Source organism: Scyliorhinus canicula, chromosome 13 (genome assembly GCF_902713615.1).
Source record: "Scyliorhinus canicula chromosome 13, sScyCan1.1, whole genome shotgun sequence".
Lineage (NCBI taxonomy): Eukaryota > Metazoa > Chordata > Chondrichthyes > Carcharhiniformes > Scyliorhinidae > Scyliorhinus > Scyliorhinus canicula.
In genome coordinates, this window is record NC_052158.1 from 117,876,900 (window position 1) to 118,453,615 (window position 576,716).

The window sequence follows — 576,716 nt, forward strand, 5'->3', positions numbered from 1 at the left end:
TCATGGTGGAGGAAGCAGAAAATATCACGAGAATCCGGAACACCAGTTTTACATCGTGATAAAACCAAATTGTTCGATCCAGCTGTCAATGACAGGCTGTGTTTCCCGCCGTGGCACATCAGGAATATCGTTTCAACACATCTGCATCTCATTATAAGGACTGTTCGTTGGAGTCATCCCTGCACACTGGATCATCTGGCACATTGATGTGCAATTGGAATGATGGGTGGGATTTTCTGTTGCCCGACGCCAAAATTGTGTTCGGCGATTGGTCGGAGAATGGGCTCTGATGCCAAAATTTGGGCCGGCTCCGGTTTGACGCCCCCTCGGAAATTGCATCATCACATCGCGCACCGTTGCAACGGCAATGGTGTATCATTGGCCGGCCCACCCGTGATGCTCCGCCTCGATGGGCCGAGTTCCCGACAGCACGGGATTTATGGTCTCAGTTGTGCAGGAACCTGGCATGGCAGCTGCTGACTGTGTCCAGCACCGCTACACTCGGTCGGGATCTATGCCGCTGGCCGGGTAGGGGGGGTGGGGAGGGGGGCTTCTGGGTGGGCTGGTGGGGGTTGGCCAGGGGTGGCCCATGGGTTTGCAGATAGCGGGTCAAGTCCATGCATGGCTGGTGCCATGTTGTACAGCGGACCGCTGCAGGTCGTCAGCCGTGCGCATGCGCGGTCCGGATCCCGGCCATTCTCCGGCTGTTTTTGGCACGGGAGGCGGAAGTTTCACCCGGCACCAGTGCTAGGATCACCGGCCCCGGAATTGGTGAGGGGTCGGCACCGATTCTTTGGTTGTAAAAGACAACACATGCTCCACTGGCGCCGGCACTTAACCGCGCAAATGGAGAATCCAGACCAATGTGTTTCACAACAGTACTTAAGCGATGTGCACCTGGCGATCTGCCCCTTTGCTCATCATTTCGAGGTTAGTTCGCCTACCTTGCATTGCGTGGTGCTCAGAGGGGTCAGCACCAAGCTTCGCAGGCAGCACAACATCGCTTTCAGGGGTTGTCACAGGCAAGTCTCTACCTACTGTGGAAAGTCAGGACTGGCTTTTAATGGGTTGCCGGGTTAGGTCTGTACTGGGAGAGGGAGCTAACTGGCATCAGGCAAGACAAGGGGCTGCAGGGTAGGCTTATACTGGGGGAGGGGGCTAACTGGCATCAGGCAAGACAAGGGGCTGCAGGGGTAGGCTTATACTGGGGGAGGGGGCTAACTGGCATCAGGCAAGAGAAGGGGCTGCAGGGGTAGGCTTATACTGGGGGAAGGGGCTAACTGGCATCAGGCAAGAGAAAGGGCTGCAGGGGTAGGCTTATACTGGGGGAGGGGGCTAACTGGCATCAGGTTGCAGAATATGAGTGGGGGGCAGGGGAAGCAACCAGAGTCAGTCAGCTCACAGTTTAGTCTAAAAGAAATCAGGAACGTATCCCACTATTATTAATTGGATTTTTTTTTACATTTTCAGGTGACACATTCCAAGAATTACTGTAGTCATCGGAAAAGGATGTTTCGGTTCGGAGTTACAACTCAGAGAATATACAACAATTTGCTTGTGGGTTAACTGAGGCAGAGGATTGAAGGAGGTGGGAAAGTGCCCATGAATCAGAAGGGATGGCAATGGTTTTGTAAATGATGAGAATAAAATGTTGATGTAGAATTGCTTGACTGTAGAAAATAGATAAAATCAAATGCCATTAAATGTTCCTAAGTTTAAAATAAATCTTGAAATCAATTGTTTGGTACCACGGTAGGATAGTGGTTAGCACAGTTGCTTCACAGCTCCAGGGTCCCAGGTTCGACTCCAGGCTTGGGTCACTGTCTGTGCGGAGTCTGCACGTTCTCCCCGTGTCTGCGTGGGTTTCCTCCGGGTGCTCCAGTTTCCTCCCACAGTCCAAAGATGTGCAGGTTAGGTGGTTTGGCCATTCTAAATTGCCCTTAGTATCCTGGGATTACAGGAATTGGGCGGAGGTGTGGGCTTGGGTAGGGTGCTCTTTTCTAGGGCCGGTGCAGACTCGATGGGCCGAATGGCCTCCTTCTGCACTGTAAATTCTATGACATTCTATGAAAATAATATTGAAAGTTGTGTCAAAAATAATGGAAGTGACCAAATAGATTGAGTTTATTGGCGGGGGTCAGGACATAAAGATAATGCAGTAAAGTGCTGTAGTAATGTCTAAAGTGCTGCTGTGGTCAAATTGGGGGAGAGTGGGAAAACAGAAAGGGAAGAAAATAATCAGACCTAAATAACAAGCCGTGGTACAATGTCCAGTGGGTGATGGACAGCAAGCAAACTGCAATCACTCCTTCCAGAGCTGTTAATATCGGCAACTGCTGATGATTTATGATCACCAAGAGTGAGACAAATTGTAAACTCATTTAAACATATGTTTGGAAGAGCGAGATATGCCAAAACAGGTCTCATTTTCGAACCATAATGGGTGATTTTTTAAAAAACGGCACTGACAAAGTAGGTACAAAAGGTGATTCGACATGTGACTATGATCCCATTCCGCGGCTGGGGGGGGGGGGGGGGGGGGGGGGGCACGAGGCCACGTTGGTGGGGTAAGAGGTAAAAAGAAAATCGATCTGGTTGGTTACCGGCTGTTCGAGTATTCGGTGTGAAATCAGGTGAGGGGTTTTTGAGTTCATATAGTGTTTCCTGAAACTGTCTCAATCCTTAACAGAATACTTCTGCAGGTAAACACACTTTAAACAAGAAGGATATGTAGGACAAATGAAATACGTAAATGAAATTGAATGGGGCAGCACGGTAACACAGTGGGTAGCACTGTTGCTTCACAGCTCCAGGGTCCCAGGTTTGATTCCCGGTTGGGTCACTGTCTTTCCGGAGTCTGCCGTTCGCCCTGTGTCTGCGTGGGTTTCCTCCGGGTGCTCCGGTTTCCTCCCACAAGTCCTGAAAGATGTGCTGTTAGATAATTTGGCATTCTGAATTCTTCCTCTGTGTACCCGAACAGGCGCCGGAATGTGGCGACTAGGGGCTTTTCGCAATAATTTCATTGCAGTGTTAATGTAAGCCTACTTGTGACAATAAAGATTATATTTTTTTTAATTGCCATCTCGGTATTTGGGGCTGTAAAATAAAATTACAATTTTGATTCTTAGAAGAGATATACTTTAGTGAATGGAGTTATTAGCGTACAAATAATCTGTTAATGTGTTTTCCTTTATTGCAATATTTTTCTCTTGCATAAACGTTATGTAAAGACATTCTGCGGCTTTCAGACATAAGAATTAAAACATTTAACATCAATCACAGCAGCATGCAGAAACTGCTTAGCTAATTCGTTATTTGTTTTCTTTTTGAGTTACCGTTTAAAATACTCTGCAAAGATATCAATGCTGCAGAGTGTATTGTGTCAAAGACTTGAAACAATTTTTTAAAAATGTATTTTATTACAAACATGTATCAAAACAGGTTGCAGTGAATAAACATCCCAGGAAACAAGCAATCAGTTATACAGTCCATACAACGTTTCCTCTTTTTCACCCTCCCTGCCTCTCCCCTCCCCTCCCCACCTATCCCCCCTCCCCACGACGAACAGCTCCTCAATCACGGTCACAAACATCCCCCACCTCTTCTCAAACCCCTCTAAAGAGCCACTTAACTCATACTTTAACTTCTCCAACGACAGGAAATCGTACAGGTCACCCATCCAAGCCGCTATTCCTGGTGGCGATGTCGACCTCGTCAAGTAAAATCCACCATCGTGCACCCCAAATATCGCCACCATTGGGTCCCCCGTCCCCCCCCCCCCCCCCCCCCCCCCCCCCCCCCCTATCCTGGCTCGGACTGCGAACACTCCGCCCAGAATCATAGAATCATTTAAATTTTTCATAACCCCAAAACATGTGTGTGTGATTCGCTGGCCCCCGCCAACACCTCTCACACTCATCTGCTACCCCCTGGAAGAACCCACTCATTCTCGCCCGAGTCATATGCACCCTGTGCACCACCTTAAACTATACCAGGCTCATCCTTGCACAGGAGGAGGTCCTGTTTACCCCACTCAGTGCCTCACTCCATGCTCCCCAATTAATCTCCCCTCCCAGCTCCCCTTCCCATTTCTCCTTCATCTTCACCACCCGCTCGCCTCCCTGCTCCCCCAGCCACTTGTATATATCCCCAATTCTTCCCTCCCCTTCCACATCTGGAAGCAGCAGTCACTCCAGCAGGGTGCATCCAAGCAACATAGGGAACCTCCTCCAGACCTTTCACACAAAGTCCCTAACCTGCAGATAAGGTAAACTCATTTTAAACAAGAAGGATACGTAGGACAAATGAAATTGGCAAATGAAATTGAATAGGGCAGCGTGGTAGCACAGTGGGTAGCACTGTTGCTTCACAGTTCCAGGGTCCCAGGTTTGATTCCCGGCTTGGGTCACTCTCTGTGCGGAGTCTGCTCGTTCTCCCCAAGTCTGCGTGGGTTTCCTCCGGGTGCTCCGGTTTCCTCTCACAAGTCCCGAAAGACCCGCTGTTAGATAATTTGGACATTCAGAATTTTCCCTCTGTGTACCCGAACAGGCGCCGGAATGTGGTGACTAGGGGCTTTTCACAATAACTTTATTGCATTTAATTATCGCCACCAAAGGGTCCACCTCCTCCCCCACTATCCTGGCTAAGGCCGTGAACACTCTCGCCCAGAATCATTCCAGTTTTTCATAACCCCAAAACGTGTGTGTGATTCGCTGACCCCCGCCAATACCTCTCACACTCATCTGCTACCCCCTGGAAGAACCCACTCATTCTCGCTCGAGTCATATGCACCCTGTGCACCACCTTAAACTGTACCAGGCTCAGCCTTGCACAGGAGGAGGTCCTGTTTACCCGACTCAGTGCCTCACTCCATGCTCCCCAATTAATCTCCCCTCCCAACTCCCCTTCCCATTTCTCCTTCATCTTCACCACCCGCTCGCCTCCCTGCTCCCTCAGCCACTTGTATATATCCCCAATTCTTCCCTCCCCTTCCACATCTGGAAGCAGCAGTCACTCCAGCAGGGTGTATCCCGGCAGCCAAGGCCACCCCCTCCAGACCTTTCGCGCCAAGTGTCTAAGCTGCAGATACCGGAACTCACTCCCCCTCTACCCTCTCCCTTAGCTCCACCAGATTGGTGAACCTTTCCCCCAAATGCAAATCCCTCACCTTGACCATGTTCTGTTGGTTGTATTTTAATGAAACTATCAGTCTTCAATTTAAAGCAAATAACATTTAATGAATAACGAATATAAATTCTAATGTGTTTGTTCACTCTACAGAACTATAACTGGTGAAAGCTAGTGAACGATTCCCCTGTTTTTTGGAATCTCTCATGGAAAATGAAGCATTCAAAGGTCTCATTTGTTTGGATCTTACAGTGGTCGTCAAATTTACTTAAAATAACATCAAATTTAGCTTTGTCCTGACCAGCAGAATATTGAAAGGAGTTGTATATTTCAATTGCATGCTGTCCTGCCATTGTTAAAAACAATGTAATTTTGCAAGCATCAGTTGCTTTAGTTAAATTTGTAGCTTCCATATATATTTCAAATTGCTGTTTAAACTGCTTCCAATTAGCATTAAAATTACCAGTTATCCTTAGGTGTCGTGGAGCTTGTGCGTGGTCCATCGAGGCATTTGTCTTCGAAAGATTTGGTTACTGCGATGCTTCCCCAGTCAAATAGCTGCTCAGGTTTTCTTATTTTTATGATCTAACTAAATCACTCTAGCTAGTTTACTGAAGCCAAAACCTGGTACCATGTTATATTACATGATCCTAATACGTCGTTACTCTTTGCTGTACTCCCACAATTGATGATTGTAGCTCAATGAAACTATTAGTCTTCAATTTAAAGCAAATAACATTTAATGAATAACAAATACAAATATGAATGAGTGTGTTCACTCTACAGAACTATAACTGATGATAAAGTAAATCAGAAGAAGGATTAATTATGTTTAACTACACATGCCAACTAAGCTATATCTCTCTAACATTCTGCTGTCTAGTCACTCCTGGTTTGAAGAGACCCAAGGTCTTCTGGGTTCAGTTTATATACCTGGATCTAGTGCTGCCATCTAGTGGTTGTCTAACACTATGATGCAGTTGTTAACCCTTCATATACCATCAGATATACAGATCACTACACCCCGGGGGCTGCCCCACAATGGGAAACCTCATTGACCGGCCTGCGTAACGGAGCACCTCGTTGGCAGGGTGAAATAGAAATGTGGCGTGGCAGGACAGAGAATCCAGCCCAGTAAACTTGAAGATAATTGCAAAATGTGAAAATTCTCCTCTATATCCGCCCAATCAAGCAGATAATGCTGTAGTACACTTAGATGACGCTTATCCAGCTGTGATGATGTACAATGGGAATAAAATTGGATTATCATGAATACTTTTAAATGCACTGGACAGAATCCACAAGCAGCAATTGGTGTCGTAATAGCAGAATTTTCATTTCAGATATTGGGTGGGATTCTACATTGGCTAACGCAGGAATCAGGAAGCGCGATTGGGCGGAGAATCGTGGCGGGTTCACATCAAATCGCAACGCAATTCGTCGATGCCTCGACAGCGTCATCAATGTGTTCCATCCACACGTACACTAAATGCCTTTAATAATAATAATAATAATAATCGCTTATTGTCACAAGTAGGCTTCAATGAAGTTACTGTGAAAAGCCCCTAGTCGCCACATGCTGGCGCCTGTTCGGGGAGGCTGGTATGGGAATTGAACCCACGACACTGCCTTGTTCTGCATTACAAGTCAGCAGTTTAGCCCACTGTGCTAAACCAGCCCCAGTACCAGTTTGCCATATCCTTAGCGGGCTTGACCCAGTATTCTCCAGGGCCTCCACAATTTTCCACCTCCACAGGGGGAATTCCTGACGGTCAGGTTCACTTGTGCTTTTAATAAATCAAGAAACAAGTGCCGTGGCTGATGAGGGGGAGAGAGGAGGTAGGACACACAGAGGCACAACTGTGGTTGCCATGCCAAACACTGGCCGGGTTGGCTGGGTGGAGAGGGGACCTTGCCAGGGCCTGTGGGGGGTGGTGACGGGGACGTGCAGGGGGCCAGGTTGACCCCCCATGGGACTGGGGTGGTGTTCAGGCAAGGGCTGTAATTGCTGTGGCGTGCAAGGCAGCCATCTTGCTGTGCACTCCACTGACCTTGAAATGAAATGAAATGAAAACTGTTTATTGTAACAAGTAGGCTCAAATGAGGTTACTGTGAAAAGCCTCTAGTCGTCACATTCTGTCGTGGGGAGGCTGATATGGGAATTGAACCGTGCTGCTGACCTGCCTTGGTCTGCTTTCAAAGCCAGCGATTTAGCCCTATGCTAAACCAGCCCACTTTCGTCCCTGTCGAGTGACACTGGCCATATGGTACCCCCACCCCACCACTCCGTACCCCACCCCTGCCATACCACACCTCTCCAAACGGCCGCCACTCACCGGTGGGGCATCACACAGCCCAAGGGCAACGCCCGCAGTAGCCCCACCAGGGTGCACTGTACGGGGGCCACAGAGCGTACCGCTGACAGAGGCAGCCAATGGCACCCTTGGCAGCAGGGACAGGCTCCACGGCAGAGACCTCCACGGTGCCGGGCACCGATGGGACCAGAGATGCAAGGAAGTTGGGGGGGGGGGGGGGGGGGGAGGGGTGGAACATGCGGGGACAGAGTCCACAGTGCCAACCGATCCACCGTGTAGCCCGTATAAACTTGGTTGCACACAGTTGGTATGCACAATGCTAACATGTTGGCCTTTCACCCCCTGCAGACAATGGATATTGGAATACACCCAGCAATGGTGCCATTCGTCCTAGTCACTACAGCCCGAGGGAATGAACTGCGGCTGTACGAGCTGGAGCTGCTTGAAGAGTCCTGCTGAGGAACAGGAGGCTGCCGTTGAGAATGGAGAGCCAACCGCCCAACAGAATGAGGAGGAGGCGCCGTTTGAGGTCTCGCAACACCTGTCATTCAAGTACCTGCTGGACCAGGCATGCCGGCGAAGACAGTGAGCAGGGGGACAGTGCGATAAATTTGCCAGATCATGGTGCACCTGCCATCATGGGGGATGGGGGAGGACACCTGCTCCCGGTGGCCGTCAGGGTGACAGTCGCCTTGAACCTTTGTGCCATGGCTCCTTCCAGGCGCCAAGTGGGGACCTGTCTGGGATCTGACAGAACTTGGTTGCCAGGTGCATCTGCGCCATCATGGAGGCCCCACATGCCCAGTCGACACAATACATCCATTTCACTGTGGACGGAACCCACAGAATGCCCAGGCTGCGGGGTTCACCGCCATTGCCAAGATGCCCCGGGTCCAGGGAATGATCAGCGGGATGCATGTCGCTCTAACAGCATCTGCAGATGACAGGCCACGCTGCACAAACTGAAAGGGGTTCCACTTGATGAACGTGCATGTGGTGTGTGACCATTAGATGCGCATCATGCACGTCTGTGCCGATAACTTGGGCAGTGTGCATGACGCCTTCATCCCGGCACTCTCGACGATTCCCAGCTTCTTCGAGACGCACCCCCGCTTGCGGGTTGGGCTCTTGGGGACAGGGGTTATCCGCTGCAGTCATGGTTGATGACACCTATCCGGAGGCCTGCTACAATGATGCCCATACTGCGATCAGGGGCATGATCAAGCCATGATTCAGCATCCTGAAGATGCGGTTAGGTGCCTGGACCACTCTGGATGGGTCCTCTAGTATGCCGCTGGTCGCCTGCATTGTGGTGGCCTGTTGCATCCTCCACAACATTGTGTAGCAGAAGGGCAAGGTGCCAGAGGAGGAGAATGAATGCCAGGCCGTGTCCGATGAAAAGGATGGGAGGGCGAGGATGGGTAGTTCATGGGGCCCTTGGGTCGCGGAAGGTCGCACAATGTGAGGGGAGGGGTGTGGGGGGGGGGGGGCGCAGAAACTGCATCCTACCCACACACCCCCAGCCCCCAACTGCCTGCAACCCCCTTCGTGATACGTACCTGCGGCATAACGGGGTGTGCGCCCTGGGTTGCCAGTAACAGCGGGTCAGGTCCGTGATGCGATGAGCTCTGGTACTCTGCATTGTTTGACAATGTCTGACCTCTGCCCACGATAGTACTTCCCACCGTTCAACTGAGTGATACCTGCATGTGAGCTGGCCATTCCATCGAATCACTGGGAGACAGAGGCGGGGACGGGGGTTGGGACAGGGGGAGGTGGGGGAGGAGAAGGAGACCCCTGAGAGGTGTGCTGGCTGAACCCCAATCCCCAAGACAAGCCACCCCTCCCTCCCCTCCCCCACAGACCCCCTGCGGCCAGCCCAGACCAGCCCACCCCTCACACTCTTCGACATAAATAGATTAGTCTTGTCCTGGGCCTTGGTCACCTGCACAGAATGCCCCAGGCCTTGGACATGCTGATCCATATCTGACACCCTCGCCCCAAGGCCTCCACCATGTATGCCAGCTGTGCGGCCTGGGTGGCACATATGACCTCCTGATCCTGCACGTGGTCGGACTCTTCCACCTGTTTCTGCATGTGCTAGATGCTCGCCGACAACCCCTTATGTAGTCCCTGGCTCTTTGATTGCATCTCCACAATTGACAGGACTGTCCGTTCCAGAAGCCCGAAACCCGTCTTAATGGCAGCTAGTCCCGGGGGTAGCCCCGCCCTTTGACCTTCCACCCCTCGGGTGTTCCTACCTCCACCTTCTGTACTGGATCAGCTGTGTGGTGGCCACCAGAGAGTGTCCCAGGGGTTTCTTCATTAAAGTGCCTCTTCACAGGGAACCACAACTCAGCAGGGTTTCACTTCCTTGCCTGTGGTAGAACTCCACCCGGAGACCTCTCTTTCCTTTGGGCCACTGAGCCTGTCCAGGGCCCTCTGCTCTGCCACGGTCAGAGGCCGCAGCTCTGGTGGTCGCCCTGGTGGTCTCAGTGGCCAGGGCACCCGGCCATGGCGGCCAGTATGGGTGCCGACATGTGGTGCAGGGTGGGGTTTCAGCTGCCCTCTGGGTTAGGGAGGGGGTTTAGGATTACAGGTGTGTGGGACGGATGTTGATGCCAGGGGCACAGTGCTCCCTACTCACCCTGGCCGTACTGAGGAGTTCTTTCCAGCACTGCTGGCCGGTCCGGACAGTGTTATCCATGACGATGACAGCCTCTGCCACATGCAGCCAGGATGGCGAATGGCGGAGGTTGGCAGCCTCCTTCCCAGGCTGGGGTACAGGCTCATCCGCCTCTCCTCCACAGTGTCCCGGGGGGGGGGGGGGGGGGGGGTTCTCCAGCTCTCCTCGCTGCCATCTTGAGGGATGGTGGGTGTGGGGACTGAAGTGTTTATATATGCGGCTGCAGCTTGCCAGTCTCCTGTGTGTCAATTGCTGAAACCGGTGAGTCCGGCACCGTTTCTCATTGGAATTGATTATGTTCCACGTGGCGCCGGTGCTAGCTCCTGAACAGTAGCTGAATCAGTGAATAGGTGTGGCACCAGTTTTGTGGTCGCGGACCTTCACGGATTCTGCACCACCGTCAACACTTAGTCTCAGAAACAGAGAATCCTGCCCAAGGCTTTTCTCAAGAAAACCTGCTGCCTATGAGTATTACATTTTCTAAACTACAGGGACCCTGAATGAATGATTCTACAAAGAAGTCCATTACCAGCTGTAAACCACACACTTTAATCAGCAAGCTTGCTGTGAAGGAAGTATGTTAAAACAACGACCAACTGAAGCAAAGACTCGTCCCTGTGTTTGTCTGTTTTGTGTGTGTGAGAGAACAGTTAAAGTGGGTAGTAGGCATTAGTTGTTGCTAACCAATCTATTTACTGCGTAGTTCATTAAAATAATCTTTATTATTGTCACAAATTATTGCAAAAATCCCTGAGTCACCACACTCTGGTGCCTGTTCAGGTACAGAGGGAGAATGCAGAATGGCCAATTAATCCAATCGAATCCACACACTGGACACCCGAACGGCCTCTCCTCATTGTGGACTCGCTGGTGTATCAGCAGATCACTTGTGGTTTTATAACTCTGATAGCCCTTGTTATAAATAAACAGTAATTGTGATTACATTTACAAACCTGGTGACTGTAATTATTGGGTAGCCAGGGGTATTTTTAGAAGAATTATTGTTTAATTCACTTGTGTTGTGACTCTGGGGCACATAGGGCTGGAATTGACTACTATGCCAGACTGTTGTAACAATATGGATAAATATTGCACCTTTTTAAAAAAAAAAGCTGATTTCCTTTCCTAGCCTGGGGCACTGAAGTCAACTGCAGCATCCCTGTTGCTATGCTAGCTGAAGCCAACTGACAGCACAGATCAGAGTCAAACTGAGATCCCTGGTGCGCATGGTTCAATTACGTGATGTTTATACAATCAGGGAACTCCTGCGCATTATTTGTGAATGAATATTAAAGACCAATAACCAGAAATTGTGTTGAAATTTATTCAGGTAACCTCTTTATATTCATCATTAGTCGTTACCCATAATAGCTTTGTAAATGTCCATAGATTACTAACCAGGCAGCTGTGCCAACCATTTGTTCTTAACCATTGAGATATTCCATCGATCACTTGTGTGATATTTAGTAGTACTGCCTTCAATGTTAATATATAATTTTACGATTTGCTAAGATACTTAAACAAATGCAATTTTTTCTTCTACATGCCACATACTTCTTCACTAAAACAATGTCTGATGTTTCAACACAAAATATGAGCAGGATCTTACAAGTTCTTGAACGTTGAAGGCCTAGTGAATTTCAACCCTGAAATGATTGAAAACTTCAGCCATTGGTGAGGCACATTGGTTGTTATTGAGGGCAAAGTGGACAGAGCTTTTTCTAGAACCTATGTCTTCAAATGCTATTACACATTCCTGAATGAAGAGGCTGACTTTGAGTTGAAGTGTCAATTAAAGCTATAGTATATCAAAATGTTAAATTATGATATTTCAAAAAACAGGTTCAACTAATTCAATTAGAAACACTGTACACGCTCATATTAGAATGTAATAAACCAACCAAATTATTGATATTGTGATGAATATAGGAATTTCAAATATATTGTATTATAAGTATTTGGTGAAGGGCTAAAAGCCTGCGTCAGTGTGTGTTTGATTGCTGAAGTCATGTTTGAAAAGAGTCTTGGTTTGAAAGACAACAAAGCTTTTAGGAGCCAGAGGTGCAATTAACTATCGTAAAAAGGGGAGTTAATTCATTTTTAGCTGGGTAAGATGATGTCATTGCTGAGTGGAGCCAAGGCATCAAGTTTTTGAGAAATCATTTTAAGTTAATTTCTGAGCTGAATTAAACTGTGTCTAGAAGTGAGGGAGTTCTGTTCTCACTGTAAGGTTAGTTAAAAGAGATTACCAGTATTTAAAGCTGTGTAGACTTGTCGGAGGACAAGGGGGCTATGAAACAAGCCAGTTACAACAGCTTTTGAAGACATACAGTCAGAACCTCTGACAGGAGTCAGGGGCAGGATTCTCTCAACCCAGGGCCGGGCTGGAGAATCGCCGCAACCGGTGCGAATTGTGCCATGCCACCCCTACGCGATTCTCCACCCGGGATGTGCCAAGCAGCCGTACCGAAAAACCCTAGTCCCACTGGCGCCATTCTAACCTGGTTTTACTTGGTGGGCCCTCAGCATGGAAAGGTCCGGGGGCGTCCTGTAGTTGGGGGGGGGGGTCCAACCCCAGGGGGGCCTCCGCTGTGGCCTGGCCCTCAATAGGGGCCCACCGATCGGCAGGCCGGCTTCTCGGGCTTGGGGCCTCCTTTGTTCCGCGGCGGCCCCTGTAGCCCTACGCCATGTTGTATCAGGGCCGGCGCGGAGAAGGGAGACACCGCACATGCGCAGAAACCGTGCCAATCCCATGTGCGGACTGGCGGCGCCCATCTGATATCAGGATCGGCAGCTGGAGCGGCGTGGGCAGCTCCAGTCCCGTGCAAGCCCCCTGTAGGGGGCCAGAATTGCTTATCCTGAGGCCATGTTGACGCCTTCGAGTAATGCGGCGGCGTTTACGATGGCGTCAACACTTAGCCTCAGGTTCAGAGAATCCCGCCCCAGATCTTTTGGGCAGTGTCAAGAGATCTCATTCTCAAAGATTAACTCTATAAAGCAAGTATTCCTCTGTGCCATTGTTATTTAAGGTGGTTTGAGACCAGAGATGTTTTCTCCCCCTGTCTTTTAAGTGAGAATAAAGATAGAAATTACAGGTATTGTATTCACTGTATTGAGTAGCATTGTTTAAGGGGTAATTAATTGTAAGCTATTTTTGTGTGCGGTGTTAAAGATTTTAATACTGTGCTAGTAATAACACTGTTTTTATATGTCATATCCCTATTTCGTTGTACAATCACTCCTGGAATAAAGTAACCTTTCTTCACAGTCTTACAAAATTAAAATAAAATACTGAGATTTATGTCCAATATCTTAGCCAATGTTGGGGTCTGGTCTGGGATTGTAATATATATACACACACACACGCAAATTGAAAACTGAGCAAGGTAAACCCAACCACAGATTTCTCAGATCAATAACTTATTGTACAATAATATTAAACTTACTTCCCTATCTACTTCCAGGATATCAGACAGTGCCAGATTTCTTCGCTAATTTATGAAAAGGAAATGCTTAATGCTTTCTTAGACAAGAATTTCCATGATCTTGGGAATTTTACATTGTGTATATTGTTTAAGTTAATGTCTGTGTCTGTTTCACACGTACCTTTGGTTATATTTTGGATCAACTAGAAGAATTCAGATTTTCTATTTAAAGCTGAACTTCATCACAAAATTATTTGGTACTTTGAAAATGTTTAATATTCCAAAGAGAAATTTTTGATAACTTTGACTTTCAAAGTTCACATAATCTTAAAAAGATTTTTCTTAAAAAAGAATGAAATATCAAATACAGATTACAGGTATTAAAATCAGTGCCACAGCTCTAGCGCATCTTGCTGATGAATAATCCATAGCTTTTACGGTATAATTTTTGTAATATTTCTCACAATTGAGTTGTCAGGATGGTGTAGCGTGCATCATTTTTGGTGCTTCCTATTGAGCAGTATCCTACCATTTAGCATCTATTTACAGGATTTAGATTTTTTTTCGCTCATAGTATGCGGTTTTCAGTTCAAAAAGGAATTCTTCCGACAACACAATTGAGCAATGTTGTGTATGCATTCTGGTGCGGATGGGTGCCAGGTACATAGGCCACATGTCCCTGCAATTAACTGATCAAATTAAACAGCATATTCCTCCACTTGTTCATAGTAGGCAAGTACTGACCAGACTCAACCAACCCTTGCAAAACCCAAAACAACCCATCGAGCATTGGCTGGGATTCTATGATTGGCCAGCACTTGATGAACAATTCTGAGTGTGCGAATAGCTATACAAACAACCAATTTAAGATAATCAGCGGAGTTTTTAACATGGTTCATTTATGCTCGCTAGAATCAATATTTATATTCATTCATATTCAGGGTCCTATTCTCTGCAAATAAAAAGGAATATATTCAAGCCTTGCACATTTTTGGAATTACTCAGAAGCAGACACAGCTTGTAGTTTCCCGTGACGCTTGGAAAGGCACGTGGACAGCAGTAAATTGAAGGGGTGTAGGTTGATCTGAGATTAGGATAAGTGCCAAAGGGCCTGTACTGTGCTGTATGTTGCTATGTTGCTTTCTCCATGCCAACATTTCGACCAGGGTCGATTGACTAATCTATCAGCACAAATTTATTCCGATGATATAAATTGTAATAATTTGAGATTTGTCGTCCTTCCACTTGAACTGGTAGGTGCAAGGCAAAAAGCTTCAGTAACATGTCTCTTTTCATCAATATTCACTTTAACCTTCTTACTACAATTGCTGTGCCTTTACATTGGGAGAGAATCCCTATTCCCAACATGCAGCTGTAAATGTCAAAGACTATTGTTACTGCAGTTGACTGTAAACAACAATATTAATGATTCTGAATTTTCCCTTTAGGCCTATGGCAGAATGTTACAGCTCTAGAGGCTACTAAAGCTTCAAGATGAGCACAGTCAGTCAGTTTAAACAAGTCAGGTGTCACAGTTTCTTTTCAAGTTCTCAAGCTTGGAAACGTGGCTCTCACAGCAGGATACCCCATACGGTGCCAGAAATTGGTATTCTCTAATAGCTCCATAGTTCACAGCACAGGAGACCATGCGACCAACTGTATTTGTGCCAGCACTTTACCGTAGCAATCAAACTAATCTCACTGCTATGCTCTCTCTCTCTCTTTGGAAATGTCCCTCGCCTCAAATATGTATCTGCTCTCAAATTAAAATATGCAATGGTCTCTGGCTCAATTACTCCCTGTGGCAAATTATTCCATGCATGAACAACTTTCTGCATTTAAAACAAACTCTCAAAAGTCTGTCCTCACTCTCAATGAGCAACTTCAATTAACTCACCTGCCAGAGAAATTTTTTTTTTTGCTTATTTATCAACTCTCTAGTCCCATTGATGAACACCTAATGGCTTTGTGGGAGTACGCTGAACCTCACATTTGTGTTAGGCTCTGGTGCAATTATAGTGTTATTAAAAGTGTAAATGTGTGACGCAACTTATTACTTTTGAAACTGAAATAGGACCTGCAGGAAGCAAACTCGAAAATGTGAATATGCTGTAAACGTAAACCTGGCGTATTATAAGCCACTGCTTCTATTTTTTTCATAGTTTACAGCACAGGAGCCTGGTCTAACAGCTTTTGGATAAAAATCATACTATTTTAATTTCCTCATCCTCTCTGGTTATTTGTTCAACCCCCTTCCCTAGGCATATCCTGATACTGTGTGTGTAATCATAGGTCACTCATAGGGAATGAAGGGTCACTTATGGGAAAGGTGTCTGTACACATTCAGGTGACTCATACAGTATCATGTTCCAACCAAAACAGGCTGTTCCAATCTTTAAATGAAAGGCACTTTGAATAGGAGCATGCAACATTTATAATGATGATGAGACACACAGATCCTGAACCATAGTTAGTGAGACTAGCAGTGAAGGAAAAGGTTGGCAACAGGTGTAGCAATTGGAAGCACTTCAGATTCCAGGCGGCAAGGGAGAGTAGCCAGCTCCCTAGAGCATCGCTCACACCTATTCTCCACCCTGGAGAAGAACCCACTTGTACGTGACGTGGTCAGGTGCGGCCTGTGAACCACCTTGATCTAGATCAGGCTTAGTCTTGCACATGAGGCGAAGTTGACTCTCTGAAGAACACTACACACTTCCCCCCCCACCGCCCCCCCCCCCCCCCCCACCCACTTCAAAGACCAAACCCAGCTCATCCTCCCACTTCCTCTTTACTCCCCCAATGATGCTAGTTCCATCGCCAACATTTGCCCATGGACATCCAAAATCTTACTCCTCTTTAACTCAGACAAGAACAGGAACCTGTCCATAAGCGAAGGGGACAGTACTGGTTGATAAAGAATCGCGCACCTGAAAGTAACTGAAAACATTCCCTCTTGGGAGTTGGAACGTCTGAAAACATTCCCTCTTGGGAGTTACTAAACTCGGTGAACTTACCCTCCAGAAAGATGTCCCTAAGCCTCTCCAACCCCTCCCTCTTCCATTCCCTAAACGATGAATCCAAGCCAGACGGTCAATATTGGTCAATAACTGCCGGCCCTTAACAAATCCAGTCTGCTCCTCTGAAATCATTGCCAACACCATAACCAACAACTTAGCATCAGTGTTTAACAACAAAATAGGCTGATACGACCCACATTTCATGGGATTCTTGTCCTCCTTCAGGATCAAGGAAATTGATGCCTGCATCAATGTGGTTGGCAACACTTCCCAGGGCATGGAATCATTAAACATATCCAGAAGAAGTGGGACCAAATGACCAGCAAACTGTTGGTAAAATTCAATGGGGAACCCATCCAGATGCAGTGTTTTGCCTATCTGCATTAACTAAATACAGCTCATGATCTCCTCTGGCCCTATTGGCATCTCCAACTCCAACATTTTCTCCTGCGCCCCCTCTGTAAAGGTCAACCCATCCAAAAATTGTTTCATTGAAGAACCCTCCTCCGGAGGCTCTGACTCAAACGACCCACGGTATTAGGCGTTGAACCAACGCAGTAACTTTCTCTGGGGCAGAAGCCAACCCACCGCCTGAGTCCGTAACCTGTTCTATCTCCCGGGAGACAGCCTGTCTTATCAGCTGGTGAGCCAACAGACGACTGGCCTTCTCCCCAGATTCACAAAATCCCCCCCCGAGCATCACAGCTGGCTCACCACTTTACCCATTCACAACAACTCAAAATCCTTTGGCAATTTCTTTCTTACCACCAATAACTCCGGTGACGGGGCGATCAAGTACTGGTGGTCCAACTCGAGAATGGAGTTCACCAAACTCTGCATCTCCACCTTGCCAGATTTATCCACATGTGCATTATCTCCCCTTGAATAACCGCCTTCAGGGCTTCTCAGAGTTTGGAAGGCGAGAACACCTAATTCCTGTTGAACTCAACCTACTCGCCAATGGCAGAGGCTACACGCTCTCACAAACTCTGATCAACGAGCAATGCCTTGTCCCATCTCCGCGGAGGTCACAGAGCGTGACCCGGCTCCAACATCAGATCCACAAAATGTGGAGCATGATCCTATATAATGATCACTGTGTACTCAGGCCCGCTCATCCCAGGGAGAACAGACCTACCCACCAGGGTAGGCATTCCAGACCTACCCACCATAAAGACGTCAATCCTGGAGTAAACTCTATGGACACGGAAAGAAAAAGTAAACTCCGGGGGGGTCTGAGAATCGCCTAGGGCCAGAGTCAATCCGGCCCCCGCCATGTCCCGAATTCTCCGCCCCCCGAGATTTGGTGGGGGCGGGAATTGCACCGCGCCAGTCGGCGGGCCCCCGCAGCGATTCTCCGGCCCGCGATGGGCCGAAGTCCCGTTGCTGACAGGCCTCTCCCGCTGGCGTGGATTAAACCACCTACCTGACCGGCGGGATTGGCGGTGCGGGCGGGCGCCGGGATCCTGGGGAGGGGGGCGCGGAGCGATCTGACCCCGGGGGGTGCCCCCACGGTGGCCTGGCCCACGATCGGGGCCCACCGATCAGCGGGCGGGCCTGTGCCGTGGGGGCACTCTTTTTCTTCCTCCTTCGTCATGGTCTTCACCATGGCGGAGGCGGAAGACACCCCCTCCCCTGCGCATGCGCCGGGTTGACGTCAGCAGCCGCTGACGCTCCGGCGCATGCGTGGACTTACGCCGGCCAGCAAAGTCCTTTCGGCCCCGGCTGGTGTGGCGCCAAAGGCCGTTCACACCAGCCGGCGGAGTGGGAACCACTCCAGCGTGGGCCTAGCACCTCAATGTGAGGGCTTGGCCCCTAAAGGTGCGGAGACTTCTGCACCTTTGGGGCGGCCTGACTCCGGAGTGGTTCATGCCACTTCAACACGCCGGGACCCCCCGCCCCGCAGGGTAGGGGAGAATCCCGGCCCTTATCCCTCGGGAATCTAAATCTCAACTGCGCCCCTGCCTCCAACCCGTTCCGTGAACATCAATAGCCCCTTTGTCACCTCTGATGGACTCAAAGACTTTGGATTTGTCTTATCCAATCCAGGAGGCAAAACATAATAGAGGTCCCCCCGCCATAATTAGCTGATGTGAATCAAGATCTGGGATAGAGAGCAGAACCTTATTTAATGCCATGTCGTCCCAGTTTGGTGCATATACATTGACCAAAAGCACCAGTGTGCCACCCAACAACCTACTGATGATTAATTATCTTCCACCTGGGTCTGCTAATATATTGACCACAGAAAAAGCCACCCTCTTATTAATCAACACTGCGGCCCCCCACACCCTGCAATCAAAGCCCAAGTGATATACCTGCCCCACCCATCCCTTCCGCAAACTTGTTTGATCCCTGATTCTCAAATAGGTCTCCTGTAGAAAAACCACATCCGGCTTCAAACTTCTCAGGTGTGCAAACACTCGGGTCCTTTTTACTGGGCCATTTAACCCTCTCACATTCCAAGTTATCAAATGGAAAGCGGGCCTCTCACCACCTCCCCCTCCCCACCCCAAATAAGGAGCAGCTGCATCCACCTTGTGAGGCAATCCAACAGTGCCCCAAGCTGCACCAACTCCAGACTCTCCCAAAATGGCTGCCACTTCTCCCATCAAGCCGGTCCAAAAACAAAGGCACCATCAACAGTCTACCGCTCCTCTCTTCCTCCACCCTCCCCGCCCCACCCATCCTGAAAACCGAACACCCTCCCTGCCCAATCCATCCTGAAAACCGAACAACCAACAAAAGCCCACCTCCCCCCTTCCCTACCCCCAAGAGGAAAATCAATAGCCAATTCTCCCTCCTCCCCCCAAAGAACTCCAATAGTACAATACACAAGTCTCAACTTCACCCAGAAAAAACACCCAACAAGCCCAGTCACAACACCAAGCCCTCTACCACATTACAAAAATCCTACAATAATACAAATACAGATTAACTTAATGAACAAACTCCATAGTCCTCAAGCACTTCAGTTCACCCCCAATCTGTGCTTCTTGACAAATTCATTTGCATCCTCCGGTGCACTGATATAATAGTGTCTCTCCTTAAAAGTCACCCAAGCTGGGTACACCGCACCAAATTTCACGTTGCTCTTGTCCATCACGGCCTTGGCCTTATTAAACACCGCATGTCTCACCAGCTCTGCCCCAATATCTTGATATATTCTGATAGCATGGCTCTCCCATCTACAGTCTTGATGGTCCTTGGGCCACCTCAGGTCCTGCTCCTTATTCATCTATCAAAGAAATCGATGATCACCCAAGGTGGCTCCTCCTATCTGGGCTTCTGCCTCAGCAAGTGATGGACTTGGTCCAACTCAGGAGGGGTTGGAAAGATCCCCTCGCTCACCAACTTTCCAAACATCTTGGGCATACAGCCCGTGGACTTTGAGCCCTTCAGGCCCTCAGGCAGCTCAACGATTCTCAAGTTATTGCATCTGGAGCGGTTCTCCAGATGATCAACCTTGACGTTTAGCACTCTATGCTCCTCAGCAAACAATGCCATCTCTGCTCCCAAGGGGACAACCCAATCACTATGGTCAGAGAGTACTCCCTCACCTTTTGTATCATTGCCTCTTATATCTCTATCTGCCAATCCATCTTGTCCATGGCCACCTGAATTGATGCTAAAGACTCTTCCATTGCCTCCTCCAGATCTTCAGTGACTACCTGCCGCTGCTTCTGAAATTTGGCAGTCAAGAAGCTAACCAACATTTCAATCGACTGAGTGGCAGAAGCCTCCGCCATGTTTCCCCCCTGTTGAGGCTCTGGGAACTTTTGAGTCTGGCGACGATCCCTTGCCTGACTTTGCCTTGTTATATTTACCAGACATTACTTGTATGAGCAGATCTTATTCCAACTACGCCAACTTCCACCAGAACATTGCCCAGAAACCAGGCAAAGAACGAAGTGCCCTGGCGGGAGCCACTAGGTATGTGACAGCTCAGCAGAAAGGCACCAGCTGAAGTCCAATTTGGACCTTACACAAGATTGTTTTTCAGACCAGTATGTCGAGGAATCAACTAGGGAGCAGGTTATCCTAGATTTGGTATTGTACAATAAGGAAGCGATTAATAATCGTATTGTGAGGGATCCTTGGGAAGAGTGACCATAACGTGATGGAATTCTTCATTAGGATAGAAAGTGAAGTAGTCAATTCCAAAACTAGGATCCTAAATCTGATCAAAGGTGGCTACAAAGATTCAAGGCATGAATGAGCCAAGATAAATTGGGGAACTCGATTCAAAGGCATGATAGTGGATAGGCAATATCTAATATTAAAGGTGCGAATGTATGCATTGCAACAATTATACATTCTTTACTGGCACAAAACACAACAGGAAAAGCAGCCCAACCACGGCTGACAAAATAAATTATGGATATTATTAGATCCAAAGAGGAGTCATAAGTTGCCAGAAAAGTAGCAAGCCTAAAGACTGGGAGCAGTTCTGAATTTTGCAAAGGAGGACCAAGAGAAGAAAAATAGAGATGAGAGTAAACTTGCAGGATAAAAGCAGATGGCAAAAGCTTCTGTGTAAAAAGGAAAAGTGGTGACGACAAAGCCCTTACAGTCCAACACAGGAGCATTTATAATGGAGAAGAAGGAAATGTCACAGCAATTAAACGACTACTTTAGTTCTATCTTCACAGAGGGCAATACAAATAACTTCCCAGGAATGCTAGGGAACCAAGGGGCTTGTGAGAAGAAGGAATGAAAGGAAATTAGTCTCAGTAAAAAATAGTGCAGGAGAAATTAATGGGACTGAAAGCTGATAAATCCCCAGGGCTTGATTATTTACCTCCCAGGATACTAAAGGAGTGGCCATGGCAATAGTGGATGCATTGGTTGTCATCTTCAAAACATCTGTGAATAGCCCTGGCAAATGTAACCCCACTATTTAATAAAAAGGGGGGGGGGGGGGGGGCAGGAAATATAACACAATTAGCCCAACATCAGTAGTAGGGAAAATACTAGAGTCTTTCATAAAGGATGTGATAACAGGCACCAAGAAAATATGAAGTGGATTAGACAATATCAACATGGATTTACAAAAGGGAAATCATGTTTTTTTTTTAATAAACAATTTTATTGAGGTAGTTTTTGGCTTTGTAAACAGTTACAGACATCAACAGAAAGAAAGCAAAAAAGGCAAAAATGTGCAAACATTCACGTACATTCAATACTTCAATCGTAACATACTGCACAAGCCCGCTCCTCTCCCACCGGTACTACCCGCCATTTTATCCCTCCTACTCTACTCTACCCCCCCCCCCCCCCCCCCGCTGACGCTCACTCTCCCGCAAAGAAGTCAATAAATGGTTGCCACCTCCGGGCGAACCCCTGTACAGATCTCCTCAAGACAAACTTAATTTTTTCCATACCCAGGAAACTCGACATGTCCGCAAGCCACAACTCAGTCCTTGGGGGCTTTGGGTACCTCCACGCCAATAGTATTCGTCGCCGGGCTATCAGGGAAGCAAAGGCCAAAACATCGGCCTCTTTCCTCCCCCTGGACTCCCAGGTCTTCCGAAACCCCAAAAATTGCCATCCCTGGACCCATCGCCACCCTTGTTTTTAGCACCCGGGACATGACGCCCGCAAATCCCTCCCAGTACCCCCTAAGCTTAGGGCATGCCCAAAACATGTAAACGTGGTTCGCTGGTCCTCCCGCGCACCTAGCGCATTTGTCCTCTATCCCAAAGAATTTGCTCATCCGAGCCACCGTTATGTGGGCCCGATGAACGACCTTAAATTGAATCAGCCCGAGTCTGGCACATGTCGCGGTCGAATCTACCCTACTCAGGGCCTCTGCCCACAGCCCGTCCTCCATTTACCTGCTTAGCTCCTCCTCGCATTTAAGTTTCAGTTCCTCCGTCTGGGACCCTTCCTCCCTCATGAGAACCTTATAAATATCAGAGACTCTACCCTCCCCTTCTTCCCCCCTAGAGACTATTCTTCTTGGATCCCCTTTGGCGGGAGGCGTGTGAAAGATGGGACCTGTCTACGAACAAAGTCCCGCAACTGTAGGTACCTAAATTTATTTCCCCTTACCAGCCCAAATTTCTCCTCCAAGCTCCTCAAACTCGCAGAGCTCCCTTCCAGGAACATATCGCCCACCCTTCCCACCCCCGCCCGCCACCATGCTCGAAACCCCCCATCCATACTCCCAGGGGCAAACCAATGGTTGTCGCAGATTGGCGCCCAAACCGATGCCCCCGTCTCCCCTACATGCCTCCTCTGGCCCCATATCCGCAGGGTCGCCACCACTACCGGGCTGGTGGAGTACCTGGCCGGCGGCAGCGGTAGAGGAGCCGTGACCAGGGCTGCCAAGCTGGAGCCCCTGCACAAAGTCGCCTCCACACGCTCCCAGATAGACACTGTACCCACCATCCACTTCCCTATCATAGCGATGTTGGCTGCCCAGTAATAATTAATCAGACTCGGCAAAGCCAGCCCTCCCTCGCTGCGGTTCCTCTCCAGCATCGCCTTCTTTACCCGCGGGGATTTTCCCGCCCAGACAAAGCTCATGATCATCCCATTAACTCTTTTGAAGAAGGACTGTGGGACAAAGATCGGGAGGCACTGAAAAACAAACAGAAATCGAGGGAGGATTGTCATCTTTACAGTCTGCACCCTCCCTGCCAGCAACAGCGGAGAGGCATCCCATCTCCGAAACTCTCCCTTCATTTGCTCCACCACCCTGGCCAAATTTAACTTGTGCAGCCTGCCCCAGTCTCGGCCACCTGGATTACCCAAGTACCTGGAAATTTTCCTCAACCAGCCTAAACGGTAGCCCTCTCAATCTGTTCTCCTGGCCCCTTGCCTGTACCACAAACATTTCACTCTTGGCTGTATTTAATTTGTATCCTGAAAACTGGCCGAACTTCCTCAACATTCCCAGTATACTTCCCATCCCGGCCACTGGGTCCGACACGTACAGGAGCAGGTCGTCTGCATAAAGAGAGACCCTATGTTCTACCCCGCCCCTCACCATCCCCTTCCATCCCTCTGCGGCTCTCAGCGCAAACAGCAGCGGGGAGAGCGGGCAGCCCCGTCTGGTCCCTCGGTACAGCCTAAAGTACTCCGACACTTCTCTGTTAGTCCTGACGCTGGCCCTCGGGGCCTGATATAATAATTTGATCCAATTCACCAGTCCCTCCCCGAACCCAAACCATCCGAGCACCTCCCATAGATAGTTCCTCTCCACCCGGTCAAATCGCCACCACTACCTCCACCTCCCTGCCCGCCAGGTGCATCATTATCACAAGTAATCTTCTCAGGTTGGCCGCCAGCTGCCTACCTTTCACGAACCCAGTTTGGTCCTCCCCAATCACCTCCGGTACGCAGTTCTCCATTCTAACCGCCAGTACCTTTGCCAGCAGCTTGGCGTCAACATTAATCAGGGAGATTGGCCTGTAGGACCCGAACGCCTCCGGGTCTTTACCCCGCTTCAATATTAGTGATATAGTGGCTTGCGACATTGTCGGCGGCAGGGTCCCTCTGTCCCTTGCCTCATTGAAAACCCGCGCCAAGACCGGGCCCACCAGCTCAGAAAACTTCCTATAGAACTCTACTGGGTATCCATCCGGCCCCGGGGCTTTCCCCGACTGCATGGCCTTTAGGCCCCCCAATACCTCCTCCACTCTAATCGGGGCCCCCAGCTCATCCACTCGCCCCCCACCGACTGTTGGGGATGTTAACAAGTCCAGAAACCTTTTAATCTCCTCCGATTCTTCTGGCGGCTCCGAAGTATACAGCTTGTGATAGAAGTCCCGGAATACCTTATTCAATCCTGCCAGGTCCTCCACTTTGCGCCCCTCCCCATCCATCACTCTCCTTATTTCTTGGCCGCCTCCCTCTTCCCGAGTTGCTGCGCTAACAGTCTGCTAGCCTTTTCCCCATGCTCGTACAGCACGCCCCTCGCCTTCCTAAGCTGTTCCACGGCCCTACTCGTGGATAGTGCCCCCAGTAGTCTCTGCCTCTCCCTGAGTAAAACCTCCCCTGGGGACTCCGCATGCTCTTCATCTATCCGACCCATTTCCCTAGCCAATCTATCCATCTCTGCCCTGTCTGCCTGGGCTTTGTGGGCCCCAATTGAAATCAGCTCCCCCGCACTACTGCGTTTAGCGCCTCCCACAGGATCACCGCTGAGACCTCCTCCGTGTCATTCACCTGCAAGTAATTTTGCATACACCTCCGAAGCTTCTCACAGATCCCCTCCTCCGACAGCAGTCCCACATCTACCTTCATTGTGGACGTTGGTAGTTCTCCCCTCCGATCTACAGGTCTACCCATTGTGGGGCATGGTCTGAGATAGTAATTGCCAAATATTCCATGTTCTTTACCTCCCCTATACAATCCCTGCTTAGTACGAAGAAATCTATCCTAGAATATACTTTATGGACGTGCGAGTAAAACGAGTAGCCCCTTCCTGTTGGCTGTCTGGCTCTCCAGGGGTCCACTGCCCCCATTTGCTCCATAAACCTTTTCAGCTCTCTTGCCATTGCTGGGAGTCTACCCATTCTGGGACACGACTGATCCAAAGCCGGGTCAAGGACCATGTTAAAGTCCCCCCCCCATTATTAGCCAGCGAGAGTCCAGGTCCGGGATCTTCCCCAGCACTCTTTTAATGAAGTCCGCGTCATCCCAGTTCGGGGCATATATATTCACCAGCACCACTCTTCTCCCCTCCAGTCTGCCCCATACCATCAGGTATCTGCCCCCCCTCTCCACGGCTATGCCCTCCGCCTCAAATTGCACCCGCTTGTTGATCATGATTGCCACCCCCCTGGACTTCGGGTCCAAGTCCGAGTGGAAGACCTGGCTAATCCAGCCCTTCCTTAGCCTGGTCTGGTCAGACACTTTCAAATGTGTCTCCTGCAACTACGTCCGCCCTCAGAGCCCGCAAGTGCGCGAACACCCACGCCCTCTTAACCGGCCCATTCAGTCCCCTGACGTTCCAGGTGATCAGCCTGGTCGGGGGGCACAACCCAACCCTCTCCCACGCTGGTCAGCCATAGCCTTTCTCGGGCCGGCCCCTGGGTCGTGCCATTCCTGGCCCGCCTGTTGGCTGCCTCCACCCTCGACCTCCTTTCCAGTGCCTATTTCAAGTCCCACCCACGTCAGCAGAACCCCCCCCCCTAACAACATCCCCCGATATCCCCACCCCTGCCCTCCACTGGCTGTGATCTCCCCCCCCCACCTGCCTCCCTTGACTAGCCAATCTGCTAGCCCGGTGACTCAACACTCCGGCGCCCTCTTGTCTCATTGTCATTGTTTCCCCGTCCTCCTCCCCACTCACCACCCTCCTCTCCAACCCACTGGAGCAAACTCACTGGCACAGGAAAGCATGGACATCAACAAAACAAAAAACCCTCCAACCCACGTCCTTGGCCCCCCTTGCTGACCGGCCCCCCTTTGTTACCGTGCCGGCTCCAGTGTCCTCCGCGAGCTGCACAAAAAGTACAAAACCGCCCAAAAAGGAAAAAACAGAAAAAGAGAGGAAAAAACAAAAACATGAGAAGAAAAAACAAAACACCAAACCAATGTCCACGAACAAAGGAAAGAGTCCCAAATGTTCCGCTTGGCACCTTTGACCCAGCAAACCGTTGAACAGCAGTCCAGGCTCATTCGGCGTACCTTCCTACGATAGTCCTCGGGCCCTAAATCGCGTCCGCGGGGCCTCTTTTCGGGACCAGCCCCTGAACCCTCGCAAGGTCCATCGCTTCTTCAGGCTCGGAGAAGTAACGTTGTTGACCCTGGTGCGTGACCCATAAACGAGCCGGGAACAGCAGAAAAGGGAAATCATGTTTGACTAATCTACTGAAGTTTATTTTTGAGGAATCAACTAGAAGAATAGATAAAGGAGAACCAGTTGGTGCGGTATATTTGGATTTTCAGAAAGCTTTTAGTAAAAGTCCCACAGATGAGCTTGGTGTACAAAATTAAAATTCATGGGATTGGGTGTAATATATAATATATTGGCATGGACTGAGAATTGGTTAGCAGACAGGAAACAGAATAAGAATAAATGGTTATTTTTCCAGAGTGGCAGATGGTACCACAAGAGATATCAATGATTTGGTTGAGGGAGCATGTAATATTTCCAAGTTTTCTGACAACATAAAAGATGATGGGGCGTGGATGGCGAGGAGGACGTAAAGAAGCCTCAAGGCCATTTAGACAAGTTGAGTAAGTGGGCAAATACATGGCAGTTGCAGTATAGCACGGATGTTTGTGAAGTTATCCATTTTGGTAGGAGAAACAATGGAATGGCAGAGTATTGCATGCAGGCATAGCATAGAGTTAAGAAGGCAAATAGTACATTGGCCTTCATTGCAAGAGGATTGGAGTACAGAAACAAGGATTTCTTACTGCAGCTGCACAAGGCCTTGGTGAGGCTACACCTGTACAATTGTGTGCAGTTTTGGTTTCCTTACTTCAGAAAAGATATACTTGCCATAGAGGAGGTACAGCGAATGTTCACCAGACTGATTCCTGGATGGCAAAATTATCATATGAGGAGAGATTGAATCGACTCGGTCTGTATTTACTGGAGATTAGAAGAATGAGGGGATCTCACTGGAACATATAAAATTCTGAGGGTTGGACAGACTGGAAGCAGGTATGGTGTTTCCTCTGGTTCGGGGAGGAGGGGCATCTAGAGGCCACAGTCTCAGTTACTGGGTAGGCTCTTTAGGACTGAGGTAAGGAGTGTGGTACACCTTTGGAATTCTCAACCACAGAAGATTGGGGAGGCCAAATCACTGAATATTGCAGAGGATGAAACAGATAGATTTCTCGTCTCTAAATGAATCAAGGGGCATGGGGAGAGCATGGGAGTATAGTGTTGAGATAGAGGATCAGCCATAATCATACTGAAGGGTAGACCAGGCTTGAAGGGACTAATCGTGCTCCAATTTTCAATGCTCTTCTGCATTCAACAGTTTTGTGGTTTAATTAATTTGTCACCTGGACCCTATGCTTTGATTTTTACATCGGAAGTCCCAGCATTTGGAAATGGATAAACAGATGCCAGACTTTTGATTGAAAGTCCATCTGTTGAGTCTTTGAAAATAAAATGACCATCCAACTTCACTCTATTGTATTGAACTTTGGGGGTTGGGGGTTCATTTATTGTTTTGCAATGGAATCTCATTATGAATTCTTGACTGAGGTTCCAAGTCCTACAAATGGATTTAGCTCAGCAGGGGTTATTTACAGAGTTATGAATAGAGCCTCGTGTTTTATTTGATTGATAGTTGTATAACCAGATAATAAGAGCGAAGTGTTTGCAGAAAATCTTGAATGGTTAATTGATTACTTTGATAAATTTGATGTGGCGATGCCGGCGTTGGACTGAGGTGAGCGAGCACAGTAAGAAGTCTTACAACACCAGGTTAAAGTCCAACTGTGGGACTTTAAGCTGGTGTTGTAAGACTTCTTACTTTGATAAATTTAAAAGTACTTAAAAGGAGAGAGTTTTTTTCAAGAGGAGTTTGAATGGCTGTGTTTGATAGTTTTGTGGTCAGATAGAAGACTGGCTAACCAACAGAAGGCATAGAGTTAGAATAAATGGGTCTTTTTCTGGTTGGCACGATGTAACTAGTGGGGTGGTTTCGAACCTCAGGGTCCAACTATTTACATTATATAAATGACTTGTATGGAGGGATAGAAGGTACCATAGATAGAAGATAGCCAAGTTTTCAGATGACACTGAAGTGGATGGCATAGTAAATTGCAATGTGTAAATAAGAAACTTACAAATGGATCGTGGGCCAAAATCTGGCAGATGGAGTTTAACGTGGATAAGTGTGAGGTTCTCCATTTTGGTTGGGAAAGAATGGATAGGAAACTTATTATGTAAATGGAGAGAAACTTCAGAGTACTTTGGTGCACAGGAATCGGCGAGTCCTCGTGCATGAATCTCAGAACATAAATATGCAGGTACAGCAGGTAATGAGGAAGGCAAATTGAATTTTGGCTTTTATGGCCAAAGGTTTAGAATATAAAAGTAGAGATGTGTTGCTGAAACTGTGCAGGCATTGGTGAGAACGCACCTGGAATACTGGGTACAGTTTTGGTCCCCTTATTTGAAGAGGGATGTAGCTGCATTGGAGGCAATGCAGTGCAGATTCACTAGATTGATTCCAAAGATGAAGGCTTTGTCTCATGAAGAGAGATTGAGCAGATCAGGTCTATACTCTTTCAAGTTAAGAAGAATGAGAAGCGATCTAATTGAGGTATGTAAAATAATAAGAGGTACTGCTTCCTCTTTACATAGTTTACATAGAATGTACAGTGCAGGAGGCCATTCGGCCCATCGAGTTTGCACCAGCTCTTGGAAAGAGCACCCTACCCCCTATCCAAGGTCAACACCTCCACCCTATCCCCATTACCCAGTAACCCCACCCAACACTAAGGGCAATTTTGGACACCAACGGCAATTTATCATGACCAATCCACCTAACTCGCACATCTTGGACTGTGGGAGGAAACCGGAGCACCCGGAGGAAACCCACGCACACACGGGGAGGATGTGCAGACTCCGCACAGACAGTGACCCAAGCCGGAATCGAACCTGGGACCCTGGAGCTGTGAGGCGATTGTGCTATCCACAAGGCTACCTTGCTGCTCTTGTGGGGCAATCTAGAACAAGAGGTCATAGTTTTCGTTTCAGAATAAGTGGTAGCAGATTTAAAACAGAGATGAGGTGAAGTGTCGTGAATCTGTGGGATTCACTACTCCAGAGTGCGGTGGATGCCGGAATATGAGAGTAAATTTGAGCACGTAGATTTGTAATTAGTAATGGGTTGAAGGGTTATGGAGAACGGGCAGGAAAGTGGAGTAGAGGCTGAAAGGAGGTCAGTCATGATCGCATTGAATGGCGGAGCGGGTTCAAGGGGCTGAACTACCTACTCCTAGTTCTTATAATAAGATTGAAATGTTTTGAAGGGCTGTTTTTATTTTGATGGTTTCATGAGCATTTCAAAACGTTCCCAACGTTTCAATATGGTCATGATTTCGGTCCATAGTAGATACTGGGTGAGCGGGCATGGAAGATACATGGGGTTAGGGAGGGGGTATTGGGGTGTGAGTGGGGGGTGGGAGGTGACCAGAGGGGTGAAAGACTAGCAACATTCAGTTACAGAATTGGCCAACATCCCAGTGACCAGAAGTAGGCCTTCTAATCTGCCAGTTTGGCACCCGCCTGCCGCAGTTATGCTTCCAGAGGAGGCGCTATCCCCCACTCCAGCCCACCAGCTTTGTTCTGCCATGAAAATAGCATGGGTGACTTCTGTTAGCATGTGATTCCCACTCCAGGGTGAAAACTTGGCCCAAGGGGATGATTAAAACAAAAAAAATTTATTCAAGGATGGAGAACATGGTGCTGTTAAAAAAAGTTACTATTTAAGTTATTCATGCAAACAAAGTGGAGAAAATGACAATACATTAGTGAAAACAAATTGAATAAAACAAAAAGCACATCTTCTAAAATCTCTCTTTCGGTTTCTCAAAAGAAACAGTTAAACATACTTCTCCGTATTTAAAAAAAAAAATTTAGATTACCCAATTATTTTTTCCAATTAAGGGGCAATTTAGCGTGGCCAATCCACCTACTCTGCACATTTTTGGGTTGTGGGGGTGAAACCCACGCAGACACGGAGAGAATGTGCAAACTCCACACGGACAGTGACCCAGAGCCGGGATCGAACCTGGGACCTCAGTGCCGTGATGCAGCTGTGCTAACCACTAGGCCACCGTGTTGCCCTATACTTCTCCATATTGATCTTTCTTCCACTTTGGGTAACTGTCCCGCATGCTCTTCACAAATTACAAGGGAATTTTGGATGCAAACTGGGTCCAGCTTTCGAGAAAAAGGCTCTGCTCACGCAATAGCCCAACGAGATGCGATGTTAAGAATTGCATTAATGCATCAAGGATTTTCTACATTAACCATCTTAATTGCAAAACAAATATATACATATAAATCAATAAAATTAGAAATAATAGGTCAGTACTTACACTTCTTATCTTTACAGATTTTATTCATTCCATGTTGATCTGAGGCACTTCTACATTTCAGTGTTGCATGTTTAATGTTAGTGGTAAATGGACACTAAATGCTCATTGCTTGTCATTTAGCTTTCTTATGTATTCTATGTAACCACCATCTCCCCCTGAAAATTTCTTCTTATAAAGAACAGCTAATGTGCACTACTGATGCCATATCAGCCATCAGAGAAGACTGTCTGTTGCATTTTCATTTGACCTTGAAGTACTCACTTCTATCAAGAGCAATTTGGTAAATCTGGGCACTTTTCCATCAGACTTTCTAAACTGGATACATATGATGGTATGGCATTGCTCTACTAAGTAGGAATTCTGGTAAGTTTCAGGTCTAAAAAGAGTATTTTTTGAGAGAGAGTTACTTGGCATTTTTATGAATTTCCAAGTACTAAAAAAGAGCAGCTTTAACATAAATTACTTCACTCTGTCAAGCAGGAAACAAGTATAACATCTACAAAGATTTTTTTTTTCTTTTTTATAAATTTAGAGTACCCAATTCATTTTTTCCAATTAAGGGGCAATTTAGTGTGGCCAATCTACCTACCCTGCACATCTTTGGGTTGTGGGGGCAAAACCCACGCAAACACGGGGAGAATGTACAAACTCCACACAGACAGTGACCCAGAGCCGGGCTCGAACCTGGGACCTCGGCGCCGTGGGGCTGCAGGGCTAACCCACTGCGCCACCGTGTTGCCCAACATCTACAAAGATAATAAAAATGTATAATTTAGTAAAAATAGTTATACATTAAAAGTTGACAAACATTTAACTGAAAGATAGCCATAAAATTGGAATAAGCTCAATATTTCCACTGTACAAACTTACATAGTGACGGAAAGCTGGACTTCAAATCACCATTCTGCCAGATGAAGGCCAATATCTGTAGGCAGGTAACCAGCCTAATGTACTGGACGGTGTATTACTACATTCTTGTGCATTGATTAATACAAACAGGAAAATTGCTGGGCCCATTTTTCAAATTGTCTCACATACAATTTGTACAATTGTCCACCAGCAGTGGAAGCACTGCGATAGCAACACAGTAGACCATGTAACATGTGGTGCTTCAATCTTTAGAACCACTTAGTGCCATTGGTAACAATTGATTTCCTACTGTGAACAATTAAAAGCAAATCACATGTTTTTAAACCTCAAGCTTATGGTTAGTATTAAACTATTTTTCAATTTTTAAAAAAAGGAAACAGAATTTAGCATACAGAGTTTGAGTTAGCACTTACAATTTTATAAACATGGACAAATGAAAATCAATATGCCGCATGTAGCTCATCAGCCTAGGCAGCTCAGGCCAATTGAAGATTGTGTTTTAATATTTGTTAATCTGCCAATTTTGCACTTTGTGCAGCTGGTAGTTGGCACCATTTGTGAATTCATTCTGAATCAGGAAACAAGGTGTGTTAATATCTGCAAGATGAAATGCTTGAAAATTACTGGATACGTTGATTGAAATGGTGCATATGGTGCCAAGGCTTCATGGTACGTAGGCATCATGGGCATCCCTGACTACAATCTTTAAGCCAGTGGAAATGACTTTAGGAACTACAGTCACAGGCTCTATTGTGATGCATGTAAACCCAGTGCCCCGACAGTTTGGAGTCAGCAAGTTGGGTGGAATCTAATCCAACCCCGTTGCAGTGGGAAACATGGCGGCCGACCCCACTTAATCACAGGAGAGTCTATGCATCAGTGTCCCAGTAGTGGGGAAAGCTCCCGTGATTAAGTCGGAGGAGGGAAGGGGGCCGTTGTGAGAAAGTCACCCGCTGCCGGTGGGATGTTTAAGAACACATCCCTGAGCCGCCTGGAATTTGGTGGTGGCTGAGATCTGCCCAACAAATCCCGTCAGATTGGCCCACTGGCCTGTTGTACTTGAGGGGGAGCTGATTGAGGCATGGGGGTGAAATCTATCCAACTGTTTTTGCCTCTGATCCCTCCTCGCTGCATTCACACCCTCCTCAATGATGTCCCTGCTCCCAGTGATGTTATCGGTAATGGAGTTCTTGGCTTCTGACTGGCTGGCAGTTCTCAGGTGGGGTGGGGGGGAGGGGGTGCTATTTCCACCACTGGAGTTATAAAGCTCAGGGAAGTCTTGATGCTGGCTACTTTATGTGCCTGACAATGTGGGTTTTCTGCCAACTCTGCAATTGGTGGGAGAGAACCCTGTTGCCAACATTAAATCCTGAAAGCCAGCCCCCTCCATGTTGTGAAGACAAGAATATAACTTATCATTTGAGAGGTGGTCAAAAAACAAATTCCTACAAAAAAGAAATTCATAGAAACACAATCAAAATGTCATGGCAAAAATGATAAACACTCAAACACCATTAAAATGTAGACAAAGAGGCGTTAGCCTTAAAATTAGCACTGCTTGTTCACAGTTCAACATGTGCTTTGAGTCCATACCAAATCTTAGAACCATTTTCCAAATAATTAACTTAGCATTTCTCACATTTTGAAATACCATGATTTCTAGAACAACAATATCCTGTCTGCGATTACAGGAGGTGACCTGCAAATTTAGCAATGATTCAACTAAATGTCTCAGATTATTGTTGCCAAGTTTAAAAATATCCCTTTACACATTTATTAAACCTAGATGGTCCATTCATGAACCCAATATTTGATGAAGGAAAGTACAAAAAAAAAGTGAACAAAATTTGCATGAATGTTTTTTGTTGCTTGTTCTGGAGGTGAAAGGGGACCTCTTACCCAAAACTCAAGATATGTTGATAGCTCCATGAGCCCTTTTCAAAAGCATTCAATACTTCCAAGGTTCATCAAATCTGGTGTTAATTTGATGACGAGGTGTTGTGTGTGTGCGTGGAATGATAGACTGACAACATAACACCGTTCTCTTATTTTGAGAAGAGTGGGAAGAATAAGGGGGAAGAAAATGGCAATACAGCTCAATGCTTTTGCTCAGGTTAAATATAATCTATTGTACAATTAGGTTTTATTTTCATTGTAACAAACTTTTCCAATCCTACCTCTTTGTTTTATTAACTACTCTGTATGGTAGTGTTCTTAACCTCCACAATCAATGGATGATCTAGAGATCTGTACTGGTGACTGCACTAATTCCATGAATTAACAGAGTGGGCCCTAGGTTTCTGGTCATGATATCAAGCTGCTCCAGATACCTTTCATGCAGCGTAATGTCAGCAGGAGGCCGAGGCAGGTAAAGGAACCGGATAGCTGCATGGGCACCCTGCTCGGAAATCATCTTGTTTACGGCCATCAAATAGTCATCTGAGATTTTCATTGCATTTGATGGGAAGGTATTTGCAAAACTGCCCTCACTGCCATCTACTTGATCCATCTGTTTGTGCCAGTGAAGGGCAGCAACACTATCCCAGTGCAGTGTTTTAATTGAACCTTTGATACGTAGCTGCCGTAAAAGCTGCTTCAGCTTTTTATCTTGTTCCCCAACACTGTTTCCAGTTTCCACGCACAGAAAAATACGCAATTTTGCCGACCTCCAGGAGCGCACCATGTTAAGAATACATGCCATTTGTAGCAGAAACAGGCTGCAAGTGTCAACGTAATTAGCACTGTCAGGGCGAAGCGGGTTGAGTGGCCACACATCGATGGAGACCTCATAGTTCTTGCGACTGAATAGTTCGGTTTTGTTCAGCTGGCAGAAGTATCGGGCCAAGCAAACATTTTTTAACATTTTGATGGAATCAGAAATAATGGCCACATACTCTTTGCCTGACAATGCCTTGGGAGATGAAGCATCTCTGGCTGGAGGAAAATTAGGCTGCAAGCTGCAATCTTGTTCATTCATGATAGAAGAGCTATTGTATGAAAATGCTGGGATTTGTTGTAAACCATTCTCAGGAACACAGTCATCGTAGAAACCCAGGATGAGGGTATTGGGTCTCATTCCACCTATAAAACAGGCCAGAATAAACACAGGAACTTGTTATAACAGGAGAAGAAATACTGATTGAAGTTTGTCCTAATTAGCTATCGAAGAATAAACTAAATGAATGTAAATATTTGTTGAAATGGAATTGATTTTTTTTGTGGTTTATTTACCTAGACCAGAGATGAATAAAAGATGCTGAACTCCGTGACGTACTGAGTCAGAGAGTGTAAGGCTGACAAACGATTTTACATTCAGTGCATCAACTAAGCTTAGCCAGGAATCATACTGCGCTTGAAGAGGGTCAGATGGCATCTCATCTGAAAAAAAAAACAGAACATAATAATAATGCTATTTATTTTTATAAAGACATTTATTTGCCTTACATTTACACAAAAAAAATCATGACAAAACATTGCAAATGTTTCTAATAATTGTGAAATGCAAACTGGAATCACACCAAACATTTTATATTAAATGCAATAGAAATTTGGTTGAATATTTTCAAAAATGATGTATTTTTTTGTGGTGTATGAGAAACATTGCAAGGGAACCACTGGCCCCTCCTGACTGCTGCTGAATTATCTGTCTTGCCCAGTATGATTAATGTCAATTCATTGCCTTACGGTGGCCAACAGCAGAGCTTCAATGCCATGACCAAATATGCAATGCAATTTGTTTGCTTTATTTTCAATTAGTTTATTAAATATTCACACTAACCTGGATTTGGGTAATCTACATGGTGGTTACAAATGTCACCAAATCAAACAACGAGCTGCGTAGCGTGGGTACCCCCAGACTCATCAATGCTTAACACCCTTTCATCGGACTCCTGGCCCAACTAAAAAATACGGACTCAATCTAGACACCACATGACTTGTTATTTGTGAGACAGGTCTCAGGAGGGACCGAGCACCAAACATAGGGTTTGCTGGATTAAGTATGTGCAATAGCAACAATTTTGGGACGGTTTATATCTTTTCACAAATCAAGTTATCAAATCTCAGCTACATGATGAAATATATTTTAAACAAATGCAATTTTGTAGAACCTGGCTCAGCAATATAAATGGCGTACATCATGTTGTCACCATAAATCAGCACCGACAGTTTCATATGCAGCAAGGTTATGTGCAAAATGCAATGTGGTTAATAAGAGTACACTTCTTGTTTTTGAAATGATTAGTTATTTGCCCCGTGGTCACTCCAGATAAAACAGATGCTTTATTTTTTATGGATTACTTCAAAACTATGAAGAAATTAGCTCAACACCAAATGGTGATAGAAGTGAAGGGATAGCAGGTGAAATAAACAAAAATAATTGTGGGGGGGGGGGAGCGCGTGCGGTTATGATAAGAAAATGTTGTGCTTGAGAATTCAAAGATCTATTTAGTTAGAGTTGGGGAGATGAGGAGCTGTTACACTGATGTGTGTACACTACATACCACCAAATATTGGGAAAGAGACAGAAAGGTAAATTTGCAGGGAAAGGTATAAAAACAATAGCGTAGTTGTAATGAGAGACTTAATTCATTGTAACATAGATTGGGGGGGAAAGGAAGAAAAAAAGCACAGAAGGCCTACGGGGGTGGCGATTCCGGAAGTGTTTACAAGCAAACTTTCTTCCACAATCAGCTCGTTTCCTGCTCAAGGAGGAAGGAAACTGTTTTGATCTAGCTCCAAGGAAAGAAGTAGACAAGTACTGCATGCTAGTGAGAGCATTTGATGACTGAAATCACAGTACCATTAAGTTTCAAGTAGTAATGGAAAGAGTGAGGAACAACCGATCTGATAATACCCGAATAGAAGAGGGTGCATTTCGGTTGGTTGAAAATGGTGGATCGGAAACAAATATTGACAGGTAAAAGAGAAAATAAGCACCAAATGGCTTTCAAAGAGGAGATATAGTTTAGGGACAAATTACTCACCTTCCTTATAGGCAGAGAGGAAGTGCACCCAAGCTAGGACTCATAATAGAAAAATGACTTTAATACGAAACGGAAAGAACTTTGATAGTCAAGCTGAAAAAGAGAGTCCAGAAGGGAACAGAAAAAGGAAATAAGTGAGGCAAAGAGAACATATGACAAAATATGAGCAAGATAAAGGCTTTTACAAACATAAAACAGGGTAATCAACAGGAAAGATGAGCCAATCAAGGACCAGAAGGAAAAGCAACTAAATGTATCTATTTGTATCAAAGAAGATGCTGCCAATGTTACATATAAAGGATCTGGGTAGAATAATAGATAGGGGTAGTGAAACAATTGGTAGTGTTCAAGGGAGAGACGTTACTGCTGGATAATAGAATGGTGATAAACAACTGGAGGGCTGCAAATATTGCACCCCTGTTGGAAAAAAGACAAGGAATAAAAATGGTCAGCCAGCAGTGGAGTGATTACAATAATTAGAGATAAAAAATTGTCAATTAGAAGAACGTGGTTTGTAAATGACAACCAATAAAGATTTTATTTTTAAATGTAGAGTATTCAATTAATTTTTCCAATTAAGGGGCAATTTAGTGTGGCTGATCCACCTACCCTGCATATCTTTGGGTTGTGGGGGCAAACACGTGGAGAACGTGCAAACTCCATGATGTGACCATCAATTCACACGACACGTGGTTGGAAGTGAACAGTGGTTTTAATAGTCTTTCAACAGAGCCTTCCTGCGACGAGATGAACTGGCAGGCAAGCTCACGACTGCTGAGCTTTATACTTCCGGTTAGTGGGAGGAGCCATGGGTGGAGCCAAGGGTGGAGCCCAGTACAAACTCCTCATCTCCCCCTATGGGCAGAGCTGCGCAACTGCTCGTATACCGAGCTTACATAGACACAGTACATCATATATAATAACAGTGTGAATTACACGGACTATGATTCACCACATTCACTCCCTGTAAAAAAATTGAGTCCAGCGGGGGTGATGTGTCTACAAAATCCAAATTATGAGTTACAGGTTACAATTTACAGGTTATAAATTACAGGTTAAGTCGATCTGGCGGCCGAGTCGTCCTCTGGGATTGACGAAGCACCGGGGTTGCAGCCTCTTCTGGTGGCTGGGCGGTAGCAGTCGGCGAGGGACCCATGGCGGATCCGGTGGTGATTCGGCCAGAGCTTCGTATCCGACTGGTTTGACTGGTGACGGGGAGCGCCGGAAACCCAATGGCGCAGGGACGCGGAGAACGGGCAGCGGAACTGCAGGCGTGGCGGCGCCGGGGGTTGGGAGGGGTATAGTGTGAGGAGTATCTCAGCGGCGGTGGTGTCGGAGTTGGATCCTACAGGTGCCAGGTCCCGGAGGGAAACAGTGTCCTGATGGCCGTCAGGGTACTCTATAAATGCGTAGTGTGGGTTTGAATGGAGCAGGAGCACTCTCTCTACGAATGGGTCAGTCTTGTGAGTCCGGACGTGCTTCCGGAGGAGAACCGGGCCCGGTGTCTTTAACCATGCTGGGAGCGGGCACCCCCGTGGTAGTGCCCCTGGAAAATACAAATAGCCGCTCGTGAGGGGTCTGGTTGGTGGCCGTACATAGGAGGGACCTAATAGCATGGAGCGCATCGGGGAGGACTTCCTGCCAATGGGAGGTCGGGAGCTTCCTGGACCGGAGGGTCAGTAGGACGGCCTTCCAGACCGTTGCATTCTCCCGCTCCACCCGCCCATTCCCCCTGGGGTTGGAGCTGGTAGTCCTGCTCGAGGCAATGCCCTTTTCGAGCAGGTACTGACGCAGCATGTCGCTCATAAAGGACACACCCCTGTCGCTCTGTACGTAACTGGGGAAACTAAACAGGGTGAAGATACTGTGCAGGGCCCTAATGACTGTGTGGGAGGTCAGATCGGGGCACGGGATAGCAAAGGGAAAACGAGAGAACTCGTCGATGACGTTCAGGAAGTACACATTCCTATTGGTTGAGGGGAGTGGCCCTATGAAATCGATAGCGAGGCGTTCAAAGGGCCGAGAAGCCTTGACCAGGTGTGCGCTGTGTGGTCTATAGAAGTGTGGTTTGCACGCCGCACAGATCGTGCAGTCCCTGGTGATGGCTTTCACCTCCTCCGTGGGGAAATGCAGATTTCGGGCTTTAACTTAGTGGGCGAGCCGGGTGACCCACGGGTGGCAGAGGTCATCGTGAATAGCTTTCAGGCGGTCGTCTTGCGCTGGCTCACGTGCCGTGGGACAGAGCATCTGGGGGCTCGTTTAGCTTCCCCGGTCGGTACATAATATCGTACTTGTAGGTGGAGAGTTCGATCCTCCACCGTAAGATCTTATTATTTTTGATCTTGCCCCTTTGAGAGTTGTCGAACATAAAGGCAACCGATCTTTAGTCGGTGATGAGGGTGAACCTCCTACCTGCGAGGTAGTGCCTCCAGTGACGTATCGCTTCCACGATGGCTTGTGCTTCCTTTCCGACCGAGGAGTGTCGAAGTTCCGAAGCAGAGAGGGTTCGGGAGAAAAAGGCGACTGGTCTCCCTGCCTGATTCAATGTGGCTGCGAGAGCGACCTCAGAGGCATCGCTCTCTACCTGAAAGGGGGTGGATTCATCCACCGCCCGCATGGCCGCTTTGGCGATGTCCTCCTTGGTACAAGTGAAGGCCTGACAAGCCTCATCCGATAGAGGGAAGAGTGTGGCCATAAATAGTGGGCGGGCTTTGTCCGCACACTGAGGGGCCCACTGGGCATAATAAGAGAAAAATCCCAGGCACCTTATGAGGACCCTGGGAGAATGAGGGAGAGGGAGTTCTAAGAGGGTCGCATACGGTCCGGGTCGGGGCCCAGGACTCCGTTCTCCACGACATAGCCGAGGATGGCTAGCCTGGTCATGCGGAAAATGCATTTCTCCATGTTATACGTGAGGTTGAGCAGTCTGGAGAAATCGATCGAGATTAGTGTCGTGGTCCTGCTGGTCGTGGCCGCAGATGGTGACGCTATCCAGGTACGGAAACGTGGCCCGCAGCCCGTACTAGTCCACCATTCGGTCCATTGCTCGTTGGAACACCGAGACCCCATTAGTGACGCCAAAGGGAACCCGGAGGAAGTGGAAGAGGCGGCCGTCGGCCTCATTAACGCCGTGAAGTGGCGATCTTCCGGGCGGATTGGGAGCTGATGGTATGCAGACTTCAGATCCACCGTGGAGAAGACTTTATAACGGGCGATCTGATTTACCATGTCTGCAATTCTGGGGAGGGGATACGCATCAAGGAGCGTAAACCGATTAATGGTCTGGCTATAGTCCACTACCATTCGGAATTTTTCGCCGGTGTTGCCGACCACCACCTGAGCTTTCCAGGGACTGTTATTGGCCTCTATGATCCCCTCACGTAGAAGCCTATGGACCTTGGTTCTGATAAATACCCTGTCCTGCAGGCTGTATCGCCTGCCACGAGTGGCTACGGGTTTGCAGTCTAGCGTGAGATTGGCAAAGAGTGGAGGGGGGGTCGATTTTTAGAGTGGCGAGGCTGCAAATGGTGAGTGGGGGCAAGGGCCCGCCGAAGCTGAGTGTGAGGCTTTTCAGGTTGCACTGGAAATCGAATCCCAGTAGGAGTGGGGCACAGAGTTCAGGGAGCACGTACAGCTGGAAGTTGGAGTAGCTAGTGCCCTGGATCGTTAGGGTCGCGGCGGTGCGCCCTTGGAGGTGAACAGAGTGGGAGCCTGAAGCGAGGGAGATAGTTTGCCGTGCAGGAAAAACAGGGAGCGAACAGCGTCTTACCAGTTCTGGGTATATGAAGCTCTCGATGCTCCCGGAGTCGAAGAGGCACGGTGTACTGTAGCCGTTGATCTGAACGGTCATCATAGAATTTCGGAGGTGTTTTGGACGCGACTGGTCCAGTGTCACTGCGCTGAGTTGCGGGTAGTCGTTGGCTCGATCTGCCGTGCTGGAGTGGCCCCGTGATGACTACCCTCTGAGTTCGTATTCTTCTAGATGAATTTCTGAGTTGGAAGAAGATGGCCGCCCCCGTGGATCGCACGTGGCAGGCGGCAAGGAAGATGGCGCCCGAGATGGCAGCCCCCATGAGTCGCACGTGGCCGGCCGCGTGGAGGGAGATTGCCAAGATGGCGGCCCCCATGAGTCGCACGTGTCATTTGGGGGCGGAGTCGACGTACAGGCCGCAGCATTTCGGGGCCTGCGGATTCTGGAAACGAGTGCTCTGGGCTGCGGGGGAGTTAGGAGAGGAGGCCTGCTTTGCCAGGCAAACCCTGGCATAGTGTCCTTTGCGACGGCAGCTGCTGCAGGTCGCGTTACGGGCCGGGCAGTGCTGCCGTGGGTGCTGGGGCTGTCCGCAAAAACGGCACACTGTGGCTGCGTGATGGCTGGGTGGCCGCGCGGCGCAGGACTGGGGCAGTCGCTGGTCGGGGGCCCAGGATGGGGTTGCTTAACGCGCGGGGAACGAGGTGAGACTGCGGAATGAGACCTCCATAGTGGTAGCTAGTTCAACTGTGTCCTCTAAGTTCTGGAGCCCTTTTTCTAGCAACCGCTGGCGCACATAATTCGATCTGAGGCCTGCCACGTACACATCTCTCACAGAAAGTTCCATGTGCTGTTTGGCTGATACAGCCTGGTAATTACAGTCCCGAGCTAAAATCTTTAACTCCCGCAGGAATTCTTCCAATGACTCCGTGGGGCGCTGGCAGTGGGTCGTATAAATATGGCGCGTGTATACCTCGTTGGTGGGCCTCACGTACATTCGATCTAGCATGGCTAGGGCCCCCGTATACGAGTTGATACTATTGAGTTGAGAAGATATACGGTGGCTCACCCTTGCGTGCAGTAGGCTGAGTTTCTGCTCCTCTGTAGTTTCAGCAGTACTTGATTCAGCCAGGTAGGCCTTGAAACATCTGAGCCAGTGCTGGAAGATTTCTCTTGCTTCTGCAGCCTCCGGTCGAGTTCTAGTCGGTCAGGTTTGAGGGCTGATTCCATAGTGGTTTCTTAGATTTCTTCCTGTTTCCAAAGACTATTAAATTGATGTGACCATCAATTCACACGACACGTGGCTGGAAGTGAACAGTGGTTTTAATAGTCTTTCAAGAGAGCCTGCCTGGGCCTGCGACGAGATGAACTGGCAGGCAGGCTCACAACAGCCGAGCTTTATACTTCCGGTTAGTGGGAGGAGCCATGGGCGGAACCAAGGGTGGAGCCCAGTACAAACTTCTCATCTCCCCCTATGGGCAGAGCCGCGCAACTGCTTGTATACCGAGCTTACATAGACACAGTACATCATATATAATAACAGTGTGAATTACACGGACTGTGATTCACCACACTCCACACGGACAGTGACCCAGAGCCGGGATGGAACCTGGGACCTTGGTGCCGTGAGACAACAGGGCTAATCCACTGCGCCACCGTGCTGCCCTCAATAAAGATTTGTTAACGGCAAGGTGTATTTGACGAACCTGAGTTATTCGGTGAAGTGACGGAGATGGCTTGAAGACGATGGAGGAGTTCATATTGCATAAATGGACTTGCAATAAGCATTTAATTAATAATACTATTGTTCATTAAACTGAGGATCACAATATTAAAGGGTCCGTGGCAGCATAGGTAAAAAAAATTGGCTGAGACACCAAAAGTAGGCTAGAGTGGAGGATACAGTGGTTACTCCCGCAGGTCCACATTTAAACAGTGCTCTGAATAGAGGGCATCATCACAAAATTGAGGAAGGCAGTTACAGACGTCAGGACGACATAGGCAAGCAGATGAAATGGACAAACAAAGATGAAATTTAATGCAGAGATCTGATGGCTTTCAGACAGAAAATGACAGGAGGCAATATAAACTAGGTGGCTCAATTTTAAAGGGGGCCAGAAACAGAGAGTCCGAGGGATTCACTTACATACATCTTTGAAGGTAATAGGACAAGTTGATAAAGCTGTTCAAAAAACAGATTGGATACTTGGCGTTATGAGTATAAAGTGAAGTTAAAGCTTCATGAATCAATGGTTAGATCTCAGCCAGACTAGTGTCCAATTCTGGGCACAACACTTCAGAAACGTCATGGCAAAGATGATTGATCAGAATGGGACCAGAGTAGAAGGAATTCAGTTGTACGGAGATGCGGGAGAAGCTGGGGTTGTTTTCTCCAGAGCAAAGAAACTTTTGGGGTGATTTCGAAGTGCTCATAATTATATGGAGCCACATAGGGGAGACTGTGGTCACTAGAGAAATCTATACATGTTCAGCAATTTGCTGTGATCTGGAATACTTAAGGTTGTGGAAGTGGATTCAATAGCAACTTTCAAAAGGGAAGTGGATATTTACTTTAAAAGGGAAATGGCAGGTTAGTAGGACAAACATAGTTTTTTTTAAAAAAGAACCAGCATAAGCACCAAATGGCTTCCCCCTTTCTTGTATGATTCAATATTAAGGTCAAATATTTTCAACATTGGAAAACTTACCACTGTCTCAGGAAATCCTCCAACTAGTCAAATAAAATGCAAAATATTCTATCTCAAATTAGGAAGACTCCTTGACATACTGGTTTTGTCAGGCTACAGCAGTAGAGAAATATCCTTCTCCAGTACTCCATTCCAATTCTCTTCCGGCACATGGTGATGTACTAAGGCAGACTTTTGTCTGTTTCCATAACTGGTCATTCTCAGAACAGCTTGCTAGACTGTCGCCAGGAACTTATAGTTTGAGGGTCGCCATTCGACATCATGTGTGGCTTGACCAAAGTCTCTCCTGCTCTTACCACCATCCATTGGCATGTTTGGAAGGATTTACAGGTTGGCACACTCAACCGGTTTGGCTGCATTGTGAACACACACTCATTGGTCATAAAGTCCTGGGGTGGGACTCGACCCTCTGCTCCAGATGACCTCCTCGGTTTTCTCCCATACACGCCATTTAAAATCATAGGGACATTTTGACATAAAAAACTAGTTAAATAAAATGAGTTACTGCGTTATAGTTTATGGAAGGCTTTTCTTAACAGCTGAATATAAAGTAAGAAAAAAAAACTTTCCTAACACTTAAGTGAGCCATTCCACAATGCCTACTAAAACTGCAATGATAAATCTGCTTCAAGGTCACACAGAGCTCTAGGATGGTTATTAATAAAAATGTAAAAGTAGATGTCCAAAGCTCCTCTAAGTGCTGCACAATGTACTGTAGTTGAAGGCATTGCAAATTTTGACATTCAAAATATCATTGTAGATTGCATATTACAATAAAGTTAACATTTCATATTTATGAAACATCGGAATTTTGTGAAGCATGGTCTTTTAATCACATCTACAAGTCCATGAGTTGGAGAAGTGCTATTTACATGGCTTACTTAGAGTTTATTGGCAGCAGAAATGTACTGCAACATCACAACACAAGTCTATAAAATGGCTGAGAACTGCAAAGCAGACAGTCTATGATTACCTCTATTACTGCAAAAGCTGTAGGTACAAAATAAAGTTGCAAGTTAGAAGGGACTTGGATAAAATGGAAATTGGACTCGAAGATAAGGGGCGGGATTCTCCGACCTCCTGCCGGGTCAGAGAATCGCCCAGGGCCAGCGTCGATCCTGCCCCTGCCGTGTCCCGAATTCTCCGCCACGCGGAATTCAGTGGGGGTGGGAATTGTGCCGTGCCAGTCTGCGGGCCCCCCGCGGCGATTCTCTGACCCACGATGGGCTGAAGTCCCGCCGCTGACTAGCCTCTCCCGCCAGCGTGGATTAAACCACCTACCTTACCGGCGGGATTGGCGGCACGGGCGGGCGGCGGGGTCCTGGGGGGACGCGGGGCGATCTGACCCCGGGGCGTGCCCCCACTGTGGCCTGGCCCGTGATCGGGGCCCACCGGTCGGCGGGCGGGCGCGTGCCGTGGGGGCACTCTTTTTCTTCCGCCTTCGCCATGGTCTTCACCATGGCGGAGGCGGAAGAGACCCCCTCCCCTGCGCATGCGCCGGTATGACGTCAGCAGCCGCTGACGCTCCGGCGCATGTGCGGACTTACGCCGGCCGGCAAAGTCCTTTCGGCCCCGGCTGGCGTGGCACCAAATGCCGTTCATGCCAGCCGGCGGAGCGCCAACCACTCCGGCGTGGGCCTAGCCCCTCAATGTGAGGGTTTGGCCCCTAAAGGTGCGGAGACTTCCGCACCTTTGGGGCGGCCCGACGCCGGAGTGGTTCACGCCACTCCAACACCGCAGGACCCCCTGCCACGCTGGGTAGGGGAGAATCCGGCCAAGGAATGGGAAACAGAAAATGATTAGAATAAAAACTAGATAGATTCCCTCTAGTAACAAAGGAGATACAGCAAAAACTAGTTGTTATATCTCTGCGTTTGCCACAAAGAGAAAAGTTATGGAGGTTGGATGGATGGATTTGTTTATTGTCACAAATACTGAGGGACAGTGAAAAGTATTTTTCTCTGTGCAGCTCAATCAGATAATAAATTTTAAGAGATTAGTACGGTTATAGGAGATGTAAGAAGAGAATCTGTGTGAGAGAGCTCGCAGAGAGTTGCCACGCTCCGGCGCCATCTTGTTTTTCAAGGAGGTGCCACTCTCTTGGATTCTTCCAAACACAATGAGAGGTTTTATCAGATGTGAGAAAGAAGTGAAGCCTGCACAAACACTCTCTGCTGACCTCATTACAGATCTCTCTTCTTCGGCAGTCCCTGAGCGTCGATGCTGACTTGCTGCTACTCCAGGGAGGTGGGTGCTGCGGTGGCCGAATAGTCCAATCCTGGATCCGCAGACCCTGCCACAGGTTTGGCAGGTGGTGTTTGATGAGGTGGGTGGGACGCTCTGGATTCTGCCCTCTCTTTCCACTGTTTACGTTTGGTCTCCGCCTGTTCCACCCTACGTCACTCGAGATGATTGGCGCCTTCGCAGATGCTTCTTCTCCACATTGTCCGTTCTAAGGCAATCGATTCCCACATGTCAATGGGGATATTGCATTTATTTAGCGAGTCTTTCAGAGTGACCTTGTAGCGTTTTCTCTGCCCTCCTAGTGATCATTTGCCATTGCGGAGCTCGGAGGAAAGCATTTGTTTTGGGAGTCTTGTGTCGGGCACGAGGGCAATGTGGCCCACCCATCACAGCTGATCAAGCATGGCCAGTGCCTCGATACTGGGGATATTGGCCTGGGAGAGGAGGCTCCAGTTGGTACGCATTAGTGGAATTGCAAGATTTTGCGGAGGCAATGTTGGTGATATCGCTCCAGAGATTGGAGTTCTCTGCTGCACACAGTTCATGTTTCTGATGCACGCAGGAGGGTGAGGCCCACGGCTGCTCTGTCGACTGTGAGATTGGTGCTAGATTTTGAGGTCACTGTCTTCGAACACTCTGTAGCTCAGGCATCTGAAGACTGCGCTGGCGCATTGCAGTCGATGCTGGATTTCATTGTCAATGTCCGCTCGCACCGAGAGGCTCCTGAGGTATGGGAAATGATCCACATTGCCCAGGGACTCACTGTGAATCTTGATAGTCCGAGGGGGGGGGAGCTGCAGTTTTGTGTGGCAGGAGCCGGCTGGTAGAGAACTTTTGTTTTCTGGATGTTTAGTTTGAGGCCCATTCTCTCATAGGCCTTAGTGAATGCGTCAATGATTGTTTTATAGCTCGGCCTCTGACTGTCTGCATATACAGGCGTCGCCTCTGTACTGCAGCTCAATGACAGAGGTTGGAGTGATCTTGGTTCTGGCCTAGAGGCATCAGAGATTGAACAGTTTCCCATTTGTCCGGTAGGTTAGCTCCACTACAGCAGGGAGCTTCAAGGTAACAAGGTGGAGTGTTGTTGCAAGGAAGATGGAGAAGAGCAAAGGTGTGATGACACAGCCCTGTTTGACCCCGGTTTGGACACATAGCGAGTCTGTGGTGTTTCTGTTGGTGAGGATCACGGCTTGCACATCATTGCGGAGCAGGCAGAGAATAGTGACACATTTCTGTAGAGATCTGAATTTGATGAGGATTTTGGAGGCACATGGGAAAAAATATTTTAAAAGAAGGCACGTTCTATGACAGATGTAAAAGGGAATTTTTATGAAGGGTTAAGAGAAAAACAAAAGCTGCAGATGTTTGGAAAACTGAAATTAAAACAGAAAATACTGGGAATACTCAACAACATCTTACATGGTACCTTACTTAACAAAACATCCAGGTTATTCATCAGCGCATTATGAAACAAAGTGCGACACTGAGTTAGATGACCAAAAGCTTGGTCAAAGTAGTATGTTTTAATGAGTGTCGTATGGGCGGAAAGCAGTAAAGCGAGGCAGAGGTGTACCATAGAAACAGAGAAACAAGAGACCCAACAGTGCAGAAGGAGGCCATTTAGTCCATCCATCGAGTCTGCACTGACCCTCTGAAAGAGCACCCTACCTAGGCCCACTGCCCCACCTAACTCCACCTAATGTGCACATCCCTGGACACTAATGGGCAATTCTAGCATGGCCAATCCACCAAACCTGCACATTTTTGGACTATGGGAGGAAACCGGAGCACCCGGAGGAAACCCATGCACACAGGGAGAATGCGCAAACTCCATACAGACAGTTACCCAAGGCCTGAATTGAACCAGAGTCCCTGGTGCTGTGAGGCAGCAGTGCTAACCATTGTGCCACCGTGCCACCTGAGAAAGAGAATTCCTGAGCTTGGGGTCCAGTCAACTGAAGGTACGGCCACCAATGGTGGAGCAATTAAAATGGGGGATGCACAAGAGAATGAAAAATGAAATGAAAATCGCTTATTGTCACGAGTCGGCTTCAATTAAGTTACTGCGAAAAGCCCCTAGTCGCCACATTCCGGCACCTGTCCGGGGAGGCTGATACGGGAATCGAACCGTGCTGCTGGCCTGCTTGCTCTGCTTTAAAAGCCAGCGATTTAGCCCAGTGAGCTAAATCAGCCCCTACAATTAGAGGCCAGAATTAGAGGAGTGCACATATCTTGGAGGGTTGTGAGCCTGGAGGAAATTTCAGAGATAGGCTATGGAGGGATTTGAAAACAAGAATGAGAAGACATTGTTTGTCCAGGAGCCCATGTAGGTGAGTGAGCACGGGAGTGATAGTTGTGGAGTTAAGCATTGGGCAGCAGAGCTTTGGATGATCATCAGTTTGAACCAGTATTCTTACTTCCCCATTTTACAGTTTATTCATTCTGGGAGACAGGCCAGATTAAATGACAAAAGGGATCATGGTGCAAGGTGAAAGACGATGGTAATAAGATTAAGAAATTAAGTAAGTGCTCTGCACAGAACGTATGGCAGTGAGAGTGAAAGGAAGACAATGAGGTGGGACAATAAACACGCTTCAGTATAAGTGTTATTACTGGGGGAGGGGGGGAAAAAATCAATAGAATTCAAAGGAGAAAATGCTGCAGGCCACAGAGTATGAAGACACAGAAGAAACAAAAGAAGCTCTAAACACAATCAAATCATCCTCGGAACTAATGCATAAGGATGCCGAAAGACCTCTGGAACAGTTCTGTTCAAGAAAGGATAGAAGAGGGATAAATTGAATAATTAGTGCCCATTCAAACTAGGCTCTAGAGATCATAACGATGAGGCAGAAATTAATATTCTCTTAAAAGCAGGAGATTTTGAAGGACAGCCGGTATGAATTTAGAAAGAATAAATGGTGTTTTTGGGAGGAAATGATAATACATAGATAAAGGGAATGGGATGGGTGTGAATATATTAATTTGCAAAAGGCATCTTACAAGGTACCACATAGCATTAACTGTATATATAGAAAGTTGGCTCAAAGACAGAAAATGGTTCTTACTGGTCATTTTTCAGCTAAAGGCATGCAAGCAGAGATCGCTGGGCCAAACATCAATGTTGGCACAAGTGCTTATTTCAGCTTGGGTATGGGGAAGTTTGGGGTGGGGGGGGGCATCATTATTTGCATGCACCAAAAATAGTGAAGTTAACTGTGTGAATAGTTAACACCGCTACCACCTCACAACGTCAGAGACCCAGGTTCAATTCTCACCTTGGGTCACTGTCTGTGCGGGAGTCTGAATGTTCTCCCCGTGTCTGCGTGGGTTTCCTGTGGGTGCTCCAGGTTCCTCCCACAGTCCAAAGATGTACAGGTTAAGTGGGTTGGCCATGCTCAATGCACTGGGTTACGGGGATAAGGTGGGGTTGGGGCTAGGTCGAGTGTTCTTTCGGAGGGGTGGTGCAGACTTGATGGGCAGAATGGCCTCCTTCCGCACTGTAGGGATTATGTGGAATTGTATGCAACTTGGGATCACAGATTAAAAGAGTATGGAATTCAATGTGCTGAAACATGGGGTCATACATTTTTGGAGAAAGAGCGAACAAAAAAGAAACCCACACTAAATAGGACGACTTTCAAGGGAGCAGAGGGCCAGTGAGAAAGACATGCACATTTAGGGGTTCAAAGGATAAGTTGATAAAATGGGTGCTAAATTTCATAAGCAAGGACATAAGGTACTAAGGCACGGAGATAATACTAAACCTAATACAAATCATTGACTAGGTCATAGTTAAGAATATTTGTCCAGTTTTGACTGCCCCATATTATAACAGATTTAAGATTAGAGGGTACCGAATAAAGAAATTCATTAAAAATAGAGAGCTTTAGTTATGAGGGAAGAATAGAGAAAGTTGGGTGTTTCACTAGAACAGAGGGCAAGAGGATATTTGACTGGATTCCATGAGGTAAGTGCAGGAAAGCTATTTCCATTGGTTGGTGAATCAGTGACTACAGGATATAAATTTAAGCCCATCACCAAAATAACTCGAGAGGAAAGGAGATTACAAATATGGTACATAAGAATGATCGACCAGAACAGAGCTGTAAGGTTGTGGAATTCACTTCCAGGGTTAGTGGAAATAAACAATGCCAATATTTATGATGAGATTGGATAAATGAATGTGGAAAAGGAGTTGAAGGAATAGGGAAAGAGGGTGGGTAAATATGACAGCTATTTGCTTCAATGTTCCCGCTAAGTTGCATGGGTACCTGGCCACACAACAATCAGAATGTTCTGCCTTAGAAACAAAGTCTCGCAGGCAGCAATGTTCGCTTTAAGATGTGCACCCGAGGGGCCATGCATCAACATTAAAAGGGGCCACACAGTGCACCTAGCTGATCATGTACAGTGAACAAAATAAAGAAAATACTGATCTACTTGAAAATAGAGTAAACACCAGCATGAACTGATGGTGCTGAATAGCTTGTTTTTGTGCTGTAACCATCATCTATTTTTATGGTTATGGTGGCAGTAAAATCATCAGTTTTGAAAAAGGAACTGGATAAATATTTGTAAATCAAAAATGTATATGAAAAAATAGGAGGAAAAGGCAGACAGTGTGACCAAGTGTATATAGCTCTGACATAGAACTGATAGAGGCATGATGGGTGAGATCAATCTCCTTCAATGCTAAATACCGCAATGCTAATATAATTTTCGTAAATTTATTTGGCATAAAAAGACACTGTTTAAAATCAAACACTAGAAATTAATGGTAGTAGATACATTTATATAAGCAGAACCAAAGTGTATTTTGGTATATTTACACAATGTCAGATAAACAATCAGGGAAACAATGTAACACTGTGAGCTGAACAAAAGTGTCAAGTGGCACTCAAGTGAATTAAGTCTCTACAACCTGGCGGTTCCAATGTGTTTGGGAGCTTTCAACAAGATCCTAGCATGAATAATAAATCATGCTACATTGAGCAGTGTGAAATATATTAAAGAATGAGTTGGTAAGAAATATATCAGAGTTACTACTAGTATTTTGTAGAATATATTGCAATGTTAGTGAACGTTATGGGGTATGTCAGAAACGTTCATTAAGGCATGGAAAAATATTGATGTATTAAAGTGAGGGAAGCAGAATATTTCAGTATTGGAGTGGCAACAGGACACACCAGTGTTAAATAGGGAAGGATAAAAATACCACTGACTGATCCTCAGCTGACATTCAGAAAGGCCAAAAATTCAGTGGAAGTTGTTCTTCTTTTTGGTTGGCATGAAGCCACTGTGGTTAGCACTGGTGCCTCATAGCAGCAAGAACCCAGGTTCAATTCTGGGCTTGGGTGACTATGTGGAGTTTGCACTCTCTCGCTGTCTGCAAGGCCTTCTTCCCTCAGTCCAAAGATATGCAGGTTAGTTGAGGTTATCGGGATAGGGCGGGGGAGTGGGCCTAGGTTGGTTGTTCTTTCAGAGGGCTGATGCAGACTCGATGGGCCGAATGGCCTCCTTCTGCACTGTAGGAATTCTATTCTATGGTCAAAGCAGAGTATAGAGAACTTTATACTCTGCATCTGGCCCATGTTACGTTTGAAGCAGTTGTGCTTCAGCTCAAATTAGACAGAAAAGAGAGATGTTCCATTCCTCATCAATAAGTTAAGAGTCGAGAGAGGAGCTGAGATTCTTCTCCTTGGAACAGAGAAGGTGAGAGCAGCAATTGACAGAACCATGCAAAATTACGAGGCGGTCTGACAGAATAAAAATGCAGGCAGAAACAGATGACAGTTTTAAACTGTTTGGCGAAGGAACTGTGGGAGGGTGGTGAGAATTTTTGTTTTCTGAAACGCACTGAATAAAAACCACAGTGAAAGGAGATTCAACAGTAACTTTCAAAAGAGAAATGGATAATCAGGCAGTGGGCCAAACGATTCTATGAAGTTCTCTCGTCTTTGCCAACTTAAAAATGCAGCAAAAACATACAAAACTTTTTTAAAAACTGAAACTTTCAAAGACTGAAACAATTCAGAACTCACACTCAGCACTGCAAAATTAAAAAAAAAACACCTCTTACCCAAATTTCCTTTTTGCACGTGACCTAGCACATACAATCCACTCTTTTTCAGGTCATTTGTGAAACTTATCAGTTGAGTACTCGTTCTAGGATTGGCAACCATCAGCAGAATTTGTGGGCGCCAGAACTTGACATGATCTTTGCGAACATCGAGCATCAGAAGGTACTTTCTAACCTGCAAACACAAGTATTTATACAGAATTTTAAAGTAAAATCATCAATTTAATTACTGCAGGAATCTATTTACAGCATACACTACTGTAGTAGCTAGGATTTTTAGAAAATCTATCTGGATGAAATGTTAAATAAAAGGCAGTTATTTACTGGGGGTCCTCTTGGTATCTCTTGTATTTGGGGTAAAAATAACAAAATTTGGATAAATGTAGATACCACTGGGATTGATAACCCATCCAAAAAATTCATCATGCTGAGCTCACCGCCAAGGGCCGGGATCTATAAACATCCTGATAAAAAGTGTTTCAAATGCTACTTTGATCCGAGAAGGGGCCTAAACCAAGCTGTCACTTGAGTCCAAGAAATACAATCACCAGGAAGCTACCGGTCATCTCAGCTGGTGAGCTAAAAGGCGACTGGCCTTCTCCCAGTGCACATAATATACACCCCTCGAACAATGAAGTTGCTCCACCTCCATATCCACTGATAATAATTAAAATTGTCTGCAGCTTTTTCTTTTTGCCAGCAACTCTGGGGTTGCGGGAGGAGAGCACTGATGGTCCACCTCAAGGATGGAATCCACCAGCCTTTAACGCTTCGCCCTCGCGTCTTTTCCCATGTCTACTTTGTAAGAAGTGACCTCCTCCATGGTAACCACCTTAAGGGCTTCCCACAGTGTAGAAGGTGAGATAGAGTCACTGTTATAAAATATAATATATTCCCCATGGCAGGTGGATATGTGTTCACAAAATCTCTTGTCCGCTAATAATGCCGTATCCAACGTCTATGGCGGACACTGGGAGGGACCTGACTAGTGCCAAATCAACCAAATGTGCGGCATGGTCTGAAGTCACAGTCATTGAGTAACCTTCCCCTTCCACCTAAGGGAGGCAGGGCCTATCACAAAACAGTCGATACACTAGTATATCTGGTGGACATGGGAGAAAATAAGAAAAATCTTTATCAACCGCGTGCAAAACGCACCATGGATCTGCCTCCTGCCCCATGAAAACCAACAACGCCTTTGCATCCCTGATGCAGTTAGAGATTTGGGCCTGGACCAATCCATCCTGGGGCCCAGGACACAGTTTAAGTCATCCCCCAAAAATAAGCCAATGTGAATCCAAATCAGGGAGGGAGGCCAGAAGCTTGTTGATCAAGCCCCTATTATTCCAGTTTGGAATATAGACATGAAACAGACATTAATGAGGTGCCCGCCAAAGACTCACAGACAATAACATGTCTCGCATTGGTGTCAGCCAAGACCTTAATGGCAAACAATTTAACCCTATTATTGATTAAAATTTCCGCAACCTGGGTCTTGCCATCAAAGCCCGAATTAAAAACTTGTCCCACCACCCCTTCTGCAAACTAGTCTGGTCTCTGACCCGCAAATATGAGTCTCTTACAGAAACGCCACGCTGGCATTTAAACTTTTAAGGTGAGCAAATACCCTCGACCTTTTCACTTGGTCATGAACCCTCTGGCATTCCAGGTGACCAAAAAGAACTGAGGGTGCCCCACCCACCCACCAGCCCTATCCCACCCACCCACCAGCCCTATCCCACCCCCCCAACCCAATCCGGAGTCAGTCATTATCCTACAGTTACATAGGAAGTACAGCAGCCAGGCCCACCTAACCTAACCACCAAACCCACTAACAAGATTAAACAAAATCTGCAGTTACGATCAGAAAGCAACTCCTGCCCCTCAACCCCCTCTTCACTGCCCTCGGACACTACTACACTCAAATACACAAACCAAAAACAGTAAGGCGAATATAAACCACTTAAACCTACTTCTAATAAACCTAACCCCATCAGACCAAAAACGATAATGATAATAAGCTGCAGTCAACTCCTGAGCACCGCTCCCATTAACTAACTCTTCAGCTGGCAGGAAGGGTTCCTGCCCAGGGTGAAGAAAAATACTTACAGCAAAAAGGCACAAATATTTTTTAAAAACCCTTAAACACAGGACTCCAACAGAGAGCTTTTTGCAACAGTTAGAACTAATAGAGAAATAACCCATACAAAATTAAACCCACAAACCAAGGCCAGCTTACAAACCATGCAACCCAACAGGAACAGAGTAATGCAAACATGAGCAAGGATCACCAACAATACCACAAATCAACATGTCCAACCCCAATCTCCAAAATCCTCAAAAACCTCAATCAATCCTCACCCAGCCCATGCCTCTTTTCAAAGGAATCCACCTCCTCTAGCTGATCAAAAAAAGCATTGCCCCTCATAAATCACCTAGCCCCTGCTGGTACCTCAAGAAAGCAAGTTTGCATTGAGCTTTTTGGAATATCCTAGTGGGAGCCACCTCTTGCACGCCCTCCCCCTACATAATACCACCTGAAGTCCCAAGATGACTGCTATCGGTGCAGGGGAAACCACACCAGTTTCGGCTGTCCACAAAGAATTGGATACAATGGGACCCAGTTCTCTCCAAAGTGAAATGAGTGATCTTAACCGGGTGACACCACCATAAATCTGAACAATTAAGGCCATATCTTGCTTGCAATGATTAACTCAGTTGTGGAGGATGGGGTCATACTCTGGGGTTCCAGAGTGGTAGTGCCACCCCTGCCAAAGAGCCCTTGTTGCAAAAATTACATAGTGCCAACCCGTGCCAGGCAAAAACAAAAACGCTCGTAGCTACATCTGGTGGGCAAGGGTGCGCCAATATGTGGTACATACCGGGTACATGTGGACGTCACTGGCCCTTTTACAGGTAGGGGCCGGGATTCTCCCCTACCCGGCGGGGCGGGGGGTCCCGGCGGGACAGAGTGGCGTGAACCACTCCGACATCGGGCCTCCCTGAAAGGTGCGGAATTCTCCGCACCTTTGGGGGCTAGGCCCGGGCCGAAGTGGCTCGCGCTCCGCCGGCCTGCGCGAACCGCCTTTGGCACCCCGCCAGCCGGGGCCGAAAGACCTTCACCGGCTGGCGGAAGTCCGCGCATGCGCTGGTGTGTCAGCATTGCTGACGTCATACTGGCGCATGAGCAGGGGAGGGGATCTCTTCTGCCCCCGCCATGGTGAAGGCCATGGCGGGGCAGAAGAAAAAGAGTGCCCTCACGGCATAGGCCCGCCCACCGATTGGTGGGCCCTGATTGTGGGCCAGGCCACCGTGGGGGCACCCCCAGGGTCAGATTACCCTGCACACCCCCCCAGGTTCCCGGAGCCCGCCCGCGTCACCAATCCCGCCAGTACCAGAGGTGGTTTAAACCACGCCGGTGGGAAAGGCCCATCAGCGGCGGGACTTCGACCCATCGCGGGCCGGAGAATTGCCACGGGGGGCCCGCCCACCAGCGTGGTGCAATTCCCGCCCCTGCCGAATCTCGGGGGGGGGGGGCGAAGAATTCGGGACACGGCGGGATTGACGCCGGCCCCAGGCGATTCTCCGACCCCCCGGGGATCCGAGAATTCTGCCCAAGGTGTTCCTCATTATGTCGGACACCCATTCAAAGTGGTTGGAGGTTGAAGAGATGGGAATTATGACCTCGACGGTCACACTAGAGGCTGTGTGGCGGGTGTTTGCTACACATGGCTTCCCTCAAGTAATATTGTTGGACAATGGCACCCCCTTCATTGGCGAGGACTTACAGCATTTTGACATTCGCCATAGCAGAATAGCCCCCATCACCCTGCTTCAAATGGATTAGCAGAGAGAGCTATGCAAACAATCAAGGGTTTGAGGATAAGGTGGGAAAGTGGAATTCAGGACCATCATATCATTGAGTGGCAGAGCAGACTCGGTGGGCCAAATGGCCGACTTCCACTCCCATGTCTTAAGTTCTTAAAGTTGCAGTGTGCCACTGGGAATCCTGTAGCAAGTAACTCATCTCCTGACTCCTCAAAGCCTTCTAGAAGGCACAGGTCAGGATGAGTACCACTCCAACAACACTCAAGAAACTCAACACTATCCAGGACAAAGCAGCCTGCTTGGTTGGCACTTCATCTGTAAACATTCAGACCCTCCCCCACAGACACACATTGACAGCAACATGCACCATCTACAAGATGCACTGCAGGAACTGCAGGCTCCTTAGGCAGCAGCTCCAAACTCACGACCACCACCATCTAGAAGAACGAGGGCAGCATACATATGGAAACACCACCATGAAATAACGCTCCGAGCCTCTCACCATCCTGACTCGGAAATATATCCCTGTTCTTTCACGGTAACTGGGTCAAAATTCTGGAATGCTCCCCCTATCAGCACTATAGGCGTACCTACACCACATGGACTGTAGCGGTTGAAGGAGGAAGCTCACCGCCACATTCTCAAGAGCAATTAGGGATGGTCAATAAATGCTGGCCTAACCAGTGAAGCCCACCTGCCATGAATGAGTAGAAAGAAAATATGAATCTCATTTTTTTAGTAATTCGAACCTCACAAAATAGGATTTGACTGAATGTTGCCACTGACTGGTGAGGAACATTACTTTCATGTAGCTGATTGGAACACTGCCAAGTATAGTTGTTGCGGCACATGGATTCCTAAATCAATAACATAAGCCCTTTCAAAAGCTACATTTAACTTTTGTGTGTCTCTACAAATCCTACTGTTCATTTCGCAACTGGAGGATACATGACAGCAGCTAGAAAGATTACCGTACTGAAATCCACTCTGTTCCCCAAGTGACCAAGCAAGAAAGTATTCCACTTCTCATCAGTAACTACAAAGTTTGGTTCAATAATTTTCACTTCAACAGAAAATATTCTTGCTGTAAAAAAGTGTTGTTAATATTTGCACGAAACTTCATGTGCAAAGTAATCATGCAAAGATTTTAGTGTCCAGCCGCAGGCCTTATGGGCATTTAAAATATGGTATATTAGACTGGCAGAGGTAACAGATAGAAGGGGTGGGCTTTGATGGAACAAATGGTCTCATCATGAATCTTCTTTCATTGCTCTCTGTCAGAGGTGGCTTACATGTGGGTCATGTGCTTTCAAATTAAAACAGAACTGGCGCTGTTCTAATCAACTACAAAGTAATGTTGGCACCCAAATAAAAGCAGAGTATGCGGTCAGTCTCTTACGCCTAAAAATTAGATTGAATAAGGGTGTGAACAAAACAGACTGGCAAAACCATTATTCACAGAATACTACAATGCAGAAGGGGCCCTTCGACCCATCGAGTCTGCACCGATGCATGAAAGGCCCCGACCTGCCCACCTAATCCCACTTGCCAGCACTTGGCCCGTGGCCTTGAATGTTATACCGTGCCAAGACTGTGCAAGGAGCAAGAGTGGGAACTTGGTGCTTGGCCTGGCATGAATGCTTGTGTTTTTGCACTTTGTGCAATACAAAATATGTTTAATTTGCAGATTAAAAAGTTTCCAACAGACGACCATGTGTTTTGCAGTTCGAGCCATGAACAGTGGATTTTAACACATTTACTGTTGCTCTGATGGCTTGTTAATTCATGTATTAACCAGATGGCCAAACATTGCAGATTCGGGAAATCTGTAGTAAAAAATAAAATGCTGAAAATACCCAGGAGGTCAGGCAGCATCTTTGGAGAAACAGAGTTGACACGTCAGGTAGATGGCCTTTCATCAGAGCTATTAAACAGATGATGTCGGGAAAAAATAATTAACACCATCTCCGAACAGTTTCCTAATGTTGTACAGTACCTGGTGGAAGATTAGAGCTTGGGTGATGTAACCCCAGCTGCTGGAAGGCGATACGTAGTGAAGGACTAGCAGCATTATCAGCATGAATGCAATGCTGCACGATGCATATATCGGGCTAATCAGAAACATCATGATCCCACAGCCAATGATCCCCAATACACAGGTATGCCAGGTGAAGTAACGGAAGGTTGGCCTAAGAGTAGGAAAAATACATTTGAAAAATAAAACGCAAGCTGTAGATCACCCTTTGTATTGTGATTCATACGTTAAATGCACATGGAATAAGGGACTGGACGATGATTGCGGGATTGGAGCATGAATGAGCTGCACCATGGTGTGGGGGAGCGTGTCACATACTCCACCGTCACCCCCACCACATACAAATCCTGGATTGATATCATTATGAAGCAGTGTGGAGCTCAAACACTTCATCATGGGAATGAAGAAGAGTCCTCCTGGACTGTTAAGTTTCTCACACATCAATACATTAGCTGCAGGCAAGTTGCTGTTATGGTTGCAAATTGTGCGTATTATAGGTGGGAAATATCAGAGGCAGGTCTCATTTGATTTTTTTAAAAAGCAACTACTTTTAATTCCAGCAACCTTTTGTTTTGAAAACAAATAATTTACTCTGTTTTAATAGAGAATGGTAATTGATTAACATTTCAAATGCAATTGCAAGATATCTAGTCCTTTATTTCAAAGTCACTTCATTTGAATTATCTATTAATGTGAATTCCTTTCAGCACATAAAGCCTCCAGTGGTGTTTGATTTAAATTGCTTAATTCAAATGGCTGGATAATTTTGGAATTATCCAGTCTTTGAATTGACAAGATCATTCTGTACAAAAATACATAACAGCAGAACTGAAAATATTGAAATTGGAAAAGCTACAGAGGTGTTTAAGAATTAGAAAGGTTGAAATTGTGACCTATACAGCCCTCATTATTTCTGTAGCAAATGCTAACATTTTTTAAACAAGTACTATTTTAAATACAATGCCATGCCAATCTCCACAATTAAATAGTTTAGTTTGACATTTGAGGCTTCATGCCAGAATTATATAGAATCCCAAAGCTACAAATTTACAACAATATTAAGGTATGAACAAAGATATCCCCAAGACAGGCTCAATTCAAATTCACAAGTGCAGGTTGACAGCTGTGAGTTACAAGTGAAAAAAAAAAGAAAATCGCATATCGTCACAAGTAGGCTTCAAATGAAGTTACTGTGAAAAGCCCCTAGTCGCCAATTCCGGCACCTGTTCGAGGAGGCTGTTATGGGAATTGAACCGTGCTGTTGGTCTGCCCTGGTCTGCTTTATAAGCCAGCTCTTTAGCCCTGTGCTAAACCAGTAAAGTGGCTCATACATTTGTCTTTCTGAATGTAATGTGGCAAAGGAATTTCAGCTTGAAGTCAAATCATTGCACAGATAGTCAATAAAACCAAAAAGAATCTAGATTCGGCAAGAAAAATTCAGCACAACAATAAGAATGAATAACGAGAGTAAAAGCGGAGGCTTGTTGTTCATCAACTGGACAGAAAATGCACATTTAGTATATCATGGGGGGGAAAAAAAGAGCCAACAAAATAAAAGCTTGACATCTGGAGCCATGACAAATTGTTTCAAAATCTATCCATCAACACGACTTACAAAGATATAAAGCCTTCAGCATGGAAAAGCATCCCAAGGATTTTTTGCAACGGTACATGGAAAAAGGATGCGATTTGCTCATTCCATGATGTAGACAAATCTGCAGCACTGCTAAGTTCCGACTATTGTTTCCCAAGTGTAAGATATTAGAGGCGATCAAACATTTGGTCAAAGAGGTGGGCTTTAAGGAAGCTCTATAGGTGGTGATATTTAAGGGAGAGAGCTCCAGGGATCAGAGCTGAAACTACTGTCAGCAATGGTATGCGTGGGTGAGATGCTAAAATTCAGGAGTCAAAGGAATGGAGAATTTGGTTGGGGAGCAGTTGCAGGTCTGGTGAAATAGTGAATGAATTCATGGACGGATCAGGACACAGATATGATAACTTTACATTAGAGGTGATAAGCAACTAGGAGCAAAAGAGGATGGGGCAGCTGGGGTCACAGATGGGTCCAGGACAGTGAAGTACAAAGGGTATCCATGTTGTTGTACAAATGGGAGAGTGGGATGCCCAACAGTATCGGTACTTCCTCAGGCTTCGAGACCCGGAGGTCAGAATGCCCGCCCATTGGGAGTGGGCTACTGTTGGTAATGCACTCAACAAGAGCCCATGGATCGCCTAAGGACCCAGGCCGCAGGTGAATGAGTGAGTGAGGGTAGGATGGGAGTTGCAGGGAGGACGCTGCAGGGAGATGCCGTGAGACCTCTCCCAAACCTAAGTGGGCCTAGGTGCCATGTTTCCCACCATGACAGGCTGCATTAAATCCAGCCTGGAGAGTAGGCAGAAAGATCAGTCTAACATTGAAGTCTGAAAGCCAGACGGCTATGATAGGATGATAGACACTTCTCGCCTGCATGGGACCAATTTGGAGCAGCTACCATCAGTGGCATAGTTTGAAGTTGTGAAAAGGTTCATGGTTTGGAACATAGCAGAAGGCCTGTCAAGCATGCGCTGCATTCAATTAGATCACAATCATCTGCCTCAACAGCACTTTCCTGCGCTATCCCCATAAACCTCGATTACATTGGGATCCTGAAATATTTCCTTACACCACTGGGGTAGAGAATTCCAAAAAATTCACCACCCTCCTCACCTTGGTCTTAAATGGCCGACCCCTTAGTCTGCTCCTTATTATTGCGAATCTGCCTTGTTGAGAGCAAGATGAAAAGCTTCAACAGCATATCTCAGCAGGGTAGCATGGTGGTTAGCATAAATGCTTCACAGCTCCAGGGTCCCAGGTTCGATTCCCGGCTGGGTCACTGTCTGTGTGGAGTCTGCACGTCCTCCCCCTGTGTGCGTGGGTTTCCTCCGGGTGCTCCGGTTTCCTCCCACAGTCCAAAGATGTGTGGGTTAGGTGGATTGGCCATGCTAAATTGCCCGTAGTGTTCTAATAAAAAAGTCAGGTTAAGGGGGGGGTTGTTGGGTTACGGGTATAGGGTGGATACGTGGGTTTGAGTAGGGTGATCATGGCTCGGCACAACATTGAGGGCCGAAGGGCCTGTTCTGTGCTGTACTGTTCTATGTTCTATCTCGCTGTGCATTAATTTGAGCAGTAGTTCAGTAACTTTGAATTTCCAGGAGTTGACTTCGCTGAACTTTTCAGCTCACGAGAGTTCCATATATGTGTATTCGAAGCCATTTATTGGTAGCTGTTGAAGGCAGTTGAACATTTTCAGCTCACCCACGCCTGCCACAGGGCAATTATACCGTCCACCGTGGTGGGATTTGAACCAAGGACCCCAGAGCATTTCTCCAGGTTTGTGGTACACCAGTTCAGTGACTTATACCACTAAGCCACAGGAGGAAGTCAGTTGAAGGCAGTTGAATTTCAAGTTCCTGGTAGCTTTGTTAATTCGTATGTTTTCACCTGAACCCACGCTAACCTGTATGCATCCCAGCATCCTGAAGTGCAGTTATTCTCACAAAACTAAAATTCTTGAAGGTACAGTGAATCAACATTTTTAAGGATTTAAACACACCTATTTTGTATTCAATGCACAGAAACACTTCAACATGTTGATTAAATCACCCGTATAATGTTAAGAGATTTACATCAAACAGGTGATTCATAAATATTATTCCGGTTATTGTTTCAGAGTTCAAATTGTTATCCTTCCATTTGCAGACACTGTTACCCAAACAAATAAATAATAACCATAGCGGATCTAAATGCCATCAGATACTTGTATGTTTTGAAGATTAGATCTCAGGATAGTGACCCAAATTCACATTTATGTTCCAAAAGTGCAGCAAGGTTACTCAAGAGCCTGTTGCAAAGTAGGCCCTGGCATCGTGAGCATGTGTCAAATGACTTCGGCAGTTTGAGCAGAGTGCACTATGCTCATGACACCTCTACAATGGCTGCTGCTCTGCACGGATATCACTGCCGGGAGCTGTGCTGGTGCTGATTCAGCACATTTTATGGGCTCAACAAGTCAGGCAGGAGTTAGGAACACCCCATTACAAAAAATTTTTTTTTAAACAACCCAATTCATTTTTTTTCCCAATTAAGGGGCAATTTAAGGTGGCCAATCCTGCATATCTTTGGAGTGTGGGTGTGAGACCCACGCAGACATGGGGAGAATGTGCAAACGCCACACGTTCAGTGACCCGGGATCGAACCTGGGTCCGCGGCACCGTGAGGCAGCAGTGCTAACCACTGCGCCACCATGTCACCTCCAAAAAAAGGGATTTCTGAGTCCATTGGTCTTAAGCAGCCTGGTGGTTTCAGCTGTGGAAGTTACCAGCGATGCAATAACGAGAACTCCACTGTGAAAATATTCCGATGGATTTTTCTTTTATAGCACAGTTGTACCAGAACTGCAGATAGCAGTAATACACTTCAGGATTTATCGAGTTTTCAACTGTGAAATTTATATAATGCGTTGAAAGTCAACAGATCACAGTTTACTGGCAAATCAAGCCAGTGCTGTTCTGTACTTTGAACAAAAATGCTAACTAATCTTGAGTCAGTTTGACAAATAACGACAAATAAAAGTAACTGAATTTTGTCACAGAAGCGTCACCTAAATAGCTCAAGTGATAAACCTAAAGTTTGTTAAAAAAGAACTTGCCATTAATCAGTTTAAAATAAAAACATTTATTTTCATATTTCTATCCAGTCCTTATTTTTCCCCCTAATATTCAGTGTTGCATTAAGAGCAGCCTTGAAATGCAATCTTGCTTGATGTCATTATCTTACATTCTACTTGCCATAATCAAAGCATCCAGCCGAGAAAATTGCAGTAAAAATGAAAGCTGAAAAAATCTCCACGGTACTTTTCCACACAAAGCTGCACTATCATTTATGGTACTTTTATAATAACCTTTATGGTGGCCAGTTCCTTAAAAGATGCTTAGCGTATTCGAACTGTGACAACTAACAGTTATTTGCAGATGATGTGTTCCTTGAGGATATTATCCTTACCTGGGTCAAAAACAATTATTTAGAAAGCCACTTAAAGTTGCTAGCTGTTCAGTTTTTATTTTTATAGGCTATGAAAGGTGCTGGGCTAAGGCGAAATAGGGTCACTCTCCATTAAAGTGTCATCAAAGTGTGACAGTTTTGGTGTCCAGGCTACGCAGTGGCGGTAAGTGGAAAATTAAATTTATATATAATTTATGTGCGCATTTAACAAACATATTTTCAACGCATTTACTTCAAAAAGGTGGTAAATGTGTACCATGCTGCATGGTGTTCCACCCACCAGGATATTGGGAGCACCACAGAAGCCAACAGCTTGAGGTTTCAATTTATTAAGCCAAGTACTTACTTTTTTTCTTAATTAAATCATAATCAGTGTTCCACTTTCGCTCCTTTCATTTATCGTTCCTATTGTAATTTTTGGATCAGAATTGTAACGTGTATTCTAGTTCACTTGCAATTATTTTTAAAGTTGTCATCCAAAGCATGAGCCTAATTTAACAATCAGTCAGAAATGTATTCTGGTGCATACAACCTTATAAAACAATGCTACATTGTGCTTTTACATCATTATTCTCATTCCGTGTTCAGTCGAACTTTTCAACCATCCAATTTTTACAACGATGGTCAGCTTTTCCAGCTCCTGTTCACGCTACATCCACGAGGACCAGAGGAACAATTTCTTTCTGTACTTGCTGAAATTCTGATGTTCAGTTTACCCCTGCTGCTTGACCAGCTGACCAAGTGATGTTCAAACACACACCATGATTTTCTGCTTGCATTCTACCCTTCTGACACTCAAGTTAGGAAAATTTATCGGACCACACGACTTCTGAGGAATTGCAAAAACGTAGTGAACGTAAACTTTGTTAAAGCTCAAGTGTACCGGGTTTAAACTTACATCAAAGGTTTCAAGATGGCTTCCTTGTGTGACGAGCGCAAGTTGCATTAGTGTTAAGGGCTCTACCATTCTACAAGTAGCACATTCAGTGCTGTGGGCATAGCAGGCCCAGTACATTTTTACACATCTGGAATGATCGGCTTCTATTTCCACTCTGCAAAGTGGTACTGTTTAAATAGTTATGTCTGCTCAATTGAGATACATTCATGTGAATGGCTTCTTATTGTTTTCAGGAGCTTTGAACCCCTGTTTGGGTGTACAATACCCAGTTTTAACAATTCCCACATTGAGTGGGCAGCCATGATTTCTGTCAAGCCCGATGGAAGAAAATACCATCTGCCTGGCCCATTTTGTCCTGGCTAAACAATAATTATCAGCACATCGACTTGCTCATTAATAGCACAGAAAAAGGGTAAGCAGCCTATATCTCAGGAAAGCGGTCAAAACCAAGATCGATATATTTACACATTTACTATTTACATAGGCCATTGTCTATGTAATGCAGCATCTCACAATCTGGGATTGTCATCTGGGATGACTTGTTGCACCAGGCCCTAAATTGGGCCTGCTTATATATCTTGCTCATAACAAGCCCCAGGTGGTTGGCCTCTGCCCCCTACCTGAGGAGCTCGTAATCAGAGTCCAACGGGGAGCTTAATGATTGTTTTCCCAGTGGTCCTCTTGGGGTCACGACACCCATCCCTCCACCTTGTCATCTTTGTGGGAGTATATGATCCCCCTTCCTCCCCACAAATCCAAAACGTTCCCCACCAGCCAGAGCGGGTCTTCAGCATGCTTTCCACAGCTGTGCATCTACCTGTGGTGGTTCTGGGTCGGGTAGGGTAACGAGTCGCTGTTTGCCATTTTCTGCCAGGCTGCTGAAGAGGAATCGTCGGGACCTCTGTGCCAAACTCGCTCTTGTCTGCCGGCGCGGACACCTCCGCATCCATGTCAAAACCAGAGTCATAGTACTCTTGCTGAGCTGGGCGCGGCAACCCAGATGGCTGGGCAGTCAACCGGAGAGGTGGCTCCAGCTGTGGCGGCAACAGTTGTACCTCTGATGGGATGCCTTGACAAGCTGGTTCACGCCTGGTCAAGTGGTCCAAATGTTTTTTTCTTGGAAAAAAACAGGCCCTTCCTTGGGTCGGACCTTATAGGAGACCAGGCCAGGCTGGTACCAATTTAGGGAGCCACAATGCGTCACGGCCAAGGGTGTCTAAGGCACGAAACACTCGCTCCAGTACCCTCAGACCATGATGTTTCTTCTGCGACTCCTGATGTCGCTTAACCTTGACACCAAGCTCGGGAAAGTCAGACTCAGCCGAGTCCCGAGTCAGCGACCATCAAAAGCTCTGCCAGTGCGATCCCGGTAGTCACATGCGGCGTTGTACGGTAATAGAATAGGAAGCGCTTCTCCAGGCTGGACTGCAGGCAGCTAGTCCATTTGAGGAATGATGATATAGCATGGTCCAGATGTGCTGATTGCCATTCCGCTGCATAAAGACAGCAAACCTCACAGCACTGGTGAAGGTGTGTCATTGCCTGTCACCAGTGCTTCCGGAATCCCATGGCTGCAATCCCCCGAGCTTCTCGATTGTGGCCCTGGACGTCGTGGAGGTCATCCTCCATACCTCCAGCCACTTGAGTGGGCATCCGCGATTACTAGGAACATGGACCCATGAATGGTTCCACAAAATCTGGGGGGGGGGAGACGAATCCATGGGCAACCCGGCCATTCCCAAGCATGAAGATGATCCGCTGATGGAAGTTTCTTAAATTCCTGGCACGCCGGGCAGTTTTCTGCAATTCGTTTGATGTCCCCATTGATACTCTGCCACCAAATGCAGCTCCAGGGCAACATTTAATCTTTAATGCTCCCAGATGGTCAGCATGCAAGTCCAGGGCTTCCTGACCGCATGGGGGAACAACCTCTTGAGCACCCCACAATATCACACCATTGTCCAATTTAAGCTCGGAGAACCTTTGAGCGAAGGGCCAAAGAGTTGATGGCAGGACTTCCTTTTTAATGCCGTCAAGTAGCATCAGGTGAAGCTTTGCCAACAGCGGGTCCCACACTGTCTGCGCACACACCAGTCATTGGTAAGGTGTCCATAAAGTTCAACATCGCAATCAGCTCATCCGCCACAGGTGGCGACCAGGCACTCGCGGGCAAAGGCAGTTGGCTGCATCCACATGCGCAATCTTGGTACCCGGTGATGTTGAGAAGTGTAAGCGGCACGCGGGACCACCCAACACAGGACCCTTGTTGACGCAAATCGGCAGGATGCTCTTCACCTCCCGGAAGAGGGTGAGCAAAGGCTTGTGGTCAGTCACGATAACAAAATGTCGTCCATACACATACTGTTGGAATTTCTGAATGCCGAAGATCACAGCCAGACCCTCCTGCTCGATCTGTGCATAACGGTGTCTGCCAGGGTCCATGAGGCGAATGCAATGGGGCATTCCGTGCCATCATCCAATTCTTGGGTCAGCACTGCTCCGATGCCACAAGGGGAGCATCACATTAAAATCGGGGGCCTAGTCAGGTCATGGTGCATCAGGAGTTGTTTTGAAGATAGACGTCTCTTCACGGCTGCCAAAGCCTCAAGCTGATAAGTGCCCCAGCACCACTCCTGGCCCGATCATAATAACACATGCAGTGGAACCAATAGAGGGGCCAGGTTGGCAATAAACTTGCCATAATTACCTAGGCCCAAAAATGACCAGAGCTCAGTGTCATTCCGCAGGGTGGGGGCCACCTTAACAGTGCAAACTTTATCCTCAATTGAGTGCAGCCCATCACTGTCCACCCCGGTAACCGAGGTAAATCATTGCTTTGGCATGGAAAACATGCTTACTGCGCTTCAGCCTGGCTCCCATAGGGCTAAACGGCGGAGTAATTCCTGGAGGTTTGTCATGTGTTCCTGTGCTGTAGAACCGATGATAAGAACTTTGTCCAAATAGATGGCCACTTTTGGCAGGCCCTGCAAGATGACTGCAAGATGTTCTCCATCACACACTGAAATATCGCGGCACCATCACCACAGGTGTGGCGCATTTAGCAAACTGCACAGGTCGTATGATCCCCAAATCGTGTAGGCGTAGCAGTTCTGTGTTCACTTTTGGAAACAGCGCATAGGGGATAGGCCTCACCCTGAAGTACCATGTCTGAGCAGCAAGATCCACATAGATGTGGGCTCTGGCCATCATATCCTGCCCAGACCCTCCTGGAACACCTTTGGAATTTATTCAACACATCATAAAGATTTTCAGAGCTCATTCGAGAGACCTGTTATCAATTGAATCCAAGGACTCTCAACTGGTCTTTTTCTTGCAAGTTGGGACCCGGACCACCAAGGGAAGGTAGACCAATTGCTGGCCATACATCACTGGCACAGTGGTCCCCATGATTTTTAATAGTTCCCCATATAGGTGGCTAACCTTGCCTTCACATCCTACAAGATCAATGATCCCCGTACCAAGCAATTGAAATGTGCAGAGGTCTACAATGGAGACGGCAGCTCAGTGTGCACTTCCATCGGCAATGGGTGTCCATTAACCCGTAAAGTAATCCGGATCGGCGTGAACCTCGGAGCCGAGGCACAGTTCAATTGCATCAAACAATCCTAGTCTTCTGGGGTGTCCACGTGCAAGGCCCTGGTCCGGGGCTACCTCAGCGGTGGCTGCAGATGGCGTGTCCTGCACTGTACTGGGTGCCCCTGACCCTTACGAGACCCTTGACCACAATGGTGGCACGGCAACTGGCTCTCACCATCATCCTCGGGCAAAGTATCCCATCAGGCTGCGGCAGCGCCTGAAAACCGCCACAAACCTTGGGGGCTGCTCCGTCAGAGGAATTCTGCCTGGGCCCCCACCAGCCGGTGACCAATATGGAGACCGAAAGGGAAGATGGCCCAAACTATGCACACCATAATCAACGGACCTGTACACCCTTCTCCGTGTGTCCGCGAGAGAGGAAAGTCTCAATGGCCCGCTTTAAATCCAACGTAGTTTCAGCTAACAGCTTCCTCTGTGTGGCCAAATGATTGATATCATACACGAGCCAGTCCTTCAACATCTCCAAGAGAGTCGGCCCAAACCCACAGTGCTCAGCCAAGTGCCGCAGAGGAGTTAAAAAGTCCGTAACTGACACACCTACTGAGCATACCACCATGTTAAACCGATACCGTTGCATAATCACAGGTGGCCTGGGGTCGTAGTGGTCCCAAACCGTTGCTACCAGTTCATCAAAAGACCTGGAATCTAGTACAGCCAGGTTTATCAAACCTTTGATGATCCCAAATGTCTGGGCGCCAACAATTTGTGTTGATAGTGCACCATTAATGTAGGAAAATATCCCAAGTTTTCTTTTTTTCAAGAAAAGAAAGCTCAGACTCCTCAATCTTTCCTGCTAAGTACAGCCACTCCACTCAGTCCTGATATTTTTTTTCCTGTACCTTTGCTCGTACATTTATATCCTCTTTCATTATGTGAAAACCAAAACTGTGCACTATACTCCAAGCACGGACTAAGCAAGGCTGTTTGTAAATACAATTTTAACATAGCAAAAACATGTTTTGGTTCCATTTGTTGAAATGGCCTCATTAACCTACACTCTTACTTTTATTGATTTGTTTATCTGCACCATCAGGTTCCTCTGCTCTTCTATCCCATTTAGAAGCTTTCCACAGATTGACTGCTTTCTCCTTCTTTGTAACAGTTTGATATAGGATCAAATATAAGAGAGAGAGAGAGAGAGAGAGAGAGAGAGAGAGAGAGAGAGAGAGAGAGAGAGAGAGAGAGAGAGAGAGCGCGCGCGCAAAAGAGAGCGAGAAAGAGCGAGAAAGAGAGAGGGGGAGAGAGGGCGGGAGAGAGAGAAGGAGGGAGAGGGGGCGGGAGGGAGAGAGGGAGACAGAGGGAGACAGAGAGCGAGAGAGTATGGGCGGGATTTAACTAAATGGGAGCTGCCTGTCTCGCTATAAAACAGCAGCCAGGAATGCGCGGACAACGCTGTACATAGCCCTGTCTGCCCTGTGCACCGAGAATATCCACTCGTCGGAACTCCTCAGTGTAGCGAGAGATCGGGATGCCAATCTCTGGAGCCCCAGCAGCAATTCCCGATTCCCCACCCAGACCCAACCCACTATTGGAGGATCCCTGCCCCTACACTCTCCCAACAGCTATGCATGGCACCCCTGAAACAATCGCTGACATGCAAACAAATGCCAGCTTGGCACCCTGGCAGTGACTCTGCCAGCTGGCAGTGCCACCTGGGCACCTTGGCAGCACCATACTGACACCCAGGCTGGCACTGCCAGGGCACCAAGCTGGCACTGCTGGGGCACCAGGCTGGCACTGCCAGGGCACCAAGCTGGCACTGCCAGGGCACCAAGCTGGCACTGCCAGGGTGTCCAGGTGGCACCAGTACTACCCTGTCCAAAGGGTATGCACTTGGGAACCTCTGATCCTCTGGGAGACCCCCACGTTCCATCTGGCTCCCATTTGTGGAGGTCAGCACTGAACTGCGCTCACCCAAGGTCTCCGTGGCAAAGGGGACAAATCCCAATTCCGGGAAAGTGAAGTCAGACTAGCTGTCTCGCTCTAAGATGCAGATTTGCCAGAGGGCAGTAGAGTGGAGCTGCTGATTGGCTCTTGCGGGGAGAATGTGCATCAGTGCATTGCGGTCACTGCATCCATAACGTGTACCTGAGCAAGACACCCTCTGTGTTGAAGTGAAAGCAAGCAACCAGCAGAGGGCAGTAGAGCGGAGCTGCTGATTGGCTGTTGCAGGAAAAATTTGCATCAGTGCATTGCAGTCACCGTATCTTGAAGGTGGTTTGTGGAGGAGCTGTTGTCAAGTGACAGTTAAACCCCTCCCTTCCTCCTCTAACCAAATAAAAAAACAATCACTGTAAGGATCCCAGCCGAGTAAAGATAAGGAGGGAGACTCGATGGCAGGTAGAAGTAGAAAGAAGTTGAACCATGATGTCACAGCCTGCAGGTAAGTGATTGGCTGGTGACTGGTAAGTAGTTTTTCTTTTCCCTGAGGTGTTATCGTACGGGCGCAGTGGTTGCTGAGTGAATGGTTGCTGAGAAGGGGAGTCAATTTTTAAAAAACTTACTGTTGGGAGTTTCCAGCTGAATCCGGTCGGAGTGAGGACAGAGTAACTGCTGGGTAAGTAGTAAAGATTTAAATTGTTTGCACAGGCCCATAACAGCTGATTGCTGTTCTTGTGTGGGGCGCAGTGGTTGTTGGTTAAGTGTTTTATTTGTACAGTAGTCCCCCGTTATACCGCGCTCCGCAATACCGCGGTTTGCGATATACCGCGGGGGGGGGGGCTGATGGACCCCAACTGTCAGTTGTGTCAATTTCAGCGGCCGGCTCACTTTGATCCGGAGAAGGAAGCTGCTCTCACTGAAATCAGCCGGCCGCTGAAATTGACACTGCCCGCTGCTCTCTCCCTCCAATCCAACTTTTAAGTTTTAATGTTTCTGATTGGAGGGAGAGAGCAGCCGGCAGTGTCAATTTCAGCGGCCAGCTGATTGTTTCAGTGAGAGAGCAGCTTCCCTCTCCGGATCAAAGTGAGGCGGCCGCTGAAATTGACACTGCCGGCTGCTCTCTCCCTCCAATCAGAAACATTAAAACTTAAAAGTTGGATTGGAGGGAGAGAGCAGCCGGCAGTGTCAATTTCAGCGGCCGGCTCACTTTGATCCGGAGAGGGAAGCTGCTCTCACTGAAACAATCAGCTGGCCGCTGAAATTGACACTGCCGAGGGGGGGGGGCGGGTGTTGGGGGGGGGAGAAGAGGGGGGCGGGTGTTTGGGGGAGGGAGAGGGGGGCGGGTGTTGGGGGGGTGGGGAGAAGAGGGGGGCGGGTGTTGGGGGGGGGGAGAAGAGGGGGGGGCGGGTGTTGGGGGGAGGAGAAGAGGGGGGGGCGGGTGTTGGGGGGGAGAAGAGGGGGGGCGGGTGTGGGGGGGGAGAGGAGGGGGGGGCGGGTGTGGGGGGGAGAGGAGGAGAGCGAGGAGGGGGGCCCCCTGCGGGTGTGGGGGAGACCCCCCTGCGGGTGTGGGGGAGGCCCCCCTGCGGGTGTGGGGGAGGCCCCCCTGCGGGTGTGGGGGAGGCCCCCCTGCGGGTGTGGGGGGAGAGAAGAGGGCCCTGCGGGTGTTGGGGGAGAGAGGAGGGCCCTGCGGGTGTTGGGGGAGAGAGGAGGGCCCTGCGGGTGTTGGGGGACGGGGGAGGAGAGGGGGGGGGGGCGGGCGAGCCGGAGGGGGTGGGGAGGGGGCGAGCCGGAGGGTGTGGGGGGAGAGGGGGCGAGCCGGAGGGTGTGGGGGGGGCGAGCAGGAGGGTGTGGGGGGGGAGAGGGGGCTAGTTGGAGATTGTGGGGGGAGAGGGGGCTAGCCGGAGGGTGTGAGGTGGGTGGGGTGGGGGGGGTGGGAGGGGAGAGGAGGAGACAGAGCCCAGTGGGTGTTGGGGGAGAGGAGGAGACAGAGCCCAGTGGGTGTTGGGGGGAGAGGGGGCGAGCCGGAGGGTGTGGGGGGGAGAGGGGTCTAGTTGGAGGATGTGGGGGGAGAGGGGGCTAGCCGAAGGGTGTGAGGTGGGTGGGGTGGGGGGGGGGGGGGGGGGGGGAGGGGAGAGGAGGAGACAGAGCCCAGTGGGTGTTGGGGGAGAGGAGGAGACAAAGCCCAGTGGGTGTTGGGGGAGAGGGGGCGAGCCGGAGGGTGGGGGGGAGAGGGGTCTAGTTGGAGGATGTGGGGGGAGAGGGGGCGAACCGGAGGATGTGGGGTGAGAGGGGGCGAGCCGGAGGGTGTTGGGGGGGGAGAGGGGGCGAGCCGGAGGGTGTTGGGGGAGAGGGGTCTAGTTGGAGGATGTGGGGGGAGAGGGGGCGAGCCGGAGGAAAAAAAAAAGAAATTGACACTGCCGGCTGCTCTCTCCCTCCAATCCAACTTTTAAGTTTTAATGTTTCTGATTGGAGGGAGAGAGCAGCCGACAGTGTCAATTTCAGCGGCCGGCTCACTTTGATCCGGAGAGGGAAGCTGCTCTCTCACTGAAACAATCAGCTGGCCGCTGAAATTGACACTGCCCGCTGCTCTCTCCCTCCAATCAGAAACATTAAAACTTAAAAGTTGGATTGGAGGGAGAGAGCAGCCGGCAGTGTCAATTTCAGCGGCCGGCTGATTTCAGTGAGAGCAGCTTCCTTCTCCGGATCAAAGTGAGCCGGCCGCTGAAATTTTAATTGAATCCACGATGGGGGTTTTAAATTTATTTAAAAATCTATGCATGCGCTTCCCATTGTGAGTCTGCGGGGGTCTGACCTCTCCCCCCGCCCCCCCGTAGATTCACAATGGGAAGCGCATGCATAGATTTTTAAATAAATTTAAAACCCCCATCATGGATATCCGCGGCTCGGATACAACGCGGGTTGGGGTCTTGGACCCCAACACCCGCGTTATAAAGGGGGACTACTGTATCTGTATTTAAGTTGGGCAGTTCCTAAACCCTAGACATTACCCTTGTAGTGTCCCCCACCCTTCCACCTCCTTTAACCTAAGGGGTAGAGTGAATAACAGGTAAGCTCTTTCTTTTTCTTTTTGCTTTATCGAGAGGGGATGGCGGGGAAAGCAGTGCAATGTTCCTCCTGCAGAATGTTTGAGGTGAGGGACGGTGTCAGTGTCCCTGCTGATTTCACCTGTGGGAAGTGCACCCAACTCCAGCTCCTCAGAAACCACGTTAGGGAACTGGAGCTGGAGGAACTTCGGATCATTCGGGAGGCAGATGTGGTCATTGATAGATGGGTGACGGCAAGAGGGGCTGGGAGGAAGCAGTCAGTGCAGGGATCCTCTGTGGTTGTTCCCCTCAGTAACAAGTATACCATTTTGGGTACTGTTGAGGGGGACGACCTACCAGGGGTAAGCCACGGTGAACGGATCTCCAGCACTGAGTCCCTCCCTGTGGCTCAGAAGGGAAGGAGGGAGAGCAGGAGAGTAATAGTTATTGGGGACTCGATAGTTAGAGGGACAGATAGACGGTTCTGTGGCAGCGAAAGATACTCACGGATGGTATGTTGCCTCCCGGGTGCCAGTGTCCGTGACGTCTCGGACCGTGTTTTCAGAATCCTTAAGGGGGAGGGGGAACAGTCACAAGTCGTGGTACACATCGGTACCAACGACATAGGTAAGAGAACGGACGGGGATTTAAAACAGGAATTTAGGGAGCTAGGGTGGAAGCTGAGAGCCAGGACAAACCATGTTGTCATCTGTGGTTTGTTGCCGGTGCCACGTGCTAGTGAGGTGAGGAACAGGGAGAGAGTGCAGATAAACACGTGGCTGCAGAGATGGTGTAGGAGGGAGGGTTTCAGGTACGTGGATAATTGGAGCACATTCTAGGGAAGGTGGGACCTGTACAGACAGGACGGTTTGCACCTGAACCAGAGGGGCACCAATATCCTGGGAGGGAAATTTGCTACGGTTCTTCGGGGGGGGGGGGGGGGGGGTTAAACTAATTTGTCAAGGGGCTGGGAAAACGAGCTGTAGTCCAGAAGCCAGTGTTGAGAGTAGTGAGGTACTGAGGAGGGTATCAAGGTTGCAGGAGTGTACCGGCAGACAGAAAGGTGGGTTGAAGTGTATCTACTTCAATGCAAGGAACATCCGGAATAAGATAGGTGAACTTGGAGCGTGGATTGGTACTTGGGACTACGATGTTGTGGCCATTACAGAGACATGGTTAGAACAGGGACAGGAATGGTTGTTGGAAGTTCCAGGGTATAGATGTTTCAGTAAGAGTAGGGAAGGTGGTGAAAGAGGTGGAGGAGTAGCATTGTTAATCAAGGATAGTTTAACGGCTGCAGAAAGGCAGTTCGAAGGTGATCTGCCTACTGAGGTAATATGGGCCGAAGTTAAAAATAGGAAAGGAGCGGTCACATTGTTAGGAGTTTTCTATAGGCCCCCAAATAGTAATAGAGATGTGGAGGAAGAAATTGCAAAACAGATTATGGATAGTTGTGGAGGTCTCAGGGTAGTTGTCATGGGTGACTTTAACTTTCCAAATATTGTTTGGAACCTCTATCGGTCAAACAGTTCGGATGGGGCAGTTTTTGTACAGTGTGTGCAGGAGGGTTTCCTGATACAATATGTGGATAGGCCGACAAGAGGGGTGGCCACATTGGATTTGGTGCTGGGTAATGAACCGGGCCAAGTGTTAGATTTGTCTGTGGGAGAGCACTTTGAAGATAGTGACCACAATTCGGTGAGTTTCACTATTGCAATGGAGAGGGATAGGGCCATACGGCAGGGCAAGGTTTATAATTGGGGGAGGGGTAATTATGATGCGATTAGGCAAGAATTAGGGAGCATAAGATAGGAACAGAAACTGTCAGGGAAAGGCACAAATGAAAAGTGGAGCTTGTTCAAGGAACAAATATTGCGTGTCCATGATAGGTATGTCCCTGTCAGGCAGGGAGGAAATGGCCGTGTGAGGGAACCATGGTTCACAAGAGGTTGAATGTCTTGTCAAGAGGGAAAAGGAAACTATGTAAGAATGAGAAAACAAGTTTCAGTTGGGTCAATTGAGGGTTACAAGGTAGCAAGGAATGAGAAAAAAAAAGGGCTTAGGAGAGCTGGGAAGGGGCATGAGAAGTCCTTGGTGGGTCAGATAAAGGAAAACCCCAAGGCTTTTTACTCTTATGTGAGATATAAAAGAATGATCAGGGTGAGGGTAGGGCTGGTCAAGGACAGTAGTGGGAACTTGTGCATGGAGTCAGAAGAAATGAGAGACGTTGAATTAATACTTTTCTTCAGTGTTCACCAAGGAGAGGGGCCACGTTTTTGAGGATGAGTGTGTGATACAGGCGGGTAGGCTGGAGGAGGTAGATGTTCTGAGGAAGGATGTATTTTTTTTTAAAATTTAGATTACCCAATTATTTTTTCCAATTAAGGGGCAATTTAGCGTGGCCAATCCACCTACTCTGCACATTTTTGGGTTGTGGGGGCGAAACCCACGCAGACACGGGGAGAATGTGCAAACTCCACATGGACAGTGACCCAGAGCCGGGATCGAACCTGGGACCTCAGCGCCGTGAGGCGGTTGTGCTAACCACTAGGCCACCGTGCTGCCCGCTGAGGAAGGATGTATTACCAATTTTGAAAAACCTGAGGGTCGACAAAAACCCTAGGCCAGGTGGGATATATCCAAGGATTCTTTGGGAGGCAAGGGATGAGATTGCAGAGCCTTTGGCTTTGATCTTTGGGTCCTCACTGTCCACAGGGATAGTGCCAGAGGACTGGAGAGTGGTGAATGTTGTTCCTCTGTTCAAGAAAGGGAATAGGAATGACCCTGGTAATTATAGACCAGTTAGTCTTACTTCGGTGGTCGGTAAGTTAATGGAAAAGGTCCTGAAGGATAGGATTTATGACCATTTCGAAAGATGCAGCTTGATCCGGGATAGTCAACACTGATTCGTGAAGGGATTTGTGTCTTGCCTCACAAATTTGATTGAATTATTTGAGGAGGTAACTAAGTGTGTAGATGAAGGTAGAGCAGTTGATGTTGTATAAATGGATTTTAGTAAGGTGTTTGATAAGGTTCCCCATGGTCGGTTGGCTCATGAAGAAAGTAAGGAGGTGTGGGATAGAGGGATATTTGGCCAATTGGATGAGTAACTGGCTATCACATAGAAGACAGAGGGTGGTGGTGGATGGAAAATTTTCAGACTGGAGACCAGTTACCAGCGGTGTACCACAGGGATCAGTGCTGGGTCCTCTGCTATTTGTGATTTTTATCAATGACTTGGAGGAGGGGGCTGAAAGATGGGTCAGTAAATATGCTGATGACACCAAGATTGGTAGAGTAGTGGATGAGTTGGAGGGCTGTTGTAGGCTGCAAAGAGACATTGATAGGATGCAGAGCTGGGCCGAAAAATGGCTGATGGAGTTTAAACCTGATAAGTGCGAGGTGATTCATTTTGGATTAATTGAATGTGGATTACAGGGTCAACGGCAGGGTTCTGAGGAATGTGGAAGAACAGAGAGATCTTGGGGTTCATGTCCACAGATCTCTGAAGGTTGCCACTCAAGTGGATAGAGCCGTGAAGAAGGCATATAGTGTTAGTGTTTATTAACAGGGGGCTTCAGTTTAAGAGCCGCTGTAACTATACATAACCCTGGTGAGACCATATTTGGAGTATTGTGAGCAGTTCTGGTCACCTCATTATAGGAAGGATGTGGAAGCATTGGAAAGGGTGCAAAGGAGATTTACCAGGATGCTGCCTGGTTTGCAGGATAGGTCTTAGGAGGAAAGGTTGAGGGAGCTCGGGCTTTTCTGTTTGCAGCTGAGGAGGACGAGAGGCGACTTAATAGAGGTTTAAATGATGATGAGGGGGATAGATAGAGTGGACGTTCAGAGACTATTTCCTCGGGTGGATGTAGCTGTTACAAGGGGGCATAACTATAAGATTCAGGGTGGGAGATGTAGGAGGGATATCCGAGGTAGGTTCTTTCTCAGAGAGTGGTTAGGGTGTGGCATGGACTGCATGCTGTGATAATGGAGTCGGACATTTTAGGAACTTTCAAGCGGTTATTGGATAGGCACATGGAGCACACCAGAATGACAGGGAGTGGGATAGCTTGATCTTGGTTTCGGACAATGTTCGGCACAACTTCGAGGGCCGAAGGGCCTGTTCTGTGCTGTACTGTTCTATGTTCTATGCCACAATGGGCAGGATTCAAATCCCAACATCTCGTGCGATCGCGCTATTTCTCGTGTGCCGCTTTGAGCCGGGTAGATTTCAGGAGCGGGGTCTCCCAGCTTCTAGCCGCCACGCTGCACTGAGCTGCTTTTAGGGCACTGCGTGGCCGTTCGATTGCGCCCTGTGTGTCCACGTGTGTGTGTGCGCATGTGCGTGCACAAGTGGTATGAGGGGGAGGCAGAGCAGGGGGTATAAAGGTATCATAAAATTTGAAATATGGCAATGATTGAAAAAAAACCTAAAATGTAACATTTTAAAAATTGCAGAACAAATCCCGCACTTGATATTCAAGCCACAAGCAACACAGTTGGGAAACAAAAGAAGAGGATCAAAGCAGAAAAATATGGATTTCTTAAAAAATTAAACTGTGTATATGCAGGGAGGATGTGCTGATATTGGATTTTGCCGTGTTTCAAAGTTGGGAACGATTTGAAAGTCCAAAACAGAAGGAGATGGAAATAATCAGCAGGAGGCACAAAAAGCAAGAGAATGCAAAAACAGTTTTAATAGAACAATAGCTTAATCCCACAACTGCCATTTTTTCTTTCATGTGATGGAGACTTTGCTGCCCATCCCTAACTAGCCTTGCACTGAGTGGCTTGCTGGACCATTTCGGAGGGCATGGCTCTCCGATTTCCCTCCCGGGAATATGAACCTCAGGGATGTTTCTGTTCCCAAAATTTGAGTCACGGTATCTGCATTGTGGCTGGGATCACTGACTAATCCCCATCACCTCATTCTCCCAAAATCCCAGCTCCTCCATCTGTGCTTCACCAAATTATGCCCCTTTCTCATTCTCAAAAAACCCAGCTCCTGTATCTTTGAATCTCTCCCACTCCAGGCGAGACGACCCACTTTGACCCTCTCACAATTTTCAGCAAGAGATCTTGTGAAACACTATCCCTCACTATCAAAACCATTTTTTCTCCCTTCAAGACTAACAAAGCTTAAGCTGCTCTCCTCTGTCCATCTCTGCCTCATCCAAAATCTTTTTGCTTTGAAGACCTGGGACTAGATTTTATGGAGCGCAGTTGTTCTCTCTCTCTCTCTCTCTCTCCGCCCCCCCACCCCTGCCCAAAAGGTTAGCATGGAATCCACCCACAGGAACATGTAGTCCTGCCTCAGAGGCCGGTAAATCAATTGGATGGTAGGCAGCTGTATAGTCCCACAGTGCCAGACGGGAATGGTGGCTACTGCTGGGACTACAGGCAGTTCGCAATGGAAATCGTCGCTGGAATCAGACGCTTCACTGGAGTCAGGCTGGCCGGCCCTGATGAAGGAGATGAAACCGGGTCTGAGGGACTGTGGCTTGGGTGAAGGTAAGGGGGAGTGGGGATGTCTGCCTTCGATGGGCAGTTTCCTCCCCCGCCCAGACTTGTCCGTCACCAGCCCGTGCAGCTAAATGCCATGCACTGGATTTTAAATTCCATTCCCTCCCCATCTCACATTTAAACCCAAAAGAGGAGTGTTCAATCCAGTCCCACCTTCACATTGAGGATACCCGCTATCATGTTGTGTGGCACAAGCACAACGCGAAATGGGATAAATTTCGAACAGATATAGCAACTCAAAAACTGGGCAACAGTAAGGCAGTGTGGGCCATCCGCAACAGCAAAACTGTAGTCAACTCAATCTGTGACCTCATGCCCCAGCATATACTCCACTCTACCATTAACACCAAGCAAAGGGATCAATCCTGGTTCAATGAAGAGTGGAGGAGAGCATGCCTGGAGCAACAACAGGCATAGTTAAAAACGAGGTGTCAACCTGGTGAAGTTACAACACATGATGTTCTGTGTCAAACAGCATAAGCAGCAAGTAATAGACAGAGCTAAGCGATCCCACAACAGATCAGATCAAAGCTCTGCTGTGCTCTCACATCCAGTTGTGAACACAGACATCTACCCAGCAATGTGCAAAATTGCCCAATTATGTCCTGTACACAAAAAGCAAGAAAACCAGCCTATTATCGGCCCATCAGTCCACTCTCTATGTCATCAGTAAAGTGATGGAAAGGGGTCACAACAGTGCTATCAAGCAGCACTTGCTTAGCAATAACCTGTTCACTGACACTTAAGATTCTGCCAAGGACATTCAGCTCTTGACCTCATTACAGCTTTAGTTCAAACATGGTCTAAAGAGCTCAACTCGAGAGGTTAGGGGAGAGTGACTGCCTTTGACATCAAGGCAGCATTTGACTAAGTTTGGCATCAACAAGCCCTTGCAAAACTGGAGTCAATGGGAATCAGGGATGGAATTATGCCTAGCACAAAGGAGAAATGTTTCTTGGTGGTCAATCATCTCTTCTCTAGGACATCACTGCAGGACTTCCTAAGGATAGTGTCCTGGGCCAAACCATCTTCAGCAGCTTCATCTATGGCCTTCTTTCCAGCATAAGACCAGAAGAGGGGATGTTTGTTGACGATTGCACAACATTCAACACCATTTGCAATTCCTCAGATACCGAAACAGTTCATGTCCAAATGCAGAAAGACCTCGACGATATCCAGGATTGGGCTGGCACTGCAAGCAACATTCAAGAGGCACAACTGCCAGGCAATGACCATCGTCAGCATGAAAGAATGTAACCATCTCCTTTTGACATATAATGGTATTACCATTACTAATTCTCCCACTATCAACATCCTGGGGGTTACCATTAATCAGAAACTGAACTTGACTTGCCATGTAAATACTGAGGCTACAAAAGGTCAACGGCTAGGAATTCTGCAGCATGTAACGCACCTACTAATTCCCCAAAGCCTGTCCCACATCTGCAAGGTACCAGTCAGAAGAGCAATGGAATACTCTCCACTTGCCTGGATGCAGTCCTAACAACACTCAAGAAGCTTGACAGCATTCAGGCCAAAGCAGCCTGCTTGATTGGCACCCCATCCACAGACATATGCTCCCTCCACCAGTGATGCACAGTAGCAGCCGTGTGTACCATCAACAAGATGCACTGTTAAACGAACCTTCATTCTCTTCAATTTTTATTACAAACCTCCCAATCTGGCATCTGTCCTACTTACAGGGCAGCACAGTAGTTAGCACTGCTGCCTCACTGCGCCAGGAACCTGGGTTCAATTCTGGTCTTGGGTTACTGTATTGACTTTGCACTTTCTCCCCATGTCTGCGTGGGTTTCCTCCGAGTGCTCCGGTTTCCTCCCACAGTCCAAAAGATGCGCAGGTTAGGTGGAGTTACGGGATTATGGGGATAGAGTGGACCTAGGTAGGGTGCTCTTTCAGGGGGCCGATGCAGACTTGATGGTCTGAATGGTCTCCGCCTGCATTGTAGGGATTCTACTGTAGCAATATCACAGATCAAAATCTCACATTATTTATTTTCTGTGCTGTATAAATTGAACAGTGGCTCCCGGTTGCGCCACACTCTTCGGTCACATTTCGGACGGGAAGTGGCAGCTTTTATTTGTGTTGTACGATGACTGCCGTTTAGAAAGACAGTGGGGCAGGTTAAGTAATTTTGTGGGAATGAGATTAAGGGAGCAGGATGTAAAGATGAAGGTATAGGAGGAGATGGGAGAGAAACTAGAAAGATTGGTGGTCGGAAATGAGGAATGTATGTGAAAGGGCCTGCTCGCTTTGCAATTTACAGGGTGTATGGAAGCACCAAAGGCAGCTGGTCAGATGATCTCCACCTGGTGATCAGGAAATCCATTAGCCACTTACATATATTATTCGAAGCAGGAACTGAGCAACAGCTGCAAAACGTACCCAGGAATCGTTTGAAGGGAAGAACAAAATCTGCATAATATTACTGGATTTTGATTGATAAAGCACTTTGTAGTATATGATGTGTGACAAGATCTATGGCCATCACATTATCCTTAAATCTTTCCAAAATAAATAACAACTGAAACCTGAACATATAACAAGTTAAAATTTTGATATTATGGTGGTCAGTTGAAGGATATGTGGGAACTCATTGTTTAAATCATAATTGTGCTTTAGTAAGACAGATCCATCCAGACTCAATCATTTTAATAGAGTGAGCCTTAAGCCTTTACCCATCAGATAGTCATAAGTTACATACTTGCTGTATTATTTCCCCTACATTAGTTTTAATTAGGAACCGTAAATACTCCAGATATCAGTTTCTTTTACCAGGCATAGAAATTCAAGCAGCTCAAGGATTTGGAAATATTCAATTCCTGTGCAATATGTACAAACTTCCGAAATCTCTCGTACCTGAAATTTGGTGCGGAGGCCCACTCCAATGCCAGACAGGCTAGATCCACAGCAGCATAGACCAAAAGAAAAAAGACGGTCACTATCCCGGCAATGGTATTCAACTTGCCAGTAAACAACACAAGCTGCAAAAGCAAAAAAAATATATATATTTCAAAACCATAAAGTTAACAAGCATGCACTCAATTTCCTCGACAATAATGGTCCAAATAAATATCAGAGGAAAATAGTTGCTAATGCTTTCCCCCCTCTAACACTGCTGTACCCATTTGCCTGCTGGCATTGTTAAAGATACTTCAAAAGGTCAACATTTCCTTCTGAGTTGAATGCAGATCAAGGGTGTAATAAAATAAACAGTTGCTGTAATCTTAATTACGCACCATCTGCTGGAGGATATCAGGAGCTAACACGAGTGAAGGAGTTCGGTTATAAGTCATTGTATATTATATAAATACATCATTTTACGCAACTGGGATGTCAAGATGTGCCAGTGTTCATGCTACATTCATAGAAAATGTAAACCGTTGACTTTTGAAATTAAAACGTTAAAACCGCTGGCTTTCAGCATGCAATAAATGACACAATCTTCAGTAATAAATAGCAACATCGTCGTTATTGGATTACATCTAAGAACTAAGTCCTGCCCATCAATTCGGTTCCAGTGTTCTTCCCCATGAAATACTGATCTGATGCCACACTGCTTTCTTCTTAAATATTACTCTTTCCCAATACCCTGTTGAATTACCTTAAAAATAATTTGTTGGCTTTGCATTAACAATTTTTTGTAGCACATGTCTCCACATTCTAATCATCCTTTATTTAAAAACATTTTTCAAACATTCCCTTCAATCCTACTTTTGATCATCTTAAATGTGTGCACACCTTCACGGATTAGTGCAAACGTTCGATTACTATCAAACCCATTGTCGTTTATTATGTTGAAAGTTTCAATCAGGTTACTCCCAGGCTTTCTAGTGAAAACAGCCTCAACCTTTCAAATTGCTTCTTATAACTGTAAGCTCCTCATCCCTGATAATATCTTTGTGTAATTGTATTACTACTTTCCCTTTGATTTTTATTGCTCCCATAATGGGGCAATCAGAACTGTTAATACACCTCCCTCCGGGCCCTCGCCACGGCAGCACTCCCATCCCCACCCAAAAAACACTCCAGCAGCCCGGTGGTGATAGCCACCCTCCAGTCCTGGAACCAACTACGGCAGCAATTTGGCCTGACCAAGATGTCGGACAAAGGCTCCCATCTGCAACAACCATAGGTTCACACCAGCGCTGACTGACGCCACCTTTAAAAAGTGCCGACAGGACGGAGGGGCACTGACAGTCAGGGACCTATACACTGACGGCAGGATCGCAACACTGGACAAACTGACAGAGAAATTCCAGCTAGCCAGGGGGAAACGAGCTAAGGTACCTGTAACTCAAAAACGTCCTACGAAAGGAGACAAGGACATAACCACAACCGCTACGACAGACATTACTGGAAGAGTTACTTGACGCAAGCATCCTAGATAAAGGGAACTGTGGCGACATGTATGAGTGACTAGTAGAAAGGGCCGACACCGGACTGGACGCAACAAAAAAGAAAGGAGAGGAAGACCTGGGGATTGAAATAGGGTGGGGACTCTGGAGCGAAGCACTGCGTACGGTCAACTCCACCTCCACGTGCACAAGGCTCAGCCTGACGCAACTAAAAGTGATACATAGAGCCCACTTAACAAGAACCCGTATGAGGAGGTTCTTCCCGGAGGTGGAGGATAGATGTGAACGGTGCCAAGGAGGCCCGGCCAACCACGCCCACATGTTATGGTCTTGCCCCAGACTTGCGGGGTATTGGTCAGCCTTCTTCGAGGCAGTGTCAAAAGTGGTGGGGATGAGGGTGGAGCCATGCCCGAAAGTGGCGGTCTTCGGGGTATCAGACCAGCCAGACCTATTCCTGGGTAGGAGGGCGTACACCCTTGCCTTTGCCTCCCTGATTGCCCACTTTAGTATCCTGTTTGGCTGGCGGTCAGCAGCAGCACCCCAAGCTGCAGACTGGCTGTTCGACCTCTCGGAATCTGGCCAAATGGAGAAAATCAAATTGGCCATCCGAAGGTCAGTCAATGGCTTCAACAGAAGGTGGGAGCCATTCACCCAATTGTTCCGGGTCCTGTATGTGGCCAACGAACAAGCAGACGAATAGCCAGGAATCAGGGAAAGTAGCCAAAGCATGAGGGCGGGGGGGGGGGGGGGGGGGGGGGGGGGGGAAGGAGGGACACAGCTGCACCCAAGAGGAGAGAAAGGCACAGGAGAATGGGTGAGGGAAGAGGCCGGGGGGGGGGGGTTTGGGAGGGAGTGAGGAAACAGGGAACAATAGAGGGGAACCAGAGAGATGGGGGGGGTGAAAAATGTCGGGAGGCTCTCCCGCTATTCTCCCACCTGGCATGGGGGGGGGGCGGAGAATCGCGCCCTATGATTCTATCTGTATCTAAACTGTGTATGTGATAGTGAGTGAGACTTGCGATTGAAACATTGGCCAAAATTGTCCGGCTATTCCCATTGGCGGAGAAATGCTGGCCCTAACAACAGTGGTGTGGCGTCCTCTCTCCTCCACCACCCCGCTATGAGTTCCCCAGCAAGGAAGGGTGCGAACAACAGGAAAACCCGTTGACAGTGACGCTACTAACAGATTCTACAACCTGCCAATGGCAGGTCACCTCCATTGCTGCAAAACACGACGGGGCTGAAAATCCCACCTGTTGCATTTTAAACATCTGGAAGTGTGTAATAATAAAGAAGGTTATTTATGTTTAAATTCACCAAAAAGCCTGCTGCTGGAATTTAATTTTACATTAGGAGAAATCACTCAATAGCAAGGTGATGCCTTGCACACAAATACCCTAATGACTGACTGGAAGGGACCACACAAATTCTGCCCGTAACACTCATGACAACTACTTGGATCACAAAGCTTCCCTCTCTAACCCAGAGTGGCTTTGCTCACAGATAGCTTCGTTGTTAATCCAGAGATGCCAGAATGTTGGGTAAAATGAGTGTCCTCCACGGAATCTATCGGTTGTATGTTTATTTTTCCATAAACTATCAAGTGCAATGGGATGAATGCAACTTGAACAGTGGTTGTTAGGAATACAAATCTTCCATCAAAAAGCTGGGAAACTTCAGTGAGAAGCAGTTCCAGGTACTGATTGATGCACGTTGTGAAGTGGCACTAGTTTTGTATCAGATTGGAAGCTCGTACTGTCTGCTCAATCGTCTGAAGCTGGAAAAACGATCAAGTGGGAGGTTATACTGCCGCACTGAGGGAATGGAAAAAATCTAAATAAAAGAATATTCTGCAGCAAATAATCATGATTCTCTTTTTAAAGGCATATAAGGAGTACCTTTTGTCTTTCGTTTGTTTGGAAAAGGAATTATAAGACTTTAATGATGTGAATATCTCATACAGGATCACTATAGATTGCTTAGTACCAGCACATACACATCTATCCATAAATATGTTAAATGCCCAGTACCTGGTACTCTTCACTGGTCCTGAGGGACCAGTGTGTATTATATCTGAAAGGATTTCCAATTGCCTTCAATCTGATTGTAGGTTTTGGCCATTACTGAATAGAATGTGTTAGTGTCTCCATAAACTTAATTTCAAACAGAGTACCTCAATCTGGAAAATACTGCGGGTTAAAAACGCGACTGAGAAGTGGAGATTTTATTCCTTTTTCTCATCTGCTGTTGATTTTATTCAATATTTTTCTAATTGCGTTGATGATGTCCTCCCAGATCTTTGCTGGTGATTTGTTGAATGTAGGGGTTAAAGTGGATTTCATTAAGGTAGAGTGTTCACCCCTATTGCGATTACATAATTTTAAATCCCACTGCCCCTCCTCCGATAATGTCTGAATTCCCTTGTGACATTTAATGGCGAACTCAGCTGATTCTTTTTGCCTTTTCTAATCTCAACATTGTCACAGTCTGTTTATGGAAGAGTTGTTAGGCACTAAGTCATATCCACATGAAATAGGCCAGAGAGGCTACATTCAATCATTGTGAATTGCTGTTGCTTACTTTTTGCACTGTCTTCAATAACACTGGGAAATTTGATTACAGATTTCTCTTTTCCAAACAATATCCTGAATGCTGTTATTACAAAGAGCCAGGATGAGACTGGGTAATGTTTGATACTGTTATTATAAATCCCGACCATATCGTACTCAGAAAAGGCAAAATTAGCTGTCAATGTTTCTTATAAAACTACAATGCACAATGACATTAGATAAATCACTTCAAAAACCTTTTTAAAATGTTTCTAACATTATTTTATGTTTGAGAGAAGCAAGGCCGTGAGGGGATGTCATCACTAGGATGAACTGGACATCAGAGGAGAGGCATTAAATGAAAATGGTGTAGTTGATCATGTCAAACACCGCAGATAATTCAAGAAAATGAGAAGGGAAAAGAATGTAAAAGCAGTATACCATTGAAACGGAGCAAGATTGCAGGACTCGGTGGTACAGAGGGTTCTTTGTGTCCTGGTACACGAGTTCCATCATAAGGTCAGAATTGGGGATGTTCGCTGATGACTGCACAATGTTCAGCACCATTTGCGACTCCTCAGACAATATAGCAGTCCGTGTCCAAATGCAACAAGACGTGGACAATATCCAGGCTTGGGTTGACAAGCAGCAAGTTACATTCCCATCACACAACAAGTGCCAGGCAATGACCATCTCCAAGGAGAGTGAATCTAAACATAGTCCCCTGACAGTCAATGGTATTGCTATCACAAATTCTCCCACTATCAACATCCTGGGAGTTACCATTGACCAGAAATTCACTGGACTAGTCATATAAATACTGTGGCTAAGAGCATGTCAGATCAGAGACCAGGAATCCTACGGTGAGTAACTCACTTCCTGACCCCTGAAAGCCTGTATATATTCTTCAAGGCACCAGTCAGAACTGTGATGGAATACCCTCCACTTGTCTGAATGGGTGCAGCTCTAACAATAATCGACACCATCCAGGACAATGCAGCCCACTTCCACAAACATCCACTCCTTCCACCACAAATGCACAGTAGCAGCAGTGTGTACCATCTACAAGATACACTGCAGGAACTCACCGATGCTCCCTGGGTAGTACCTTCCAAGCCCACAAACACTACCATCTAGACACACAAGGGCAACAGAAACATGGGAACATGTTTCCCTGGAAGTACCCCTCCAAGTCACTCACCATTCTCACTTGGAAATATATCGCTGTTCTTTCACTGTCGCTGGGTCAAAACCCAGGAATTCTCTCCCTATCTGCACTGTGCATGTACCTACTCTACATGGACTACAGCATTGCAAGAAGGAAGCTCACTACCACCTTCTTAAGGACATTTAGGGATGGCAAATGAACGTTGGCCTATCCAGCGATTCCGCTGGCATGAACGGCCAGAATATTCCGATAAATGTCTGCACCGCATGCAAGAATAAAAGCAGTCCAGAGAGAAATTTTTGTTTTGAAATCTCCAGGTAAATTAGTTTAAATGCAGTCAGTGAACTCTGAAAGGTTGTAAATTTAATTCACTTAAATCAGATCAAAAACAAAACTGTAAACGAGCGATCATTAACTTGTGTCGGTTTGAGGACAGCCCAGAGCAGGCTACATTACCGTGGAGAAGGGCGGAGCACACAAAGGTTCTCTACTTTTAATTTATCTTGGCTTTTACGTGAAAGAATTTTTAATTGCAGCTTGGAATTGGTGTTTGCAATTTGCAGCTCACAGAAGGAAATGAGAGTACGATAGACCTTTACTGTAACAGAGTAAAATATTGGAAGGCAGGTGAGGCTTAAGCTTAGATCGGATTTTGACAGAGAACAGAAGTTGGAAAATTGCCTAGTTTGAAGATTGTGCGAGAATCTACAGTGGGCCACATGGCTTAGTGCAAAACATAAGATTTTGATGATATTATATTTTTGTATAAATTTAGAGTACCCAATTATTTTTTTTACAATTAAAGGGCAATTTAGCATGGCCAATCCACCTACCCTGCCCACCTTTGGGTTGTGTGGGCGAGACCTGCGTAGATGCAGGGAGACGCAGCGAAAACTCCACACGGACAGTGACCCGGGGCCGGGATTGAACCCGGGTTCCTCAGCGCCGTGAGGCAGCAGTGCTAACCACTGCGCCAGCGTGCCACCCCCTAAGATTTTGATAATATTACTCATTTTGGAGGTCTGTGGATTTTATTCTTTAACCACTTTTAAAATTAAATAATTCAGTTTTAATTTCTGTTAGCGAGACAATGGGTAGTAGAGGTAGTTGGAATACTCACTTTACAAAGTGACAGCTGTTGCTTGCGAGAACCTATACTTCATGTTTTACAACTTTTCAGTTACTTGAGAGTCTGGATTCAGCAGCTCTACTTTGTAATTAACAATGTTCTTATCACTTTGAAGAAATACTTAGAAAGATGTGTGAACTTAGGATGACACTTTTATCCTCACACAAAAGCCATACCTTGATTCGATTGATTCACTAGATTTGTAGGGCAGAACATTTGCATTAGGAGGAAAACTTTTCTTTCTGTTGTGACATTTCAGTAGAAAGTGTTGTTAACATTTATTCTTAATGGTTTTAATAACTACTGGGCCTTGGGTTAAAATATCTTGATATTGTTTTCAACTGTTCAGTATCTAAATGAAATGTATTGGTTGTTTGCAATGGAATGTAAATTCTGGTATCCCAGGGGAAAAAGGGTGTTTTTAGTCGATATGACTCTAGTTGCAGAGGTGGGGTGGTGTGGGGTGACATGTGATAACTTGCATCCAAAGCCAATGGAAGAGATGAGTTTGGGCTATTTCCAAATAAAGGACTCTGGAATAATGAGAAGTGAGGATAAAAGTTAGAGAATTGGAACAACGTCACCGTTGGTGGATGTATGCGAGGAATTTTGGGAACTTGAGGAATACGGGGCTTCCATGATATCTTGACTGTTTCCTGTTAAGTATATGTAAATCTTGCTTAATAAATTCTACATGATTCATAAATACCAGTTATTCAAGTGAGGACCCTAGTGCCAGAAATTAAGAATTCAGAATTGAGAGATTTTAATTAGAAGGGTTTTATACCTTGCAAACCTAAAATCCTACAAAGAGTAATCATTGATTTCGAAAGGCCACAATGTAGTATTGCATATATGGAGTAAGCGATCAATAGAGCTCTAGATAGTAAAGATATCCAGGGATATGGGAATAATGCAGGAAAATGGTACTGAGGTAGACCAGCCATGATCTAATTGACTGGTAGAGCAGGCTTGAGGGGGGGGGGCAAAGAAATTTTATATGCAATCAAGGTTTGTTCAGTTTAAAAAGAGTGAAAGCTTGTAATAATAATAATCTTTATTATTGTCACAACTAGGCTTACATTAACGCTTCAATGAGGTTACTGTGAAAATCCCCTCGTCGCCACACTCCGGTGCCTGTTTGGGTACACAGAGGGAGAATTCAGAATGTCCAATTTACCTAACAGCACGTCTTTCGGGGCTTGTGGTAGGAAACCTGGAGAAAGCCCACGCAGACACGGAGAGAATGTGCAGACTCCGCATAGACAGTGACCCAAGCGGGAATCGAACCTGGGACCCTGGAGGTGTAGTTCCATGAGTGAAAACAACAAAACAAGGTGTTTGGATTTCTATTTAAATGCCAACAGTCCCTAACTGGATTGTAACACAGTAAAATGATAACTCCAATGAGAACAGAATAAAATTAATGAATTCGAACCTGAAAATTGGTTGCCATTCAACGAAAAGCAATTTTACTAAAGGTTACACTGACCCCTCGAGCATTGATGATCTTTTCAAACTTAAAAATAAAGCAAAAAAAAAAATCTGATGCTAAACAGATCTTTGATCTGCAGGGTGCCGGATATGCTAAAGCAAAATAATTATCTATTAAACTGCAACACTGGCCAGATATCAAGATGCCTCTGTTAGCATAGTTAAAGAATTTCTACAAATAATTATTGCAGACTGAGCAGTTGAGGCTATTTTTGAAAAAGGACATAATTGCCTGGCCATGATGCAGTTAAACCAGGAGGACTGCATGGAGGTGTCAAAATAGAGACAAATTAATATTACCAGACACATTAATCATTAGTCCAACATAATGAAATTACACCAGGCCCTACGGTAACATTTGGAATGGTTATCTTTACTTGGCTAGACCATATAATTTTTTCTGTACGTCAGCTTTCACATTTATCATTCCATGCATTTCCAAGCATACAGGAGGAACAAATGAGTGACACGAGGCTTTCAAATCTCAGGTGGCTGAGAACAACTTATTAGGTTCAGAAAATGATTGTCAATTCACTGCTGCAAAGAGCAATTCCTTAAAGTGCTTTTTGTTCTACCATTTAAGCAAGAGAAAAATTCGGTTGATTTTAATCTTCCAAGTGCACAATATATTCTTAAATGCAGAGCAAAATCAACACACCTCCAGATTTTAAAACCTTTCACACATTTATGTTGCTGCAATAAAGTTACATCGACTGATTTTGAAATACCACAAATGATAGAACATCGAAACTCAAGACATTACAGTATGTTTACATGCTAATCTGAAAATGCAGAGATGAGTAATTGAATTCCACCATGATATCCTCTGGCTCGGAAATTAATAAATAGATGACGTTAAGAGGGGGGGGGGGGGGGGGGGGGGGGGGGGTAGAGCTGGGGCTCTATTTTCACAGAGGAGATCTAAAGACATGGGAGACAGGTGTGCAAAGGCAACCGTGTACCGTAATCGAAGAATAGTCCTTGCAACAAGGGTTTCAATTTCGGCTAGGAAGAGGATTGCCAATTTCAGCTCATTTTTATCTTCTGAGGCATTGTGGCTGAATCAAAGGAACTATTAGCAATGCTTAATACATGTTACAGAACATGAAAAATTGAAGTAGGCCATGCGGCCCTTCATATTTGCTCTGCTGTTCAATAAGTTTGTGGCTGATCATCGAACTCAATGACACCTTGCTGCGTCATCCCCATATCACTAAATCTGTTTAGTATCCTAAAAACTATTGACCATCCTCAACTATTGAGCATCCACAGGTATCTGAAGTGCCTGATCAAAGATTTAGTCCACAGCATTCACTTCTAGTTAAACAACAGAAGTTTACACTGCAGGAGGAGGTCAATCAAGTCATCATTTCAAAACAAATTGCACTACATCTTTCCTTTCCAATGGCTGTTTCCCATTAAAGTTGAGCTCTGCTGTGACAAAGCATTCCATACTCCATATAAATAGATTTCTCTTAATCTCACTAATAATTTTAAATTGATGATCCCGTGTCACCAACCCCAAAGGAAATAGTCTTTCCCTTTTTGCTCTATTAAAATTCTTTAATAAATCTGTTCCTTTTCCTTGCTCTCATGGAAAGCGTGCTGTATCTCAAATCTTACATCAGGCTTATTGTTTTCAAACCTTGGCATCATTTTGGTTAATCGATGCCGAACTCTCTCCATGGCTTTTGTAGAGCCCGAACGGGAGAGACAGCTCATCAGAAGGCTCCGAACACAAGGTAGGGTAGAACTGAATGACTGGTTTGTTACGGTATACACAAAATAATGGAACTACTACTCCTCTCCCCAAAGGGCCACCCTCCCTGACCTGCACCCAGGTCAGGGTTTTCATACAGAATAGGATCCCGCTCCCAATTACCAGAGAGAGTTCATACTCAGCTGTGCAAGGGGGAAATTGAATGGAGCACAGTCCTTGGCCCGCAAGGGGGTCATAACACTTCCCCTCCCCTCAGTTCCGAAAAACGTCCATGTCTACAGGTTGAGGCCCTATTCGTTTGGGGAGTGGACGGCGGTCTGGCATTGACGGGGCAAGTCCAGGTGGTGTGTAACACACTGGTGACCGACACAGTCGGGCGGAGAGTCGAGGTGGGGCCGGCAATGGTGCCAGTGTTCAAGGTGATTGGATGGCTGCGGTGGGCTGTAGCCTTCTGATGAGATGTCATTTCCTGAGCTTTGATGGGCAGAGGAGACAGTGACTGGCGACCTAGGCGACGATGGGGACAGTGGGCGGTCCTGGACTGGCGTATCCAGAGTCTGTTCTGGAGGCTCCTGCATTTGGCAGCGAATGTGGCTGGCCTGTGTCTGGAACGAATAGGAAAATGGACCATTGGCCCGGAGTACCACGCCCGGGACCCATGTGGTGCTCGCGCCAAAATTCCACATGTATACAGTGCCCCCAGTTGAACTCCCAACCTGCAAGCATCGACGTCTCGGAGCTGTCTGTCACTGGCGGATTCGAGCACTGATGTCCGGGATGACCAGGCTGAGGTGGGTCGGGGGCAGATATCCCATCAGCAACTCTGTTAGTGCCACACCCGTGGTGGCATGAGGATCCATTCAGTAACTGAATAGAAAACATGTCAGTCGTGTCTCCCAAGACCCCGAGGTCAGTTTCACCATTGCCCTTCTCAAAGTTTGGACGCTGCTTGATCAAACCATTGGAGGCTGGGTGATTCGTGGTGGTCCGTACATACCGAATTCCGTTCGAGGACATGAACGCTTCAAAATCCTTGCTGGTGAACGCCTAACTACTGTTGTCTTTGGGTCTTCGATTGGGTGCCTGCCATCAATAGGAATGTTGTCCCTTGAAATAGGCCTGCGAAGTCTATGTGGACACGGGACCACGGTTTTCCCGGCCTTTCTCAAGAGTACATTGGTGCAGTGGAGGGGCCTGCTGGCTCTCCTGGTGCGGACCACATCGCTGGGCCATTTTCTCGATTTCGGAGTCTATCCCAGGCCACCAGGCATAGCTAAGGGCAAGCATCTTCATCTTGATACCCACGGGTGCCCATTGTGGAGGTCATGTAACAAGAGTGCCTAACCGTGTTCTGCAGGAACGATCCTTGTCACCCACAATAAGACGGCGTCCTTTACCACTCCGCTCCGAGAGGTTGGTCGTATAGGTCCGCAGATCGTCGGGTAAAGCTCTGAGCTGGTCCCCGTATTGGACCATGTGCCAGACCCTCAACAACTGTGGGTCCGTCTGGGTCCATTCTTTTACATGAGCCACCGTAAGGAATCGATGAAGTGGAGGGGCCTCTACTACTTCTGCCGCCGAGGAGGGAGCCAGCGGTCTTGTGGAGAGGGGCACGCAGCTCAATGGGTCAGCATGTGCGATCCACAAGCCCGAGCACTGATGCTATGCTACGAGGAGTAATGCCTATCGCTGGACCCTGGCAGACACAATCGGGGGAATCACTCAATCCTCCTTGAATAGCCCAAAAGATTTGTGGCCGTATAGATCGTAAATGCATAGCCATAGACATACCAGTGGAACTGCTGGTGCGCAGCACAGTGGTTAGCACTGTTGCTTCACAGCGCCAGGGTCCCAAGTTTGATTCCCACTTGGGTCACTATCTGTGCAGAGTCCGCACGTTCTCCCCATGCCTGTGTATCTTTCCTCCAGGAGCTCCGGCTTCCTTCCACAAGTCCTGAATGATGTGCTGTTAGGTAATTTGGACATTCCGAATTCTCCCTCAGTGTACCCGAACAGGCGCTGGAATGTGGCGACTAGGGGCTTTTCACAGTAACTTCATTGCAGTGTTAATGTAAGCCTACTTGTGACAATACTAAAGATTATTAACTTCCTTACGCCAAATACAACAGCCAGGTCCTCCTTCTCAATTTGGTCATAGTTCCGTTCGGCATCGGCCAGTATGCACGACATGAAAGCTTTCGTCGCTCTGACCCATCGGGCATCCGGTGTGCGAGAACAGCTCCTACGCCGTAAGGGGAAAGTGTCGCTTGTCAGGAGAAGTGGTTTCTCTGGGTCTGAAGTGCTTCTCGGAGGACTAGTGTCTTTTTACTTCTTGGGATGCCTTCTGGTGTTGCGGGGTTCCATTCCCAGTGGTGTCCTTTTTTTTTTAAACTATTTGTGGAGTGGTCTAAGCAGCATGGCCAAGTTGGGGATGAATTTCCAATAGTAGTTGATAAGTCCTAAAAAGGAACGGAGTTCAGTTGGGCCTTTAGGGATTGGAGCTTGCTGGATGGCCTGCACCTCGTCTTCCACCGGGTGACGCCCCCTCCCGTCGACCCATTACCCTAAATAGGTGACCTCGGGTATACGAGAAACACACCTCCCTGCAGTGGTCGAGGCCGGCCTAATCAAAACAACGGAAGACTTTGGCTAGGTTCACCTAATGTTCTTATTCAGAGATCCCGGTGCAGAATGCATCATCCAAGTATATGGCCACCCAGGATGCTTACCACCACTCATTGGAATAAAAAAAATCGCACAGGCCTCGAAAGGCAGTCGGGTGTATTCATGCAACCCTCAAGTGGGTGTTTACAGTCACGTACTTCCAGAGTCCGGACCCAAGACCAGCTGTAAGTACGCGTGGCTCATGCCAAGCATCGTGAATGTTGTCCCACTTCTTAGTTTTGTGTACAAGTCCTCAATGTGCAGGACTGGGTAACCACTGGCCCAGCCCAAACCGGCTAAATGGAAGGGGCGGGTGATGCCAGAGGTCTTCCAAACAATCCAGCTCTGCGTCGGCCTTGGGCCCCAGCACGTACGGCATTGGGCAGACGTGGAAATAACGGGGTTGAGTGACCTCGTCCACACTGATGCTGTGCCTGCATTGTTCCGAGGCCTTCTGCGAAAACACTTGAAAAATTTGCCAACACTCCTTCTGGGCCATGGGGTACTTGCGACAGACGCGTTGCCAGTCCAATTTTAAGTGGCATAGCCAATCGCGGCCCAGTAAGCTAGGTCCTCCATCGCGGGCTACCACACAAGGGTAAACATGCCGACTGGTCGCCGAATGCCACGGTCACGTGGGTGGTTCCCTCAATGGCCAAAGGCTCTCCAATGTACGTCGGCAATCAGGCATCCATGTCCTGAATTTCCATGATCTGGAGACTGGACTTGATCATGTCGGGCAGCTGATCACAGACTGCTGCTTCGGTATCGGGCTCCATTTCAATGGGGTGTCTATTCACTTTTAATGCAATCGGGACGGGTGCGGCCCTGGGGGCCTTAATGCAGTGTAACTGCTGGTACTCTTCTTCCTGGTCTGCCACATAGTATGCTCGGTCTATAGGGGATGGTAACGCCTGGGATTTTGGCGGGGAATGGGGTCTTCCTGGGCTTGTCCTGCATCCTGGCCCTGGTCACGGCATCCAGCCCATGACCTGCGGCCGCCATCGTGGTGTTCCATTTCATAGAATTTCATAGAATTTACAGTGCAGAAGAATGCCATTCAGCCCATCGAGTCTGCACCGGCTCTTGGAAAGAGCACCCTACCCAAGGTCAACACCTCCATCCTATCCCCATAACCCAGTAACCCCACCCACACTAAGGGCAATTTTGCTCACTAAGGGCAATTTATCATGGCCAATCCACCTAACCGGCACATCTTTGGACTGTGGGAGGAAACCGGAGCACCCGGAGGAAACCCACGCACTCACGGGGAGGATGTGCAGACTCGCACAGACAGTGACCCAAGTCGGAATTGAACCTGGGACCCTGGAGCTGTGAAGTGATTGTGCTATCCACAATGATACCATTTCGGGATATTCTTCCCGGTTGCGGCCAGATGTGCCCTAGCTACTGCCTTGGGTCCTGCGGTCGGTCCCACTTCGCGGAAGCTCGCATCATTTGGGCCAGGAGCAGTTGGTCGGTGGTCGTTCCGGCGACTGTGGTTCAGGACCGACAAGCCCTGCAACTCTTCTGCGCACTCGGGTACAGTCAGCCTCCGTAAGGCGTGTTCTTTGGGTATCAGAGTCTCGGAGCTCACAGGCGAAACTATCCCGTAAGGATTCGGACAGTGCAGACCCAAACTCACATGAGGCGGCGAGCATCCTTAAGCATGACAGAAATTCGCTATTCGATTCTCTTTGGGCCTGTGAAGCCGTGTGAAAACGGAACCAGCGGATCATTATCGGAGATCAACCAGGGCCATCAACGTGGTGAAAGGCTGGAATCTGGTCTGTACGGGTGTGTGAGGCTCTTGATGAGCGCCTTGGTGGATCCCCCGACTGCCGACAGCAGATTAACGGCCTGTCGTTCAGCTCCAATGATCCCATTTGACCGGAAAAAAATATTCCACCTGCTCTAAGTATTGGGTCCAGTCATTGGTACCCGCATCAAATTGGTCGAATTTGCTGATGTGCGGCATCTCACTGTTCAGAGTGGAGGAGTCTGTGGGCCTGAACGAAAGGGGTCAGCGGTATAACTCATTGCGTCTGTGGCAGCTCCCTCGTCGCCACTGTGGAACCCGAACACGAGAGACAACAGGAACACACGGTAGAGTAGAAATGAGCGAATGCTTTATGACGGTGTTCTCAAAATAACAAAACTGCTACTCCTCCCCCCCTCAAAGGACCATCCTCCCTGACCTGCACCCAGGTCAGGGTTTTTATACTCAGTAGTTTCCCCTTGTTACTGGGGGCAGTTCATAATGAGCTGAGGGGGAAATCGATTGGCGCACAGTCCTTGGCCCCCAAGGGGGTCATAACAATTTTAATAGCCATTCTATAATAAAAATATACGTTGCAGTTTCTAATATCTTGTATGCTGGCTTGCAATCTGTGCCTTCATCCTGTCAATATATTCAATCTCTAATAAAATGTAAAGTTTGAATCAGGCCATGAACTTCACTGTTATTGACGTTAACTTGCCCACTTTGATATATATTGATGCCATCAGAACTAAAGTGACCAATGAAACTTGTACTTTAGTCGTTCAATAGATATAATTTAGCTTCTACCACTGGTCACTAAAGGAGTTATGTTATTTGGAACATTGACCTAACTCAACTGTGATAATGAATTACTTCATAAAAAGTGTCATTAACCATCTTTTATCTAATTTGACAATGTATTCTATTGATTTCTGACAATATTAAACCTCCATCGATATTAAGTACTATAATATTTTCTTGCTCACAAAATTGATCTCAACTATTTATTTCAACTACTTACTGAGTTATTTATTAAGAACAAGCATCTTTGCACTGGGAAAGAATACAAATTCCATTTTGATGGTCGGCAATATCATAAGGGGGAGTTTGAGTTGTTTAGATCTTCCAACTGGGGAGATTAAAGCAGTTTCCCTCCATGGCGTCATTCATTCCACATTTGGCCCCCACACTGCTGACATCTTAACCCCAGAGTGCTGACATCAGGAACCCCACAGTGCTGACATCTTGTCCCCAAAACATTAGTTTCAGAATGGAAGACTGATACTTCCACTGGGTAGTAAGTCTTGAAGCACAAAAGAGGCCCTTCAGCCTATCGTATCTGTGCCAGCCATCAAGCACTTATCTATTCTGATGAGTGAATAAAAAAGCATGGGGGCGATTCTCCGCACTCACGACGGTGCGGAGAATAGCGGGGGTCGTAAATTTTTACGGCCACGCTAGTCTGACGCCCTCCCGCTAATCTCCCCCCCCCCACGCCCGCCTCCCGACACGAATCGCTGCCCGCCATTTTTTTACGGCGAGCAGCGATTCTCAGCTGGCCGATGGGCCGAAGTCCAAGCCCTTTACGACCGTTTTTAGGAACGTCAAACACACCTGGTCTGACCGTTCGTAAAAACGGGCGTAAAGTTGGGATCGTGGGAACCATGGTACCGATTGGCACGGCAGTACCACGGCCGTGCCAAGGGTGCCATGGGCCCGCGATCGGTGGGCACCGATCGCGGGCAGCGGGTACTTACCCCGCGCACTCTTTGTCCTTCCGCCGCCCCGCTGTATCCATTCGCGGGGCGGCTGAGGGGCATCCCGGCCCGTGGAGTCTTCCAATCCGTGCATGCGCGGCTGACGTCATGTGACGCATCAGCCGTCGCAAACTCTGTCAAGTGGGCTTAACGAAATGCTGGAGTTCACGGCCGCGACATGCTAGCCCCGACCGGGGACCAGAATCGGTTCCCGGTCGGGGGGGCGGAGGCTGGCGTCAAACCCGCCCGTTTTTGACGCCAGCCTCACGATTTCTCCAGGTTTCGGAGAATCACGCCCACTATATCCTGTTACTTTTAAAAAGCTGAACATTGCTAGTGTGTACCGCAGTACAATATTTCAAGATCATTTCATTTCAAACATTTCAAACAAAATGTCCACACAAATCTAAATTACTAGGGCAGCATGGTGACACAGTGGTTAGCACTGCTGCCTCATGCCGCCGAGGTCCCAGGTTCGATCCCGGCTCTGGGTCGCTGTCCGTGTGAAGTTTGCACATTCTCCCCATGTCTGCATGGGTTTCACCCCCACAACCCAAAGATGTGCAGGGTAGGTGGATTGGCCATGCTAAATTGCCCCTTAATTGGAAAAAATGAATTGGGTACTCTAACTTTATTTTTTTTTTAAATCTAAATTACTTTTAAGAGCAGGTCACATTAGTCTAAGAAACTTTACAAATTTCTCATTAGATTGAATAAAACTGTTTAACCCTGTTTTTAAGTGACCGTGTGGGTAAAACCAACTACATCAAAGATATATTTTACTCTCCTCATTAACAAAATCTGAATTGCAGAATACTGAGACAACACAGTGACATCAATTTTTTAAATTATTTCACATATTGCTCAACAAAGGATAACAGAGCAACTCCGCAAATTGTTACATTTTGTGACTTCCATTACCTCAAAACAAACAAATATAAAGTACCTGTACTAACACCCATGAAATCAGGACAGCAGCCCAAGGATTTCCACCTCGTGAAGTTTTCTTAGCAGGCATGAGAAGTTTTCCTAAATTAATCAAAATACTCCTGTGAGCAGAATAACCAAATTAAGGACTACTATTAATTCTCATACTTAAATTTGCTTTCTCAAATCAGGCTTTAAATAAGGCACATCAAGAAATAAACAATAAATGACAATGCAGCAGATAAATGAGTACATCACAGTTCACAATCCCCATCTTCAAACTGAATTAATTGAACATATCCCACAATTGCAGCTTTCTTTATAACTGCAAGGACTTAATGCATAATAACAGTGTTAAACAGAGACAAGGATGCTGCAATTTCATCATGGAATAGTTAGCCTATAAGCACATTCATCTGATTCCTATTCCAATGCCTCCCGGTGTTTCTGCCCAAGTCGTTTTTTTTCCAAGAGGTGGTCCGGCTTATTACTGAATTTATCTGGGCGAGAAAGGTCCCGAGGATTCGAAAGGAGGTGCTCCAGAGGGGGAGACAGGCAGAGGGCCTGGTGCTGCCAAATTTGTAATATTATTATTGGGCAGCTCATGCGGAGAAGGTGCTGGGACTTGGGGGCACTCTGGGTACAGATGGAATTGGAGTCAGTTAGGGAGACGAGATTGGTAGCAGCAGCACTTCCGGTGGCACAGTCAAAATATTCAACAAATCCAGTGGTGGTGGTGGCCACACTAAATCTGGAGGCAGCTCCACCAACATTTCGAATTGAGGCAGCCTCACAGTTGCCCCCCATTTATACCAATCATCTATTTGAGCTGGCGAGGCTGAATGCCACATTTAGCGCATGGAGGGAAAGCGGGTTAGAGAAGGTGGGTGCTCTTGGAGGGGCGGTTCACCAGTTTGGAGAAGCTAAAGGAAAAGTATCGGTTCAGGGACGCGAACAGTTTCAGGTACCTCCAGGTGTGGAACTGGTTTAAATGGTTGTTGGCGACACAAGGGCGCATCTTGTTGGGCTGGAGATTGGTGACTGTTTATTCATAGAATTTACAAGGCAGAAGGAGGCCATTCGGCCCATCGAGTCTGCACCGTTTATAGTATACTTTAAAGAATTGGTCACTGCTAGATGTTGCAAGGGGGAGGGGAGGGAGGTTTATTTGTTGTTGGGGTGGTAGTATTTTGTAAAAAAAAAAAGTTTGTCTTTTGTCATCTTTCATAGGAAATGTTTAAAAAATTCAATAGAAATCATTTCCAAGAAAAAAAGCACATTCATCTGAAATTTCTAGTTTTAGATTTTTGAAATAAAGTGACGGGGAGGAGGCAGGTTGCTAAATAGAAAATAAAGGAGTTTAAATAAAACAAAACAAACTTTTCCATGACAGAATTTCAGGGCTGACAATTACAAAGGAATAGTTTAGGTTAGAAGTTCAGATGATACTGCGACAGAAATCTCTCTCATGTTAAATGCGCTCAGAATGCACAGATTCCTAGATTCAAGATGGATTCTGTTTGCTCGAGTTATGCTGAGAAGTTATTGAGGGATTCAATTCAGTTCAATCATGTGGATTCTGAAATCACACGGGGTTGCAAATGGGTTAAATTGGTTAAACTGACTAAAATCTTTTGAGGGAAAAATATCTTGCAGAAATAGCAGCTTTTACTGGATTAATTTCGTAAAGTAATTTTCACAATGTTTTTCCACTCTCCAATTTAGAAACATTACTGGAAATGTTAAAAGCATTTTTGAAAGCTACATAGTTATTTATTATCAGTGATTAAACCACTAGCTGCAAGAGGAAACCGTCAGTGTGAAGCTAAAAGCTAATGAACAATATACAGAATAGGTTACAGTGCAAATAATCATTGTTAATGACTGGAATTAGAATCAAAAGTAATCACAGCTGGTCCAGAATCTCACTGCAGGTGCTGAGGAAGGTAATATGTCTTCATATGTAAGGCGTTAATGAAACATATATTTCATTGCAGGCAAGGAAAAAAAAGTCCTTATTCGGGGCTTCCATCTTTTCCATTACCTCACAAATGATTTAACTTTGATACTACCTGTGTGTTTGGCAACACAAAAAGGTTCACATTTACCACAATTCTTAGCATGCAATTTGTAAATGATAATTGAGATGATCGAAGAGTAGTAATCACCTCCCTCTCCTGTGTTTTCAGCATCATAATTCAGAGCTGACCATATTCATTTCAAACACCATAAAAAGTCTCAGGCAATTTGTAAGTGATGTTCAATCTGTTGAAATGCTTGTGTGGTTGAAAAAAAAAGCAATTTAATGACCAGTGAACAATTTCACAGGAACAGGATAATGAAGATGCAGCTGTTATTTTTCTTGCATTGCCAGCTTATATAAACTGCATCCAAAATAATTAGAGTTGGAGTTTGATTGAAACAAATAACTGGAATTGTTCAAATAGACTTGGGGAGGAGAATTCAAAGAAAGAGAAAACTGTGAAAACCTCCAGGACCATGAATAATTATGCAGGCGTGCAAAAAATGGTAAAGAAAAAAAATTCACATGGCGAACGTGTGTCTTTCTCAAATCATTTGCCATGATGTCAACAGTTGTTTCGGCCAGGCACACTGGTATTGCCGTTTGGGTGGAAAATTTAAATCTGCAAGGATGAAACCGTGGGGGGGGAGGGGGCGGGGGGGGGGGGGGGGGGGGGGGGGGGGTGGCTGGCTGCCCAGGGCTGGGAGAGTAGCGGACAGCGACTTGCTGACAGCTTTGTGGATTTGGGGTCTCTCCCACGGGATATGGTAGCCCAACTCAGGCTGCCATCGATGCAGTATAGGTTTTAAACGCACCCATTTGGTACAAGGTTCAGCCCCTGGCTGCTCACTGTGTCCTGTACCTGTTCTGACAGCCTCTGTTCGGGAAACATCAGACCCCAGCTGACCCATCAATGGGATGGGCGTGGCGAAGCTCAATCACACACCAGGTGCTGGCACTCCTCAGTGCGCTCATCAGAAGCACAGCCCACTGCAGGGGAACAGCAGAGTTGACCCCAAACAAAGGACACATGCAGTCTTACAACACCAGGTTAAAGTCCAACAGGTTTGTTTCAAACACGAGCTTTCGGAGCACGGCTCCTTCTTCAGGTAAATCCGTGCTCCGAAAGCTCGTGTTTGAAACAAACCTGTTGGACTTTAACCTGGTGTTGTAAGACTTCTTACTGTGCTCACCCCAGTCCAACGCCGGCATCTCCACATCAAAGGACACATGCAGCATGGCTTTAGGCACCCTCCGTAGCAGGCTGCCCCTCTCAGGCCTCAAATGTGGCACTAACAGCTAGCCCATTCCACAGGACCACCCACCGTCTCCAAACCCTGTCTGCTACTGCGCCACTGCTCCCATCTATCCTGCCCCCGGACAACCTGCGTGTCACACCCAGGACCCACATCACACTGAAGCTACGCTCCCAGCAAGCAGACACTTCCCTGCCTCGCCCCCATGTGTGGGACCTGCCGACACACTAAGCCTGCTGGCAGGATAATATACTCACTGTGGAAACAGGACACAGGTTGCGGCAGCCGCTGGAATCCCTGTTCAGATGGACGGACGCACACACACGGAGGCCTGGCTGGCAGCAGTTCTGCTGCCCTGTCCCACCTCTCCATAATCTCCCCCACTCCCCATCCCCTCCCCACCCCACCCCTGCCACTCTTCCAATTGGTGGCCCCTTACCCACTGCCACTCGCATCCTCCCCTAACCCTCATCCCATCACTCCAGATTCCCCTCCTACCTCCGAGGGTACTACCAGCATCACTACACGTTGTTGGCCTTGGACAGGCAGTATCAGTCGGTCTTGCCTCTGAGGCAGAGGATGACGACAACTCGCTGTGAGATGAGCTCTGGTGCTTCTCACCATTAGACTCCTGTCGCATTCCACTGTCCACCCGGGTGATCCCTGCATGCGCGCTGACCATTCCATCTCACAGGTCCAAATATCCTTTGAGGGGGCAGGGGAGCATTTATGGAGATGGTGAGTGGTGGTGAGTCACTCACTGGGTAAGCTCTCCTACAAGGCATCCTCACACTTCTGGCCTTGTTCCCTGCCATCATTGCGTGATCCCAGGTGGAACTTTCAATTGTCCTGGGACCCCTGCCCCATGCCATCCTCCAACACCCACATCGCCAACCTCCCCCACACCATCTACACACAGCCCAGCCCATCCCTCACACCCTTCAGACAGAGGACTGAGGCAAGTTGGAATTTTGGTGAAAAGGTGTTTAACTGTGCAACTTAACTGGAGACTAACTTTTTTATCTTACATTGCCTACTGCGCTTTCTAGGTGTGACCCCAGACAGCACATCGGACATGAGGCAGCCTGCTGTGTGTCTCGCCATCTGACCCAAGATGCCTTTGGTGGCTGTCCTCAGGAGGGCTGGAAGTGGATGGGCCCTGCTGATTATCGGGTATCACAGGAGATGAGGTGCAACCCTCTACTGCCTGCTGTCCATGAGATGCGCCAGTGAGAGGCCGCACATAACCCCGTTTTGTGCAGTGAGGAACTCAGCTCGCTAGAACAATGAGAGAACGGGACGTGAGTTTTAAATGGCCCAACAGCCGCCTCGCTTTAATATGCATATTTGCTAAAAAGTGATCCCAGCCACAATGGGCGGGCATTGCGAGCCGGGTCGATCCCAGGAGCAGGGTTGCCCGGATTCCATCAGCCACGTCTGCCACGGTAAGCTGCTTTTCAGGTGCACCGCGGCCGTAGGATCGCACCCTTAGTCTCTCACAGAGAATTTTGCTCCTTATTTCAATAAGAGAGAGAGAGCAAAGTAGTTCCAGGAATAAGAAATATTCAGATGCTTTTAAACTGGGCTCAGAATCATTATCTGTGAAGCTAAATTAACAAATAAATGGAAAATGTATGTATTTTGATATTGAGGCAGGGTTGATAAAGACACAATGAGAATTGGGGTAGAAGGTTTAACATTTTTGGCGTAAATATGGTACAGATATCTTTCTAATAGGCTAAGGACTATGTCAGCGTCATACAAAGATAACCCAAAGACAAATGTACATGTTCCTGTGAAATCTGCGCATTTGTCTATCAGACACCATTAAAATCTTTTCATCCCAACATCTGCATTCTTAGGGACGCAGAACAATAATAATGGGGATGAACTGTAGATAGGTTAGCATGAAACATAGTCATCCCACTGCAACGTTCCCTTTTTAAGAAAAAAGGGATTGGAAGAGCATTTTACTCAAAAGCACAAGCATAGGAATAGTGGGTCAAGACCAGATTAATCTTGGACATTATTACGCACTCAAGTAATACAGCCTGCTGGTGGGATGTCACGTGATTTGCAGTGACATAAGCAGAGCGTTTAAGTGGGCTTTTAGTCCACCATCTTGTGCTGCAAGAGCACCATCTACAAACAAACCCTGCACTGTTTCTGTAGAACTTAAGAGCATGGCACCTCCTTCTTTTCTCTTTGTGACAACTAGCGGAATAGAACAAAAGAGAAAATTGGCGATGAGGATTGTTCAGGCACTTGAAAGCCATCAACGAAATGAATCAATCGATAGATCACAAACAGCCGCCGGTGCAAGAAAGGGGTTTTGAAAAAAAAAAATTGGAACACAACTAAGTAGCTGGCACATATTTTTTAAAAAAAGACAAAGTTCCAGATGTTCACTTACTGTTGAAGTTGGTAGAAGCTGCGGAGACCGTGCACTGGTTTAGCTCAGTGAGCTAGGCAGCTGGTTTGTGATGCAAAACAAGGCCAGCAGCGCAAGTTCCAATTCCCGTACCAGCTTACCCGAACAGGCGCCGGAATGTGGCAACTAGGAGCTTTTCACAGTAATTTCATACTTGTGACAATAAAAGGTTATTATTATTATTATTATACTTGGCAATGTAACGGGCTGTGGGAACGGGAACCCTAGAAGACAGTCCAATTCTGCAACCCACTGCTCAGGAAAACAATAGTTCAAGCAAGAGAAGATATTAGTTTTGCTTGTGGCTAGGTGATCACTTGCTTCTTAATAAATGTCAGGGAGGATGGCTGAAGTGCAGACCAGGGAATCAGGATCCAAAAATGGCAGGCAAAGATGGCCATGGATGCAGTTGATGAAGACTGTGAGACTTGGAACTCAAGAGATTTCAACTGTATCTTATAGATAACCAGACAACAGAGGACCTGAAGATTGTGACATTTCTCAGTTCAGAGCACAAAACATTTATGCTACTATGAGTCTGGTCCACCCAGCAAAGCCGGGAGAAGTAACCTTCAAGAAATTACTGAAAATCTTGGAAGGGCATTCCTCTCCCCAACTGTTCCCAATTGCAGAATGGTTTTCTTTACACTGCCGTGGTCAGGAAGAAGCTGAAAGCATTTTGCAATTCGTAGTAACATTAAGTAAATTAGCAAAGTACTGTGCGTCTTGCACAACACTACATGACACCCATCATGATAGGTTGGTATGTGGAACCAAAAATGAAGCTATCCAGGGAAAACTACTGACTGAACACACTTCAACTCGGAAATCTGCAGTAGACGTCACTACATCCATGGAACTAGCAGCAAAAGAGGCTTCGCAGGTTGGAATTGGAGCGAGGATCCACAAGATGGAGACAGCCAAAAGCAAGTCTGCAGGAATTCAACCACGTCATCAATGTGCACAAGTGGGAAATTCGGCAGGAGCATGCTGATAAGGAGAATAAATGCAAGAATTGTGGTTAAAGAAGGCCATGTTTCCCAAGAATGCTGGTCACGTCAAACCTCAGCAGCATGAAAGATGCATACCAAACAAAAGTACAGTCAACTCTACTGAGTGACTTGCTGGCGGATAACGTACCAGAACAGCTTCAAGCGCTGAAACTAGGTGTCTAGTCAGGACGGGATGTTAACAATATTTCTGGTATTCCCCACACTTGATGGTAACCAGTCAAGGTGAAAGTGGATACGAGAGAAACTGTATCATTGACACTTGAGATAATATACAATCAAGAGCCAAATATCTATCCTTACAGCCATCAAATGTGATCCTGAGGATGTACACAGAAGAAGTCATACCATTAAAAGGATGCATTATGGTGGAAATGGAAATTAATGGTCAAACAGCGGAATTGCCTCTTCACGTTGTCCAAGGAAACTTTTCTGCCTTATTTGATGAGGCATGGTTGAGCAAGACAAAATTCAACTGCGCCATTATGAATCAACCAGTTGATTAAAAAAAAACCTAAAGCAACTTCTGGAAAAATATAAGAGGTGTTTGGAAACTCATTGGGCTCAATAACAGATGTTGAAGTCAAACTCAAGATTAAGCCAAATAGTACAGCTAAATGTCTCAAAGCAAGAACCATACCATACACCATCTGCCTAAAAAGCAAAGAAGAACTTGAAAGACTCGTTCAAACAAGAATTATTCAACCCATTACTACCAGTGATTGGGCTATACCAGTAGTTCCTGTGCTGAACCATGACGGTTCAGTGAGGATATGTGGAGATTTTAAATGCACAATTAAGCAAATATTGTACGCAGATCTCTATCCACTGCTGTTGATTGAAGACTTACGCCCTGGACTTTCTGGAGGTCCGAAATTCAATCAAATCAATCTTTCACAGGCGTATCTACAGATGAATGTGGCTGCAGAATCACAACCATTACTTACACGAGTGACACACAAAGGTCTTTTTTGTTACAGGAGACTTCTATTTGGGATAACTTCGGCATCTGCTCTTTTTCAGAGATCCATGGATGAAAATTCTGAGCGGTCTAACTGATGCACAATGTTATCTAAAGGACATTCTCATCACAGCTTTAAGTGAACAAGAACACGTGAACCTTGGAAGTTACCCTGTCGCGGTTACAAAATCACAAGCTTAAAATAAAAGAGTGATTTTTTTCAAATCTTCCATCAATTATCTGGATCACATCATTGACAAAGATACATAAAGAACCCAAAAAGGTGGCAGAGATCCTTGAAGCACCATGTCCTCAAAATGTGATGCAACCGAGGTCATTTTTCAGATTGCTCAATTATTATGGTAAATTCGTTACAAATTTAGCAACGAGATTGAAGCCACTGCACACTTTATTAGGTGTTAAACAGGCATGATATTGGACTGAAGAATGTATAAGTGTGAATAAAAATGTAAAAGAAGTTTTAAAGAAGTCAGCTATTGGCTCACTACAATCCCAAGCTGATGTTACAGCTTGCTTACGACACATCACCTTATGGAGTTGGCGCAGTTGTCTCACACAATGTCCTCAAGAGAGAAATGACCAATAGCATTCATGAACACTTACTAGCGGAGAAACAAATTACCCTCAGCCAGGAAAAGAAGCTTCGAGCATCATGTTGGGCGTAAGACGGTTTAATCACTAGCTTTATGAACATCCTTTTTCACTTAGACAGATCATCGACCCTCGACAACAATCTTTGGATCGTAGAAAGGTATTTCTTCTTTAGCAGCTAGTCGATTACAGAGATGGTCTTTGACACTGTCAGCACATGGTTATGATATCCAGTATCGCAATTCAGAGCAGCACGCAAATGTGTTTTTTATCGAAATTGCCGTTACATGTCAAAAAAGAACATGAAGAAAATGTTGTCAATATTTCTCGCACGTAGATACACAAGGATCGATCGTGTGATGAAGAAGGTCCTATGGACATGGTCCTAAAGGGAGCAATGACAAATGTACAGGGTAAAAATCCAGATCTCAAGCCCTTCATCACAAGCCGACTTGAGCCGACAGCCCAGAGTGGAGTTTTATTATGGGAATCCCAGTAATTGTTCTTCCGTGCTTGCATAACAAAAGCCTTGATCATCTACATGAGAGACATCCTGGTGTGGTGAAGATTAAAGAATTGGCATGCAGTTATTTTTGGTGGCCGGGACTAGATGGCCAAATTGAAGAGAAAGTGGGGAAACGTCAGTCCTGTTCAAAATGCAACGCTTACATCTGTGAAAATGGCCAACACAGCCATGGCAGCGAATACACATAGACGCCACCGGTCCATTTGAGGGACAGGTGTTCCTCGTGATTGTTGATGCACACTAAAAAGGGCCAGAAGTGCAGTTATGAAATCCACAATGACAAAACAAACCATTGAGAGATTAGATGAGGTATTCGCAAGACGTGGTAGACCAGAACAGTTCATAAGTGATAATAGAACTCAATTTACCTCCAAAGAGTTTGACGGGTAAAGTGGAATGGTATACAATATATCAAATCGGCTCCATACCATGCTGCAACAAATGGATTGGTCAAACAACTTGTTCAGTCACTCAAACATGCAGCTAAGGCATCAAGAGATCAGGGCACCTTATCAAGATGTGTTAATAACTTCCTGATGTCATACAGAAATATCACACATTAAACTACACAGAGCTCACCAGCAATGCTACTTTTCAAGACGAAACTAAGGATACAATCCAACCTCTTGAAATCACAGAGATTGTCAAATGACAACAAGCTCCGATTGCTAGCAGGGAGCAAAATTCAAAAAGCAGAATCTTCAACCAGGGAATCAGTAGAACTATACGAGGGAAAAACGGGTACCTGCCGTCACCTTGCAAAGACAGGTCCAACATCATACACTGTACAGATGGAGCATGAGAGAGTTTGGCGACGTCATTCTGATCAACTACTAGCTTCACGAACTAAAATCACTGAGACTTCGCCAGAAGCATCCTCATCGCAACATACGGGCAGTGATACGTAAAACCATGACCAATCACAGACAATTTCAGAACCTGGGGCGGAATTCCCCGACCACCCGCAGGGTCGGGGAATCGCCTGGGGCCTTCGTAAATCCCTCCCCCGCCGTGGCCAGAATTCGGCGGGAGCGGGAATCGCGCCCCGCTGATCGGCATGCCCCCCGCGGCGATTCTCCGGCCCGCAATGGGCCAAAGTCCTGCCGCTGTCAGGCCTCTCCCGCCGACGTGGTTTAGACCACCTTTTTGCCGGCCGGAGCAGGCGGCTCGGGTGGGCCCCCGGGGTCCTGGGAGGTGAGGGGGACAATCGGACCCCGGGGGGTGCCCCCACCGTGGCCTGGCCCGCGATCGGGCCCACCGATCGGCGGGCGGGCCTGTGCCGTGGGGGCACTCTTTTTCATCCGCCGCCCCCATGGCCTCCACCATGGCGGAGGCGGAAGAGACCCCCTCCATGCACATGCGGCGGTGGTGATGTCAGCGGCCGCTGACGCTCTGGCGCACGCGCGGACTCACGCCGACCGGCGAAGGACTTTCCGCCAGCCCCGACGCCGGGCGGCGTGGCGCCAAAGGCAGTCGGCGGAGCGGGAGCCACTCCGGCACGGGCCTAGCCCCTAAAGGTGCGGCAAATTCAGCACCTTTGGGGAGGCCCGAAGCCCGAGTGGTTGGCGCCACTCCACTACGCCGGGACGCCCCGCTGGCCGGGTAGGAGAGAATTTCGCCCCTGTTCCTGAAGAATCTTCAGCACTAATGGAGACAGACACTGAGGTAGATTCTAAGAACTACCATCAACAGGAGAAAAGGAACCTCAAGGAGGTCTCGAGTAGCCATATTCCAGAACATAAGAGTACATCCCCAAAAGAGACCGTATAATTGAGTATATATTAGTATAAATCAACACAATGGTGCAAAACAACGTAATGGATTTACCTGGGTCTGTTGTCGAAGTGTTAAAAATAAAGTTGTTTGCACGAAAGGAGTAAAGGTGGGGTGTTATATATTCAAGTAATACAACCTGCTGGTGAAACATCGCATGATCTGCAGTGCCAGTGACGTTAGCAGAGTGTTTGCATGTGCTTTCTCTTCACCATCTTGTACTGCAAGAGCAACATCTCCAAATAAACCCTGCACTGTGTTTTTGCAGAACTTAAGAGCATGGCACCCCTGCTTATTTTCTCTTTGGGACAACTAGAGAAATGTAACAGCCATGATCTCCCTCTCCCCCACTGATTGCATTCATATAGGAATGGCAGGAGGATCTTTAGCAGAATCTTTCCCAAGTAAACAACTTCAGGAAAATGCTTGCCTCTTTAATACTGCAGATTCTTTCGGCTGAGTTTTGACAGGAGGGTTGAGGAAGGTTCCCCTGCAGATAACTCCACAAGTTTTGACTTTCTCTTTGGCAGGTTTCCTGCCTGGAAGTCAGGTGAGGGGGACTCTACAGCAGCCACAGGTACGGAAGACACAACAGCAACTGGAAGCATATGTGGGGAGCGAGGGGGCTGATCCCTAACCCCAAACCTAGGGTGAAGTATACAGTTTGGCACGGAAGCAAACCTGCTCCTCTTAGCCCCGAAGCAGTGGTGTAAATGCATTTTTCTTCACTCTGTCTCCCTTCACCTGCTGGGTTTCCCAAGGGAAACCTGGCTGGGAAACCTGCCCAGCAGATTGAGGTTATCAGCTATGTGACTGCCCATTCCTTCTCCCGCTTCAATGTTTAAAATGTTAACATCTGACCTGACCCTAATCCACCCACTTTTGGAGGTCACAGTTCATCCCTTTCTCGGTGCCTCTTCCCACTTGAGTTCACTGTGCTGTACCTTTCTGAAGCCTTGTGCCCTCAAATCTTTTTATACACTTTTATTTGTAGCTCAAATCATTTCATTTTTCAGATCTAAGTTCCGGTCTTAATACCAAACCACATTACAGGGTTATTTCTCCACACATGTCACCTAGTCTAATCCTACTCCCTTGCTTTACTCAACATATTCTTAATATTTATCTTTTTCAAACGACCATCGAATTCCCTCATAAAATAAATTCATGGGCTTTGCTTCAACAATGGTTTGTGACAAAGAATTTATTTCCTACCTGCTTTTCTTTTCCTAATAATCTTTATTAGTGTCACAAGTCAGCTTACGTTAACACGACAATGAAGTCACTGTGAAAATCCCCTCGTCGCCGCACTCCGGCGCCTGTTCAGGTACACTGAGGGAGAATTCAGAATGTTCAATCCACCTAACGAGCACGTCTTTCGGAACTTGTGGGAGGAAAACGGAGCAGCCGGAGGAAACCCACACAGCCACGTATCAATGTATAATCAGATGTGATTTTCAGGACACCGTCAAGATGTCAGGAAAGCCTATTTCTTTTTTTTTTTTAAATCTTTTTATTGGCTTTTCTTATATTTATAAACAGTTGTTACTTATATACATTACATTTTTCTTGCCCGCGCTAATTTGCTCCATTTTACAGAGAGGTTTGTTTTGTCCTTCATTTGACTCACTGTGCTGCCCTCTGGATCGGTCTATGATATCACCCCTTCCCCCCTTCCCCCCCCCCCCCCCCCATTGGTTTCAGCACCCTCCTCTTCTCTTGTGGTTTCCCCATTCCCCCCCCACCACCACCAGGTTGCGCAGACCTTTGGTTCTTCATCTTTTTTTTCCCCTTAGCTTACTCTTCATTGCTGGACTCGAACAGGTTTTGGAACAGGCCGACGAACTGCCCCCAAATATCCTGGAAGCCTTCCTCTGACCTCGGATGGTGTACTCAATCTTCTCCAGGTGGAGAAATTCCAAGAGGTCAGCGAGCTAGTTTGCAGCTTTGGCCGGTGCTGCCGATCGCCAGCCGAGCAGGATTCTCCGGCATGCGATTAGGGAAGAGAAAGCTAGGGCGTTGGCCCCCTTCCCCATGTGCAACTCTGGCTGCTCCGATACCCTGAAGATTGCCACTATTGGGTATGGCTTCACCCTCACACCCACAACCTTGGACATTGCCTCGGAGAAGGCTGTCCAGAACCCAGCAAGCTTGGGGCAAGCCCAAACATGTGGGTGTGGGTGGCCTGGGCCCCTCTGGCACCGCTCACATTTGTCTTTCACCCCCAGGAAGAACCTGCTCATTCAGGTTCTGGTCAGGTGCGCTCTGTCCACCGTTTTGAGCTGCATTAGGCTTAGCCTTGCGCAGGAGGAGGTGGAGTTTGCCCTGCTCAGTGCTTCGCTCCAGAGTCCCCATCCTACCTCTGTCCCCAGGTCGTCTTCCCATTTTTGTCTGGTCCCGTCCAGTAGTGTTCGGGCTCTGTCCAGTAGCTGTCCGCATATTTTCCCACATAGGCACAAGCAGCAAGAGGGGGGGGGGGGGGGGGGGGGGGGGAATCAGGTCCTCTAGTAGTGTGCTTTCTGGGGCCCCAGGGTACCTTACTGTCTCTTTGCGGAGGCAGTGCTTTATTTGGAGGTGTCTCAATTCCTACCCTCTTGATAGTTTCCACTTCCTCGTCAGTTCGTCCAGTGTCACCAGTCTGCGCCCAAAGTAGAAGTCCCCGACCGTCAGTGTGCCCCCGTCCCGCCTCCATCTTTTGAAGGTGGTATCCAGCATGGCTGGGGGGAATCTACGATTGCCGCAGATGGAGACCATAATGGACATTTTGGTTATCCCGGTGCTGTCTCAACTGGGTCCATGTTTTCAGCGTGGCCGCTATCACTGGGCTCGTTGTGTACCTTGTTGAAGAGGATGGGAATGCTGCTGTGGCCAGGGCCCGGAGGGTTGTTCCTTTATAGGATGCCTCCTCCATTTGTACCCAATCCGTGTCGGGTTCTTGTACCCATCCCCTCACTTTTTCTGCCGTTGCTGCCCAGTGGTAGTATTGTAGGTTCGGCAGAGCCAGGTCCCCTCTAACTTTCCCTCTTTGCCGTGTCGGTTTGGGAATTCTCGGGTTCTTGCCCCCCCCAACACAAACACCATTATTAGCCTGTCTATGTTTTGGAAAAAGGTCTTGGGAATGAAGATCGGGATGGATCTAAATAGGAAGAGAAACCTTGGCAGTTCGTTCATCTTGATCATCTGCACTCTTCCCGCCAGGGAGAGTGGGAGTGAGCCCCACCATTGAAGGTCTTTTCTTACTTCCTCCACCAGGCTGGTCAGGTTCCACTTGTGGATCTGTGTCCAGTCTCTGGCTATCTGGATCCCCCAGGTAACGGAATCTGTTCTGGGCTGTTTTGAACGGGAGCCCCTTCAGCTCTGTCCCTCTCCCTTTTGGGTTCACTGGGAATGTCTCGCTTTTGCCCAGGTTAAGTTTGTAGCCCGAGAAGGTTCCAAACTCTTTCAGTATTTGCAATATTGCCTTCAGTCCCTCCTGGCTTTGAGACATAGAGGAGCAGGTCATCTGCATAGAGTGAGACTGTGTACTCTTGGTCTCCTCTCCGGATTCCCTTCCAGATTTTTGCGTCCCGCAGGGCTATCGCCAGGGGTTCGATCGCTTGCGCGAACAAGAGTGAGAACAGGGGGCAGCCCTGTCTTGTTCCTCTCTGCAGCTGGAAGTATTTAGAGCTGGTGGCGTTAGTTCGGACACTCGCTTTGGGAGCGTTGTACAGGAGCCTCACCCAGGCGGTGAACCCCGTTCCTAGCCCAAACCATTCTAGTACCTCGAGGAGGTAGCTCCATTCGACTCTATCAAAGGCCTTTTCTGCGTTCAGGGAGACGATCGCCTCTGGTGTTCTCTCCCCGGGCAGGGTCATTATCACATTCAGCAGCTGTCTGATGTTCGCTGTGAGCTGTCAACCCTTGACAAAGCCCGTTGGTCCTCTGCGACCACCTCTGGAATGCAGCACTCCAGCCTTTTGGCCAAGACCTTTGCGAGTATTTTCGCATCCATGTTCAACAGTGAAATGGGTCTGTATGATCCACTTTCCGTCAGGTCTTATCTTTTTTGGTATTAGTGAGATTGTGGCCTGTGCTAGTGTTGGGGCAGCGTGCCCCCTGCCAGTTAGTCCGCAACATATCCCTTAGGTGTGGGGCCAGAACTGTTGCAAATTTATTGTAGAAGTTCGCCGGGAACCTGTCGGGTCCCCGGTGGCTTCCCTGTCTGCATGGAGCTGATGCTCTCCATGATTTCTCCCAGGTCAATTGGTGTTTCCAGCTCCCCCCATCTGTCTTTCCCCACCACTGGTAGTTCCAGTCTGTCTAGGAACTGTTTCGTTCCCGCATCCCTGTCTGGCCTACCTGCTTTTCCCGTACCAGCCTCCCCGAACAGGCGCTGGAATGTGGTGAGTAGGGGCTTTTCACAGTAACTTCATTGAAGACTACTCGTGACAATAAGCGATTTTCATTTCATTTTTAATTCTGTGATTGTATTAAATTTGTTACTTGTTATTATCTCACTGATCAGAGGAAATGACTAATTTCCATTCATCTCATCCTGAAAACCGCCGGCAAATTACCTTTGACCTCTCAACTTGCATTGTTTTTTTTGGGTTTTTTTTTTTTAAAAAGTGCCCATGCTCCTCAAGTGTCGCTTCACAAACTTGCCCTCAGCAGCATCTCTATAAATCCACACTGTACCTTTTCATTTTTCTCCTATCCTTCCTATAATGTAAAAATCCTAAATGTGCAGTGAGAGCTCATCTTATTCATTCCTTCCAAATGCATTACCTCATATTTTTCTACACTGAACACCATTTCCTCTGCCAATTCTGTTTGCCTATTGCTAACCTCTTGTAATCTTTTGAATCTATATGCAAAGAAAATGCATATTATAAGAAATGTCCAGCCCACAGAATTGTATTTTGCTCTCCCATAAAAGGATTGAACGTAGCTGCATTTCACCCCAGTTCTTTGTAATGGCTGTGAGGGCCAGAAGTCTTTCATTACAATGCTATGCAACATATCTAACCCCTCTAATGTTGCTTCAATAAACAATCTTCTTTCAAAACAAACAAAAATAACTTGCCGAATACATCGTCCTTGCAAGTGCATAAAGAATTCTGGAAGCTCCAATCAGATTGCTCATCGAAGCTGATAAAGTTGAAGAGTAGATTCCAATTAAGACAAAGGGATGCCAGACATTAATGTCTTTGAGGAAGTCGTAATCCTTTTGAAGCAGCAATCTTAAAACAATGAGAAAGAAAATCATACTCGGATGCATGGGTGGAACTCATCCTGAATACTAAATAAACAATCTTGTCTTTGTGAATACAAAGTTATAAACTACAAGTCGGTAGGAAAATGCCTGGCACATAAACTTGGGATTTAGACAAGATCTGTAGAGAGGCATGAACACAATCAAGGATACAGGGAATGTCTGGGTGGCACGGTAGTGCAGTGCATAGCACCGCTGTCTCACAGCACCAGGGGCCTGTATTCGATTTCAACCTTGGGGTGGCTGTCTGTGTGGAACATAGAACATAGAAAAATACAGCACAGAACGGGCCCTTCGGCCCACGATGTTGTGCCGAACTTTTATCCCAGATTAAGAAGAAATTCGTCTACACCCCATCATTCTACCAGTTTCTCCCCCCCAGTGTCTGCATGAATTTCCTCTGAGTGCTCCGGTTCCTCCCACTGTCCAAAGATGTGCAGGGTAGGTGGATTGGCCATACTAGACTGCCCCTTAGTATGCAAATATGTGCAGGTTAGATGGGGTTATGGGATTACGGGATAGGGTAGGGGAGTAGGCCAAGGTAGGGTGCTCTTTCAGAGGGTTGGCGCAGACTCAATGGGCTGAATAACCTTCTTCTGCACTGTAAGAATTCTACACTCTATGGAAACTTGATCCAGAGCTTGAGATAGCTCATGAGAAATTTGCTCTGCTGTTGCACAGATTGCTTTGAACAATAATTTTTTTCCCTTATGCTTCGCCTTTAAGAATTATAATTGCACAGAATGCCTCAGCATCTTTATATCTTACCCACGTGATCATTGCTCATGAATGATTCACAGCAGAAACTGCAAGCAGACCACATCTAGTTTGCTCGAACCCAACCTCCACACGATTCAGCAAGTGGGAGGGGGCAGGGGAACCAGTAACAGGAACATCAGTCGTTTATTTTCCTTTGCTAACTTTGAGTTCCAAGGCCAATTGTGTCCCTCCCAGCTATCACTCCAACTGCCATTAGATCAATCAACAGACCAAGCAAAAACATGAACCTGATAGCTCCTGGTCTATATGGATTAGCTGTGGCTGCCATAAGAGCCATCCATCTAGGTAACTAATCACCTAATGTAGTAACAAACTTAAATTTTGACTGAATAAAATTATCATGCAGCAGTAAATTATACTATGTATGAGCAATGATGTTTATAAAGCATCTAATCTTGGCATCATAAACCACTTTCAGATTAAATATATGGTGTGCATGGTACGACACTATATGGTTAGTAAATGCAGATCAGTTACTATACTTTAGAAAACCTTTCGAGATGGAATATTTTAAAAGTAAACACTCCAATCCTAACCAGAATGGCTTAACAAGCCATCAAAAGAGCTTAAAATAATTGCATCTTCCAACTTCAGTTCTAAAATGTTACAGGTCAGCATTTCTAAGTGCAGCTAATAAAACTAATGAGGCACACAAGGCACATCCAGGAAAGTGGAAGTGTGCCATTCAATTTTCATTATCCTATTTGTGCATCTAAAATTTCATGTATCCAGTCTCCCGCGTGGCATGCATACTTATGAACAAAAGGTTTCCATGACAGGCCATCTAAAAGATGATTCACAATTACTGTACACATTCAGGCTGCACGTGTCCCTTGAATTGGTTTTCCAACAGAACTATTGCTTGAAGCAAAATATCATTTTTTTAAAACTAAAAAAAAAACTCCAATGTTCCTTTGTTTAACAAAATAGATTCCATACATCACTGTGATTTTATTTATTGCACAAGACATTTTTCAGGCAGAATGCTTCCTGCAGAAAATAAATGTCTGCTGCAAGAGTTGTAGACAATATAATGACCGTGACTCAAAGCAACATTTTTCAGTCCTTTGCACAACCTTACAACCTACTACCCACAAAAACATTATTTATGCTTTCCAACCTGCGCATAACTAACTAGCTCTGCAAAAAAAAGATGGCATTATTTTCAGTGACCAAGTGGAAGTGTTGCCAAAAAGCTGTCCTGCATTTGCCCATGTAACCTTTCAGCTACCAAAAGAAAACAATTGGGTCTGAAGTGCTTTATGATATTGAGAATGTGATAAATCACTAATTAATGCAAGCAGTGCTTAGTCTCTTTATTAAAAAAAAGAATTGTGAAGCAAAGTGATATGATGAAATACAAAAATATTTGTTTTCTTTCTTTAAATTAAGGGGAATTTAATGTGGCCAATTTACCTATCCTGCACATCTTTGGGTTTGTGGGGGTGAGACCCACGCAGACACAGGAAGAATGTGCAAACTCTACGCAGACAGTGACCCGGGGCCAGGATCAAACCCAGGTCCTCAGCACCGTGAGGCATCAATGCTAAACACTGCGCCACCGTTCTTCATCGTTTCTTTGTGCAGAAACAGGAGAAAACAAATAAACAGCAGTTACACTTGGACATACAAATAATGAAGCAAAATAAAAGACAACACCAAGTGAATGTAATAGGTCACTAACACATTTGCACTACACTATGTTTGGGCAATGACCGCCTCCAACAAGGAAAAGCCCCAAAATCGCTCCTTGATCTTCAATTGTAGGATGTGGTAAGGATCCTTTATTCCCTACATCATGGAAGAGGTGACCACTGACTGGAAGTTTCGCTAATCCACTCATATCAAAAGGTGGCTCAGAAGCAGAACAGAGCCCGTCTTTGAGATGAGTGGCTCATCTCCTTTCTTCTCAAATTACCTTCATGTCTACAAGGTTCAAGTAAAATGTGTGGTGCGCTCACCATTCACCTTGATGGGTGCAGCATTAATATAAACAGTAGAAAAGAATAATCTATTTGGTCAACACCCCCATCTCTGGACTCAATAACTTCCCCCCTTTTGTTGGTGCACGGTGGTGCAGTATATAGTATGCATAGGATGCACTAAAGCAACTCACCCAACCTCCCAGTCCCACAATCTCTCGCAACCAGAAGAACAAGGAGAGCAACATCAGAATATAATCAACAACAAATTCTGCTCCAAGTCACATATCATCCAAACTTGGACAATAATGGCAGCTCCTTTATTTTGTTGAGCCAAACCTTACTACTCAACACCATCAGGGTACGGGCGGACGGCAGCACCTTCTGACAGTAACTAGGGATGGCAGATAATAAACTTCCACTAGTGTCCTCCATAAAATAAAAGATTCTGCTTAATCAACAGAGGTTTATAGTATAAAATGCTACTTGGTGCAGTGAATGAATAAATTTTAGAACTTCCAACAAAATGAAAGAAAGAAACTAGTTCCCAGTTTGCACGGAAATGATGTTTCTTCATTTTTAATTCTAAAACGTAACATTTGGCCAGTTATGATGCGCAAGACAGTATCTTGCCCTTAGCCACTCTGTTTTTTTTAAAGTATATTTATTGAGATTTTACAATTTCAAATCAGAGGCAGCAAAGTCACAAAATAATATCACACATAAGGAGAGCAAGATAATTTTAAAAAGGCCCAATAAACATGGGTACAAATGGAACAGGAGAATGACACCACAATTAGCTCGGTACAATCACTGGTCAAAACTGAATATATCTGCAATCCCACCAGAGACTAAGTACAGGATAAAGTCTTAAAAAACAGGACATGGCAGGACGGTGTGCATCCTTTCAAGCCGCGCTCCTCGTAGTCAAATCGGGAGCACACCAACACACTCTTCTCCAGCAGCACCATAGACACCAGCAACCCATCAGAGCCATTGCTTTCGGATATCAGACCCAACTGTACCCGTGCAAAAGCCAAGAACAGAAACATCATATCCAGCACTACAAACAACCGCCACCACCACCACCACCGCTGCCACCACCACCCCGGCACCAGGCAACACATCTGGGCCAATGAACGAGAAAAGCACGGATTCTTAAAAGCGAAAAACAAACAAAAAAAAAAAAAATCCTGAAACGGATTAATGCTAACTGGGGAGGGCTACTCTCAAATCACAGCAAGGAAGAACTAACCCTACCAACCCCAAACATCCAGCCCGCTTCCCACTAGGAGGGTGAACATAAGAATACCCCCTCCCGCAACCATCAGAATTAAAACATTGTGAGGCATGATTACTTTTTGGATTAAAACTATGCACAATTCCATTTTCCATATTTGACTAAACATGAATTTGCTGAATCAGGATACCAATGGTACAGGCCATCACACCACACCCACGTGTAGGAAAAAACAACATCAAGCAAACAACAACAGGGACCAATGTCCAGGATAACAACTGAATTCCAGGGCAGCCCTTGGGATAAAGGCATCGTGCTGGATGCATGAGAAAAGCAAAAGCCAAGGATAGAGCAGGATCAACAATCACTCTCTAGGATCTTCCAAGGATTTTTAATGTTTGAAGCACGAGACACCAATTACATCCACCTGCCATCTCTCTAACACCCAGGGCGTCCACAGCGTAGGCCCCGGCCAGGAGCGGGGTTTGGGGGGGGGGGGGGGGGGGGGTAACTCGACTAGTCTGGCCATCTCCAATCATCATGATGAGCATTAGGAACAGGACAATACAGGGCCAATAATCAGTCGGCCAAACCAACCTCCAGCCTCAAAAGACAAGATGCGATGTGTCCCAGTTTCCATGTCGAGATAACCGAAACATGGGAACCAATCTTCAAACTCACTCAGGAACTCTTCTACTACCTCTCGCCAGGGACTCGGCGTGCCCCTCTGAGTGGTGTGCCCCTCTCAGCCTCCCTTTCCGTCTCCCAAGCACAGTAACATAGTGGTTAGCACTGTTGCTTCATAGTACTAGGGACCCGGGTTCGATTCCCGGCTTGGGTCACTGGCTGTGCGGAGTTTGCACGTTCTCCCCATGTCTGCATGGGTTTCCTCCGGGTTCTCTGTTTTCCTCCCACAAGCCCCAAAAGACGTCCTGGTTAGGTGAATTGGACATTCTGAATTCTCCCTCAAGTGTACCCGAACAGGCGCTGTAGTGCGGTGATTCAGGGATTTTCGCAGTAACTTCATTGTAGTGTTAATGTAAGCCTACTTGTGACACTAATAAAGATTATTTTTATTATTATTATTATTATTAAGGATGGAAGACGAGCCATGTAGCAGGAACTCGACAGTACAGAGACGGGCCTCCACCAAGTAACGTGCTCTGTTAAGTACAAGAACCTCCTTGTGCGCCTGCGTAAAAAGGACCTAAAACCTCAGAGCCGAGAATCCCAGCCAGGACAACATCGCTGTTGGCAGCCATCATTCAACACCCACAGCTCTGTCAAGTGTGTCAATTGCAACTTAATTGCAACTGTGCCACGAAAGCTGGGGCCCACCCTAGCCGCCACAGACAAATGAGGATTTCAGCATTTTGATCCTCTTATGGGACTGATCTGATCCCTTTACACATCTTCTCTACCAAGTAGTACTACATTCCTGTATGCGTCTATGTTTTTACATTGTGTATTTTATGTTTCCCCATTATGTATTTTCTTTTCAGGTATGGAATGATCTGTCTGAGCTGCACGCAGAACAATATTTTTCACTGTACCTTGGTACACGATGTCTTGTTATGCTCTAGGTGTAGCATAAGCGGCTTCCTTGTGGTGCACTTGACAAAGGAAGGTTCAGACGTGGAGATAACTTCAACACGTTTATTAAACTATATACACTTCAATTACTCGGGTTCGACACTACTGTTAATCCTACTATAGCTACTCAGACTGACTAACCAGTCTGCTACAATCCACATGGTGGGAGTGATATTGAATCAACCCTGTGTCTGTACTCACTGACTGTCTCCACTGGAAAGAGGCAGATCATGTGCGTGGTGTCCTTTATAGATGGGTTGATGTAATGTCCTCCTGTGGTTGTGTCACCTCTTGTGTGTATCGTGAATGCCCATTGGTCGTGTCCTATCTAACTGATCTATTGGTTGAGTGGGTGTGTGAGATGTCTCTGGTGCTCCTTCCAGTGTCTAGCTAGTCTACATGTATTTACATTAACCCCTTGTGTATTTACAGTGATGCACATCACCACACATGAGACAATAAACAAATCTAATCCAATCTTGCACAAACACCGACCAAACACTTGCTGGAGTCAAGCCAGGCACCACAAGACAAACACAAAATGTGCAACAGGATAAAAAGATGAGCAGAGCCAGTACCCTTGAAAACACAGCCGCTGCCACGCTCACATCACCCACCAGCCATTATTTCTAACAATGTGCTGGATTTGCACGTTGACTGCCTATTAAACTTGTAGCAGATAATGGAGTTGGGTCAGGTGCTAAGATTATTACGGTGATAATTGTGAATGCAATGCCGATCGTTCCCACTGCCACGAATCAGATCAATTTCAATTTTGGAGACTTATCCCTTTAGTTCCTAAATTGTTCTTGGAGATTATTAAAACTTCAGATTATAAATTTAAATAATTTCTTATTTTTCCTTCTTTTTCCCCCTCTCGTCAACCACTTTGTTTCCCGTGTCTTATTTATCTTTCTGCAGCTGATTTGATTCAAATTTACTCTCAATCTCAGTTGTTCCTCAGTTTTCCCCCTCGATCCTTAAATCTCATTGGTTAAGAGGTACTGGTTCCAGATGTTCCATTATCAGCTCACACTTCCAGGAAATTATGACAATTTATAAAAACTGAATGGTGCCGAAAAGTCTAACTAATGGTACGTGTCTCCAAAATCTCCCATAGCATCCGTCCATCTACAAAATCTGATGCGACACGCAGCAAACCAATCTATTCCAGATGGGATGTCTTCACATGATGAACCTTTGCTGATGGCCGTAGAGGTCAATTCTTGAGAGATGGTTTCTGCCTCATGCCACGCATGAAGCTACCATAGAGTGTCATTGTGGGTTCTTGTTTTCAGCGTTGGCTTCTGTTCCAAGTCACTGGAGTCACTGTTGGCACGCCAGCCTACAGGAGGTGTCACCATTTTCCAGTCATCAGTCAGTGACTCCCAGGTGCGATAATCTATGTTTAGGGCTTTCATGTCACGCATGCAAACATTCTTGAAGTGAAGCTTTGGGGGCTCTGGCTCCAATTATCTCACCATACAGAGTCCTTGGGTATGTGATGGTCCTCCAACCTGCTGTCTTGTCTGAGCCGACAAAATCTGCCACTGCTCCATGAGTGGCGACAAATTTGGGAGCTCTTAGTTTGACTGGACTGCTGCATTTGAGATACCTTAATGCACCACAGAGAATGAAGATGGAAATTGTTGAGCTTCCTTTCATGAAAAGTCATCCATGTTTCACAGCCATCTGGCAAGATGCTGGGAACAAAGGCCTCGTAAATCTCAGCTTGGTCTCAAGGGCAAAAGGATGTTATTCTGTGTGTTTTGAGACTCAGCTAAAGGTTCTTTTCCTAAACATGTATGAAGATCTGCACCAAGGGACAGGTCATCTATCACCGTGTTCCTGACATCAACAAGACCTGAACCTATTTTGTGATTTTTAAATTATCTGCATGAACTGTTTACCAGTACTGAGAGGGGGAGAGCACAGGCAAAGCAGAGACACACACACAAAGAGCAGAGAGAGAGAGAGAGAGAGAGAGCACAGAGCAAGAGACAAACACAGGCAGAGCACAGAAAGAAAGAAACAGACAGAGCAGAGAAAGAAAGAAAGAGAGAGAGAGAGACAGAGATGGGGCTAGTTAAAATATACAGCAGTTGAAAGAACTTCAGGCTGGAGAAGCTAAATACAGGCAAATAAATCTGCAGCACTTAGACGTACAAGTATCTTGAGAAATTATCTAGTCCATGTAAAGCTACAATGGGTAGAGAGTAAAGATCCAGGAGGGAACAGTATGTTCACCACTCGACTGACACCATTGTCCAAGACAAGTCAGGCAGTTAACCCTACTACACCCATTCAGAAGGATGAGGTCATAAAAGTTCCTGAAATCATCATTAAAACTATGACAATATGAGTAATATACTGAAACATTTCAATATCAGTAACACACTGACATACATATGAGAAATGAATAAGTATATCCAATCACCAAGATTGGCTGCAACATCAATAATAGGCGTTTATCACATAATGCTGGAAAATTGTCAAACCACTGCTACAACAGACTCTCTCTCTCTCCCCCCCCCCCACCCCTTCCCTCCTCCTTCCCACCTCCTTCCTCCCACCCCCTCCCCCCCCACCTCTCCCCAATTTAAGGCCAAAAATGTTAATAAGTCACAAACTAAAATGCAAATTAAAATGCGCCTGAATTTCTGCAAATTTCTACTTTAACAATGAGGACGTTAGCCGAATGCCAACTTTGCAATAAAGTTATAATAGACTTGCACCTGTTTCATTTGCATTCACAATTCACCTAAACTAAAAATGCAGCATTTGGCACTGAAATGTAGGTTTGTGCCATTTGGAATGAGGTTTGTTCTAAAGTTAATAAAGGGGTCAGTTAAAATCTTTATGAAAGACCCGAGATAAATTGTACACAACAAACCACGACCATACCTCTGAGATAATACAGACTGCATTAGAAAAAAAAAAACAGCAATGCAAGATTAAACCCCCTTCAAGACCATGTGAAAAAGATTTAGGAGTAAGGTTCGACTGTATTTATTCTGAATGTACTTCTTTAAATTGAAAATAGCTTCTTTCTTTACAATAGGTTGTTTGACTGAGAACAGGAAATCTGTACGTCCCCTGACATTTGCACCACTAACCAACAAAACAGAGATGAAAAAAAGGAACCACATTTATACAAGCGGGGATACTTTTCCAAATTACCCCAAAAATTATGCGGAAAAGCAGATGGAAGTAAAACAAACAATGCTGTCACAACCTTTAATAACGGAGATTAATTACATTCAAGAGGCATTTAGAGTTTATGTCATAGACAAAGGCAGAGGGAGAGTGACAAAGCGAGGAAGCGAGGCAGAGAGCCAGGCATTTAGAGCTTGTGTCATAGAGGCCGAAACAGTGAGAGAAAGCGAGCGAGCGAGGCAGAGAGCCAGGTATTTCGAGTTTGTTTCATAAGCACAGGCAGAGTGAGAGAGTGAAAGCGAGAGAGCAAGTGAGAGAGGCAGCGAGCCAGGCATTTAGAGCTTGTGTCATAGAAAGAGAGAGCAAGCGAGAAAGAGAGACAGGGAAGCGGGTGAGCGGACAAGGAGGGAGGTAGAGCCTTCCACTCCTTCTTGAAGAGAGGGGCAGGGAAGCCCCGGGGGGGGGTTTGGCAGGGAGCCTGGGGTGGGGAAAAGGAAGGTTGCTTTTCAGCCAAATGAAATGCAAAGATGTAGTAGATGTTGGTACATGGAAGCAGCATTACTGACTCAGTCTGGACAGGAAGACTGTGGTCAAAATATCCCAAGGTGAGGCATGATCTCATTTTATTTCTGCAATTGAAATCAATACCTATTTGTCTGAAATGACACTGATGGATTTCTTCTTTTAATTTATTTTCGTAAAATTGCAGGCAGTAGCTTGGTGTGCAAAGCACGAATTGGTAGTAATCACCGGTACACGGTGCAGGAGCCATCACATTTCAAAATCTCTGGGGTTTGGGGATGGGGGGGTTGCAAAATCCATCAGCACTAGATTATAAATGAAATCAATTGTAAGCAACTTTAATTTGCTCTCTTCCCGGTGCTGCTTCCATTCAGTGCCCCCCCCCCCCCCCCCCCCCAGTTAGTAACATTATGCAACCAAGGCTTCCATATTTACCTGACAGTAAAACAAAAGTAACCTGCTGCTGGAGCTCGCTTAATTATTTAACTAACCATTTGCTGCATGGTAGTCAACAGCTTTTGCACAACACAACAGCATAAATAAACTTCAAATAACTTTTGTGACAGCTGATTCAGATCCATTTCTACCTCCGTAGGCCCAATAGAAATGAAATGCTCCAGATTTGTGTGGTTTTTAAAAAAAAAATAAGTATGTCACAGTTAAACCCAAAGATTATTAATATTTTCAACCCCTCCACCCCACAAGATAGAAGCTCCCCTTTCACCTTGTCTGCCTTTTCTGTTAAACACATACCCCACGCCCTCCACCCCCTGCCAATCCCTCCCTGCCCAAGACCCAGTCTCTGGGGTCCACTGGACATTCTTTACTTCCTGCTTGCCATCCAGTCAGTGCCCAGCAATGTGTACTTGGTGTTTCCGGGACCGATGGAGCGGCCCGCCAAATCGGATTGCCCAGCAGCTCCAGAGTACAGGACTTCGTCCTAGGGAGGTGTGGGAAGCCCACCTGAAGGGTTTTATGGCGTGGAGGGGGGTCAACTCATCCCTCCTCAGTTGGATCAGTAGATATCGGGGCACTGATTAAACAGTCGTTCAAAAACAAAAAAGGGGGCACTATTGCAACAAAGTTTTTACTTCAAAAATGAATCGGAATCATTTTGTGCAATGAGATTTTCAAATTCATTAGCAATAAACAGTTTTACTATCATTCATCAACTGTTCTCTCTGGCACAGTACAACAATCTCTCACTTCTACCCTTGACTAATCTCCAATTACTTATACATAGTTAGCCTCAGTCATAACCAAAGCTCCTGCACGATTTGGAAGATTAACTGAACAACTCTTTCCCGTGTCAAGTAAACTAATTTTGTCAATATTTATCCCATTTGCAGCTACCAAAGTCCGACCATTACCATTTAATCGCAAAATGAGTAGATCCTGTTGTCAGATGAAATAGAATCAGAGCGCATCTGTTAACAAAGACAGGAATTTGGAGCACGAGTGGGCCATTCGGCCCTTCAAGCCTGCTCTGCCATTCAATATGATAATTGGATTTTGGTCTCAAATCCACATTCTGCCTACCCCAGGTAACATTTGACTCCCTGGTTTGTCAAGAACGCATCTAGCTGCCGTAAAAATATTAACATATCCTGCCTCCACTGCTCTCTGGGGAAGATGGTACTAAAGATTCTTACACAAAATGTTTGACACTAATTTATTTTTGAAGGAAGGACACTTTAAACAAGGCATTCGGAAACATTTATCAGAACAAAGTCTGGTTATGCACAAAGTGCAAAATTTCACATTTAGTCCAACATTCTGAATTGATAATCAGGCTGTGCTGGGATCTGAACCCATGGTCTGCTCTTAACTAGGCTGGCATTTTAACCAACTAAGAGAAAATAAATCTTTGTTTTGGTCCAGCTTTGCTACAATGGTGCTGCTAAAATTAGTAAGTACGATCTGATAGCCATGACAAGCATGGCTACAGTAGGACATAGATTGGGACCTGAATATTGAAGGGTATGGTGACATTGAGGAAGGACAGGAAGTTAGGAAAAGGTTGAGCGGTGGCTCTGTTAATTAATTATAGCATGAGAACATTAGAGAGGGGTGACCCAAGTTCAGGAAACCAGGATTTAGAAGCAGTTTGGGTTGAGATGAGAAATGACAAAGGCACAAAACCACTTGTGCAAGTGGAATAAAGGCCGCCTAATTGTAACTACATGGTAGGACAGAGCATAAAAGAAGAGATAATGGGAGCTTGTCAGAAAGATAATCATGGGGGAATTTCACTCCACATTTAGATTAGAAAAATTAGATGACAAACGTAGCGTAGAAGAGTTCATAATGTTTTCAGAATTGTTTCTTAGAACAGCACATTCTGGAGCCAGCCAGAGAACAGGCTATACCAGAGCTAGTATTGTGCAATAGTCGAGGCTATGGATATAAGGGGAACAGGTGAATAAACTATACTTACATTTGCAGAAGCCCACATCAAAGGTTAAAATGTTAATTAAAAGCTCATGGCATATAGGCAGTAATATATTAGCATGGTTAGGAGATCGGCTGGCTAATAGAGTTGGCATAAAAAAGTATTTCCTAGTTGCGACGATGTGATGGGATGGTATGCCACAGGGATCAGAGCTGAAGCCTCACCTATTATATAAAACGACTTGGAGGAGGAGACTGACGACACAAAGGTACGTAGAAAAGTAAATTGTGAAGACTTAAGAAGCTACAAACAGTCATAGAGACGTTAAGTGGGCAAAAGGGCAGCACAGTGACGTAGTGGTTAGTGCTGCTGCCTCACAGCACCGAGGTCCCAGGTTCAATCCTGGCTCTGGGTCACTGTCCATGTGGAGTTTGTATATTCTTCCCGTGTTTGCGTGGGTTTCGCTCCCCACAAGCCAAAGATGTGCAGGAAGGTGGATTGGCCACGCTAAAATTGCTCCTTAATTTGAAAAATGAATTGGCTATTCTGAATTTTTTTTTTTAAAGTGAGTGGGCAAAAATCTGGCAAATTGACTAATATCAAAAAATGTGAAATTGTCCATTTTGGCACGAAGAATAAAAAAGCTCATTATCTAAATGGTGAGGGATTGCAGAACTCAAGTGCAGAGGGACCTGGGTGTCCGAGAGCACAAATCAATAAAAGGCTAATATACAGGTACAGCAAGTAATTCGGAAAGTTAGTTCAATGTTGTAATTTGTTTTGAGAGGAATTGATTTTGAAGTAGGGAGGTTAAGCTTCAGTTGTACATGGCATTAGTGAGACCACATCTGGAGTATTGTGTACAGAATTGGTCTCCTTAATTAAGTAACGATGTAAATGCATTAAAAGCAGTTCACAGAAGAATTACTCGACTAATACCAGGAATGGGCAGGTTGTCTAATGAGAGGTTAGGTTTGTATCCACTAGAGTTGAGAAGATTGAAACCTCTCGGATCCCGAGGGGATAGATGCAGAGAGGATGGTTATTTTTGTTGGAGAATCTAGAACTAGGGATCACTGTTTAAAAATAAGAGGTCACTCACTTAAGATGGAGATGAGAAGAATTTTTTTCTCAGAGGTCGGGGAGTCTCTGGAACTCTCTTCGTCAAAAGGCAGTGGAACAGAGTGTTTGAATATTTGTAAAGCAGAGCTAGCTAGATTCTTGATTATCAAAGGGATGAAAGATTATCAGGGTTAGACAAGAATGTAGGGTTGAGGTCACAATCAGATCAGCCTGAATGGTAGAACAGGCTCAAGGGGCTGAGTGGCCTACTTCTGCTCCTAATTTATATGTTGAATGTTAGCCCAGCAATTTCCTATGCAGCAAGTTGTGAATCTGTACTTGATTATGTTAGGTAAAGGAGGGGATGCTGGGATGAGTCACCTTGAACAACTTTTATTGGCACCCAATTACAGAACTCTACTGAGGAAAGGTTGAAAACATCAATTATTTGGGAGGGGAAAATAATACACGGGGTTTCTTGGTAGTACAGAACGAGGATATTGTTGAAAAGAAAGACATGTTGCCGAGCTTGGGGTTCCTGTTGCTTTCTCCATGACAACCCTTCAGCCAATCAGAGTCAACTTGCAAACCAACCAATCAACACTCTTTTCACCTGTAGGATAAATTGTTGTGATTGTTTGAAATTTGGTATTTTTGTGTTTGTCCTGATGAGTACAAGACAAAAAGCTTTGGCAACATGTCTCTCTTTGCAGCAACATAGGGTCTGTAAAAGGGAAGAGAATATTCAATAAAATGGCAATTAAAACCTGACCTTTACATTAGCCTCCAGCATTATGTAAAGCAAATTCTACTGTCTCGGAAAGAACAAATGTGCAAAGGAAAGAAGATTCATCTTGTATGCCCTCTGCTGGTCAGACCAAATATTACAATTCTTCCAAAACAGAAATCTGTGCTCTCACTGCAAAGGACAATAAAGCCATTTAAAGTCACCAGCAAAACCTTCAGATTCCAGATTGTTTATGCAAGACAGAAGGTAAAATCCATGCATCTTTTTCTTGAATTGCAAACTTGACAGAGGAATGTTATGCAAAATGGCACGGCAAATACTATAGTTATTGATGAGAACTTTAAAACCTCAATGGCACCTCAGTTCATACCAAAAATGTTTAGCAGAAATGTATTATCATTTAGGGCTCGTGATACATGGGTAGCATGAATAGCATAGTGAAAATACATTGAGCCTTCAAAATATTTTATTTTCTATGAAGCTATTTTATTGTAGAGAGATAAATATTATATTTCTGAATGGACATTACGTAGGAATCAAAAATGAGCTTCTTTGATTCTTTTAATTAAATCTATTTGGTGCCCATCACTGCAAAATTATAATTCAATATCCTTATTTATAATGGACAGCACTAACACACAAGTCAGTCAGTTTGGGTGAGGGGAAAAGGTCGCAATACTTAAGAGGCAACTGAGCAACAAGATGGGATTAATTCTGGTACTCGAATGCACTACCAATTTAATAGGAAAACAGACGATGAAAGCATCTCAAATGATTTTGGTCCATTTACCCCACATGCTCCCTGTGCCTTTGAGTATATTTGCATTTGACTTGGTATCTATCAAGTTAACATATCTTACTGCAGGTAGTACAAGAAGCAAAGAACCTCTTTTAAAGAATAATTCAACTACTGATCCCATTCCTGACCTGGATGGAACCCTCCTTGACTTTAAAAACAGCAGAGCAACATAAAGAACGTTATTCAGCAGACAAAGGTTTAAGGTCGCTTTTGGGCACGTTTAGTGAGGTACTTCGCATCGGCTGCAGCAGTGAGAAATCACCCCGCTTTTCAACAGCACTTTGCCGTTTTATTTGGCCTTGGGGAGTTTATCTCCGGCAAGGCCACACTCCAAGGTTTCCAAGATCGGGGTGCCAGTTCGAACAGCAGCCTCGATCTTCACCCCCTCACCTCCCCATGCCCCCTTTCAGGCCTGCACCTGCTTTCTGGACCCCGTCCCCCCTTGCCGAGGCCGCTAGGGACCCTTTCTTCACCTCAAATTGGCAAGGCCTCACCGGGCCTGACCCCTGGCAGTGCCAACCTTGCACCCGGGCATCCTGGCAGTGTCAAGGTGTGTGTCAGGGTACCACCCTGTCCTCTAATGCCCTGTGAGACCCCCCTCCCCCACAAAAGGTGCCATTACGCCTGGTTCACGTTTGTGACAACCAGTAATAAAAGGCGCCCTGGCCGACGTCCGGGTATTTAAATGAGCCTAATGACTTATTTAAACATGCTGATCTGGATCTCATCGTGTGAAGCGAGCCGGGTGATCGCGATCAGCAGGGCACCCAATCCCAGACTCTCCCGGGATTCACCCAGCATGCCCGACTCAGTGCTGAATCAAGTCTATACAATAGAATTTACTGTATGCTTTCATGAAAAATACATTAACTAACAGGTGAATAGATGATAGTATAAGTAAAGCACTTACAAGAGTTGCCATATAATTCAAACTCTTTACATTGGAATTTAACAGTTCTCAATTCATGCTAAAACTGTGGCTATGATTACTTTCATAATGGAAAAGTTTTTTTATTACTTCTCTCATTAACCATAGAAGTTGTCTAGCTACCTCCTCTTCGGAAGGTCAAGTCAAGTGCCTTCTGAAAAGCACACACAAATAAATGCCCCTGAAATATCAAGTGGATCCAGCTAGTTATTTCAATAATAGTTGGTAATTGTGAAAACTGTCACTGACATCAACCAATCACACAGCAAGCTTGTATGTAAATCGGGTGGCTTGACACCTACTTTAAGCAAACCACCACCTGAAGAGAAACGTAACCACTGTAATATTACATTGATTTGCATTAAGACATGATTCTGGGTGAGTGAAGTTGGCTTTCAATTTCCCATGTGACATTACTGAATTCAGTAGAGAAAAAAAAACTTCAATTTTTGTTACAATTGTGACTGATAATTTCAGAAAGGCCTGGCTGAAATTGCTTTCAACCCATCCCAAATTGAAGCAATAAAATTGAACAGGGAAGAAAGGAAGAGGGATGTTGGCATGCATTTATAAAACACCTGGAAAGTAGGAAGCTCAAGTTCCAGGACCCAGGACAATACGTGGACTGACTAGGAGAGCCCTTGCTTAACTGAACCGAGCAAAAAAAAACTAAATAGAGGCAGAGATGCATGACATTAGCAGTGGAAGCAACAACGCTGTCAAAAGCAGCAAGGTTCCAGACAGTGTTCCAGCCGAGACAGTGACTTTTCCTAGGATGCAGATAAGAGTCAGCACCAAAGGCCTGGAGATTGTGGCAGGGGCCAAAGATGATGGCTTCAGCCTTATCAATGGTTTGCTGGAGGAAGTTAGAGCTCTTCCAGGACCCAATGTCAGGTAATTAGCATGATACCAACAAGCCAGTGGAGGGGTATATAAGATCTACAGTTAATGATGATAAGGGATAAGCAAGTAAAAGAAGTCAAGGTTGAAATCCTGGGGAAACTCTCGAGTTGAGTATGTGGGAATGGGAAAGGCAAGAAGTGCTTTGCTACTGATGTTCTTCCTCCAATCAGACTCATATGAAACCAGGCAAGAACAGTACACAGAGCAAAATAAAACAAGACATGCCAAAGGCTGTACAGAGATAATGCACAGAGAAATTACATTCAGCATTTAGGGCCATTTCAGGGCTATGGGAGGGGAAGAAGCCACATTAGAGAAAGACTTGGCATGGGACTCAATTGACAACTCCATCAAGGACATTGTACAAACAGCAGATTTTAGCTGGATAAATCAGTTTGCGAGTGGTTTTCTTTAAGGGGGTTGGAGGGGGTGTGTTGATTATGGTTTTGACAGGGAGGGACCGCAAGTGAGGGAATAATTTTCAACATCAGCTAGCATGGGGGCCTGGGCTCAAGTGGGTGTGGGATCAAGAGAATAGGAGTATATTTCATGGGCAGGATAAATTTAGCCCTGGTGAGGGGGGAGTTCGAAGAAAAAAAAATAGAGAAATGGGGTTTCCGAAGGACGATAGAGGTTGGTTTGGAGGGCAGAGGATACTCAGGAGGTTGCTCAATGGTATTATCCTGGTATTAAAAATGCTTACATTTGTGATTTGAATCGAGAGTTGAGAGGACAGGTAGAGATGCCAAGGGAGGTGGCTGGAATAGAGAAATGCAGCTTGAGATAATGTTTGCCTTCAGGATGAAACCAAGTAAAAAATTGTAGATAAATTTGCCACAGATTTTCATGCCTCAGCATGAAAAGAAGGATACATGATTAGAGAAATTGCGATAGTCATCTTGTGCAACAGAAAATTTATAAATTGTGACCGAAGCATATTACTTTCAGGAAGTATTTTTTGCCGTATTTAAATTTTTCAATATTGTCTTCAAAAAGGTATTAAAGTCCAACAGGCTGGACAGACAAGATGTTTTCCCTGGTGGTAGACTGGATTCTACCACAATCTGCACCCTCAGCGGCACACCCCTCATCGACCAGTGTATAGGGCATTGGTGAGACCATACCTGGAGAACTGTGCTTAGATTTGAGTTGCGTTTCTTCCAAAGAAGTTCTAAGTTCATTTGTAGTGAGTTTCCTGCCGGCTCTGTCGGCGAGTTCCCCACCGCTATTCAATGACACTTGGTCACTTTTTTGGGCCCTGGGCAGTTTCTCACCGGTTTAGCCCACACTTATTATTTTTTTTAGCACTGGGGAGCTGAACTCAGAGATTGGGCCGCCATTTTGAAAGGGTGGCCCTAAGTGAGCCGCACCCCCCCCCCCCCCCCCCCCCCCCCCCCCCCATGGGCAATGTCACCTCCCCACACATGGGCACTACGCCACACACCCAAGGTGTGGACACACTGCTAGGAGGTTCCTGCGGCACCCCCTAAAGTCCCCTTTCAGCCCCTCCTCCCTTCCAGAACCCCCACCCATCAGCCTTTCCCCCTCAATCTCCCAGAGGCCCCTACTACCTGCCCTGCACACCCCCAGCCTTCAAGCAAAACCCCCTCCACCCTCCTTTCATGGGCATGGTCCCTCCTGGGGCCTAAACCTTGGCAGCGTCACGCTGGCACTTGTGCACCCTTGCACTGGTACCCAGGCAGTGCTCCAGCCAGCTTGGCAGTGCCAAGGTGCTTATGTTCCAGGGGGCCACCCTGCACTGATCCTGACCACCCAAGGGTCTCCGATGGCCAGGGAGACTCTCCCGGTTGCCGTTCCACCTTGTCCACGTTTGTGTGGACCAGCACTGATCGGTATCCGGCTCCAGTCTCCCTGGGGAGGCTAGAGAATCAAAGGAGGCCGGTGTATCCCGGTTGAGTAGGTCTTAAGTAGGTTTTAAGACCTACTTCCGGGAGCTCCATTTGGTACCGCTCCTTTTGGGCAGAGTTCCGACTCGACACGCCACGGGACTTGAGTGAATCCCGCGAGGGACAGAGGCTACCAGGAGGCCGGCAAGAGACCTCTCCCAAGATTCTCCAACAACATTGAGCTCTCCCTCGAGCACAACACAGCTAGAGAATGATCAGATCCAAACTCCTCAGTTCTTGCTCATTCAGTTGTGAATAGCAGTGGATAATTAAGCAATTAATCAAAGGAATGGCTTCATAATAATTTGCATTATCAATAATGGCAGAGCAGTACGTTGATGCAAAAGACAAGGCCCACATGTTTGCAACCACCTTCATGAAGCCAGAGTGCAGGTTGTCAATACATTTTTAGACCACCACCTTCACAGATGTAAATCTTCAACATTGACTCTATGTGACCAAGAAACGGCTAGAGGCACTGAATAAAAAAAGCCTATGGACCGTTACAACGTGTCAGCTGTAATACTGAATGCTTGCACTCCAAAACTAGCCATGCCTCTACCAAGATGTTTCAGTACAGCTACAACATTGGTACCTCTCCAACATGTGGAGAATTTCCCACAAAAAACATGATAAAGACAATCTGGCCAATTACTGCCTCGTCAGTCTACTCTCAATTATTAGTAGAGCGATGGAAGGTGCCATCAACAAGCTAATAATCAATTAAAATGAATGCCCAGTTTGGGTTCCAGGCGTAATTACAGCCTTGGTCCAAATACAAGAACAGAGTTAGAAGGAATAAGGCATTTGGCCCCTCGAGCCTGCTCTGCCATTCAATAAGATCATGGCTGACCTGATTGTGGCCTCAACTCCACTTTCCTGTCTGCCCCCCATCTCCCTGCAAATAACCTTTGACTTACTTGCTGCCCAAAAACATGGACTTAAGAGGTGAATTCCAGAGAGAAGTAATTGCTCTTGACATGAAGGCAGCTTTTGACCAAGTGTGGCTTCTAAAAGCCCTGGCAAAATTGAAGTCCATGGAAATCAGGGGAAAATTCTCCACTGGTCGGAGTCATACCTCGCACAAAGGAAGGTGGTTGTTGCTGTTGGAGGTCAATCATCTCAGCTCCAGGGTATCACTGCGGGGGTTCCTTAAGGAAGTGACCTAGGCCCAATTATTTTTGCTCCTTCTTCAATGACCTTCCTTCCATCATAAGGTCAGAAGTAGCAATGTTGGGTGGCAAGGTGGCACAGTGGTTAGCACTGCTGCCTCAGAGCACCAGGGGCCCAAGTTCAATTCCAGCCTTGGATGACCATCTGTGTGGAGTTTGCACTTTATCCCCATGTTTGCTCGGGTTTCCTCCCACAGTCCAGATATGCAGATTAGATGGACTGGCCATGCCATAAAGGACACTAAAATTGTCCTTTATAGTGTCCAAAGACATGCAGGTTAGGTGGGGTTACGAGGATAGGGCAGGGGAGTGGGCCTAGGGAGGGTGCTTCTTCAGAGGCAAACTTGATGGGCCTAATGGCCTCCTTCTGCACTGTAGGAATTCTATGGTTCACTGGTAATTGCAGAATTTCAAATGTTCAGCACCATTTGGGACTCTTTAGATACTGAAGCACTCCATGTCCACAATACAGCAAGACCAACAACAACTGTGAAGTGCATAGATTGAGAGAGTAAAACATCCAGCAGGCAGATGTGAAGGGTGCAGCTTCAGCAGTTAAGGTGGACTGAAACTTTTAGCAGTTAAGGTAGATTGGGAAGTTGCAGGTTGAAAAATGATTCACCAGTGCTGAAGTCTCAGAGCTGTAAAAGGGTTTGTATGTATGTTAGAATTAAGTTGACTAATTTGAAATCTCGAAGGATGTCAGAAGTCAAGGAACTAAGACAAGGAACGAAGACAAGGAGAATCCACAGAAAGACAGACCAACACGTGATAAGCGTATGTATAGCGCCATGCCTTGACTAGTGGAATGCTAATATTAATCTTAATTTTAATATTAACCAGCTTTGACAAAGAGTTATCCAGACTCGAAACATTAGTTCCCTTCTCTCTCCACAGATGCTGCCAGACCTGCTGAGATTCTCCAGTATTTTCTATTCATGTTTCAGATTCCGCAGTATATTAATCTTTGTTGTTCAGTGAATCTTGTCAATTTGTATTCTAAATTAGTGATTGTCCTTTTGTGATTTAGGTTATTCCTTGACAAGAATTTTCTTACTCTGGGGTTGAGACCAGATCCCAAACCTTCCGTAACAGCACTGTGGGTGTCCCTACACCACATGGACAGGAATTGTTCACAATGACAGTCCACCATCATCTTCTCAAAGGCAATTAGGAATGGGCAACAAATGTCGAACTAGCTGGCAACATCCCACATCTGGTAAACAGATATAGAAAAAGTTCTGACTAATCAGCAGCTGCAATAGAAAGGACAGCTTAACATTTCACATGGAACCTTTCGTCTCAGCATCTTAGAAATAGAACAGTACAGCACTGAACAGGCCCTTCGGCCCTCGATGTTGTGCTGAGCTTTGTCCGAAACTAAGATCAAGCTATAGAACATCCCCTTGACAAAGAGGAAAGTTTACAGAAAGTCTTGGTAAAACAAATCATTCTTTTTTTTTCGAATTGCAAGAGGAATCACCACATTTAATCTTGATTTTGTCTAAAATAAATACTACTTATTTAATATTAAGCAAGCATTTCTTATAAACCGTTTTAAGATGTCAATGGAATTTCAACCACCTTATCCACAAAGTGGAGCAATAATCGATTTACGGTGTAGCCTAATTTATTACAGAACAAATGAAGGTGACCTGCATGAGATTCAGAGTATTATGTAAAAATGTTAAGGAACATTCATCAATTTGGGAAAGCTGGGTTTCTGTAGCAGGATCTAATTGCACTGGAAAGTGGAGTATAAAAGCATGGAGGTTAAATGTTTTCTTTTAAAGGGAGCATAATGGTCTGACTGTTGTGCTAAAATGACTGATGTACAGACCGAATAACATTTCTTCCCTAATGGCTATAAGCTTGGAACAAATAACCTGCTGCTGGTCACATATTTGAAATAAATTCAACTTAAAGAATGCATTTCAGTTTAGTTTAGTTTCACTAAAGAATAACATTTCAAGTCATAAAAAGGTACTGTGCAAAATTGCTCAACCATTACATCTATTAATTTGTACATTAGGGCTGCTGTGACATAGTGAAAATGACTGCCCATTTCTGGAAATGCATGATTTGACGTCCATAGGCTCAGTCCTACTTGGTGCAATACATAGTCAGACCCAGAAAAAAAACAGTCCCTATCTCAAAACAACGTGCATTTACATAGTGCTTTTCATGCAGTAAGACATTCTTCTGCACTTCACAGATCAAAAATCACAGCAATCAAAAGTAGCTGCATAGAGATAAGGCGTACACCTGACCCAAGGTTTGAACCAATAGAAGCAGCTGAATGAATGGCCTGAATTTAAGCAATAAAGTAGTCTTTGTCAACTTAAGTCTATTTTAGCTGAAATGTGAAGCACAATGCACAATTGCACTACAATACTCCTGGGCTGGGACAAAGAGAGCATACGATGGGGATAAACATCATTACTACTGCTAGCCTCTGCAAAGAGTAGATGTGTGAATATCGGCCAAGGACAGAAACGAGTACAGCATCAATTCTACCTCCGCGCCCTGCTCTGTAGAACAGCTTGTTCACACTCACTGCCCAAGTTCACATATGGATGAGTACTGGAGATGAGCCAGGACCTGTGAAACTCTTGCCAAGCACGAGTCATTGCTTTCACAAAGGCAAAAACAAAGAAAAAGAAGAGGTGCTATTTCTAATGGCCCTAAACAATGATTGGTCCTGAATAACTTGATTTAATTACAATAAATTTAATACTGTTGAACTAAAACAACAAACACAATTTTAATTAAAAAAAGGATATTTCTACTTTCCCGCCAACGCTATTTCCTCATTCCTTCTTTTCAAAAGTAATTATGTTCTACCTAACACTCATCTCCCTAAAATTCAACCTCTCACAATCTTTGCTATCTGCTAAGCCTAAATGATTTATCATTCTGCCCATCTGATAAATGTATATGTTTTACATTGAAGGCAATGCAAGATCAGATCAGAAGTGGGGATGTCTGATAATGATTGCACAGTAGTCAGTACCTTTCAGAACGCTCAGATAATGAAGCAGTCTATGCACACTGGACAACATTCAAGTTTGGGCTGATGAGGTGACAAGCAACATTCATGCTACACAAGTCCCGGGCAAATGATCATGTCTAGCAAGAGAGAATCTAACCATCTCCCCTTTTGACACAACAGCATGACCATTGCTGAATCCTCCACTATCAATATCCTGGTTACCACTGATCAGAAATTAAACCGGACCAGCCACATAAATACTGGCTGCAAGAGCAGGTTAGAGGATAGGTATTCTGCAGTGAGTTACTCATCTCTTGAGTTCCCAAAGCCTGTCCAACATCAATAATGTACAATTCAGGAGTGTGATAGAATACTCTCCACTTGCCTGGATGAGTACAGTTCCAACAATACTCAAGAAGCTTGACACCATCCAAGACAAAGTAACCCATTTGATCGGCACCACGTCCACTGCCTTAAATATTCATCCCCTTCACCACCTGTGCAAAGTGACAGCAGTGTGTACTAGCGACAAGGTTCACTGCAGCAACTCTTAAGGTTCCTTCAACAGAACCTTCTAAACTCGCAAACTCTACCACCTAGAAGAACAAAGGTTGCCATACATTGCAAAGTTTGCAACGTATGGTAACTTTACCACGTTTCCCTCCAAGTCATACACCGTCATCACTTGGACCTATGTTGCCGTTGCTTCACTGTCACTGGATCAATCTCCTGAAAATCCCCCTCTATCACCACTGTGGGAGTATCTACACTACGTAGACTGAGCGGTTGAAGAGATGTTTACATCCCAGGAACAATTTTTTTTTAAAAACACAAACTAGGGTGCAATTTCAAGCCACATCCCAACAATAATCTGTACAGGGCTTTTCATAGTAACTTCACTGCAGTGTTAATGTTAGCCTACCTGTGACAATAAAAAAAAGAGTATTAAAGAAAAACAAGCTGTCCAAAGTCACAGAATTGCATTGCTTTTGGGTGTGAAAGCAACTGAAGCTATCCATCTTTGTACTCCGAGGTTTTCAACTTAGTTCATTCATACAAGACAGTTATGTCTTATTAAATATACTGTTTGTAATGCATAGCTTTTGATTACACAGTTACATAACAACAATTAACACTACAAAATGTTACAGAACTACAACTATAGTTAATGAAGACAATTATCTGTATCACAATGAATATTAAATCAATTGGTTGTTCTTTCCAAGATGTATAACATGGACACTTCATGCAAATAGAAATATTTTGAAAAAGGAATATGCTTGATCGTGAAACTTTAAAGTGTAGCCTGATGAGAAATAATGTTTAAACACAGCAGCTCTGCCAAATAGCATTAATCTTTTGCTTAGTGTTCAATGTTTTTTAAAATCTTGGATTCTTGATATCAGCTGAAATGGTCGAGAGGAATTTCAGTACAACATTCTGGGGGAATGAACACGTGCATCTCAAATATCAGTGCAAGTGAAGGAGCACAGGTTAATTTATACAAGATTGTATGTTTCTCTCAAAATTAGGCTTGCTTTCTCCCAAATACTTTTTAAAAAGGTGGTTGATGCAGTAATTCTTATAAGCAGATAAAAGTAAAAATAGAACATACTTCTAACATTTTTGCTTTGTAATAATTCTACAAATGACAGAGGGTTAGCACATGACGGAGTTGTTTATTTATCGACAAGAGATTAGGATGTAAGAAAAATTAAGGCTCACCTCTCACAAGTGCAGCTGATCATGAGAGACAAAATATTATATATGATGTACGTGAAGATTACTGCTGTAATCGTGCCTCTTGGAATAGAATAACTGGGGTTCTTTAAATCACCTGAAAATGACATCAAAGCAACGATTTACAACTTCAGTTAACTTTTTCTGTAAGCGAAACTTTATTGAATTTTTCATGATGCATAAAAAAAACAGACATTTATAACCAACAAATAGCATTTAACAACTGATTTAGCAACAAAAATGCCACTATAGATTTAGCACCATAATAAACACTGTAACATATACTCAGAACACTAAATCCTTACAAACCACCGTGCAATAAATCTTGTTAATGCCATGTTGTACAGATAACTAGGCAGTCAAAACTTTTTGCAAAAGTATCAGCTAACAATGCAACAGCATAGAACAGAAGCCTATTTTCCAAAATCTTCAAAATCCAAAGTAATAATTTAATTGATGTGCACATAATGTACAATTAACAAATTTATCGATACACTTTACACCCATGTGCACTTCAAATGTTTGTTTGAACCTTACCTGACATATTGGATCCAGCCATAATACCAGTGCATCCATTGAACATAACTGCGAATACGGCAGCAAAACTCATCATCTTACCAGTTGTGTAGTCTTCTATGTAATCAGCTGCAGAAAGAAATGGAGGCAAACTGATTTTTGCTTTTCTTTTAATCCAAACAAAAATGATTCAAATTAATTGGAATTTATGATAGGTGAAAATAAAAGCGCTGCTTTCGCTTTTCCTCTTTTGCAGCCATGCATTAGTCAGAAGAGCACAAGACCATAAGACGCAGGAGCAGAATCGGCCATTCGTTCCATTGAGTCTGCTCCGCCATTCAATGAGATCATGGCTGATCTGATATAATAATCCTCAACTTCACTTTCTCGCCTTATCCCATAACCCTCCATTCCCTTACTGATTATCTCAGACTAAGTCAAGAGCCATTAATTTTGCTTTTTTAAAAAAAATCATTTTCTTCCTCCTTTGACCCTATTTGCAGTATTATTTTATGTTTGTGCACCCTGTCCCTTCCTGTCACACTCTGGATATCAGCACCTAAATAGCTGCCTTGCAATGCTGCCATTTCCTTTTGCTTTGTAAGCCTATGTATTCCCTCTATTACGATCCCAGACCTGACCCCCAAAGTGGACCGAAACCCCAATATTTTATTTTGTTTTGCAAGACTGTGCGGAAAGGATACTTCGCTCCAGGAGTGACTGCACGAAGAAATGGGGATTTGATATTGTAAAACAAAACTTTATTAACACAATATTAAACTCTTCAGCCTCACACCTGAAATAGTTTACAATTACCCCTTAAACAATACTATTAAATACAGTAAATAGAACACCCTTAATTACTATATCTATTCCCAACTAAACAAAAAAAAAACACAGCTCTCAAACCGGAATTTCTCACTGGCATGAATACCCACCCAAGGTGTTTTTAGGATCCAATTAGAACAAAGACATCATGTTCACCCAAGGTTGGGCTGACAGCAAGATGGAATGAGTTTGCATCTAAACATTTTGCAATAAGTGAACAACCCGAGCAGATTGCTCTTGAATATGCCCACGGGCCCCAACAGAGCTGTATTCCTCTAGTGAACATTCACTACTTCATACTCCAAATAAGGCTCTGAGCATAACATGGATACACGTGAGAGGAAATGACAGAAAATCCAAAAAACTTGCTTAAGCTTCTATGCTGCGATCACTGCACCCTTGTGACTTAGCTGACCTATATCTCATCAACTTACAAAAAAAAAGCACCAATTTATTACCCTTTGGGAATTTTTTTGGGACTGTTTGCTCTGGAAAAAAGAAACTTTGATCACCAGCAATTTTCATGTTAGAAAACAAATTTGCTTCTGAGGAAAAGTTCTTGCCACTTAGTGAAGTGAGGAAAACAATTACTTGGTAGTGTAGAACTTGCATATAGCCGAAAAGAAAGAGGTTGCTGATATTTTTCTTTCTGCACTTGTCGGCTAACAGCAACACTGACAACAAATTTAAGACAATCAGTTGAGTTCACCATGTGACTCCTTTACATTTGCTCGAAGGGACAGAGGGATCCGCTCTCTACAAACAAAGCTGTGCACCTCTTTTTGAATTACCCAGGCGCTTGGGGAGCTCCATGGCACTGTCTTGGCCTGTGGAGTCGACTTGCTAACCAATCAGCACCCTTTTCACCTGTAGTATAAATTGTTATGATTGTTGGAAATTTGGTGTTCTTGCATTTGTCGTGATGAATGCAAGACAAAAAAGCTTTGGTAGCAATATACAGAAGTTTTAAATTATTCTCTGCCTTCACCGCAGGTCAATGTGGACTAATTATCTTCAGCAAATAGACGAAGTGTTGTGACACAAGTTTTGACTAATCATTATAACTATAAATAAACTGGAATCGATGCAAATAAGTAGTCATAAAACATTGTGGCCCCATTGCTGTCAGCCTATATGCATTTCGACTGAAGTTACATTACTCTTGTATTATTCTTTGGATTAACTTACATGGAAGATTGCTCTTGAGTGTTGACAGTTTAAATCCAGTGAATGAAGCTTCTGAGATGTTCCCCAAGGACAATGTGATGTTAATAGATTTTGGTGACACTACAAAAAAGCTGACGAATATTGTGCAAAGTACCAGAATAACAATAAGGAAGATTATGAAGGAGGCTTTTGCGTAGATGTCAGCTCCAACCAAGCATACAAGAAGGCAGAGGATAAGAATCACCGTGCCATACAGAAGTTCATACCAGTAGGATTGAGGAAGAACCCGAATGCTGTCTGTAGTTTGCCCTGCAAAAGACAAGTGTTTCAATTAGCAATATACAACTCTCAGCCTACTTCCTGCAAAATCGCAGCTGCATTTTAATCTCTATGGCATTGACAACGACAGACAGCCACCAAGTGACGTTACAGATTTTACTGTCTCAATCAATATGACTGTTGCACGGTAGCATGGTGGTTAGCATAAACGCTTCACAGCTCCAGGGTCCCAGGTTCGATTCCTGGCTGGGTCACTGTCTGTGTGGAGTCTGCACGTCCTCCCCGTGTGTGCGTGGGTTTCCTCCGGGTGCTCCGGTTTCCTCCCACATTCCAACGATGTGCGGGTTAGGTGGATTGGCCATGCTAAATTGCCCGTAGTGTCCTAAAAAAAAGTAAGGTTAAGGGGGGGTTGTTGGGTTACGGGTATAGGGTGGATATGTGGGTTTGAGTAGGGTGATCATTGCTCGGCACAACATCGAGGGCCGAAGGGCCTGTTCTGTGCTGTACTGTTCTATGTTCTCTGTAAATCTGAATGCCATAGCAGCAGAAACAGACAACTCTCAAGTTATTACAGTCATTGCTGGGTTGTGGGGTAGGACATGAAGGCCATGGCTTCACACTTCTGTCTAGAAAGACGTGCCTGGTCTTGCCAGCAGTAACCAAAAGGAGTGGAAAAATGTTGGATAACATTCATATCCACCAGAGAGTTCATCTTGCCAATTCCAATGTAGGAATGACTCAAAAATAAATTACTGATTCTTCTCCACAGTGAGAAGTAATGCAAACCGGGTAACCATAGAACAGTCCTCTATATTTGGAAAGGCAGATTTGTGAAATTTGCCCGGAATGATTAGTTTGTCTAAATTAAACAGGGCGGCACTGTAGCATAGTGGTTAGCACTGTTGTTTCACAGCTCCAGCGTTGCAGGTTCGATTCCTGCTTGGGTCACTGTCTATGCGGAGTTTGCACATTTTCCCTGTGTATGCGTGGGTTTCCTCCGGTTTCCTCTCACAGTCCAAAGATGTGCAGGTTAGGTGGATTGGTCCAAGTGTCCAAAAAGGGTAGGTGGGGTTATTAGGTTACGGGGAATGGGTGGAGGCGTGGGCTTGGGTAGGGTGCTCTTTCCATGGGCTGGTGCAGACTCGATGGGCCAAATGGCCTCCTTCTACAATGTAAATTCTATGATTGACAGACTAATATTCTGAAACATCTGGCTGTGTCATACAAACTTTGCTGCAATTTAGCTGTCATGCCGAAGGATTATCAATCCCAAGTCACTTACAACTGGACTGCAAGCTAATAACTGCCTGGTCTTTAGTCCTGCATTCCCCACCACAGGAAAGGAATTTTTAATTTGTTCAACAATGCCCTTAACTCTACCTTTGATCCTTCAACCTCAGGCAAAGCTCTCACATCTGGTAATTCTGCCCGGTATGATCTCCATTTTTGCTCCCTAAACGAGGACAATTTTGAGTTCACTTAACTGACCTTGCTTGAAAAGCACGGTGCCAAAACCAACTACTATTCGAGGATCACTTTGGAGTGCAAGAAAGGTTTCTTCTCTTCAACACTAACCGGTTCCTTAAGTCTTTCACACATGCCATCTCTACCCTTAGAATAACCCGGAAGAGATCATCACAAATGTACACCTCCCAGATCAAGTTGGATCCTCCAACCAACTTGGGCTTTCAAAAATATTACTTATTCTGTAAGTGAGTCAATTTGAAATACCGTTTTAGCATAGTGCAAAATGGTCCCATTTCAGAATATAATTAGGTATAGTCAATAGAAGACAAATTTTCCTGCTCCATCTGCAGTGCAATTCACCGAGTTGTGGTTTTGGTATAAGCAAAGAACAGAGGGCATTCAATCCTTACTCTGTTGATGCCAGTTTACCAATTAATCCTCATTTTTCTTTTCTTTTGCCATATAACAATGTAGTAGTGGGAACAATCAACCCCGTGATTAAAAGAGCAGAACGTTTAACAAAATCCAAAATAGTATTGGGACAACTGATTTAAAATCATGTGCTTACCTGTTGGTGGCATTCCAAAAATGTCAACTATGGACTCAACGAGTCCCAAGACATAGAGAGCACTCCCACATATATTTGCAAAAAAGAACATGATTCCAATACTGCCTCCAAACTCTGGACCTAATGCTCGACTGATCATATCTGACCACAAGCATCTGTAAAGGAAAAAACTGAGAAATTTTTTTTTTTTGAAAAGCTGAATCATTATTAATCTACATAATTTGCATCATTGCACACAAGAAATTATTAAAAAATAAATTATAAAAGCTACCAAGCAGTAATAAAATGCACAGGAAGTTTTGCGCAGCTAGTAGTCTACGAACATCGAAATGCAACTTCTTAGGTACCAGGGATAGAACTCTAGATGAAAGCTAGTAAACTGCACAAACGTGAGCTCATGTTTCTCCACAGTGCACAGCTTATGAGTGTCATAACATACAAGTAGGCAACCCAATTAAATATGCTATATCATATAGAAAGCGTATTTTCTCACCATTTTCCTTTTTCTACATGCTCTTGTCCATTGAAACTATTCAATTTTAGGATTACAATTGTAAATTTACCACAGTTTTCCAGTATAAAATTTAAGGCTGTAAATTTTACTGGAGTGCATGCCACAATTTAGACCACTGTTCTCCCCAATCCTCCGTCGGGAGCGGGGTGGGGGTGGGGAAAGAGCTCATGCCACAATATGCAGGAAAAAAAAATCTGAATACTCTACCGCAAAAATGATAACTGATTGGGGCCCAATATCCAAAATACAGAAGCCTGACACAGAACACAAAGACAGGTTATTTAATGTTTCCATTAAAGCAAAAGATTTAAACAAAGCATTTCTATTTCCATATTAGAACATAGAGCAAACAGTGCAGAAGGAAGCCATTTGGCCCATCAAGTCTGCACCGACCCACTTAAGCCCTCACTTCCACCCTATCCCCGTAACCCAATAACCCCTCCTAATCTTTTTTGGCCACCAAGGGCAATTTATCATGGTCAATCCACCTAACCTGCACGTCTTTGGACTGTGGGAGGATACCCAGGCAGACACGAGGAGACTGTGCAGACTCCGCACAGTGACCCAGCAGGGAATTGAACCTGGGGCCCAGGTGCTGTGAAGCCACTTGTGCTATCGTGCTGCCCTTTTTCTTAAGAGCACGTTCAATTAATATTGTTCAATTAATTAGCAGAAATGAAGGTAGATTGTTCTTAGTTTGTAATTCATTGGACCAGTTTTGTTTTCAAACAGAAAATGTCTAGCATGAGCTGTTCATACTCTTGCACTTCTCCAGACTTTCTATGGGACTTTGCATTGGAACTTTTAAAATCAGACAGCCAAAATGGTCCATCTCAGGGGAGAAGTCTTGGAACTTTATGAACAAGGCAAGCAACCATGTATCTCCTTAACCAATCAGTTAAGTAAATGCTAATGAGCAGTGCAGAGTCTGAACCAGAAAACATTAGAATATGGAATTTAATCTCAAATCAGGCACAGAAAGCAAGAGAGGGAGGGGGAGGGGGGGAATAAAAGATGGAATTGAGAGAGTGATTTTTAAAAAGGCAGAAAGAGAAAAGCCCAATTAATTAAATTTGAAATCTCTAACAACAATTTTATGGAAATTTGAAAGAATCATACTCCACACTTGTGAAAGTTTATTTTCAGTGTTAGAGACGTTTTTGGCATTAACAAAGACATACCACTATTTACCTCACTGGAATTAACAAGCCGTAACATCTTCTGGGAAGCTTAGTGGATATTTATCACAAAAGTGCAGCAATTTCCCTTCCATATTTTTCAATGTTATATCTGTCACTGAGAAACTGTTATAATTAAGTTCGTATAATTAAGGAACAGAGCAACTGTAGTAAAATTCAACCCAGTCTCTTACCCGTAATCTGGATGTCACAAAGACGCCAATCTGCTAAAACTAGAAATGTTTGTCGATATTACAAATCCTGATTACTGCTTAACGTTTAGACAAAGTTATGAGATTAACGTAAGGCTGGTTTGATGAAGACTGACAGTGATATCCTTACACATGCAATAGACAGCTCCATATAATACCCATTTCTTTTACTTGCATTCTACTCAAACAGGTTTGTGATATTGACTTGATTTGGGTGTTCAGGATGCCTTATTGACCGAATGATGGCGTGTTAAGTTATTGGCAAACTGCAATTCTGACACATCAGATGCATTTGGCAAAATTTCTTCCAACTCTCATTAAGACAAATTAGAATGAAAGAAGATACTCCAAACCTGACCAAATGAAGCCAGGAACTCCTTGTACCTCCCATTACCAGGCATGTTTTCAAATAAATCCCTTGATACGCAAGGTAGCCAGGTCGTTCCAAAATAGGTGTCTTTCAACATTTTAATCCCAGGGAATTTTATTTAATGTGAACCTCATGTAAACTATGAAAACATGCTGATCGATTGAATACTTCACTGGATTCTAAGCCTTCCAGTGCTATTCTGCAAGTGACTATAGTGATCACAATGGGGTTAATTCAGCAAACTTGATCTGATCATTGTTTTTAGTTGGGGATGAAGCTATAATTATTTGCCCAACTCTTTTGCCGAGGGTCTGTGCAGCACTGCAGTATTCCCAGTAAACAATGGTGTGGTGCATGTAATGGTACAAGTCACTCATACCATGACCTCCTGTGCTTTCTGAACCATAATAATACCACAGATGCACCATTCCTTTGACACAAGCTTTCAGCAAATTCAGCCCCATGTTCTTTATCCTTCAATCCTCGGCCAATTTCACACCTCATTTCATTTACTATCTGCTCCTTCACACTTCACCAATTCCTAGTTATACAAGTTAATTGATCAAAGCAGGATAAGTGCTCAGAATACTGTACTAATGTTTAGCCATTATCCATTTGGAAAATGCTGTTTCATCGTGAAATGTCGAGATGATCAGTTTTATTTTTTAATATAGAAATATCTGAAAAGATCTTTTGCACTGTGTTGTTTGAAAGGATAATGAAAAATAGCATTCTTAATTTAAAAAACATACATAGAAAAATAATTTTGATGTATTTTACACTCACTTTAATTTAATTAATGCTGCAAATTTGTCCTCTGTAATTTTGTAGTTTTCACAATATTATAAAGATCAAGATTCTTATGAATATGGGTTGTGGGTTTAAAAGGTGCTGCCTAAGGAGCCTTGGTGAGTTCCTGCAGTGCATCTTGTAGATGGTACACACAGCCATCTACAAGTGTTTCACTTTACCTGAAACAGTATCACTATAACCAATACGCATACATTTAAAAGGTTTGGACTGTCTCCTGTTTCATTAAGCAGATAGCTTGAAAAGATTCAGGGAAGACACTCAAATGCTTGTTCCAGGAAGTAGGCTTTGAATAGAAGGAAATTCTAGCATGGATTTTTGCGAGAGTTAGGGGGGGTGTCGTTAAATAGCTGAAGGATCTACCACCTATAGTGGGAAACAGAGACGACAGGAAGATTCACAAAACAAACTAGAATTAGAAGAGTGGAGGTATGAGCCGAGGTGCAGGGTTGACAGAAGTTAAATCACATTATCTCCATATCAAGGAAATACTTGTAAATCATTTTGAGGAATTTAAAACAATGCACCGGGGAAGGGAGTTAGTGGAGTTTGGCAAGCAGACGTGGAGGGTGTGTAAGAGTTGGTTTGCATAAGGTGGAACTCGGGGATTGGCTAGCAAATATTAGACACACTGAAACTGATGAGAACATGGTGGAGATTTAGCAACATACACTTTAATCTTGGTCCTGACCTACAAGGCATCATCCATACAGTTACAAATGATTTAATGTGCTTGGGGCTAATATATGTGTAGCTCACTACAACAGTAGATGCAAGTGGTGTGATATGTAGCGGTCTACAAGGGATAAGTAAACAAGGCCAACCTGATCTCATGTCCTGTGGAAGCTGACAGCACATCTTTTTGTTTAGAAAGGCATGCAGTAATTATGATCTCTACCATCATGTGGGGATGAATAATATGTAAAAACGTGACAAATAGGAATGTCTGAACCATTAAATGGTTTCAAGGAGATAGATATATTTCTGATTTTAAAAATGGGTTAATGAAAATAAAATGAAAATCGCTTATTGTCACGAGTAGGCTTCAATGAAGTTACTGTGAAACGTCCCTAGTCGCCACATTCCGGCGCCTGTCCGGGGAGGCTGGTACGGGAATCAAACTGTGCTGCTGGCCTCTGCTTTAAAAGCCAGCGATTTAGCCTGGTGAGCTAAACCAGCCCCTAGGGATATGGGGAACAGGCATGGAGGTGGATCTGAGACCAGAAAGAGATCAGTCATGATCTGATCAAAGGCGGTGCAGGCTCAAAGGGCTGAATTGCCTACTTCTTATGTTCCTTAACTAATATGATGTGAAAATGGTACTGTGAAGGGGTTTGTGTAATGTGTGAGCAAATCATCAAATTCAGCAGTGCTGTAGCTTTAAAATGTACCACATGGACTGTGCCAGTTCAACAAGGCGGTTCAGCACCACCTCAAGCGCAGTTAGGAATGGCATACTAGTGCTGGCGACCCTCACCTCCGAGAGTGATTTTTTTGTTTTAAATTCTACTTCTTTATAAATCAGAGTTCTTGTACTATTTCTGCTGGTTTGCGATTCAAACATTATTTGTTAAACCCCCATCTGGAGTCACTTTAAACATGCTCAAGTTAATATTGACCTCAAATGAAGTACAGCACAGCTTCAGCAAAATAATGAGGGTTTAAAGAATTAAAAGGAAGAGAAGTTGCAGACGGTTTGTATTACCTTGAGTTTAGAAGTTTGAGGGGTGATTTTATTAAGTATTTAAGATGACAAAAGGATTTCATAGAGAAGTGATTTCCTCTGATGGAAGCACAATCTTAAAACTGCAGCTACATAATTCTGGAGTGAAATCAAGAAGCAATTTTCCACACAAGATTCATGGAAGTAAAGCACTCAACCCAAGAGCCTGTGGACACTCGGGTCAATCCCAATTTAAGACAAAATGGTAGATTTTTTTTGGCAAGGATATTAAGGAGTATAGATCAATAGCAGGTAAATGGAATTGAAGCAACTATCCAGCCTTGATCTAATTTAATGATGGAATGGACTCAAGGGGCTGAGTAGCCTACTCCTGTTTCTATGTTCCTTATCAACCCATTATTCTTCATTTTATGTACCAGATCGGCTACCAATTCTATAACCTGCATTCTTCCCTTTTTAAGTCAATGGAAATGTTCCAAGAGATATGTGCAGAGAAGGTGGTGATAGATCAAGAAAGTTAAAAATGATTAAAAATTTACCAGTTGCATCAAAGAGGTTCCTTGACCTGAAACAACAAGATAAATTGCTGGCCCAAATTTACCAGAATATTACCAGCCATTGGAAAACATGTTTGTTTTCCTGTAATACATTTACAAATTGATTAATTTTTCAGTTTACATGTCAATACAATTAAGTCTCTTGAATTTAGATGTGTGTGACTTGTCATCGAGTTAATTTATGCAAGATTGATACACAACGTTAATGAACTCACAAGCATCATTATAACATCAAAAGATACAATAGGCTCCACCAGCATCCAAAGCTCCATTAGTGGAGATAGCACACACTGATAGCACAGTCATGCTTATGATGAAATATGCCACAACGAACATGAGTATACTCTGGTACAGTCCTGCTTGACCAACAACAAAACCTTCAATAAAAAAAATAAGTGAAGTTATTGTGACACCAAAAGAAACACATTTACACTACACTAAAATACTGCCCTTGGTGTACAGAAAATAATTTCAATATGAATGTATTCATATAGTAACCTAAACTGAAAGAGGAAGTTGAACCTCTACATTCACCACTTACTGAAGTACATAAAGCAAAGCAAGTACATTTTGAAAAATGAATCAAACAAATACATATTTACTAAAATCAAGTTCAATGGGTATTGCTTCCTTGCAGCAGACAGGAGTCCAATCCAGGCCACTGATCTCAGCTTGGATTGGAGCAGGCGTGTTACAATTGGCCCAATAAAAGTCACTCATAGCTCCACTCACAATCATAACCCAGCGATTCCACCTTGTGCTTTATGTGGACAACACAGATCTTGTTTACGTTGCTCATTACTATTAATTATCTCACTGACATTCTTTGCCCAGATTCATACAAGACGAACATCAAGATGGAAAAGACAAAGAGCGTCACAAGTGAAGAGTGAACACTGTCAGGAGATGAGCAAGTTTTTCTTACTAACAGGGGTCATTTTGAAACAAAGCAACAACACTAAGTGTCCAAAAGCCTCAAGTTATATAAATGCCTGGTTTTGGAACTGTCGGTTAAGGGAGAAATCTTGGCTAGGTTATAAGAGAATTCGCTACTCTTAGCACCAGGGAATCGTCACCATAAGAAGCAAATGGAGCCTCAAGTGACATCTTACAGGAATGCAGAAGCAGGAGTAGATCTTTCAGTCCTTTGAGCCGGTTCTGTTTTTTCGGGATATTTTATGTTCATCTGAAGGGCAGTCAGGCCTTTTGGTTTAACCTCACCTGAAAGGCGACGTCTCTGACACTTCCTATAAACTACTGAACTGAAGTATTAGTTTACATTACATGGGGCTTAAATTCACAACCTCCTGATTCAGAGGCAAGTGTGCTGCCACTGGGTGAAGCTAGATTTAAAAATTGTTCACTGATGAAATCCAAGGCTGAAAGACCAACAAGATTTAAGTCTGCATGATGCCTTCATTCCTATTTTATTCATACACAAAATTGGATTTGTGGCCCTACGCAGAATAAAAACAGGGGTTAGAGAGGACTGACGACTTCCTCTAGACAAGTGCTATTTTCCAAATTATTTTTACCTATGACTGATATTGCTGCACAATGGCTCAGGTGAAAATAGGGAAGTACCAGAATTGAGAAGTCAAAGCAACATTGTACTACTGTGTAATAAGATGACTGTATTCAGATTACCAGGTCCACTCGACTGGAGGCACCGTCTGAAACAATTTTGAGTCTGTTATGTCCAAGGTAACTCAAAAGCCCACTATCTGCATGTTTCCCAGGCAACAGAATCAAAAGTTCAAATCAGTGAACACTAAATAGGATCTCTAATTTTAAAGAGTGAAACTACTAATGTAACAGGGACAAAGTGGACTGATCAATTAATTATTTCTATACAGCAATTTCCTTTGCAGCTTTGGAAGTGTTTCTGAATGAATGAATGAATGAATAACCTTTTTTGTTTGCGCATGACACTGGTTTTCTAGTTCTCACCATGCTTTACAAAATCAATGAAGTCCAGAGAAGAACTGCCTTTCTCGTACAAGCGAGAGCATTCTTCTTACATGCCACAGCCACTGAAGGAGAACTCTAATATAACTTGCATTTAGATAGCACCTTTAACATAGACAGAGTTAGGGCCTCAACAGTCAAATGTATGGTCAGCCATTGCTGGGGTGAATGAATCAAGAATGTGTCAGAGGCCAGAATTGAATGAACGTCAATTTCTCATAGTTTTGTCATCTGCGATAGAATGACACTGGAGTTTAATTTGTGTGCATGAACTCCAAGGTTTCTCTACTTTTGCACCCGTTAAAGATTGTGCCATTTAGTATGTCCTCTCATTCTTAAGGCACCATTTATCTGCATCAAATGCCACGTGTCTGTCCACTTCACCAGTTCGCCTTCCCACTTCACCAGTTCAACCATGTAATACTGAAGTCCGCTATTCTCCTTCTCACTGTTTACTATATTTCTACGTTTTGAGCCATTACATTTAATATGGAGGGACTGAGACATTTATCGTGATGTTTATCAGTTTGCACCTCCCATACCACCAGAGCAATGAGGTTAAGATGGTGTTTTGTACAACCACTGTTCACACTTCAGTTACCACAAGGATCTGTGATTCTTGTGTACTAGTTTTCGTTTTTAAAGTTGAACTATAAAATTGTTAATTTCACTTGTTGAGAATGTGTATTTTTTTTACAATGAATTAAGATAACATTCTGCTTGGATGGCCTTAAATGGTACTTTGGCTGTGTTTATGCAACTAAACGTACATTGTTAATAACATTTTTTGGCTATACATCAATGGAACTCAGGGGCAGGTTCTACCACAAAGCTGGTGATGGGTTGTCTGGGGCTAGGAGGAGATGGGGTAACTTAAATCTTAATTCCACTCATTTAATGTGCACTTTACATTCTGCAACCTCCAATGCCGCTGAAATAAATAAACAAAATTATGAATTGTTCAGAATTGGATAAGGTTAATTTTTTTTTTAAAACTTGCAGCAGTTAAATCTAGACCACTGATCTCAGCTGGAATAGCAGCAGGGGTGATAAACATTTTATAACTCAAGATGAATGGAGAAGACTACGATGAAGGAAAACCATGTCCTTATGACAACACATCAGTATCAACTGTGGTCATGAGAAACACCATCCCAAACTCACTGCTCTGGTAGAGGTAGTGTATGGGGTGCAAATGATAAACATTATACATCTCTAGATCCCACAGTATTAAATGTGATGACACAAAACAGTGAGGTGGATAGTAGCAGACTTCAGAACTTGTGAAATAGGCAGACACATGGCAAATTAAACTGAATGCAGCAAGTGTGAAGTGATTAATGTTCAGAATAAGGAGAGACAATAGAAGCTAAATGGTGCAATCGTAAAGTGGAAAAATGGACAAATAAACCTTGGGTTTAAACGAAGGTGATGGGACAATTTGTTAAGTTTGTTAAAAATACGTGCTGGATCCTTGGATCTATAATTAGACGCATGGAAATCTTTATAAATCATCATTTAGGCTTTGTCCAGAGTACTGTCTCCAATTCTGGAAGGGTGTCAAGATCTTGGAGAGAGCACAAGAGGGGATCCACTGGAATGGTACCAGATGAGCAATTGAAATTGTGCAGAGCTGGAATTTAGAGCAGAGGTGACGCAAAAACTTAATAGGTGTTCTGGGGTTTTGACAGAGCACCCAGGGAGTTTCCACAGGCAGGAAGTTTGGTAAGCTATGCATGTTGACGATCTGCAATGTGACGAGCCACAGTGCATTGCCTGAAAGGGTAGCAGAAAAAGATTCAATCATAATTTTCAAAAGGGGAAATTGGTTTACCACTGAAAAGGAAAATTTTGCATGGCGATGGGAAAACAGCAGTGGAGTGGGTCCAATCGGAAACATCTTTCAAAGAGCTGGCACAGGAACAAAGCTCAGAATGGCCGCCTGTGCAGTTTGCTCAATGAATAACCACTTTGTTTACGAGGGAATGCAAAGATCCCAGATGTCCTGGGCTAACTATTTACATCAGAGAGACAGTACACCTAAATCGTTTTGAAATTAAATCCGTACCAAAGGTGGAGCAGTTTGAAATGAACCCTGGGGAGTATGTGAAACAGCAATGTTCAAACTCAAGTCCCACCCAACTCGTGCTGACCCCAGGAGGGAATTCCCACTTCCAGGATGTTGACTTGGGTGAAACTGCAGAGAGGCAGATCAAGCGCCAAGAGGATCAGCACTCACCTATCCGCAGGAAGAGCACCACACTGAACATGGACAGCAGAGTGGGGATAACGACCCCGAAGAAAGTTGACAGCTTCTTGGGCGGGGGTTGCTGACCCTCGTTCCTGCTGCTGCGGGGCTCGGGCGCTGTGTAGAGCCGGTAGTTGAGCAAGGGCGTCCGTTCAGCCATGGCTGTCACACACGGGGCAGAGATAGCGACTATCACACCGCACCAGCAACTCTCCAAAACTGCTACAAGGAAAAGAGTTTGCCCAAGTCCGATCACGTGATTGATCACATGACAGTCCCGCAATGACGCTGTGCAGAATAAGCAGACTTGTTCTTGTTGCTGACTCAATCGTTCCTGCAGAAGTGGTAAAGGGCTGGAAACCACCAGCACTCGGCTGCAGCCAATCCACAATCTGCTGCCTGCCTGTTGGAGCTGTCATTTTTTAAATCGCCTTGCACATTCACAGATACAGATGACCGCAAGACTTGTTGCGCCTGAATGAATCACTTTGTGCCGATTGGGAAATAAGACTGCTTTCCTTTGCAGGTGAACACGGACTGCAGCGCCTCTGGGTCCTGCTGAGATTTCTTTCCTCACTGAACATTTTTAATGCGGGAGCTCGGAGTACCTGAGCAGCTTTACCGCACAGAACTGGAGCAATTTTCCACCTTTCGCCACCAGGGCAGCCCCATTTGTCAGGAATGCATGCCGCAGGCAAGTGTTGTGCTCCTTTAATAATAATCTTTATTGTCACAAGTAGGCTTACATTAACACTGCAATGAAGTTACTGTGAAAATCCCTGCAGTAATCCACAGGAGACAGCAGTTCCGTCACCACACCAATATTTATTTACAATAACGATATTACAGGAGCAGCTACAAACTGTGCTGCTAGCAGTCCAGTCAACTTAAGACTGCTCACAAAGCCTACACAGGTGATTATATGGGCCCCTCAATGAGCTATCATTGAGGGAGCTCATACTCCAATTGGCCAACCAATAAAGCCAATTGGAGTTCATTACACCCCTCCCCCCCTTCCTGCCAGCTGGCATTCCTCTGAGCTTCTTCCTGCTCCTCATGTCTGGGTCTGTCACCTCTGTGTCGTCCGCCGGGTTATTCTTCGAAGTGGGCGGGGTGTACCTTACAGGTGCCCGTCTTTTCCTTGACGACCTCCTTGGAAGTTGTTCTTCCTCCTCGGGGAGAGGTGTCGCGGCGGCCTCGTTGAGTGTGTCCATCTCCGACTCTGATGACTGGGTGACGGGGTCTGGAGAAATTGCTCGGGGCTGGGGTGTGGGTATCCTTTCTGTCTGGGCTATCCCAGCTTGAGGCGGTCCTGCTTCGCCTGCCTCCAGGTGTGGTTCCGCTGCCCTTATTTGGTCTAGGTGTTTCTTCAGCACTTTACCTCCTATTGAAACCTCATAGGATATGGGCCCTGTTTGGGACTCTACCGTGCCTTTGACCCACGTTGGTCCATTCCCATAATTCTTGACCCAAACCGGTGCCCCCACCTGGAAATGTCTCTGCTGCCGACTATTATCATGCCCCCTGCGTTGGGCCTCCTGTTGTTTCTCCACTTTCCCCGTTAAATTTGGGAAAAGGAGACTCAGCCTCGTTCGCAGCCGCCTTCCCATTAAGAGTTCAACTGGCGGTATGCCCGTTGTGGAATGCGGTGTAGTCCTGTAATCAAACAGCCAGCGGGAGAGCTTTGTGTCTATTGACGCTGCCGGCTGCTTCTTGAGTCCCGCTTTAAGTGTCTGGACCGCTCTCTCTGCCAGGCCGTTGGTCGCTGGATGGTAAGGGGCCGTTTTGATGTGACGGACTCCGTTTTCCTTCAGGAATTTTCCAAATTCCCCACTTGTGAATGCCGTTCCGTTGTCCGACACCAATACCTCCAGAAGTCCATGTGTTGCAAACGAGGCCCTGAGCTTTTCAATTGTCGATGCTGTGCTTGCCGTGTTTACCCGGTGGACGTCCAACCATTTGGTGTGGGCGTCCACTATCACCAAAAACATTGAGCCCATGAAAGGGCCGGCGTGGTCAATATGCAGGCGGGTCCACTGTCTGCCTGGCCATTCCCACGGGTGCAATGGCGCCGCTGGTGGCACTCTTTGCCCCTGTTGGCACTCCTGGCACCGATGTATCAAGGCTGCTATGTCTGTGTCCAAACCTGGCCACCAAACTTAGCTTCGAGCTAGCATCTTCATTTTAGACACCCCTGGGTGTCCGTGATGTAACTCAGTTAAGATTGCCTGACGGCCCTGAGCTGGGACTATTTCCCGGGCTCCCCATAATAGGATACCGTCTTCTACGGTTATTTGGTCCCTTCTGCTCCAGTATGGGTGCATCTGGGGCTCCACTGGTCTTTCCAGTTCCCCTGTTAGCAGTAAATGCTTCATCTTGGCTAAAACTGGGTCTTTTTGCGTCCACAACCGAATATGTTGTGCGTCTACTGGTAGGGTGTCCAAAAAATTTAGAGTCATTACTGTCTCCTCTACTTTTGGTATTTGCGGCGGAGTGTCCAGGAGGGGAAGTCTGCTCAAAGCATCTACATGTGCTACTCGCGTTCCCGGTCTGTGCTCCAGAACGTATCTATATGCCGCCAATAGCAACGCCCAGCGTTGGATTCTAGCTGATGCAATCGGGGGTATTGACTTGTCTTCTTTTAATAACCCTAATAACGGCTTATGGTCCGTCACTATGGTGAATTTCCGCCCGTACAGATACTGGTGAAATTTTTTTACTGCGAATATCACCGCCAGTCCTTCCTTCTCGATTTGTGCGTACTTCCTCTCAGCCACCGCCAAGGTCCAATTAAGCTCGGTCCGGAGCCCTCTACTATCGTCAACGGTAATCTGAGCAATTGTTTCTCATATTCCACGGGTACATGAGTCATGCCTAGAACTTCCAGGGGTTCCCCCGTGTAGGTTTTAAGTTTTGTCGATGTTTTTGTTAGGGTTAGTGGCTGGAGTCCATCTTTGATTTTTCTAAATGCTGCCACTCCCATTACTGATACGGCCGCACCCGTGTCTATTTCCATTATTGTCAGCCGCCCGTTCACCCGGGGATGGGACGTTTCGGCGTGGCCAGTTCGGCGTGGCCGATTCGGCGGGGCCAGTTCGGCGTAGCCGATTGGAATGGGACGTTTCGGCGTGGCCGATTCGGCGGAGGAGTTTTTCGGCGGAGGGACGTCAAATTAGTTATAGTCGCAAAATGTTTGTGCAGCCCGTTTCTTGTATCTTTTCCTTCCAGCCGCCTCAGATATCGTGTTTGTGCACCAAACCGGGTCTGACTTTACACAGCCGGTGTTACTGAAGATATTGTGACTTTACACAATGTGTTAAGTCAGACAGCAGTGTAGATCACTGGGCAGCTGCTTCAATACTTTCAGTAACACCGGCTTTCTTTAAGAGACCCGGCTTGGTGCACAAACACGATATCTTCAGTAACACCGGCTGTGTAAAGTCAGACAGCAGTGTAGATCACTGGCGAACTGGTTTAATGTTGGTGCCTTTCTTTAAGAGACCCGGTTTGGTGCACAAACACGATATCTGAGGCGGCTGGAAGGAAAAGATACAAGAAATGGGCTGCACAAATATTTTGCGACTATAACTAATTTGACGCCAAAACGTCCCTCCGCCGAAAAATTCCTCCGTCGAATCGGCTACACCGAACTGGCCACGCCGAACCGGCCACGCCGAACTGGCCACATCGAAACGTACCAAACCCCGTTCACCCGTGGGGTAATCCTAATGGGTGCTGCTTTCTTCGTTGTAATATTATATAATTGTTCCCCTTCGGAGGAGGATGGGGCGTCTAGGTTGTGTACTTCCCTGCGTCCCCACCTGCTATTCCTCTTTTGCCACCTCCTTCTAGGGTTTCTGTCGTTGTTACCCCACTCTGTCTGGTGCCAGAAACGGTCCTTCTCTGTTGGGGGAGCCTCAGCCGGTACTTCCCTCTGTCTCCAGTTAGGCCTGGCAGACTTGGGGGCAGTTCTGGGGTTTTCCTTTTTCCCTCTATTCCTCAGGTTTTTCCTGAGAGTGGCTATCTGGTAGCAGGACCCGTTGTGGTAGTCCTTCTCACAGGTATCTACCTCCATTGGCGTGCCCTGTAGTTCCTGCGCCCCACTTGTTGCCTTTTCTAGGGACAGTGCGAGCTGTAACGCCTGCCTGCAGTCTAGCTCCGTTTCTGCCAACAGGCGTTTCTGTATTGTGAGGTCGTTTATACCACACACTAACCGGTCCCGAAGCATTTCATTTAGCGTCGGGCCGAACTCACATTTTTCCGCCAGCCTTCTCAGGTGAGTCAAGAAATTCGTGACTGACTCCCTGTCTTCCCGCTTTGCTGTGTAGAATCTGTACCTACGCAAAACGAGGGGTGGTTTTGGGTCGAAGTGCTCTTTCACCAATTCCGTTACTTCTTGGAAAGTTTTCGTGTCCAGCGCATCGGGATAAGTCAGGCTACGTATAATGGCAAAAGCGGAGGGTCCGCATGCCGACAGCAGGATAAGCCGTCTTCTTTCGTCCGTCAGTATATCATTTGCCCAGAAGAAGTAACACATTCTCTCCACATACTGGGACCAGTCCTCAATAGCCGGGCCGAATGCCTCTAACCTCCCAAAAAACGGCATTTTTAAAATGGCAAGGCTTACCCTCCGAGTGCGGCAGCTGGTCTCCGCAAAATCCGTAGTTTACCTCGTCGCCACTATAGTAATCCACGGGAGGCAGGAGTTCCGTCACCACACCAATATTTATTTACAATAACGATATTACAGGAGCAGCTACAAACAGTGCTGCTAGCAGTCCAGTCAACTTAAGACTGGTCACAAAGCCTACACAGGTGATTATATGGGCCCCCTCAATGAGCTATCATTGAGGGAGCTCATACTCCAATTGGCCAACCAATAAAGCCAATTGGAGTTCGTTACAATCCCCCAGTCGCCACATTCTTGCGCCTGTTCCAGTAGACAGAGGGAGAATTCAGAATGTCCAATTTACCAAACAGCACGTCTTTCGGAACTTGTGGGAGGAAACCGGAGCACCCAGCAGAAACCCACGCAGACACTGGGAGAACGTACAGACTCCACACAGACAGTGACCCAAGCCGGGAATCGAACCTGGAGCCCTGGAGCTGTGAAGCAACAGTGCTAACTACTGTCCTACCGTGGAGGATGTTCCCATTACTTTCATGAAGGTTTCTGTTCCATTTATCTGGTATGTGGTCACATATCCAGAAGGGTACAGGTTGTGTCTTTAATAAGGAAACGGGAAGACCACACCGAGTAAAATAAAGAACTTGGTTTGATTTACCATCATGGTACATACACTTCCGGTAGGTCCCTACTGGGTCTCTTCCTGGTCGGTGTCTGACTGCCCGACCATTCATATAATGCTAAATGGAATTCCCCGCCCCTCAGCGGAGGAGCTCGTACTCCCCGAGAACCACAGGGATGAGAATCATTCCCACCCCGTACGTCCTGTCTGGGATATTACAATCCTCTCCCCTTCCCCCCCCCCCCCCAAAGTCCGAAGACCCCCTCAATGACCAACGAGGAGGAGAAGGAAGAGCAGGTGCAGGATGTCAGATTCTCTTCTGTTGCAGTTAATTGTTGTGACCTGATGCACCAGATCCGTCGGCATCTACCTCACAGGGGAATGTCGTATAGGAAAACAGGAACGCCGTGGTGCATGATCAACAGGAGGCTGCTGAACTGTTTAATCGGCATCAAGACCTCAGATGTCTGTATCTCCATTTCTGAATACAAAGCTACGTCGGGCATGTTAGCATCGACACAGACCAGAGAAATCACAGTCAGTTGGTTCAGCAATGGAGTCAGAGTATCCAGGACAGGTAACCCTTCTGGATATGTGACCACATACCAGATAAATGGAACAGAAACATTCATGAAAGTAATGGGAACATCCTCCACGGTAGGACAGTAGTGTGAATGTGATCCAAATGCCATCACATCAGTTGCCCCCAACCCGAAATTGGCAAGAGATAGGTCCTGTTTTACGGATGACAATTCCAGAGAGCCAGCGAGCGCAGTCGTTGATGTTACAAACGAACACCGTCGTCAGGTGCGAAGCATCGAGAGGTCAACATCGAACCGGGCAATGCTCTTGCAAATCCTGTTTAACGCGCATTTTTGCACCAATGTCTGAGTGAAACAAACCAAGTCGGGTACGAAGCCTGCGACCCATGAGCATCTCAGCGGTCCTGTTTGAGAATAAAAAACGTGCCAGCCTGGTGTCCATAAAGCCTGAAATCTGCTTCTTTAGCCCTCTTTTAACTGTGCAGCTCTGTCTGCCATGCAATTTGATACTGGATGGTATGGGGCAGCATGGACGGGTTGCCTTTCATGAAAGCGGAAAATTCTTTAGTCGTGAAAAAGGCCCCGTTTTCTGTTACATTCATTTTGTAGAATTTACAGTGTAGAAGGAGGCCATTCGGCCCATTGAGTCTGCACCGGCTCTTGGAAAGAGCACCCTACCCAAGCCCACACCTCCACCCTATTTCCATAACCCAGTAACCCCACCCAACACTTATTTTGGACACTAAGGGCAATTTAGCATGGCCAATCCACCTAACCTGCACATCTTTGGACTATGGGAGGAAACCAGAGCACCCGGAGGAGACCCTCGCACATACAGGGAGAATGTGCAGACAGTGACCCAAGCCGGGAATCGAACCTGGGTACCTGGAGCTATGAAGCAATTGGGCTAACCACAATGCTACCGTGCTGCCCCTTTTATGGGCACAAACATTTCACGGGTCCTAGGGAGGTGATAGGACCTCCCGTACTTCCCAACACCCTCATTTACACTGGAATCGAAACTGGCCCATGTGTTAGTGGACAAGAGCATGTTTTTCAAAGTTTACAGCTTAATTTGCTCACCTGTATGTAAAGCTTAGGTTCCTATTCTCCACATTTGAGAAATCTGTAAGACACTCTTAAGTATTTTTTTTCTCAAATCTCGCTGCAACTAGCATTTATGTGGAGACAATGGCAATGGGCTAATAATCCAGAAGCCCAGGCAAATGTACTGGGAACATGGCTTCAAATCCCAATGGCAACTGGTGGAATTTAAAATCAATTAATAAGTCTGGAATATAAAGCTAGTCTTGGTAATGGTGATCATGAAATTACTGTCATTAAAAAAAAACATTTGTTTCACTAATGCCTTTTAGGGAAGGAAATCTGCTGCCCTTACCTGGTCTGGCCTACATGTGACTCCAGACCCATAATAAGGTGTTTGATTATTAACTGCTCTCTAAAATAGCCTCACTCAGTTTAAGGGCAAATTAGGAATGGGCAACAAATGCTGGCCTTGCAGGCCACACCCACATCCCGTGAAATAATTTTTAAAAATTGAAGGCGATTCCCGTCTCAAGAAGAAGCAGTGAATGTTTTTTTAAATTTTTTTAATTCTCCTTTTTCACATTTTCTCCCAAATTTACACCCAACAATAAACAATAATCAGTAACGAATGTAATGTCAATCCCCATATCAATAACAACGATCCCATCCTCCCACCAAACCCCCAAACATTAGCCCGCATGTTAACATAAACAAACGACAAAGAGGAATCAGGAATCATCCATAGTCACCATTAACACGTACAGTCCCCCTCCCCCCAACCCTCCCAGCCCCCAACTCCCCGAATGTTCGATGTGATCCAATTTTCGAAAGTGCATAATGAATAACGCCCATGAATTGTAGAACAGGTTCCCCCTGCCACGCCAGGGCTCTCCACCCTAACAGGATCCACCTTCGGGCGATCAACGAAGCGAAGGCTACAACATCTGCCTCCGCGCCAGCAGTGAATGTTTTTAATAGTGGTTGATGCAAGACATCCAAGGCCTAGTTCTTCCTCCTCCGACTTTTAGCAGCTTCTTCCACGGTGGACTAAACTTCACAGAGATTTCATTCTCAGGGTTTTGCTGAAGCTTTTGCCCATCTAAATGTCAGTGATTCAGTATATGTTTCTTTCACTAATTTACTAACTTCTCCTGATCTAGACACCAGCGAATCAGTATGTTTTATTTGTTAAATTTCATGTTCTGGCAACTTATAGGGAAGTATCCATTTCGTAACTTACCACAAATCTCAAGAATATCAGCTATTTTAAACAGTGATTACTGTTGAAGCAATGTCAAACCATATTGTTATTTAACCACACCAATGAGAATTGAACAAGTAGAAAAGCAAATTGTAATATTTCACTCACAATAAATTCTAATTCAGAATTTTAGGGTTTATCCCCACCACCATTTTGGCTTTGGTTGTCTGAAAGATCACCCAGGGTTCTTTATTGCACTATTAACAGTTAACTGTTATATAGTTCAATAATATTTTATTGTATCTACATTATCCATGGCTGAGCAAGAAAGTTAAAGACAGAAATGAAGGCACACCATATAGCGAAGGCCAGTGGCGGGCTGGAAGATTGGGAAACTTTTAAAGATCGGCAAAGAGTTATCGTTGAACCATAGAATTTACTGTGCAGAAGGAGGCCATTCGGCCCATTGAGTAAGTACCGGCCCTTTGAGAGAGCAACTGACCTAAGGCCACACCTGCACCCTATCCCTGTAACCCAGTAACCCCACCTAACCTTTTTTGGGCACTAAGGGAAATTTAGCATGGCCAATCCACCTAACCTGCACATCTTTCGACTGTGGGAGGAAAACGGACTACCTGGAGGAAGTCCACACAGACACGTGGAGAATGTGCAGATTCCACTATGAAACAACTGTGCTAACCATTGTACAACTATGCCGCCCTAAAAAAGTGATAAAAGAGCAAAAGTAAGTCATGAAAGAAAATGAGTGCAAAATATAAAAAAGGATAGCAAAAGCTTCTATTATTATATAAAAGGGAAGTGAGCAGCTAAAGTGAATGTCAGAAGAGACCGGGGTGTTAATAGTGGGGAACACACAAATGGTGGAGACACTAAATCAATATTTTGCCTCAGTTTTCACGGTGGAGGGCACTAGTACCATCCCAATAGTAACAGGTAATACAGAGGTATTAGAAAAGGAGGAACTTAGAAAAGTCAGCGATAGGGAAAAAGTACTAAACAAACTCTTGAGATTTAAAGCAGACAGGTGTCCAAGGCCTGATGGCCTGCATCCTAAGGTTTTAAAGGAAGTGGCAGCAGAGATAGTGGATCTATTGGTTATCATATTCCAAATTCCCTGGATGCGGGGAAGGTTCCAGTGGATTGGAAAATGCCAATATAACACCCTGATTCAAAACGGGAGGAGGCAGAAAGTAGGAAACTATAGACCAATTCATTTAACATCTGTCTTTGGGAAATTATCAGAATCCATTCTGAAGGAAGTAATGTGGTCACCTAAATGGCCACCTAAAATGAGGTCTGGCAGAGGACACTGGGAAAAGTGGCCAAGTTCTGGAAGATACATTTTTTTTAAACCACAGAATTTAGGAACCGATCTATTCACTCCAAACCTGCTGTACTAGAATATTTTTTAAAAAGCGATGCCATACCATAGAGAGGTGTTTCTTTCTTAACCCACCGCAAATCTTTTTATATGGTGTTTTTACAACAGATCCTGTGGATAAAACGTTGGCACGCCATCATTTCAAATAATCTTTCCTATTTGAACAGAAAAAAAGTGACCAGAAAAAAGTAAGAATTAAGAAAATAAACCAACTCCTACAATATTAACATACTAGACTACACATAATAACAATTGGCCACAGTTTATTGTGTATGAGATCAGGAATTTGGATTGTCATAGAAGATAGTACATTAAAGATCATGAATTCAGCACTTTCTCACACCATGATTGTTAATGTTATTCTAAACATTCTGCATTGCTGCGCTCATTATTGGTAATATTGTTAAATGCCTCACTGAACACTTACATTTTCACTCTTACTCAATGTTTTATTGTATTTTCAAATTTTCTATTTGGAATTATGTTTCTTTTCTAAAAGAATGCTGACTCTAAATAGTTTATATTTCTCCAGCTACTTGAGGTGTTGACCTCAACCTTCAAAACTGATTCCAGAATTTTATCTGATTTATCATTACTCAGAATTTTACAGCCTCCTTTTTGAATAAGGGCTCAGGGCTTTACGTTCACTGTCAACTGGTCCTTTTGCACAACCCTTATTTTAGCAAATCCCTAAATATTTATACTCATGTTACAACACGTTCTTTTCATGTAGTCACAATTACAAAACTATAGAACTTTACACCACGTCATGTTGCAATAAAGAGGACATGGACAGAATACTGTTACACCCTGGGCAAGTACGCAATGAATTCCATCCACATCTGCCCCTGAGTCACACGCAAGTGAATTAACCATTTTTTCTAAAAATACCCAAAGTCTTTGGCCCTTGGTTGCCCAATAATTACAGTCATCAGATTTGTAAATGTAAACACAATTGCTGTATATTTAGAATTAAATGTGCAGTAGGTAAAATTGGTTAATGATTAACTAATACCTAACTACCATTCTAGCTTGCTCGCCACCCTCTACACACGCACACACATGACAGGCAAACATGGAGGGGTGGAAAGATAGGGGGAAATTGTCAGCAAAAGGAAAAAGAGTCTTTACTTCAGATGATGGTTTTTAGCCTACTTTTTCTCACAGTAAACTTGCAGATTAAAGTCTTTGGTTTGCAGCATGTATTTGTCTGTTCTGTGGATCCATTCATTCAGGTTCTTTGTGGCAATGCAGTCCTCACAACTTTCCTGGAAAGGCACCTTTCTTCTTTTCAAACTTTGCTTTCAGTTTGTGGTTTCCATTCAGGCCACTGTAGTGTCAGGAATACAGCCCTGACAGACTTTCCGTGGATAGAGTGATAGCACTCACAGCAGTGTTCTGGAGAAGGTTAGCTAGATCTTTTCTCCATGCTGCCAGAATCAAAACTGAATTCTGTGGACTCTAAAAGGTATGCCAGTGGGAGAAGATTCAATCACCATTGGTTACTGGGCAGAGCACAGCCTTTTGTGCCAATTCATTGGCGACCAACCATACAACCAAACCGGGTCCCAACCCATCTCTCATGCTGGTACAGCTCCAGTTTAAAGCAGCAAGTGATCTCTGCTTAAATGCCCAGAACCTTCTGCTTGAATTAAAGATACAGGCTGCTTGCCTTAAAGAGACATGTCCATTAATCATCCATGGATCAAAATTATAAAGGCAAAATTAAGGAAAGGCAAAATAAGGGGAGTAAACAGGAAGGACCCGTAGAGGACAGCTTGAAAAAAATAAACTACTCTGATCTTAATTGTACTTTAAAACAATAATTTCATCTGTGGCTGGTGGATGTTTTAGCTACCAAGCATATAAAACTGTTATTCAACTCACATGTGCGATAGGATTTATTTGTTATCCATATTGTAAACAAAGTTAGTAGGCTTGATATGAAAGGTTAATTATCTTTGAGGTTACCTGCACGTGTGTTATTTGTGATACAATTAGGGACTATTTGACTACATTTTAGAAAGCTTGTGACTTGGTAAGCAATTTGGAAATTCAACTTTAATTTTGTAAAACTGTTTTAGTGCAATTTTGAACCCTCAAGACTGTAAAGCTGAAGACGTTAGTGAATATTTCGGAGCTGGTTCCATCTGCTTTATATCCCAAGGCCTTTCAATGCAGGCTAAATTTCTTAAGGTGCCTTCATCCTCTGATGAGGCACTGTTGCATACTTACATTTTTCCTGTAATGTGCTTGATATACCTTCAATTCACTGAGAGGCAGAGAGAGTGAGTGAACAGTAGGCTTTATTTGTCATGAACTTGCCTAGCCAGAGTCGGTTGTACAGATGAATGCCGCCCACAGGCGGGGGGTCTATATATGACCCAGTGAGGGTGGGGCCAGAGGCGGAGCCATACCGAGGTTACAGTATAGTACCTGGAAGCAGCTCGTATCACCACTTCCAGGTCATAGGTTACAGTATCATACATAGATTATGGTGAATACATTCACCACATTCACACCCTGTTAAAAAAATCAAGTCCAGCGGGGGTGACGTGGGTCATTACATATTCAGTCTATCTGGAGGCCGGATGGTTCTTTTCGACCTCCTCAGCTCTGGTGGTGCGGCGGGGCACAGTTGTCGCAGGTGGTGACTCCGGGGGCATTGTGCCTGGAGCTTGAGCCTCAGTCCAGTGTATCGGAGACGGTTGGGATGTGGGGGTAGGCAGGGGGTGATGGGTGGCAGCAGTGTCGGCGTGGGACAATACAGGAGACCCAGGGGAGCGTACGGGGCGCTGTGGGTGGTGGTAGGCAGCAGTGGGGGGGGGGGGGGGGGGGTGGATGTAGGCGGGGGGGCACGTTGGCAGGGGAACCAGCTGGCGCCAGGCCCCGTAGAGAGACCGTATCTTGCCGTCCGCCCTTGTGCGCGATGTAGGCGTACTGGGGGTTAGCGTGGAGTAGCTGGGCCAGAGGGTCGGTCTTATGGCTCCTCATATGCCTCCGGAGAAGGACTGGTCCCGGAGTTTTCAGCCAAGGTGGAAGCGAGACCCCGGAGATGGACTTGCTGGGGAAGATAAACAAACGATCGTGAGGGGTCTCGTTTGTGGCTGTGCAGAGGAGCGATCTGACGGAGTGGAGGCCGTTGGGGAGGACCTCCTGCCAGCGGGGGATCGGGAGACTTCTAGACCTAAGGGCCAGAAGAACGGCCTTCCATACCGTCGCGTTCTCCCTCTCCACCTGCCCGTTTCCTTGCGGGTTATAGCTCGTGGTCCTGCTCGAGGCAATGCCTTTGTTGAGCAGATACTGATGTAGCTCATCACTCATGAACGATGTGCCCCGGTCGCTGTGGACATAGGCAGGGAAACCAAACAGTGTGAAGATGCTGTGCAGTGCTTTTATTACGGTGGCTGAGGTCATGTCGGGGCAGGGGACAGCGAAGGGGAAGCGGGAATACTCATCGATGGTGGTGAGGAAGTATATATTCCAGCTGATGGAGGGGAGGGGCCCTTTGAAGACCATGCTTAGGCGCTCAAAGGGTCGGGAGGCCTTGTCTGGCCGGTAGAAGTGCGGTTTGCACTCCACATAGACATGGCAGTCCCTGGTCATGGCCTTGACCTCCTCAGTGGAGAAGGGCAGATTGCGGGCCTTAATGAAGTGGGTAAACTTGGTGACCCCCAGGTGGCAGAGGTTATTGTGGTAGCCTGAAGTCGGTCATCTTCCACGCTGGCGCATGTGCCACAGGACAGGGCATCTGGGGGCTCGTTGAGCTTCCCATGACGATACTTGATATCGTAATTGTAGGTGGAGAGTTCGATCCTCCACCTCAAGATTTTATCATTTTATTTTTTGCACCGTTATGCGTTGTCAAACATGAAGGTGACCGATCGTTGGTCGGTGACGAGGGTGAACCTCCTACCGGCTAGGTAGTGCCTCCAGTGCCACACGGCGTCCACTGTGGCTTGTGCTTCCTTCTCGACCGAGGGGTGTCGAATTTCGGAAGCTTGGAGGGTTCAAGAGAAGAAAGCTACTTGCCTGCCCGCCTGGTTGAGTGTGACGGCCAGTGTGGCGTCTGACGCCTCGCTCTCCACCTGAAAAGGAACAGACTCGTCCACCGCATGCATTTCAGCCTTGGTGATGTCGGCCTTGATGCGGCTGAAGGCCGAGCGGGCCTCATCCGTCAGGGGAAAAGTGGTTGTTTGAATAAGTGGGCGGGCTTTATCCGCATAGTTGGGGACCAATGGGCGTAGTAGGAGAACAGCCCCAGGCATCGTTTTAGGGCCTTGAGGCTGTGGGGAGGGGGGAGTTCTGTGAGGGGGCACATACGGTCAGGGTCGGGCCCTAGGACTCCATTCTCTACGACATAGCCGAGGATGGCTAGTCGGGTAGTACGGAAGACGCACTTTTCTTTGTTGTATGTGAGATTGAGGGATTGGGCGGCGTGGAGGAACCTTTGGAGGTTGGCGTCATGGTCCTGCTGGTCATGGCTGCAGATGGTCACATTGTCCAAGTACGGGTATGTAGCCCGCAAACCGTACTGGTCCACCATTCAGTCCATCGTTCTCTGAAAGACCGGGTCTCCGTTAGTGATGCCGAAGGGGACTCTGAGGAAGTGGAAGAGCCGGTCGGCTCCCTCAAAAGCAGCGTACTGGCGCTCTTCCGGGCTGATTGGGAGCTGGTGGTAGGCCGATTTCAGATCGGCCATTGAGAACACATGGTACTGTGCGATCTGGTTGACCATCTCCGCTATGCGGGGGTGGGGGTACGCGTCCAGTTGCGTGAATCGGTTAATTGTCTGGTTGTAATCCACAACCACCCGATTATTTTCCCCGGTCCGGACGACCACCAGTTGCGCTCTCCAAGGGCTGTTGCTGGTCTCGATGATCCCTTCACTCAACAGTCGCTGGACCTCCGACTTGATAAACGTCATGTCTAGCAAACTGTACAACCTGCTCCTGGTAGCGATGGGCTTACAGTCAGGAGTGAGATTTGCAAAGAGTGAAGGGGGGAGACCTTGAGGGTCGCGCGTCTGTACACCGTGAGGGGGAAAACGGTCCGCCGAACTGCAGGGTCAGGCTTCGGTGGTTACATTGAAAGTCCAATCTGAGCAGTAGGGGGGCGCAGAGGTGGGGGAGGACGTAGAGCTTGAAACGAGCGTACTCTGCCCCCTGAATCGTGAGATTGCCGATACAATACCCCCGGATCTGAACTGAATGGGATCCGGAGGCAAGGGAGATTGTTTGGGAGGCTGGGTAGGTGTGGAGGGAGCAGCGCCTTACTGTGTCAGGGTGGACAAAGCTCTCCGTGCTCCCAGAGTCGAAAAGACAGGGGGTCTCGTGCCCGTTGACCCAGACGACCATCATGGAGTTCTTCAGCTGTTTTGGCTGCAACTGGTCGAGGGTGGGTGGCTGCGCTCAGCTGCGGGTAGTTTGTGTGGTCGATGGAGTCACAAGATTGCGGCCCCCATAAGTCGCACGTGTCGGGCTGGGGGGATGACGGCGACCAAGGTGGCCGCCCCCATCGGTCGCATGTCTTGGTCGGTGCCGGAGCCGTCGGCCAAGGTGGCTGCCCCCATGAGTCGCACGTGTCGGTCGGTGTTGGGGCCGGTGACCAAGATGGCGGCCCCCACGAGTCGCACAATGCCGAAGATGCCTCTGACGGGGATGCTCCAGGCAGGCACGCAGGCGCATTGCGGGGTCTGTGGGGCTGCGGGTCCGTGGTTCGGGCCTGGTGCGTTTTTGATTTCTGTGCCTTAGGCTGGCCCAGACAGACTCTAGCGAAGTGCCCCTTTTTCCCATAATCGCTACACGTCACTGTGCGGGCTGGGCAGCGCTGCCGGGGGTGTTGACCCTGGCCGCAGAAGTAGCACTGCGGTTCCCCGGGCTGGGCTGGCAGACGCGCGGCACAGGCCTGCGACATAGTCGGGTCCGACGGGGGCTGCGACATGGGTGTCCACGAGGGGTTCACCAGGCCCGCGGGGAATGCACTGAGGTTCTGGTAGGCCACCTCTAGTGAGGTCGCTAGCTTTACCGTGTCCCCCAGGTCGGAGGTCCCGTTTTCCAGCAGACGCTGCCTGATATTGTTCGAGCGGACCCCTACCACGTAGGTGTCCCGGATCTGTGAGTTCATGTGTTCCTTCGCCATCACATCTCGGTAGCTGCAGTTCCTCACGAGTAGGGTCAGGGTTTCCAGATACTCGTCCAGCGATTCTCCGGCGCGTTGACAGCGAGTAGTGAGGAGGTGTCTGGCGAACACCTCATTTACGGGCTTCACAAAGTGTGCCTTGGAAGTTACGACCGCCGTCTCGTACGTGGCCGCTTTGTCGATCATTACTGTGATTCGATGGCTCACCTGAGCGTGGAGGAGTTGCATCTTGAGAGTCTCTGAGGGAGGTGTTGTGGAGGAGTCAAGATAGACCTCGAAGCATCGAAGCCAATGTTCGAATATTTCCTTGGCTTCGGATGCGCGGGTGTCGAGTTCGAGCCTGTCTGGCTTTAGAGCGGCTTCCATAGTGTTGTCTATGACTAATAAATTGACATACCTTCAATTCACCGAGAGGCAGAGAGAACGAGTGAACAGTAGGCTTTATTTGTCATGAATTTGCCGAGCTAGAGTCGGTTGTACAGATGAATGCCGCCCACAGCTATCCGGTCTATATATGACCCCGGTGAGGGCAGAGCCAGAGGCGGACCATACCGGGGTTACAGTACAGTGCCTGGAAGCAGCACTTCCAGGTTATAGGTCATAGGTTACAGTATCATACGTGCATTAGGTGAATACGTTCACCACAGTGCTTTTCTATTATTGGATGTTGCAAACCCTCCTAGTTTCAGGATATCATCTATATTGACTGAAAAATATCTTTGAGAAACTTTAATGTCCCAGATCGGCAAATTCCTACTTCCATAATTTGTCTATCGTTTGTAACAGATTCAAGTTGCATCACAAATATCACTTTTGCGTAATGAATAAGTAATGTGAAAGAATATTCAGGACTATTAATGTCGCAACATTATTCTAACTGGATTGAAAATAGCACACACGTGGTATTCCTACACATCTCAGAAACATAGGAGCCTTATACATGTGCCACAAATTGTTGGTTGGGTGTTGAAATTTAGGCTGTGTATATTTTCAATTTAGGCAAATACTATAAGGTGATAACAGGATGGCAACATCTGCTGGATATTAATTGTGCAATGTGTTTTTTCCCCTTAATTTTCTCCTTTACTGAGAAACTGACTTTTATTGGAGTATGTTTTAAAGGATAGTGGCTCCCTTTTTGTACCAAGTGGCCCATTCTTCATCTGGAAACCGAGGTAATGAATGTCAGGAAGCCATTCATCCATTAAGGGCGCAATCTAATGGAGAGGTTTCTCAGTGCCATTTTGGCGGGTTTTGCTGGGCCTTTCTCACCAGCTCTGTTGGCAAGTTTCCTACCGCTATCGTCACTTTTTTGGGCCCTGGGGAGTTTCTCTCTGGGATAGTCCACAGTTAGAATGTTTTCCATCACTGGGGAGCTGAACTCGCAAGCAGACCAACTCCTCAGAGATTGGGCCACCATTTTGAAAGGGTACCCAGATCTTAAAATGAGCTTGAGGGTCCCCACACCCCCCATCCTCCCACGGGCAATGTCACCCCCCCCCCCCCCCCACACACACATATGTGCACTACCCTACACTCCCTCAGGTGAGGACACCCTGCTATGGGGTCACTGAAGCCCCCCCCCCCCTTTTCAGGCCTTCCTATGCCCCTTTTCAGGACAAAGACCTTTCACCTACCCAACCTTTGGCACTTCAAAGTTGACAGGAGTGCTGTGAAGGTGGCAGTGACTGGGTGGCAGGGTGGCACTGCCAAGAGTCAGGGCCTGGAGGAGCCATGCCTATGAAAGGAGGGTGGATGGCGGGTATAAAGGGTGGGGGCGTACAGGGCTGATATGAAGGGGCCTCTGGAAAGTTTGGGGAGTGATGAAGGGTGGGGAGTCCTAGAAGAGTGGCCCGAAAGGGGACATGAGTCCTGAAAAGGCCCCATAGTGGGGTGTCATCACTTGGGGGGGATAATGCCCATGTGTGGGAGTGACATTTGCATAGGTGGGGGGACTCACAAGCTCTTTTAGAGATCAGGGCACTCTTTCAAAATGTTGTAATGGTCTCCAAGGAGCCGGCCTGGCCAGCGTGTTCAGCTCTTCAGTGGTGAAACTAATTCCAAGTGTGGACTTGACCAGGGAGAAAATGACGTGGGGCACGATTTAATGAAAAGGTAGAGAACGGGAACTGCCACAAGATTCCTGCAAGGCCGTCACTGCTATAAAGCATTAGTTAGTTCACTTAACGCGACCCCACGGGCTTCACACCACAAATTACTGTCTTGCCGGCTGATTTGCCAGGCCGGACTCATCAGCCATCCGCTAACAAGGGAGAACAGCACTTAAACCGCTCCTGCAGAGCAAACCCCACACAACTCACAACCATGCCACCAAGGAGATGCTGACCTGGCCAGACTGTTGGATGCGGTTATGACCAGATGGGATGTCCTTTTCCCCCGAGGGGTTCGGAGGTCAAACAGAGGACAACCAGTGCCATCTGAGAGGAAGTGGCAGCAGCCATCTGCTTGGGAGCGTCATCAGGAGGACCGGCACCTGGTCCCGTAAGAAGGTCAAAAACCTCCACCAGGTCGCATGGGTGGGTTGGCACTGGAACCCTGGCACTGCTCCCCACCCAGCACCATTCCGTGCCCCACCCCACCCATGTCCCAGTCTCAGGTGGGCATAGCCAAGGCTAGTAGGGAAGACAGTGGAACAACAATGGCAGGAGTTTTCGGGAGGCACAAGAAGGAGGAAACATGCTAAGTGGAGGAAAGGCACCCATTGCTGGCAAGGGAAGTCGAGGACGACATAAAAGCAACGGACAGCATACAAAGTGGTGAGGATTAGTGGAAAGCCAAAGGATTAGGAAACCTTTAAAAGCAAGCAGAGGACACCTAAAAAAAAAGCAAGAAGGGGGGAGAAGATGAAATATGAGTGTAAGCTAGCCAATAATATAACTGAAGATTGTAAGGATTTTTTCGATACATCATGGTAAGAGAGAGGCAAGAATGGACATTGAACCATTGGAAAATTAGGCTAGAGAAATCGTAATAGGGAAAAAAGAAATGACAGAGGAACCGATAGGTACTTTGCATCAATTTTCACAGTAGAAGACACCAGTGACATTCCAGAACTTCAAGAGAGTCGAGGCAGAGATGAGTTTAGTGGCCGTCACTAAGGAGAAGGTGCTGAGGAATCTGAAAGGTGGATAAACTACACCTCAGGGTTGTGAAGGAGATAGCTGAGGAGATGGTGGTGACATTGCTGATGATCTTTCAGGAATCACTGGAGGCAGGGAGGGTCCAAGAGGATTGGGAATTGGCTGATGTTGTTTAAGAAGGGAGGGAGGCAGAAGACAGGAAATTACAGGCCAGATAGCCTGACTTTGATTGTTGGTACGATTTTAGAGTCTATTGTTAAAGATGAGATCACGGGGTACTTAGAAGTGCATGATAAAATATGACTGAGTCAGCACAGATTCGTCAAGGGGAGGTCGTGCCTGATAAATCTATTAGAGTTCTTTGAGGAGGTAATGAGGAAACTAGACAAAGGAGAACACGTGGACGTGATCTATTTGAATTTCCAGAAGGCCTTTGTCAAGGTGCCATTATGAAGACTGCTGAATAAGACAAGAGCCCATAGTGCTGGGGGCAAGGTATTGGCATGGATAGACCATTGGATGACTGGCAGAAAGCAAAGAGCGGGGATAAAGGGTACTTTTTCAGGAATGCAGCCGGTAACTAGTGGTGTTCCGCAGGGATCAGTGTTGGAACAACACCTATTCACGATATCCAATAACGATCTGGAAGAAGGAACTGACGGCATTGTTGCTAAGTTTGCAGATGATACGAAGATATGTAGAGGGACAGATTGTGTTGTGGAAGCAAGGAGGCTGCAGAAGGACTTGGACAGGCGAGGAGAATGGGCAAAGAAGTGGCAGATGGAATACAATGTTGAAATGTGTGAGATTATGAGCAGGGATGTACTGCTGAGGCTGTGTAAGACTCTGGTCAGACCCCATTTGGAATATTGTGAACAGTTTTGGCTCCATATCTAAGGAAGGATGTGCTGGCCTTGCAGAGGGTCCAGAGGAGGTTCACAAGAATGATCCCCAGATTGAAGGACGTCATAGGAGAAGCGGTTGAGAACTCTGGGTTTGTACTCAATGAAATTTAGAAGGATGAGGGGAGATGTCATTAAAACCTACAGAATACTAAAAGGCCAAGATAAAGTGGATGTGGAGAGGATGTTTCCACTGTTGGAGAAACAAAATCTCAAGGGCACAGCCTAAGGCTGAAGAGTCGATTGTTTAAAACAGAGATGAGGAGGAATTTCCTCAGCCAGAGGGTGGTGAATCTGTCAAACTCATTGCCACAGAAGGCTGTAAAGGGCAAGTTACTGAGTGTCTTTAAGACCGAGATAGATAGGTTCTTGATTAATAAGGGGATCAGGGGTTACGGGAAGAAGGTAGGAGAATGGGGCTGAGAAGCTTACCAGCTATCATCGAATGGTGGAGCCAACTCGATGGGCCAAATGGCCTAATTCTGCTCCTATATCTTATGATTATGGTTTCTGGGGAGCCTGTCCCAGCCTCAGATGGACATTGCCAAAGGGGCACACCATGCTGTAGACATTGGGGAGCCACCAGAGCTGACAGCGCCACATGATGGAGGGGCAGATGGGGCTCAATTCAGCTGGTCGGCCGTGCCAATGTGAACTCAGCGCCTTATGGGCACTGTCCCCCAAGTTCCACCCCCCTGACAACAGCGCGTCTTGCAGTCAGCACTTAGAGTAGGGTGGCAGAGCGAAGCACGTGCTGCCTGCAAGAGGTCCGGGGCCCTCCGGCTTAGGTCCCCAGAGGATGCCTGCCAGGGCATGGAAGGCCAAGGGACATAGTAGGTAGCAGGCTGAATCTACTTAAATGTGTATCCTGGGGTCAAACCTAAGCCAGCGGTAGAGCAGGCAAAGCGAAGCTGGTCAAGGATCACCGAGAGGATAGGGGGTGGGGGGAGGGTTGGCGGTAAGGGGGGAGGGGTTGGAAGTGGTAGGATGGTGGGGCCGCACCATCGGGGGTTTGGGGAAATTAGGGACACATATGTACAGCATTTTAAAAGTTACACTCAAGGAATATGACACCTCTGAGAATATGTTCCATAATGCAGGACGAGCACCGATCCCCTGCCCCAGCTCCCCAGGTTCTCCAGGTTGTGGAGGACACAGCAGACCACCACAAAGCGGACAACCTTCTGGGGGGTATGGCAGTGCACCACCAGAGCAGTCGAGGCATCGGAATAGGAATCGCATTTTGAGGAGTCCCATGCACCCTTACAATGAATGGCTACATGGGCCTCATTGTATCAGGTCTCCACATTGGTCACCAGCCTCTGTACTGGCCTGATTAGTCAAGTCCTCAGCTGGTACACCTTATCCCCCAAAGCCAATTGGCCATCCTGGATTGGTCCTCGAAGAGGAGGGGGATGTAGCTGTCGTGCACACTGCCCGGGAAGCGTGCACACATGACATACGTCTCTTTCCCATGGACCTGGGGTACCCTGGCGATAGTGGAGAATCCTGCTGCCTGGTCCATGTCAAAGTTTATATAGTTTGCTGCCGAAGCAAACAGGGCACCCGTGACTTCACAGATGCACTTGTCCGCTGCAGCTTGTGAGATGCTGCATGATGCGCAATCAATGACTACTAAGCGAGGTTGTAGTACAACTGAAGGGTTTAATAAGCTAGATGTTTCCCCCCGCAGCTCGGGTACAGAAAGGAAGCTGCTGGGGCGGCACGGGCTCTTATACCCCGCCTTGCAGGGCGGAGCTACTATACAGTCTCGACCAATAGACAACATGCATTATCCACCCAATGGTGTTCCAGCATTGCTAGGTACCGCAATACCTCTAACCAGACTACCACACTGCACAAATCACTGCTCAAGCCCTGGAATGGTCCTGAGGCGTAAATATTCAGTGCTGTGGTGACCTCACGGCTACATGGAGCAGGTATCCTCCTCTTCCACATGCTGCCAAGTCCACGAGGACATGGCACAGATGCCATGCCCTTGTTGAGGCAGAGCCTCCTGCGGCACATGCTGTCCGTCACCTGTTCGAAAGACCAGTGATGCCTGTACACCTTGGGCTGTCGCGGGCCTCCCCCTCTGGATCCCTCACAGTACTGGTGGGCGGCCGGGTTCTCAGGGTGTGGGGCGGGGCCCTGCACATGGGCCACCTGGACCCTCTGTCAATGCTGCTGCCGCTTGCCTGGTGCCTGGCCTGCCAGCAGCACCACGAGGGCAGCTTCCGCATGGTTTAAGATATCATCCATTCCATGTAATATCTGTAAGGATTAGGAGAGATTGAGAGACTGACAGCCAGCAGTGTCTTCCACCCGGGACCCTCCATTTCCCCCATTGCTCCTTCCCCCACCCAAGAAAGCACAACAGCGCCTATACTTCCTCAGGAAACTGGAAATTTGGCATGTCCACACTGACTCCTACCAACTTTTACAGATGCACCATTGACAGCATCCTATCTGGCTGCATCACAGCTTGGTATGGCAACTGTTCAGCCCAAGATTGCAAGAAACTTCAGAGTGTTCTGAACACAGCCCAGTCCATCACACAAACCTGCCTCCCATCCATTGACTCCATTTACACCTCCCGCTGCCTGGGAAAGGCGGGCAGCATAATCAAAGACCCCTCCCACCCAGCTTACTCACTCTTCCAACTTCTTCCATCAGGCAGGAGATACAAAAGTCTGAGAACGCACACAAAGAGATTCAAAAACAGCTTCTTCCTGCCGTTACCAGACTCCTAAACGACCCTCTTATGGACTGACCTGATTAATACTACACCCCTGTATGCTTCACCCAATGCCGGTGTCTATGTATTTACATTGTGTACCTTGTGTTGACCTATTATGTATTTTCTTTTCATGTACTAAATTATCTGTTTGAGCTGCTTGCAGAAAAATATCTTTCACTGGTCCTTGGTGCACGTGACAATAAACAAATCCGATCCAAATCCAATCCACATCCCCAGCTACAGCGGGGCCCCTGGTCATCGGACCCCACACCCTGTACCCCAGACATCCACATGTAACTTTACCTGCAGCGGGCATTATTCCCATCCCCAGTGTACATGCCTACCCTCTGGTCCACGGTGCCCTGTGTTCAGATGTTGGCTGCTGCATCCGTGATGTTGCCTCCCGCAGTGTTCTGCCACAGTTTCCAGGCCTCGCGACCTGATTGGGATGCTGGGCAATAACCCCCACTAACTACATGATATGCCCACCCACAGGAAACAACTTAAGAGTTGTGAAGTGCTTACTTAACAATTATTGGCAATTCCCTGTTAGCATTGGCCTTCAACCATGTGGCCAGATGCCTCTGCGGCAGTGGGAATTATGGGTGGTCAGGGGGACAGACAGGCAAGGGTTGGGGTTGGCTGTAGAACGGGAACACACAATCTAGGGGGCGACATGGTGAACCTGCGGGCACTGAGGCACCCATGTTCCCCCTCCTCAGGCCATGTGCAGACAAACCCCCCCCCCCCCCCCCCCCCCCGGGCTTCACACACCCCTCCACTACCGATGGCAGGACACCCTGATCGAGACCACCCCCTCCGAACCGAAGGCTCGCCCACCCACCACCCTATCCCCGACCACCTGAGCTCATTGCCCGGGAATGAAGATGGCTACTCACCTCCTCGAGTTCCCACAGTAGCCCTTCCCCCAGCTTCACGTTTTTAAAAAGGTAGACTAATCGGTGCCCATGTGACCACTTGCTGGGGAGGCAGTTAGATCACGGGAAGCCATTAGATAGAGGGCTTCTCCCGTTAATTGTATGGAGATTGGCCTTCAGTGGTGATTATAGGATTCTCGCCACGCTACAGCGGGTTCTGATTTCACCAACGGGAGTGGGCCGGTTAGATCGCAGATCGATCAGCGCCCAGCACGGTTCTCGTTTTCGGCTTCTCCCACGATCAAACGGCCACATCACGCTCTCGTTTAAGCACACTGCAGCCATTAAATCACGGCCTAAGTGTGTTTAGATAGCGATGGGGAACTTTCCGAAAGAGCCAGCGGGAAACTCCCAGCAAAACCCTCCACAAACGACACTTACAATCATTTCTGCTAGATCGTGCCCTAAAAATTTGTTGAGTGTTGTTGAGCTGCACTCATCCAGATAAGTGGAGAGAATTTCATCACACTCATGACTTGTGCCCAGTATAAAGGGTTTGTCTGGGGTGTCAGAGGGTGAGTTACTTGCTGCAGAATACTCAGCCTCTGATCTGCTCTTGTAGTTGTAGTATTTACATGGCTGGTCCATTTAATTTTCTAATCAGTTCTGACCACTAGGATATTGATGGTGAGTTATTCAAAGGTGATACAGTAATGCCATTGCATGTCAAGGGGAGGTGGTTAGACTGTCCCTTATCAAACAAAGTTTGGGGAAAAAGGCCATTCACCCATTTAGATTGCATGTCACAACAAAGAGCTGTTTTGACCTAGTCCCACTTTCCAGGCATTGCTCCACATCCCCGCAGGTTCGGTCAACTCAATGGAATTTCCAAATAATTTTTAAACACATTGAACATTTCTGCCTCTATCGTCTTTTCATGCAGTTAGTTTGAGCCCCCTCCTCACCTCGATGATAGTTCTTCTACCAGTTGCTTTAAATCTCTGCTGCATGGTATTTGAGCTGTTGGTTAAGGGAAACGTTCTTCCTTACTATTCTAGGTCCATCACAGACATTGTTGTCAGCAAATGCTATAACTAATTTGTATCCCATGGCCTTAACTTCCAAGCTCTCCAGCATCGGACTGAGGGAATAGTCCAAAGGTGTGCTGGGGAATCACAGGTAAGCATTTTGACGGCAATTTCCCAGCAGTCCTGCATTGTAAGCCATCCACAAATGTGATTTGAATCGCAAACTTTGGATGGTTCCAATAGGGTTAGACCAACATCTACTCAGAAAACGTTGACAAAATTAAAACCTCTTATAACTTCTTGGTAATAATTGTAGAGAGCATGACCGACCTTCAGCACCCGCCCCCCCCCCCCCCCCCCCCCCACCCCAGGGATCTTCCCCAATGCCCAGACTCACTACTCCCATGGTATTCCCCGCCACTCCAGACCCCCCTCCCCATGGGATTCCCCCATCTACATGAAACTCCTCATCCACCCCGCCCAACAAAGACCGAACCTGCCCCCCATCCAAACCCTGATTCCCTACACAGCAGGTCTGACCCGCCTGGACCCCACACGCCACAGTCGTGACATGATTCCCCTCCCCCACCCCCCACCACCAGCCACGGTGCAGTCTCACATCTCAGGCTGAAAGAACAACACTCAAAAGTCACAGATTGAACTGCAAAGACAACATAAAATTAGAATGTCTGACGATATTTCCTTTTAGTGTTGAGTGCTTTGAAAACTAGTTTCACACCGCCAGCCATTCAGGGGATTTTTCTTTTAAACTTTCCTTTTAACCCAGTATTTTTTCTGTTTTATTTTTGAACAGCAGCAATTTGTTTTCTTTACTGGAAATATTTACTTTTGCCAACTAAAAAGAAGTTCCCTTTCTCTTAATCTCTACAGTCCAGGCTTCTGTATTTAACTCTGCCAGCTTCTTTTCTGTGGGACTTCCTCTTTACCTGATATTTTTTGAAAAACAGTTGTTTTTTGAAGCTTTTTTACAGCTTCTGTAATCTATTGGGTGGCACAGTGGTTAGCACTGCTGCCTCACAGCGCCAGGGACTGGATTCAATTCTGACCTTGGGTCACTGTCTGTGTGGAGTTTGTATATTCTCCCCGTGCGCGTGCGGGTTTCCTCCGGATGCTCCGGTTTTCTTTCCCACAGTCCAAAGATGTGTGGGTTCGGTGGATTGGCCATGATAAATTGCCCCTTAAGTATCCAGGGATGTGCATATGGGGTTATGGGGATAGGGCAGAATGGACATGGGTAAAGTGCCCTTTTGAAGGGTCGGTGCAGACTCGATGGGCCAAATGGCCTCCTTCTGCACTGTAGGGATTCTAAGATAATATAATCTACGATACTGGCTAACTTTTAAGACCATTAGCACCCCCCACCCCCCCCCCCCCCTTAGGTCTGGTGACACCTAATGTAGTACAGAGTGTACCTTACAGTGTCATATCCAAGAACTCTATAGTATCTAATACTCAAATCCACACACACAATTGGCTATCATCATGACATCATTCTCTGATTAGACCATAAACATGTTCACGGTTTTTCTGCTTGGTTTAGGCATCTTAGATTTCATCATTTACTAAACATACTGCAATAAATGTTGCAAATAAACTTAACAAATCATTCTTTCCTTAACTCACTAATTAAATTAATTTATTTCATTACGTATACCAATAGGTTCAGTGCATCACAGTCTACTTCAGTCATTTTCTCAGTATTTCATTTTCTGAATTATTTCTCTTTTGCTATTTAACTGTTGCATCTCTTGTGATAATAGTGTGTATTTCAGTGCTCTTCAGTTATCCAATCCAATTGATTTCTCGCATACTTAATAATAAATAATAATAATAATCTTTATTGTCACAAGTAGGCTTACCCTGCAATGAAGTAACTGTGAAAATCCACTAGACGCCACACTCCGGCGCCTGTTCTGGTGCACGGAGAGAGAATTCAGGATGTCCAAATTACTTAACAGCACGTCTTTTGGGATTTGTGGGAGGAAATTGGAGCACCCAGTGGAAACCCACGCACACAGGGGAGAACGTGCAGACTCTGCACAGACAGTGACCCAAGCCGGGAATTGAACCTAGAACCCTGGCGCTGTGAAGCAACAGTGCTACCGGGCTGCCCGACTTGCTGTTGTGATGGCCCTGAAGGACACTAGGGAACGGCAATAAATCTCCCCGTGGGCTTCGTGGAATGCGAATTCCCCTATTGAGGAATCGGAATCCAGACCTGCATCTCTGAAAGTCTCCAGGATGGGACGCAAGTGTTGTACGCCGTGGTAGCGGCCCTTTTCATTACTTTAATAAAGGGAGATATTGATAGAAGACTGACGTTGGCGGTCATTACACTTGTAGACATCACAAACAATAACTTGAGCAGCGTTCGGCATACACCCTCTTTGTTTAGAACATAATCACAATATAGAAAACTACACATTCAGGCGCATGCTTTGTGTCATGATTTGCCGTTTATAACGTAAAATCAAGTTTTTTTTCATCACAAATCATTGCTCCAAACTAATTTCTAATGTCAGGTTCTTTCGCTGAATCACACCAATCTTCATATTGCTCTGGTGGTTTCCTTTCACACAGTGGTCTGCCTGCTGTGTCAGGAACTCTGATCACGGGTGGGATTCTCCGTCCTTCCGGCACCTGGGGCGGGACTCTGAGATCCTGAGGCCAAGTGTTCACGCCGTCGGAAACGCCGTCGCGTTTCCCAACGGCGTCAACATGGCCTCAGGATCAGCAATTCTGACCCCTACAGGGGGCCAGCATGGCACTCAAATAACCCACGCCGCTCCAGCTGCTGATCCCGGCGTCAACTGGGTGCCGTGGGGTCCGCGCATGCGCAGTGGCACCGGCGCCAATGCGCACATGCGCTGTGGCTCCTATTCTCCGCACCAGCCCCATCGCACAATGGCGAACGGCTAAAGGGGCCGGCGCGGAAGGAAGGATGCCCCCAGCCAGAGAGGCCGGCCCGCCGATCAGTGGACCCCGATCACGGGCTAGGCCACAACGGAAACCCACTGGGGTCGGCATCCACTCCCCCCCCCCCCACAGGCCACCCCCCGGACCCTTCAACGTCGAGGTCCCGCCGACTGAGCGCAAGTTAGAACGGCGCCGGCGGGACTCGGGTATTTTGCTACGGCCGCTCGGCCCATCCCGGGCCAAGATCGGCTGGGGGGGGGGGGAGCTCTACCGGCGCCACGCTGACCACGTCGCCATTCACCTGAAGAAGGAGCTGCGCTCCGAAAGCTCGTGTTTGAAACAAACCTGTTGGACTTTAACCTGGTGTTGTAAGACTTCTTACTGTGCTCACTAATGAGGTTATGTGTGGCTGTTCCTCCCTCAGTAATTATGCCAGTTGGTCAACGAAGTTCACCTTCCCAGCAATGTGAATCGCACTGGACTTGTTCTGCTGGGACATTCAAACCCATCTTTCGATTCTGGCAGATGGTTTGGATCTTGCCGAATAAATAATCTCTCGTGGCTTCTGATGTTTCTAATTCAAACTTAATGCTGAACAAGTATGCATGGAATCTTTCACATGCCCACACCAATCCGTCTGAGGATATTTCGGCCCGTAACAACCGTTCATTTTTTTAATTTGCAGAGATTCTCTGCCACACATTTGCGTTGGGACAATGCGGAAGTACTGACGCACGGAGATGTGAGCTGGAATCACGCCATGTTTAACCTATCAGTCTGGTTTTTTTCATCTGCTTTCCTTTCACCGCTGTGCTGAGCCGCCTGTATTAAAAATCCAGTGTCATGGGCCAGGGTTTAGAGAACCCCAAAGTGTATCATGGAGTTCACCTGACCCACAACGTTTAATAGATTGTGGTATGGGAAGCACACGGGCCTACTTTACAGGTGTAGTGCAACAGAGAGCTAAAGTACTTTTAAACAATGTTTATGTATGAAACCAGTTAACACTTTATAAACCCACAGTAAACATCTTAACAACCATCAACACCAATCATCCCCACAGATACAATATTCTATAAGTAACCCTTAATCTTTCTTTGCAACATCCATAAGACAAAAGACCCTTTTTAAACACAGAGATCAGGTATAAATTCTCTACTGAGAGCAGTTATCACTTTGAAATCACCCAAATGATCTGGAGACAGTCTTTAGATTGCAGAGAGATCCTTATACAGCTGCTTGTTTTTCCTCTAGCTATCCAGCTCTCAAAGCGAAACTAAAAACACACACCAGTTTTTGTTCAAAGGGAAAGTGAAAGACAGTCAGAACAACTCCATCCACACTCTGACATCACTGCAGCTATTTAATAAATACCCATTTCTTAAAGGTACATCCACAACAGCTATTTAATAAACACCCAGTTCTTAAAAGATACTCTCACATGACACCAGGGACAGCGCTGACTTGTCCGGCTTGCCCAACGTAATGTAAGTTTTTACACTTTTTTATTTGCACTTTTTTTTTAAAAATCGGTCCAGAATCATCAAGCAGAGGCAGGAGTGATCGGGGGCCATGTTGTTTGTGGTTTAATTTTTATAATAATAGTGGTTAGCGTTTATAAATATATATATTTTTTACACATTTAGAGTACCCAATTCATTTTTTCCAATTAAGGGGCAATTTAGCATGGCCAATCCACCTACCCTGCACATCTTTGGGTTGTGGGGATGAAACCTATGCAAACACAGGGAGAATGTGCAAACTCCACACGGACAGTGACCTAGATTGAACCTGGGACCTTGGCGCCATGAGGCAACAATGCTAACCACTATGCCACCGTGCTGCTCTTTATAAATATATTTAAAATGCAAATTATGATGATTGGAAGATGTTAGGAAAATTGGATTATAAATGTAGTGGGCAATTTAAGGGTTTTAAGGCAATTTAAGCCTGGAGTTCAAATGTGTTTGTTTAAAAAGAATCCTGTTCTGCAGTGGTCATGGGTTTAAGAAGGATTTTGCTTTACTTCTAGGAAACAGCAGGTGAAATTGATGAGGAATGTGTTTTCCAGTCTAGGCTAATGGACTGCAGTTTGACTGGGGAGATCCCTGTGGAGTTAATGTGCTTTTACAGGGATCATTTGTTTTTTAGCTTGGGGAGATTAGGTCATTGCTGGGTGGAGCTCCAAAAGGTAGAGAGGCAGCGAGTTTGGCGAAGCTTTGCGAGAGAGAGGAGTTGAGTTCTGAACTGCCTGACTCAGCGTCCACAAGTCTTTCCAAGTAGGATAGATCTTTTAAAAAAGTTATAATATTGTAAAGCAGAGCAGTCTTGTCTGAAGCAGGGAAGAGGATGGAAAAAACAAGTTTGAAGATATTCTGCCAGAGTCTGAAGGAGTTCCAACTGTAACCAAATCTATTTTATAGAGCAAGTATTAGTCTATGCCCCGCTAATTTTAAACTAGGTTAAGGGAAGTATGTATCTTTTCTTGTTGTTTATGGGAAATTGTACTGTTATGTTAAAGGGTAGTTGTAAGCTGTTCTTTTAGATGTGAATTTAAAAGTTTAATATTGCATTCATAATAATGTTTTGTTTTAGAAATACCAAAGCCCTATTTTTTCACGCAATCACTTCTGGAGTGAATCATTCGTTCTGCACAGTTTTAAAATTAATTAAATTATTGGGGTTTCGGCCCAACATCCTCGCCACTGTTGGATATGGTCTGGGATTGTAATAAAATAAAGTGAAAGAAAGATATATATATATATATTTAAACTTTAGTTTGTCATGAAGCTGTTAATTCTATTAAAAGGTATTGAAAAATGAAAATGAAAATCGCTTATTGTCACGAGTAGGCTTCAATGAAGTTACTGTGAAAAGCCCCTAGTCGCCACATTCCAGCGCCTGTCCGGGGAGGCTGGTACGGGAATCGAACCGTGCTGCTGGCCTGCTTGGTCTGCTTTAAAAGCCAGCGATTTAGCCTTGTGAGCTAAACCAGCCCCTGTAAAATACAGAATTTTACTGTATAAAGTGAGTTTGGAGTCACAAAGAGAAAAAGATTAATTTTAAATGTTGGTTTGTCATGAGGAAGTTAATTCCATTAAAGAAAGGGCAGCATGGAAGTTCAGTGGTTAGCACAATCAGGAGTTTCCTCCAAGTATGTCTCTTCTGAGCAAGGGGCTCTCAGGTGTTGATACGCTTTTCAGGGATCATTTGTTTTTTAGCTTGGGGAGATTAGGGCATTGCTGGATGGAGCTCCGAAAGTAAGAGAGGCCGCAAGGTTGCATTTCTTGAGGTAAACCTTCAGGGTGTCTTTGAAGAACTTCCTTTATCCTCCTCTTGTTTGGGAGACTTCCTTGAGCTGGGAGAAAAAGATTTGCTTTAGTAGTCAGGACTCTGACATCCTAAACACATGCCTGGCCCAGCGGAGTTGATTTTGGATGATCATGGCCTCGATGCTGGCTCCTTCAAGGACACTAATGTTACAATGCCTGCAGAATCCAGTGCTGATTCAAAATCTGGAGTCAAGCTCTGTCTGCCTGGTGAGGAAGAGAATCAATTACCCACCCTGAGAGTGTTCTGGCAAAGGACATCATATGAAATGATGTCAGAGGAGATGTCTGCCAGGAGATTGTGCTTCAGCAAGGAATCAATGGGACACCTTTGTGAAATGTTGAAGGAAGACCTGAAGGTGAACTGCTGCACTGCCTTAAGAGTGAAGATGAAACTCATGACAGTTGTAGTGTGTTGTGCAGGGCACAACTTTTCTTTTAAACATGGACTGAACACTCACCCAGAAGGTGACTTGCCACTAGAAGTGGAGGACAGCAATATGGAGCCTGGGGCAGACAGCCCTCCTGGTCCAGGTGTACAAACCCAGGTTCCAGGTGATGCAAGGGCGATGTGGGAGTTAGCAGTTTGACTTCGTTATCATACTAAAGCAAAGAATGTACATGCACTTTTGTATGAGTTTTAAATTCTGTCAGTGGATTTTTTTTTGGAAGTATCCAATCCATTTGACATAAAATCACTGTGACTGTACCAACAGTAACTGAATTTGTAAGATATTTTACCCAGCCCCCCCTCCCATTTAAATGTTCAATGTCATCCACTTACGTTGCACACACTTTGTGTAGATTTTTAAGTGTTACCCACTGCATAATCCTGTGTATTATGTTGATATTGCTTTGTTTAAAATTACAATTGGCTTTGCAATCTGTCCAAAAGTAAAATATCTGCTCTAAACACAACAGCCTCAGTAAAATATATCACTCAGCTGGAGACCGTCCAAAAGGCAGGCAGAAATTTAAAACCTGATCTGAGCAACAGCACTTCCAGACAATATAAGTGTCTGATTAAATTGGGAATTCACACTCCAAAATGCAAAGTCTGAGACAATGAGCTAATCATGCTTCCCCTTCTGGAAGAGTTATCATCTGGAGATGACCATGCACTGTACATGCCTCACCTGAACAACCAGAAACTAATCGTGTACTACATGGACCAATCATAGTTCAGGGATACCACTGGTCAGGCTGTGTCTGTGATTTGGACCTGATGGTTTTACATCTGTATAGTACGTCACATGAATACATAGTGACATCGCCAGAGGCCCTTGGGAGATTTCCTATCACTTCCATCTTAGATTGTGGGCAAGTAACTCTGCAATAAACTCTGACAACTAGTTAAGTAACAGATGATGTGGCAACCTGGTTATGCTTCATTCATACCAAGAGTAACAGTAAAACCCCTGAAAACATAATGGTATAAAAAACAAAGCTGGCGATGAGGATGTATTTCCAGTGAAATAGCCAGGGGAAAAAAAACAGCCAGAACTGGACTCCGGGCAAAGGTCAATTTTGGGAGAGCACTCCAGCATGTCCAAAGATGTTAGGTGGATTGGGCATGATAAATTGCCCTTAGTGTCCAAAATTGCCCTTAGTGTTGGGTGGGGTTACTGGGTTATGGGGATAGGGTGGAGGTGTTGACCTTGGGTAGGGCGCTCTTTCCAGGAGCCGGTGCAGACTCGATGGGCCGAATGGCCTCCTTCTGCACTGGATTGGATTGGATTTGTTTATTGTCACGTGTACCGAGGTACAGTGAAAAGTATTTTTCTGCAAGCAGCTCAACAGATCATTCAGTACATGGGAAGAAAAGGGAATTAAACAGAATTCAAGAAAATACATGAGAATGCATAATAGGGCAACACAATATATACAATGTACTACATAAGCATTGGCATCGGATGAAGCAGACATGGGTGTAGTGTTAATGAGGTCAGTCCATAAGAGGGTCATTTAGGAGTCTGGTGACAGTGGGGAAGAAGCTGTTTTTGAGTCTGTTCGTCCGTATTCTCAGACTTCTGAATCTCCTGCCCGATGGAAGAAGTTGGAAAAGTGAGTAAGCCGGGTGGGAGGGATCCTTGATTATGCTGCCTGCTTTCCCCCGGCAGCGGGAGGTGTAGATGGAATCAATGGATGGGAGACAGGTTCGTGTGATGGACTGGGCGGTATTCACGACTCTCTGAAGTTCCTTGCGGTCCTGGGCCGAGCAGTTGCCATACCAGGCTGTGATGCAGCCTGATAGGATGCTCTCTATAGTGCATCTGTAAAAGTTGGTAAGGGTTAATGTGAACATGCCGAATTTCCTTAGTTTCCTGAGGAAGTAAAGGCGCTGTTGTGCTTTCTTGGTGATAGCGTCAACATGAGTGGACCAGGATAGATTTTTGGTGATGTGCACCCCTAGGAATTTGAAACTGCTCACCATCTCTACCTCGGCTCCGTTGATGCTGACAGGGGTGTGTACATTACTTTGCTTCCTGAAGTCGATGACCAGCTCTTTAGTTTTGCTGGCATTAAGGGAGAGATTGTTGTCGCTGCACCACTCCACTAGGTTCTCTATCTCCCTCCTGTATTCGGACTCGTCGTTATTCGAGATCCGGCCCACTATGGTCGTATCGTCAGCAAGCTTGCAGATGGAGTTGGAACCAAGTTTTGCCATGCAGTCGTGTGTGTACAGGGAGTAGAGTAGGGGGCTAAGTACGCAGCCTTGCGGGGCACCGGTATTGAGGACTATTGTGGAGGAGGTGTTGGTGTTCATTCTTACTGACTGTGGTCTGTTGGTCAGAAAGTCAAGGATCCAGTTGCAGAGTGAGGAGCCAAGTCCTAGGTTTTGGAGCTTTGATATGAGCTTGGCTGGGATTATGGTGTTGAAGGCGGAGCTGTAGTCAATAAATAGGAGTCTGATGTAGGAGTCCTTGTTTTCGAGATGCTCTAGGGATGAGTGTAAGGCCAGGGAAATGGCGTCTGATGTGGACCGGTTGCGACGGTATGCGAATTGAAGTGGGTCAAGGCGTTCCGGGAGTATGGAGGTGATGCGCTTCATGATCAGACTCTCGAAGCACTTCATTACAACTGACGTCAGGGCCACCGGGCGGTAGTCATTGAGGCACGTTGCCTGGTTCTTCTTTGGTACCGGTATGATGGTGGTCTTCTTGAAGCAGGTGGGGACCTCGGAGTGGAGTAGGGATAGATTAAAGATGTCTGTGAAAACCTCTGCCAGCTGGTCCGCGCAGGCTCTGAGTGCATGACCAGGGATCCCGTCCGGGCCCATCGCCTTCCGTGGGTTCACTTTTAGGAAGGCCGATCTGACTTCGGAAACTGTGATGGTGGTATGGGTGAATTATGGGTTGCTGGGGCACTCGATAGCGGATTGTTGGTTACCTGCTCAAACCGAGCATAGAATGCATTAAGTTCATCGGGGAGGGATGCACTGCTGCCAGAGATACTGCTCGGCTTCGCTTTGTAGCCCGTTATGTTGCTTAGTCCTTGCCACAACCGCCGAGAGTCTGTCTGTGACTCTAGCTTAGTTTGATATTCTCTCTTGGCATCTCGGATGGCTTTGCGGAGGTCGTACCTGGATTTCTTGTATAGGACAGGATCGTCTGCCTTGAACGCCTCAGATCTGTCCTTCAGTAGGGAGTCAATCTCGCGGTTGAGCCATGGTTTCCGGTTGGGGAATGTACATACTGCTTTCTTTGGCACGCAGTCATCCACACATTTGCTGATGAAGTCTGTGACGGTGGTGACATACTCATTTAGGTTAGTCGCTGAGTTCTTAAATATGGACCAGTCCACTGTCTCCAAGCAGTCACGTAAGAGCTCTTCTGTCTCCTCGGACCAGCACTGCACAACCTTCTTAGCTGGATTCTCCCACTGTAAATTCTATGTAATCTATGTAAACCATCCATAAATGTACGGTAAAACTGGCCATCGGGGTATAGATTTTTAACCTTGTTAATGGTGCATGTTAATTTTAGAAATGGTCAAAGTGATAGAAAGCACTCAAGCTCGCTCTTACATTTCTTCTACCTGACCGCAACCCAGGAGCACTCGGAGAGTCGGAAGTGGGAAAAGAGCATTCTTTTCATCCAGACGTCGACTATTGTGTCAGCCAATTTGGAGAATCGGTGGGCTCAGGAATAAAAAGAATCTCAGAGAGAAGAGGAAGCTAGGATAAAAGGGGCCTGGCTGTAAAAAAAAGTGTTATTTATCAAGCCTGTGATTTTCCAGCTGCATGGCTTTACACATGACAGGCTGCAACGTCATTGGATCCATGAACTTGGAAAGTGAGACCTGTTTTTGGGAAAAACAACTGCTCAAAAAGAACGGCACGGTAGCACAGTAGTTAGCACTGTTGATTCACAGCGCCAGGGTCCCAGGTTCGATTCCCGGCTTGGGTCACTGTCTGTGCAGAGTCTGCACGTTCTTCCCGTGTCTGCGTATGTTTCTTGCGGGTGCTCCAGTTTCTCCCACAATTCCCGAAAGACGCGCTCGTTCGGTGAATTCTGAATTCTATCTCTGCGTACCCAAACAGGCGCTGGAATGTGGCGACTCGGGGCTTTTCACAGTAACTTCATTGCAGTGTTAATGTCAGCCTACTTGTGACAATATTGGTTATTAATATTAGTAACCAAGATTAAGCAGAATTACAGTTGAAATCTGTTTTGAAAATAGATTGGTGTTTGCAAAAAAAAAAAATTCTTAAAGCCATAGTTCACAGAAAATTTAATTTTAAAGCAACAACAAAATAATTAACACAAATTAAATTGGAAGAGAAAGAAATTAGAGGGGAGGAACAGTTAAAGAAAGTGCTACAACTTAAGGACTGGTGACTGCAGGGGGGGGGGGGAAGGTGGTGCCATGGAAACCTTTGATTTTTTTTTCTTTTTGTAAAAACAAATTTAGAGTACCCAATTCATTTTTTCCAATTAAGGGGCAATTTAGCATGGCCAATCCACCTAACCTGCACATCTTTGGGTTGTGGGGGCGAAACCCACGCAGACACGGGGAGAATGTGCAAACTCCACACAGACAGTGACCCAGAGCCGGGATCGAACCTGGGACGAAACCTTTGATGAGTATGTGGAATCATGGAGTTCCGAAGAAGAGGGATTCCAGTATTACATTGCTACAAACAGGATACCGGATGAAAACAAAGCAACTTTCTTGAGTATAATAGGATGAAAAACCTTCACATTATCTTGTCCATTCTGCAAAACCTGGTACAGTAACTTACAATGAATTAATGAAGACCCTTGAAGGACACTTGTTTCCCACAGCAGAAGAGATTCAGATTTCATCGATGTAGTCAAGAGGGTGAAAATATTCCACCATTTGTAGCAGTACTATGGAATACTACTACTATTTTAGAGTGACAACAGCAAACCCAAGTTACTCGCCATGAACAGACATCTAAGCCAAGAGGTTTTGAGCAAGAAGAAATAGTTTTAACAAGTGACGCGAGTACCTGCCACAATTCTCTGGGAAATCTCAGAGATGTTTTTGTTTCTGAGCCCACTGATTGTGCAAATTGGCTGTAACTGGGCCACGTCACTCAGGGACCGTGCAGGCCCCTTTGTGTCTGTCTCAGGTCAGCTAGCGCCAGGCCAATGCTCTCGATGCCCGCAGCCATGGCCCATTGCGACTGGGCCACACTCTGGAGTACCAGCAACGTCCATGTGGCCCGGGTACATGGCTACCTGTGACATGGCCGCCCTGTCCTGTGCCTCAGCCACCACCTGACAGAGTGCGCCAGGCCTTGGACATCCTGACCCATGGCTGATACTTTTGCACCCATGGTCTCCACTGCGGACGCCACCTATGCGGTGTTGTCCTGGGTGGCACACATGAGCGGCACTGCCTCCTGTTCCTGCAGGAGGTTGGACTCCTCCAACTGCACCTCCGGCATTGGATGGTACCGGACACCCTCTCATGTAGTCCTCGGCTCTGCGCCTGCATCTCCAACATTGGTGGGACCGTCCTTTCCAGAAGCACTGGACCTGTCTGAACAGCAGCTAACCCCTGGGATTGGGTCACCCTCTGACCGTCCGCCTTCTTGCCACCCCCCCCCTCCCCCAATGTACCGCTGCATGTGTGTGTTGCACACCATATATTGCCCCAGGAGCCTCCTCACAAAAGTGCCCAATCGAGCTGAGTGTCTCTGTAATGGTTGAGGGTGCCGGTGACAACAGTGACAAGAAGTCAGTTTCATCCATGGACATGTGCTCCGGGGTGTTGCAGGGTCACAGCTGTGGACATGCGAGCCAGGACGGGCCTGCCTCGCCACCCAGTGAGTCGTGGAATTGTGGCTGGGGGCGGGGGACACCAGCTGGTTCACATTGTCTGTTGGTGACCCTGCAAGACAAAAGACCAGACGCATGGTGAGATAGCAGGTAGGCGTGGTGGGGGGGGGGGAGAGGGTGTTTCTCGTACCTTAGGGACATCGCAACACATTGGGGCTCACTTGTTTGTCCCATGCTTGACCTCCACCTCTGCGCCTGCCCGCTCTCCCACCCCGCTGACCTGCTGCAACACCCTCTGCTCCGCAACAGTGAGGGACCGCAGGTCTGGCGGGCATCGTCTGGTCTTTTCTCTCGACCTGCAGTTGTGTGCTGCCTTCTCCTGGGGGGACAAATAATGTGAGACACTCGGATGTGGGCAGCGCAGGGAGTCTGCAACTGGTGGCCTATGTGTGCGGGGCACCAGGCCATGGCGGGCGGTACGGGTGCTGGCATGATGTGGCTGCCGGCAGGAGGAGTTCGGTCGCCCTCTGGGGTGTGGGGGCTGGGGGGAGGTCTTGGGGGGTTCTGGGTTGCTGGCTATCTCCCTTCAATGCCTGCCAATGCCAACTACAACCCCCCATTCACACCCATGGGCGGCATGGTAGCACAGTGGGTAGCACTGTCGCTTCACAGCTCCAGGGTCCCAGGTTCAATTCCTGGCTTGGGCTATTGTCTGTGCGGAGTCTGCACGTTCTCGTTGTGTCAGCGTGAGTTTCCTCCGGGTGCTCCGGTTTCCTCCCACAATCAAACGATGTGCCGGTTAGGTGGATTGGCCATGCGAAATTGGCCTTAGTATCCGAAGGGGTTGCTGGGTTACGGGGATGGGGTGGAGGTGTGAGCTTAAGTGGAATGCTCTTTCCAAGGGCCAGTGCAGACACGATGGGCCGAATCGTATGTCTATCCCAGTAAGATGACACCATATTTAGTTATTTAGTACAGAGTGTACCATACAATGCATTATCTAAATACTGTATAATATCTAATACTCAAGTTCACACACAACATCAGCTATCATAATGCCAAGCAGGGTTTCTGTTCCTTGCAGGTCCATTGAAAATTACAAATTGTCCTGGGGACTGTGGGATCCAATACAGCCCTCTGGCAACGCAAATTTTAAATTACATCCATACTCGTTCCTGCCCTCATTGATGGCCGAGGGCAAGAGAATTTTCCAAAAGCATCATCAAAGACGAAAAAAGGACTTGTTACTTTAGTTGGCATATATTGTAGGCATCTCAATGGTGGGAAGGGAATTAAAGAGAAAATCTTCTGGCAAATTTGAGAGATGAGCAGAAACAACAAAAATATTCTTCTGAAAGGTTTTAATTATGCATTTAATGATTCAGACTGTAAGGGAGTTAATGGAAAAATAATATGGGATTTCTAGAATGTGTATAGGATTTCTTTCCCGGCACGGGATAGGGAATTAGGAGAAGGCTAGCAAACTAGATTAAATATTGAGTACAAGGGGGGAAAACACTAAGCGTAAGAATTAAGGATAATTCTTTAGAGTGGTTGTTAGCTGTTCATGCTGTCTTACAGTGTTCTGTACTTAAGTTCACAGTGTATATAAATGATTTGGAAGATATCCTGGAGAGAGTGCATTTTGTTGAAATAAATAATAGCGATGTCTGTATTTTGCATAGAGGCAGACTTTATGACATGAAAGAGAAGAGGGCTTTGGGATACATGTTCACAGAACATAAAAGGCAGCAACTCTGGTTGATATAGCTGTCAAAAAAAAGTTAATGGATTTCTAGGTTTTATCACAAGAGAAATAGAATGTAAAAACCACAAGGTAATAATAAGTCTCGATAAAACTTTAACAAGATTTTAGTTAGAGTACTGTGTGCAGTTTGGGAAGGATATTGTGTGCAATTTGGCTGTTGCGATTGCCTTCAAAAAGAGCAGTGACCATACTCCAAAAGTAATTCACAGTTATAAGGTTCCAAAGAACATCCAAAGGATGTTAAAGGCACTATCTAAATGCAAATTCTTCCACACCTGCATTGAATGGAAATGTATACCTAACTGCTGCTCCAATATCTGCATATGTGAACATGATTTGAGATCCTGCTGATCATTTCAGAAACAGTAGCAACCTTAGAGATACAGAGCACCCAGAGTTACACATGGGGAAGGGGGCCAACGCCCTAGCTTTCGCTTCCCTAATCGCACGCCGGAGAATCCTGCTCGGCTGGCGATCAGCAGCACCACCCACAGCTGCAGACTGGCTTGCAGACCTTTCGGAATTTCTCCACCTGGAGAAGATAAAATAAACCATCCGAGGATCAGAGGAAGGCTTCCTTACTGCATGGGGGCATTTTGTCGGTCTGTTCCAAAACCTGGTTAACACCCGCAACAACCAATAGGAGGGAGAACTGGAAGGAGTAGAGAGGGAAACAAAAAGACAAGGAACAACGCCAGGGATGCACAACCCAGGGGCGGAGGGTGGGGGGGGGGGGGGGGGGGGGCAGAGAGTCTGAGACGGGCAAAGAGGGACAACACGGGGGGGGGGGCCTTCGGCCCTCGATGTTGTGCCGAGCAATGATCACCCTACTTAAACCCACGTAACCCGTAACCCAACAATCCCCCCATTAACCTTACACTACGGGCAATTTAGCATGGCCAATCCACCTAACCTGCACATCTTTGGACTGTGGGAGGAAACCGGAGCACCCGGAGGAAACCCACGCACACACGGGGAGGACGTGCAGACTCCACACAGACAGTGACCCAGCCGGGAATCGAACCTGGGACCCTGGAGCTGTGAAGCATTGAGGCTAACCACCATGCTACCGTGAGGCCCCATGGTCTGGTCAAATGGAGGAGCAGGCTCATGGGGTCGAATGGCCTACTGCTCCTATATTGCTAAGTTTTTAATAAAAGCCACACTGAGGCCCAACATCCTGATTCTGCATCCCGCATGCTGTGGGCAAGAAACAGCACCTCGAGCAGAACATTGTGGAATCAGTTTTAGAGTGACCTGAAGCACAAGTCAAAAGAGGCAGTTAGACATGCATATCAAGGTATCAGTCAAGGAGAAATGAGCAAAAAAATTGAAACAGATTACACTCAATCTCACTAAGCAATAATAATTTCCTTTATTTTAACAGTGGGAGAAGTTAATAGCATTTTAATATGCTGACATTTCAATGGAGGCATTGAACTGCAGCTGCAGTAAATGTGGATAGAAAGCAAACATCAGCAAGTCTGAGCTTTCCTAATTGAAAAAGATTGATGATTCATCCATTTGATTTTACAGTTAAACAATGACAGCAGCCTATCAAACATAGCCAAAACAAAACTTGCCTGTTAATTGCAAACTGAGCAATTACTTCAGTGAAGAGAAATGGTTTATTCTTATTGGGCTTGTTTAGGGAAAATAAAATGTATTTAAACTTTTGATGTTTTAACACTTGTTCAATATGTTCAGTTTACCTGACCCGAGGCAGTGTAAAATGCGAGGAAACAATAACTTTCATTTATATGGTGCCTTGAACATACCAGAAATTTTCAAGGTGCTTCTAAACAAAAACAAATAAAAAGACAACAAGATAAAAATCATAGAATCTACAGCAGGCATTGTCAAACTCGGGGCGCGACCTGCGGGTGGGTCACGGGCGGGTGTCGGGAGGGTCGGGGAGCCGTCTATCGTGGCGCTCCCAATTGCGCAAATCTGCGCACAACAGCCGCAGCAGCCGGCTGTTAAGAACGCCGGCTGCAAACGGCCTTCAAAATGGCCGCAAACATGTAAGAAAAAATGCGGCCACACTGCACATGCGTGCCAGATCATCTGCGAGCATGCGCAAAACTATGCGCATGCACGTGGATGATCGGGCATGCATGCGCAATGCGGGCGCTTTTTTTTTAACGGTCGCAGCTTTTTGTTTTACAAGTTTGGGGGGGTTTATTCATTTTATTCATTAATTTATTAATTTAATTTTTTTTCATTTATTTTATTCATTTTGTTTTTATTTTTTTTCCAAGTTTTATTTGATCAGATTTTACAGGAAAAAAATGCAGAACGTTGGACAGCTGGAGACACCATGGGCGGCATTCTCCCCTACCCGGCAGGGCGGGGGGTCCCGGCGTAGGGGGGTGGCCCCGATCGCGGGCCTGGCCACCGTGGGGGCACCCCCCGGGGTCCGATCGCCCCGCGCACCCCCCCCAGGACCCCGGGGGCCCGGTCGCGCCGCCGATCCCGCCACCACCAGAGGTGGTTCAAACCTCGGCGGTGGGAGAGGCCTCCCAGCGGCGGGACTTCGGCCCAAATCGGGCCGGAGAATCGCCACAGGGGCCTCGCCGATCGGGGCGGACGTCACGCCGATCGGCAGGGCATGATTCCCGCCCCCGCCAATTCCCGGGAATCTCTGCCACAGCGGGGGCGGGATTTCCGGCGGCCCCAGGTGATTCTCCGACCCTGCTGGGGGTCGGAGAATTTCGCCCCATATTTTCCGACATGGGAAGGCTTCACCTTCATCCAACAGGCTCTATTGGAGGAGCGTGTACAAGGGACAAAGGGACCCAAAACAATTTCCTCTATTTTTCTCAGCAGCAAACAAGGGTAAGAGAAAATGGTGGGTCGCGCAGGTTGGCTGGTGTGGGTCGCGAAGGTTGGCCGGCGTGGGTCACGAAGGACGGCCGGTTTGGGTCCCGAAGGTTGACCGGTTGCTAAAAATGGGTCATCGGAAAAAAAGTTTGAAGAACACTGATCTATAGTGCAGAAGGAGGCCATTTAGTCCATCGAGTCTGCATTGGCCCATGGAAATAGCACCCTACCTAAGCTAACACCTCCACCCTATCCCCACTTAAACATTTTGGCCACTAAGGGCAATTTAGTATTGTCAATCTACTAAACCTGCACATCTTTGGACTGTGGGAGGAAACCGGAGCACCCGGAGGAAACCCACGTAGACACGGGGAGAAAGTGCAAACTCTGCACAAATCAATAGGCGCAAGAGAGAGCTATAAAGTTACTTGACACAGCTCAGCCATTCAACAAGACCATAGATCTTCGATTTCACCCTATCTTCATCCTGATCTATATATCCCTTGATTCTCTTAGAATCCAAATATTCATTGATCTCATCCTTGAATCCTCCCAAACACTCAGCACCTGCAGCCCTCTGGGCAGAGAATCTGAAAGATCCACAACCTGCTGAATGAAGAGGTTTCTCCTCAGCTTCGTTGAGTAAATGGCCGACCCGGTATCTTTAAACTATGCTCCCTGGTTTTGGACTCTCCATGTTGGGAACAAGATTCTCAGCATCCACTCTGTCTAGCTCTCTGGGAATATTAAATTTCCTCTCATTTTGCCAAACTCCAGCAAGTTTTGGCCCATTCTCCTCATAGGACAGCTGTATCATTCCAGGAATCAATCAGGTGAACCTTCACTGCACCCTATCGAAGATATGTGTGTCGTTCCTTAGATATGGAAACCAAAATGGTGCAAAGTACTCCACGTGTGGTATTACGAAAGCCCTTTACAATTGCAGCAAAGTTTCCACACTACTGAACTCTAACATCTTACAATAATGACCTTTCCAGTCAGCCTCTTTAATTGGCCTTAATATACCCTTAATTGTTTACCCTTCTAGTGGGGACTGGCCTTGTTGCTGTCCATTCCCACCTCCACAAAGATTTTCCCAAAGGCAGGTTGGAGAGGATGAACCTGATTGTTGTTTTTTATATATATTTTTATTAGAGTTTTTCCATAGTAACAAATAATGCAAAAAAATATTCAAAACTGGTACAGTACAGTGTAAATGTTTCAGCGTACATGAAGAAGGCCATAAGACATACGAGTAGAATTAGGCCATTCAGCCATCCAGTCTGCTCCACCATTCAATCATGGCTGATATATTTCTCATACCCATTCTCCTGCCTTCTCCCCATAACCCCTGATCATCCTAGAGAATGAGGGGGATAAGGCCAAAGCCATTAAAACATGGTAAAGTGGCACACCTTCATGAGTAGCGATTGTTCGTACAGCCAATGGATAAGATTTTCGCTTGGGTGTGCAGCAAAACATACCATCCCCAACACCAATTATACCAGAGGCACCGATGACACATTATAACATATTTATTTCGGAAATGGGAGCTGCCTGTACTTTTCCAAGAGCCAGTCAAGGATTCTTTAAACCCAAAATAAAGAAAATAAGTACAGAAAACATTTGCGAAGACAATAATTTTAAGGGGGCATTTATTTTTTATTTTTACACTACCAAATTAATTTTTCCCAATTAAGGGGCAGTTTAGCGTGGCCAACCACCTACCCTGCACATTTTCGGTTGTGGGGGCGAAACCCACGCAAGCACGGTGAGAATGTGCAAATTCCACACGAACAGTGACCCAGAGCCGGGATCGAACCTGGGACTTCGGTGCCGTGAAACATACAAAATTATAATCCATCTGTTAAGAATGTAAAATGTAAGGGTTCTTGCTGTTTATTCCCTGTTTATTCATTTATTTCCCCTTTTCTTTCTGCTGTTACATTTTTGATCCATGGATGTTTAATGGACCTGTGACTTTAAGGCAAAGCAGCCTGCAACTTTAATTTGAATAGGAAGATTCAGAGGGCTATGCTGTTTTAGACTGTCACCTGTGATGATCCAGATTGATTGATGTGGTTGGTGGCCAATGAATGGGCCTAAAAGGCAGTGCTCTGCCCAGTAACCAGTGGTGATTGGTTCTGTTCTCACTGACATGGTTCAGACACCTAAAGAGGCTTCAGTTTTGCTTTTAGTAACTAAGGGAGAAAGAGCATTTTCACCAAAAGATCACTGTGGGAAACAACTCTCTGCAGAAAAGGCTGATGCAAACAGAGACCAGAATCTGATAACCCTCTCAGATGAACAGGTTGGTCTGAAGCTTCCCTGGAAAAGCTGTGAGTAAGATATTGGTAACAGCAAGGAAGATCATTACAAGCAGTAGGCCAGAAAGTTTAAACCATAATCATACTGTGAAGAAAGCACTGAATAACTCATCATCTGAAGTAAGGACTCTATGTTTTGACCTTAATCCTTAATATTTTTTTATCCCTTTCCACCCTTCTGTGTTTGTCTGTCTTGTGTGTGTGCTATGAAGGTGGAGTAGGTACAGGGGGAAGTCAGGTTTTAGCTTGTCATTAAGCAGCTGTACTTATTGCATAGTTCATATTTGTTCTTGCGCTAAATAAACAGTAATTCACCTCAGCCCCCAATGGGGGAATCCAGAATGAAATGATTCCTTGATGGACTGGACGTTACCAGTCGTGGGGAGGGCAGAAAACGGGGCCTGGAAGCACTACTAGCACTGGGAGAGATCATGGACAGCATTAGCTCCATGCAGGCGGGGAAGGTGCTGGGACCAGATGGGTTCCCTGCAGACTTCTACAAAACATTTGCAACAGCACTGGCCCCGTACCTGCGGGAGATGTTCACAGACTCACTAGCTAGGGGCACACTGCCACCTACTCTAGCACAGGCCTCAATCTCGCTGATACCTAAGAAAGATAAGGACCGAATGGAATGTGGGTCATACAGACCCATCTCACTGCTGAACACAGATACTAAAAAACTGGCCAAAATCCTCGCCAAAAGGCTAGGTGACTGCGTACCAGAGGTGGTCACAGAGGACCAGACGGGCTTTGTCAAAGGTAGACAGCTAACTTCGAACATCAGGCGCCTGTTGAACGTGATAATGACCCCTCTCCAGGGAGAAAATACCAGAGGTGATTGTCTCCCTAGATGCAGAAAAGGCATTCGACAGGGTCGAATGGAAATACCGCAGAGATGGTACTGGAGCGGTTTGGGTTTGGAACAGGGTTCACTCCTGGGTAAAGCTCCTATACAATGCCCCCATGGCAAGCGTACGGACCAACAACACCAGACAAGGATGCCCACTGTCCCTGCTGCTGTTCACTCTTGTGATCGAGCCATTAGCAATTGCTCTCAGAGCAGCAAAAGGCTGGAGGGGGATCCGAAGGGGAGGCAGAGAGCACAGAGTTCCACTCGATGCAGATGACCTGCTCCTCTACATTTCGGACCCACAAAGCAGCATGGACGGAATCATTGCACTTCTGAAAGAGTTTGGTGCCTTCTCGGGCTACAAACTCAACATGGGCAAAAGTGAGATCATCCCTGTACACCCATACATGGGTGGGGTGGGAGAATGCTAGGATCCCAAAGAGGGTCCTACAAAAAACAAAATCCGGGGTGGGTGCGGGGGATGCTGTGGGGGGGGCAAGCCCTTTGAAACCTTCAATTCTACCACTGGGCGGCGACGGCCGAGCGAATAAGGGGAGGGATCAAGGAGCCAGAAGCCAAGTGGGTGCGCGCGGAGGAGGCCTCCTGCGTGGGGACCTCCCTCCGGGCCCTCGCCATGGCAGCACTCCCATTCCCACCCAAAACATACCCCAGCAGCCCGGTGGTGATAGCCACCCTCCAATCCTGGAACCAACTATGGCAGCAATTTGGCCCGGCCAAATTGTCGGACAAGGCTCCCATCTGCAACAATCATAGGTTCACACCAGCGCTGACTGACTTAAAAAGTGGGGCCAGGGTGGAAGGACACTGACAGTTAGGGACCTATATACGGACATCAGGATCGCAACACTGGACGAACTGAAGGGGAAATTCCAGCTTGCCAGGGGGTACGAGCTAAGGTACCTGCAACTCAAAAACCTCCTATCAAAGGAAACAAGTACGAACCCACAACCGCCACGACAGACATTACTGGAAGAGTTACTGGACGCAAGCACCCAAGATAAATGGAACTATAGCAACATGTATAAGCGACTGGTAGTAAGGGCCAACCCACCGTACTGGATGCAAGAAGAAAGAAATGGGAGGAAGACCTGGGGATTGAAATAGGGTGGGGACTCTGGAGCATAGTACTGCACAGGGTCAACTCTGCCGTGTTATGTAATTTGGAATAACACAAGCTGCCACTTGATGCAGTTTTGAGTAAAAGATGCTCCAGACTTTCAAGTGAGTTCAATGTGTTTTATTGAACTATTAGCACAGTTCTCAATGAGTTCGACTCTCTGTTAATCTAAATATAGTAACTCAGTCCAAGTGAACAGCCTTGCTCTAAGCTACGTGCTGGGGTGTGATGCTGAGGATACACCCTGTCTCACTCTGTAGATGTTGGTCTGTAGAAAGAGGCGGGGTGTGAGTGCCTCATCCCTTTTATAGTGAGATAAAAGTCTGAGTGTTCTGGTTGCTCATTGGGCGTGTCCTATTCTATGTGTTCACTAGCTGCATGTTTGCATATCATGACAGCTCCCCTTTTTTAATGTTTTGTTGGTGTATGTGAATGTATTTATATGTGAATGAGACTGTCTAACGTGACTGACGGAGGACAACAGAACAGGGCAAACAAAACAAATTTTCACAAGTCCAGTCTCTGAGGCTTGCGTCTGATCCTGGTAACCGCCGGAGAGGTAGCGGAGGGGACAACAACGCCTTGACAAGTGGGATGGAAGCCTGACTGGTGGCCTTGTGGTTCGAGGTATCAGGAGGTGGCAATTCAACATATAGAAATGGAGGAGAAATGGTTGCGGGCAGGCAACTTTGCGCAGTGCCCGTCGATTCCTTCGCACGATGGAGCCATCAGCCATGCATACAACATAAGAGCAGGGCACGGCCTGTCGAACAATGACAGCCAGCGCAGACCACCCACCATCCAGTACCTTGATCCTGACAGCGTCTGCCGGGGATAGCACGGCCAGATCGGTGGCATGGGCATCATAGCCCTGCTTTTGACGCTCTCTGAGCTGCTGCATCTTCTGCAGCACCGGGAGGTGATCCAGGTTGGGCAGGAGTATGGCTGGAAGCGTTGTCCGCAGGTCCCTGCCCATCAGGAGTTGAGCCGACGACATGCCAGTGGACAATGGAGTCGCCCTGTACGCGAGCAGTGCAAGGTGTATGTCGGAAGCAGAGTCTGCTGCCTTGCAGATGAGCTGTTTTACAATGTGCACACCTTTCTCGACTTTTCTATTGGACTGCGGATAGTGCGGATTGGAGTTGGCATGCTGGAAATTGTATGACCTGGCAAACATGGACCATTCTCGACTGTTAAAGCACGGGCCATTGTCGCTCATGACAGTGATTGGGATGCCATGCCTTGAGAACGTCTCCTTACAGGCTTTTATGACAGTCCAAGAGGTGAGGTCTGGGAGCTTCAGCGCCTCTGGATAATTCGAGAAATAGTCGATGATCAATACGTAGTCATGACCATTCGCATGAAAGAGGTCGATGCCAACCTTGGACCACGGAGAGTTCACAATGTCATGCTGTTGGAGCGTCTCCTTGCTCTGCGTTGACTGGAACCGCTGACAGGTAGCACAGTTCAGGACCATGTACGTGATGTCCTGGCGAATGCCGGGCCAGTAGGCAGCTTGCCGGGCTCTGCATCTGCACATCTTGACGCCCAGGTGTCCCTCATGAATCTGGCGCAGCACCAAGCTCTGGAGACTGAGCGGAATGACAATCCTGTCCAGCTTGAGGAGGATACCATCAATCACTGTCAGGTCATCCTTCACATTGTAAAATTGTGGGCAGTGCCCTTTCTGCCAGCCATTGGGGAGGTTGTGGATGACGTGATGCAAGAGGTTTTTGGCTGTCTCATCATGGATGAGAACTACATTCTCATTTGTCGCTGGGAGAGTGCTAGCACACAGCTGCACCTGCGATTCAATGTGCTGGAAGGTCTCCAGTGGCTCACTGGGCAAGGTGATGGAGCAAGACATTGCATCAGCGATGATGAGCTCCTTGCCATGTGTGTACACCAAGTTGAAGTCATTTATCATTTTATGCTGTTTTGTACTGGGAATAGCGATTTGTAGCGTGCTCATGCACTGTGCATGTTTCAATCGCGACTGGCAGGGCCATATGCTTGATCATCAGTAACTGCTCTCTCCGAGGATCAGAGTATACTCCAAAAACGATTTGGTCTCTGATCATGGAGTCAGTGATATCACCGGAATTGTAGGATTGCGCTAGCAGTCTAAGGTTAGTTAAATATGAGTTGAAGGATTCGTCTTTACCTTGCAATTGGTGCTTGAATATGGAGCGTTCAAAGATTTTGTTGGTGTCCACCTCACAGTGGCTGTCAAACTTGTCCAGGATGGTCTGAAACTTTGTCTTGTCCTGGTCTTCAGCCAAATGAAAGGAGTTGAATATTTCCAAGGCGTGATCACCCGCTGTGGTGAGGAGAAGAGCTATCTTCCGTGCATCAGATGCACCATTGAGGTCTAATGCTTCGATGTTAGCTTGGAATTTCTGCTTGAATGGCCGCCAGTTGGCACTGAGATTGCCGGAGGTCCTGAGCTGGTGAGGAGCCTGAATCTTTTCCATTGTGCTGGTATACATTTGCTGGTCGTCACGGATCTTGCTGAGTTGAACTAACTAGATTGAACAGACTCCTGGTATCTTGTTGTGTTATGTAATTTGGAATAACACAAGCTGCCACTTGGTGCAGTTTTGAGTAAAAGATGCTCCAGACTTTGAAGTGAGGTCAGTGTGTTTTATTGAACTATTAGCATAGTTCTCAATGAGTTTGACTCTCTGCTAATCTAAATGTAGTAACTCAGTCCAACTGAACCAGCCTTGCTCTAAGCCACGTGCTGGGGTGTGATGCTGAGGATACACCCTGTCTCACTCTGTGGATGTTGGTCTGTGTAAAGAGGTGGGGTGTGAGTGCCTCATCCCTTTTATAGTGAGATACCACCCCCGAGTGTCCTGACTGCTCATTGGTTGTGTCATATTCTATGTGTTCATTAGCTGCGTGTTTGCATATCATAACAAACTCCACCTCCACGTGCGCAAGGCTCAACCCAACGCATCTAAAAGAGGTACATAGAGCCCACTTAACAAGAACCTGTATGAGTAGGTTCTTCACTGAGGTGGAGGATAGATGCGAACGGTGCCAAGGATGCCCGGCCAACAACGTCGACATGTTCTGGTCTTGTCCCAGACTTGCGGGGTACTGGACAGCCTTCTTTGAGGCAATGTCCAAAGTGGTGGGGATGAGGGTGGAGCCATGCCCGAAAGTGGCGGTCTTCGGGGTATCAGACAAGCCAGATCTATTCCTGGGGAGGAGGGTGGACATCCTTGCCTTTGCCTCCCTGATCGCTCGCCGTAGAATCCTGGTCGGCTGGCGGACAGCAGCACCACCCAAAGCTGCAGACTGGCTGTCCGACCTTTCAGAATTTCTCTCCAAATGGAGAAAATCAAATTTGCCATTCGAGGGTCAGACGACAGCTTCCACAGAACGTGGGAGCCATTCACCCAATTGTTCCGGGACCTGTTTGTGGCCAACGAACAAGCAAAAGAATAGCCAGGTAGCCAGGCATCAGGGGGAAGTATTGTATTTTGCCATTCTCGTATTGCCCACCCAAATGTATATGTACCTCCCCAGTTCCCCCCCCAAAAAAAACAGATGCCTACTTATGTGTTAAAAAAATAATATTGCTAACTGTACAGAGTTGATGTTGTTGAGCTCGTGCACAATATCCTACCAGTTTTTTTCCTTTTTTTTCTTTTCTATATATATATATTCAATTCTGTGTACATAACCGTAAATACATTTCTCAAAAACCCAATAAAAAGCATTAATTAAAAAAAATAAACAGTAATTGTGTTTAAAGTTACAAACCTGGTGACTGGAATTATTGGACAGTTAAGGGCCAAAGGTTTTGGGTATTTTTATAAAAACTATTGGTTGATTCATTTGTGCTGTGATGCCGGGACCTGTGGGGCTGGAATTGACCGTGCACTAGCCCAGGGTGTCATAACAATAAGCGATTACACAAAATACATACTTGATACTAATGCAAATATGCTGGTATAGTCTTTCACGTGCAATATTTATAGGAAGCGCAATGTTCATTTAAGGAACTGACTGGCAGTGCTAAACCCAAGGACAATTCTAGTACGAAAAGAACACAAAATATAACAAAACCGAAGCGCCTATACGCCACAGAAATAGGCCAATCAGTCTCTGCCAGCATCTATGCTTCTCCACATCCTTTCACTTTTAAATTTATCAGCATTACTCTCAATTTCCTCCTCCCTTTAATGTACCTGTACTATTCAACTCAACAATCTCATGTGGTCATGAATTCTCGCCAATCTCTCAGTGAAGAATTTTCTTCGGCATTCCCTATTTGGTGGATAGGTGTCTATTTATATCTTTGAATAAGTAACTTTTGCAATCTTCATGTGAATAGCTTATGTGATGACTTCTAGTTTTGCTCTTTCCATCAAGTGGAAACATACTCTCTGTGCCTAAATTATCAAAATGTTTCATTAGTTTAAAGACCTCTATTTAGGCCACCCCTCCTTCTCCTCTTTGCAAGAGTAGAGTCTCAGCTTATTCATTTATATCTCAAAAATATACTTTATTCATACATTTTGCAAAAGTACATTACATTTCATAAAATATTCCAGAAAATGCAACAAAATTCTATTTTTCTCCAGACAGCAATGTTCTGTTCTGAGGTGTTTGAATACAATTGCAATTCTCTTGATATTTACATTGTACCTCCAACATCTGGCATACAGCCGAGGGGTTTTACACTGTTCACAGCTTGTTGTTGTCCAATAGCCGAAAGGTCTGAGATAGCAGCCTTTTCCCACTCCACCTCTGCAGCAGGTGCCGCAGATTTTAATGCACCCCTCGTAAGTAGTCCTGGAACTTGGAATGTGCGAGTTTGTAACACTGCAACTAGGACAATTCTTCACACTGCAAGACCAACAAATTTTGGACAAACCAAAGAGTGTCTTTCAGTGAGTTGATGGTCCTCCAGCAGCAGTTTATCTTGTTGACTCTGGGACAGCCCAGACAGAGGGCACAGAGTCCTTACAGCTCCTCAATATGAACCTCAACAAGAACCACTGTATCTCTGTCCAGACTTTCTTTGCAAAGAAACATTCCAGAAGTATGTGGACAATGGTCTCTACCCAATCACAGTCACCTCAAGGGCAAAGTCCAGAGGGGGTGAGATGCCAGGCGTGTAGGAAGTATTTGATGTGAGGAGCCTTTCTCACCATCACACAACCTTGCATCATGTCCCTGTTAACATGGTCTAATCATGATGTCCAGATAAAGCAGAAGATGACGAGAATGATCGCCATAGCACAGGAGTGATGCATGGGCTAAGCCTGAACCACATACAGCAACATAGAGAGCACCTCACATCAGGTTCTTACCTGCAACGGGGAGGGAATGTTGTTCCTGCATGCCCAGTTTTTATTTTACCATAGCTACTTGCTCCTTACAGATTTTGGCGTTTTCCCTTGGCGCTTTGAACTATATCGCCAATACCTTCAGGTAGTCTGACCTGATGGGGTCGGGGACAAAGGATTGGTTCGCCTAGTTCCCAAAGTTCCCTGGCAGTGCCAATGTGCCCGGGTGCCAGGTTGCCCATGCCAGGGATCGGGCCTGGAGGTGACTGCCCTCATGAGGTGGTGTGAGTAGCTGGTTCGAGGACCCCCTAAAAGGTAGGTTAGGGTGGGTCTGGTGGGGATGCCAAGGAGGGTCAAGTGATTGGGGTGGTATTTAAAAATGGCCCAATCTCTTCCTGCAGTGGCCAGCTCAGCTTGTCAGTGCCAGAAATTAGGTAAGTGCGTTCCCGACCTAGGCCGAAAGAAAGAGCCCCGTTTGATAGTGGGGTTGTTTTCAGAGCTACAGGCGCTGAGAAATATCCCACTAAACACATACAAAACAAGACTCTGTCTTTTGGGTGTTAAATTGTGACCACAGTCTCCCAAACAGAGAATCCTGCCCAGTATTCCAAGTAAGGTCTAACCAAAGTTCAAAACAAATTTGGTATAATTTCTCAATTTTTCTTTTCCATCACTCTAAAACCCTTGTGCTTAGTTTACTTTATTGTATGTCCTTGTTAACCTGTGTTACTAATGAATTTTGTATTTGTATTCCCAGATCCCTATTCTCCTCCACTCCATTTAAATACTTATTTTCCAATATGTGACCTCTTATTTTCCTTATCAAATGTAATAGCTCACACTTCACTGCGTTTAAACTCATTTATCAATTCTGCAAGTTTATTGATGTCTTATAACTTGTTACAGCCTAGTCATGTTGAATGACCCACTGTTGCCTGAAAACTTAGAAATTGCCTTTTTTGATTCCAAAGTATAAAGTGTTAATATAAATTCTGAACAGAAATAGTCCGAGCACTGATCCGAGTAGAACTCCACTTCTCATTTTTGCCACTCTGAATAGCTGTGCTTTACGCATCATCACTACTTTCTATATTACAGACAGCTTGCAGGACATTCTGCTATTTGCCCAATAACTCCACATGTTCTGAGCAAATTCCTGGTCAGTCAAAATGCAAGATCCTGCCATGGTGAAGTATGAGCTCTGCTAATGCAGGCTCTTGACGCTTAGAAACACCACCCACTGAGTAAAAAGGTTTTTCCTCACATCCCCCCAAACTTCCTGCCTTTCACTCGAACTTGTGTCCCCATGTGACTGATCTTTCAACTAAAGGGAACAGCTGTTCCTTATCCACCCTGTCCATGCCCCTCATAATCTTGTACAGCTCGATCAGGTCGCCCCTCAGTCTTGTCTGTTCCAATGAAAACAACCCAAGCCTATCCAATCTCTCCTCATAACTTAAATGTTCCATCCCAGGGAACAAAAAGATGTTGCCTTTTCCATCATCTTATTAACCTGCCCTTCCGTCTTCAGAGATCTACGGAAAAACACCAACGTCTCTTTGTTTCTCAGAACTTTCTAGTGTCATACCTTACATTCAATACTTCCTTGTCAAATTATTCCTTCCAAAATGTATCACCTCACACTTTTCAGGGTTGAATATCATCTGCCCATTTGACCATCCCACCAATATCTTCCTGTAACCAAAGACACTCAAGCTCACTGCGTCATCCGCAAATTTACTGATCCTAACCCTCGCATAGTCATCTGTGTTGTTTATATCAGTTATAATTAATAGAGGACACAGCACGGATCCCTGTGGTACACCACTAGACATTGGCTTCCAGTCACTAAAGCAGCTTTCTGACATAACCCTCTGTCTCTAACAACTAAGCCTATTTTGAATCCACCTTAACAAATGTGTCAAATACATTTGGTATATTATCAATACACCTGTATCCCATGTGTATTTGCCTTCTTTATAAGCCTCCCATGTGGGACCTTGTCAAAGGCTTTGCTGAAATCCATTTAAACTACATCAACTGCACTAGCCTTATCTACAGAGCCATTGGCAAAAACACAAAAGAAGAAATCGAGCAACAGAAACTTCATTAACATCTGTACAACAGGTTGTCACTTTTCCTGTGATCCAGGTTCCCGCGCTCGCAATATCTTGTTTACATTTGTATTTACAATCAATGCCAGAAACCTTTACTTTCTTTATATTTACACTCATTTTTATGGGGAGGAGGAGTCCTGTTCCCCCATTGAGTTTTCGAGGGAGGCTAGGATGGTCTGCCTCCTCAGTTTTCCATGTGTGGGAGGCGTCTGTGTCCCCTCCAGCGAATGGCATTCTTCCTCATCTCACATATGCTCATCTGTTGTGCGCGAGCTCCATTTCATCCCAGTGGCGCTGCCAACTTCCAACCGAGTAGATGTCTCCAGCTGGCGATCAGTGAGGCCGCTGCTGAAGCAAACTGTGGGGACTTGTTGAAGCACTCCTTTCCTACCAGCTTCCCGAGTATCGCTGCAAAGTATTCTGTGGGGTTTCTCCCCTCCATTCCCTTTGACAGCCCCACGATTCTCAAGATTTGCTAACGTGCTCGGTTTTCTTGGGCGTCGCCTTTGTCCTTCGACCCTTTCTGGCTCTTGACCAGCCTCGCCACCTCGAGTGCCGCGATCCGGTCGCTTGGTCCGTGGAGGCTTTTCCGAGGTCCCATGTCATTGTCTCCTGGGTCTCTAGCCTCCGCTCCATATTGTCCATTCCATCTCTCATGGGGGCCGTCGCAGCCTCCACTGCTGCCTTGACGGTCGCCAAGAGGTCTTTTTTCATCTCCTCCTTATGTTTCTGGAACTCATAGGTGATGAACCATATTATTCTTTCCATCAGCAACTGGCTCTGCACTGGGAACTCTGCGGGATCGACCCTCACTGGTTCTGTCCATCACGCGTGTTTCCCTGTTGCAAGGTTGAGGTTTCCCTCCTCTCGTGTCCATTGGCTTTTCAGCTGACTGGCTGATTCTTTCCTACCTTGGTTGGCAGTGTGGTCGATGGGCGTTAGTTTCGGGGGCGGGAGGTTTCCTGTACTTTTGGTGCCCGTTTGTTGAGGTTAAAGGCCTTCGTCAATGTTCTTAGACAAGAATCACTTTTGGTGCGACTCCTCAGCTCATGGCCACCATCTGAAGTCCCTCATGTTGGTAAAGTTGAAATCACCGAATATAATTACCCTATTTTTATTATATTTACACACCTCTGAAAATTGTGCACATATTTGCTGCTCACTATCTGGGGGTCTATAATAAACACTTGTCCTTTTAGTTACTTTAATTAAAGTGGCAAGTCTTCACACCACCTGTTTCATACTCTGCCAAAGTTGTATCTTTTTCCCGTTAAGGACAAAACAGGCCGGGTGTCCCACAGGTTGTGCTTTATAGCTTGTAAGGGCTATATTCTGTAGTAGCAAGGACTAAGGAACAAGGGCCCTAGAAAGCTCAATTTGATCTGATATTAAGCATCTTCCAAAAGTTTAACTTAAAGGGGTAAGTCATGGCAGGTGAGTACCAAGCTGTGGTGTGATCCTTGCGCTCTATGTGGGAAGCCTGGAACATTTCTAGTGCCCACAGCCAGCATGCGTGCAGGAAATGTCTGTAGCTGCAGCTCCTGGAATCCTGGGTTTTTGAAGCTGGAAAGGCAACTGGGGACACCATGGAGCATTCTTAAGGTGGAGAGCATCTGGATAGCACACATAGAAAAGTGGTCACTTCGCAGTTTAAGAGTCCACAAGCAGGAAAGGAATGGATGGCCACCAGGCAGAGCAAGAGGGCTAGGCAGGTAGTGCAATAATCTCCTGTGGCTATTCCCCTGCAAAACAGATATACCACTTTGGGTACTGTTGAGGGGAATGGCCTCTCCAGGGAAAGAAGCAACAGCCAATTTCATTGCACCACAGTTGGCTCTGGTGTACAAGAGAGGGGTAAAAATGGGGGAATGGAATAGTTGTAGGAAATTCAATTGTAAGGGGAATAGATAGGTGTTTCTTTTGCCGCAAGTGAGAGTCCAGCATGGTATGTTGCCTCCCTGATGCTAGGGTTAAGGATGTCTCAGAGCGGCTACAGGACATTCTGGAGGAGGAGGGTGAACAGCCAGTGGTCGTTGGACACATTGGTATCAATGACATAGGTAATAAAATAGGATGAGGTCCTAAAAGCCAGATATAGGGAGTTAGGAAGTAAGTTGAAAAGTAAGACCTCAAAGGTAGTGACCTCAGAATTTCTACCAGTGCCACTTGCTAGTCAGAGTAGAGATAGTAGAATATATCAGATCAATACATGGTTGGAAAGATGGTGCAAGGGGGAGGGTTTCAGATTTCTGGGAGATTGGGACTGGTTCTGGGGAAGGTGGGATCAATACAAACTGATGGGTTACACCTGGGCAGGGCTGGGACTGATGTCCTCATAAAATTTACAGTGCAGAAGGAGCCATTCGGCCCACTGAGTGTGCACTGGCCCTTGGAAAGAGCACCCTAATTAAGCCCAGGCTTCCACCCTATCCCTGTAATCCAGTAACCCAACCTAAGTAAGGGGTAATTTATCATGGCCAATCCACCTAACCTGCTCATTTTTGGACCGTGGGAGGAAACCGGAACACCTGGAAAAAAACCTGCACAGACACAGGGAGAAAGTACAAACTCCACACAGACATCACCCAAGGCCAGAATTGAACCTGGGACCCTGGAGCTGTGAGGCAGCAATGCTAACCACTGTGCCACCGTCCCACTCAAAAGCATCCCTCTCTACATTTTCAGTATCTCTGTGTCTGGTGTTTATTGAAACTTTTTTTTCCAACTAAGGGGCAATTTAGTGTGGCCAATCTACCTACCCTGCACACCTTTGGGTTGAGGGGTGTGACCAAAGCACACACAGGGAGAATGTACAACTCCACACGGCCAGTGACCCGGGACCAGGATCGAACCTGATCCTTAGCGCCCTGAGGCAAAAGTGCTAACCACTGTGCCACCATGCCGGGTGAGTCTTTACAAGTGTGATTGGGTAGGGTTTAATCTAGAATGGCAGGAGGGTTGGAACCCAATCAGAATGGCAGGGGGTGGGAACCTAATATAGAATTACAGGTTGGATGGGTGGGGGTGGGAGCTTAATCTAGAATGGCAGGGGGGTTGGAACCTAATCTAGAATGGCAGGGGGGGGGGGGGAGAACCTAATCTAGAATGGTGGGGGGGGGGGAATCTAGAATGGCAGGGGGTGGAACCTAATCTAAAATGGCAGGGGGGTGGAACCTAATCTAGAATGGCAGGGGGGTGTGGGGGGGGGGGGGGGATCTAATCTAGAATGTTAGGGGGGGGGGGGGAATCTAATCTAGAATGGAATGGAGTGGAAACCTAATCTAGAATGGCAGGGGGGTGGAAACCTAATCTAGAATGGCAGGTGGTGGGCACCTATGCAGGTTGACAAGGAAAAAAGAAACAAGGATAGTAATAAATGAACAAACAGTAAAATGTAAAATGGTAAACAGGGTGAGAGGCGAATAAGGCCACAGTCCAAAGAAAGGTTAGGATGATTAAAAAAGGCCACAAGGCAAGGCTAGAAGCTTTGAATCTTAATGCATGAAGCAAATGGAATAAAATAGACAAACTGACAGTGCAAAGCAAGGTAAATGGGTATGATCTCGTAGCCATTATGGAGACATGGTTACAAGGAGATCAAAACTGGGAATTTAACATTCAGGGATATTTGACCTTTCAGAAGGCTAGAAGGGAAGGAAAAGGTAGTGGGGTAGCACTGTTAATAAGAGATTAAATGAGGACAGTTGTGATAGATGATCTGGACTCAGGGCAGCATAGTAGCACAGTGGGTAGCACTGTTGTTTCACAGCTCCGGGGTCCCAGGTTTGATTCCTGGTTTGGGTCACTGTCTGTGCGGAGTCCGCACGTACTCCCCGTGTCTGTGTGAGTTTTCTCCGGGTGCTCCGGTTTCCTCCCACAAGTCCTGAAAGACGTGCTGTTAGGTGAATTAGACCTTCTGAATTCTCCCTCTGTGTCCCCGAACAAATGCTGGAATGTGGCGACTAGGGGCTTTTCACAGTAACTTCATTGCAGTGTTAATGTAAGCCTACTTGTGACACTGATAAAGATTATCATTATTATGATGATTTACAGCTTATTTGGGTGGAGATAAAGGCAGCAAGGGAAAGAAGACATTGAGAGGGGTAGTGTATTGACCCCCCAAACAGTTGCCACATGGTAGGAAAGGGTATAAATCAACAAACAACAGAGGATGTAAAAAAAGAGCAATAATTATAGGTGATTTTAATCTTCATGTTGATTCGGTTAATCAAGTAGGTAAGGGTAGCTACAAAAATGAATTCATAGAGTGCATTAGGGATAGTTTCCCAGAGCAATATGTCATGGAGCCAATCAGGGAACAGGCTGACTTGGTCTGGTAATAGGTAATGAAGCAGGTTGAATAAGTTACCTTAGAGTAAAAGATCCCTTAGGAAGCAGTGATTATAACATAATAAAATTTAATGTTCAGTTTGAGAGTGAGAAACTTGGGTGAGAAACAATGTGTTTAACTTAAATAAAGTGAATTACAATGAAATAAGGATAGAATTAGCTAAAGTAGACTGGGCGGATAGATTAGCAGAAGACAGTAAACAAGCAGTGGCAGATATATAAGGAGATAATTTGTGACTCTCAGCAAAAATATATCCCAGTAAGGAGGAGAGACTCTAAGAGAGAGCTAAACAACTATGACTAACCAAGAAAGTTAAGGAGAGTATTAAGTTGAAAGAAATTATATAAGGAGGCAAAAGTCAGTGATAGCTTCAGAGATTGGGATAAATTCAGAATCCACTCAACTAATCCAGAGGACTAAGAAGATAATAAAAAGGGAGAAAATAGACCACAAAGGCAAACTAGCAAGGAATATAAAAACTGACAATAAGAGCTTCTTTAAATCTGTAAAAAGGAAGAGAGGTCAAAGTGAGCATAGGCCCCTTAGAAAAAACACAACCCCAACGACAACCCATCCCCCGAACTACTCCTCCCCCCACCCCTTTATGGCAAGCAAATCGCCTAAGTGGAAGATAAACAAACCCCATCTCTTGTGGAACCCCTCATCTGCCCCTCTCAGAGCAAATTTCACCCTTTCCAAATACACCCTCACCATCCAGGGCGTAGAGTTCAGTGGCTTCCGGCTCTACGTCCTCCCCAACCTCTGCGCTGCCTTGCTACTCGGCCTGGACTTCCAGTGCAACCTCCAGAGCCTAACCCTGAAATTTGGTGGGCCCCTACCACCCATTACTGTTTGCGGCCTCACGACCCTTAAGGTTGCCCCGCCTTCCCTGTTTGCAAACCTCGCCCCGGATTGTAAACCAGAAGCAGACGGGACTGATGTGTTGGGTAGGCTGGGTCTAGGTGGACTGCGTTTGATGCAGTGTAGCGAGAGACAGACTTCCAACACTTGATGAGATGCAACACGATTGTATTTAACATCTAACTATTTTACATATCCGACTGTGGGTTGACACTATGCTGACTTGACTGGAGACCTGAGGCTAGCCTGACCAGACTTACTGACTACCACATGGTGTTTGCACTGGCTATGCTCATGAGCTCTGACTGCCCCAGAGGCTGGATCCCAAGAGAGCGGGAAAACTGGTGCCCTCTGGCTTTATAGTGGTTATACCTGGAAAATGTCATCATCTGCCACCATGACCAGCAGGACCACGACGCTAACCTTTCCAAATTTCTCCACACCGCCACACTCCTCAACCTAATTTACAACAAGGAGAAGTGCGTGTTCAGCATGAACCGATTAGCCATCCTCGGCTATGTGCTTCAGAACAGAGTTCTAGGGCCCGACCCGACCGCATGCTCCCCCTCATGGAACTCCCCCACCCCCAAGGCCTGGGGTTCTTTTCGTGCTATGCCCAGTGGGTCCCAAACTATGCGGGCAAGGCCCGCCCACTCATTCAATCCACTGCTTTCCCACCGATGGCCGAGGCTCACCAGGCCTTCAGCCGTATCAAGGCCAACATCGGCAAGGCCGCGATGCACAATGTCGACGAGATGCTCCCCTTCCAAGTCTAGAGCGATGCATCAGACGTCGCTCTGGCCGCCACCGTCAACCAGGCAGGCAGGCCCGTGGCATTCTTTTCCCGTACCCTCCATGCCTCCGAAATTCGGCACTCCTCCGTCGAAAAGGAGGCTCAAGCGATCGTTGAAGCTGTGCGACATTGGAGGCATTACCTGGCCGGCAGGAGATTCACTTTCCTCACTGACCAATGATAAGTTGCCTTCATGTTTCACAACACAAAGATCAAAAATGATAAAATCTTGAGGTGGAGGATCGAGCTCCCCGCCTACAATTACGAGATTTTGTATGGCTCCGGTAAGCTCAACAAGCCCCCTGATGCCCTGTCCCGAGATACATGTGCCAGCGCACAAGTGGACCGACTCCGGACCCTGCACAACGATCTCTGTCACCCAGGAGTCACCCACTTTTACCACTTCATTAAGGCCTGTAATCTGCCCTACTCAATCAAGTAAGTCAGGGCTGTCACCAGAGACTCCCAGGTCTGCGCCGAGTGTAAACCGCACCTTCCGGCCGGACCGTGCGCGCCTAGTGAAGGCCTCCTGCCCTTTTGAATGCCTCAGCGTGGATTTCAAAGGGCCCCTCCCCGCCACCAACCGCAACGCGTACTTTCTTAATGTGGTCGACGAGTATTTCCGATTCCCCTTCTCCGTCCCATACCCCGATATGACATCTGCCATCGTCATCAAAGCACTCAACACCATCTTCGCTCTGTTCGGTTTCCTCGCCTAGGTCCACAGCGATCGGGGATCCTCATTCATGAGCGATGAGCTGTGCCAGTACCTGCTCAACAGGGGCATTGCCTCGAGCAGGACAACCAGCTACAATCCCAGGGGAAACGGGCAGGTGGAGTGGGAGAATGGGACGGTCTGGAAGGCTGTCCAGCTGGCTCTACGGTCTCCCGGCCTCCTGCTGGCAGGAGGTCGCTCCTGTGCACCACGACTAATGAAACCCCCCATGAACGTCTCTTTGCCTTCCCCAGGAAGTCCACCTCCGGGGTTTTGCTCCCAACGTGGCTGGCAGCTCCAGGGACCTGTCACCAGCTGGGTCCCCACACACCCCCTCTCTGCCCCGGCGCACCCTGCCTCCCCCCAGCGCACCCCACCGCAACCCCTGCTCCAGGACAATCTGTCCTCCCCTTGCTCCCACCCGAGGATGAAGAGGATTTCTACACGCTCCCGGAGTCACTGAAGACCAAGCCGATGCCTGAGTCGCCACCAGCACTGCGGCGCTCTCAGCGACAGATCAAGGCGCCCGGTCGTCTAAATTTGTAACCTTCTAGAACATAGAACAGTACAGCACAGAACAGGCCCTTCGGCCCTCGATGTTGTGCCGAGCAATGATCACCCTACTCAATCCCACGTATCCACCCTATACCCATAACCCAACAAACCCCCCCCTCTTAACCTTACTTTTTAGGACACTACGGGCAATTTAGCATGGCCAATCCACCTAACCCGCACATCTTTGGACTGTGGGAGGAAACCGGAGGACCCAGAGGAAACCCACGCACACACGGGGAGGATGTGCAGACTCCGCACAGACAGTGACCCAGCTGGGAATCGAACCTGGGACCCTGTAGCTGTGAAGCATTTATGCTAACCACCATGCTACCGTGCTGCCTAAATTCTCTTTAATTTTAAAACCAATCTGTATGTAAATAGTTTTCCACCACCCCCGCTGGACTCAGTTTTAACAGGGGATGAATGTGGTAGTCACCACTGTTGTATTATATTGTATATATTGGTATTACGGTAAGGCCCCTGTACTACAGGTACGCGGGTAGATCCCTGCCTGCTGGCTCCGCCCAGGAGGCAGAGTATAAATGTGTGTGCTCTGTGAACAGCAGCCATTTCTCCGGCTGCTGTAGGATGCCACACATCTCTGTGTAATAAAGCCTTGATTACATTCTACTCTCGTTTTGACGTAATTGATAGTGCATCACTCCACACGGACAGTGACGGAGAGCCGGGATCAAAACTGGGACCTCAGCGCCCTGAGACTGTTGTGGCCCAGTAATAGTATAACAAATTTGAAGGGGCCAACACCCCTGACTATCTCTCCCTCTGGAGTACCTCTTTCCTGATCCTAGTCACCTTTCCTGCCCACACAAACGACGAGACCAGCCTGTCCACCCCTCTAAATAAAATAATTACTTTGGCAAAAAGAACGGAGACGCTGGAACAGAAATAAGAACAGTGGCAAAATGCCATCAACACGGGGAGACCATCCCTTCGCACCAAGTCCTCCTACACCCTCCCCACCAAGCTCACAAAATTAAGCGTACAAAGTCGCCCCCAGTCCCGCACCGCCTGCAGCCCGAAATACCTAAAATTAGTTGCTGCTACTTGGAATGGCAACCCTCCCACTCGTCTGGAGAAGACACCACAAAATATTTGCATTTCTTAAAATTTAACTTATATCCTGAAAATGCCCCAGATTTCCTGAGCAACCCCATTATATTCTGCAATGACTAGCTCGGGCCCGAGATGTACAACAGTAGATTGTGCAGAGACACCCTATGCTCCATTATCCCATTCCATAAGTACAAACCCCTCAGCACAATGGCCAAGGGGTCAATGCCAGAGTAAACAGAAGGGGGGACAGAGGGCATTCCTGCCTTGTTCCCCGAAATAATGAAAAGTATCCCAAATTCATATCGTTCGTCCGCACACATGCTGTCAGATCTTTGTGTAACAATTTCCCCCATGCCACAAACTTAGGCCCAATCTCCAGCACCGCAAACAAATAACTCCACCCCACTCTGTCAAATGCCTTCTCTGCATCTAATGCCACCACCACCTCCAGTTCCCTCCTTCCAGAGAAAGCACCATATTCAGCAGCCGTCGCACATTTGGCGACAGCTGCCTGCCCTTTACGAACTCCATCTGATCCTCACCCACCGCCTTTGGAAGACACTCCTCCAACTTCACCACCAGCACCATCGCCATATCTTAGCATCCACGTTCAGTAACGAAATAAGCCTGTACTACCCACACTCCACCGGATCCTTTTTTAAAAATAATAGTGTGATGGATGCCTGCCCCATCGTCTATAGCAATACTCCCCTAACCATCACATCCTCAAACATTTCGACCATCAGCGGTGCCAACCTATCATAGAATTTTTAAAAAAATTCACCGGGAACTCATCCAGCCTGGCGCCTTACCCGACTCCATTTTCCCTATCGCGGCCTGCACTTTTTCCACTCCATTGGTTCCTCCAACCCCGCCCTCTCCTCCACCTTCAGACATTCCAGTCGCTCCAGAAATTCCCTCATCTCTGACTTATCCTCCAGTTGTGAATCAATTATTAAGTAACATCAGCACATTTGGAAAATCATAATCTAATCAAGTAGCCAGCAGGGTTTCATGAAAAGGAAATTGTGTCTTTACTAATTTATTAGAGCTTTTTGAGGACGTCTCAACCAGAGTGGAGGGGAACCAGTAGATGTGTTGTATTTAGGCTTCCAGAAGTGTTTGACAAGGTACCTCACAAAACATGAAGTCATAAGAGCCCATGATGTTGAAAGTAGCATATTGGCATGGATATAGAATTGCTAATGGGCAGGAAGCACCGAGTGGGGATAAGGTTTTTTTCAAGTTGGTGACCTGTAACTTGTGGCGTTAAAACCTTGAAAGCTGCAGCACAAAGGAGTTTGGGGGTACTTGTGCACCAAACTCAGAAAGCTAGCACACAGGTGCAGCAGGTAACCAGAGCAGCTAATGGAATCTTGGTCCTTATTTCAAGGGGCTTGGAGTGGAAGAGTGGGGAAGTTTTGTTGCAACTGTACAAGGTACTGGTGAGACCATATCTGCAGTATTGTATGCAGTTTTGGTCTCCTTATTTGTGGGAAGATATTATTTCATTGGATGTGGTTCAGAGAAGATTTACTAAGATGATTCCTGGTGTGGAGGGATTGCAAAGATTCAACAGGTTGGAACTCTTCTCATTCGAAGAATGAGAGGTGATCTCATTGTAACATACAGGATTCTTAAGGGGCTTGACGGGGTAAATGGTGAGAGGATGTTTCCCCTCATGGGAATTTCTAGGATCAGAAGGCATAGTTTCAGAATAAAGGGGTGCCAATTTAAGACTGAGATGAGGTGGAATTTCTTCTCAGAGGGTTGAGTCTTTCAAACTCCTTGCGGCTTGTGTATACTTAAGGCTGAAATTTGCAAGAGTCTTGATCAGTAAGTGAATCAAGGGTTACTGGAAAAGGGCAGGAAAGTGGAGGTAATGTCGCACAGCCATGATCCTACTGAATGGCGGAGCAGACTCGAGGGGCCGAATGGCCTACTCCTGTTCCTATTTCTTGTGGTCTTATTCCCCTCCCTCTATTGTGCTACTGGCATTTGGAATTTAGCTGACGGTGGGCCTGGCGAATATGGCGCCCGCCAGTCAAAAATAAGCTAAAGTCACAAAATTCATTCAAACATTATAAAAACCACGGGAGCGAGGAGGCTTGGCATCCTGGTGGGTTTGTACCGGATTTATTGGCCTTCCTCCCCTGCGGCTGGGTTGACGATCCGGCCGCTTTTGCCCAGGGATGGGCGGGGCCGAGGAGCAGACACTTTGCGACACCTTCCGACCGGGTTCGTTGTTGTTTGACGTCGGGGGGGCCGTGTTGTCAAGGAGCCACTTCCGGTCACTGGCTGGCCGTTGATCGCCATGAATGGGATTTAGTGGAGTGGCTGATCAGAGCGGAAAGTTCAAGGTATTAACAATACATTATTGTATATTCATAGCTGTGGAAAACTGAGGGCGGCTGCTTATGGCCAGCTCCATTGACAGTTCAGGCTCCAGTCACCAGCAGCTTTACCTTTAAACAGGCGCCTCATGATTTTAATAGGTTTGCCCTTTCTGATGACACCAGGTTCCACCTTAAGTGGTGCGGACCCAAGCAGCAGTGCCCCCTCTTTAAAAGGGCACAACTACAATAACAACAAACACAACGGGCTGGATTCTTCAAAAATGGGGCAGTGCCCCTCCACCGGCAGAAAAAGGCTGGCATTTCATGCCAGACTTTACTTAAAAATATTAAGACCTATTCACCTACCTGCAGGGGGCTGGTAGGGCCCCGGAGTGCTTCTCGCAGCTTTCGCCACGCAAACGGGTCCTGTACTTCTGGTTCTGAGTCCGTGTATGCGCAAGGAGGCGGCCACCAGCAGTGGTGCCGAATGCGATGGTGGACTCAACCGGCCCCCCTGTACTTGATCCCCCCACCGCCCCACCAGGGTGACTGCGGACTGAGTCTGCAGCTGCCGCGCGAGAGTCCCGACTGGCCAGATGTGGTTAGAACCATGCCATTGGGAATTCAGCTGGTCAGTACCGGAGTATCGCTGGGAGGGCCTCTGTCAATGGCCCCCCAGCTGCGCCCCGTAATTCGTGCGTGAGCGATTCTCCGGAGACCGGATAATCGCGGGTGCGGCGCCGGGTCGATTCTCGCATAAAGGTTGGTTCTCCGCCTCCGCGCCAAATGTGATTTCAGTGCGGGGCTGCAGAGAATCCAATCCAACATGCATTTGTATGGAGGCACGTTAGCATAGTGGTTAGCGCTGTTGCTTCACTATTGCTTCACAGCGCCAGGGTCCTGCATTCGATTCCCGGCTTGGGTCACTGTCTGTGTCGAGTCTGCGTGGATTTCCTCCGGTGCTCCGGTTTCCGCCCACAGTCCATAGATGTGGATTAACCATGATCGATTGCTCCTTAGTGTCCAAAAGGTTAGGTTAGGTGTGGTTGGACAGCACGGTGGCACAGTGGGTTAGCCCTGCTGCCTCACGGCACTGAAGTTCCAGGTTCGATCGTGGCTCTGGGTCACTGTGCTTGTGGAGTTTTCACATTCTACCCGTGTTTGTTTGGGTTTCGCCCCTACAACCCAAAAGATGTGCAAGTTAGGTGGATTGGCCACTCTAAATTGCTCCTTAATTGGAAAAATGAATTGGGTTCTCTAAATTCATAAAAAGAAAGGTTAGGTGTGGTTACTGATATGGTGGAGACATGACCCTTGGTAACGTAGCCTTTTGGAGTGTCTGTGCAGACTCGATGGACCAAACAGCCTCATTCTGCGCTGTAGTGATTTTAACGAGCCACATAAAGCGATTTTAAACCAGCTTGCTCAAAGTGTTTTATATGAACAAGTGTCTTAAAGGAGGATCAGGTTAAAATCCAAAGATGCAGATGGTTGAATATGCATGAAGAGGTGGGTTCCACAAATACATATATAGACAAAATCAATGATCCAAGATGATACTTTGAATGCGAGTTTTTGCAGGTAATTAAGTCTTTACAGGTCCTGACGGTTTGACTGGAGAGGAATAAACACAGGTTTAAGAGGTGTGAATTGTCTCAAGCCAGGACAGTTGGTTGGATTTCGTAAGCCCAGACCAGATGCTGGGGTGGTGAATGTAATGAGACATGAATCCAAGGTCCCAGTTGAGGCCGTACTTTTGCGTGCGGAACTTGGCTATCAGTTTCTGCTTGGCGATTCTGCCGCGCGTCCTGAAGGCCGCCTTGGAGAACGCTTACCCGAAGGTCAGAGGTTGAATGCCCTTGACTGCTGAAGTGTTCCCCAACTAGAAGGGAGCATTCCTGCCTGCTGATTGTCGCGAGATGTCTGTTCATCTGTTGTCGCAGAGTCTGCATGGTCTCGCCAATATACCATGCCTCGGGACATCCTTTCCTGCAGCATATGAGGTCGACAACGTTAGCCGAGTCGCACGAGTATGTCCCACCTACCTGGTGGGTGGTGTTCTCACGTGTATTGGTGGTACCCATATCAATGATCTGGAACGTCTTGCAGAAGTTGCCATGGCAGGGTTGTGTGATGTCGTGGTCGCTGTTCTCCTGAAGGCTGCGTAGAGTGCTGCAAACAATGGTCTGTTTGAGGTTGCGCGGTTGTTTGAAGGCAAGTAGTGAGGGTGTGGAGATGGCTTTGGCAAGATGTTTGTCTTCAACAATGACGTGTTAAAAGCTGCGAAGAAGATGTGGTTTCTCCGCTCCGGGAAAGTATTGGACGACGAAGGGTACTCTGTCGGTTGTGTCCAGTGTTTCTGAGTACTCTGAGTGGGTCGGTGAGGTTTTTTCCTGTGGCGCGTTGGAACTGTCGATCAATGAATAGAGCGCCATATTCCATTCTTACGAGGGCATCTTTCAGCATATGTAGATGTCTATTATGTTTCTCCTCGTCTGAGCAGATCCTGTGTATACGGAGAGCTTGTCCATGGGGATGGCTTCTTTCATGTGCTTAGGGTGGAAGCTGGAGAAGTGGAGCATCGTGAGGTTATCCGTGGGCTTGAGGTAAAGCAAAGTGCTGAGGTGACCGTCCTTGATGGAGATTAGTTTATCAAGGAATGCAACTGATTCTGGAGAGTAGTCCACGGTGAGTCTGATGGTGGGATGGATCTTATTGATGCCATTGTATAGTCGTTTCAATGATTCTTTGCTGTGGGTCCAAAGGAAAGAATTGTCATCTATGTATCTGGTGTGTAGCATTGGTTGAAGGTCCTGTGCGGTGAGGAGGTCTTGTTTGAACTTGTGCATGAAGATGTTGGCGTATTGAGTTGTGAATTTGGTCCCCATGGCTGTTCCGTGTGTTTGAATGAAGAACGTGTTGTCGAAGGTGAAGACGTTGTGATCCAGGATGAAGCGGATGAGTTGTAGAATTGCGTCTGGAGATTGGCAGTTGTTGGTATCGAGTACTGAGGCTGTTGCAGCAATGCCATCGCCATGGGGGATGCTGGTGTAGAGTGCCGAGACGTCCATTGTGACGAGGAATGTTTTTGGTTCAACTGGTCTATGAGAGCTGAGTTTCTGTAAGATGTCCGTCATATTGAAAAATGAAATGAAAATTGCTTATTGTCATGAGTAGGCTTCAATGAAGTTACTGTGAAAAGCCCCTAGTCGCCACATTCCGGCGTCTGTCCGGGGAGGCTGGTACGGGAATTGAACCGTGCTGCTGGCCTTCTTGGTCTGCTTTAAAAGCCAGCGATTTAGCCGAGTGAGCTAAACCAGCCCCTGTTCCACGCACATGTTCCACGTACATATTGCGACAGAAGCTGGGGGTTGCTTGTACGATGGGTTTCAAGATGCCCTCGATGTAGCCAGAAATGTTCTCGCACGCTAAAGGAGAGGGTAGAGCTGCCGAGGGGTAGTGAGTTCAGGTATCTACAGGTTAGGGACTTTGCACGGAAGGTATGGAAGGAGTTCCCTAGATTGCCGGGATACACCCTGCTGGAGCGACTGCTGCTTCTGAATGTGGAAGGGGAGGGAAGAATTGGGGATATATATGTGGCTGGGGGAGCAGTGAGGTGAGTGGGTGGTGAAGATCAAGGAGAAATAGGAAGCGGAGTTGGGAATGGAGATCAATTGGGGAGTATGGAGTGAGGCAGTTCGAAGGGTAAACGGGACCTCGTCTTGTGCAAGGATGAGCCTGATACAGTTCAAGGTGGTGCACAGGGTGCATATGACTCGGACAAAGTGAGTGGGTTCTTTCAGGGGTAGCAGATGAATGTGGGCGGTGGCCAGCGAATCATGCGCAGATGTTTTGGGGTTGTGAAAATGGGAAGATTCTGGGCTGGAGTATTCGCAGTCTTAGTCAGGATAGTGGAGGAGGGAGTGGACCTGAACCCTTTGGTGGCGATATTTGGGGTTTCAGAGAAGCCGGAGTTCATGGAGAGGAGGAAGGCCGATGTCGTGGCCTTTGCCTCTCTGGTTGCGCGTCGACAAATATTTCTGGAGTGGCAGTCCGCATCGCCACCGGGGGTAGCAGCATGGTTGGGTGACCTGTACGACTTCCTGCGGTTAGAGAAGATAAAGTATGAGTTAAGGGGCTCAGCAGGGGAGTTTGAGAAAAGGTGGGGGATACTTGTGACCGTGTTTGAGGAGCTGTTCGTCGCGGCGTGGGGGGGTGGTTATGGGGAGGGTAGTGGTGAAAAAGGAGAAAAATCTGTACAAACTGTATAGTTGATTGTTGGGAAGAATGTTTCCCGGGGTGTTTATTTGCTGCAACCCACTTTGATACAAGTTTGAATAAAATGTGTTTTTAAAAAAAAAAGAAATATTCTCAAACAGGGTCCCATTGCCTGATACGATAGGACGGTCTGGTGTGTTGGCCTTGTGTATTTTCAGGAGGCAGTAAAGGCTTCATTACCTGCAAAAACTTGCATTCAAAGTATCATCTTGCATCATTGATTTTGTCTGTATATGTGTTTGTGGAACCCACCTCTTCACTCACCTGAAGGAGCTGCGCTCCAAAAGCTAGTGATTTGAAACAACCCTGTTGGACTTTAACCAGGTGTTGTAAGACGTAGTACCATGCCCACCCCAGTCCAACGCCAGCATGTCCACATTAAAGGAGGATTGCAAGGAAGAGGTGTAGGTCGGGAATTCCAGAACTTGAGGGCTAGTTAAGTGAACTGAAGGCACGCACACTATTGGTGGAGCAATTATAGTTGGGAATGCAAAAAAGGCCAGAATTAGAGGAGCACAGATATGTCAAAGTTGTGGAGCTGGAGGAGATTACACAGATAAGGAGTGGCAAGAACAAAGAACAAAGAAAATTACAGCACAGGAACAGGCCCTTCGGCCCTCCCAGCCTGCGCCGATCCAGATCCTTTATCTAAACCTGTCTCCTATTTTCCAAGGCCTACTTCCCTCTGTTCCCTGCCCGTTCATATATCTGTCCAGATGCATCTTAAATGATGCTATCGTGCCCGCCTCTACCACCTCCACTGGCAAAGCGTTCCAGGCACCCACCACCCTCTGCGTAAAAAACTTTCCACGCACATCTCCCTTAAACTTTCCCCCTCTCACCTTGAAATTGTGACCCCCTTGTAATTGACACCCCCAATCTTGGAAAAAGCTTGTTGCTTTCCACCCTGTCCATACCTCTCATAATTTTGTAGACCTCAATCAGGTCCCCCCTCAACCTCCGTCTTTCCAACGAAAACAATCCTAATCTACTCAACCTTTCTTCATAGCTAGCACTCTCCATACCAGGCAACATCCTGGTGAACCTCCTCTGCACCCTCTCTAAAGCATCCACATCCTTCTGGTAATGTGGCGACCAGAACAGCACGCAGTATTCCAAATGTGGCCTAACCAAAGTCCTATACAACTGTAACATGACCTGCCGACTCTTGTACTCAATACCCCATCCGATGAAGGCAAGCATGCTGTTTGCCTTCTTCACCACTCTATCGACCTGCGTTGCCACCTTCAGGGTACAATGGACCTGAACTCCCAGATCTCTCTGTACATCAATTTTCCCCAGGACTCTTCCATTGACCATATAGTCCGCTCTTGAATTAGATCTTCCAAAATGCATCACCTCCCATTTGCCTGGATTGAACTCCATCTGCCATTTCTCTGCCCAACTCACCAATCTATCTATATTTTGCTGTATTCTCTGACAGTCCTCCTCGCTATCTGCAACTCCACCAATCTTAGTATCATCTGCAAACTTGCTAATCAGACCACCTATACCTTCCTCCAGGTCATTTATGTATATCACAAACAACAGTGGTCCGAGCATGGATCCCTGTGGAACACCACTAGTCACCATTCTAGGACCTTCATAAGACTATTGAGCAATTTGAAAACAAAGGTGAGAATTTTAAAATCAAGAGATTGTTTGATTGGGAGTCAATGTAAGCCCGCAAACACAGGAGTGGTAGGGGAATTGAACTAGTATGAGTTAAGACAAGGACAGCAGTGCTTTGGATGACCTCAAGTTAATGGAGAGTACAATGTGGGTGACCAGCCAGGAGTATGTTAGACTATTTGAGGAAACAAATACATGGGCAAGGGTTTCATAGCAGATGAGTTGTGACTGGGGTAAAATCGAGTGATGTTATAGATGTGGAAATAGGCAGTCTTAGTGATGGTTTAAATATGTGGTCAGAAGCTCATCTCAGGATTTAAAAAAACGAATAAAGAACTGAAGCAAACAAACAGAGCAAACTTTAAGAATTTAAATAGTTACTTCACCCACCCACCCTCCAGTCTTCAAAGTTCCCACCAGTCACAGAAATCCTCAAGCACATTGGCTGGCAGACAGCACGTGCTCCTTCTCCGGAGCTAACCAGGTGCAGACAGGACCGTGGGAGAGAGGCAAGCGACCATCCTTATCAGCTGGGCCCATCCTGAATCTGTGGATGGTCACTTTGGCCAGATGCAGGAGCAGACCGACAATAACTTGCCTGCCTCCTTCCTCACCAGGTAGTCAAAGATCAGGAGAAAGTGGATCTGGGTTTCTGATCTATTGCGTTCCTTTTCATATCACACTTTGTTTGCTGATAATTACCCCCCTGCTGTTTTGAACTTCAGTGTCATGAAGACTGGGATGTGTATCTTTCTGCCAAAGATTGTCATGTCATATTTGGGTTTTACTAAAGGACAGAATTATAATCTGTGTAACATTTCTTGGTTATTTTTCCATCTTTTAGTCACCGGCTCCACCATTTTTCTTTTCTCTTTTGATTTCTTTGTGAGCTCTGATGCACAAATATATTGTTTCCTGTTCTCTCTGCATCGACTCACCCTTGTTTACGTTGTGATATTTATGTTTCATGAGAAAATTATTGAGTTACTATATTTCAGCTATTCTTTTAAATTGTGAAATTAATTCCGTTTTCCAAGTCTGGTTAAGAGCAAGAAAATAAACTAAGAATGCGAACTGAAATTGGAAATGATCTGATCGACGTTTTTGAGAAAATGAAAGGAATAGATTGTGTTCCAGTTGTTGAGAGTGAATTCCAGATAAAAAGGTTAGGGAGAATTTTGTATAAGGTCAGATCTCGGTTAAAACATACATAGAAAATAGAAGCAGGAGAAGGCCATTCGGCCCTTTGAGCCTGCTCCACCATTTATTATGATCATGGCTGATCATATTCAATACGCTGATCCTGCCTTCCCACCTATATACCTTGATCCCTTTAGCCCCAAGAGCTATAGATATAGGGGTTAGGCATAAGGAGGTGCTGCTTCTTTTGCCAGCAGAAGGTCAACCTGTGAAACAAACTGCCGACTCTTGAACTCCTTCAAATCAGAATCTGTTTCTGTCAAAACAAATGTGTACATTAGACATTGGTGTCAGGGTGAGTTGCTTGACACGTTTTCACTTGCCTAGGGTCTGGTTTAGCACAGGGCTAAATCGCTGGCTTTGAAAGCAGACCAGCAGCACGGTTCAATTCCCGTACCAGCCTCCCCGAACAGGCGCCGGAATGTGGCGACTTGGGGCTTTTCACAGTAACTTAATTTGAAGCCTACTTGTGACAATGAGCCAATGAGCGATTTTCATTTCATTTCAATTTGGCCTGGGGCTTTATCTAATTTTTCAACTACCGTCTTTTTTCGCATATATTCACCCCCCCCCCCCCCCCCAACACACGCGCACACACTTTTTTTTAACCATTTTCAGAAGTAATGGAGGAAGTGGGAAAGGATTCCCCAGCTGATTATCAGCTCGTTGGAACGCATTATGAACTTTCCTTCTGTAGCCAACAAGTCCTAGCGTTAGACACAAATCCAGAGCTTCTGGTCCAGCAGTAGGGGCACTAACACTGTGCCACAAGGTCTCCTACACCTCTCCCAGTAGATTAAGTATATATGGCTGGGGTGGGAAGTGTATATATTGTGATATTAAAATTATCGCAGTTGGGTTTTTGAAATTAATTTACGAGTTGTAGGTGTGGCTGGCTGGGCCAGCATCTAGTGTCCTTGAGAAGGTGGTGGTGAGCTGCTTTCTGAACTGCTGCAGTCCATGTGGTGTAGGTGCACCCACAGTGCTCATGGGGAATAAGTTCCAAGATTTTGACCCAGCAACAGTGAAGGAACGGCCATACATTTCCAAGTCACGATGGTGAGTGGCTTTGAGAGGAACTGTCAGTTGGTGGTATTCCCATGTTTCTGCCACTCTTCTAGATGATAGCAGTTGTGAGTTTGGAAGAAGTTGCATAAGAAGCCTTGGTGAGTTCCTGCAGTGCATCTTGTCGATGTGTTCACCTGTCACTTTTATGTCCGTACACACTGCCACTGTTCGTTAGTGGTGGAGGGAATGAGTGTTTGTGGATGCGGTGTCTATCAAACGGACTGCTTTGTTGAGCTTCTTGAGTGTTGTTGGAGCTGCACTTACCCAGGCAAGTGGCGAGTATTCCATCACATTCCTGGCTTGTGCCTTGCAGATGGTGGACAGGCTTTGGGGAGTCAGGAGATGAATTACTTGCTGCAGAAATCCTAGCCTCTGACCTGCTTTTGTAACCACAGTATTTATATGTCTAGTCCAATTCAGTTTCTGGTCAATGGTAACTCCCAGGATGTTGATTGTGGCGACCATTGGGTCTCCACCTGTCTGTCACTTTTATGTCCATATGATAATTTTGATATTTGATGAAAAAGTTATGTCCCATTCATATTGTTCAGCGAGTCTTGTCTTGGCAACTGAGCACTGAAATTGTGACTCAAGCAACGGGTTGTGAGAGAAAGTGACAATAAGGAGAGGTCAAATTGAAGCAGAGAAGAGCAAACCAAAAATTATAAACTAAGAGGTCAAATAATGACTTTGTGAGGGCCAGGATAGAACAAAAATAATAACCTGTAGTGGAATGAGAGAGAGGAAGAGGCTGGAATAGTTGTTGGTGAGATGAAAAGGAAAAGCTCAAAAGGAGACGTGTGTTCATGCAAGCAATCTAAGAAAGGAAGTAGCAGGTTGACAGATAAGGTAGTGAGGTGGAAAGGGGTAGGACTGAAGTTAATGTGAGGATAGATGGAGAGAGGTTGAAAGGCGGGAGGATATGTAATGTGCAGGAAAGGACAGGTTGATAGTAAGAGGCACATCAGAGGGACGTAAACTGATCAGTAAAATGTCAAGATAATAGGGGGCAGGGCAAGGCAGAAAATGTGTACTGTGTAGATGCATAAACTGGGAAGGAAAGCAGTGAGCCCAAAGATGCTGATATTGACTGCTGATCCATTTCTGAGATGCTACATTTGTAAGGGAGCCAGCATGTGTATCCCAGGCGTGCCCTGGATGCGTGCAGTATGGGCAGATCCTCACATCACACAACGTTTGACACTGATTTGACATCTCATCTGCCATTTTGGAGCTCGCAAGTCCTGTTAACGCTATTTCAAACGTTCTCAGCTGGACATGGATTTGCCTGCAAAAGGGATGACTGTCCCTCAACCAGTGCTATTTAAAGGAACCTGCCCTTTCAAGTGAGATGCATTTAACTTTCTTTTTCTGTTGCCGTGTTAGTGAAAGTACTGTGTACTTTGTTGTTGGAGGAGCATTCAAAAGTTATTGGAGGCAGAATAGAGGTTCAAGAGGTTCACTGCAGTTTGACCCTGTGAGCAGAAAGCTTGCTCTCATTAATGGGGACTATAGTTGCAGCCTTTCTTGAGCTGCATCATGACAGGGAGGTGAAGCAGAGGCGGCAGAAAGGGAAACCGTGCGCAGAGGGAGAAGGTGGGCTCTCAACAAGAAGCTGGACTCACCTGGGTGCTCAGAGGACTCTTCATCTGCCTCCACCTAAGCCTGGCTCAGTGTCTGAGGTGGCTGCACTTTACCAAGGTGGTAGTCACAGGATTATGCTAAATTCTCCAACCGGATCAGCAGCTGTAGAGCAGGGCAAGAATGGCATTTCCATTGGACTTCAAGATCACACCTCAAACTCAAATCAGTCTTGAACTCGCAACATCGCCAACATGTCAGTTTACTGTGTGTCTCTATAAAGTGGGGGCCGGGGGGGGGGGGGGGGGGGGGGGGGGGCGGGTTTCAGAGACCTAGTAGGGGATGTCATAAACTTCTCCAAGCAGAAAGCAGCAGCAGGAGTGAGCGTGTGGTTTTACCAGGGTAGTGTGCTTCCCAATAGTGCAGGGAACCATCGGCTGTACACACTTAGCTCAGCGAGCGATGTCTTGCAAGGGGGAGATGTACCATGATCCTTATGTGATCAATATGCTCAGTAGCATAGTGTTTAGCACAGTTGCTTCACAGCTCCAGGATCCTAGGTTCGATTCCCAGCTTGGGTCACTGTCTGTGCGGAGTCTGCACGTTCTCCCCGTGTCTGCGGGGTTTCCTCCGGGTGCTCCGGTTTCCTCCCACAGTCCAAAGATGTTCAGGTTAGGTGAATTGGCTATGCTAAGTTGCCCTCAGTGTCCAAAAAAAAAGGTTAGATGGAGGTACGGGGATAGGGTGGAGGTACGGGGGTAGGGGAATAGGGTGGAGTTACGGGGATAGGGTGGAGGTGTGGGCTTGGGTAGGGTGCTCTTTCCAAGGGCCGCTGCAGACACGATGGGCCTCCTTCTGCACTGTAAATTCTATGATTCTATGATGTGACTCTGTGCCTGAACTTGATATGATACTGGGGCACAGTGGATAGCACTGCTGCTTCACAGCACCAGGGACCAGTATTCAATTCCAGCCTTGGTTGACTGTGGAGTTTGCACGTTCTACCTGTGTCTGCGTGGGTCTCCTTCCAGTCCAAAAATGTGCAGATGTGGCGGATTGGCCATGATAATTTGCCCTTTAGTGCCCCGGGATATGCGGATTAAGTGGGTTTATGAGGGTTGCAGAGATAGGGTGGGAGCTTGGGTAGGGTGCGCTTTCAGAGGGTCGGTGTAGACACAATGGGCCGAATAGCCTCCTTTTGCACAGTAAGAATTCTATGATTCTATAATTGCAAACAGCTCAAATCCCTGAAAGTACAGTAGGTATGCAACCAGGCACAGGACATCATGTTGGCTTTTTATTTTGGTCATGGTCATGATGCATTTACCCTGAACCATTTCGGTATTCCCACCATATTCAAGTCACCTCAACCAACCAGAGGGTGGCTGCATGGTGACAAGGACTATCTATCTTACAGTTGGCTGATAACGCCCTCCACCACTTGACAACACGTGAACAGCAATCATACAAGGAAAGCCATGCCGGCATTAGGAAAGTCATGTAGAATACTATTGGAGTTCTCAATCAGTTCCGCTCAGGGAGAGCGCTACAGCACTCGCTGGAATGTGTCTCCAACCCCCTGGTGATCTGCTGCTTTCTAGCCAATCTGGCTCTCTTGAGCGCATGGTCCTTCTCACCAGGCATTCAGCGAGCACCTCAGGAGGAGGATGAAGAGGACACCATTGCTCCAAAAGGGCAGACCATGGGGGACTAATCATATTGCAGTTCCCCAGAAAACATCCCCACATCATTGTTCATAGATTATCCATAGAGTCCCTACAGCGCCATTCTGCCCATCGAGTCTGCACCAGTCCTCCAACACAGCACCCTACCTAGGCTCACTGCCCCACCCTATCCCCTTAACCCCACATAACCTGGACACTAAGGGGCAATTTAACATGGCCAATCCATCTAACCTGCACATGTTTGGACTGTGGATGGAAACCTGAGCACCCGAAGGAAATCCATGCACACACAGGATGAACATGTAAATTCCACACAGTCGCCGAAGGCTGGAATCGAACCTGGGTCACTGGTCCTGTGAGGCAGCAGTGCTGATAATTTTGTGACCGTGCTGCCCTATTGCTCCACAATGTTGCTCAGCACACTCCACCGTCTTTCTCCACAATTCCTTCTCTTTGCATTCTTCTATATAGACCATCATAGTGAACTCTTGAGTAAATTCATGCAATCAAACACAAACATTGTGGCAATTTTAGCCAACAGCACTTGCAACAACACTAAACTGCTATTCATCCTGGTACATTTGCTTATTGTGTGAGCCTTTGCATGCCCAGTGCTCCTATACAGTGTTACCCAGTGGCTGACGGAAAACTGCTGAATTTTAGTGGGGGACTGCAGACGGTCTTGAAGGATGCCCCCAAGCAGCCTTGGGCTTTGAGGATCTGACTTGGGACAACACAACCTTATATGGGCAGTAGCAGTCTGGGCTGGCTGGTTTACAACCATCAGTGGTGGGAGCACAAATGCTACTCTTCTGAGTGGGGACAGTGTTATGGGCCAGGATTTAAGAAAACACCAAAGTATATTATGGAGTTCACCTGACCTACAACTGTTTATTGATTTTGGTTATGATGATCACAAGAGCCTGCCTTTCAGGTGTTATTCGACAGAGTTCTTGGGTGCTTTTAATCAAATAACAAGCTTTATTCTACAAATTTAGTTAACATTTGTATAAACACACACAGTAAGAATTTCTATCAACTACAACCATAAAGACCCCACACAGCTACAATAATCTATGTATGACCCTTAATGAATACCCCCTTAACTGTTCCAATTCAAAAACAAAATCCAAGTAACACCAGAAACCCATTTTCAAAGGTGTGGCCCAGCATATGGCTTTCTTACTGCTATAAGACTTATTATTGACACTCTTGTTCCCCTTTCCAAACAGCAGGTTTGAATTCCTTCCAGAAAGCAATCATCTCTTTTTTAAATTTATCTAACAGCCTGGAAATAGCTTTTAAAATGAAGATAGAGAGACACTTCTTTCAACCTGTGCCGTTCAAAACCAGTCCAAAACTCAATACGACAGTAAAAACGCACAGAGCCACAGCCCAGCTCCACCTACACAATGACATCACTGAAACCATGTGATAAGACAAAAACATTTCTTAAAGGGACACTCCCATGACAACAGCCAGTCCTTACACGACTGAGTTGTTGCCACTCCCTTGTGGTGGTGCCTCAGCAATCAGGGTAATTTGCTGAAGCATAGATTGCACAGAACCTGCATGACTCTTTGAACCCTGGTATTCGCAGCACGGTGGCAGCTGTCTGACCTAGCGTGCAACAAGCTTGCACAGTAACAAGCATGGCACTCATAATCTCAGTTGGAGCTTCCACTGTTGTACTGGCGCATTGGGTGACTTCGGCCTCTGATGCAAAGTAATCTGAGGAAGCATCATCCACCAAGCGCTGTTGTGTCTGCAAGTACTGGTTTGGAGTTGATCACTGCTAACATGCTGGAAATGTTGGGTCCCAGGACTCTGGGTGAAGCCCTGTGTCAGGTTGTCCTCAATTCTTCTAGACTGCGACAACAGTTTCTGTGGCAGACCTAGGCCTGCCAATGCACCAAGCATCACTTGTGCCGATGATTGTCAGCCTTCACTTGTACGTCACTCTATTGAATTCCTCCTCTGAGTGCTCTTCAGCAAAACCCGCCTATGATTTCCCCCTCTGGGGAGCTGGCACAAACACAATCCTTTCTCTTTCCCTCTGACTTGCTTCAGTCCATAAGTACCTAGTGACTCACCACATGTTGTTCTTGCCACTTTACCTTCTAAAGTACATGCCGTGCTTGTTTCTGAAATGGTGACTGTGAGTATTAGATCAAATGAAGGTGCGTCTTCATCATATATCTGTTCATGCTTGCAGCTTTCATTATGGTTGCACTTGCTGGTCAGCCCCAGGTCCTGGGTATCTAAAATGAAGGAATAAAGGGTTTGGAAGGAAGGGGGAATGGGTAGAAAGCAAGAGGTCCATGTCACATGATTTGCTGTTTGTACTTCATAGCAAATAATAGGATGAGAGAGAAGTGAGATTTGAAACTGTGCAAAAGGCAGGAACGTGTAATCAGAGGTGTTAATGGTTACATTGTTGCAATAGCCTTAGCCCCATCCAGCCCTGTAATTCTCAACACAGTCTCTTCTAAGCCTGTCTCCCAGGGATTCTCTTCTGCTGCTCCTGTTATGTGCAACCTTGCTCCTGTTATGTGCAATCCTGCAAAAGAGATTTGAGGAGTTTCAGTGAGTATGTTGCAATATGTCTGCGTTGAATAGCTGGTAGTACGTGGAAGCTGTGAGATGTGATTGTGAGAACTGCAGCAATGGTAAATGGGTGAGGGCGAGATGGAGCATCTGAATGTTAAAATTGAATCCTGATTGCTAGAGATTGCTACTGGGTAAGTGATGTGCATGTTTGGTGGTGTGGTGATTAGGAGATGGCATTTGAAGATGCATTTGCTGACCGTGAGCCAACAGTTGGAGGGCATTGAACCTCTTGCAACATGCAACCAGGTCCCCCAGGGCTACACTCCTTGAATTGACATGTGTGGTTAACTGATCTCATCTGTTTCTAAGGAAACATGGCCTCTTTCCTCCTTTCCAAATCCTTGATTAACATCTCTATTACTATGGTTATTTTACAGGGAAAGACAAATTATCAAGACTACATCAGAAGAGCCCTCGCTCTGCTTTGCCCCATTGGTACACTTATTCCTCTGAGAAACACTTGGAAAGAATTCTGCCATCTGCTGCAGCCAGAATGCACCTCTTCTTGAAGAGGTGCAATCTGCCTTTCAGTAGTATAGGCCAGTTGTAATTTGTGTTCACTGTGTACACTCCTGGACACCATGCTAGTCAGAAGCACATTTAGCATTGGACTGCACACCAATCATGGTGATGAGTTGGCATAATGAAGTTTGCATCACCTCGATCCAGGATAGGATAATTGTAATCCCTGCAGCTGAAAACCGGCACACTCCAGGTTTTAGTCCCTTATTTTGTGTGATTGAAACTCATTAGTACTTTGAGAGAGCAGCTTCATCAACTGGAATTTTCACTCCCCAGGTTTCTACAACAAAATGAAGTATGCCATTGTGTGTAGTGTACACCATCACTGCCAGAATTATATCTGCATTCCCCACTGTCCTCTAGCTGTTTAACATGGGCCTTTCATGGTGGGTCAAGTTTCTGTAGTTTAGTTATATCATATTTATAAAAATGCACACTTCAACAAAAATTAAAAGAGGAAGTCAATCATTTGCAATAGTTTGAATTAAGTGACATAAATAACATGGCAAAGTGGGCATTCAATTTTAGAATTATAGAGAGCAGTCTGCACTGCCATTATTATTTTAAAAATTGATGAAGTATGTAGAAAGTTGCTGCTTTGCTTCTATTTTTGTGTTACTACAGAATACATTCTTTGAAATAGGGAAGAGGAATCAAAGACTCATAAGTTACAGTAGTGACATGTTTATCAGTTTTTACCGGTTGGGAATGAGTAATGTTTAAGGAGGGCAGTGAGCCAACATGATGCTGTTTGTTATCTCTGATCTCTCCCATGTCCACTGTACCATCAGCTAGAAATATTAACAGTAAATAAACACTTGTTTTTAGCCTTTCTTAAATTACAAGGTTGCTATGGTTACAGTTGCAAGGCAACACAAATTACCAGGGTTGCAAATATTCTTTATTGGTGCACAGTTTTTAATTGGTATACAGCAACCAATCCTGCACAATGTAGACTAAAACGGTATCAATCTCAACACACGTTGTGCTGGAGAGATGAGATTTTACCTCTCAAGTTCTGACCAGTGAAAGCAAAGATACTAACATCACTATTGTCCAGATTTTTAATTCTGTATTTACCAATTATTTTGGGGTAACCTTGCACCATCTGCTCTTGTACCAAATTCCTCTTCCTTAACTCCTTCACCTCCGACGGTAAGGACAAGGAGCTCATGGACGTTGTTCTCATTAAGATTCAGACCATCCAATTATCTGCCTCTGCCAGTGCCTTTCCCTTCCTCTAGGATGCCGGATCCCAAACTTTGTCGAAAGCCATCCCCGTTCACTCCAGCCCTGAGCTGGTATTATTACTGCCTCTCTTGCCCAATCACAGCTCATATTTTCCATGAGGCTTGCTTCCTGCTCCCTCAACGCTATTCCCATTAAACTGCTCACCATCTATCTTCCCTTACTAGTTCACATGTTAGCTGATATTGTTATAGATCTCTGCAATGCTCCTCTCTCCTTCAAATCTGAAGTCATCACCACTCGCCTCAAAAATATAACCCTTTGCCCCATAACCTTGCAAACTATTAGAAGGCTTGAGCACCATTGACTCAAATACCCAGAAACTCATGTACAACAATCTACTGTGACATATACCACTTTGTACTGCATGTTTTCAGGTGTTGTTTATACGTAAGCGCTGTAGTTAAAAAAGTGTACATATATTTAAAATTGTTGTGTTCCTTGAAATATTCCCAATAATTTGGTATCCACACTTTTTTTAAAAAAGATGTTAAAAATCTCTCCCAAGTAAAATGGCCAGACACAGTGACTGATATGTTAGCAGTTTAGCAGAGCAGAATTTTGCTCATTTTCATGCAATGTTGTAAATTATTTTAAACTTGACGTTTACAGTATTTAATTCAATCATTTCCTGATCAATTTTTACCCAAAGTCATTTGAACTTCACAAACCTTTGGATTATGTCTTACCATTATATTTTGATTTTCTTCTTTTTATAGACTATTCTGCTACAAGACGGTAATTTATTCCATGAATCATGGGGGACAGTTTAGCACATGAAGCTGAGCTAAATGGTTTGGTAAAAGAGGTAGGTTGACCGAAAGTACATTGGAAAGAAGTTTGTGATCTGTATACATAAAAAATTAGTTAAATTAAATGTTGATGATGAGTTCAAATTTACTGTCAAAATAATGGTGGGGACAGTGGTGCTTGCAATTATTTATGCGCTTATATGAGAGAAATTTCAGGGCAGTACATTGGCAGATCTGTAGTGACATGTGGATATCCAAAAGTTGTTGCCTGAGTTGCCTTCTCCACCATTAGTTTTCCAAAAATGGCATCTCATTTTCTGGCTCACAATTGAAATGCATTGAACTTTGTGATGTTTCTATATTTTTGTGGTAGGTACGAATTAATTTTGCCGGAGAAACTTAGGTCTTGTCCATTTCAATCTAGGTACCTATTTGCCAAGGTAGCTCAGTATTAATTACTGCTAAAAACCCTCTATGGCTCTGAAATCGAATTACAACGATTGTGAAGTCTCATTCCTTTAGGTTTAGTTGTTGATGATTTTTAAAACATAAAATTTTAAATAAAAAGCATTTTTCCATTCTGACTTTTTTTTACTCCCTCTCTCTTAATCCAATCTTTCCTTCCCTTTCTTTATTTCTTTTTCTGTCTGCAACACTGGTGTTGAATTCACCCATTCTAATTTACACATCCTTCTCAGTGCTTACATTGTCAAATGCACATTCCTTCAATCTGTTTGGTTAAACAGATAGGCAGTTTGTTAGTTCTGCTAGCTCGGACCCTAGATGTCTGGATTTTCCTTGTTGCATATCACCTTGTGCTTTCAGCAACTCGCCATGCAAAAAATTAAAACATCAAAACACGCAAAGTGATGTAACAGTAGATGCCCTGCCATAGTATACTATGGCCATGATGGTTGAAGGAATTGGTTTGAGAGAGGGTTTCCTTTTGGTACTTAGCCCAATAAAATAGGAAACTGAGATGATGTGAAATGATCAAACTGCTTAGGTAAATGCAGAATTACGATAGTCTTGCAACATTGACTAAGTAGTTTAAAATCAAGAACAAAATCATTTATTTTGTAATTTATTTGCTTTTTGGAAGCTGGGATAGCCTTGTTTTCTCTTGCCAGGGAATAAGGAAACAAAAGCATGCAACATTTCTAACTTTGATGGCATCCGCATCCCACTGTTAGACAGATATTAAATGGACACCAACAGTACATGCAGTAGCAAGTCTGCCCTGGGCCAAAGGTGACATGCTGTAAATGGCTTCTAGCCAGATTAAAACTTCAGAGCTCAAACTACCTAAAGTTTGGTTTCATCTCAGAACCTACTCATCTTGTCCCTGAGGTTTGCACGTGTATGAGCATTGTGGAATTGCTATATAGAGGGTTTATAACATGTTGAATACTGTAGTTTATCTGTTTCAAGGAGAACATAAAACATAGAACATAAAGTGCAGAAGGAGGCCATTTGGCCCATCGAGTCTGCACCGACCCACTTAAGACCACACTTCCACCCTATCTCCGTAACCCAATAACACCTCCCAACCTTTGTAAAACTTTGAAATTGTCTACTCCTGGCTTAATTTTACCACTTGCTTGGTTAAACCAATTCAATGTAATCACAAAACTGAGTAACTCAAAATAGTTTACACAAGAATATGGGATTATTTTTATCTTTTCTACTCAATCCTTCTCCTCTCTCCTCAATTTTAAATTTTCTCTCTTTGGTTCCTGTACATTCTCAACCATAAGCCATGGCTATTGAATTGCTGTGCTCTGCCAGTGTTATCATTAAACAGGCTGCTATTACACTCAGATTATTATTATTACTCTACGTAAAACAAGGGAGAGTAATATTCAGCGGCTGTCCATGCAGTATGCAAATAATTTATTTATCAAAGGTATTAACGGTAACATTTTCTATCCATTAACACTGCAAAAATTTAATTAGACTGGAATATTAAAATTGTAAGGAAATGTTTTATATGATTATCACACAAACTCTTTTATTTTCTCAATCAGTATTTAAAGTTTGCTGCTTTTGAGGAAACTGTGAATGTGTTTGTTAAAGAATGTAAAAGCAAGGGAAAGGCAATCCCGAAACCACCAATGATTGCTGACCACGATATTAAGACTTCTTACATTCAGGTAAACTGTGTGTTCTTTGAATCATCACTTGCGAGTCTTAAAGTAACCTGTGTTGCAATAATTATTACTGTCTGATGCTAAAGCTATGGTAAATATTACTTTCTGAAACATACTTTTGGACATTAATCATGATATGGTCTGTTGCAAAGAATCACCTGTGACATCCCCTTGTTCTATCAGTAACGAGTAGTTTCAGTTTATATGAGATTACAAAGAAATCATTTTTTTTCAAATTTATTTTTCTGTTCAATAACATTCAGAATGAATGTAATCATCTCAGTTCCTCAAAGCCTGTCCATCATCTAAAAGGCACAAGTCAGGAGGGTGATGGAAGACTCCCCACTTGCCTGGATGAGTACAGCTCCAACAACACTTGAGAAGCTTGACACCATCCAGGATAAAGCAACCCACTTGATTGGCAATGGATCCACAAACATTCACTCCTCCACCACCAACACACAGTAACAGCAGTGTGTGCCATCTGCAAGGTGCACTGCAGGAACTCACAAAGGCTCTTTAGACAGCATCCTCCAAACCCACGCCCGCTGCCATCTAGAAGGACAAAGGTAGCAGATACATGGGAACACAACAACCTGAAAGTTCTCCTTGAATCCACTTACTATTCTGACTTAGAAATGTTTCACTATATCCCTGTTTCTTCACTGTCACTGGGTCAAAATCCTAGAACTCCCTCCCTATTAGTGCAGTGGGTGTACCTACACCACATGGCAAGCAGCAGGTCAAAAAGGCAGCTCACCACCACCTTCACAAGGGCAATTAGGGTTAGCCAATAAATGTTGGTCCAGCCAACGAAGCCCACAATGATATATTTTCCCCGTGAGAGGAAGATCTTTTCCCTTTGTAATAACTGTTATCCAGATTTTTTTCGGATTCAACTTAATGAATTTGGATACTTTTTCTTTCCTCTTTTCAAAACAGCAAATATTACTGAGCACGGTCCCATGAACATCAACAATCCTCTAAGAATTCAGCTAGGTGGGATGGGAGGGGGCGGGGGGGGGGGGGGGGGGGGGGGGTGGGATGATGTGAGCAATATGTGTATGTTTTATGATAGTGGATGATTTTAGAGCTGAGCCTTAACATATTAACACGGCTTACTCGATAATGATAAATAGTCCAAAACCTGATTATATTTTCCCTCTTCTGAACTAGGGCTTATGAAGGTCAATTATACCGATTTCTGACTGTCTAGGAATGTCTAAAGAGCACAGAACTTAAACCTGAGACATTCTTAATCTGTTTATTATAAACGTATTATGAAATACGTTTGCCCAGTGTCTATTGCAATAAGTTCTGAGACGAGATAATAAATTCTGGACAAAGAGAAATTTGATTCAATAGTATCAGGACAATTTATTAAGCAACAAAATATGTACTTAACAAACTATCAATATCCTGGTTCAGGTAGTTCTTGCTTCACACTGACTCTGCCGGCATAAATGGCTCGTGATTCATTTTCTCTTGCCTCTACCTATGTCATCTTCAAAACTCTCCAAATCCATTCTTTTTATCCCCTGAAGCTGGAGTTCTTCTTGTGTTGCTGTGTTCTGATCTTGTTATCAGTCTGCCAGTTCTTACATTAACTTATTAATGTAATTATGACCCATGATCATGTTCCGCAGTCACAACCCAAACAGCATATCCTTAACACATATACAAACCATCTATACACGTGGTTCTGATTAACTCAAGCTGTTGTGGTAAAAGATGCAACGTTTCGAGTCTGTATGTTCCGGTAACCAAGTCTTTTATTCATAAGCATACTTGAGAGATACAGCCTGCTTCTATATCGTGTCTCTCTGAATCAAAGGCTGTGCAACATATTTATATTGTTTGGTTATCATACTTGCACTATAAAATCCTGACAAGTGGAATGATACCGGCTGCAACTGTTCCCTTTATCTTATTGACAGCACAAGTCTGTGCTTCTTATCACACTTTTGATTCCCCATCCTATCAGAGTCATTAAGTTTGTGATTGTCACTTTCCCACACCATCATGTTGTGAAAGGGCTCTAATGACTGCTGTTTTAAAGCTGTTAATGCTTACAACTACACTTGCCTACTTTGAAGCTAGCAATCTTCATATCAATTTTAATGTTGAATTATTTAATTTACCCCATTCAGTCCCTCCTTTTGTACCCCTGGCCAGGCACTACCTGGCCCAAGTGGGCCATTCCCAAGATCCTCTTCCCATCAGAAACTGCTAGAGTCCAGGGGGCTATGGGTCTGCTGCCCTATCATTCATTCTCTTACAGCTTTGCCTAAGTCTTATTGACCAAAGCTAAGCCCAGAACCATCATTGCATTAAATTGGAAAATCTTCATAGATATTCCTGATTTTTGAGTTTCCTGGGGTAAGATGTTGGTAGCAGTCGATGGCGAGGTTTACGTTTTATTGGCTAGCATTACCATCTGTACTGCTTGGTATACCAACAGTCTTTGATAACAACAAATACAGAAACTAACTATTAAAACTGCAACAGATGCAACAGGTATTGTTACTCTCCCTACTTCCCGTTAGTTATATTGCATTCTTGACGGCCTGGCCCAGTTACTGCTTCAGCCTTCCAATCTCCTTGCCTTTGCTGTGGCCACATTCACTTGCACCCTTCCCCCTCACGATTGCTGACGGCTTTGTTTCATGACCCTCCCCGTGGTGGTCAGGGAGCTTTTTCAGCTACTGCTACCTGAGCTATTTGACCCAGGATGTCGCTGATGTTTAATGTACTGTCCTACCATGGACTGAATAAATAGCCAGTGAGACCTCTGCCTGCAAGATGAAAATCCTCTACCGTAGAGGAGTCGGTGATATGTAAGCAGGAGGTGCTGTTATTCTCACACATTGATCCTCCATATTATCCATCGGAAACACCACTGTGCAGGGGGAGATCTGCACTGCTCTGAAGGCCTTTCAAGGATTCCAGAGTTTTAAAGGGGCAGGTGATGTAATGCTGTGATTCAGTACAACTCCCAACATCCTACCTCGCACATCCACCAATTCTCTTCCACTCCCAGGAACTTGAATTTATATCCACCTTATATGTTCTGTTAATATGTTTGAGTGCTATACTCATCAGAAATGTTAATGTGTCTCCCTTGCCTCCGGTCACCGGTCGATTAACTACTAATTCCTGTTATTCCTCCTGTAAGTTTATGAGGTCTAATTTCTCTATAACCTGGTATGTGTTGAGGGGCAATACCAAATCTTATGTCTTTAATATCTGGTTTGACATTATTTATCAGTCCCAAACCTAAATGTAACATGTGCCGCTCCTCGATTGTGGGCCAGTCATATTAATGACTTTTAACTGTAGTATACCTTTCCCCGACCTTGTAAAGCTGCAATTGTATTCTGTTTCCTGCGCTGTGAATCCCAGTCCTCCATGTGATCTCTTTTGCTTCCTCGCAGGCATAAACACAATTTTGTCCAATCAACCAATAAGATCAGGATAATGTTAGTTAAATTGTTGGTCACCTTCCACATAACCATTGTAACATCATGTAATATCACTTTGGGTTTCCCACTTCTAATTATCTGACCTGGGGGCGGTGATATGGTGGCTGGGCATTTAGTGGGTTTCTGATATCTGCAAGTTGACAAATGAATACATCATGCATTGCTCCAACCAAGTTGATTAATAACATCTACACAATGCTCTTGACGGTATTGTCCCCCTAATCTCAGTTCCCAGACAAATGGGGGCAAATTGGTTCATCCCACCTTTTGTGTTCACTCCTGTGTTGGACACAGAGAACAGAATTTCCACCACACCCAAGTTGGTGTGGTACACTCCTTTTATGTCCACATTTCCAGCCATGCCTTTTAGTGTAAAAGGTTGGGGCCATGTTACCTGAATCAGTCTGTCCCCTTTTTGATGGTACAACCTGGATAACATGATGAATACTGGTAGTGACTTCTGTTAGAAATCCCAATGCTTGGTTTCCCCATTCTCTGCTTCCTCCTTTAGGTAGCTGCACATACTGTCCTGGATGCAGATAGGTAATTTTATTGATGTTCACAGTGGGCTGCTCTTGCTGTCCTCCAGATTGCCATTGCTCTGTGGATTTGTTTGCTGCCAGAAACAGACTATGAGATATAAGTCTTCACCTGTGGTCAACAGCGAGATTGAGAGTCACGCACAACTTAATAAAGGATCATTTTTTCGAGATGGCAGAGGAGATGGAGGCTTTCATTTAAAAACAAGGACTTGAACTGAATTGAGTCTGTTTGAATAGGACTTTATTGGGTGTTCATGGGATGGAATTGTTTGGGGACATTTTAATATTGTATATTTGTTTGGTTAACTGAGGTATATTGATCTGTATTGGAGTGTATATGTTGTTGGGGGAGTGATGAGGGGGAGGGCGGCCAAAGAAGTTGGCAGTAAGGATTAAGGCAGTAATGTGGATAATATATGGCCCAAGATGGAAGGTTGAGATTATTCCTTTGTAGGGGCGGGGGAGTTTTTGTCCCACTTTGTTCATTGGGTGTGGGCCCTGGCCCGGGAGTTGGGGGAGGGGCTTCCTCACTAGCAGTTAGAGCTTAACTAGTGATCGGGAATGAGGTGGGGCAGGAGCTGTGGCCTGTTGGAACTGTTCAGACATGTTTTGATGAGCCTAATGGTGTGTTTCGTTAGGGGAGGGAGATGATAAGGAGAGAGCATTGTTTGACTGGAGCTAGCTGGCAGGTTTCTGGGTCAGAAGAAAGGGGAGGTGGTGGTGGAGGGTTGCTTGTGGACTGTGACCAGGGGTATTTCATTGTCTCACCTTATCGGTGGGGCTGGCAGCCGTCTTGGGTGGGTCTCGGTCCTAGGAGCTTGGAAGAGGGAGGGGATAATCCCTCGCGGTGGAAATGGCTGACTTGAGAGGGAGGAGGCGTGAGAGACCCCCAGTCAGACTAGTCATGTGGAATGTGAGAGGTTTGGGATGCCCAGTGAAACAATCAAGAGTTTTCTCCCATCTGAAGAATTTTAGGGCAGTTACAATACCAGACTAAGCTAGAGTCACAGACGAATGACGCGGATTCTCATCAATTGTGGCAAGGCTTAAACAACATAATGGGCTACAAAGCAAAGTCGAGTAGAATCTCCGGCTACAGCGCACCCCTCCAATGCATTCTATGCTCGTTTCGAGCAGGAAACCAATAAACTGTTGTCAACTGCCCCAGCAGCCTCAGGCATACCCATACCTACCGTCACAACCTCCGAAGTCAGATCAGCCTTCTTGAAAGTGAACCCTCGGAAAGCAATGGGTTCTGACCGATGATCCTACGCAGACCAACAGGCAGGTGTGTTCACGGACATGTTCAACCTCTCCCTACTCCTGCTTCAAGAAGACCACCATACCGGAAAAACCAGGAAGGGTGCCTCAACGATTACTATGCGGTGGCCTCGACATCGATCATAATGAATTACTTCGAGAGGTTAGTCATGGGACTCATTAACTCATTACTCCCAGAATGCCTGGATCCACTGCAATTCACATACTGCCACAACTGGTCCACAGCAGACACTATCTCCTTGGCCCTACACTCATTCCTGGAGCATCTCAACAACAATGAAACCTACGTCAGACTCCTATTGATTGACTACAGCTCCTCCTTAAACACCATAATTATAGTCAAGCTCATATTAAAACTCAAATACTTGGACTTGGCTCCTCACTCTGCAACTGAATCCATGACTTCCTGACCCATAGACCATAATCAATAAGGCAAAACAACATCACCTTCTCTATGATAGTCCTCAACACCGGGACCCTGCAGGGCTGCGTCCTTAGCCCTTTACTATACCTCCTAAACACACATGTTATACACGTGGCAAAATGTGGCTCCAACTCCATCTACAGGTTTGTTGATGACACTACCGTAGTGGGTCGGTTCACGCACAACGAGATGGAGCACAGGAGGGAGATAGAGAACCAAGCGGTATGGCATAACGACAACAATCTCTCACTCAATGTCAGCAAAACTAAGGAGCTGGTCATTGACTTCAGGAAACAAAGTATTGTACACTACATTGTCTGCATCAATGGTGCCGAGGTGGAGATGGTTGACAGCTTCAAATTCCTAGGTTTACACATCACCAACAATCTGTCCTGGTCCACCCACGTCGACACTACGACCAAGAAAGCACAACAGCCCCTGTACTTCCTCAGGAAATTAAGGAAATTCGGCATGTCCACATTGACCCTGTAGACCAAGCTTGTATAGTTCAGTTTACTGAGACGGGCCAATCCCGGGCTATGCGAACCCCCAGATACCTAAAGCTGGAACCAGCCAGCCAATCTCCCCTCCCCAGAGGATTAACTGGAAAGCACTCACTTTTTTTTCAAGTTTAGCTAGTACCCTGAAAAAGAGCCAAAGCCCCGCATTAGCTCCATTTTATCACTCATGGTGGAGATCGGGTCTGTCACAGAAAGTAAGAGATCAACAGCATACAGGGACACCCTGTGCTCCACCCCTCCCCTGGCTATCCCCCTCCACTTAACTGAAGCCCTCAAGGCAATGGCCAAAGGCTCTATCGCCAATGCAAACAAAAGTGGCAACATAGGGCACCCCTGTCTCGTTCTCATATTTAAATGGAAATACCCCAAGCTCATGTTATTGGTGCGGACACCAGCTTTTGGGGCCTTGTGCAACAGTTGTCTCCAAGCTTGTGGGTTTTTGGGTCTCCTTCTTTAGCACTGATTCGTTCGTCGGTGATTCTGAAAATGGAACTGGAGCCCTGTCCTTTAGTAGCCATATTTGGGCTGTCAGACTCGCCGGAGCTGCAGATGGGCTACGGGGACCGATGTCCTGGCTTTCGCCTTGCTGATTGCCCGGAGGTGAGTAGTGCTGGGGTGGAGCTCTGCTTCTCTGCCCAGTGCCTCAGTGTGGCTGGGAGATCTGATGGGAATCCCATACATCGAGAAAGCTAAATACACCATGAAGAGAGCAATTGAGGGGTTCTACTGGTGATAGCAGCCATTTATTGTGTATTTAGTTGCTAAAGGGGGCGGAGTTAGGTTATGTTTTGGCTGTTGTATGTGTATATTGGTGTTTTATTCTGTTTTTTGTATTATTTTGTGTTATGTATAAAATGGAAACATTTGAATAAAAAATATTTTTGAAATATCAAATCTGAATGGCTTATGAGGAGAAACAGCTTATAGATGTTTGGGATGATCAGCAAGGTACACATATGTCAATGTATAGTCAAGCAAGTTGATACGGGCAGATAGCCGAATATACAAAAGGCATAATCAAAGAGGAACAAAGATATAAATAGCCAGCTGATCAGAAGCAAGGCACGCCAGTTAACACCAACAGCCTCAGGAAGCAGTTCTATGTTCTATGTAAGACAAGCCAGTTTTCCAGCTAACCGCCTAAAAGTCTTAGAGCCAATTCAGTGCAAAAAACCTTAGTAAATGTTTTGAACCAGTAAAATACGTTTCCCAGACTTGATATATCATCCCTGCATTGTGTTTTTTTCAAACTTCTCAAGTTGTTTATTTTGGATGTTGTCTGGGGAATTCTTACTGAGTTCAGGTATCGTAGATATATTTTGGAATAAGGAGGACGTTCTACGTAAACTGTGTATGTGTTTAGTAATTCATATACCTTAATTGCTATAAAGTAGTCCTGACCCTGTGTATTGTCTTTTCTTCACCTTAATAAATAATCTTTAATAATTGTTGCATAACTACTGAGCTACTATTCTCACTGGGTTTCACTTGTCTCTGCACACCAAGACAAAATAAAACTGTACATCCCCACAAACCTGTGTTCCAATTTGGGATACACACGCAGATAATATCAGCATGCTTCGTAACACTGCACTGTGTGGGGCGGGGATTAATCATTGTAGTCAACCTCCCATGATATTTCATCTGAGGAAAATGTACCATGTGCAATATTCAGATGAAGCAGGAATGTGGAAATAGTTGGAGCTGGATGGGAAAGGAGAAGTGCAGAGGAAACTGACAGGAGGAAGGACGACATTTGAGGGCAAAGAGAGAGAAAACACTGGAGGGGAGAGACTGAATGACTGGAAAAGGGCAGATGGAAGCAAGATAGGGGAGAAGGTACAGGACTGGGAGGTTAGAGAATAAAGTGCCCCCCTCCCCAACCAAAACCAGTTTACGATCTGGGGGTGGAGGGGGTTGTGAGTCAGGATTCTCCATCATGGGCACATGCTGTGTTGAGATATCTTCCCATCTGCTGGGATTTATTTTACGTCACAGTGCATTGTGAGGCTTTTGATGAATTTCCCTTCCCTGCAAAATACAAGTTAATCTGCTGCCAAGCGGCCAAACCAAGTGGAAAATACATTAGTAAGAAATGAAGTGGGGAGATTTTCCCTGATGCTCAATGGTTGTCTCCAAGTGGATAAGTCATATGCATCAGGAATCACCTTGTTTCAATCCTGGATCCTGAGCTAGCAGTGTATTTTGGGGGATGGTATAATTGTTTGAATACCGAACAAACTGTCAAAACCATTTGGCAGAATACCTCAAGGCCAGGACTTTCAAACAAGCATGAAGATATTGCTGAGCTGGTGGTGAGAAGGGCCCTCCCCTTCATATCGTTCATGAACAACAGGCTTCTCACTGCTGCTGTACATTGCCCTCAAGGTAGCTGTGATGAGGAAGAGACAGTTACTCATCTCTTTCTGGTATGTGCATTTGAAAGAGGATCTGGAAAGAGATGCAGTGATTTTTGTGAAATTCTGTGAGCACACTCTGCTTTACAGTCTATTCCCTTGGGACGCACCGAGACATACATCAGCTGCCATTCTAAGGTCCATGACTACATGCTGCGGGATCCAGTGAAGCTTGCTGCAGCTGCTGCAAAGGCTCAATGGGGCTACAGTCACCGCATATGGCTCTCCCACTAGAGCATTATGAGGAGCTCTAGAACCCCTTGCGTTGTATGCATCAGAAAATATTTAAATAAGTTGTTTAGCAGTGAGTTCAGAAGAAGCTCTGGAGTATAAAAACATTTCTAAACTGAATGTACTTAAATTACAGATGCAAAATTCTCGAAAATCTTTGTCCCCAGATCGAATTGACTATTTATTTGTGATTCTGTCTGTGAGCTGAATTTTATGGGGTGAGGAGGGGTGGTCAGGTTGGCTTGTCTGCCCAGCAGTAAAATTGGTTGGATGCCAACTTGCTCAATGCCAGTCTGCCCTGCAGTCATAATACACTATGGGCAGACTAAATTGCTGAACAGTGGGACTTAGAATCCCTACAGTGCAGAAGATGCGATCTGCAATGTATGTGGTCTGAGGCACCCTCAACTGTACTGTATTGAATCAAATTGATATGTAATGCACTTTGTGTACTGCCACATTTATCCTTTTTACAATGTGTTACAATAGAAGTACATTATATCTGGATAAATAAACCTTTGCAGCCAATGTTCACTGTTCTTCTAATTAATACAAGACCATGGGCTGCAGATTGTAGGGATAAAAGATTTGTTTCAGTACACCACAAAACTTTTATGTATTGTAGATGAAAAAGCCTTTTTTTCTTTTCTAACAGGAAGACTTGCTTCAAGCATTTGAAGATGGAAACAGAAAAGTATTTTTCAAACTTTGGGAACAGCATATTTCACCTCAAGTTAGAGAAGATGAGCAACTACCTCAGAAATTGGAGTTTTATCTTCATGTTCATTTTGCCATCTTTCCTCTGAAGAATTCTGGAAAGTCTGTAATTTACAAAAAAAACAAGGTAAATCAATTTTTAAATGTGCCTAAATAGGTTCTATGAAAATACCCTACATCTTTGGTTTATGACGATGACAAAAACATTCGTTTTTAGAATATCCTTGTCATGAAAGTGTCATGGAGTACTTTTTAAAACAACACCCCATTTTATTAGCAGAAAGTAAAATAATATTCTAAGCAGCATTTATCAAGATACTGATACTAATTTGTAAAAGTATATCTTTCAAAAGTTATTAAAGTCTTGGAGATCGTGATTATGGCCTCCCTCTCTAGTAGATCTGTTGACACAGATTCTCAAGAATGTCCCTGTGTATTCTGGAATGACTTCAGATGAATCAGAGAGCTGTCCTGAAACTGACCCACTGTAATGCTAATATATATTACCTACGTGTCATGTGCAAAATGTACTCTTTGATTTGAAGGATATTAAAAGGTGTAAAGGGAACATCCAATCTGTGCAATACTTGAAGTGTTGGTAGTGGCAGTGAGTTCAGAAGAAGCACTGGAGTATAAAAACATTTCTCAACACTGACTGAATGTACTTAAATTACAGATACAAAATTCTCTAAAATCTTTGTCCCCCGACCCAATTGACTATTTATCTGCGGCTCTGTCTGTGAGCTGCATTTTATGGGGTGGGAAGGGGCGATCAGGTTGGGTTGTCTGCCCAGGAGTAAAATTGGTCGGATGCTAACTCGCTCAATGCCAGTGTGCCCTGCAGCCATAACACACTATGGGCAGACTAAATTGCTGAACAGTGAGACTAGACTCCCTACAGTGCAGAAGGAGGCCATTTTGCCCATCGAGCCCATTTTGCCCATTGACCCTCTGAAAGAGCACTCTACCAAGCTCACTTCACCATCCTATTCCTTTAACCTAACCTACACATCCCTGGACACTATGGGACAATTTAGCATGTCCAATCCACCTAACCCGCACATCTTTGGGCTGTGGGAGGAAACTGGAGCACCCGGACGAAACCCATGCAGACAAAGGGAGAAAGAGCAAAGCTTGCACAGTCACCCGAGGCCAGAATTGAACCTGGATACCTGGCTCTGTGAGGCACCAGTGCTAATCACTGTGCTACCGTGCCGCGCACTTAAGCTCCTCACTCTGAAGGAAGTCTGAATGGCTGGCACCTCAATCATCCCTAGCAGGGCCAGAACTGAGTAATGGGCACAGCTGGAACTGCAGGAAGAAGCCCAAAGAGGATCACGGCTGACCCAAGAATGCATGTTCTGGAGTTTTAGGGCATGGCTGGATCTGAAAGCTCAGGGAGAGGAAGAGGGAGCCATTTTTTGTCAAGCAGGCCACACATGAATGAAGTGGGGGGGCATGCAATTTAGGGGATGTGCCCTAATGCATGCATGGCACCCTTGAATGATGTGCTCCTCCTCTTTCTTCCTCCTTTAAAAATGGTGTGGGCAGGGTACTTTCCATGGTACTATCTATAGAACCTAAAGGACCCGTAATTATTTATTTATATATGGTGGGCAGGTTTTTGATTTCCAATTTCACCTCTGCGTATTATGGGGGTGAGCTCAGGGGTGGGTGGAAAGGTGGTAGGCTAGCCACCTGACCTATCCTTCGTCTCTCTCTCTCTCTCTCCCCCTTTCTCTCTTTAACTCTCTCTCTCTCTTTATCTCTCTCTCTCTCTCTCTCTTTCTCTTCCCCCCCCCCCCCCCACCCCACCGTAAACATGCTCTGCGGAGATACATAACATCAAGCTGCAATGTTCATCACTCTCTTTGGGATCATTGTTAGGATTAACAGTTTCTGTTACAAAAAAGCACTGGCAAGATCCTTTGAAATATTTATAGGAGCATTTGTACCTTAATACTGAGGCAAGTAGTAGTTGTTAGCAGTGAACTATGCTGAGCTAATAAAATTCAACTTTCCTTCAGAACAGCAGGTTTTAAGTATGAAGTGTGTTCTTCTGGCCACTCCACCGCTGTATTAAAAATGTAACCATTAGATGGTGCTGTTTTACCTCCAATGAATATATTTTAAGTGCTATATTATCACTGATAAATTGTTTATCAAGTTCCCCACCTGTGTTTTCAAGCATGTAGCTTGGCAAAATGTAATGTGCAAAGTAAGAGCCTTAGCGGTTCAAGAAAAATCATATAAACCATAAATTAATTTCTTAGATTTTGATTTATTGTCACGTGGACCGAGGTAGAGTGAAAAGTATTGTTCTGAATACAGCCCAGGCAGATCGCCCATACATGAAAACATAGAACATACGATAAATGCATAAGGCGAGATAATGAAAATGCATAAACATATACAGTGGATGAAGAATACGGTATGTGCTACATCTTTAGAGAAGATGCGTAGAAAGATCAGAACCTAAGAGGGTCATCCAAGAGTCGGGTAGCAGTGGGGAAGAAGCTGTTTTTGAATCTATTTGTTCGTGTTCTCAAACCTTTGTGTCTTCTGCCTCATCAAAAAGGTTAGAAGAGAGAGCAGCCTGGGTGGGAGGTGTCTTTAATTATGCTGCCCGCTTTCCCAAGGCAACAGGAGGTGTAGACAGAGCGAACGGATGGGAGGCGGGCTTGCATGATGGACTGGGCTGTGTTCACGACTCTCTGTAGTTTCTTACGGTCTTGGGACGAGCAGTTGCCGTATCAAGCTGTGATGCAACCAGATGGGATGCGTTCTGTGGTACATTTATAGAAGTTTAGAACTGTTGTTGTGGACACGCAAATTTCCTTAATTTCCTGAGGAAGTATAGGTGCTGGTGTGCTTTCTTGGTGGTAGCAATGAGGTGGGTGGACTAGGACAGATTGTTGGTGATGTTTACACCTAGGATTTTGAATCTGTTAACCATCTCCACCTCGTTACCATTGACACAGACAGGGGCACTTCGATTCCTGAAGTCAATGACCAGTTCCAAGGTTAGGTTCAATGTTACTTATCATTTATCTGTCCATGTCCATGAGGCAATATGGGTAGAGCTAAGAAATAGGAAGGGTGCATTAACATTGTTGGGACTTTACTACAGGCCTCCCAAAAGCGAGTGTGAAGTAGAGGTACAAATATGTAGACAGATTATAGAAAAATGTAGGAGCAATAGGGTGGTTGTGATGGGAGATTTTAACTTCTCCAACATTGAATGGGACTCATGTAGTGTTGGAGGCGTAGATGGAGCAGAGTTTGTAAGGAGCATTTAGGAGAGTTTTTTAAAGCAGTATGCAAATAGTCGAACTCAGGAAGGGGCCATACTGGACCTGGTATTGGGGAATGATCCCGGCCAGGTGGTTGAAGTTTCTGTCGGTTATTACTTTGGGAATAACGATCACATTCCGTAAGTTTTAGAATACTCATGGACAAAGACGAGAGTGGTCCTAAAGGAAGAGTGCTAAACTGGGGAAAGGCCGAGTATAACAAAATTCGGCAGGAGCTCGGGAATGTGGATTGGGAGCAGCTGTTTAATGGTAAATCCACATTTGAAATGTGGGAGTCTTTTAAGGAAAGGTTGATTAGAGTGCAGGACAGACATGTTCCTGTGAAAATGAGGGATAGAAATGGCAAGATTAGGGAACCATGGATGACGGGTGGAATTGTGAGACTAGCTAAGATGAAAAAGGAAGCATACATAAGATCGAGGCGACTCAAAACTGATGAAGCTTTGGAGGAATATCGGGACAGTAGGACGAATCTCAAACGCGCACTAAAGAGGGCTAAAAGGGGTCATGAAATATCTTTGGCTAACAGGGTTAAGGAAAATCCCAAAGCCTTTTATTCAACGAGATTATTTAACGAGAGAAAGGATTGGCCCACTCAAAGACAAAAGAGGGAATTTATGCGTGGAGTCAGAGGAAATGGGTGAGATTCTTAATGAGTGCTTTGCATCGATCACCAAGGAGAGGGACATGACGGAAGTTGAGGCTAGGGATGGATGATTAAATACTCTAGGTCAAGTCGTCATAAAGAAGGGGGAAGTTTTGGGTATTCTAAAAGGCATTAAGGTGGACAAGTCCCCAGGACCGGATGGGATCTGTCCCAGGTTACTGAGGGAAGGGAGGGACGAAATAGCTGGGGCCTTAACAGATATCTTTGCAGCATCCTTGAGCACGGGTGAGGTCCCGGAGGACTGGAGAATTGCTAATGTTGTCCCTTTGTTTAAGAAGGGTAGCAGGGATAATCCAGGGAATTATAGACCTGGGAGCTTGACGTCAGTGGTAGGAAAACTGTTGGAGAAGATACTGAGGGATAGGATCTATTCACATTTGGAAGAAAATAGACTTATCAGTGATAGGCAGCATGGTTTTGTGCAGGGAAGGTCATGTCTTACAAACCTAATAGAATTCTTTGAGGAAGTGACAAAGTTAATTGATGAGGGAAGGACTGTAGATGTCATATACATGGACTTCAGTAAGGTGTTTGATAAAGTTTCCCATGGCAGGTTGATGGAAAAAGTGAAGTCGTATGGGGTTCAGGGTGTACTAGCTAGATGGATAAAGAACTGGCTGGGCAACAGGAGACAGAGAGTAGTGGTGGAAGGGAGTGTCTCAAAATGGAGAAAGGTGACTAGTGGTGTTCCACAGGGATCCGTGCTCGGGCCACTGCTGTTTGTGATATACATAAATGATCTGGATGAAGGTATAGGTGGTCTGATGAGCAAGTTTGCAGATGATACTAAGATTGGTGGAGTTGCTGATAGCGAGGAGGACTGTCAGAGAATACAGCAAAATATAGATAGATTGGGGAGAGAAATGGCAGATGGAGTTCAGTCCAGGCAAATGGAAGGTGATGCATTTTGGAAGATCTAATTCAAGAGCAGACTATGTGGTCAATGGAAGAGTCCTGGGGAAAATTGATGTACAGAGAGACCTGGGGGTTCAGGTCCATTGTACCCTGAAGGTGGCAACGCAGGTCGATAGAGTGGTCAAGAAGGCATACAGCATGCTTGCCTCTACGGACGGGGTATTGAGTACAAGAGTTGGCAGGTCATGTTACAGTTGTATCGGACTTTGGTTAGGCCACATTTGGAATAGGATGTGGATGCTTTAGAGAGGGTGCAGAGGAGGTTCACCAGGATGTTGCCTGGTATGGAGGGTGCTAGCTATGAAGAAACGTTGAGTAGATTAGGATTGTTTTCGTTGGAAAGACGGATTGAAGTCTACAAAATTATGAGAGGGTGGATAGCAACAAGCTTTTTCCAAGAGTGGGGGTGTCAATTACAAGGGGTCACGATTTCAAGGTGAGAGGGGGAAAGTTAAGGGAGATGTGCATGGAAAGTTTTTTACGCAGAAGGTAGTGGGTGCCTGGAACGCTTTGCCAGCGGAGGTGGTAGAGGCAGGCACGATAGCATCATTTACGATGCATCTAGACAGATATATGAACGGGCGGGGAACAGAGGGAGGTTGATCCTTGGAAAATAGGTGACAGGTTTAGATAAAGGATCTGGATCAGCGCAGGCTGGGAGGGCCAAAGGGCCTGTTCCTGTGCTGTAATTTTCTTTGTTCTTTGTTCTTATGCCTGGATGCTACTCAGCTCCTGCTGCACACGAGTATGGACTGTTTCATTATCAGATGCGGTATGAATGGAACTGAAAATTGTGAATCAACAAATGATGGAGGAAAGATAAGGTAGCTCAAGATAGCTGGGCTTTGGACACTGCCTTGAGAACAAATGTTTTCGTTGCATTTAGTTGACCTTGGCTAGTGTAGCAATCAAAGAAAATGACTTTGATGGTTCTCGTTGTTCAACTAATCACACTTGAGCAAGAGTTAGAACTGTCTGAAAGGGAGGGGAGAAGATGGAAAACAGCTTAAAAGAAAATAGTGCCCAAAACATAAAACAGTTGAAGCATTTGCAAATACCTTCAGCCCGAGTGGATAAGCTAAAATGACTTAATCCTGACGTGCCCACCATTGCCAGTGCCAGTTTTCAGCCAATTTGCTTTGTTCCACATGATGTAAAGAAATTGGTGACTGCACTGAATCTACCAAAGGTGATGGGTTCTGACAACATCCCAGGTGTAGGGTGATGACCTGTGATCCAGGACTACATTGCCTCCAACAAACTGCTTCAGTATAGCAACAGCACTGATATCTTGCCAACACAGTATAAAATTGTCCAGTTATATCCTGCCCACAAAAATCAGGGTAAATCCGATTGCGTATGTTCTCACCCATCATCCCATTCCAAATCATCAGCAAAGTGATGGAGGGTATCATCAACAATGTTTTCAAGTGATACTCAGCAATAACCTACTATTCAGTGTCAAAGCTTTGACATAGACTCATCCAGACTCGAAACATTAGCTCCCTTTTCTCTCCGCAGATGCTGTGAGACCGGCTGAGATTGTCCAGTATTTTTGGTTTTTATGTCAGATTCCAGCATCTGCAGTAATTTGATTTTACCTGCTATTCAATGCTCATTTTGAGTTCCACTTGGCTTCAGACCTCATTATAGTCTTGGTCCAAACATGAAAGAGAGAGCTGAATTCCAGAGATGAGGAGAGAATGATTGCTCTTGAGATCAAGGAAACATTTGATGTGTCTGGCATCAAGGTTTCCGAGCAAAATTGAAGTCAATGGGGATTAGTGGGTAAACTCTCCACTGGTTGGAGTAATATCTAGTACAAATAAAAATGAAATGTGATTGTTGGAGGCCATTAATCTCAGCCCCAGAATATCAATGCAGGAGTTTCTCAAGGCAGTGTCCAAAGCCTAACCATCGTGAGCTACCTTATGTTTCCTCATCATTTGTTGATTCACAATGTTCAGTTCCATTCATACCTCATCTGATAATGAAACAGTCCATACTCGCGTGCAGCAGGGGCTGAGTAGCATCTAGGCATGGACAGATAAATGATAAGTAACATTTACACCACACAAGTGCCAGATATGATCATCTCCAACAAAGTAATTAACCATTTCCCCTAGATATTCACAGGTTTTACCATTATTAAATCTCTCACCATCAACATCCTGGGGGACACCATTCACCAGAAACTGAACTAACCACATAGGTCTGTGACTCCAACAGCAGGTCAGAGACTGTGAATGATCCTCTTGACTTTCTAAAGTTTGTCTGCTGTCTAACAAGGCACAAGTCTGGAGTATGATGGAACACGTCCACTTGCCTGAATCAATGCAGCTCCATAAACATTGACAAGAATCTTCTCTTCATCCGGGGAAAAGCAGCCTGCTTCATTGGCACCCCATAAACATTTGAGTCCTCAATCACTAGTGCAGTGTTTTCATCTACAAGGTGAACTGCAGTCTCTCTCCAAGGCTTCTATGACAGCACATTTCAAACCAGTAATTTCCATCACTTAGAATGACTCGGGCAGCAGTTACTTGCTATTGTCACCTCCTGAATGTTCCACTGCAAATCACATATTCTGACTTGGAAATGTATCACTGTTCCTTCATTATCACTGAGTCAAAATCCTGGAATTCCCTTAACCTAACAGGATTGTGGAAAGATTTTTTCAAATTTTAGGAAATTCCCATGCTTCTTATTGTCGATTCTTAGCCATGTGCTCCACCTCAAAAAGGTTCTTAGTAGATCTGTCCTGCTGATTTTTTGTTTCTGCTTGAATGCATGTGGCGAGTAATACAATGGGTATGATTCTCCGGCCTCGTTATGCACTCGCTCAAGCCAAACGAGACGGTGAATAACGGGAGAGACCAAAAACGAGAACCGAGCCAGGTGCTAAACAGTTTGTGATGTTATGGGCCCACTTTCGTAGGCGAAATCGAGATCTCGCCGTAGCGTGGCGAGAAACCAATTATCACCACTTAAGCCCAATTTCCATATAATTAACAAGAGCCACTCCATATCCAACGGCCTCCTGTCATTCAGCAGCCTGCCCAGCAAGTAGTCATGCTAGCGCCGATTAGAACTCCTTTTGAAAAATATTAACCTGGCGGAAGGGTTTCTGTGGGGAGCCGAGGAGGTCAGTAGCCATCTTTGCTCACAGGCAAAAAGCTTGGGGACGCTGGGATTGCCACCCCAGTATTAGTCGGGTAGGTGGGGGACCCTCCGCAGGTGTGGGCCACCATAGGAGGGGGAGGCACTGGGGGAGGGGGGGGCAACCGCTCACGGAAACACCATGCCAACCCCTGGATCATGTTAATGTGTTCCGGGGGCAACCCATGTCCCTGCCCGCCTGTCCCAACGACCACCCATAAACCCCATCTACCGCCGAGGCCTCTGGCCATGCAGCAGAAGGCTATCGCTAATAGGGAATTGGCAATCACAGTTAATTGGGCACTTCACACATCCCAAGTGGATTCCCGTGAGGAGGCAGACAATCTAGCATGTGGGAGTCATTGCCTGGCATCCCAATCACACCTTGAGGCACAGACACTGTACTTGAACACTGCGGAAGTTCCACCACACACGCAACAGCCAATTTCCGAACATCCAGGGGATGTGACACAGCTCCGGGGACAGCTGTGGGTGGGTGCCACAGGGAGGGGGAGATACCTGGAAAAATGGGCCAAGAGTCCAGAGGTCAGTTCGCATTGCGGAAGAAAGTGACCGAGGCATCATACTGGTTGTGCACAAGGGTGTTTAATGTGTAATACAAGTCCCACTCACCCGATGGTCCAGCCCCCCCAAACCTCCCTCCCCCGGTGTCCTCCGTGATCTTCAATGTGCTTGGTCCTCCTAGGTCAACTGCTAGTCTCCCCAGGATGCACATCTGAGGTGGTGGCAACAGGCTAATAACCTCGTCCTGTGGCCTTCAATGCCCCTGACGGGCGTCCTCTCTGCCTCTGGGGCTGGAGACTCCTCGCTCACTTGTAGGTAGCCATGCTGCCCTGTCCCGTGTGCTGACTTTGAGACACGGCCTCATCAGAGGGGTAGGAATCAGGGAAGCTGATGGCCACCGTTGCAAACTCCATGGGACGGGTTCGGGTTGGCACTCAATGTCCCCTCCTTCCGCTCTGTGTCCATAGGGCCCTGGAGTTCACCTTGGGACGGAGGGGCAACTGGTTCAAGCCCCAGTTGCCCCTGCATCATCTGGCTCTGCCAGCTGCGGTGGTTCCCCATGGTCCACACCATCTTATTGACATCCTCGGCAATGCTGCTCGGTGACAGGGACAAGCTCTGCAGCTCCTCTGCCAATCCCATCTGCGAGTGAGACATATCCCGCAGAACCCCATCAAGGTCAGCCTGGTACTGGGTGACATCTCCCAGCGATGCAGACATTCTGCCGAGACCTCGGCCATGGCCGTCACCGACTGCGCAACGCCTTGGATATCTTCACTAATGGTCACTATGCCTCAGTGCCATGCATTGCCGGTGACATCTCCTGCACCCGTAGCCTCTGGAACTTCTCCGGGAATGTCCCGGCTGCTCCCTGTTGTCTCCAACAGCTCCGGTTAATGGAGGGAGGGTTGGGGGGTCGCATGGAGAGTTAAGGAGTGGATGCTCCCATGGGGGGTCATTGATGTCTCTCTTGCTGCTGGATGCAGGTCATTGACCATTTTTCGGCACTGGAGGCCAGTCCTCCTGGTCACGGTTCCCGAGCTCCCAGCTGCCGCCACCTCATCCCAGGAAGCACTGGCTGTCCAATGGCTGACTCTCCGGGACCCTCTGGGGAACAGGAGGTCCTTCCTGGCCTCAACCGCGTCTAGGAGTCTCCCCAGGTTAGCGTCCCCGAACCTTGAGGCTGGTCTCCTTGGCGTCGTTGTTGCGAGCTGGCTGTGGTTGGATGAGTAAGTGCAGCTTACGTGCTGTTCGATCATGTTAGAGGAGGGGCTGGTGAACGTTGTCCCGGTGAATCAACTGGCGAGCCTTCATTTGCGTCCAGAAACCCTTGAGGATTCGTTAAGTAGACCAATTAACATTGAATAGCGTTGCCGGCCTCGCTGGGCCGAGCGGCTGGAAGCTCGCGGCAATTCCCGCTCGCTACCAGACTTAGAAAGTTTTCTGGAGAATCGCGCCCAATGTATTAACCTCCCCCTCATAATATAAATGTCAAATTATTTTTTTTCTGAACAGGAACTATTTCCAGCACGGGGGTCCACTTTTAACCTCATTTCATGTTTTCATAAAAATAAAGGTACAGCTGGTATTTAATTAGTTGTACTTTTAATATATGGCTGTTGAATATTTGCCAACGGAGTGTCATTATTTCTCAATCTCTTGACGTATATTGACTTTTAAACACCACCTTTTGTAAAGTAAATTATATTGAATTAGTAGTAGAACACAGTTGTATTTTTGAATGGTTATGGGAGGGGAAGTGGATCTGATTATACGACAGTAGGGAGATTATTTGCTTTGACCAGTTTAACAGCTTTAATATTTTATTGGAGTATGGTATAATTGAGTTTACATTTCATCTGATGCATCAAATTTATTTGCTAAGGGCAGTTTTTGTTCTAGTTTTATTCCGTTTTATTGTGAAGGCCATTCAAATGTTTAGTTGATTTAAAAAGGTTACTGCCGCAGAATACAAACATGACAAAAGAAAGCACGATTGAAGGAATGTTTTGTTGAATTCTTTCATGTTCATAAATGCACAGTTTGTACAGTAATGATAGTGATTTTATGGGCCAGGGTTTAGAGAACCTCAAAGTATATCATAGAGTTCATCTGACCCACAACTTTTAATAGACTGTGGTATGGGGAGCACACGGCCCACTCTACAGGTGTGGCACAACAGAAATGGAGAAGTATTTTTTTAAAGCAAAACAATGCTTATTCTATGAACTCAAGTTAACCTTTTTAAAACGTACAGTGAACATCTTAGCAACCATCAATTCAAATACAACCCCCAAAGAATACACCACTAAGTAATTCTTACTTTCCTTTTAACATCCATAAGACTTAAAAACATCTTTTAACAGAAAGACATCAGGCTTAACTTCACTACTGAGAACAGTTACCACGTTGAAATCAGCAAATGGACACTCATAAGCTTGCAGAGATTCACACACATCCTGCTGTGATTGCAGCTTCTCCAAAACCAAAATGAAACCAAACCCACCCTGCAGCAAAAAGCCTAAAGCGAAAGTAAAAAGCTGACAGACAGCCCAACTCCACCACTCTCTGACATCACTGCAGTACTAAACACCCATTTCTTAAAGGTACTCTCACTACAGATATTTATATACATACCCATTTATAAACACCCATTTCTTAAAGGTACTCTCACATGACAATGTACAGAATCATAGAATTTACAGTGCAAAAGGAGGCCATTCGGCCATAGAGTCTACACCGGCCCTTGGAAAGAGCACTCCACTTAAACCCACACCTCCATCCTATCCCAGTAACCCCACCTAACCACTTTGGACACTAAGGGCAATTTCTCATGGCCAATCCACCTAACATGCACATCTTTGGACTGTGGGAGGAAATCGGAGCACCCGCAGGAAACCTACGCAGACATGGGGAGAACGTGCAGACTCCGCACAGACAGTGATAGGAATCGAACCTGGGACCCTGGAGCTATATTGCTTTGTTGGTTAATCTTACTGTTCAGGATTTCTTTCAACAGAGTCTTATATTCAGCGTATAACGTCATTTTTTATAAATAAATTTAGAGTTCCCAATTTTTTTTTTAAGGGGCAATTTAGCGTGGCCAATTCACTTACCCTGTACATCTTTTTGGGTTGTGGTGGTGAAAAAGAATGTACAAATTCCACAGACAGTGACCATGGGCTGGGATTGAACCCGGGTCCTTAGCGCCGTGAAGCAGCAATGCTAACCACTGTGCCACCGTGCTGCTCCCCCAGTGTATAAAGTAATAAGCAGCCTGATTCTTCTAGGATACAAAATTGGCGTCATGATACATGCTGTATATGAAATAATATACCCAGGATTTACAGTATTCCCTCTAGTTGGGGTTTGTATGAAACTTACCACAATTCATGTGAGAAACCCTCTTTTCTGAGAGGCAGAAAAGACCACATTGATGGACCAGTGCATTTCTAAAAAATGACTTATCTTATCAGCTTGATAAACAGAATATTAGGGAGTCTTCGGACACTGCATAAAAAAAGTGTTAATCCATAATGAATTACAATATCCTCTTAGAATGCGTTTTTATCAGATTTCTATGTGACAGAACTTTTGGACGATTACCTTAGGGGCTGGTTTCGCACAGTGGCCTAAACAGCTGGCTTGTAATGCAGAACAAGACAGCAGCGCAGGTTCAATTCCCGTACCGACCTCCCCGAACAGGTGCTGGAATGTGCTGACTAGGGGCTTTTCACAGTAACTTCATTGAAGCCTACTTGTGACAATAAGTTATTATTATTCATAGCCTTCACACACAACCTTTGGTAGAGGAAGGAAAGGAAAGAAAGTCAGAAGAAATTTGGGAATAAATTATTTTGGGCATAGTTGATGTCCTGAAAGATTTCAGACAATATATTGAAAGCAAAATGAGATTTGATAAATATTGAAAATACCAGATTGTAGAAACAAAATCTGTAATTTATGTAACTGAAGTTCATCATTCAAATGTTGATTTTTTTCAACAGGACAAAGAAGACATGGATGAAAGAATATTGCATTTCAAAAACTACCTAGAAACTAGAGGTGCTGCATTAAGTCAGACAACGGAGTTTTTGCCCTTTTATGCACTGCCATTTGTCCCCAATCCCACCGTGCACCCCTCTTTTAAGGAGCTTTTCCAGGTAGGAATTGCACTCTGTGTGCTGCAATTATTAGATAACGATGCCTTACGGACGGGCAACTAGGACTAGATATATGACAATTTTGCTGAATTTTGGTGCCAATTTTCTTTCATGGACAGGAAAAATCTCTTGACGTGACAAATTGCATGATTTGCCTGAGGCCATATTTCGACAAGAACCTGTGAAAGATGGGTATTTCTATACAGATGAAAGCACTGGTGACAGATATAACAAATATTATTTTCTCAAGTACACTGTTCAAAGAAAGTTTATCTGGTGTCCATGACTTGTCTATTTTTCAACATCTCCAATACACCCACCCTCAAGGTGCTTTGTAACCAATGTGTTTTGAAGGCAAAGGTGGGGATCAATTTACATATCTCAAAATTCCAAAATCAGCAGTGAGATGTATGACAGGTTAATTTATTTCTTCTGGTCTTTGCCAAGAGATAAACATTGGTTAGCCACAATGAGAATTTCTGTTTTTTTCTTCAGAAAGTGCTCTGGGATCGTTTATGTCCACCTGAGAGGGAATACTGTTTAACATGTGATTCAAAATGTATACTTGCAATTGTGCAGCACTCTCAGTACTAGTAACATTAAGTGCTTGTGTCCTGGAATGAGATTGGACTTGCAACCTTCAGACTCAGAAATATGACTACTCCAACTGAGCCAAGGCTGACACTTAATTCTTCCTTTGAATCTTAGGCTTCTTCCAAGCTCAGAATGTGTGCAAGAATAGATTTCCTGTTCAGTTTTGTTGTCAGCTCCTTTGGGCATCCAGTTTGGTGTACTGAAGGGAAGGGATCCATGTTCTACCATGTTGTGGCAAAGATGGGTCATAACCTGGGGTTAAGCAGGTCATGGGACACTTATGACACTGGGGGATTGATATTCCCAAAGGACTATGGGGAATACGCACTCTCCCACTGAGGGGTGTGCCGCACCCTTCTGCATCCTGTATAAAACTGGAGGGCCATGAACTGTGAGTGGCCCCCTGTAGTAGAGTAATAGCTCTGTACTTTTGTTTTAAACCTTTTTCCTTTTGATTCAAACTGTTCGGCTCTGTGTGGACCCCTTTCCTGACCAAAGAACACTGGTGACGAGGGGTGAACTCTGGTCTCTGGACGACTCTGAAGCCTTTGGCCTCCACCGCCTCTGAAGCCCCGAGTTCACATTGCGTTCTTCCTCGACCGGGATGGCGTTGTTTGGCTGATTGGATCCATTTGATGCAGCTTGGGAGAGTGGGTCCGCTACGCTGAGTGCATTTGCTTCTTCCTTCAGGCCAATGCCATTGCTGAGAATGAGCGGCAAGTGGTGGTGTTCCTCACCGCAGTGGGGCGGAGACTTACGGTTTGATCGGAGACTTTGGTTTTCCCCAACTCCTGCACTTTTGAGCAGCTGATCAAGGTGATCAGCGGCCATTTTAGCCAGCCACCTTTGGCAACAGTATAGACTTAATAACGCCGTCCGCAATCCAGGGGAGTCGGTGGCCGTGTTCATGGCCCGTTTGCGCCGAATGGAGAATCCTCATTGGGGGCACTGAGGGATCGTCTGGAGGTGAATGCCTTAGGGCATGGACCGGTGCGTGCGACCCCTCATTTTTGTTGGATCAGCAGTAGGTTCCTGCAATGCGATGCGTACGTCCCCAAGTCTCCTGGGGCTACTGCTTGCCCTTGTCATGAGTGTTTGATCTCGGTGCCCTCCTTGTCGTTGCTCCTGCTTGGGGGCCTGCCGATAGACCGGGGCAGATTGCCCGCAATGATCAGGCTATGCCCAGCTTTCACCCAGAGCCGGGGCCCGTGTTTAGAAGATCTGGAGGAGGAGTGAGAGCTTCTTTTACACTGTGTCTCGGTGCCTGGAGTAGCCCCCATCACTGTTCCAATCAGGGTAAATGGCCATCTGTTGCAAATTGAACTTGACACTGGAACTGTGTTGTCAGTGGTAGGTTTTAAAACCTTTGAAGATATTTGAAGAGGGACCCGGGCGCTGGACCTATCTAAGACTACGGACGAGGGTGGGGGGGTGGGGGGGGTGTGTGTGTGTGTGCGGTCTCACCACCTATACTGGAGAACAACTATGCATTGTCGGAACAATGGGGTCCTTCATAGTGTGTGGTCACCAGGAGGCCCAATTACCTTTAATAGTGGTTAATGGGGACAGGCCTAGTTTGTTGGGTCGTGATTGGCTCCACCATCTACACTTTGATTGGAGCTGAATTCTACAGATTGGCTCAGGCAGTTTATGTACTATTTTGGGGAACTTTCCTGAAGTATTCTGTCCAGGGCTCGGCAGCATCAGAGGGGCAGTAGTAAGGGTTCACGTTGACCCTCTGACCCAGGCTCGATTTATCCAGGCCCACTGTGTTCTGTACACCTTAGTTGACAAAGCTAATACAGATTTGGATCGTCTGGAAGCTTTGGACATAATCCAGGCTGTTTGTTTTGCTGATTGGGCCTCTCCTGTTGTTCCCGTTCTCAAACCAGACAGACCCGTCTGCATTTGTGGGCATTATAAATTAACTGTGAATACCGCTTTACTCATGAGCAAGTATCCTCTACATTCTCTTACATAAGCTTACATAAGAACTAAGAGCAGGAGTAGGCCATCTGGCCCTTCTGCACATTGTTTTTATTAAAATAGTCATCTAATGCCCACTTTAATGCCTTGATTGAACCTGCCTCCACCACACTTCTAGACAGCGCATTCCAGACATGAACTGAACATCTCGTTGTGTGAAAAGGTTTTTTCTCAAATCACATTTGATTCTATTGCAAATCATTTTAAATGTCTTTCCTCTTGTTCTTGATCCTTTTGTGAGTGGAAACGGTTTCTCCCTGTCTACTCTGTCTGGCACCTGCATGATTCGAAGATCTCTATCAAATATTCTCTTGGCCACCTTCTCTCCAATCTCTAATCTATCCTCATAACTGAAGTTTCTCAACCCTGGTACCATTCGTGTAAACCTTTTCCGACCTCTCTCCAATGCATTCACATCCTACCTTTGGTGTGGTCCCCAGAACTGTACACAATATTCCAGCTGAGATCTAACTCGTGTCTTGTATAAGTTTAGCATAACATCCTTGCTCTTGTACTCTATGCTCTATTAATAAAGCCTAGGAAATTATATGCTTTATTAACTGCTCTCCCTCTGCCCTGCCACCTTCAATGATCTATGCACCAATGCACCCAAGTCCCTCTGCTCCTGCACCATCTTAAGAATTTTACTCCTTCCTTTATATTGTGTCTCAATGTTCGTCCTACAAAAATGCACCTTCTCAGACTTCTCCACATCGAATTTCATCTGCGATCTATCTGCCCACTCCACCAACTTGTCCATGACCTTTTGAAGTTCTACATTGTCCTCTTCACAGTTTACAATACTTCCAAATTTTATGTCATCAGCAAACTTTGACTGTTTGCTGATGACACAAACCGGGCCATTTCTCTTTTGAAGTTGTAGCCCATTGTTCAGCTACAGTTTTTCCCGCCAGTCTTTTGTTCAAGTCTAACCGACCCAGCTCCAATCTTGCCCCATTGAAGTCGGCACTCTCCCAATGATCCCAAGAAATTTCTCTTTCATTGTTCTTTTCATCACTACTAAGCTCAGAATTGGATCATCATTTCCAATGTAACCAGCAGGCCTTCAGTTAATTATGTATTTTTTCACAGGACAGATTAGGAAGTTATTTGATTTCTGTAATGCAAAGATGATGCAAAGATTCAGTTTAAAACTGGTGATAATTCAGCAGATAGTCAATTAGATAACAGTATGTTTTGTACTGCTGTTCCCGTACCAGCCTCCCTGGACAGGCGCCGGAATGTGGCGACTAGGGGCTTTTCACAGTAACTTCATTGAAGCCTACTCGTGACAATAAGCGATTTTCAATTTTTCTTAGCAGAGAACTGAAGAAGTTGGGTAAAGGGATATTCCATGCATTCCACATTTGATTTCTGGACATATCTCCATCAGAACTCAATCATTAGATCTTTCAAAGTTAGCACATGGAGCAAAACTCACACAGTTGCTCAATATTACTGTATGCTTCACCACAGAACACAATTAAAACTGGTCCTGGAGTTATAGTTTCTCAGTAAGCCACTCCAACTAAATATGTACTTTGATGGCTTCTGGGGCATGTAGAATACAAAAAATATGATGCTCTTTGTTTTTGAAAGGACAACATCCCATTCATCCTGTAGCCTCTGTATAAGTGCTATTTTTTGGGGTTAGGTTAGTGCTAAGTCATTTCAGTTTCATCTCAAAATAAATTGACGCAAAGGTACATGTCCTTGATTTAGTAGCAATTTTGGAGGTTGAAAGCACTCAGCTCACCATTTGTCTGCTATGTTATTGAGTCATTTAAATTAGCCTGCTCAACACATGGTTTCCCAGAATCCATTAAATAGGCTATAATCCTGCTGTGTTGGAGGATGCATGTTATTCAAAGAATGAAAGATAATCCCACTAGCTAGGTAATCTATCTTGCTACACAGGAACCTGGCATTATGGTTTTTAAACTTTGATTTTAGAACTGGATTTATTCCTTTCCAACTTTCTGTTCAGTGAAAATACCTGAATATGCATAAATAACCAAGATTAGTAGTTTAAAATGGCAGACAACAATGGATATATTATTGTTGAAAGCAAGTATGTGATAAGATATCAGGTATCTGAGCTTCCACTTTCCAATCGCTCTGAACAGAGCCTATTCAGCAAATGTTGGAAAGTGAGAGGACGATATTACATCTCTAACAACCCCCGTCAATTTCATTCATTAAGTGCAAGAGTATCTTGCAAAAATTGCCATTTTGTTGCCAAGTTTGTATTTTTTTTAAATTCTACCCTGAAAGCTTGATAAATAATGGCTCTTTTTGTCTTGCTCTTTCGTTCTTAGAATTGTTTCTGTTAATCTGATTTTGCTCTTTAGGATTCGTGGTCCCCTGAGTTGAAGATGAGACTGCAAATATTTCTGTCTGCAAGTTTGAAAGTGACCAAAGCCCCAAAGCTGCTGTCTTTATTTGTATCCTTTCTTTCATATCTTACTCTTCAGATAAACTTATCATTCTTGTGGCAGGTATTTAGTTCTGAAAATGTATGGAGAGAAAGCAGAAGGAAATGGAAACTGACTGTCTTATTGTATCAATGGCTAGAAAATCAGCAGGCCAGAAGAATGGCAAATGTGGAAGTAAAGTATTTCAGCTGTACTGCTGTTTCGATTTCCCATTATTACCATTTATTGATCAGTTTCAACCAATATATGTACAAAAGTATACTATACACTGAATAGATATGATGCACTGTCTTACATTGTGAAAATTATTTATTGGATATAGCTACCAGAAATGTTACCTAGTGGCAAACAGTTGTCAATAAGGCAATCGGGACTATCATGCACCTGGAATGGAATGGACTAGAAGTCAACTAAAGTTATAATGAAATGTAGCTCACTGGTGAAGCCAGTTCTAGAGAATCCAATTTTAGGCACTTTATCTGAAGACCACAATTGATGCATTGGATAACTGTTCAGAGATGAGTGGCATGGCCTGAGGTGACTTAACTTATTATAAAGGATTTACTTAATTTTGTTTGGTAAAGAAAGCTGAGAGGAAACAAAATGCAGGTCTTTAAAATAATATACCAGGTATAGATAAATTAGCGAAACAGGTTATTTAGGCTGGACATTTTTTAGATACAATTCCAACATTCGTGAACCTGAGCAAAACCAGAGATTAGACTATTTTTTTGCAAAATGATACTGACTATTGAAAAAATTTACAGCGTTTGCTACATATAAAAAGAAACAGGCTCAATACCTGTTGAGAAAGGATATGGTAGAGAGGGCCAGTTTATTTCACGTAGAGGTTCAAGAAGAGAGTGTAACCGTATTGTTCGGATAGGGAAAGTTTGTTTTTAGTAATCATAAATAAACTGGGAAAAGTAACCTTGATGCCCTGAATGTCCCAGATTCACTGCAGTGCAGAAGGAGGCCATTCAGCCCATCGAGTCTGCACCAACCATCCAAATGAGCACCCTACATAGGCCCATGCCCCACCCTATCCCTGTAACCCATGACCCCACCTCACCTTTTGAACACTCAGAGGTAATTTATCATGGCCAATCCACCTAACCTGCACATCTTTGAACAGTGGGAGCAAACTGGAACACCTGGAGGAAACCCTCACAGACATGATGATAAAGTGCAAACTCCATACAGACAATCACCCAAGATTAGAATCGAACCTGGGTCCCTGGCGCTGGGAGGCAGCAGTGCTAACCACTGTCCCTTTCCTGTTCCTCCCTTTCCTGGTCAGATGTTTATGTTTTAATGTCGGACAATGTTTTAATAGTCTTTTATATCTTAAAATTGCTGCATACCATATTCTGAAAGGAACAATTAATTGATACCTGCGTATATTGAGGACTTTGTGAAATAATTCTCAGTTATAACCCGATTGCCCTGTTCAACATAAAAAGCAAGAACAACTTGTGTTTATACAGCACTTACCATGATCACTGGATAACTCTGTACAGCCAATAAAATACTTTTTGAATTGTAGACACTTGCAATGTAAGAACAGGGAAGCCAATATGCATACAGCAAACTTCCACAAACAGCAATGTGATAATCAGATTATCTGTTTTGAAGGTGATGTTGATTAAGGGATAAATATTGGCCAGTGGTGCTGTCCCAAGTTGCACTGGAGCTCAATTTGGCAACAATGGCTAACTGTCCATGTACTATAATTTCACAAACAGTTAAGTGATCATTTAAAAAAACTGATCTGTCTCTGACCGCACTGGTACTGCAGGTAAACCTGTAAAGTAAATAAAGTAGCAGATGGATAGTGAAGATGAACAACACAAATCTTTGTTATCTGGCTTGCTTGGGAAATGGGTGGTCCTGGCTCATCAAAAGTGCCGGTTAACAGGGAATCACATTACTGTGGACACAGTTCAAGGTACAGTATATATTTGATCAGGCACAATAACCAAAACTGACCCAATAATTTAATAAAGTTAATGTAAAGCTGACGAATAACTTCTGCAGACATACAATCTCTTCTTGTTAGATTTTTAAAAAATAATGCTTTATCTGAACACTGAAAGTAATTGGTATGAAATTCCAGAGAATTCCAGCTGGTTGGGAGCTGGATAACATAAAGTTCACTATTTGGTGGAACAGCAGGAAATAGTCCAGCTGTTAATTGGTTTTTAATCCGTATAAATTGTAACATAAACGCAGTGGTCCTTAACTTGACTTTCAGAAAGAAAATGGACAGAGTTCCAAAGGTAACGGCTTGTAATCTAACATGACTTTGAATGTTGTTATTCCATTATTTCCACAGACAGTAATAGTTTTTAAATAATCTTTTTTTAACTGTGTATAAACTGATTCAAAAATGTATTACTGTTTTCAAAAGATTGTATTGTTAATGCCTGCAACTGCTTGTTCACGAAAATATTTACATTGCTTCGGAATGGTAAAGACAAATGCTACTAACCTTGAAACTGCAGCTGTAAATTATAAACAAGAAAAAATGTTCACTAACAGTGCCCATGGTCAGGAAATTATGTTCCTGTAGTTATGAAGCATTGACAGCTGGAGTTTGATAATCTGAACCTGTTACAGTCGCTGTGAGACAGATGTTCTTGGGTCACTGTTCCTGTTTTGAGCTTCTGTGAGCTAATTTAGTACAAGAATCCAAGATCAGGTTATTACATAGTATGGGCGGGATTCTCTCAGCCCTGGGCCGGGCCGAAGAATCCCTGCGACCGGGCCTTGCCACTAGCGGAACATCCGCACCATTGGCGCCGGCGAGGTTGGCACGGTCGCAGGCCGCTCTACGCGGCTGGCCCACCGATTCTCGGACCGGGATGGACCAAGTGGCCGTTGTGGAAACACTGACTCCCGCCGGCGCCATCCACACCTGCTCTCAGCCGGCAGGAACTCAGCGTGGAAGGGTCCGGTAGCGGCCTGTGGTGGTGGGGTGGTGGTGGGGGGGGGGGGGGGGGGGGGGGAGAGAAGAGGGGGGAGGGCTCCGACACCGGGGGGCCCTCCGATGAGGCCTGGGCACGATGGGGGCCCACCAATCGGTGGGCCGGCCTCTCGGCATGGGGGACTCAGTTCCTAAGCGCCGGCCCCTGTAGCCCTGCGCCATGTTGCGTTGGGGCCGGCGCATTGAAGGAAGCCACTGTGCATGCGTGTGTTGGCGGCAGCGTCACTGCGTATGCGCGGATCCCGCGGTGCGCAGTTTGTGCCGGGATCGGATGCTGGAGCGGTGTGAACTGCTCCAGTGCCATGCTGGCCCCCTGATGGGGCCAGAATTAATCCTGGGAGCGGCCCGTTCACGTCATCGTAAAATGCGACGGCATTTACGACAGCGTGGACACTCTGTCACGGGATGAGAGAATCCCGTCCCATGTGTCCAGAGGCCTGGACTAATAATCTAGAGCAGGCTTGTCCAATCTTTTAGCATAGCGGTGAGGGTAGGTAACAAACATGATTTTTGTTTTTAAAAGCTGAGGGATGAAAAGAAACAACTTGCTGAGTAAAACAAATGCCAAAGTAATAAATTGATAATTTTAAAAATGAGTAAGAATTAAAGGTGACCATTTGAGTGTGAGAGGGAGTATGTGTCCGGCAAAGTCTCAGGCTTCTCACTTAATCACCCATTGTGAGAGTGCGTGTTAGTGGGTGAGGGTGAATTAGAAGCCCGAGACTGGGAGTGAGCTAAACATGTGCACAGACTCTTCTCTCTCTCTCTATCTCTCACACACACACACACTCCCCTCTCTCACATCCACACTCTCCCCTCATTCCACAATCTCCGCTCACTCTCACACTCTCCGCTCATTCACATTCTCATGCACCCTCCTCGCTCACTCTCCCAATACTCACTCTCTCTCCTACTCTTCTCTCACTTACCTTCCCACACTCTCTCCCCACTCATTTTTGCACACATGGCCCTCGCTCACTTTCTCACACTCTCCCTTCAATCACTTTCTCTCACTCTCTCACACTTCCCCAGGACCCTGCCCTCATTCCTACTCATCTGAGGTCCTGCCCTTGCTCTAGCTCCCCATGGCCCTGCTCACCCCCTGGACCATGCTCGTCTCCTTGGGCCTTGCTCCCTTCTGCCTCCTGAACCCTGCTTCTTCCTCCCTCCATAGGCCCGACTCTCTCCTCCCTCCGTGGGCCTCACTCCTTCCCTAGACCCTGCTCCCTCCTCACTCCCTGCTCTGGGTCTGTACTTGATGGAGTTTAGAAGGATGAGGGGGGGATCTTATTTAAACTTACAGGATACTGAGAGGCCTCGATAGTGAATGTGGAAAGGATGCTTCTACTGGTAGGAGAAAATAGAACCCATGGGGACAATTTTTTAAAACAGGAGGAATTTCTTCAGCCAGAGAGTGGTTAATCTGTGGAACCCGTTGCCGCAGAAGGCTGTGGAGGGCAAGTCTCTGAATGTCTTTAAGACAGAGATAGATATGTTCTTGGTTAATAAGGGGATCAGGGGTTATGAGAAGAAGGCCGTAGAATGGGGATGAGAAAAATATCAGCCATGATTGAATGATGGAGACGACTCAGTGGGACAAATGGCTTAATTTTGTTCCTATATCTTATGATCTTATGGTATATTCCCCAATGCTAATAAATATTTGTGAAAACTAAAATGAACTTAAGTTGTATTTGTTGTATTATGTAAATTTCTTTCAGAAAAATTATTTTACGCCTAACTAATTTTAAAGTTCAACCTTTCTATATTTTTTATCTTTTAGCTTGTCTTTTCACCACACACTGTATAAATATCGTGGAGTATCTGACTTTTTAAAAATGTTTTATCATCTTTGCTAATTCAACAAAATATTTAAACTGGAAGCATTCTAATATTGTGCTGTAACTATTTGCTTCAGAGCTCTTGACGGTTTTGCTGCGTGACACTTGAATCTTTCAGCCTGCCTGTAATAAGTGCTACCAGTCTTGACTCCTCTTGTTAGTAAATTATCTTACAATAGAAGGGAAGATTTATCTCAACACAGAAGCACTCCTGTTCATTCATTATAAAGGCTAGTTCAGTCACTGAGAAATGTATTCATTAACTCTCGCTTTGAACAGAAGTCAGCTATGTTAAAGTGAGCACCTGCATGACAGAGGAATGTAAATCCATTTTTTAAATCACCCAAATTTGTTGCAGTCTCTGGTTTAGCTCACTGGGCTAAATCACTGGCTTTTAAAGCAGGCCAGCAGCACGGTTCGATTCCCGTACCAGCCTCCCCGGACAGGCGCCGGAATGTGGCGACTAGGGGCTTTTCACAGTAACTTCATTGAAGCCTACTCGTGACAATAAGCGATTTTCATTCATTTCATTTTCATTTCATTCATATTGTGGCCCGTGAAGGTAATTTATTAAGAAATTAGTTATCAAAATTATACTTGTGTTTGGGGCAGCACGGTGGTGCAGTGGTTAGCACTGTTGCCTAACGGCGCCGAGGTCCCAGTTCGATCCTGTCCCTGGGTCACTGTCCGTGTGAAGTTTGCATATTCTCCCCGTGTTTACGCAACTCAAGATGTGCAGGGTAGGTGGTTTGGTCCTGGTAAATTGCCCCTTAATTGGAAAAAATTAATTGGGTAGTCTATTTATTTTTAAAAGTTGTACTTGTTTTTAAATTTGTTACATAAATTTTATTACAAAGTGTGGAAAAAAGTAATTCACAAAGTTGGAATACTTTCTGTCAAACTTGTTTGTTTTGATCGCATCTAGAAGAATAGAAGTTTCCTCCTTGAACTGAGCAAATGTTGGTAATACGTAGACCATGAGAGACTTTACTGGAAGGTGCATTTTCACTCAGAAATCCAATGGGTTGATAGGGGAAAAATTGAATTCCTAGATGACAGCTAGCACAGTGGAAGGTGATCTTCTGAGACTGATGGTAAAGTCGGAGAATCTTTATTCTGGATTTAGCATTTATTTTCCGAAGTCAGTAATGTGTGATTAATGAAACTGAGTAGCATCATAGAAAAACAGACATTTCCAAACACAGGCACTTCTATTTGTTTCTAATACATTCATGGGATGTGAGCTGGCTAGGCTAGCATTTATCGCCTTCCCTGGAAGGTGGTGGTGAGCAGTCTTCTTGAATTGCTGCACATCATGTGGTGTAGGTAGACCCATAGCCCGGCTAGGGTGGGTATTCTAAGATTTTGAACCAGTGACAGTGAAGGAATAGTGATATATTTCCAAGTCAGAATTGTGAGTGGTTTGTAAGTGAACTTCCAGGTGGTGGTCTTCTCATGTGTCTGCTGCTCTTGTCCTAGATGGTAGCAGTTGTGATTTGGAAATTCAGTCTAAGGAGCCTTGGTGAGTTCTTGCAGTGCATCTTGTTGCCATTGTTTGCTTGTCGTGAAGGGAGTAATGTTTTATGGATGTGGTGCCAATCAAGCGGACTGCTCAATCCTGCATAGTGTCAATATTTTTGAGTGTAGTTGAAGCTGCCTTCATCAAAGCAAATGGAGAGTATTCAATCACACTCCTGCCTCCTCACAGGATTCTCAGCCTCTGACCTGGTCTGGTAGCCACAGTATTTATATCGCTAACCCAGTTCAGTTTCTGGTTAGTGGTAACCCCAGGATGTTGAAAGTGGGGGATTCAACAATGGTACTGCCATTGAATGTCAAGGTGTGATGGTTAGGTCCTCTCTTGTTAGAGATGGTTATTGCCTGTCACTTTTGTGGCACGAATGTCACTTGCCATTTGTCAGCCCAAGCCTGGACAGTGTCCTGGTCTTACTGCATTTGAACATGGGCTGCTTCAGTATCTGAGGAGTTGCAAATGGTGCCGAACATTGTGTAATCATCAGCGAACATCCCCACTTCTGACCTTATGATGGAAGGAAGGTCATTGAAGAAGTATCTGAAGGTTGTTGGGCCTGGGATGAAAATTAATGAATGAGAGCTTCAATTTCTGATCCCATAATGTCAATACAAGAAGATTGTATTGCTTAGCACAGCATAGATAAAATTTGTTGGACTCTGCAAGTTACTGGAACCATTCTGTAAACTGAAAGTGTCATTGTCATAGAGTCATACAGCACAGAAAAGACCCTTCGGCCTATCGCATCTGCGCTGGTCGAAAAAAAACATCTAACTATCCTCCTCCCATTTCCTAGCACTTGGCCCATAGCCTTGTATGCCTTGGGATTGCAAGTGCACATCTAAATATTTTTTAATGTTATGAGGGTCTCTGCCTTCACCATTCTTTCAGGCAGTGAATTCCAAACTCCCATAGCCCTCTGGGTAAAAATGTTTTCCCTCACTTCCCCTCAGAATTTCTTCCCCTTACTTGAATCTATGCCCCATGGTCATTGATCCCTCCACCAAGGGAAATAGTTTATTCCTGTCTACTCTTTACGCTCTCATAATTTTATACATCTCAGTCATGTCCTCCCTCAGTGTGATCATTGTATCCACCTACGCTGCTACCTTAAGGGACCAGTATACATGCACCAGTCCCTTCTATAAGTAGGTGGATAGATAGCATCCTTTGTAAGCAGGATCGAGAGTCCCGCATGGTATGCTGTCTCCCGGTGCAAGAGTGAGAGTCATCTCTGACCAGCTTGAAAGGATAGTGGAGCAGGAGGGGAAGGGTCCAGTTGTTGTGGTCTACGTTGGGACAAACAACATGGGCAAGACTCAGTGGCTCGTGATGTGCCTCAGGGATCAATATTGGATCCACAATTGTTCACAATTTACATAGATGATCTGGAATTGGGGACCAGGTAATAATGTGTCAAAGTTCGCAGATGACACTAAGATGAGTGGTAGAGCCAAGTTTGCAGAGGACACTAAAAGTCTGCAGAGGGATTATAGATAGTTTAAGTGAGTGTCGCAAGGGCCTGGCAGGTGGAGTTCAATGTTGATAAATGTGAGGTCATCCATTTTGGTAGGAATAAAAACAAAATGGACTATTGTTTAAATGGTAAAATATTGCAGCATGCTGCTGTGCAGAGGGACCTGGGTGTCCTTGTGCATGAATCGCAAAAACGTTGGTTTGCAGGTGCAGCAAGTAATTAAGAAGGAAAATGGAATTTTGTCCTTCATTGCTAGAGGGATGGAGTTTAAAAGCAGGGAAGTTATGTTGCAGCTCAATAGGGTGCTGGTGAGACCCCACACCTGGAGTACTGTGTACATACAGTTTTGATCTCCTTACTTGAGAAAGGATGTACTGGTGCTGGAGGGTGTGCAAAGGAGATTCACTCGGTTAATTCCGGAGTTGAGAGGATGAGCTAATGAGGAGAGACTAAGTAAACTGGGACTATACTCATTGGAATTTAGAAGAAAAAGGGGGGGATATTATCGAAACATATAAAATTATGATGGGAATAGATAGGATAGAAGCAGGGAGGTTGTTTCCATTGGCGGATGAAACTAGAACTAGGGGGCATAGCCGCAAAATAAGGTGGAGCAGATTTAAGACTGAGTTGAGGAGGAACTTTGTCACCCAAAAGGTCGTGAATCTGTGGAATACCTGCCCAGTGAGGCAGTTAAGACTACCTCTTAAAATGTTTTTAAGGCAAAGGTAGATAGATTTTTGAACAGTAAAGGAATAAAATGTTCCGGTGAGCGGGTGGATAAGTGGAGCTGAGTCCACAAAAAGATTGGGCATGATCTTATTGAATGGCGGAGCAGGCTCGAGTGGCCTGATGGTCTACTTCTGCTCCTAGTTCTTATGTTCTTATGTTCACAGCAAGTTCCCTCTGATCCTTGGTGTTTTCAAGGGTCTTGCCATTCATCTTGTATTCCCTTGCCTTATTTGTTCTGCCCAAGTGCACCCCTCACACTTATCCGGATTGAATTCCATTTGCCACTGACCAGCCTGTCTATATCCTCCTGTAATCTAAGGTTATCCTCCTCACTATTTACCACCCCACCATTTTTCGTATATATCTCCTACATTCATATCTAAATCATTTACATAAACCGCAAACCACACAGGCCCCAAGACTGTACAGAGGCTTTCAGTTAGACAAACAACCCTCAACCATCACCTGCTTCCTGCCACTCAACAATTTGCCAAATTTCCTTGAATCCCATAACTTCAATCTTACTCTCCCATGTGGGACATTATCAAAAGCCTTGCTGAGATTCAAGTAGACTACGTCAAAACCATTTCCCTCATCTACACACCTGGTCACCTTGTCGAAAAATTCAATCAAGTTGGTCAGACATGCCCTCCTCTTAACAATACTATGTTGACTGTTCTTGATTAATCCCTGCCTCTCCAAATGCATATTAATTCTGCCCCTCAAAATTGCATCCAGTAGTTTTCCCACCATAACCCCCATGAGGATCGCAGGGAAACGATCATTGATCTCCCCGTGGGACTCGTGAAATACAAGCTCTCCAGTTAGGGGGCAGAGGCCACCCGCCTGGGATTCTTGATGTACTAATGTAAAATTGGAACCAAAATGGGGCCTGGTGTGGTTAGTTCTCCCATCAAAGACTATACTGGGAGCAATATGCTGCTTTAAGCATTGAGCTCTGAATATTTAATAAATTGATGTTCACTGACCACCCGCGTCCTCCAGTTACTAAAGAAACCTTGCATCTTTGGACAGATGATTAATCCTAAACAGCTGGCTTGCAATGCAGAACAATGCCAGCAGCGTGGGTTCAATCCCCGTACCGGCCTCCCCGAACAGCAGCCGGAATGTGGCGACTGGGGGCTTTTCACAGTGACTTCATTGAAGCCTACTTGTGACAATAAGTTATTATTATTAATGAGCATTCGCTTTGAATACAATAGTGCGAACGTGAACTGAGATCACAGGATAATTACAGATGAACAAAACTGGGTTCACTGGAGTTAAATTTGGAAGGTGAGCCCTGCAGTCCACCTTGAAAATATGGTTAGCATCAAACAAACTAATGACAAGTCGAAAAATATCTTACTTGAACAGCATGCACATATATGATGTACCCGTGTAGATTTTGCTTTGAAATCATCACACATTTCTGCAAGTCAGTGGTTACAGAACTGGTGTTGTTATCCTTAAGCCCCTGAAAGAACAGAATGTTGGACATCTCCAGATATCATTGCTCAAATTATTTGGAATGTTTACAGATGCCAAGATATTTACAAATTGCAGATGTAAGCTTTACTGTCAAACAAGGATGTTAACTTTAGGAGAGTAGGGTGTGTACTGTATGTGCACTGCCCGTCTAAAGTTACCATCCCTGTTATATGTACCTTTTTGAAAAGATAAACAAAACCCCCTTAGAACATAGAATTCCTACAGTTCAAGGTGTGTGTGAGCGTTGCGTGGGGCCGGGGGCAAGGGGGGGGGGGGGGGGCAAACCACGTTCATATGTTTTGGTCCTGTCCAAAGCTGGTGGATTACTGGAAGGAGGTTTTTAGGGTAATCTCTAAGGTGGTGCGTGTGAAACCTGGCCCAGGCCCTCCGGAGGCCATATTCAGCGTGTCGGATCAGCCGGGTTGGAAGCGGGTGCAGAGGCAGATGTTGTAGCCTTCGCCTTGTTGATCGCCCAAAGGTGGATCCTGTTGGGGTGGAGGTCAACCTCTCCACCCTGTGCCCTGGTGTGGCAGGGGGACCTCCTAGAAGGACCTCTTGGGAAGGTGAAGTTTGAAGGATGGAGGGGTTCTACAATTTGTGGGAGTTATTCATTATGCACTTTCAAGAATTGGATGACATTGAACATTGGGGGGAGGGTTGTGGGGGGGACTGTGTATGTTGATGGTGACTAAGGGTGATTCCTGATTCCTTTTTTATTTGATGTTTGTTTTGACATGTGGGTTGTTTGGGGGTTGGTGGGAGGGGATTGTTGTTGATAAGGAGATTGACATTGTATTTGTTGCCGTTGATTGTTGGTGGGTGTAAATTTTGAAGAAAATGCGAAAAAGGAGGAGAATAAAAAAATATTTAAAATAAAGAATTCCTACAGTTCAGAAAGAGGCCATTTGACCCATCAAGTCTGCACCAACTCTCTGAAAGAGCACCCTACCTAGGCCCAATCCCCTGCCCTATCCCTGTAATCCCACCTGATCTGAACATCTTTGGCCACTAAGGGGCAATTTACCATGGCCAATCCACCTAACCTACGCATCTTTGGACTGTGGGTGGAAACCAGAGCACCTGGAGGAAACCCATGCAGACATTGGGAGAAAGTGCAAATTCTGCAGTCACCCAAGGCTGGAATTGAACCTGGGTCCCTGGCATTGAGGCGGCACTGCTAAACACTGTGCCATAAGAACATAAGAACTAGGAGCAGGAGTAGGCCATCTGGCCCCTCGAGCCTGCTCCGCCATTCAATTAGATCATGGCTGATCTTTTGTGGACTCAGCTCCACTTTCCGGCCCGAACACCATAACCCTTAATCCCTTTATTCTTCAAAGAACTATCTATCTTTACCTTAAAAACATGTAATGAAGGAGCCTCAACTGCTTCACTGGGCAAGGAATTCCATAGATTCACAACCCTTTGGGTGAAGAAGTTCCTCCTAAACTCAGTCCTAAATCTACTTCCCCTTATTTTGAGGCTATGCCCCCTAGTTCTGCTGTCACCCGCCAGTGGAAACAACCTGCCCGCATCTATCCTATCTATTCCCTTCATAATTTTAAATGTTTCTATAAGATCCCCCCTCATCCTTCTAAATTCCAACGAGTACAGTCCCAGTCTACTCAACCTCTCCTCATAATCCAACCCCTTCAGCTCTGGGATTAACCTAGTGAATCTCCTCTGCACACCCTCCAGCGCCAGTACGTCCTTTCTCAAGTAAGGAGACCAAAACTGAACACAATACTCCAGGTGTGGCCGCACTAACACCTTATACAATTGCAACATAACCTCCCTAGTCTTAAACTCCATCCCTCTAGCAATGAAGGACAAAATTCCATTTGCCTTCTTAATCACCTGTTGCACTTGTAAACCAACCTTCTGTGACTCATGCACTAGCACACCCAAGTCTCTCTGAACAGCGGCATGCTTTAATATTTTATCGTTTAAATAATAATCCCGTTTGCTGTTATTCCTACCAAAATGGATAACCTCACATTTGTCAACATTGTATTCCATCTGCCAGACCCGAGCCCATTCACTTAACCTATCCAAATCCCTCTGCAGACTTCCAGTATCCTCTGCACTTTTCGCTTTACCACTCATCTTAGTGTCATCTGCAAACTTGGACACATTGCCCTTGGTCCCCAACTCCAAATCATCAATGTAAATTGTGAACAATTGTGGGCCCAACACGGATCCCTGAGGGACACCACTAGCTACTGATTGCCAACCAGAGAAACACCCATTTATCCCAACTCTTTGCTTTCTATTAATTAACCAATCCTCTATCCATGCTACTACTTTACCCTTAATGCCATGCATCTTTATCTTATGCAGCAACCTTTTGTGTGGCACCTTGTCAAAGGCTTTCTGGAAATCCAGATATACCACATCCATCGGCTCCCCGTTATCTACTGCACTGGTAATGTCCTCAAAAAATTCCACTAAATTATTTAGGCATGACCTGCCTTTTACGAACCCATGCTGCGTCTGCCCAATGGGACAATTTTTATCCAGATGCCTCGCAATTTCTTCCTTGATGATAGATTCCAGCATCTTCCCTATTACCGAAGTTAAACACACTGGCCTATAATTTCCTGCTTTCTGCCTACCTCCTTTTTTAAACAGTGGCGTCACGTTTGCTAATTTCCAATCCACCGGGACCACCCCAGAGTCTAGTGAATTTCGGTAAATTATCACTAGTGCATCTGCAATTTCCCTAGCCATCTCTTTTAGCACTCTTGGATGCATTCCATCAGGGCCAGGAGACTTGTCTACCTTTAGCCCCATTAGCTTGCCCATCACTCCCTCCTTAGTGATAACAATCCTCTCAAGGTCCTCACCTGTCATAGCCTCATTTCTATCAGTCGCTGGCATGTTATTTGTGTCTTCCACTGTGAAGACCGACCCAAAAAACCTGTTCAGTTCCTCAGCCATTTCCTCATTCCCCATTATTAAAAGTCCCTTCTCATCCTCTAAAGGACCAATATTTACCTTAGCCACTCTTTTTTGTCTTATATATTTGTAAAAACGTTTACTGTCTGTTTTTATATTCTGAGCAAGTTTACTCTCATACTCTATCTTACTCTTCTTTATAGCTTTTTTAGTAGCTTTCTGTTGCCCCCTAAAGATTTCCCAGTCCTCTAATCTCCCAGCAATCTTTGCCACTTTATATGCCTTTTCCTTCAATTTGATACTCTCCCTTATTTCCTTAGATATCCACGGTCGATTTTCCCTCTTTCTTCCGTCCTTCCTTTTTGTTGGTATAAACCTTTGCTGAGCACTGTGAAAAATCGCTTGGAACGTTCTCCACTGTTCCTCAACTGTTCCACCATAAAGTCTTAGCTCCCAGTCTACCTTAGCTAGTTCTTCTCTCATCCCCTTGTAATCTCCTTTGTTTAAACACAAAACACTAGTATTTGATTTTACTTTCTCACCCTCCATCTGTATTTTAAATTCCACCATATTGTGATCGCTCCTTCCGAGAGGATCCCTAACTATGAGATCATGAATCAATCCTGTCTCATTACACAGGACAAGATCTAGGACCGCTTGTTCCCTCGTAGGTTCCATTACATACTGTTCTAGGAAACTATCGCGGATACATTCTATAAACTCCTCCTCACGGTTGCCTTGACCGACCTGGTTAAACCAATCGACATGTAGATTAAAATCCCCCATGATAATTGCTGTACCATTTCTACATGCATCAGTTATTTCTTTGTTTATTGCCTGCCCCACCATCTCGTTACTATTTGGTGGCCGATAGACTACTCCTATCAGTGACTTTTTCGCCTTACTATTCCTGATTTCCACCCAAATGGATTCAACCTTATCCTCCATAGCACCGATGTCATCCCTTACTATTGCCCGGATGTCATCCTTAAATAACAGAGCAACACCACCTCCCTTACCATCCACTCTGTCCTTCCGAATAGTTTGATACCCTCGAATATTTAACTCCCAGTCGTGACCATCCTTTAACCATGTTTCAGTAATGGCCACTAAATCATAGTCATTTACGATGATTTGTGCCACCAACTCATTTACTTTATTCCGAATACTACGAGCATTCAGGTAAAGTACACTTATATTGGTTTTTTTACCTCTGTTTTGAATCCGCCATCCTTTCTGTATCGTTTTATTGAAAGATCTTTTTTTGGCCAAACTTATTCACCAAGGTGAATCGTGCGAGAGTCCTGGAAGGAAGCCATTTGGTTCAAGTAAACGATGAGCAATCCAGCCAGTATTTACATGAATACAACGGTGATACTTTAATGGAGAAGCATGCAAAATCAAACATCAGCCTAATTTCTACTGCCCTATTGCCTCTGGTTCCCTGTAAGAATTTTCCAGAGTTATTTTTGTATGCAGCTAAAAGAAACTTAGGTGGTTTTCTCCGAGCCGTCCGCGCGGGGGCAGAGAATGGGGCGTTATACCCATGATCGGGTCCGACGTCTTCCTGCGATGCCCCGGGGTCCAGAGAATCGCTACTAGTCGTGGACGTGCGGTCGACAAGGCACTGGTTGGGGGCCATTGAAAGAGGCCCCCGCAGTGATTCTCCACCAGCAACTGGCCAAGTTCCCGCCGGAGTGATTCACTCTTGATTCCACCCAGCGGGCACTCGGCGGCTGCTCTGATGGCGGCCGGAGGGATCAGTCACTGGTTGGGGGGGGCCTACAGGATGGCCAGGGTCACATTCGGAGGCCACCGATCAGCGGGCGCGTGCGATATAGGCAGGACCCTATGTTATGGAGGCCGGCCCGCTATGTGGGTCCCCCATGTTGCGCGGGCCCACAGCCGGAAGTGCAGAGCCCCGTATCGGCAGCCGGAGCTGCGTGGATAACTCTGGGCCCTGCTAGTCCCCTTCAAAACTGAGAATCACTCTGGACTTTCTAGAAAAAAGTCCAGAGTGATTCGTGCCCGTTTTCTCGTGGGTCTGGGGACATAGCCCCATTACCAGATCATCTGTTTTTGTGATGTTGATTGAGGGATAAATATTGGTCAGGACGCTGGAGATAACTCCTCTGCCTTCTTTGAAATAGTGGTTCGTGTTTTTTTACATTCCCCAAGCAGTTAGATGGGCCCTCATTTTAAAGTCTCACCCAAAAGATAACACCTCTGATGGTGCAGCATTCCCTCACACTGCTCTGGAGTGTCAGCCGTGATTTTAGTGCTCAAGTCCTGGAGTGGAATTTGAACTCAGAAACATATGATTCAAACGTGAGAGGGCTACCTACTGGACTACAGCTGACACTTGAGCATGTGGATGCCCCTAAAATATCTTGCAAATGAAAGAGGGAGCTCAAGAGGGACTTGCAATGTGTGATTTAATTAATGTTTTAACGTTTGACACCTCCAAAGGTGTCTCAATTATAATATGCTGATACTTGAACTCAGGAGTTATTTTTATAGGAAAAGTGATGTAGTGAAAGATTTTAAAAATATACACGGATATTTTCTAGTATGATCATGATGTTGACATTCAATTGGCAGAATTACTGCAACAACTTCAGCAACAGTTAGTCGAGACTGAGAGAAAAGCAGCAACATACATGAAGAGATACAGCAAGATGCAAGAGGATTACCAAAGCCTGATTGGAGTCACTGCAGAGCTGGTAGATTCCTTAGAAGCTACAGTAAATGGGAAAATGGTAAGATTGCTCCAGATTCCTCTATCATTATCCCTGTGCTATTAAGATCATAGAATTTACTCTAGTTGAACGTAACTTCAATGACCATCACCAAGAGGGGCTTGGTAGCATCACTACCAAGCTGGCCAAAACCTCAAGTGCATAGCTGGCGGACTGGTCCGAAACAGATGGTGAGAAAACCAACACAAGGGAGAAATGTATTTTATCTCGCCCTCTCCAATCTACCTGTCTCAGACCGTATTAGTAGGAGTCCACCACACAGTTATTGTGGAGATAAGCTCCCATCTTAACGCTGAGGTCCCCTGGTTACCCTCCATCATACTATGTGGCATTTGTCACCATGCTAAAGCAGCTTGCAATAGACAGAGCTAAGGTATCCATCACCAGTGGAACGGATCAAAACTTGCAGTCCTGCTCTATCCAGTTATGGATAGTGGTGGACAATCAATTAGGAGGACAAAGCTCCATTAACATCCACATCCTCAATGTTGGCAAAACTCAACAAGTGAGTGCACAAGACAAGCTGGAGCTAGATCTGGTGCGCAATGATCCATCTCGACCTCCTGACCATTTACATCTGCGTGTTAAGGGGATGTCTTGGCATGCTATACAGCAGCAACAGCAAGCTGCTAATGAGCCAGTCACATTGAAGTAATCACATATGGCAAACTAAGAAGTTAAAAGCACTTGATAATATCTCTTTTAATTTTCAGATAGCAAAATAAAGGATTATAATTGGATTTTGAAGCTAAAATAACAATAAACAAACTTGTTTATAAATTCTTTGTCGACGCCACTAGAAGGGATAAAGGCAAAGTGGGAGGAAGAGTTGGGAGAGGGTATGGAGGAGGGTTCTGGTGTGAGGTGCTCCGGAGGGTGAATGCCTCCACCTCGTGTGTGAGGTTGGGGCTGATACAACTGAAGGTGGTGTATAGAGCGCACCTTACAAGGGCGAGGATGAGCTGGCTCATCGAGGGGGTTGAAGATGTGTGTGAACGTTGTGGGGGGGGGCCCCCTCAAACCACGTTCATATGTTTTGGTAATGTCCAAAGCCGGAGGATTACTGGAAGAAGGTGTTTAGGGTAATCTCTAAAGTGGTGCACGTGACACTGGACTCGGGCCCTCGGGAAGTTTGGGGTGTCGGACCAGCCGGGGTTGGAAATGGGCGCGGAGGCATGTGTGGTAGCCTTTGCCTCGTTGATTACCCGAAGGCCGATCCTGTTAGGGTGGAGATCAACCTCTCCATCCTGTGTCCTGGCATGGCAGAGAACTGCTGGAATTCTTAACGCTTGAAAAGGTCAAATTTGAACTGAGGGGAAGGATGGAGGGATTCTACAAATCATGAGCGTTATTCATCATGTACTTTCGAGAATTGGATCACATCGACCATTAGGGGGTTTGGAGGCTGGGAAGGTTTGGGGGGAGGGGGACTGCATGTGTTAATGGTGACTATGGGTGATTCCTGATTCCTTTTTGTCATTTGTTTATGTTAACATGTGGGCCAATGACTAGGGTTTGGTGGGAGGATGGGATTGTTGTTATTGATACGGGGATTGACATTACATTCGTTACTGATTATTGTTTATTGTTGGGTGTAAATTTGGGAGAAAATGTGAAAAAGGAGGAGAATAAAAAATACTTTTTTTTTTAATTAAAAATTCTTTGCCGATGTGAAGAAATTTGACATTCCACAAATATAAAATTAGCTTCTCAGAGCCGTTGAGGATAGAGCAGTAATTCTGAGGATTGTAAATAATTGAAAACCAGATTATATCTCATTCAACAAGGTATAACATTTTCAAAAGTTTTTAGTAACAAAGCCAATCGAATTAAAGTGAAAGTTCTAAGCAGTTCATAAGATTTCCCGTTGATTACAGTCTGGAGATGCTTCAGATGCTGCCTCTGGGAGCTCATATGGAACTGAATGGAAAATCAGTAATTTTGAGCAATGCCGCAGTCATATAAAAGGCTGAAATACAGCTTGTCAAGAAACTGATTATAAAGGAAAGCTAATTAATGCCTATATTACTGTGGGAAAATGGGTTCAAGGTATCATTGATACAGCAGTGGAGATATTGATTGATGAAGTTGGTGAAAGAAAAAACTACCTCATGCGCACTACCTCCAAAAGGAACACTTCAGAATACTTGATAGAAGGTTGCCGACACACAGTACTGTCTGCAACTCCCATTGGTTTGAATACAAACGTGAAAGGAACTGGTAGCCCCATAGAAAATTGACATAATGGGCAGAATTTTCAACCTGAGGCCAAAAAATGGATCTACAGGCATTCATTTACAATTTAGCTTGGCCTAGCTTGCCCTCGGACTGGTGTCTTGTGGCTTTGTCCCTCCTGCTTGTCCCTTACGTTCCTTTTGCCGCCTTTATTTCCCCCCTCCTTTCCTTTTGCTCTCTGTCCCGTGACTTGCTTGTGTCTCCCCTTTCCTCCCCCTCCCTCCTTTACTGGTTGCTGGCCACACACAGGTCTTGAAACAAGTTGGTGAACAGCTTCCACGTTCTGTGGAAGTCTTCTTCCGATCCACAGTTGACGAATTTTATTTTCTCCGGCCTGAGAAATTCCGCCAGATCAGGCAATCAGTCTGCAGCCTTGGGTTGTGCTGCCGATCGGCAGGCGAGCAGGATTATCCGGCGGGCGATTAGGGAGGCAAAGGCTAGTGTGTCGGCTCTCCTCCCCATGAAGTATTCTCGTTGATCTTATATCCCGAAGACCGCCACTTTGGGCATGGCTGTGTAAGAAACATGGACGTTCGCAAAGCCTAACGGGAAATATTGACAATGTAAGATTCAGGCAGGCACAGAGCCTGCATGTATATTCATGAGCAGAGAATCCAGGCAGCATCGAAACCCCCAATCGATTAGCATTTTAATGACCCATCTCCATAAGACAAAGGACTGATACTCAGGTAACCAGTACAATTCCAGACACATGGGCGCCACTCCCTTTACTCGGGAAGCATAAACAGCAAGGTCAATGACCGCTTAGGACATGCCCAGCCATCAAGGCACCCGCCCCTTATTGGCTCAGATCGAAGGCAGTGATCAAGAACTGCCCAGTTAATTGGGTCCAAACCTAAGGACCGCCCAAAAGAGCGTGAAACCCCCCCCCCCCCCAAGGATAAAGAGAGACACTGCCATGTGCTCGATCTCTTTTGGGCCTGGCGCTCAGGCAACGTCTATCTCCAACTGCAGCACCACGACCAGAAGCAAGTCCAAGTTCAACGCTCGCTACCAGACAGATGAGCCTATCTGAACCGCAGTTACTTCTCCAGACCCAGCAGATCCAGATTCGAACAAAGGCCACTATTCCTCTGACCTAAGCAGGGTGCCTGAAGTTAAGTACAGGTTGTCATAGTTGTTAGGTGTAGTTTAGCTCATAGTGTTTATGTTGCATGTATAAGTTAATCTTGTGTGTAAATAAAGTATTATTGAACTTGAACTAACTAACTGGTTGTTGGATCTTTGATCGATATCCGGTTGAACATTGTGGTGGTATCATTTGATACCTGGCGACTCTGAAAGCAATATCAATATCTAGACAAAAGAAGGGCAACCTTATTGACTGCCATATTTATAGCGAGTAAATATAACAACAACTTGATCCTCACTCCCACAACCCTGGACATGGCCTCAAAGAAGGTTGTCCAGTACCTGACAAGCCTGGAGCATGCCCAGAACATGTGGGTGTGGTTGGCCAGGCTTCCTTGGCACCATTTGCATTTTTAATATTGTTTAATTATAACGTCAAATCTTGAAGCATGTGGTCAGACTGCATTATACATTAACATATGTAGCATCACCTCTAAAATTAAGTCTGGAGTGTCTCAGTAGTTTAGATTTCTTTGCCAGAGATTTGCCACTATTATATTAAGCTATGGTGACCAGAGAATGTATGAATCGCATTACAGTAATGGGCAAAACATTTTCTTCAATTTGCTATGTACGCCGGATGGCATGGTGACGCAATGGTTAGCACTGCTGCCTCACAGTGCCAAAGTCCCAGGTTCGATCCCGGCCCTGAGTCACTGTCCATGTGGAGTTTGCACATTCTCCCCGTGTCTGCGTGGGTCTCACCCACACAAGCCAAAAGATGTGCAGTATAAGTAGATTGGCCTTGCTAAATTACCCCTTAATTGGAAAAAAATGGATACTCTAAATTTTAAAAAATAATTGTTATATATGCTAAGATTGTTAAATAATACACAAATACTGACTGAAAATGAGATCTCAGTGGAATACTTTAATGACCGAGCAGGCTGTTAACAAGTATCAATAAGCTTCCTTTGAGGATACTGAAATTCTGATTTCATACAGATCAGTAGAGGAGAAATTATTCTCTACAACAAAAAGCAATATTAGTGGTGAATTAACCAAAGCTGATGTTGTATAGCTTCTAGCAATTGACTAATGAGATCTAAGGGCAGGCCGTACCAGCTCCCATAGCTGGGACATCGTGTGATCCGCAGAGAAAAAAGGTAAAAAAACGCTCTAAGACAATAATAAAAATATATCACTTAAATTTCACTTAATGATCTATTTGCTTTTACTAGATCACACCAGAATATCTGCAGAGTGTCTGTGTGCGACTATTTAGCAACCAAATGAGACAAAACGTGGCCCAAAGCATTGACTTCACAAGACCAGGAACTGTAAGTATTGGATTTGTTTATGAATCTGGTGAACTAAATCTGAGTTTTTCATCAATTTATTATACTTGTTTTAAAATAACTAGATTAGTTCAATTTCCCACTAAGGTACTGTCTGTGAGCAGCACCCTGTACTCTCAAATCGCCAGATTTAAAAAATTCAATCTCTCCATTTACCATGGTAGAATTTGAACAAGGGTTGCTGATCCAAAATAGAAAGAAAAGGTTGCATTTACATCATGTTTCAGAACATTTCAGCAGTTCACGGTCAATGAAGAACTTTTAAAGTTGTCACTGTTGCAGTGCAGGAAAATTTGGTAGCCTGGTTACACACAGTAAAGTTCCACAAAGATCACTTTGTATAATTTACTAGATAATCTGTTTTTGTTTGTGCTGTTTGATGGATGAACAATGGCCACTGGGAGGATGCTGGGAGAAATTTCCTGCTACTATTCATATAGTGGAATGAAATCTTCCATCTGAGAAAGCAGATGGAATGTGGTGTCTTCGGTTTGTAGCATTCTCTCAGTACTGCACTGAAGTGTAAACCCAGATTTTGTGCTCATGTCTTTGGTGTTGTTATTACAGTTTACTACAATCTACTTGTTATCATAAATAAACGTATAACACCTTTGGAACACTGGAGTATACTGGATTAGTAATCCACTGGCCTGGACTAACAAACCATACAATATGGCCACGAAAAGTTGATTCAGTTTAAAAGAAAATATTCAAATAAAAAGCTGATACCAGTCAAAATGATCAAGAAGCTGTCGGATTGTTATAAAAATACAACTGGTTTACTGATTTCCTTATTTGATCACGTTTTTACGTGGTTGACTCTTAACTGCATTCCGAAGTTGTGCAATGCAACTGTTAAAGCAGACCCATCACCACTTGTGAGCAATGCCTATACTCCAAGAATGAATAAAAAACAAAATAAGTTACTTAATATTTTATTATTTGCAGTAGGAACATGTCTTCTCAGATGATCTGCTACTTCTGTAAGAGGTATGAGGCAGTCTGCTATATAGTTGGATGAAGTGAAGTTGATTGCATTGAGGCAATTTTTCCATTTTACCTGTGATTTCTGCATTATTTCATGAACATGGAAATTCCTGGAGTTTGCACCACATACCTTAATTATATAAGGAAATCTTTGGTTTGATTCGCCAGGCTCCCTGCATTTCCAAATATTGAACATCTAAGGCTACATTCCAACTCATTCGGTTACTTATGTGAGTGGTCTAGACACGGCACAAATTAAATGTGAATTAAACGGTTAAGAATGTAATGGGGCATAGCATCCAAACTCCGGGCATCGTACCTTAGGGGACCCAAAAGGTTTTCTGCCCCCACTCTGGAAGTCCTCATGTGAGGATTGTACAGCCATTACCCGGGAAGATCAATCTTCCATTGAACAATTGTCTTCCAATGGGAACCACCCAAAATTCTTACAATAATAGTTACCCAGCAAATGTTAAAAGAACTAAAAAAACTTCTAACCTTCAGGGTAGCTATGGTCCAGCCCTTCCAACTCCCCACTCCCCCCTCGACTATACCGCAACACTTCCCAACCCCCACCTCTCAATCCTACCCATTTTACTTGTACATCTGCCTTGTAACTGGCTTCTCATAGTAGCTGGACCTTTAAAGCTACTTGCTTTATTACTGCTAGTGCAGTGAGAATGGTGGCATGTTACCATACCCTCGACTCAGCCGCCCTCGACACAATGCATCGGGAACCCTCTGCTCTGTACCTTTCTCACCCAACCTGTGTTGGAAGATCGGGTGAGAAAGGTGCAGCTGCAATTCAGGGTAAAAAACTAGGAGCAGACTGGCAATCGGACTCTGATTACCACTCCATGGATGTGAAGGCCCAATATCACATTCTCTTACAAATACATAAAGACCACTCTCAGGAAAGCAGTAACAGTTGGAACTTGTTTTTCTCGATAATATTTCTCATTCATGGATAGGGGTTCTTATCTTCAACTTACATAGTGTGATTTCAGGAATTTCTCAAGCTGCAAAGTTAATTGGATGGTTCTATGTCACAAAAGAGAGTAGAAAAACAAATTTATGAAGAAAATTGTCCCGGTCCCAATGTCCCTGTTTTAACACTTGAAAATTAACGGAATATCAGCAAAAACAGAACAGCAAGAAATCAGCATTGTAACATTCAGTATATAATTGTTAAATTTCACATATTATGGATCAAATGGAAACAGGGAAACAGGGAAAATTGGAACCAAAAGTTACTTCAGTTAACAAACCTTTCTTACTCTAAAAACTAGGCAGAACTAGCCCGTCTTTAATCCAACAGAACAGAAGATCCTTTTGTTCGTCCCACCCTCTGTATGTATGTCGCTGGTTGATCCACCATTTATTGCCCAGCCCTAGTTGCCCTTCAGAAAGTGGTGGTGAGGGTGAGTTGCCTTCTTGAAGCGCTGCAGTTCCTGAGGTGCAGGTACTCCCACAATGCCATTAGGGAGGGAGTTCTAGGCTTTTGACACAGCGACAGTGAAGGAACAGCAATGTATTTCCAAGTTGGTTAGTGATTTGAAGGGGAACCTCCAGGTGGCGGGGCTCCCAGGTATCTGCTGCTCTTGTCCTTCTAGATGGTAGTTGTCATCGGTTTGGAAGGTGCTGCCGAAGGAACCTTGGTGAGTTCCTACAGTACCTCTTGTAGATGATAGACATGGCTGTTCATCGGTGGTGGAGGGATTGAATGTTTGTGGAAGAGGGAGTAATCAAGCAGGCTGCTTTGTCCAGCACAGTGTTGAGCTCCTCGAGTGTTGTTGGAGCTGCACTCATCCACGCAAATGGAGAGTGTTTCATTACACTCCTGACTTGTGCCTTGTAGATGGTGGACAGGCTTTGGCGGGGTCAAGAGGCGGGTTTCTCGCAGTAGGATTCCTAGCCTTTGACTGTCTCTGATAGCCACAGTATTAGCAGTCCAGTTCAGTTTCTGATCAATGGTAACCCCAGGTTGTTAATTGTAATGTCCTTGAATGTCATGGGTCGATGGTTAGATCCTCTCTTGTAGGAGGCTGGTTTAGCACAGTGTGCTAAACAGCTGGCTTGTAATGCAGAACAATACCAGCACCGCGGGTTCAATTCCCGTACCGTCCTCCCTGAACAGACGCCGGAATGTGGCGACTAGGGGCTTTTCACAATAACTTCATTGAAGCCTACTTGTGACAATAAACAATTATTATTATTATTATGATTATTAGATGATCATTGCTTGGCACTTGTGTGGTGTAAATGTAACTTGCCACTTGTCAGCCCAAGCCTGGATATTGTCCAGGTCTTTCTACATTTGGACATGGACTGCTTCATTATCTGAGGAGTCGCGAATGGTGCTGAATGTTTTGCAGCCATCTGAGATCATTCCCACTTCCAACCTTATGATGGAAGGCCAGCCATTGATGAAGCAGCTCAAGATGTTTGGACCTAGGACACTACCTTAAGGAACTCCTGCAGTAATGTCCTAGAGCTGAGGTGATTGACCTCCAACCACAACCATCTTCCTTTGTGCCAGGTATGTCTCCAACTAGCTGGTAGTTTTCCCCCTGATTCCCATTGATTCCGGATTTGCTTGGGTTCCTTGATGCCATTCTGAGTCAAATGCTGCCTTGATGTCAAGGACAGTCACTCTCACCTCACCTCTGCATTCAGCTCTTTTGTCCAATTTTGTCCCTTAACCAGCATTTTTATAAGTTCAAACCTTGTCTGCTGTTTTTGATGATTCAGATGCCACAGGCACTAGGCAGAAAATTTGAAAGAACTTAACCCTGCAGCTGCTGTCACCAGAAGAACTGATCAATCACCCATCTACATCTTTAAACTACCTCTGTGCCAAAACGGGAAGGACCACTGAGCTCAGCCTGGATCCACCCAAGCCATCAACCATTGAGAACCGTATAATTTAATATTTATTGGACTTTAAATAATAAATTACAAAGTGGGAAGATAGGTTAAGTCACATTTTTAATGTGTGAACCTGTGTGTGCATGTACATGAACGTTTTACCAGTTTATTTAGACTGGGGAATACAATAAAAAATATTCTCTTTTCCTTTTTAAAGCAACTCAAAGAAACAAATCTGTGTCTTTTAAAGTGACAGCACGTAAACAATTAAATGCTCACTGAATTTGGCAAACACATTATTTGAAAAAACCTGTTGCGGTCAAACATAGGGCTGTATTTTATGTGCCCCTGCCGGGTGTACTTTGGTCAGGTGGCACAAAATATGGCAGGTGGGAGGGCTCACGTGATGTGAGCGTATGAGCAGCTGCATTTTTGCGAACAATGGCTCTATTCAACTTTTAATCCTTTATTGTATCCTCATGCACATCCCATAATTACTTACATTTGCGATATATGCCTTGTACTATATCCCTGGTAGATTCTGGCTCGATTTTAGCGATGAGGAGTGGAGTTAAATCAAAGTCTTTGTTTGATTGGGGTGATGGGAGGCAGCAGGGGTGGGGCCTTGCTTGCAGTGACGGGTTTGCTGATGAGCAGGTCTAGGTTTTGGCAATGCTTTGACATCAGGATGCCAATGTGAAAGGTGTTCTGGATGATGGGCTCGGCTCTATGGTGCAGATTTTTGATGCTCACTTTGATGAACTGTAAAATGTCTTTGAGAGAATCGTGGAGGTGGAGAAGAGAATCCTGTTATTTGATACAGCAATTTCCCTGGTGAAGGCTTGGCGTCGGTCCTTGGAAATCCTGTTCCATGGTATGCTGTTTATCCTGACAGACTCGGGGCCAGACAAGGAGTGTTCATGTGCCTGGTCTCTTGCAAGGAGTGGGAGGCGAGTTCACAACCGATTTTGTGAGTAAGCTGCCATGTTGTCACAATCTTGTTTTAAAGGCTGGGCATTTGAGGTTTGAAGAAGCTCATTGCCTCCAATCTTCAAGGCCTGGGTTAGTTCAGAGACCCCAACTACTGGTCTTATGGTGTCCTGTCCTCAATGTAGAGAGGGGTTATGGCGGCTAGATGTGTCAAATCATCCCCTCCTGCTGCGGCCTAGGTTCCTTGCTGCCCGGGTGTTGAGGTGTTGGGGCGGAGGTAAAGGCACTTATTCAGTGGAACTTTGGAAGAATTCTGAGGGTTGCTCAATGACCCTTTCATGGCTTTGGCCTTTCCTTTGGTGTTATTATCCCGCAGTTAATCAATAATCCTGGATCTTTTTCCCCTTATGATTATGCGATTAAATTATTGTTGTTGTCTTTTTTCCTGACAAGGGTGTGCAGAAGGCAAGGGTCGCCGGTTATCCTGTTTTGGCAAAAAACACACTGAGTTTGTAATTCGACATGTGATTTGTGTACAGTCTTGCCCTTTTTTTAATGTGTTGTAATCCTTGCATTTATGAAGAGCGAGTGGAGTTTAGACATCCCTCACTTAGTTTATGGAGATGAGTAGGCCACAGCAGTGTGGTGGGTGGATGGTTGGTGTGATGGTGAGTGGTAGGTTTAGATAAATCCTAGTGGGCTTAACTCCTACAAAGGCCTGTACAGATCATGTATCCTTGAGAGGACTGGTTTCCTTGTGATTCTTCTTTGTGGTTGGTGGTCTCTGAATTGTTGGAGGAGGGGCATGCACATGGTGTGGTCAGTTAATCCTCCTTCAATTTGTTGGAGTGAGAATCTGTATGCTGTGGAAATGCATTCTTGGAGCCCTTCTTAGATTTGAGCGTAGTCTAGATGTGGGAGATAGGCACCCTCCTCCAACTGATCTTATATGGTCACTTCCTGAGTGCCCTCGTTGTTGTAACCGGGTCTTTCATTGGTTGCAGCACTTATGTCCTCCTCTGTATCTATATATGTTGAGACATTTTTGCTGTGCTGTACCATTCCTGTGATTTTGTTGGGTTATTTGTTAAAATGGAAAAACCTGAAGAAAATATGTTTTTTTATCATGGGGGATGCCCACCTCTCCACCTTCCCGTCCACCCCCTGAGCTGACCCCTATAATATGGTGTCAGAATCGGCGGCCTCTCCACCATATTGAAACAAGTAATTGAGGGTTAATTAGGCTTGGTATCAAACCAATTAACCCTCATAAGTACTTTGCCCACACCATAGAATATTTGGGTGTGTCGAATCATCGAATCAGGCAGGAGCGGGCAAGCCGATTGTGTTTCAAAGGTTCTTCTAAGGGAGTGAAGGAATTGGGGGCTTTTTCTGTTCCGGGGCTGCCCTTTGCCAATCCTGGGGTTACCCACCTAAAATTGAACACCACTTTCTTCCTATCTTCCCACAGCCTTCAATCCCCATCCTTCAAACCCCCCCCCCTTCCTGTCCAAAACCCAAACTTATCTGCTCCAGAGATCCATAAGCCTTCCCCTACAGTCCTGGCAGCTGCCACTGACATATCCTTGCTGCTGGCAGGCCTGTTAGAGCTCCCAGCCAATAGGATTGTGAGGGGCGCAACTCCCACTTGGCCTCATTTAGCCGTCCACAGCATGATATAGCTGTGGGGTAGGTCTGGCGCAACACTCTGGCGCAATAGGCCTGATCGAGCTGGCTTCACAGAGATTGAGGCACCTTCTTTAAAGGGCGCTCTGATCAGTGGTAAAATTAAATTCCCCACGGACATGGAGGATCCGTGATGGAACAATTAAATTCCCCACAAACATCGGGAAACTCTTCCCCCATAGGCATCAGGCGTGCCACCCCCTATTGGCATCCCCCTCACGGGCATTCTGCCCCTACTTCACAGGCAATGCCCTGTCCCCCCCCCCATAGGCATTGGAATGCACCTCCCCTCATAGGCATTGCCACACCCCCCTCTCCCTGCAGGCATCACCCCCACCCCACCATCCTAAGGGGCATGCCCCCCCCACCTCCATATAAGGGGAACCCCATCAATGGGGCTCCCCAGAGAGCCAGGTTGGCGGTAACATGTCCCTCAGCACTATACTTACCTTTGCTCCACATTCAGGTTCGAAAACCCGCAGTGATTGATGCCGGTGTGACATCATGCAGGCTGGGTGAAAAGATGTGTTGAGGATGGAATTACGGCATTATGCGTGCTCAATATGTTAAAATCTATTCTAATGCATGCTAATCAGGCTTGAGCCTTTTCTGGACGTGAACTTGATCATATTGTTGAAGGGGAGCGGGGAAGATCTTGTACTAAAATCTCACGTGTGTAAATCCTGTTTTGTGCCTCTTGCAAGATTTAGCGGCCTTTACTGGATTTGCGCCCACGGCTAGTGCTGCCACTAAATTGTGGCTGAAGTTTAAGAATTATAGTTATATTATAGAGACCGTATATCTTGTTAATTTAAGACCATTTTCACAGAAAATCTATTTTTGTGTTTACTTTTAGACTTCAACCTTTTGTCTGCAACAGGACATGTTCACCTCATTGCTTTTCATTTTAATAACACATTTTGTATAGTGGAGGCAAAAAGGCAAAAATCTACATGTTTTAATTGCTTTATATTAATAGAATTTTGCATTAATTTTTGGAAATTTTCTAACTTCTGTGAATGTTTTCTATTTTATTGTCTGGTACCTGTCCAAAAAAAGGATGTTTACTTTAAGAGCCCTTGTAACAGTGAAGGATCTGTGAGTTTCTAATATTCTTTCTAGACTTCAGAATGCCTGTTACTGTCCTATCCTTTCCTTTAATTCCATCAGTGATATATTTTTGTTGTCATTTAAAGAACATATTGATTTCTAATATGGAAATAGTTACATAACATCTTTTTAAAAGATGTATTGATATATTTATCCAAAATACAGTAGAATCTGATCTTAATGATCATTTGCGCTCACTAACTCTATTGGTGATATGGCCAACTGAACAAATGTAGCTGAAGGTCGCTATCCCATGAAGCCAATATACTATGTATTTCATGGTATTACTGAATAATATTGCTCAATATTCACACTCTTCAAACAGCTGCCCATTGAACTGCGAATCATTGTCTTATCCCTGCTACCTTACTTAAATTATGTCACTAAAATAAAAAGAATTTGAAGGTTATTATATTGTTCCATTCTTTTTTATTCCATAAAAGCAGCATGCATAATTGGAATTGTATTCAAAGCTCATTAGCACTTTAAACAGCTGAGCAGTTTTCACAGTTCTGGTTTTGGGTTGATATTTTGAACAGAATAACTTTTTATTGTATTAGCATCTAATATTGCATCATGCAGAGGCACGAGAACAGTGTGTATGAAACAGTGGTCCTCACCTATTCAGCACAGCTGTCCATTGGCACTCCAAAACCAGAAATTTGCAGTGGAGTAGAAAGCAACTTTAAAAAATCAAATCAACATGGATTCTAGCACAAAACTGTTTACAGAATTGTTACAACACAGAAGGAAGCTTTTCGGCCAATCATGCCCATATCGGCTCTCTAAATAAACATTATGACCGAGTGTCATTCTCCTGTCTTTTTCCCATACTGCTGAACTTTGTTTCTAATCAAATAAACATTGTGAATGTCTCAATTGATTCACTACGCTTCCAGGCAGTCCGCTCCAGACATGAACAACCTGCTGTGTAAAAAAAGTATTTTTCCAAATTGCATTTGCTTCTTTCACAAATAACTTTAATTCTGTGCCCTCGTGTTCTCGATCCTTTTACGAGCGGGAATAATTTCTCCCTCTGTCCAGCCCCCTCATGATTTTGGACACCTCTCTAAAAATCTCCTCTGAGCTTTCTCCTCCCCAAGGAGAACAGACCCAACCACTTCAATCTATCTTCATACCTGAAGCGTCTCATCCTTAGAACTAGTCTTGTAAACCTTTTCTGCACGTTGTCCAATGCATTCACATACTTCCCTAACCATACACAATACTCCAGCTGAGATCTAACTAATGTCTTATATAAGTTCAACATATCCTCCTTGCACTTATGCTCTCTGCCATGTTCACTACAACCAATCAAGCCAACATGGGTATAACACTAAAGATTTTTGGCAAACACAATTTAAACATCATATGCTCAAACTCATTTCACACACTGATCACTAATGCAGCTTCTACTGTATATTTGTTGTGTAGATTTCTTTACAATAAATTATATTGAAAATTAATTATTGGAATTGATTCTGTTGAAAGGAAACTTTAAAAAGTTAGAATATCAAATCATACTGTGGCCTGAATTTTGCAGGAGAAATAATAATGAGCCTGTCAGGACATCTGTGGGCCAGTGCAAATGCTGGTGCCTTTTATTCGCTGCTGACGCCAAAATCCTGGCTGTTATGTTTAGGAGCTAAATTTCATTCCCCGCCTATGTAAAGAAGGAAACATTAGTTAATTGAAAACCCATTCTGGTGCAGTTATACATCTGTTGCGTCTCCTGAACAAGCTTATAAATTCAAGGACATCTTTGGTTAATCTTCAGTTGCAATTGCTCAACATGCGTTTGTCATACGTTTTATGACAAATGGTTTCAAATTGAACCTTTAAGTCCCTGGGCTACTTACAGTGTATGGGGTGATGTTAGCATGAAGCTCTGGTTATGCCTTACCTTGCTTATCATATTTTGCAGTGCATGTAATACTTACAAGCAACATTGAGCTCCGACTAACCAAAAGCAGAAAATACCATAATCTGCAACGGTGTTACCATTGGGAATTTGCTGTTTTTTGTCTTGCAAATGCTTAGATACTGCATGTATTGCTTGACCAAATTATAATTAAAACCATCAATTGAAAAATTGTTCTCTATATTTATTTTAAAACAGGCATCATCTATGCTGAGGGCATCCATAGTTCCTACCACGTAAGTGATTTAAATGCTTTGAAAGCTTCAAGTTTGAATATTTGCATATGCTAATGCATCACCAGTGGTGCTCTTTCCCTGTAAACCAGACATGGAATGCAGTTTTTGACATTTATAGCCTTGCCATCTGCAGCATAGATGTGTCCAAGGCTTGTCCATAGGTGTGATACAGCAATAAAAACAGAAAATGCTGTAAAAGCTCAGCTGCGGAGAGAGAAACCGAGTTTAAGTTCCAAGTCCATATGACTCCTCTTAGAGCCTTGATGTAATACACCATATTTACTGAAGCAGTAAATTGTTGGCTCAATTAAAGCACTTTCATACCTCCTGAAAATAAAATTGCAAATGTGCAAGTGTAATATCTATTATGTAATTTAGCTACCGTATAACCTTATAAAGGCTACTTAACATAAAAGTTTATTCTTCTCACCCAAAACCTCATTGTCAGTTACTTGCCATGTTTGTTTTCTGTGCTCCATTGTGGTTTGCAATATTTGCTCAATGTACAAGTATTTTCTTTACCTTTAACTTCTCTTTTCCAAATTACTTTTTCATTTTTGTGATTCTAAAATGTATTTTTCTACCTATTGTTTCCCATTGTCCTTGCTGTAGTTGTTGGTGAAATTATTTTCTTTTTTTAATTTTCTTTTTTATAAATTTAGATTAGCCAATTATTTTTTCCAATTAAGGGGCAATTTAGCGTGGCCAATCCACCTACTCTGCACATTTTTGGGTTGTGGGGGCGAAACCCACGCAGACACAGGGAGAACGTGCAAACTCCACACGGACAGTGACCCAGAGCCGGGATCGAACCTGGGACCTCAGCGCCGTGAGGCGGTTGTGCTAACCACTAGGCCACCGTGCTGCCCGGTGAAATTATTTTCAAGGAATATTCTCTTCCACGGTCAATAACCAGAATCTGACGGCATGGTTATTGTGATGAATGGGGGGAGTTGTTGTACTTCAAATCAGGAAATTTATATTTTAAATGAAGAAGAACTGGAAATTATATGAGGAAAGGTTGGACAAGTTGGGCCTGTATCCACTGGCGTTTAGAAAAATGAGAGGTTATCTTATTGAAAGATGTAAGATTCTGAGGGGTCCTGATAGGGTGGATGCTAAATGGATGTTTCCCCTTGCGGGAGACACTAGGACTAGAGGTTACAGATGAGAGGTCTCATTTAGTACGGAGGTAAGGAGAAATATTTTCTCTGAGGGTTGTGAGACTGTGGAATTTTCTTCCTCGGAGAGTGGTGGAGACACTTTAAGACAGAGTTAGGTAGATTATTGACTAACAAGGGAGTCAAGGGATACGGAGTAGGCAGGAATGTGGATTTGAGGCCACAGTCACATCAACCGTTTTCTTATCCATTAGCATAGCAGCTTGATTATTGCCTCCTAATTCATATGTTCAGATCTTAATGTTAAACCTGGTTGTGTATCTCACTAGAATGATGAAAAAAGATGCAAAATGAAAAATGTTTAATGAAATTATTTTAGCAACTAGATTTAGCAATGTTGTGATTAATAGTTTTTGAACGGTAGCTTTAAAAATGACTGATGTGATTACTTAATATTCTGTAGCTTACTGATTGCTGCTTGTTTGTTACTGGCAGGATTGAGCTGTATTGATTGATTTGTGCTTCGTCAATTGGAAATTTGATTGGTTGAAATTAAATTGGTTAAATTATCAATTACTATTTTCTGTTCTACAATGGGCAAAATGCTAAAATATTCAACTTGTGAGGTTTAAATTGGCTGTTGTATATTAAACACAAAACTTTTAATAATGTTGCTGCGAATAAATGTTTCAATCTTTAGGAAATCTAAAGATGTACCTTTATTACCATCTCTTGATTATGAAAAGTTGAAGAATGATTTGATCTATGGAAATGATCGACTTAAGGCACTTCTTTTGCAAGCACTGCGTTGGGTATGTATAAAAATGTTAGTTTAACGTTTGTAAATCTTATTCCAACCTCAATTATTTTTGATGCCGTTGCTATTTGGCTTGAAACCAGTGTGATAATGCATTGTTTCTATACATTCTGAATGTCGATAATAAAACCCACTATGCACAGTATTTGTGCAGATTTTTGAGATTGCTCAGATTTAATTTTGTGCTTATCATCTTCTGAAGGGTAAATTTAATAATTTTCTATCCGTCCTTATATAACCATTGTCATAAAGAAACTGTTCCCTATCCTGCACCCATTTTCTTCTTTTCTGAAAGGTAGTGACGTCTGCTGGAGAACAAATGCCTTTAGCCCCATAAGAGCTGACCCAAAATATCTATTCCTCATATGTGACCCTGTACGATAAGTACTACCTGGTTGTTTGACTGTTAATGGTGTACACCATGCTAGTGTACCCAGTGTGCTATTGAGGAACATCTGGTTTGTTCTTAAATTTCTGTTTGAAAATGCATGACTTAAGTCCAACTCTGTTCTTGTTAACATCAATTTCTCTCTCCTCCGAGCTTCTTCTGAAACAAATAATGACTTGTTTGGTGTACAGTTTTGCCCAAGTAACTATTACTTATGACATTACTTATGTGTGAACTGTAACCATTAATGTCAAACATTACTCAGCTCCCTCCCTAACAGCACGGTGGATGTACCTACATCTCAAGGACTGCAGCAGTTCAAGAAGGCAATTCACCACCACCTTCTGAAGGGCAACTAGGGATGGGCAATAAATGCTGACCTAACCACCGACGCCCACACGCCGTAAATGAATTTTTTACAAATTCAGCTGCACACGTCTTGCAGTTATGCCTGATCCTGTCCACTGCTTGCATTAATTTAACTGTTCTTGGCATCCAGAGCTGAAGCCTTGGCTAACAGTGCTCTCCTTTAAAAGCCAAGGTAAATTTTATTGTGCTCCATTGAAGTTTTGCACCATCTGAATTACCTGGAATGAGTATCAAGCAATCAGAGAACTAATATTGGGAAAATGTCAGGTTCTGACTAAAAACCGGCATGTTTTTACCCAGAGAAGCAGGCAGGTTTACTGTCCAAATCTTCCCACACGTTGCTGTTTTTTTAGAAGCGTTTTGCGCTATCATCATCTTTCCCGAAACTTCATGTTTGATCCATTCAATAAAGTTTCTGTCCATAGCACAGACCCAATGTCCCTGTTTTAACGCTTGAAAATTAATGGCACGCCAGCAAAAACAGAACAGCAAGAAATCAGCATAGTAATATCCAGTCTATAATTGTTACATTTCACATATTATAGATCAACATATAAGAAATATTACATCATATCACAAAATCTGTACAGTGCAGAAGGTGGGCATTCAGCCTACCAAGTCACCACAGGCTCTCTGAAAGAGCACTCTACCTAGTCTCATTCCCCTGCTAAATCCCCCTAACCTGTCACATTCTTTTCTGACAGCAATCCAATTCCCTTTCAAATACCTCGATCAAACCTGCCTCCACCACCCTCTCAGGTAGTTCATTTCAGATTCCAACCGCCCTCTGGGTGAAAAAGATCCTCGCATCGCTTTTACTTCTTTTGCAAATTATTTGGCTCTGTGCTCTCTAATTCTTGATGATCCCTTGAGTGGCAACAGCTTCTCGCTGTTTATCCATATTCCTGAATACCTTTATCAAATCTGCTCTCAGCCTTCATTTCTCCTAGCAAAACGGTCCAACCTCTCCAAGCTATCCTCATAACTACAGTTCCTTATCACTGGAATCATTCTTGTAAACCTCCTCTGCACTCTCTCCAATGCCTCCACATTTTTCCTCAAGTATGGTGGCCAGAAGAACTGGACTTGTTCTCCAGAAGAGAATTCAGAATGTCCAAATTACCTAACTAATGTCTTATATAAGATCAATATGACCTCCTTACTCTGGTATTCACTGCCCCTATTAATAAAGCATAAGATATGATGTATTTTATTAAATGCTCTCTCAACATTTCGTGCTATCTTAACTTGGCCAAGATTCTCCGACTCCCCGCCAGGTCGGAGAATCCCCGGGGGAGAGGTGAAAACTTGTCTGCCAAAACCACCAACATGCCTATGACCGTTGGAATTTCAGGACTATCCTCATCACAGTTGACAAAAGGCACAATTGTCCCAAACATTTTCTCAGTTAATTTGTGGCAGGTTTCTCAGGGAGTTTCGAGCCGGCTCTGTCGGCGAGTTCCCCACCGCTATTCAATGACACTTCGTCACTTTTTTGTGCCCTGGGGAATTTCTCACCAGTTTAGCCCACACTTCAATTTTTTTTTTGCACTGGGGAGTTGAACTCAGAGATCAGGCCGCAATTTTGAAATGGTGCCCCGATCTCAATGTGAGCTTGTGGGTCCCCCACACACTCCCACCCATGGGCAATGTCACCCTCCACCCATGGGCAGTGTCACCCTCCACACACATGGACATTACCCCACACCTCCCCAAGTGAGGACACCCGGCTGTGGAGTCCCTGGGGTTCCTCTCTTCAGGCCCCCCTCCAAGCCCCCTTACAGCACCCGCTCCCTTCTAGGACCCCCATCCATCACCCACCTAACCTCCCAGAGGCCCCTACTTACCTGCCCTGCACTCCCCTACCCTTCAAATCCCCCCCCGCCACCCCACTCTCATTTCATGGACATGGCCCCCCTCACCCCTTGGTCCTTGGCAATGTCACCCTGGCACTCAGGCACCCTTGCACTGCCACTCTGACACCCAGGCAATGCTTTTGCTGGCTTATTGGTGTCATCCATGCACCTTAGCAGTGCCAGGGTGACAGTGCCAAGGTGCCAGCTCGGCAGTGCCAGCTCTAGGGGGTGGACTCGAGAGCCACCCTTCACTTAACCTGACCACCATGGTGTGTCCAGTGGCCTTGGAGACCCTCCACCTGTTCTACATTAATGTGGACCAGCACTGATCGACGCCCGGCTGCAGCCTCCCTGGGGAAGCTGAACAATCGAGGGAGGCCATGGATGCCACACAGGTAGCTCATAAACAGATTTACAACCGACTTCCGCCAGCATCATTCGGACCCACCAATTTGGGGTGGGGTTCTGACTCTGACATCTCACAGGACTTCAGAGAATCCCGGGAAGCGCAGAGCCTGTCGGGAGGCTCGCTGCAAGCCTCTCATGGCATTCTCTGGCCTTGTTCTGCTCAAGCGAGAGCACAACACGACAGGTGAATTGCGCCCAATGTTTCCAAACTTTGTGTCATCTGCAGATTTTGAACACCACAGTCTAGGTCATTAATATATATCAGGAAGAGCAATGTTCCAACACTGATCCCTGGGGAACTTCACTACAAACCTTCAATCTGAGAGCCAACTATTTATCACTACTTTGTTTCCTGTCACTTAGCCAAGTTCTTACCAAGTGCCTTCTTCTTCTTTTATTCCATGAGTTAAATTTTTGCTCACAAGTTTAGGGGCTGTTTAGCACAGGGCTAAATTGCTGGCTTTGAAAGCAGACCAAGGCAGGCCAGCAGCACGGTTCGATTCCCGTAACAGCCTCCCCGAACAGGTGCCAGAGTGTGGCGACTAGGGGCTTTTCACAGTAACTTCATTTTGAAGCCTACTTGTGACAATAAGTGATTTTCATTTTCATAAGTCTATGTGTGTGGCAAAGATGCCTTTTGAAAATCAATATACACGGGGGACTTCCGGTGGCGGCAATGCGGAGCTAAGCCGCACATTCGGCAGCTCCCGCTGAACACGGACTTTGGGGCTCTTTTCAGGGCCCCCAACGGAGCTGTATCGGCAAATCCCAACGTGGGAAGAGGACAGGAGTCGACCCCTACGGTCCTATGGTCCGGACCAGAAGTGGGTAAGGAGAAAAACGGAGAAAGCACCCCTGAAAAAGCGGGGGAAGGAAGACAAAATGGCGGCCGGTGGAGGCCCGGAGGCAGTGGGCGCAGGAGCAGCAGGCGACTCTGCTGCGCTGCTTCCTGGAGCTTAAGGTGGAGCTGCTGGAGTTGTTGAAGGTAACCACCAGGGAGCTGATGGAGACCCAGACAGCCCAGGGGGCTGCGATCCAGGAGCTGCAGAAGCAGGCCTCCGAAAGGGAGGATGAGGCCGTGGCCATCGCGGGGAAGGTGGAGATGCACGAGGTGCTCCATAAAAGATGGCAGGAGCGGTTCGAGGAGCTGGACAACCGGTCGAGGCGGAAGAATTTGCGGATCCTGGGCCTCACGGAGGGGCTGGAGGGGTCGGACCTGGCGGCCTTTGTGGTGGTTATGTTAAACTCGCTGATGGGGGCTGGGTCCTTCCAGGGGCCCCTGGAGTTAGAGGGGGCCCACAGAATTCTGGCTAGGAGGCCCAAGCCGAACGAGCCGCCGCAGGCGGTGTTGGTGCGGTTTCGTCGGTTTGTGGATCGTGAGTGTGTGCTCCGGTGGGCTAAGAAGGAGCGGAGCAGCAAGTGGGAGAACACGGAGGTGCGGATCTTCCAGGACTGGAGTGCGGAGGTGGCGAGGCGGAGGGCCGGGTTTAACCGAACGAAGGCGGTGCTCCATAGACGGAGTGTGAAGTTCGGCATGTTGCAGCCGGCTCGTCTGTGGGTCACCTATAAGGATCGGCACCATTATTTTGAGTCCCTGGAGGAGGCGTGGGCCTTTGTGCAGGCCGAGAAATTGGACTCAAACTGAGGGTCTAAGATGGGGGATGCTGTATAATACTGTATTTGTATTTGCTTGGTTTAATGTAGGATGTGGGTTGGCCTTAGGGTGGGTGGGGTGATGTCGATTTGTCTTCTCTGTATGGGTTTTTCTGCAGGGGTCTGGTGGACGAGTTCGGGCAGGGGGGTAAACGGGGAGTTCGGGGAGCTGGTGGGGGGGACTGACAATGGGAGTTGCCCTAGAGGAGGCGGGGCCGGGCAAGGCGAAAGCGCGGGCGTTCTGCGGGTTTCCTGCGCTGGGAGATGGTGGGGGCGGAGTCGGGGCTGAGAAGCGCGGGTCGTCGCTGGCTGTTTTCTTTTCCCGTGCAAAGGGGGAGGGGGGGGAGGACCCATTGACGGGCACGATGGAGGAGGGGTAGTCCCACGTGGGGAGGAGCCGGAGGTAGGGCAGGAGTCGCCGGGGTCAGCAGAAGTTAGCTGGCTCACGGGAGTGCTATGGAGGGAGGGGCGCGGCTAGGAGGGGTCCTAGCCTGGGGGGGGGGAGAAGAGTTGCCGCCGTGGGGAACTGGCAGAGCAGGGGACGCCGGCCGGTGGTGGGCAAGGGATGGGGTATGGCTAATCGGCAGGAAAGGGGGGCAGGGAGCCCTCTGATCCGGCTGATAACCTGGAATGTGAGGGGGCTGAATGGGCCGGTCAAACGGGCCCGGGTGTTTGCGCACCTGAAGGGGCTGAAGGCGGATGTGGCCATGCTCCAGGAGACACACCTGAGAGTAGTGGACCAGGTTCGTCTGAGGAAGGGATGGGTGGGCCAAGTATTTCACTCGGGGCTGGATGAGAAGAGTCGGGGGGTGGCGATCCTGGTGGGGAAGAAGGTGTCGTTTGAGGCGTTAAATGTGGTGGCTGACAGTGGCGGGAGATATGTGATGGTGAGTGGTAAGCTGCAGGGGGATCGAGTGGTGTTGGTGAATCTTTACGCCCCAAATTGGGACGATGCGGGTTTATGCAGCGCATGTTGGGCCGCATTCCGGACCTGGAGGTGGGGGGCCTGATCATGGGGGGGGGCTTCAACACGGTACTGGATCCCCCATTGGATCGATCCAAGTCCCGGACGGGTAGGAGGCCGCCGGCGGCTAAGGTGTTGAGGGGATTTATGGACCAGATGGGGGGGTGGATCCCTGGAGTTTGCGAGGCCAAGGGCCAGGGAGCACTCGTTTTGCTCCCACGTACACAAGGCCTACTCGAGGATTGATTTCTTTGTCCTGAGCAGGGGGTTGGTTTCTAGGGTGGAGGATGTGGAATACTCCGCCATTGCCATTTCAGATCATGCCCCGCACTGGGTGGACCTCGGGCTGGGGGAAGGAAGGGACCAAAGTCCGCTCTGGCGCTTGGAGGTGAGGCTGCTGACAGACGAGGAGGTGGCCGAGAGGGTTCGGGGGTGTATCGAGAGGTACCTTGAGGCCAATGACAACGACAACGGGGAGGTCCAAGTGGGGACGGTCTGGGAGGCATTGAAGGCGGTGACTAGAGGGGAATTGATCTCCATCCGAACCCATAGGGAGAGGGGGGAGCAGAGGGAGAGACTGATAGCGGAGATGGTGCGGGTGGATAGGAGATATGCGGAGGCTCCAGAGGAGGGATTGCTGGGGGAGAGGTGTAGCCTTCAGGCCAGATTCGACCTATTCACTACCAGAAAGGCGGAAGCTCAGTGGAGGAAAGCACAGGGGGCGGTGTATGAGTATGGGGAGAAGGCGAGCAGGATGCTGGCACACCAGCTCCGAAAGCGGGACGCGGCCAGGGAGATTGGGGGAGTGACGGATAAAGCTGGGAAGGTGGTGCGGAGGGGGGTAGATGTTAATGGGGTCTTCAGGGACTTCTATGGGGAACTGTACCGGTCGGAACCCCCGGTGGAGGGGGGTGGAATGGGGCGCTTCTTGGACAAGCTGCGATTCCCGAGGGTGGAGGAGGAATAGGTGGAGGGACTGGGGGCGCCGATCGAGCTGGAGGAGGTGGTCAAAGGGATAGGGAGCATGCAGTCGGGGAAGGCGCCGGGGCCGGACGGGTTTCCGGCGGAATTTTATAAAAGGTATGTGGACCTGTTGGGCCCCCTGTTAGTCCGGACCTTAAACGAGGCCGGGGGGGGGGGGGGGGCTTTGCCCCCAACTATGTCACGGGCGCTGATTTCCTTGATCCTGAAGTGGGACAAGGACCCTCTGCAGTGCGGGTCATATAGGCCGATTTCGCTGCTAAATGCCGACGCTAAGCTGCTGGCAAAGATCCTGGCCACTAGAATAGAGGATTGTGTGCCCGGGGTCATTCATGAGGACCAGACGGGGTTTGTGAAGGGAAGGCAGTTGAATACGAACGTGCGAAGGCTTCTCAATGTCATTATGATGCCAGCCGAGGAAGGGGAGGCGGAGATAGTGGTGGCATTGGATGCGGAGAAGGCCTTTGATAGGGTTGAGTGGGAGTATCTGTGGGAGGTGTTGGAGAGGTTTGGGTTTGGGGCGTGGTTTATCTGGTGGGTGAGGCTGCTCCACGAGGCCCCGATGGCGAGTGTAGCCACAAATAGGAGTAGGTCGGAGTACTTTCGGCTGTACCGGGGGTCGAGACAGGGGTGCCCCCTGTCCCCCTTGCTCTTCGCGTTAGCGATTGAGCCCCTGGCCATGGCGTTGAGGGAGTCAGGGAACTGGAGGGGCCTGGTGCGGGGTGGGGGGGGGGAGCATCGAGTGTCGCTTTATGCGGACGACCTGTTGCTGTATGTGGCGGACCCGGTGGGGGGGATGCCGGAGGTGATGAGGATTCTTAGTGAATTTGGGGGTTTCTCTGGGTATAAGTTGAACCTGGGCAAGAGTGAGTTGTTTGTGGTGCATCCGGGGGATCAGGAGGAGGGGATTGGTAGGCTCCCACTGAAGCAGGCAGGGAAGAGCTTCAGGTACCTAGGTGTCCAGTTGGCTGGGAGTTGGGGGGCCCTGCACAGGCTCAACCTCACAAGGTTGGTGGAGCAGATGGAGGAGGAGTTTAAGAGGTGGGATATGTTACAGCTGTCACTGGCGGGGAGGGTGCAGTCCGTTAAGATGACGGTGCTCCCGAGGTTTTTGTTCCTGTTCCAGTGCCTCCCCATCCTTATCCCGAAGGCCTTTTTTAGGAGGGTCAACAGGAGTATCACGGGATTTGTGTGGGCGCATGGGACTCCGAGGGTGAGAAGAGTGTTCCAGGGATGGGGGGGGCTGGCGTTGCCCAACCTCTGTGGGTACTATTGGGCTGCCAACGCAGCGATGGTGCGTAAGTGGGTAATGGATGAGGAAGGGGCAGCATGGAAGAGGATGGAGGCGGCGTCATGTGTGGGCACGAGCCTGGAGACGCTGGTAACGGCGCCGTTGCTGCTCCCTCCAACGAGGTATACCACGAGCCCGGTGGTGGCGGCTACCCTCAAAATTTGGGGGTAATGGAGACGGCATAGGGGAGAAGAGGGGGCTCGATGGAGGCCCTGATACGGGGGAACCATCGGTTTGTTCCAGGGAGCATTGATGGCGTATTTCTGGGCTGGCACAGGATAGGGGTTAGGAGGTTGAGGGACCTGTTTGTGGAGGGGAGGTTCGCGAGCTTGGGGGAGTTAGAGGGGAAGTTTGGGCTCCCCCCCCGGGGAACATGTTTAGATACATGCAGGTGAGGGCGTTTGCCAGGCAGCAGGTGGAGGGGTTCCCCTTGCTGCCCCCACGTGGTGTGCGGGACAGGGTGCTCTCGGGGGTGTGGGTTGGAGGAGGGAGGATTTCGGACATATACCGGGTGATGCAGGAGGTAGACGAGGCCTCGGTGGAGGAACTGAAGGGTAAATGGGAAGAGGAGCTGGGTGAGGAGATTGAGGAGGGGACGTGGGCGGACGTCCTAGAGAGAGTGAATTCTCCTCTTCCTGTGCGAGGCTTAGCCTCATACAGTTCAAGGTGCTGCATAGGGCCCACATGACTGGGACGGGGTCGGGGTCTGGTTCGGTGGGAGGGAGAACTATGTACATGGGTTTGTGGGATGTTATTTCTTTCCCTTTTGTTGTGTGGGTGTTCTTTTGTTTTTTCTTTTATTTGTAGTTGCGTTTGAAGATGGGTGGGTGTTGTTCTTGGGGTGTTACCGCGGTTGTTTTGTTAATATAGTTGAGATGTTTATATTTTGTAAAAATTTCAATAAAAATTATTTTTTAAAAAAGACAATCTATATACACCATGTTAACAGTGTTGCCCTTATCAACCTTCTCTGTTGCCTCCTCAAAAAACTCTTAAGTTAAATCGATGTGATGTCCCCAAATGAGTCTTTGCTGGCTTTCCTTAATTATCCTGCACTTGCCGAGTGACTATTGGTCTTGTCCCGTATAAAAATATGAAAAACAGTGCTTTTAAAGGTCTTTTAAGAAATATGTTAATACTATATGGATTAATGGAGATTTCAGTCAACTTCTCCATATTTCCCAGTGACTGAAGACTTAATCAATGCCGTCATTCTGTGACCCCCCCCATACCATCACACACTGTAATCAGTTCCTCACCCACACCATAATCAGCCTCTCTCTCCTCTACTCCACATAGAGTGATCAGCCCTACTCTCCTCTACCACACACACAATAATCAGCCACTTTCCCCTCTACCCCATACACTGTAATTTGTACCACTTCCCTTCCTCACAGGCATAGTAATCGGCCGTTCGCCTCTTCGCCTTGCCCCCCCCCCCAAACACACATATACATTAATCAACCCTCTCCTCCATATGCACTGTAATCAGCTCCTGTTTCATTCTAGTTGCCTGAAGCAGAGTGATCTATACAAGAGGAGCAGAAACACAGTAAATTTTGAAGCTGCTACTCCCTTCCTAGCTCAGGTGCATGACCTTCTTTTCTATACACAGTTCGCCACTGAGTAACACTTTCCTGCCTCTGTCGGCACCAAGTCAGCGCACAAATATCCTAGATCTGCTTGGCACCCTATAGTAATAGTGCTTTTTGAGATTAAAGAGCGCAATGGACTCATTATCTACCATTTGCCGTTCAGTGGCAAGGAGCCAATGAGTCCAAATCTGTTCCACCAAAGTCTCCTCTCTCCAGTTGCCACTCTTGCCTCAGAGGATGCAGAGCTTGCTTGATCTCTACATTATCTCTACAAACACATGGCCAGTTGTGACCCACAGTTTGAGAATCCTATTCTAAATTATTAGAGTGCATGTGTTGCATTCAATATTGCAGAGGTAGAAACTTCCTCTAAATACCAGGAAGACTGAAGCTATGGTCTAAGGTCCTCCATTTCAAACAAAGAACAAAAAAAAGTACAGCACAGGAACAGGCCCTTCGGCCCTCCAAGCCCGTGCCGACCATGATGCCTGACTAAACTACAATCTTCTACACTTCCTGGGTCCGTATCCCTCTATTCCCATCCTATTCATGTATTTGTCAAGATGCCCCTTAAATGTCACTATCGTCCCTGCTTCCACCACCTCCTCCGGCAGCGAGTTCCAGGCACCCACTACCCTCTGTAAAAAAACTTGCCTCGTACATCTGCTCTAAACCTTCCCCTCGCACCTTAAACCTATGCCCCCGTGTAATTGACCCCTCTACCCTGGGGAAAAGCCTCTGACTATCCACTCTGTCTATGCCCCTCATAATTTTGTGGACCTCTATCAGGTCGTCACTCAACCTCCGTCTTTCCATTGAGAACAAACCGAGTTTATTCAACCGCTCCTCATAGCTAATGCCCTCCATACCAGGCAACATCCTGGTAAATCTCTTCAGCACCCTCTCTAAAGCCTCCACATCGTCCTGGTAGTGTGGCGACCAGAATTGAACACTATACTCCAAGTGTGGCCTAACTAAGGTTCTATACAGCTGCAACATGACTTGCCAATTCTTATACTCAATGTCCCGGCCAACGAAGGCAAGCATGCCGTATGCCTTCTTGATACCTTCTCCACCTTGTTGCCCCTTTCAGTGACCTTTGGACCTGTACAAATAGATCTCTCTGACTTTCAATACTCTTGAGGGTTCTATGATTCACTGTTTATTTCCTACCTGCATTAGACCTTCCAAAATACATTACCTCACATTTGTCCGGATTAAACTCCATCTGCTATCTCAGCCCAAGTCTCCAAACGATCTAAATCCTGCTGAATCCTCTGACAGTCCTCATCGTTATCCGCAATTCCACCAACCTTTGTGTTGTCTGCAAACTTACTGATCAGACCACTCACTCCACTCACTCCATCTTTTCCTAGCACTGTCAGAGGTTGAACCAGACTATTAGCAACCTCGGTGTCATTTTTGACCCCGCGCTCCCAATCACATAATTGCACCATCTATTTTCACCTCTGTTAACATTGTTTGACTCCATCCCTATCTTATTCATCTCCTGCTGAAACCCTCATGCATGTCTTTGTTAGCTCTAGACTTAGGAATTACAAATGGCTGGCCTTCCATCCTCCACAAACTTAAATTCATCCAAACCTCTGCAGCCCATGTCCTGACTTACATCAGATTCCATTCATTTGTCAGCCCCTGTGCTCATTGCTCTCGATTCCCCTCAGTTTCCTACCTAAACCTCTATGCTGCTTAAAATCCACCACTCTTTTGGTCGTCTACCTTAATAGCTCCTCAGTGACTCAGCGTCAAATTTTGATAATGCTCCTGCGAAGTGCTTTGGGATGTTTTGCAACATTCAAGCCAGTATGTAACTGCAAGTTGTTGGTGGTGAAGGCATAGAGCGAGGTGTCTTTGGTGTCTGCATGAAAGCTAACCCCAAGCTAATAGATGTTCTTGCTGTGGGTGACATGTAAATAGTGTGGAGGAGGCCAGAAGGTCTGCAGGCTCCTCTGGGTAAATTAAGAGTGGAACCAGATAAAGATGGTCCAACCATGGCTCACCATGAAGAAAGGACAGTGGGAGGAGGCTGGGGAAGTGTAATTGCTTTAAATGCCATAGAGATAACAAGGCAGCATATTGCATTGCACTCAGAGAAGTGTCTGCAGAGCTGCATGGCGATAAAGCTTTCAAAGACCGTAAGGTGGAGGTTGGAGGTGGTTTTGTAAAAGAAGATAAAGAATGGAATTTTAAATAGGCAGATGATAATGGCAGTTTGTAATCTAAGAGAATCAGTGCCTTTGTAAAGGGGGTGATTGTGCATATCCACAAGTTCCAGGACAAGGAAAAGATCCCGGACGTGGGTCAGGGCATAGCGGGACTGTGATTGGGAAGGAAAGCGAATCTGGATTTGTCAGGACATTGGCGCGGAGCTGGCCAAGAGACGGGCAGGGTTCAACAAGGCCAAGAGAGTGTTGCAGCAGCGCAAGATTCGATTTGGGGTGCAGTACCCGACCAAACGTTGGGTGACTTTTGAGGACTGGGAGTAATGGTGTTGGTGCACTAGAAACGTTTGAGAGCACAGGTGATGTTCCTGCAGGAGACGCATCTCTGCGTGAAAGATCAGGGGCTGGATCACTCCGGCGTCAGCCTCCCCCATATGGCACAAATTCTCCAGCCCGGAATGGGCTAGTAGCGGCGTGACGCCATTCTCGCCGCGGATCATAGAATCATAGAATTTACAGTGCAGAAGGAGGCCATTCAGCCCATCGAGTCTGCACCGGCTCTTGGAAAGAGCACCCTACCCAAGGTCAACAACTCCACCCTATCCCCATAACCCAGTAACCCCACCTAACACTAAGGGATGCGCGGTGTGACAGCATAAAAGACGCCGCGCCCCCACCCCCCCCCCCCCCCCACCCCCCAGAGACCTGACAAGATGGCCGCCCGCCGTGTAGCCCCGCGTTTCCAGGAGCGCAACATCGAGGCACGGCCGCAGGGTTTCCCCATGCCTCAGCCGGCGCCTGTGGAGGGAGGTGGCACAAGCAATCAGCGCTGTGGCAGTAACCCAGGTGCCCAGTGCCACAAGAAGGTGAATGACCTCGTCAGGGCAGCCAGGGTGAGTACCCGCCCCCCCTCCCCCGTCTGCGGCACACCCCCAGGTGCAACCAACCCTAACCCCCCCTCCCACCGAAGAAGCACACACACAACAACAGGGAGTGTGAGAGGACTGGAGGTGGCCCAGCTGATGAGAGACCACTCACCGTTCATGAGGAGAGGGCCCTGGAACAGGCAGGCGGACCCGAGGACCGGGAAGATGCCGATGCAGAGGTCGGGGGCGCACCACCAAGTGAGACCCCCCCAAGGCTTGTCCCCATTCCCCTATATCGCCCTCCCCCATAACCCCCCCTCCCCCATATCCCCTCCCCCCATATCCCAGGCCCCCATCGCAGTCGAGCCAGGACACCCCTACCCAGGACAGCCCTACCCAGGACACCCCCCCCCCCATCCCTCCCTGACCCCATCTCTCCCTGACCCCCTCCCCCCGTGCCCCCTTCCGTCCCAGGTGCATCTGGTGGGCAACGGGCAGGATAGGCTGGCAGCTCGTCATCCCAGTCGCCCGAGCCGCAGCCTGACCCATCTAGGCTGGGCCGCCCTAGGAAACGGCCACCAAAGGGATCCCGAGTCACAGGGCAGGAATCACAGGAGTCCACCTCCAGTTCTGCTGTATCGTCTGGGGAACCACTTAGACATAGTCAAAGGGCCCGTAATTGGACACTGAGTAAGTTGGCACGGGTGCAGGGCACAGACGAGTTATTGGGGCTAGGGAACGTGTATGGACTGTTTGTCATTAAAACCACTTTCACACCTACAGAATCTGCCTTTGTGCTCTGTCCGAAGCGTGCGCGGGATGTCGTGTGCGTTGAGCGCCAGCGTGTGTGTGAGGGGTGGTCTTGCGTTGGCCCCAGGTGAGTGTGCCCGCCCACCCCCCCCCCCCCCCCCAGGGTCACTCTCGCCATCCCCCGGCAGATGGACGGGACTGTGCGCTGCAGTGTCACGGCCACATGCAGGGATGGTCCGGGTGGGTGGCCGTGGGTCAGACGTTGTCCAACGATGTAGAGCCAGGAGCTCATCGCAGAGCGGGTTGTCATCATCCTCCAAGGCCTGAAATAGACACGCTTCCACCAGCGACCGTGTGAGCCCAGCCCGTTGTGCCGAAGGTGGATCTGCAATGGAGGGATGGTGTGCATGCGGGTGGGGTGGGTGTTGGTGGTGGTGGGTGGGTGGTGGGGGGGTGAGGGTGTTGGTGGTGGGTGGGTAGGGGGGTGAGGGCGGGGTTGGGTGGGTGGGGGTGGGTGAGGGTGTTGGTGGTGGGTGTGTGGGGGGGGGGGGTGAGGGTGGTCGGCTGGTGCCGTGGTGTGCAGTCTGTGCTCATACTCGGCGATTACCAGGCCCCCCTAGTCAGTGAACCAGGCGGCTATCAGCCTGTCCCGTGCCCACTGGCTCAGCCAGTAACGGTGGGCAGCCTCCCGCCCACGTCCAGCCCGTTTGTCCTGACCATTGCCCCCATCCTCCTCCTCTGGGGAGGTCTGCGCCCTGTCCTGCTGCTCCTCCACTCCCCCCTCCGCTGCCGGCGGCACATCGCCTCTCTGCTGAGCTGTGTTGTGCAGGACGCAGCACAGCACAATGATGCGGCCGACCCTATCTGGCAGGTACTGGAGGGCCCCTCCAGAGCGGTCCAGGCACCTGAAATGCATTTTTAGCAGGACAAAGCACCTCTCTATCACACCCCTGGTCACTGCATGGGCATTGTTGTAACTGTTCTCCACGTCAGTCTGTGGCCTCCGTATCGGCCCCATCAGCCACGACCACAACGAGTAACCCCTGTCGCCCAGCAACCAGCCACTCAGCCGGGGTTGGCGTCCCTCAAACATGCCGGGGATGTAAGACTGCGCCAATACGTATGAGTCATGTATGCTCCTCCGGGTACCCGGCGCAGACATGCAGGATCATCATGCGGTGGTCGCAGACCTGCTGAATGTTCATGGAATAGGTCCCCCTCCTATTGGTGAACACGGCCCTGTTATCCGCAGGTGGCCGCACGTGCATCCCATCGATCGCGCCCTGGACCATGGGAAACCCGGCCACGGCAGCAAAGCCTGCTGCCCGAGCATCCTGGCTCACGCGGTCCATAGGGAACTGGATGTAGCGGTCTGCAATGGCATATAGGGCGTCTGTCACTGCCCAGATGCATAGATGCACCGATGTCTGCAAGATGCCGGACAGGTCCCTCCTAGGCGCCTGGAATGACCCCGTGGCATAAACGTTCAGTGCTACCGTAACCTTGATGGACACGGGGAGAGGGTGTCCTCCCCCAGTGCCACACGGTGCCAGGTGTGCCATCAGGTGGCAGATGTGTGCCACGGTTTACCGGCTTATCTGGAGTCTCCTTCTGCATACCTGGTCCATGAGGTCCTGGTACGACGAGCAGGGCTGGTACACACGAGGCCTCCTTGGGCGTCTCCGTCACCGTGGCACCACCACCTCCTCCTCCTCGTCCTGTCGGGTGGGCGACCCTCCAGCCTTGGCGGCTGCCACCTGCCCCTCTGCGGCATTTTCCTCTGCGGCAGTCTGCGCCGCCTCCCTGGCACGCTCCTCCTCCTCCTCCTCCCTCAGGGCAACATGTAGAAGTGCGGCTGCCGCCACGCGGCCAACATCGCTGGCTGATCAGCAACCATAACAGCTTTCAGGGGGTTGGGATCGGGGTGGGACGGGGGGAACAACGACTGGCACTCGCCCCCTCAACCCCTTCCCCGGCACTCGCCCTCACCCCAGCACCTCACCTCCTCCCCGGCACTCGTACCCTCACCCCAGCACTCGCCTCTCCACCCTCCCCGGCACTCGCCCCTTCCCCAGCACGCGCCCTCTCTCCCCCCCCCCCCCCCCTCCCCAGCACTCGCCCTCTCCCCCCTCCCCGGCACTCGCCCTCTCCCCGGCACCCACCCCCTTCCACACCCCACCCCCATCAGCACTGGTTGACGTTGTTGTATAACGTGGTACAATTCCCGTGGTCACGTCGGCGAGACTTCGGTCCATCCGGCCGGGAGAATTCGGGCAACCCACAGTCCCCGCCATTCTCCGAGGCGGGCGGCGCGATTTACGCCTCGCCGACTTTTGTGGGGTGAGAGAATTCGGAGGACAGCGGGGGCGGGATTCACATCGGCCTCAGCGATTCCCGACCCGGCAGGGGGTCGGAGAATCCCGCCCCAGATGAGACTGAGGAAGGGGTGGGTAGAGTAAGTGTTATACTTGGGATTTGACCCGAAGCCAAGGGGGAATGCCATACTGCTGAATAAGAAAACAGGGTTTATGGCGGTTTGGGAAGCGCGGGACCTGGTGGGGGGGGAGGTTTGTGATGGTGAGTTGGGTGCAAGTGGGAACTCCGGTGGTATTGGTGAATGTGTATACGCCTAATTGGGATGATGCTGGATTCATGGAGAGGCTGCTGGGAGTGATCCCGAACTTGGCCTCTTGCCAGCTCATTATGGGGATGGGGTTAGTTGTGCATTAGAGCTGTGGGTGGATAGGCCGAGCCTGAAGTCAATGGGGAGGTTGAGAATAGCGCAAGAGCTGGGAGGGTTTCTGGAGAGGATGAAAATGGTAGATCCGTGGAAGTTTGGGAGAGAAGGAGTACTTCTCATGTGTACTGGATATATTCCTGGATTTACTTTTTTGTGGTGGGCTGTGTGGTGCTGATAGGGATGGACAGAGTGGGATATACAGGAATAGTGATTTTGGACCACAGTCCGCCCTATCTAGATATGAGACTGTGTTCGGGTCAAGTGCAGAGGCCGGGGTGGAGGTAGGATTTGGGGCTTTTGGCAGACAAGCAGTTCTGTGGGAAGGTGGCGATGGCAATTAAGTATCACGTTGAACCCAATTAAAATGGTGAGGTATCGACAGCCAGGTTTAGGGAGGCCTTGAAAGCAATGGTCAGAGGGAAATTGTAAGGATAGGACTGGGGGGAGGAGAACCGGCGATTGTTGGACGAGATAGTTGAGGTAGAACGGAGGTACGCGATGGCCCTCCACGAAGGAGTCACTGCTGGAAGGAAAGAGGCTGCTTCGACTGGTTGACGATGGGAAGTGCGGTGGGTCAGCTGTGGTGGGTGCGACGATTCAGTATGAGTATGGGGAGAAGGCGAGTTGCATATTGGTCCACCAGCTGCAGCGACAGGCAGAGTCAAGGGAAACCCTTCAGGTGAAGACTGAAGGGGAGAATGTTGTGTTAGATCCAGAGAGGATAGATTAAGTGTTCAAGGCCTTCTATGAGGGGCTGTATAGGACCGAGCCGAGGGGGGTTGGGGTAGTAAGCTAATATGGGTCGGGTTCTAGGTGGGCTGGACTTCCCTGAGTTGGAGAAGGGGAAGAGGCAGGTGCTGGAGGAACCATTAGGGTTAAAGGAGGTGATGGGGTGTATTCGTATGAAATGAAAATGAATGAAAATCGCTTATTGTCACAAGTAGACTTCAAATGAAGTTACTGTGAAAAGCCCCTAGTCGCCACATTCGGGTGCCTGTTCGAGGAGGCTGTTACGGGATGCAGTCGGGCAAGGCACCGGGGCCGGATGGCTTCCCAGTGGACGTTTATAAACAGTAAGCGACAGAGTTGGCCCACCACCTTCAAGGGCATGTTAAATGGAGTGGTGGCGATGCTGGCTCAGGCGTCAATTTTGTTGATCCTGAAAAAGGAAGGATCTATTGGAATGCGGGTCCTATAGGTCCATCTCACTGCTGAATACAGACCTGAAAGTCCTGGCAAAGGTATTGGCCAGAAGGTTGAAGGATATGGTCTTGAAGGTCCAAACGGGTTTTGTGAAGGGGAGGCAGCTTCCGAGTAACATTAGGAGGTTACCAACTGTAATTATGACCTCATCGGTGGGGTGGGAGGGGATGAATGCCAGAGGTGATTGTGTCAATGGACGGTGAAAAGGCTTTTGACCGCGTAGAGTGGAGGTATTTGTTCAAACCCCTGGGGAGGTTTGGATTTGGGCCGAGTTTTGTGGTGTGGGTTCAGTTGCTGTACGCGTCACCCAAGGCAAGTGTGCAAATGAATGAGACAAATGTGGGGTATTTTGGGCTACACATGGGAATGAGGCAGAGGTGTCCGCTGTCCCTGCTGCTGTTCACGCTGGCGATTGAGCTCTTGGCGAAGGCACTTTGGGTCTCTGCTGAGTGGCAGGGGATTGAAAGATGCGGCAGAGAGCACCGGGTGTCGTTGAATGCTGATGACCTGTTGCTGTTTGTGATGGACCTGTTAGAAAGCCTAGGCAGAATCATGGACTTACTGGAGAGATTTTGGGCCTTCCCAGCTATAAATTGAATGTTGGGAAAAGCAAGCTGCACCCAGTGAACACTTCGGGGCGAGGGGCGAACCTGGTGCTCTGCCCTTGTGATGGAGCCGCTGTCATTCGGCCCGAGGAAGTACACAAGCAATCCAGTGATGGAGTCGGCCATAAAAATTTGGAACCAGCTAAGGAGGCACTTTAAACTGGGGCACATGGCGGTGATGACTCCACTGTGCGAGAATCAAAGGTTTGCGTGAGGGATTTGGGGGTGGGGGGGGGGGGGGGGGGGGTGTACAGGAGATAGAGGGAAGAAGCGCTAGTGTGGGTCAGAGACATGTTTGTGAAGGGCATGTTTGCTGGGCGGGAGGAACTGCGGAGACGTTCGAGCTACCACGGGGAAGTGAGTTCAGATACTGGAAGGTGCGGGGACTTGCATGCAAGGAGCTGCCTTCATTCCCTCAGGTACCTGAATATGCGCTTTAGGAGAAAATGTTGTTCCCAGATAAAGGAGGTGATGGTAGGATTGGGACACATATGGGTGGTTGGGAGAGCAGGCACGACCACAGTAAAAAGGATCAAGCGTAATGGGAGGAGAAGTTGAGGAACTAGATAGGATGGGTGCTTTGGTGCGAAGTAATGCGCCGAGTGAACTCAACCACTTCCTGTGTAAGGATGAGTCTTATACAATTTAAGGTGGTGCAGAGGGTCCACATGACTCGGGCCCGTATGAGTGGGTTTTTCCTGGAGTTAGTGCAAGAGGTGTGGGAAGGGGCTGGCGAACCATGCCCATATGTTTTGGGGGTGTGAGGGATTGGAGAGCTTTTGGGGGCGGTGTTTAGGAACCTATCGAGGATTGTAGGGTTTGAGATGAAGCCGAAGATGGTGATCTTTGGGATGTTGGAGGTGCCGGAGCTGCTGGAAGGGAAGGGGACTGATGTCGTGGCCTGAGCCTCTCTGATAGTGACGGATACTTTTGAATTGGAGGTTGGTCGTGCCGCCAGGGGCAGCAACATGTTTGGGAGACTTGCCCGGGTTTCTCAGGTTGGAGAAAGTCAAATTTGCCCTAAAGGGGTCAGAGGAGGAGTTTGACGTATGGTGGAGATCGCTCATGACTTTATTTGAGGAGCTATTGGGGGTGGTGGGGGGCTAAATGGGAAATAAATGTGCAAACTGTATACTCTGCTGGATGTTAGGGTTGTGTTACTTTTCATAGAATTTACAGTGCAGAAGGAGGCCATTCAGCCCATCGAGTCTGCACCGGCTCTTGGAAAGAGCACCCGACCCTATCCCCATAACCCAGTAACCCCACCCAACACTAAGGGCAATTTTGGACAATATGGGCAATTTATCATGGCCAATCCACCTAACCTGCACATCTTTGGACTGTGGGAGGAAACCGGAGCACCCGGAGGAAACCCACGCACACACGGGGAGGGTGTGCAGACTCCGCACAGACAGTGACCCAAGCCGGAATTGAACCTGGGACCCTGGAGCTGTGAAGCGATTGTGCTATCCACAATGCTACCGTGCTGCCCTTGTTTGGAATAAAATACCCTTTCAAAAAAAAAGAATGCTAATCATATCAAAATTACAATTCTGGCAGATTAAACAATATGAAGATTTGTTAAAAAGTATGATGCAAAATTGGATTAATGTGCATTTTCTGACTCCCATAGCGGCTGACACAGTCTCATCCTGGAGAGCAAAGGGATACAGTTCTTCAGGCATACATTAGCAATGATCTACTGGAATGCCACAAGAGCCAGGTTTGCTGTTTGTATTCCTGTATCCAACAAAATTCCTTCTGAATCAAAAGTTTTGTTGTTTGAGTTTTATTGACTTAAAACATTGTTACCATTTCATCATAGTACAATTGCTTTATTTTATCCTACCTCATTTTTCTGCAGTGTGTGTCTTGAGGCAAGAATAGTATTGACATTGCAGATCAGATTGCAAATTTATTTAACAATAGTGCACCTGTTGCAGTGACGCGGGGCATACTGAGAAGAACATTGGTTTTATACACATAACATGCTTTTCGGGAAAGGGAGGAATAAACACCCAAAGCTCACTTTTGGAGATTTGTTGATGCACTGTTGTAGAGTTTTTTTCATCTCTCGGCCCAAGATTCGTATCTAATCCAGACTATCAAATGTAAGGATACTGTTTGAAAATAGATTAGCTAATCTCACCTGAGTTACTAGAAAGTGTGAAATCAAGGCACACGCCATCCAAATTTGGCACTAATATCCGCCGTCTCTGGAAAGCTAATATACTTCCTTATATACTTTATGAATGAATGTTGCACTCCATATGGTATTCAGCCACAAAGATTAGGAAAGTACTTGTTGCACAAAATGTAGATTCCTTTTTTAAGTTACGAATTTGTTTCTTTACTGCTGACCACGATACACATATAGGGCTAAGGTCAGTTATTACTGGCCGTTTCTACATGGTGAATATATCTTGCATTACAGTTTCAGAATGATTGCAACCCAGAACAAGATAGATAATACCAATGTTCTTCTCAGTAGGCCCAACGTCACTGCAACAGGTGCACTATTGTTAAATAAATTTGCAATCTGATCTGCAATGTCAATGTCTTAGTATACAAGGCTCTTCGACAGCACCATCGAAGCGCCTCAACACCAGAGTGAGCAGGACCGGCAAACCGCACACGGAGTTCCCCCTCAACAGAGGGCAGATGAAGGATGTCGCTCTCCAGGGAATTAAGAGAACACAGGGAAGAGACAAAGACTGATATGCAGGTTACGGTCAGGGTGGCAGTCACAGAGGCTCTGGCAACCATGCAGGTGACCCTGGACAAGGCAGAGAAGCAACTGGAGGCCCAGAGGAACACCATCAAGGAACTAGAAGGGATCGAAGACAGAGACCCCAATGACTATATGGCCCAGATGCTGGGAAACCTGGTGGGAAGGAACAGCTTCCCCAACCAGCCAGCAATATACAGAGTCCACTGGTCACTCTGCCCAAGACCCAAGGCTGGAGAGCAGCCGAGGATGATAATCTCCAAAATGCACTGGTACCAGGACAGGAAAAGAATCTTGCGCTGGGTCAGGCAGACAAGAACCTGTAATTGGGAGATCAGGATTTATCTGGACACTGGCCAAGCGCCGGGCAGGGTTCAACAAGGCGAAGATGGCCATGTACAAAAGCCAAGCCAAAGTTGGGATGCTGTACCTGGCAAAACTCTGGGTCGCATTCCAGAGCAGGGAGCACTTCTACACGATACATGGGGGCGTGGACAAATTTGTCCTGGAAAATGGGCTGGAAAAGCAGCAACTGAGACAGCGGTGAAAAGATCATCATAATGGACTCTAATTAGCTGGAGAGACACTTTGCGTGGGACTGAATTGCCTCACTTTGAAGACGGGAACTAAAGTAGGAAGGAAAGGGTGAGGGCAGCTGAGCGCAGGAGAGTGTGAGGAGAAGGGAAGGAGGGGAAATCAGGTGACGGGCGAAGGGTAGACACATAGCTGACTCCGGGCGGGATGCCACCACTCGAGTGGGAAATCAAGGTCCACATGCGTTTGGGGCACGCACCCCAGGAACTGGGACATGCTGCCGAGGTGCTCAGCCATGGCTGTCCCTAACTGAGCCTTGGACACCACCACTCATGATGCTGACCTCGTGCTGCAGGCTCTCCACTGCATTTGCCACTCTAGCATTCGGTGCAATGCATTGCGGCGCCATCTCCTGCACCCTCCAATCAGCTATACACTTGCTGGAGTGTCGTTGACATCCCCTCCTGAATCTCACAGCTGTACCCAAGCTTCTGCTTCAGCTCTGGGATAACCTGGTCCATAGGGTCAACGCCTGACCTAGACCCATCTGTGTCCTGGGATCAGACAGTTGTCTTGCCTGGATGTTCATGCCGCTACCTGATGTGCATCGGCATAATGCCCCTGTCCACTACTGTCACCCATTGAGATGTGCTGGTGGAGTGTGGAAGTGATAGCTGTGACTCATTGATGGTGGTCTCCTCGGAACTCCCCTCCGACGTGTTCTCTGGGAAGACGGGAGTGTGGGCGTAATCTAACGGGAGAAGCACCATGTGCGGTAGCAAGCGCGATTTGCCAGGTGCTTCCCGACAGCCGACCTGGTGAGATCACAACTGGTCACACCTCCTCAGATTGGCAGCACCATCCGATCGAGATCCTGCGGGAGAATGGTCATGTTGTCAGTGAGAGGGAAGGATCATTGTATCTGACATGCACAACTCACTTGCAACAAGTCACCTGGTGAAGGGGCAGTGGATCCTCACCTCTGTGCTGCAGGCCAACCTCGGTGTCGGTGACCCCCCTTCCTCAGCCACCCTCATCTCTAGGGCCCGTTCCTCCTCGGAGGTGAGGACTATGATGTCTGGCACACTGCCGCCCATCTGGGCCCTTTTCCGCTTATTTTAGGCTATCGTCACCTGCGGGGACAAAGAGAGGGCATTGTGAGCTGCAGGCTTCATGCATTGGGAGGGGTGTGGTACGGTGTCTATGGCGGGTGATAGGCATGGGCATTGCTACTGGACACGGCAATGTTGTGCTGGAGGGTGCCAGGGTGTGCTGCGGCACAGGCACAGTATGGCGATGGGGATTGGGAGTGGGGAGTGCACAGTTCCAGCCACCAACCCATTGGCTGGGGAGAGGGGGTGCACAGGTGGAGGTCTGGTGGGTGGTTGATGGGACCGATGCCAGGGGGCTGATGTCAACTCACCAGTGTGGCCCAGCGGAGGTCATTTAGATTCTTACGGCACGGGATGGTGGTTTTTCCCCACCCCCCTGAGCTGATGGCCACTGCCTCTCAGGTAGCACTAGCTGACGTGCAGTTGACCTTCTGACTCCCTCTGGGGAACAGGATGTCCCATCTGGACTCCACTGCATCCAACATCCTGGTCAAGTCGGCATCAGCAAAATGTGGGCTGGTCTGCGAGGTGGGATAGTTGCGTGCTGTCTGAAGTTTGCTCGAAGGGAGCGGTTTATGTGCTGCTCCCCCTCATTAACGGGGAGTTGCTGAGTGTGGTCCAGGCCAATCAGCTGGTGGGACAGCCATTTCCGCCTTGAAACCCATGGGGGATCATTACCGGCTCTAACTGATGTTAGATACCAGTTGTGATCTCACCAGGTCGGCTGTCGGGAAGCACCTGGCAAATCGCGCTTGCTACCGCACATGGTGCTTCTCCCGTTAGATTACGCCCAAGCAGTTGTTAGCACACAATTCAAATTAATTCTATCTATATCGCTGTTGCCTTTGTTCTGCACTGGAATAATGTACAAATAAAGCAGCTGGTTGTCTCCTTTGTATATACTTGGACGAATACTGATTTTCCATGTGCAAATGAGGTACAAAATAATTCATTAATCCAGTTCTTCGAATAAAAACTGTTCCATGTGGGTATTTTCCACCCTGCACTTGTCTTTCCAATAGCTGATTCAGTACAAGCTCAGAACTGAATTTGGAATGTTCATATCTTTATGACAGAGAACCACATAATAATCTTTATTAGTGCCACAAGTAGGCTTACATTAATACTGCAATGAAGTTACTGTGAAAAGCCCTAATCTCCACATACCGGCGCCTATTAGGGTACACGGAGGGAGAATTCAGAATGTCCAAGCATGTCTTTCGGGACTTGTGGGAGGAAACCGGAGCACCCGGAGGAAACCCACACAGACATGGGGATAATGTGCAGTCTCCTCACATGCAGTGATCCAAGCTGGCAATCGAACCCGGGTCCCTTGCGCTGTGAAGCAACAGTGATAACCACTGCTATTGAGCCATGCATTGATCTACTGACCTGTGGCATTATGGAGTTTGTACTCCAAATTACAATGACTAAGCTTTTTCATCTTGATTTAAGAACAAAGTCCGGACAATAGTAAGTGCATATCTTACTATTATAAGAAATTAAAAATATGACTGAGCATTTAATGAAAGACCCTACTGATGACAGAGTAAAATTTTCAGTTTTAAAATTAATTTAGTAAACAAAAGTAAGTGTTATTTCAAGCCAACTCTAAGAATACTAAGTAAAAGATTGAAAACCATATTTTCCTTGTTGCAGAGGAGCTTGATTAACTTGTTAAATTCAAAGAGTGAGATTGTCCGACAGTATACAGCACGACTAATCAATGGTTTTGCATCGCTGTCACTTGGTGAGTTTTTATTTTTATGCCGAAAATGATTTTTGTCTGTATTTTTAAAAATCATTTTTTTCTCCACATCTATAATAAAAGTAATTTCTTAACAATCTGATGAATGTTCTGATGAAAAATCACTGGCCTGAAACGTTAACTGTTTCTCACTCCATAGATGCTGCCAGACCTAATGAATGTTTTCAGCATTTTCTGTTTTTATTCAGATTTCTAACACCCGCAGTATTTTGCTTTTGTGTTATTTATAATCTCTTTTGACGTGGTTCAACAGTTCTGTTTTGTCTCTTGTGTGTAACAGGCCGAACATATCTGACACAGAGCACAGTGTTATTGAAGATACTTGAAGAAGCATTGGAGACTGAGGAGGAGGATTCCATAACTAGAGAAAATGTGTTAGGAGCGCTACAGAAACTTAGTCTCAGGTGATAACTACTTTCTTTCATCTAGTACAGGGGTGGGCAAACTACGGCCCGCGGGCCGCATGCGGCCCGCCAAAGGTATTTCTGCGGCCCACCAAGTTATTAAAAAAATAAAAATAAAAAAATTGTTTTTTTAAATTTTTTTTATTTTTAAAAAAAAATTTTTTTTTAAGGTTAATGGGGGGGGGGGGGGGGGGGGCTGTTGGGTTACTTACTGGTATAGGGTGGATACGTTGACTGGAGTAGGGTGATCATTGCTCGGCACAACGTCGAGGGCCGAAGGGCCTGTTCTGTGCTGTACTGGTCTATGTTCTATATGAGGCGCCCAGAATCATAACCGGGTGAAGTAATTATTTTACTTAATATACTATGCGGCCCTTTGTGAATTGTGAATTTCTGAATGTGGCCCTTGCACGGAAAAGTTTACCCACCCCTGATCTAGTACCATTCAGTTAGAAAAATCTGCAGAGGCAAAAATTTATCCTGAGATATGAGTTATCGGAAGTTTAGTCCAAGAGGTATGATTTCAGGAAGATCTTAAAAGTGGAAAAGAAGGTGAAAGTAAGATGCTAATGAATGGAAATAAGGTTCCCAACATTGCATGGTAGGAAACACGGTCTGCCACTGACAGAGGGAGGGGCCGATTGCGGCGAGCTTTCGCGCTGGCATCAAACGTGATTTGGGCCACTCGTGATTTCCTGCCCCCATCGCAAAACCCGCCCGAATAAAATGGGAGCGGAAAATCCTGGTCACAGTCTTTGCTTTTGGGGTATCATTGATTTGGTCTATGATCGGTACAGATTGCCTCAGAATAGAAAACTGATCAGAACATTATCCTCGTTGGATTGGTTGGGGAGGTATCTGACAAAAGCCATATTTAATATGAAAGTGTTATTTAGAATAATGAGGTGTAGTGGCCAATGGCCACACCTTTTTATGGTAATAATCTGCCACAGAGATATTGATATTGTACAAGCAAGATGGAACATGACACAGCGAAGCCCATGGGGCTTGCTTTTTAGGCCCTAGTGAGGCTAGGATTGGAGGTGTGTGGCTGCAAAAAACAACATTGACACCCAAGATGCTGATTATCCGGCTGTATCCCATCATTCCCCTCCCACAGGGCCATTTTTGTGGAGGTAGGATGGAGGGTGTGTGGCAAGGCTGTTCGCCCATACTCAGCAGGGAGCTAGATACAGCTCATTAAGAGCTACTTAAAGCCAATTAAAGGAGCCCAAATGGTATTTTCCAGTCAGCTTCCAAATTCCTAGAAGTGGTGAAGATCAGTTTGACTGGCTCCTGGTGTCAGACTGGGCCATCAGTGCCAAGCAGTCCTGGAGGCTTTCCTGCAACAGCTGCGGCCACTGTGAAGTGGGGTTCCCTCCCACCCACCACACTAGTGGTCCAGCTCCAAACTCCATTTATTAATTTACTTTTAAAGAAGTTGGAAAGAGAAGGGGTCCACATTGAAGCATCCACTCCGTTACTTATTTTCCATTGTTGCCTGTTGTCTCTTCCATTTTTAAAAATAAATTGAGAGTACCCAATTGTTTTTTTCCAATTAAGGGTCAATTTAGCATGGCCAATCAACCTAACCTGCACATCTGTGGGTTGTGGGGGCGAGACCCATACAGACACGGGGAGAATGTGCAAACTACACACAGACAGTGACCTGGGGCTGGGATCGCATTTGCATCCTCAGCCTCATGAGGCAGCAGTGCTAACCACTGCGCCTCTGTGCTGCCCCTGTCGCTTATTCCATACCAGAAGTCCTCTGATGAGTCCTCCAGTTCAAGACCCTCCAGTTCAACGGGCATAAATTAGGCATTAATGAACCACTTCAGGGAAGATCCCAGAGTGAATGTTTCCCACACAGTGTAGGCTTCTGACCCACATTTCAACCTGACAGCAAGGCTTAAGAAGCCTACAGGGAAAATCCTGCTCCCAGTCTAAGAAGCCCACTGGGGAAACCATGTTTCTGCCAAAGTCCCTTGATGTGTTTGCTGCCTTCCCAGATGGGCTCTTTACATTTTGGTTGGTCGAAAATCCAGGGACTCTCATGTGTCGGCATGGATGTTTGACATCCTCACGGATGCTTTGGGGACATCCTGTCCTCCTGGGAGTCTCCTGCTGCGATTCCACTGTCCTCCTGGGAGTCTCCTGCTGTGACTCATTTCCAAATAGTGCAGTTGTTTTGGAGGTCTTCTGTCTGGCATATGAACTACGATCTCAGCCAGGAGAGCAAGTTTTGAGTGATTAGCACTTCAATGCTGGGTAAATTGGCTTGGCAAAGGATCTAGCTGATAGACCACTTGCCACCAGATTTGGAGGATCTGGCAAAGACACTTCTGGTGGTGCTTCAATGCTTTGAGATGTCTTCTATAGTCTTCTATAGGTTGTCTAAATCGCTGAAGCAGATAGGACCACGGAGATCACTGATGCCCAGTAAACGATGATCTTAGTCACAGGTTTGAACTCCTAGTCCTCAAATATTCTTTTCCCCTTTCAGCTGAAGGCTGAGCTGGCACTTTGGAGGCAATGATGAATTTAATTGTCCATGTCTGTCTTTGTCGACAGGAAGTTCTCAAGATCCAGAAAATAGCCCATATTTTCCAGCATCCTGCCGTAGATATTAATCAACTGGGGGGATGGGTTGGATTGTGGGAGCTGAATGAAAAGTGCCACAGATTTCCAGGTGTACCTTGTAGATCCTGAAACCCAGCTGAGGAATCTCTGTAATTGGCCAACCCCCTCCCTAACTAATCTTCCCCTCCCTTCCTTCTCTATCCAACACCCACCCAAAAGATCTTCAGTGTCAGAAAACAGTTTGAACTGAATACAGGCTCTTCAGTATGACATCTGGCAGTGTTATGTTGAACAGTGAATGAAAAACAGCTGAAAATTGTATCACAACTTCCTGCTGAATCTAGAATCAAATTGGGTCAGGGTAACAGCAAGTCAAGAGAACGATTGTGAATTCAATTCTGATATTTCGACCAAGACAAAGTCACCAACCTAATGGCTCTGTGCTGAGTGTAGCTCCGTCCACCCCGAACATAAATCCACCTCCGCCCTTTAATTGGAAGCAAGACCTATCTATCGGCATGAGAGGCTGCAGGGAGGCTGAAATATTTGGGTATCGCCGCAAACCTATCAGAAGATGAGCAGTTGGAGAGAGACATGCATCACATTGGATGGCACGCCACTTGTAGAAAGCAATGAAAACATTGTTCTCTGCTTAACTGCCTGATAGTTTGGGATGTTGAGAGATTGTTTCAGAGGTGGGATGAGGGAGAGAGGTGTTAAAAAAGTGGCGAAATGGGTTTCAGATGACATGGAAACAAAAGAAAACTGGTTAAATTGCAGTCTCTTTGACTGGTACCTTGTTCGCTGGTTGGGTAGTTAACTAAAGCCTTACTGCGGTCAGGTTGATAGCTGCAGTTCAAGTAATCTAATGTAAAGTTTGCTAACAGATGCACAATTGATCCATGGGAATATTATTTTACAGGAGGCACAAAATAAAATAAAAAAGGAGGGAAAGGAAAATAGAAAATAGTTTGGTTTATCAAGAAATATTCGAGAAGTTCTTAGCCAGTACTTGCAGCGGGTGGAGTGAGGGTGGTTGGTTAGGGGATGGGGTGTGGGTAATTGGATTGTAGCTAAGTGCAGGTGACTGTGCCTGTCTTGACGCGAGAGCTCGCTCAGCTGCCATAACACCAATGCAGCTGAAGGTCCGAGTGCAGGAAGCATTGCTTTGGAGATTCCTTGTTATTATACAAAACTGCGCATCTAGCTGCGTGAATAGTGAGATTTAAGCCTTAGTTTTGTTGGTTTAAACAACTTTTATCTTTGATCCGTCCCCGCCTGGAGGTGAGTAAAATTTGCATTTAAATCTTTTGTGTACATAATTTTTAACTCACAGTATCTTCAGCGGAACAATGTCGAAGCCATTGTACCCTTTTTTCGTCCCCTCCTTCCTCTTCCTCTCAGAACTCTCTTCACTTATATTAGGCTATTTGTCAGGGTGGTACGTCTGCCATATCAGTTGAATATAGATCATTATTGGTGTGTTAAAGCTATAATGTGAAAGGGTTACTTAGCCCTATTAAGAGGAAAAAGATACTCTGTCAGTTGAAACATCTGAATTGCATAATTGCATTTCTATGAGAAATGCACCTGTCAGACATAGAGCATAGTCAGTTGGGTAGATCTTGGGCAAACCAGGGATTCTTTTCCTCACATGTGTCAGGGAGGAAAAGGTGGGGTAGCAATCTTATTCCACAGATCTGCAAATTTCTGTATTCACTCACAACGTAAGGAGAATGAAGGCAGGTTGATATTGCTTAATGGAATGGTAGATGGGTCAGGTCTCATTGGTAAATGCATATGCCCCAATGAGGATGATGCACAATTTATTAAAAAGATCTTCAGCCTTGTCGTGAATAGAAGTACGGGATTGCTCTTAGTGGGTGGGGCTTTTAATTGTGCTATGTCCCAAATGATAGACAGACCGCCAACTTAGTCAAACACTGCTCCAAGGTGAGCAAATGATTGAGCAGTCATGTTAAGTCCCGAAAGACGTGCATGTTCGGTGAATTAGACAGTCTGAATTCTCCCTCTTTGTACCCGAACAGGCGCCGGAATGTGGCGACTAAGGGATTTTCACAGTAACTTCCTTGCAGTGTTAATGCAACACTTGTGACACTAATAAAGGTGTAGTAATCCACGGGAGGCAGGAGTTCCGTCACCACACCAATATTTATTTACAATAACGATATTACAGGAGCAGCTACAAACAGTGCTGCTAGCAGTCCAGTCAACTTAAGACTCCTCACAAAGCTTACACAGGTGATTATATGGGCCCCCTCAATGAGCTATCATTGAGGGAGCTCATACTCCAATTGGCCAACCAATAAAGCCAATTGGAGTTCATTACACCCCTCCCCCCAAGGTCCGAGGAATTCCTGCCAGCTGGCATTCCTCTGAGCTTCTTCCTGCTCCTCATGTCTGGGTCTGTCACCTCTGTGTAGTCCGCCGGGTCGTTCTCCGAAGTGGGCGGGGTGTACCTTATAGGTGCCCGTCTTTTCCATGACGACCTCCTTGGAAGTTGTTCTTCCTCCTCCTCGGGGAGAAGTGCCGCGGCGGCCTCGTCGAGTGTGTCCATCTCCGACTCTGATGACTGGATGACGGGGTCTGGAGAAATTGCTCGGGGCTGGGGTGTGGGTATCCTTTCCGTCTGGGCTATCCCAGCTTGAGGCGGTCCTGCTTCGCCTGCCTCCAGATGTGGTTCCGCTGCCCTTATTTGGTCTAGGTGTTTCTTCAGCACCTTACCTCCTATTGAAACCTCATAGGATATGGGCCCTGTTTGGGACTCTACCGTGCCTTTGACCCACGTTGGTCCATTCCCATAATTCTTGACCCAAACCGGTGCCCCCACCTGGAAATGTCTCTGCTGCCGACTATTATCATGCCCCCTGTGTTGGGCCTCCTGATGTTTCTCCACTTTCCCCGTTAAATTTGGGAAAAGGAGACTCAGCCTTGTTCGCAGCCGCCTTCCCATTAAGAGTTCAGCTGGCGGTATGCCCGTTGTGGAATGCGGTGTGGTCCTGTAATCAAACAGCCAGCGGGAGAGCTTTGTGTCTATTGACGCTGCCGGCTGCTTCTTGAGTCCCGCTTTAAGTGTCTGGACCGCTCTCTCTGCCAGGTCGTTGGTCGCTAGATGGTAAGGGGCCGTTTTGATGTGACGGACTCCGTTTTCCTTCAGGAATTTTCCAAATTCTCCACTTGTAAATGCCGTTCCGTTGTCCGACACCAATACCTCCGGAAGTCCATGTGTTGCAAACGAGGCCCTGAGCTTTTCAATTGTCGATGCTGTGCTTGCCGTGTTTACCCGGTGGACGTCCAACCATTTGGAGTGAGCGTCCACTATCACCCAGGTGATTATATGGGACCCCTCAATGAGCTATCATTGAGGGAGCTCATACTCCAATTGGCCAACCAATAAAGCCAATTGGAGTTCATTACAAAAGATTACCATTATTATCATGGAAGTTGGGCTAGAGATACAGTGTGGTACCTATACCCAAGTAGCAGAGACTTTACATTTTATTCGAACTGGCGCTGCTTTTACTCCAGTATTCTATTTATTTGCAACAAAGTTAGAGACTCATTGAAAAATTGACAGTGACATCCTGCCAATATCTCTCTGATCATGGGCCTATAGTTGTAACTTGGAACCTGGGACAAAAATCTATCTCAAAGAGGTGGTGTTTGAATGATAAAGAACTTGTTCGATTTGTGAGGAAAGAATCACTCTATCTGGAACGCAACACAAAACTGGATATCTCACCCATGACCCTGTGCGACTGTGTGAAGGCGTATTTAAGAGGTTACATCATCTCATTTGCTTGAGCGAAAAAGAAGAAAAATGAACTAAAGTGGATTGAAGTAGAACAGGAAATCCCAAACTTAGAACAGCAACACAAAAAGAAGCATACACCAGCTTTGATGGTATTAGATGTTTAGCTGCTGTTGTATAAAGAGTCAAAGGTTCTTCTCCTTTTCACAAACACTTTTATTTCACTTTAACAGACTCTGCACAAAACTCTACCTTCACATCAGCTGACACAAAGGCCACGTGAAGCCTCTACATATCAGTGTCAATTATTGGATACTTAACATAAATGAGACAATTAATTGGAATGTCTTTTAACCCATTACTTAACAGATGGCAGCCCTCACAAAGGGTCGCAGAGCCTTAGATAGTTTACGTTCAGAAAAAATTGCAAAAATGGAGATGATATGAACATGACAATAAGACAAGCCTTAAAATGTTGATATTTCAATTAAGAAGGTAGCAATCATGCAATATCATTCCAAAATTGAAGTCACAGACACTCCATCATTTCTTATCCAAACCACAGAGAATCACTTCAGCCTTTGCTGATTTCTATAGAAAATTGTAAAAGGATTCTGATACCTCTTGGTATGTGAGGAAAATTAATGATTTTCTACAAAGCATCAATGAGATAAGGTTGTCAGAAAGTAGTGCTAGGTAATTAGATAAACCAATCACTGACTTCGAAATTGATAAAGCAATCAATGCACTTAAAAATAAAAGTCTCGGCCCTGATGGTTATATAAATAAATTTTATGAAATCTTTAAAGATATTATATCTTTACTTCACCAGGCCTATCGTCACTCACTAGAAAATGGACTATTGGCTCCTTCATGGAGAGATGCAGTCATACCGGCCATTTATAATGGGTATGGACCCAATGGAGTGTGGGTTATATTGTCCTATATCATTACTTAATTGTGATTTGTAAGTTCTAACATCAGTACTATAGCCCATAGAGTAAAGAATAATAACTGAGGTTATACACCCTGATCAATTTGGATTCATAGCAGGGTGTTACTCTGGAGACAATCTCTGCAGCTTCCTTAATTTCATGACACATGCCCTTACTAGTAGAGTAGAGGCAATGGGTGTAGCTATTTCATGGGTGTAGCTATTTCATGGGTGTAGCTATTTCATGGGTGTAGCTATTTCAGATTTTAATCCTGGAGTTTGGTTCCAAATTTGTGAAATAAATCCAGATTCTTTATTCCAGCCCATGGCCCTCTGTTAGATCGAATGGTTATACATCTGAAGCCTTTGAGCTAGAGAGGGGGTCAAGGCAGAGTTGTCGTCTGTCCCCCAATTCCGTTTTCAATATGTATAGAGCCTTTAGCACAAATGGTGAGAGACAATCAGAACATAAAAGGTGTTATGCCTGAGGAAGAAGAGCACAATTGTCATCCTTTGCCAACTATGTACTGCTATACTTATCAGATCCTTCAGCATCAATATTTTATCTGAAATAGAGTACTAAAAAGGTTGGCTAATATTCAGGGTACAAAGTTAATGTTGATAAAACTGAAGCAATGGAATTAAGTGGACCAATCTCCAACTATATTAAGACACAAAGTGCCTTTAAATGGCCTAGTTGGGGTATTAAATACCTCAGTATTCATATCTCACCATCAATTGATAAAATATATGGAGCAAATTACACCAATATCATTCACCAGATTAAGAATGATCTAGATCACTGGCTAACCTTGGTCCTCTCTTTATTATGATGGATTGAAACTATTAGGTTGTTGTACATGTTCTAGATGCTACCTCTTCAGATCCCAAAATCTACATACAACATGTGGATTGTCTTATTTCCCGTTCATATGGCAAGGAAAATGACCCAGAAGGCAATTTGAAACATTGTAGCTTACAAAGTCGGAAGGAGGTTTAGCATTCCCAAATTTTAAATTCTATTTTTGGGCCACTCAGCTAAAATCCATGACAGCTTGGTTAACAGGCAGAGTAGGAATGCGATGGCTGAACTTGGAGAAACTTTAATGGACAAGATGGATTATCAATATTTAGAAAGAAATTCAGAAATGATTTGATTTACTCAGCTCAGTCTCGACTCGGAACACTATTGGTCTATAAAAAAACTTTGCCCCCACTTGACACTCTCTATGCGTCATATGGGCTTTCAGACTGGGTCTGAATATGGGCTCACCTTCCTTCACCAGCTCTTTCAGCAAGATACTTGAAAATCATTTGAGCAGATCAGAGGGGAATTTGGCCTTCCTAATATTGATTTTGTTTTTAAATACCGACGAGTAAGACACTTTCTTTTGAAACACAAAGACCTAAGCAAAGTTATTACTTCTCCAATAGAGTCATACTTTGCAAGCATTCGACGAGGTGCCTCTAGGGGATAAGTAATATCCTGTATACATCAGACTTTGCTCTCCATGGTGATTAGTAATTCCTTAGACACTAAAAGGAAATGGGAAGCGGAACTATAACAGGAAATACCAATGGAAAACTGGAACAAAATCTGTTCTGAGGCGCGTTGCGTTACTTTCTCATATATTTGGAGAGAAGAGAAATAGAATCTCATTACTCGGTACTTCAGAACACCACATGTTAGTGTAGAAGTTGGCACCTCCAGTATAAGCTGTTGCTGGATAGACTGGAGAACTAATTGGTCATTACTTACGGACATTCTGGTCGTGCTTAAAGTTAAAGGAATATTGGGATAGGATATTCAAAACACTGACCGAGGTATTCCACATGGACATCCATAGACTTCCCTGGCAGCATCCGTAGGGCGAGATTGGCCGTCTGACAGGTGGTGAGCCATATGCGCACGTGCATATGGCTCACTGCCCTTCAGCCGGCCGATCTCTCCCTACAGATGCTGCCAGACCTGCTGAGATTTTCCAGCATTTTCTCTTTGGTTTCAGATTCCAGCATCCGCAGTAATTTACTTCCCTAACTGCTCTATTGGGGACAATTACAGAAGGGATGGGAGGGAGACAATATAATTATCTTTAGCAAATTTTGCTTATAGCTGCCATGAGAGAAATTACCCTCAATTGGCTGAAACCCACATGCCCAACCTACAAATCTTGGTCAGGGAGCTATTTGAGATGGAAAAAATCACGAATGCATTTTGCCTTTCTGAGGTGGATCCAGTAATGGGAATATTGTTCGCATGGAGGAAACCCACGCGGACACGGGGAGGAAGTACAGACTGCGCACAGACAGTGACCCAGCGGGAATCGAACCCGGGACCCTAGTGCTGTGAAACATCAGAGCTAACTACTGTGTAATGATGTACGATGACTTTTCCCTGAAATCTCCTTTGATGATTGCAGTGCCAACCTCCCAGGCCCCTTAAGATTCAATAGGAACTTAATGAGCCATTAATAGGATGTGAGCGATTCCCTTTTCCCTAACATCACCCAAATTTTGAAAACCATAGACTGTCCAGAGGCGTTGGGTATCGACACGCCTTCTGGGATCGCAAGTTTTAAATCATTGCTGTACCTTGTACCGATCCCACTGGCAGTTCCAGCCCACGGAAATTTGTCCATCCAAATGGTTTGTTTTCTAATATCAGTAATAAAATATAGTATTCTGCAACTGGAATGTTCCTGCAAACTCATGGGACATTGCTGCAAAAAGCACTCTTTACTGTTAAATGAATCCCAAGCCAGGGGATGAAGTATGAAACAAGATACAATCCTTTTCTTGATAATTGGTTTATTTACAGAATGCAGCATTACATATGTCTGACTCTTAACTACTGATACTCTTAATGATCCCTCAATCTACTTTTAATGTGTTCAAAACACTTAATATGTTCCACACGTTATCCTTCAACTTAACAATATAATTAACATGCATTAACATTTACATCCTTTTCAGACGAGCACTGCAGTCAGCTATGGTCAGAGATAACATTATTTTCTGGCTGTTGAGCGTACTGGAGGATTCTGATTCCTTGTCGGATTACACTTTGGAATACTCTATTGCACTGTTTATGAACCTCTGCCTTCGTACCCAAGGTACAGTATACATTACTGGCCAGGTTGAGATCTTTCTCTGTGATTGCACTTTGAAGAGTTAAAGGATATAAAGGGCATATTTTCACTATGCACCAGGTATAGCAAAATCACAAACACCTTTATAAAGAACATGCTCATGATTTTGCCACATCTGATACACAGTGGAAATCATCTTCTGCAGGTTGTGAAAGTGCATATTTTCTGAAAAAAGCAGAATTCAATCACCGCACTGGAAATTAATGCTTGTACCTTTCAAAATGCTTTACAGGATCCTGGCTTTATCCAAATGTCCAAAATATGTTTTGTTGTTTCAAAATGTTGATTTTAAAACTTAGGAGGACTTGTGTATTAAGAAACAGCTATTTAAGCTAAAATGAGTTGAACAGAGGTTAAATCCACAACATGCAGCATCTGTGGATGCAGATTAGGATTCAGCACAATTAGACTCAGTCAAAGCATGTGCCCAAGGTGGTATTTTCCATAACTACCATAGGAAGATAAAGAAGTAAGGTGTGGCATGCTTTGTTTCTTCCTTATTTTTCTGTATGTGGGGTGATGCGACATAGGGTAAAATTCACAATAAATGTTTTCTTGTTGGACATTTGTTTGTAAAGAAAAAAGCAACCCATTGGTTTAGAACTTGCCGTATGTCATTGAAAAGTTCATTTGTCCACTTTTTGGAAATGAGTAGATACATGCATAGGGTTATATGTACGTTCAAAGCAGCTGGTTCACATAACAACATAGCAACATTGCAATGACCTCAACCAACCACCTTTTTCATATTACTAGATATTAGGCAGTAACGATCATAGTTCAGATAGCCTCTTAAGGCAGAGACTAATGTGCTAACCCTTAGTGAATGTAGGATGCAGATCTGAAATTTGTCACAGCATCTCTTGAACAAACCTTGAGTGTATTTCCAAAATCAGAAAAGCTGCCATCAGTGCATTTAGTTTTTGTTTTGTAGGCAAAGGTGAAGTTGTCTTTTTCACTTCATTTAAAAAAAATTATTTTCTAACTCCTGAGGCATGAGGACTCTCAATCTTTTGATACCTTGTCCAGAAACTCTGATGCATGAGCCAAAACTTTGAAAGTTAAGCTTGGGATCCATCACAGCCTGATTGACCCATGCTGTCTGGCACTTCAGTGAAAGATGCATTTATTTTTCTTCCAATTAAAGAATAATTTAGCGTGGCCAATCCACCGACCCTGCACATCTTTGGGTTGTGGGGGTGAGACACACGCAGACATGGGGAGAATGTGCAAACTCCCACACGGACAGTGACCCAGGGCTGGGATTGAACCAGGCTCCTTGGCACCGTAGGCATCAGTACTAACCACTGCACCACCGTGCCGCCCTGAAAGATGCATTTGACAATGTGCCAAAACCAGTAATGTAGCTATCATTGTTTTATTTTCCTATCTGACCAAAGGATATTGAGAGGAATTCTGATCTTCAAATCTAGCCTGACATATTAGCTCCCATAATTCAACGTAAATCCGGGATTGAGAGTATCTCTCTTCTGGTTTCTTATGCTCCAACCTGTTTATTCTTGAAAAGTTGTCCAAGCCTTAGCTTTCAATTTATTCTTATCTGAAAGCAACTGCTAGAAGAAATACAAGTCTGATGCATTTTTTTGTCCAATAAAGGGATAATTTAGCACATCTTTGGGTTGTGGGGGTGAGACCCACACAGACACGGGGAGAATGTGCAAACTCCAAAACTCCCCAGTTTAGCTCTATTGCATATGTAGGTGTGTGTAGCAATTTCAACAGAGGCATGACTGAGATGAGGAATGTAGCAGAAGGGAAGATTGTAAGTGCCAGCTTTGAACATAATTCCCACTGGAGTTTAGAAGAATTACCTTACTGAAACAAATAAAATTTGAGGGGACTTAACAGATGGATGCTGAGAGGATGTTTCCCCTCTTGGGCAAATCTAGAATGAGTGTGATCAGTTTAAAAATAAGGGAACTCCTATTTAAGACTGAGATGAGGGGCAATTTCTTCTCTCAGAAGGTCATTAATCTCTGGAATTCTCCTCTCTCTCGAGATCTTTGGAGGCTGGATCATTGAATATATTCATAGGATTTACAGTGCAGAAGGAGGCCATTCAGCCCATCGAGTCTGCCCCGGCTCTTGGAAAGAGCACCCTACCCAAGGTTAACACCTTCACCCTATCCCCATAACCCAGTAACCCCACCCAACACTAAGGGCAATTTTGGACACTAAGGGCAATTTATCATGGCCAATCCACCTAACCTGCACATCTTTGGACTGTGGGAGGAAACCGGAGCACCCGGAGGAAACCCACGCAGACACGGGGAGAATGTGCAGACTCCGCACAGACAGTGACCCAAGCCGGAATCGAACCTGGGACCTTGGAGCTGTGAAGCGATTGTGCTATCCACAATGCCACCGTGCAGGCTGAGTTAGACAGATTTTTGAATGACAAAGGAGCCAAGGGTTATGAAGAACGACAGGAAAGTGGAGTTAAAGCCGCAATCAGATCAGCTAGAATCTTATTAAATGATGGAGCAGATTCAAAGGCTGAAAGACCTACTCCTGCTCCTATTTCTTATCATCTTTTTTGCAGTTGAGATGCAATTTCAGCACGAATGGTACAACGGAGAGATGCTGACTTTTTGAATGCGTTCAGCATTCATTTATACTCTCCCCAGAAAAAAATGGTCCAAAACACCCAACAAGTTAATTCTGTTAGTAGCATACAGAAGACAGTACAAACTCCCAGGTCTAAAGATTTGTCAAGAAATTATGTTGCAACCAGTTCATTCACAGCTGATTTTCAATGAGGGCAGGAACTCCTATTCAAAAGAGGACACTGTGTTCATTTGGGACCCATTATGTAATTTTGTTCGTGTAATTCTATTAGATAGTTGTTAAAATACATTTGGGCAGTCAGACTGACCTGTATTGAAGGTAAAGTTCAGCTCTTTGTTTGTAGGCATCCAATTTTTCACATGATCAGCTTCTATTTGAACCAAATCCCAAGAAATAGACAATTACACAGATAATTCTAGCAATTCAGATATATTTGGGATTCCTGTGTTATTAAAATGGTACCAATTTGAATAGAAACCCCCACTGCTTTTAAAGGTAAACAAAATAATTTTAATCCATTTGATTAGTTAATATTGTTCCATTTCTCATTGATATAAATGAGAAGGCATGTGTCAGAATCCTGATGTGGCCCGGGTTATGTTTGTTGCAACACATTGGAAGCATAATTCAGATGATCTACTATTTAATAATCAAACTGACGTGCTCATTCTATAATCACGTTTCATAAATAAAGTCCTGTGTACTTCAACCAGCTAAAGTCTAAAGAAAACACATGTTATCGCCTTTCAGGTAAACGGAAATGTGCTGAAGATGCAAGACGGGTATTGAAAGTATTGTCTGATCTTTTGGGTCATGAAAATCATGAGGTACAATCTCTTAAGTGTATGTTACAAGTCTCGGTGTTTACTGTGTTTCTGGAAATAATTTAGTTGATTTTTAAAAAATTTTACTATTGCACTCTACACTTGTCCGCGGCATGGTTTGGGATTAGTCTGGAGTTGGGACTTTCTGTCTGCATACTTCCTGTGGAAAAATGAGTTAAACAGGCTAACTGTAGGAAACTTACATGTTTTTCTCGATTGGCAGCTACTTGCAAATTCTGCAGTTGTTGCTCTTCTATCAAGATCAGAATAACCTGTGGAAAATTACTTTCTATATACATTGATTATAGTTGAAGTGTGATGAACATATCTAGGTGCAAGGCTTTTTAAAAATCTGCAATATGTTGCTTCTTCTTTAAAAACACAGTAGTTATGTCATCATTATTAATCTAATGTTTGAATAATTTAATAGGTAAAATGAAGCCACCTTTAACTGTTTTGAACATTTATTGTGCAAGATGCTGGTCTAAAGGTTCATTTAGAAGCTGGTTTAGCACAGGGCTAAAGAGCTGGCTTTGAAAGCACGGTTCAATTCCCGTACCAGCCTCCCTGAACAGGCGCTGGAATGTGGCGACTAGGGGCTTTTCACAGTAACTTCATTTGAAGCCTACTTTTGACAATAAGCGATTTTCATTTCATTTCATTTTCATTTCATTTCATTTGGTAGGATGATAATATCTTGTAATCTTCTGATGGAATCTTCACTTCACATATTTTTGTGAAGTGACAGGGCAGCTCGATAGCAGTGTGGTTAACACTGCTGCCTCATAGTGCCGAGGACCTGTGTTTGATTCCGGCCCTGGGGCACTGTCTGTGTGAAGTTTGCACATTCCCCTGACCTGCGTGGGTCTCACCCCCACAACCCAAAAATGTGTAGGGTAGGTGGATTGGTCACACTAAATTGCCCCTTAATTGGGAAATAAATAATTGGTTACTCTTAATTAACTTATTTTTGAAAATTTCTGTGAAGAGGCGCAGGATGGAACGAGCCCGAGTATAAGAGTGAAATGGGTGAACTGTTTTTGCGTAAGTGTGCGATCGCGTATCATACAGATTGAAGCACGTAAGATAGCCTTTTAGCCAATCACATTTGTGCTGATAACAGCCCTGTGCACACTAACCAATTTAGTTGTTCTTCCTTTGTATCTGTGATAACTCTCACAAGGACCACAAGAGATTACTCATTGATCTTATTGTAGAGCTCGTGGAGTACAAGTTCCCATGGTAACGGGAGGAGGCCTGTCCAGCTGGGACTTGCTATCAAACCTTATAAATATAATCCCAGACCCGGACTGGGAGTTCCTGGTAGTCCTGGACTTGGACACGAGTGTAGTATGCTAAGGGTGCGGTTTTATTATTAAGTTCAAATAAATTTAGTTTAACCTTTATCTTTGTGAATTCTGGATTACTACAGTATCCTTTTATAGTCTTTTTAAAATATTTGTCAAATTCAATTTCAATATTGTATTATGGCAACTTATGTTAAACCAGTTTATGTTTTAATAATGCTCTATTGAGGGGAAGGAAAGCATAGAAACGACCACTGCTTTTGTAGGTATCCAAATCCTTTTAATCCTTTTGAGCATTGCTGCAGAAAAACATGGGGGGGGGGGGGGGGTTCTCTGTTCCCACCGACCGCAGCAGGTTTCCCGAACTGGCGGAGAATCAAACGTCGGCCGAAAAACAGAATCGGTACTGAGCGGCAGTCTCGTTATGAAGCTTCCATTCCTTGGTGGCGGGCATCGAGCTACATGCTCGATGCTTGTACATGCTGGTGGCACCATGCAAAACTGCAGTTTACATGGATTTTAATCTTTTTAGCCCAATGCTGCAACGCTCCACGATGCTCCACTCCTCTCAGCCGGGAGTCAGACGGGTGTGAATTGGTGCAAGTATTTACAACTGGGACCCAACGTGTGATCCAGGGTCGCCACACACGGGATAACCTCATCACCTTCTAATGTACCAACTAGGAGGACAGGCCACCAGCAGCTCTGCCGCTCTGTCCCACCTCTCTCTCTGCCCCCCCCCCCACCTCACTTCAACCCCCAATCTACACAGATTCCACCTTCTTCCCTCTCCCTTAGTCCTTCCAACCTTGTAGCACAGTGGTTAGCACTGTTGCTTCACAGCGCCAGGGTCCCAGGTTTGATTCCATGCTTGGGCCATTGTATGTGTGGAGTCTGCACGTTCTCCCTGTGTCTGCGTGGGTTTCCTCTGGGTCCTCTGGTTTCCTCCCATAAGTCCCGGGCGACTGGGTGATTTTCTTTTTTTTAAATAATTTTTATTGGAATTTTTTGAAAAATATATATCAACAGAACAATAATAATAATAACAATAATAATAAACACCCCCGGCACCCGTAACAACGCATGTAACAACCCCCCCCCCCCCCAAACCCAATAAACAACAAAATAATAAATTAACAATAAGCAAATGAACTTAAACAATACCCCCCTGAGACACCCCCCCTCCCCCCGGCCCGGGTTGCTGCTGCTGCTGACCTAGTTCCTTATCGTTGAGCCAGAAAGTCGAGGAAAGGCTGCCACCTCCTAAAGAACCCTTGTACTGACCCCCTCAGGGCGAATTTGACCCTCTCCAGCTTAATGAATCCCGCCATGTCATTCATCCAGGTCTCCACGCTTGGAGGTCTCGCATCTTTCCACTGCAGCAAGATCCTCCGCCGGGCTACTAGGGACGCAAAGGCCAAAACATCGGCCTCTTTCGCCTCCTGCACTCCCGGCTCCACCCCAACCCCAAATATCGCAAGTCCGCAGCCTGGCTTGACCCTGGACCCTACCACCCTCGACACCGTCCTCGCCACCCCCTGCCAGAATTCCCCCAGTGCCGGGCATGCCCAAAACATATGGGCATGGTTCGCTGGGCTCCCCGAACACCTAATGCACCTGTCCTCACCCCCAAAAAACTTGCTCATCCTCGTCCCGGACATATGAGCCCTGTGCAGTACCTTGAGCTGGATGAGGCTAAGCCTCGCACATGAAGAGGAGGAGTTCACCCTCTCCAGGGCGACTGGGGGATTTTCACAGTAACTTTATTGCAGTCTTAATGTACACCTACTTGTGGCAATAATAAAGATTATTATTATTGGGATTTATTTCCCTCTCCTTTAATTGTTCTACCCCTTCCCGCTGCCTTAGTCCTTCAACCCCTTCCCTCTAGTATTTTGCTACACTTTATCCAAAGCCTTGAATTCCTTGCCACTACCACCAGAGCTCCCCCTCCCCCACCAAGGGTCATACCAGCATCACCGCAGAGTGTTGGCCTATGTTGGCAGTACCAGCGGGCCTTGTCCACTGTACGGAGAAGGATGATGACGATTCGCTGTGAAATATTGCTCTGTGGACAAAGTATGACTCCTGTCTTCAATTTAATATTCCATTGCCCGGCTGGATGATCCCTGCATGTGTGCTGGCAGGTCCTTCTCACGGGCTCAAAAATGTAGGACGGTGGTCGCTGGAGATGGTGAACAGTTAAGGCTCATTCACTGGGGATTTTGTTGCACAAGGCACGCTCACACTGCTGCCCCCATGCCCTGCCACTTCTCAGTGAAGGTGTAACCATATGGATCATTCATGTGTCATGCGTCCCACCGCCCCCGGTCCATCCTTCACAAATGCGAGATAGAGGTTAGAGACAGATCGGATGGGTGGTGCAAAAGTGTTGAATGTGAGTATTTACAATAAGTGTGCCCTTACTATCTACCCCACTCCAACTTAAGTGTCACCTATATTTCTATGTGTTCTACCGCTTCTTCTAGATGTCATCCCAGACAGCACAGCACATCAGAAGTGCAGGCAGCCAGCTGCTTGTGAACCATGTTTGAACCAAGGCTGCAATGAGGCCAAGAGCTGAGTGAGCCTAGCAGAACGGTAGCATGGTGGTTAGCATCAATGCTTCACAGCTCTAGGGTCCCAGGTTCGATTCCCGGCTGGGTCACTATCTGTGTGGAGTCTGCACGTCCTCCCCGTGTGTGCGTGGGTTTCCTCCGGGTGCTCCGGTTTCCTCCCACAGTCCAAAGATGTGCGGGTTAGGTGGATTGGCCATGCTAAATTGCCCGTAGTGTAAGGTTAATGGGGGGATTGTTGGGTTACGGGTACGTGGGTTTAAGTAGGGTGATCATTGCTCGGCACAACATCGAGGGCCAAAGGGCCTGTTCTGTGCTGTACTGTTCTATAATAACCCAAACTGAGCATCCGTGAGCAGGTTAATGCTGAGAAAGTGCCACATGATAGCATTGTTGACGACTCCTTCCATTACTTTGTTGATGATGGAGAGTAGACTGATCGGACGGTAATTGACAGTGGCATTTGTCATGGTTCTTGTGTATAGGAAACACTGGGCAATTTTTCACATTGCAAGGTAGATGTCAGTGTTGTAGCTGACGGGAACAGCTTGGCTACGGGTGCGGCAAGTTCTGGAGCACGAGTCCTGAATACTATTGCTGGAATATTGTCAGGGCCCACAGCCTTTGCAATATCCAGTGCCTTCAGCCATTTCTTAATATCACATGGAGTAAATCGTATTGGCTGAAGACTGACATCTGGGATGCTGTGGACCTACGGAGAAGACTGAGATGGGTCATCCACTTGGCAATTCTGGCTGAAGTTTGTTGCGAATGCCTCAGCCTTGTCTTTTGCACATATGTGCTGGGCTCCTCCATCACTGAGGATGGGATATTTGTGGATCCTCCTCCTCCAGTGAGTTGTTTAATTGCCCACCACCATTCTTGGCGGGACTGCAGAGCTTAGATCTGATGCATTCTTTGTGGAATGCGTCCAGCATTCGGTCGACCTCTGACTGCTGGAACCTTGGAGCTGGTCTTCTGGCAGCAATCTTCTTGGCTAGAATGACAGTCTGTGGTAGGCGGAGCGCTTAAAAATTGCCCCAGCTTGTCAGGCTATTAACACGATTCCCTAGCCCAGCGAATCAGATTCCAACAGGGCTAGGAATCAGCCAGACTGCAAGTAGATAGTGTGGTGGTCCATTTGCAAGACCTGAATTTCTCCTGGCCGACACTCCTAGAGGGAGCAGTTCCTGCAATTCTACCTTGGCGGCAGCACTTAGTCTCCAGAACGGTGAACCCAGCCCGTGATCCTCAGAGCAATACTTTAACCAACCAGAGATGAGCTGCCTGATTTAAATTTTCAAACACTGCTTAGCAGTTTACTATCAGTCACCGTTAACTGATGCATCCTCCATGGCAGTGTTTCTGCCAGAATCCACTTATAACAATCTTTATTATTGGCACATGTAGGCTTACATTAACGCTACAATGAAGGTACTGTGAAAATCCCAGCCACTCAGCCCTCTCTTCCCATGCATTATGAAGTTGTTGTTTCCTCTAACTTTAGTCTTCTTGTGATTCTCCTGATAAGTGCAAAACAAAAAGTTTTGACAAAATGTATTTTTTCAGCAATACTTAAGTTCTGTATTACTATTAATCCTTTTGATTAGTTTGTATTGCTTCTTCTTCTCATGGGTATAAATGAGATAGCATGTTTCAAAATCCAGTTATGACTTCAGAATCCAGTTCTGGTTATGATATTTATTGGAAGCATGATTTTGGTAATCTACCATTTAATAATCAAACAGACCTGTTTATGCTTTAATCACATGTAGAAAAACAACTGCAGCATGTTCCAATTAAAGTCTTATCCCTTTTCTAGTTTTTAACATAAAACAAAATATTTCCAACAGATCCATTAAATTATCAATTACTTATGCAACAATAAAAATCTCTTCTTTTTACCAATACAAATTAACTGAATGCCAGCTGCTTCTTTCAGATAAGGCCATATGTTAATGGAGCTTTATACAGCATCCTCGCCATCCCTTCAATACGCGAAGAGGCAAAAGCAATGGTAGGTATGAGTGTAGAGGAGGGGCGGGGGCAGAAAGCAGAAAAAAAACATCTTATTTTTCGATTATTTCTTTGATTTGGTTTCATTATGCCACTTTACCGACACATATCTAGGGCATGGAAGAAATTCTTTGGTGTTTCATTAAAGAAGGGAATACTGAGATGAACAGACAGCTCGAGTTTATTATAAAGCAACTCAATTCAGGTTAGTGTCCAAGAGAAGTAATTCAGATGAAAATATTTTCTCAATGCTGTTTGGAATCTAAAGATCGCGTTTTTTAAAAAAAAGCATAGTGCATATTTTATGACTTAACTGAATTAAACACCAATTGTAAAATGTTACTAATTAACTTTCAAAGTTTCTGTGAATTGGCAGTCTATTCATTTCAGTGTTTCAAAATGACACGGCTAAAATTTTTGATTGCACATCTGACAGAGGAGGTGTTTGAAGAATCAGATTCTGATGATGAAGAGGAAGAAGATGATGATGAAGTAAGAATCATTTTTTCTCAAAGTTGGTAAAAGTAAAAGGTTTGTTCACATTATTTTTTTCTCAAGTATTCATATACAACATATTTCTCCAGCCCTGGGTGTCCATTTTGATAATGTGTGTGTGACCTTTGAAAAGCTTCTGTTGGAGTGTTGTCCTTCTTAGACCTAGGAAGATGTTCAGGGCTAGAAGAAACATCTAGAATTATTTCTCCCTGCCAATTACATCAAATTTGGCTTATATCTATGATACTAGCAGCTGTAACCAGTACAGACCTAGCAAATTCAATAATCACCAACGTACAGTACCCGAGCCTAGGGGTGGGGGTAGGGCTACATTAGAAGGAGCAATAGTGGAGCAGGATGCGATTGGGAGGATGCAGTCAGGGAAGGTGGCAGGGCCGGATGGGTTTCCGGTAGAATATTATAACAAATTCAAGGATAAGCTGGCACCCCTGATGGTGGGGATGTTTGAAGAGGAGATAGGGAAGGGGGTGTTGCCACAAACCTTGGTGCATGCATCGATTTCACTGTTGCTAAAAAAAGATAAGGATCCGATGGAGTGTGGGTTGTATAGGCCCATGTTGGGAGAAAATGTGAAAAAGGAGAATAAAGCTATTTTTTTTTAAATATTAGCAGTCAACTCAGGATTCTGTCATTTGGACTATTTCTCTAGTCTGAGGAGTGATAGTTCCAGAGGATCATAGGCTGCTGTTCCCTTTGAGAGCACACTGGCGGTGATTTAACCTAAGGGTCTCCACACGTCGGGCGAGGTTGAGAAGGTGGGCCTTCATGAATAACCTCAGCCCGTACGGGAATTCAATCCCGCTGTTGGCATCGTTCAACCTCAAAAACCAGCCATCCAGCCAACTGAGCTAACTTTCCCCCTGAAGAGTACAATGTTTTTAATTGTCTTTTTACAATAATGTAATTGAAAGTTTGACTGGTCTGTCTAAACTTGTCCTCATAATTAATGCTAATCTTTAAAGACATTTCCAAAAGATTTCCTATTTTTGAGGGGACAAATCCTCCAAGTGTTGCATCTACTTTGTTTTTGTCTATTTGCAATCCTTCGTTCTGGATGATGGGATAGATATACTTTGGCACTTACAATATTCAATGCCATTTCCTTGTTTTAACCTTTTAAAAGCTGCACAGCTTCCGACTGGTATAATAGTACAAAAGTAAGAAAATATGTGTAACCTGGTTTATTTAGGTATAATATGTTTATTTGCTTTAGTAATTTATTAAAATCTCAATAACAGGATGATCAGGATGCAATGGAAGCTGACCTGGACAAGGCTGAAATACTAAAACCTCAGCCTGGAGAGATATCAGGAGAAAAACTACTGACAGCTGAATATCTAGGGGTAGGTGTTCATTAACAGACATATTGAGTATTGAAGATGATTGTGAAATATCTACGGTTGTTAAGTCAAATAAAAAAACTAATTTTGCTCCTAGCTATTTAGCAAAGGTGGACTATTCATGTAAAAGGTGGGATTCAGGACATAATGGCTGGGGCACGATTTCCATAAAATAGCTGCCTTGGTTGAAGGTCATGTCAGTAATTGGTCAATCTCGCCAAGTTTCTACTTCCTCCACTTTTAATTCACTGTATCATCAATTGCAAAACACGTAATAAATTGCACTGAAATTCAAAGAGTCACCTTTACATGCTTTTGGGAGTAGATTGATTTGGAATGGTTTTTGTTATTGAAGGTGATTGTGAAATATCTACGGTTGTTAAGTCAAATAAAAAAACTAATTTTGCTCCTAGCTATTTAGCAAAGGTGGACTATTCATGTAAAAGGTGGGATTCAGGACATAATGGCTGGGGCACGATTTCCATAAAATAGCTGCCTTGGTTGAAGGTCATGTCAGAATCAGCTGGCCGCTGAAATTGACACTGCCGGCTGCTCTCTCCCTCCAATCAGAAACATTAAAACTTAAAAGTTGGATTGGAGGGAGAGAGCAGCGGGCAGTGTCAATTTCAGCGGCCGGCTGATTATTTCAGTGAGAGCAGCTTCCTTCTCCGGATCAAAGTGAGCCGGCCGCTGAAATTGACACAACTGACAGTTGGGGTCCATCAGCCCCCCCGCGGTATATCGCGAACCGCGGTATTGCGGAGCGCGGTATAACGGGGGACTACTGTATAGATTTTGGAATACCTAAAAGCGATATGGGGTCAGGGTCCACATGATTAGATTTCCTGGTGTAATCTGATGTGCAATGGGGAGGTGCTATGGAGTATCGAAGATGGCATCCTCTTGTGGGGGACGCGGATGGTCATGCCCAAGCATGTTTCCGCATCTTATTGGACGACCTGCACAACACACTTCCAGGGGTGGTCAAAATTAAAATGCTGGCCCGCAGTTATATTCGATGGCCCGGATTAGACTCTTGTGAACGAGGAGGTGGCTATGCTGCATGCCAAGAGAATCCAAAAAACCCCGGCGGCGGCCCGGGTGCACCCCTGGGAGTGGCCCTGGAAACCATGGTCGCTGGTCCACATAGCTTTTGCCAGCCCACTTCAGGGGGCCACATTCATCATGCTTGTGGGCGCCCACTCTAAGTGACTGGAGGTACACCAGGGGTGGGATTCTCCGAAACCGAGCCGGTTGGGAGAATCGCCGACCATGCCATTATATTGCGCGACGCTGGTCCGACGGCGTCCCGCCATTCTCCCAACCGGCGAGAACGGCCCCGTCGAGGTTGGCGTCACGCCAGCTGGAGACTCACCCGAGACACTCACAACGGGGATTCTCCGGTACCCCAGCTATTCAGGGGTCACACCATCGCTGTTCACACCTGGTAAATAAAATCGGCAGCCAGTCATGCTGGCTGACGATGAGGAGCGAGGAGGTGAGTGGAGGAGGAGCCAGTGCTGTTGGTGCCAGGGCGCCACAGGCGCTCAGCGAGGCCTAGGGTTTACCGTGACTGAATGTCCTTCGAGGCCCTACCGGACAGGGCATGCAGGAGGAGACTACGGTTCAGCAGGGAGACGTTCGCACATATATGCCACCTCGCAGGAAGCACGGGCATGTGGATTCGCCAAAGTGGCTGGGATACCAATGGTCCAGGGTGTCATCGATAGAGTGCACGTCCCCAAGCGCCTGCCTGCAGAAAACAGGGAAGTGTTCATGAACAGGAAGGGCACATACTCGATAAACATTTAGGTGGTCTGCGACCCTCACATGAGGATCATGCAAGTATGCGCACAGTACCCCGGGAGTGTGCATGACGCCTACATTCTGGCACAGTCGTTCATCCCCGCAATATTCGGGGGACCCCCCCCCCCCCCCCCCCTTCCCACAACTGAGGGGCTGGTTGCTGGGCAACAGGGGTTATCTGTTGAGGACATGGCTGATGACGCCAATACGGAAGCCCCAGGCCAACAACGAGGCCCATTCAGCAACCAGGGGTGTGGTGGAGCGGTGCTTCGGACTGCTGAAGATGCGATTCAGGTGCCTGGACCGCTCCAGAGAGGCCCTGCAGGACCACCCCGACAGGGCCTGTCGCATAGTTGTGGACTGCTGTGCGCTGCACAACATAGCCATGCAGAGGAGTGATGCCCTGGTGGAGGAGGCACAGGGAGTACCCGATGGCAGCGGAGAAACCGCAAACGAGGAGGAGGAAGAGGATGACGTGCATCAGAGTGGGCGGTGGGGCGCCGGGCACAGACACGACCCGGATGCTGTTTATGGCCGGGAGGCTGCACGACGGCACCGTCGAGGACAGCGGGCACGCGACGTGTTGGTGGCCGCACGGCTCACACACTGCAGGGGAGAGATTCACTGAACACTGGCACTGTGTAAGCAGGTGTGATCTGTGCCATGTTGAATGATGACAGCCCGCTCTGCGATGAGCTGTGAGCTCAGATTCGTTAGACAAAGTCTGACTCATGGCAATAGCTGAACCCTCCACCTCGGTGGTCACTGTATTCATCACAGACACTCCATCACATGCCCATGCAGGGTGGCTGGCGTCGGTGTGCCGAGGACGACGACGTTCGGTCGCGGGGGGAGACACCCGGCATCACCGTTGCACCGAACGTAAACCCCAGCGCCACTCAGTCTCCCTCACGACCCCCTGGCACCGGACATAGCACAGAGTCTTCAAAATTCAGTGCAACATTGACTTTAATCGTGACATTGACAGGCAGTTTCCCCAGCCCCTACAACTAAGCTGTGCCCTGCACTCGTGCCAACTAACTATGTGTCTAGCTTCTTACGGGCCCTACCACTGCGCCTAGGTGTATCCCCAGATGGTAAAGCACCAGATGCGGCAGGGACGGAACGGGGGGAGGCCACGTTTTCAGGGACCCCCCTTGCTGGGGTTACTGGGACGGGCCCCAGAACCACCTCCTCCCTCTGGGAGCCCGGTGGCCCTGGGGCCTCACTGTGGGACGGAGGTGCGATCTGAGACATGCGCTGTCGCACCACCAACACCTGGCGCTGCCACTCCTGGAGGCCTGCAGCGGTATCGACCAGGGTCCAAGCGTTCGCAGCGACGAAGCCCAGGGAGTGCGCCATCCCTGTCAGGGACTATGCAACCTCTACCTGTGAATGCACTACGCCATCCAGCACGTGCGCTAGGCGGCCGATGCTCTCGGCGATGGACTGCTGGGACTGGGCCAGACCCGGAGCGCGGCAGCAATGTTGGCTCTGGGAGATGGCTGCTTGTGAGAGGGCAGCCCTCTCCTGGGCCACGGATGACGCGTGCACATGAAGCCCAACGCCTTGCAGAATGTGACCGATGGCCGAAACCGTTTCCTCCATTGCCTCCACCGCGGACGCCACCCGTGCGGTGTCGGCCTGGGTGGCTGCGATGAGCGGCACCACTCCCTGCTCCTGCACGCGAATGGACTCCTCCAACTGCGTCTGCAGATGCTGGAAGACGGCCGTCATCCCGTTGTTCAGTCCCTGAGTCTCCATATGCATCAGGTATCTGGATGGTTCCAGTAATTCCAGGAACCCGGGAACCGTCTGGGCGGAAGCTGAGGTTGTGGCTGGACGGCTGCGTCTTGTCCGAGACAACTCTGGACAATCGGCCCCTGGCCCTGGGGAACACAATGATGCGGGGTTCATTAGACACGCTGGGCCGGGTGTACAGTGGTGGAGGAGGCACTGTGAGGGGGAAGGGGGAAGGGGGAAGGGGTGGAGGGGGCAGAGTGTGAGGGGGGGTTGGGGGGGAGGGCTTAGGGGTGGAGTGGGCATTGTGAGGGGGGAGGGGTTAAGGGGTGGAGTGGGCAGAGTGTGAGGGGGAAGGGGTTTGGGGGTAGAGGGGGCAGTGTGAGGGGGGGTGACGGGCTGGGGGGGGGGGGGGGTAGCAATGCAGGGTTGTCTCACTTGCTTCTGCGCCTCCAACCTGGCATGGCGCTACCTACCGGGTGGTGGATCCCGCAGCGAGGTCTAGGGCCCTCTGCTCATGAACAGTTAGGGGGTGCAGCACAGGTGATCCCCTTTCGGTTCTCATACCCTCACGGTGGTTGTGAGCAGTCTTATCCTGTGGGGGAGGGTTGGATAAAGCATCACAATTAGGCGGTTATCATCAGGGCGTGCAGATATAGGCTACATTATTGCCGGGTGGGGGGACAGTTGGAGCCACGCCATGGCATCTCTCAGGGGGGTTGTGCTGCTCATGTGGGTCGTGCACAATGTTGTGCCCCCTGAGGCCCCCCCACCCCCCCAGCATGTCCGGGGTGGGGTGGGGTGGGGGGGGTTGGGTTTGCTGCGAGATGTGGTTGGGGTGGGGGGGTTGACCCGGGGGGGGCCTCTCGGGGCACTTACCCTGGCAGCCCTTGTGAGGTCATGGAGCTTCTTCCTACACTGCTCCCCAGAGCTGGGGATGTGCCCCACAGCACTGACCGCGGTGCCAACCTCACGCCAGCCATGCCTCACACTGCTTGACGGTTGGCGATGCCCACGTCTTGGGCAGAGAATGGCCCTGCGTTCTTCCACCTCATCCAGCAGGGTGTCCAGGTCTGTGTCGCGGAACCTGGGAGTGGCTCATCGGGGCTCAGCCATCTCATCGTCTTGGATCCTGTGCACGGATCGCGCACTTTAAATGACGGTACGTGGCATCAGTCGGGTGTCGCGCGATGACGACGCTGCTTTTGCGCCAGGCCCCCTGGGTTCTGCGCGGCCCTACTACTAGCCCATTTTCGGGCCCTGAATTGCTCGTGACCGCGGCAGCTTGGGGCCGTCGTGAAACGCGACGGTGTTCACGACAGCGCGGGGACTCTGCCGCATTATCGGAGAATCCTGCCCCAGGTTCCCACTGCAATCACACGAGCCACTGTGGACAGACTACGGGGCATCTTCCATGCACACATGTTGCCCGAGTCCTGATATCTGACAATGGAATGATATTCGTCAGCCAGGAGTTTGCATCGTTTCTGGCTGCAAATGGCATCTGGCAGATACGTACTGCCCCTTACCACCTGCTGTCAAGCGGGTTGGCGAAACAGGGGGTCCAATCCTTTAACAGGACAATGTAAAAGACGCCCATAGAATCCTGGGAGACACAATTGGTGCGTTTCCTTTTTAGGTAGCACACAACGCCGCTTGCCACAACCGGGATCATACCAGCTGAATTAGTCATGGGGCGACAGCTCAGGACCCGCCTCAGTCTCGTCCTCCCCAATGTTGGGGGGCAGGTCCGTTTAGGACCGCTCCAGAAGTGACGCACATCGGGGCCCAAAAATCCACATCTTAGAAACAGGCGATGTGGTCTTCGTCCAAAATTTTGGGATGGGACCCACATGGATCCCTGGCATGATCGTCCATGCAACAGGGCCAGTGTCCTACACGGTCCGGGCCCAGGGAAATTATATATACCCCCATATGGACCACATGCATCAACGGGACCAAGGCTGCAGTTCGAGCAAGGAACACAGCACCAATTCTTGAGGTCTTTCTGAAAGCTACTTTTGACAAAGATGGCGAAGGCAAGTACTTGGTCACAACGAGAGAAAGCAGCTTTTTTTTTGTTTAAATTTAGAGTACCCAATTATTTTTTTCCAATTAAGGAGAAATTTAGGGTGGCCACTCTACCTAACCTGCACATCTTTGGGTTGTGGGAGTGAAACCCAGGCAGACACGGGGAGAATGTGCAAACTCTGCACAGACAGTGACCCAGGGCTGGGATTGAAACCGGGTCCTCAGCGCCGTAGGCAGCAGTGCTAACCACTGCACCACTCATTTGAGTATTTAATTATGTTCAAGTGATGGGCATTAACTGAGGATTCTTCACTTGTATTCCTATATTTAGAAGTAAACTGAAACTATGATCATTAGATTAGGAGGTTTGTAACATGTATCTCAATCAAGGAGGGGGGGCAGCGCCTGCACTGGAGATTAGATGTAGGACTGTTAGCACATGAGGAGGTGTGTGCGGGTGAGGGAGGCCATCCAGAACTATGTAGAGATAAATGACACAAGGGAAGTTTAGGCAGCAAAGGTATGGGAGGCGTTGACGGCAGTAGTTAGGGGAGAGTTTATTTCGCTACAGGCTCATAGGGAGAAGGTGGAACGGGCGGAAATGGACAGGCTGGTTAGGGAGATTCTCCAGGTGGACAGGAGGCACCCGGAGGCCCCGGAGCGGGGTTGTTAAAGGAGCGGCAGAAGTTACAGATGGAGTTTGGTCTGCTATCTATAGGGAAGGCGGTAGGGCAGTTGAGGAAGGCGAGAGGGGCGGTGTGAGTATGGGGAGATGGCCAGCAGGATGTGAACACACCCACTCAGATAATGGGAGGCAGCTAGGGAGATAAGAATAGTGAAGGTTAGAGGGGGTAACATGATCTTCGACCCAGCGGGTTAAACAGGGGTTCAGGGAATTTTATACTAGGTTTTACGCGTTGGATCCCCCAGCCGGGGTGGAGGGGATAAGGCAGTTTTTGGATAGTCTGCAGTTTCCGAGGATGGCAAAAGCATTGGTGGAGGGTCTGGGAGCCCCAATCGGACTCTTTGAAGTAGTGGAGGGATTGGTGGCTCTGCAGTCGGGCAAGGTCCCGGGGCCAGATGGTTACCCAGTGGAATTCTATAAGAAGTTTTCTGGGGTACTGGGTCCGTTGCTGGTTAGGTCGTTTAATGAGGCTAGGGAGCGAGGTGTCCTTCCCCCAACAATGTCATAGGCTTCGATCTCCCTGATTCTGAAGCGGGAGACGGACCCAGAACAATTTGGGCCATACAGGCCAGTCTCCCTACTGAATGTAGATGCCAAATTGCTGGCCAAGGTTTTGGCCTCGAGAATAGAGGAATGTGTCACAGTGGTGTTAGGGGAGGACCAGATGGGATTTGTCAAAGCAAGGCAGTTAATGGCCAACATTAGAAGGCTCCTGAATGTTATCATGATGCCCTCCGAAAGCAGGGAGGTGGTCACTATGGATGCGGAAAAGACCTTCGACCGGGTGGAGTGGAATTATTAGTGCGAGGTCCTGGGCGGTTTGGGTTTGGGCAGGGCTTTGTAGACTGGGTCCGGTTGCTGTACCAGGTACCAGGGTCCAGTGTGCTGACGAACCAAGTGAGCTTGGATTATTTTAGACTGCACCGGGGAACGAGGCAGGGATGTCCACTCTCTCCATTGCTGTTTGCCTTGGCTATAGAGCCATTGGCTTTAGCGCTGAGCGCATCAAAGGGCTGGAAAGGATTAGTCCGGGGTGGGGTGAAGCACAGGATCTCATTGTAGGCGGACAACCTACTCCTGGATATTTCTGACCCGTTAGAGGGGATGGGAAAGATTATGCGGATCCTTTGGGAATTTGGCCAGTTCTCGGAGTATAAATTGAATATGGGTAAAAGTGAGGTCTTTGTGATCCAAGCGAGGGGGCAGGAGAGGAGATTGAGGAGATGCTGTTTAAAGTGGCGGGACGGAGTTTTCGATACTTGGGAATTCAGGTGACGCGGGGATGGGAGCAGTTACATAAATTAAATCTGGCTTAGTTGGTTGCACAAATGAAGGAGGGCACTGGCGGGGATGGTACAGACCATAAAGATGACAGTTCTCCCGAGATTTTTGTTTATTTTCCAGTGTCTCCATATTTTTATCCCAAAAGGTTTTTGATAAAAGGGTCAATGCAGTGATCTCTCGGTTTGTATGGGCAGGTAAAACCCCACGAGTAAGGAAGGTACTGTTGGAGCGGGCCGGGAGAGGAGGGCTGGCGTTACCAAACTTTAGGAATTACTACTGGGCGGCAAATATAGCCATGATCAGAAAGTGAATAGTGGGAAAGGGGTCAGTATTGGAACGAGTGGAGGCAGCATCATGTAGGGGCACAAGCTTAGGGCCTCTGGTAACGGCACCTCTGCCGTTCTCGCCGGCTTGGTACTTCACAAGCCCCCAGTTGTGGTGGCAGCTCTGAGCGTTTGGGGGCAGTGGCGGAAGCATATGGGGGTGGAGGGAGCGTTCGTGTGGGCTCCAATTTGTGGGAACCCCCGGTTATTGCCGGGGAGGTTGGATGGGGGCTTCGGAGATGGCTGAGAGCGGGGATTGAGAGGCTGGGGAATCTGTTTATCGATGGGAGATTTTGTTGTTTGGAGGATTTGGAGGAGGGGTTTGATCTGCCGGGAGGGAATGGATTTTGTTATTTGCAGGTGAGGGACTTTGTACAGAGGCAGGGCATACAGGATAAGGTAGTTTCAACAATGGGAGTGAGGGAGGGGAAGGTCTCGGAAATTTTTAAAGAGCTTCTGGAGTGGGAGGAAACCCAGATAGGAGAGCTAAAGCGTAAATGCGAGGATGAGTTGGGCAAGGAACTTGAGGTGGGTGTGTGGGAGAATGCTCTGAGTAGAGTCAACGTGTCTTCATCATGTGCCAGACTCAGCCTGATACAATTCAAGGTGGTTCACCGGGCACACATGACGGTGGCCTGGATGGGCAGGTTTTTGAAGGGGTGGAGGATGGGTGTGGGCGGTGTGCGGGCAGGTCCACAAAACATGTCCACATGTTTTGGACATGTCCAAAGCTTTGGGGATTCCGGCAGGAATTTGCCGATGTCATGTCCACGGTTTTAAAGACAAGGGTGGCACTGAGTTCAGAGCTGGTGATTTTCAGAGTGTCGGAAGACCCGGGAGTCGAGGGAACGAGAGAAGCTGACGTTTTGGCCTTAGCCTCCTTGGTAGCCTGGAGACGGATCTTATTGACATGGAGGGACTCCGCTCCCGCAATCAGGGATATGGGTTCGCAACATGGCCGGGTTTCTCAGGGTTGAGAAAATCAAGTTCGCCCTCAGAGGACCCAACGTTGGGGTTCATCCGGAGGTGGCAGCCGTTTATCACCTTCTTTGGGGGAAATTAAACTGTTAGCAGATACAATAACGGGGATGGGCAGGTGGGGGGGGGGGGGGGGGGGTGGTAGGGAATGAGGAGAGTAGGGGGAGATAGTTTAGATTAGACAATACCAGAGAGTGGAGGAGAAGGGACTGGGAAACTGTGTAAGCCATGCAGGCGGGGTGTGGTTGTTGGCTTGGGCGGGAGGGGGGAGGCATTATTTATTGAGTTATGCTTACTTTTGTAATTGCTGTTATGAAATCATACATGCTTTAATAAAATGTTTTTTTTTTTAAACATGTATATCCATAAGTAAAAGCATTTAAAAGCGTGTGAAGATTGGTTCCAGTTATGCTCTTCACCACTTGGCTGTCTGGGATAGAACATTAACTGCTTACGGTGTACACAGACAGACCACACCTCAAGCATCATTTAGTAAATACTCGGGGAAGATTGATCAGCAGCTCCGACTGACTGTGGATCCTTGTCCAACTTAAGTATACTTCGATAGTCTTAGCTTGGTACCAACCATGCTGCTGAAATTCAGCTATCAAGGATGACAAGAATGAATAAAAGTGAGAGCCAATTACAAATTTGTGAACCAAGCTTCAAATTTTCAGGTGTGTATGTTGACAAAGGGCCTGTCATACCTGGTTTCATATCACTCGGCACACAGTTGAAGTCTGATGGATGGAAGGTTGCTGGGACCTCCCATTTTGGTCAACACATCATGTACAGTCTTTGGTCAGAATAGTGCGACAGCTTCAGTACAGGCTTTGTTCAAGCGCAAAGTAGGTAAGGCAATTGCCATTAGCAAATGTGGATTTCGCAGTTTTATAGATAATGTCGCAACACTAACCTTCCTTATGCCTTTGGATTGTAATATTTATTCATTGAGCAGCCTGTCTGAGCAAAGTCAAATTAGCTTTCGAGAATTTCCAGCATGTGATTACACTTTCAAGGAAGTTAGGGAGGAAGTTAGGCTGTACATGGGAGGTTAATGATTGGTGTTGACCTTGTGGGAAGCTGGCGGGAACAGGGCATGGCCCTGGTGGGTGGCTATCGATGGATATGACCCAGCAGAGTCCAGAAGAGTAATCTTGACTCCATTTATTGAGTAAAAAGGGGTGCACTGTTCAGGGTTGTAGATTAGGGCAAAGTCATTACTAGGTACCAACTTTGTAATCAATCACCCTCTTTATTGGATTGTGAGTAACCCCAGTCTATATTGTGGCTGTCATGGAGAATGTAGAGTTGCACGGAGGTCTGTAACCACTTTCCCTGGGCAAACTCCTTCATCACTCATCTGTTAAGAAAAACTTTGGAAAACTAGTGATCAGTATTGAGACCTTGGTTGGTTCTGCCCCTCCCTCCTACATCTTCCAGCCAGGGCATGGTAACACAAGTGTACACATCTGTTTTCCTCCACCCCACAACCACAGCAAAAATTGAATGACTCAGCAGAAACCAAAGATTGTATTCCGGTGCTTCTGGTCTGTATGTCTCAACGTCAAGATACTTGCTCACTGTGCTATGTAAAGTGGTTAATAATTGCGGCTCACGATGCCCTCGCAGGAGAAGTTGTCTCAAAACAGAGGGAAAAGGGCCCAGATGGGCAGCATCAGAGTCCTCACGCGCTTAGAGGAACAGGCCCTGGAGGTCACTGGGGTGACTGAGGAAAGAAAGTGTGGGCACTGACATCAAACTTGGCCTGTGCCGCAGAGGTGTGTATCCATGTATCCATCGGCCTCCACCCAGATGACCTACCAGACGGGAGCTGTTCATGCCACACACAGTGGTCCTTCCTTCCCACTGACTACATGTCCATTCTCTCGCAGGTGCCAGGCCATCTTCCCCCTCCAGCCGTCTATGTGAACATCTCAGAGGATGCCACCATCGAGGCGTCACAGCTATCTCCCCCACCCTCCTCTAGCGCAGCACCACACAGTTCCTGATGCACTCAGGTGGAGGCAGGAACGTGCAGGGGGTCTGCAGTCTGTTGTCTGCTGGATCCCAGGAACCAACTGGATCCCAGTCTGATCCCGGATTATCCAGTGCCTCCAAGACATCATGTGTGCCAGCTATTACCTCCGGACCTAGGGCAACGCAGCAATGGCGGAGAATCCTGCTGCCTGGGCATCTTGATGGGCGTGGTCCAGGTCAAAGTTAATATAGTCAGATGTACAGGCGAACAGGTCTTCTGTGACTTCACGGATGCACTTGTGGGCTGTTTGTTGGGATATGCCACACAGGTCCCCGTTGAGCCCTGGAATTAAACCAAGGCATAAAAGTCCAGGTTGTGGTGACCTTGATGGCCACCAGGAGCGGATATCCTCCTGCACGTGGACATGTGGATTTGGCACCGGTACTGCACCGTCCCCTGTTGAGGTGGAGGCCATCTGTGGCACATGCTGTCCGACATCTCTTCAAACAGCCAGCGACGCCTGTACACCTTGGGCCGTCTTTGGCCTTCCCCTCTGGGTCCCTCCCTGACCTGATGCGTGGCCGGGTCAACAGGGGGTGGGGCAGGCCCATGCACATGGGCTGCTGTCTCGAGCCTCTGTCGACGCTGCTGCTGCCACCTTGTCTAGTGTCTGGCCGCCTGGACTGCCAATGGCACCATGAGGACAGCTGCTGTGGGGTCCACAGTTTCATCCATTGTGCCATACCTGTAAGGAATTGGGGAGATTGTGAGACTGATGATCAGTTATGGTTTCCACTCCAGTACCCTCTCAGCCTCCCCCACTCATACATTCCTTGCCATCTTTCAAGGTGCTAATCAATGAGACGCTTGTGCTGGGGGACCCCAACCCTGGAACGCGCACCAGGCCACAGCAGGATCCCCTGGGCACCCGACCCCAGACCCCCACCGGAAACGGTACTGGGATCGGGCTTGGGTACACCAGCCCCCGATCCACACATCCGTCCTCTGGTCGAGGGGGTAGCCTGAGTGCTCCGGCCAGCTCTTGGGTTTTCAATTATTGGCTGCGGCTCCTGTGGTAGTGCAGCCGCCAGTGTCCAGGCCTCACAGTGCGATCAGGATGCCAGGCAGTAGCACTCACCTACAAAATGGCACATCTACCCATGGGAATCCATTTGAGAGCTGTGAAGTGCTCAAATTACCAACATTGCCAATTACCTTCATCTGTGCAGCCAGAGGCTGCCACGGGCGGTGGAGGTTAAGATGACTTTCCCAACTTTACCACAGACAGAGGTCTGTCCCGGTGGTGTTTGGTGGGACAGAGAGGCAGAAACTGAAGTGGCCCCTGGGGGCCGGGGGGGGGGGGCGTGTGGCATGTCATTTTGGGGCCGTCGGTGCTGAGTCCCTCGCTCTATCTCCAGCCCAGGGGCAAACCCCCCCCCCCCCCCCCCCCATCCCCGGTGATCAACCCCCCCTGACCAGGCCTGTCCCCCCCCCCCCCGGCAAGCACTGGGCCAGCAGTCCTGGTTCGCCCCGGGCTTACTGCCCGCTTTCAAAGATGGCTACCCACCTCCTCCAATCCCCACAGCAGCTATTTCACTAGCTTCACATTTTTAAATAGCTGTGCTAAAGGGCACCTGCTGAGGAACCAGTTAGATCATGGGAAGCCATTACATAGGGGGTCCTTCCCGTTAATGGGCCTTAATTGGTGATTATTAGTTTCTTGCCACAACGGGATCTGGATTTCACCAACTGTAGCGGGTTTGTGAGATCTGAAACCGATTGCCGCCTGGCATTTCCCCCGATTTCAGAATCCCGTGATCGAACCAGCTCATTCGGATTCGTGCCCGGCATAGCCGTGAGATCGAGCCCAGAAGCACTGAAATTGTAATAGTCGTTTTTTTGGCCCACATTGATGAGAAAAATGCAAATTCCAGTACATAAAATATATTAAGTTATAAGAGATTATATAAAAGTGTGGCAAAGGTTTAGAAAGCTCTTCCGTGCCTTTTGGTCAAGATTACACCCCTGTTTTTCCTTCACAACATTAATTATTTTGGCATGCAAGCTACCCTGTGTTGTAAAAGTAACTAGCTGATTAATTCCAACAAGTGGTATTCATATTAATTTACAGATGCACCCCACTGGGAACCTTTTTTGAATTTATATCTGAAATATTCAATCAGCATTAATTCAAGGGCATTGTTGAGAAAATTCAGTGCTGATAATTAAAATATTTTGGTGCAATACATACCATGTTTTAAATGTGCAAATCATTGAATAAGATGACCAGATAAATATGGATGTCCTCTTGGCTTCTTTTGGAACTGTGAGCAACGTTGTGTATGTTTCCTTCCAAACACATGTCATGAGCCTTGCTAGTTATCATAATGAAATAATGTGGAAAATGTGCACTTTCAGACAATTTTACAACAAGCTTTCTATTGCTTGACAGATAATGACAAACACAATAAAAGGCAGGAGGAAGCCAATGCCACTTTTGAATGAAAGTGTTGATGAACCTCTCCAACGACCAGTTACACCTAGCATACACAGAGTGGGTCATATATCGTAAGTATTCTGAAATAACTCATACTTTGTTTTCTTTAATGATCAGGTTATTTGGTGGAAATCTTTCGATCCAGAGCATTATAATTTGTAATGCAAAACACAAATTATTCTTGTGACCGTTTTAATTTTGCTCTTGGTACAGAGCAGTTTGGGCTTTCATAGCCATGCGATGCCGGTGAAGTGAAACATCACAGTGTAGATTATTATTTATTGTTTATGTGAATTGAACAGAGTTACATCAGGTACCGAACAAATAATTTCAGCCTTTTCAGCAATGCATTTTATTTACCGTGCATGAGTATTGAGAAAACTATATTATTTCGAACAATGGCTGAAACAATAAATGGTGATGTATCCAATTTAAAGCTACCTGTTTGTGAAGGAAAGAAATACAAAAGCAAACCAAAGAATGAGAAGACAGAAAATCTTAAGAAAGAAAATAATTACTTGAATGAACAGGTTCTTGCCGTAGTTGGAGGACAAATGTGAACGGTGCCAGGGAGGCCCTGCCAATCACGCCCACATATTCTGGACCTGCCCCAGACTTGTCGGGTTCTGGACAGCGAGTCGATGTCCAAGATTGTGGGGTTAAGGGTGGAGCCGTGCCCGCGAGTGGCAGTCTTCGGGGTGTCGGACCAGCTAGAACTATATATGAGCAAAAGGGCTGATGCTCTTGCTTTTGCTTCCTTAATCGCATGCCGGAGAATTCTGCTCGGCTGGCGATCAGCAGCACCGCCAACAGCTGCGGACTGGCTGGCAGGCCTGTCGGAATTTCTTCATCTGGAGAAGATTAAATACACCATCCCCGGCGAGGGCTTCCACAAAGTGTAGGGGCTATTCATCAGCCTGTTCCACGACCTTTTTGAGACCAATAGCAGTTTGGAAGGGAGGGGGAGGGAGCAGTGAGGGTAGAAAGGACCACACAGAGCAGATAGGAACAAGGGGGAAGGAGGGCAGCAAGGGAGGAACGCAGGGAAACATCAGGACAGAGCCTCCTAGCAAAGCCAGAGGAGCAACAGTGACAAATCCAAATCAAAAGAGGGCCTATAGCCTGCACGATGGAAGAAAGGGCCTGAGATGGAGCCTGAACAACAAAAAAGGGTGAGGGGGGCAAGGTTGGTGGGGGGAAGGGTATGAAAAGGGAACATGTAAATTGTACATACGAGCTGTCTTGCTCACCCATTGTATAGTTACAGATGTAAAAATTCAAGAAAATTTTAAAAATAAGATCTTTTAAAAAAGGGACGGGGGATCGAGGTGCAAGAGGTTAAGGGGTTGGGCCTTGGGGGTTATTTCCAATGTTAGGCTTTTGTAAATTGTACCAGGTCCACAAATCATTTATGTTGTAGTGTATGAAATGAAAAACCTGAATAAAAACATTTTTAAAAATAATTAAGTAAAACACGTTACAAAATGTTTAGCATCTTAACTATTTATAAATGGAAGAACTAATTAATTTGCATTACTCTTCTTATTGAGTAGTCATTTACTCAGTCTTTTACACAGACACAGTCTCACGGTCTTTTACTCGTTTTGTTAATAAAATGTATTTGTCCTCACAGAATTTATCAAGGTTTCACTTTCTATGTGGTTTATAGGTTAGGAACTGCTTTGAATAAAAATGAAAGTAGAAGCCCCAGCACTGAGAGCAATCTGTATTCACAGCCGAGCACTCGGCCACCTACTCGAAGTGGGAGCAGAACAAGTTTTTCCGAGTTTGGTGCTTCTCCTGCCAGTAAGTTTAAAATCTATATGGATGGTAGAAAAATTCCAAGAATCTATGGGAATGTTTATTACTTCATACCAAATGATGTATTGATTTCTATTAATTGGAACTTGTCCATATATATTTTGCAACACTTGTCAGCAATGTCTTTCAGCAATGTGCTGGTTGAAGCATTTATTAAAGTATAAAACATAATAAGTACATTGTGCAATATTAGCACAGGTCTTACAGTTTCCAGATCATTGGAAATTGCCCGGGATTACAATGGGAATATTCCCTGCTCTCCACAAAAGAGTCAGAGATGTTGAACAGCTCTGATGTACTTACCTGGATAGTTGCCCAGGAAATATTAGACAGAACGAACCTAGTCTCTCTCCTTGATAACTACAGAATTGACCTCACCCCAGTAACTCACCCAGACCCGCCTGCCGACTGCACTAACCCCACAACCTGATCTAACTACCCATCCCCACCCAATCCTCCCGACCCACAGTGCCAATTCAACCACTACCCCAGCTGCTACATCACCTGCCACCCTATCCACCTGCCACCCTATGCACCTGCTGCTCTACCCACCGGCCACCTTAGCCACCTGCCACCATACTCACCTGCCACCTATAATATAACGACCAGCCACCCTACCCACTTGTTGTCTTACCCAGGTGCCGCCTTTCCCATCTGCTGCCATCTGCACCAGCCACCTACCTACCTTCCACCATAATCAAATGACTGACCATCCTATTCACTTGTTGCCCTACCCACCTGCCACTTCACCCACCTGCTACTTCGCCCACTAACCATCCTACCAGCTATATACTATTTCTGTACTTTGCAAGCCATTATGGAATTGCCGAACCCGTGCTGTTAATTAGTTTGGTTGCTGAATTCAAATAAATTAAAGCTGTGATGATAAATCACCCCTGTGCCTACATGTGCATTGATTCATCTTTGAAAAGTTATTGACAATACCAGCATTAAAATGTAACACATTCCACCTGCCAATCAAACACACTGCCCAGCTGCCACCTCACTCACCTGACATCTCATCTACCTACTTACCACCTCACTCACCATAAACACCTACCCCCTTACCCATCTACCTACCACCCTACCCATTCACCCAATTACTAACCTTTATCCATTCACCAATTCACTAACACTCTCACTAGTCCTTTCAACATACTACATGGCATCTAGTGCCATAAAAAGAGAGCATGTTGTGTCTTTTCACAGACTATACAGCCGCTGCAATGGAGATCTTTGAGGGTCACTGTGCTGTACATTTCTAGGAAAGCCAAGTTTGGAAGCCTCAGCAGGAAATGTGGAGCAGTGTTGAGGTAGACGAAAGTTTGAATAAAACATCCCCCAACAATGATAGCCGCTCCTCAGAATAGCCGAGTCAATATTTTACCAAAAATAAGGTGGGCTAAAGTTCTCAACTGCATCTCCCCACAAACTGATGGAGCATCAACCTATTTGTGGACTTGTTCTATCACATCCCTGTTCCTCCTCTCACCCTACCATTTCCTAGTTTTTGTACTGGATGGGTAGCTGCATGCGGGCAGATGTATGGAAATTCTAACTGAGGGAAACATGGCTTTTGCTGTATTTAACGACACTTCCCTTCATTGAATACTGATCCGAAGCCAACCATCTTAGATTGTCTAACATTCACCTGTCAGTATAGGGAGTCCTACAGGGAATCATCCAAAGACGTTCTAGTGATGTTGGAGTTGTATATGCTCCATAAAAACAATTCTCAAAGATGTCATTCTCTTCAGCTTGTGCAGTGGTTCCTTCTTCCTCCTTTCTCCCCTGACCTCACCCACAGTAGCAGGCCTGCTGCCATGGTGCAACACGTCTGTTTCCAGCCTTGTGCAATTATCTGGCACACACAAGACCTCAGTCCAAATCTTCTGGTCATTGCTGCTGCCAACAAAGATTTTCCCAACCCAGCGCTATTTTCTATTTCTTCTAGCATCTGTCATTTAACTCTAGCTGCCAGAATAGAGTCCCAAGTCTCCGTCTCTAGCTCCGAGTTAGACACACACAAGGTCCTGAGCAGCAGGGAATTGGCCATCAGAAGTTTGAACTCCCCAGGCAATTCTCATGTATGTCCATGTGTCATGACTTGTTCAGGTCTGATGCGCATCTTCCAACACCTGATCTCCAACAATAAGAATTATGATTATTGTTGTCACAAGTAGGCTTACTGCAATGAAGTTTTTAAAAAATAAATTTTGAGTACCCACTTTCTTTTTTTTCCCAATTAAAGGGCAATTTAGAGTGGCCAATCCATCTACTCAGCACATCTTTGGGTTGTGGGGATGAGACCCAGGCAGACACAGGGAGAATGTGCAAACTCCACACGGACAATGACCCAGGGCTGGGATCGAACCCGGATCCTCAGTGCCGTGAGCATGCAGTGCTAACCACTGTGCTACCATGCCGCCCAACACTGCAATTTAGTTATTGTGAAAACCCCCTAGTCACCACACTCCGGCACCCCCTAGTCACCACACTCCGGCACAAATGTACTTCGAGTACATTGAGGGAGAATTCAGAATGCCTCATTCACCTAACAAGCACGTCTTCCGGGACTTGTGGGAAGAAATCGGAGCATCTGGAGAAAATCCACGCAGACACGGAGAATGTGCAGACTTTGCGCAGACAGTGACCCAAGCCAGTAATCGAACCCGGGTCCCTGGCGCTGTGAAGCAACAGTGTTAACGACTGTGCTACCATGCCGCCCATAAGGAGTTCGGAAGATTTTGGCCCTCAACTCTCACAATCAAATTATCCAGGACTAGAAATTCAGTAAAATTCTTGCCCATGTCCCCAAATAAGAAGATTCAGGCCAGCAGTTTGAAGATGATTGACACAATTGGACTCATTGCTGAGTCCTGAGAGCAGGAATCAGGGAGTGTGGGATGAGATGCTAAACCAGTGTCTCTTTCTCAGTCTCAGTAAACAATGAGTGATTTAAAGCTAAACTCCAAAACAATACGATTCTGTGAAATTTCTCACCATCACTGCAAGACAGCCATCAGAATTCCAGACTTTCAGTTCAACATTGCGACCACCCTCATTCAGTCTTCATGAGCTGCATTCCACCCGTGATATTTATGTCTTCCCAAAAGCACGGGAAACAATACGTTCACTAGACTGCTAAATCATTCATTTTGCTTTTCTTTAAATTTCCCTTTATACATAAATGGAATTTCACAATTAAGATTCCCAAAATTTCACAAAGACTAAACTATTCAAATGAATAATTTTTAGCCATTTGGTATTGAGTATTGCTGAAAATAGATATTTTGTCGATAAAAGGCAAGACTAAAAGCTTCAAAGCTTTCTTTCTGTAGTTTTCAAGTTTAATCCCATTTTCGATGAAACTGTTCTTGTGTTTATTTCCCCACAGATTCTGACCGCAGCATATCACGGTTGGGTTCTCCAGTTGGTGATTTTGAGCGGAATCTTACAGCAGCTACAAGTTCATTAGGTATCAGATCTTTTGACAGATTGAATAAACAATCTATCAGGTGAGGAAACAGTGCTAATACTAAAATCCCCAAATTGTACTCTACAAGAAAAATCGTAATGAACATTTTCTCAAGACGTGCTTAAAATAATTACAAATTATTGCTAATCATTGCTAATTTCACCGGATTCCTCTGGAGAACGTTAATCATTTCACTTGATTGTATTTTAACAATCTGTGCTGAACACCATGGGGTGGATCTCCAGCTCCACCCGCTGAAAGCAGGATTTCCGATCGGCCAGAGTATTTACCACCCTGCCAACTTTGGTAGCAGAAGTGGGAAGGCAGATTATCAGTAGCAAAAATAGGAAGGCAGATTATTATTTGCATGGGTGTAAAGTGAGAGATTGTGAAAAACCCCTAGTCACCACACTCCGGCGCCTGTTCGGGTACATTGAGGGAGAATTCAGAATTCCCAATTCACCTAACAAGCACGTCTTCCGGGACTTGTGGGAAGAAATCGGAGCGTCCGGAGGAAATCCACGCAGATACAGGGAGAATGTGCAGACTCTGTGCAGACAGTGACCCAAGCCAGTAATCCAACCCGGGTCCTGGCGCTGTGAAGCAACGGTGCTAACGACTGTGCTACCGTGCCGCCCATAAGGAGAGGTGGAAACTCAGCGAGACCTTGGTGCCCTCGTGCATCAGTTACTGAAAGTAAGCACATAGGTACAGCAGGCAGCAAACAAGGCAAATGGTGTGTTGGCCTTCATAGCGGGAGGATTTGAGTATAGGAATAGAGATGTTTTACCGCAATTGTATAGGACATTGATGAGGGCACACCTGGAGTATTGTGTGCAGTTTTGGTGTCCTTATGTGAGGGAGGATGTTCTTGCTATGGAGGAAGTACAGAGGATGTTTACCAGACTGATTCCTGGGATGGCGAGACTGTCATATGAGGAGAGACAAATGGCGGGATTCTCAGATTGCCTACACCGGAATCGCGCGGCCACGGACCCGGCCATTCTGCATCTGTATCTGCAGGTAGAGCCGGGGGCATTACATGGTGCAGCTGCTAGCCCCCCACCGGATGGAGCACGGTGGGGGGCGCCGCTGACATTTTGGTCGTAACACCAGACGCTTCCTCCGGACATAGCCGCAAAATCGGAAATTCTAGCCAAAAGTATTTTAGGATTATATTCATTGGAATCTAGCAGAGTGAGACAGGATCTCATAGAAACTTACAAAATGCTAACAGGATTAGACAGGGTAGATTCAGAAAAAATGTTCCCGATGGTGCTACGGGTCATAGTTTGAGGATAAGGGATAAAGCCTTTAGGACTGAGGTGAGGAGAAATGTCTTCACCGAGAGAGTGGTGAATCTGTGCAATTCGCTACCACAGAAAGTAGTTGAGGCCATAACGTTGTGCAATTTCAAGAAGGAATTAGATATAACTCTTGGGGCTAAAGGGATCAAGGGATATAGGTGTAGGCGTGATCAGGGTATTGAACGTGATGATCAGCCATGATTATAATTAATGGCCGAGCAGGCTCGAAGGGCTGAATGGCCTCTGCCTGCGTCTATTTTCTAGGTTTCTATGAATCCCGTGTCAAGGCAATATCGAGATTCGTGAACGGATTCTCCGTGCCCGCCCCGTCAGCCATCGTGATGTCAGCAGGGCTTCCTGCCCCGACCCAGCGGGACCATGCATGTAGCTCATTAGAGCAATTTTGCATGTTATTGGCAGGCAGGGCACATCATTCACAAGTTAGGTGGGATACTTTTTACATACTCAGTGACTGTTTCATGCCTGCAGAGGGGGAGAGCAGCCAAAGGAGCCCCATTCCAAGGAAGACCCCTGATCTCAATCCCTCCAGTCCAGCACAAGCCAACCTGATCCCCACCTCATATGAAGGTGAATGCACCTTGGCACCCTGGCAGCAATTGTCGTGCGTGTATTTACCACGCCACCCCTCAGATTGCAAGGTGCCAATTTGGCACTGCCTAGAGGCGGGGCATGAAGGGGGATTGACGGTATGATTCTGAAGGGGAGAAATGGTGGAAAGGAAGCCTAAAGGGGGCTTCTGAGGAGCGAGGGTTGGGCCTTGCCTGCAAATAGGGTGGGGAGGGACGTGCCCTGCCAGCAGTCCGGGGGGGCGGGGCAGGTGCTGCAGCAGCTATTTCACAGTTGTGGGACCTGTCAGAGACATTAAATCCAGCCCCTCTCAGTTACAGTGCGCAGTCCAGTGAACCATTGAATGGCACGGTAAAGGCGATGTAGGCAAAATGTTTTTCCAAGTGTCATTAAATGGCATGTCAGCATCAGCACCAGCAGAATCACTCCGATTTTCCCACTGGTGGGAGCACTTGGTTGCAGTTCAGGAGAATCATGCGTCCATGTTCCTTTCAGGCATTCCTTTACAACAAATTATATCTTATTGAACTTCTGAACAGCTGTTTTAAAGGTTAATGATCTGCAACTCATTAGTGTGGACTAGGCAGAGCAGCTTTTCATTTTTACCAGGTGGAATTGAGCATTGCTCAGACAAGAAAGAAACATATCGGGATGATAGATGAAACAATTTCATGGCCAAACATGACCCATTTGATTGTCCTTCCATTTAAATTAACAGGAAGTACACCAGGTGAGCCTTCTCCCTTCTCATTTCTATCTTTGCATGGATGTGGTATAGATGATTAAAGTGTTCAGCAGAAGAGGTAATCAGATTTATAGATACATTCCCTTCCTTCCATTTTATCTTCTTCCCCTTTACTCTGATAATGTTTTTGTCCACTTAATGCAAAGAGGAAACAAGGTCTGCAGACCATTCAGTTGAGATCCAGTTGTTTAATGGTCCCCTTACAATGGTGGCAGAATTAGCTATGAGTCATGAAAAGGTGCTACTTCATCTTGAACTTTAATGAGATGTGCTATCAATTATCTTTCATTCATCCATTCTATTCTTTCTGTTCTTGCAGGCAAAATGATTTTGAAATTGCATTTGACAGTAAACCCAAGATTCCTAGGACTCCAGATGTTTCTACTAGCCCACGAAAGATCAAAACTCCACCAATTGCCCCTCAGTTTTCCCAATCTGGTCCTCAACAGACAAGCCGCCCAAGTTCTGGAGGATCCTCTAACAGAAGCAAACAGAGTGAGTAATAAAGACATTCAGTGACTTGGCAATGAGTTCCACAGATTAACCACTCTCTGGCTGAAGAAATTCCTCCTCATCTCGGTTTTAAAGGATCTTCCCTTCAATCTGTGGCTGTGCCCTCGGGTTCTAGTTTCTCCTACTAGTAGAAACATCCTCTCCACATCTGCTCTATCCAGGCCTCTCCGTATTCTGTAAGTTTCAACAAGATCACCCCTTATCCTTCTAAACTCCATCGAGTACAGTCCCAGAACCCTCAACCGCTCCTCATACGACAAGTCCTTCATTCCAGGGATCATTCTTGTGAACCTCCTCTGGGCCCTCTCCAAAGCCAGCACATCCTTCCTTAGAAATGGGACCCAGAACTGCTCACAATATTCCAAATGGGGTTTGACCAGAGCTTTATTCAGTGTCAGCAGTATTTCTCTGCTCTTGTTTTCTAACATATGACATTTGAACAGCCTTATCACTCTGTCTAAATTCAGATAGGCTGATTAAACATAATGCTGCTTATCATGTCATCTGTTTCTTACTTTGCATTGTTGTATGGAAAATAGAAGCAGGAGGAGGCAATTCAAGCCTTCAAGCCTGTTCCACCATTCATTATGATCGTGGCTGATCATCAAATTCAATGCCCTGATCCCACCTTCTCCCATATCCCACGATCCCTTTAGCTCCAAGAGCTACATCTAATTCCTTCTTGAAATTACACAATGTTTTCGCCTCAACTACTTCTTTGTTGTGAATTCCACAGATTCACGACCCAGGTGAAGAAAATTGTCTACACCTCAGCCCTGAAAACTATGGCCCCTAGTTCTGGACTCCCCCACCATTAGGAACATTCTTTCAGAATCTACCCTGTCTAATCCTGTTAGAATTTTATACGTTTCTGTGCGATCCCCTCACTCTTCTAAACTCCATTTAATATAATCCTAAACAACTTTGTCTCTCCTCTTGTTGCAGTCCTGCTATCCCAGGAATCAGCCTGGTAAACCTTTGCTGCATTCCTTCCACAGCAAGAACATCCTTCCTTAGATAAGGAGACCAAAATTGTACACAGGTGTGACCTCACCAATGGCCTTTACAATTGTAGGAAAACATCCCTATTCTTATATTATGAAGGCCAACATACCATTTGCCTATTTACTGCCTGCTATACCTGCGCGCTTACTTTTAGCGACTGATGCACAAAGATACCAAGGTCGCGCTGAGTATCCACCTCTCTCAATTTGCACCCATTCATATAATAAATTACTTTCCTATATTTTGCTATCAAAGCGGATAACCTCACATTTTACTGCATCTGCCAAGATAATGCCCACTCTGCCAAAACCCTGCTGAAGCATCTCTGCATCCTCCTCGCAGTTCACCCGCCCACCTAACTTTCTATCATCTGCAAATTTGAAGATAATGCATTTAGTTCCCTTGACAAATAATGAATACATAATGTGAACATTTGGAGTCCGAGCACATTTCCCTGGGGTACCCCACTAGTCACTTCCTGCCAATTGGAAAAAGACCCATTTATTCCAGCGTTTTGCTTCCTGGCGGCTGAACAGCTTTCTATCCATCTCAAGAAATTACCCGCAATCCTATGCACTTTAACTTTACATTGTAATCTGCACTGTGGGACGTTGTCAAAAGCCTTCTGAAAGTCTAAAAAAAAACACATCCACCGTACAAATGTGAGGTAATGCATTTTGGAAGGTCTAATACAGGTAGGGAATATACAGTGAATGGTAGAACCCTCAAGAGTATTGAAAGTCAGAGAGATCTAGGTGTACAGGTCCACAGGTCACTGAAAGGGGCAATACAGGTGGAGAAGGTAGTCAAGAAGGCATACGGCATGCTTGCCTTCATTGGCCAGGGCACTGAGTATAAGAATTGACAAGTCATGTTGCAGCTGTATAGAACCTTAGTTAGGCCACACTTGGAGTATAGTCAATTTTGGTCGCCACACTACCAGAAGGATGTGGAAGCTTTGGAGAGGGTGCAGAAGAGATTTACCAGGATGTTGCCTGGTATGGAGGGCATTAGCTATGAAGAGAGGTTGAATAAACTCGGTTTGTTCTCACTGGAATGACGGAGGTTGAGGGGCGACCTGATAGAGGTCTACAAAATTATGAGGGGCATAGACAGAGTGGATAGTCAGAGGGCGCGATTCTCCGCAAATGCGGAGAGTCGTTAAGGCTGCCGTGAAACCGGCCGTGTTTGACGGCAGCCTCCGCGCCCCCAACCGGGAACCGATTCTGTTCCCCGGTCGGGGCTAGCATCGCGCGGCCGTGAACTCCGGCATCGCGGGCTTAACGAATTTCGCTAAGCCCGCGCGCCAAAGTTAGCGACAGCTGACGCGTATGATGACGTCAGCCGCGCATGCGCGGATTGGACGACTCCAACCCGCGCATGCGCAGATGACGTCATCACGCATATGCGTGAAACCCGCGCATGCGCGGGCCGTTATGCCCCTCAGAAGCCCCGCGGACGGATCCATCGGGGCGGCGGAGTAAGAAAGAGTGCACGGGGTAAGTACCCGCTGCCCGCGATCGGTGGGCACCGATCGCGGGCCCATGGCACCCTTGGCGTGGCCGTGCCAATCGGTGCTATGGTTCCCCAGAACGGCACTTTATGGCCGTTTTTACGAACGGTGAGAGCAGGTGTGTTTTTAGGTCGTAAAAACGGCCGTAAAGGCCTTGGAAATCGACCCATCGGCCAGGGGAAAATCGCTGCTCGCCGTAAAAAAACGGCGAGCAGCGATTCGTGTCGGGGGGCGGCCGTGGGGGGGGAGAATAGCGGGAGGGCGTCGGACCAGCGTGGCCGTAAAAATTTGCGCCGCCCGCTATTCTCCGACGCGTCGTGAGTCCGGAGAATCGCGCTCTGAGACTTTTTCCCAGAGTAGAGGGGTCAGTTACTAGGGGGCATAGGTTTAAGGTGCAAGGGGCAAGGTTTAGAGGAGATGTACGAGGCAAGACTTTTAGACAGAGGGTAGTGGGTGCCTGGAACTCGCTGCCGGAGGAGGTGGTGGAAGCAGGGACGATAGTGATGCTTAAGGGGCATCTTGACAAATACATGAATAGGATGGGAATAGAGGGATACGGACCCCGGAAGTGTAGACGGGTAGCATGGCCGGCACAGGGTTGGAGGGTTGAAGGGCCTGTTCCTGTGCTGTACTTTTCTTTGTTCTTTGTTGTCCCTGGTGAACTCTACTAGATACATCTTCAAAGAATTCCAGTAGTTTCGTGAAGCATGGCTTTTCCTTTCGTAAATCTATGTTGACTTTGTATGATTGTACCAGATGCTGTGCTATGAAATCCTTGATAATGAACTTTAGAAACTTCCGTACTGTCGATGTCAGGCTCACTGGTCTGTAGTTCCCTGTTTTCTCTCCCTCCTTTTTTGAATAACGGGGTTATATTAGCTACTTTTCAATCTTTAGGAACCATTCCAGAGTCCAAAGAATTTCTAGGGCCACTTCCTTACGTACCCTGGGGTGTAGATTATCAGACCCTGAAGATTTATCCACCTTCAATTTTCCTCAAACCCATTTCTTTACTTTAAAAAAAAAAATTTAGAGTACCCAGTTATTTTTTTTTCCAATTAATGGACAATTTAGCGTAGCCAATCCACTTACCCTGCACATCACGGTAGCCCAGTGGGTAGCACTGTTGCTTCACAGCTCCAGAGTCCCAGGTTCAATTCCCGGATTGGGTCACTGTCTACGTGGAGTCTGCACATTCTCCCCGTGTCTGCGTGGGTTTCCTCCGGGTGCTCCGGTTTCCTCCCACAAGTCCCAAAAGACGTGCTGATAGGTAATTTGGACATTCTGAATTCTCCCTCAGTGTACCCGAACAGGCGCAGGAATGTGGCGACTAGGAGGCTTTTCAGAGTAACTTCCTTGCAGTGTTAATGTAAGCCTACTTGCGACAATAAAGATTATTATTATTATCTTTGGGTTGTTGGGGTGAAACCCACGCAGACACGGGGAGAATGCCCAAACTCCATACGGACAGTTACCCAGGGCCAGGATCGAACACGGGTCCTCAGCGCCGCAGGCAGCAGTGCTAACCACTGCACCACCGTGATGCCCAAACCATTTCTTTACTAATACTAATTTCCTTCCGCTCCTCACTGAAATTTGTGTTTCTCAGAATTTTCAGTACATTATTTATGTCTTCCTGTGTGAAGGCAGGAGGAAAGTATGAAATTAGTTCCTCAGCCATTTCTTTGTTCCCCTATATGAATCCTCATTTTCTGACATTAGTTTTTAGCAATTTTTTTTTCTTTACATACCTATAGAAACTTTTGCAGTCACTTTTTATGTTCCCTGCTAGCTTATTTTCATATTGTATTTTCCCCTTCTTAATTAATCCCTTTGTCCGCCTTTGCTGAATTTTAAACTGTTCCCAATACTCAGGTCTATTGCTTTTCCTTGCTAATTTGTAATTTAATAATGTTTATTGTCACAAGTAGGTTTACATTAACACTGCAATGAATCGAACCTGGGATCCTGGAGCTGTGAAGCAACAGTGCTACCCACTGTGCTATTGTGCTGCCCACTTTTGGAGTTCACTATTCGTCCCTTGAATGCCTGATATTTCCCGTCCACTGTCCTTCCTTTCAGTAATATTTCCCAGTCCATCATAGCCAGCTCATGCCTCATACCATCAAAGTTGCCTTTATTGAGGTTTAGGACCTTGGTCTCAGAATAAACTACCTCACTATCCACCTTGATAAAGAATTCTATCATATTATGGTCACTCATCCCCAAGGGGTTTTTCACAACTAGGTTACCAAATAATCCTTTTTCATGGCACAACACCCAGTCCAAGATGGCCTGTTCCCTTCTTGGTTCCTCCATGCATTGGTCCAGAAAACCATCCCGTATACAGTCCAGAAATTCCTCCTTTATTGTACTGTGACTAATTTGACTCACCCAATCTATATGCAGATTAAAGTTACCCATAATCACAGATGTTCCTTTCTCACATGCAGTTCTGATTTCCTGTCTAACGCTATTCCCAACATTACCACTGTAGTGTGGTGATCTGTATATCACTCCTACGAATGTTTTTTGCCCATTGGTGTTTCTCAACTCGACCAATACAGATTCCACATCATCTGTGCTAATATCTTTCCCCAATATTGTATCACTATCTTCTTTACTTAACAGTGCAAGTCCACTAATTTTTACTTTCTGCCTGACCTCCCCAAAGACTGAATAGTCTTCAATGTTTAATACCCATCCTTGGTCATATCTCCGTAATCCCAACTGTATCATATCCCTTTACGTCTATCTGCGCAACTAATTCATCCATTTTATTTCGAATGATCTATGCAGTCAGGTACAAAACCTTATGGCTAGTATTTTTAACATTCCTTGTCCCATTCTTACTATTTTTTACAGTGTCATTATCCGATACAGACCCTTGATTTCTCTGCCTAGCACTTTTCTTATTCCCCTCACTGTGTTTTTCTCTTGTTCTTGAATCCCCTACTCTCCATCATTTCATAGGTTCCCATCCCCCTGCCGTACAGTTTGAATCCTCCCCAACTGCTCTAGCAAGTACCCCTTCCAGAACATCAATCCCGATCCTGCCCAGGTGTAACCCATCCAGTTTGTACAGGCCCCACCTCCCCTAGAACCGGTCCCAATGCCCCAGGAATCTGAAATCCTCCCCCCCCCCATCTCTTCAGCCACGTATTCATCCAATATATCCTGCTATTTCTACTCTGACTCGTATGTGGCACCAGTAATAATCCTGAGATCAGTATCTTTGAGGTCCAACTTCTCAACTTTCTTCCTAACTCCCTATATCCCGCTTTTAGGATCTCATCCCTTTTTTTTTTTAACCAATGTCATTGGTACCGATGTGTACCACTATCACTGGCTGTTCACATCACCCTCCAGAATGTACTGTAACCTATCCCAGACAACCTTGACCTATCACCAGGGAGGCAACATACCATCCTGGAGTCTCATTTGCAGCCACAGAAACACCTGTCTATTTCCCTTTCAATTGAATCCTCTATAAATATTGCATTCCCACACTTTTTACTCCTCCGCTCAGCAGCAGAACAAACCCTGGTGCAACAAATTTGGCTATTGCTGCTCTCCCTTGAGGTCATTCCCCTCAACAGAATCCAAAACGGTAGATCTATTTTGCAGGGGAAATGGCCACAGGAGATTCCTGCACTGCCTGCCTAGCTCTCTTGCTCTGCCTGGTGGTTACCCATTTCTTTCCTGCTTGTGGAGTCTGAGCCTGCGGTGTGACCACCTCTCTTATAGGTGCTGTCCACAACACTCTCCACCTCCTTTCTGCTTTGCAGTTTTCTTCATTTAGTTTTTCTCCTCTCTTTCAGTTTCTTTCTTTCCCCTCTATACAGTCTACTTGCAGTGGGTGGGTGTTGGTATTTGTATGCAAGTAATAATTTCCTGTTATTTTTTCCGATCTCTGCCCAGCAAGAAAAAAATAACCTTGTGGCGGGGTACTCTATGATGCATGTGAAATGACTGTTAACACCTCAGCTTTTGGGCTGATTCAGTCTGTTAAAAAATGCATTTGTGTGTATACGCTATCTAATTCATTTGATAGTGCTGTGTTTTGAGGAATAAGAAATATCTGTCTTTTCAACTTGACATTTTCCTGTCTTACATTTAAAATATACAGAATTGTTGTGCGATAATTTGAGACATCCTGTCACCTTGAAAAACAACTTTATGAATGCAAGACCTGTTTTTGCTGTTCATTTCAGATCAATTGGTGTAATCTCGAGTCCTTTTGTCATGCTTCTGGGAAAGGATTTTAAAAAATTATTTCATGGGATGTGAACGTGTCTGGCAAGGCCAACCAATTGTTGCCCATCCATAGGCTATAGAACATACTGTGCAGAAGAAGGCCATTCGGCCCATCGAGTCTGCACTGCACCACTTAAGCCCTCACTTCCACCCTATCCCCATAACCCAATAATCCCTCCTAACCTTTTTGAGGCACTAAGGGCAATTTAGCAGGTCCAATCCAGCTAACCTGATCGTCTTTGTACTGTGGGAGGAAACTGGAGCACCCGCAGGAAACCCACGCAGACACAGGGAGAACGTGCAGACTCCGCACAGTGACCCAGCGGGGAATCAAACCTGGGACCTGGCACTGTAAAGCCACAGTGCTAGCCAATTGTGCTACAGTGCTGCCCTAATGGTCCTCGATAAGGTCCTCTATTTTTGCTGGCATCGATTTTATATACAAGTAATTTTGTTGTGCATTCTTGGGGCTGAATTTTATTCTGGGGCTGGTGTTGGACCTTTAGTTGTCTTAAGGTGGGCCTTCTATCCCCATCAGCGAGAAAGTCCTGCTTTTAATAGCTGCTGGTCAAACAGATGGGACCAGTGGCCACTGCTGGGATGTTAGCCAGTCCTGAAGACAAGCAGCTTGGTACTGGATTTACAGGATCTCCCTGGGGCCAGTGTGGCGGGCTCTGTGAGGAAAAATGCAGGGGATGAAGTACTTTGCGGGGGGTTGGCCTCTGATGGGCACAGGGTGATTGACAAGAAGGCAACCCCACCCCTTCCCAGTCACATGACTTGCCAAGGAAAAAGCTCTGAGTAGTCTTCATTGGCCCAAGGACAAGGGAGCTGCGCAACACCTCCACCTCCCATGGGAAAAATACCCACCAGGACAGTTGGATAGGCAGTGGGCATGATGCCCCTGCCATGACATCCAATTTTATACTTCTGCATCTGCCAACCTTCCTCTGGGGGAGTTCAAGACCCAGCCTTGATAATATATACATAGGGTGCGATTCTCCGCAAATGCGGCGAGTCTTAAAGGCTGCCATGAAACTGGCCGTGTTTCACGACAGCCTCCGCGCCCCCTCCCAGGACCCGATTCTCCCCCCTGGGCGGGGCTAGCAGCGAGGCCCCATGAAGCACGGCATCGCGGGCTTAGCGACCGTCGCTAAGTCCGCGCGCCAAGCGTCACACGGCTGACGGCTCCAACCCGCGCATGCGCGGATGACGTCATTACGCAGACGCGTCAAACCCGAGCATGCGCGGGCCGTCATGCCCCTCAGCCACCCCGCGGACTGATCCTGCGGGGTGGCGGAAGAACAAATAGTGCGCGGGTATCGGACCCGCTGCCTGCGATCGGTGCCCACCGATCGCAGGCCCATGCCACCCTTGGCACGGCCGTGGTGCGGCCGTGCCAATCGGTGCCATGGTTGTCCGGGACGGGCACTTTGCGGCCGTTTTCACGAATGGTGAGAGCAGGTGTGATCGCGTTCGTGAAAACGGCCATAAAGGCCTGGGAACTCGGCCCATCGGCCTGGGGAGAATCGCTGTTCGCCGTAAAAAACGGTGAGCAGCGATTCGTGTCGTGGGGCGGCCGTGGGGGGGGGGGGGGGGGGGGGGGGGGGAGAATAGCGGGAGGGCGTGAAAATTGTCGGGAAGGCCCTCCCGCTATTCTCCGACCCGTCGTGGGCAGCGGAGAATCGCGCCCATAGACTTTGCTTATTGCCAAACTTTAGTCTGAACTTTTGCACTATGAACAATTGACTTTGAAAGTGTGACCTCCTCGTGTGTTTTGTCCAACCTTTTTGTTGGACATTGCTGTTTGCTGTATAATACTTTCATTGGCAAATTGAAGTGTGGAGGAGGACATGTAGCATGCGAGAATCTGCAGTAGAATTAGAATGTAGAGATCCAAAAAAAGTTTCAGTATATTTTTGTTATCTTTTTTATAATTGCTACCCTTTGTATTCTCAATTAGAAAATTTAGGGAAACATTTGAACTGAAAAGAGGCTGCTCTAACTAGTTTAGTTAGAGGCCAATTTGTATTCCACAGTATCAGTAAAGCATATTCGCTGACATTTGACAGCCTAATCATGTTATTCAGTAATTGGGGAAATCCATTGTTCTTCGTGCAAAAACGCACTGCTGCCTACAACTCTGAGGACCCGGATTCGATTCCGTCTACGGGTCACTGTCCGTGTGGAGTATGCATATTCTCCCGGTGTCTGCATGGGGCTCACCCCAACAACCCAAAAGATGTGCAGGGTAGTTGAATTTGCCACATTAAATTGCCCCTTAATTGGAAAAAAATAATTGGTTACTCTAAATTTATTTTAAAAAATAACACATTCTTCGTTGAATTGATGCACTTAAAAATTTTAAGCCAGGTTTGTTTTGCGAATGTTATTTCTATCAATATTTATTACTTATGGTTATGCAACTTTTGGATTGAGCTTCAGCTTGGTTCAGTTGATAGCATTCATAGAATCATAGAATATACTGTGCAGAAGGGGGCAATTCGACCCATTGAGTCTGCACCGGCCCTTCGAAACAGCACCTTACCCAAGCCCACACTACCCAAGCCCACACTACTGAAACCCACATCTCCACCCTATCCCTGTAACCCAGTAACCCCACCTAACCACTTTTCTTTGGACACTAAGGGCAATTTAACATGGCCAATCCACCTAACCTGCACATCTTTGGACTGTGAAGGAAACCGGAGCTCCCAGAGGAAAGCCACGTAGACAAGGATAGAACGTGTAGACTCCACACAGGCAGTGACCCAAGCTGGGAATCGAACCTGGGACCCTGGAGATGTGAAGCAACAGTGCTAACCACAGTGCTACCGTGCCGCCCCTCATGACTCTGAATCAAAAAATTGTAGATTTTGGGCAGCGCGCTGGTGCAATACTGTTGCCTCACGGTGCTGAGGTCCCAGGGTCGATCCCAGCCCGGGGTCACTGTCCATGTGGAGTTTGCACATTCTCCACCTGTCTGCGTGGGTCTCTCCCCACAACCCAAGAATGTGCAGTCCGGTGGATTGGACAAGCTAAATTGCCCCTTAATTGGAAAAACAGAATTTGGTACTCTACATTTCTCATACAAAAAATGTAGATTTTGTAGAAAATGTCTTTGTAGATTTTGTAGAAAGATTGTAGAATTCTAGGGTGGCATGGTGCTACTCTACTTCTGGATGCCCCAGCCACTCCAGAAAATTGCCGTACAGCATGTTAAACTAGCTTTCAAAAATGCTGCTTTTTGGAAACCCTGGAGGCATTTGATGCAGTCATGGAAGATTGGGCTCAGTATGAGATACTTTTTCCAGGCCAATGGCATCTTGGGAGAGGACCGACAAACAGTAATTCTCCTGACAGCTTGTGGGGCCCCGAACTTTGGTATTTTTAAAAGCCTGGGGAACTCTACAGGAGGAGGCATTTGCAGGAGTGAAGAGGCGGTTGTCATCCTCCCAGCTGCACACCCATTATGATCCATCTCGGAAACTCGTCCTCTTGTGACATCAGGGTGTTGCTGTCCCATAGATTGGGTGATGGCACAGAATGCCCCATCGCATTTCGCATCCAGAACTTTGGCGGAGCCCAGAGATAAAGAAGGCTTGGCGGTGATATTGGCCATAAGAAATGTCATCAGTGTGTTTGCAGGCGACACTTTTTCTAATTGTTTGCAGACGACACTTTTTTCTAATCACCACTGCTGGGTCTCTTTAAGGAGGAGAATGGGATTCCATGGCCTCTGCCTGAATCCAGCGCTGGGCACTCTTGCTAGCGGCGTATGAATACACTTGACGAGGTTACGAACAAGTGGCCTCTTCTCCAGGGTGGAGGATAGATGTGAGCAGTGCTCTCGGGGGCCGGCAAATCACATGCACATGTTTGGTCTTGCCCCAAGCTTGTTAGTTTCTGGGTCTCCTTTTTTGATACAATGTCAAGGATTTTGGGCGATCGTCCTAGCCTTCGCCTTGTTAATAGCCTGGAGGTGAATTCTGCTTGTCTGAAGGACCCTGGTACTACCTAAGGCCTGGGTTTGGTTGGGGGACCTGTTGGAATTTTTGCACCTAGAACCCTTCCACCAACCCCCTATACCATTAGGGGGTTGGTGGAAGGGTTCCAGTCAAGGTGGCAGCCTTTCATCCAGGGAACTGATTACTGTTAGTGGGTGAGGGTGGTGGGGGGGTTGGTGAAGGTTGTCTTTTCAGTTGGGTTAAGGGTTTGTTTTCTTTATGGGGGGCTGAGAGGGATGGGGAAGCTGGGTAGGTGCATATTAGGAATAAGATGTGGTTGGGGTTGGTTGTATTGCGTTGTGTTTGTAATCATGAATACTTTGAATAAAAACATTTTTAAAAATAAGTATTGGAGAAAACAGGGGGCCCTTATCTTACAGGGTTAAAGTCCAAGGGTGAAGACCCTGTGCAAACATGTGGACCACCTGAAGAAGTGAGAGCCTGTATTAGAAGATTCCTGACCAGGGGCAGCAGTACCTCCATCTTCCTGGGAACCACTCGTTTGCCAAGGCACGCAACCCACCTTGGCCCAACGCCCAGACCATCGAGATGAAGACGACTCTGGCTGAGAGATGGAAACAGCAGCGTCCACACAGACGGACACCGTCCACCTGATCCAGACCCACCGTCGGTGGAAGCACAACGACCTGCGAAACGGCGGCGAAGACCTTCTCAAATGCAGAGGGGGGACATTCGGACTTGGGAGGGGGAGGGGAGGGTGTAATAAGCCACACAAGGAAACTGTAATTGATCTCCCCATGGGGCTCATGGAAAACAAGCTTCCCTGCAAGTGGGCAGAGGCCCATCCAGCTTGGGCTCTTAAGAATCAAGCTTAAAGGCCGACCCTAACAGGGACCCGGCCTGTTGGTTGTCCCAACAGGATTGTGTAGTGTAAATATTTTGCTGCTGTTGGCAGACCTTATGTTACATGAATTAAAACCTATGTCTTTCCAGCCACTGGCTTCCTGGACCATAAAAACTATTGTCTGTAAATTATCAAGACACTTCAACCAGTATATGAGTAAAATGTTTTACCCAGGTACCCTTATTTGCGAGATGAACAAAGGCCAAACAGAGGTTCACGATTTTGCCAAAATTTATTCACAAGTACAATATAGTCCCAAAATATTCTCACTATATCTGCCCAAGATTCTAATACTACCCGTGTCATTAACTTGATCGCGCTGCGGATCCAATCATCTGATTTCTGTCGTCTCAGGGCCCTCGTCTGCGAAGGTGGTTCTCGCGCGCCTCTTCAGTCCATCTCTGGCCCGCCGCTGAATCGTTCTTTTTAATGTTTTTATTGAGATTTCATATTTTATGTCCAACAAAGAAAAGTACAGCACAGGAACGGCCCTCCAAGCCCGTGCCGACAATGCTGCCTGCTTCTACACTTCCTGGGTCCGTATCCCTCTATTCCCATCCTATTCATGTATTTGTCAAGATGCCCCTTAAATGTCACTATCGACCCTGCTTCCACCACCTCCTCCGGCAGCAAGTTCCAGGCACTCGCTACCCTCTGTGTAAAAAACTTGCCTCGTACATCTACACTAAACCTTGCTCCTCGCACCTTAAACCTATGCCCCCTAGTAATTGACCCTTCTACCCTGGGGAAAAGGCTATCCACTCTGTCTATGCCCCTCATAATTTTGTAGACCTCTATCAGGTCTCCCCTCAACCTCTGTTGTTCCAGTGAGAACAAACCGAGTTTATTCAACCGCTCCTCATAGCTAATGCCTTCATACCAGGCAACATTCTGGTAAATCTCTTCTGCGCCATCTCTAAAGCCTCCACATCCTTCTGGTAGTGTGGTGACCAGAAGTGAACACTATATTCCAAGTGTGGCCTAACTAAGGTTCTATACAGCTGCAACATGACTTGTCAATTCTTATACTCAGTGCCCTGGCCAATGAAGGGCAAGCATGCCGTATGCCTTCTTGACTACCTTCTCCACCTGTGTTGCCCCTTTCAGTGACCTGTGGACCTGTACATCTAGACTCTCTGACTTTCAGTACTCTTGAGGGTTCTACCATTCACTGTATATTCCCTACCTGTATTAGACCTTCCAAAATGCATTACCTCACATTTGTCCGGATTAATCTCCATCTGCCATTTCTCCGCCCAAGTCTTCAAACGATCTAAATCCTGCTGTATCCTCTGACAGCCCTCATCGCTATCCGCAATTCCACCAACCTTTGTGTCGCCTGCAAACTTACTAATCAGACCAGTTACATTTTCCTCCAAATCGTTTATATATACTACAAACAGCAAAGATCCCAGCACTGATCCCTGCGGAACACCACTAGTCACAGCCCTCCAATCAGAAAAGCACCCTTTCATTGCTACTCTCTGCCTTCTATGACCTAGCCAGTTCTGTATCTACCTTGCCAGCTCACCCCGATCCCCTGTGACTTCACCTTTTGTACCAGTCTACTATGAGGGACCTTGTCAAAGGCCTTACTGAAGTCCATATAGACAACAACCACTGCCCTACCTGCATCAATCATCTTTGTGACCACTTCGAAAAACTCTGTCAAGTTAGTAAATTTATAAATTACAAATCCGTGCCAAATCAACACATATATTCACAAGTGAGTATCTTCACAATAACTGTGGTCGTGACCTCCCTTTAATCGGCATGCATACGTTACATTCCCCAGTATGGCCAAAACATGTATTTACAGACATTTATTTAAAATTTGGTTTGGGCCTTAGCTTTTGCCGTTTCCTTTTCTCCTCTGACCCGTGGCTCGCCCATGTCTCTACCCCACCCCTTACTTTACTGGTTGCTGGTTACGAACAGGGTTCATCTCCAGACCTTGTCTGTAGTCTCCGTGTGTCGGGTCTCCGCTCGGGATGGTCTTTGAGTTCCCTTCTTATCCCCCTCTTCACGTACTTCCAGAGGTTTCTCTGGCCTTCGGCCAATGAGATCACAGAGTGGGGGTCGCAACACCCAATCGAGTTGCTGATAAGCAACTGCTTATAAGCAAAGACTGAAGCGGGAAAATCCGTCAAAGAAAGTTGTGCATTGTTGGTCTGAGGAATCGGATGATCTCCTACAGTACTTCTTAGAGTCAGTGGACTGGTCAGTATTTAAAAACTCTCCGACCAGCCTGAACGCGTACACCACTACAGTAACTGACTTCAATAGTAAGTGTGTAGAAGATTGTGTGCCAAAGAAGCAAATCCGCGTGTTTCCCAACCGGAAACCCTGGATGAACAGGGATAGCCACTGCTTGCTGAAGTCTATGTCTGAGGCGTTCAAGTCAGGCGACCCTGACCTCTACAAGGAAGCCCGATATGATCTAAAGAAATCCATCAAAGATGCCAAAAGACAGTACCAGACCAAGCTCGAGTCCCAGGCTAGCCACACGGATCCCCGCCGTCTATGGCAAGGTCTGCAAGACATAACAGGCTACAAGATGAAGGCATGTAAAAGCGTCGGCTCCAACGCACCCCTCCCTGATGAGTTCAACGAATTCTATGCCCACTTTGAGCAAGAGGTCAGCGAGAGCGAGTCTTCCACCCCAGAAGACGAGGATGAACTTGTATCTGAGATCGCCACTGCATATGTCAGAGCACCTTCTCGAAGGTCAACCCACGGAAAGCCACTGGCCCGAATGGGGTACCCGAATGAGCACTCGGGTCTTGCACAGATCAGCTGGCGGGGTTATTCGCAGACATCTTCAACCTCTCTTTACAACAATCTGAGGTTCCTATCTGCTTCAAGAAGACGACCATCATCCCTGTACCAAAAAAAGTCAAGCAGCGTGCCTTAATTACTATTGTCCGGTGGTTCTGACATCCATCGTCATGAAGTGCTTCGAAAGGATAGTCATGGCACGAATCAACTCCAGCCTCCCAGATTGCCTTGATCCACTACAGTTTGCCTACCAGTGCAACAGGTCCACAGCAAATGCCATCTCCATGGCCCTGCACTCTACCCTGGAACACCTAGATAACAAAGACACCTATGTCAGACTCCTATTTATCGACTACAGCTCAGCCTTCAACACTATCATTCCTCCGTGGCCTTGGCCTCGGCTCCTCCCTCTGCGACTGGATCCTGAACTTTCTAACCCACAGACCACAATCAGTAAAGATAGGCAACAACACCTCCTCCACGATCATCCTCAACACCGGTGCCCCACAAGGCTGTGTCCTCAGCCCCCTACTATACTCCTTATACACCTATGACTGTGTGGCCAAATTCCCCTCCAACTCGATTTTCAAATTTGCTGATGACACCACTATAGTGGGTCGAATTTCAAACAATGACGAGACAGAGTATAGGAACGAGATAGAGAATCTGGTGAACTGGTGCGACGACAATAATCTCTCCCTCAATGTCAACAAAATGAAGGAGATTATCATTGACTTCAGGAAGCATAGTGGAGAACATGTTCCTGTCTACATCAATGGGAACAAAGTAGAAAGGGTCGAGAGTTTCACGTTTTTAGGTGTACAGATCACCAACAGCCTGTCTTTGTCCCCCCCCATGCCGACTCTATAGTTAAGAAAACCCACCAACGACTCTACTTTCTCAGAAGACTGAGGAAATTTGGCATGTCAGCTACGACCCTCACCAACTTCTACAGATGCACCATAGAAAGCATTCTTTCTGGTTGCATCACAGATTGGTATGGAGCCTGCTCTACCCAAGACCGCAGGAAACTACAAAAGGTTGTTAATGTAGCCCAGTCCATCACGCAAACCAGCCTCCCATCCAACAACTATCTATAATTCCCGCTGCCTCAGAAAGGCAGCCAGCATAATTAAGGACCCCACGCACCCCGGACATACTCTCTTCAACCTTCTTCCGTCAGGAAAAATATACCAAAGTTTGAGGTCACGTACCAACCGACTCAACAGCCTTTTCCCTACTGCCATCAGACTTTTGAATGGACCTACCTCGTATTAAGTTGATCTTTTCTCTATACCTTGCTATAACTGTAACATATTCTGCAGTCTCGCCTTCCTTCCTTATATACGGTATGCATTGTTTGTACAGCCTGCAAGAAACAATACTTTTCACTGTATACTAATACATGTGACAATAATAAATCAAATCAAATCAAATGATTCCACCTCTGCAGGACATCAAGAACTCCCCACAGAGGTCCATCCTCAGGTGCATTGTCCGCACGTAACCTTATCCCAGATAAAGATCCACTTTCTTTCTATCCTGTGCTTGCCCTGTGTCACTACTGTCCCCAAGTATGAGACCTACGATCTCATATTCTGGGCTTCCTTGGGTTGATTTCTATGCCGAGCGTGATGAGGAGGATCAGCAAATCCTTGAACAGTTTCAAATGTTCCTCCCAGATCTCGTTCTGGAGGAGGAGAACGTCCACATACTGCACTAAAGATTTGGGTTTTGAAAACCCTTCCAGGCTCTTTGTGGGTCTCTGGTGAAAAATCGAGGGTGAGTTATGGAAGCCCCACGGCAGCAGGCAGTTTCAAGTGCATTGCTGCCCCTGAAAGGTGAATGGAAACTTATATTGACAATGCCAGTCATGGGGAATGAACCAGAAGCCATTGCTTATGTCCAGTACAGTGAAATACTTGGCTTGTGGCGCCTACCTCATCGTGGCTTCGGGGTATTCGCTACCGTGGGGACTGTGATCGGGGTAGTTCTATTCAGCCTCCATGGCCCATCGGTTTTCTTACTGACCAAGTCGGGGAATTATCGGTGGCGGCAACGGAGCGCAGGGAAACCGCTGGTGTGTCAGTGTTTGTTGGCAGGTGCCCTATACACTCTAACATAATGGCCTGCATGGCCACAATTGTACATTGTCCATGTAGAGGTGAATACCTGGGTCCCTCCGGGGATGATTTCTGCTTCTAGGGGTGGGAGGAGTGTATGGAGCGGGAACCCTCTGTAGTTACCTCCCCTATTCCTGTTGTTTCCCACCCCCCCCCCCCTTGTTCCGCCACACCGGGCCGGGGTTCAAATTTGTCAGAACGGGGTTTAATCGAATGTGGCTACTAGGGGCTTTTCACAGTAACTTCATGAAATGAAATGAAAATTGCTTATTGTCACGAGTAGGCTTCATCGAAGTTACTGTGAAAAGCCCCTAGTCGCCACATTCCGGCGCCTGTCCGGGGAGGCTGGTACGGGAACCGTGCTGCTGGCCTGCTTGGTCTGCTTTAAAAGCCCCTTGCTGTGTTAATGTAAGCCTACTTGTGACAATAAAGATTATTATTTATTTATTATTATTTTTCCTATCCTCGTGTTTCTGGGCTTATCGAGCTCCTGTATCTTCTCGTAGTCATGGATCATTCTTCGGATCGCCCATGCCTCAGTGTGTGTAATCGACAGGGTCAAAATTGTCACGTGCCTTCCAACTCCCTTTAATATTAGCTTTACTTCCACATTAATATTAGCTTTACCTCCTCTCTCATCTAATCTGTGCAAAACCCTCTGTTGGTTTGTATTCCCAAAGAATATATTTGGATCTGCTGTTGCCTCAAAGACCTCAATTGTCTTGGCGCTACTGGTTAGTTGTGCTACAGTGTACAGAGTGACATATGTAATATTCTGGCCGTCTCACCAGCTAGTGGTGAGCAGATTCACGGGGTGAGGAATTTTTCTGGGCGTGCCGACGGTTCTACCATCTGGAACGGAGGTGGGGCTCCCACCAATTGTCAAAGTCGTTTATCCAGAGGCTTTCTCTATCTCTTCACACTCTGCCCAAGGTCACTATCCCCGTCTCTGTTGTGAAGGCACACATTGTCCCCTTTTGTATTGACAACTGCGATTTCATTTTCCAATCTCACGCAGGCACTATGAATGATCTTCTGTGGGGGTTCTATTCTTTTTCTCTGCCTGGTGCAGGATCTTTACTGTACCTGAAGGTTTCTGGATTTTGCTTTTAATTATTCTGCTGTCTGTTCGGCTGCATTGCAATCCCGTATCTTCTTTTTTAAATTTAGAGTACCCAATTATTTTTTCCAATTAAGGGGCAATTTTAGAGTGGCCAATCCACCTACCCTGCACATCTTTGGGTTGTGGGGGTGAAACCCACGCAGACACGGGGAGAATGTGCAAACTCCTCACGGACAGAGACCCAGGGCCGGGATTCGAACCCAGGTCCTCAGCGCCGTAGGCAGCAATGCTAACCACTGTGCCACCGTGCTGCCCTGCAATCCCGTATCACGCAGTTCTTTCTGATATGGCTTCTCACATTGAGCCTGAAACTTTTTATTTATTTATTTTTTTTTAAAATTTAGATTACCCAATTATTTTTTCTAATTAAGGGGCAATTTAGCGTGGCCAATCTACCTACTCTGCACATTTTTGGGTTGTGGGGGCGAAACCCACGCAGACACGGGGAGAATGTGCAAACTCCACACGGACAGTGACCCAGAGCCGGGATCGAACCTGGGCCCTCAGCGCTGTGAGGCGGTTGTGCTAACCACTAGGCCACCGTGCTGCCCTGCATTGAGCCTGAAACTTGCTCATATGTAGAAGGCTGTCTTGGTTCCACCGCTCTCGTACCTCTAACTCGCTCTTCGGCTTCTCTATTTGTTCTCTAGTGTAACCTAATTCTCTTTCAAATTTTAAACTCTCCAGCTCTTTCCTGAGGAGCTGCTCCATACAACTAATGATCGCAATCACTTTACTTAACTTAGAAGCTCATCTGCCTAACTCTATATGGACGTGGTCCCAACAATTTTGCAAATTATACCTATTTGGGCCATTGTTTGTTAAGGTAGCTCAAAGTGTTTCTTCCCATTCGGCACGGCCTGCCATTTCTAATTCTCACTCTCTCCAGGGTTAATAATCTCTCATAATCTTTTATTAGTGTCACAAGTAAGCTTACATTAACACTACAATGAAGTTACTGTGAAAATCCTCTCGTCGCCACATTCCGGTGTCTGTTCGGGTACACAGGGAGAATTCAGAATGTCCAATTCACCTAACAAGCAAATCTATCGGGACTTTTTGGAGGAAACCGGAGCACCCTGAAGAAATCCACGCAGACACAGGGAGAACGTGCAGATTCCGCACAGTGACCCAAGCAGGAATCGAACCTGGGACCCTGGCGCTGTAAAGCAACAGTGCCACATACTATGCTACAATGCTGCCCTTAGGGTCTCGAGGAGAGTGTGGAGATTGTGGCCATAGTCAGCATCGTTTCCACATCACTTTCAAATTGCATTGAGGTGATGGACGTGCCCTTGCCATTTATTTCCTTCACCCCCACTTACTTAGTGGTCACCTCATATCTCTTCCTCCCACTCTTGGGGCAGCATGGTAGCATAGTGGCTAGAACAATTTCTTCACAGCTCCAGGGTCCCAGGGTCGATTCCCGGCTTGGGTCACTGTCTGTGCGGAGTTTGCATGTTCTCCCCTTGTGTGCGTGGGTTTCCTCCGGGTGCTCCGGTTTCCTCCCACAGTCCAAAGATGTGCAGGTTAGGTGCATTGGCCATACTAAATTGCCCTTAGTGCCCAAAATTGACCTTAGTGTTGGGTGGGGTTACTGGGTTATGGGGATAGGGGGAAGCTGTGGGCTTGGGTAGGGTGCTCTTTCCAAGAGCCGGTGCAGACTTGATGGACCAAATGGCCTCCTTCTGCACTGTAAATTCTATGATTCACTCCATCTCTGTCTCAGTACCCTATGCAGACCTTGTTCCCTCTGCTTAGTGTGGAGCTGTAGGAAGAAAGAATAAAAGATTACAATTGTGCAGCTTGTTCATTTGTCGTATCCCTTCATTGTTTGCATTATGTTCAATGAAAAACAGCAGTTAGACCCAAGTAGGCATAATCATAATCATAATCTTTATTGTTGCCACAAGTAGGCTTACATTAACACTGCAAAGAAGGTTACTGTGAAAATCCCCTAGTTGCCACACTCCAGTGCCTGCTCAGGCACTTCCTCTCAGATTTCCTCTTCTGACCCTGCCACTACAAGTAGAGACAGTTTTTCAACATGCATCCAATCAAATCTTTAATGTCCCTACTTTCTTTGTCTCGTCTTTTGGTAGCATCCTTGAATACACATGATCCCTTCACCCAAGTCATTAATATAGATTGTAAGCAGATCAGAACAAAGAACAAAGAAAAATAAGCGCAGGAACAGGCCCTTTGGCCCTCCAAGCCTGTGCCGATCATGATGCCCTAAGTAAAAACAAAACCTTCTGTCCTTGCTCGTTCCATATCCCTCTATTTCCTCCCTATTCATCAATCTATCCAGATGCCTCTTAGATGTTGCTAATGTGTCTGCTTGCACCATATCCTCTGGCAGCACATACCAGGCACCCACCGATCTCTGCATGAAAAAAATTGCCCCTTACATCTCCCTTAAACTTTCCCCCTCTCACCTTGAACATGTGCCCCCTTGTGATTGATACTTCCACCCTTGGAAAAAACCTCCGTCTATGCCTCTCATAATGTTTCAGACCTCTATCATGTCTCCCCTCAGCTTCCGTCTTTCCAGTGAAAACAATCCTAGTTCATTCAACCTTTCCTCATAGCCAACACCCTCAAGACCAGACAACATCCTGGTGAATCTTCTTCCACGGCCTTCTGATAATGTGGTGACCAGAACTGCACTCAATACGCCAAATGCAGCCGAACCAAGTTTTTATCTGGCTGCAACATGATTTCCCAACTCTTGTACTCAATACCATAGCAGACGACGGCAAGCATGCTAAATGCCTTCTTAATCACCTTGACCACCTGTGTTGCCACTTTTAGGGAATTGTGGACCTGCATTACCAGATCCCTCCATATGTTAATGTTCCTAAGTGTTCTGCCAGTTACTGTATAATTCATACCTATATTTGTTCCTCCAAAATGCATCACCTCACATTTGTCCGGATTAAGCTCCATCTGCTAGTTTTATGCCCAAGTCTCCAATCTATCTATAGCCTATTGTATCCTTGAGGGCACTATCAGCAACTCCATCAATCTTTGTGTCATCCGCAAACTTACTAATCAGAGCATCGACATTTTCCTCCAGATCATTTATATATACTACAAACAACAGAGGTCCCAGTACTGATCCCTGCAGAACACCACAGGCTACAAATCTCCATTCAGAAAAACACCGTTTCCACCGCCACTCTCTGTCTTCTATAACGAAACCAGTTCTGTATCCATCCAGCCAGCCCTTTACAAATCCCATGTGATTTTAGTTTTTGTACCAGTCTGCCATGTGGGACCTTGTCAAACTCCTTACCAAAATCCATATAAACTACATCCTCAGCCCTTCCCTCATCAATTTTCTTTGTCACGTCTTCAAAAAACTCAATCAGGTTGGTGAGACATGACCTTACCCGTACAAAACCATGCTGCCTGTCACTAACTAGTCCACTTTCCTCCAAATGTGCATACATCCTGTCCCTCAGTATCTTTTCCAAAAGCTTCCCACCACTGATATGCTCATCAGCCTATAATTTGCTGGATTGTACCTGCTTCCTTCAAGGGAATAACATTGGCTATTCTCCAGTTCTCTGGAACCTCGCCTGTGGTCAAAGAGGATGTGAAGGTATCTGTTAAGGCCCAGCTTTTTCTCCTCTTGCCTCCCGCAGTAACCTGGAATAGATTGCATCCGGCCCCGGAACTTGTCCACCCCAATGCAATTTAGGCTACGCAACACTTCCTCCATTGATATATTGACTTTCTCAAGAGAGTTCACACACCTATCCCTGACCTCATCATCCATCATGTCCTTCTCCCTGGTGAATACCGATACAAAGTATTCATTAAGGATTTCATCCATTTCCTGTGGTTCCAGGCATAACTTCCCTCCATTGTCCTTAAGTGGACCTATTCTTTCTCTTGCTCCCCTCTTGCTCCTAATATATGCATAAAAAGCCTTGGGATTCTCCTCGACCATGTTTGCTAAAGACATTTCTTGGCCCCTTTTAGACCTCCTATTTCCATGTTTAAGTTTCTTCCTACTTTCACTGTAATCCTGAAGGGCTTCAAACAGTTTTTAGATGCCTAGCCCTACCTTATGCTCCCTTTTTCCTTTTGAGTAGGCTTACAATTTCCCTTATCATCCATAGTTCCCAAATCCTGCCATTTCTATCCTTCATTTTTGCGGAGACATGCCTGTCCTCCACTTCAATCATCTGTCCTTTCCAGCCCCCCACATGTCAGATGTGGATTTGCCTTCAAATAGCCGCTCCCAATCCACATTCCCCAGTTCCTGTCTAATTTGGATGTAATTGCCGCTCGCCCAATTAAGCACCCTCACCCACGGGCCACTCTTGTCCATATCCATGACTACTCGAAATCTTATGGCATTATGGTCGCTAAGCCCAAAATGCTCTCCCACCGAAACATCAATAACCTGGCCTGGCTCATTCCCCAATACCACGTCTAGTATGGCCCCCTCCCTGGTTGGATTGTCAACATACTGTATCAAAATGCCCTCCTGGACACATCTAACAAATTGCTCTCCATCCCAGCCCCTGGCTGTAAGGGATTCCCAATCAATATGGGGGAAGTTAAAATCGCCCATCACAATACCCTGCTTTTTTCACACCTTTTCATTATCTGACTATCCTACGGGCTGTTGGGAGGTCTATAGTACACTCTAGAACCAATCTCTATGGTGGCATCGTGCATGACTACCTTCTAGCAGCATTTTTTTAAAAATAGCGTATATTCTAGGCTGAGATTTCAGTGCAGTACTGAAGGAATACTATCTTGTTCAATGTGTCAGCTTGCAGATGAAATGTTAGTTCATAATCCCATCCACTTGACCAGATGCATGTATGGTGTGTAAAGCGTATAATGTACCATACATTGTCTGCATATCTACTTTTCTGAATTTCCTGGACTCAATAAACCTATTGGCCAGGGCAGCACGGTGGCACAGTGGTTAGTATTGCTGCCTACGGCGCTGAGGACCTGGGTTCGAATCCCGGCCCTGGGTCACTGTCCGTGTGGAGTTTGCACGTTCTCCCCGTGTCTGCGTGGGTTTCACCCCCACAACCCAAAGATGTGCAGGGTAGGTGGATTGGCCACACTAAATTGCCCCTTAATTGGAAAAAATAATTGGGTACTCTAAATTTATAAAAAACAAAAAAAAAAAAAATTAAAAAAAAAAACCTATTGGCCATCTAGTTGAGGTTTTCTAATTTTTTTTTCCCAGAATTTTCTTAAGAGTATCAAATATGGCTCCAGCAACATTTCTATTGAATGAAATGAAAATGAAATGAATGAAAAAATGAAAAATGAAAATCGCTTATTGTCACGAGTAGGCTTCAAATGAAGTTACTGAGAAAAGCCCCTAGTCGCCACATTCCGGCGCCTGTTCGGGGAGGCTGTTACAGGAATCGAACCGTGCTGCTGGCCTGCTTGGTCTGCGGTCAAAGCCAGCGATTTGGCCCTGTGCTAAACAGCCCCTGATGAAAATCGCTTATTGTCACGAGTAGGCTTCAATTAAGTTACTGTGAAAAGCCCCTAGATATGGGAATTGAACCGTGCTGCTGGCCTGCCTTGGAAGCTTTAAAAGCCAGCGATTTAGCCCAGTGTGCTAAACCAGCCCCGAACTGAAGCAACTATAAACTTTGGGAAACAGTGTCAAGATCAAAATCATGAGAGGTTTGGACAGATGACATTGATGACTATATTGGTACCACTTCATGCTTTCATCTGGACCTGGATGCTCCCCCTTATCTGCACCATGGTGTTGACGCCCTCAGTGATGGTCCTCAGTGATTGGGCCATGCTCTGGAGTGTGTCAGCAATGTCCACCTGCGTCTGGGACAGGTCTCTCAGCGACGGGGGCATGATGTGGAGGCCTTGAGCCATGGTCGGTCTCAGACTGAGTTGTGCTTTGGACACCATCACTCAAGACATGGATGCTGTACTCCAGGTTTTCAACTTCGCTCGCCACCCTAGCAGTGTTGACCTCGGTGCCAAACATTGTCGACCCCATTTTCTGCGCTGCAGCTTTTGGGACTCCTCCAAGCGGCCTTGCAGTCGCTGGAGTGTCGCTGACACCCCCTCTTAAATCTCACGGTTATGTCCTATCATCTCTGGGAGAAATTGTCCAAAGGTTTGGCATTTGGCTGGACCCAACCTGTGTCCTGGGTACACCTCCGACTTCTTTCTTGCTTGGATGTTCCTGCGCCCAACCTATGTGCATCAGCAATTGTGTGCTGGTCACCGGATTATGCCCCAGATGCCTGTCCACTGTTGTCGCCCACCGAGATGTGTGTTTGCGCTGATGGAAGCTGGGGGTGACTGTTGTGATAGTGGTCTCCTCAGAGCTCTCCTCTGAGATGTTCTGCTGGGTGGCGGGGGGCTCCCGATGACCTGGCCCCAGCAGATAGAGATCCTGCGAGAATTACGTGGTCAGTGAGATGGAAGGATCATTTTGTCTGACATGAACTACTCACTTGAGACAGCTCATCTGGATGAATGGGCAGTGGATCCTCACCTCTCTGGTGCAGGTCAACTTCACTGTCGGTGACTGCTGCCTCTTCGGACAACCCCGCAATCTCCAGGACCCGTTCCTCGTAGGAGGTGCGGACTCAGATCTCTGTTATCCCAGCACCCATCTTCACCCTTTCCCTCTTATTATATGCTATCTTCTCCTGTGGGGATAAAGAGAGGGCCTTGTGAGCTGCACGCTTGATGGGCCCACGGTGGGGGGTCATGGCAGGTGGCATGTGTGGGCACAGCACCGGGACATGAAGCGGTGGTGCTGGTAGTGCCAGAGTGTTCTGAGGGGGCGAGGAAGATCTCAAACCGTGATCTCCCCATTGCAAATCTCATTATGGCCCTCTCATGAGATTTTGTGGCCTTAAAGGGATTTGCACCTGAGGCGAACGGACCTGAAAAATCATGCCTAATGTCTATGGCTACTGCACACTTTGTTTGGGCCTTTTCTGTTACAGTGGGTAAGAAGCATGCATTTCTAACCCACTCTATTGGGGGTGCAGGAGACACTTTATCACCCAAACAATGGCTGTTGTGTGGACGAATTGCTTGGCTTTTAACTGCACATTTTTCACTGTTTCTCCCTCTCATTTTTCAATCCTCAAAGTGCATTTCTCTCTCAGTTTGAAAGATTCACATACTTGTTCTCACAATTAATGCATTTAGTATATAGAGAAAAGCCAGATTTTTGGACAACAGGTTTTAACTGTTTGCATCTAAATTCAACTTGTTTGTTCCTTTTGTAGGCAGCCAGTCGTACAGGAAATGACAATAGATCTTTCCTCAGGAATCACCTGCTGAATTCTTCAATATGTGGCCAACCTCCTGAAATGATCCTCCTCATTACATACTATCTACAGAACTGGAGTTACAAAACCTAGTGGAATAATAGTGCATGAAAGAGAGATTATGTTGTCCATACACAGCATGTACTTTTTAGATTACATAGCTCATTTCAATTAGATCAATAAGTTCAGAAATGTAAATAATGTAGAATAATTTATCTTTTTATTCTTTATTATGCTTTGATACGTGGTATTTTTTATTTTGGGAAGGTCTTAAATTCTGTTTTTGAGTTTAGTTCATTTGTTTTATAATGCTTTTGTGAGGAATTGTTTTAATTTTCATCATATTGCTGTGGTAATGAAATTAATAAAAGATCATTGCTCTGAAAGTGCAGCATAATAAAATATTGTGATGTATTTGTCTGAAATTGGCGCTATTTTAGCAGAGGCATTCATTTAGTTTAATGATGTCAACGGAACACTTTCCATTTATTGCAGCTCCTACATATACTGAAGTAGTATTTCTCAATTGCACCAGTATGAAAGCCCGAGACTAGTTACGCCAGCCATCCTTGTGCTTTATCTTAAAATATAACAAGTAATGGAGTATTGTTACTCAATGATAATTTGACTGAGAATACCAAAACCAATTTCACTTAGTACCCTGACACCTATTAGAGCTTTGATCAATGTGACCTTGATTAATGTGACCTTCACCAAGGTGAACATCCCCTAGCTTTGCTATGAAGCAGGGTATTTGTTATAGAAAGTAATCATTTTTTGCCCTCCACTTTAGACGTTTTGATATATTTCTCACGGTGAACTCCAAAATAATCATTCTGCATCAAATTATGTGGACAGCCTTCAACAATGATTGAATGCAGATTTTGTTTTAATCCTCCTACTTTCCCACTCTCCTGAAGACACTGGGTTGGATCTTGGCAGTTAGTGGAGAAGTAACAAGTATTTTGCTACTGACCTTGAAGAAAGCTGCCACAGAAAATCTAGCAATGTCGGCACAGATGCCACTCTTCCCATTGCCATTTTACATCTGGCAATAAGGGATGTCCAGGCAACTAGCAACAAAAATGTCAGCAACAAGGTAAGCAGCCAATAATATTAAAATATTCTCACAGACAGCAAACCATGAAATTAAATGCACTGATTATCATCATTTTTTTTAAGTTAGAGAGTGAAATAAATGGTTAAGATTTGATTGTATTGAAAATGAAGGTATCATAAACAGACTTCTAAAATGTAATTTTAAAAATGTGGAATTTTATATTATAATGGAATCATTTGATTTTCCAAAAGTATCAAATTGCCTTTTCAGGATGAGTGAGGGTGTTTTGCAGTAATTTTGAACTTGGTAAACAATTGAAACCCAGTTACACCTCATTCAACAAATTGTAACTTTTCAAGGATTTTCACAGTGAAGGTAATGCCATAAAAGGTGTTTTCTTCAATTCACTGATTGTTTAGTGATTGCACGATGGGGGACTTCAATGGGTGCACCCTCTGGAGGGTGTAGAATCACTGACAGCTACTTCTGGATTTCCCCACTCTTTGCTGAAAAGTGAGCAAATACGGACATTACTTGAGGTGGAAATTGGGTGTAGCCGGTATCATAGAATTTACAGTGTAGAAGGTGGCCATTCGGCCTACCTAGTCTGCACCGGCCCTTGGAAAGAGCACCCTACCCAAACCCACACCTCCAGCCTATCCCCATAACCCAGGAACTCCACCCCACCTTTTTGGACATTAAAGGCAATTTAGCATGGCCAATCCACCTAACCTGCACATCTTTGGGCTGTAGGAGGAAACCGGAGCACCTGGAGGAAACCCACGCAGACAGGGAGAATGTGCGGACTCCACACAGACAGTGACCCAAGCGGGAATCAAACCTGGGACCCTGGATCTGTGAAGCAACTGTGCTAACCACTGTGCTACCATGCTGCCCCTATTCTTGGCAGTGTTGCTCAGCAGACAGATTTTGCAATGGTAATGACGACAAAACTTTAAGCATAAACCATCTTTACTTCTCTGAAAATGACTGCAACTTCTGGAGTCTTCACGTGCACTGAAACCCAGTCATTGTCATGACTTTATGGCCCTCCAAAGGGTGTCTCCCTCAGAATGCAATCAATAAGAAATCATTGAACTGATGAGAACTTGCACTTTTATGCTGTTAGTCGTGATGTGTAAATACGGTATAACGTTTTGTTGAAAGAGGCGTAACTGGGTTTTTTAACAATGTACTAAGTCCATAATCGCTGCTAATCAGCCTCATTAGTCCTCAAAGAGTAATTTTCTATTTGTTGAATATCCAATTTTTCTATATTAAGAAACTCCACATTTGTTTAAGTTTGTTTCTGATACTTTAACTTCTACTTTAACCCCATGCATATGTCCCAATCATTTATTTCTCTAACTGTAAAATTTTTAATTAAAAGTGAAAGGATTCAGTGGTTCTAACTTTCTGGGTTGCTGTCTTTGAGAACACTTTAATGTGATGCACTGCTTCCCTTGCCTAATGACATAATTGCTGCTGGACACTTGGAGGTCTACATGACTTTCTACATTCAAACTGGAATTGGGAAAAGGGGGATCACTAGTCCTTTGTGGTAAACTTTCAAGGTCAGTGACAAGTTCCTTTGTTGCTGCCCACAAAATCCAGCCCAATATTATTTCAGTTGAAATTACTGTACTAAAGCATGTCAACAGCGCCCATATTAAGGCACTGAACTTGATATGATGTTCATTTTTTTTTAAACGGTAAATGCCATTTTATAGGGATTTGGACTTCATATTAAACCCAGGGTAAGAGAATTCTTGTCGAGAACGAATCCTATAGGTAAAAAGGACAGTCGCTAATTTAGAATACAAACTAACAACATTTAGACAATAAAGATTGTTACTTCACATTCCACTAGTCAGAGCATGGCATGATACATAACTGTCGCAACATTCTCTCCGTTACATCGATGTCTGAACCTGGAAAAATGTATTAATTTTGCTTCCAATCTTCACCCTCTCTCACCTTCACATGGTCTATCTCCAATACTTCCCTTCCTTCACCTCTCTGTCTCCATTTCTGACAGTAGACTGACCACCAGTATTCATTGCAAATCCATGACGCCCACAGCTACCTCGACGACAGCGCCTATCACCTTGCTCCCTGTAAGGACTCCATCCCATTCCCCCCAGTTTCTTTGCCTCTGCTGCATCTGTTCCGGAATGATGCCACCTTCAAAAACAGTTTCAAACACATCTGCCTTTTTCTTTAAACAAAGTCCTCCCCCCTGTGGTTGACAGGGCACTCAACCATGTCCAGTGCCAGTTTGCCACCCTGCCCAGAGGGCAAATACACTGATGCCCTCAGACCCCCACAGTGCAGTGCCATTCCATCTGCTCTCCATTTGTGGGGACCAGCCCTGATTGGAACTCATCCAAGAATGCCAAGGCGAGGGAGTTAGATCCCACTCTTTGGGTAGATCGTGGAAAGGCATATTAGAGTGAGACTTGGGGTCTAGATTCTCCACTTGGGAGATTATGTTCTCTTGCACCAGTTTAAGATCCCCCTGCAGTCGTAAAGCGGGATCAAATTCAGTGTTCAATTCAGTGAAACCCCAATGTTTGTAAACATTGACCACATCGGAGAGGCAAGTGCAATGAAATCACGTGCTTGAGTGATTGGAATGCACTCAGTGCAACTTGCATTTCTTTGATATGGTCAATGTTTACAAAGTAATAAGTCTTACAACACCAGGTTAAAGCCCAACAGGTTTGTTTCAAATCACTAGCTTTCGGAGCAATACTCCTTCCTAAGGTGAATGAGGTCCCAGAAACATATATATAGGAACCTACCTCTTCATTCACCTGAGGAAGGCGCAGTGCTCTGAAAGCTAGTGACTTGAAACAAACCTGTTGGACTTTAACCTGGTGTTGTAAGACTTCTTACTGTGCTCACCCCAGTCCAACGCCGGCATCTCCACATCAATGTTTACAAGCATTGGGGTTTCATCATTTAAGCTACTAAAGTGTGAAAGGATATGAATGGATGAAAGTTGCAAATGATTTTACGAGCAGTCAATTTTAGAGCACCACTGGAAAACTATGAATTGCTTGATGACAGTGGATCTGTGGGAACCAGGCGCAGGCACAGCTGCTCTCCTTTGAGGAATGGACACGTGGAGCTGCAAGGTAAGTATTACAGCTATAAAGCTTCCCATTTCCCTGTCTGGGCTGCTCTCTAACTTCGAGACAGGTTTCCCTTTTCTGGGAGGGGGGTGATCTGTGTGGGGGCAGGGTTGTGGAGGGAGTTCCTTTAGGCAGGGGGTCCTTGTGTGTTTGGGGGTCTCCATATCACCAGGGGCCCTGTGGGGGGGGGGGGGGGGGAGGGGGCTCCCTATCACGACAGTCCCTGATCATCCCCATATCAGGGGTGAGGTCACCCAGGCAATCCGGGAATTGGGGGGCTGCTATGCGTAACGAGGAGGGAGGCTTCGGGGCCAATTTGTCGTACTGAGGTGAGGGGGGGTGGTGGCGGATGGGCTTCGATGGTCTCTACCATTCATGGCCCTGGCATGGTGACAACGCCAGAGACATGATGGCAATGAACTCAAGTGGCTGCGCATACAGGATTCCCGGCCGCAGGGAGCAGGAAATCCCGGGAAGGCAGAGCATAGGACTCTAGGTCTGTTAAATAGATGCAAATAGGTCATTATGACTCATTTGCATTTATTTATATGTTTCTGCTAGTGTGCAGTGCGGAACGCATTCATGTTGCCAGCGGGGGTTCGGAGCATGGCTTTGGAGATCTCGAATTTGCCCCAATGCATGATTCCCCGTCCCATTGGGGAACGCATTCAGGTGTCCCAGGACGGGGAATCCAAACCTTGCTGTCTCACTCTAATATGCAGATTTGTCAAAAAAGTGATCCCTCCCACAATGGGTGGGATTCACATTGCGACATCTCACGACATCGAGTTAGAGGGGGGGAATCACCTGGCATCTACCGGCCGTGTTGCACTGCGCCGCACTGCCTTTCACGGGTAGTGCGGCCAGTGGATCTCACCCTTGGTTCTCTCTCCACAGGTGCTGCCAGACCGCTTGAGTTTGTCCAGCATTTTCTGTTTATATTTCAAATTTCCAGCATCTGCAGTATTATTTTAAATAAATTTCGAGTACCCAATTCATTTTTTCTAATTATGGGGCAATTTAACGTGTTCAATCCACCTACCTTGCACATCTTTGGGTTGTGGGGGTGAAACCCACGCAAACACGGGGAGAATGTGCAAACTTCACAGGGACAGGGACCCAGAGCCAGGATCGAACCTGGGACCTCGGCGCCGTGAGACTGCAGTGCTACCACTGCACCACCGTGCTACCCTGCATCTGCAATATTTTGATTTTATTATTCAGAATTGCTTGCTGCTCTCTCTCTTTCCCCCCTCTGCTTCCTCCCCTCTCCCCTATCTTTCTCCTTCTCATGTGCCCCATAGTGCCAGGGACCAAGATTCAATTCGGCCCTTGTCCACACTATGTGGAGTTTGCACATTCTCCCCGTGTTTGCGTGGGTTTCCTCCGGGTGCTTCGGTTTCCTCCCACAGTCCAAAACATATGCAGGTTAGGTGGATTGGCTTTACAAATTTTTCCCTTAGTGTCCAAAGGTTAGGTGGGCTTATAGGGTAGGGCGGGGGAGTGGCGCTCTTTCAGAGGGTTGTGCAGACTCGATGGGCTGTATGGTCTTCTGCACTCTAGGAATTCTATGATTCTCCCCCTCCCTCAACTTTCTCCCGTCTATCTCTAGCCCCACTCTGTCTTCCTCTCTCTTTCTCTCTTCCATCCCCCTTTCTCTTGCTCTCTCTTTCTCCTACCCCTGGCTCTCTAAGAGTGTACTTTACTCCAACTATCCCAAGCTAGATAACCAGCTGAATGTATGGGTTTTACCTAAGCCCTATCACAATTATTTGTTCTGTTCTTACGACTACGCACAGCACCATGACAATTACTTTCATCACTAATGAAACATAATGCTGGTTTCTTATGTCTTCACACAGCAGCAATTATCCATTGACTGTCAATGTCGTATGCAAATACTAACTTTTTAAAAATATATTTAGAGTACCCAATTCTATTTTTTCTAATTAAGGGGCAATTTAGCGTGGCCAATCCACCGACCCTGCACATCTTTGGGTTGAGACCCACACAGACACGGAGCGAATGTGCAAACTCCACTCGGACAGTAACCCGGTGCCGTTGAACTCAGGTCCTTGCCACTGTGAGGCAGCAGTGCTAACTACTGTGCCACTGTGATGTTTTCATAGATTATCATAGAACCATAGAATTTACAGTGCAGAAGGAGGCCATTCGGCCCATCGAATCTGCACCGGCTCTTGGAAAGAGCACCTTAACCAAGGTCAACACCTCCATCCTATCCCCATAACCCAGTAACCCCACCCAACACTAAGGGCAATTTTGAACACTAAGGGCATTTTATCAAGGCCAATCCACCTAACCTGCACATCTTTGGACTGTGGGAGGAAACCGTGGCACCTGGAGGAAACCCACGCACACACACGGAGGATGTGCAGACTCCACACAGACAGTGACCCAAGCCGGAATCGAACATGGGACCCTGGAGCTGTGAAGCAATTGTGCTATCCACAATGCTACCGTGCTGCAGGTTAGTAAATACTAACCTGCTAGCAAGTGCCCACTCCGAACTTACTGTCCCATTTGTCTCGTGTCAAATGCCAACCTCTGACAAGTGCAAAGACCCCTGACAAGTGTCCTATTTTTTATACCCATTTTGCAGATGGCCTTTACAGCATTCAGCCCCAGTTTGTGCACCTGTGTCAATAAAACAAATATCTTCTCAGTAAATACAGCATTTGTAATTCTTGACCAATGGGAAGAGGGCTTCCGGCTTCCTTACAATAAGCTAATCTTAACTTGTACCCATTACTTACAATTCCAGCCCTGAGGCCCTCCTACTAGCCAATCAGAGTTGCAGTTTTGGCTTCTATTTACTGCTCATATGAGACTCACTGGAGCCAAAATGTGTCCCAGCTGTAAATCCACAAGTTATTTCTTAAAGCTACACTACAATATTTTGGCATTCAAAGAAATCCAACTGAAAAACCTCTTAACATTCCAATAATACGTACACATTTTTCATCATTTAAGCTCGCGCACAGTACAATTTGATAATTCAAGCCTTATTAATTACACAGATATGTCAATGAGGTGAACTCTTAACAACATTCACTTTGGATTGTACTGTTTCCGCCTGTTCCGGAAAAAGTCCTGCGAATTTTGTTTTGTGTTTTCAGTGCATAAACCTTCATCCTCCTCAACATGGTCCACAAATGAAATTTGCAGCAGTTTATTTTTCCTGCAAGCACCACTGCTTTTCCTCATTCACTGAATCATGAGGAAAGCCTATGAATTTTAAGAACAAATTCTTCTCAGCATGAGTCTGAGACAATAAAAGGAAACCACTTGCACATGACCCATTCTGACAAAGACAGTTGCAATGAAAGATAGAGCCTTCCGGCAGCTGTATCTGAGCAGAGCTGCTGGCATACTGCTTTCCGAGTGGTAGAACTGATTTTTAACATCAGAATGCTTGCTGACCTGTTTCATAGTTGTCCAGTTGTACTACTGATCATGTCTAATGTTTGGCTATTGATTTTTAGTAGCTACACCTATAAAACATTGCTGACTCTACTCATACATCTTGTGTTTATATACATGCTTAATAGTTTCAACTGGTGACTTAAGCAATATTATTCTCTCGCTTAACATCTGTGTGAAACTGATAAGCTTACTTAAGTTTATGCACCCCCTGAAATCTACGCTGTCTGAGTGCTTTTAAATTTTAAATATAATAGATGCTATCATGGGCTTCCGGTTGCGGCTATGACCAGCTAAGTCGCACGTTTGGCTGCTCCTGCGAGGAAGGTGTTTTCGGGCCGATTGGAGGGCCCCTAACGGCGCTGGAACGACGATTCCCGGTGGGGGAAGGTTCCCAGAGGAGAACCCTGCAAAACTTATGGTCGTCACCCGAAGTGGGGCAGAAAAAAAAGCGGCAGCAGCTCCCCGAAAAAAGCGGGGGAAGAAACCCAAAATGGCGGCCGGCGGCGCACCCGAGGACTGGAGGAAATGGGCGGAGGGGCAGCAGGCCGTTCTCCTGCGCTTCTTCACGGAGCTGAAAGTGGAGCTGCTGGAGTCGATGAACGCGACGACCACCAGGCTGATGGGAGCCCAGGCGACCCAAGAGGCGTCAATTCGGGAGCTGCAGCAGGAGATGGCTGTGAGGGAGGAGGAGGCCACGGTCCTCGTGGGAAAGGTGGAGGTGCACGAGGCACTCCACCTGAAATGGCAAAACCAACTGGAGGAGATGGATACCCGCATGAGGCGGAAAAACCTGAGGATCCTGGGCCTGGCAGAATGGCTGGAGGGGTCGGACCTCCCGAGGTATGTGGCAGAAATGCTGGGCTCACTGATGGGGGCAGGGGCCGTCCCTTCGCCCCTGGAACTGGAGGAGGCCTACAGAGTAATGGCCAGGAAGCCAAGAGCAAACGAACCCCCGAGGGCGGTGCTGGTTCGGTTCCAGCGACTCAGTGACCGGGAGAGGGTGCTGAGGTGGGCCAAGAGAGAGAGGAGCAGCAAATGGGAGAACTCGACGGTGAGGATCTACCAGGACTGGAGTGCGGAGGTGGCAAAGCGGCGGGCCCGGTTCAACCGGACGAAGGCGGTGCTGCATGCCAAGAGAATCAGATTCGGGATGCTGCAGCCAGCGCGCTTGTGGGTGACCTATAAGGACCAGCACCACTATTTCGAGTCCCCGGAGGAGGCGTGGGCCTTTGTCCAGGAAGAAAAGCTGGACTCGAACTAGAACCAGGGGATACTTGGCGGTCGTTGCCGCTCTGGTACGTTAAGCTGGACACGTGGCTTTCTTTTGGTTGGATTTTCACTTGGCTGTATTTTTGGACCCCTTTTTTTCTCTCTACCAGTTTTTTTCTTTTTTCTGTTATTTATAATGTTATGTTGGGGGGGCGGGGGGGGGGGGGGGGGGGAGTGCCGGGGGTATGTGTTTCTTGTGGGGGGTTTTTTTTTATCGGTGTGGGATCGGGGACGGGGGTGGAACTGAAGATGGAGGGGTGGGGAGTGGCAGGGCGAAAGCGCGGGCTTTCCTCTGGTTTCCCGCGCGCGGGGCAGAGGAGGGAGGAGGGTGGGAGGAAGGGGCGTGGTCAGCAATGGCTCCCTTTCCCGCGCTGGAGCGGGGTCAAGGAGGGGTGGTAAGGGGGGGGATGTCCCCCATGCCGGGAGGAGTCGGATTGTGGCAGGGGCAGCCAGGTCAGCGTAAACCAGCTGACTTACGGAAGTGCTATGGAGGGTGCATCGCGGCTAGGAAGGGTCCTAGCCTGGGGGGGGAGGGGGGTGGGGGGGGGGGAGGGGGAGGGGGGAAGGGGGGGGGCTACCGGGTTGCTGCTGAAAAGGCCAGGGAGGAGAAGTTGAGGACCGGAGGGGTGGGGGGAGGGCGCCATCGCCATGGGCAGCGGGTCAGAAGGGGAGGGCTGACTCGGGGCGAGCAGGTGACAGGATATGGCTAGTCGGCAGGGGAGAGGGGCGGGCTGCCCTTCGACCCGGCTGATCACTTGGAGTGTGAGGGGGCTGAATGGGCCGGTCAAGAGAACGAGAGTAATCTCGCATTTGAAGGGACTGAAGGCGGATGTAGCAATGCTACAAGAGACCCATTTGAAGGTGGCGGACCAGGTCCGCCTGAGAAGGGGGTGGGTGGGACAGGTGTTCCACTCAGGACTGGACGCAAAGAACCGGGGAGTGGCGATCCTGGTAGGGAAGAGGGTGTCGTTCGTGGTGGCGGATAAAGAGGGTAGATATGTCATGGTGAAGGGTAGGCTACAGGGGGAGAAAGTGGTGATGGTTAATGTGTATGCCCCGAATTGGGACGACGCTGGCTTCATGAGGCACCTACTGGGCCTCATTCCGGACCTGGAGGCAGGGGGCCTGATCATGGGGGGGGACTTCAACACAGTGCTGGACCCCGTGCTGGACAGATCGAGTTCAAGGACGAGTAGGAGGCCGGCAGCGGCAGAAGTGTTAAAGGGGTTTATGGAGCAGATGGGAGGGGTTGATCCCTGGAGGTTTGGGAGGCCGAGGGCGAGGGAGTATTCCTTTTTCTCCCATGTCCACAGAGTCTATTCTAGAATTGACTTCTTTGTATTGAGCAGGGGACTGATCCCGAAAGTACGGGAAGTGGAGTACTCGGCCATAGCGGTCTCAGACCATGCGCCACACTGGGTAGATTTGGAAATGGGGGAGGCGCGAGACCAGCGTCCGCTGTGGCGCCTGGATGTGGGGTTGCTGGCGGATGAGGAGGTGTGTAAGAGGGTCCGGAAGAGCATTGAAAGATATCTGGACACTAATGACACGGGGGAGGTGCAGGTGGGGATGGTCTGGGAGGCCCTGAAGGCGGTGATCCGGGGGGAGCTGATCTCCATACGGGCACATAGGGAAAGGAGGGAGAGACAGGAGAGGGAGAGGCTGGTGGGGGAGCTTTTGGACGTGGATAGGAGATATGCGGAGGCACCAGAGGAGGGGCTGTTGGGGGAACGGCGCAGTTTGCAGGCTAAGTTCGACCTGTTGACCACCAGAAAGGCAGAGACACAGTGGAGAAGGGCGCAGGGCGCGATTTATGAATATGGGGAGAAGGCGAGTAGGATGTTGGCGCATCAGCTCCGCAAGCGGGATGCGGCTAGAGAAATTGGGGGAGTGAGGGAGAGGGGTGGGAACGTAGTGCAGAAGGGGCCAGAAGTAAATGGGGTCTTCAGAGACTTCGATAAGGAGCTGTATCGGTCAGAGCCGCCGACGAGGGGAGGGGGGATGGAGGGCTTCTTGAACAAATTGAGGTTCCCCAAGGTCCAAGAGGAGCTGGTAGAGGGGCTGGGGGCGCCGATAGGGTTACAGGAGCTAGTCAAGGGGATTGGGCATATGCAGACGGGGAAGGCGCCGGAGCCAGACGGGTTCCCGGTGGAATTTTACAAAAAATATGCGGATTTGGTGGGCCCTGTGCTGGTACGAGCCTTCAACGAGGCATGGGAGGGGGGGGCTCTGCCCCCGACAATGTCGCAGGCACTGATCTCTCTGATCTTGAAGCGGGACAAGGACCCCGTGCAGTGTGGGTCATATAGGCCTATCTCGCTCCTGAATGTGGACGCCAAGTTGCTGGCAAAGATCCTGGCTACCAGGATAGAGGATTGTGTGCCAGGGGTGATACACGAGGACCAGACGGGTTTTGTGAAAGGGCGGCAGCTTAATACGAACGTGCGGAGACTGCTAAACGTCATCATGATGCCGGCAGTGGAAGGTGAGGCGGAGATAGTGGTGGCATTGGACGCGGAGAAAGCATTTGATAGGGTGGAGTGGAAGTACCTGTGGGAGACGCTGGAACGGTTTGGATTTGGGAAGGGATTTATTAAATGGGTGAAGCTGCTCTATTCGGCCCCGACGGCAAGTGTAGTGACGAATGGTAGGAGATCGGAGTATTTTGGGCTCCACCGGGGGACCAGACAGGGGTGCCCCTTGTCCCCCCTGCTCTTCGCACTGGCAATTGAACCGTTGGCGATGGCACTGAGGGGCTCAGGGGGGTGGAGAGGGCTGACAAGGGGCGGGGAGGAGCACCGGGTATCGCTGTACGCGGACGACCTGCTGCTATACGTGGCAGACCCAGAAGGGGGAATGCCGGTGGTGATGGAACTGCTAGCAGAATTTGGGGACTTTTCGGGGTACAAGCTAAACTTGGGCAAGAGTGAGGTATTTGTGATACACCCAGGGGACCAGGAAGAGGGAATCGGGAGACTCCCGTTTAAGAGAGCAGGAAAGAGTTTTAGATATTTAGGGGTGCAGGTGGCAAGGAACTGGGGGACTCTCCACAAGCTGAACTTCTCCAGGGTGGTGGAACAGATGGAGGAGGAATTTAAAAGGTGGGACATGGTGCCGCTGTCGCTGGCGGGCAGAGTGCAGTCCGTTAAAATGACGGTCCTCCCGAGGTTTTTGTTTTTATTTCAGTGCTTGCCCATCTTCCTCCCTAGGGCCTTCTTCAAAAAGGTGACGAGTAGCATCATGAGCTACGTCTGGACGCACGGCACCCCAAGGGTGAGGAGGGTCTTCTTGGAGCGGAGTAGGGATAGTGGAGGGCTGGCGTTACCCAATCTTTCGGGGTATTACTGGGCGGCAAATGTATCGATGGTGCGCAAGTGGATGATGGAAGGGGAGGGGGCAGCTTGGAAACGAATGGAGAGGGCGTCCTGTGGCAACATAAGCCTGGGGGCCCTAGTAACGGCGCCATGGCCGCTCCCTCCCACGAGGTACACCACGAGCCCGGTGGTGGCGGCCACCCTCAAGATCTGGGGGCAGTGGAGGCGACACAGGGGGGAAGTGGGAGGTCTGATGGAGGCACCGTTAAGAGGGAACCATAGATTCATCCCGGGGAACATGGACGGGGGATTTCAGAGCTGGCACAGGGTGGGCATCAGGCAGCTGAAGGATCTGTTTGTAGATGGGAGGTTTGCGAGCCTGAGAGAGCTGGAGGAGAAATTCGGGCTCCCCCCGGGAAACATGTTTAGACATTTGCAGGTGAAGACATTTGCTAGACGCCAGGTGGAAGGGTTTCCCTTGCTCCCCAGTAGGGGGGCGAGTGATAGGGTGCTCTCGGGGGTCTGGGTCGGAGGGGGGAGGATATCGGACATCTACAAAGTAATGCAGGAGGCGGAGGAGGCATCAGTAGAGGAGCTGAAAGCCAAGTGGGAGGGGGAGCTGGGAGAACAGATAGAGGATGGGACATGGGCTGATGCCCTGGAGAGGGTTAATTCTTCCTCCTCGTGTGCGAGGCTTAGCCTCATTCAATTTAAGGTGCTACATAGAGCCCATATGACGGGGACAAGGATGAGTCGGTTCTTTGGGGGTGAGGACAGATGTGTCAGGTGTTCGGGAAGTCCAGCGAACCATGTCCATATGTTTTGGGCATGTCCGGCACTGGAGGAGTTCTGGAAGGGGGTGGCAAGGACGGTGTCGAGGGTGGTGGGATCCAGGGTCAAACCAGGATGGGGACTTGCGATCTTTGGGGTTGGGGTGGAGCCGGGGGTACAGGAGGCGAGAGAGGCCGGAGTACTGGCCTTTGCGTCCCTAGTTGCTCGAAGAAGGATACTATTACAGTGGAAGGACGCGAGGCCTCCAAGCGTGGAAACTTGGATTAATGACATGGCAAGCTTTATTCAGTTGGAAAGGGTTAAATTCGCCCTGAGAGGGTCGGTACAAGGGTTCTTCAGGCGGTGGCAGCCTTTCCTCGACTTTGTGGCTCAGAGATAGGGTACAGAGGTCGCAGCAGCAGCAACCCGGGGGGGGGGGGGGGGTGGCAACAACGGTTGTGGTGGGTTATTTACGGTTGAAATGCGGGCAAATTTGCTCGCAGTTCATGTTTGGTGTTGATTGTTGCTTTATTTGTTTTTGGGGGAGGGGGGAGGAGGGGAGGGACCACGCGCGCGCGAGTTCGGGCGGGGGGGGGATATTTGTTAAGAGGGAATATTTTGTAATATTTTATAGTTAGTTGGGGTAAATATCTTCATGTAAAAAATTCTTTCAATAAAAATTATTTAAAAAAAAAAAATAGATGCTATCATAAGTGATCATTTATGGGGTGGGCCAGAGGCGCAGAGGTTAGCACTGCTGCCTCCCAGCGCCGAGGACCCAGGTTCAATCTGGGTCACTGTCCATGTGGAGTTTGCACATTCTTCCCATGTGTGTGGATCTCACCCCACGACCCAAAGATGTGCAAGGATAGGTAGATTGGTCACGCTAAATTGTCCCTTAATTGGGAAAAAAAATGATTTGGTCCTTTTTAAATTTATTTTTTAAAAATAAGTGATCATTTATTATTGTCTCTGCATGTCCTGTGATAACCCCAAATAATTGTATATTAATTGATTTATATTTATTTGTTCACTGACAGGGCGCTAGTACATTTCCATGGAACTTGTACGTGGCAAATAAATTACATTCCTTTTACTAATCTTACAGATTATCATAGAATTTACAGTGCAGAAGGAGGCCATTCGGCCCATCAAGTCTGCACCGGCTCTTGGAAAGAGTACCCTACCCAAGGTCAACACCTCCACCCCATCCCCATAACCAAGTAACCCCACCCAACACTAAGGGCAATTTTGGACACTAAGGGCAATTTATCATGGCCAATCCACCTAACCTGCACATCTTTGGACTGTGGGAGGAAACCGGAGCGCCCGGAGGAAACCCACGCACACACGGGGAGGATGTGCAGACTCCACACAGACAGTTACCCAAGCCGGAATCGAACCTGGGACCCTGGAGCTGTGAAGCAATTGTGCTATCCACAATGCTACCGTGCTGCCCTCTAATGGGCCATCTAATCCAATTGAATTTCATTGCTTTGCCACAATTCCTGGAAATTTTGTCTCCGTTTGCACTTTGCCTCCATTCTGTTAGGAGCTTTTACTGCATTTGTATAATAATTGTGGCTCAATTTTATTGTATAAGTCTCGCACTATAATTCCAACATGTCTGAGCAGTTTTAACAGGTCTGCTGCAGTTCTTGTAATTTAAAAGAGGCTATTAATGCAATGGAATTTTTTTCAACTATTTAAATTTATTGATCAATAAAATGTAGCAAGCAATGTTTCAGAAATGAAAGTAGCTTATTAAATCTCTATAGCATATGTGCCAATTAGTATACAATACAAAGTCATTTGGTCCATTGTGTCTGCATTGGTGGGGTCAGGGAATAGTCGAGGGGAGGGGAGAGTTGGTCGGGATAGACTGGGGGTCCAGGTTGTTGGAGGTTAGTAAAAACAATAATCTTTATTGTCACAATTAGGTTTCCATTAACACTGCGATGAAGTTACTGTAAAAAGCCCCTAGTTGCCACACTTGGGTGTCTGTTCGGGTGCACAGAGGGAGAATTCAAAATGTCCAATTCACCTAACAAGCACGTCTTTCGGGACTTGTGAGGGGAAACCGGAGCACCCAGAGGAAACCCACGCAGACACGGAGAACAGGCTGACTCCGCACAGACAGTGACCCAAGCCGGGAATCGAACCTGGGACTCTGGCATTGTGAAGCAACAGTGCTACTCACTGTGATACTGGGGATTAGTCTATGGACTACAGGTGGTCAGGAATGTAATTGGGAGCTGGGCATTAGTTGGAGGGAGGATCAGATTATATGGGTGGTGGGTGGAATGTAGTCATGGGTGGGGACTACGGGATTGCTGGTGCTCAGATGGTCGAGGGTTGTAAGTCCTGGAGCAGGTGTTCAGATAGAGGGTTTGTCAGGGGGAGGGGGTTAGTCGGAGAATGGGGGTTAATCAGACGATGTTGGGGATGTGGTGTTAGTCAAAGGGGGTTGGTTAGATGGGCAGGGTTAGTCACTGCTGGAGGTTGGGTGATTAGTGGGTTGGGATAGTCGGGAGGTGGGGGGGTGGTTAGCTGGGGTTGGAGATGTGATCGGGATTGGGCAGGTGGTTTGGTGTAGGGGTTGGGGTGTCAGGAGGGTTGGTGTGGTAGCGTGGCCCCTTTAAGGGAATGACCACGTGATCGGCTGTGGGCCAATCGTGCAAGAGTCCGCAAACCCCAACCAATGGGGAGTTTTCGCAGAGCATTTAGAGCAGGACCTCGGGCTGTGTGGACCAGGGTTATGAAGCATAAATACCTGTTGTATCATGTTCTGTGTCAGTTATTTGACTAAAAGCCTCCAGTGTTTGTCTTGAACTACCACAGTTGGGTGGCGAGAAAAGTCCTTGCCTGGGCATCTCTGGCTGAACCCCTGTGCATCTTCAAGAGTACGATCCTCCGAAGAATAGAAGATCTGGGCCACGATGAAAACAATCCCTTGCACCAAAGCGCCTTGGTCTAAAGTCAAAGTGCAAATAATTAGCACTTATTCTAAATCTGCTTGTGCATTTATTACGTTTTTCTGTTGACAAAAACAGTTTTGATTCATCAGCAGTTTACTCAGTAAGTGTTGATGAAATCACAGAGGGGTACAGATTAGAAGCGAACAACAATATCGGACAGGTGAATTAGCATACTCTGCAGAACGATATCTTTCTACACCATTCACTTTCGTTTCCTCACACAGGAAGATCTATTCTCTCTCTTTCCTATCTACACTATCTGCATTTCAGAATGATTAACGATGACATGGTTTATCCTGCCCTGACAGAAAGAATGCTGCATGTTGGCAGCAACACAGGAAAAGTGAATTAAAAAAGATAGGTGTTGAGGCAACATGTTACTGTGAAAAAAATTGGATAAGTATATAATTTAAGAACAGGAAGCATTTTGTTTATTTATTAGTTTGCAGGATGTGGGTGCCACTGGCTAGGTATTTGTTCTGCATCCCTCATTCTGTTCAAATGGTGATGGTGAGTCACTTTGTTGAACGTCTGAGTGATGTAGGTATATTCACACTGATGCCCAGGACTTTAACCCAGTGACAGTGATGGAATGGCAATATAGTTCCAAGTCAGGATGAAGTGTAGCTTGAAGAGGAAATTGCAGGTGATAGTGTTTCCATTTATCTGCTGCCCTCGGCTTTCCAGGTGGCTGAGGTTGCAGGTTTCTTGCTGAGGTTACAGCTTCTTCCGCACAGCTGCCAGACTCCTCAACGACTCTCCCTTGGACTTATCTGTTCCCTGTAAGAACACTATTCACGACACCCTATGCTGCTCTTGTTTGGCCCTTGTTTCGCACTGTAACAAACCACTTTGTTGATATGCCATTGTCAATGTACTCTGTCAATTATTCTTTTGTCTACTCTGTACGTACTGCGCATCATGGCTAATTCACCCCTTTAGCCGCAGAAAAATACTCTTCACTGTACTTCGGTACATGTGACAATAAATATCAATCAATCAATCAGGTTTGGAAGGTGCCATCTAAGGAACCTTGGTGAGTTGAGCAGTGCATCTTTTATATGGCACACACTTCTGTCATTGTATATATGTGGCGGAGCGAATGAATATTTAAGGTGATAGGTTGTCAATTAAACAGGCTGCTTTATCGTGGATGGTGTCAAAATCTTTGGATGTTTGAGCTGCAATTATCCAGGCAAGTGGAACGTATTCCATCGCATTCCTGACTTGTAGATGGTGGTCAGGTTTGGGGAATTAAGAGGTGCTTGTTGCAGGATTCCTAGCCTCTGACCTGCTCTTGTAGCTCCAGTATTTATATCATAGAATTTACAGTGCAGAAGGAGGCCATTCGGCCCATCGAATCTGCACCGGCTCTTGGAAAGAGCACCCTACCCAAGGTCAACACATCCACTCTATCCCCATAACCCAGTAACCCCACCCAACACTAAGGGCAATTTTGGACACTAAGGACAATTTATCTTGGCCAATCCACCTAACCTGCACATCTTTGGACTGTGGGAGGAAACCGGAGCACCCGGAGGAAACCCACGCACACACGGGGAGGATGTGCAGACTCCGCACAGACAGTGGCCCAAGCCAGAATCAAACCTGGGACCCTGGAGCTGTGAAGCAATTGTGCTATCCACAATGCTACCGTGCTGCCCGTTATATGGTAAATATAACAATAAACATGGGTGTAAATGATTCAGGACATGATGCAATAATTTGTCTGCTTTTCTTTTGGGACCATAGAAATGTAATTTCAGAAATGCAAATGTTTAATAATATAGATTGTATTTTGATAAACACGTGGATAGGATGGGTATAGAGGGATGTGGCACAAGGAAGTGCTGAGGGTTTTGGCCAATGTTAGTATCATGACCGGTAGAGCTGAAGGGCTGTATTGTTCTTTGTACATTGTTCTTTGTCTGTAATGTGAGTCTCCTATCATGAAATTTTACTGTATTATCTTTTGAGTATGAGGGAGAATTTTCAGTTTTTTTCTTTTGTTAACCTTAGGTTGGTTATGTGTCTCCCACATGGATGGAAGAAACCAAATGTGTGATAATGATTTATTGATGGCTCAAACAGTTTTTTTACTTGATATGTTTTAAAATTCTGATGTAGATAATATAAGAGCGGTTGTCGATCATAAATGCCAAGTGTGTAACCATTTTAAATTAAACAGACTGTTTACAGCAACCGAGCTCTGGGCTGCATTTACCTTCATGCAACATTCGATCAGCAAAATGCCTGTCACAGTAATGAAAGACCTCAATGTCAAAAATTGTCATAAGTTCCAAATAATTTTTCTTTATCTCTTCAGAAATGGAAGGTTTTTTGTGCCAATTTTTCTTTCCTTCACTTCTCATTTATCATTCAGAGATTGAGCCTTGCTGGGGTGTGATTCCATGGACGGTCTCTGGCACCTTATCTAAGTGTCCATTATTCTCGGCTCAATCTGCGAGTGTCAGAGGAATATACAGATGTGGAAGACCACACCCTATATCCATACACGTGAACATTACCTAAGAGAAGATCATTGTCAGACTGTATATGAAAAGAATAGTGGACTAATTGGACTCGTAGGCAAAGCTATGGCAGTTTTAAGAACTGAGGAAAATCAAAACTAGCAATGATAGGGCAGCACAGTGGTTAGCACTGCTGCCTCATGGCACTGAGGTCCCAGGTTCGATCTCGGCTCTGGGTCACTGTCATAGAACAGTACAGCACAGAACAGGCCCTTCAGCCCTCAATGTTGTGCCGAGCCTTGTCTGAAACCAAGATCAAGCTATCCCACTCTCTGTCATTCTGCTATGTTCCATGTGCCTATCCAATAACCGCTTGAAAGTTCCTGAAGTGTCTGACTCCACTATCACAGCAGGCAGTCCATTCCACACTCTAACCACTCTCTGAGTAAAGAACCTACCTTGGACATCCCTCCTATATCTCCCACCCTGAACCTTATAGTTATGTCCCCTTGTAACAGCTACATCCACCCGAGACCATGTGGAATTTGCACATTCTCCCCGTGTTTGCGTGGGTTTCGCTCCCACAACCCAAAGATGTGCAGGTTAGGTGGATTGGCCACGCTAAATTGCCCCTTAATTGGAAAAAATGAATTGGGTACTCTAAATTATAAAAAAAAGACTAACAATGAAATTAGGATAAAATAGAGAAAAGAAATGGGATCAAAGGGGAACTGGTGAATACAGCTGTCTGAAAGTGTGTAACAAGGCAGTAGGAAAACAATGTTCACCTCAGTGACCAGGGAAAACAATGGTATACAGAAGAGGTGACTTCAAAGTGGAGAGATAAGGGAGTAATTTACATCTATATGCTAAAAGCCTGGCCCACTTGTGAGTAAGGGATAAAGCTCTATGGCAGCGATTCTCCGACCCCCACGCCGGGTGGGAGAATCGAGGGAGTGCCGGGCGATTCACGCCACGCCGCCCTGGCACCTGCATGCGATTCTCCCACCCCCCCACAAAAACAGCGTGTCGCATTTTGCGAAGAATAGGGGGAGAGGAGCGGCCTCCGACGCCGGAGTGAAACACTCCCGTTTTCACTCCGGTGTCGGCACTTTGTCTCCCTTTGGGAGAATCGCGCCCTATATATCCAGAGCAAGGTAATTGGAGAAGAGGGTAGAGATGCAGCATCCATCATAGCCACTCAGCTGTAGAAAGCAGGCAGTCCCAAAAATAAGTTGTTGCTAAAAGGCTGCTGCTTAAAATCAAACAGGGAAGAATTTCTACACAGAACTGAAGACGGCTTCCCTTAACCTCAGGAAAGAAATATTGATCTTTGAATGGAAACTGCAAATTCAGCAAAAAACAGGGTTTAGAAGGTCAAATTATGAGGCTAGGTTGCAGTTATTTTGTATTTCCTTTAGTTTCGAAGAGAGGTTATCTAAATCAAAACTATGAAATTATAAGGGGACTTGATAGGATAGCTACTGATAAGCTACCTCCTTTGGTGCAGGAACCCAGAAAAAGGGAGTATTTTAAAGTTAGAATTAGCCCATTTAGAAGTGAAATCAGGAATACTTCACACACAGTGAATGCAATTGAAATATTCAACATCGAAAGCTATTAAGTAATGATGTCAAGGAATCAACGGTCAATAGAGTTGTGATTTAGATCTAACAATTTTGAGGGGCTGAATGGCTCTTATTTTTCCATGACAATTGAGTAACATTTAGTGAAAAGCAAATTGGTTTGGATGCCGAGTGACTACTAGATCAGATCTGCTGTCAGCACCCAGAGTGGATTTAAGTGAAAATGAAAATCGCTTATTGTCACGAGTAGGCTTCAATGAAGTTACTGTGAAAAGCCCCTAGTCGCCACATTCCGGCGCCTGTCCGGGGAGGCTGGTACGGGAATCGAACCGTGCTGCTGGCCTGCTTGGTCTGCTTTATAAGCCAGCGATTTAGCCTTGTGAGCTAAACCAGCCCCAAGTGTGTTGACGTTCACTGGCTGAAACCGAACCGTGACCCATGGGTCCTTATAGTTTTGCTGGAACCTTTTTGAAGTAAAGGAAAGGGAAGGAGGGAGGGGGATGGGATGTTGGGAGACTCCATTTTGAGATATTTTCTCTTCTAATTTGAACCAAACCTGTTCCAAATAAATCACTCTAAAACTAGCTACCAAATAGTGAACAAAATGAGCCTAACTTACCCTGAAAGTTCCCTTGCCAGAGCAAAACAGTTTGCCTCTTGGTTCCTTAATGTGGCACACTTGAAATCAATAACTCACTAATAAAAATTTAATGCGAGGTTGTTTCAGCTGGTCACAATCCAGCTGAGTGGTCAGACAGCAAATTAATATGTAATTCCCCCCACCCCCACCCCCAACCCCACCCAAAAAAACAGCCTTGCCTGGGTGAATTGGCACTCTATTGGGATAAAGCTGTTATCGTCTTTAGGCTCCCTCAGAAAATAGACACTTGTCTGGGTGAGACCAAATGCTACTCGAATGTTCTATGGTGGGATTTGACTGAATCTGGCCCTGCTCTAAATCTTAGCACACTTTCTTCCAATGGTTATCGGAGAATAATCTGGTCAGGCACACGGGGGCCATTTGGAATACCTGCACAATTACCCTGATTGAAACCATGCGTCTCAGAGTAGGGGGCTGAGCCAGGTTTTATACAAGAGTGATTGATGGTTTCCGAGCATCTAACCGCTGACTTACTCTCCGCTTCCTCAATAGATAACGGAGCTAAATAATTAACTATTGTACAGAAATGAGATTCTGAAACCAGGCAGCCAGATATGTGAGAGGGCTGTTCAAAGCGAGGAGTGCCTTCTGACGTGCACGGCACATTACTTCCGCTTGCTGCTTCTCGATAAGATAATGAACAGCCAGGCTAAACTGTTACTGACTTAGAGGCTGTGATTCAAGTTCCCACAGAGGCTGCACTCGGGGCTTGACTTCTGCTCTTTTACATAAAACCAAAGGATTTGGAGAAAAGCCGAAAAAAATGAAGCCCCGGATGGTTAAGTGTTCAGCGTCACTTACTTCGATGTTTCTCTAAATTAAACTTCTGGATTGTTTTTTGAAAGTAAGTGAAATACTTCTATTTTTATTTCTACAAATGTAACATTGCACTAACACCGAGAGGTAATGATGTGCTGGGAAGTTAGTCTTAGTTTTTTTTTAAAACTTCTTTTTAAAGGACTTAAATTGGGATGAAATAAGCACTTTAAAGTTACAACGTCTCAATCCCAATTCAGCGAATGTCGACATTGATAAATGCCAGAACTGGTGAACATTGAACTGCGGTGGTTTTAGTTCTGTGGTGAATCATGAAACGATGGTGTGGGTTGTGAAATACAACGTGTGTGTGGTTTTTACTCCAAATGTAGTTTCTGAGCACGCGTGTCCCCAATAGCTCCAATGTCTGATATTCACTTGCACATTTCAGTGATTCTAACCTTTCTTCAATGCTGAAGAGGACTCGGTGGACATAGGTTCCAGAACAAGTTTGAACTATTGTCAATACAGGACCACACCATCTCCCGTTGCACAGGGGCCTCCAGATCAAATGCTGCTTTTTTTTTAGATAATGCGAATTCGAGGTTCAGGGAGTGGATCAGAGTTCACTGGTTTTATTCCATCTTCATTATTAAAGTCGGGTGTTTGTTTTATATTTTAAATATTCCTTCCAGTTAAAAAACAATTGTACCAAGTTCAGTAATTATTTTAATATGTTGATTAATATACTAGTATGTTCATCCACATTCTCACAATGACCAATCAAATTATTCTCTGATCCATCTTCCGCCAAGGAGCAGTCTCTACTTCCCTAGTTCATCTACCTTTGTCGATCTCCTTCCTGTATTCACTCCTCTTCCCGTATTCACTCCTCTTCCCTTTCTCCTGGCACCTCTCTCACTCCTTTGCGATTGTTTGTTTTAATAATCTTTATTGTCACAAGTATATCAACACTGCAGTGAAGTTACTGTGAAAATCCCTTAGTTGCCACATTCCAGCGCCTGCTCGGGTACATTTTGAGGGGGAATTCAGAATGTCCAATTCACCGAACAAGCTGGTCTTTCGGGAATTGTGGGAGGAAACCGAACACCCAGAGGAAAACCAGGCAGACATGGGAGAACGTGCAGACTCCGCATAGGCAGTGAATTGAACTTGGAACTCTGAAGCAACAGTACTAACCACCGTGCCACCTAGTACATATTGTCTGTGCAGGCTCAAAGGGCTTTTCGGTGCTGTACGGCTCTGATTTACTGGATGTAAGATCTCGCCGCCAAAGGAAAGGTGAGCAGATGGATTTGAATCCAGGGGTTCTTGGGACCTGGCGTTCTCTCTCTCTCTCTCTCTCTCTCTGAGTCTGCCTGTTGTCAGGAAACAAAAATACATGAAGACTAGCCACAGACTGTAGAATAATATGGTTAAAGAGGTGGCAGCAAATTGTTTCCTGACTGAGGGTTTCAAGAACAAGGAAATATAGATTTCAAGTTTAAATGTAATGGAGATCAAGAAATTTATTTTAATTGTAGGAGGATGTTACATTTTTTAATGGTGCTACAGAAACTGAAATAATGCTAACAGTGGGTATTGATGCTGAAACAATGCCATCATTTGGCGGTGTGGGATGGCAATTGAAGCTTAAAGAGATGGAGGCATATGGGGAAATATGTTGAACTATTTGCTAACATGGGAGGATACATATCCACGGACTGATTGGTTAGTTGATTTCTGTATCATAACTTCCAAGTGGCTCTGAAGCGTAAAGGTGATGTTTTGCCACAGGGTGATATGTATGAGAGCATTGCACAATCCACTGCTACTGGCTAGATTAGGCTAGAGGGCAGCACGGTAGCATTGTGGATAGTGCAATCGCTTCACAGCTCCAGGGTCCCAGGTTCGATTCCGGCTTGGGCCACTGTCTGTGCGGAGTCTGCACACCCTCCCCGTGTGTGCGTGGGTTTCCTCCGGGTGCTCCGGTTTCCTCCCACAGTCCAAAGATGTGCAAGTTAGGTGGATTGGACATGATAAATTGCCCTTAGTGTCCAAAATTGCCCTTAGTGTTGGGTGGGGTTACTGGGTTATGGGGATAGGGTGGAGGTGTTAACCTTGGGTAGGGTGCTCTTTCCAGGAGCCGGTCGGTGCAGACTCGATGGGCCGAATGGCCTCCTTCCGCACTATAAATTCTATGAAGATGAAGAAGTGTGAGCTGAATGCATAACCCTTTACATCGCTATGACTCCTCCTAGTGCTTGCACACAGTGACACATGGCCCAAGGTGGATCTCTGAGAAATTTGGTTCTTAATGTACGTTAATAATCTTTACTTGTGTCAAGTATGCTTACATTAACACTGCAATGAAGTTACTGTGAAAACCCCTAGTCGCCACGCCTGTTCGGGTATAAAAAGCAAAGGAACATGCCCTTTGTACTGGTCATGATACTAACCTTGGCCAAAACTCTCAGCACTTCCTTGTGCTGTATCCCTCTATTTTTATCCTATCCATGTATTTGTCACAATGCTTTTTGAACGTCGTTAATTAATCTGCTTCCACAACCTGGCAATGCATTCCAGGCACTCGCCACCCTCTGTGTAAAAGAAGAGTAACCTTGTGGTGTCACAGTTGTCACCCCCACTTCTATCAACGCAGAGACACATACCTCAGTGGATGACGTTAGTGGACAGGTTTCTGGGGCACATTCTGGTGAGTTGCTGATGCACATCAGCTGGAGGCAGGAACGTCTGGGGTCAGCAGGCAGAGGGCTGCTGGACCCCAGTCCGACAACGGAGTGCAAGATCAGTGGGTGGAGCAGGATGGCATGCAAGGCATATGCCACCTGCAAGGTGGCCCCAGGGCCTCCAGAGAATGCATGCCAGGTGACAGGCCACTAGGGGGAGGTAACTAAGGCCAGATGGGCTCATACTGTACACCATTAAAACACTGTGCACAGTGCAGCACCAGAGCAGTCGAGGCATCTGAGACGCATTTTCAACAGTCTGATGCACCGCTCGGTGACAACCCGGGTAGCCACTTGGGCCTCGTTATATCAGGTTTCGGCATCAGTTTCCAGCCTCTGAACTAGCAACATCAGCCAGGACCTCCAGCTGGTACCCCTTATCCTCCAAGAGTCAACCGGTCATCCTAGGGTGTCCCTTGAAGACACCAGGATCTCCAACTGCCCCAGGATGTAGCAGTCTTTCGGGCTCCCTGGGAAGCGTGCACGCACAGGTGCACGGTCTTGAGGTAGTGGTGGACATTCAGGGAGTGGAACCCCTTCCTGTTAATGAAGAGCACTTCAGTTCACACAAGGTGAAGAGTGCCACCTATTACCCCTCTGGGCCTGGGGCATCCTGGTGGTGACGGAGAATCCTTCCCAGGCACCTTCATGGGCTTGGTTCAGGTCACAGTTTATTTGATCGGCTGCCTGGACAACCATGACTTCATGGATGCACTTTGTGGGCTGTAGGTTGAGATATGCTGCACAGATCCTCGGGTCCGCAAGGGCATGGCTCAGGTGCTGCACTGTCCTGTTGAGGCGGAGCCTCCTGCGGCACATGCTGTCCCAACATCATCTTGAATGACTAAAGATGCCTGTACACCTTGGGCAGTCGCTAGCCTCTCCCTCTGGGTTCCTCACTGGCCTGATGGTTGGCAGGGCCTCAAGAGTAGGGCTGGCCCCTGCCTATGGGCTGCTGCCTCGAGCCTCCGTCAACTCTGCTGCTGCCGCCTTCTCCGCCTGGACTGCCACAAGGGCAGCTGTTGTAGGGTCCACAATACCATCCATAATGTGATATCTATTCTGTTCTGGGGATGTTTGGTGGGATGACTGGTAGCATCTGTAGTTGCCCCTGATATCGGTATACACAATCTGGGGGCGGGTGGTCTGTTGGACCTGCAGCTGCTGAGGTCCACCCCCTCCAGCCCAGGGGAAACTCCCCATTGATGGCTTCCATTCTCTTCTCTTTCTCTACCACCCCTCCCCCACCACCCAAACTGGGTCAGCAGCTCCAGTGCATCCATGTTGATTGCTTGATTTCAAAGATGGCTACTTGTCTCCTTTGATCCCTGCATCGGCTATTGCGCTAAAAGGTGACCGCTCGCTGGGGAGCTTGTTAGATCATGGGAGGCTGTTGGGGGTCCGTCCCATTAACAAACTGGAGATTGGCCTTAATTGGTGATTATTGGCTTCTTGCCACATGTAGATCTGGATCCTGCCAGCGGGAGCAGGCCAGTTTGATCAGAAACCAATTGATACCCAGCGCATTTCCCAATTTCGGTGCCATCCATGGCGGGCGCAATCAGTTTGCGTGCATAGTGAACTTTACATTACCAAAATCTTCCAGGGCAGACATTGGCACATGATCAATAAGGCTGTTTGCCTGCATAGTGAACTTTACATTACCAAAATCTTCCAGGGCAGATATGGTACCATCTGAGATCTCCCCGCTGGTGCGGTGACCTGATGATCCTTACGCACTTGTACGTATTGCAGGGCAGGCTGATACTGATCACCATCTGTCAGTAGCAGGGTGAAGGTACCGCCATGTGAAATAAAAAGGCATGCCATACATGATGGCATGACAAGTTCTCAAACTCTCAAGCAGTCCCTTCCGTCTGAGGGTTGAGCATTCACAAGATAATATGTGCAAGTCTCTTGCAGTCAATCATCTATGAAACTGCAATAACCATATTTTAGCAAATGAGAAACTGGAACAAAGATTTTTTTTTAAAAATAATTTTTATTGGAGTTCTTCACAGAAAATATAAAATATAACAACAAACAATGAAATGCAACAAAATAACCCATAACAACTGTAACACCCCCCAGACCGTATCAACGTATGTCTCATATCCCCCCCCCCAACCCCAACATGAGAACTTAAAATAAATTAAAATTAAATAAACAAACATAGTCATCCCCCCCCCCCCCCCCCCCCCCCCCCCCCCCCCCCCGGGTTGCTGCTGCTACTGTCCCAGTACCCTATCGTTGAGCCAGAAAGTCGAGGAAAGGTTGCCACCGCCTAAAGAACCCTTGTACCGATCCTCTCAGGGCAAATTTGACCTTCTCAAGCTTAATAAAACCCGCCATGTCATTGATCCAGGTCTCCACGCTTGGGGGCCTTGCATCCTTCCATTGTAGCAAAATCCTTCGCCGGGCTACTAGGGACGCAAAGGCCAGCACACCGGCCTCTTTTGCCTCCTGCACTCCCGGCTCCACCCCAACCCCAAAAATCGCGAGTCCCCATCCTGGCTTGATCCTGGATCCCACCACCCATGACACCGTCCTCGCCACCCCCTTCCAGAACTCCTTCAGTGCCGGGCATGCCCAGAACATGTGGGCATGGTTCGCTGGACTCCCCGAGCACCTGACACACCTGTCTTCACCCCCAAAGAACCTACTCATCCTCGTCCCAGTCATGTGGGCCCAGTGCAGCACCTTGAATTGGATGAGGCTAAGCCGCGCACACGAGGAGGAAGAATTAACCCTCTCCAGGGCATCAGCCCATGTCCCGTCCTCGATCTGTTCCCCCTCCCACTTAGTTTTCAGCTCCTCTACTGACGCCTCCTCCACCTCCTGCATAACCTTGTTGATATCAGATATCTTCCCCTCTCCGACCCAGACCCCCGAAAGCACCCCGTCACTCACCCCCTCGCGGGAAGCGAAGGGAATCCCTCCACCTGCCGTCTAGCAAATGCCTTTACCTGCAGATACCTGAACATGTTTTCCGGGGGAGCCCAAATTTCTCCTCCAACTCCCCCAGGCTCGCAAACCTCCCATCAATAAACAGGTCCCTCAGCTGTCTGATGCCCGTTCTGTGCCAACCCTGAAATCCCCCATCAATGTTCCCCGGGACGAACCTATGGTTCCCCCTTAACGGAGCCTCCATTGAGCCCCCCACTTCTCCCCTATGTCGCCTCCTCTGCCCCCAAATCTTGAGGGTAGCCGCCACTCCCGGACTCGTGGTATACCTCGTAGGAGGGAGCGGCCACGGCGCCGTTACCAGGGCCCCCAGGCTTGTATCTCCACAGGGCGCGCTCTCCATCCGTTTCCATGCTGCCCCCTCCACCTCCATCACCCACTTGCGCACCATCGACACATTGGCCGCCCAGTAGTACCCCGAGAGATTGGGTAACGCCAGCACCCCCCCCATCTCTACCCCGTTCCAAGAAGACCCTCTTCACCCTCTGGGTCCCATGCACCCAAACAAAGCTCATGATGCTGCTGGTCACCCTTATCTGGCCTTGTGTTTCTGTGCGGTTCCTTACTCTACTCATGGCTCCTCCGAAACTATCATACCCTTTGCTCATTTGCCAAACTTTAGCTTTGGGGGTAACGTTTGGTAGTCCCAGTAATTTTGTAGAATCAATTTGTTGACTTCCTCCTAATATTTCTCCTATTTTAAGTCCCCTAGATATAACCTCTCTTTCCCATCCTTCCTGATCTCTATGGTGTACCATTTTTGCCTCTGGATTATACATATAATACGGTAAATCCTTATTTATTGGTCGATAAGTGGAAGGTTGTTGTTGTTTCCAGTAATCACTATAATCCCCTATTTCTAATGGTTTAGAATTTTTTCTATTCCCTATTCTTCTCCTTGGTTTTAATATTTCCTCATTCTCTGATGAGGATGATAATTCTTTCTGTCCCAGCGCAGGAGGCGCAATAGTCCCAACTAGGCTTTGTTCCTCTTCACTTTCTTTGTTTCAAAAAAATAATCGATAAAAGCTCCTTTTTCATGTGTGGCAGATTGCCTAGGCCAATTTTCTTCCTGAAACGGACTTGGATCTGGGTATTGAAAATTGTATCCCTTTGGGAAATTTTCAAAGGGGTCCGAATTCTCATGGCTATCTGAAGCACTGGGACATGTTTTTTCTATCTCTAACAGGGGTGCTGGCATTTGGTTGAATTGAGATTCAGATTGCTGTCTTGTTCCAGCTGTGTCTAAAAGGAATTGTGGCCATTGCTTTTGCCAAATCTTAATTATCTGACCTGCCCTAGCTGGAGGGGTTAATGCACACGTCTTTATTATTGCTCTCAGAGATTCCCTTGAGTTATTTTTGAATATTCCGTCTCCTAATAATGTCATATCAATATCTCTCCCTACACTATGTCTCAGGATTCCTTCCATGTTCGCTTGATTTACTTTTGTCTCCTCCATGATACTATACTGCTGTCCGGAATTATTTAGCGATGTATAATCATTGTCCCATGGCTCAGAGTTGTGGCTCTAACTATCCCTTCCTTCTTTAAATTCTCCTTTTAGAACTACCTCCTCATCCATTTTTAGCTGTAGCTCCGGATTGTATCTATGAGCCAATACCCCTGAAATTCCTGCCCCTAATTTCCCTTTTCTATTGGAAGGATTACCTTGTACGTCCTTTTGGGCATTTGTAAAGTCTCCTTCCACTAAGTGGATCTGCTTTCCTCCTACGTATAATTTTTTAATAAGTCTCGCCTGTTCCCATTCATCTGCACTTTTACTTGGCACATTTGTTTGAAACCCTACTGTTTTTACTGTGCTATCTGATTCTAGGACTGATTCCTCATCATTTTCCATTTCTAATGCTTCATTTTTCTGCAGTTGTTTTATATATTTGTTTGCCACTTCAGACTTACTTTTGTGTTCACTAGGGATCTGTATTATTTCTTTCATGTTTTCTTCGTCAATGATTTTAATCAGTTTGGAGCACACTTTGCCCACTTGAGCAGCTGCATGCTTCTGTCTGTGTCCGAACAAGATTAGTGATTCAGCTTGCTTTTCAAATGCAAATTTACAACGTGCTTTAAGAATCCCTACTGGATCTCTATATTGCAGGGCTTTAGGCACTCTAACAAAGAATGAGATGTCTCCGTCTGGATACGTCTCTCTCTATTCCAGGATTTCTTTAGCTCTTTTAATTTCTTCCATTCTTGTTTCATTGCTTCATCTCTCTTGACTGTATTCCAGGGCAAGAGAATTACCTTAATTGCCATTTTTCGGAATTCAAGTTCTGTTCCTGGTTGTCCCTTTCAGTTGCAATCTGAAATTAAGGATACGTACCCTTTCTGGGTCCTATCCAAGGCTGACTAAGGCACTATCTTCCTGTTTTAGTTAAGGGTTGATTGGTTATTGGTCTCTGAATATTCTAGGCGTCCCTATTTTCCAGAAAATGTCCGCACAATCTGCCTTACTCTGAGGATGATTTATTCTTTGGCCTCTTTTACCAGTAATAGATGCAAGATTTTAGTGCTGTCACCAAAATGTCTTGCAGACTTTTTCTCAGGGTCAGTATCTTCTAGTCTACTGATTTTCACACCCAACCTGAGCTTCAGTCCCCTTGATCCACAGAATATCCTTACAAAAGTCAATCACACATGACTTTCCAAACTAAACTCGGCAGGTAACGTTTGACTCGCACATAGGCTAGTAACTACTAATATTCTAGCCTTTGTGCCGGTTAGAAACTTCTAATATTCCAACCGTTTCTTGGGAACTAGAAACTTCTAATATTCTAGCCCCTACTCTGCTTAACTAGAAACTTCTAATATTCTAGCCTCGCTTTACCTAGAAACTTCTAATATTCTAGGCTCACTTTACCTAGAAACTTCTAATATTCTAGGCCTCCACGCTGGGCGCCATGAAGTTAAAACTCACCACTATTCTTAGAATTCCCCCTATACCAAAAAAGGGTCGATATTCTAAATGGTGAACAGGGATTCTCACTCCCTGACTCCGATGCAGGCTTCGGTGGGTGCTATTCAGGTCAAACTATATTTTCAAGTTATCCCCCGGTATAACCCATACCTTCACCGAATAATTTTACCCTTAGTAGCATCGATGTCCTGGGTCCTGCATTATTAAGTAAGTAAAGTAGGCTAATAACACCTGTTTCAGGTTAAAACTTTTAAGTTATTTTATTATTATAATTTTTTTTTTAAGCTGTATATACTTTCTTAACAGAAAGGTAAAAAGATCTTGCTTCTGGATCCTTCCTGTTGGTTGAAGGGACCTTCAGGCCCACCTTGACAATCAATCTTCTTTAAAGTCTGGTCTTCTTGAGATGTATTTGCTGGTGAACTCGGTTGCTGTGTCCTATCTTTCCCATGTACCGAGCTGTGAGAGCTGGCTCTGCTGGCTGTCCACTTTCTTCGGGTTTATATTCCCTTTCAAAGAGTTATTAAGTTTTAACGACTTTATTGTAAATGAGCTTGTTTCACTTTGATAGTTAAAAAGTATCTTTGATGTAAACTTTTTAATACCACTAATTATTCATTTTGGGCATAACGTCTCCTCTCAGATCTGATTTTAAAAATGCTTTGGTTTCAATAGTTAACTTTTATTTCTGTGATTTCGAATCGTTTAATTTTCTAATTGTCCCCAGCTCATAACTTTGCCATTGATTTTGACTTTAAATTATGTCTCTCGTAGACAGGTCGTCTACAATTTTCTTTTAATTGACTTGATGTTCGTAGAATTTTACACTTTAGAATTGACACCAAATTCGACTGAGCATCATCGATCCTTTCCAGCTGTTTACTAAGAGAGTTTATTTCAATTAAGGTGTGAAACTTTGCTTTTAGCTGTATGCTAAAATTTAACTTGGTTATGACTCGAAAGACCTGCCTGTTTTAAACAGTCGTCACTTAATTCAATTGAAACTCTCATCCATGCTTTTCCAGATGCTTCCTGAGATAGTTACATTCCATGAAGGTGTGAGCCATTGTTTTAGCTTACCACATGAAACCTGTGTGTTTGATAAGCCTGCTTGTGAGCAAGAATCTGCATTTTATAATCCTGCTCTTTGCAGCTGCTATTAACCTTTTGTGGGATCTTTCCCTGTATCCTCTCAGACCAGATATTGCCAGACTTCCATGTTTCAAATGACACATTTTTCTGTATTTTCAATTACACAGCTTGTTGGTAGTCGCATTCAGGGAGTCCAGCAGCTCAGCCTTCAGCTCCGCAAAACAGCGCAGAAAAGAGGCCTGCTGCTCCTGCGCCCACTTCCACCGGGTATTCCGCCGGCCGCCATTTTGTCCTTCTTCCCCCGCTTTTCTTGGGGAGCTGCTGCAGCTTTTTCCTTTGCCCCACTCCGGGTGAGCACCATAAATTATGGGGAATGCTCCTCTAGACACCTTCCCCCACCAGGATTCGTCAAAACAGCACAGTTTAGGGCCCTCAAATTGGCCCAAAAGTCCTTAAGTAGCGGGAGAAGCCGAACGTGCGACTTAGCTCCGCATAGCCGCAGTCGGAAGTCAACTGGAACAAAGATTGGTCTTAGACTCGAAGTTGTAGAAATGACTCCTGTCACTGAAGTGAAGGGCACTGCTCACCTGGCTTACTATCTGTCTTCTAACCTGAAGGTGTAACACCAAAGGCGAGACAGTCTTGTAGAAGACAAAGATACTGTGCCATGTACTGGATCTGTGGGTCAATCTATACAAAGAAATACAGACATCTGAGTGATGGTGATAACTTCCGTGCCAGTTATCAAAAGAGCACTCTCTTTTTAAAATCTGCAAGTGGGAAATATTCACTGGAACAGGCAAATGCCCATAGGATAGAGCACAACTGAGCTATACTCGTGAGATGGATGGATGGGATGGGGGTGCACACAAGTTGCACAACACTGGCGCCTGAGCTCATTGGCTGAGCTGCCTGTCAATCTGGATGATCTACATGCCAGATTGGCTGCTTTGGACACAGCCTGATCACTAAAACAATGAAGACCATCCAGATTAATGGGCTACTTGGCCAATAATTTGCTTTGAACAATGAGGCTGAGAAGGGTACGGAATTCCTCAGTCCCTCCTTTTCTTGTTTACCTGAGACTGTCCTATTTTCGTTGAGCATTTCTTCATTCCAGACATAGCTGGAGGCTGCTGGAGCTCAAAGCAAAGTAAAGCACCAATTGCCTCCCTTCTGGTTTTTAGTTTACCCCAGAAGGTCCTCCCAACATCATCTTCCTCCAGTCAGTCAATCGTGTGACATTTGCTCCTTCACTACCTCTCCTCAAAAGTGTAGCCCTTTCCCTGGTTTCCTACCTTCCTCCCTTGATAGATTTGTGGTTGGGGTGTGTGTACTACAAGAGGCAAATGATGATTGTTAAACGCAACTCCTTAGTTTGCTCCTGGTGGCCAGGACTTGGGGCCTTGAGTCTCTTCAGCCCTGTTTCTTAAGTGGAAAGACAATAAAGGTTGACTTGGCTGCTTCGCGTATTTTATGGGTTTTTCTTATTGCTCCTTTCCCTTCCGTTGCTCAGCAAGTAGTTTTTCGAAACTGAAACCTCATGCACCAATCAAATAGGTCACTTGCAGGATATGCATTTGTAAATTGGTGCAATGCTTGATGTTCAAGTCTATCTTGCTTTTGTGAGTCTTACAGAAGCATTTAACACTGAGCAAGGTTGGCCTCCACCAGGTACTAGAGAAAATCCCAAGCTTCAGTCCCATGGACCTTCCATGATAACATGGACGGCACCATTCAGTTTGGCTTCACCTTGATGAGTGTGAAACAGGTCAGTCTTAGCTCCTATACTGGTATTGCTTTCTCTGTTCTACTTCCCTGTGCTTTCCCTGCTGATGTGATCTGTATGGGGAAACTCCACAATCTATTAAGACTCCATGCTAAGCCGAATGTGGCATGTCCTGATCTGAGAAAATCTTGTACTGATGTCCCTCAGATGGAAGATCACCTCCAAAGGCTCATCATTTATTCCATTCCTGTGTCTCCCTCACCATTTATTCAAAGAAAACTAGTTGAGATACGTGCAAACAAGGAGCAAGGGTGGGCCCCTCGAGTCTGATCTGCCATTTGTTATCATGGCTGATTTTGATAACCTCTTCTACATCTCTCCTACTCCTGTACCATAAACCGATCACCTCTGCCTTAAAAAATATTCAAAGGCTCTGCTTCCACTGTCTTTTCGGGAAGAGTCCCAAAAGGTGCTCAAATTGTGTAAATTGAGTGAGGTGGATAGTCAGCGAGACCTTGGTGTCCTCGTCCATCAGCAAGGGCAGAGGTACAGCAGGTCCATCAGCAAGGGCAGAGGTACAGCAGGTCCATCAGCAAGGGCAGAGGTACAGCAGACAATGTTGATGTTGGCCTTCATAGCGGGAGGATTTGAGTATATGAATAGGGATGTTTTACTGCAATTGTATAAGGCATTGATGAGGTCATACCTGGGGTATTGTGTGCAATTTTGGTGTCCTTATCTGAGGAAGGATATTCTTACCAGGCTGATTCCTGGGTTGATGGAAATAAGTCGGTTAGTGAGAGGCGATCTCTCAACAGGTTTAGACCGGGTAGATTTTTTTAAATGTTCCTGATGGGGCAGTCCAGAACTAGGGGTCATAGTTTGAGGATGAGGGGTAATGCTTTTTGGACTGAGGTGAGGAGAGATTTCTTTACCCAGGGAGTGGCGAATCTGTGGAATCACGACCACAAAGTAGTTGAAGCCAAAATGTTTGTGTAATTTCAAGAAGGGATTAGATAAAGCTCCTGGGGCTAAAGGAATTATTAGGTGTGGGGGGGGGAAAAGAGAGAAAGGCGGGATCAGGGTATTGAATTGGATGATCGTAATGAATGGCAGAGTAGGATCGAAGGGCCGAATGGCTGCCTCCTTGTCTGTTTTGAGTGGGCAACCCTTTATAAACAGTGAGCCCCGTTCTCGAATCTCCCACTAGAGGAAACCGTGTGTTCCTGCCTCTGATCGGGGTCTAATGAAGCAGTACCTAGCGACAATCAAGCACAGAAAACCTATGCCTTGAGTATGTGCCCAGGATGGAAGAGGCTGCATTTTCAGTATATGCTATACCGGGAGGCAACCATGCTGCGCGATCCAAAGGACTATCTCCGCTCTGATTTTGGGATGTTGACAAAAGCGACATGAAAGCCCTGAGCATCATGGTAAGTTGGGAAACTAGCTGAAATGGTGACAGCTGTGGGGGCAGAGTTGCCAGACACCAGTCTTGCCAACAAGGCATCAACAAATCTTCTGGTTAAAGCACCACTAGTTCCCCTCGCTCTCGCTCTCTCTTCCGCCCCCCCCCCCCCCCCCCCCCCCCCCCCCCGCCCAGCAAATGACTGGTAAGAGGAACACCCTACTCAGTGGCCAAAGCAATTGTAACATAGTGACAGCCAAAAGGATGATTGGTTGTTAAGTCTTGAGGTAGCTTCTATATTGCTGACTGGATGCTCAGATTTTGTGTAAATCGGTTGCAAGCTGACTTGTCGGAATTCGCAAAGATTGGTGATGAGGAAGCCATGCCTTTTCAATGTAATCTCACACCAGCAAATTCTTGCCATATGTACTAGGTAAGTATAGACAATGGAAGGTCTTTTAGTATGGTGGACAGCATCCTGCCTTTGAGCCAGAGTCCCACTCCAGTACTGGCCATGCAAGAGTCTTCGTAATGTAGCGAAATGGGTTGGTTGATCCCAACAGTTCTCTGGCCGGTAATAAGAGTGGGAGAGAGGCCTGGTCAGCCAAACTTGGTGCAGTGGTGCCCCTCAAGCTAAAGGCTAAAGCTAATTACCTCTTTCAGGAAAGACAGAAAGACTGACCATGGAAAACATAAGCATGCACTTTACATAGAAACATACAAAATAGGAGCAGGAGGAGGTCATTTGGCCCTTCAAGCCTGCTCCGCCATTCATTATGATCATGGCTGATCATCCAACTCAATAGTCAGATCCCGTTTTCCTCCCCCCCCCCCCCCCCACATATCCTTCGACTCCCTTTGCCCTAGGTTCTATCTAACTGCTTTTTGAAAATCTACAATGTTTTGACTGCAACTACTTCCTGTGCTAATGAATTCCACAGGCTCACCACTCTCTCTGGCTGAAGAAATTTCACCTTATCTCTGTCCTAAATAGTCTACCCTATATGCTTAGACTGTGACCCCTGGTTCTGGACACGCCCACCATTGGGAGCATCTATCCCATCTAGTCCTGTTAGAATTTTATAGGTTTCTATGAGATCCAGCCCCCCAACCCCATTCTTCTGCATTCCAGCGAATATAATCCTAACTGATTCAATCTCTCCTCGTACACAGCCTTTGCACTCCCTCTAGAGCAAGAACATTCTTAAGCCCTGGTAAAATATCAGCAAGATATCAACCCTGTGGAGTTCTTTGTGATTCTTCTTCTTAGGATGGATGTTGTAGTGTTCACAAAGACCACAGAGCTAACGTTCATAAACAAAGCTAACATTTATTTACACTACTTAATTAAGCTCAACCACTTACTCTAAAAGTAAACAATAAACTAATCTACAATCTAATACTCAACTACACTAGTCTCAACACCTCATCTAATACTGAACTCTCTATCACTGCTCTCTCCCAGAGTGAGTCACTGCTTTATATAGTCCTGCATCTAGTTCCATCTAGTGGTTAATTATGATATGACATTAATCCTTTGTTATCTGTACATTTCCTATAATGTCACAATCTCTGCTCCTGTACTCTAATTTTCTCACTGGCCAATGTACCATTTGCCGCCTTTACCACCTGCTGCACCTGCAAGCTTACCCTCAGTGACTGGTGAGTCAACTTGAAGGATCTCTGTATCCTCCTCCTCAGCTCACCGTCTCGCAAAACTTGGTGTCATCTGCAAGTTTGGAGATATTGCATTTCATTCCCTCGTCTAAATCATTAATATATATTGTGGAATAATTGGGATCCTAGCACCAATCCCTGTGGTACCCCACTAGTCACTGCCTGCCAATTTGAAAAACACCTGTTAATTCCTACTCTGTTTCCTGTCTGCCAACCAGTTTTCTATTCATCTCAATACCTCCAATCCTATGCGCTTTAATTTTACACACTAATCTCATGCGGGACTTTGCCAAAAGCTTCTGAAAGTCCAAGTATACGACACCCACTGGCACCCCTCATCTCTACTCGTTCATCCTCGAAGAAATCCAGTAGATTTGTCAAGCATTCCAGTCGAGCATGATTTCCCCTTCATAAATCCATGCTGACTCTTTCCGATCCTGCCATTGTGTTTGCCTCCTGCACCTGTTGGCATGGTGTTATGACATTCTGTGCTACTGCGCAGTTGATTCCAGTCCCACAGGAACACGACGTGAATTAACCAATAATCTGTATAAATTTCCTCAAATCTCTGGCCCTTAGCTTCCCAAGAATTTAGTCACCAGGTTTGTCAGTTGAAACACCAATTGCTGCTTATTTGTAACGGGAATAAAGATGAGACATGCAGTAATCACAATGGAATAACAGTAAGCTAACGTACTGCACCCCCTCCTGCCCCCAAATGTCTCTCTCTCTAACCTCGTGCACCAAACAAACACAGGAGTGAGAATGGATGAAAATAATAAAAATCGCTTATTGTCACAAGTAGGCTTCAGTGAAATTACTGTGAAAAGCACCCAGTCGCCACATTCCGGCACCTGTTTGGGGAGGCCGGTATGGGAATTAAACCCACGCTGCTGGCATTGTTCTGCATTACAAGCCAGCTGTTTAGCCCACTGTGCTAAACCAGCCCCTAGAAAGGAAGACGAGTCCTTGTTTTTGATGTTTGATTCCTTCCAGCAGACTGTCCTCCCAGCATGCCTCAGCATTCAAAGCTACCGGGTGTGTACAATTGCTGATTGTTTCTGCTGGAAGACCTTCATTCATTCAGTACTTGCAGGCAGTGGGATCTCTTCTGGAGGCGCACTTTAACCTTTAATGGGCCCTTAACTCAAAAGGATCACCTTCAGGCCTGTTCAGGACAGTAAGTTCATTGAAGCCTACTTGTGACAATAAGCGATTATTAATAATTATTATTATTTCTTTGTCTTGCGTCCAACCCAGCTCCTAGCCCAAATTTTTAACCTTGCTCCTTTCTGCAGTTTCACCAAATTATCCCCCAGCCTTAACTGGGAAAGAAAAAAAGTTCTTCCACAGGATGTTTAGAGAGATTTCAATATCTCGAGAGAATCAGAGAAGCGTCTTCCAGCTTCTGATCTCAAAGCGAAATTGAAAACAACCCTGTCTTAATAGGGAGAAAGACATTGGTTCACCATGGGCTATAGGCAAAGCCCAGTACTTTGAGCCAGTTCATTGGCTGCCAGCCAAGTCCATCAACCTGAGTCATCACTGATGTCAGTCTAATCATTCTGGAATCTGCTTGATTGAATTAAAGGCAGCGCAACCCTTTAGAATCTGCCACATTCCTGCTTTCTCTCATCACCCTCGATGCTATTAAAATCTATAAATTACCTATCTCTTGAATGCTCCATCTCTTTTTTTTTTCTGCTCCATAGTAGTGGTTTCTGAAAATTGTGTTGGTGATTGCTCTCCAGATGGCATGCAAAGATGTATTTCACTGTGCAATGCCAAGGTCATGCAAGCACACTGGCTCCGCTATGTGATGACACAAGTTGATATAACAGCATTCCATCTTTAAAAGCGAGGTTGATGTAAGATTATTGATTGTTCTCAGGTTATTGTGATTTTGCACATTAAAATACACGTTTGAAACCTGTTCGGTTCTGAAAAATATCTGTACTGTTTGTTGTCTTAAATTTTAATTTATTACCTCTAACAAAAAAAAGCAGCAAAGAGTTTGCATAAGTTGAATGAGGGGACCTAATAATACAACAAGGGGGTGATATCTGATATTTGTGACCTCGTTCTGCAATCATCGCAATTTAATTTGTGATTAGATTAGTTTTCCAGCTCCAATCAACTTTTGGGTGTTATTTAACATCGAGATACCTTAAGGGCATGTTTGAATGTTCTTATTGCCCTACTAAATTTCAGAATGCCTTCTTAGAATTTAGTGGAACAATGGAAATGATCCTTATGTTGTCAGCAGGCGTGGTACTGTTACAATGAATTATTGTTTACTGCAGTTGAAAAATAAATATTTAACTCTTCTGATGGCTTCTTATTTCATGTTACAGAACTTTCAAATTATAGTTTTGACTCCATGTGACCTATTGATATTTTGGAGCTGTAATTACTATAACTTCAAACAATCTCTTCTATAACCTCATTACTGCCTTGAGACAGCACTTTCTTCTTGTCTCCTTGCCCTTCCATCCAATTCAGAGTTGTTGGTATTAATACTTGAATATTGTTTCTCTTCTAATCATGTAAATGTGGTTTATTTTTGTTGCTTGGACAAAATGCAGCATTGTACACATTGGAACTGAAATGTCATATTTAATGTTAACTTGTTTTGGATATGTAAGCACTAAATCTTTTTCTATTGAATGTTTTTTAAATGAGCTCAACGTGATGCTTGACCAGCCTTGATATAAATTAGAAACGGCCCGCACTCTGGATTCTTGTAAAACACAATGAAAGGTGTATTAAGGTTGTTGCTCATACAATCAAGATGGTGATCTTCACACACTCCCATGGGACTCACAATCAGCAAGATAGTATTCCCAGGTACACAACACCCCTCTCTCTTTACTACTTAGTGCAACGACAACAATTAACACCCCACCCCAGATCACTGTCAGTGTGGAGTTTGCACATTTGCCCCGTGTCTGCGTGGGTCTGTTCCCCCACAACTCCAAGGTATGCAAGGGTAGGTGGATGGCTGCGCTAAATAGCCCCATGAATTGGGTACTCTATTTTTATTTTGGAAGAATTTGACATTCTTGAACTCTGCTACTTGTGACCTCTTTTTTTCATAGAATTTACAGTGCAGAAGGAGGCCATTCGGCCCATCGAGTCTGCACCGGCTCTTGGAAAGAGCACCCTACCCCCTATCCAAGGTCAACACCTCCACCCTATCCCCATAACCCAGTAACCCCACCCAACACTAAGGGCAATTTTGGACACTAAGGGCAATTTAGCATGGCCAATCCACCTAACCCGCACATCTTTGGACTGTAGGAGGAAACCGGAGCACCCGGAGGAAACCCACGCACACACGGGGAGGATGTGCAGACTCCACACAGACAGTGACCCAAGCCGGAATCGAACCTGGGACCCTGGAGCTGTGAAGCGATTGTGCTATCCACAATGCTACCATGCTCTTGTGTCCCCATTCCTTTCTGTAGATGGTATCTGTCACCTTATTCATTGAAACTTCCTCTGAAACAGAATCTGAACTCGTCACTGTCTCTGATCTCCAGTCCAAAGCACAGATCTTCTAAATGTAGATCCTCTTGGAAGTTTTCTAAACTCTTCTTCGTGCAGCAAGTAACAGATTAGCATGATGTTGCCAAAGACTTTCACTGTCCGTCTGTAGTTGTATTAAATTGGAACTGTCTTCTCTGATCATAATTGGTAGCTAGTTCTTGTTAGTGGTGTAATTCCTAGCTAATACTCCCACCTAGAAATTTGTGTTTATTTCAGGTGGAGTTAACTAATCAAACTGTGTTCATAGTTTTCTCCTGAACAGCAGCATTGCCATTGAACTTTTTGTGTGGTAGCAGGTACAGTGTTCCAATAGTGTACTTTTGGTAATGTTCCCTGGTCTTTTGCTGGAATGTTTTAATGATTTGCACAAAACGTTCAGCTATCCATTCGTTGCTGGATGATCTGGGGCTGCCTTAATATGGTTGTTCCCTTTCAAGTAGTCCACTCCTGTGAAGCAAAGTGTGTACCAGCGTCACTGACTAGCCGCTCCAGTGTTCCGAATCTGCGAATACCTCATCTATTTCCTCAATGGTCTGCTCAGTCGTCGTTCATGACTTCTGGCCATTTCGGGTGTGCATCCACAATCACCCAGAACATGTGAGCCTCCAATGGACCAGCATCATTAATGTGTATTCCCTGCCATAGCTGAGTCAGCCATTTCCCCCAGATACAATGGTTGTAATGTGGAGTGTTCCTTGGTTTTGCACAAGATTGGCATTGCCCATGGGCAGCATGTTGGCACAGTGGTTAGCATTACTGCCTACGGAGCTGAGGACCCGGATATGAATCCCGGCCCTGGGTCACTGTCCATGTAGAGTTTGCACGTTCTCCCCGTGCCTGCATGGGTTTCGTCCCACAAACCAAGGTTGGGTGAATTGGCCATGCTAAATTGCCCCTTAATTGGAAAAAATTATTGGGTACTCGAAATTTATTTTTAAAAAAAGATTGGCATTGCCCAACTCTCTCTTCAAGTTGAGTGTCTAATCCTGGCCACCAAAATAATTGCATGCTAATTCCTTCATCCTTGCCACACCAGGATATCCCTCATACAGTTGGTCTGGGACTCTTCTACATAATCACATAGATTCCCCACAATAGAAATCCATTCTTTACTGTCAACTCAAGTCTCCATGTGATGAAGTCTGGATTTTTCTTCTGAATGTCTGGCAGCGTTTCCTTTTGGACCAAGTCCATCACCGTCCCCCATTGCTGGATCAGTTCTTGTATATAGAACATAGAACGATACAGCGCAGTGCAGACCCTTCGGCCCACGATGTTGCACCGACATGGGAAGTCAAAAACTAACGGCCATCTAACCTACACTATGCCATTATCATCCATATGCTTATCCAATAAACTTTTAAATGCCCTCAATGTTGGCGAGTTCACTACTGTTGCAGGTAGGGCATTCCACGGCCTCACCACTCTTTGCGTAAAAAACCCACCTCTGACCTCTGTCCTATATCTATTACCCCTCAATTTAAGGCTATGTCCCCTCGTGCTAGCCACCTCCATCCGCGGGAGAAGGCTCTCGCTGTCCACCCTATCTAACCCTCTGATCATTTTGTATGCCTCTATTAAGTCACCTCTTAACCTTCTCTCTAACGAAAACAACCTCGAGTCCATCAGCCTTTCCTCATAAGATTTTCCCTCCATACCAGGCAACATCCTGGTAAATCTCCTCTGCACCCGTTCCAAAGCTTCCACGTCCTTCCTATAATGAGGCGACCAGAACTGTACGCAATACTCTAAATGCGGCCGTACCAGAGTTTTGTACAGCTGCAACATGACCTCATGGCTCCGGAACTCAATCCCTCTACCAATAAAGGCCAACACACCATAGGCCTTCTTCACAACCCTATCAACCTGGGTGGCAACTTTCTGGGATCTATGTGAGGAGAAGTCACACGTACACTATCCACGAGTATTAATCTTCTGGGTCATGCTTGACTTGTAACAGTAATTGCGATAAAACATGAGCAATTGCATGCTCTCCTGTCTTGCGATACTGGATATTGTTGCCAACAATATCCATGACCACCTTTGCCATCTACTAGCTGCCACAGCAGGTATGCCTTTCTAGGGCCTGAAGATTGTAGTCCAGGGTCGATCTGTCGAGAGTAAAATGATGCCCATAGACATAATGGTGGAACCTTAACCAAAATGATATTCAAATCTTCTAGCTGAGTGTCCACATGGGAGCGCATGAAGCAAATGCTATCGGGTGTTCCGCTCCTGAAGGCAAAATGTGCAAGACCACCACACCAACACCATAGGGTGAGGCATCGCAAACCAGTTGCAACTTTTTGGATGATAATGAACCAACAGCTCTGACTTCAGTAAAACTTCTTCACGTCACTTCATGCATTTTCAAACTCTTCTGACCAGCGCCATGCCTGTTTTTGGGAGACCTCAATGTGTGTAAAAGACTTTAATCGTGTTAGTAAATTCGGCACTGTTACTATAATAATTGAACAATCCTAAAAACTGCCTTAATGGTCACATTTTGAGGACATGGCAATTCTACGATTTTTGGCTCTTGTGTGAAACATTTTTGTCTATTTAACATGACCTAGGGTAGTTGATGGATGACTTGGTGACTTGGAAAAAGTCACGGGTTGTGGCTCTGTAACTGCTTCAGGGTAGCTTCCAAATTCAGCAAGTGTTCCTGTTCATTCAAACTGGTGAATTGAGTGTGCCATCTCCATTCAATCCACTTAGAATTTAATCCATGGATGGTTTAAAAAGAGCAGCAGCAGATGTTATTCCAATAGGAAGTCTTCTGTAAGGAAACAGACCTTTATGCATCACTATGGTGGGTAGTGACTGTGATTCGGCACGCCACATTGATTTGCAGATAAGCGTGTGAAATTTTACTGAATTGCTGTCCTCCAGAAAAGTCCAGCAAACAACTCGTCAATCAGCGGCAATGGATACTGACTCTGCCTAATACTGGGTTAATAGTTTTAAAATTCTCCACAGATTCTCAGCCATCCTGTTTTAATATGACTGGTGTTACCCAATCACTTGTAGCAACAGGTTCAATAACCAATGTCCTTGCTAATCTGTCTAGTTCTTCAACTTCAGGCTTGGTAGCACATAGTACAGCTCTATCTTTGAGATATTTAGGGTGTGCTGTCTGGCTTAACTTTTGGGTGTACTTTGTCTCCAGTCTTAGAGCTATCATCGATCATCTTCTCGTACTACTTCAGAAGTTGCTCTTTGATGCCACTAATTGATTGACTTGTTTCCCAGTTAAGGCTAATCTGAGCCAACCATGCTTTGCCAAATAGGGCAGGAAAGGTTTTCCATGGACAACATGTAGAGGTAACTTCACTCTTTCCTTTTTGCTTCTACTGTTACTATAATGTATCCTTTTAATGGTACAGCTCCTTGGTGTATGTCCTTGGGATCACATTGGCCAGTTTTAAAGGCGGAAGTCTGAGCTTTTGATAAATAGTCTCTGGCATCAGTGATACTGCTGTACTCACACCACTTCCATTTTAATCTCAACTTTTGGTGTAGGAGAATTTTTCTGAGCCCAATACATTTTGGCAATATGGCTCTTCTTGCCAAGTATTTGATTTACTCCCAACATTTCCATACTTATGCCCAACCTGTGTACAATGGTGAAATGGTTATACCTTTGCAGCCTTGTTCCTTCAGAGATCCATTTTGTGGATCTTCACCCCAGTCCGTATCTGCAAAGCTTCTCTCCTTGCAAGCTCTGTAGATGTGGCAACTTGCACAGCAGCTTTTGGAATTATTTCACTCGAGGGCAGCACAATGGTTAGCATTGCTGCCTCACAGCAACAGGGACCCGGGTTCAATTCCGTCATCAGGTAACAGTCTGTGTGGAGTTTGCATGTTCTCCCAGTGTCTGGTTGGGTTTCTGCCGGGTGCTCCGGTTTCCTCCCGCAGTCCAAAGATGTGCAGGTTAGGTGAATTGGTCATTCTAATATTGCCCAAATGGTTAGGTAGGGTTGTGGGGAGAGGGAGTGACCTAGGTAGGTGCTCTATGCTAGCAAGGGCTGGTGCAGGCTTGATGGGCCGCATGACCTCCTCCTGCACTGCAGGGATTCTAGTAAGCAACTTCTTTATTGCTTCATGCTTAATCCAAAACCAGTCTGTCTCTAAGGGTATAATCCAAGTGTTTTACAAAATTCACAACATCTAGATAATCTTCTTAAAGACCGCTTAAATGGTTTCACTGTCTTCCTGACCATAAGGTTCTGATTCTATGAACATTCTGCAATCCGTAGTGGTTTAGGAGCAACATGTCCTTCTAGATTTTTATTAACTCATTAACCAAAATCAAAGAGCTCTCCCACCCAGCTTACTCACTCTTCCAACTTCTTCCGTCTGGTAGGAGATACAAAAGTCTGAGAACACGTGCAAAGAGATTACAAAACCACTTCTTCCCTGCTGTTACCAGACTCCTAAACGACCTTCTTATGGACTGACCTCATTAACAGTACACACCTGTATGCTTTACCTGATGTCGGTGTTATGTTGTTACATTGTGTACCTTGTGTTGCCCTATTATGTATTTTCTTTTATTGCTTGTACTTGATGATCTGTTGAGCTGCTTGCAGAAAAATACTTTTCACTGAACCTTGCTGCACGTGACAATAAATAATAATTCAATCCAATTCAGGTAACCAAGATTCTGTTTTACAGCCAAGAAGCGTTGCGAACTTTGGGTCTTCCAGTATCTGATTAGCTATTTAAAAACAATTGGAATCTTAATAATTCTCATCAAATTCAACCCATGACACCCGTTTTCTGCCATTTTTGGATCCCAGCTCCTTGGGTCAACACGGAGATAGGGAGGGGCAAGGCTGTGAAGAGATTTGAAATCAAAAATTTGTATTTTTAAATTGTGGTGTTTAAACAGAAGCCAGGACAAGTCTGGTGAGCACGATGGAGATGGGATGGCTAATCATTGTCAGCTAACTTTGGCACATAGCCATGAATTAATTTGCATTTTTATTGTAGAACTGTACCTGATTCTCTGTTGGCTGCACTCACCTAGCTGGGCCTGATGGCATCATTGTCTCTCAAATACATCAATCTTTGTAATTAAAAAATTCTTTTAATAAAAGGAAGTGATAGAAATCCAATATGAAGAATTCAAAACTGAGATAAAATGGGCAGCTTCCTATTCTGTAATTCTATTTATTTGTGTGCGAGTTAAATGCACAAAACAAGTATCTCACATTTATACGTACTCGGTGAGGTAGATTTCCTTTTACAGAACATAATTGATTTTGAGATTCTGTTAATGTAAAATTCTCATCATTCTTGTATACCTAAAATCAGATGTCATTTTTTTTTAGTCCTCTTCCTTCCTCCAATTTTTCAGACTGTGCGTCATCAAAAATAACATGTCATCTCTCCTTTAATCTCTCCCAAGTCACCAGCAATTAGGTCTCCATTTTAGAAAGTGAATCTTCAGGCACCATGCAGCTAATCTGGGAGAAAAGCTTATACCATTTGTAGTAACACTTTGAAGCAACCTCCAACATGTTATCCAGCAATTGGTTGAAATAGATGTGGAAGAACAAATTCTGGCTTGAGGGTGAAGTTTTATTAGTCGATTATTAATGGCTTGGCAACATCAGCAAGTTTATATTTTAATTGGCTTTTTTCCCTCCTTCTGAAAGGTGACCTTCTGCAGTTGAACGTGGGTAACGAGCAGGTTCCAAACTATTTGGGTACTTATTGACTATTAGGAGCTGGAGTTTAAGGTTCGTTTCATTATTGTTAAATTCCAGACTGTTTTTTTTCCAGTATGTGAATTTTTTTTTTTAGTATGTGAATTTGCTGTAGAGGTTTGAGATGGTGAAACAATTTTGATGTGCTGTTTAGTTTCAGGCATGAAGCCTCCTGCACAGTTTTTTTTTTTTGCATCTGTCTACATTTTGTATTGGAAGGTTGGGGAACCACATAAGCTGTCCTGAAGAGCAGGAACCAAGTCCAAACAAAACTGCTCAGAAAGCTGGGCCGCTCCATGCAATACTATTTGCAAAACCGTGGGCAAATGTTACGTGAAAAATCCTCCATTAATCTGTCCAACCCTCTACCTGCCTAAAATGTGAACCAGGAAGAGCGGCACCATGGAAAGTTCTCCCCCTAGACGTAGACATGGGTACCGTAGGCTCATTACTGGGCTACATGAGTGCCCTCCTTCATCGCAAGATGAAAATCTGGCATGTTTACTAACTATGGCTCAATGAATAAGATTAAATCCATTTGCATACCAAATATTTCAGAACTAGTTATGGAAAACCCTCGCCCTTAATTGTACTATCAACTTCAATATGGTAAAAATAAAAATTTGCACTTTGAACACAGAGTGAGCGTGTGGCTCTCGCATGTGTGCCGTCAGCATACATCTCGCTTCATTTGCCCTTGCTTTATGTGCGATCACTTCAGTCATACCGGTAGGAAAAAAACTGTGGATGGAAATCAGCAGAATGTGACAACCCTATGCGTGGGCAACTGTCAATAAGTTGTATTGTGGGCTGCACTCAAAACCCAGATGTGCTCTGACTCCCAGGCCACAGGTTGTCCTGAGCGAATCAGCAGCTGTAGGATTAGCACCAGGGCAGATGGCTACATTGCCATAAAGTTTACTGGGCTGGTAGTCCAGTTCTGACAAGAGGTCATCAGTCTGAAAGGCTAACTTTCTCAAAAAATGCTGCGTCACCTGAAGGGATTTTTCTAGCATTTGCTATTTTTCATTTTTCATTTCCAGCATCTGCAGTAAAATAAATTTTTTGTTCAAAGTAGTTTACAGGCCCAGGACTGTTTTGAGTTCAAGTCCCTCGATGGTAGTCTTGAGAATTTGAATGCAGATTTTAAAGATCACTTCCTTCCTTCTGTGATTTATAAATATTCTATTTGGCCCATTGTGCTTTGAGTTATTCAGCCTGGTTCCACTTTCCGCTCTTGGTCTGTTGCTCTAGGTTATGGAATTTCAAGTTTCATGTCCAAGTATTTTTCTGTCATGCATGCAGTGAGTTCCAGACCTTTTTTACCATCTTTCTGGGCAAAACGTTTTTCTCCTTTAGCTCCCATCTAATCCTCCTGCCAATTACTTTAAATATATTCTCCCTTTTGTGTTTGACCTTTCCGCAAAGGGAAAAAGGTTCCTTCCTATTGAGTCTGTTTAGATCCCCCATAATTTTATACATTTTAATTAAATGTCTGTTATCAGCCTCGGTTACAAAGGAAACAAACCCACTTTATCCGATGATCTTCTCTAGTCATGACAACTTCCTAGTAAACTCGTTTCTGTACACTCTCTAGTGCGATCGCATCCTTTGTCGGTGAGGAGAACTGCACACAGTACTCTAGCTGTCGCCCAACAAATGTTTAACACAATTCCAGCATAAACTCCCTACTCTTAATTCCAAACATTTTAGGAAAAATATCCATATGCTTTTATGAGCCATCTGATCTATCCATCCTTGTGTCTTCAGGGATCTGTGGACATGCACTCTGTTCCCCCACACTCTTAGTAACCTACCATTTATTGTTTGTCCTTGCCATACTCTCTGGATTGATCTCCATTTGACCTGTTCTTCTCCGACTAATTTATTGACTTCTTTCTGCAGCTTTCTTTCTCACTAATAACCCCACAACTATTTTCATAGAATTTACAGTGCAGAAGGAGGCCATTCGGCCCATCGAGTCTGCACCGGCTCTTGGAAAGCGCACCCCACCCAAGATCCACACCTCCGCCCTATCCCCATAACCTAGTAACCCCACCCAACACTAAGGGCAATTTTGGATACTTAAGGGCAATTTAGCATGGCCAATCCACCTAACCTGCACATCTTTGGACTGTGGGAGGAAACCGGAGCACCCGGAGGAAACCCACGCACACGGGGAGACTGTGCAGACTCCACACAGACAGTGACCCAAGCCGAGAATTGAACCTGCGACCCTGGAGCTGGAAAGTAATTGTGCTAACCACTATGTTACCGTGCTGCCCACAATCATCTACAAATGCCTCTCCAGTGTCAAAATCACTGATCTGTACCACAAAAGAAAAGGTAAGTCATCAAAACACCAGTCCATCATTGTCCTTTGACTCCTGCCTCTGAGCCAATTTAGGATCCACTTTGTCGGATCCCATGAGTTTGTGTCTCTGACCTGCCTGCCATTTGGGACCTTGTCAAAGGCCTTGGTTTCCATCATGCTCGACCATCACTCTGCCTTGTCTACCTCAAATGTGTAATCATTAGTCAGTCATAACGTTCCCTTAATTGATTTGTCTTTCCAAATGAACATTTTCACTGTCCAGCTGACTGGCCTAAATTATTCAACCTAACTTTCCTTTTCAAACCGTATTACAACATTGGCAGTCATAAATAAAATGGAGATTGGTAAGGGTGGCCTTTGAATTATATTGAAGGCCAAAGCCTTTGGCCAGGTCTCCAGAGCTATGTGTAAAATGCTGATGGCTGATTTAATGTATGCAGTTACTCCTTTTCACTCACTTTGAGGGGGGGAAAGGTTGATGTTTATATTTTAATTGCAGTTTATTAAACTCTCAACTATCTGGATATTTCAATTAAACTATTTCTATTTTATTAAGCTCAGAAAACATTCTGATGAAGATGTGCATTCGAAAGCTGAGACTATTAAAGGTTTGCTGTTTCATCTCTTTCGTGACTGTGATAACCTTGACTGTGCTGCAAAAAAGCAGCAAAACTAGCCAGGAATTACAGAACATCTCTCGTAGATCAAGTTCTGCAGACGACAGACTGGTTTCCACTTTTCTGAATTTGTTTGCTCCCAAGGACAACTTTTGGAGTCATCAAAAAACTGAGCCCGTCGCCATAGAGACACGTATGGTAACAGCAGCAAGGAGAGAGACCAAAGAGTGGGATGTGGTGACTGCCAACTGCACTCCGAACAGCAACTTCACTCAGGCTGACTGGTTCAATGGCTTGGAGCCAAACTTTAAAGAGTTCTTACAATACAGACACTGTAGGTATTTTCCAATGATTCTTAACCATCCTGAGAAATGCAGTGGTGACATCTACCTTTTATTAGTTGTTAAGTCTGTCGTAACACAGTATGACCGAAGGGAGGCCATCCGGAAAACATGGGGCAAAGAAATAGTGATGGATGGGAAGCATGTTAAAACCCTATTCCTTTTGGGGACCTCCTCCAGTGAACATGAAAAGTTCCACCATCAGAAATTACTGGAATATGAGAACATTATCTATCAGGATATACTTCAATGGGACTTCTTGGACACGTTCTTCAATCTCACCTTGAAAGAGGTTAACTTTCTCAAATGGTTTTCCACATATTGTGAGAACGTTGAGTATATTTTTAAAGGTGATGATGATGTGTTTGTCAGCACGGAGAATATCCTTGAGTTTCTTAATGTACCCCAAATTACAAATCTCTTTGTTGGCGATGTCCTGCAGAAGGCTAAACCCATTCGAAGAAAGGAAAATAAATATTACATACCTGAAGCTTTGTATAATAAAACCTACTATCCACCATATGCAGGTGGTGGTGGATTTTTAATGGCTGGAACACTTGCAAGGCGATTGTACAGAGTTTCAGAAAGCTTAGACTTGTACCCCATTGATGATGTTTTTCTGGGGATGTGCCTGGAAGTGCTCAGCTTAACTCCCATTCACCATCTGGGCTTTAGGACCTTCGGAATTGTGAAAAACAAAAGCAGTAAAATGAATAGAGAGCCTTGCTTCTATAAAAGCATAATGGTAGTGCACAAGCTGCTTCCAGCAGAACTTCTACTAATGTGGCAAGCTGTGCACAGCAACATTAGTTGTTCAAGAAAAATGGGAGATTCTATAGGAGCTTTCCCAAAACCCCTCCAAGGTTTATGAGTGTGAGTTGTAATGGGAAAGCAAGATTCTGTATCAAATACAAAATCCTAGGCACAGAAATTCGGAGAATGGCAATCTCGGCCAGAATGCCACTCTGCTCCTTTTCAGCCGGGGTGGGTAGGGGGTTAGGAAAAACCGGTCAGGTAGGGTAGTCGGTAGGGGTGGGGTAGTGATTTGAAGATAGGTGTGGGGGGGGAGAAGACATATTGAAAGGGGACAATTATACAAAACTTCATTTTGGTATCCTTATTTGTGTACCATTTTTTTACCTAATGACACTTAGTGTAGTTAAATAGCCTCTTCTTTCGGGAAAACATTTTAGATTTGGGTCAGTTATTACCGAGCTCCTTGCACACAAGAACAAAGGTACAGTCTTATCTGGATGAACAGATTTTGCATTCTCGATATAAAGAAATGAAAGGTACTACTATAATGAATTATAAAGATTTAAATCCTCTCCGATATAAAGGTGAATTGTTGTTTTACCAAAACCTTGGTTTTACTTTGTAACTTTCATGCTCAGTAATTCTCCATTGGACAGGAAAACCCCTGTGCAATCTGAGCCATAGCTTTGCTGTCACATGAATTTCTGGAAGTTGCCTATGTAGGTGCTTGAGGGAACTTTTAGAAGCAGCTGTCCTGGTTCGTTCTTTTGGGGATGGTGATAGATGTGGGAAGCTACCAAGCAGGCCAGCAGCACGGTTCGATTCCCATAACAGCCTCCCCGAACAGGCGCCGGAATGTGGCGACTAGGGTTTTTTCACAGTAACTTCATTTGAAGCCTACTCGTGACAATAAGCGATTTTCATTTTTCATTTCAACTTTCCATACAACTTGCCACTGACTCGACCCAACATTAGCACCAGAAAAGATGTTGGTTCATTTTTTTTTATTGCCAACTTTGGTTGACAGCCATTTTTGATTTCAAGTTTATTGAATTTCATTGCTCCTCATTCTTGCTGACTAAATTCCCTAGTTCCTGCCAACTAGCTGATTCCTGAACTGAATTGCACTTTGGTGCAGTTTTCTGGCTAGGAAAATTGACTGCACGAGGTGATGCAAGCTTAGTATGTTGAACATGTAGGGCAGCATGTGGCATAGTGGTTAGCACTGGGACTGCAGCGCGGAGGACATGGGTTCGAATCCCAGCCCTGGGTCACTGTCCGTGTGGAGTTTGCACCTTCTCCCCATGTCTGCGTAGGTTTCGCCTCCACATCCCAAAGATGTGCAGGTTAGGTGGATTGGCCACACTAAATTGCCCCTTAATTGAAAACAAAAAGTAATTGGGTATTCGCATGTATGACCCTGAGCATGGCAAGCAAAATTTAAAAAAATAAAAAAAAAATTTAGAGTACCCAATTAATTTTTTCCTCTTTAAGGGGCAATTTAGCGAGGCCAATCCACCAACCCTGCACATCTTTGGGTTGTGGGGATGAAACCCAGGCAGACACGGGGAGAACTCCACACAGACAGTGACCCAAAGGTGGGATCGAACCTGGGACCTCGGTGCCCTGAGGCAGCAGTACCACCCACTGTGCCACCGTGCTGCCCCTAGCAAGCAAAATTTGCATTTGGTGTGTGGGAGCTCAAAATATATGAGCATACCCCATTGCTATATCTGCCAATAACCTTGCTCTTGACTCCATTGTCGAGCCACTTGAAAGTAATGCTGCCACGTGAGAGGTTGCATGCCATAAGACAAAAAGTGATGCTGCCCTGTTTGTTCTTCCGAGCAAAAATCAACCCTGGAAATTTTATAGATGCAACACCGGTTTGGCCTCGCCTACTTTCTGAAAGCCCAATGTAACAAATTGAATTGGTGTGTTTGGAGATGCAGGTCAGGACCCTAGGTCTTGACCCCAAATGAAGCTTATTTACAGCGCTGAGTGCTACAGACACCAGTTCATCATGGTTGCCCATGCCCTTCAATATAAGGAGGAAGGGGGCTCAGGAAATCCTCAGCCTCTTCTCTGTCCCAGGGCTATAGCTCCCATGTAATGCTTCATGTTTGAGAAGGATGAAAAGTCTCCATCAAATGTGTCCTAAACTAAATTGGGGCTTGGCATATCTGGGATGTTTTGCTCCCGAACAATATTTTGTCTTCCTCTGCTGCAATTTGGCAGATAGGCCTGAACACTAATTCCATTCTTCTTTTAAGCTTTTGTAACTTTCAAGGTACTAATTCAGCCTTTCATTTTTTGCTTTGACTTCATCCAGTGCATATTACCGTCTATGGGATAGAATACAATGATAATCTTCTGAATGATGCAGACATTAAATTGCTTCAACCTGTTTATCATGCTAATACAAATCCGTACAGTATGCTCCTCTTCAAATTTATTTGGTTTGAATCATTTGTCAATCCCCTTCATGCAAAATTGGCTCCTGATTAAATTGCTGAATTATTCTTAAATGTTTGACTTCAAATTAACAGATATATTGTACGAATTTTATTCATCTAGTGGGAAAAAAAGTCCTTTCTTCTTTGCTATTTTTACAGTGGACCTATAATCATATAAGCATTTGATTTTTTTAAAAAGAAACTCCCAAAATTTGACACCGCTGCCTTTTCCATCACTTCCCACCAATTCTATGCTTTTGACTTCATAAATTAATTACTTTAAATTTTCAGATGCAGAACCTGTCAAGTGATGTACAGACATTCAAGCAAACGTTTCCCCTGATTATCTTTTCCTTAAATTTAATTAATTACCTAATATAAAGAATGTGTATGTCATGTTGAACCCTTTTAAACATATCTCAGTATTTTGATGTACAATCCCATTATTGCAAAAATAAAATGGACCCATCAATGTTTGTTTTTGAAGACTAGTAATGCAAAGTCAAAATTGTAATTTCTGTGGCATGCTTCCTATTGATTTCCAAGTATTGCTGATGCCAATTTCCAATGATCATCTTATGAATTATGTTAATTATTTCAATGTGGGTTAATTAGGGCCTAATTGCGATGAGTCGCTTGCTCAGGAGGATTATTTGTCTGGGAATATTTGGTACGGGGGTTAGAGCCAAGAACTCGCTGACTTTAACTATTTACAATTCACCTGTGCAGACATAAAGCTTTAAAAATTAGAGTTCAAATGTTAACTTTTGTAAATATTATGTGGATATTTATGAATAAGTAGAGTTTTTCCAAATCTAATATAATGTCATTTTAATATAACGTATGTAAATGTTGTATTTGTTTCTTGGGAGGGGAATATTGGATGGCAGAAATTCAGATATGAAGAAGCCACTCTGCATTGAATCAAATTAAGTGGAACATTTCCCTTCAGTCTTGAAGATCTCCGATATATGAAAGTTGGTTACTAAATGTGTATAAAATTAAATTAAAAGTGTAGGGTGGAATCTAATTGTTGTTTCATTGGACTGAGTCTTTTTACAATGAATGTAATTCTATCCATATTAAATAAAATGTGAACTGCTTATATTGGAACCGAGAAATACACTCTGGAGCCATGACTTGAGTTGAATTTTGGATAGCCTCCTAAATTACACAAATGGCAATCCAGACTTTGCCAGAGGTGTTGCAAAGCTTTGCAATTTGAATCTTGGAAGTGTTGATTGGTGGTGAATATATTTTTTAAAATGGACATTTTATATGTTGCTTTTACAAATGCCACAGAAAATTTTAAAAATAATATAACAGTTTGGAAACTATCATTCAATCTAGGCACCAGTAATGACAAAATGCTGTTCAGTTGACCCTGCACGGTCCTGTTCACTAACGGAAACTTGAGCCAAAATTGAGAGAGCTGTCCCATGGACTCGGGCAGCAGCCAGGCAGGGTCATCATTAAATCATACCTTACAGTTAATGTCTTTTGACACCTTGCCGCTATCCCTGTCACTACCAACAGAACTGACCCATAAAAGTGGCAATACAGTGGTTTGCAGTCGGGAGGGAGGTGACCTGTAAGACCTCATGAAGCCTCTTGGCATCATTTCAGACGCAAGCTATGAAACCTCCTGCTGTCCATCTATTGCTCTTCTCTAGCTGATGTATCAATACTCCATGTTGAACAAACTTAATACTGAGGGTAGTAAGGGCACAGAATGTACTAGAGCATAGAATGCACTCTGGGAAGGGCACTACAATGTTCATCACAGTGACATGGTAGCACCAGCACTGACTGAGCTGGGTGACTCCTGAAGGGCATGCCTTCCAGAATAGGTTGTGGAAAGTTGCAGGGAAGCCAAGAAGGAAAACTCTACCATGTTTTTCAGTCTCTCATCATTTAAATAGTATACAGCTGTCTCTTCATCCTACCCAAGTGACAAGTTCATATTTCAAGTTCATATTTTCCCAATCCAAATGTAACACCAGGCAAATGTAAAAATGAGCTGCCAACCGGAGTAAATCTGCAACACAGGTGTGTGCATGCCAAATGGAGGAAGTGGCATGGGATAGACAGTTAAACAATCCCACAACCCCACAACCAATGGATCCGATCAAAGGTCTGCAGTACTGTGACATCAAGTCATGATTGGTGGGTGATTAAACAACTAACCGGTGGAGGAGGAGGTCCCACCAATGACCCCATTCTCAATGACGAGGTACCCAGAATCTCAGTACAAACAATAAAGTTAAAATATTGGCAACCATCTTCTGCTAGAAATGCTGAGTTGATGATGCATCTTGGCTTCCTCCTTGGAGATCCCCATCATTGCAGATATCAATATCCGCCAATTCAGCTCACTCCCTGTGATATCAAGAAATGGCTAAATGCACAGGAAATGGCAACACCATGAGCCCTGACAAGAATCCTGCCATTGTTTTCCAGAAACTCTAGCCAGGCTGTTCCAGTACCCCTGCAAACTGGCATCTACACCTGAAGGACAAATCTAATCCCGCCAATTCACTGAAGCTCCATTTGAATTCTGCCAGAGCCACTTGACTTTTGGCCTCATTACAACCTGGTCCAAACATGGGCAAAAGGGCTGAATTCCTGAGGGAAGGTGGGACGAGATAGGCTTTGGCATTAAAGCAACAAAACTCTTCTGATGTTCTATATCACTTCAGCAATTTCTAGTTTCTTCACCACCATAGAGGTCTAATCTCACTACACCATGGTTTCGTGCTGTCTTCTGTCTTCAACAGAGGACCAACCAGTCCCTACCCACCACCATCCTCTGCCTGGCTGAATTTCTCACATTGAACAGCTCTACTAACATCTCTAGCTCCAAACAAAAGGTGTTGCTATGGCCAAACCAGCATTTGTTGCCCTTCCCTAATTTCCCTTGAGAAGGTAGTAGTGAGGAGCCACCTTCTTGAACCCCTGCAATCCATGTGGTGCAGGGTACACCCACAGCGCTGTTAAGATGGAAGCTTCAGGATATTGACAGAGCAACAGTGAAGAAACAGCAATGATTCCAAATCCGCATGGTGTGTGACTTGGAGAGGAACTTGCTCCCATGCATCTGCTACTCTTGTCCATCTAGGTGGTAGAGATCGTGGATTTGGAACGAGCTGTTGAAGGAGCCTTTAAGTTGCTGCAGTGCACTGCTGGTGGAGAGTGCACATGTTTAAGATGGTTTAAGTGTGCCAATCAAACTGTGTGTGTTGTCCAGGGTAGTTGAGCCTCTGAGTGTTGTTGGAGCAGTACTCATCCAGGCAAGTGGAGAGTATTCCATAACACTTCCTGACTTATGCCCTATAGGTGGTGGACAGACTTTGGGGAGTCAATCAGAACTCCTCTCATCCTTCCAAACTAGTGAATACAGGTCCAGTCGAACTAATCGCTGCTCGTAGGATGGTCCTGCCAAGCCTGATCATCAGTCTAATGAACTTCTTCAGTCTATGGCAAGTATAAACTTTCTTAGGTCAGATCAAAACTGCACACACCACTCCAGTTGCCGTACGGCGCTCGGCCCAAGACCGTAAGAAACTACAGAGAGTCGTGAACACAGCCCAGTCCATCATGCGAACCCCGCCTCCCATCCATTCTCTGTCTAATCTACTGCCTTGGGAAAGCGGGTAGCATAATCAAAGACCCCTCTCACCCGGGTTATTCTCTTTTCCAAACTCTTCCATCGGGCAGAGAATACAAAGTTCTGAGAACACACTCTCTAACGGATTCAAAAACTGCTTCTTCCCTGCTGTTACCAGACACCTGAATGACCCTCTTATGGACTGAACTGATTTCTCTATGCATCTTCTCTACGGTTGTAGCACAATACTCTGTGTGCTTCACCCGATGTCTATGTATTTATATTGTGTATTTATTGTATGTCCTATGTTTTTAATACATGGCACAATCTGTCTGGACTATACGCAGAACAATACTTTACACTGTACCTCGGTACACGTGACAAATCTAAATCACCAAGGCCTTGTATAAGTGCAGTAAGACCTCCCCTAGTTCTGAAATCAAATCCTCTTGTAATAATATTTAATAATAATCTTTACTATTGTCACAAATCGGTTTACATTAACACTGCAATGAAAGGGCAGCACGGTGGCCTAGTGGTTAGCACAACCGCCTCACGGCGCTGAGGTCCCAGGTTCGATCCCGGCTCTGGGTCACTGTCTGTGTGGAGTTTGCACATTCTCCCTGTGTCTGCGTGGGTTTCGCCCCCACAACCCAAAAATGTGCAGAGTAGGTGGATTGGCCACGCTAAATTGCCCCTTAATTGGAAAAAATAATTGGGTAATCTAAATTTATATAAAAAAAAACACTGCAATGAAGTTACTGTGAAAATCCCCAGTCGCCACATTCCGGCACCTATTCGGGTACACGGAGGGAGAATTCAGAATGTCCAAATTGCCTAACAAGCACGTCTTTTGGGACTTGTGGGAGGAAACTGGAGCTCCCGGAGGAAGCCCACGCAGACACTGTGCAGACTCCGCACAGACATTGACCCAAGCTGGGAATCGAACCCTGGCTCTGTGAAGCAACAGTGCTAACCACTGTGCTACCGTGCTGTCCATATATTCTTGGTATGGTCTCGTTAAGATCTTATAAAACTGAAGTAAGATTTCTTTGGAGTCCAATCCCTTTAATAGAAAAGTTAACATATCATATGCTTTTAAGTTGTCTCACCCTTTTGGACAATGATTTTGCTTTTCATATGTGTATTCAGGGACTTGCTGCTCTTTGTGCTCTACCTTTTTTATCTTCTCCTGCATTAGTGTAAGTAATTCCTCTTTTGCTTTCATACAGTTTTGAATAGTTCTTTAACTTCTTATACCTAATAATTATTGTAACTTTAAGATTTGATTTTGCTCTAATTTCACAATCTTTCTTGCACCTCTTTTACTCCTAGTCAGAATACAGTTGGTCTATGTCTTGCCCAGTGCCCTTAGGGTGAAGGAACATGCATTAAAAAGGCATTAATTTACATTTTTCGAAGGATAATGGATCAAGTCATAGAATTCAATCTTCAAAGCAGCAGTAAAAACCTTGGAATACCATTTAATAACAATGGAATTTGACTTATTCTGGTTGTATGTCAATGACCCTCGTATAATCAGCTGCAGTTGGTATAAACTTCGCTCTTGTTTTTAAATAATTAATCAGACTCACTGTGAGAAACGCCATGAGAAATGTGCTCATTTGCAACACACCAGAACTATCCAAAGCTCAGCAGCAGTACAAAGTGCACTTTGTAAACTCTGGTCCCATAAACTTCCTCTCTGCAGCCTTTGATGGAAGTTTTCAGCAAATCTTTGATTATAAAAGCCAGCTGCCTATTTGTTCTTGCTGTTTGCTGTTAGAAGATGGATGACCTGTGCTGGCATAGAGTATTAACGCTGTTAATGAAATGGCAGTTTACACTTTACCCACAAAGCACAGAGCAAACATTCATTTGGTCCACCACAAACTCTTGGCTCACCGGTACTCCAAAACAGAACAAAAGTTGTTTAAATAACTTCTTATTTCAAAAATCTCTACCCTGCCGTCCCCCCTCCCACATCCCAACCCCCCCAATGGAAATAATTGTTCTTGCTAAAATAGATGGAGGGATATTTTATCTCTAAATGTCATCCTTGTTAAAGTTGTTACTTCCACAGATCCTTCTGACCTGCAGCCTGACACGCACTTAAAAAATCTCGTGTTTGAGTTCATTTCTTTCTACTCATGCATTTCAAATTTTGTATCTACATATGTCCTCCAAAGCAAACCTACTTGTGTCTTGGAACAACAGAATCTGCCCACGAGCAGCTGGCTTCTCCCCTTTAAAACATTTTCTTCCTTAGCTGTGTGATCTGCAAAACTATTGGAATAATAAGTCTTCATAGACTTCCTGATGTGATGTGGTATGTAGCTACTATGATTCGAATGTTGACCTTGTTTGGTCATACTTGCTCGTCAACGGAAATAAGTTCAACAATTAGTGTTTTGATGCCAAAAGAAGTCTTGCGTGTCATACCAATGTCAACATTGGCCCCAAAATTCCACTGTGTTTTGCACAGATCCCCAGCCATAACACCAAGAAAATAGGTACATTTGTCCAACCTTACCTCATAAGATAAAACCCTGCCCTGCCACCTCTCCCCAGCCTCCCCCACCTCTCTCTGCCCTGCCACCTCTCCCCAGCCTCCCCCACCTCTCCCAAAGGTATCAGTTGATATATCTTTTCTTCTATAAGGAGACAAACTGTACACAATGCTCCTAATGTGGTTTCACCAATGATGAGCATAAAAATCTGGTTTTGAGACTAAATGTTCCCGCCGGTGAGAAAACGGGAGTGGTTTCTGTTGGTTGTTGCTCGTTATGCTTTCCCTTAATTTGCTCTGTTTTAATTACCTTTGCCAAGAGTCGCCAGGTATCTTTCTGATACCACCACAGGGTTCAAAGCCAAGTACTGATCAATGACTCATTACACCAGTTAGTAAGTTTGAAATCAATACACATTTATTTACACACACAGTCAGTTATTACTCATGCATAAACTCTATTTGCTAAACTACAGCTACTACTAAAGCCTGTACTTAGCTTCGAGTGGCCCACAGGGTCAGAGGAACAATGGCCGTTGTCCGGTTCTGATACTGCTGGCTTCGAACTGGTATGGAATAGTAGCTAGGAGCGCCTATCTCGTAGTGTGCGTTGACCTTAGACTTACTTGGTTGGTGCTTGGCGGGCCTCTCGTCGCTGAGAGTCAAAAGCCAAGGTGAAGGTGAAGAGATCTTCCATGAGCTTCCAAGAGAGCGAACTGAACTTGGCGACGCTATCTTATAGTCCCCAGGGGTTTCGCGTCCATGTCCCAATCGTTCGTATTGATTTTCTCCAATACCGGAGTTGTTCCCTGATCGTTGGGCGGGCCCTATGTTGTCATTGGCCTGCCTTTGTTTTCGCTCCTACTGGCGCCGGGGAGTCTGTCCTGGTCTCGATTGTTTCAATGTTTCTTTTTGTCCCTGGAGATAGCTCATTAATATGTTAATGGCTATTGGTTTCAGTTCTGTCTGGGTTCTGCAAATCTTAATACACAGGAAACCTTGCACCTGCTTGTTTTCTCTAGTGTTGTCCGTTTTCCCTGCACTCCTTGCGAGTGTCCATTTTGGAATCGGGACGTGGCCACCCCAGGTGGCAACACGGTGCTCGGAGCATCGCTGAGGTGGAAACTCCCTCACTTTTAACATGTTGAAGTATGCATAGTGGCTAGCACGCCAGCCAGCCTACAGTTACCGGTCTTGGTGCACTGAATCATTTTTAAGCCCAGCATCGAGAGACAGCCCCCTCCCTTCTCTCCCCACCACACAGGAATGTTTACCCCCCCCCCCCCCCCCCAACGCTCAGCAAAGAGGGGCATTGCCCCTCCCACCACAGAAATACTGGATTCCTCCCACACACCACCCTTCCATGAGGGTGAACCGACCCCCACCCCAGACCCCTGTCAGCCTACCCTCACTCAGGCTTCACCTTCAGGCCTGCCCCTTGACATTGCCAATGGTGCCCTGCCCCCGACCCCTTGACATTTCTAACCTGACAGCTTGGCTTGGGGCATTGGAACCCAAGGGCGACACGGTAGCATAGTGGTTAGCGCTGTTGCTTCACAGTGTCAGGGTCCCCGGTTTGATTCCCGGCTGGGGTCACTGTGCGGAATCTGAAAGTTCTCCCTGTGTCTGTATGGGTTTCCTCCGAGTGCCCCAGTTTCCTTCCACAAGTCCTGAATGATGTGCTGTTAGGTAATTTGGACATTCTGAATTCTCCCTCTGTACCCGAACAGTTGCCGAAATGTGGCGACTGGGGGCTTTTCACAGTAACTTCACTGCAGTGTTAATGTAAGCCTACTTGTGACAATAACGATTATTATTAAAGGAAGCCCATGTTCCCCTCTGCTGCTGCCAAGCTGCAGAGGGAGTGTCCCCCAAGCGTCCTGGATGTTGGGTGGGGTCGGGGTAAGGAGTTGAGCTTGGGAATCTCCCATCAGGATAGGGGTCCCGTGTCTGGATTGCCCTTTCGAGTGCTGGGCAACCTGCAGATCACTATTGGCGTGGTGATTTCAGGTAGCTCTTTCTTCCTTGTCTATTAACTGTCTGTGAACTGTGCAAACTTTGAAGTGGCCTTCTCACTTTGAACTGCTCCGCATGGCAGCTGATGAGCAGATTTAGAAACATCCTAGAAACAAAGTTTAGAAACATCCTTGTTCTGATTGACAGCTGCTGACAACTTCGAAAATGCTAAGTGTTTTCAGTTTCTCTTGCGGTTAGAAAAGAAATTTGGCCCCAATACATACAGCTGGAGAAAAGTATCCTTACTTTTATATCCCATTCCCTTGCAATAAATAACAACATTCCATTTTGCTCACTCATTTAACTTATCTGTATCTCTTTGCAGACTCCTTCGGCTGGATTCCCCGTTTGACGAAGCCAAAATCGTGAAATGCGATTGGGCGAAGAATAGCTTCCGACGCCGAAATCGGGCTAGAAGCTGGTTTGACCCCAAATTGGGATGCTCCAGCACCCCCAAAATGGTGTAAATGCGGCACTTGCTGCGTAGGCTGAAAGTACATTAGGCATATCATTAGTGGGCCTGACGCCCGATGCTCTGGGGCCTTCACGATTCAGCGCCTCCCATGGGCCGAGTTCCTGCCGCGATGATTCATTTGTGGTTATAACAATCGTGAATCTGGCTGCTGAGCGAGAGAGAGGCGGTAGGAAATGGTGTGGCGTGACTGTGGGCTGCTGGCTGCGGCTGGGGGGGGGCTCTGACAGGGCCGGGAGGGGGGGGCAGGCCGAGCAGCCAGGAAGCCCCCCACTGGACTGGGGCAGTGCCCAGGCACTGACCGCCATTTTCGTGGCCATCTTGCTGACCACCCACCACGGCCCCTAGTTCCACACAGTGACATCAGCAGTATTGTTGTGTTCACCCCACACCCCACATCACGCCCCCGAACACCCCGCCCACCCGGCAGCCCCCCACCGGGGGACCACTCAGGGCCACACCCTGAGTAGATGCCCCGTGTCCAGGGGGTGATCGATGGCATGCACGTCGTCCTACGGCCACCGACAAATAATAGGCCACTGTACAGCAACAGAAAGGGCTACCACTCTGTGAACGATCAGGTGCCTGGACCGCTCTGGAGGGGCCCTCCAGTACGAGGCTAGGAGGGTGGTCCGCATCGTGGTGGCCTGCTGCATCCTCTACAACATCGCGCAGCAGAGGGGCGATGTGCTGGAGGGGGATGAGGAGGAAGGGCTGGCCTCATCAGACATGGAGGATGTGTGGGAGGGGCACCTCCACATCCCTCGAGGTGACCAATAGCCTCTGGGCTACTTCATGGGACGGGGGTGCGAGCGGAGACATCCCCTGAGGCCCCCCCGCCACCTTACCATCTGGGCCACGTCCCTCTGGGTCTCCGCCACATCAGCCAGTGACTGGGCCACATCCCTCTGGGTGTGGGCCACCTCCTTCTGAGTCTGTGCCATGTCAGCCAGTGCCTGGGCAATGCCGCCGATGTTCTTAGCCATGGCCTGCTGTGACTGGGCCACGCTGCGGAGCACCGCTGCGATGTCCAGGTGGCTCTGGCACATGGCTGCCTGTGAGATGGCAGCCCTGTTCTGGGCATCGGCTCCCGCCTGCACAGAATGCCCGAGGCTTTGCACACGCTGATCCATATCCGACCAGCAACTCTAAATGGGCTAGCACCATCACCACGTGGAACGCAACCGGTTCCAAGTGAAACGACGCCGCGTCCATGATTGTCACACATGAGGCTCATACACCGCAGCCGCACTTAAAGATGCTCCCCCCCCCCACCGCCCCCACCTCCACGCACCCCATCCCAGTCAACAAGATGGCTGCAAGGAGACCATCGCCCTCATTACCTCCACCGTGAACGCCACCTGTGCGGTGTTGGCCTGGGTGGCACGCATGACTGGCATCACCCCCTGCTCCTGCACACTGATGGACTCCTCCACCTGCCCCTGCAGGTGCTGGAAGCCGGCTGTCATCCCCTCCTGGAGTCCCTGGGCCTCTGACTGCACCTGCACTGTGGCTGGGACTGGATGTTCCAGAAGCTCAGGACCCGTCTGGGCGGCAACTGGTTGCTGGGGCCGGCCTGCCCTCCGACATTCCGGCCCCTCGGCTGCTCCTAACTCCACCCGCTGTACCAGGTTAGCTGTGTGGTACACACCAGATATGGCCCCAGGAGTCTCTTCACTAAAGTGCCCAACCGAGGTGATAGTCTCTGGGATGGTGGAGGAGTGTAGGAGTTAGCTGTGACGGAACGTCCATGTCCTCCTCCGACCCGAACTCCAGGGTGTCCTGAGTCTCGGGCAGAGGGCTGGTGTTCAGGCTGCTCTCCCTGTCGATGCTCTGTCGCCTGGGGGGGGGGCAACGGCACTGGGGGGGCTCCGGATGGACCAGCCCCATCTCCCACACGACCTGTAAGATACAATACCACATGTATGGTTAGACAGCGGGACGGGGAGGGGGTGAAGGGGGTGTGGGCATGTGAGGGGGGGTGGAGGGGAGGGTTGCCCACACATGCGTGCTGGGGATCCGCAACTGAGTAGAGTCTCACCTGCTCGCCCGCCGACCTCCATGTCGGTGACCTCCCTTTCCTCTGGCCCGCCGACCACATCCAGTGTCCTGGCATGTGGGGCGGGGGGGTGGTCCGAGTTACATGTGTGTGGGGGTGATGCACGATCAATTGCACAAAGACTAGAGTTGGATCCAACTGAGGCTTTTTGCTCTGAGATGTGTGGCCTCCCACAGCAGCCGGTGAAATGGCTGCTGAATGAGGACACGCATATTTATACTCCGCCGACTGGGCGGAGCCAGCAGGCAGGGACTACCGGCGAACGTGGAGTACAGCTCCTACCTTACATCGCCTAACACAGGTGTAACAGTGGTTTACCACATTCACCCCCTGTTAAAATTGAGTCCGGCGGAGGTGGTGGAGAACTATATACAGCGATGAATTTATATTTACAGTATTTGATCAGAAAAAATGTCTTTTGAAGTCTGGTGCCAGTTAGATATTTAACCGGTCTGGTGCCTTGATGTTCCCCTGGGATCGACGTAGCGGTGGCGGCGATATCGGTGCTGGTCTGATGTCCGGTGACTCCAGGAGCGTGCTGAAATCCTCTTCAACCTGCGTGGGCATGGGAAGGGCTGATGGTCCTGGTGGGGTTAATGCTGGGAGTGCCGGGGGAGGGGAGGGTGGTGCCGGGCCGGGGAGGTGTGTGTGTGTGGAACCTGCTGGTGCCAGGTCTCTGAGGGAGACCGTATCTTAGCAGCCGTCGGGGTACGCCACGTAGGCATACTGGGGTTGGCATGGAGCAACTGCACCCTTTCCAACAATGGGTCCACCTTGTGGAGTCGGACGTGCCTACGGAGCAGGACCAGTCCTGGAGCTGCGAGCCAAGTCGGGAGCGACACCCCGGATGTGGACTTCCTGGGGAAGGCAAAAAGACATTCATGGGGTGTGTTGTTAGTCGCGGTGCACAGCAGTGACCGAATGGAGTGGAGTGCATCAGGGAGGACCTCCAGCGAGAGGCTGGGAGGTTCCTGGACCGTAGGGCCAGTTGGACGGCCCTCCAAACTGTCCCATTCTCCCTCTGTACCTGCCCGTTTCCCCGGGGGTTGTAGCTGGTCGTCCTGCTGGAGGCGATACCCCTGCTGAGCAGGAACTGACGCAGCTCATCACTCATGAATGAGGATCCTCTGTCACTGTGGATCTAGGCGGGGAAACCGAACAGAGTGAAGATAGTGTTTAGGGCTTTGATGACGGTGGCAGACGTCATATCGGGGCATGGGATGGCGAAGGGGAATCTGGAGTACTCATCGACCACACTGAGAATATACGTGTTTTGGTCGGTGGAGGGGAGGGGCCCTTTGAAATGCACGCTGAGGCGTTCAAAAGGGTGGGAGGCCTTCACCAGACACGCACGGTCCGGCCAGTAGAAGTGCGGCTTGCACTCCGCACAGAACTGGCAGTCCCTGGTGATTGGCCGTACTTCCTCGACAGAGTAGGGCAGATTGTGGGCCTTGACAAAATGGTACAGACGAGTTACTCCCGGGTGACAAAGGCTGTTGTGCAGGACCCTGAGTCGGTCTAATTGTGCGCTGGCACATGTACCTCGGGTTAGGGCGTCTGGGGGCTCGTTGAGTTTGCCGGGTTGATACAAAATCTCGAAATTATAGGTGGAGAGCTCGATCCTCCACCGCAAGATTTTATCGTTTCTGATCTTGCCCCGCTGCGTGTTATTGAACATGAAGGCTACCGACCGTTGGTCAGTGAGGAGGGTGAATCTCCTGCCGGCCAGGTAATGCCTCCAATGCCGCACAGCTTCAATGATAGCTTGGACCTCTTTTTCAATGGATAAGTACCAAATTTCTGAGGCATAAAGGGTGTGGGAAAAGAATGCCACGGGTCTGCCTGCCTGGTTGAGGGTGGCGGCTAGGGCGACGTCCAGTGCGTCGCTCTCTACTTGAATGGGCAGTGTCTCATCCACTGCGTGCATCTCGGCCTTGGCTATATTGGCACTGATACGGGCAAAAGCCTGTTGCGCCTCGGCCGTCAGGGGAAAGTGGGTGGACTGAATGAGTGGGCGGGCCCTGTCCGCATAGTTTGGGACCCACTGGGCGTAGTAGGAGAAGAACCCCAGGCAGCGTTTGAGGGCCTTGTGGCAGTGAGGGAGTGGAAGATCCATGAGGGGGCGCATGCGGTCGGGATCGGGCCCCAGAACTCCGTTCTGGACCACATAGCCAAGGATGGCTAAGCGGGTGATGCTAAACACGCACTTCTCCTTGTTGTAGGTGAGGTTGAGGAGAGTGGCGGTGCAGAGAAATTTGTCGAGGTTGGCATCGTGGTCCTGCTCATCATGGCCGCAGATGGTGACGTTGTCTAGGTACAGGAAGGTGGCCCGCAAACCGTACCGGTCAACCATTCGGTCCATCTCTCTTTGGAAAACCGAGACCCCGTTAGTGACGTCGAAGGGAACCCTGAGGAAGTGGTAGAGACGACCGTCCGCCTCGAAAGCGGTGTGTGGACGGTCCGATTTACGAATGGGGAGCTGGTGGTAGGCGGATTTGAGATCTACCGTTGAGAAGACCCGGTACTGAGCAATCTGATTGACCATATCAGATATGCGTGAGAGGGGGTATGCGTCGAGATGCGTATACCGATTGATGGTCTGCCTGTAGTCCATGACCATTCTGTGTTTCTCCCCAGTTTTAACGATGACCGCTTGGGCTCTCCAGAGGCTGTTGCTGGCCTCGATAATGCCATCCCGAAGCAGCCGCTGGACCTCGGGCCTGATGAAGATCCTGTCCTGGGTGCTGTACCGTCTGCTCCTGGTGGCGACAGGTTTGCAATCCGGGATTAGATTGGCAAAGAGGGAAAGCGGATTGACCTTTAGGGTCGCGAGGCCACACACAGTGAGGGCTGGTGGGGGCCCGCCGAATTTGAGGGTTAGACTCTGGAGATTGCACTGGAGTCCAGGCCTAGGAGTAGGGCAGCGCAGAGGTTAGGGAGGACGGAGAGGCGGAAGCCGCTGAATTCTACGCCCTGGACCGTGAGTGTGACTGTGCAGAACCCCCGAATCGCGATGGAATGGGATCTGGAGGCCAGGGAAATCCTTTGGTTGGCGGGGTAGACCGCGAGGGAGCTGCGCCTTATCGTATCTGGGTTTCAAGCTTTAGGTGTTCCTGGAGCCCAGCAGGCAAGAGGGCACGTGGCCGTAGATTTTCACACTGGTCGATGCGGTGGCCAGGTTGTGCAGACGAGACTGGTCGATCGGCACTGAGGCGAGTCGTGGTCGCTTGTCGCTGACGTCGGATGATGGGGAGCCTGGGGGGCCCAGGTCCTGGATTGCTGTCGGTGTCCATGTCCTGTGGGGGAGACAAAATGGCGGCGCCCATGGGCCTCACGTTGCGGGGGTTGGACAAGACGGCGGCGCCCATGAGCCACATGTGGACTGGAGGGAGAAGATGGCGGAGCGTGGCCCCGGGAGGTGAAGATGGCGTCGCCCACTGGCCACACGTGGTCCGAGGTGATGAAGATGGCGGCGCCCATTGTGTGTAGACTAGAGGGGTGGGGGCGATAGCGGCGACTGCGCGGGCCTGGCACACCGCGGCGAAGTGCCCCTTTTTGCCGCAAGCCTTGCAAAGGGCAGCACGGGCCGGGCAGCATTGGCGAGGGTGCTTAGCTGCCGCAGAAGTAACATCGGGGACCCCCCGGGGTGTGCGGGCTGGCGTGTGGCGCAGGTGTACCGGCTGGGTAAGGCCCCCGCTGGGGCAGCCGTCCACGAGGGGTAGGAGGGGTGGGCCACACGGCTGGTGGGGTAGGCCTGGATGTGAGATGACCATCATGGAGAGGGCTAGCTTCCCTTTTTCAGCTAGTTCGAGCGTGGCCCCTTCTAACAGTCTTTGGTGTATGAGGTCCGACCTAATCCCCGTTACGAACGCGTCCCGCATGAGAAGGTTGGAATGTTCGGTGGCCATAATGGCCTGACAGTCACAGTCCCGGACCAGTGGGATTAGGTCCCGCCAGAAGTCTTCTATGGACTAACCAGGGAGTTGAGAGCGAGTGGCGAGTATGAGCCTCCGGAACAGGGATGGTCGCTGAGTTGATATAGGCCTCGAAGCAAGCTAGCCAGTGATTAAAGTCCTTTCTGGCGTCGCTTGATTGTGGATCCAGCTACAGGCGATCCGATTTGATGCGGAGGTCCATCTTTTAGAAAATCTCAGAGCAATAAATTGATGCATGATCAATTGCACAAAGACTAGAGTTGGATACAACTGATGCTTTATTGCTCTGAGATGTGTGGCCTCCCACAGCAGCTGGCGAAATGGCTGCTGAATGAGGACACGCATATTTATACTCCGCCTACTGGGCGGAGCCAGCAGGCAGGGACTACCGGCGAACCTGTAGTACAGGTCCTACCTAACATCACCTAATACAGATATAATAGTGTGTTCTTGAAAATACAGAAAAATGTGTCATTTGAAACATGGAAGTCTGGCAATATCTGGTCTGAGAGGATACAGGGAAAAATCCCACAAAAGGTTAATAGCAGCTGCAAAGAGCAGGATTGTAAAATGCAGATTCTTGCTCACAAGCAGGCTTATCAAACACACAGGTTTCATGTGGTAAGCTAAAACAATGGCTCACACCTTCATGGAATGTAACTATCTCAGGAAGTATCTGGAAAGGCATGGATGAGAGTTTCAATTGACGAATGTTTAAAACAGGCAGGTCTTTCAAGTCATAACCAAGTTAAATTTTAGCATACAGCTAAAAGCAAAGTCTCACACCTTAATTGAAATAAACTCTTAGTAAACAGCTGGAAAGGATGGAAGATGCTCAGTCGAATTTGGTGTCAATTCTAAGGTGTAAAATTCTACGAACATCAAGTCAATTAAAAGAAAATTGGAGACGACCTGTCTACGAGAGACACGATTTAAAGTCAAAATCAAATGAATATGCCCAAAATGAATAATTAGTTGTATTCAAATGTTTACATCAAAGATACTTTTTAACAATCAAAGGGAAGTAAGTTAATTTACAATAAGGCTCTAAAAACTTAATAATTGTTAGAAAGAGAATATAAACCCAGGGAGCAGCAGCAACAACTACAGAGCAGAGGAAAAACAGCAACAGGAGAGAAGGGGAGGAGAACTCAGAGAGAGAGAGAGAGAGAGAGAGCTCGGTCATGGGAAAGACAAAGCAAGCAGCCGAGTTTAAACAGTTATACATCTAAGGAAGACTAGAATTTAAACAGGAGTCAGAGTCAGCTTAGAGATAGCCAGCAGAGTTAGCTCTTATAGCTCAGTACATGGATCGACAAGACACAGCAACAGAGCTAACCAGCGAATACATCCCAAAATGACCAGAATTTAAAGAAGATTGAGTGTCAAGGTGGGCCTGAAGGTCCCTTCAACCAACAGGAAGGATCCAGAAGCAAGATCTTTTTACCTTTCTGTAAAGAAAGTGTTTGCAGCTTTTAAAAGAAAAAATATAATAATAAAATAACTTACTTAACCTGAAAAAGTGGTTTATTCCTGAAAGTCTACGTTACTTACTTAGCAATGCAGGACCCAGGACTTCGATGCTACTAAGTGGTAAGTAGATAAAATCTTCGGTGAAGGTATGGGTTATACCGGGGGATAACTTGAAAATATAGTTTGACCTGAATGGCACCCACTGAAGCCTGCATCGGAGTCAGGGAGTGAGAATCCATGTTCACCATTTAGAATATCGACCCTTTTTTGGTATAGGGGGAATTCTAAGAATAGTGGTGAGTTTTCAAAAACAAGTGGTTTACCACAGGGGGGAAGGGCGGTTGGTGCCATGGGCACAGCGCTGCCTACTCACCCTGACCGCCCTGAGGAGGTCACGCAGTTTCTTCTTGCACTGGATGCAAGTCCGGCCGACATTGCCAATGGCGCTGACACGGCGAATGCCGCCACCTGATGGCCTTCCTCCCGGGCCGGAGTACAGGGTCATCCTTCTCTCCTCCACGGCGTCCAGGAGGGTGTCCAGCTCAGCGTCCCTGAACCATGGCGATGGTCTCCTTGCAGCCATCTTGTTGACTGGGATGGTGTGTGTGGGGGGGACGAAGCGTCTTTAAGTGCTGCTGCGGGGTATGAGCCCCATGTGTGACAATCACGGACTCAGCAAATACGATGGTGTTCGCCCATTTAGAGTTGTTTTTGCTGTCGTAAATTACCACTGTTCCACGGCCGCGTCAGCACTTCATCTCAAAATCAGAGAATCCAGCCCCTTATGTTTCTACCTCTGTGTATCATTAACAAATTTAGAAACCAGTCCCTTGGTCCAAGTTAATTATAGAAATTGTAAATAGTTGAAGCTCTGGCACTGATCCCTATGGCACCTCACTCATCCGAACCTCCTGACCTGGAAGCAACTCATTTATGCCTATTGTTTACTATAGCTTGCCAATCTTCTATCCATGCCAAACTATCACCACTTGCACCATGAGCTCTTATTTTGTGTCGTAACCTTTGATATGGCAACATCGTGTTCCCGTTTATCCACATTGCTTGTTACATCCTCAAAGAACTCCAATAATTTTTTTTAAAAATAATTTTAATTCAGGTTTTCAACAAATTTTAACCAACAAAACAAAGAAAAACAGTAACCCCCCCCCCCCCAAATACAAGAGCAATACATTAACAAAAATAATGAGCATGAAACTATGAAACCACACACCCATCTCCCCCCACCCATCTCCCTCCACCCACCCCCCCCCCCCGCCCCCGGGTTGTTGCTGAAGTTGACCACCCCCTAATGCTCCGCCAGGAAGTCTAGAAACGGCTGCCACCGCCGGAAGAACCCTTGCACCGACCCCTTTAGGACAAACTTGACCCTCTCCAGCCTGATGAACCCGGCCATGTCGTTGATCCAGGATTCCATGCACGGGGGCCTCGCATCCTTCCACTGCAAAAGAATCCTGCGCCGGGCTGCCAGGGACGCAAAGGCCAGAATACCGGCCTCTTTCGCCTCCTGCACTCCCGGCTCCGATGCTACCCTGAAAATTGCGAGCCCCCAGCCCGACTCCACCCTGGAGCCAACCACCCTTGACAAGGTCCCCGCAACACCCCTCCAAAAGCCCTCCAACGCAGGACACGCCCAGAACATGTGGGTGTGGTTTGCTGGGCTCCCCGAACACCTGCCACAGCTGTCCCCTCCCCCAAAGAACCAGCTCAGTCTTGTCCCAGTCATATGCGCCCTCTGCAGCACCTTTAGTTGGATTAAACTAAGCCTCGCGCAAGAGGAGGAGGAAATCACCTTAGCCAAAGCATCCGCCCACGTCCCCTCATCGATCTCCTCTCCCGGCTCCTCCTCCCACTTCTCTTTCAGCTCTTATATCAAGGCCTCCTCCCCCTCCTGCATCACTTGGGGGATTGCCGAGATCCTCCCCTCACCGACCCACGTCCCTGAGAGCACCCTGTCCTGAACCCCCCTTGGCGGCAACAGTGGAAACTCCGCCACCTGCCGCCTAACAAACGCCTAATCTGCATATACCTGAAGGTATTCCCCGGGGGGAGACCCCACCTCCCCTCCAACTCCTCGAAGGTCGCAAACTTCCCGTTGAGAAAGAGGTCCCCCATCTGCCTGATACCTGCCCTGTGCCAGCTCAAATACCCTCCATCTATCCTCCCTGGTACAAACCGGTGGTTCCCCCGTATCGGGGACCAAACTGAAGCCTTCACCTCTCCCCTATGCCGCCTCCACTGCCCCCAGATTTTGTGGGTAGCCACCACTACCGGACTCGTAGAATACCTTGCTGGGGGGAGCGGCAACGGCACTGTCACCAGCGCCTCTAAGCTCGTGCCCTCACAGGACGCTGCCTTCAACCTCTTCTATGCTGCCCCCTCCCCCTCCATCACCCACCTACGTATCATTGCCACATTCGCAGCCCAGTAGTACCCACACAGGTTGGGCAGTGCCAACCCGCCCACTTCCCTACCCCGCTCCAGGAATACCCTCCTCACCCTTCGGGTCTTCTGCGCCCACACAAACCCCGTAATACTCCTACTGACCCTCCTGAAAAAAGCCTTTGGGATCATGATGGGTAGACACTGGAAGAAGAACAGAAACCTCGGGAGCACCGTCATTTTGACAGACTGGACCCTGCCCGCTAGGGAGAGTGGCAACACATCCCACCTCCTAAACTCCTCCTCCATCTGCTCCACCAGCTTCGTAAAGTTGAGCCTATGCAGGGCCCCCCAGCTCCTTGCTATCTGGTCCCCCAGGTATCTGAAGCTCCTCTCTGCCCTTTTCAGCGGAAGCTCCCCTATCTCTCTCTCCTGGCCCCCCGAATGCACCACAAACAGCTCGCTCTTCCCCACGTTGAGCTTATACCCAGAGAAGTCCCCGAACTCCCCGCGTACCTCTTGTCCACCCTCACCATCTTTTCCACCAACCTCTCCCTCTCCCTTTTCTCGCCCCTCTCCCTATGTGCCCTGATGGAAATCAGCTCCCCCCGAACCACCGCCTTCAGTGCCTCCCAGACCACCCCCACCTGCACCTCCCCATTGTCATTCGTTTCTAAATACCCCTCTATGCACCTCCGGACCCGCCCGCATACCTCCTCGTCCGACAGCGGCCCCACCTCTAACCTCCACATCGGGCGTTGGTCCCTCCCCTCCCCCAGCTCTAGATCCACCCAATGCGGGGCGTGACCTGAGATGGCTATCGCCGAATATTCCGCACCTACCACCCTCGGAATCAACGCCCTGCTAAAGACAAAAAAGTCAATCCGGGAGTAAGCCTTGTGGACATGGGAGAAGAACGAGAATTCCCTAACCCCCGGCCTCATAAACCTCCAAGGATCCACCCCTCCCATCTGGTCCATGAACCCCCTCAGCACTGTGGCCGCCGCCGGCCTCTTACCCGTCCTGGACCTGGAGCTATCCAGTGCTGGGTCCAGCACTGTATTGAAATCTCCTCCCATTATCAAACCCCCGTCTCAAGGTCTGGAATCCGGACCAGCATACGCCGCATAAAGCCTGCATCATGCCAATTTGGGGCGTACGCATTAACCAGCACCACCCGCTCCCCCGGAGCCTACCGCTCACCATCACATATCTGCCACAACTATCCGCCACCACACTCGACGCCACAAACGACATACTCTTCCCCACCAAAATCGCCACCCCCCGGATCCTCGCATCCAACCCCGAATGGAACACTTGCCCAACCCACCCCTTTCTCAACCTTACCTGATCCGCCACCCTAAGGTGTGTCTCCTGGAACATAGCCTCATCTGCCCCCAGCCCCTTCAAATGTGCGACCACCCGGGCCCGCTTGACCGGCCCATTCAGCCCCCTTACATTCCATGTGACCAGCCGAATCGAGGGGCTATTCACCCTCCCTCTCCACCGGTCAGCCATAACTCTTCCTCGGCCAACCACGTGCCCGCAGTCCCCGCATGGCCCATTCCCCACAGTGGCAGATCCTCGTCCCGACCCCTCCTAATACCATCAGTTCCCCTTCGGCCCTTCCAGCAGCAACCCGGTACCCCCCTACTCCCTCCCCCCCCCCAACACCCCCCTCTCCCCCCCCCCCCCAGCTAGGGCCCCCCCAGCTGCGTTGCCCCTCTCGTTGTACTTCCATAAGTCAGCTGACTCCTGCTGACCCCGGCTGCTCCCGCCACCCCAACGACCCCCCCCCCCCCCCCGATGTAACACTACCACCCTTCCCCCCGACCGGCACAGTCCCCTCCCATTCCGACTCCAGCACGGGAAAAAGCCCGCGCCTCCAGCTTAAACTCCGCCCCTCGACCCAAAACGTGGGAAGAGAAGGCCCGCGCCATAACGGGCCTACAAAACATCCCACAAGCTTTCCCACAAGAAAAACAAAAACAAAAACTAACACAAAAGAGCAAGGGAGAACAGAGCCTCCGAACACTGTACATCAGTCCCCGAACCCCCCTCAATCCTTAGTCCGAGTCCAGCTTCTCTGCCTGGACAAAGGCCCAGGCCTCTTTCGGGGAGTCAGAGTAATACTGGCAGTCTTTATAAGTGACCCAGAGGCGCGCCGGCTATAACAGGCCAACCTTCACCCCTCTCTTGTGCAGCACTGCTTTCGACCAGTTATAACCGGCCCTTTATTTCGCCACCTCCGCACTCCAGTCCTGGTAAATTCAGACCTCTGCATTCTCCCACCTGCTACTCCTCTCCTTCTTGGCCCACCTCAGCACACATTCTCGGTCGACGAACCGTGAAACCGCACCAGCACCGCCCTCGGCGGCTCATTAGGCTTGGGCCTTATAACCAACACTCGATGGGCCCCCTCCAGCTCCAAGGGCCCTTGGAAGGACCCCGCACCCATTAGCGAGTTCAGCATTGTAACCACGTAGGCCCCCAAGTCCGATCCCACCAGCCCCTCCGGGACGCCCAGGATCCGCAAATTCTTCCGCCGCGAGCAGTTCTCCATATCCTCCAGCCTCGCCTGCCATTTCTTGTGGAGTGCCTCGTGCGACTCCACCTTCACCGCCAGGCCTAGGATTTCGTCCTCATTCTCCGAGGCCTTTTGCCGGACCTCGCGGATCTCTGCCCCCTGGGCCGTCTGAGTCGCCGTGAGTTTGTCAAGTGAGGACTTTAGCGGTTCCAGCAGCTCAGCTTTCAGCTCCCTGAAGCAGCGATGGAGGAGCTCCTGCTGCTCCTGCACCCACTGCTTCCACACTGCCGATTCCCCGCCCGCCGCCATCTTGGTCTTCCTCCCTCGCACCTTTCTCTGCTCCAGAGCCGATGTTTTGACCGCTCCACTCCTGGTCCAGTCCATCCACCGGCAGAGAAGCGTAGCTGATGTCTTCCCGCACCGGGAAAAGTCCGTCCAGTGCCGTTACGGGCCCTAAAAAGAGCCCAAAGATCCGAAAATAGCGGGAGCCACCAAACGCACGGCTTAGCTCCGCATCACCGCAACCGGAAGTTGAACTCCAATAAATTAATCAAAAATGATTTCCCTTTCACAAAACCATGTTTTTAAAAAAATATTTTTATTGGCAATTACAATTTTTAAAAAAATTTAGAGTACCCAATTATTTTTTTTCCAATTAAGGGGCAATTTAGCGCGGCCAATCCACCCACCCTGCACATCTTTGGTCTGCCAGCAAGTCTGCAGCTGTGGGTGGTGCTGCTAATCACCAGCAGAGCAGGATTCTCCGGCGTGCGATAAGGGAAGAGAAAGCTAGGGTGTCGGCCCTCTTCGCCATGTGTAGTTCTGGCTGCTCCGATACCCCGAAGATTGCCACTATTGGGCATGGCTTCACCCTCACTCCCACAACCTTGGACATCGCCTCGGAGAAGGCTGTCCAGAACCCGACAATTTTGGGACAAGCCCAGAACATGTGGGGGTGGTTGGACGATCCCTCTGACACCGTTCACATTTATCCTCCACGTCCGGGAACAACCTGTTCATTCAGGTTCTGGTCAGGTGCGCTCTGTGCACCACCCTGAACTGCATGAGGCTGAGCCTTGTGCAGGAGGAGGTGGAGTTAGCCCTGCTCAGTGCTTCGCTGCAGAGTCCCCACCCCACTTCCATCCCCAGTTCGTCTCCCCATTTTCGTCTGGCTTCGTCCAGTGGCAGTCACACCCTGTCCAGTAGCTGTCGGATGGTTGTCCCGCAGTTTCCTCCTTCCTTGCTGTCCGTGTTTATCAGGTCCTCTAGTAATGTGGTTCCCGGGGCCCTGGGGTATCCTTGCGGAGAAAGTGCTTTACCTGCAGGTGTCTAAGTTCCTGCCCTGTAGGTAGTTCCAGGTCCTCCGCCAGTTCGTCCAGTGTCGCTAGTCTGTCCTCCATGTAAAAGTCTCTGACTGTCAGCATCTCCCCCGCCCTGTCTCCATTTTTTGAAGGTGGTATCGAGCATGGCTGGTGGAAACATATGGTTTCCGCCGATGGGGGCCATCTCGGTCAGACCAAACTGTTGCCTCGTCTGGTTCCATGTCCTTAGTGTAGCTACCCCCACTGAACAAGATGTGTGTTTCGTCGGGGGGCGGAGGGGGGGGGGGGGGGGGGGGGGGCGGAGAGATGGGTGCGCTGCCATGGCGAGGGCCCGAAGGGTCATTCCCTTGCAGGAAGACTCCTTCATTCGCACCCATTCTGTGGTGGGTTTGCGTACCCATCCCCTCACTCTCTCTGCCATAGCTGCCCAGTGGTAGTAGTGTAAGTTTGGTAGTGCCAGGCCACCCATGTGTTTTCTCCTCTGCAGTGTTGTTATGGGAACTCTTGGGATCGTACTTTTGATCATCTGCATCCTCCCCGCCAGGGAGACGGGGAAGATGTCCCATTTCCGCAGGTCCTTTTTGATTTCCTCTGCCAGACTGGTCAGGTGCCACTTATGGATCTGTGTCCAGTACCGAGCTATTTGGATCCCCAGATAGCGGAATCTGTTTTGGGCTATTTTAAAGGGGAACCCCTCCAGCTCTGTCCCTCCCCAGCTTGTGTTCACCGGGAATGCCTCACTCTTGTACAGGTTAGGTTTATAACCCAAGAAGGTTCGGAACTCTTTCAGGAGCTGCATGATTGCTCTCAGGCCTTCCTGCGGTTCCGAGACGTAAAGGAGCCGGTCACCCACATAGAGTGAGACTCTGCGCTCTCTGCCTCCCATTTGGATGCCCTTCCAGCTTTTCGTGTCTATCAGAGCAATTGCCAGGGCGAACAGGAGCGGGGACAGTGGACATTCCTGCTGAGTGCCTCTGTGAAGCTGGAAGTATTTAGAGCTGGTGGTGTTAGTTTCAATGCTCGCCTTGGGAACGTTGTACAGGAGTCCACTCAGGTGGCGAATCCTGCTCCTAGCCCAAATCGTTCCAGTACCTCGAGGAGGTACCTCTATTTGACTCTGTCGAAGGCCTTTTCTGCATCCAGGGAGACAATCACCTCTGGTGTTCTCCCCCTGGCGGGTGTCATTATTACATTCATCTGTCGCCTGATGTTCGCAGTGAGCTGCCTACCATTGACAAAGCCCTCTGCGACCACCTCTGGTACACAGTTCTCCAACCTTTTGGCCAGGACCTTCGCGAGTATCTTCACGTCAGAAGGGAAATGGGTCTGTACGAGCCGCATTCCGTTGGGCTTTGTCTTTTTTGGGTATCAGCAATACCGTGGCCTATGCTGGCATAGGAGACAGGGTGACCCATCACCAGTGAGTCTGCAAACATGTCCCTTAAATGTGGGGCCAGGACCGGAGCAAATATTTTATAGAAGTCCGCCGGGAACCCATCAGGTCCCGGTGCTTTCACCGGCAGCATGAAGCGGATGCTCGCCATGATTTCTCCCAAATCTATTGGTGCTTCCAGTTCCCCCCACCTGTCGTCCCCCACAACTGGCATGTCCAGTCCATCGAGGAATTATTTAATCGGCGCATCCCCGTCGTGTGGTTCGGAGGTGTACAGTCCTCGGTGAAGGTCTCGAATGCCCGGTTGACCTCTTTTGGTTCCGTTACCAGTCTGCCTCTGCTGTCTTTTATCTGCACTATTTCCCTCGTGGCTCCCTGCTTTCTCAGCTGGTGAGCCAATAGCGGCCAGCCTTTTCAACCCTGATCGTAGATGGTGTCTAGCGGAGTTGGTGTACTGCTTTCCCGGTGGATAGCAGGTTAAAGTCCAGGTGTAGCTTTTTCCTCTCTGCCAGCTCTACGGTCACGGCCTCGGAGTACTTTCTGTTGACCTCTGGGATGGAGTCAATCAGCTGCCTGGCTGCCCTCTGTTCCCCGTCTCTGTGCGCCTTGTAGGCTATAGTTTCCCCCCCTGATCACGGCCTTCAATGCCTCCCAGAACGTATAAGGTGAGACTTCCCCGTTCTGGTTATTAGTCACGTAGTCGTCTATGGCCTGTGATGTTTTCTGACAGAAGGCCTTGTCGGCCAAGAGGTCCGTGACCAGCCTCCATGTGGGGCACTGTGCATGGCCAATCTCCAATCTCACATCCATGTAGTGTGGAGCATGGTTGGAGATGACTATCGTGGAGTATTTTGCTTGTCCTATTCCTGGAAGCACCGATTTCTCCATTCCAAAGAAGTCGATCCTGGTGTATACCTTGTGGGTCGGTGAGAAGAATGAGAATTCCTTCTCACCGGGGTTCAGGAACCTCCATGGGTCCATGAATGTTCCCAGTTCCCAAGTGTAATAAGTCCACGGAGGCAGAAGTCCCGTCACCAAAATTCCTTTTATTTACAAACCCAACAGCCGACCAACCATGTCCATTAAATCTGCTGTCTACACCTGGAGTGTAGAGGATCGGACACTCCCTGTTATATACATAGAAAGGGGTTCCCTGATTGGGCCACTAATCAGGGAACTCGTATTCTAATTGGCCAATCTCAAAGGCCTGGCCTAAGTCTTTACACCCCTTCCCCCCCCCCCCCCCCCCCCAGAGTCCGAGGAGCCCCCGTGGTCCTCGTGACTCACGGTTCTCCTGCTTCGTTTCTGCGCCGGGTCTGGCTCCTCCACATTGGCCTCCGCTGTGGTGGTGGTGGGGGGGGGGGGGGGGGTATAACAGCTAGGCGCCCATCTTTCCGATGTGAGCACCTGAGGGCGGTTCCCACCTTTCCTCCGGCGGCAGGGGTACAGCTGCGGCATCATCCACGGTGTCCATATCCGAGTCCGATGTCCTCACCAGTGGTATCGCAGGGGGGGTGAATAGTTTGTCGGCAAGGACTCTCCACAGTCCTTGGTATACTGGTCTGAGTCAGCTCCGGAGGAGGAAAAAAATCTGAGGCCCGTACCTGGTCTAGGTGTTTCTTTATTACATCTTTTCCCACACGTATCTCATATGACACAGGTCCTGTCCTGGCCTTGACTGTTCCTGCTACCCATGTGGGGCCATTCGCATAATTTCTGACCTAAATGTTTTCACCTGTGTTGTACTGCCTTTCTCGGCGAGTGTTGTCGTGGCCCCTGCATTGGGCCTCTTGGTGTCGCTCTATTCTGCCACCTGAATTTGGGAATAGTAGACTCATCCAGGTTCGGAGTCGTCTGCCCATGAGTAGCTCCGCTGGTGCTATTCCTGTTGAGGCGTGTGGGGTTGTTCTGTAGTCAAATAGCCAGCCCGACAGTTTGGTGTCCAATGATGCTGCTGACTGTTTCTTCAACCCGACTTTTAAGGCCTGGATGGCTCTCTCCGCCAACCCATTCGATGCCGGGTGGTATGGTGCCGCCCTTATGTGCCGAATGCCAATCGACTTCATAAATTTTGTGAAGTCCTGGCTGGTGAAAACCGATCCATTATCCAAAACTAACACCTCCGGAATACCATGAGTTGCGAACGAGGTGTGGAGTTTTCCAATGGTAGTTGTTGAATTTGTAGAGTTCATTTTGTAGACGTGCAGCCATTTGGAATAGGCGTCTACTATTATAAAAAACATTGAACCCATAAACGGGCCTGCAAAATCAACATGAAGTCGTGACCATGGTCTACCCGGCCATTCCCATGGGTGCCGATGGCACCTTCTGCCCTTGTTGGCATTCTTGCCACCAACCTACCAATGCCGCTATGTCTGTGTCCAGGCCCAGCCACCAGACATAGCGTCTGGCCAGCATCTTCATTTTTTTGACTCCAGGGTGCCCCTGATGTAGTTCAGCCAGTATGGATCGATGGCCTTGACTTGAATCTATTACTCGAGCCCCCCATAGCAGGATCCCGTCTTCCACGGTGATCTGCTCTCTTCTGCTCCAGTAAGGGTGGAATTCCAGCTAGACCAGTCTTTCCATCTCCCCAGTTAGCACCATGTGCTTTATTTTTGATAAAACCGGGTCCCTTTGGGTCTATGAACGAATGTTTTGTGCGGCCACTAGGAGGGTGTCCAGGAAATGTAAATTCATTACCGTTTCCTCTACTCTGGGTACTAATGGCAGGGCGTCCAGTAATGGCAGCCTGCTTAGTGCATCGGCGTTTGCCACCCGGGTTCCTGGTCGATGCTCCAGCTGGTACGCTGCCAGTAGTAGGGCCCAGCGTTAAATCCGGGCCGAAGCTATTGGTGGTATTGCTTTGTCTTCTTTCAACAAACCCAGCAATGGCTTGTGGTCTGATTTTATAGTGAATTTCCGCCCGTACAAATACTGGTGAAATTTCTTCACCGCGAAGATCATAGCCAGTCCTTCCTTTTGGATTTGGGCATACATTTGTTCTGCTGCTGCCAGCGTCCTGGAAGCAAATGCTATAGGTCGTTCCTGTCCATTTTGCCCTCTTTGTGCCAAAACTGCACAAACGCCATATGGAGACACTTGATTTGTCTGATTGCCCTGATTTGTCAACCTTGTACCCCAGATAGGTTACTTGAGGTACTAGAAAAAACACATTTCTCCCTGTTTAGGCACATGCCTGCTGCTGAAATCCTGCGAAGGACTTCCTCCAGGTTTTGCAGGTGTTCTGCCTTTGTTTTTCCTGTAATGAGGACATTGTCCACGTTAATGGCGACTTATGGTAGCCCTTGTAATATATTCTCCATTGTCCTCTGGAATATCGCACAGGCTGACAATACCCCAAAGGGTAATCTTGTATATTGAAAAAGTCCCTTTAGGGTGTTTGTCGTTGAGAATTTTTGGGACTCTTCGACCAGCTTCAGCTGTAGATATATGTGGCTCATATCCAGCTTTGAGAATAAGACTCTTCCAGCCAGCTTTGCATACAAATCCTCAATCCGGGGAATTGGGTATTTGTCCAGCTCTGAGTAAAGATTAATTCTTTGTTTGAAATCTCCACAAAGGCGAGCCATCCGGCTTCAGGATAGGCACCACGGTGTCGCCCATTCTGCAAACTGGACCGGTTTTATTATTACCTCACGCTCTAATTGTTTTATTTCCATATCGACTTTCTGCCTTAATGAGGAGGGTACTGGTTGGGCCTTGTCGAATTTTGGGACTGCCTCTGTATCTACATGCAATGTCGCCTTTGTTCCCTTTATTGTTCCGAGCCCTTCTCGGAAAACCTCTGGGTATTTGCACAGGAGTTCGTTCAGACGATCATTTCCAGCTGGAAAATGTTTACCCAATCCAGCTGGATCTCTTTTAGCCAGTTTAGTCCCAACAAGCTTGGCCCCACACCTTTAAAGGCAGCCTAACCAGTTGCTGTCCATAAGCCACAGTTACATGTGTTGTGCTCAATACTCTCACTGTTCCCCTGTGTATGTCCTCAGTTTTCCTGCACCTCCACTTTCTTACCCAGCCCGTCGATTGTGCATTGCAGGAGACCATCGCCTCCGTCACCGCTATCTTCACCGCCGCCTGAATCTCGTGTTTATTGCCTCCTTCATGGCGGCAAGCTCCCTTTTTTAGTCCCCCGGTGGGGAGGGGGAGGCTGGTGCTGGTGCCGGTCCTTGGGTAGCAGGTCTTCTCCGCTCTTGGGCGGCCAGGGCTTCCACCTCGCCTCATGGTCCACTGACTCGTCCGCCCGTTGGGTGTGGCCCTTTCTGCCACTTCTGCCCTCTCGTCGGCCCCATCGAGCGTCCGTTCGCCGGCATCTTCTTCTCCGTTGTATCTTCTCTCTTTGAGTTATTTTTCCGTTGGTTTTTCAGGCCAAATTCTTCTAAAAGTAACTTTTTTAGGTTCTAGTTGGGAGGAGAACCACTTGATGTGCATCCGCTCAGCACATCCCCAACACCGGAAGTCCCACAAAACCATGTCGACTCTGCCTGAATGCATTGAGATTTTCAAAGCGCCCCGTTATAACCTCCTTAATAATAGATCCAGATCCTTTATCTAAACCTGTCGCCTATTTTCCAAGGATCTACTTCCCTCTGTTCCCCGCCCGTTCATATATCTGTCCAGATGCATCTTAAATGATGCTATTGTGCCCGCCTCTACCATCTCCGCTGGCAAAGCATTCCAGGCGCCCACCACCCTCTGCGTAAAAAACTTTCTACGCACATCTCTCTTAAACTTTCACCCTCTCACCTTGAAATCGTGACCCCCTCATAATTGACACCCCCACTCTTGGAAAAAACTTGTTGCTATCCACCCTGTCCATACGTCTCATAATTTTGTAGACCTCAATCAGGTCCACCCTCAACCTCCGTCTTTCCAACAAAAACAATCCTAACCTACCCAACCTTTCTTCATAGCGAGCACCCTCCATACCAGGCAACATCCCAGTGAACCTCCTCTGCACTCTCTCTAAAGCATCCACATCCTACTGGTAATGTGGTGACCAGAACTGCACGCAGTATTCCAAATGTGGCCTAACCAAAGTCCTATACAACTGTAACATGACCTGCCGACTCTTGTACTCAATACCCCGTCCGATGAAGGCAAGCATGCTGTTTGCCTTCTTGACCACTCTATCGACCTGCGTTGCCACCTTCAGGGTACAATGGGCCTGAACTCCCAGATGTCTCTGTACATCAATTTTTCCCAGGACTCTTCCATTGACCATATAGTCCGCTCTTGAATTAGATTTTCCAAAATGCATCACCTCGCATTTGCCTGGATTGAACTCCATCTGCCATTTCTCTGCCCAACTCTCCAATCTATCTATATTTTGCTGTATTCTCGCAATCTGCAACTCCACCAATCTTAGTATCATCTGCAAACTTGCTAATCAGACCATCTATACCTTCGCCCAGATCATTTATGTATATCACAAACAACAGTGGTCCGAGCACGGATCCCTGTGGAACACCACTAGTCACCTTTCTCCATTTTGAGACACTCCCTTCCACCACTACTCTCTGTCTCCTGTTGCCCAGCCAGTTCTTTATCCATCTAGCTAGTACACCCTGAACCCCATACGACTTCACTTTTTCCATCAACCTGCCATGGGAAACTTTATCAAACGCCTTACTGAAGTCCATGTATATGACATCTACAGCCCTTCCCTCATCAATTAACTTTGTCACTTCCTCAAAGAATTCTATTTCGGTTTGTTAGACACGATCTTCCCTGCACAAAACCATGCACTGATAAGTCTATTTTCTTCCAAATGTGAATAGATTCTATCCCTCAGTACCTTCTCCAACAGTTTTCCTACCACTGTCGTCAAGCTCACAGGTCTATAATTCCCTGGATTATCTCTGCTACACTTCTTAAACAAAGGGACAACATTAGCAATTCTCCAGTCCTCCGGGACCTCACCCATGCTCAAAGATGCTGCAAAGTTATCTGTTAAGGCCCCAGCTATTTCGTCCCTCGCTTCCCTCATAAACCTGGGATAGATCCCATCTGGACCTGGGGACTTGTCCACCTTAATGCCTTTTAGAATACCCAATACTTCCCCCATCCTTATGCCGACTTGACATAGAGTATTTAAACATCCATCCCTAGCCTCAACATCCGTCCTGTCCCTCTCCTTGATGAATACCAATGCAAAGTACTCATTAGGAATCTCACCCATTTCCTCTGACACCACGCATAAATTCTCTCTTTTGTCTTTGAGTGGGCCAATCCTTTCTCTAGTTACCCTCTTGCTCCTTATATACGAATAAAAGGCTTTGGGATTTTCCTTAACCCTGTTAGCCAAAGATATTTCATGACCCCTTTTAGCCCTCTTTATTGCGTGTTTGAGATTTGTCCTACTTTCCCGATATTCCTCCAAAGCTTCATCAGTTTTAAGTCGCCTCGATCTTATGTATGCTTCCTTTTTCATTTCTCACAATTCCACCCGTCATCCATGGTTCCCTAATCTTGCCATTTCTATCCCTCATTTTCACAGGGACATGTCTGTCCTGCACTCTAATCAACCTTTCCTTAAAAGACTCCCACATTTCAAATGTGGATTTACCCTTAAACAGCTGCTCCCAATCCACATTCCCTAGCTCATGCCGAATTTTGTTATGCTTGACCTTTTCCCCAATTTAGCACTCTTCCTTTAGGACCACTCTTGTCTTTGTCCATGAGTATTATAAAACTTACGGAATTGTGATCGCTATTCCCAAAGTAATCACCGACTGAAACTTCAACCACTCGGATATGGCCCCTTCCCGAGTTGGACTATTTACATACTGCTCTAAAAAAACTCTCCTGGATGCTCCTTACAAATTCTGCTCCATCTACGCCTCCAACACTACATGAGTCCCATTCAATGTTTGGGAAGTTAAAATCTCCCATCACAACTACCCTATTGCTCCTACATTTTTCTATAATCTGTCTGCATATTTGTACCTCTACTTCACGCTCGCGTTTGGGAGGCCTGTCGTAAAGTCCCAACAATGTTACTGCACCCTTCCTATTTCTTAGCTCAACCCATATTGCCTCAGTGCTCGAATCCTCCATCGTGCCCTCCTTAATCACAGCTGTGATATCATCTCTGACCAGTAATGCAACTCCTCCACCCCTTTTACCTCCCTCTCTAACCCTCCTGAAGCATCTATACCGTGGGATATTTAGTTGACAGTCTTGCCCTTCCCTCAACCAAGTCTCAGTAATACCAATCATATTCCCAGGTACTAATCCAAGCCCTAAGTTCATCTGCCTTACCTGCTACACTTCTCGCATTAAAACAAATGCACCTCAGACCACCTGTCCCTTGGCGTTCATCATCTCTTCCCTGTCTACTCTTCCCCTTAGTCACATTGAGTTTATTATCTAGTACCTTACTGGCTCTACAGTGAAGACAGGCACAAAGTATATGTTCAATTCATTTACTTCCATTCTTAATTTATTTATTTTCCATTATTAATTCCCCACTCTAACTCTTCATAGGACCATCACTTTCTTTCTCAAGTGAATGTACCTTTGGAGTATCCTGAAATATCCCCTTCAATTCCTGTCATTGCACCCTGACTAACTTATTTCCCAGTTAACTCTAGCCAGCTTTACCTTCATGTCCTTAATTAAGTTTAAAACATCCACGCCTCTCTCCCTCAAACTGAATGCGAAATTCAATCACATTATGATCACTGCTATCTGGGACTGTACTCACTATGAGATAATTAATTAATCCGGGTACATTGCACATTACCAGATCTAGTATCTAGCACCCTGGTTGGTGCTCGACCATGCTGTTCCATGAAACTCTCCTGGAAACGCTCCATAAATTCATAATCCAGGCTATCTTTGCCAATCTGATTCATCCAATCTATATTGAAAATTACCCATGATTATCGCTGCACCTTTCTCACCAGAAACCAAAACTTTTCCTCGATACTTCATTATAGTGTGGTTACTGTTTGGTGGCCTGTAAGCCACTCACACAGGTGACTTCTTACCGTTACTATTTATGATCTCTATCCAAACTGAATCTACATCCGGATTTCCAGAACTAAGGTTATCTTTATTGTACCAATGTCATCCTTAATTAACAGAACTACCATTCCATTGTTCCCCAGCTTCCTGGCCTTCCTAAATATCATGTATCTCAGGTTTCAGTCTGTCATCCTGCAATCATTTCTCTGTAATGGCTTTCAGATCAAACATATTTATTTCTATTTGTGTTGTCAATTCATCTGTTTTGTTTCGAATACTATGTTCATTCAGATACAGAACAGTGAGTTCTGTCTTTTTATTAACTGCAAATGCAGTCTTACGTTTGTACACTCTGTCCCTTCATGTCACACACTTACCATTATTCGCCTTATCCGTACTTTGCTCTCTTGCCTTGTTTTCTCTATTTAATTTATCACATTCCTTAAAAAATGTTTTTATTCTCCATTTTCACATTTTCCTTCAAAATGTACACCCGACCAACAAGCAGTAAATGGTAACAAATACAAAGTCAATCTCCTTAACATCAACAACGATCCCATCCTCCCACTACTCCAATCAACGGCCCACCTGTCAATATATGCATCAAATAAAACAAACCCTCCCACGGTGGGGAACAAAAACAAAGGCGAAAAAGAGAAAAGGAGTGCGGAATCGCCCAGGGTCACCATTAACCTATAGAGAATCCCCCACCACACTCAATGCCATCCAACCTCCAAAAGAGTACTGTAAATGACACGCAAGAGTTATAAACCCTCCCTCTTTCAACTCCTCCCCTCCACTTCCTCTTGTAAAAATCCTCCCCCCCCCAACATCGGTTCCTTCCCCCAACTTTCCACCCCGGCTAGACCCCTCGGACCCTGTTCTGCCAGGCTCCAATGGCCACAGCCCCTCCCCCCACCTCACCCCCATTCACTGGCTGGCTTAAACCGGCCAGCGGGGAGGCCCTCGCCCGGGTCTCTTTCCCCCTTGCCCGGCCCCAGGAAAAATCCAGAAGTCCCCTTTAGCACACAAACCCCGCATGCACACCCACACCCCAAAGAACCCTAATTTCTTCCCTTGCCCAAATATATACATTTGCTCCTTTAGCCCATACACCAGCACGCAGTGAAACAAAAAAAAAAGAAAAAATACAGTCATGAGGCTACATCGGTGCATGACCATTTCTCAATTCTGCCACAGTCCTTCTGCCTTCGCAAACTCCTCCGCTGCTTCCGCTGCCCCAAAATAAAAGTCCTTGAACTTGTAGGTCACGCTCAGCTTCGCTGGATATACAATGCCGCACTGCACCTTGCTACTGTACAGTGCCCTCTTCACCCGGTTGAAGGCAGCCCGCCTTCTCGCCAGCTCCACCGTAAAGTCCTGGTATACACATATACCAGCTCCAGCCCACTGCACCACCCGCTTCTGCTTAGCCCAGCACAGGACCTTCTCCTCTACATTGTACCTACGGAAGCACAGAGTCACTACTCTTGGCGGCTCAGTTGCCTTTGGTACAGGCCTCCACGACCGATGAGCCCGATCCAGCTCATATCGGGAGGGATCCTCCCCCTACCCAATAGTTTCACCAGCATCGCAGCAAAATATTCAGTCAGCCTCAGTCCTTCCACTCCTTCAGGCAGCCTCACAATCCTCAAATTCTGTCACCTGGATCTGTTTTCCAGGTCTTCCATTTTGCCTCGCAGATCCTTGTTGATCTCTATCACCTTCCGCATCTCCTTCCCCATCGAGGTAAGTTGATCACTATGCTGCAATAATGTCTCTTCCACTCCCTTCAGCGCCTCCCCTTGCTCCCGCACCTCCGCCACTGCGCTCGCCACCACCATCCTCACCGGGGTAATTGCCTCTTCCACCAGCGCTTTCAAAACCACCCCCATCTCCTTCCTCATTGCCTCCATGTGTTTTGTGAACTGCCTTTCGACTTCCATGGCCATCACCTTAGTTATTTCTTCAGCCGTAAGCAATGCGGCCTCCCCTGGTGCTCCAGCCTCCATTTTCTTTACTGACCCTGCGGTGACCTTTCCACTCCCCGACGGACTTCCAGCCGCTTTTTTCACGGCCATTTTTTTTGCTGATCTTCGACTTTTCCCCTCCCTGTGCTGTCTCCTGACTTTTGCTGCCTCCGCTGCCCTTAGGACCGGGCATTAGCTCCCGACAATGCCGTTCCCAAACGGGAGCCCTCCAATGCGGGGCTGCCTCCACCCCGCCGTCACCGGAAGACCCCAACATCAACATTTGAACCCCACATTCACCTCTAATCTAATTTACTCTATGCCAACTTTCTCCTGGCTCAGGTACTAATTCAGAGATATATCCTCTTGCACCTATCCCACCATTTAATAGGCGTGTGCGCATGTGTGTGCGTAGAAGTGTTTTGTAATTTCACCCCTGGAATGCCTGGATCTAATTTGTCAACCATGTCCTTGAGTCACAGACTTCCCATGAACCAGAAATAGCTTCTATTTTATGTACCTTTTTAAGAAAAAAGTATTCCTCAAACCACTGTAGCCATCTGGGATGGCCATTTACAAAGGGAAATATGGCCACTTGCAAAGAATCACGGGAAATATGGCCAATGCAGGATCCAGACGAACTCAGAGCTTAAGTGTATATTTGCCACTAGATAACCAGACAAAACCCCCAGCCAATTTGCATTCTAATGGCCCATTTCCCCAGAACAAATGACTTGTACTCAGGTATCAGATACAGACTAATTGGCACCACTCCCTTCACCCAGGAAGCCCAAACAGCCAAGGTCAATGACCGCTCAGGACACGCCCAGCGATCAAGGCACCCGCCCCTTTATTGGCTAAAATCGAAGGTAGTAATCGAAGCCTGCCGAATGATTGGGTCCAAAGCTAAGGACCGCCCAAAAGAGTGCAAAACCCCCGAAGGATAAAAAGAGACACAGCCATGTGTTCAGTCTCTCTTGGCCCCGGCTTACGCCTAAAACCAATTGCAGCATTACGACCAGAAGCAAGTTCAAGACCAACGATCGCTACCAGACGGATGAGCCCAGCAGAAACAAAGTCACTTCTCCAGATCCAGCCACGCAAGATCCGAGCTTTAGCTTGTAGTGTTTTATGTTGCATGTCGAAGTAAGTCTTGTGTGTCAATAAACTATCATTGAACTTGAACTAACTAACTGGTTGTTTGGTCTTTGATCGATATCCGGTAAAGCCTTGTGGTGGTATCATTTGATACCTGGCGACTCTGAAAAGCAATATCATCATTAATAACTGTCAGTATCCAGTTAAAAAGAGCAACATTATTGGTGACTCCGATGCGAATTGGCAACACCGCCACCTTCTGAATTCCAAGGAATTCAACCCTTGTATGTATTATTTCTTCTTATAATTTAATTTTTGGAGTTTAGGTATTCTCTTAATAAACATAAATTGAACTCCTTCCGAGGACTGAACTACATCAAGTGTGGTCTGTGTAGTATAAGGGTATCTGGCATAGAAGGGTTGATATGGGACTGGGAAACAGTACCATCCACTGTGTGATATAAAGAGACAGATGACCTGAGACTAGGGTCAGCTGTGGCTGGACAGAGCTGTGTAGCAAGCATGAAGTTAGGTCAGCTTTTGCTGCATAAATGTACATTGTTGGGTGTTTTCAATAAACACTTACTTTTCAGTCATACAAGACTCAGAACCTCTTTGAGACCAACTGAACATACAACTAGGGTGCTGTATGGCTGGAATATGACTTCTACCGCTTGTAGTTTAGTGTTCTACACATAAAGGGCAATCATTGGCCATGGAACAATGGAGGTAAATGTGGCAGAATCTTGTCAATGTCATGTGTTGCCCATCCCCTTGGGACAGAAACAAAGGAACATCTTGAAAGATCTGGCTAACCAAAACAAATACTGGAGGAGCGGCAGTCAACTAGGATACAACATCTGGATAAATGCAAATTACTGCGGATGCTGGAATCTGAAACAAAAACAGAAAATCTCAGCAGGTCTATCAGCGTCTGTGGAGAGAGAACGGAGCTAACCAGGAGCCAATACCTGTTGCTGCTAATATGGATGATGGCTGCACTGATAAAGCAGGTTGAGGAGGATGGCATGCAGATGTAAGTGGCAAACATCAAGGGGCCAGATGTGCATGTCCTCTTACCACATGCATGCCAAAGTGGTCAGAAGAGCTTGACATCTCTATCATTAATGTAGTGTTAATCTTTCAATGGACTATTGTTCTAGTTGAACCTCCCTGCCTCGAGGCTTCATAGCGGGTTATATTATATGACAGAATTGTAGCTAGCAACTTGAACACAAGCAGGTCATGGTTTTATTCATTCTGTACCTATAGGCTGGCTCACGCTACCAGTGCTAGTTACTATTTTACTATCCCTTACAGGGATTGCTATCACTTAGAATTTCAAAGCACATTTGTGCTCCACACATACCAATACTGTTATGATTGCTTGCATTTCAGAGCACCTTCAATGCATAAAAAAACCCAGAAAGCTTCTCAGAGATGTAAGAATGAACTGGGTACAAGAATACAAGGAATTCAAGGGAAGAAGAGGCTAGTATTATTGTTCAAGGAGAATATTACAGGACTGGAAAAAAGGGACACAATGAGTCTGTAAATGTTAGACATAATTTAAATGACGAGGCAAATATTTGAGTCTGATGTAATATAAAGTGGGGAAATGTAAGATTGCCCACTTTCATAGGAACATATGGGTGCTGCTCATGCCAACCTATCAACGATATGGGTGTGCTTCAGCGCAACCAGTGCTATCATCTTGGCTGGGTTTAGGGTCTGCATGCATTGGAATTGGGCGAGTTCTACGTGGCGCCGGTGCTAGCCCATTAACGGGACCTGTATCGCTCCAGGACTGGCACTGCATTCGTCCGGACAGAACACGGGTTATTCCATCCTGGCGTCAGCACTTAGCCTCTCAAATCGAGAATTCACCCCTTGGTCTCTTATTTGAGGAGGGATTTGCACTGCAGGCAGTACAGAGAAGATTCACGAGGTTAATTCCTTTTTATTCCAATTAAGAGGCAATTTAGTATGGTCAATCCACCTATTCTGCACATCTTTGGCTTGTGGGGGTGAGACCCACGCAGACACGGGGAGAATGTGCAAACTCCACATGGACATGACCCGGGGCTGGGATCGAACCCTCAACTCGCTGGGTTAATTCCGGAGATGGAAGAATTGTTAAATGTGAAAATGTTCAGCAGGTTAGGTCTATACATATTGTAATTTTTAAAAATGAGAGGTGATCTTATTGAACCATAAGATTTGATAGGGATAGGTGTCAGATGGGGAACATTCATGTAACAGTGATCATAATATCATAAGTTTTGACTGGCTATGTAAAATGACAAACAGCAATCTAGATTTTAAAATACTCAATATGTATTGGGGGTCAATTTCATGTGTTCAATGAATCTGTTCCAGATAAATAAAAATCAGTGATTGGCAGTGATTGGCAGTGATTGGCAGACACAGCTGTAACTGAACGGGGCAGCACGGTAGCATGGTGGTTAGCATAAATGCTTCACAGCTCCAGGGTCCCAGGTTCGGTTCCCGGCTGGGTCACTGTCTGTGTGTGGAGTCTGCACATCCTCCCCGTGTGTGCGTGGGTTTCCTCCGGGTGCTCCGGTTTCCTCCCACAGTCCAAAGATGTGCGGGTTAGGTGGATTGGCCATGATAAATTGCCCGTAGTGTCCTTAAAAAGTAAGGTTGAGGGTTGTTGGGTTACGGGTATAGGGTGGATACGTGGGTTTGAGTAGGGTGATCATGGCTCGGCACAACATCGAGGGCCGAAGGGCCTGTTCTGTGCTGTACTGTTCTATGTTCTATGAACAATGGGATGGCTGGGATCATGATAAACTCCAAGAGGACATAGACAGGCTGCTGGATTGGGTGGGAATGTGGCAGATGCAGGTTAACACAGAGATATGCAAAGTGATACATTTTTTTTTTAGAAAGAGCAGGAAGGCAATAAATAATCCCAAGGCTGCAATTCTAAAGGGGATGCAGGAACAGAGAGACCTTAGGATATATGTGCATAAATCATTAAAAATGGCAAGCAGCTTGAGAAAGTGGTTAAAAGGGCATTCGGGATTCTGGGCTTCATAAGGCATAGGCTTGGGTTTTTATCGTGGGTTTGGGAAAGGTGAGTTAGGGTAGTTCTTGACTTTGCCAGTGCGAACGCGTCACCTTCCATACCCACCATGTTTCACTGAGAGACATGGACAGTCATGGTTCGGGTCTTCTGCCTCTTTGGTTAGGCCCGAGGCTATGTCGTTGGAGTGTGGGTTATGAGGTGGACTCGTTAGAAGGCCCAACTCAGTTCTCAGGCACATTGGTCCAGCTCGCCACATCATTCCTACGCCCTCTAACCCTTACCTTCATCTCCCTCAACCTCCCCAAGTTTCCTCACACTCTCCACTTGTATCCTGCATAGTCACTGACCCAGTATCTACTATTGAGAGATCTAAGGAGCCATGTAACGCAATGGGAAATCTTTGAAATGGACATTAAAAACAATGGGAGAAATGCTTGAACGAATTTCAACATGTACACAATGCTGATCAACCTAATGGTCAACATACCTTTTCGGGATTGAGTCCGATGATAAATCATTGAAAAACGAAAACACATCTAACTTAAAATACAGCATCTAATAATGACACTTGAAGTTGTCAAAAGATTGAACATTTGCTGTCAGAATGTTCCTGACTCCTCAGTAAGCTTTCTCTGAGGTTCCAGAATCTCTGAACTTGCTGTTCCACTGTTCCAAATGCTTCCAAAGCGAGTCTGCCTTGACAAAGGTGCAGGGGCAGGGGTAGGGAGGGAGGGGGAAACATCAAATACAATTTAATAATAATAATCTTTATTAGTATCACAAGTAGGCTTACATTAACACTGCAATGAAGTCACTGTGAAAAGCCCATAGTCGCCACACTCTGGCACCTGTTCGAGGGAGAATTCAGAATGTCCAATTCACTTAACCGGTCTTTTGGAACTTGTGGGAGGAAACCGGAGCACTTGGAGGAAACCCACGCAGACACGGGGAGAACCTGCAGATTCTGCGCAGGCAGAGACCCAAGCCGGGAGTCAAACTCAGGTTGTTGGTGCTGTCATGCTACAGTGCTAACCACTGTGCTACGGTGGCCCCCTGTCCATGGTAATCCCAACATCAAAGAATGTATGTACAGGTTTTCAACCCGAATCCAGCACAAACCTCTTCCCATCACTGTGAAGTTGGGCTCTTTTTAAAAATGATGTGGAGATGCCAGCGTTGGACAGGGGTGAGCACAGTAAGAAGTCTTACAACACCAGGTTAAAGTCCAACAGGTTTGTTTCAAACACTAGCTTTTGGAGCACTGCTCCTTCCTCAGGTGAATGAAGAGGTGGGTTCCAGAAACATATATATAGACAAAGTCAAAGATGCAAGATGATACTTTGAATGCGAGTCTTTGCAGGTAATTAAGTCTTTACAGGTCCAGATGGAACAACTGGAGAGAAGGATAATCACAGGTTAAAAAGGTGTGAATTGTCTCAAGCCAGGACAGTTGGTAGGATTTTGCAAGCCCAGGCCAGATGATGGGGGGTCAATGTAATGCAACATGAATCCAAGGTCCCGGTTGAGGCCGTACTCATGTATGGGGAACTTGGCTATAGGTTTCTGCTCGGCAATTCTACGTTGCCGCGTGTCCTGAAGGTCACCTTGGAGAACGCTTACCCGAAGATCAGAGGCTGAATGCCCTTGACCACTGAAGTGTTCCCCGACAGGAAGGGAACATTCCTGCCTGGCGATTGTCGCGCGATGTCCGTTCATCTGTTGTCGCACCGTCTGCATGGTCTCGCCAATGTACCACGCTTGGGGACATCCTTTCCTGCAGTGTATGAGGTAGACAACGTTGGCCGAGTCGCACGAGTATGTACCACGTACTTGGTGGATGGTGTTCTCACGTGTAATAGTGGTACCCATGACGATGATCTGGCACGACTTGCAGAGATTGCCATGGCAGAGTAGTGTGGTGTCTTGGTAGTGTAGCCACCGAAGTTGGCCATTCCCTAAATACAAAATGGAGGAACGCAAAGCTTACAGGTTAAAATGGACAATGTTTGCAGCACCAGCAGGATGCACCAAGCAAATGTGGATTCTGTCTGCTAAGAGAGCAAACAGCACCGAAACGAACATTCCGCATACTAATGAGGCAATCTCCGGGATAGTTAACATAGTAATGGAACGATCCCAGGGACAATGGACACAAATGGGGAAGTGATTGCCACAGTGTATGAGAAACCAGACACCCCAGCACCAGCGGGGTCCGAAAACAAAGCACCTGAAAGCCCGCCCAGTAGCCAAGGAACAGCCTCAGTATTGGGGGGATTCAAACATATCGATTGGGAAGAGACCCAGTCGATTCCCAGCAGGAAAAGGGTCCGCCCAAAAGGGTGCGAAGCCCTGGGACCTATAAAAGACAGGTCCCACACTTAGTTTGTTCTTCTGAACCAGCCCTCCTCTCCTTGACCAGCCCTCCTCTCTCGATCAGCATTTCGACCAGCTTTTGCCAAGAAGACCTTGAACGAGAGAGAGGAGAGGTTTGGGACAGCAGCCGCCAGCAAGTAAGTCTCACAACGATCGCTACCAGAGATAGACACTCCTGACCCCTTTTTAACCCGTACCAACCTGAAGTCTGCAGACCAGAGCAGAGCAAGAGGCCTTGTCCCCTGATCCGGCAGTTCCCTTTGAGATAAGTATTGGTTCATTTAGCGGTAGAATAGTTTAATCCTCTTAGCGTGTGCATGGGTAGTATTATAATTGTATTATAATAAACTCAGTTGTTTGAACTTACTAATTGGTGTATGGTTTTATTGCTTTGAACTTGACCTTGAAGCTTGTGGCGGTATCTTAACGATACCTGGCGACTCCAGAGCTAAGTAACGAAACAGAACCAAATCGAGTGTTAAGCACACTCACCCAGAACGAGCAACAGTAGCTGTTCTGTATGCTGGGTATTTTCTGCAAACAATGGTTTGTTTGAGGTTGTGGGGTAGTTTGAAGGCAGGTAGTGGGGGTGTGGGGATAACCTTGGCAACATGCTCGTCTTCATCGATGACATGTTGAAGGTTGCGAAGAAGATGTCGTAGTTTCTCGGCTCCAAGGAAGTACTGGATGACGAAAGGTACTCTGTTGGTTGTGTCCCATGTTTGTCTTCTGAAGAGGTTGGCGCGGTTGGCGTGGGATGAGAGCACGTACGGTGCTCTGAAGGTCTGGATCCAAGGTCTTGATCAGTCTGTTGAGTTGACGGGTGTGTTCCTTCGTCGAATCTGCGGGTAACTGTCTGTAGTGTTCCTGGTTATTGAGTTGTCAGTACACTTCTTTGCAGTAGTCCGTTCTGTTCAGTATGATGGTTGCCCCTCCTTTGTCAGCTGGTTTGATGGCGATGTTGCGGATGGTCTTGAGAGCGCGGATGACGTTGCGTTTTGCTTGGGTGACATTCGGTGTTGTCTTGTGAATGCGACTGATGAATCTAGCATTGACGCGACTCCTGACAGCTTGAGCATACGTGTCGAGTCTAGGGCAGCGGCCTTACAGAAGGGTCCAATTCGACTCTTTCCTCTTCAGTTGCCGCTCCGCAGGTCTCTTGGTCTGCTCTTCCGGTTCATTGGTTGTCACATTGGGTTCGCTGTCGTCCTCTTGAGGTCTGTTGAAGAACTCCTGGAGTCTCATTCACCTGGTGAGTTCCTCTGTGTCTGCTGCGAGACTGATGGGGTCCATTTTGGTGGAGGTGAGCCCTCTGCTGAGGACTTCAATTTCGTCTGGTTGAAGGGTGTAGTCCGACAAGTTGACAATAGATTTCCCTGTACTGTTTTCTACTGTGGTACCGGGGGAGGCTTGGTTGCTGCTGGTGATGATGCCGAGTTTCTCAAGCTTCCTGTTCTTGGTGTGCATATAAGTGCAGCGCCGGCTCTAGGGTTGCTGGCGCCCCGGGCAAGCTGAACTTCGGCGCCCTTGGGGGGGGGGGGGCCGAGGGGGGGGGGCGGGGCCGAGGGGGGGCCGAGGGGGGGGGGCCGAGGGGGGGGGCCGAGGGGGGGGGGCCGAGGGGGGGGGCGAGGGGGGGGGCGAGGGGGGGGCGAGGGGGGGGGCCGAGGGGGGGGGGGGCCGGGGGGGGCGAGGGGGGGGGGGGGGGCCGGGGAGGGGGGGGGGGGGCGAGGCCGAGGGGGGGGCGGACCCGAGGGGGGGCGGACCCGAGGGGGGGCGGACGCGGGGGGGCGGACCCGAGGGCGGGGCAGGGCGGGGGGCGGACCCAAGGGGGGGCGGACCTGAAGGGGGGGTGGACCCGAGGGCAGGGCGGGGGGGCGGACACGCGGGGGGCGGACCCGAGGGCGGGGCGGGGCGGGGGGGCGGACCTTAGGGCAGGGCGGGGGGCGGACCCGAGGGCGGGGCGGGGGGGCGGACCCGAGGGCGGGGCGGGGCGGGGGGGACTGAGCGGGGGGGCGGACCGAGCCGGGGGGCCGCCCTGGGGGCGGGCGGCCACCGCGCATGCGCTGGTTGGCACCGGCCCAACTGCGCATGCGCGGGACCCGAGTCTCTGGCGCCCCCGAGCACATGGCAGTCGCCCGAGTTGCCGGTGCCTTGAGCCGGCCCTGTATAAGTGGCATAGTATCGTTGTCTCATCTGTTTGGCCGTGTTCCACAGCTGGTCTGCTGCGTCCTGAGCACATGTTGAGAATATTGACTCGATCTTGGTTTCCAGGTTGAAGCGTCTGCTGTAGAGCTGATGTACGAGGTGGTTGAGGAGTGTGAGAGAGGTGTGACAGCCAAGTCTCTCAGAGTCTTTTAAAAAATATTTTATTCAAGCTATTTTCATATAAACAAACAAAAGCAGAAGAACAACCATACAATATTATAATCAACCAATACCCACTTCCCCCCTCGCTCCCCCAAAAGCACCCCCTTTTCCCATCCTGCCTTCCCCATTCCCCCCTCCTATTTGCTGGCCCATTAGACCTCCTTAAAGAAATCAATAACCGGCTTCCACCTCCAGGTGAACCCATCCACTGACCACCTCAAGATGAACTTGACCGTCTCCAGCCTCAGGAATTCCGCCAGGCCGTTCACCCACACCCCCGCTTTCGACCGCTCCGAGTCCCACCACCCGAGAATATCCGTCTCCGGGCTATTAGGGAGGCAAAGGCCAAAACATCGGCCTCTCTCATCCCCTGGACTTCGGATCTTCCGACACCCTTGAATATTGTCACTTCTGGACTAGGGACCACCTTCACCCCCAGCACCTCGGATATTACCTCTGTGAACACCTGCCTACTCTACTTTCTCACTGTGCACCCGGATTGAAATGAACTCCCCCCAACCACTGCCTTGAGCGCCTCCCAGAGCATGGCAGCCGTGACCTCCCCTATGTCAGTTAACTGCACATACCCAAAATGGTCGCCCTCACCCGCTCCCACACCACCTCATCTGTCAACAGCCCCACATCCCCACATATGATCAACCGGTGCGAATCCAAGTCTGGAATCTTTCCTAACATTGAGTGGAAACTCTTTAGATCAAATAGTTTGGATGGGGTGGTGTTTGTGCAGTGTCCAGGAAGCAGTATGTAGATTGTCCGACAGAGGGGAGGCCATATTGGATTTGGTACTTGGTAATCAACCAGGGCAAGTGATAGATTTGTTAGTGGAGGAGCATTTTGGAGATAGTGACCACAATTCTGTGACTTTCACTTTAGTAATGGAGAGGGATAGGTGCGTGCAACAGGGCAAGGTTTACAATTGAGGGAAGGGTAAATACGATGCTGTCAGACAAGAATTGAAGTGCATAAGTTGGGAACGTAGGCTTTCAGGGAAGGACACAAGTGAAATGTGGAACTTGTTCAAGGAGTAGGTACTCCGTGTCCTTGATATGTATGTCCCTGTCAGGCAGGGAAGAGATGGTCGAGTGAGGGAACCATGGTTGACAAGAGAGGTTGAATGCCTTGTTAAGAGGAAGAAGGAGACTTATGTAAGAACATAGAACATAGAACAGTACAGCACAGAACAGGCCCTTCGGCCCTCGATGTTGTGCCGAGCAATGATCACCCTACTCAAGTCAACGTATCCACCCTACACCAGTAACCCCCCCATTAACCTTATTTTTTTAGGACACTAAGGGCAATTTAGCATAGCCAATCCACCTAACCCGCACATCTTTGGACTGTGGGAGGAAACCGGAGCACCCGGAGGAAACCCACGCACACACGGGGAGGACGTGCAGACTCCTCACAGACAGTGACCCAGCCGGGAATCGATCCTGGGACCCTGGAGCTGTGAAGCATTTATGCTAACCACCATGCTACCGTGCTGTAAGGCTGAGGAAACAAGGTTCTGACAGGGCGCTGGAGGGATACAAGATAGCCAGGAGGGAACTGAAGAAAGGGATAAGGAGAGCTAAGGGAGGACATGAAAAATCTTTGGCGGGTAGGATCAAGGAAAACCCCAAGGCCTTTTACACATATGTGAGAAATATGAGAATGACTAGAGCGAGGGTAGGTCCGATCAAGGACAGTAGCGGGAGATTGTGTATTGAGTCTGAAGAGATAGGAGAGGTCTTGAACGAGTACTTTTCTTCAGTATTTACAAATGAGAGGGGCCATATTGTTGGAGAGGACAGTGTGAAACAGACTGGTAAGCTCGAGGAGATACTTGTTAGGAAGGAAGATGTGTTGGGCATTTTGAACAACTTGACGATAGACAAGTCCCCCGGGCCTGACGGGATATATCCAAGGATTCTATGGGAAACAAGAGATGAAATTGCAGAGCCGTTGGCAATGATCTTTTCGTCCTCACTGTCAACAGGGGTGGTACCAGGGCATTGGAGAGTGGCGAATGTTGTGCCCCTGTTCAAAAAAGGGAATATGGATAACCCTGGGAATTACAGGCCAATTAGTCTTACTTCGGTGGTAGGCAAAGTAATGGAAAGGGTACTGAGGGATAGGATTTCTGAGCATCTGGAAAGACACTGCTTGATTAGGGATAGTCAGCACGGATTTCTTAGGGGTAGGTCTTGCCTTACAAGTCTTATTGAATTCTTTGAGGAGGTGACCAAGCATGTGGATGAAGGTAAAGCAGCGCATATAGTGTACATGGATTTTAGTAAGGCAGCACGGTAGCATTGTGGGTAGCACAATTGCTTCACAGCTCCAGGGTCCCAGGTTCGATTCCGGCTTGGGTCACTGTCTGTGCGGAGTCTGCACATCCTCCCCGTGTGTGTGTGGGTTTCCTCCGGGTACTCCGGTTTCCTCCCACAGTCCAAAAATGTGCAGGTTAGGTGGATGGCCATGATAAATTGCCCTTAATGTCCAAAATTGCCCTTAGTGTTGGGTGGGGTTACTGGGTTATGGGGATAGGGTGGGGGTGTTGACCTTGGGTAGGGTGCTCTTTCCAAGAGCCGGTGCTGACTCGATGGGCCGAAAGGCCTCCTTCTGCACTGTAAATTCTATGAGATCTATGAGATTTGATAAGGTGCCCCATGGTAGGCTTATGCAGAAAGTAATGAGGCATGGGATAGTGGGAAATTTGGCCATTAGGATAACGAACTGGCTAACCAATAGAAGCCAGAGAGTGGTGGCAAATATTCAGCCTGGAGCCCAGTTACCAGTGGTGTACCACAGGGATCAGTTCTGGGTCCTCTGCTGTTTTTGATTTTCATTAATGACTTGGATGAGAGAGTTGAAGGGTGGGTCAGTAAATTTGCAGACGATACGAAGATTGGTGGAGTTGTGGATAGTGAGGAGGGCTGTTGTCGGCTGCAAAGAGACATAGATAGGATGCAGAGCTGAGCTGAGAAGTGGCAGATGGAGTTTAACTCTGAAAAGTGTGAGGTTGTCCATTTTGGAAGGACAAATATGAATGCGGAATACAGGGGTAACGGTAGGGTTCTTGGCAATGTGGAGGAGCAGAGAGATCGTGGGGTCTATGTTCATAGATCTTTGAAAGTTGCCACTCAAGTGGATAGAGCTGTGAAGAAGGCCTATGGTGTGCTAGCGTTCATTAGCAGAGGGATTGAATTTAAGAGCTGTGAGGTGATGATGCAGCTGTACAAAACCTTGGTCAGGCCACATTTGGAGTACTGTGTGCAGTTCTGGTCGCCTCATTTTAGGAAGGATGTGGAAGCTTTGGAAAAGGTGCAAAGGAGATTTACCAGGATGTTGCCTGGAATGGAGAGTAGGTCTTACGAGGAAAGGTTGAGGGTGCTAGGCCTTTTCTCATTAGAACGGAGAAGGATGAGGGGCGACTTGATAGAGGTTTATAAGATGATCAGGGGAATAGATAGAGTAGACAGTCAGAGACTTGTTCCCCGGGTGGAACAAACCATTACAAGGGGACATAAATTTAAGGTGAATGGTGGAAGATATAGGGGGGATGTCATAGGTAGGTTCTTTACCCAGAGAGTAGTGGGGCATGGAATGCACTGCCTGTGGAAGTAGTTGAGTCAGAAACATTAGGGACCTTCAAGTCTATTGGAAAGGTACATGGATTACGGTAGAATAATGGAGTGTAGATTAATTTGTTCTTAAAGGCAGCACGGTAGCATTGTGGATAGCACAATTGCTTCACAGCTCCAGGTCCCAGGTTCGATTCCGGCTTGGGTCACTGTCTCCACATCCTCCCCGTGTGTGCGTGGGTTTCCTCCAGGTGCTCCGGTTTCCTCCCACAGTCCAAAGATGTGCAGGTTAGGTGGATTGGCCATGATAAATTGCCCTTAGTGTCCAAAATTGCCCTTAGTGTTGGGTGGGGTTACTGGGTTATGGGAATAGGGTGGAGGTGTTGACCTTTGGTAGGGTGCTCTTTTCAAGAGCCGGTGCAGACTCGATGGGCCAAATGGCCTCCTTCTGCACTGTAAATTCTATGATAATTTCTGATTAATCTAGGACAAAGGTTCGGCACAACATCTTGGGCCGAAGGGCCTGTTCTGTGCTGTATTTTTCTATGTCCTATGTTCTAACACCCGCCTCATTAAATCTTCATCATCCCAATTTGGGGCATAAACGCTTACCAGGATCTCCGGCATCTCCTCCAGCTTCCCACACACCATCATGAACCCCCCCTCCCCCCAGTCTGCCACCACGTTCCCCACCTCGAATGCCACCCGCTTATTCACCAACACCAATATCCCCCTCGCCTTCATGTCCAGTCCAGATTGGAAGACCTGCCCCACCCATCCTTTCTTCAACCTGGTAGGGAGTGCGTCTCCTGCAAAAAGGCCACGTCGCCACACTCGGCGCCTGTTTGGACTGTTCGTCTTCAGACTCCTCAGGTGCGCGAACATACATGACCGTTTGACCGGCCCACTTAGCCCCTCACATTCCACATGGCCAGTGTGGTTGTGGGCTCCCATCCCTCCTCCCCTGGCGATCAGCCTTTTTGGGCCAGCGGCCCTCCAGGCCTATCCTTGGATGTCCACAGTCATCGATCCTGTTCCAACTGCGCCACGTCAACCACACCCTTGTCAGCAACCCTTCCTCCCCCCCCCCCCCCCGCAAACAAAACATCAGCCCCATTCCCCCACGCACCTTCCTCCTGACTACTCCCCAACTTCACTCCTGTTAACTAGCCTATCCAGCTAGTATGGTGGCCCCCCAATTTCCCTGCCACCTCCAACTCCCCTCCCCTCCCCATCCATATTCTAAGTGGTTAGCACTGTTGCTTCATAGTGCCAGGGTCTCAGGTTCGATTCCCGGCTGGGGTCACTGTGTGGAGTCTGTACGTTCTCCCTGTGTCTGCGTGGGTTTCCTCCGGGTGCTCCAGTTTCTTCCCACAAGTCCTGAAAGACACGCTGTTAGGGGAATTGGACATTCTGAATTCTCCCTCTGTGCAGGGCCAGTTTTAAGCCTATTTGACCAATTTCATCAAATTGGGCCCCGCACCTTAAGGGGGCCCCGCGCCAGCAGCGACAGAGTTACCGTTTGAAGCCTTTTCTGTATTCTAAGACGAACTATAGGGTAGTTTTTACTTTTGGGGAACGCACCGCATTACCGTCGACAAATCCTTCAGCCCTGCGCCGCCAAATCCTTCCGCCCGGGTAAGTAAGTTTCAAAATTTTAGTATATCAAGCATTTAATGTTTTTTTTTGGTTAAAGACGAGCATACTACACGAAATATAAACATACATAAATTTTTACTTTTGTAGAGTAAGGGCCCCGCCATCACTTTTCTAATTGGGCCCGCACTTCCTAGCACCGGCCCTGCCTCTGTGTACCCGAATAGGCGTCGGAATGTGGCGACTGGGGGATTTTCACAGTAACTTAATTGCAGTGTTAATGTAAACCTACTTGTGACAATAAAGATTATTATTAAAGAGCAACAAAAAGTACTCACCCTCGATGTTCCCCCATGAAAAACATGCCCTCCACATAACCTGCAATCGAAAGCTCTTTACAGAGAAAGCTTTTCAAAATACAAACACACGCACAAACTCCTCCATAGTTCAATATCCTCATTCTCCTCCCAGTCCATTATCCCTCATGAATTCCATCGCCTCTTCTGGCGTGCCGAATTAATACTCTCACTTCTGGAAAGTCACACAGAGGCAAGCCGGGTACAATACTCCAAACCTTGCCCCCTTTTTAAAGAGAGCAGCCTTGACCCAGTTTTAACCGGCTCTCCTCATCGCCAGTTCTGCTCCCAGATATTGGTACACCCGCAGCTCATTCCCTTCCCAGGTGCACTTCGTAGTCTGTCTCGCCCATCGGAGAATCTTCTCTTTATCCAGACAATGGTGCAACCGCACCACCAATCGCCCTTGGCGGCTCACTTGCCTCCGGCCTCATCAGCGCCCTGTGCCCTCGGTCGACCTCCAGGGTCCAGTCAAGAGCTCCCTCCCCATCTGCTTCTCCAACATTTTGGCCACGTCCACACAGGCCTCCGCACCTTTGATGCCTTCGGGCATCCCCACGACCCTCAGATTTTGTCTTCTGGAGCTATTCTCCAGATCCTCCGCCTTCTCTTCAGCCTCTTTTGGGTCTCCTGCACCACCCTCACCCCAACTACCAATGAGGGTACCTGTTCATCATGCTCCCCGTCATGGATCGATCGGCCCTGGGACTCCAGCCTCTGCTCCACTCTCGCGATCTCTCACTTAATCGGTCCCGCCACCTTCCTCAGCTGACAGAACTTTCCATTTCAGAACTCTATTAGCTGCTCCATTGACCACTGGGCGGGCGGGCAGGGCAGCTCCCTTGCCTTCTGCCATCCTGTGCTGACGCTTCTCCTGTTCCAGCAGCTCTTTTCTTTTCTTCTTGCCCCACTGCTAGTTCATGGATGCATTCACCAGCCATACCAGAGGAATAAAACCTTCCACAAGCACTCCTGCACCTCTTGCACTCAAATACTTCGCCCTTCGGGCGGGGAAAAGACTGAAAAAAATCCGCCTTGAGTGGGAGCCACCAAATGTGCGACCCCTCACTTCGTGGCCACCACAGAAAGTCTCGTTTGGGCTCTTTTTGAAGGGGAAATCCAAATGTCCCATCCTGCAGCCTGAGTTTTTTCTGATTACCACAAGCGTACCCAGTTTTTGGGGGGCACCAAATTCCAGCTGTTAAAGCAGGGAAATAATGCTGAATCTTTATAAACCACAGGTTCAGGCTCAACTCGAGTGTCGGATCCAATACCTGAAGGCATTATTGAGAATGCAGTAAGAAAGGTTAAGTGCCAATTCGGTGGCAGTGTTCAAACGTATGAGGGAATTGATAGAGATAAATTGTTCTCATTGCTGGAAGGCTCAACAACTAGGGAGCACAGATTTAAAGTGATTGTCAAAAGAGCGAAAGGTGCCTTGGAGAAAAGGGGTGGTGAATCCCGCCCCCGCCGGCTGCCGAATCCTCTGGCGCCGGGGATTTGGTGGGTGCGGGAATCGCGCCGCGCCTGTCGGGGGCCGTTGGCAGCGCCCCCCCCCCCCCCTCCCCGGAGATTTTCTGGCCTGCGAAGGGCCGAGTGGCAGCCTGTTTTAGGCCAGGTCCGCCGGCGTAAAATACACCAGGAACGTACCGGCGGGACCTGGCTCCGCGGGCAGCCTCCGGGTCCTTGGGGGGCGCGGGGGGAATCTGGCAGTTTGTGGCTATGATCCATGACAGTTTGAAAGGATGGCGGAGTTGGATTCAATTGTGATTTTCAAAAAGGAATTGAATACACACCTGAAGGCAAAAGATTTACAGAGTTATTGGAAAATACAAGGAATGTGGAATTAGCTCAATGCTCTTGCAGAGAGCTGGCATGAACTTGATGGGTCAAATGGTCTTTTTCTGTCCTTGCTCATTATATGATTCTAAGGAGAGGTGAGAGGCCTGAACAGGGGGAATATTAGGAGCCTTTACTGAAAACTTAGTGAAATATGTGGGTTTTAAGGAGGATTTTAAAAGATGGGGGCAGCACGGTGGCGCAGTGGTTAGCACTGCTGCCTCACAGCACCGAAGACCCAAATTTCAATCCTGGCTCCGGGTCACTGTCCGTGTGGAGTTTGCACATTGTCCCCGTGTCTGTGTGGGTCTCAGCCCCACAACCCAAAGATGTGCAGGGTAGGTGGATTGGCCACGCTAAACTGCCCCTTAATTGGAAAAAAAGAATGGGGTACTCTAAATTTATTTTTAAGAAAGGACGGCACGGTGGTGCCATAGTTAGCACTGCTGCCTACAGCGCTGAGGACCCAGGTTGTTGTGTGTGTGGAGTTTGAATATTCTTCACATGTCAGCATGGGTCTCACTCCCACAACCCAAAGATGTGCAGGGTGGGTGAATTGGCCACGTTAAATTGCCCCTTAATTGGGAAAAAAATTAATTGGGTATTCTAAATTATCAGAAAAATTAAAGCTGAGAGGGAGTTAGAGATGGACTTCCAGCATGTGGGTCTTAAGGCATTTAAGCAGATAGGAGCGGGTGCGTTGACTTTAGAGGCTCAGAGTGGATGATTGTGTTGTACACTGTTGAAACAGGAATTTACTGTGTTTTGTTCTCAGTTTGCAGCAATGGACGGTTTATAAAATTATTGACACAATGACCTAATTTTGCCTCCAGAAATGTATCTGCCTTATATTACTAATGGGATCAGTTAGTGTACAAAGGGGTTTGTTCTGTTCATCGTGTACAAAATAGTGATTGATGCCTGCAGACTGTTACTCACATTTTTGGTGACCTACAAAATTCTATCAACAGCACTGTGGCATCACTCTGCTAGTGTTAGTAGATAATTGTATTACAATGAGTAAACTTATTGTTGGACATTAATATGTGCCTTTCTTTATAAGAGACTGAAATAGCAGTGGCTATGGTAAAACATTGTAACCAGTAACAGAATAATGTGACTTTGTGATGGTTGGCACTAAAATATTACACAAAATAACTATTTCCATTAGGACAATAACATAGCAATTGTTATGATCCCAGTTGATGTTATAATTGGACCGAACAATTCCAGAATGGAACCCTGGCTCAAAAGACCATAACTTTTATTTATTTTTTTATAAAACGTGGAGCAATAGAGTCATGAAACCACTAATTTGACAAGAAAAACAACATTATTAAACATGAAACAATTAGATCGTATTACAATACTCCTTTACTCCCCCTTAGCTTAACAATTACACACAGGATTTAGGATTAACACGTGTTGTGTTCGGTGTTCGATGTCTAGCAAGGAATCTATCAAACGACTTGTGACTTGTCGAAAATCAGGGGCGCGATTCTCCGCTGGCCACGACGGGTCGGAGAATAGCGGGAGGGCCTTCCCGACAATTTTCACGGCCTCCCTCTATTCTCCGCCCTCCTCCGGCCGCCCCCGACACGAATCGCCGCTCGCCGTTTTTTACGGCGAACAGCGATTCTCCGCAGGCCGATGGGCCGAATACCGCGGAGTTTACGGCCGTTTTCACGGCCGCGATCACACCTGCTTTCAGCGTTCGTGAAAACGGCCGCAAAGTGCCCGTCCCGGACAACCATGGCACCGATTGGCACGGCTGCACCACGGCCGTGCCAAGGGTGGCATGGGCCTGCGATCGGTGGGCACCGATCGCGGGCAGCGGGTCCGATACCCGCGCACTATTTGTTCTTCCGCCGCCCCGCAGGATCAGTCCGCGGGGCGGCTGAGGGGCATGATGGCCCGCGCATGCGTGGGTTTGACGCGTCTGCGTGATGACGCCATCCGCGCATGCGCGGGTTGAAGCCGTCCAACCCACGCATGCGCGGCTGACGTCATCGTGCGCGTCAGCCAGCGTGACGCTTGGTGCGCGGACTTAGCAACGGTCGCTAAGCCCGCGATGCCGTGCTTCACGGGGCCCCGCTGCTAGCCCCGCCCGGGAGGGGAGAATCGGGTCCCGGGAGGGGGCGCGGAGGCTGCCATGAAACACGGCCAGTTTCATGGCAGCCTTTACGACTCGCCGCCTTTGCGGAGAATCGCGCCCCAGGATTTTTATTAAATCACACGTGGTAAGATAACGATTTGTTACAGAGCAAGTTATCATGGAATTTCTTTGTACTCCCCTGGAACTACCCCGAAGCACGTCTGTCCTCTTGTACGACTTATAACTACCCACCCCCGATCACCGGATGTGCCCCCACTTATATCTGAGTGCCTTGTCACATGACCACTGTCTTGAGACCGCACGGTGGGTCTGTATGCCACCTCCACGCTCAATAACACGTTTTAAAATCTTCTCTCAGAATTATAAAGAAACATTAAATTAAACCCACTTAAAACATTACTTTATTTCTAATGTTTACCAATGCAAATATAAATCCCTTAAAACGACTTTCATTTTCCTCACACTAGAAACACTTAAAAAGTCAGCTTTTGGCTGCATCACTGGGCAATACGAAACCTCAAGATTGAATGCGGGAGCACCAAGCAGATGCAAACAAGATGCTTCCCTGGAGACAAGAATAAGGAAACTAAAATCATGGCAAGGTTTGTGGCACTTTCGTGGCCATGGTAGTTGTGTCTCCAACATAGCAGCTCTGTTGGAGCAAGCAGCTGACTCACATTCCAGGAGCGATGTGCTGCAGAGATAAAGGGGTGTAGATACACAGATCTTTCAAGGTGGTAGGACCAGTTTAGAAGGCCGTTAAAAACCATATAGGATTTTTGGGATTATTAGCTGGATAGATTGAGTACCAAAACAAGGAGGTTGTACTAAACATTTATACTTCGCTGAAGAATTGTGTTCAATTCTGGAAATCACGGTCGTGGAAGGATGTCGAGGCCTTTGGCGGGTGCAGTAAAGATTTTCTGCAAGGAAGAGGGACTTAATTAAATGAAGAGGTTGATAACATTGATATTGTTGTCTTTACATCAAAACGGGTTAACAGGAGTTTTGATAAAGATGCTCAAGTTCATGAATGGTTTTGACAGCGTAGATAATGGAAAGGTCCATAAGCAGAGAGCATAAGTTCAAGGTGATTGACAAGTGAAGCAAAGGCAACGCAAGGAAACTTTTATTTTTTACACAGTGAGTTTGTGATCGGGACTGCCTGCAAGACGAGTGGGAACAGATTCAGCAGTAACTTTAAAAAGGAAATTAGATAAATTCTTGAAGATAAAACATTTACATGGCTGGAGGAAAAGAGCAGGAGAGAGAGACCAGTTGAATAACGCTACCAAAGAGCCAACACAGAAATAGGTCAACGGCCTTCTTCTCCGCTGCCCTATTCTGAGCCTTTTAAAACAAATGGAAATGTTGTGATAAAAATGATACAGAGAAAATGCCCTTCAGTAAATCAAATGGGGTAACAATAAATCCATAATCCCAATTCAGGTTAATCTGAGGTACAATCCATGTGCCTGTGGCAGGTACAGTTAGAACATAGAACATACAGTGCAGAAGGAGGCCATTCGGCCCATCGAGTCTGCACCGACCCACTTATGCCCTCACTTCCATCCTATCCCCGTAACCCAATAACCTCTCCTAACCTTTCTGGTCACTAGGGCAATTTATCACGGTCAATCCAGCTAACCCGCACATCTTTGGACTGTGGGAGGAAACCGGAGCACCCAGAGGAAACACACGCAGATATGGGGAGAACGTGCAGACTCCGCACAGACAGTGAACCAGCGGGGAATCGAACCTGGGACCCCGGCGCTGTGAAGCCACAGTGCTAGCCACTTGTGCTACCGTGCCGCCCATCCACGGGTAGGTGGGATGTTCAGAGCCTTGACCCTTTGCGAATGGTTTCGCCATTGGGAGCTGCTCAAGTTTTCTGCCAATTTTCTGTTTTTGCGGAGGCAGGAATTCCTGGTGGGGTATTTCGCCAGCCCACAAACAGCTGTATTGCGCAATCCTTTTGTGGCTACGGCATTGGTGGTGTCAAACCACCAAAATGTTGCACTGAGGGCAAAATAATTTCACCAAGTTAGGAGATGGTGGAATATCGTGGGTTTCTTGTCACTCTGCCTTGAAAGGAACAGTCTTGCTATCTTTCTGCTTTACCTCACCCAATATGAACATTTTGGAGGAAATTATTTTTACAGCTAGTGATACCTCTCATTGCTCCACCAGCCTTTGACAAACCTTATTAGATCAGTGAAGTCCAAACCTGTGGTGTGACCTAGCCCTTGGCACAACAATATTTAGTCTCAGACCCATGGCCAGTAGTTTGTATTGAGATTGAAAAGTTGGTAAGCAGACAAGCGATTTCAACAAATGATGCTTAAATGACAACACCAGGGGCCGGGTTCTCGGCACCCTGACGCCAAAATCGCGTTTGGCAATGGGGCCATTTTGGCGCATGAAATCGGGAGCGGTGGCGGTTCTTCAATTCTCCGCCCCCTGAAAATCGGAGTACTCGGGGAGTACGTCGCGCTGAGAATCCATTGCCTGTGGCCATTGCCTGTGGCACGCCCCGCAGTGCTCCATCCCCAACCAGCCGAATTCCCGACAGGGTGGACCTCTCATGGTCCCAGCGTCCGTGATCCTCGCATGGCGGTTGCGGACTCAGTCCGGGGCCGCCACAGTCGGGGAGGGCCGATCAGCGGACAGGAGGGGCTTCATTCGGAGCTGGGGGCAATGTGTGCGGGCGGTCTGGGGCGCGCGAGCGGACAATGCGGGGTACTACTTTGCCGGTCCAGGTCCGTGGGCTGAGACCGCCATAGAGCACAGCGCGGGCGCTGGAGGCCGCCGCCGTGCACATGCGTGACCTCTGAACCAGATGTGCAGGGGGCCGTATCGGCAGCTCGATCTGCGAGCTCTACGACAGCTGCCTGCTAGTCCCCTGGCGTAAAAGACTACAGTTTTCCCGATGGATTGGGGACTTAGTCCCAAAAACTGAGAATTCAGCCCTCGGTTTTCGGCAGTAGTTAGGTGAAACCTGAAGATGGTAGATAAAGGCTGATAGAAATAGGGAGTCTTGGTGGCACTGTGGCGCAGTGGTTAACACTATTGCCTCACAATGCCAAGGACCGGGTTCGAATACCGGCCCTGGGTCACTCTCCATGTTTGCACATTCTCCCCATGTCTACATGGGTCTCACTCCCACAACCCAAAAGATGTGCAGAGTAGGTGGACTGGCCACGCTAAATTGCCCCTTAATTGAAAAAAAAACAATTGGGTACTCTAAATTAATTTTTTTTTAAATAGGGAGTTTTGCAGCTGTAAGGCAATACAGTCTGTCTTGACTGCCACGTGGGAAGATGGCAGTAGCAAGTATGTTTGGAGAGCAAGTAATTGAGAGACAGGGGCCCATATACAAAATAACAAACTGTTCTTCCTCTCTGTCCAACAGAGGAGCTAATGGAATCTTCCCCTGTATGGGAGCTGGATTCAGGTTTGCATATTTCTGACTGCTTGCATCTTGTAACACACCTTGTGATGTATTGCCCAGCCCCTCATTCACCTGGAAATCCCGCATATGGAAGATGGACACAGGAAGGCAGGACGGTGAGAAATAGGGGTTTCTAGAATCACTAAAGTAAATTTTGAAATGTAATTTTCTTCCATATTTGGCCAGCCTGTCTGCTACCTTTCTGCCCATCCCCGATCTGTCTCCCATATTACATTGGGCAGGCAATGCATCAGACACCCTTGGACCTACTGATCCCCTTAAAGGCCTCACTCCTCCTCTGCAATTTTACTTGTGGCTGAGCGGTGGGGTGGATGGGGGGGGGGGGTTTACAGAGGCATGCAAAGCAGCCTGGCAGCTTTCACTGCACGGCCTGCACTCTTCCAGAACGGCTCTCGGTGAGGGGGGTCGCCTATGCCTATTGGGGGAAATCCCTCATGACCATTCCCACCCTTTATCCCACCCCCACAGTTCACTATTCAATTCTAGCACTGCTGGGACTACACAGCTGCTGGGCAATCAGCAAAATGCTGTGGACGCTGGAATCGGAAACAAACAAATAATGCTGGAAAAACTCTGCAGGTCTGGCAGCATCTGCACGGAGAGAGAGAACAGAGTTCTGTGCTGTACTGATTCTGTTGTGACTGGCAGCTATCTAGAATGGGACATTCTCCTAGAGATGGGGGGGGGGGGAGTAGTGCCAACCTGCCCCAATTAATGCTGAGCCCCCACCACCTGTGCACCATTGTTGTGGGGCAGCCAGGTTTCCAGTTGGTATGGTGTTGACTGCTACCATCCGGAAGCAGATCCCAACTGTGGCTAGGACACAAACCCCAATATTTAATTTTAATTTTGTAAGACTGAGAAAAGGCTACCTCACTCCAGGAGTGATTTCATGCAAAATGGGGATATTAAAACAAACTTTATTACTAACACAGTATTAAAATATCTTAATATCACACAATAAAATAGCTTACAATTACCCCTGAAATAATGCTCATTAATCCAATGACACAATAACCTTTATCAGCTATCTTTAATTCCACTCAAACAACAAAACCATCTCGGGTCCAAATCCACTTTTAAATCCAGTTAGCACTCAGGAATACTTGCTGTATAGAGATGTCCTGGATACTCGACTTTGAGAATCTTTTGAGACTGCTTTAAAGAAAAAGACTTGACACCCTGTCAGAATATTGCAGAATCTCTGGCTGTATTTATTTAGAATCCTTCTCAGCTCACCTTCCAGCCAAAAACTAACCCTGAAAACCTCAACAGCTGACTACTTCAACCCCTGGCTCCTCACATTAACTAGATTATTTTACTAAGCTGTACACAATGTCTCTAATTATTAACTCCCTAGGGAACCCTCTTAATATAAAATAAAACTCTATTAGCCCAAACATTTACAATGCTTTAATTGCTCCTCTGGCTCCAAGAAAACCAAGTTGTCTTTCAAACCATACACTAGTCCAGCCTTTTATCCCTTACTGCACTAAATACATATCATACAATATATCTGATATTCCTACATTCATCACACTGACAGACTTTTTGTTCAGATGGAGTCGGGGGTGTAGGTCATACCATTAGTATCAACAAGTTATTCAATTTAAGCTGGGTTGGGCAGCACAGTAGCACAGTGGTTGGCACTGTTGCTTCACGGCAGCAGGGATCCGGGTTCAATTCCCGACTTGGGTCACCGTCTGTGCAGAGTCTGCACGTTCTCCCCGTGTCTGCATGGGTTTCCTCCGGGCGCTCCAGTTTCCTCCCACAAGTCCTGAAAGACGTGCTTATTAGGTGAATTGGACATTCTGAATTCTCCCTCGGTGTACCCGAACAGGCGCCGGCGTGTGGTGATTAGGGAATTTTAACAGTAACTTAGAATTTAGAACAGTACAGCACAGAACAGGCCCTTCGGCCCTCGATGTTGTGCTGAGCAATGATCACCCTACTCAAACTCACATATCCACCCTATACCCGTAACCCAACAACTCCCCCTTAACCTTAACTTCATTGCAGTGTTAACGTAAGCCTACTTGTGACACTAATAAAGATTATTTTTATTATTGGATAGCAATTGTGGGGGAGGTGGCGAGAAGGGCTCGCTCCCTGACCAAAGATCTAAAATATCATCTCTTCAAAGAACAAAGAACAATACGGCACAGGAACAGGCCCTTCGGCCCTCCAAGCCCGTACCGGTCATGATACCAACCTTGGCCATAACCCTCAGCACTTCCTTGTGCCATATCCCTCTATGCCCATCCTATCCATGTGTTTGTCAAGATGCCTTTTGAACACAATTAATGTATCTGCTTCCACAAACTCCCCTGGCAACGCGTTCCAGGCACTCACCACCCTCTGCGTAAAAAAGTGCCTCACACATTTCCTCTAAACTTTGCCCCATGGACCTTAAACCTATGCCCCCTAGTGATTGGCCCCTCCACCCTGGGAAAGAGTGCCTGCCCATCCACTCTATCCATGTCCCTCATAATCTTGTAGACCTCTATCAGGTCACCCCTCAACCTCAGTCTTTCTAATGAAAACAGTCTGAGCCTATTCAGCCTCTCCACATAGCTAACACCCTCCAGAACAGGCAACATCATGGTTTAACCTCCTCTGCAGCCTCTCCAAAGCCTCCACATCCTTCTGGTAGTGTGACAACCAGAATTGTGCGCAATATTCCAAGTGCTGCCTTATCAAGGTTCTGTATATCTGTAGCATGACTTGCCAGTTTTTATACTCGATGCCCCGTCTCAATGAAGGCAAGCATTCCGTATGCTTCCTTGACTAAGTTGTCCACTTGTGTTGCCACCTTCAAAGATCTGTGGACATGCACGCCCAGATCTCTGTGATTGTCTATATTCCTAAGAGTTTTGCCATTTATGGTATATTTCCCCTCGATGTTAGACCTTCCTTTTTGTGATAACTTCAAATGGGCAAAGAAGTCCTAAAAAATCTGTCAGTTTGAAATGATTGTGATGAGCAAATGATGCAAGAATCAATGGCAGTAATGGATTTAACTAAACATCTCCCTTCTTCCAGAAATTCCTTAAATTGGCATAACTTTCTTTAATGCATTTTTGCAAAAGTTAGCTCACTTGCAATTTGTGGCCTACCTTTTGGGACCCTGCAAGCTCCAGGGTGTAAGGACGTTCGTTCTGAGCAGCTATTAGCTTTCATCTAACCTTTAGCACATTTGACATTCACTGTAAATTTCACTGTCGAGAGCAACAACACCAGCCATTGTAAATCATCCCTGCTTATATGTATTAATTTCATTTCAAATATCGAGGCAGGAAGATGAGTAGAGCATTGCAGTTTGTTCCAGCAGTAACCTTGCCTGAGACATTTCATTTCTTGAATTGAGTCATTATATTTTGCACAACATAAGCTGAATGTGTTATTAATTATTAAATGGATACCCTTTTTTAAAAAAAACTGCTTGGCCTAATTAATAGAGGACTACACAATGGACAACCACAGAATACCATGGAGTAAATACTTGAGTACAACATTAATTGGGCGGGCAGAGGATGGATTCACCTGCCCAATGGATTTGGCACAGAGTTGGAGCTATTTTTGTCACTGTGCCTATTTTTTGAATCTTATTAACTGTCAGCTTGAAACGTGTGTTTTATAAATAGCCCATCAAAGCAACTTTTGATGAATCTGCAACAGCACCTTGAAGAGGAGAAGGCAAATGTCAGGAGTGAAAAGGGGGTTTGGAATGTGCATCCATCGAGATTAGTAATATAGAACTAAAGAAAGGCCGAGTGACGTCTACATGCACCCCCACCATGGCCTGTCTGGTCACTCCCATGGATGTAGGGAGACCGGACAGGGGTTTCTGGTTTTCCTGGCATAAGTTGCATTGTTCTACCATGTTTGTGATGTCCGTGTTGAGCCCAGGCCACCACACATAGCTCCTGGCAATAATTTTCAATTTAGAATCCCCGGGATGGCTGTTGTGTGGCTCCATTAAAATTGGACCCTGCTCTGGGCGGGGCACAAGCACCCAGGATCTCCACAGGATTATACTATCCTCGACACTAACTTCTCGCTTAGTGAGACATGGCTTCATGTCATCAGAGAGTTGTCCTCGGAACCCACCGTTCAGGATCACGGTTTTTGTTTTGATAACACATTGGGTCCCTTAGAGCCTTGATTTGCTTCGCCGATACTGGTAGAGTTCTTTTTAAATTTAAATTGCCCAAGTCTTTTTTCCCAATTAAGGGGCAATTTAGTGTGCCCAATCCACCTAACTGCACGTCTTTGGGTTGTGGGGTAAGACCCATGCAGACATGGGGAAAATGAGCAAACTTTGCACAGACAGTGACCCGGGGCCGGGATCGAACCCGGGTCCTCGCCACCGTGAGGCAGCAGTGCTAACCACTGCGCCACCGTGCAGCCCAATACTGGTAGAGTTTCTAAGACATTCAAGGTCACCGTGATCTCTTCTAAAGGAGCCAGTCATCTGGGCAGTGGAAGACGACTCAAGTCATCATGATCCAGGGCAATGCTCTAAGGAATAGTTGCAGACTGTCAATGACAAGGGCCAATGCTGTATCCGGGCAGAGGCAATATGGGGGATTGCCCTATTTTCTTTAAAAAGGCCCAATAAAGGCTTGTGGTCTGTTATTATCACAAAATACCTGCCATAGACATATGAGGGAATTTTATTTTTTGCTAAATATGACTGCCAAGCTTTACTTCTCAAGTAGCATTGCTCTGCATCAGAAAGAGTCCAAGACACGAGGGCAAATAGGTCCTTCTGTGCTGTCTTTCCAATGATGCGAGAGTACCACCCCGACTCCGTAAGGAGCAGCATCGCACTTCATTATGAGCTCCTTCTTGGGATCATAACGAGCCAGTAATCTGCATGGATTTCACCCCCACAATCCAAGTAGGTGGATTGGCCATGCCACATTGTCCCTTAATTGGAAAAATAAAACAAAATAATAAGCCAGTAAATTAGACGATAGTAGCTACCATTTTACCCTATCAGAGGCCTCTTTTTGTGGCTCCTCCCAAGACCAATTCTGGTATTTCTTCAATAGTAGGTGGCATGGCGCCAGCAAAGATGCCAAGTTCAGGTTGAACTTCCCATAATAATTGAATAGTCCCAGGAAATATTTCAAATCTGTGACATTTTGTGAGTTAGGTTCTTCCCTGATGGCTTTGACTTTGTCATCCATGGGTGTTTGCCTTTTTTGTCTACCCGATATCCTAAATAGGTCACTTCACTCACCTGGAAAACACGCTTCCTCTTTTGAGATGTACCCGTGCTTTTGAAAATCGCCACAGGATCTCATTTAGGTTTGTTCGGTGCTTCTGTTATGTCATCCCTGTAATCAGTACGTCATCCAGGGACACTGCCACCTTGGGTAACCACTGGATATATTCTCCATGACTCTCTGAAATATGACGCATGCTGACGAGACTCCAAAGGGTAGGCGAGTATACTCGTACAGGCTCTTATGGGTGTTAATCATGTATTTACGGAACGTGTTGTCCAGTTCAAGCTGGAGGTAGGCAGTGCTCAAGTCTAGTTTTGTGAAAGTGTAGCCACCTGCTAGTTTGGCGTGCAAGTCCTCTATACGTGGCATGGAGTATGTGTCGAATTTTGAGACCCGGTTGACTGTGAGTTTATAATCCACACACAGGCGGACTGATTTATTGGGTTTGAGGACGGAAATAATGGGTGTGGCCCACTCTGTGAATCGCCCGAGTTTATTATCTCTAAACCCTCCAAGCTCATTCTTCACTTTCTCTAGCAGCACGTATGAAACCTGAAGTATTTTGCCATGGCATCGAGTAAACACAGATTCTGGCTCTGACTCTTTTTATTTTATCAAGCCCCCCCTTCAGGGTATTTACTGATGATTTCATAAAGCCCTCCAATGCCCAATCTGATCATTTCCAGCCAATCCTGAAGGATTCGTTGGAGCCAACCTCTACCCATAAGACTAGGTCCCTGTCCTTGCTCGACAATGAGTGGTAGCCAGGTTGACAGTTGTCGGTAGGTCCTACGGTTGTCGTGGTTCCCACAATCTGTAAACGTTTCCCTGTGTAGGTGGCTAATCCAGTGGTGCATCTAAACTCAAAGATAGGAGGCTGGATTCTCTGATTGTGAGGCTATGCCCTCACACCGGTGTAGGAACAGTGGCGTTTTATGCCCGAAAATGCGGCACAAAACGGCCACCAATCGTCCGTTTGGTTGGCGGCTAGCATGCCGGCAGCATAGAGCACCCAGCTCTAGCTGCCAATACGGCCCAGAGAATTACCGGGTCCCTGGACGCGCATACGGCAGCCTACAGCATCCACGCAATGCAACATGGCGCCCGCCGCTCGCGTACCAGCCTGTGAAATAGTGCCCCCTTTGGCCGGCTCGCAAGCCCCGGACACTCCGCACAGTACCCCCAGCCCTTCCGAGGACACCGCTTTGGAGGGGTGAAGAATCACAAAAGCGGCGCCCCATTTTGTCACGAATGGGGATTCTCTGGCCGATCGCCGAATGCAATTTTGGCGTTGGCGACAAGAGAATCCCATCCAGGATGTTAGTCTGGAAACGATTAAACATATCTGTTCTCCAATGGCAGGGACAGCCGTCCCTGTGTCTGCCTCCATTTCTAACGGATGACCATTCATGAGTAGTCTCATCATTATTGGGGCAACCTTTGTTGTAATGATATATTTTAAGTGCATTGTCTCGCGGTCTGGAAGTGGGCATACTTGCATGGCACCAGACTGTGCTGACCGTGGCTTCTTGCCTGGGTAACAGGTGCATTGCCCAGTCTGGTTGTGCCATTCTGCAGTGCTTACAGTGCCGCTTACAGGTGGCACAGTGGTTAGCACTGCAGCCTCACTGTGCCAGAGACCCGGATTCGATTCCGACCTTGGGCGACAGTCTGTGTGGAGTGTACACATTCTTGCTGTGTCCGTGTGGGTTTCCTCCCACAATCCAAAAATCTGCAGGTTAGGTGGATTATCTATGTTAAATTGCCTAGGTGGGATTATGGGGATAGGGTGGGGGTTCGGGCCTAGGTAGGGGGCTCTTTCAGAGGGTTGGTGCAGACTCAATGGGCCGAATAGCCTCCTTGTGCACTGTAGGGATTCTATGACTCTAGTCCATTAGCTCACATTTGTATTCCTCTGGAGTGGTTTCTCTGGTACACTTGGCATTGTCACGTGGTTTCCTCAACTGTCTGGGAGACCCTGCGGAGCTTTGGTTAGGCAATCGGTGACTCCGGTCGGTGCCTTCATCTAAGGTATGGACTTTCTTGTGCGAGGCCCCTTCCCACAACCTGAGGACACCACTGGCCAGTGCCCCTTGTAGTACTTGAACCCATTTCTCTGCGTATTCTAGGGCCAGGGCTTTCGCAATGGCCTTTTTTAAGTCTAGATTAGGCTCCACCAGTAACTTCTTTTGAGTGGTGCCATTATTTATTGCACACACCAAGTTATCACGTAGCATCTCGGTCAGGAATGGGCCAATAATCGCAGCATTCTGCCAGTGACGGGTTCCCCTGGGGTCCTCCCTGCCGTATTAAAATAGTATCTTTGGAGGACGATTGATGGCTTCGGGTCACAGTGAGTTGAAATGAAATGAAATGAAAATCGCTTATTGTCACAAGAAGGCTTCAAATGAAGTTACTGTGAAAAGCCCCTAGTTGCCACATTCCGGCGCCTGTTCGGGGAGGCTGGTACGGGAATTGAACCATGCTGCTGGCCTGCCTTGGTCTGCTTTCAAAGCCAGCGAATTAGCCCAGTGCTAAACAGCCCCTGTTCACACTCGGTCTACGAGTTGGTCAAAGGTTTTGAGTGAGGGGCCTCTGGATAGGTTTGGCTTTTGATTATTCTGAACATTGGGGTCCTGCAAGCTGTCAGGGGGATTATGTTCTGGCTTCTTTTCTCCTACAGTGTTATTAGCCTGAAAGAAATAACGTGTACTCTCTGCACATTGGGCCCAGTCTTCTCCCTTAATATTGTAAGGCTTGAGTTTACCGGAAAAAGTCATTTTGCGTTGCTTACCGGAGAGTGTTTTTTTCATTCTGCTCGGGAATCTCAGTTTCACTCCTCTTCACCAAGGCCAGGCTTCATATAAACTTGAGTTTATTTGAATAACGAAAAGCGCCGATTGGGAATGCCGATCTGGGTCTGCGCTGGAGATTTTAAACTCCCGCTGAATCATTCCTATTTGGAGAGCCTCCACCCGCTTTATAAGGGAACTCGTAATCTATGAACCCCATGGGGTGATCTTTATCGATGATTCCCAATGGCCTTCGTGAGCATCATAACACGTGGCATCTACGGCAATGTGAGATTCATTTCAGTGCAGTCCCCTCTACAGGGATCTGTGTGAACAGAGCAAGCAACTGCAATGCCAGATTGGAACATGCCCCTAAATCTCTGATCACTCAGACCTCTGGGGCGAAATTCTCCCCGACCCGGTGAGGGCGGGGGACCCGGCGTAGCGGAGTGGCGCCAACCACTCCGGCGTCGGGCCTCCCCAAAGGTGCGGAATTGTCCGCACCTTTAGGGGCTAGGCCCGCGGTGGAGTGGCTCCCGCTTCGCCGACTGGCGACAAAGGCCTTTGGCGCTACGCCGATCGGCGTCGGGGTTGGCCGAAAGGCCTTCGCCGGTCGGCGTGAGTTTGCACATGCGCCGAAGCGTCAGTGGCTACTGACGTCACCACCGGCGCATGCGAGGTGGAGGGGGTCTCTTCCGCTTCCGCCATGGTGGAGGCCATGGCGGCGGCGGAAGAAAAAGAGTGCCCCCATGGCACTGGCCCGCCCGCCGATCGTGGGCCCCAATCGCGGGCCAGGCCACTGTGAGGGCACCCCCCGGGGTCCGATTGCCCCGCGCCCCCCCCCCGGGACTCTGGGGGCCCATTTGCACAGCCAATCCCGCCGGCACGGAGGTGGTTTAAACCACGACGGCGGGAGAGGCGGGACTTAGGCCCATTGCAGGCCAGAGAATCGCCGAGGGGGGCACGCCGATCGGCGCGGGGGGCCCGCCGACCGGCGGGGTGTGATTCCCGCTCCCGCCGATTCCTGTGTGGCGGAGAATTCCGGCCACGGCAGGGGCGGGATTTACGCCAGCCCCGGGCGATTCCCCGACCTGGCGGGGGGTCGGAGAATTCCGCCCCTGATCTTCCACTTCCCCAGCCTGAGCTCAGAACCCCCGATCCCTTGGTTCAAATCTCTCCCAACTCCAGGATCAGCGATTAGACTCTCATGGGCTGGGATTTGATTCCGTGTCCCAACTGGAAATCAAGTTAAAATTCCACCTTATGCAGGGGAAGCCAAACTTCCAGATTTCACTTGCACCACTTAAAATTTTCCACTGCCTGCCTGCAGTCTCCCCTCAACCCCCACTGTCGGAACCCTCCCCAGCTCCTGGAGACACTAAAACATAAAGTGTACATTGGAAGATTGAATTTAATGTAAAATCATGCACAGAAAGAGTTTATTTTCTATTGAATTTTTATACCTCCAAAGAGAACCTTAAAATCTGAAGGAATTAGCCTCTACACTTGTAAAAGCAAATGTTTAGGGCCCAAGAGATTGTTTGGAAGTAATAAAGGCTTAAAATCTGCTATTAAAAATTCATTTACACATGGACAAGCCAATTGCTTTCCTGCATGTTGAGTAAATAACTACGGGTCAGTGCAACCAACAAGTGTTTAAATGTTAAATCTCTTACCAGGGTACTAAACCTGAGAAGGAACTGGGCAAGTCAGACTGCAATCTCCTGATTTCCATGTTTAACTGTGTATGTGTTGTCACTGATAGCTGGTGTCTGATTTATTGCTCAATTCTCATCATTACTATTATTAAACATTGCAGGCCACTGAGTTGAAAAACATTAATTTCTTCAATAAAAATATACCTAATTCAGTAAACATATATTCAGGAGATTTAAAGTTATTATAATTTCTTACATGATGAGACCAGGCAGTCTGTACGATGCTGGTTTGGAAAGGGTTAATGAGCTCCTGTTTTACCCACAAAAATAAGAGGTCAGATAGGCTTCAGATGGTTTCACAGGTCGGCGCAACATCGAGGGCCGAAGGGCCCGTACTGCGCTGTAGTGTTCTATGTTCTATGTTCTAGAGCAGGTAGCATTTTTTATTTTCAATCATTATCCATGTAATGATTGAAAATTCTTTCAATCTTTGTAATTCTTTGTTTTCTTTAAACATATCTTTAAATCTTATCATATTGACTTATTTAGTACTGCAGATTACAAATATTTATTGCCTCAATTCCATTTGCTCATAAACTGCAGCCCATTTTAGAATGAAATTAACTGGCAATAAAGCTCAGCATTTGGGATTGTTGCACACAGAGGTGAAATACTGTGACCCCCACATGCCTCTCAGTGACCTGCTGCATCATGCAGTACAAGGTAGTTCCTATGAGGCACTACCTTCCGCCATGTTTCCTATTGTTCTTACCTTGTGCCCAGCTTTTTTTATTTGTTTACAGGATGTGAAAATCGCTGGCAAGGCCAGCATTTGGTAGAGAGCCGAACCTTCTTGAACTGCTGCAATCCGCGAGGTGAACAGATGTAGGAGGTTAGCCTCAGTTATACAGGGCATTGGTGTGACCACAACTGGAGTACTGTGTAGAGCACTTGACTCCCTTTTTTCAGGAAGGAAGCATATGCATTGGGAGTAGTTAAGAGAAGGAGCTGTTAGGAAGAGAGTTCCAGGATTTTGACTCAGCCACAGCGAAAGAACAGTGACATGGTTCCAAACATGTGAACACACGAATTGGGAGCAGGAATATACCCCTCAACCCTGTTCCGCCATTCAATCAGATCATGGATGATCTCACTGTAACTTCAACTCCACATTCCTGGCTGATCCTGATAATCTTTCACCCATTGCTTATCAAGAACCTCTGTCTTAAAAATATTCAAATTCCCTGCTTCCACTATCTTTTGAGGAAGAGAGTTCCAAGGACTCAAAACCCTCTGGGAGAAAAAATGAATTCTCCTCATCTCTGCTCTAAATGTCATAATCCCTTATTTTTTAAACACTGACCCCTAGTTCTAGATACTCCCACAAGAGGAAACATCCTCTCCACATCCACCCCTTTGCAAGAACTCCTATTGGTAGTAGTCGCCGGTGGAGGAGTATATATAGGAATTTCTGGAGGGATTGTAGTGTCCTCAGGTAAAGGAAGAGGACTGGGAAGGGCTGGACGAACCATTGTGGTGGAGGAGGTCCAGATAGCAATTGGGCGTGTGCAGACGGGTAATGTGCCAGGGCCAGATGGGTTTTCGGTGGAAGTTTATGAAAGGTTTGCTGATCGACTGGTGCCGTTATTGGTGGAGATATTTGAGGATTCGGTAGTGCGTGGATCTCTTTCAGAGACAATGATGCAATCATTCATCTCACCTGTTAAAGAAGGATAAGGACCCGGTGGAGTGTGGGTCATACTGTCCGATTTCTTTACTAAATATGGATGCCAAAATTTTGTCCAAGGTTTTAGCACTGAGGCTACAGGAGTGTCTCCCTCAGGTTACTGGGGAAGATCAGACAGGGTTTGTGAAGGGATGGTGGTTGTCAGTGAATGTGAGGCGGCTTTTAAACGTAGTTTTGTCCCCGACAGAAGAAAGAGAGCAGGAGGTTATTGTGGCATTGGATGCTGAAAAGACATCTGAAATGGTAGAATGGGGAGTATTTGTTTACAGTGTTGGAATGGTTTGGAATAGGGCCTAAATTTGTGGTGTGGGTCTGGTTGCTATACAAGGCACCTAAGGCCATGTCCATGCAAACAATATTAATTTGGGATATTTTCAGTTACACAGGGGAATGAGGCAGGGGTGCCATATGTCACCCCCTCTTGTTTGCATTGGTAATTGAGCCTTTGGACATTGCACTGAGGGCCTCGGATAACTGGAAAGGAATAATGAAGGGGGTGGAACACAGGGTGTCCTTGTACACCGATGATCTTCTTTTGTATATGACGGAACCGATCCTCATAATGGATGATATCCTGGTGCTACTGAAGCGTGTTGGGGTTTTCTCAGGGTATAAATTGAATTGGGAGAAAGTGAATGTTTTCCAGTCACCCCATTCGGGAGCAGAGCCAATCTGGGAATGTTACTGTTCCGCTTAACAGGTTCCTATTTTAGGTACCTGGGGTACAGGTAATTTGGGATTGGGCCCGGATTCGGAAGTTGAACTTCATAAATTTGGTGAGCAGGGTTACGGCAGACGTAGAGGTGGGATAGCCTCCCTCTGTTCTTAGCAGGCAGAATTCAGTTATTTAGGCAAATATGGATGCAATAACATCATTGATCACGCAGTGGGTTGTGGTTTGGAATGAGTTAATAAGCAAAACTTTCACTGAGCAAGTTGTGCAGCACAAGCCTGCAGTCCAGCAGGAACACCAGAGGGAAGCAGAAGTTATGGGGAGAGAACAAATACCGAGTGTCAACCTGCACCGAAGGCTGAACGGGAAAGCTATTCAAGTCATACCCTGTCTTTAATACATATTTTTTTTTTTAATAAATAAATTTAGTGTACCCAATTATTTTTTCCAATTAAGGGGCAATTTAGCATGGCCAATCCACCTACTCTGCACATTTTTGGGTTGTGGGGGCGAAACCCACGCAGACACGGGGAGAATGTGTAAACTCCACACGGACAGTGACCCAGAGCCGGGATCGAACCTGGGACCTCAGCGCCGTAGGCACCAATGCTAACCACTAGGCCACCGTGCTGCCCGTCTTTAATACATATTAATTTACAACTCATTAAAGACTAAAATTTAAAGAACTGGAGTTACTTCACCAACCTTTCTCCTGCATGGTTGAAGTCTCATGAATTTAAGTTCTAATTTAAATCATACCGAAATCCAACACGAGGTGAAATGTTTTCTCTCAGAGGTCATGAGTCTTTGGAGTTCTCTTCCTGAAAAGGCAATGGAAATAGAGTCTGAATAGAGATGGAATATTGGTAAGCAAGGGGATGTTAAGTTATCCGGGTTAGGCAGGATGCAGATTTCAGGTTACTATTAGATCGGCCATAATCTTATTAAATGGCAGAGCAGACTCGAGAGGCTGAATAGCCCACTCCTTTTTCATATGAAAGCAAGCAAACTAATAAGGAAAAGAATATATGATTATGAACTAGCTTTAAAATTATTTGACTGGAATAGGGTTTAATTAAAAATACTCAAATATTCGGGAAAACCTTTTGTGGGTGGAGAGCCTATAATGAGTTATGAATATTGACTTTGGGAGAAAAAGAACAAAATGAGGTTATATATTGCGTGAGGACAATTACGTGATTCTTCCGAGGTTGTCTGTGAAGACTTCTAAAGGGACGACATTCTGCAACTTACTTTATTGCTTGACAGACTGATCGATCTGTCCCTGGAGGGCAAATAACATGTTGTTGCCTGAGGTGGTATGCTACTTTCTTGTGCCTACATGTTATATATGCAGCTATTTATAAACCATCACTTTATCCATTAAAGTGGGCACAAGTTAAAATTGAGGTTGTGCTGTGTACTCATTGCCAAATGAAACTGCACATGTTAGAAGTACAAACATGCTCCCTGAAACTGTAGTTTGCACATTTGAACAGCATTTTTAACTGTGGCAAGTATTTATCCACAACCACTTCATGTGTTCCACTCTTCAATAGATATTTGATGTTGAATGTAATCATTGTAAAGCTCCCATCATTTGGAGTGACCAACTGCACCACAGCTTGGTACTGAGCAGAAAGATCCCAGATTTGTTTCCTTTATTGAGCTGGCTCATCTCCGAATGGATCGTGTGGGAATGCATAATTGGTTTCAGCTTTCACTGTGCATAAGAGGGAAAATTAGATACCGTTTCCTTCCTCACCTGCTCACTGTTTGATTACCATTGCAGTTGGGCTTGTGTGTGGAATTTGGGAAAAGGAAGGATCAAGAACAACTGTGGGAGCTTGGTGGTCCAGTAGGTAACGGCACTTCCTGGTGCGTGACACTAAACCATACAACCATGTCTGAGCCTCAATTATGAGATCGTGCCCGGGTCTCTGCTGAATTAGCTAAGCTCAAAAAACTCCAACTAGTTTGTCAAACATCATTTCTCTTTCATAAATCCATGCTGACTGGCACAGGGGTTAGCACCGCTGCCTCACGGCGCTGAGCACCCGTGTTCGATCCCGGCCCAGTCAGAGATGCGCCAGTGACGCATTGGATAACGCATCTGACTATAAATCAGGAGATTCCAGGTTCGACTTTTGGCTGGTTCGGAGATGAAGCCTTATAGGTGGCATAGCAGCACAATGGTTAGCACTGTTGCTTCACAGCGCCAGGGACCCGGGTTCAATCCCTGGCTCAGGTCACTGTCTGTGCAGTCTGCCCATTCTCTCCGTGTCCGTGTTTCCTCCCACTTATCCTGAAAGACGTGCTTGTTTGGGGAACTGGACTGTCCATGTGGAGTTTGCATTCTCCCCATGGCTGTGTGGGTCACACTGCCACAACCCAAAGTTGTGCAGGGTAGGTGGATTGGCCACGTGAGGGTCTAGACCAGTGCATCTCAAACTATCTGATGTGGCGGACCAGCAGTTTTTTTTTCAATGTGCCAGGGACCGGTGAGCGAAACAAGCCAATCCAGGATTACTGTCTCTTTCTTTTCTGGAAACACTCCAAGTACCGGCAGACGATGGCTCGCGTACCGGTGCCGGTATGCGTACCACACTTTGAGAAGCACTGGTCTAGACGACCAAGAGAAACATAACTAAGTCCAATCCTTTTCTCAACCATTGACCAAATACTAAACGCTTTTCAGGAATCACAGAAGCGAGATGCAACAAGATCCCTGCTACTTGACTTTGCTCCTTAGAGGCAGTGGTTAATTACTGTGGTCCAGTTTTTGTTACTTAGATCAGCCAATTCAGCATAGACTGAGAATCAAATTTTGGATAATTTATTAAGTTGTGATATAATATTGATAAATTGCTATCCGGCTTGGGAAAAGAGAGAATCACAGATGCAGCTGTCCTTTTAAAAGTTTCAAACCAAAAATTCTTTCCAACTCTTGCGCTATACATGAGCGCCTCCAGGTGACCATTTTGTGAATGTTGACAGTTTCTACAATGCTTTCCTGCAAACCAAAATGCAACCTTCAATGCAGGAAAAGTCACAAATCTGTAGCCGTGTATTCAGGTAAAGGTTGACACCAAATCAAAGGAGCTGGAATTATAGAATGGTTACAGAATAAAAGGGTGACATTTTGCCCTTGTCGGCTCTGTACAAGAACTCAGCTAGTCCTATTCCCAGCCCTGCTCTTCAGAAATGCGCTCTTCAGAACATTTTCCTTTCAAATTGAATCTGCCTTCACCACACTCAGGCAGTGCATTCTGAATCCTAACCATTCGCTACATAAAAATGTTTTTCCTCATTGCATCTCTGGTTCTATTGCCCGGACATTCTGGGCGCAGGAGCCGGTAGTTTCACCCGGCGCCGCTGTGAGCCCCTCGCTGGTCCCAGACTTGGTGTGGGGTTGGTGCCGATTTTTTGGGCGTAAACCTCCCACGAATTCTCAGTTTAAGCCGGCATTTAGCTGCTGAAACGGAGAATCCAGCCCTGTTTTTATAGTGAGGTAAAAGAGGTGGAGCTGAATTTTCCGTTTCTGAGACTAAGTGTTGACGCCAAAGGAGAATCCGTGGACTTTTACAACAGGAAACTGTGCCGCACCTCGACCGATTGAGGGGCTAGCACCGGCACCGCATGGAACATAGTCAATTCCATGAAAAATGGTGCAGGATTGGCCAGGTCTGTGATTTGACACTTGGGAGGCTGACAAGGTGCACCGACACCCTCCCCACACATTCTTATTGAAGCCCAAAAGATGGCACTGATTGTGCTGGAGCGTGCCCATACAGCAGCTGGGGCAAGAGGGCACTTGGGGAGAGGGGGTTGGGGGTGGACCTACACGACCCCTGACACCAAGTTTAAAGTGGCCTGTTAACAGCGTGCGCAGTTGCATGGCTGCCTTGCCGGCAGTGGTAATGGTGTTCTGTGTCCGTTCACTCCGCCCCCACAGCCCACCTCCCACTACTCCCCGCCCCGGGCAGAGGTCCCCCAGCCAGCGTCACGCCTAATCGGCTTACTATGCCGATGTTGGACACTGCCCATACACCCTTTCTCTTTCTCAGCAACCACCATGGCAGGTTTGAGATTTTTGAACATACACGCAGAGGGAACTCAGCCCATCGGAGATGGAGAATCGCGGGTGGGGCCACAAATGATATGCAAATGGGGTGAAACGCAATGATGCTGTTTGAGGTGACGGAGAATCACAATTTGGTGTCAAATCGGTGCCTGCCACGATTTTGGTGTCAGAAGCTATTCTCCCTCGATTTCAGTGCCGGGTAATGGAAAACTCCGCCCCTGGTGCTTCTAATAATTATTTTAAAAGACCATTGTTTTCTGTATAAACTTGTTCTGGGTAATACATCGACAACATGAGCCTTGAGGGAGATTTCATGTTTGTGATCATTATTGTCTCGAATGTAGCTTAGCTAATATTCTGACGGTGCTAAAATAAGCTTTATTTTTATAGAGAACCATTAGCTGAAAAAACTCTTAATACTAATGCATCTTAAGTTTATTTCAAAGATTTGTGATTTTAAAAAAGCCAAAAACTGTGATAACTCAGTTAGGTCTATTTATTTTGCTTTTTATCCCCATTGATACATCAATTCAATACACATTTTATTTATTGTGTACATAACATCCTAAGATTTGTGTTGTTTTGCAATGAAGGACAAAATTCCATTTGTCGCCTTAAGGGATCATATCAAGAAACGTGGTCCTCACACCAAACCCTGGGGTGACCTCACTAAAACAGTCCTCCAGTCCAAAAATCAACCGTTCACCACCACTGTTTCCTGTCATCCAGCAAACTTTTGTATTCATGCTGCCACTTTATTTCAGTCTTTGCTGATCAGCCTGTTATGTGGCACTTTGGTCAAATGATGCAGAGACACAAGTTTAAATTCCATTGAGAGTATTGGGAAATTTAAATTCAATGAGTTAAATAATTCTGGAATATTAATTCATAGAATTTATGGTGCAGGAGGAGGCCACTCGGCCCATCGAGTCCGCACCAGCTCTTGGAAAGAGCACCCTACCCGAAGTCAACACCTCCACCCTTTCCCCATAACCCAGTAACCCCACCCAACACTAAGGGCAATTTATCATGGCCAATCCACCTAACCTGCACATCTTTGGACTGTGGGAGGAAACCGGAGCACCCGGAGGAAACCCACGCACACACGGGGATGTGCAGACTCGACACAGACAGTGACCCAAGCCGGAATCGAACCTGGGACCCTGGAGCTGTGAAACAATTGGGCTATCCACAATGCTACCGTGTTGCCCAAATGCTGAGCATGAACTTATATTGAAGTAGTGGACATGACAAGGAATGTTCAACCCAGTTGACCATGCCTTTCACCTCTTCACCAATAGTTCCAGAATTGGGAGAACTCACGTTATACTTTGTCAAGCACTCGATTCATAACTTACAGCTTGTGTGCCAGACTCCTCTCATCAACATCCTGTCCCAGACTTGCTAGAATGGAAGAGTGGTATAAAGTGGGAAGGTGTGGTCCTAAGGATCCACAAACATGACTGAACTTCATGTCACCAGTCAAACATGGGCAAGGAAATCTACCGATCACGCACAGAATCAATATTTCACATGAAGTCCATTTGGGAGAAACGCAAGGGTGGCAAGGTCAAAGAATTTGGCAGAATTCTGGGCGGGGGACCATCAGTGTCTCAGTAGCACCACTGCCGACGAGCATGTTGGCTTCTGAAGGACACTTTTTTCTCATCCTCAACTTTGCAAATGTAGCTATGCTTGAGCAGATGTCTCAGCTTCATACCAAGGACACGCTGCCATGTGTTGTGTGGTAGTACCATCATGCTAAATGGGATAGATTCAAAACAGATCCCATAGCTGGCCATGCTAGAGGTGCTGTGAGCACCAGCAGTATTACTTCTGCCAAACTCCCCTGACTGTTATTGACAAGAAACTTGTGACTAACTACATAATGTTCTATGACCCCCCCCAAACCTTCCCATCATCTGGAACGTGCAACTCAAGAATGTGATGGGAATACTTTTCATTTGCCTGCTCCAGTGGTGGTTAGCACTAATGTTGCCCAGATTTGATTCTGACCGTGGGAAACTGTGTGGCATTTGCACATTTTCCCTGGCAATTTAGCATAGCCAAGTAACCAAATCTACACATCGTTGGACGATTAGAGGTTCAGTGCAGGAGGGCTGAATGGCCTCCTTCTGCACTCGTGGGATTCTATTCTATTTCAGATTTTATCTTACCTAAATCCAGGGCCAAATAGCCAATTAAACACCCCCATCCACTATCTTTCCTCTCCTACCACTGAAGCTGTGTAGCAGCAGTGTGTTCCTGTCTACAGGATGCCCATCTATGAAGTGTACGGCAGTAACTTGCAGAGTCTTCACCACAGTAACCTCCACCACCTAGAATAACAAGTTAAGCAGCTGCACCATCTGCTGCAAGTTTGCCTTCAAGTCACATCATCATTTGGAAATACATCACCATGCTTGGGCAAAAGACCTGGAGCTTCCTTCCGAACACCAGTGTGTGTGTTTACTGCATAACCTGGCCAAACAGGTTGATTATTGTTATGGCCCAGGGTTTAGAGAACCCTAAAATGTGTCATGGAGTTCACCTGACCCACAACTTTTAATAGATTGTGGTATGGGGAGTACACGGCCCACTCTACAGGTGCGGTAGAGCAGAAATGGAAAGTAGTTTTTAAAGCAAAACAATGTTTATTCTATGAACTCAAGTTAACCTTTTTAAAACAGTGAACATCTCAGCAACCATCAATTCAAATACAACCCCCAAAAACTACAACACTAAGTAATCCTTTAAGCTTTCCTTTTAACATCTAGAAGACTTAACAGAAGCACATTAGGTTTACATTCACGACTGAGACCATTTATAATTCTGAATTCACCAAATGATCAAGAGATTGTCTTTTGATGGCAGAGATCAATAGTACAGCTGCTCTGTCTGGCTTCAGCTCCCACACTGAAAACGAAACTGAAACACAGCCTGCAGCAAACACCCAGACTCCGACATCACTGCAGTAGTAAACACCCATTTCTTAAAGGTACTTTAGCTAGATATTTATATACACACCCATTTATAAACACCCATTTCTAAAGGTACGCTCACATGACACCTCCCCAAGAAAAAATAAATAAACCATCAACTTCAAGATGGTTTCATTTTTCACCTTTTCACTATCCTTTAAGAAATGCAGTGTATATAATTTATCGTTTCAAAAAACAAAACACACAAACAGGTATAATAGTCACTTTTTCTTTCTTCCCCCAACTGAAATCCTTCCTGATTGACAATGTGTTTGAACAAGAAGGTCTCTGCACAATCCGTCCATGTCTCTACGCCTCAGCATTCAGATTCTTAAGTTCAATCTGATCATGTGTAGCCCCTTTAGTACTTACCACTTTATCTCCACAAACTTGTCCATGTGAAATGAAAATCGCTTATTGTCACGAGTAGGCTTCAATGAAGTTACTGTGAAAAGCCCTTAGTCGCCACATTCCGGCGCCTGTCTGGGGAGGCTGGTACGGGAATGTGATATCAATAACTCCTTCAGGTCAGTCCACTTTTCCTCTGGAAGGTAACAATTTATCCCAATTTTTTTTAAGAAGATCCTCATTTTCCAATTTAATTGGAAGTATGTCAAATTCACAGTCACCTGGATTTCGTTTGTCACTGAGTTAGAATCATTAAAACCTCCTCCTTTTTCTCTCCTTCCCTTTCAAAGTACCTTTTAAGCATATTCACACGCGGTGAGTCTTCCTTCTATCTGATGTTTTTAACCACATAATTCACCTCACTTAATTTCCTTTCAATCTGATACGGTCGACAAAACCTAGCTTTTAACGGTTTACCTACCACAGGTAACAATACTCAACTTTATGGGAACCGATGCAGGAAGTCGGAAGGTAATAAAACAGGGACAGAAACAAAAAGGCAGTAAGAGGGAAAATGTAAGGCAGAGAAGCCAAAGTCAAAAATCAAATAGGGCGACAGTACAAGGTAGAGTAACTGAGGGGAGCTCAGTGAATAGGCCCAGTAACACAAAGGAATAAAACAGGAAGTAAAACGTAAATGGTAAGCAATGTGGCAGGTTGTTACATGTCGGGTTCAACGACAAGGAAAATTAGGAGAAAAGTTAAGAGGCTATGCTATGGAGGTGAAGGTTGAATCCATTTGGGTGGAAATCAGGAATAGTAAGGCAAAAAAGTCACTGATAGTAGGCCACCAAATAGTAACATTATGGTGGGGCAGGCAATAAACAAATAAATAACTGATGCATGTAGAAACGGTACTGAAGTTATCATGGGGGATTTTAATCTACATGTCGATTAGTTTAACCAGATCTTTCAAGCAGCCTTGAGGAAGAGTTTATAGAATGTATCCGCAATAGTTTCCTAGAACAGTATATAATGGAACCTACGAGGGAACAAGCAGTCCTAGATCTGAAATGAAAATCGCTTGTCACAAGTAGGCTTCAAATGAAGTTACTGTGAAAAGCCCCTAGTCGCCACATTCCGGCACCTGTTCGGGGAGGCTGTTACAGGAAATGAACCGTGCTGCTGGCCTGCTTTCAAAGCCAGCGATTTAGCCCTGTGTAATGAGACAGGATTGATTAATGATCTCACAGTTAGGGATCCTCTCGGAAGGAGCGATCACAATATGGTAAAATGTAAAATACAGATGGTGGGGAAGAAGGTAAAATCAAACACTAGTGTTTTGTGCTTAAAGAAAGGAGATTACAATGGGATGAGAGAAGAGCTAGCTAAGGTAGACTGGGAGCAAAGACTTTATGGCGAAACAGTTGAAGAACAGTGGAGAACCTTCCAAACGATTTTTCACAGTGCTTTATACAAAAACAAAAAGGAAGGACGGTAGAAGAGGGAAAATCGACCGTGGATATCTAAGGAAATGAGGGAGATTATCAAATTGAAGGAAAAAGCATACAAAGTGGCAAAGATTAGTGGGAGATAGAGGACTGGGAAATCTTTAGGGGGCAACAGAAAGCTACTAAAAAAACTATAAAGAGTAAGATAGATTACGAGATGAAACTTGCTCAGAATATAAAAAGACAGTAAAAGTTTCTACAAATATATAGAACAGCAAAGAGTGGCTAAGGTAAATATTGGTCCTTTAGAGGATGAGAAGGGAGATTTAATAATGGGAGATGAGGAAATGGCTGAGGAACTGAACAGGTTTTTTGGTCGGTCTTCACAGTGGAAGACACAAATAACATGCCAGCGACTGATAGAAATGAGGGTATGACAGGTGAGTGAGGACCTTGAGAGGATTGTTATCACTAAGGAGGTAGCGATGGGCAAGCTAATGGGGCTAAAGGTAGACATGTCTCCTGGCACTGATGGAATGCATCCCAGAGTGCTAAAAGAGATGGCTAGGGAAATTGCAGATGCACTAGTGATAATTTACCGAAATTCACTAGACTCTGGGGTGGTCCTGGTGGATTGGAAATTAGCAATAACGTGACACCACTGTTTAAAAAAGGAGGTAGGCAGAAAGCAGGAAATTATAGGCCAGTGAGCTTAACTTCGGTACAGTAGTCCCCCTTTATAACGCGGGTGTTGGGGTCCAAGACAGCCACCCGCGTTGCAACCGAGCCGCGGATATCCATGATGGGGGTTTTAAATTTATTTAAAAATCTATGCTAGCGCTTCCCATTGAGAGTCTACGGGTGGCGAGGGGAGAGGTCAGACCCCCGTAGACTCACAATGGGAAGCGCTAGCATAGATTTTTAAATAAATTTAAAACCCCCATCGTGGATCTAATTAAAACAGTGTCAATTTCAGCGGCCGGATCACTTTGATCCGGAGAGGGAAGCTGCCCTCTCACTGAAACAATCAGCCGGCCGCTGAAATTGACACTGCCGGCTGCTCTCTCCCTCCAATCCAACTTTTAAGTTTTAATGTTTCTGATTGGAGGGAGAGAGCAGCCGGCAGTGTCAATTTCAGCGGCCGGCTGATTGTTTCAGTGAGAGAGCAGCTTCCCTCTCCGGATCAAAGTGAGCTGGCCGCTGAAATTGACAGAACTGACAGTTGGGGTCCATCAGCCCCCCCGCGGTATATCGCGAACCGTGGTATTGCAAAGCGCGGTATAACGGGGGACTACTGTAGTAGGAATCTATCAAGGAAGAAATAGCGAGGCATTTGGATGGAAATTGTCCCATTGGGCAGACGCAGCATGGGTTCATAAAGGGCAGGTCGTGCCGAACTAATTTAGTGGAATTTTGTGAGGACATTACCAGTGCAGTAGATAATGGGGAGCCAATGGATGTAGTATATCTGGATTTCCAGAAAGCCTTTGACAAGGTGCCACACAAACGGTTGCTGCATAAGATAAAGATGCATGGCATTAAGGGTAAAGTAGTAGCATGGAGAGAGGATTGGTTAATTAATAGAAAGCAAAGAGTGGGGATTAATGGGTGTTTCTCTGGTTGGCAATCAGCAGCTAGTGGTGTCCCTCAGGGATCAGTGTTGGGCCCACAATTTACATAGATGATTTGGAGTAGGGGACCAAGTGCAATGTGTCCAAGTTTGCAGACGACACTAAGATGTGTGGTAAAGCAAAAAGTGCAGAGGATACCAGAAGTCTGCAGAGGGATTTGGATAGGTTAAGTGAATGGGCTAGGGTCTGGCAGATGGAATATAATGTTGATAACAGTACAAACGGAATTCTTGTATCCCAATCCTCTGGATAATCTTGACAATAAGCCCTTAACATTGTCTTTAATGCCTGATGCCACCTTTCTAACATGCCCTGCGATTCTGGATGGTACGCAGTTGATTTAAATTGTTTTATTCCTAAACTATCCATAACTTCTTTGAATAGCCTCAAGGTAAAATTTGATCCATGATCAAATTGTATTTCTGTGGGTAGTCCATATCTAGTAAAGAATTTAAGTAACTCCTCCAATCATTTTAGTTGCAATATTACATACCGGAATGGCCTCTAGTAGACACCTCCATTATAGTCAAAAGATATTGATTCGCACTTTGTTTTAGGAAGCGGTCCTACGCAATCAATTGGGACCCTTGTAAAAGGTTCCTCAAATCAGTATTAAGGGCTGTGGTTTTATCACTGCTTGAGGTTCCCCCATCACTGCTTGAAGTTTCCCTATCACTTGACATGTTTGACAAAATTTAACTAAATCTGCATGTAGTCCAGGCCAAGAAAAATGTTTCTGGATTTTAGCTTGTTTTCCTTATTCCCAAATGACCTCCCACTGGTACCTCATGTGCAACTTGCAACAGCATTTTCTGTACCCTACCGGCAATACTACTTGATGAACGTCTGCCCACTTTTCATCCGCCTGCCGTAAAGGTCTCCATTTTCTCATCAAGACATCACTTTTATGGTAATAACACTCTGGTCTACACTCAGATTCCTCTTCCGTGTATGCTTTCTGTTGTAATTTTCCCGAACTAAAAACATCCGCCTCATCCTCCACCTGTTCTTGTTCTTTTTCAACCATCTGAACAAAAATAGTTTCTGATAATTGCACTTCAACTTTATCTTCACTCTTTCGATTTCTCGTCTTAACCTGTGACTTTGCGACCTTGTTACTAGTCGAGAAAAATCTCAGGATATTAGTCCTTCAACACTTCAGTTGTCTGATTTTCCACTGGCTTATCAACCACACTAGGCATTACTCCCACTTGCAATCATTACCCAATGATTCCTGGACAAGTTTCTCTATTATTCCTACTACCACTTCACTGGACATTCCAACCTTGCCTTATATAATTGAATACTACTCCTCTCACCCCGAATTTCACATATTACCAGCTTTTCTGGCAACATTCTTCCCAAACTACATAATTCCTCATCTCTTACCATTAAAGATTGACTAGCTTCCGCATCGCTTAAAATTGTGACTTCTTTGCCTGCTCCTCCTGATACACGAGTAAACTTTACCCACACAAGTAAATTCTCTAAAAAGATCTGGCAGCTTCTGATCAATCACCTCTTGATCAGGCTGTACAATCTTTTGCAGCTCCTTCACTTGGGCTTTCCTTTACCACTTTAACCACATCAGCCTTCCCAGTGCTTTTCTTCAACCACCACCGACTTTACATGGCCTAGTTTATTAGTGAAAACATTTGAAACTTTTCATATCTTTTCCACTCTCCTGGATTTCTTTTTTAATTGGAGGCACACATTATCTCCCATTAGATCACCAGATTGATTATTTCTCTTGTCCCCAGTTTCTATCCCTCACAGGCTGAAACTGATGTTGGAAACCAAGCTTTGATTTATGAAATAATTCATAATCAGCCATTTCTGCTGCTAAACTCAGTTTTAGCCTTCTGCTCTTCCACACAAATTCTCACTATATCAATAATTGAATTTTTAACTCCTCCAAAAAGTATAATTTCTCTGAGCTTCATACACGTGGTCTATTTTCAAAAGACCTTGTCTACCTATCAAAATTACTCGTTTGGTCCTTTCAAACTCCATGTACGTTTGACCAAATTCTTTCCTTAAATTTCTAAACCTTTGTCTGTAGGCTTCAGGCACTCATTCATATGCACCCAAGATGGGGTTTTTTTCACCTCCTCAATGACTCAAGATTTCTCCTGATAGGGATGCATACACTTCACTAGCCCTACCTACCAGCCTTGTTTGAATCAGTAATATCTATATCCCCTGTGGCCATTTTATTTGTTTAGCTACCTTCTCAAATGAACTGAAAAAGGCTTCTACCTCCTTCTCGTCATACCTTGGCAATGCTTGGAAATAGATTCCCACCAAGCCTTCGACTAGGATGCTCTTTCTCACTATCCTCCAACTGTACATTTCCCTTTACGTCTGCCAATGTTAACTGTCATGTTTCATGGCCATTTTCTGAAGTTCAAACTGCATTAATTCTCTCATGTTCCATTTGTTTAAGTTGCAACTGAATGTTTGTTATTTCCAATGAGTAAAACTGCATCTCAGGCAACTTTAAATGCTTAGCCACCGGCATAATTACCTCATCTTTTCGCATTTTGTCAGGTAATGTTAACTGCAATGTTTTTGCCAAATCTAAGTCTTTTAGTCTGTCCGTAAGGTACTGCGTGTGAGCGTCTCCACCCCCAAAAACGTGAGCCTCTGAAAGAGCCATTGTCCACAACACCCTAACTAAAATACCACACCTGATAAGCAACCACAATATGCTCACCCCTAACTGTCTTTAAGTTAACTAAGCCAATCCAATAGATAGACTTTTATCCCCCTCGAGCCCCCAATTTGTTATGGGCCAGAGAATCCCAAAGTGTATCATGGAGTTCACCTGACCCACAACCTTTAAGATTGTGGTATGGGGAGCACACGGCCCACTCTACAGGTGTGGTAGAGCAGAAATGGAAAAGTACTTTTTAAAAGCAAAACGATGTTTATTCTATGAACTCCAAGTTAACCTTTTTAAAACAGACGTCTTAGCGAACATTTTAGCAACCATTATTTCAAATACAACCACCAAACAATACAACACTAAGTAATCCTTTAAGCTTTCCTTTTAACATCCAGAAGACTTAAGAAACCCCCTTTAACAGAAGCACGCTAGGTTCACATTCACTACTGAGAACATTTATAATTCTGGTGTCTGGTTCAGCTCCCACTGAAAATGAAACCGAAACACAGCCTGCAGCAAACAGCCTAAAACAAGAGTAAAAAGCTGACAGGCAGCCCAGCTCCACCCACACTCCCGACATCACTGCAGTAGTAAAGGTACTCTCACTACAGATATTTATATACACACCCATTTCTTAAAAGGTACTCTCACGACATTATCAACCTATACATCCTTCTGCCAGACTAGATGGAAATGGCAAACCACCACAGTACTTTGCCAAGCAGTCATGCACCAATCCAATGTCTATGCCCTGAGGGTTTATCTGCACTTCCAGCAGTTTCACAAGTGGCTTGCCTCAACCTTCAAGGGCAATCATCAATTGTGTTGCCAGTGATGCCATAAATTAACAAGTGGACAGGATAATTGTAGATGAAATGTTATGCAGACAAATGGTCAAATATATCGAAGAGAAAAAAATTAGGTACAAGACAAGCTCCACGCGTGATGTTGGGGATTGAAAAAACCTTTCAAAACTATGATTATTTAAATTCAATATTCCATGTTGATTAATTTACATGTCACAGGCAGGTTTATGTACATGTTTGCAAATATTTAATCACGTTTAATAAAGTGACTATTTGTTTTTTGAAGAGCAAGACACGGGGAAGCATGGTGGCACAGTGGCTAGCACTGGGGCTGCGCTGTTGAGGACCCAGGTTCGAATCCCGGAGTTTGCACATTCTCCCAGAGCCTGCGTGGGTTTCACCTCCACAGCCCAAGTTTAGGTGAATTGGCCATGTTAAAAATTGCCCCTTAATTGGAAAAAAATAATTGGGCACTTAGAAATTTTTTTTAAACAGAGTAATACACCATAATTTCACTTCCCCAGTAACAGCACTTGCAGTAACAAAAACCTGAAAAACATTAGAATTACTTTTTTTGTTTCATATGAAGGCTGCCATCTGTAGTGCAGTGGTAGTATGACATCAAGCTTTTTGTTCAGTATCACTTGTCAAAATGGCTGAACAGCAATTTCTGAAACACTTCCCAGTTGCAAAATTCAACCTGTTTAGCACCTTTTTTTCAGTGCTGAGAATGCGGTTTTCACTCCAAAATTCACTACTGTGTCATACATGCCCATGCCAAATGTAATAACGAGGGTATTACTGGATGGTCAGGGTCCACGGCATTCAGAGTCGACAAATCATTATTTTAATCATTCGGGGCCAGAGCTCAACAGCTGAACATGTGCTCAGCAACAAAGACCCGTACCAATCGGCAACTACTTACAGATGAGCGCAAGTGGCTGCTGCTGCAATTGTAGAAGCTGTCTTAAGAGGGTTTTCAGCAGGAGTCCCGGTTCATCCTTATTGACAAAGCTGTCTGCATTTCAGAAAGAACATCCTCATTGAAATTTGACATCTGCTGAAGCCATAACTGCAACTTGGAGTAGATGTGGCCCTTTATGCGTCTGGCTCCTTCCAGGCTGCAGCAGACTAAATGTTTGCGAAGTGAACCGATATCCATTCAATGATCTCAGAACGCCAAAGATGCTCAACCCCTTTAGCACATAAATTTCCCCTAAACACAGCCATGAAGGGCCAATATCTTGAGACTGAAATCCCATCTTCTAGATTACCTAGCCAATTAAACATCTAACCTATCATGCCCACAAGAATTTTATGCAATTCAACTAGATCATCTCCAATTCTTCTAAACTTTACTTTCTTCCTTTGCAATGTCAGCAATTTTGAAAAGCATTTGCAGATCCATCTAGTTAGTCTGCCAAACCAGTAATGTCCCATTTATTCCTGTTGTCAGTACATCACACACCCCCCCCCCCCAATCCAGTCCTCATTTGGCACTCGTGTACAATAAATTGGCTTTTGAAAAAAGATGCCCTAGTTAAGTTATTGTTAAGGAATCTGTTTATTTGGCCAGTAACCACATCCTTAATATACTTTAGCATGTTGCACACCACTGCTGATGAGACTCGCCGTCTCGTATTAGTGCTGCCAGTTTTAAAACTTGCTCGTTATCGGATCTACTTTGCTCTGGTACCTTTTAAATTCCTCTTTCCCTAAAAGTAACTGATTTATGGGCAGCACGGTGGAGTTTGCATGGGTCTCTCCCTCAAAACCAAAAAAAATGTGGAGTTTAGGTGTATTGGTCACATTAAAGTGCCCCTTAATTGGTAAGATAATTGGATAAAACTCATTTTCACAATGGTATTTGCATCTGTACCATGAAGACCGATACAAATCATTTAGGTTGCCGCTGCTTCCTTCGTTTCCATCATAAGGTCAGTCAATTTAACTTGTGGTGGAAATGATTATGGCAGCTGGAGCTTGATTAAGGGCAATTGAATAATGAAATGAATGAAAATCACGTGTGGAGTTTGCATTCTCCCCGTGGTGTGGAGTTTGCACATTCTCCCCGTGTCTGCGTGGGTTTCGCCCCCACAACCCAAAAATGTGCAGAGTAGGTGGATTGGCCACGCTAAATTGCCCCTTAATAGAAAAAATAATTGGGTAATCTAAATTTAAAAAAAAAAAAATGAATGAAAATCACTCATTGTCACAAGTAGGCTTCAAATGAAGTTACTGTGAAAAGCCCCTAGTCGCCACATTCCAGCACCTGTTCGGGGAGGCTTGTATGGGAATTGAACCATGCTGCTGGCCTGCCTTCAAAGCCAGCAATTTAGCCCTGTGCTTTAATGATTGGAGAAGGGGACATTTGGTTCAGGTCACTGCTTAACAACTTGAGTAATGGGCATGGCACTATTTCAGAGGGTACATTATAACCATCAAGCTCAGTTGGCTGGACAGCTGGTTTGTGACGCAGATTCATGATAGCTGCCTTCTCAACCTTTCCCCTTGCCAGAGGTGTGGTGATCATCTGGTTAGATCACCACCAGTTAGTCCCCGCTGCAAAGTGGAAAGCAGCCTATGGTCAACTTACTTTATTCTGTTAGTTCGTGGTTACAATTCAAATTAATTCAATCCCTTGTTCATCAATAAAGTCTATGAAAGGGAGTTCTTGCATTTGGTCTCTTTATTTAAATCAACATTCTTTAGAAGGAATGTCAGGCACCATTGCTTTTTAAGATAGGACAGTTTGAAAGAATTAGTTAATTCCCAGAACCTGTAATAATCCACTTTTTTCTAGAACAGATTTTACAGAATTCCGACAATCCAGGAAGTCAGTCTACCTAGGCCCACTGCCCTGCAACTCGTGGCCAATCACCCAACCTGCACAACCGTGGGCGGAACCCAAAGCTCCCAATACAAGCAAATTTTTTTACTTTTTTTTGGCGGGGTGGGGGGGTGAAAGAGGCAGGAAGAGAAGGGAAAAGACAACCATTTCAGCAGAATGCAAGAGACCAGAATGGAACACACAAAAAAAAGGAATCTTGTTTTAAAAGCTTCTCTGCTTTGTGTTGTGGAAGGAAAGCCAAAACTGTACGAACAAAATAGAAGTACTTCAATTTTGCTACGTTACAATTACACTTCTCATTTACATGAGTCAGTGCTCATGTAAAAACTAATTTTCAAGTCTTATTTGCCCTTCCACCACCTTCAACTTTTCCCATTTACTCACCGACATCAACTTCTCTAACCTTATCCCAACTGCACATCAATTTCTCAAACATCATTTCATCCAAGGGAGGTTTTTTACAGATGACATATGTTCTGGTCCAGTCTTCCAGGTGAACAAAAATATAGCAATAAGATGCAATTTGCCTTCCATTATCTGTAATGAAGATGGATTAGTACAAAGCCTGCTGGGTGAAATCCACATGTTTTAAGTGCCCGGTCTCCAGCCTGCACACCATTTACCAGCACATCTTAAATTAGTACTGATTGAAGTCAAAAGTGTGTTTAACTTTACATAACAGACCCATCTAATTAAGCAGAAGTGACCAGGTCAATAGATTTGTTTTCACAGAATTCTATAAAGATAAACCTCAGGCTGATACAGTGTAATATAATTTGATTTGGATACCTGTAAACATGACAATTGTGGTGGAAGCAGCATGTAGTCTAGATGTTCCTTTGATATTGGTTAGACAAAGTGTTTTAACTTAAAACATTAGTCTGAAACTGATAAACCCTTAGGGCTTCTTTCACAGCTTACAAAAGACTAATGCACATTGAACAGGGAAGCAGATTTATATGTCCATTTATTCCACTTTTCAGAAAAATATTTTCTACAATGTTGCACCCTGGATACTTCCATTTTGTAAAAATTAAGACAACTAAAAAACTTCTGTATTTACAGGTAACCCTTGCTGCAGCACTCCCAATCTACAATCCTAAAATGCAGACATAAGTCCATGAGTAAGAACTAGGGTTTCATTCGACAATTCAAGCAACAAGTGTAACAATGATCCAAAGTGAAGTCATCCCATTTAATATGGTGCATAAGCTCTTCAGTGGCCATGATAATGTAGTCAAACTAAACAAGCAAGCATACCTGCCTTTGAGCCAGGAATGTACCAGGAGCATTTTTTGATGGTCAAATTTTAAATCTATCTTCAAAGAAAATATACTCCAATAGTCACTTGATGTGGAAGATGTACAAGTCCAAAGAACCAACTCCAAAGGGCAGCAGTTGGCTTAGGTAAATTTGAGAGTTCGGCCACCACAGGATCGAGTCTGGAATGTGTGGAATGCACATCTCAAAAAGGGAAAAATGCAAGTGCTTAGAAATTCACATAATTGAGCAGAACATACACAAAAACTGGCCAGGTGATGGTATGTTTGCATTATTTAATTTATAAAAACAATGGCATCATCCAGCCCATAAAAACATGATAAGAGTACATATCTGGACAAGTTGTTCCAACTGACCTACACTGTGGTGCTAATTATGTATACAGCCATGAGTAGAGGAGAATTAGGCCAGCTGGCATTTCCAATTTAATGTCATGTAATTGCAACGTGCAAGATGTCCAAAATTGAATCTGCACAATTTAACGACAGTATTGCTATTCATAGTACGTAAACGGGGGAAATAAAAGCCCAGCAAACCTTCGGAAGTGCTGCAGTATGGTAAACAAGTTTAGTAACCAGTCTGATGCGCACTATTAAATACCCAAAACATGAAATAAGGTCCTTTTAATCCGTCAGACAGTATGCCAAGCACAACATTCTAAAACGTTCTTGCATTTACATTGTAACTAAAAAAATCATAGGGAGCAAGTACATTTACACATTGGTAAAACAGAATACTTAAATTTGACAAAATCCACAAAAGGTGTACCAACAATTTCAATCTCTCTTTACTTAATTGTAAGTCCATTCAGAAACTTGGGGAGCTCCCACCACACTCCAAATTGCACAGCCAGCTAGTCCATGCAGAATTCTGGAATGTCCAACTGTGAGGCAATCAGAGGCTCTGTCTGAACACAAGGTAAAGCAGTCTTATTGGCCTCTAATCAAATTTGATTTTCTTTCCTTGAGGAGTCGTCTTTCCACCTCTGAATCCTACAAAAGAACATACAAATTTAGGTTCAAATCTGAAATTAACCAGACATCAAATAATGAGTTGTCTTAATAAAGACAAGAAAATATTGTAAAATGTTGAGCTGCAAGGCCTGGCTTCAAATTCGGATGGTGTTCTCAGTTTTACATATATAGCTGGACTCAGCACCACGGAATTGAATTCATGCAGGTTTCTGATGCGCAAGGAAGCAAATATTCATGGGCAACGCAGCACCCCAACACAAGGAAACTAAATACGTCCAACACCCTCATCCAACAGACATTTCCTGCATTACACAGTTCCTGTTTCCCCATTTTTCTTTACAGCGCTCCAGAGCTCTCTAGATGTTTCCTACTATACAGGTGATACGCAAATGTCTAAATACAAAGATCTAGGACAGTAAAGCCTTGTGATGCAACCAACCAATTTAAATCAAATATGGTCTTCGATACTTGTACATAATGCCTTGCTTTTTATACAAAACTAAACTTGCTTCCAGGGAGGTAGCTCCCAAAAGACTGCAATGTGTTTCTGGTAATGAGAAACCCGTAGTCCACGAGTCAAATAAATTTAGTCCAATACCTCCAAATCCACCTCGACCACCGCCCCCTCGGCCACCACGACCTCTGCCGCCAAATCCACCACGACCTCGTCTCCCTCTTCCGAAACCTCCGCCAAAGCCTCCACCAAAACCACCACCAAATCCACCTCGACCACCTCGCTGGTTTTCGCCTTTCGGTCGAGCAAAGTCAAGTGTAATTTTGGAGCCATCAATTTCTCCATCTTCCATTGCTTCCTTAGCTAATTTTGCATCTTCTTCTGATGGAAAGTCCACAAAGCCAAAACTGAAATAAAACAGTATTATTTTCTATTATTAGAGAAATATGCCCCAGTAATGCAAAATTAATTTCATTAAAATATTTAATCTAGGAATAACTCATCAAAATCTGGTCAATTTATTAAATTAACTGTGACAGACTAGGCACTGTTCTTTCGAAGCAGGACAGACTGTGCTTTACTATTCTTCTCTTACGAATCCATCGACTGTCACAAATTAGGCAGTGAGGAGCTCAATGAGAAGTGGAAAAGCAACAATTCAATTTACCTACCCTTTTGATCTTCCAGAGTCCCTGTCTGTTGCAATTCTAGCACTCTCAGCTCCCTCAAAGGCTTCTTTCAAAGTTTCTTCAGTTGTGTCATCAGAAAGGCCACGAACAAACAACGTCTTGCTGGGACCTAAAAGGTGATATGGTTAGTAAATATATATCATGCACAACCATGGAAATCATGTACCCATCATCTAGAAATTAAATGTGAACATTGCATCTCGTGACTTACCATCACCACTCCTGTGGCCTTGGTTGCTGAAATCCAACCTCACAGTTCTTCCCTCAATTTCTGCGTTGCTGTGATTCTCAAGAGCTTCTTTAGCATCCTCAATTGATTCAAACTTAACAAATGCAAATCTAGGATAGAAAAAGGCATAATTACAAATATTGGTGAACGGAAAATCCCAATTTACACAAACCCACTCCCCAACCAGGAAATGCGCTTGTGTTTGGATTACCCCAGTATTGGGGAAATTAATAAGGGGGTTGGGGGGGGGGGGGGCTGAGTATTCAAGAATTGGCTCGAGACACAAAGCCTTAAATGCAAGTGATTGGATCAAGGTTGCCAAGTTGGCTTTCAAGAGTTCCCACAAATAACATTTCAAACAAACGTTCATCTTACCCTTTCGGTCGGCCATTCTTTTCTGGTATTTTGATGAATGATGCTTTCTCAAAAATATTCTGAAGGGTTTCTTCTGTTGCAGAATATGCCAAGTTATTTACAATGAGCGTATCAGAATCTGAAATGAAACCTACAGTTAGTTTTAACTCCTCTGTTTTTTATTGCATTTTTGTTATTGCAGCTGGATCAGCACTTGACTATCTAGAGGAATTGTTCAAAAAGGTTTCATCATGTTTGTCAGACTGAAATTCATCATATCCAGCTACCAAAAAGCTGCAGAAATATTGCAACTTAACAAATAATTTTCTAGCTCAGATTCTTGAATTAAACTATTTAACAAATAAAATGTTGTACCTGGTTGTACTTGCGCTTGTCCAGCCTTCACATTTAACATACTCTTATCCCCAGTGAAATCAAGGACAATGGCTCTACCCTCAATTTCAGTGCCTTGTTTCTGTTCCAATGCTGTATCTGCAGCTGCTTCATTTTCAAATTCAATATATGCAATGCTGAATTCAAGAAAACAAGAGTCAATCTATTTCGAAACCATTGGTGCGATTTTACAGAAATGAGTTCCGCGCCAAGCGAGTTTAGCCAGGTGATGAACAACCCGCTATCGACTGGAATCTGCTAAATGTTGCCACCTCAGTGAGGGGACCCCCCTCCCCCATCCCATTGAGGCCAGTCCTGTTTCCTGCACAAACCACTCACCAGTGTAGGAAGAATGCAGGATGTCTCAATATAGGGTGCCCAGGTGGCACTTGAATCTGCAGATTTGGGTCCCACCCATTGTGGAGATTCCAGATCATAATGTCCCGTGAGATAGTGTTGGATATTGCGAGGCATAATGACCTGCGCAAATTTAAGAGGCCTCTTGCGCGATTTACTGCCGGTATGAGCCATTTCACCTCATGTGTTCTAATCATATCAAAACTAGAAACGTACCCACGTGTCCCTGAACCATCGCGAGAAGCAGGAATTCTGATGTCAATAGCATCTTCAAAAATCTCTTTGAGGTCATCCTGTGTTATCTTGAATGGGAGATTTTTGACAAACAACGTCCTGCAATCCCTTTCTGCAAGAAAAGCATCTCATTAGTTTCTACAGCCAATGGCATTGACATATCAATGCTGCACAAATATAGTGCAATCTATGACTTTCTCTACAGACGTGGCAACAAGCAAGATGTTAGCACTCAAAGCAGGAATAAAGTTATGATCTACTGCACTGGTAGCATTAATGACAGCATCGCTACTGCACCATATTTTCCATTGCATCCCCTAACCATCTCTAGGAACCAAAATTACAAATATGAATCCAAATCAAGCTACGTAGTATTTTAATAGGATAATTTCAGTGCAATAGATACAAAATGGGAACCTCCGGATTCATACCTCGTTTGCTATCTGCATTGCTTTCCTTACTGCGTGCTTTGTCAAGTTTGACTGCAAGTCCCAGCACTTTGTTTCCATTGAATTCCAATGCTTTTTCCAGCTCTTCTTCGGTTTCAAAGTCTACATAACCAAATTTCCTACACCGAAAATAAAAATTCTCAAACAATGGCCAAAATTCACATGTTGTGACTGCACAGAAAACATTAACAAATTAAATTAATCATCAAACATAACCACTATTTACTCAAGATTACCATCCCTAAATCAGATCATTGTAAACTCTATTCATGGAAGTCTAATTCTGATATTTGGATCCCATGCATTATATCACAAATCAAAGGACTCATTCTATTTTAACAGGATAACTATGGCAGTAATTCACCATTTGAAATTAGATGTACTGTTCATCAGTAGCCAGCTAGAACCAACCCTGCCCTTGCCGCAAAGGTTTTGGCACAACCTTGTAGTAGAATCCACTCATGCAGGACATCACGGTGGCACAGTGGTTAGCACTGCTGCATCACAGCACTGAGCACCCAGGTGCGATCCCAGTTTACTGCCATTGTAGAGTTTGCACATTCTCCCCATGCCTGTGTCTCACCCCTTCTACCCAATGTGCAGGTAGGTGGATTTGCCATACAGAATTGTCCTTTAATTGGAATTAATTTTGTTTTTGAAAGAATCCACTTATGTCCAGAAATTTTAGTGGTGTTTTAGAGCACCAGAGACCCTGGGTGACATTTCCACCAACTTCCCAGTGTCTGCATGGATTTCTCCAGAAGCTCGTTTCCTCCCACAATCCAAAGATGTCCACTGGTTAGGTTGGATTACAGGGATAGAGTTGGGTGAGCGTGTCGAATGGCCTCTTCGCACTGCAGGGATTCTACACTTACATATGCAACCCCCATTAGAGTTAATGCCCAAAGATATCATACTATGTACGACAATAAGGCATGATGAGGAATGCCACCAATCATTCATGTGAGGGAGCTGCGCACCAAAAGCTAGAGATTCAAAACAAGCCTGGACTTTAACCTGGTGTGGTAAGACTTCTAACAATAAGGCAGATACATAGCACTTAACTAAAACCGATTTAACTAAGACACCAACTGATAAATACCTGCTGGATCCAATTCGGACATCCGTGACCGAAAGTTTCTTTTTGGTGAAGAAGCCATTCAGCGCTTTCTTTAGTTCTTCAAAGTTCTTCTCAGAGTTCAAGTTTCCAACAAAGAGTGAAAAGGCTGCTTTGAAGTGAAGCAGAAAATGAAATTTCAATGTGGATCATTTGGAGGCGTCAATACTTCACAATGAATAATACTGGCACATCAGAACAAAAAAAAGCATCATACTTTTCAGTATTAAGTCCCTTTTGATGATCATCATCTGTGCACATTGTATTTCCCAATCAATCATACCCACGGTATCTACTTTTTGTTCATTTACATGCTTCTCTGCAAATCCTATAGCTGCAAAGTACTTTGACTGTGAATGCCTTAGCAAAAACTGCTCGTCAGCACCAGGATGTTTGCAATCTCAACATCTTGTTTGATCTCAAGCAAACTTTTATTTGTCCATTCACAGGATGTAGGTAGGTATTGTTGGCTATGGGGCATTTATTGCCTATTCCTAATTATCCTCAAAACCGTGACAAAGGCTTCACCATTTCAGGACAGAGTTAGCCATGTACAGCTATCTGGGATTTTAACAGCCATCATTTATGAATACATTAGCATGGATAGAAATTAACAGGTTGGTAACTGGTAGGGTTACACAGGGCTAAATATTATGAGTCAACCAATTCTACATTAATGAATCAGTCATGTGAACGACTCTAATCCTTCAAAGAAACTCCCATGGCCTTAACGTCTGCAGCAACACTTTTTTGTTCTTGCTACTATTACCTGTATATCAACTTTAACTCGTGCACCAGGACACCCACATCCACCTGTACAGAGTTCTGCAGTGTCTCTGTTCAAAAAAATATTGCTTTTCTACTTGCCTGCACTACTTCTGCCCACTCACCCAACCTATCTAAATCCTTACGTCAGGAATTAAAATCCACTAGAATCCCGACAGTACAGGAAACCAGATCACAGTCCCATGTACTCCACACCGACCCTCTAAAAGAGCACTCCACCCAGGCCCACATTGATCATGGCCAGTCCGCCTAACTTGCACATCTTTGGACCATGGGAGGAAACCAGAGCAGTCATCCCAAGGTCAGAGTCAAACATGGGCCTCTGGTATTGAGGCAATGCTAGCTATTGCACGATAACTTTTTAATCTTGGTACCATCAGCAAATTCAGCTACCATATATTTGGTCCCTTTATCAATGTCATTGACCTAAATTGTAAATAGCTGCAGGGCCAGCACTAATCCTAACGGAACAGGGAACCTGGGAGGGAGATCTAGTATTAGTTGAAGCACAGTTTCGTATGGTTTCTCCCATTTGACAGAAATGAGGAATTTGTTTGAAGTCATTAATATTTAGAATTTTCTTCTACACAACAGCAGAGGTTAGATCATTATGCTCAAGTAGATTTACAGGTTTTTGACCCACAAGTTAGTCAAGGGTACGGGAGTAGGAATGAAAAATAAAGTTGATGCTATAATCATAGCAGCCCAAGCTCTTGACCAGTAGAGCAGGCTCCAAGAGACAAAAGGTCTACCCTTGCTCCTACAATTTGTTATTTAAAATTAAAATGAACCTTCCGTTGATTGATGGGAGTTAAGTGGTGAGCATAGCTACCTTCTCCAAACAGTTGACCTGGGTTACATTCCCAGTCATCAGCGACGATTATTTAGAAGCGTGACTCCGTAAATTAGGAACAAAAACAGTTCTAACGCACTGTTTTGATAAGCCGTCATCTGCGGCGCTCTCAATAGCTTAAATCCCCACGCAGCATCCGGCTTTTCATAATGCCGGCTGCAAGTGGCCACGAACATGTCTTTAAAATTGTCGCATTGTGCATGCGCGCACGATGATTGGTGTGCATGCGCACCAAAAAGCCGGCACACATGCGCAGTGCGGCCGCTATTTATTTATTTTATTTTTATAACGGTTGCAGCATTTTGTTTTTCAAGCTGTAGTGGTTTTTATTCATTTTTCATTTAGTTCTTATTTTTTTCATTTTATTTTTTATTACAAGTTCGGGGGGGGGGGGTTTATTTGATAAAAGTTTTACAGGAAAAAAATTCAGAATTTGGGACAAATGGAGACTCCATACTTTCCGATGCCAGAAGGCTCCACCTTCATCCAACAGGTTCCATTGGAGGAGCGTGTACGAGGGCCAAAGGGACCCAAAACCATTTCCTCCAATTTTGTCAGCAGCAAACAAGGCAAGAGAAAATGGTGTGTCTCGCGTAGGTCGGCTGGTGTGGGTCGTGTAGGTCGGCCGGCTGGCAAAATGGGTCCCCAGAAAAGAAGTTTGAAGAACACTGCTCTAAATAAAAAATTGCCTCCTATGAAGTGATGTTCAGCATAATGATGGGCCTAGACAAAGACGACCAATTATTGCCGTTGGAGGGATTAAACCAGAGCCCTGATGGAAGGTTACAGCCTTGAATGTTGACCATTGCCATCGGACATGCTGACTTTGTATTTCCAGCTTTACATTAGCTCCAAATATTCCAGTATAAATGTAAAATTAACTACAACTTTACATCCTTCCCATAATCTAATCTCCCTCAACCGCGCTAATTATTTTGACCATGGTTTCAGTTGGTTTGGTCCATTTTATCACATCTGCATTTAAATTATTTTTCATCGTTACAGTAACCTGCAAAAGTGCAGTTGATATAAACAGGAATTATGGTGATGCTAACATTTAAACTGTTTCCCTTAAACTCACAATCATTTTCAGTCTTGTGCTTCTTAGCTGGAGTCACCGCCTTCTGCTCCTCTTTCTTCCTCTTTCCAGCTTTCTTTGGCACAGCAATCTCTGCAAAAGTTAACCAACACAAATAAATTAAAAGGAAAATAACCCAACGTGTATGCCTTTAATTCTTTCCTTGGAATGCACTTGAAAGCACTATTTAAATTATCAACACCCATGGCTGCATGGATATGACATACTATCAAATAAATCAATTTTCTTGGTAGCACGGTGGCGCAATGAGTTAGCCCTGCTGCCTCACGGCGCCGAGGTCCCAGGTTCGATCCCGGCTCTAGGTCACTGTCCATGTAGTTTTTGCGTGGGTTTCACCCCCACAACCCAAATATGTGCAGGCTAGGTGGATTGGCCATGCTAAATTGCCCCGTAATTGGAAAAAATGATTTGGGTACTCTACATTTTATAAACATTTATAAACAAAATAATAAAAAAATAAATCAAATTTCCAGACTAAAGTATACAATGGGGTTTCCAATGTATCTCAATTTTCTGGGGCTACGGGCAGCATGGTGGCACAGTGGATTGGCCCTGCAGCCTCACGGCGCTGAGATCCCAGGTTCGATCCCGGCTCTGGGTCACTGTCCATGTGGAGTTTGCACATTCTCCCTATGTTTCGCCCCAACAACCCAAAGATGTGCAGGATAGGTCGATTGGCTACGCTAAATTTCCCCTTAATTGGAAAAAATGAATTGGGTACTCTACATTTTTTTTTTAAATTTCAGGGGATAGGGGAATGGGACTTCATATCAGGGATTTGAAGATGGGCACCCAAGAACATTTGGCTGTTACATTTTTGGTTTACTCAAACTAAAGAGTTCAGAGGTGTTTAGCAACATTCATTAACTGAAGGACTATTTTATGGGTCTCATTTACAACACAAGGTTGAAAACGCATCTATGACAGGCTTGCTTCAGCACCTGAAACTAGCCTCCAACATTGCACCCCCCCCCCCCCCCCAATAGCTCCATAACAGTCCAAACTGTGACACAGCTACATTCTGAAATTCAGAACCAGTTTATTTCAAAACTGAGATTTTGTGTAAGATATGTACAAACTAAATCACACTGCTAAACTCTTGATTCGAGGGGTTACCCTCAATTCTTCCAAAACTTACCAACTTCTTCCTGATCTTCACTCTCTTCTTCACTCTCTTCATCATCTTCATCCTCGTCTCCATCCACAGCTTTTACCATGCCAGCTTTCTTGGTCTTGGGTGGTGGCGCTGTATCCATGGCTTCCTCCTCCTCAGATTCTTTGAAAAAATTGTTTACAAAGCAATAATTAAATAGATGGATGCTTTGCTGCGTGGGCAGCATTCAAGCAACCAGATAATCATGTACTTACCTAAAAGCAGAGAAGCCTGCTAAATCAAACCATTCACTTTAATCCTACAGTGCAATCTTTCCTATAACAATGCAAAGTAATCATCTTCAAGTACACGTGCAATTTATTTTTCAAAGTTCCTATGGAATTGGATTCCACCTTGCCTTTAGTGTTGCAGATCTTGACTAGTGGAAAACATTTCTCTTTTACATTTACGATTTCTTCAGTCAATTATTTTAACCCTATTCCTGGTTACTAACCCACTTGCTAGAGGATATCACCCCCTCCAATATCTCCACCCCGTCCCCTACAATAGCTCCACCCGTCAAGCCAGTCCCTTTCTAACCTGAAGCTAAATTCACTAACAAACCAATTGTGCAACTTGCAGAAAACAAAAATGACTTACCATCCTCATCTTCATCATCCTCATCTTCGTCAGATTCTTCCTTCGCTTTTTTTGTCACAGCAGCTGCAAGCTTCGGGGTTGATTTCTCCTCCTCAGATTCTTCCTCTGAAATATGTTGAGATATAACTTATTTCTTTCTCCACCAAGAAAACTGCTTACTCAACTCAATGATCACATTATTTCTTCCCTACCCATCCAATTTTTGCCTCCATGTTTTTGCTATTACTAACTTCATCACCTATAAGATGATCCTTTCACCCGATGGCTCAGAGCCCAGTTGTTGCAATCTTTGGTATGTCGGAATACCCAGGTGAGGGGGGCTATTTTGGCCTTTGCCTCCCGGTAGCCCGGAGCCAGATCTTATTGGTGTTGAGGGACTTGGAATCCCCAAAACCGGGGTTATGGGTTAGTGACATGGCCGGGTTTCTCAGGCTTGATAAGTTTGCCCGGGGGTGGCAGCCGTTTATCGACTCCTTTGGGGAAAATTAAACTGCCCGGGGGGGGGGGGGGGGGGGGGGGGGGGGGGTAAGGTGTATAAAAGGAAAGGGGGGGCATGAGGGGATTGGATGAGGGGGAAATACTTATGGGAAAGAGGGACTGGGCATGTAACGCATGCTGGCTGTGGCTATTATTTTGTTTTCCTCGAAAATTGTTAAAATTAATAAATGTCTTATAGAAATATATTTTTAAAATTCTCCCGTGACCATGCTTTTGGTTATTTGTCCCAATATTTCCATTGTCAAGTTTTGCCTGAAAGAAGCACCTTGGACCAGTCTGCTCTGGGTGGATGGAACAGAAACCAGAACGTGGCATGCTTGGGCACTTAACCAAGGTATGAACGATCAAAGGTATTACAAGGGGCCCAAAGCATTCTTGCTTTCCATCTTCCTCAAGGCATGCCTTGAAATGTACCCGTTGACCACAGCCCCTAACATGGCGCAGTGCCAAATATTTACTGTATTACTGTAAAGGTGGCAGATAAATGAAAGTTGTTCTACAAGATTAGCTAACACAAATTGCAGCTATGGCTGGAGTACCTACCAGAGTCTTCTTCCTCTTCTTCATCATCCTCCTCGTCGTCTTCCTCCTCGTCACTGCTCTCTTTTTTTACAGCTTTACCATTTTTTTTGTTCGCAGACTGCGGTGTCTTAGCAGCTGGAGTCGCAGCCTTTTTAACAGGAGGTGCTGGTAGTTCCTGCATCAACAAATTATTTAAACAGTACAAGATTACTACAGTTTACTACTTAGTTGAAAATCAGATCCAACTTTGGCAAACAGGAATATTTACTAACACTCAGAACCATATACATTCCAAACAGAATCTAATGGATATACTTTTTTCAGACCCCATCATGCAATGGATGTCACAGGCACCCGTTATCTAAACAGGAACTGATAATGCTTGACTGAAGTGCGATAATTACCTCCTCTTCACTTTCCTCCTCAGAAGTAGACTCTTCAAAATCTTGAGGGGGTGGTGGAGGAGCAGCCTTTTTAGGTTTGACTTGCTTTTTATCTGCCTAGAGAATGGAACAAATGAGATAGGAGTGTATATGCCACCCTGAAAAGTTCAAGATCTGAGAAGTTATGAAATCCCACATTTATATAATAATGCACTGCAACAGAAAAACAGTTGCAGAGGTCCCCCTGGTAGAAACTATGTACATCTTCCCTCCACAGTAACAAAACTACCTGTTAAATTCCCCACATTCGTGCAACGGTATCACCTTAATAACGCCTAGTTTAAAATTTATTCCAACCAACTACCTGCCGCGCCCCCGGCAAGGATCATGCATAAAGTTATCTTCCCGCATTCGGAGAAAGCAGACAAGCCATATATAATACAACAGTAATTCCTCTTCAAAAGTATGGCTGGGCGTTAAGCGCTTAACTTGGTTGCGTGGCTGAACGAGAATCCGCGCGCCTGAGGGATTTGTTTTAATTTCGAAACAATGTTGAGGCCGAAAGTATAAATAATTGATAATCACTGGGCGACCATCGGTGGTAAGGAAAACTATTTCCAAGCGACCCCAAAATCAAACAGTGTGTGAATGAAAAGCACCAGGCAGCCAAACACACAAGAGGCACACGTGCTTCCCACAACGTGAGCTTGGCTGCACCAACCCGGACCACCTTTCCCGCGTCCCAGGCGGAGCTTTTTTTCGGGGAGAATAGTTCATTCCACTGAAAGCTGTAAAATAAAGACTCAATGCAGAATATGTAGGAGCTACTTTTACCCCAGCAGTTTAACAGGTGGGACCGGGGGCCCAGGCTGAGCCGGGAGCCCGAGGCCTCGCTTTTTTCAACGTCCCCCGGAGGGGAGGGGGGAATGAGAGGCGGCGCGGATCAGAATTAAGAACTCGGTCGGACGGGGAGCGATTTTTAAAATATATCCGAGGTCCGTGGGGAGAACAGGGTTGGATCCAGGCGATTAATCTAAAAAGGGGCCGACGGTCCGCATGGGGAGGGGGAAGCGGGCGACGAAGCAAACACGAGGTCCAGGCCCATGGCCTCGGCGCCTAATTTGGGGTGGTGTGAACGGTAATGGTCTCGATCGGGCCGCGATGCCGTCACGGGGCTGCCCCCCGGTGTGTTCGGGGTCCGGGCACTCTGCAGCGCACAGGCCGTCCCGCGAGCGAGCGGCGGCCCTTACCTTGGCCAGTTTCACCATTTTCAAAACGCTTGTTTGTCGGCTCGAGCGGACGGAGGGGACCCACGTGCTTCCACCACCGCGAGCTGCGCAGCAAAGAGAAAGCCACTGCCGACGTCACCGTTTTGACTTACATCACCCACTCACGTGTGGCGCGCCGCCCAATCAGCGGCCGCCCAGAATGCCCCCCGAAGCCGAGCCGGCCAGTCAGCGGCCGCCAAGCCCTGCGGTTGGTCCCTGCCCGGCGGCCAATCAGCGGCCTGCCTCGCGGGCCAATCCCGCTGCAGCCTCTGCCGGCCGGGCGGCCAATCGGAGCGGGGAGATAGTCTGGGCGGGGAATCCTGTCTTCACTCCGAAGGCCGAGTGATGGGGGAGCTGATTTAAAATGGCCGATCCTGCTGGAATTAAACACGGGCACTTCCAAACCTCTTATTGATCGGTCATGCTGAAAGAGGCAGTGTTCAAATTTTAAAAATCGTTTCCCTTCTGTATTTTCTACCGTTTTGCACAAGAATAAGGCGCAAAGCAGCAGGAATGATTGATATCACAGATAATCCTCGCTGGAGCATTGTTGAATTGTTGAAGTAAAATGGCTCTCATCTGGGGGAGGAGCAGGAGGCTGTGCTCTCCGAAGCCGTGCTTGAGTGACACACGGCTGGTCTTTTGAGGACGCTGAGGAATTTTTAGAACAACGTCGCTTTACGAAATAGCAATTTATCTGCGTTAGGGAGGATGGATGGGGCTTTGTTGGGAGTTAGAAAATATTTTTGTGCAACTGCCCCCCCGCGGCTTCAACGATGTTACTGTGACTGCCGCATGGTTCGCCCCGAGCAGGCTAAAAGTACGGGCATGGTGGCTCAGCGTGCAATCCACCAGAAACATTCTTGTAGTTAGCTTCCAATCGTGCTAAATTCAACTCGTTACTAAATACAACTTGGCAAGCTGTCAGCTTGAACCCAAACATCCTGAGTGTGGCTATGGGAAGATGTTTTTTTTTTAATGGTAGAGTGTGATTATAGGTTTGTGACAAGTCAAACTGCAGTGACAATGTACCCCTTTTATTGTTGGGGACCTAAATGCACAATAATTCCACATTACTGAAGGGGCATCTGTGTTTAGGGCATAAGACATAGGAGCAGAATTAGGCCACTCGGACCATCCAGTGCTCCACCATTCAATCATGGCTGATGTTTTTCTCATCCCCATTCTGCCTTCTCCCCATTTCCCCTGATCCCCTTATTAATCAATAAGGGCAGTTGCCACCCTTGTTTTTAAAGAAAAAAGGCATTTTATTTGGTGCATTGTAAATGTACCTTTCAAACTATTCATGCATATATCTGGTGGGGAAGTTACTCGAATCAATCATTAAGGAAGAGATGACAGAACATTTGGAAAGACAAAGCTCAGTCCACCATTGTCAGCATGGTTTTCTGAAATGGTAAGCCATGCTTGACAAACTTTTGAGTTCTTTGAGGACGTAACCAGCAAGGTGGATAATGGGGAACCTATGGATGTGGTATAGTTAGACTTCCAGAAGGTGTTTGACAAGGTGCTGCATAAAGACTGATCCAGAAAGTCAGATCGCAGGGTATTAGGGTAGAATACTAGATTGGATTGAGGATTGGCTGACCGACATAAAGCAGAGTGTCAGGTTAAATGGGTCCTTCTCTGGCTGGCGAACTGTAACTAGAACATACAGTGCAGAAGGAGGCCATTCGACCCATCGAGTCCGCACTGACCCACTCAAGCCCCGACTTCGACCCCATTCCCGTGACCCAATAACCCCTCCTAACATTTTTGGTCACTAAGGGCAATTTATCATGGCCTATCCGGCACGTCTTTGGACTGTGGGAGGAAACCGGAGCACCTGGAGGAAACCCACGCAGACACTGGGAGAACGTGGAGACTCCGCACAGATAGTGACCCAGCAGGCAATCTAACCTTGCACCCTGGTGGTGCTGTGAAGCCACAGTACTATTCACTTGTGCTATCGTGCTGCCCAGCGGGGGTGCTGCAGTGTTCAGTCCTCGCACCTCAACTACAATCTAAATGATCTTCAAGCAGGGACAGATTGGCAAAAACGTAGCAAAATCTGCGGATGATACTAAAATAGGTGGGAAAGTAGGCAGTGAAGAGGAGATAAACATTTTATAAATAGATATAGATAGGCTAGTACATTGGGCCAAAATTAGGCATGTGGAGTTTAATGTAGATAAGTGTGAGGTTATCCATTTTGGCTGAAAAAAGTAGAAAAGCAAGTTATCTAAATGGAAAGCAGATTCAAAATGAGTCTGGGCAGAGGGAACTGGGTGCCTTTGTTCATGAATTGCAGAAAGCTATTTTATAGGTACAGCATATAATTAAAGGCAAATGGAATGTATTTATTGCAAAAGGACTGGAGTATAAAAGTAGAGAAGTGTTGTGTAAGGTGTTGGTGAGACCACATCTGGAGTATTGTGTCCAGTTTTGGTCTTATTTGAGAAAGGATGTGGTGGCATTGGAGGTAGTTCAGAGGAAGTTCACCAGATTGATTCCAGGAATGAAAAGATTGAGGTATGAGGAGAAATTAAACAGTTTGGGTTTATACTCGTTGGAGTTTAGAAGGATGAGAAGAAGGGGCAGCACGTGGTTAACACTGCTGCCTCATAGCGTCGAGAACCCAGGTTCGATTCTGGCCCCGGGTTCGATCCCGACCCCGGGTCACTGTCCATGTGGAGTTTGCACATTCTCCCTGTGTCTGCACGGGTCCCACCTTCACAACCCAAAAAGATGTGCAGGATGGGTGCATTGGACACGCTAAATTGCCTCATGATTGGAAAAAAAATGGAGTACTCTAAACTTTAAAAAAAGGAAGGATGCGAGGGGTACTGATTGAGGTACATAAAATACTACGGGGGTGTTCCCCCTTGTGGGGCAATCTAGAACAAAAGGTCACAGATGTAAGTTGAGAGATGATAGATATAGAACTACTTCTTGCAGAAAGTGGCTAATTTGTGGAACTCGCTGCCCCATATGTGGTTGAATCGGAGTCATTAAATGGTTTCAAGAAGGAGATAGTGATTCCCAGTGGCGGATGTAAGCGGAGGACACGCACGGGAGTCACTCCGACCTGACTCCCAAAGCACATAATACGTAGCGCTAGCTGGAATAAAATAATACAGAAGATTGTGGAAACACACAGTACATTAATATACATTTAAAAAAACGGGAACAAGAAAGGGAAGAGCCAAATGTGCTCCTCAGACTACGAAGGCATCATTGGAAGCGTCAGGAGACAAAATGGGGACAGCGTGCTCCTCTTTCTCCCAGGCGAACTCGTGGCCATCAGTTGAGGATGTTGCCAATTTGCACCGTAGACGCCAATAATGTTGCTCTTTTTAACTGGATACTGATATGACAGTTATTAATGATGATATTGCTTTTTAGAGTCGCCAGGTATCAAATGATACCACTACAGGTTTTATCGGACATCGATCAAAGACCAAACAATCAGTTTGTTAGTTCAAGTTCAATGCTAGTTTATTTACACACAAGAATTACTTCGACATGTAACATAAAACACTACAAGCTAAATTACACCTAACACTACAACAACCTGTACTTAACTTCTGGCACCCGGCTTTATTCCGAGCAACAAGGCCGTTGTTCGGATCTTGCGTGGCTGAGTCTGGAGAAGTGACTTCGTTTCTGCTGGGCTCATCCGTCTGATAGCGATCGTTGGTCTTGAACTTGTCTTCTTGTCGTGATCCTACACTTGTTTTTAGGTGTAGGTCGGGCCAAGAGAAACCGAGTGCCAGGGCCAAGGAAGACTGAACGCATGGCAGTGTCACTCTTTATCCTTCTGGGGTTTTGCGCTCTTTTGGACGGTCCTTAGTACTGGACCCAATAATTCGGCAGGCTTTGATTACTGCCTTTGATTTTGGCCAATAAAGGGGCGACGCCTTGAAGGTGGGGCGTGTCCTGAGCGGTAATTCATTTGGGTTTTTGGACTCCCTGAGCAAAGGGGGTGGCGCCGATGAGTCTGTTTCTGTATCTGTTACCTGAGTACAGGTCTTTTATTCTGGGGAAATGGGCCGTTAGAATGCAAAGTAGCTGGGGGTTTCGATAGTGTCTAGTTATCTGAGTTGCCAATATACATACGCTCTGAGTCCTGGGTTGACCATATTTCCCATGGTCCTTTGCAGGTGGCCATATTTCCCGGGATCCTTTGCAAGTGGCCATCCCGGATGGCTACAAGGATATCAGCCGCATTGTGGCGGCTGAATTGAAAAAGCACCATTGAGACCTGGCCAGAGAAATAAAAAGGTCAGTGGATGAGTCCCTAACTTAAATCTCAAGCAAGTTGGAGGGGACAGATGAAAAAAATGGAAGCTTTGGGTGACATGGTCCAGAATATGGAGGTGACCCTCACTGACCACAGTGAGCAGATCATGGAATTCACTATTATTCACTATTATTCGAGTATATATGGTAACCAAAACAAGGAGCTGAGCATTCATAGTCAAGAGAGGGTAAATTAAAGATTTACCTCAGAATAGCTGGTGCTGAGGAAAGTTTCCAGAGGAGTGTGGTGCACTTATTGAAATGTCACTTCTAAACAATTAAGAATACAAGGACAAAAGTACACAGCTGCTTCTGAACTGAACTGCCCGCAAAAACAGTACGGCCCCTTTTATTATTTTCTACACAAAAGAGAAATACATCGGGGACTCGGCCTCCAGCACACCTTACTGTCAGGTATTGTCTGAAACGTGAGACATTTCAAGCAGTTTGTACTAAAACCCATTTACCCAGGTGCTCTTACACATGAGGCGAACAAAGGATAAGGATTTGTGGTTCAACTCGATGTTATTAAAGAACCTTATTATCAAAACTATTAAAAAAACAAATCGTAAACATTAGTAGAACTTATTAACACAGTGTACCGTCTAGCTGAGATTCTGCTACTACTCATGGAGTTGAGCTTGGCCAGGCTGCTCCGTTGGGTCCGACTCTTTGTCTTAGAACATAAGAACTAGGAGCAGGAATAGGCCATCTGGCCCCTCGAGCCTGCTCCGCCATTCAATTAGATCATGGCTGATCTTTTGTGGACTCAGCTCCACTTTCCGGCCCGAACACCATAACCCTTAATCCCTTTATTCTTCAAAAAACTACCTATCTTTACCTTAAAAACATGTAATGAAGGAGCCTCAACTGCTTCACTGGGCAAGGAATTCCATAGATTCAGAACCCTTTGGGTGAAGAAGTTCCTCCTAAACTCAGTCCTAAATCTACTTCCCCTTATTTTGAGGCTATGTCCCCTAGTTCTGCTGTCACCGGCCAGTGGAAACAACCTGCCCGCATCTATCCTATCTATTCCCTTCATAATTTTAAATGTTTCTATAAGATCCCCCCTCATCCTTCTAAATTCCAACGAGTACAGTCCCAGTCTACTCAACCTCTCCTCATAATCCAATCCCTTCAGCTCTGGGATTAACCTAGTGAATCTCCTCTGCACACCCTCCAGCGCCAGTACGTCCTTTCTCAAGTAAGGAGACCAAAACTGAACACAATACTCCAGGTGTGGCCGCACTAACACCTTATACAATTATACACCTTATACAGTCTTAAACTCCATCCCTCTAGCAATGAAGGACAAAATTCCATTTGCCTTCTTAATCACCTGTTGCACTTGTAAACCAACCTTCTGTGACTCATGCACTAGCACACCCAAGTCTCTCTGAACAGCGGCATGCTTTAATATTTTATCGTTTAAATAATAGTCCCGTTTGCTGTTATTCCTACCAAAATGGATAACCTCACATTTGTCAACATTGTATTCCATCTGCCAGACCCTAGCCCATTCACTTAACCTATCCAAATCCCTCTGCAGACTTCCAGTATCCTCTGCAATTTTCGCTTTACCACTCGATCTTAGTGTCATCTGCAAACTTGGACACATTGCCCTTGGTCCCCAACTCCAAATCATCTATGTAAATTGTGAACAATTGTGGGCCCAACACGGATCCCTGAGGGACACCACTAGCTACTGATTGCCAACCAGAGAAACACCCATTTATCCCAACTCTTTGCTTTCTATTAATTAACCAATCCTCCAACCATGCTACTACTTTACCCTTAATGCCATGCATCTTTATCTTATGCAGCAACCTTTTGTGTGACACCTTGTCAAAGGCTTTCTGGAAATCCAGATATACCACATCCATCGGCTCCCCGTTATCTACTGCACTGGTAATGTCCTCAAAAAATTCCACTAAATTAGTTAGGCATGACCTGCCTTTTACGAACCCATGCTGCGTCTGCCCAATGGGACAATTTCTATCCAGATGCCTTGCTATTTCTTCCTTGATGATAGATTCCAGCATCTTCCCTAATACCGAAGTTAAGCTCACTGGCCTATAATTTCCTGCTTTCTGCCTACCTCCTTTTTTAAACAGTGGCGTCACGTTTGCTAATTTCCAATCCACCGGGACCACCCCAGAGTCTAGTGAATTTTGGTAAATTATCACTAGTGCATCTGCAATTTCCCTAGCCATCTCTTTTAGCACTCTGGGATGCATTCCATCAGGGCCAGGAGACTTGTCTACCTTTAGCCCCATTAGCTTGCCCATCACTCCCTCCTTAGTGATAACAATCCTCTCAAGGTCCTCACCTGTCATAGCCTCATTTCTATCAGTCACTGGCATGTTATTTGTGTCTTTCACTGTGAAGACCGACCCAAAAAACCTGTTCAGTTCCTCAGCCATTTCCTCATTTCCCATTATTAAAACTCCCTTCTCATCCTCTAAAGGACCAATATTTACCTTAGCCACTCTTTTTTGTCTTATATATTTGTAAAAACTTTTACTGTCTGTTTTTATATTCTGAGCAAGTTTACTCTCATACTCTATCTTACTCTTCTTTATAGCTTTTTTAGTAGCTTTCTGTTGCCCCCTAAAGATTTCCCAGTCCTCTAATCTCCCAGCAATCTTTGCCACTTTATATGCTTTTTCCTTCAATTTGATACTCTCCCTTATTTCCTTAGATATCCACGGTCGATTTTCCCTCTTTCTTCCGTCCTTCGTTTTTGTTGGTATAAACCTTTGCTGAGCACTGTGAAAAATCGCTTGAAAGGTTCTCCACTGTTCCTCAACTGTTCCACCATAAAGTCTTAGCTCCCAGTCTACCTTAGCTAGTTCTTCTCTCATCCCCTTATAATCTCCTTTGTTTAAACACAAAACACTAGTATTTGATTTTATTTTCTCACCCTCCATCTGTATTTTAAATTCCACCATATTGTGATCGCTCCTTCCGAGAGGATCCCTAACTATGAGATCATGAATCAATCCTGTCTCATTACACAATACAAGATCTAGGACCGCTTGTTCCCTCGTAGGTTCCATTACATACTGTTCTAGGAAACTATCGCGGATACATTCTATAAACTCCTCCTCACGGTTGCCTTGACCGACCTGGTTAAACCAATCGACATGTAGATTAAAATCCCCCATGATAACTGCTGTACCATTTCTACATGCATCAGTTATTTCTTTGTTTATTGCCTGCCCCACCATCTCGTTACTATTTGGTGGCCGATAGACTACTCCTATCAGTGACTTTTTCGCCTTACTATTCCTGATTTCCACCCAAATGGATTCAACCTTATCCTCCATAGCAGCGATGTCATCCCTTACTATTGCCCGCATGTCATCCTTAAATAACAGAGCAACACCACCTCCCTTACCATCCACTCTGTCCTTCCGAATAGTTTGATACCCTCGGATATTTAACTCCCAGTCGTGACCATCCTTTAACCATGGTCACGACTGGGAGTTAAATATCCGAGGGTATCAAACTATTCCCTGAGCTCTGCTAATTCCAATGATTTTGTCTCCGAACTAAGAGTCTTCTTTGCGAAGATTGGTCTCGCATGCCCTCTTCTGTTGTTACCGTGTCTTTGCTTGGTGGTTGAGTCTTTGCTGGGGGTGGTTGAGTCTCAGCTAGGTGTGTCTCTTCTCATATCCTCTTTTTCACATGTTTCTGGAAGGTTCTCTGGCTTCCAACCAATGAGGTTACTGGGGTGGGGTGGGTGGTGGGCAGGGGAGGGTGGGGTAGCAGGCTGTGGCTGGTGTAGCACCCAAAGGGATTGTCGATTTCATATATGGGAGATGCCGTCAGCACCTCAGGTCCATCCTCAGGGGCACCTAGCCCTTTCCATAAATGATAAATGAGGAACTGGTGAGTCTGGCTGATACTGACAAATAATCAAAATGTCCTTATTTGGTCAAGGTCGAGTACCCCCACTCCCAACTTCCAGGACAAGTCCAGGCTTGCCCTTGCTCACCCCTGACCAGTGTCTGTGCTTATACTTTGCCTATCCGAATTCCCATCAGGCCTGACTGTTCCAGCTGTTGGCTGCTGTTTAATTGAGATGGTCCGATTATGTATCTGGCCAAGCTTCTCAGGTTGTTGGCCACTTGAACACACAGGTTTTTATACAGCACTTATTATCTCTAATGCCCTTTTACAAAAGCATAACCTTTAGACACAATAATCATATCTCCTCCCCTTTCACCAGGAACAAAGCAGTCAAACAGATTGCAGGTTTGCTAGGGCAGAGCGGTGGTGCAGTGGTTAGCACTGCTGCCTACAGTGCTGAGGACCCAGGTTCAATCCCAGCCCCGGGTCACTGTCTGTGTGGGGTTTGCACATTCTCCCCGTGTCTGCGTGGGTTTCATCCCCACAACCCAAAGATGTGCAGGTTAGGTGGTTTGGCTATGCTAAATTGCCCCTTAATTGGAAAAAAAATAATTGGGTAGCCTAAATTTTTAAAAAGAGGTTGTGGAGTTACTTTGGTCTTAACAGGAGTATTGGCTGAGGTATCTCAGTTTGTTGGCTGGAAATGGAAGATTCTGCTGTTCCACTTGTTTCAGGTTCAACAGTTGCAGCTCCAGATGCCACAGATTCAACATTTGAATCAAGTCAGACCTCACTAACTGGAAAATCCAGAAATCTTCCACTGTAACTGAACACCCCTGGAAATTTGGTACTTTGAATTTGGCTTCTCTAATTTGGTCAATGAGTAACTTCCAGACTCCACAGGAAGTTTCTACATCATAGGTCAATGGTCCTCGATGCTTAATGATTCTTCCAGGAGTCACTTTGGTGTCCCACGGTCATTTCTAACCCAGGCAGACTGATTCAGATTAAATTCACGAGCTGGTTTACTTGTGTCATGTGACCTTTACTGATCAAGGTGTCTCAAACCAATCTTTCCTTTCAAATCAGGACAGAGAAATCCTCCCTGGTATGTAGGCGTCTTCCAAAAATCAGCTCAGCAAGAAATGTGCATGTTTTTGAATGTGTTGCGGCATATGGGGCTGGTTTAGCTCACTGGGCTAAATCGCTGGCTTATAAAGCAGGCCAGCAGCACGGTTCGATTCCCATACCAGCCTCCCCGGACAGGTGCCGGAATGTGGCGACTAGGGGCTTTTCACAGTAACTTCATTGAAGCCTACTCGTGACAATAAGCGATTTTCATTTTCATTTTTTCATATCATCCGAAAGTTCTTCAACTTCAACTTTCAATCTATTTCTGTCCTCTCCTTTAATATGGCCTTTTCGAATGTCTGCACAAAGTGCTCTGTTTCACCATTTGAAAATGGGTGGTGAGACAAGATGAGACTGCCTGATTCCATGGTTTTTCAGGAAATGTTTGAAATTCGAATGATGTGAACTGTGTGCCACTGTTACACGCAATCTGCTTCAGCAAGGCAAGTTGGCTTTATGGGAGTAACACGAGGCCACTTTGTCTGGTCATTCACCACAATCAAGAACATATGCCCGAGAAATGGCCCGGAAAAGTCCACATGAAATCTCTGCCATGGACGGTCAGGCCAAGCCCACAGATGCAATGGGGCGGATGCAGGTGAGGACTTCATTTCTTGGCATGGAAGGCAGCCCCTAATTTGCCTTTGATGCCTTTATCCATCTGTGGCCACTATACATGTAGATGAGTAAATGCTTTCATTTTGGTGATTCCCATGTGACTTAGGTGAAGTTCTCTTTACACTCGTGTTTGGAAATGTGAAGAACAACTCTGATTTCCCATAATGCATCGCAGTGTCAAATCAAATCTACAAATGTAGTAACGTCTATGTTTAGTAGTCACATCTTGGGCTGTAAACCAACCTTTCTGTGTACGGAAAGACTTTGGAGAGCACAGCATACCTCTGCTTTTCAAGTTGATTATTCAATGGTGCTGCCTTGAATGCCAAACTGGAAGTGAACTTGCTTTAGTAATCCACAAGTCTGAAAACGAAGCTCCTTAACATTTTTGGGCTGTGGTGTTTTCATTGCTGCTTCCATCTTTCTGGGTGCAATTGAGTTTTGTCGATCACATTTCCCTGGTTCACCACTGAGATCTTCAGGAACGAGCATTTGGATTTTTTATAGCGGATGCTGTATTTGTACAGTATACGCAGGGCCCTGTCTAGGTTCTCTAAGTGAGTTGGGAGGTTTTTCCGGTGATAAGCACGTTGGTTTGGAAACAGGGAGACCCTGCAGTATATTATCCATGGCCTGCCGGAATAAGGCTGGTGGTGATGCGATTCCAAATTATAGTTGCCAGTAATATACAAACTTTGCAGCCACTACTTTCATATTAGACAAGAGCTTAGCGTGCCTTAGACAGTTATTTGCAGAGAAGGTATATGGGATACTTGCCTTTAGTAGCTGAGGCTTAGAAAATAAGAGCAGGGACGTTATGATGGCACTGTATAAAACACTTGTTCTGCCACAGCTAAAATACCGTTTGCTGTTTTGGTTGCCACACTATAGGAGGGATAAAAATGAAATGAAAATCGCTTATTGTCACTGTCATAATATACACACAAGTATATGATGGTGCACAGACAGGCATTGATTGACACACATGATGACCAATGAACACACAGAACACAGCAGCCAATCACCAGACAGGACACGGCCACTATAAAGCCAGATGGCACTAGTTCTCCCGCTCTCTTGGGATGCAGCCTCTGAGACAGTCAGAGCCTGTGAGCAACAACTAGAACATCCACCATGTGGTAGTAAGATAGTCTGGCCAGGTTAGCCTCAGGTCTCCAGTCAACTCAGCATAGTGTCAACCCACAGTTAAAGTATGTATGATAGTTAAGAGTTCAATAAAATAGAGTTGCATTTCTTCAAGTGTTGGAAGTCTGTCTCTCTCACTGCTACAGTAAACGCAGTCCTCGTAGACCCAGCTTACCCAACACATCATGGTACCAAGTGTGGGGTTAGAGTTTGACGGACCTACCTTGAGATAATCTGCCTTTGACCAGCGATCAGCCATCCGGTAACATGGACAGCGTCCGCCCTCCCCCGCAGCTCCGCATCGCCGGCAACCTCGGTGCTAACTGGAAGATTTTCAAGCAGAAGTTTCAGCTATATCTTGAAGCCACCGACCTCGATGCCGCATCAGATGCCAGGAAGATTGCTCTCTTCCTCTCTACAGCCGGGGACCACGCTATCCACATCTTTAACTCCGTCACCTTTGCTGTAGGTCCTGAAGTTCGACAGCCACTGTGACATTGAAGTCAACGAGAGCTTTGAACGCTATGTGTTGCAGCAGAGGCTTCAGGGTAAGGATTAACCTTTTCAGTCCTTCTTAACCCATCTCCGTATCCTCGCGCAGTCCTACAACTACGGCTCCACTTCCCACTCCGTGATCCGCGACCAGATCGTTTTCAGGGTCCACTCCGATCCCCTTCGCCAGCAGCTCCTTAAAGTTAAGCAGCTCACCCTTACCATCGCCATCGAGACCTGCGTCCTCCACGAGCACGCTAACAACTGGTACTCCCATATCAAGGCGGCAGAGACGGCGCGGCAAGGCCTCCATGATGCAGAGCGGGTGCAGGCCGTAAAACAGCTCCAGGGCCTGAGTCTGGATGAGGGCGGCCATTTTGTGCGCTTTTCCCGGGCTCCTGCACATGCGCGCAACGACTAAGGGGACGGCAAAGCCGACGACCGAACTGCGCAGGTGCGCACATCATTCGACCATGCGCGGAGGCGCACGGAGCGTCCTGACGTCGGCGCCATGACGTGCAACAACTGTGGCTCTGCCCACTTAAAGCGGCAATGTCCCGCAAAATCTCGACGCTGTCTCCAGTGTGGCAAGCGTGGCCACTATGCAGCCTTGTGCAGATCTGCACAACTTTTTTATTTTTTAAAATTTTTATAAATTTAGCATACCCAATTATTATTATTTTTTCCAATGAAGGGGCAATTTAGCGTGGCCAATCCACCTAACCTGCACATCTTTGGGTTGTGGGGGTGAAACACACGCAGACATGGGGAGAATGTGCAAATTCCACACGGAAAGTGACCCAGGGCTGGGATTCGAACCCGGGTCCTCAGCGCCGCAGCAGATCTGCACAACTGCCCAACACACAGCGATCCCAGCCGCAGCGTAGGAACGTCCGGTCAGTACAGCAACCCGTTGCAGACTCCGACATGGTTTCAGATCCCGACACCGAGGATCTCACATCCCCATTCCGGGTGGGCATCATCACCAAGCATATGATGCTTTCTGCAAAAAAGGTTAAACAACTTCCAGTGATGAGCATTGATCCGGACGACGAGTGGTGTGCCACCCTTACAGTCAACAAGGCTCGCATACGCTTCAGGCTGGACACCGGCGCTTCAGCCAACCTCATTTCAAAGTCTGACCTTCATACGTCCGCATCAAGCCCAGCATTCTACCACAGGCCTGCCAGCTTCTCGACTACAATGGCAATGCCATTGCCAGTGGCTCATGCCAGCTTGCAGTACCCCATCGTTCTTCAAAAGCCACCCTGTGTTTTGAAATTGTAGGGTCCAACAGAGCTTCCTTGCTCGGTGCTCAAGCCTGCAAAATCTTGAATCTTGTGCAGCGGGTTCACACCATGTCGCCCGCTGAGGCAACGGCCTCGCCAGATGTCAACTTTCAAACCCAATTAGATGACATCATATCACAATACCACAGTGTCTTCCAAGGTATGGGCACACTCCCCTACCGATACAAGATACTTCTGAAACCGAGTGCCATACCTGTGGTTCATACACTGTGCCTTAAGGACTGCCTCAAGCAGCAGCTGCAAGACCTCCAGGACCAGGGCGTCATTTCTAAGGTCACGGAACCCACGGACTGGGTTAGCTCCATGGTTTGTGTCAAAAAACCGTCAGGGGAACTTCGCATTTGTATCGACCCCAAATATTTGAACCGTAACATCATGAGGGAACACTACCCTATCCCTAAACGAGAAGAGCTCACCAGCGAAATGTCTCACGCCACTTTTTTCACGAAGCCGGATGCCTCCAAGGGGTTTTGGCAAATACAACTGGACGCGTCCAGTCGAAAGCTCTGCACATTTAACACCCCGTTTGGTCGTTATTGTTACAACCGGATGCCCTTTGGCATCATCTCCGCCTCGGAACTGTTCCACTGAATAATGGAGCAAATGATGGAGGGCATCGAGGGGGTGCGAGTGCATGTCGATGATATCATCGTCTGGTCCACAACTCCTCAGGAGCACATCGATCGCCTCAAACGTGTGTTCCATAGGATCCATGAGCATGGTCTCCGACTCAACAGAGCCAAATACTCGTTCGGTCAAGCAGAAATAAAGTTCCTTGGCGACCATATTTCGCAATTCGGTGTACAGCCAGATGCAGACAAGGTGTCGGTGATCAATGCCATGAAGACCCCGGAGGACAAGAAGGTGGTCCTCCGCTTCCTAGGGATGGTCAACTTCCTTGGGAAGTTTATACCCAACCTTGCATCACACACCACAGCTCTCCGCCATCTTTTTAAAAAAAACTACCGAATTCCAGTGGCTCCTCGCTCATGAGCAAGAGTGGCGTGAGCTCAGGGCGAAACTCACCAAGGCCCCGGTACTGGCGTTTTTCGACCCTGCCAAGGAGATGAAGATCTCCACCGACGCGAGCCAGGCTGGCATTGGGGCAGTACTCCTCCAGCGCGACACATTCTCCTCCTGGGCCCCAGTCGCCTATGCCTCTAGAGCCATGACACCTACTGAGCAGCGCTATGCTGAAATCGAAAAAGAGTGCCTGGGTCTCCTCACAGGGATTGACAAATACCATGATTATGTGTACGGCCTCCCCCAAATTCACGGTCGAGACGGACCACAGACCATTGGTTCACATCATCCAGAAAGACCTCAATGATATGACGGCACTCCTACAACGTATCCTCCTCAAACTCCGCCGCTACGATTTCGACCTGGTCTACACCCCGGGCAAGGAGCCCACTGTGGCCGACGCACTCTCCCGATCCATAACCACGCCTTGTGAGCAGTCGGACTTCGTCTGTCAGATCGACGCTCATGTGAAGTTCTGTGCATCCAACTTTCCGGCCACTGATGAAAGGGTCGTGCAGATTCGTCAGGAAACAGCCATTGATCCTTTACTCTAGCGGGTAATATAAAAGACGATCTGGCAGTAGTTGACGGAATACTAATGAAACTGGACAGGATAGTAATCCCACAGAGCATGCGAGAGCTGGTCCTCGGCCAACTCCACGAAGGTCACCTGGGGGTCGAAAGAGTCACCGTCGAGCCCGAGAGGCGGCATATTCGCCAGGCATCAGTCAGGATATCACCAACACTGTCCTCAATTGCCCAACTGCCAACGGTTCCACCCGGCTCAGCCGAAAGAGACTTTGCAGACGCATGAACTGGTGTCCTCCCCATGGACCAAGGTTGGCATTGATCTCTTTTATGCAAAGGGCCGAGACTATGTCCTACTCGTGGACTATTTTTCTTTATTTTTTTTAAATAATTTTTATTGAGAAATTTTGATTTTATACAACAATAACGCACCTTAGTAAAATACCGAAAATAACAATAATATTAACAATCATATACATTCGCCCCATCCCCATGAACAACCCAGCATTTTAACAACAACGCAAATTAACACACTATAAAGTTACAGAATAAACACTATAATAATGCACCCCCCCCCCCCCCCCCGGGTTGCTGCTGCTATTGACCCAGTTACCTATCTCTGAGCCAGGAAGTCCAGAAAAGGCTGCCATCGTTTATAGAACCCTTGTATTGATCCTCTCAGGGCAAATTTGAACTTTTCCAATTTTATAAATCCCGCCATGTCACTGATCCAGGTCTCCACGCTTGGGGGCCTTGCATCCTTCCATTGTAACAGAATCCTTCGACGGGCTACTAGGGACGCAAAGGCCAGGACACCGGCCTCTTTCGCCTCCTGCACTCCCGGCTCCACCCCAACCCCAAAAATCGCGAGTCCCCACCCGGTTTGACCCTGGATCCAACCACCCTCGACACCGTCCCCGCCACCCCCTTCCAGAATTCTTCCAGTGCTGGGCATGCCCAGAACATATGGGCGTGGTTCGCAGGACTCCCCGAGCATCTGGTGCACCTGTCCTCACCCCCGAAGAACCTACTCATCCTAATCCCGGACATATGGGCCCGGTGCAGCACCTTAAATTGGATGAGACTAAGCCTCGCACATGAGGAGGAGGAGTTGACTCTCTCCAAGGCCTCCGCCCAAGTCCCATCCTCTATCTGCTCCCCGAGTTCCTCCTCCCATTTAGCCTTCAGCTCCTCCACTGACGACTCCTCCACCTCCTGCATTACCTTATAGATGTCAGACACCTTCCCCTCTCCTACCCACACCCCCGAAAGCACTCTGTCCATCGTCCCCTGCGAGGGCAGCAAAGGGAATCCCTCTACCTGTCGCCTAGCAAACGCCTTTACCTGCAGGTATCTGAACATGTTCCCCTGGGGAAGGCCAAATTTATCTTCGAGTTCCCCCAGGCCCGCAAACCTCCCGCCAATAAACAGGTCCCTCAATTTGCTGATGCCCGCCCTTTGCCATCCCCTGAATCCCCCATCCGTGTTCCCCGGGATGAACCGATGGTTGCCACCCAGTGGAGCCTCCATCGAGCCCCCTGTTTCCCCCCGATGCCGTCTCCACTGTCCCCAGATTCTTAGGGTCGCCGCCACCACCGGGCTCGTGGTAACCCTCTTGGGGGAGAGCGGCAACGGTGCCGTTACCATGGCACCCAGGCTTGTACCTGCCTGGTCCCTCGGTAAAGCCGGAAGTACTCCGACCTCCTCCTATTCGTGGCCACGCACGCCATCGGGGCCTCATATAGCAGCCTTACCCATCTAATGAACCCTTCACCAAATCCAAACCTCCCCAACACCTCCCATAGGTACCCCCACTCCACTCTATCGAAGGCCTTCTCCGCATCCAGCGCCACCACTATCTCTGCCTCCCCCTCAATCGCCGGCATCATAATGACATTCAGCAATCTCCGCACATTCGTGTTCAGCTGCCTTCCCTTCACAAAACCTGTCTGGTCCTCATGCACAACCCCTGACACACAGTCCTCTATCCTGGTGGCCAGGATTTTTGCCAGCACCTTAGCATCCACGTTGAGGAGAGATATGGGCCTGTATGAACCACACTGCTGGGGGTCCTTGTCCTTCTTTAAAATTAACGAGATCAGCGCCCGTGACATCGTCGGGGGCAAAGTCCCCCCTTCCCACGCTTCGTTGAGTGTTCGCACCAGCAAGGGGCCCACTAGGTCCACGAACTTTTTATAAAATTCCACCGGGAACCCATCCGGCCCCGGTGCCTTCCCTGACTGCATCTGCCCGATCCCCTTAACTAGCTCCTCCAGCTCAATCGGCGCACCCAGCCCCTCCATCTTCTCCTCCTGCACCTTCGGGAAAGAAAGCCTGTCAAGGAACCTCTCCATTCCCCTCCTCTCCCCCGTTGGCTCCGACTGGTACAGTTCCCCGTAAAAGTCCTTGAAGACCTCATTCACCTCTACCCCCTTCCGCACCACATTCCCACTCTTGTCTCTCACTCCAGCAATCTCCTTAGCCGCATCCCGCTTACGGAGCTGATGAGCCAGCATCCTACTCGCCTTTTCACCATGTTCGTACACTGCCCCTTGTGCCTTCCTCCACTGTGCCTCCGCCTTTCTAGTGGTCAGCAAATCAAATTTAGCCTGCAGGCTGCGCCTCTCCCCCAACAGTCCCTCCTCTGGTGCCTCTGCATACCTCCTGTCCACCTCCAGCATCTTTCCCACCAGTCTATCCCTCTCACTCCTCTCGCTCCTCTCCCTGTGTGCCCGGATGGATATCAGCTCCCCACGAATTACTGCCTTCAGGGCTTCCCAGACCATCCCCACCTGAACCTCCCCCGTATCATTCACCTCAAGGTACCCCTCAATACTTGCCCGGACCCTCCTACACACCTCATCCTCCGCCAACAACCCCACATCCAACCGCCACAACGGACGTTGGTCTCGCACCTCCCCCATTTCCAACTCTATCCAATGCGGAGCGTGGTCAGAGATTGCAATGGCCGAATACTCGGCCTCCTCCACTCTCGGAATCAGTCCCCTACTCACCACGAAGAAATCTATCCGAGAGTAGACCCTATGTACGTGGGAGAAGAAAGAGTACTCACGTGCCCTCGGCCTCACAAACCTCCATGGATCCACTCCACCCATCTGATCCATAAACCCTCTCAGTACCTTGGCCGCCGCCGGCCTCCTACCCGTCCTAGAGCTGGACCGATTCAGTGAAGGATCCAACACCGTATTAAAGTCCCCCCCTATGATCAGACCTCCCGCCTCCAGATCCGGGATCCGTCCCAACATACACCTCATAAAGCCCGCATCGTCCCAATTTGGGGCATACACACTAGCCAGTACCACCTTCTCTCCTTGTAGCCTGCCCCTAACCATCACATACCTACCCCCCTTATCCGCCACCACCTCCGATGCCTCAAACAACACATTTTTTCCCACCAGAATCGCCACTCCCCGGTTCCTCACATCCAACCCCGAGTGGAAAACCTGCCCCACCCATCCTTTCCTCAGGCGGACCTGGTCCGCCACCCTCAGGTGGGTCTCCTGAAGCATTGCCACATCCGCCTTTAGCCCCTTCAGGTGAGCCAGCACCCTTGACCGCTTCACCGGCCCATTCAACCCTCTCACATTCCAGGTGACCAACCGGATCAGAGGGCGTCCCGCCCCCCTCCCCCGTCGGCTAGCCATAGCCCGTCGACTGCCCGCCCCAGGCCAGCGTCCCCTGCTCGACCCCGTCCCCATAGCGACAACCCCTCACCTCTGTCCCCCCAGCCCCCACCAGCTCCTTCTTGACCCTACCAGCAGCAACCCGGTATTCCCCTTTCCCCCCCTCCCTTCCCCCCCAGGCTAGGAACCCTCCCAGCCGCGAACCGTCCTCCATTGTACTTCCGTGGGTCAGCTAACTTCTGCTGACCCCGGAAACTCCCGCCAATAGCCCGACCCCTCCCGAAGTGGGATCATCCCCCAATCTATCCCTCCTCCTGGCACCGCTCCAGCGCGGGGAAGAACCAGTTAAGGCCCCACCTCCCCCGTCACCATCTCCGCCCCCCCAGCCCCGCAGCGCGGGAAACCAGAGGAAAGCCCGCGCTTTCGCCCTGCCCCACCACACCCTTCTGACGCAGCTCCCAAATATCAGCCCCCCTCCATACCCCCACTCCGACATAGAATACAACATACCCCCCCGACCCTCCCCGCAAGATACACAGCCCAAACAATGCCCCAAGCACAAAAACAAAAACATAGCAGAACAACCCCCCCGTAAATAACCATATCAAAATTGCAAAAGTACTAAAACAAGAAGAAAAAAACAGAAGAAAAAGAGAACACAGCAACAGCCGAATCCAGCACTAATATCTTACAGCCGACCTCGCAACCCCCAACCCCTAGTTCAAGTCCAGTTTCTCCGTCCGCACGAAGGCCCACGCCTCCTCCGGGGAATCGAAATAATGGTCCCGGTCCGAATAAGTTACCCACAGGCGCGCGGGCGGCAACATTCCGAACTTTATCTTTTTTCTATAAAGCACCTCTTTCGTCCGATTAAATCCGGACCGCCGCTTAGCCACCTCCGCACTCCAGTCCTGGTAGATCCGCGCTACCCCATTCTCCCAATTGCTGCTCTTCACCTTCTTGGCCCAGCGCAGCACGCAGTCCCGATCACTGAACCGGTGGAACCGCACCAGCACCGCACGCGGGGGTTCATTCTCCTTAGGCCTCCTGGCCAGTACTCTGTGTGCTCCCTCCAGCTCCAGGGGCAGATGGAGAGACCCGGCCCCCACTAGCGAACCCAGCATTACAGCCACATAGGCTGTCAGGTCCGATCCCTCCAGCCCCTCCGCAAGGCCCAAGATCCGCAGGTTTTTCCGCCTCATGCGGTGATCCAGCTCCTCGAAGCGTTCCTGCCACTTCTTGTGGAGTGCTTCGTGCCCCTCCACCTTACTCACGAGGACCACGGCCTCCTCCTCTCGTTCAATGGCCTGCGTCTGCAACTTCTTGATGGCAGCACCCTGGGTGGACTGAATCTCTGACAGCCTTCTGTTTGTTTCCTGCAGAGAGCTCAGTACTTCATCCTTGAATTCTTTAAAGCAGCGCAGGAGATCAGTTTGTTGTTTCTGGGCCCAGAGTCTCCACTCCCCTGGAGCTTTGTCGGTGGCCATCTTGGATCCCTTCCCCCATTTTTTCTGAGGAGCTGCTGCTGTTTTTTCCACCTTTCCACTCCGAGTTCGAGTCATGGACTGCAGGGAAAGTCGTTCAGCACACCTTCCCCCACCGGGAGACGTCGAAAAATTTCCGTTTTGGGCTCTCAAAAGAGCCGAAAAATCTCTTTAAAACGGGAGCTCCCACATGTGTGGCTTATTGCTGCATAACTGCCACCGGAAGTCGTGGACTATTTTTCTAACTACGCCGAGGTGGTCAGACTGAATGACCTCACATCAGCAACAGTCATCAAGGAATGCAAAGGTACCTTTGCCCGTCACGGCATTCCACTTACAGTTATGACTGATAAAGGCCCGTGCTTCTTCAGTCAGGACTGGACGGATTTTGCCCGGCAGTACAAGTTTACGCACTCCACTTCAAGCCCCCACAACCCCCAATCGAATGGGAAAGCTGAAAAGGGGGTACACATTGACTGTTGTGCAAAGCTGCTGACTCGGGTTCAGATTTCAACCTGGCGCTGTTAGCCTACAGGGCGACACCTTTGTCCGCTGGCCTGTCCCCAGCACAGCTGCTAATGAACCGTACACTACGGACGATGATACCGGTTATCCACATCCTGGTACTTGACAATTTTCTGGTCCTGCAAAGGATGCAACAGTCTCGGGCCCAATGCAAGTCGGCTTATGACACCCACGCCACAGATCTCCCTGCTCTGGTCCCTACTGACCGAGTTCGTGTTCAGCTACCTGATGGTGGCTGGTCTGCCACAGCTGTGGTGGTCAAACAAGTGGCCCCCAGATCATTTCTCGTTCGCATGCATGATGGCTCCTTTCCTCGGCGCAATAGGCGGGCACTGCGGCTGCTTCCACGCTTGCCACCTGAACGTGATGTCCCGCCTCGCCTGCTGATTCCTCAGGACGCACCCTTCCACAAAACCACCAATCTGACAGTTCTTTTACCACCCTCTACATTGGACGCAGCTCCGCCCGTTCCAGTGTAGGCGGCCCCTGACCCACCCTTGAGGTGGTCAACCAGAATTCGTCGTCCATCACAGAGACTGAATTTATGGACTGAATGTTGCATTACCCTGTGATCCGTTTACACATCTGTACATACTGTTTCTTCCTAAGTTGTTGTATGCCCTCTATCTGCACTAGACACCTTCCCATGTAAATACGCTCACGTACTTTGTATATAGTCAGGCTCCTACACACACTCACTATTTATTGACCTATACACATTTTTTTAAAGTAAAAAAAAGGGGGGAGATGTCATAATATACACACAAGTATATGATGGTGCGCAGACAGGCAGTGATTGACACACAGGATGACCAATGAACACACAGAATACACCAGAAAGAGTGCAGAGGACATTCACCAGGGTGTTGCCTGAACTGGAGCGTTTCAGCTATGGCGAGGCGAGTTAGGCTGGGGTTGTGGTGATATGTCTGTGAATAAGATTGTATGCAGATAGCAATGCGACCTCCACCTAGCTGGTGGCATCAGACTTTGGTCACGTGATGTGGCAGACTCATCAGTTGGCAGTAAGGCATACACACGGATAGTCGCATATCGGGTAGTTCCAGAGCTATCTAGTTTGTATAGCGTTCTGCATGTTATCCTGCACATGTTGAACAATAAATCATTTAAATAACTCATCAATAGTTCTGTGAGTATCATTGTTACAGCAAGGTCACAGAACACAAGAGGTTATTCTACTTAGAATTAGAATTAGAACAGTACAGTACAGAACAGGCCCTTCGGCCCTCGATGTTGTGCCGAGCAATGATCACCCTACTCAAGCCCACGTATCCACCCTATACCAGTAACCCAACAACCCCCATTAACCTTATTTTTTTAGGACACTAAGGGCAATTTAGCACGGCCAATCCACCTAACACGCACATCTTTGGACTGTGGGAGGAAAACGGAGTACCCGGAGGAAACCCACGCACACACGGGGAGGACGTGCAGACTCCGCACAGACAGTGACCCAGCCGGGAATCGAACCTGGGACCCTGGAGCTGTGAAGCATTGATGCTAACCACCTTGAGGTGCACAAAATTGTGTGGGATGGAGATAAGGTAGATAGGACGAAACATTTCCTTGTAGTTGAGGGGTCAATAACTAGGGGACATAGATTTAAGGTAAGGGGCAGGTGATGAAGAGGAGATTTAAGGAAAAACCTTTCCGCCCAAACGGTGGTGGCAATCTGGAACTCAATGCCTGAAAGGCTGACGGAGGCGGGAACCCTCACAACATTCAAGAAGTATTTAGATGAGCATTTGAAATGCCATAGCATAAGGTTATGGACCAAGGACTGTAAAATGGGATGAGAGTAGATAGGTGCTTGCTGGCCGGCACAAACCTGATGGGCCGAAGGGCCTCTTGCTGTGCTGCAAAATTCTATGACTATGAGAAGGAAAAGTTTTGAAAGCGAGACTATTATCAGCTTATTTTCAGTATCTAACCTCCTTGGGGGCAAACATTAAGTAACTGCAGCTCAGTAATTGTCATTTTATTTTAAACATTTCCGGCTCAAAGTCATATGCAACCGACAGTTTGGAAACAAAAAACATCCGATTGACAAATTCTTAATTGGTACCCAATTGGTGCTCCTACACTATCCTTTGTTCCAGTGAAACTCAGCATAACTGTGAGGAACAACACTTTGTGTTTCTACCAGGCACTTTAAAATTTCGATCTGAACCTTCGCTTTCGTTTTCTCTCAAATAGCTGGTAATGGAAGAATCCCAGACCAGAGGCCCTGGAAGTGGAGGAGATTATGGGCCGCTACTTGGGGTAGGGTACATGCCCGATGACACCTCTGGGTCCTGCCTTTCCTCTGCCACATTCCTGCACTGTCAGAGATTTATAACACCCCCCCCCCCTCCCCCCCCCTACTTGCTATTCTGCTATTACCATTTCCACCTCTCAACCCATCCTTTGTCTCTATAACTGCTTCATTATCATATAAATACACTGATCACTAAACATTTTGCCTTAGTTTAGCAAGGTCATAAGAAAAGTAAACCAAGCACTCGGCTTTATTTCTAATCTAGAGGGGCAGAATTGAAAAATAGACAAGTTACACTAAACCTTGGTTTGAACACACTCCTGTGTGCACACTCCTTGTTGCCATATTATAAAAATGGGAGACTCTGGAGAGAGCGCAGAGAAGATTTACAAGGATGATATCATGATAGCTTGGGTATACATATCAAGAGAAGATTGAAATGGTGGGCCACTTTTCTCTTGTAAAAGAAAGCTGAGTGGTGACTCAGTAGAAATCTTTAAAATTATGAAAGGTTTTGAGAGTGGATAGAAAGAGAATTTTTTTCTCTCGTAGGGTGGAGGATAACTAGAGGTTATCAATAGAAGGTAAACCAAGGAATCCAATAGGGAATTCAGAACCTTCTGGGCAGGATTCTCCGGTCTCCGCCTCCAAAATCGCGTTTGTCGATCGGCCGGAGAATCCACGTTGGCGCCGAAATCGGAGGCGGTGCCGCTTTCGCGATGCTCTGCCCCCTTCAAAACGGCGTACTCTAGGAGTACGATCCGCGACAGGGGGGCTTTGGTGGGGGCTGGGGGCACTGGTGGGGGGTGGTCCAGGGGTGGCAAGCCTGGCCATAGGAAGTCTATTTGGCAGGCTGGGTCCATGCGCAGCTGGCGCCATGTTGCACGGCGCGGCCGCTGCTGACGCCTCCATGTGCATGCGCGACCATGGACCCGGCAATTTCCGGGCCGTATCCGCAGCTAAAACGGGTGCTCTACCCTGCGTGCCTGCTAGCCCCCCACCAGACGGAGGATCGGTGGCTATTTTGGGCCGTTTTTTCAGTTGTAAAACGCTATCGTTCCCACATCGACGTCAGCACTTAGTCTCAGAATCGGAGAATCAAGTCCCCTAAATCCAAAGAGAGTCGAGAATATGGAACTCACTACCACAATGAGTGATTAAGTGAATAAGAACAGGCCAAAAGGGGAATGCTCTAAAATCCCATGTTCCCATGTTCCTAACGATGCATTTAAAGGGAAGTTAGACAGGGAGGAGTAAATAGAGGGTTACAATGACAAATTTAGATGTGGAGTGATTGGAGAGATTCAAGTGAAGCATAAGCACCAACAAGAACTTGGTTCTGTGTTTATGTCACATTGGATGTGATCCAGTGGACTTGAATTAAAGTTCTGGTTTTGGCGCATTTGGCGGGGAGTTTCATGACTGCCATGTTGGCGAGACCGGTATTCAACGGCACTTAGTGCCAAAAATGAACCCCCATGAAATTCTCGGCATTACTGGCTCTCTCGTGTCAGATTCACCTGACTTGTGCCTCAGCGTCTCACCGCTAACAATGGGGAGCTACTTTTAAGCGCTCCTTCACCACCCTCTCCCAGTCAACAAACAAACATGGCAGCTTGCAGACCCTGCTCCTTGCTTTGGGGATGCCGACCACACAAGGCTTCTCGATGCTGTGGATGGGAGGCATGGCACCATGTTCACCAGACAGGGTTGGAGGACCAGCAGCAGGATCAGTAATGCTGCGTGGGCCCGGTGAGATTTGGGAGGCCAAGGTTTGAAGGAGGTTTCATACTTCTCCCATGTGCACCGGATGTACTCCCAGTTTGATTTTTTATGTGCTAGATAAAACGTTGCTAGCGGGGGTGGTCAATGCAGAATATTCAGCGGTTGTGGTTTCAGACCACGGGCCACACTGGGTGGATCTGCATGTGGCCCGTTGGGGGGGGGGGGGGGGGGGGGGGGAGCGGCCCAGTGCCTGCAGTGGGCTGTTGGGGGTGGGGGGGCAGTACCTGCAGTGGGGTTGTTGGTGGATGAGGAGATTTGTGAGCAGGTGAGGGCTGCCATTTCGGTGGTAGGTGAAGTTAAAGAAGGTTAAGGATCTGGAGCATTGTGGGTCTACCACCCGATAATAATAATCTTTATTCGTCTCACAAGTAGGCTTGCTTGTGCTGGCAAAGGGCGGGCATCAGCAAATTGAGGGACCTGTTTATTGGCGGGAGGTTTGCGGGCCTGGGGGAACTGGAAGATAAATTTGGCCTTCCCCAGGGGAACATGTTCAGATACCTGCAGGTAAAGGCGTTTGCTAGGCGACAGGTAGAGGGATTCCCTTTGCTGCCCTCGCAGGGGACGATGGACAGAGTGCTTTCGGGGGTGTGGGTAGGAGAGGGGAAGGTGTCTGACATCTATAAGGTAATGCAGGAGGTGGAGGAGTCGTCAGTGGAGGAGCTGAAGGCTAAATGGGAGGAGGAACTCGGGGAGCAGATAGAGGATGGGACTTGGGCGGAGGCCTTGGAGAGAGTCAACTCCTCCTCCTCATGTGCGAGGCTTAGTCTCATCCAATTTAAGGTGCTGCACCGGGCCCATATGTCCGGGACTAGGATGAGTAGGTTCTTTGGGGGTGAGGACAGGTGCACCAGATGTTCGGGGAGTCCTGCGAACCACGCCCATATGTTCTGGGCATGCCCAGCACTGGAAGAATTCTGGAAGGGGGTGGCGGGGACGGTGTCGAGGGTGGTTGGATCCAGGGTCAAACCAGGGTGGGGACTCGCGATTTTTGGGGTTGGGGTGGAGCCGGGAGTGCAGGAGGCGAAAGAGGCCGGTGTCCTGGCCTTTGCGTCCCTAGTAGCCCGTCGAAGGATTCTGTTACAATGGAAGGATGCAAGGCCCCCCAAGTGTGGAGACCTGGATCAGTGACATGGCGGGATTTATAAAATTGGAAAAGGTCAAATTTGCCCTGAGAGGATCAATACAAGGGTTCTATAAACGATGGCAGCCTTTTCTGGACTTCCTGGCTCAGAGATAGGTAACTGGGTCAATAGCAGCAGCAACCCGGGGGGGGGGGGGGGGGGGGGGGGGGTGCATTATTGTAGTGTTTATTCTGTAACTTTATAGTGTGTTAATTTGTGTTGTTGTTAAAATGCTGGGTTGTTCATGGGGATGGGGCGAATGTATATGATTGTTATTTTCGGTATTTTACTAAGGTGCGTTATTGTTGTATAAAATCAAAATTTCTCAATAAAAATTATTTTTAAAAAAAAGTAGGCTTGCTTGTGCTCAATGAAGTAACTGAAAAATAACAATCCTCAATGACACTTGGTAGCTTCATATGAGGCACTTACAACATGCATAGAACATAGAACATACAGTGCAGAAGGAGGCCATTTGGCCCATCGAGTCCGCACCGACCCACTTAAGCCCTGGACAAAAGCAAATTACTGTGGATGCTGGAATCTGAAACGAAAGGGACAATGCTGGAAAATCTCAGCAAGTCTGGCAGCATCTGTAGGGAGAGAAAAGAGCTAACGGTTCGAGTCCGATGACTCTTTGTCAAAGCTAACAGACCAAGAGAGTGGGAAATATTTATACTGTGGAGTAAGAATGAAAGATGAGTCATAGCCACAGAAACCCAGGGAAACTGGGTGCTAATGGCCACAGAAACCAAGGGGAAAGAGTGTTAATGGCAGTCCCCAGAGAGGACAAAAGATGTGAAAGGTCACACAGCAGGGAAACTAACATCAGAGGATGAACTGTAGGTGGGGGGAGGGGGGCGGCGGGGGGAAGGGGGGGGGGGGGAAGCAAAGAGGAGAAAGGTGCAGGAAAGAAAGAAATGGTAAAAGACAGTTAAAATAAAATGAAAACAAATGGGTCGAGGTGGGGCTGATCATCGGAAGTTGTTGAATTCGATGTTCAGGCCGGAAGGCTGTAGCGTGCCTAACTGGAAGATGAGATGTTGTTCCTCCAGTTTCTTCCACTTAAGCCCTCACTTCCACCCTGTCCCCATAACCCAATAATCCCTCCTCACCTTTTTGGCCACTAAGGGCAATTCACCATGGCCAATCCACCTAATCTGCACGTTTTTGGACTGTGGGAGGAAACCAGAGCACCCGGAGGAAACCCACGCAGACACGGGGAGACCGTGCAGACTTCGCACAGACAGTGACCCAGTGGGGAATCGAACCTGAGACCCTGGTGCTGTGAAGCCACAGTGCTAACCACTTGTGCTACCATGCTGTACCGTGTACCGTGCCGTGGAACTGGCCTCTCAAGGAGTGGCCTCTTCAACTATAAACGAAGATGATAATTTGAAGATATTCCATCTGAAATGGTTTTGTCTGCTGCATGACCATCATCTTTCATGGATGGATGCCGATGACACCAAAGTTTGTCTTTCATTCTCCTCACATTTGTTACTTGATCACTTATGCCCTACAGCAGAGGAGGACTTACAGAGCAGGACCCCGGCCAATGGGGAGGCCCCATACTGAGAGGTGGCCGTGTGTGCCCCCAAAAGTGTAAGTCCTCCTCTGCTGCAAAGCCCTCAGTGAGGCGACGAGGAGGTGCTGGCCAATGGACATCGAGGGAAGCAAACCCTCGACCTCCAGGCCAGGGCTGAAGACTGCTGGTGGGCAAACAACTAAAAAGGGCACAAGCCACGGGGTCATATCGTCAGCAGAAGCAGCCAGGCAGCCAACCAGAAGCACATGCGGTTATCGAGGGTCGAGGCTCCAGGCCCGGCCGTGAAAGTAAGAGCCGAGAGGTGAGCAGATCAGCAGTTGGAAGGCAAACGCCGGGGCCGTGCTCAGGGAATCGGGGAGAAGCGGCTAGCGGGAGTGGGGCAACTCGACCAGAGCCAGAGACCAGCCAGGACTGAGAGCGAGAGGGCTGGGAAGCAGCTGGACTTGGCAGAGAGGCCGGGAGAGAGCTGAGGCCAGGCCAGATCGCCAGCAGTGGCATCCTGGCAGCCAGCCAGTAACACATGTGGTCATTGAGGGTCGAGGCTCGAGGCCTGGCCACCCAAGAGAGAGCCGAGAGGGGAGCAGAGCAGCTGTCAGGAGGTGCGAAGAAGGCCAGGCAAGCACTGGCATCATGCCTTGGGGAATCAGGGAGCAGCGGCCAGCGGGAGCAGGGGTGGGGTGACCCGACCAGAGCCAGAGGCCAAGCAGGCAGCAGGGCTGAGAGTGAGAGGGCAGGGCTGGGCAGCAACCGGACTGGGCAGGGAGGGTGTGATTTTGAGTTTCTATCCTTTGCAATGTGTTAACCGAGGGTGGATGGGGTCAGAAGGGCTTTGACGTCACTCTGGTGGCGCTCAACTTAATTGTGGGTGAGGCACTGTGTCACTAGGGATGGGTGCGTGACATGGGACCCCCACAAAGCGGGCAAGCGCGGGGCCCGCAAAAGTGTAAATCCGCCTCTGCCCTTCAGAGACCTCCTTTTTTCTGGGAACATGGGATTTGAATAGGCCATTCAGCCCCTTCAAGTCTGCTTTGCCATTAAATGAGATCATGGCTGATCTGCATCCTAATTCCATCCACCGACTTTGACACCAGTTTCCTAATACCCTTGGCTTGCAAAAATCTATCATTCTCCATTAAAATCATCAATTGAGCTGGTATCTAATGTATTTTGTAGGAGCAAGTTCCACACTTCTACCAGACTTGGCAGAATAATGTGTTTCCTAATCGCTCTCCAGCATGGCCTGGCATCAATGTGTCCTACATCTATCCCTATAATTGCATAATTCTAAATCTCAAAACCTTGTTTAAAACAGGAATAATTTATGTAATCTCTTCTCAAAACTTGCTTTCGCTTGAGCGCAACGCGGCCGATGAATACCGGGAAAGGCCCCCAATGAACTTCCTGACAGGCTCCGTGCTTCCCGCAATTCTCCGGAGTCCTGCGGGATTTCGGAGTCGGAACCCTGCCCCAAATGGGCATGACCGAATGATGCTCACAGAAGTAGGTTATACTTATGACCTACCTGCGCGGGATCCAGCGGCATCGCTCGATTCTTCGGCCTCCCCAGCAAGGCTGCAGCTGGGCGCCGATCAGTGCTGGTCCACACAAATGTGGATCAGGCAGAACGGCACTCAGGGGTTTCCTGGGCCGGGAGACCCAGGGCGGTCAGGGTAAGTGCAAGGTGGCTCCCTGGCCCTCCCCCTGGAACATAGGAAACTTGGCACTGCCCAGCAAGCACCTTGGCACTGCCACCCTGGCACTGCGAAGGTGCCCAGATGGCACTGCCAACCAGCAGGAGCACTGCCTGGGTGAAAGCGTGGCAGTGCAAGGGTGCACGAGTGCCAGGGTGGCACTGCTAAGGATCAGGGAGCAAGGGAGGCATGCTCATGAAATGAGGGTGGAGGGGGGTTTGAAGGGTGGGGGAGTGCAGGGCAGGTGAGTAGGGACCTCCAGGAGGTGGGGTGGGTGATGGGTGGGGGTCCTAGAAGGAAGGGGGTGCTGTAAGAGGGCTGGGGGGCTCAAGCGGGGGGACCCCAGGGATTTCAAAGCGGGATGTCCTCACCTGGGGTGTGTGAGGTAGTGTCCATGTGTGTGGGGCTGACTTTCCCATGGGTGGGGGCTGTAGAGGACCCCAGAAGCTCACTTAGATATCGGAGCACCCTTTCAAAATGGTGGCCCGATCTCAGTTCAGCTCCCCAGTGTTAAATAAAATTCGATAGGCAGGATTCTCTGGCCATGTCTGCCCATGACTGGAGAATCTCACCCGATGGAGTTCTCCATTTTATGCGACTCGCCCGTGGTATTCTTGAGGCGGGCAGGGCGGGAGAATCCAGCCCTAAGAGAGGAGTGCAAGAAATCCAGGGGATGGAGGTAAACACCCTAGGATGCGCCCCCTCCTGGCGAGCAGCACCCCACTCGGCGAGCGGCACCCCACCCTGGACTGTACAAAACTCTGGTACGGCCGCATTTGGAGTATTGCGTACAGTTCTGGTCGCCTCATTATAGGAAGGACGTGGAAGCTTTGGAACGGGTGCAGAGGAGATTTACCAGGATGTTGCCTGGTATGGAGGGAAAATCATATGAGGAAAGGCTGATGGACTTGAGGTTGTTTTCGTTAGAGGGAAGAAGGTTAAGAGGTGACTTAATAGAGGCATACAAAATGATCAGAGGGTTAGATAGGGTGGACAGTGAGAGCCTTCTCCCGCGGATGGAGATGGCTAGCACGAGGGGACATAGCCTTAAATTGAGGGGTAATAGATACAGGACAGACGTCAGAGGTAGGTTTTTTACGCAAAGAGTGGTGAGGCCGTGGAATGCCCTACCTGCAACAGTAGTGAACTCGCCAACATTGAGGGCATTTAAAAGTTTATTGGATAAGCATATGGATGATAATGGCATAGTGTAGGTTAGATGGCCTTTAGTTTTTGACTTCCCATGTCGGTGCAACATCGTGGGCCGAAGGGCCTGTACTGCACTGTATCGTTCTATGTTCTATGTTCATAGGGGCCAGGTCTGTTGGTCAAGGACTGAATTGTCCTGATGGTCTGTAGAGGGAGAGCCCCAGTATTGTGGGGCATGTGGACCCAGGAACCGCAGAGAGTGCAACGCACAAGGTAGCCAGCGACCCCAGTACCCCGCCATAGGCAAGCACCAACCAAGGGCTTGGATCTTTCCCCTGGACCGGCCAGAGGAGGGGTGTATGCAGCTGAATTGTATTGCAGCAACCTGAGTGGGTCTCTATCAAGATAACTGTGTAAGTTAATGGTCATCCATTAGACATGAACTAGACACGGGTGCCGTGGTTTCGGTTATTGGAAAACATTCCTTTGGCAGTGTTGTGAATTATAAACTCTAATAATCCACACTGTATTGTACAACATGTGTTGAGCCTGTACCTTGTACTAGATCATGTGTAGTTGCGCGGCTCTACCCATAGGGGGAGATGAGGAGCTTGTACTGGGCTCCACCCATGGCTCCGCCCATGGCTCCTCCCCCCTAACCGGAAGTATAAAGGTTGCTGTTGTGAGCCTGTCTGCCAGTTCATCTAGAGTTCATCTGGTCACAGGCAGGCTCTGTTGTAAGACGATTAAAACCACTGTTCGCTTCTAACCACGTGTCGCGTGAATTGATGGTCTCATCAGACAGGATAAAGACAGGGGTGCAACAGTTAGATCTGGGGGACACCGAGGTACGATTAACAACGTACACCGGCGGACCATTAGCCATTGCGGGAACCACAATGACCCCAGTAGTTTACGAGCAACAGTCGATATGACTCTCATTGATCATAGTCAAGGGCCCAGCCTGCTCGGCCACAATTGGCTAAAGCGCCTACACCTGGACTGGCAGAAAATGTTCCAAACGGGATCCAGGGGCCCATATGAATTGCTCGGGAAATACACTGAGGTTTTCCAGCCTGGACTGGGAAAAATTAAAGGGGCCATGGCGAAAATTCAGGTCGACTCGGATGCACAACCAAAGTACTCTAGGGCTCATCCGGTCACTGCTGCTTTATTAGCAAAAGTTGAGGCTAAACACAGCCGGCTCGAAGGCCTTGGAATCATTAAACCGACTGGGTGGCACTGGTGGTCCCACTGCTCAAAACAGATAAGATGGTCAGAATGTGTGGGGCTATAAATTGATGGTCAACAGGGCCTCATGGCTATTTCATTACCCGATGCCCTGCATCGAGGATCTATACACAAAACTGGCCAGTGGATACTCATTTACGAAGCTCGATATGAGCCATCCATTCTTGCAGTTAGAATTTGACCATGCCCCATATGTCACTATGAACACCCATAGAGGCCTATACGAGTACACCAGATTGCCCTTTGGAGTGTCGTCGGCCTGTGCATTTTCCAGAGAGTAATGGAAAACATACTGAGAGGATTGTCACGAGTGGCATTATATCTGGAAAATGTGTTATTCACAGTGGCGACTGTACAGGAACATTTAAGGAATTTGGATGAGGTCTTCTGTCAGTTCTCAGAGACGGGCGTCCGCCTGCAGAAAGGAAAATGCATGTTCAACGCGAGGGAAGTAATGTACCTGGGCTACTGAGGGGACCATGAGGGGTTACACCTGGTCGCGGAGAAAGTACGGGCAATTAAGCTACTGCACCTGAAAACACCACAGAATTGAGGTCTTTTTTGGGACTGGTGAACTATTATGGGAAGTTCATCCCTGGCCTTGCGACCATGTTAGCCTCCTTACACCTCCTCTTAAAAATGAACCAGGAGTGGGCGTGAAAAAAGCAACAGGAAGCAGCTTTCACACAGATAAAAAAACATTGGACTTCCTCAGGCCCGTTAACACATTATGATCCCACCAAACAACCAATAATTGCATGTGACGCATCACCATAAGACATTGGCGTTGTTTTGTTGCACCGCATGGAAGAGGCAGGGAGAGGCCGATCACTTTTGCCTTCTGGACACTGGCCATGGCTGAGTGCAGTTATGTACAAATTGTGAAAGCAGATCTGGCAGTTTTAGCTGTGAAGAAATTTCATCAGTATGTGTACAGTCGATGGTTCACAATTATCACAGACCACAAGCACTGCTGGGTCTTTTCAAACAAGACAAAGTGATTCTGCCCATGGCCTCCACCAGAATATAGTGGTGGGCTCTCCTGCTGGTTGCATATGAGTACTCACGAGCATCATCCAGGTACCCAAATCGTGAATGTGGATGCGTTAAGTCGACTGCCTTTGCCCGCCTTCTCCTCCCAGGTCTGACGAGGTAGTGGCCACGCTCAATTTTATGGACCCGTTGCCTATTACGCCGCCCCTTATCCATGAGTGGACACAAACCGATCCTTTTGAAAGTTTGTCACATAGTCCTGTATGGGGGTCAGCATAGAAGACTGCCCAATGAGTTGCAGGCATTATCGACGAAAATGTCAGAGTTTAGTGCAAAGACAGCACGGTAGCATTGTGGTTAGCACAATCGCTTCACATCTCCAGGGTCCCACGTTCGATTCCCGGCTTGGGTCACTGTCTGTGCGGAGTCTGCACATTCTCCCCGTTTGTGCGTGGGTTTCCTCCGGGTGCTCCGGTTTCCTCCCACAGTCCAAAGATGTGCAGGGTAGGCGGATTGGCCATGATAAATTGCCCTTAGTGTCCAAAATTGCCCTCAATGTTGGGTGGGGTTACTGGGTTATGGCTGGAGGTGTGGACCTTGGGTAGGATGCTCTTTCCAAGAGCTGGTGCAGACTCGATGGGCCGAATGGCCTCCTTCTGCACTGTAAGTTCTATAAGACGGCATCCTTTTGTGGGGGGCGTGCATCATCCAGGGTAAGGGCAAAGACCTGATCTTGAGGGACCTGCATAATGGACAACTGGGGGTATCCAAAATGAAAATGCTCGCCCGCAGCTATATTTGGCAGCTGGGCCAGGATGCAGATATGGAACAAGCGGGCAGCACGCTGGCGCAGTGGGTTAGCCCTGCAGCCTCACGGCGCTGAGGTCCCAGGTTCGATCCCGGCTCTGGGTCACTGTCCGTGTGGAGTCTGCACATTCTCCCCGTGTTTGCGTGGATTTCACCCCCACAACCTAAAAGATGTGCAGGGTAGGTGGATTGGCCACGCTAAATTACCCCTTAATTGGAAAAAAAATGAATTGGGTACTCTAAATTTAAAAAAAAGATATGGAACAAGTGGTCCAGCAGTGCTGCATTTGTCAGGACTAACAGAAGCTTCCGCCAGCCCCACCCCTTCACCCATTGGGATGACCCGTGTAGCCGTGGGTGCAGTTACAAGCCTACTTTCAAGGATCAATGTTCTTATTCATGATAGATGTCCACACTAAGTGATTGGAAGTCCATAAATGTCATTGACCACCTCAGTGGCGGCCATTGAGAAATTGTGCCTGTCTGTCAGTACGCATAATATCCCAGAGGTTGTTACCAACAATGGAACGGCCTTCACCAGTGAGGAATTCAGGGGATTCATGAAGGCAGGCGGGGTACGGCATATCCTTATGGCCCAGTATCACCCAGCTTTCAATGGGCGGTACAGACATTCAAATGGGGGCTGAAAAAGCAGGCTTTGGGGTCAATAGACACAAGACTGGCCAGATTCTTGTGATCGGGGTAGCACTGGCTGAATTGCTCATGGGCTGGTCCCTCGTCATCCTTCAGAAAGTGGTGGTGAGTTGCCTTCTTGAACCGCTGCAGTCCCTGAGGTGTAGATACAGCCGCTATGCTGTTAGGGAGGGAGTTCCAGGATTTTGACCCAGCAATAGTGAAGGAATGGCAATAGATTTCCAAGTCAGGGTGGTGAGTGACTTGGAGGGAAACCTCCAGGTGGTGGGGTTCCCAGGTATCTGCTGCTCCTGTCCTGCTCGATGGTAATGGTCGTGGGTTTGGAAGCCTTGGCTAGTTACTGCAGTGCATCATGTAGATGGGACACACGGCTGCCATTGTTTGTCAGTGGTAGAGAGTCTGAATGTTTGTGGAAGGAGTAGCAATCGAGCGGTCTGCTTTGTCCTGGATGGTGTCGCGCTTCTTGAGTGTTATTGGAGCTGCACTCATCTAGGCAAATGGAGAGTATTCCATCACACTCCTGACTTGTGCCTTGTAGATGATGGACAGGCTTTGGCGGGGGGGGGGGGTGTCAGGAGGTGAATTACTCACCATAGGATTCCGAGCCTTTGACCTACTCTGGTAGCCACAGTATTAATATGGCTAGTCCAGTCACTTTCTGATCAATGGTAACCCCCAGGATGTTGATTGTGGGGGATTCAGCAATGGTAATGCTATTGAAGGACAGCATGGGAGTACAGTGATTAGCACAGTTGCTTCACAACTCCAGGGTCCCAGGTTCGATTCTCGACTTGGGTCACTGTCTGTGCAGAGTCTGCACGTTCTCCCCGTGTTTGCGTGGGTTTCCTCCGGGTGCTCTGGTTTCATCCCACAGTCCAAAAATGTGCAGGTTAGGTAGATTGGCTTTGCTAAATTGCCCTTAGTGTCCAAAAATGGTTAGGTGGAGTTACGGGGATAAGGTGGAGATGTGGGTGTAGGGTGGAGGTGTGGGTTTAGGTAGGGTGCTCTTTCCAAGGGCCGGTGCAAACACGATGGGCCGAATGGTCCCCTTCTGCACTGTAAATTCTATAATTCTATGATTCTGTGAATGTCAAGGGATGATTGTTAGATCCTCTCTTTTTGGAGATGGTCATTGCCTGGCACTTGTGTGGTGCAAATATAACTTGCCACTTGTCAGCCCGAGTCGGGATATTGTCCAGGTCCTGCTGCAATTGGACGTGGACTGCTTCATTATCTGAGGGGTCGCGAATGGTGCTGAACATTGTGGGTTGTGTGAACATCTGCACTTCTGACCTTATGATGGAGGGAAAGTCATTGATGAAGCAGCTGAAGATGGTTGGGCCGAGGACATTACCCTGAGGAACTCCTGCAGTGATGTCCTGGAGCTGAGTTGATTGACCTCCAACCACCATAACCATCTTCCTTTGTGATAGGTATGACTCCAAAGGAGAGTTTTCCTCCTAATTCCTGTTGACTCCTGTTTTGCAAGGGCTCCGTGATGCCATATTCGATCAAATGCTGCCTTGATGTCAAGAGTAATCGTTCTCGCCTCACCTCTCTGTCAATTTGTGAAATTAGGTTATAATTAGGTCAGAAGCTGAATGGCCCTGGCAGAACCCCAAATGAGCATCAATGAGCAGGTTATTGCTAAGTGCAGCTTCATAGCACTGTTGACAACAGCTTCCATCATTTTGTTGGTGATCGGGAGCAGACGGATGGAGTGATAATTGGCCTGAGGGATTTGTCCTGTTTCTTGTGTAGAGAACATACCTGGCAATTTTCCACATTGCCAGGTAGGTGACTGTGTTGTAGCTGTACTGAAGTAGCTTGGCTAGGGGCGTGTCACGTTCTGGAGCACAAGTCTTCAGTACTATTGCCAAAATATTGTCAAGGCCAATAGCCTTTGCAGCATCCAGTGCCTTCAGCGAATTCTTGATGTCACATGGAGTGAATCATATTCACTGAAAATTGGAACCTGTGATGGTGGGGGTCTCAGGAGGAGGCTGGGGGTCTCAGGAGGAGGCTGAGATGCACCATCCACTCGGTGCTTCTAACTGAAGATTGTAGCAAATCCTTCAGCCTTGTCTTTTCAGCTGGCATAAAAGATAAAAGAAGCTCCATCAATTGAAGCAGTCTTACAAGGTTGATAAATTCAAGGCTGGAATTGACAGAATCATATTATGTTTTTGAGCTGATATGAAAAGTGTGGAACTTTACAAGTCCAAAGGTGTAATGTAATGGACATAATATCACTTATTTAAATTGGATCCCTCTGTTGTGGAAACCTGTCTGAACTGTGTCAATTGGATTTCAGTAATTAATGAGCAAATTAGCACAATTAGTGAACTTACTTCTTGATTGCTCTAGATTCTGGAACAAAGGCTGATTTTTGTTTTAGAACAAAGCTATTCAATTGGTTTCACAGTAGCTAAGTTGTCTTGGTTGAAGTCTTACTGACTGCTGAAATCTATGAGCAGAAACACAAGGGGCGCGATTCTCCCAGAGGGGGAGAAATCGTAAGACTGGCGTCAAATCCGGGTGGGTTTGACGCCAGCCCCCCCCTCCCCGACCGGGAACCGATTCTGGTCCCCGGTCGGGGCTAGCATGCCGCCGCCGTAAACTCCGGCATCGCGGGCTTAACGAATTTCGTTAAGCCCGCTTGCCAGAGTTTGCGCCGGCTGATGCGTCATATGACGTCAGCCGCGCATGCGCGGATTGGAAGGATTGGAAGATTGGAAGGCCCTTGGCACGGCCGTGGTACTGCCGTGCCAATCGGTGCCATGGTTTTAAAAATCGGGACTTTACGGCCGTTTTTACGAACGGCCAGACCAGGTGTGTTTGCCGTTCGTAAAAACAGCCGTAAAGGGCTGGGAACTCGGCCCATCGGACAGCTGAGAATCGCTGCTGGCCGTAAAAAAACGGCGGCAGCGATTCGTATCAGGAGTCGGGCGTGGGGAGGGGGGGGAGAATAGCGGGAGGGCGTCGGACTAGCGTGGCCGTAAAATTTTACGAGCCACGCTATTCTCCGCACCGTCGTGAGTGCGGAGAATTGCGCCCAAGATGCTTTCATATTGACCCACATTTGTCCCTCTGACGGTTTCCCATGACCACCCTGCTCTGTATCCCCATTTCCTATTTGGGAATTGATGTACTTGGAGGTTGTAAAGTCCAATTTGCAAATGTTCCTAATCTGGTGTGTTAGTTCCTCTAATCTGGAATCATGGGCTGGATTCTCCGCCGTCGGGATGCTCCGTTTTGCCGGCAGTCCGGGGGTTTCCCGATGGCGTGGGGCTGCCTCACAATGGGAATCCCCATTGACCAGCCGGCGTAATGGAGCATCCCATCGGTGTGCTGAAACAGAAATGTGGCTCGGTGAGGCAGAGAATCCAGCCCCATGTTCCCTCTTCCTTCCACTCAAAATATAGCTTCGTCGAGGTAGTACTGACCAAAGGCTATCGCTGTTAAATACAAAAACTGATATCTGCATAGCAAATAATTACACCAGCGTGTAACTGTCTCTGATATAAAACTCTGTGATGCATATGGAGCCGCTGGTTTTTGGACTATTCATGGTTGATTAAACCTCACATTTAAAAAAAAATTTAGAGTACACATTTAATTTTTTCCAATTAAGGGGCAATTTAATGTGGCCAATTCACCTATCCTGCGCATCTTTGGGTTGTGGGGGCGAAACCCACGCAAACACGTGGATAATGTGCAAGCTCCACACGGACAGTGACCCAGAGCTGGGATGGAACCTAGGACATCAGCGCCGTGAGGCAGCAGCACTAACCACTGTGCCACCGAGCTGCCCTAAACCTCACACATGACAACATTTAAAACTTAATGTTATAATTCAGTTAAAATTTGGGAACTTACTCGCTTACCTACACTCATCCTGGAGACCCACTTGCCTGCTTGCATCCATACATGCTCTGTCTACTCAGTCACTGTGTGAAAATCCATGAATGCATGTGGAACAGATGAGAAAATGTAAATCAGCTGTTGACCTTTGCCTTTTCTTTTCAGTAACAAAAATAATATCAAAAACAGGGCGGCACGGTGGCACAGTGGTTAGCTCTGCTGCCTCACAGCGACAGGGGCCGGGGTTCGATTCTGACCTCAGGGTGACTGTCTGTGTGGAGTTTGCACATTCTCCCTGTGTCTCCGTGGATTTCCTCCCACAGTCCAAAGATATGCAGGTTAAGTGGATTGACTATGCTAAATTGCCCCTCGGTGGGCTTATAAGAATGAGAATAAGGGTGAGGGGTTGGGCCTCGGTAGGGTGTTCTTTCAGAGGGCTGGAGCAGACCCGATGGGCCGAATGGCATCCTTCCGCACTATGGGGATTCTATGAAGCAAAAATTAAACATTGAAAAGCAAATTCTACACATGGCTAAACATCACAGCAAAAATGTGCCTGTAAACATGGTGGATCTGAACTTAAAATAGCTGTTAGTGTTATACGACAATAACAAATGGGAGGCAGGAGGAGGCCATTTGGTCTCTCGAGTGTGCACTACCATTCAATAACACTGCGACTGAACTGCACCATCAACTCCATCTTCCAGCACTATCCCCGTTTCCCCTAATTCCCTTATTGCCCCCAAAAACTAGCGACATCTATTTTAAATATACTCAACCATTGCGTATTCGCATTCCTCTAAAAATTCCGAACACAATTCTCTGAGTGAGGAAATTTTTCATCTCAGTCCGAAATGGTCGTCCTCTGATCCTGAAAGTATGACCCCTAGTTCTAGACTCTCCAGCCAGGGAAAACAGCCTCTCAGCAGCTAACATGTCAAACCCTCTTCACATTGCCATGGGATGTGGGCCCATTCTACACAATCTCTCCTCACAAAACTGCCCTTCCAGCCCATGATTCAATCCAGTGTACTTTTTTTTTTTCTTTTTTTATAAATTTAGATTAGCCAATTATTTTTTCCAATTAAGGGGCAATTTAGCGTGGCCAATCCACCTACTCTGCACATTTTTGGGTTGTGGGGGCGAAACCCACGCAGACACGGGGAGAACGTGCAAACTCCACACGGACAGTGACCCAGAGCTGGGATCGAACCTGGGACCTCAGCGCCATGAGGCGGTTGTGCTAACCACTAGGCCACCGTGCTGCCCCTAATCCATTGTACTTTTGATGAACCCCATCCTAAGGCAAATATATCCTTCCTCAGATAAGAAGACAATTTCTCTATTGCCTGCCGCTGAGGATTCACATTCATTTTTGCTAACCTATTGTTAAAGCACTTACAAACAGTTTTTGTGGCTGGGATTTTGAGCCGCATTTGCTGTGGGCGTAAATGGCAACAGGGGCGCAAAACCATCTCATGAGAGCCAAAAAAAAGAGATTTGCGCCAGTGAGATCCCACGATGCAATTTTACCCCTCCCCCCCTCCCTCGCCTTCCTCCTCCCCCAAGGAAGGTGGGGAACCGCATTCCGGGACGCGCCTACCTACGCTGAGACCATGGCGCTACGGAAAGAGAACTACACCCAGCAGACCAACAAACACTACGCCAGGCACCTCCTGTCCACGCGGTATCAACTCCCCGGTGAGTCTGTGGAAGATTTCTGGCGTGCCCTGCACTCCCTGGCCAGGAACTGCGATTGCCAGGTCGTTTCGGCCGTTGAACATTCCGATCTCCTAATTAGGGGCGCTTTCGTTACGGGCATAGGGTCAGCGTACATCCGCCAGTGCCTCTTAGAAGGGGCTACCCTCGACCTCGCGGCGACCAAGAAAACCGCGATCTCACTAATGGTCGACTCCCGTAATGTACAAGCGTACGCCCCCGACTGCACATCGCCCCCCTCCTGGACATCATGGACCCCACCAGCGAACACCCCATCGTGGACCCAACCAGCGACCGCCCCCAGCCAACCCCAAGCCTGCGCCGCGCGGCAGCCAGCCAACCCCGGGGGACCCAAGTGCTACTTCTGCGGACAGACAAAGCACTCCCGGCAGCGCTGCCCGGCGCAGAGCGCACTTTGCAAGGCCTGCAAAAGAAAGGACATTTCGCTGCTGTATGCCAGTCCCGCGCGATCGCCGCTGTAACCAGGCCTATTGTTCCGGCACCCCCCACATGCGACCCGTGGTCACGGCCATTTTTGAACCCGCAACCCACATGCGGCCTGTGGGCGCCGTCATCTTCCTCGACCCCGCAACCCACGTGTGGCCCGTGGGCACCGCCATCTTCCTCGCCTCAGACCATGTGCGGCCCGTGGGTGCCGCCATCTTGCTTGCCTCAGGACACGTGCAGCCCGTGGGCGCCACCATCTTCACCACATCAGGCCTTGTACGGCCCGTGGGCACTGCCATCTTTAATGCTGCCCGCAACGTGTGCCCCATGGGCGCCGCCATTTTCCCCGCCTCAGGACCTCTGCTCGTCAGGCACCTCATCGGGCCGCTCATCGTCTGCAACTGCCGCCGACCAGCCAGGGGCCTTCCAACACCAGCTACAGCTCACCTCCATCACGATCGACCAGTCCCGGCCGCACAACCTCACAACCGCGTCGACGATGGTAAAGGTCGATGGGCACAAGACATCATGCCTTCTTGACCCCGGGGGCACAGAGAGCTTTATCCACCCCGATACGGTAAGGCGCTGCTCCCTCGCGGTACACCCATTAACCAGAGAATCTCCTTGGCCTCCGGATCCCACTCTCACCATCCAGGGCGTAGAGTTCAGCGACTTCCGGCTCTACGTCCTCTCCAACCTCTGCGCTGCCTTGCTACTCGGCCTGGACTTCCAGTGCAACCTCCAAAGTCTAACCCTGAAATTCAGCGGGCCCCTACCACCCCTTACTGTATGCGGTCTCACGATCCTTAAGGTCGACCCGCCTTCTCTGTTTGCAAACCTCACCCCGGATTGCAAACCCATCGCCACCAGGAGCAGACGGTACAGTGCCCAGGACAGGACCTTCATCAGGTCTGAGGTCCAGCTGCTGCTGCGGGAAGGCATCATCGAGGCCAGCAACAGCCCCTGGAGAGCCCAAGTGGCAGTTGTGAAAACTGGGGAGAAAAACAGGATGGTCGTTAACTACAGTCAGACCATCAATCGGTACATGCAGCTCGATGCGTAACCCCTCCGACGCATATCTGATATGACCAATCAGATTGCACAGTACCGGGTCTTCTCGACAGTGGACTTGAAATCTGCCTACCACCAGCTCCCGATTCACAAGGCGGACTGCCCGTACACCGCATTTGAAGCGGACGGCCGCCTTTACCACTTCCTTAGGGTTCCCTTCGGTGTCACTAATGGGGTCTTGGTCTTCCAAAGGGAGATGGACCGAATGGTTGACCGGTGCGGATTGCGAACCACCTTCCCGTACCCGGATAACATCACCATCTGCGGCCATGACCAGCAGGGCTACGACGCTAACCTTTCCAAATTCCTCCACACCGCCAAACTCCTCAACCTAACGTACAACAAGGAGAAGTGCATGTTCAGCACCAACCGCTTAGCCATCCTCGGCTATGTGGTGCAAAATGGAGTTATAGGGCCTGACCCCGATCACATGCGCCCCTCATGGAACTCCCTCTCCACCACTGCCCCAAGGCCCTCAAAAGATGCCTGGGGTTCTTCTCACACTATGCCCAGTGGGTCCCTAACTATGAAGACAAGGCCTGCCCATTCATTCACTCCACCGTTTTCCCACTGATGGCCGAGGCTCACCAGGCCTTCAACCGTATCAAGGCCGACATCAGCAAGGCCGCGATGCGCGCGGTCGACGAGACGCTCCCCTTCCAAGTCGAGAGCGATGCATCCGACGTCGCTCTGGCCGCCACCCTCAACCAGGCACCCTCCATGCCTCCGAAATTTGGCACCCTTCCATCAAGAAGGAGGCCCAAGCCATCATAGAAGCAATGCAGCATTGGAGGCACTACCTGGCCGGCAGGAGATTCACTCTTCTCACTGACCAACGGTCGGTTGCCTTCATGTTCAATAACACACAGCGGGGCAAGATCAAAAACGATAAAGTCTTGAGGTGGAGGATCGAGCTCTCCAGCTAC

The 576,716-nt window shown here is 46.6% G+C and overlaps 4 protein-coding genes and 2 non-coding genes across 11 annotated transcripts; 2 read left to right on the forward strand and 4 right to left on the reverse strand.

Annotated features, from left to right (window-relative positions):
• Nucleotides 1-30,594: 30,594 nt before the first annotated feature.
• zgc:153039 (uncharacterized protein LOC767698 homolog) lies at nucleotides 30,595-150,962 on the reverse strand. Its single transcript, XM_038817199.1, has 13 exons — nucleotides 150,713-150,962; nucleotides 146,748-146,882; nucleotides 141,181-141,321; nucleotides 138,888-139,175; nucleotides 136,893-137,000; nucleotides 136,341-136,452; nucleotides 112,318-112,467; nucleotides 96,673-96,772; nucleotides 79,985-80,109; nucleotides 57,060-57,252; nucleotides 51,236-51,410; nucleotides 34,700-34,846; nucleotides 30,595-34,549 (listed from the first exon to the last, which is right to left on the reverse strand). Exons 1-13 carry the CDS (start codon nucleotides 150,879-150,881, stop codon nucleotides 33,708-33,710), a joined length of 2,685 nt encoding a protein of 894 aa, XP_038673127.1. The 5' UTR covers nucleotides 150,882-150,962; the 3' UTR covers nucleotides 30,595-33,707.
• Nucleotides 150,963-151,207: 245 nt separating this feature from the next.
• Nucleotides 151,208-385,825, forward strand: LOC119976591 (lisH domain-containing protein ARMC9). Of its 4 annotated transcripts, none has more exons than XM_038817196.1 (26): nucleotides 151,208-151,415; nucleotides 231,030-231,118; nucleotides 233,090-233,215; nucleotides 242,766-242,954; nucleotides 255,415-255,570; nucleotides 260,502-260,594; nucleotides 262,840-262,864; nucleotides 276,146-276,303; nucleotides 280,872-280,970; nucleotides 288,519-288,557; nucleotides 290,689-290,726; nucleotides 292,548-292,659; nucleotides 312,150-312,239; nucleotides 316,550-316,640; nucleotides 316,939-317,062; nucleotides 327,325-327,464; nucleotides 330,840-330,916; nucleotides 336,739-336,813; nucleotides 336,927-337,017; nucleotides 337,249-337,304; nucleotides 338,567-338,671; nucleotides 351,949-352,064; nucleotides 353,663-353,799; nucleotides 357,212-357,332; nucleotides 360,252-360,427; nucleotides 385,382-385,825. In XM_038817196.1, exons 2-26 carry the CDS (start codon nucleotides 231,068-231,070, stop codon nucleotides 385,402-385,404), a joined length of 2,508 nt encoding a protein of 835 aa, XP_038673124.1. In that variant the 5' UTR covers nucleotides 151,208-151,415; nucleotides 231,030-231,067; the 3' UTR covers nucleotides 385,405-385,825. The 4 variants fall into 4 exon arrangements, with proteins under 4 accessions (XP_038673124.1, XP_038673122.1, XP_038673126.1 ...); XM_038817194.1 differs by lacking the exon at nucleotides 151,208-151,415 and adding an exon at nucleotides 214,362-214,510; XM_038817197.1 differs by lacking the exon at nucleotides 151,208-151,415 and adding an exon at nucleotides 228,498-228,516.
• A 20,438-nt stretch (nucleotides 385,826-406,263) lies between these two features.
• Nucleotides 406,264-435,004, forward strand: b3gnt7 (UDP-GlcNAc:betaGal beta-1,3-N-acetylglucosaminyltransferase 7). 2 transcript variants are annotated; one of them, XM_038817491.1, is made up of 3 exons: nucleotides 406,264-406,958; nucleotides 430,644-430,727; nucleotides 433,586-435,004. In XM_038817491.1, exon 3 carries the CDS (start codon nucleotides 433,602-433,604, stop codon nucleotides 434,856-434,858), a length of 1,257 nt encoding a protein of 418 aa, XP_038673419.1. In that variant the 5' UTR covers nucleotides 406,264-406,958; nucleotides 430,644-430,727; nucleotides 433,586-433,601; the 3' UTR covers nucleotides 434,859-435,004. The 2 variants fall into 2 exon arrangements, with proteins under 2 accessions (XP_038673419.1, XP_038673420.1); XM_038817492.1 differs by having other exon boundaries at nucleotides 433,591-435,004.
• An 87,606-nt stretch (nucleotides 435,005-522,610) lies between these two features.
• On the reverse strand, nucleotides 522,611-535,485 carry ncl (nucleolin). Of its 2 annotated transcripts, none has more exons than XM_038815495.1 (15): nucleotides 535,336-535,485; nucleotides 534,107-534,202; nucleotides 533,724-533,877; nucleotides 532,683-532,787; nucleotides 532,068-532,205; nucleotides 530,912-531,001; nucleotides 528,177-528,300; nucleotides 527,057-527,193; nucleotides 526,608-526,737; nucleotides 526,017-526,171; nucleotides 525,663-525,780; nucleotides 525,270-525,397; nucleotides 525,041-525,167; nucleotides 524,514-524,776; nucleotides 522,611-523,933 (listed from the first exon to the last, which is right to left on the reverse strand). In XM_038815495.1, the coding sequence occupies exons 1-15, from the start codon at nucleotides 535,351-535,353 to the stop codon at nucleotides 523,881-523,883; spliced, it is 1,836 nt and encodes a 611-aa protein (XP_038671423.1). In that variant the 5' UTR covers nucleotides 535,354-535,485; the 3' UTR covers nucleotides 522,611-523,880. The 2 variants fall into 2 exon arrangements, with proteins under 2 accessions (XP_038671423.1, XP_038671422.1); XM_038815494.1 differs by having other exon boundaries at nucleotides 528,177-528,303.
• On the reverse strand, nucleotides 525,844-525,923 carry LOC119976896. Its single transcript, XR_005463054.1, has one exon. It is a non-coding gene; the product is annotated as a small nucleolar RNA SNORD20 (small nucleolar RNA).
• Nucleotides 528,380-528,449, reverse strand: LOC119976894. The gene has a single exon (XR_005463052.1). It is a non-coding gene; the product is annotated as a small nucleolar RNA SNORD82 (small nucleolar RNA).
• Nucleotides 535,486-576,716: the final 41,231 nt, after the last annotated feature.

Bases quoted from the DNA above. Each gene is read 5' to 3' on its own strand.
- ncl (XM_038815494.1), bottom strand. The intron at 533,878-534,106 runs GTAATTATCGCA...TTGTTGATGCAG, and splicing joins AGGAGGAAAGTGAAGAGGAG to GAACTACCAGCACCTCCTGT. The intron at 526,172-526,607 runs GTACGTTTCTAG...TCTTGAATTCAG, and splicing joins GATGGTTCAGGGACACGTGG to CATTGCATATATTGAATTTG.
- b3gnt7 (XM_038817491.1), top strand. From the start codon at position 433,602: ATGAAGATGTGCATTCGAAAGCTGAGACTATTAAAGGTTTGCTGTTTC.
- LOC119976591 (XM_038817196.1), top strand. From the start codon at position 231,068: ATGGGGGACAGTTTAGCACATGAAGCTGAGCTAAATGGTTTGGTAAAA. The intron at 337,018-337,248 runs GTTAGTGTCCAA...CACATCTGACAG, and splicing joins TATAAAGCAACTCAATTCAG to AGGAGGTGTTTGAAGAATCA. The intron at 352,065-353,662 runs GTAAGTATTCTG...TGTGGTTTATAG, and splicing joins CACAGAGTGGGTCATATATC to GTTAGGAACTGCTTTGAATA.
- zgc:153039 (XM_038817199.1), bottom strand. From the start codon at position 150,881: ATGGCTGAACGGACGCCCTTGCTCAACTACCGGCTCTACACAGCGCCC. The intron at 146,883-150,712 runs GTGAGTGCTGAT...TTTTTATTGAAG, and splicing joins GGTGCTCTTCCTGCGGATAG to GTTTTGTTGTTGGTCAAGCA. The intron at 57,253-79,984 runs GTACGAGAGATT...TCCTACTCTTAG, and splicing joins GCCTCCGCACCAAATTTCAG to GCCAACCTTCCGTTACTTCA.